The sequence below is a fragment of the Chlorocebus sabaeus genome, chromosome 23 (genome assembly GCF_047675955.1).
Source record: "Chlorocebus sabaeus isolate Y175 chromosome 23, mChlSab1.0.hap1, whole genome shotgun sequence".
Lineage (NCBI taxonomy): Eukaryota > Metazoa > Chordata > Mammalia > Primates > Cercopithecidae > Chlorocebus > Chlorocebus sabaeus.
Genome location: NC_132926.1, coordinates 5,812,829 through 6,389,544, shown reverse-complemented (window position 1 = coordinate 6,389,544; position 576,716 = coordinate 5,812,829). Strand labels below are relative to the sequence as shown.

Below are 576,716 nucleotides of genomic sequence, written 5' to 3'. Positions count from 1 at the left end.
AGTAATTCAGGAATGAAAAACCAAAAATCGTATGTTCTCACTTAAAAGTGAGAGCTGAGCTACATGGATAAAAAGGCCTAAGAATGATATAACTGACGTTGGGGACTCAGAGAGGAAAGGATGGGAGGGGGATGAGGGATAAAAGACTGCATATTAGGTACAGTGTACACTGCTCAGGTGATGGACCCACTAGAATCTCAGAACACATCCGTGAAACCGAAAACCACCTGTACCCAAAAACTATGGAAATAAAAATAAAAATTTAAAAGTAATTATTCCTGGGGATCTGTTTAAAATGCACTCTGCTAATATTCCATGACCCAACTCTTTCACATTCCCATTCAAAACCCTGCGAATACTCAGAAACAGATTTAAAATCTCAAACCATCGCAAAAAAAAATTGCTGGGCATGGTGGCAGGCACCTGTAATCCCAACTATTCAGGAGGCTGAGGTAGGAGAACTGCTTGAACCTGGGAGGTGGAGGCCGCAAAAAGCCAAGATCACCGCACTGCACTTCAGCCTGAGTGACAGAGTGAGACTCTGTCTCAAAAAAAAAACAAAAACAAAAACTTAAAACAAAAAAATCCCCCAGAGACAATGACTGTTAACATTCCTGGCTGCCATATTTTCTTCCTGTTCCTGTTCCTTTTCTTATTTTATTTTTAAGTTCAGGTTTTTTTTGTTTGTTTGTTTTGTTTTTGAGATGGAGTTTCAATCTTATTGTACAGACTGGAGTGCAATGGTGTGGTCTCACTGCAACCTCTGCCTCCCAGGTGCAAGCAATTCTCCTGCCTTAGCCTGCTCAGTAGCTGGGATTACAGGCATGTGCCACCACGCCCGGCTAATTTTTTGTATTTTTAGTAGAGACGGGGTTTCTCCATGTTGGTCAGGCTGGTCTCGAACTCCCGACCTCAGGAGATTCACCCTCCTTGGCTTCCCAAAGTGCCGGGATTACAGGCATGAGCCACCGCATCTGGCCCCCTGTTCCTTTTTTTACATGGAGGTAACATTTTCTGCTCCACCTAAGGAAGGTCATGGCCTACACATGATTCTACATTACTATACTGAAATATCATGACAGCCTGGCGTGGTGGCTGATGCCTGTAATCCCAGCACTTTGGGGGGCCAAGGTGGTAGATCTCTTCATATGGGGGTTCGAGACCAGCCTGGCCATCATGGTGAAACCCTATCTCTACTAGATATACAAAAAAATTAGCCAGGTGTGGTGGCACATGCCTGTAGTCTCAGCTACTTGGGAGGCTGAGGCACAAGAATTGCTTCAACCTGGGAGGCAGAGGTTTCAGTGAGCCGAGATTGTGCCACAACACTCCGGCCTGGGTGACACAGTGAGACAAGAAAGAAGAAACAGAGAAAGAGAAAATGCACTATCATGACAGGCATCATCACTCTCATTTCACCAACAGGGAAATTAAGGCCTAGGGTAGGTCAAAGGTCACAGAGCTAAGAAGGGCCAGGACTGAATGTGAATGCAGGTCGCTGAGTCCAAGTTCCAGAACCTCACCACGCAGGAACTTCTTTCGAAGAAGTTCATTCCCTCATTCCTGTACACATTCACTGAAGCATGCCATGGGCCTTGTGGGTCCTGGCCTGTGACAGACCAGGGAGGCAAGAGTAGAGACGTAGTCCTGGAATACCAGAGTATTCCATGGCCAGAGTAGCTGGCTGCAGTCCTGCCGTCAACCAGCTTCCATTCTAAAGGCTTAATGTCTGCAGCCCAGGGCACCCGCTACCCGGCCTGGCCCAGCATGACCGAGTGGGGAAGGCGAGATGCCCCTTTGGAAGGACTCATCACTGCCCAGCTGTCAGCACCTTCAGGGTCCCCTCAGCTCTCCGATCGAGGTCACCCTCTTCCCTGCTGGCCAGTGACTGAGCAAGTGGTATCAGGGCCTTGTCTGTCTAACAGGGGACTCCTCTGTCAGGCACTTAGATCCAGAGCTCCTCTGCTGGTGCCCTCTGCCCAATCCCCTTCTTCCCCATTTTTTTTTCTTCTTGAGACAGGGTCTTGCTCTGTTGCCCACGCTGGAATGCAGTGGCATGATCATACCTCACTGCAACCTCCAACTCCTGGGCTCAACTGATCCTCACACCTTAGTCTCCCGAGTAGCAGGGAATACAGCCACCATGCCTGGCTTTTTTTTTTTTTTTTCTCGTAGAGACAGAGTTTCACTATTTTGCCCAGGCTGGTCTCAAACTCCTGGCCTCAAGAAATCCTCCCACCTTGGCCTCTGCAAGTGCTAGGATTTACAGGCATGAGCCACTATGCGCAGCTCCCTTCCTCCCCTTTGCTCTCCTAACTCCATCTCAGCACCTGCCCCTGAGGACCAATGCAACAGGGCACTCAGTACATCTGTGAACCTCCCATCAGTTCTGTGGTGGACTAACCCGGGGACAATGGTCACTGTCCCCTCTGGTGCATTCTTTGTCCCCATCAGCCTAGTAAGCTCCAGGGCCTGGCAGCTGGCACAGAGGAGGAGGCTGCACTCCCTGACCTTTCTATGCTGCACCCAGTCCTGTGCCCATCCTGTCCTCAGACCTGCCAGGGCCGTGACCAACCTGCCAAAGGTGAGGGAAACTGTGTGACCCTGCTCTAGGAGGAGGTGGAGCAAGCAGAAGGTAGGGGAAGCTGCTGCCCCAGTAGGTTTAGAGGGAGGGTGGGGTGGGGGAGTGGCAAGGCCAGGCAGGTGAGGGTGTGTGGGTGAGGGTGTGTAAGTGTCTGTCTGGCTCTCCTGGGTGGGGTTGGATGAATGTTTGGGCACAGGCAGCGGCTGTCACATGGCCTGGCTGCGGGTTTGGGACAGAAGCCAGGTAGGTGGGCTGTGTCAGGCACAGCTACAAACTCAAGAGTCAACAGGTTGATTTCAAACCTGGGAGGGACTAATGACAAAGTTAGGTCGGAACCCGCACTCCCTTACAGGCTAAGAGTTTTTAAGGATTCAGGGTGGGAAAGTTTATCAGAGGCTGCGCTGCCTGTGTGTGTCTTTGCCGTGCTTACCTGGCGGGACAGTTGTGTGTGCGTTCGTACATCTTGCTGCAGCTGCAGGCATACTTCCGTCTTCCCCTGAGTCTGCTTGTAGCTTCCCGATATTTTAGTGCACCTGAAGGGAAAGGACTGTGCTTAAGGCCCACTGGTTTACTGGGGCCCATTGTTATGAGGGTGAAGTTTGGCAGTTACTTGAGAGACTTTCCCGCCACCTCCCTCTGTGCCTGAGCTGTCTTATCTGTGTTTCACTGTCTTGCTCTTTCTGGCTGCTGCTTGTAGTTAGAAGTGAAGTGATTTCCTTGAAATGCATGGGGCTAGAAAGGGAGCTGGAAGTTAAAGTGGCAGTGTTTGAGATGATGGTGCTCCTGCTCTGTCACCCCTGCCTTTTGATGCCCAGGACCACCCCACCCCCCGCACCACCTCTTGAATTTCCTACTGTTGTTTGGGAGGTTTCCTGAGAAACCAACTCCACTGAAATGTAACTTTAAAACTGGGAGGAGCAATTTCCACATTCATTCAAAGAAGCAGTAAACATATTCTATAGGAGAATTTGGCCTCTGTCCTCTGCACTGCAGCAACTCTGCCCCCGACACTCAACTCTGTGCCACACCCTGCACCTAGTCCTCAGTGCAGCCCGCTGGCTCCTGATACCCAGGCCAAAAACTTGCACCCGTAAGTGTTGGCCCTGAGCCTCCCATGGCCCCAAAGCTACATCTTCAGGTGCCCTGCCAGACAGTGGCACAGAACTCCCAGGCTACAGGCTGGGTCTCAGCCCACTGCACCCCTCCAAGGGAGCCCACCCCAGAAACAACAGGCTTTTAGCTTTTTAAAGACCAGGGTGGCAAAAATGCAGGAGAGCAAAGCAACCTTGCCAAAGAGAGCCCCTGCACTCCTCTGCCAACCAAAGCGGCAGAGCTGGAGGAGGAATGAGGAAGGTAGAGGTCAAAAAGGAAACTAGGAATCGCCACACTGTCTTCCACAATGGTTGAACTAATGTACACTCCTACCAACAGTGTAAGAGCGTTCCTATTTCTCCACATCAAGGATCTAGAACTAGAAAATCCCATTACTGGGTATATACCCAAAAGATGATCAGTCATTCTACTATAAAGACACATGCACACGTATGTTTATTGCCGCAATGTTCACAATAGTGAAGACTTGGCACCAACCCAAATCCCCATCAATGATAGACTGGATAAAGAAAATGTGACACATATACACCATAGAATGCAAAAAAGGATGAGTTCGTGTCCTTTGGAGGGACATGGATGAAGCTGGAAAACATTCTCAGCAAACAGGAACAGAAAACCAAACACCACGTGTTCTCATAAGTGGGAGCTGAACAATGAGAATACGTGGACACAGGGAGGGGAACATCACACACTGAGCCCTGTTGGGGCCGGGGGGAGGGATCGCATTAGAAATACCTAATGTTGATGACGGGTTGATGGGTGCAGCAAACCACCATGGCACATGTATACCTATTAACGGACCTGCACATTCTGCACATGTACCCCAGAACTTAAAGCATAAAGAAATACAATTTTTTAAGAAACCAGGACTGTGCCACCTCCTGCAAAAACAGACCCCGGTGCCTGTCGCGGCTTCCTGGGCTCCCTCCCTGCCCCTTCGCCCACACCTGCCCTGAAAGAGCTGTCCTGGTTCCTTCAGGATACCGGCTTTGGCGCTCGGGACAACCACACTGGGAACTCCCACAGCGCTAGGTTCTGAGCACTGGCCCCGCTGCCAACGGGCGCCTGCTCCTGCCAGAGACCTGCCCGCTGCCCGCCACCAGTGCGCTCCCGGCCAAGGCCAGGTGGCCGATCACATGCAGCCCCCTGCCCAGCGCAAGCAGAAAAGTGGTGCTCAAAGCCTTGGCTCCGCCACTTGGCACTCTGGGCCACCTTTGCGCTGGCCGGTGCGGGCGCCTGTAACCAGCAAGACTGACTTGCCGAGCAGCCGCGGCAGCACCGGATGTCGTCTTTGCTATCCCCAGTGCGCGCTGGGGCCGCGGCTGTAGGGACGGTGGCTCTGGTCGGTGGGGTGCGGCGCTAAGTCCCGCAGCCCCATGCCAGCCCGGGTGTGGCCGACGCGGGCGTGGCACCTCCGGGCAGGGACTCCAGAGCATTCAGCGGCTGCGCGCCCTACTCTGATCACTGTTGGGCCAGGCGGGTGCCGGCTGCTCCGAAGGAGCCGGAAGGGGCAGCTCCAGGCGGCGAGTAGGAGCGGGCGCCGGTCCGCCTTAGGTAGGAGCGGGGCGCGCAGGTGCAGAATGGGGTCAGGACGCGGACGGGAGTCAGACGCCACTGGGCACGGGCAGGAGCATGGCGCGGTAGCAGCCAGACAGGTGGAAGACGGGCGGGTGCTGGAAAGGCCACCAGTAGATGGGTCCGTGCACCTCTGCAAGCACAGCCACTCCTTTCACCATGTGCGCCCTTTCTACTGCACAGCGGGCAGGGAAGCCAGGTGGAGATGCAACATCTGGTACTCCTGGGGTTTGCCACACAGAGGACTCTGAGAACAACGCCCTCTCCCCAAAACCCCTTCCCCTACCCATGCTCCAGGCTCCCCTGCAGCGCACCCCCAGCTATTTCTCAGAGGCAGAAGCATAGTGGAGCTCGGCCTCTGCATGGTCAAAGGCAGAAGGAGGGGAGGAGCTGGGCAGGGAGCGGGCAGGAGAGCCTTTGTGAGCATCCAGAGCAGTGCAGAGGGTGGGGGTCCCGGAGGCCTGGCCGGGAAGAAAGGTAACCAGTTGTGGGAAAACAAGAGTTAGGGAGGAGGGAGGCAGAGGCGTTGGTCAACAGACACCAGGTGGCTGAGGCGCTCCAGAGGGGTGCGGGAGGGGTGAGGGGCCCGCTCTCACTGTCAGGCCCCGAGCTGGTAAGTTTCAGCTCCCTACCGTTCTCTGGGAGATTTCCCAAGAAAACAACTCCACTGAGACAAATGTAACTTTCTTTAGGCTGGGATGATCAATTTCTATGTTTATTCAAGGAAGCAGGAAACTTCTATGGGAGAATTTGGCCACTTTCAGCCTCATGGGGGAAGTGTGAAGGGAGTGCCTGGGGTGCCCTTCCCCCCCGTACACAGGAGAATGTGGGATGTGGTACTGACAGCCTAGGAGAGCCAGCAACATAGACGAATTGGAGCCCCAAAGAATCCAGTTTTCCCCCAAAGAAATGGTGCCCAGGATCACATTCACCTCTAATAACAAGAAGCCACTAGACCTGTGCTAGGGGGTCCTGGGGTGAACATAGGACCAAGTCTTATACCCAGTGCCTAGGACCCGGTGCTTATACCCAGAGCGTAGGACCCAGGGCTTATACACTATTTACTTTTAGAAGAGATGGAGTTTTTGACCAGGCTGGTCTTGGAACTCCTGACCTCACATGATCCACCCACCTCAGTCTCCCAAAGTGCTGGGATTACAGGCATGAGCCATTGCACCTAGCCATACAGAAGCAAGTTTAAAAATTAAATATTTATTGAATAACAAGCCGAGCTTACGTTTGAGCTGCAACATTGGCAATGCAGATTGTGAACACAGATCACAAAAAGCATGTATAAAATACTACTGGCCCAGAGATCAAAACACTGCTAAGAATTAGGCTAAATAGCTGCTGTTTTTAAGAAAATAAAAAGCCTGAAATCAATATACAAAATTTTAAAAAATGTATTGGCCGGGCGCAGTCGCTCACGCCTGTAATTACAGCACTTTGGGAGGCTAAGATAAAAGGATCACCTGAGGTCGGGAGTTCGAGAGCAGCCTGGCCAACATGGTAAAACTCCATCTCTACTAAAAATAAAAAATTAGCTAGGTGTGGTGACACACGCCTGTAATCCCAGCTACCCGGGAGGCTGAGGCAGAAGAACTACTTGAACCCGGGAGGAAGAGGTTGCAGTGAGCCGAGATCACGCTCTTGCACTGCAGCCTGGGCAATGGGTGAGACTCCATCTTGGGGAAAAAAAAGGTTTTAAACACTACCATACACAGAACAATCTTTGTTATTGACTATATTTAAAAATTATTTGTATAATTATATATTGCAAATGAGTATAATACATGAACTTCCCTTTAAAAGGCAATTCCTTGTTACAATAAGAAACATCACATTTCGGCTGGGCGCTGTGGCTCATGCCTATAATTCCAGCATTTTGGGAAGCCAAGATGGGCAGATCACCTGAGGTCAGGAGTTGGAGACCAGCCTGCCGAATATGACGAAAACCTGTCTCTACTAAAAGTACAAAAGTTAGGCATGGTGGCGGAGCCTGTAGTCCCAGCTCTTTAGGGAGGCTGAGGCAGGAGAATCGCTTGAACCTGGGAGGCAGAGGTGCCAGTGAGCTGAGATTCTGCCACTGCACACTGGCCTGGGCAACAAGAGCAAAACTCGGTTAAAAAAAAAAACAAAAACCAAAAAACTAATTACATCACATCATCACATTGCAAATATGTCATTTTTGTTGTCAATAAACAGTTAATAGTATTACTATAAATATCAGGAAGGCTACAAAAAATGAAATTTCTTTTTGTCTTCAAAGTGTTTTTTATGCAATGAAGCACTTACTGTGTTGAACAGAATCCAGTACTGGAAACTGTCCTGGGTGTGAGATGCTCTTGAGTGACAAAACTAGGCTTTTCTTTTTTCTTTTCTTTTCTTTTTTCTTTTCTTTTTTTCTTTTTCTTTTTCTTTTTTTTTTTTTTTTTGGAAACAGGGTCTCACTCTCTCACCAGGCTGGAGGGCAGTGGCACAATCTCGGCTCACTGAAACCTCTGTCCCCCAGGTTCAAGTGATTCTCCTGCCTCAGCCTCCCAAGTCGCTGGGACTACAGGTGCCCGTAAGTATGCCCGGCTAATTTTTTTGTATTTTTAGTAGAGACAGGGTTTATCTGCCTCCCGGGTTCACGCCATTCTCCTGCCTCAGCCTCCTGAGTAGCTGGGACTACAGGTACCCGCCACCACACCCGGCTAATTTTTTGTACTTTTAGTAGAGATGGGGTTTCACCATTCACAGGATGGTCTTAATTTCTTGACCTCATGATCCGCCCACCTCAGCCTCCCAACGTGCTGGGATTACAGGTGTGAGCCACCGTGACCGGCCAAGACGGGGTTTCACCGTGTCGGCCAGGATGGTCTCAATCTCTTGACCTCATGATCCACCTGCCTTGGCCTCCCAAAGTGCTGGGATTACAGGCGTGAGCCACCATGCCCGGTCCAAGAGTAGGCTTTTCAAAGACAAAGGATTCAAGCAACGCTCTTACACTAGGATACCATCCTGTGCCACTTAAATGCTGTCTTTCCAGAAAACCATTCAAAACACTAAAAAAAACAGACTTATATGATAAACATACATAAAATGAAAAGACACCAACTGCTATTTGACACTATTGGTAATGTCTGTCATATGTGAAAACACTTTTTATTTTATATTATTTAGAGACAGTTTTGCTCTTGTTGCCCGGGGTGGAGTGCAATGGCGCGATCTCGGCTCACCGCAATCTCCACCTCCCAGGTTCAAGTGATTCTCCTACCTCAGCCTCCCAAGTAGCTGGGATTACAGACATGTGCCACCATGCCTGGTTAATTTTCTGTATTTTTAGTAGAGATGGAGTTTCTCCATGTTGGTCAGGCTGGTCTCGAACTCACAGTCTCCGGTGATCTGCCTACCTCGGCCTCCCATAGTGCTGGGATTACAGGCATGAGCCACCGTGCCTGCCTATCAAAGCACCTTTAAAAAGAGAGCCCCTTTGCTGCTTGGTCACATTCTGTACCTGTGACCCCGAAGCCAGTGATGTCAGTGGCTGCGTGGGCATTGAACGTGTGCACGATTCCTGCAGCTTTCCTGTTGAGCCGGACCATGTTCATCAATGCTTTTCAGTACATTAATTCTACATCATCTTGAATGACTACTAGTTTAATTTTTTTTCATTTTTCAGAAATATCCAGCCACTGGTGCACAGCCATGGCCACTTGTGCCCCCAGAGGATCTTGTCAACTCTAGTAGGTCCCCCCAGCACTGTGTTAGTTGAGCTGTAGTTGTAAGAATCTCACCACACAGGAACTTCTTTCGAAGAAGTTCATTCCCTCATTCCTGTACACATTCACTGAAGCATGCCATGGGCCTTGTGGGTCCTGGCCTGTGACAGACCAGGGAGGCAAGAGTAGAGATGTAGTCCTGGAATACCAGAGTATTCCATGGCCAGAGTAGCTGGCTGCAGTCCTGCCGTCAACCAGCTTCCATTCTAAAGGCTTAATGTCTGCAGCCCAGGGCACCTGCTACCCGGCCTGGCCCAGCATGACCGAGTGGGGAAGGCGAGATGCCCCTTTGGAAGGACTCATCACTGCCCAGCTGTCAGCACCTTCAGGGTCCCCTCAGCTCTCCGATCGAGGTCACCCTCTTCCCTGCTGGCCAGTGACTGAGCAAGTGGTATCAGGGCCTTGTCTGTCTAACAGGGGACTCCTCTGTCAGGCACTTAGATCCAGAGCTCCTCTGCTGGTGCCCTCTGCCCAATCCCCTTCTTCCCCATTTTTTTTTTCTTCTTGAGACAGGGTCTTGCTCTGTTGCCCAGGCTGGAGTGCAGTGGCATGATCATACCTCACTGCAACCTCCAACTCCTGGGCTCAACTGATCCTCACACCTTAGTCTCCCGAGTAGCAGGGAATACAGCCACCATGCCTGTCTATTTTTTTTTTTTTCTCGTAGAGACAGAGTTTCACTATTTTGCCCAGGCTGGTCTCAAACTCCTGGCCTCAAGAAATCCTCCCACCTTGGCCTCTGCAAGTGCTAGGATTTACAGGCATGAGACACTATGCGCAGCTCCCTTCCTCCCCTTTGCTCTCCTAACTCCATCTCAGCACCTGCCCCTGAGGACCAATGCAACAGGGCACTCAGTACATCTGTGAACCTCCCATCAGTTCTGTGGTGGACTAACCCGGGGACAATGGTCACTGTCCCCTCTGGTGCATTCTTTGTCCCTATCAGCCTAGTAAGCTCCAGGGCCTGGCAGCTGGCACAGAGGAGGAGGCTGCACTCCCTGACCTTTCTATGCTGCACCCAGTCCTGTGCCCATCCTGTCCTCAGACCTGCCAGGGCCATGACCAACCTGCCAAAGGTGAGGGAAACTGTGTGACCCTGCTCTAGGAGGAGGTGGAGCAAGCGGAAGGTAAGGGAAGCTGCTGCCCCAGTAGGTTTAGAGGGAGGGTGGGGTGGGGGAGTGGCAAGGCCAGGTGGGTAAGGATGTGTGGGTGAGATTGTGTGAGTGTCTGTCTGGCTCTCCTGGGTGGGGCTGGATGAATGTTTGGGCACAGGCAGCGGCTGTCACATGGCCTGGCTGCGGGTTTGGGACAGAAGCCAGGTAGGTGGGCTGTGTCAGGCACAGCTACAAACTGTGCCAAGGAAGTGGCCAGAGCAGGGGCCTGGGGAAACTCCTGCCTTGGCAGAAGATGCTGGGGACATGGGATGATTTGGGGAGGTCTTCCAAGGCCCATGGTGCTTCATGGAGCCAGGGCCCAGGGCAGGGAGGGCTGTAACCCTGGCTTGCGTGATTGGCTGAGCACAGACAGATGGAAGGGGGTGTGAGCAGCCTGCTAGGTGGATGCCTAAGTGAGGGGGGAATGGGTGACCAGGTGATTGAGACCTCCAAGACCAGGACCCCACTGTCAGGCCTGTGGCTTCCATACACCTGTGGGAAGTGTTCCCCTTTGAGCACTGAGGCCATCAGCTTCAGCTTCACACCCTTTTCCAGACAAAGTCCCTCAGGTAACCTCAAAAGTCATTTGTCCTGGCCTTTCCCAGAGGGGAAAGGAGAGGGGTGCCTGTGGGCAAGTGACCCTCAGCGCTGGTGGAGGGCACAGCACAGAGACTGCCTGCATGTGGGAGGCCCGCAGCAGACCTTGCCCAGACATCAGCCCTCGTTTGAGGCAAATTGCAAAAGTACTACAATTTAGGCCAGGCACAGGGCCCACGCCTGTAATCCTAGCACTTTGGGAGGCCATGGCAGGAGGATCTCTTGAGCCCCAGAGTTTGAACCTGCTGTAAGTTATGACTACACTACGGCACTTCAACCTGGGCAACAGAGGAAGACCCTGTCTCTAAAATAAATAAATAGGCTGGGTGTGGTGGCTCACACCTGTAATCCCAACACTTTGGGAGGCCAAGCCAGGTGGATCACCTGAGTTCAGGAGTTTGAGATCAGCATGACCAATATGGTGAAACTTCGTCTCTACTGAAAACACAAAAATTAGCCAGGCATGGTGGTGCGTGCCTGTAATCCCAGCTACTCAGGAGACTGAGGCAGGAGAATCACTTGAACCCGGGAGGAAGAGGTTGCAGTGAGCAGAGATCGTGCCACTGCACTCCAGCCTGGCCGACAGAGCAAGACTCCACCTCAAAAAAAAAAAAAAAAAAAAAGATGGGAAAGCTATGTTCTTAACATTTTTGAAATGATAATTCATACTAAAAAATGTTACCAATACTAATGCACAAAGCATTTTATAAGTTTTAGACTATTAATAAAAAATAAGACACTAAAACTGAATTTAAGTATTTGTAACCATGCTTAACATTGCTAACTTTGTATACCTGTGATGTAGCAACTAATTATACAAAAATTTAATAAATGACAAAATAAAATTTTGCAAACAGATTTGTAATAACCAGAAAGAAATCTGTAATTGGCAATTAATGTAACATCATAAAAGTAATTTGTTATGGTCATCTGCTAAATGCTAATTAATGTAAAATCTTAAAAGATTATCTTAATTATGATATCTTAATTTTACTGGTTTCAAATATTATAAATATAATAAGGGGTTTCTAAATTTAAAAGAACGACTAAATTTTTCAGCATTAGTTCATGTTTCTTGTTGTACAATATAAGAACACCTTTCCTGTTAGATCAGGAACCCTCCCTTATTATCCCACTGAAAGGAGAATGCTGGATGGTGCTAGAAAGAAGACAGTCTAACGTCTCCAGAACTGAAGGAATTGTTTTGTGGCTATGCATGGCACTTCCATAACTCAACTGAAAAAAGAGACAAAAACCTAGCGTTTTCTACCTTCAAGCTAGCAAGAAAACACAGCCCAGTTAAGCTGTTTCTTCCACAATGGAGCGGGAGTCTATCCAACAAGAGGCGACCATTCCGCCATGACCTTAGGGTGGAACTGTTCGGAAGTCTGCTAACAATAAGGAGCCAACATAGACACATTCTTTCTCTAGTAAATCTAAAATTCCCTTTTCCCCCAGAGGCACTAGGGTGCCTGAGGGACATGTAGCAAAAGTGACCCCAACCACACCATGCAAACTAGCCAGGAAACCTTTTGTCTTCACAGATCTGAGAGTCCCTGAGAACCTGGAGACAACACAGAGGCAGCAGGACACCAACAGAAGAGTCCCAGCATCAGTTCCTGGCCATAGAAGCCCTCCCGAGCAGCAGGCAGGACAGAACCCCCTTCAGCAATCAGCCCGCCAGAGAAGCCTCTGCCCCTGTGGCCTGAGGATCCACTTCCCCCAGGTGACACCATGGGCAGGTGGGCTGAAGAAGTGGGAAGGTCAAATCAACTGGCCCAGCCAGGATACCTGTTTGATGACACAGGTGATACAGGTCTAAGCCTCCTCTCTTCCACAGGAGGAACTAGGTGGCCCAGAGGCTGTCCAGAGGTGGGGCTCTGCCACAGCAGCCATCTTCCTGAGAGGTTCCCTTTATTCCCCTTGGTGAACTCCCTCCAACACACACCTTACCAGGAAAGCACCCTTTGCCTTGCATGGGAAGGGGATCCTCCCACACCAAAACCCAGCCAAAGAAGCCTTTTGTTCCTTAAGGGATAAGTTATCAAAATGAAAAACAAGCAAAAAGATACACAAATAGTCACCCCCTAAATTCTGTTAAGAATGAGACAGTGCTGCCACTCACTCCTGGCTCAGGCACCAGCAAGAGGAGGGCACCCTCCGGAGACTGCAGAAGAATGGAGAGGACTCCTCCTTGCCCTGGCTGCACCTCCACCATTGTCACTGAGGCCTGCGGTACCAAACAGAACCAGCAGCTTCCTATCTACCCTAGGAAGGGCCAGGCCCCAAAGCGCTCCTACTCCCCAGGTAGTAGACTGTGCTGAGATATGGTTTTTTCTGTACTCATTTTTTGAATTTTTATTATGAAGGAATGTTGAATTTTTTTCAGCATCCACAGAAATGATTTTATGGTTTTTTTTCTTGATTCACTGAATGTGATGTAGCACATTTATTTATTTGTGTTTATTGAATCATCCTCATATTCCTCAGATGAATCCCACCTGATCATGGCAGATGATCTTTTTATTGTCTTGTCAAATGCACTTTTCAAGTATTTTACTGAGGATTTGTTGCATCTATGTTCGTCAGGAATATTTCCCTGTGGTTTTCTTTCTGTGTTGTGTTTTGGTCTGCTTTTTGTACCAAGGTAATGCTGGCCTCATAGAACAAGTTTGGAAGTATTCCTTCCTCTTCATTTTTTGGGGAACTATTTTGAGTAAAATTGGTATTAGCTGTTTTAAAAACATTTGGTTGAATTCAGCAGTAAAACCATGATTCTTGTGTGTTTCTTTGACTGAAGACTTTTTTACTGCTTTAATTGCATTACTCATTATTGGTCTGTTCAGGTTTTTTGTTTTTCTGTCATTCTGTCCACTCCAGCCCAGGGATGCAGGGGAGGCCCCAGAAAGTGACCACACCAGCTGCTGCCCTTCTCCGTGGCCATTGACACATCTGGTTCATCTCAGCATCCCCAGGTGTTACGAGGAGGGCGGCATGTAGCCAGCCCAGGCCTGGGAATGCATCAACACAGGGCCCCTGGTGAGTCCAGAGCTGGGGCTGCAGCTAGAACTTCAGGGCAAGAGAGACCCCATGTCCCTCACTTCCTGGTCCCAATCCTGAGCTTCCAGGAGTGGGGCCAGAGTGGGCACCCGTGAGAGGCTGGTGGCATGGGAGGGCTGTGCATTCTGCTGAAGCACCCTGTCCCCACTGCTGTGCTGTCTGACAGGCCCCTGTCTCTCTTCTTGCTCCCAGGTGATAGCTGTGGTCATGGACATGTTCACCGATGTGGACATCTTCAAGGACCTGCTGGACGCCGGCTTCAAGAGGAAAGCGGTTGTGTACATCATCGCAGACAAGAGTAAAGTCAAGTACTTTCTGCACATGTTTGAGCGGACTCACATGCACCTGGGGCACCTCAAGGTGAGCAGGCTCCTCACTTGCGTATGTGACCGGATGGCAGGGGTCATTCAGTCTATCAAACACTGCGAGTACCCACCTGCTCTGGACGGACTCCTGTGCCAGGCACTCAAAGAGTCCAGTAATCCTAGAGCCTCTGCTTGATTTCCCTGAGGGATGGGATACTCATCATCTCTGATGGGACAAAGATAAGATAAACATTGATGAGGTGCTTGCTGACCAGGTGCTGGAGCTCATGCCAAGTGCTGCATCATATGTTATTTCAGAGCAGCCCATGCCACATTGGTTCCCCGTCTGCTTGCATACCTCTGGTCATAGTGCGCTCACTACATCCTCAGGTAGTTCATGGCCTGTCTGGAGAGCCTCAGTTCCCAGGAAGTCCTTTCTTGGGTTAAGCCAAAACCTGTCTCCTTAGAATGTCCATTTACTGGTTTTAGGATCTGGCTCAGACAGAGGAAGCTCCCCCTCAAGCTGAGGCCAGGGAAGGCTTCCCTGATGTCTGCACAGTTGAAGTAGGTTTGAGGCACAAGAGCAGAGTAGAACCTTTAGGGTGGGGAGAAACCACGGAACAGAGGTGGATCAGAGACGGCTGCCAGTGGGGTCAAAGTGGGCTGCAGGTCCCCAGCACTGCTTTACTGTGTGTCCCTGGGCATTTCACCTCCTCTTTCTGGGCTATACAAGATCTCATTGGTCCAACTGTCTTCTGCCCAGACACCCTGGCATTTGGTGTCTGGCTAATTTTTTTTTATATACGGAGTCTTGCTCTGTCGCCCAGGCTGGAGTGCAGTGGTGCAATCTTGGCTCACTGCAACCTCTGCCTCCTGGGTTCAAGCAATTCTCCTGCCTCAGCCTCCTAAGCAGCTGGGACTACAGGCGCACACCACTACGCCCAGCTAATTTTTGTATTTTCAGTAGAGACGGGCGTTCACCATATTGGCCAGGCTGGTCTCGAACTCCTGACCTCGTGATCCACCCGCCTCAGCCTCCCAAAGTACTGGGATTACAGGCGTGAGCCACCGTGCCTGGCTAGTGTCTGGCTAATTTTTTTGTATTTTTAGTAGAGACAGAGTTTCACCATGTTGGGCAGGCTGGTTTTGAACTCCTGACGTCGTGATCCATCCGCCTTGGTCTCCCAAAGTGCTGGGATTATAGGTGTGAGCCACCACGTCCAGCCAATAAAAGCCAGTTTTAAAACTGAAAAAACAGCTTGGAAATTGAGGGCTGCGTTTTAACAGAGAGTATTTTCCAACATATGTGCAATCTAATGTAGTAGCACTGTACTCCTCACTTTAACAGACTATCTTTTATAATGGATGATTTTGTTTTAAAATGTGAGTAACAGCACACCAGGGGCTGTGACAGCATGATCATTTGTGTTAATATCTCTTTCTAATACTGTAGTACCATGTAAGCTGCATTTGGCTTCTGTGGTTTCACTTACCTACAGGTAATTCTGTCCTGAAAATATTAAATGAAAAGTCCACAGATAAACAATTGACAACTTTTAACTTGCGTGCTGTTCCGAATAGTGTGATGGGAGCTCCTGTCATCCTTCTCTACTCGGGCCCACCCAGGACGTGAATCATCTCTTTGCCCACAACATCTACCTGCCTACCTTACCCACTTGTTAGTCACTTAGCAGCCCTCTGGGTCGTCAGATCCACAATTGAGATATTGCGGTGTTTGTGTTCAAAGAACTCTTGTTTTACTTAAGAATGGCCCCAAAGTGCAAAAGTACAGACGCTGCAGTTCAAAACTGCCAAAGGGAAGCTGTGAAGTGTTCCTTTTGAGTAAAAAGGTAAAAGTTAATCATAGGGCATGTGTGTATAGAAAAAAAGGTAATCTATATTGGATTTAGTACTGTCTGTGGTTTCAGGCATCCACTGAAGATGCTGAAATGTATCCCCGACGGATAAGGAGGACTACTATATTCCGAATAGATTTTACAAGAAGAAAATTAATCATTCACAAAATATTTTAACCTTAGAATTTAAATGAACGTGTAAATTCTCTACAAGTTAAACACAAATATTGTCATAACCTATGGCCACTCTTATTTTTATGCTATCTAAGTAATGACTGGTATTGATTTGCTGAGGTTCAAATTTTGGATTCTAGTTTTTCTTAAACATGACTCATATTAATAAGAATATGTTCAACTCTGGTGTGCTTTATCAGTCAAAAATACAAATTAATTATGCAGAGAATATTATTTTCTTTTTTGAGATGGATTCTCCCTCTGTCGCCCAGGCTGAAGTGCAGTGGCACAATCTTGACTCACTGCAACCTCCCCCTCCTGGGTTCAAGACATTCCACTGCTTCAGCCTCCTGAGTAGCTGGGATTCAGGCACGCCTCACAAGGCCCGGCTAACTTTTCTATTTTTATAAAATGTAAAACCTGGGACCTGGTATAAGGCCTGGGTGTCTACCTGGGGCTTGATTGTAGCAGGGGCCTGAAGTTCTCCTAGCACCTGGTGTCCACCTGAGGCCTGGGTGTCAACCTGGGACCAGATGTCCAGCTGAGGCTTGAGTGTTTCTTGGTGCCTGAGGACTTCCTGGGCCCGGATGTCCACATGGGGCCTAGATGTGCACCTGGGGTCCAATATTCACCAGGAGCCAAGGTATCCACCTGGGGCCTGTGTCCACCCAGGACCTGATGTCCACTTAGAGTCAAGTGTCCACCTGAGACTCTATGTCCACCTGGGGCCTGGGTGTCCTTCAGGGGCCTGGTTTTGGCCTGGGACCTGGGCATTTACCTGGGGCCTCAGTGAACACTTGGGGCCTAATGTCCACTTGGATCTTCGTGTCCAGCTAGGGCCTCATGTCCACCAGGTTCCGAGGTATCCTCCTGAGGCCTGGTGTGTTACTGGGGCCTGATTTCTGCCTGGTTTCTACCTGGGGTGGAAACAACAGTATCCACCTGGTTACTGTTGTTTACCTGGGACCTGGTGTCCCCCTGGGGCCTATGTCCACCTTGAACTTGTTGATCCTCTGGGGCCTTGTGTCCACCTGTGCCCTGGGTGTCAGCTTGGTACCTGATGTCCACCTGGTGCCTCCACAGCCACCTGGGGCCTGGTGGCCCCTTGAAGCCTGGAGTCCTGGGTCTTCATGTCAACCTGGGGTATAGGTATCCACCTGGGTCCTGGGTGTCCACTTGGGGCCACATGTCCAGCTCTGGTCTGAGTGTCCCCATGGGGCCTGATACGCACCAGGGGCCTAGGCATTGACTTGGCGCCTGGTGTCCATGTGGAGCGTGCCATCCTATGAGGACTGATACTCACATGGGGCCTGGTATCCACTTCGGGCCTATTGTACTCCTGGAGCCTGAGTGTTTACCTGGCGTCTGATACCCCTCCTGTGCCTGCTGCCTACATAGGGCCTCATGTTCCCCTCGAGCCTGGATGTCCACCTGAGTCCTTGGTATCCTCTGTGGGATGACTGTCCACCTGTGACTTTGTGTCCAGCTGTGGCCTGGGTGTGAGCCTGGTGCTTGATGGACACCTTGAGTCCGTGTGCAACTGGGGCCTTGTGTCTATCTGGGGACTAGTGTCTACTTGGAGCTGATGTCTACATAGGGACTGTGTATTTATCTGGGGTCTGATATCCATCTGGGGCCTAATTTTCACCAGGGGCCTGGTATTCACCAGGGGCCTAGGTATCCACCTGGGGCCTGCTGTCCACCTGGGGCCTCCTATTCACCTTGGCCCTGATACTTACCTGAGGCCTGGACATCCACTTGGAGCCTGGAGTTCAAGTGGCGCCTGGTGTTCCACCAACATGCCTGATGTCCATCTGGGGCCAGGTTTCCACCTGGGGCCTGGTATGTACCTGGGGCCTTGTGTCCACCTGGGGCCTGGTATTTACCTGAGGCCCTGTGTCCACCTGGGGCCTGGTATTTACCTGAGGCATGGGCGTTCACCTGGGGCCTGATGTTTAGCTGGGGCCTGGTGTCCACCTGGGGCCTCCCAGCCAAACTGCAGCCTGATGTCCTCCTGGAGCCTGATGTCCATGCAGGAACTGGAGTCCCTCTGGGACCTGGTGTCCACCTGGGGCCTGGTGTCAACCTGGTGCCTTACGTGCAATGTCCACCATGAGTCCAGTGTCCACTTGGGGTCTGATGTTTTCCTGGGGCCTTTGTGTCCGCTCGGGCCTTATGTCCACCTGGAGGGGATGTGTCCCCATGCACTCACCCTCGTCCTGGGGAGAGTGGGTAGGGAGTTGCTCTATCCCTGCCCCTTGTCATCCGGGAACTGCTCCTCTTGCCCTCATGGTGGGAAGGCGTCATCTTGGCTCAGGCAGGTCTGGGTTTCAAACTGGGGCCTTATATTTACCTGCGGACTGCTGTCCACGTGGGGCCTGATGTCCACGTTAGGTGCTGGGTATTCACCTGGAGCTTTGTGTCCACTTGGGGTCAGAGTGTTCAGCTGGGGCCTGATGTTACCTACCATAGGCGTTGCACAGAAGACACACAGACTGGAAAGGAAGAAAGAACGGAAACGTGGGACCTACGTATGCAGTATAAGAAAAGTGAAAATAGCAACCAGGAAAGAACACAAAGAAAGTATGAGAAGGATGGTATGAAGAAGAAACAAACCAACCAAGGCCCAGTTTCCTAAGAAACATTGGAAACCACAGTGAAATGAAATGTCAGACGGAATCAAGCCATCTCTGGATTTTCACCTGTGGGCCACTCCGTGTCAGCGGGGATAGGAGTGACTGGGATTCTCCTAGATTGCTGTTAGGCCTAGAAATTGCTAAGGCTGCCCTGAAAACGTCCTACTCACTTTTCAGAAAATCACAACTTGGAAAGTACAGCAAAACCAAAGAAGGCTGAGAGCTTACCTTGGAGAAAGTTCTTCCAGTCCTGGGTGCCACTGGCTGGCTGGCTCTGTGGTTGCTTTGCCAGCAGGCAGCCTTCTTTCAGCCCCCTTTCTTATATCAGGTGGCAGTGGCTGATGACCCACGTGGCCTTTGCCCTTGAGGAGTGGCCCAGCAGGTTGACCTAGGCCTGGGGCAGCGGTGAGGGCAGCATTCTCTGGCACTGCCCTTTTCGCGCTGGCAGCAGGATGGGGCGAGGCTCCAGGGCCCCAATTCCAGCACCTGATTTGGAAGCCCCCAGCGGCCTGCGGCACAACTTAGTGGAGGGGAGCCTGGGCAATTGCAGCTGCATCTGTTCCCAGTGCCGCCTCCAGATCTTCATGCCTTGAGCAGTGACCTGGGCCAAAAAGTCAGTTTCCTGGATCGTGTCTTCAGTAGGACATGATCCTGAACTGTGAGGGTTGGGTATACAGCAACTCTCCACAAACTTTCCCCAGGAATAGGGAGGGGTACATGGTGCCACAGCCCTTTTTGGGTAGACATAGGGCCCCAAGTGGACATCCAGGCCTCAGTCAATATCCGGGACGGAAGTGGAGACCTAGGTTCCAGGCAGACATCAGGCCTCAAGTGGACACCCAGGCCTCAGTCAATATTTGGGACCAAAGTAGAGACCTAGGTTCCAGGCAGACATCAGGCCTCAAGTGGACAGTCCCAGGAGAATATTGGACATCAAACACCAGATTGACGCTGTCTTAGGGGTATGGCAGTTCCCAGTTGGACTCCAGTTTCCAAATGGACATCAGACACCAGGTGGACATCAGGTTCCCAGTTGATAAATAGGTTCCAGGTGGACACCAGGCTCCAGTTGAACATCAGGCCCCAGGTGATGCCCAGGCCGCACATTGACACCTGAGCCCCAGGCAGACATGAGGCCCCAGGTGGATATTTAGGTTCCTGGTGAACATTAGGCCCCAAGTGGACACTCTGGCCCCAGGTGGATATATGGCCTCAGGTGGCCGTCGGGTCCCAGGTGCACACTGGACTTGAGGTATACATCAGGCACCAGGTTTACACCCAGGCCCCAGTTGGACAGAATGTCACAGATGGACTTCAGGCCCATGGAGGATACCAAGGCTTCAGGGGGACACCCAGGCCTCTTGTGGATATTAGGTCTCAGGTGAAAATCAGGCCCTAGTTGGATACCGAGTCTTCAAGGGCACATAATAATGCCCCAAGTAGAACCCAGGCTTTAGATGGATACCAGGCTCCAGGTGGCCATTAGGCCCCAGGATGACATCAAGGCTCTAGGTGGCCACCAAGCCCCAGGTGTACCCCAGACCTCAGGTGGACATCAGGCCCCTGATGGATGCCTACACTGCAGGTTGACATCAGGCCCCAGGTGGCTGTGTAGGTCCTAGGTGGATGTCAGGCATCAGGTTGACTCTCAGGGCCCAGGTGAACGCCAAGCCACAAATGAATAGCAGGTCCAAGGGGTGGACATAGGCCCCAGTGAACACAAGATCCAGGATGGATGCCCAGCGTGATGTGCACCTGCAGACCAGAGTTCACCTGGGGTCTGATTTCTCCTTGGGGCTTGGGTGTTTTCCTGGGACCAATAACCTGCCTGGGGTCTGGTGTCTCCCTAGGGATGGGTATTTACCTTGGGTCTGATGTCCACCTGGGGCCTGGTATCCATCTGGGGCCCAGATGCCCGCCTGGGGACTGATGTTCACCTGGGGCCTTCTGTTTGCCTACAGCCTGATTTCCATCCTGAGACTGGGTGTCCACCTGGAGTCTGTGTCCCGGTGTGACTTGGTGTCCAACTGGGACATTGGACACCGGTAAACACCAGGCCCCATGTGGGTTACTATGGTACACCTGATGTACATACCTTGAGTCCAGCGTCCGCTTGGGTCCTGATAGCTACCTTAGGCCTGTTGTTCACCTGGGGCCAGGCGTTGTGCTGTGTCCTAACGTCTACTAGGAGCCTGGTGTTTACCGGGGGTCTTGATTCCCACCTGGGGCCTGGGTGTTTACATGGGGTCTGATACCCTTCTGTGGCTCTGGTTTCCATCTGTGGCCTGATGTTCACGTTCACCAGGCATCTAGGTATCCATGTGAGGCCTGATGTCACCCTGGGACCTGATGTTCACCTGGGGCCTGGGGTCAAGCTGGGGCGTGGGTGTTCACCTGGGCCTAGTAATTTACATGTGCCCTCGTGTTTACCGAATTCTTAGGTGTCAACTTGTATCTTAATTTCTTCCATGAGCCTGGTGTCCACCTGGAGCCTGGGTGTCACCCTAGGGCCTGAAATCCTGGGGACTAGCTGTCCTAGATATCCACCTAGGTCTGAATTTTGCCTGGGGTCTGATGTCCATTTGGAGTGAAGTTTTCACTTGAGTCCTCATATAAACCTGCTGCCTGGCTGTCAGCCTTGAGCCTGATGTTCACCTGGGATCCTGTGTCCACACTGGGACTGATTATTCACCCAGTGCCACGTGTGCACGTGGGGCCTGAGGGTTTACCTGGGCCTGATGCCCACCTGGGACCTTGTCTACCTGGGGCCTAGGAGTACTCCCTAGGCCAGGTGCCTACCTGGGTTCTGATATCCATATCGGGTCTGGTGTTCTTCTGGGGATGGGTGTTCACCTGCAGTCTGAGATCTACTTGGGGACTGGGTATCCTCTTAGGGCCTGATATTCCCCTATGACCTGGTGTACAACTGGGGCCTGGGTGTCAGCCTGGCACCTGAGTTCAGTGTCCACTTGGGGCCTGGTATTTGGCTGGGGCCTGATACCCACCTGAGGCCTGGGTGTTTAGGTGTGGCCTGTTATCTTTCTGTGGCCTGGGTGTTTATCAGGAGCCTGAGGTTCACCAGGTCACCTAGGTATCCACCTGGACCAAATGTCTCTCTGGGGCCTGATGTTCATTTGTTGTCTGGTATTTACCAAGGGCTTGGGCATCCACCTGTTGACTGATGTTCAGCTGGGGCATAGATACTCACCTGGGGCCCGAGGGTACACCTGGGGCCTGACGTCTGCCTGAGGCCTAGTAATCCACATGGGCCTGGTGTTTACCGGAAGCCTAATGCTCACCTTGGGCCTGGTGTTTGCCTGGAGCCTTGGTGTCAACCTGGGGCTGGACTTCCACGGGGGGCCTATTATCCACCTGGAGACAGGATGTCCAATTGGGTTCTGATGTCCACCTAGGATCATCCTCATGTATGGTGGATGAAATTTAGGGCCTGGTGGTAAAATTTAAAAGAGAACCTTAAAAGCTATCGAGCCAAGTGAAGCAAGCAGAGAAAGGTCATTCCATTCCAGCAATGAGAAGAATGCGAGCCCAGCGATGGAGCCATGAGCAGCTCAGTATGTGTTGGGATCTGCAAGAGGGAGGGAAGTTGTGAGTGCACTGGAATACCAGACCCGGGATGGGAGGATGCTTTTCAAGCTGGCTTTCGCTTTCTCCTTGAACGTCATAGGAAGCCAGACTTATTCTTTGTAGGTCAGAGTTGAGTGTTATGTAACATCAGCGTTTCCAACGAAGTGGAAACACTTTTCGTAGATAGAAGAGACAGCACTTGCAAAAATTTAGAAATGTAAGGGGACATAAATTGGAAATGATTTTGTTTTTAAAACAAGTAGTTCGTAAACTTCACTTTCTTTTTATTTATTTATTTGAGACAGTCTTGCTCTGTCCCCCAGGCTGGAATGCAGTGGCATGATCTTGGCTCACTGCAACCTCCACCTCCCAGGTTCAAGCAATTCTCCTGCCTCAGCCTCCTGGGTAGCTGGGATTACAGGCACACACCACCATGCCTGGCTAATTTTTAATAGAGACATGGGGTCTTGCCATGTTGCCCAGGCTGGTCTCGAATTCCAGAGCTCAATGTGTTCCTCCCACCTTGGCCTCCCAAAGTGCTGGGATTACAACCAAGAGTCACCGCACCCGGCCAAGAAGTTTATTTTTTAACTTTGTATTTGTCTGACGTCTGGGCTCTATGGGGTGTGGAAAGGGAAAGTGGTAGACACGTAATGACACAGAGGAGACTTGGACCTAAATGGTGAGACCCTGAAGTCTGGATGCTTTGGAGGAGAATATAGATCAAAGGTTGATGATCAAAGTATTCACAAATAACTATTTTCCATTCATTTATTTTTAATTTACAGTTCTGTATAAAATTGGAAGTAATATTCTTTATGTACAACTACAATAGATCTTATCCTTTTTCTAATATTTCTGCTCTAGTTACAGAACCATGAGCGATCTCTTTGATCAACTGGAATGAAAATGTTCCAGCTGCTTATAAGGTTTTTTAAAGATAATTCTTTACAACAGCCTTGGGGGGTGCAGGTTGGTGTGAGAGAAGAGTAAGTTAAGGGGATGATATGAATATCAAAGAGAAACTAATGAATAAAGAAGTCCAACATCACGATTAGTTTCAGAAGAAGTAATTTTCCACTAAAATTTTCAGATTTCCTTTTTACTTACATAGGAGTGTGGTTAATTAGGGAAGATATTTCTAACACCTGCACTTTTAGAACCATATTTACTATGCAGCATCGCAAAGCAGGCTTTCCTTCCACAACCCCCAGTCCCAGGACAAAAAACGTATGAGGGGAAGTACCTCAGCAAACCCAGTCAGAATGTGCAGCCGCTCAGTCTCCAATCTGTGTGGATTGCCCAGCGCCCGGGCCCTGGATCCAGAGAGGTGTCCAGGAGGAGAGGACCCTCAGACCCGGTAGGCTGTGCACTCGGCGACCCCGACGTCATTCAAGGGAAGCTCCGCCATCCCGCGCCAGTGCCAGAGGTGCAGCTGCAAACTGCCAGTCCTGGCACGGGAAGCGGTGGGGCGGGTGGGGGAACGGGCAACCCCAGACTGTCCATGCCTCTCCCGCTGCCTGACACCAGCCAGGCAGCCCCCAGGGCCAGAGCCTCAGCGCTGAAGCCAGGCCATCCGTGAAGCCAGTCTGGTGGCCGCGGGGTGCCCGTGCCAGCCCCAGATCTTCCTGCGGACGATGAGCGGGGTGGGCGCGTGGCCAGACTGGCCCCCCTCCTCAGGCAGGGCGGGCTGCGCGCCTGCGATTTTCCGCCTGGGGTCCTGGGGCTGCCCGGGCCCGCCAGGAGAACCCGCGAGCCCAGCGGCGCCTGCCCCGGGCTGCAGCCCCACCTGTCGGCTGACGCCGCCTGGGAGCGGCTTCCGGGAGTCGCGTGGCCCCCGCGGTGCAGGCGCGCGCCTAACGGCTTTGCGAGGCTCACTGGGTCTGAGAGGTCAGTAGGTCTGAGAGGTCGGAGGCTGCGAGTGTTGCTGCTGAAGGGTGGACCGGGCTGGATCGCGGATTCTGGGCTAGATCGCAGAGGTTGGATCGGGGATTGGGAGTTGGTTGGGGGTTTGGGGCTGGGTGTGGGGCGGGGGCGGTGAAAAGGGGACAGGGAGCTGCCGCGGCTCGGGAGCCGGTGGTTGGGGGTCTGAGAAGAACTCACCTCCTTGAAGAAGTTCTTCGGCTTCGGGAGCCGCAGGGGTCAGCGGGCCTGGGCCCCACAGACCACGTCTGCACGGGTTCGGGGCACCGAATCTGGGACGCGGAACTGCGGAAGATCCACAGGGCGCTGTCACGGGCGATGCCGCGGAGGTGGAGCGCCGCCTGGCGCGCGGGAGCAGAGACCTGGAAGCCTGGGACAGGCCGCACAGGGAGCGGGGGGCTCGGCCCAGGGTGGGAGGGGGTCCCCGGCCCGGCTTCCCCGCAGCCCCTGGGACGGGGCCTTGGAGGGCGCAGGACGCCCTCGGAGCGGCGGTGCCAAACGGAGCCTCAGCTGCTCTGCATCCCTCATAATTCCCCGGCCGGAGCACTTGGTGGAGAATGTGAGTGATTTAACTCACAAAGCGAAGCATATACAGTGTTTTTATTTTTAACCTACATGTTTAAATCATGGTGTTATATACATTATAGGAGGTGCCTAATGAGAGAACTCATTCCCCTATCAAAAAATACCTGGAGTCATTTTTCAGTGGCGAAAAGTTCTCAGGTAAAACTATTCGTTTTACATCCGTATCCACCTGTGTAGATCGGTTCTTTACTGAAGGTTCTTAGAGGGAAACTTAGAAGTGGGAGGTGGGTTCTGTGTTCTTGAATGGAAAGACACATTTTTTTAAAAATGTGAACTCTGTTTATCAGTTTTACATAAAACAAATGAAAATATCAAGGTTTTAACATTTTTGCATGACACCTGCTGTCTTTTACTGTTGTGACGACATTTAAAACAAGTTTATAATGGAGTGAAAAAACACTTCCTCCTCTAGATAACAAAATTTGCTATTAATTTCTACAATTAATGGTTTACTAACAGCTGAAAAGACAGATAAATGCATGGAACAGAATAGGAAATGCAGAAACAATGAAATTATGTAAGACATACCTAAGGATTGATAATGTTAACAGTCATGAATAGGAAAGAATGAATTGTTAATGGAAAAAATGCCTGCTGTTTGAAGAAAACTAGTGAAAGTTTATGTCACAAACTTGAGTTCCTGATGGAGTACAGATTGAAATTTTTACATATGCAAATGAGAAAAGTACCAGAAGAGAACACACATGCTTATTTTACAGGTAAATTTTATGTTGACAAAGACCTTCCTAAGAATAACCTCACAAGCAGGCATTCTGAAGGTTGATTTAGCAAAGTAAAAATTAAAACTGCTTGTATATCAGAAAACAAATTAACAAAATAAGAGAACATACTTGAAAAATATTTACTGTGTTATATATATTCAGATGAAAAGTATGTTTTCATTTTATAGAAATTATATTCTTATGTATCATATACATAGTACTGGTATGTATAACGTATATTACAGACATATAAGTTACATATACACAGATAAAAAGTTATATATATACACATACATATATACTCATTAGATGAAAAGTACATCCTCATTTTTTTTTTTTTTTTTTTTTTTTTGAGATGGAGTCTTGCTCTGGCACCAGGCTGGAGGCAGTGGCAACATCTCAGCTCACTGCAATCTCCATTTCCTGGGTCCAAGTGATTCTCCTGCCTCAGCCTCCCCAATAGCTGGGATTATAGGTGCGCTGCCACCACACCCAGCTAATTTTTGTATTTTTAGTAGCGATGGGGTTTCACCATGTTGGCCAGGATGGTCTCGAACTCCTGACCTCGTGATCTGCCTACCTTGGCCTCCCAAAGTGCTGGGATTACAGGTGTGAGCCACCACACTGGGCCTGAAAAGTGCATCTTCATTTTACAGAGAATTCTCACAAATCAAATAATCAAAAACTCTAGAAGTGGGCAAAGTACTTCTTTGCAGATCTATAAGTTACTTATGTACGTAGGAAAAAAATCCTTTGCATTTCTGGTATAAGAATTTAAAAGAGGAATGAAACTGTTCTCTATCCACAATATGTGTGAGGATGTTTTATACGCTGCCTAAAGTTTAAGTTGCTGATTGCTTTTTAAATACATAACATGGTGGTAAGTACTATATTTTAAAAATGTGTATGCCCGTTACCCTTCAATTCCATTTTACTGAATACCCTTGGGAAATAGAGATACATGCTCTTTGTTTTTCACAGCACTTATTTTAAAAAGAACCCCTAGAATGGATCCTATAAATAAATTTCAGTTGCATCCATAGGATGCAATAATATGTGACCACTGAAGGTGACAATAGATACAGAAGTATGTTGATGTATGAAGTTGTATTTTGTTATAGCCAGTGAGGAAAAAAGAATCCGTTTGATTATACATATACAGAAACAGACTATGGTCTTGTGTTAGCAAAAAATATGTACAAAGTATGATAAAATGTGTAATTTCTGGGCATTTGTGTTTTAAGTAAAGATTTTTTTCCTTTTTCTTAACTCTGATTGCTGCAGTGAACATATACAAAATTTCTAGTAAAAGTTTATTATTAATGGAATAATCCTTGGGAAGAGAGGAATATGAATTTTGCACAGATAAAAATATCACTTTCTATTTTTTATCATTATTATTATTTGTGTGTGTTGTTGTCATCTTTGAACTTGTAGCCTCTTCAGAAGTAAAAGGGAATTTTGTATCTGTGTTTCCAGATTTTATTATGTATGTATTTTATTATGTACATATGTTTTTCTTATATATACATTCATTTCATATATGCAAACAATGATAGATTAATCATTTCATTTTACTTGTATTCTTTAAAAATAAAAATAACAAAATATAAATAGTTACTATTGTGAAAATATTGCTTTATACGAGTTTATTTAAAAATATTGAACCCCCCAACTGTATTTATCCATTCTTTCATTCCATTTATTCATCGAACATAACCTGAGTGCCTGTTACGTGGCAGACATATTCTGCTCTCTCTCAGGAACCTTCCATCCTTAAAAATTTCATATTTACCTGTCCTGCCTGCACAAGCTGAGAGATTTCAAATGGGAATATTAGGACTTCATCTCACTGACAATTTATCTCCCACCTTTCAAACAAAAGCATTTGTGAAGTTAGAAAATAGTAGAAGATAACCTTTAAATGCCCTTTCAAAAGTTTATCAGTCTTAAATACTAATATTAATCATTGGAAAGTCTGATTTGCGTATATTTTATAAATATAAGTAGTGAATAAAATGAGCCGTACCTATTCATTTGAATCTTGAGTTTCCCTTGGCTTCAGGTTGTTTGAAAATCAAAGAATTAATATGTTTAAAAAATGCATGATTGTTATTTCAGTGCTCTTTCCCCATAGTCCCTTTAAGAACTAAAATGTATTTAAGGGCCAGTTACATGCCTAGAACTGCCCTAGACCTGCTGAGTGTACCGTATTCTACTTAACGTAAGGTCTCATGGATTGTTTGATGCCTGATTATTTTATATATCAGTAAGATCATTTTTTAAATGCTACCAATTATAGTTGTAACAAATCATGAATGGTAAGTGGCATTCCAATATCATAAGTGTTAGAATATGACCTACTCTTTAAGTAATCCTACAAAATAGGCATAATTGTATCATTTTACTTAATTAAAATGCTTTTGTTAAGTAGTAGTAATCATAATAATTATAATATCTGGCTGGGTGCAGTGGCTCACACCTGTAATCCCAGAACTTTGGGAGGCTGAGATGGGAGGATCGCTTGATGCCAGGAGTTTGAGACCAGCCCAGGCAACAAAGTGAGAGTCTTACTCTACAAAACATTTTAAATTAGAAGCTGGGCATGCTGGTGCACATCTGCAGTCCCAGCTACTCAAGAGGCTGGGGATGGAGGATCACTTGAGCCCAGGAGTTCCAGGCTACAGTGAGGCGTGATTATATCATTGCACACCAGCCTGGGCAGAAGAGTGAGACCTAGTCTCAAAAAAACAAAAATCTAACAATTATTGAGTTGTTGCTGTAGGGACTTTTCTAAATACACAGTTTCTCATTTAAGCATCATGATGGCGTCCTATGAGATGGCTACTATTGTCATCTTTATTAATGAGGAAGTTGAGGCACAGAAAGGCTAAGCAATACCTGGTAAATGACAGTTTAACGTAGGACTCAAGCCCTAGTTGAACTGAATCCAAAGACTGAGCTCTTTCTATTCAAATAGGCTGCTGTTTTCATTAAGGCAGTGAACAATAAGAGCTAATACGTATTGTACTTTACTCAAGAAAAATTAAGTATTTGTTTTCAAGGCAGAGGAAAAACATGCTCTTCAGTGTTTACAATTATGTGAACTGTTGTGTGCTTTGAGATACTGCACTCCAATTTCCTAAAAAGTCCTCTTACTCTCATAGAACTGCTCTACATTAGGCCTGTGCCAATGCCTGTGGGGAAGGGGTCACTCTCCTGCTGAGCAGAAAATGCCAGACTGACGTTTGTGACAATCAAAACAGTACGCCTTTGATACAGGTATATAGTAGCCAACTCTTTAGCATGACATGGGTTTGATTTACACATGTAGAATGAAAACAAATACATCTCATTTACATGTAACTGGTTGGTATAAGCTGTGGAATCTGTATTTTGAATTCTTAGAATTTGCAATCTAGTTCTTGATCTAATATGGGCAGGCTGCACATTGGCGGGAAGAGACTTGTGCCAACATTCTGCTGGAACACGGCGCCAATCCAAATCTTAAGGATATCTACGGCAACACTGCTCTCCATTATGCTGAGTGTAATGAGAGTACGTCACTGGCAGAAAAACTGCTTCCCCATGATGCAAATATTGAAGCACTGGACAAGGTATAGATTAACAACTTTCTTTTCAAAATATGTGTTTTAACCTTGACGTAGGTAAGGGTCCATTTTTTGTATTTGGAAGCTCAAGCATTCCCTGAATGCAAATGCAAATTAAGTTATTTTGAAATAATTGTCTTAAGATTTTATTTTAAATATTGATACTTTTAAAGGAGCATTAAAGGGCATGGCTTTTTAAAATGCACTTTGGAAAATATTTGTGAATTTGTTAAAGATAAAATCTTTTCAATTTTTTTTTATGCAGGGTTTTTTATTTCCTAATTAATGTAAAACAACACAGGGAAGAAAATATGCCCTGGAAATAGGCTTTATCTTAAAAAACAAAACTAAAACAACTTACAATAAATGGACATCTTGGCCAGGTACGGTGACTCACGCCTGTAATCCCAGCACTTTGGGAGGCCAAGGCAGGTGGATCACAAGGTCAGGAGATCAAGACCATCTTGGCTAACAGAATAACACCTTTTTCTTCCCACCATTAATCATTCACTGCCATTCAGAGAGTCTTTAGAAATTTACTTACAGGTAATCGTTCAATAAGTAGAAGCTAACCCTTTCATGATTTCATGTCCCTTTGTCACCATATAGGTGATTATATGTCAACAAATGTTCATTACAAGTTGGGTTTTCTCAATTAGAATAGAAGCAAATCCTAAACTTCTTTTTTAGTTGAAGCTGTATTATGAACTATCTCAGTATGTCTGTTAAGTTTATAGAGCTTTAGCATAACCAGGATGTCAGTTTTAAACAATGAAATCCACGAAGTTAATAAGAAAACAGATAGGAATTATTTAATAATTTAGTTTTGGCGGTCCTGTGTACAAACTATGTATTTGGTTAACAATCTGGGAAAATTATGTATAAATAGATTGTAAATGCATAGATGTTGGAAAAATTCTTGAAGTGGGTATTATGAGTCTTTTTAGCAATTTCTATTATATATGAGGGCCTGATTTTTTTGTAAAACATATGATACTGGAGAAAGAAAATATTTTACATGCAAATAATTGGATTATACCCAACCATTTAGTAACACATTCGTAGCGAATATAAAAACATAAGGACTGTATTCTAAATGTGGTGCACAGATTTGTTTGATTTCCTCTATAAATTGAGTCAACATGTAAAATTTAGAAGACGTGTGCAGAAATCGGGACTTCAGGCTTGTCTTAAAAAATCAAATCTGGCGTCCCCTGGGTTTCTATCACTGTTTGGCCTGCTGTGCAGAGGCTGCCCCTTTACGGAAGGCATATATTCTCCAACTTGCTACTGTGCCCACATCAATGCTTCCCTTTCTCAGGGAACCTTCCTTTGTCCTTGTAAGTATTTGGGTTTACAATTCCTAGGTTGTAGTATATTTTGATAAAGACTTCAAGGTTTTTAAGTCAGCGTGTATTTGTTTATAATACATGGTCTATAGATTATACAAATTCCTCAGTTATGGGGTTGAATTTTAGAATTTAGAAGTTTTTAAAACTTCTTCTTTATACCACAAATAATCATCTACCGATAAGAATGTCTAGAAGCCTTTTTAGGTTATTCCTGGTTATTGGTGGACAGTTTATGAATGTTGCAGACCTTACATCTTTCTCCTCAGCAATCTTCACTAAAAACGCAAGTGACTTCTTGGCTTTTGTTATGCTAGAGATAATCCATACGGATCCGTATGAGAGCTTTTATTGACAGGCCATTGTGTTTTTATTTCTGATTTATATTTTGCCTAAAATAAAAACTAATTTTAAATACGATTTAAATAGAAACCAATAAAAATGGGTTTAAAAAGTAGAGTTGCATTAGGGCCCCAAGATTACCATTAGAATTGAGAATAGAATTTCTTACTGAGCTTTGGGTTTTTTTAAGATTTATTTTTAAGTTTTTTAAACCTCTCTTATGCAGAACATACTAAGCTTTCTAACAGTTAAGATAAAAATCTATTCTCTTGTATTAGGGAAAAAAATCAATGGACTATTTAATAATAAAGAGAATAAGTGTGTTTGAAGCCAATCTCTCCTAATTCAGAGCTTATTTCCTTAGTGACCCATTTGGAGCAGCAGTGCCTGACATTAGCACCTGGGATCCTGACACCATTGACAGAAGTGAATCAAGCAGGTTTGTACCACACAGAGGAAACCTTCACCTCTATTGGGAAGCTCTGGCAACAGTATCTCTGAAACTCTTAATTCCTCAATTGTTAATGTTTGCCACAAAACTATTGTCAAATGGGGATTAGGTAAAGTTCAAGACATTTCTTGATTATTAGACATGAAATAGTTTTGTAACTTCTCAAATGCAGACGGTCATGTAGTCTTTGTCTTGGGGTACTTCTGGTAAAGCAAATATTCTTTAAAATATAGTTTAAGAAACACTGCTCTAGATATAATAATTTAGATGATTAATTTATGTAAAAAAGCTTAAAGTATTTGCTACTATGTCTTAGGTCTTTGGGGCTATAGAGACAAAAGATACAGCCCTTGCCCTCAAGAAGCTCTTGGTTTCAGAGGGAAGCAATAAAATGATTACAATATACTATGCTAAGTGCTGTGCGAAAAGCAAGGATTCTTGGGACTGGTAAGTGTTTGAAGTGAGTTTTGGCGATCACCACAGTTAATATGGGGAGGCAGAGGAGGGCTGTTTGCAAGGCAAAGAGTAGCGTGTGAGGAAGCACAGAGGAGTGAGAAGGATGGGACTGCTTTTCATTTACTTCCTGTCTATATTGTATGTTGAAGTTTAAAGCATCTTAGAGCAGATTTTCAGTTCAGTTGAGAAATATGTAATTTTGGCTTAGCCCAAGTGTTCTCAGCCTGTTCTTTTTGGACCCAGGCCAGGTGTTCACAGCTGTCCTCACTGGCCCAGCCCAGGGTTTCATTGTCACCCTCACTGGGCCCAGCTCAGGGGTTCACAGCTGTTGACTTTGGGCCGAGCCCAAACACTCCAAGCTGTCCTTAGAGGGCCCAGCCAAGGTGTTCACAGCTGTCCTCGTTGGTAGCTAGCCCAGGTGTTAGTCCTGGTCGCCAGTGGGCCCAGACCAGTGCTCACAGACATCCTCATTGGGCCAGCCCAGGAGTTCAATGCTGACCTCACTGGGCCCTGCCTAGCTCTTCATAGCTGTCTTCACTGGGCCCAGGCCAGGTGTTCACAGCCATCCCCGTCAAGGTCAGCCCAGGGGTTCACAGCCTTCCTCGTTTGTATGAGCTCAGTGTTTTTTATACCAACAGTTATTCATAGCCATCAATATCAAGGCAAGCCCAGGAGTTCACAGTTCCCTTCAGTGACATCAAGCCCAGGGTTAAGAGCCATTTTCATTGCCCCCAGGCCACCTGTTCATAACTCTCTTCATTGTGTCCAGCCCAGGGCTTCCCAGCTGTCTTCATCCAGGCCTCACCAGTGTTCACAGTGGTCCTCATCTAAGCCTGCCAAGGAGTTCTCTGTCATCCACATGACAGCCAGCCCAGATGTCCATAGCTGTCCTCATTGAGGGCAGCCAGTTTGTTCACACATGTGCTTATTGGTGCCGGCCACCCTCATAGAGGCCATCCCAGGTACTGACAGCCATCCACACGGGGCCCAGCCCAGGTGTCCACGCCTGTCCCCATTGAGCCTCGCCCTGTTGTTCATAGATTTCCTCACAAGACTTCTTTGAGTTGTTTCCAGCAGTTTCCATGGTCCCAGGCCAGGGCTTCACAGATGTCCTCAGTGGGAACAGCCCATCTGTTCACCGTTGTCTTCATTAGGCCTGGTGCAGATGTTCACAGCCGTCCTCATTCGACTCAGCCAAAATGAACAGAACCGTCCTCCTGAGCGCACACCAGGTGTTTCTAGCTGTCCACATTGGGGTCAGCCCAGGTGTTCACAGCCATGCGTTCTGGGCCCATCCCGGTTATTCCAGGCTGTCCTCTTGGGCCCAGCCCACATGTCCACAGCCATCCTCCTTGGTCTCAGCACAGGTGTTCACAGCCATCCTCCTTGGTCCCAGCACAGGTGTTCACAGCCATCCTCCTTGGTCCCAGCACAGGTGTTCACAGCCATCTTGGTTGGCCCTAGGCCAGATGTTCACGTTCGATCTCACTGGGCCCAGACCAGCTATGCAAAGTTTTTGCCTTGAAGTTGAGGTGTGTTGAAGTTGGGGCTCTGAGGTTGGATACCAGTGTGCAGATGCAGGTGACTTGTGCCCCAGCACTGGGCTGCCTGGCTGTGCCCTGAGCTTGTCTGACCTTCAGTCTGTGCTGGGTTGGAACCTGCTCTAGAGGTTTCCAGATCTCTTCTTTTCACCCTCCACCCCACCAGACCCTCAGGCCTTTTCTGTGCTCACTTCCCAAGCTCCCCTTGGACTCTGCTCCAGAGTACAAGCCAGCCCCACCTGGGACCTTGACTGCCACTTCACCCCCATTGCTCTTCTGAGCCTGTGGTGACGATATGTCCAGACCCCTTTCTGCCCCGGAGCTGCAGTGGGTCTCAGAGGAGCCCAGCTGTACCCCACAGTCTACCCTGGGGAGCTGGAGACACATCTGATACTGTCACTGCAGGGGGTGCCCCATGTGGCAGCTGCTCTGCCGGGGCTGCCTGACCCATCCCCAGCTGTAACTCCCATGTCACTGGTATGCACAGGCACTCAGCTCTTTGACTTTGTCACATCCACGTTCTTGTTTGGTGGCACCAGGTCCCGGCAGGGCTGAGGGAAGAACCCTTTGAAACTCAGTTGTCTGTGTCCAGCAAGGATGGGTGTGAGGCCTCATGCATCCAGCATCAGGGAAACCTCGCCAGGTGTTGCTCCCAAGTAGGTGCCCATTGCAGTGCCTGCCCCTGCCGGTGGGCACTGCCTGAGCTAAATCCCTGTCTCACCTTCCCGGACCTTCACCTGGTTTCAGGGCTCCTCAGCCATCCGCATGCCACTGAAACATCAAAGAGGTTGTGAGGAAGATTCTGGGGCACCTGCCTTCTAGAGGGGGCTGAGGGCAGCTGTGGACGGTTATTTATGGGGATGTTTTTGACCTGGGCCGCAAGCAGGTGGGTAAGTGGCACAGGGATGGCAGCTCAAGGTGCCCTGGCTTCTCTGCATGCCTGTCAGTGAGTGGAGGAACCCAGGCCGGCCACCAGGTTCCGTCCTAGCTTATTCTCTATCCTCAGGGAATAATTCTTTGTGTCCTCAGGTGGGGTACCTACCCTGTCTCTGCCTCAGTTTCTTCCTCTGTGAGACAGGGATCCTAACAGGCCCTACCTCTGACAGTGGTTTTGATGAAGTACGCGATGTGGGTGAAGCACCTGGAGCAGCCCACTCTCGAAGAACGCACCACAGACTCTCAAGGTTCATGTTGAAAGGGGGCTGGGGCGGGGCAAAAGTGGGCAGGCCATTTCAGCTCCAGGCACCTGGGCTGACAGATTGGGTTAAATTAGCATGTGCCTTGCTGAGTGCACAGGGGACAGTTGTCCAGGCAAGAGGCACCAGGGTCAAAGCTGGTGATGCCTTGGCCTCGTCACCCTAGGTTAGGGCCAGTGCATGATGTAGTCAGCCAGGGGAGGGCTCTGGAGCCCTGCAGCCGAGGGGGCCTGGTGACCCTCTCAAGGTTATTCACCAGCCGCTAGGGTGGCCTGCGCTTTTCTAGCCAGGCCTCACTCTAGGAAAAAAAAAAAAATCGATTGTAACCTTGTTGGCAGTTTCCTTTGCATAGAAGTGGGAAGTCGCTGCTAGCGAGGCTGGTGATGAACTCTGCAAAAGCTGGGAAATCTGGTTTGAGCAGGAGCGCCCGTTATCTTGGCCAAGCTGCTGCAGCTGGGCTGGCGGGTGTGGAAGTGTGGGTGGTGGTCATGGTGCTGTTTGGGGCCCAGGCCCCTCAGAGCAGAAGACTGGGCCTGTGTGCAGAAGGCAGCCTTGGGGTGCTGGCTCCCCTAGTGCCCAGTTGCTGATGAAACCTCAGCCATGCCCTGACCCCTTCCCACCCGTGGCAGAGGGCTGTGTGTCTTCTAAGGGTATCAGGAGGCTCAGGTCCTGTTCATGGTTCCACCATGAGTGTGAGAGGCAAATTCGGGGCCTCCATGTCTTGGCACGGAATGAGGAGAGGGATGTCTGTGTTCTGCGGTGGGTGGCTAAGGCAGAGTCTTGAAGGAAGAAGCCTCCAGAAGAAAGGATGATGCAGAGATGGTGGCACCTTCAGGGCTAGGGCCAGCTCCCATCTCTGCTCCTCCTCCCGCTGCTCCTCCAGGTCACCCCTCTCCCAGCTGGGGGCCCAGGAGGAGAGCAGTCTGCAGGGACCCTGCACCCCACCCGGGGTCCCCTGCTCTACATTTTGGGAAGAAGGAATTGAAGTCTGGGACTCAGGCTGCACTGCCATGATAGTGACAGTTATCCTTATTGGACACCAGGGAGGTAGCCCTTGGCATTTATTGAGTGGCCAGTGTATGCACTAGGCTGTCCATGGATCTTCAGAGGCCAGTGTTTTCTTGATGGTCTGACAGAGGCTTAAACTGAGGGCATTAGGAATGAGACAGGCTGTCGGATTTTCCAGATGGAGGGACTGACTTGTAAGTGAGTGCAGCTGGGCTGTGTAGCCATGAACTGAGGCAGTTGGCTCCCAAAATGAGGCTCCTGTGGACCACCCAGTCCAGCCTGCCCCAGGCCTTTGCTCCTCACCTGCTCAGTGCTGGGCATTGGGCCATGACGGGCTGGGCGATCTGATGCCTTGTTATGCCCTTTCCTTTTGTGTTTAGACACAACCGCCCAGCATGCCTGCTGCAGTAGAGATCGTACGACTGACAGAACGGAAGCTTTGTGACACTAAGGTGCCAAATTACAAACAGCACCTAAGGCCACGCCAGGCAAGGGTTGAGTCACACACGCCTTGACTTAAAGAATAAACTGTTCTGATTGCCACAGGGCTTTCTTTTTCTCTAGCAGCTAAATAAGCACTATTAAAACCATGGTAACTCAGCACCAGACACTGACTGACTGGCCCCCAAACCCTGTTCTAGCAGCTGTAACTGCAGCTCTGATGGGACAGGAGGCTGTTTTTAGTAACTTTCTTGTATTAAGAGCCCACCCACCATGGACTGATTCTGGCCAGTTTACAGAGGCTGTGCACTTGCGTGCCTGTGTGTCCTGAAAAGACCTTTTGAGGTAAAGAGCCTAATTGTAATACATTTTGTAATTACATTTTGTAATACATATTGTCTTCACCCCAAAGTGAACATGGGTCGTGTGTTACACACATGTTTGGTCGGTACACGTGCATCAGGACCACCATCATGAATATTCATGGCTCCTCCTGTAACCTGTTGAAAGTTTCTGTTTAGCTTGTCCAGAGTAAAGCTCCTGCCCCAACTCTTCCTCCTTCCACGTGCCAGGCTCTTACCTTGGTGGGAGGCACACTTCCCAGCCTGCGGGATGGCCACTTTGTGGGCTGTGTGCAACCTTTTATAAGAAATAAAGTCTCGGCCGGGCGCGGTGGCTCACGCCTGTAATCCCAGCACTTTGGGAGGCCGAGATGGGCAGATCACGAGGTCAGGAGATCGAGACCATCCTGACTAACACGGTGAAACCCCGTCTCTACTAAAAATACAAAAATTAGCCGGGCGCGGTGGCGGGCGCCTGTAGTCCCAGCCACACGGGAGGCTGAGGCAGGAGAATGGCGTGAACTCGGGAGGCGGAGCTTGCAGTGAGTGGAGATCGCGCCACTGCACTCCAGCCTGGGAGACAGAGCGAGACTCCGTCTCAAAAAAAAAAAAAAAAAAAAAAAAAAAGAAAAGAAAAGAAATAAAGTCTCTTTGCTGAGCAGACGCTCTTTAGTTTAATTAGGTCCAATACCAAGCCTCAGCAACACGCTGTTTCCCCATGTAACAAGCCTGCACGTGTACCCCTGAATCTAAAGTGGAGGAGAAAAGTCTCTCCATTTCCAAATGCATGGATCTTGTGAACACAGTGAATGAAATGGTTTCTTTGTAGAGCAGCATATCAGGTCTGCATTACCTTTTGTTACCTGTTACCCTGTAATGCGCTTTGGTTAGTTTCCCTGAATGTTTGTATTTACTTGTCAATCAACTCACAGTGGCTGATGCGCAAGTGAAACCCACACTTAACTTACTCTTGGCCGATGCCATAGAGTGACAGGCCCTTTCTCACATATCTGAGAGGTATCTCTGTACTGGAGATTTTTAAGCTGGAATATGCACGTGGCTTTTAAAACATGTTTGCAGTTTCTTTGCTATTCTCCTTTTGAGAGGTGGCATCTCTCCCCACCCTCACTGGTTAATCAGACTTGACACTAGTGCTTGCTTTTTTCACTGGCAGATGATGTGGAAGTGATGTTGTGTAACTTCCAAAATTATGTTAGAAACGCCATGAGTGTCTGCCTGCTTCACTCGGGACACTCACCAGTGAAGCCCGTGGCCACCAATTCAAAGCTCTGAATGTCCTGAGACTGCCTGCTGCTTGGGAGCCCAGGGAAGTCCTGTAAGTTCTCCAGCCAAGCCCAAGTTCCTCTGCAGACCTGTGCATGATGGCACATCCAGATGATTCCAGCCCCCTGCTGTGAATTGAATCCCACTCCATAAGACTTCTCTGCAGTCCCCAGACATCAACAAGCACCAGTAAGCTCTCTTTTCTGTGTCCTGCCTGAATTCTTGTCCCTGTGAAGCATTAGCAAATTGAAATGTTTGTTTTCTAGCAGTATTAGGAGGAATTAGTTCTTTTTATTAAAAAGAAATCCCAGTAAAGACATCAGGAATAGCACACTTGCAGTACGTTCACAAGGCACAGAAGAATGCACACTGAAATCTGGACTTGTCTTTTCCTCTTCTGGGGCCTGCCAGCTTCTGCCTCTGGAAGTAATAACTGTTAAATTTCTGCACATCTTTCCAGATTTATTAATTGAACAATCATACAGCACTGACACCATGACAAAGCTTTGTAAAAGGGCTTTGGCTACCAGGGTAAAAGACTCATTTATTTTCATTTACTGTGAACTCTTAGGTGGTACCAGGAAGGAAAGCCTTATGCTTATTCCTTTTTATTCTTCTTAACATATTATGTTTTTTAAAATGTCTTCTCCGGGGGCTGGGCACAGTGGCTCACACCTGTAATTCCAACACTTTGGGAGGCCGAGGTGGGTGGATCATGAGGTCAAGAGATTGAGACCATCCTGGCGAACACGGTGAAACCCTGTCTCTGCTAAAAATACAAAAAATTAGCCAGGCGTGGTGGCGGGCACCTGTAGTCCCAGCTACTCGGGAGGCTGAGGCAGGAGAATGGCGTGAACCCGAGAGGCAGAGCTTGCAGTGAGCCAAGATCGTGCCAATGCACTCCAGCCTGGGCAGAGATATAAATCTGTGGTCTAGTATTTTTCAATTACATTTTCTCTCTCTCTCTCTCTCTCTCATATGTGTGTATATTTATATGTACATACCTGCACAATTTTCTATTCAGTTGTTGAGAATTAAAATTCTCCATTTATACAGGTAATATGTGTTCCTTCCCAAATACCTTCAATTCCTTCCCAAACACCCCTTCAATTAGATAATCCCTGAAAAAAAATTGCAACATCTATATTAATGCAGTTTTTATACCTCATCAATGACCCATTTGATGTAATAGTTCTTAAAACGTGTGATGAATCAACAGTGATGGAAATTTGTACTGAATCATTTCATATCTTTTTTATTACTATGAATTATATTCTTAGAGATTGGCTTTAAAATTGAACTTACACTAATGCATTTTAAATTTAATTTAGAGCTAGTTTAGAATTGTTGAAGCTAGGACTCTCTGGTGACTTGGGAATAGTAGAATTGGGTGGGGATGGCATTTTACATCCAGCCTGGAATCTCCCTTTATTCTCAATGTATTAGCTTTTCTTATCTTTACTCTGAAATTTTCACTATCAAATATATTGGAGAGGCAGATCTTTTTCCTCCTTTAATGTTTGTTTCATACATACAGAATAATACTGTGTGTCTGGGATTCAGTTTTTGAAATGAAACATGGAGTCTAAGTGACCCCTTGTTGATGTGACCATGGACTGGTCTAGATCACAGCTATTGTGACACGTATGCTTGCGAAAATTCCACTGTGACCTGTCGCTGAGGTGACCTGATGATATAGGTCTTGCCTTTCATTTTAGCTGCCATTCTGGCAACTGACCATTGGCAGGAAACGTAGCTTAGTTATTTCCGAGGACTCACAATGGGAAACGTTTGTAGTTGCTGCCTCGATGGTATGTATGTTCATTTCTATCTTCTGACTGCAGTTTCTTCAGATGGGCCAGTTTTCCTGTACATTAAATGTCATTCTGATTTTTTTTTTATTTCCCCAAGTCCCATTTGTCTACAGATTTATAAATATGTTTTAGAGTTTTATTACTCAATTTGTGTTTTTTATTCTTCTATCAAGATTTTTGCCTCAAATATTTTCCTCTAGAAAGATACACTATTTCCAATGCCATTTTTTTTTTGACAGAGTCTTGCTCTGTTGCCTAGGCTGGAGTGTAGTGGCATGATCTCAGCTCACAGCAACCTCCACCTCCCGGGTTTAAGCAATTCTCCTGCTTCAGTCTCCAGAGTAGCTGGGATTACAGGCATCCGCCACCACGCCTGACTAATTTTTGTATTTTTAGTACAGACAGAGTTTCACCATGTTGGCAAGTTAGGTCTTGAACTTCTGACCTCCTGATCCACCTGCCTTGGCCTTCCAAAGTGATGGGATTACAGGCATGAGCCACAGCACCTGCCCCCCCCTTTTTCCTCCCCAGCAGAGTCTTGTTCTGTCACCCAGGCTGGAGTGCAGTAGCATGATCTCAGCTCTCTGCAACCTCTGCATCCCAGGTTCAAGCGATTCTCCTGCCTCAGCCTCCCAAGTAGCTGGGACTACGGGCACCTGCCACCATGCCTGGCTAATTTTTGTATTTTTAGTAGAGATGGGGTTTCGCCATATTGACCAGGCTGGTCTTGAATTCCTGACCTTGTGATCTGCCCACCTTGGCTTCCCAAAGTGCTGGGATTACAGCACTTTTTTTTTTTAACACACTATTTCATAGACTAGATACAGAAGAAACCACTGAAAACCCAACTGGAGTGCCACATTTTCAGTTCATTCCCATTAATTGCTTGTTCAGGATGGTTCAGTTGAAGGGAATTTTATTCTTGGCACAGCCATCAAGTGGTAGTTAGTTTGGAATGTCCTAAGTTCCGAACTACCCTGGGGGCCAAGCAGAACTTGGTCCCTTGGTGTGGTCAGTTGGTCATGGAGGGCTGCTCACTGCCAGAGAGCTGACAATACAGGGTGCTGGGTAGGATGACCAGACATTTGCATTTGTTCCTCAGAGAGGCTTCATTTGCAGGAAAGTGCCATATTTTAGCCCAGGAGTTAAAACCTAGAGACAGGAGTTATGTTTTGTTTAATGATTTGAGCTTTTTTCTGGACTCAGCACCTCTTCCAATACCTCGACCTTCCTGAAGAGCCCTTGGTGCAGAGGGATTGAGAAAGAGAGTGGAATGAGCTCCAGGTTCAGGGTCCGGGCCATGATTTAGAGGCCTCAGGTGTTCAGGGATCTCTGTCCCCGGAAAATCAACCGAATTCTTGTCCCAGATCTATCATTGGTCAGTGCTGTGAATCTGGGCAGGCCGCTCAAATCTCTTCATTTCACTTCCCTGAACCGTCAACTCTGAGTGGCAGCCCCTGCTCTGCTCATCTCTCTGGACTGATGTGGGCACCACGGGAAATTTGGACAGAAATTTTCATGAGTTCTAAAGCACGGGACCCATGTCAAGAATGAAGAGAATTTTACCCTCCACTGCCCTGGAGTCCCCAATTCCTTCTCTATTAACCACTACCAAGGGCCTGGGTTCTTCTTCCAGACATGAAATACTTGAACACTTTATGGCACTTAGGAAGCACCCCTCTTAAGGCTTTAAGTGGTCTGTTTAGCTATTTTTACTCTTTTAACATAACGTAGGCCATTATCAACATTTCCACATTCAGACTAGGGATCGGAGGCCCAGAGGGGTCTATAGAACTTCCTCAAGTTCTAGCAGCTTCTCAAAAGTCCTTGAGCTCAGATCCTATGCCCCAGACCCTATGCTCTTGGTCACTCCAATCTACTACCTTTCTGTAATGTCTCATCTCAATACAAGCATTTGCCTGCACAGTTGTAAGTGCAACCCACAGTGTAAGTCCTTTCTGAAGCCAAACTCGGATTCAGGGGGCTTTGCTCTGCAGATGACGAACAATGGGATCAAACATGTAAGGTGTGAATAAATAATGACTCATTTCTCTGATCTTCTGCAGCAAGATATCAACAGCTGTCTTTATTTTAATTCAGTTTCCAGCGTGTTCCATCCAGGATGAAGTAGTGGATCCTGAGGTGCCCAGGAAATCCCCCATCAGACACCACCACAAGCGTAAGAAGGGAATTCTCCATCACTGGCCTCACAATCGTGTACACCCTAGAGTTGCATCAACGGAAGGTATCGTGGAAATTCAGTTGTTCAGTTCATTCATGATATGATTTCTAGATTCTTCAGTGTCTCATATTTCAGACGATTGTAAAATTGTGATACTATATTCTTTATTCCACATGTGCATATTTAAATGTGTTAAGTCAATCATTAGTGCTACAACTACAGGAGTAAAGGTGTATTTCCTTTCCAAGTTTGGGTTTACTTTTAATAGTAAATAACATCTCAGTGCAAATTGTAGACATTTTGCTGATTGTTAAAATATTAACTAAAAAGGATCTTTTTCTGAGACAGTATTGCCAGGTTTGTAAAGTGGTGGACATCACTTCAAACTGTTTGGAAGTAACCTAAAAATGGAGGAAGTGGTATCAAAAATTTCCATATACCCACCTTCCTCAGTTTTGTTTTGTGAGCCAATCTTACATGAGTGTGATAACGCTTGTAACAATGACTGAGCCAATAGTGACACATTCTTATGAACAGAAGTCCAGGGTGAGCATCAATGGCTAAGCCAATAGTGATAGATTCTTATGAACAGAAGTCCAGGGTTAGCATCAATGACTGAGCCAATAGTGATAGATTCTTATGAACAGAAGTCCAGGGTTAGCATCAGTGACTGAGCCAATAGTGATACATTCTTGTTAAGAGAAGTCCAGGGTTAGCATCAATGACTGAGCCAATAGTGACAGATTCTTATGGACAGAAGTCCAGGGTTAGCATCAGTGACTGATACAATAGTGACACATTCTTGTTAACAGAAGTCCAGGGTTAGCATCAATGACTGAGCCAATAGTGATAGATTCTTATGAACAGAAGTCTAGGGTTAACATCAATGGCTGAGCCAATAGAGACACATTCTTGTGAACAGAAGTCTAGGGTTAGCATCAATGACTGAGCCAATAGTAACACATTCTATGAGCAGAAGTCTAGGGTTAGCATCAATGACTGAGCCAATAGTGATAGATTCTTATGAACAGAAGTCCAGGGTTAGCACCAATGGCTGAGCCAATAGTGATAGATTCTTATGAACAAAAGTCCAGGGTTAGCATAGTCCCTATGCTCTTGGTCACTCCAATCTACTACCTTTCTGTAATGTCTCATCTCAATACAGGCATTTGCCTGCACAGTTGTAAGTGCAACCCACAGTGTAAGTCCTTTCTGAAGCCAAACTCGGATTCAGGGGGCTTTGCTCTGCAGATGACGAACAATGGGATCAAACATGTAAGGTGTGAATAAATAATGACTCATTTCTCTGATCTTCTGCAGCAAGATATCAACAGCTGTCTTTATTTTAATTCAGTTTCCAGCGTGTTCCATCCAGGATGAAGTAGTGGATCCTGAGGTGCCCAGGAAATCCCCCATCAGACACCACCACAAGCGTAAGAAGGGAATTCTCCATCACTGGCCTCACAATCGTGTACACCCTAGAGTTGCATCAACGGAAGGTATCGTGGAAATTCAGTTGTTCAGTTCATTCATGATATGATTTCTAGATTCTTCAGTGTCTCATATTTCAGACGATTGTAAAATTGTGATACTATATTCTTTATTCCACATGTGCATATTTAAATGTGTTAAGTCAATCATTAGTGCTACAACTACAGGAGTAAAGGTGTATTTACTCCTGTAAATGACTGAGCCAATAGTGATAGATTCTTATGAATAGAAGTCTAGGGTTAGCATCAATGGCTGAGCCAATAGTGATAGATTCTTATCAACAGAAGCCCAGGGTTAGCATCAGTCACTGAGCCAATAGTGATAGATTCTTAGGAACAGAAGTTAAGGGTTAGCATCAGTGATTGAGCCAATAGTGACACATTCTTGTTAACAGAAGTCTAGGGTTAGCATCAATGTCTGATCCAATAGTGATAGATTCTTATGAACAGAAGTCTAGGGTTAGCATCAATGGCTAAGCCAATAGTAACACATTCTTATGAACAGAAGTCCAGGGTTAGCATCAATGACTGAGCCAATAGTGATAGATTCTTATGAACAGACATCTAGGGTTAGCATCAATGGCTGAGCCAATAGTGACACATTCTTATGAACAGAAGTCCAGGGTTAGCATCAATGAATGAGCCAATAGTGATATGTTCTTATGATCAGAAGTCCGGGGTTAGCATCAATGACTGATCCAATAGTGATAGATTCTTATGAACAGAAGTCTAGGGTTAGCATCAATGACTGAGCCAATAGTGATAGATTCTTATGAACAGAAGTCCAGGGTTAGCATCAATGACTGAGCCAATGTGATAGATTCTTATGAACAGAAGTCCGGGGTTAGCATCAATGACTGAGCCAATAGTGACACATTCTTATGAACAGAAGTCCAGGGTTAGCATCAATGACTGAGCCAATAGTGATAGATTCTTATGAACAGACATCTAGCGTTAGCATCAATGGCTGAGCCAATAGTGACACATTCTTATGAACAGAAGTCCAGGGTTAGCATCAATGAATGAGCCAATAGTGATATGTTCTTATGATCAGAAGTCCGGGGTTAGCATCAATGACTGATCCAATAGTGATAGATTCTTATGAACAGAAGTCTAGGGTTAGCATCAATGACTGAGCCAATAGTGATAGATTCTTATGAACAGAAGTCCAGGGTTAGCATAGTCCCTATGCTCTTGGTCACTCCAATCTACTACCTTTCTGTAATGTCTCATCTCAATACAGGCATTTGCCTGCACAGTTGTAAGTGCAACCCACAGTGTAAGTCCTTTCTGAAGCCAAACTCGGATTCAGGGGGCTTTGCTTTGCAGATGACGAACAATGGGATCAAACATGTAAGCTGTGAATAAATAATGACTCATTTCTCTGATCTTCTGCAGCAAGATATCAACAGCTGTCTTTATTTTAATTCAGTTTCCAGCGTGTTCCATCCAGGATGAAGTAGTGGATCCTGAGGTGCCCAGGAAATCCCCCATCAGACACCACCACAAGCGTAAGAAGGGAATTCTCCATCACTGGCCTCACAATCGTGTACACCCTAGAGTTGCATCAACGGAAGGTATTGTGGAAATTCAGTTGTTCAGTTCATTCATGATATGATTTCTAGATTCTTCAGTGTCTCATATTTCAGACGATTGTAAAATTGTGATACTGTATTCTTTATTCCACATGTGCATATTTAAATGTGTTAAGTCAATCATTAGTGCTACAACTACAGGAGTAAAGGTGTATTTACTCCTGTAAATGACTGAGCCAATAGTGATAGATTCTTATGAATAGAAGTCTAGGGTTAGCATCAATGGCTGAGCCAATAGTGATAGATTCTTATCAACAGAAGCCCAGGGTTAGCATCAGTCACTGAGCCAATAGTGATAGATTCTTAGGAACAGAAGTCAAGGGTTAGCATCAGTGATTGAGCCAATAGTGACACATTCTTGTTAACAGAAGTCTAGGGTTAGCATCAATGACTGATCCAATAGTGATAGATTCTTATGAACAGAAGTCTAGGGTTAGCATCAATGGCTAAGCCAATAGTAACACATTCTTATGAGCAGAAGTCCAGGGTTAGCATCAATGACTGAGCCAATAGTGATAGATTCTTATGAACAGACATCTAGGGTTAGCATCAATGGCTGAGCCAATAGTGACACATTCTTATGAACAGAAGTCCAGGGTTAGCATCAATGAATGAGCCAATAGTGATATGTTCTTATGATCAGAAGTCCGGGGTTAGCATCAATGACTGATCCAATAGTGATAGATTCTTATGAACAGAAGTCTAGGGTTAGCATCAATGACTGAGCCAATAGTGATAGATTCTTATGAACAGAAGTCCAGGGTTAGCATCAATGACTGAGCCAATGTGATAGATTCTTATGAACAGAAGTCCGGGGTTAGCATCAATGACTGAGCCAATAGTGACACATTCTTATGAACAGAAGTCCAGGGTTAGCATCAATGACTGAGCCAATAGTGATAGATTCTTATGAACAGACATCTAGGGTTAGCATCAATGGCTGAGCCAATAGTGACACATTCTTATGAACAGAAGTCCAGGGTTAGCATCAATGAATGAGCCAATAGTGATATGTTCTTATGATCAGAAGTCCGGGGTTAGCATCAATGACTGATCCAATAGTGATAGATTCTTATGAACAGAAGTCTAGGGTTAGCATCAATGACTGAGCCAATAGTGATAGATTCTTATGAACAGAAGTCCAGGGTTAGCATAGTCCCTATGCTCTTGGTCACTCCAATCTACTACCTTTCTGTAATGTCTCATCTCAATACAGGCATTTGCCTGCACAGTTGTAAGTGCAACCCACAGTGTAAGTCCTTTCTGAAGCCAAACTCGGATTCAGGGGGCTTTGCTCTGCAGATGACGAACAATGGGATCAAACATGTAAGGTGTGAATAAATAATGACTCATTTCTCTGATCTTCTGCAGCAAGATATCAACAGCTGTCTTTATTTTAATTCAGTTTCCAGCGTGTTCCATCCAGGATGAAGTAGTGGATCCTGAGGTGCCCAGGAAATCCCCCATCAGACACCACCACAAGCGTAAGAAGGGAATTCTCCATCACTGGCCTCACAATCGTGTACACCCTAGAGTTGCATCAACGGAAGGTATCGTGGAAATTCAGTTGTTCAGTTCATTCATGATATGATTTCTAGATTCTTCAGTGTCTCATATTTCAGACGATTGTAAAATTGTGATACTATATTCTTTATTCCACATGTGCATATTTAAATGTGTTAAGTCAATCATTAGTGCTACAACTACAGGAGTAAAGGTGTATTTACTCCTGTAAATGACTGAGCCAATAGTGATAGATTCTTATGAATAGAAGTCTAGGGTTAGCATCAATGGCTGAGCCAATAGTGATAGATTCTTATCAACAGAAGCCCAGGGTTAGCATCAGTGACTGAGCCAATAGTGATAGATTCTTATGAACAGAAGTCAAGGGTTAGCATCAGTGATTGAGTCAATAGTGACACATTCTTGTTAACAGAAGTCTAGGGTTAGCATCAATGACTGATCCAATAGTGATAGATTCTTATGAACAGAAGTCTAGGGTTAGCATCAATGGCTAAGCCAATAGTAACACATTCTTATGAACAGAAGTCCAGGGTTAGCATCAATGACTGAGCCAATAGTGATAGATTCTTATGAACAGACATCTAGGGTTAGCATCAATGGCTGAGCCAATAGTGACACATTCTTATGAACAGAAGTCCAGGGCTAGCATCAATGAATGAGCCAATAGTGATATGTTCTTATGATCAGAAGTCCGGGGTTAGCATCAATGACTGATCCAATAGTGATAGATTCTTATGAACAGAAGTCTAAGGTTAGCATCAATGACTGAGCCAATAGTGATAGATTCTTATGAACAGAAGTCTAGGGTTAGCATCAATGACTGATCCAATAGTGATAGATTTTTATGAACAGAAGTCCGGGGTTAGCATCAATGACTGAGCCAATAGTGACACATTCTTATGAACAGAAATCCAGGGTTAGCATCAATGACTGAGCCAATAGTGATAGATTCTTATGAACAGACATCTAGGGTTAGCATCAATGGCTGAGCCAATAGTGACACATTCTTATGAACAGAAGTCCAGGGTTAGCATCAATGAATGAGCCAATAGTGATATGTTCTTATGATCAGAAGTCCGGGGTTAGCATCAATGACTGATCCAATAGTGATAGATTCTTATGAACAGAAGTCTAGGGTTAGCATCAATGACTGAGCCAATAGTGATAGATTCTTATGAACAGAAGTCCAGGGTTAGCATAGTCCCTATGCTCTTGGTCACTCCAATCTACTACCTTTCTGTAATGTCTCATCTCAATACAGGCATTTGCCTGCACAGTTGTAAGTGCAACCCACAGTGTAAGTCCTTTCTGAAGCCAAACTCGGATTCAGGGGGCTTTGCTCTGCAGATGACGAACAATGGGATCAAACATGTAAGGTGTGAATAAATAATGACTCATTTCTCTGATCTTCTGCAGCAAGATATCAACAGCTGTCTTTATTTTAATTCAGTTTCCAGCGTGTTCCATCCAGGATGAAGTAGTGGATCCTGAGGTGCCCAGGAAATCCCCCATCAGACACCACCACAAGCGTAAGAAGGGAATTCTCCATCACTGGCCTCACAATCGTGTACACCCTAGAGTTGCATCAACGGAAGGTATCGTGGAAATTCAGTTGTTCAGTTCATTCATGATATGATTTCTAGATTCTTCAGTGTCTCATATTTCAGACGATTGTAAAATTGTGATACTATATTCTTTATTCCACATGTGCATATTTAAATGTGTTAAGTCAATCATTAGTGCTACAACTGCAGGAGTAAAGGTGTATTTCCTTTCCAAGTTTGGGTTTACTTTTAATAGTAAATAACATCTCAGTGCAAATTGTAGACATTTTGCTGATTGTTAAAATATTAACTAAAAAGGATCTTTTTCTGAGACAGTATTGCCAGGTTTGTAAAGTGGTGGACATCACTTCAAACTGTTTGGAAGTAACCTAAAAATGGAGGAAGTGGTATCAAAAATTTCCATATACCCACCTTCCTCAGTTTTGTTTTGTGAGCCAATCTTACATGAGTGTGATAACGCTTGTAACAATGACTGAGCCAATAGTGACACATTCTTATGAACAGAAGTCCAGGGTGAGCATCAATGGCTAAGCCAATAGTGATAGATTCTTATGAACAGAAGTCCAGGGTTAGCATCAATGACTGAGCCAATAGTGATAGATTCTTATGAACAGAAGTCCAGGGTTAGCATCAGTGACTGAGCCAATAGTGATACATTCTTGTTAAGAGAAGTCCAGGGTTAGCATCAATGACTGAGCCAATAGTGACAGATTCTTATGGACAGAAGTCCAGGGTTAGCATCAGTGACTGATACAATAGTGACATATTCTTGTTAACAGAAGTCCAGGGTTAGCATCAATGACTGAGCCAATAGTGATAGATTCTTATGAACAGAAGTCTAGGGTTAACATCAATGGCTGAGCCAATAGAGACACATTCTTGTGAACAGAAGTCTAGGGTTAGCATCAATGACTGAGCCAATAGTAACACATTCTATGAGCAGAAGTCTAGGGTTAGCATCAATGACTGAGCCAATAGTGATGGATTCTTATGAACAGAAGTCCAGGGTTAGCACCAATGGCTGAGCCAATAGTGATAGATTCTTATGAACAAAAGTCCAGGGTTAGCATAGTCCCTATGCTCTTGGTCACTCCAATCTACTACCTTTCTGTAATGTCTCATCTCAATACAGGCATTTGCCTGCACAGTTGTAAGTGCAACCCACAGTGTAAGTCCTTTCTGAAGCCAAACTCGGATTCAGGGGGCTTTGCTCTGCAGATGACGAACAATGGGATCAAACATGTAAGGTGTGAATAAATAATGACTCATTTCTCTGATCTTCTGCAGCAAGATATCAACAGCTGTCTTTATTTTAATTCAGTTTCCAGCGTGTTCCATCCAGGATGAAGTAGTGGATCCTGAGGTGCCCAGGAAATCCCCCATCAGACACCACCACAAGCGTAAGAAGGGAATTCTCCATCACTGGCCTCACAATCGTGTACACCCTAGAGTTGCATCAACGGAAGGTATCGTGGAAATTCAGTTGTTCAGTTCATTCATGATATGATTTCTAGATTCTTCAGTGTCTCATATTTCAGACGATTGTAAAATTGTGATACTATATTCTTTATTCCACATGTGCATATTTAAATGTGTTAAGTCAATCATTAGTGCTACAACTACAGGAGTAAAGGTGTATTTACTCCTGTAAATGACTGAGCCAATAGTGATAGATTCTTATGAATAGAAGTCTAGGGTTAGCATCAATGGCTGAGCCAATAGTGATAGATTCTTATCAACAGAAGCCCAGGGTTAGCATCAGTCACTGAGCCAATAGTGATAGATTCTTAGGAACAGAAGTCAAGGGTTAGCATCAGTGATTGAGCCAATAGTGACACATTCTTGTTAACAGAAGTCTAGGGTTAGCATCAATGTCTGATCCAATAGTGATAGATTCTTATGAACAGAAGTCTAGGGTTAGCATCAATGGCTAAGCCAATAGTAACACATTCTTATGAACAGAAGTCCAGGGTTAGCATCAGTGACTGAGCCAATAGTGATAGATTCTTATGAACAGACATCTAGGGTTAGCATCAATGGCTGAGCCAATAGTGACACATTCTTATGAACAGAAGTCCAGGGTTAGCATCAATGAATGAGCCAATAGTGATATGTTCTTATGATCAGAAGTCCGGGGTTAGCATCAATGACTGATCCAATAGTGATAGATTCTTATGAACAGAAGTCTAGGGTTAGCATCAATGACTGAGCCAATAGTGATAGATTCTTATGAACAGAAGTCCAGGGTTAGCATCAATGACTGAGCCAATGTGATAGATTCTTATGAACAGAAGTCCGGGGTTAGCATCAATGACTGAGCCAATAGTGACACATTCTTATGAACAGAAGTCCAGGGTTAGCATCAATGACTGAGCCAATAGTGATAGATTCTTATGAACAGACATCTAGGGTTAGCATCAATGGCTGAGCCAATAGTGACACATTCTTATGAACAGAAGTCCAGGGTTAGCATCAATGAATGAGCCAATAGTGATATGTTCTTATGATCAGAAGTCCGGGGTTAGCATCAATGACTGATCCAATAGTGATAGATTCTTATGAACAGAAGTCTAGGGTTAGCATCAATGACTGAGCCAATAGTGATAGATTCTTATGAACAGAAGTCCAGGGTTAGCATAGTCCCTATGCTCTTGGTCACTCCAATCTACTACCTTTCTGTAATGTCTCATCTCAATACAGGCATTTGCCTGCACAGTTGTAAGTGCAACCCACAGTGTAAGTCCTTTCTGAAGCCAAACTCGGATTCAGGGGGCTTTGCTTTGCAGATGACGAACAATGGGATCAAACATGTAAGCTGTGAATAAATAATGACTCATTTCTCTGATCTTCTGCAGCAAGATATCAACAGCTGTCTTTATTTTAATTCAGTTTCCAGCGTGTTCCATCCAGGATGAAGTAGTGGATCCTGAGGTGCCCAGGAAATCCCCCATCAGACACCACCACAAGCGTAAGAAGGGAATTCTCCATCACTGGCCTCACAATCGTGTACACCCTAGAGTTGCATCAACGGAAGGTATCGTGGAAATTCAGTTGTTCAGTTCATTCATGATATGATTTCTAGATTCTTCAGTGTCTCATATTTCAGACGATTGTAAAATTGTGATACTGTATTCTTTATTCCACATGTGCATATTTAAATGTGTTAAGTCAATCATTAGTGCTACAACTACAGGAGTAAAGGTGTATTTACTCCTGTAAATGACTGAGCCAATAGTGATAGATTCTTATGAATAGAAGTCTAGGGTTAGCATCAATGGCTGAGCCAATAGTGATAGATTCTTATCAACAGAAGCCCAGGGTTAGCATCAGTGACTGAGCCAATAGTGATAGATTCTTAGGAACAGAAGTCAAGGGTTAGCATCAGTGATTGAGCCAATAGTGACACATTCTTGTTAACAGAAGTCTAGGGTTAGCATCAATGACTGATCCAATAGTGATAGATTCTTATGAACAGAAGTCTAGGGTTAGCATCAATGGCTAAGCCAATAGTAACACATTCTTATGAGCAGAAGTCCAGGGTTAGCATCAATGACTGAGCCAATAGTGATAGATTCTTATGAACAGACATCTAGGGTTAGCATCAATGGCTGAGCCAATAGTGACACATTCTTATGAACAGAAGTCCAGGGTTAGCATCAATGAATGAGCCAATAGTGATATGTTCTTATGATCAGAAGTCCGGGGTTAGCATCAATGACTGATCCAATAGTGATAGATTCTTATGAACAGAAGTCTAGGGTTAGCATCAATGACTGAGCCAATAGTGATAGATTCTTATGAACAGAAGTCCAGGGTTAGCATCAATGACTGAGCCAATGTGATAGATTCTTATGAACAGAAGTCCGGGGTTAGCATCAATGACTGAGCCAATAGTGACACATTCTTATGAACAGAAGTCCAGGGTTAGCATCAATGACTGAGCCAATAGTGATAGATTCTTATGAACAGACATCTAGGGTTAGCATCAATGGCTGAGCCAATAGTGACACATTCTTATGAACAGAAGTCCAGGGTTAGCATCAATGAATGAGCCAATAGTGATATGTTCTTATGATCAGAAGTCCGGGGTTAGCATCAATGACTGATCCAATAGTGATAGATTCTTATGAACAGAAGTCTAGGGTTAGCATCAATGACTGAGCCAATAGTGATAGATTCTTATGAACAGAAGTCCAGGGTTAGCATAGTCCCTATGCTCTTGGTCACTCCAATCTACTACCTTTCTGTAATGTCTCATCTCAATACAGGCATTTGCCTGCACAGTTGTAAGTGCAACCCACAGTGTAAGTCCTTTCTGAAGCCAAACTCGGATTCAGGGGGCTTTGCTCTGCAGATGACGAACAATGGGATCAAACATGTAAGCTGTGAATAAATAATGACTCATTTCTCTGATCTTCTGCAGCAAGATATCAACAGCTGTCTTTATTTTAATTCAGTTTCCAGCGTGTTCCATCCATGATGAAGTAGTGGATCCTGAGGTGCCCAGGAAATCCCCCATCAGACACCACCACAAGCGTAAGAAGGGAATTCTCCATCACTGGCCTCACAATCGTGTACACCCTAGAGTTGCATCAACGGAAGGTATCGTGGAAATTCAGTTGTTCAGTTCATTCATGATATGATTTCTAGATTCTTCAGTGTCTCATATTTCAGACGATTGTAAAATTGTGATACTATATTCTTTATTCCACATGTGCATATTTAAATGTGTTAAGTCAATCATTAGTGCTACAACTACAGGAGTAAAGGTGTATTTACTCCTGTAAATGACTGAGCCAATAGTGATAGATTCTTATGAATAGAAGTCTAGGGTTAGCATCAATGGCTGAGCCAATAGTGATAGATTCTTATCAACAGAAGCCCAGGGTTAGCATCAGTGACTGAGCCAATAGTGATAGATTCTTATGAACAGAAGTCAAGGGTTAGCATCAGTGATTGAGCCAATAGTGACACATTCTTGTTAACAGAAGTCTAGGGTTAGCATCAATGACTGATCCAATAGTGATAGATTCTTATGAACAGAAGTCTAGGGTTAGCATCAATGGCTAAGCCAATAGTAACACATTCTTATGAACAGAAGTCCAGGGTTAGCATCAATGACTGAGCCAATAGTGATAGATTCTTATGAACAGACATCTAGGGTTAGCATCAATGGCTGAGCCAATAGTGACACATTCTTATGAACAGAAGTCCAGGGCTAGCATCAATGAATGAGCCAATAGTGATATGTTCTTATGATCAGAAGTCCGGGGTTAGCATCAATGACTGATCCAATAGTGATAGATTCTTATGAACAGAAGTCTAAGGTTAGCATCAATGACTGAGCCAATAGTGATAGATTCTTATGAACAGAAGTCTAGGGTTAGCATCAATGACTGATCCAATAGTGATAGATTCTTATGAACAGAAGTCCGGGGTTAGCATCAATGACTGAGCCAATAGTGACACATTCTTATGAACAGAAGTCCAGGGTTAGCATCAATGACTGAGCCAATAGTGATAGATTCTTATGAACAGACATCTAGGGTTAGCATCAATGGCTGAGCCAATAGTGACACATTCTTATGAACAGAAGTCCAGGGTTAGCATCAATGAATGAGCCAATAGTGATATGTTCTTATGATCAGAAGTCCGGGGTTAGCATCAATGACTGATCCAATAGTGATAGATTCTTATGAACAGAAGTCTAGGGTTAGCATCAATGACTGAGCCAATAGTGATAGATTCTTATGAACAGAAGTCCAGGGTTAGCATAGTCCCTATGCTCTTGGTCACTCCAATCTACTACCTTTCTGTAATATCTCATCTCAATACAGGCATTTGCCTGCACAGTTGTAAGTGCAACCCACAGTGTAAGTCCTTTCTGAAGCCAAACTCGGATTCAGGGGGCTTTGCTCTGCAGATGACGAACAATGGGATCAAACATGTAAGGTGTGAATAAATAATGACTCATTTCTCTGATCTTCTGCAGCAAGATATCAACAGCTGTCTTTATTTTAATTCAGTTTCCAGCGTGTTCCATCCAGGATGAAGTAGTGGATCCTGAGGTGCCCAGGAAATCCCCCATCAGACACCACCACAAGCGTAAGAAGGGAATTCTCCATCACTGGCCTCACAATCGTGTACACCCTAGAGTTGCATCAACGGAAGGTATCGTGGAAATTCAGTTGTTCAGTTCATTCATGATATGATTTCTAGATTCTTCAGTGTCTCATATTTCAGACGATTGTAAAATTGTGATACTGTATTCTTTATTCCACATGTGCATATTTAAATGTGTTAAGTCAATCATTAGTGCTACAACTACAGGAGTAAAGGTGTATTTACTCCTGTAAATGACTGAGCCAATAGTGATAGATTCTTATGAATAGAAGTCTAGGGTTAGCATCAATGGCTGAGCCAATAGTGATAGATTCTTATCAACAGAAGCCCAGGGTTAGCATCAGTGACTGAGCCAATAGTGATAGATTCTTAGGAACAGAAGTCAAGGGTTAGCATCAGTGATTGAGCCAATAGTGACACATTCTTGTTAACAGAAGTCTAGGGTTAGCATCAATGACTGATCCAATAGTGATAGATTCTTATGAACAGAAGTCTAGGGTTAGCATCAATGGCTAAGCCAATAGTAACACATTCTTATGAACAGAAGTCCAGGGTTAGCATCAATGACTGAGCCAATAGTGATAGATTCTTATGAACAGACATCTAGGGTTAGCATCAATGGCTGAGCCAATAGTGACACATTCTTATGAACAGAAGTCCAGGGTTAGCATCAATGAATGAGCCAATAGTGATATGTTCTTATGATCAGAAGTCCGGGGTTAGCATCAATGACTGATCCAATAGTGATAGATTCTTATGAACAGAAGTCTAGGGTTAGCATCAATGACTGAGCCAATAGTGATAGATTCTTATGAACAGAAGTCCAGGGTTAGCATAGTCCCTATGCTCTTGGTCACTCCAATCTACTACCTTTCTGTAATGTCTCATCTCAATACAGGCATTTGCCTGCACAGTTGTAAGTGCAACCCACAGTGTAAGTCCTTTCTGAAGCCAAACTCGGATTCAGGGGGCTTTGCTTTGCAGATGACGAACAATGGGATCAAACATGTAAGCTGTGAATAAATAATGACTCATTTCTCTGATCTTCTGCAGCAAGATATCAACAGCTGTCTTTATTTTAATTCAGTTTCCAGCGTGTTCCATCCAGGATGAAGTAGTGGATCCTGAGGTGCCCAGGAAATCCCCCATCAGACACCACCACAAGCGTAAGAAGGGAATTCTCCATCACTGGCCTCACAATCGTGTACACCCTAGAGTTGCATCAACGGAAGGTATCGTGGAAATTCAGTTGTTCAGTTCATTCATGATATGATTTCTAGATTCTTCAGTGTCTCATATTTCAGACGATTGTAAAATTGTGATACTATATTCTTTATTCCACATGTGCATATTTAAATGTGTTAAGTCAATCATTAGTGCTACAACTACAGGAGTAAAGGTGTATTTCCTTTCCAAGTTTGGGTTTACTTTTAATAGTAAATAACATCTCAGTGCAAATTGTAGACATTTTGCTGATTGTTAAAATATTAACTAAAAAGGATCTTTTTCTGAGACAGTATTGCCAGGTTTGTAAAGTGGTGGACATCACTTCAAACTGTTTGGAAGTAACCTAAAAATGGAGGAAGTGGTATCAAAAATTTCCATATACCCACCTTCCTCAGTTTTGTTTTGTGAGCCAATCTTACATGAGTGTGATAACGCTTGTAACAATGACTGAGCCAATAGTGACACATTCTTATGAACAGAAGTCCAGGGTGAGCATCAATGGCTAAGCCAATAGTGATAGATTCTTATGAACAGAAGTCCAGGGTTAGCATCAATGACTGAGCCAATAGTGATAGATTCTTATGAACAGAAGTCCAGGGTTAGCATCAGTGACTGAGCCAATAGTGATACATTCTTGTTAAGAGAAGTCCAGGGTTAGCATCAATGACTGAGCCAATAGTGACAGATTCTTATGGACAGAAGTCCAGGGTTAGCATCAGTGACTGATACAATAGTGACACATTCTTGTTAACAGAAGTCCAGGGTTAGCATCAATGACTGAGCCAATAGTGATAGATTCTTATGAACAGAAGTCTAGGGTTAACATCAATGGCTGAGCCAATAGAGACACATTCTTATGAACAGAAGTCTAGGGTTAGCATCAATGACTGAGCCAATAGTAACACATTCTATGAGCAGAAGTCTAGGGTTAGCATCAATGACTGAGCCAATAGTGATAGATTCTTATGAACAGAAGTCCAGGGTTAGCACCAATGGCTGAGCCAATAGTGATAGATTCTTATGAACAAAAGTCCAGGGTTAGCATAGTCCCTATGCTCTTGGTCACTCCAATCTACTACCTTTCTGTAATGTCTCATCTCAATACAGGCATTTGCCTGCACAGTTGTAAGTGCAACCCACAGTGTAAGTCCTTTCTGAAGCCAAACTCGGATTCAGGGGGCTTTGCTCTGCAGATGACGAACAATGGGATCAAACATGTAAGCTGTGAATAAATAATGACTCATTTCTCTGATCTTCTGCAGCAAGATATCAACAGCTGTCTTTATTTTAATTCAGTTTCCAGCGTGTTCCATCCAGGATGAAGTAGTGGATCCTGAGGTGCCCAGGAAATCCCCCATCAGACACCACCACAAGCGTAAGAAGGGAATTCTCCATCACTGGCCTCACAATCGTGTACACCCTAGAGTTGCATCAACGGAAGGTATCGTGGAAATTCAGTTGTTCAGTTCATTCATGATATGATTTCTAGATTCTTCAGTGTCTCATATTTCAGACGATTGTAAAATTGTGATACTATATTCTTTATTCCACATGTGCATATTTAAATGTGTTAAGTCAATCATTAGTGCTACAGCTACAGGAGTAAAGGTGTATTTACTCCTGTAAATGACTGAGCCAATAGTGATAGATTCTTATGAATAGAAGTCTAGGGTTAGCATCAATGGCTGAGCCAATAGTGATAGATTCTTATCAACAGAAGCCCAGGGTTAGCATCAGTGACTGAGCCAATAGTGATAGATTCTTATGAACAGAAGTCAAGGGTTAGCATCAGTGATTGAGCCAATAGTGACACATTCTTGTTAACAGAAGTCTAGGGTTAGCATCAATGACTGATCCAATAGTGATAGATTCTTATGAACAGAAGTCTAGGGTTAGCATCAATGGCTAAGCCAATAGTAACACATTCTTATGAACAGAAGTCCAGGGTTAGCATCAATGACTGAGCCAATAGTGATAGATTCTTATGAACAGACATCTAGGGTTAGCATCAATGGCTGAGCCAATAGTGACACATTCTTATGAACAGAAGTCCAGGGTTAGCATCAATGAATGAGCCAATAGTGATATGTTCTTATGATCAGAAGTCCGGGGTTAGCATCAATGACTGATCCAATAGTGATAGATTCTTATGAACAGAAGTCTAGGGTTAGCATCAATGACTGAGCCAATAGTGATAGATTCTTATGAACAGAAGTCCAGGGTTAGCATAGTCCCTATGCTCTTGGTCACTCCAATCTACTACCTTTCTGTAATGTCTCATCTCAATACAGGCATTTGCCTGCACAGTTGTAAGTGCAACCCACAGTGTAAGTCCTTTCTGAAGCCAAACTCGGATTCAGGGGGCTTTGCTCTGCAGATGACGAACAATGGGATCAAACATGTAAGCTGTGAATAAATAATGACTCATTTCTCTGATCTTCTGCAGCAAGATATCAACAGCTGTCTTTATTTTAATTCAGTTTCCAGCGTGTTCCATCCAGGATGAAGTAGTGGATCCTGAGGTGCCCAGGAAATCCCCCATCAGACACCACCACAAGCGTAAGAAGGGAATTCTCCATCACTGGCCTCACAATCGTGTACACCCTAGAGTTGCATCAACGGAAGGTATTGTGGAAATTCAGTTGTTCAGTTCATTCATGATATGATTTCTAGATTCTTCAGTGTCTCATATTTCAGACGATTGTAAAATTGTGATACTATATTCTTTATTCCACATGTGCATATTTAAATGTGTTAAGTCAATCATTAGTGCTACAACTACAGGAGTAAAGGTGTATTTACTCCTGTAAATGACTGAGCCAATAGTGATAGATTCTTATGAATAGAAGTCTAGGGTTAGCATCAATGGCTGAGCCAATAGTGACACATTCTTATGAACAGAAGTCCAGGGTGAGCATCAATGGCTAAGCCAATAGTGATAGATTCTTATGAACAGAAGTCCAGGGTTAGCATCAATGACTGATCCAATAGTGATAGATTCTTATGAACAGAAGTCCAGGGTTAGCATCAGTGACTGAGCCAATAGTGATACATTCTTGTTAAGAGAAGTCCAGGGTTAGCATCAATGACTGAGCCAATAGTGACAGATTCTTATGGACAGAAGTCCAGGGTTAGCATCAGTGACTGATACAATAGTGACACATTCTTGTTAACAGAAGTCCAGGGTTAGCATCAATGACTGAGCCAATAGTGATAGATTCTTATGAACAGAAGTCTAGGGTTAACATCAATGGCTGAGCCAATAGAGACACATTCTTATGAACAGAAGTCTAGGGTTAGCATCAATGACTGAGCCAATAGTAACACATTCTATGAGCAGAAGTCTAGGGTTAGCATCAATGACTGATCCAATAGTGATACATTCTTGTTAAGAGAAGTCCAGGGTTAGCACCAATGGCTGAGCCAATAGTGATAGATTCTTATGAACAAAAGTCCAGGGTTAGCATAGTCCCTATGCTCTTGGTCACTCCAATCTACTACCTTTCTGTAATGTCTCATCTCAATACAGGCATTTGCCTGCACAGTTGTAAGTGCAACCCACAGTGTAAGTCCTTTCTGAAGCCAAACTCGGATTCAGGGGGCTTTGCTCTGCAGATGACGAACAATGGGATCAAACATGTAAGCTGTGAATAAATAATGACTCATTTCTCTGATCTTCTGCAGCAAGATATCAACAGCTGTCTTTATTTTATTTCAGTTTCCAGCGTGTTCCATCCAGGATGAAGTAGTGGATCCTGAGGTGCCCAGGAAATCCCCCATCAGACACCACCACAAGCATAAGAAGGGAATTCTCCATCACTGGCCTCACAATCGTGTACACCCTAGAGTTGCATCAACGGAAGGTATTGTGGAAATTCAGTTGTTCAGTTCATTCATGATATGATTTGTAGATTCTTCAGTGTCTCATATTTCAGACGATTGTAAAATTGTGATACTATATTCTTTATTCCACATGTGCATATTTAAATGTGTTAAGTCAATCATTAGTGCTACAGCTACAGGAGTAAAGGTGTATTTACTCCTGTAAATGACTGAGCCAATAGTGATAGATTCTTATGAATAGAAGTCTAGGGTTAGCATCAATGGCTGAGCCAATAGTGATAGATTCTTATCAACAGAAGCCCAGGGTTAGCATCAGTGACTGAGCCAATAGTGATAGATTCCTATGAACAGAAGTCAAGGGTTAGCATCAGTGATTGAGCCAATAGTGACACATTCTTGTTAACAGAAGTCTAGGGTTAGCATCAATGACTGATCCAATAGTGATAGATTCTTATGAACAGAAGTCTAGGGTTAGCATCAATGGCTAAGCCAATAGTAACACATTCTTATGAACAGAAGTCCAGGGTTAGCATCAATGACTGAGCCAATAGTGATAGATTCTTATGAACAGACATCTAGGGTTAGCATCAATGGCTGAGCCAATAGTGACACATTCTTATGAACAGAAGTCCAGGGTTAGCATCAATGAATGAGCCAATAGTGATATGTTCTTATGATCAGAAGTCCGGGGTTAGCATCAATGACTGATCCAATAGTGATAGATTCTTATGAACAGAAGTCCAGGGTTAGCATCAATGACTGAGCCAATAGTGATAGATTCTTATGAACAGAAGTCCAGGGTTAGCATAGTCCCTATGCTCTTGGTCACTCCAATCTACTACCTTTCTGTAATGTCTCATCTCAATACAGGCATTTGCCTGCACAGTTGTAAGTGCAACCCACAGTGTAAGTCCTTTCTGAAGCCAAACTCGGATTCAGGGGGCTTTGCTCTGCAGATGACGAACAATGGGATCAAACATGTAAGCTGTGAATAAATAATGACTCATTTCTCTGATCTTCTGCAGCAAGATATCAACAGCTGTCTTTATTTTAATTCAGTTTCCAGCGTGTTCCATCCAGGATGAAGTAGTGGATCCTGAGGTGCCCAGGAAATCCCCCATCAGACACCACCACAAGCGTAAGAAGGGAATTCTCCATCACTGGCCTCACAATCGTGTACACCCTAGAGTTGCATCAACGGAAGGTATTGTGGAAATTCAGTTGTTCAGTTCATTCATGATATGATTTCTAGATTCTTCAGTGTCTCATATTTCAGACGATTGTAAAATTGTGATACTATATTCTTTATTCCACATGTGCATATTTAAATGTGTTAAGTCAATCATTAGTGCTACAACTACAGGAGTAAAGGTGTATTTACTCCTGTAAATGACTGAGCCAATAGTGATAGATTCTTATGAATAGAAGTCTAGGGTTAGCATCAATGGCTGAGCCAATAGTGACACATTCTTATGAACAGAAGTCCAGGGTGAGCATCAATGGCTAAGCCAATAGTGATAGATTCTTATGAACAGAAGTCCAGGGTTAGCATCAATGACTGAGCCAATAGTGATAGATTCTTATGAACAGAAGTCCAGGGTTAGCATCAGTGACTGAGCCAATAGTGATACATTCTTGTTAAGAGAAGTCCAGGATTAGCATCAATGACTGAGCCAATAGTGACAGATTCTTATGGACAGAAGTCCAGGGTTAGCATCAGTGACTGATACAATAGTGACACATTCTTGTTAACAGAAGTCCAGGGTTAGCATCAATGACTGATCCAATAGTGATACATTCTTGTTAAGAGAAGTCCAGGATTAGCACCAATGGCTGAGCCAATAGTGATAGATTCTTATGAACAAAAGTCCAGGGTTAGCATAGTCCCTATGCTCTTGGTCACTCCAATCTACTACCTTTCTGTAATGTCTCATCTCAATACAGGCATTTGCCTGCACAGTTGTAAGTGCAACCCACAGTGTAAGTCCTTTCTGAAGCCAAACTCGGATTCAGGGGGCTTTGCTCTGCAGATGACGAACAATGGGATCAAACATGTAAGCTGTGAATAAATAATGACTCATTTCTCTGATCTTCTGCAGCAAGATATCAACAGCTGTCTTTATTTTAATTCAGTTTCCAGCGTGTTCCATCCAGGATGAAGTAGTGGATCCTGAGGTGCCCAGGAAATCCCCCATCAGACACCACCACAAGCGTAAGAAGGGAATTCTCCATCACTGGCCTCACAATCGTGTACACCCTAGAGTTGCATCAACGGAAGGTATCGTGGAAATTCAGTTGTTCAGTTCATTCATGATATGATTTCTAGATTCTTCAGTGTCTCATATTTCAGACGATTGTAAAATTGTGATACTATATTCTTTATTCCACATGTGCATATTTAAATGTGTTAAGTCAATCATTAGTGCTACAACTACAGGAGTAAAGGTGTATTTACTCCTGTAAATGACTGAGCCAATAGTGATAGATTCTTATGAATAGAAGTCTAGGGTTAGCATCAATGGCTGAGCCAATAGTGATAGATTCTTATCAACAGAAGCCCAGGGTTAGCATCAGTGACTGAGCCAATAGTGATAGATTCTTATGAACAGAAGTCAAGGGTTAGCATCAGTGATTGAGCCAATAGTGACACATTCTTGTTAACAGAAGTCTAGGGTTAGCATCAATGACTGATCCAATAGTGATAGATTCTTATGAACAGAAGTCTAGGGTTAGCATCAATGGCTAAGCCAATAGTAACACATTCTTATGAACAGAAGTCCAGGGTTAGCATCAATGACTGAGCCAATAGTGATAGATTCTTATGAACAGACATCTAGGGTTAGCATCAATGGCTGAGCCAATAGTGACACATTCTTATGAACAGAAGTCCAGGGTTAGCATCAATGAATGAGCCAATAGTGATATGTTCTTATGATCAGAAGTCCGGGGTTAGCATCAATGACTGATCCAATAGTGATAGATTCTTATGAACAGAAGTCTAGGGTTAGCATCAATGACTGAGCCAATAGTGATAGATTCTTATGAACAGAAGTCCAGGGTTAGCATCAATGACTGAGCCAATGTGATAGATTCTTATGAACAGAAGTCCGGGGTTAGCATCAATGACTGAGCCAATAGTGACACATTCTTATGAACAGAAGTCCAGGGTTAGCATCAATGACTGAGCCAATAGTGATAATGTTCTTATAATCAGAAATCTGGGGTTAGCATCAATGACTGAGCCAATAGTGATATGTTCTTATGAACAGATGTCCGGGGTTAGCATCAATGACTGAGCCAATACTGACACATTCTTACGAACAAAAGTCCAGGGTTAGCATAAGGTTCGCTCTGTGTTTTCCAGTCTATGGGTTTTGACAAACTCACATTGTTGTTTGGCACCCTGATGGAATAATTTCACACCCTAAACATGACCTGAGCTGCACATACTACTTCCTTTCTTCTTTTCTGAGGATTCCTGATAACCATAGATGATTTTACTGCCTCTATAGGTTTCCTTTTCCAGAATTTTATAGAGTTGGAATCATAGGCTATGTAGCTACTTATGACTAACTTATTTTACTTAGCAATATACATGTAAGATCTTTTGTATTGTTTTTGAAATTTAACAGCTTGGTAATTCTTAGCAGTAAACAATAGCCCATTGGTGTCATCAAACAGTGTTAGCTGGTTCTCTCACCTCCTGAAGACCATCTCAGCTGCTTCCAGTGTGGGCAATTATGAATAAAGCTGCCCGCATTCTTGTGCAGATTTTAAGACGAACATGATTTTTAAATTTAGCTGGGTAAATATGTAGAATTTTGATCACTTGCTGGTAAGACTATGTTTTCCATTGTAATTGTAGGTAGAATTCACCAGTACAATTATATGGGCTTTTTTTTTTTTTAAGTTATTACTTACTGATCAAATTCTATAATGGATAGAAGCCTACTCAGATTATCTATCTCTCCTTTGGGTGGTTATGGTGGTTTCTCTTTTTGAAGGCATTTGTCCATTTCATTTGAGCTAGGAAATTTGTGGGCATAGACACTTGAATCTCACCAGTTGCCTACTTGGTTCTCTTCCAACGGTACTGTGCTTCCTGTCATTCCTACTCTAAAACTTTTTAATATACTTTCACTGCTGCACTTAAAAATTGCAGGCATAAATTTGTTGAAAGTATTCTCTTATTGGCCAGGCGGGGTGGCTCACGCCTGTAATCTCAGCACTTTGGGAGGCTGAGGCGGGTAGATCATGAGGTCAGGAGATCAAGACCATCCTGGCTAACACGGTGAAACTCCATCTCTACTAAAAATACAAAAAAATTAGCCAGGCATGGTGGCGGGCACCTGTAGTCCCAGCTACTTGGGAGGCTGAGGCAGGAGAATGGTGTGAACCCAGGAGGCGGAGCTCACAGTGAGCCAAGATCACACCACTGCACTCCAGCCTAGGCGACAGAGTGAGACTCTGTCTCAAAAAAAAAAAAAAAAAAAAAAAAAAAAAAAAAAAAAAAAAAAGTATTCTGTTATTATTTTCTTAATGTTCATGGGATAAGCAGGGATAATTCCTCTTCTATTCATATTATTTGTACATCACGTCTTCTATCTTTTCTTTGTGATTAGCCTGGCTGGAGGTTTACCAATTCTATTGATCTTTTCTAAGAAGCAGCTTTTGGTATTGTTGAGTTTCTTTGTTTATTGTTTCTATTACATTGATTTCTGCAAATATTGCTATGTTTTGGGGGATGGGGGTTGCCTTGTTTACATTACACTACACTTTTTTCTCTCGTTTCCTAAGGCGGAAAGTAAGACATCTGGATTTGGATTATGTTTAGTTTACTTCACAGAATTGTCAATGTCTCTAATGCCCCTGAAGTGCACACTTGATCATTAAAATAATAAATATGATGTATTTTGGCCACAATATTGATTTTAAAGCCAATAAAATGGATGATAAGTGCAGGAGGAGCATATGTAGATCCAGGAAAGATAAATGACATTATAACATTTCAACAACAAAAAAAGAAAATTTACCAGGCCTCAAAATGCACAAGGGGACACTGTCATGGAATCAGCAGTGCATCTGTGTGCCGCCCTGTGTGAACACTGCCTATTTCACAGTGGGGAGGTGGCCTAGCCAGAGAACCAGGCCCTGACTTCTGTGGCTTTCCTGATGGTCTCATTTGCCTTCCCTCATCACCAAGGAGGGTGTCCCAGTGGCAGCCAAGTTTCTGCCCTTAACCCACCTCCTTTACACACGCCATCCCCCTGTCCCCAGCACCCAAGGCTGCCTAAGGGATTCCTTCTGTGGAACCAACATGCTGACAGTTACTCTGTGTTTCCTAGATCACAGTGAGAAGCGTTCATCTAAGGATGTCCCAGGTGCTCGCATGGTAAGTTCTTCTTTATGTTTCTGAAATGGAAATGCTGTTGCTCTTGGTTCTTTTTTATTTTATTTGAATTGAGATATGAAAATCTTACCATGTGTATTATAGATGATTTAAAGAATTTTTTGGTGGGAAAATGTGAGGGTTCATTACCAGGTAAGAAATGATCTCAGATGGCATTCTTAGATGACACCTTCAGTTATGAACTGTATGGCAGAAAGAATTTTTTTAGGGGAAAAGCTTTCTTCTTACAACATTGTGACTATACAACCAAAACAATGTTGAAAGTCTTGCATAAAAATCTTGTGCCTGGGCCTGGCGCAGTGGCTCAAGCCTGTAATCCCAGCACTTTGGGAGGCCGAGACGAGCGGATCACGAGGTCAGGAGATCGAGACCATCCTTGCTAACATAGTGAAACCCCATCTCTACTAAAAAATACAAAAAACTAGCCGGGTGAGGTGGTGGGCGCCTGTAGTCCCAGCTATTCGGTAGTAGAAGTGCTTTCTTCTTGAAAATAATGGTGAACATGCAGTGAAAATAAACTTGAAAATCATGTACAAAAAAACTTGTGCCTTTCCACATGTCCTCTAGGCTTTATTTTGGGGCCCTCGTGTTGACTATTTTCACTATTTCCATTGGGTTTCCTAATGTCAACAATGCAGAAAAGACCTGTGCACACAGGACACAGTGTGGTCTGACTCTCATCATGTTTTTCTTTTCTCCAATTGCAGAAAAGAGTACACCTTGTGGAAGAAGGTATGTGTTGTAGGTTTACTTTTTTTATTTTTATTTTGCTTGAAATTCTGGGATGCATATGTAGAATGTGCAGGTTTCTTACATAGGGGTAAATGTGTCACAGTGGTTTGCTGCACCTATCAACCCCTCATCTAGGTTTTTAGCCCTGCATGCATTAGGTATTTATTCTACTGATCTCCCTCATCTCACCCCTCATACCCCAGGGATTAGTTTTTTGCTAAGGAAATATCTTAACCTGTATTTGGTGGAGAATTTCTCTGGAGCTTCCTAAGAGAAATGAGGTTTTAGGCAGTTTGGTATAAAAAACAGTAAGACGTTGGTACAGAGTTATGACCGTCTTCCCGTAGTCTCTGCGGGAAGTGGTGTCCCTTACATGAAAGGGTGTTGTGCATCAGGTTTGGGAGGTATGGAGGAGAGAGTCTACGGGCAGTGATTGTGAGTGTCTTTGAGAGTTTTTGTGCATGTCCAAAGCACCACACAAGGATTAATGGTTTAAAATAAAATGTAGTGCATCACCCCCCTGTCTACATGTGCCAGCCCCGTGTTTTTATCACCCTAGTCTGCGTGATGGATTCCTTCAGTGCACCCAACGTGCTGACGATTACTCTGTTTCCTAGAGCGCGACAAAGGCTTGTTGTTTGAGCGTGTGCTCAAGATACCACCTGAGAGGTTATTAGACTCGGTTGAGGTAAACTCTTTGTTGTTTGTCTGAGGTGGGAATTTTATTTCTCTTCATTTCTATATAAATTGAGGTAAGAGACGGTAATCTTACCATGTACATTATAGATGACTTACAGAATGTCTTGGTGGGCATCTGTAAAGTGAGAGTTTATTACCAGCAAGAATGAATTCAAGATGACATTTATAGATGACAGGTTCACTTAAAAACTCTTCGGCAGTAAGCATTTTCCATAGAGAAATGCTTTCTTCTTGAAAATAGTGGTGAACTTGCAATGAAGATAAACTTGAAAATCATTCACAAAAAAAACTTGTGCCTTTCCACATGTCCTCTAGGCTTTATTTTGGGGCCCTCGTGTTGACTATTTTCACTATTTCCATTGGGTTTTCTAATGTCAACAATGCAGAAAAGACCTGTGCACACAGGACACAGTATGGTCTGACTCTCATCATGTTTTTCTTTTCTCTAATTGCAGAAAAGAGTACACGTTGAGGAAGAAGGTATGTGTTATGGGTTTACTTTTTTAATTGTTTCTATTTTGCTTGTAATTCTGGGATGCATGTGTAGAACGTGTAAGTTTCTTACATAGGGGTAAATATGTCACAGTGGTTTGCTGCACCTATCAAGCCCTCATCTAGGTTTTTAGCCCCGCATGCATTAGGTATTTATTCTAATGCTCTCCCTCGTCTTTCCCCTCATGCCCCAGGGATTAGTTTTTTGCTAAGGAAATATCTTAGTTTTTCAGAAAGGTGGCACTTTTTATGCTGCGTTTGGTGGAGAATTTCTCTGGAGCTTCCTAAGAGAAATGAGGTTTTAGGCAGTTTGGTATGAAAAAACAGTAAGACTTTGTGACAGAATTGTGACCATCTTCCTGTAGTCTCTGCAGGAAGTGGTGTCCCTTATGTGAAAGGGTGGTGTGCATCAGGTTTGGGAGGTATGGAGGAGAGAGTCTATGGGCAGTGATTGTGAGTGTCTTTTGGAGTTTTTGTGCATGTTCAAAGCAACACACAAGGATTGTATGTTTTTTTTAAAAAAAAAAAAAAGGAGTAGTCCATCACCCTGAACACTTTACATAAATCAACCCATTGATTCTCCACCACAGCTGTCTGAAGTTTAATATCCTCAGTCCTAAGTTACTGGTTATGCAGAGATGAATTTCTCAAAGTCTTGGCTTTCTCAGTAGAGGAGGGAAATGTGAAATCAGGAGTGGTTGGCAGGTTGATTCTATGGACTTCTGTCCTGCATTGATCTCACAGCCGTTGTATAACTCATCAGCCTGGCAGTGACTTTGGGCACCTAGGTGTGCATGTGGAAGTACAATACATACAGAAATTCTATGCACTGTCTATCATCATAGAATGGTCTTAATGGTCGCATAACCCAGGATTAGAATGGGTATGTTTTACAGTGGATTTGGGTGTGGTCAGAAATGTGAAACATACATGGAGAGGTCACAGGCTTTTGCTTCAGTGATCGGTTTATTCCTCAGCTCCTGTTTAAAAGCAGAGAATAGGCAGGATGTGGTGTCTCATGCCTGTAATCCCAATACATTGGGAGGCCGAGGCAGGTGAATCACTTGAGGTCAGGAGTTTGAGACCAGCCTGGCTAACACTGTCTCTACTGAAAACACAAAAATTAACTGGGTGTGGTAGCAGGTGCCAGTGATCCCAGCTACCCAGGAGGCTGAGGCAGGAGAATCACTTGAACCTGGGAGACGGAGGTTGCAGTGAGCCTAGATCCTGCCACTGCACTCTAGCCTGGGCAACAGAGTGAGATTTCATCTAAAAAAAAAAAAAAAAGCAGACAACAATCAGGGACATATTCTACTATGTTTAATAACATGATTGCCACAAGTGTACATGTGCCCTAATTCAGCCCACACATCCAATACACAGTGCAGAAGAAGAACTCAAGGAAGAACTGGGGTGTTCTTCTGGTGTCCATCACCTCGGTGGGACTTCCTGCACAGCTAGTTTGGAGAGTCTTATCGTTAGCCCCCCACCTACTGCCCCCATGATGGGCTGTCCTAGTGCTGGAGTCAGTGTGAGCATGAGCAGCAGCTGACTCCAGGGACACATACATTGTGTTGAAAAGGAAGAGTGGAAGGACAAATAAGATAAGTGCGGGTTCTCTTTAAATGGTAGGATAATTGAATATTTTCAAATCTTGGTTTAGTTCTCTTTGAATCAAAGGTTCAGTGAAGTCATAATTTTTTTTGACTAGAGTTAAGATTTTTTGAAGAAAGCTGACTTTTATGCAGTACGATATGTTTCAGAAGATGATGAACAGCAGCAGCAGCACATGTGGGTCCTTTGGGAGAAATGACCTCAAGGGGATCGAGAAGGGGGGCAATTTAGCTCAGGTCAGATTAGGAAGGAGGAGCCCTGAGATGCTACAGGGAAACACTGTGTGGTGGGCCCTGTTTGAGATGGTTTATTTCAGGTTGAAGAGGTTGCCTTAGCTACAGGACCAAGGCTCTGTCTTCTGTGGCCTTCCTGATGCCTTCCTTCACCATCTGCCTTCCCTCTCCACCATGGAGGATGGACCGGCAGCAGCTGAGTCTGTGCTGTGAACACACCTTTCACACATGCCAGCCCCAGGTCCACAGCTCCAAGACCACCTGAGGGATTCACTCAGTGGAGCTCATGTGCTTATAGTGACTCTGTTTCCCAGGTATCCTGGAAGATCTGGAGGAGGATGTGCCAGGGCAGACATCCTTGGAGGAAGCCACAAGGGTTCACATGGTAAAGCCGTCTTACTTCCTCTAAAATGGAAAATGTATTTCTCTCGGTTTCTCTGTGTTTCAACTGAATTAAGATGTATAAGTCTTACAGGCCGGTCGCGGTGGCTCACGCCTATAATCCCAACACTTTGGGAAGCCGAGGTGGGCATCACGAAGTCAGGAGATTGAGACCATCCAGGATAACACAGTGAAACCCCGTCTCTACTAAAAATACAAAAAAAATTACCTGGGCGTGGTGGAGGGCGCCTGTAGTCCCAGCTACTCGGGAGGCTGAGGCAGGAGAATGGAGTGAACCCAGGAGGCGGAGCTTGCAGTGAGCCGAGATCTCACCACGGCACTCCAGCCTGGGTGACAGAGAGAGACTGCCTCTCGGGGAAAAAAAAAAAAAAGATGTATACTTCTTACCACGTACACTATAAGTGACTGACAGAATTTCTTGGTGGGCAAATGTCACAGTTCGTTATCCACTTAAAAATGGATTCAGATGGCATCCACATTTACAACTGTGTGTCAGCAGGCATTTTCCTCAAGATAAATGCCTTCTTCTTGAGAAGTATTTGGAATTGTAAAACAAAAACAACTGAAAATCCTGCACAAAAATCTTGTGCTTTTCCACAGATTTCTTCTAGATATCAGGGCTATTGTCTCAATCACTATTTACCATCTGTTTTTTCTTTAACATCAACAAGTGAAGAAAAGGCCTGTGCACACAGGACACAGCCCGGTCTGACCCTCAGAGTGTTTTGTTTTCCTCTAGATGCCGGTGGACCCAGCCACACTGGCGAACGGTACGTATCTGGGATCATCTCTCTGTTTACGTTCAAAATGTTAGTGTTGCAAAGATGACACTGTTTTGCCTGCTTTTGCTCAAGAGCCACTCTGGTTTGAGCTTTCTGCCAGAAATCAGATTTGGGAAGGTTGACTTCAAAAACTACTAAGAGTCCAGTAAACAACTGTAACCATGGTACTGTCATCCTTGGAAGCAGATGTGTCGTGTAAGGTGGGGTGGTTCATCAGGGTTGGGAGGGACAGAGGAGAGAGTGTGTATGGAATGATTGTGGATGTCTTTGGGAGTGTGTGTACATTTCCCCAGAAAACATACTCCCATGTTCAAAGCACAACACAAGGATCAATGTTCAAGAAAATTTCCATCACCACTGCACGGTTTACATACATCAACCCATTCATCCTCCAGCACAGCTGTACCTGAACATAAGTTCACTATCCCCAGTCCTCAGATGGACATGGTGCAGAGACGAATTTCCCAAGCTCTTGGTCTTTTAAATGGAAGAGGCACATGTGAAGTCGGGAATGAGTGGAAGGTTAATGCCATGAGCCACTACACTGAATTTGTCACAAAACCCTAGTATAATTTCTTGCTAGGCCAAGTTATTCCAGCACTTGTGTGTGCTCGTGGGAGAATGAAAACCTATTCAGATCCCAAACACTATCATGACTGGATGGTGTCAGTGCTCAGCTCACCCAGGGTTGGTTTGAGCAGGTACATTGTACAGTGGGCTTCAGTGTGATCATTAATGTAAAACACACAGAGTCCACAGGCTTTTGATCTACAGCAGTGAGGTCATTCCCTCAGCTCCTGTTCAAACGCAGACAATAATCAGTGGGATATTCTATTGTATTTAATGAGATAATCACCGCAAGTCTTAGAAATTCAGAGGAACCCAATCCCAAGACATAGCATCCAATAAAATCTCAAGGATCAACCTGGGTGTTAGCCTGGCACCCACTTTCCCTGCTGGAATCTCCTGCAGAGCTGGGCTGGAGAGGGTCAGTGCCCGCCCCCACCCCCTTGCTTTTCCCCATGACAGACTGTCCCAGTGCTACAGTCAGTGTGAGCATGAGGAGCAGTGCACTCCGTGGTGCACACATATCGTGTTGAAAAGGAAGAGTGGAAGGACAAATATCACATGCTAAGTAGGGGTCGTCATGAAATGGCAGGATAATTGAGTATTTTCAAATCTTGGTTGATTTGCCTTGTAACAGAAAGTAATGCAAACTTTGACTAGAATTAAATCTCCGTTTACAAGAAAGGTTGCTTCTTATACACTACAAAATATTCTAGAAGGGATGATACACAGAGCAGCAGCACATGTGGATTTCAGGAGGAAATGACTTTGGCAGGGATCAATAAGAGGCAAGTTAGCTCAGGTGTGATTAGGAAGGAGGAGCCCTAAGAGACTGCCAGGGAAACACAGCCTGCACTGCGTGGTGTGCCCTGTTTGAGACTGGATATTTCATGTTTACGAGGTGGCCTGTAGGTAGAAACCCAAAGGCCCTGATTCCCTTTCTTCCCTGCGTCTCTCCTGTGCCTGCTACCCTCCCCCAACACCCATCTCAAGCAATGTTACTGAATTGTTCGTGAGCAACACCACCATGGTGCTGACGGTCACTCTGTATCCTCCTAGCTGTGACTGATACACTATAGGAGCTGTCCAGTGACGAGGGAGAGGAGGACCCAGAGGATGTGAAGGTCAGGCCACCTGGATTTCTCTGTGAAAAACTGTTGCTTTCTTAGTTTTACCTTATTTGGATTAAATTAAGATACCAGAATTTCACAACATATATCTTAGATTAGTGACAGAATGTCCTTGGGGAGAATTTTGAGAGTCTCTTCCCCACTGAGTCTTGAATTAAGACAGTGGGAGAAAATGACAGCACCAGCCACACATTGTGCAGCGGTGAGCTTTTGCCTTACCAATTTTGTTCTCTCTTTGGAGCAAAATTACTTACTTGCCAACCAACATAGACTTGACAGGAAACACCCTTTGAGAAAAATTTACATCTTTAGTGTGAGTCGATTTGCTCTGTTCTTTGGGGTTCCTTTGAACTCTGGTTTTCATCTTGTTTTCTAATGTCACTAAGCAAAGAAAAGTCCTGTGCTCACAGGACACAGCATGGTCTGATGCTCATAGCAATTTACTTTCTGTCATTACAGAAATCGTCGGGAGTTCCATCAGAGGGTAGGTATTGCGGAGCCCCTCTCATGCTGATGAGTCACCCAGATGATGAGGAATGTGCCACTGCCTCGCTGGCTTTCCCGTAGACAGGCAGCCGGAGCTGAGCGTCCTCTCATGAATGAGGACCTAGGCTCTGATGGGAGAAATGATTTTTCTAGATAAGGAACAGTGGCCACATTCTGCAGCCCCTGGGAGCAACTGCAATCCCTGAAGGTGGGGTGGGATCCTGTGCACGGGGCCGGTCATGTCTTTTGTGAATTCATGCGGTGCCACGGTCAGTGTGTCTGGGTGTGTGTGTTTGGGTTTCCGTACTACATATCCCCAGATTTACTAGTGTCCACATTCTCAACAGAGATTTCCGTCACCGTTGTGGTCCTATTACAGGCACATGAAAAAATCAGCTTGTAAGCTTCCAGTGTGTGCAGTTTATTTCTTGCACAGGACACTTTAATTAACCTAAAAGAAATCCTGTCCACACCCAGGAAATTCTCACTGGGCACCCAAGGAACAGAACTGTGTCAGGATCTCTGCTCATTTTATTTTTTCCTTCAGAATTCCCTGCTATACTTTATTTTCTAATAAACCTCACCTCTTCACAGGCCTTTCTGTTTCCTCCTGCCTTTGGAGAGGTCATGACACCTCACTCTAGCCCCTTCCCTCCTTTACAAGCCTCTTCTACCAAAGCCCTCAGAAGTGACCCTCCACGACCCATCTTGAGAGGGAGGAGGGGCTCCTTCCTGTGCATTTACACCCTGGTGCAGCCTCGTGCTACAGCCAGTTCTGCTGGGAAACTGAGAAGAGAGGAGGCTGCAGGTGGGGTTGGGGTGAAATCACCCCAATTTTCTCCATTGAGGCCTCATGTTGACCATCAGATAACATGGTTCAGAATAGATAATGCCAGGGTCATGTAGAGTTTCAGCCTTGTATCCCTCAGCCTAGTCATGGTTTCTGTGTCCTCGGCTCAGAAACAGCAACATGTAAAGAGAACCAAGGGGTTTGCCCTAGGGTCTGAGAGGCAGGGTGAGCACTTGCCTTCCTAGCAGGATGGAGGGTGGCTCATGCATTGCAGATGGGGAAAAACAAACTCTGTGGTAGCACAGAGGCTCCATGATGTCCCCATTGAACCGCCTGTTGACAAAGGTTGGTTGTTTGCTCCTGAAGGCTTTTGAAAAAAAAAAACAAGTGAACGCAGTTGGTTTCAGTGAATAGGAATATAAACGGAGCCAAATTTAGTTTGAGTTTTTTCTTGGAGTATGCATTTGGTGGAAACTTATTGTGTATAAATCAAATTTGATTGCTCTTTAGGTGTCAATATTTATCCCACATTTTAAACCAATCAGGTTGGTGTGAATTTAGAAGGTCCCTCACTAACCTCAGAAACAATCTCCTCATAACCCAATTCCCGAGTCATCTTTAATCTGTAGAATATAGTTTTTTGTGGCTACTCAGGGGGCTTTCTGCTGACTGATTCAAGGTACAAATCAGTGTTACCCACGTTGAGGTTCTAAGAATTCACAGACAGCTGCCCAGTGGGCTCTGTGAGAGAGAGAGCAGGTACAGCCTTGGCCTGGGTCTGCAGAGGAACATGATCTGGAGGAGCAGAAGGAAGGCATGAGGGCAGCAGAGCCATGGGGAAGCCGAGATGCAGCATCAGCAGAGTCAGTTCCACATCATCACCTGGGCGCGGACGGAACGTTCACGCCTCATCTGAAGGAGGAGTTGAGCTCTGACTTCGTGGCTGGCCTGAACATTGGCCATCTTCCTAAAACCCTGGACAGAGGTGCTACTTTCTTGTTTCTTGTCTTCTCCATCTCCCTGTGTATTGATGGCAAAGGCACCACCAGAAATTAGTGAGAGACAGAGAACAGGAGTGAGTGCCTGAAATGTTCAACTTAGCCCAGAGAGAACATGATCAGCAGGGACGGACTGGAGGGTCAGGTCAGACATGGAGTAGTTGCCACGTTTGATCTCCCTGTGGCTGGAACAGTCAGCTTCTGGGAGTCGCCGGACAGCTGGTCTTTGTGTAGCTGCTATTGGTCCAGAGTTCCCTTTTACTGGAGGGAGGCTCAGCTCCCAGAGAGGGCAGCTGCCCAATGCTAGTGTCACAGGAAGTGAGGAGGGGACCCTGCTCTCAGGCAGGCTGAGCTCAGCAAAGGGAGAGGGGCTGCTCTGGAGTTTAGGTGGTCCTTGTAGCTTTCTCGTGTGACCCATAGGAGATCAGTTTCTCTGTTTCTCTGGGACAGACTTGCAGTCATCAGTCCCAAAGTCTGTAGTCTCCTACTCATAGGTGGAGGAATCCTGGCCATGGGTGGTCACCGGGAGGGCAGGGACTGTGTCCTCCTCATTCTTTCTACTCCCAGAGCTCAGCCCTGGGCAGTCCATGTTGGGCCCGTGATGTTCTGATGCCTGCATTCCTGTTGTGAGATCTAGCACAAGTGTGCAAAGGCTTTCTGCTCATTTTCTATAGTCTGTGGGTTCCCACACTTACCCAGGTGCCTGCGTGGGTTGTAATCCAGGGTCAGGGGAGAAGAGCGTGGGCTCCTCAAACAGTGAGGTTTTCCCTTCTCTGCTTCTGCGGTTCTGCTCGTGTTTTCTCCTGAAGTGTGCACTGAATGATTACAATAATACATTGTGTATGTTTTACGAAAATTATGTCAGTTCAACAAAATGGATGGAAAATGCAAGAGAAGCATATGTAGACCCAGGAGAGATAAATAGCATTGTCACATTTCACCAGAAAAGTGGAAATTTCCCAGGCCTCAAACTGCATAGGAGAAGGAAGAGACACTGTCACGGCGTCGGCAGTGCGTGTGTGTGCTGCCAAGGCTCTGTCTTCCATGGCTTTCGTGATGGTCTCACTGACCTTTCTTCATCACCAAGGAGGATGTTCTGGCAAGAGGTCTGTTTTTGCAGTTAACCCCCCTTGTCTACATGTGCCAGCCCCGTGTTTTTAGCGCCTGAGTCTGCCTGACGGATTCCTTCAGTGCATCCAGTGTGCTGACAATGACTCTGTGTTTCCTCGAGCGCGACCAAGGCTTGTTGTGCGAGCATCTGCCCAAGATACCATCTGAGACGTTGTCAGGGTCATTGAAGGTAAAGTGTTTTTTGTTTGTCTGAGGTGGGAATTTTATTTCTCTTCGTTTCTATATAAATTGAGGTAAGAGACGGTAATCTTACCATGTACATTATAGATGACTTACAGAATGTCTTGGTGGACATCTGTAAAGTGAGAGTTTATTACCAGCAAGAATGAATTCAAGATGACATTTATAGATGACAGGTTCACTTAAAAACTCTTCGGCAGTAAGCATTTTCCATAGAGAAATGCTTTCTTCTTGAAAATAGTGGTGAACTTGCAATGAAGATAAACTTGAAAATCATTCACAAAAAAAACTTGTGCCTTTCCGTCCTCTAGGCTTTATTTTGGGGCCCTCGTGTTGACTATTTTCACTATTTCCATTGGGTTTTCTAACGTCAACAATGCAGAAAAGACCTGTGCACACAGGACACAGTGTGGTCTGACTCTCATCATGTTTTTCTTTTCTTTAATTGCAGAAAAGAGTACACTTGGAAGAAGAAGGTATGTGTTTTGGGGTTTTGTTTTTATTCATTTTAATGTGCTTGAAATTCTGGGATGCATGTGTAGAACGTGTAGGTTTGTTACATAGGTATAAATATGTCATCGTGGTTTGCTGCACCTATCAAGCCCTCATCTAGGTTTTTAGCCCCGTGTGCAGTAGGTCTTTATACTAATGCTCTCCCTCATCTTGCCCCCCACACCCCAGGGATTAGTTTTTTGCTAAGGAAATATCTTAGTTTTTCAGAAAGGTGGCACTTTTTACCCTGCATTTGCTGGATAATTTCTCTGGAGCTTCCTAACAGAAATGAGGTTTTAGGCAGTTTGGTATAAACAAGCAGTCTGAGACCAGACTGATCAACATGGAGGAAACCCGTCTCTCCTAAAATTGCAAAATTATCCAGGAATGGGTGTGCATTCCTGTAATCCCAGCTGTTCAAGAGACTGAGGCAGCAGAATCACTTGAACCCAGGAGGCGGAGGTTGTGGTAGGCCGAGATCGCGCCATTGCACTCCAGCCTGGGCAACAAGAGTGAAACTCCATCGCAAAAAAGAGAAAAACAAAAAAGTTCTAGGAGGAACAAAAGCACAGCAGCAGTACATGTGGCTCCTGGGGAGGAAATGACCTCAAGGGGATAAAGAAGGGAGGACAAGTTAGGTCAGATTAAGAAGGAGGAGCCCTGAGATGCTACAGGGAAACACTATGTGGTGTGCCCTGTTTGAGATGGGTTATTTCATGTCGAAGAGGTTGCCTTAGCTAGACGACTAAGACTCTGTCTTCTGTGGCCTTCCCGATGCATTCCTTCACCATTTGTCTTCCCTCACCACCTGGAAGAGGGACCAGCAGCAGCTGAGTCTGTGCTGTGAACACACCTTTCCACACACGCCAGCCCCGTGTCCACAGCTCCAAGACCACCTGAGGGATTCACTCAGTGGAGCTCATGTGCTTATAGTGACTCTGTTTCGTAGGTGAACTGGAAGACCTGGAGGAGGATGTGCCCAAGCAGACATCCTCGGAGGAAGCCACAGGCGTTCGCATAGTAAAGTCATGTTGTTTACTCTGAAATGGAAATTGAATTTCTCTCGGTTTCTCTCTGTTTCCATTGAACTAAGAGGTACACATCTTACCATCTACGCGATAGGTGACTGACAAGAATTTCTTGGTGGGCAAATGTCAGAGTTCATTATCCACTAAAAAATGGTTTCAGATGGCATCCACATTTACAAGCTGTGTGTCAGCAGACATTTTCCTCAAGAGAAATGCCTTCTTCTTAAGAAGTATTTGGAATCGTCAAATAAAAACAATTGAAAATCTTGCACAAAAATCTGTGCCTTTCCACGAATATCTTCTAGATATCAGGGCCATTGTCTCAACCACTATTTTCCATCTGTTTTTTTAATATCAACAAGTGAAGAAAAGACCTGTGCACACAGGACACAGCCTGGTCTGACCCTCAGAGTGTTTTGTTTTTCTCTAGATGCAGGTGGACCCAGACACACTGGCGAACGGTACGTATCTGGGATCATCTCTCTGTTTACGTTCAAAATCTTAGTGTTGCAAAGATGACACTGTTTTGCCTGCTTTTGCTCAAGAGCCACTCTGGTTTGAGCTTTCTGCCAGAAATTAGATTTGAGAAATTTGGTATAAAAACTACTAAGAGTCCAGTAAACAACTGTAACCATGCTACTGTCATCCCTGGAAGCAGCAGTGTCCTGTCAGTGGGGTGGTTCATCAGGGTTGGGAGGGACAGAGGAGAGAGTGTGTATGGAATGATTGTGGATGTCTTTGGGAGTGTGTGTACATTTCCCCAGAAAACATACTCCCATGTTCAAAGCACAACACAAGGATCAATGTTCAAGAAAATTTCCATCACCACTGCACGGTTTACATACATCAACCCATTCATCCTCCAGCACAGCTGTACCTGAACATAAGTTCACTATCCCCAGTCCTCAGATGGACATGGTGCAGAGACGAATTTCCCAAGCTCTTGGTCTTTTAAATGGAAGAGGCACATGTGAAGTCGGGAATGAGTGGAAGGTTAATGCCATGAGCCACTACACTGAATTTGTCACAAAGCCCTAGTATAATTTCTTGCTAGGCCAAGTTATTCCAGCACTTCTGTATGCACCTGGGAGAATGAAAACCTATTCAGATCCCAAACACTATCATGACTGGATGGTGTCAGTGCTCAGCTCACCCAGGGTTGGTTTGAGCAGGTACATTGTACAGTGGGCTTCAGTGTGATCATTAATGTAAAACACACAGAGTCCACAGGCTTTTGACCTACAGCGGTGACATCATCCCTCAGCTCCTGTTCAAATGCAGACAATAATCAGTGGGATATTCTATTGTATTTAATGAGATAATCACCGCAAGTCTTAGAAATTCAGAGGAACCCAATCCCAAGACATAGCATCCAATAAAATCTCAAGGATCAACCTGGGTGTTAGCCTGGCACCCACTTTCCCTGCTGGAATCTCCTGCAGAGCTGGGTTGGAGAGAGTCACTGCCCGTTCCCCGCCCCCGTCGCTGCTCCCCATGTCAGGCTGTCCCCGTGCTGGAGTCAGTTTGAGCATGAGGAGCAGTGCACTCCATGGTGCACACACATCATGTTGAAAAAGAAGAGTGGAAGGACAAATACCAGATGCTACGTAGGGGTCATCGTTAAATGGTAGGATAATTGAGTATTTTCAAATCTTGGTTTAATTGCCTTATAACAGAAAGTTAGTTAATGAAATCTTTTGGCTAGAATTAAATCTCTTTAATGAAAGCTTTCTTCTTATTCAGTACAAAATCTTCTAGAAGGGATAATATGCAGAGCAGCAACACATGTGGATTCTGAGGAGGAAATGACTTTGGCAGGGATCAATAAGAGGGCACATTAGCTCAGGTCAGATTAGGAGGGAGGAGCCCTAAGAGGCTGCCAGGGACGCACAGTTTGCACTGCCTGGTGTGCCCTGTTTAAAATTGGCTATTTCATGTTTAGGAGGTGGCCTGGAGCTAGAAAGCCAAAGGCCCTGATTCCCTTTCTTCCCTGCCTCTCTCCTGTTCTGCTATCCTCCTCCCACACCCACCTCAAGTAATGTTACTGAATTGTTCATGAGCAACACCACCAAGGTGCTGACAGTCACTCTGTATCCTCCTAATTCTTTCAGAGCATCTACTACAGGAGCGGTCCAGTGACTGCCTCACTTGAGGCAGGGAGGTGGAGGCTGCAGTAAGCCATGATCATGCCACTGCACTCCAGTCTGGGTGACAGAAACTGTCTCAAGAAAAAAAAAATCATGTCATCTGCAAATGGACAACTCAACGTTTTTCTTTCCAATTTGGATGCTTTTTGTTTCTGTTGCCTAAGCTGAATAGAAGTGGTGACAGGGCATCCTTGTCTTGTTCTGGATCCTGTTGATTATGATGCTAGCTGTGGCTCTGTCATATGTGGCTTTTATTGTGTAGTTGCACATTCTTTATATACCTAATTTGCTGAGAGTTTTCATCACTAGTAGATGTTGAATATGTCAAATGCTTTTTTCTGCATATATTTAATGCTCAGAGTCATATGGTTTGGATCTCTGTCCCTACCCAAATCTCAGGTTCAACTGTAATCCCCAGTGTTGAAGATGGTGCCTCGTGGGAGGTGACTGGGTCATGGGGGCAGTTTCTCGTGGCTTAACACCATCCCCCTTGGTGTTTTCATGGCAATAGCAAGTTATCATGAGATCATGTTTAAAAGTGTGTAGTGCCTGCCCCCCACCCCTCTTGCTCCAGCCATGTGAAGTGCCAGTTTCCCCTTCACCTTCCACCATAATTGAAGCTGAGCAGATGCTGCCTTGCTTCCTGTACAACCTATGGAACCATGAGCCAATTAAACTTTTCTTTGGAAATTAACCAGTCTCAGGCATTTCTTTGTAACAATGCAAGAATGAACTAGTACAAAAAAATGGTACTGGGAGTGAGACACTGTTTTAAAGATACCTTAAAATATGGAAGCAGCTTTGGAATTGGTAATAATCTGAGGCTGTAAGGGTTTGGAAGGCTCAGGAGACAGGAAGATTAGGAAAAAAAAATGGAACATCCTAGAGACTTGTTAAATAGTTGTGACCAAAATGCAGGTAGATAGTGATATGGACAATGAAGTCCAGGCTGAGTAGGTTTCATATGGAGATAAAATCCTTATTGGGAACTGGAGTAAAGGTCACTCTCGTCTGCTTCAGCAAAGAGACTGGTGGCATTGTGCTCCTGCTCGAAGAATCGGTGGAACATTGAACTTGAGAGAGGTGACTTAGGGTATCTTGTAGAAGAAATTTCTAAGCAGCCAAAGCATTCAAGATTTGACCTAGATGCTTCTAAAAGCCTGTGATCATATACCTGAGTTAAAGAAATGACCTGAAACTGGAACTTACGTTTAAAAGAGAAGCTGAGCTTAAACATTTGGAAAATTTGCAGTCTGGCCATGCAGTAGATAAGAAAAATCCATTTTCATGGGGAGGTATTACAAGCAGGTTGCAGAAATTTGCCGAAGGGAAAGAGGAGTCAATTGCTAATCGACAAGACAATGAAAAAACAGCCTCAGAAGCATTTCAGAGACCTCCGTGACAGTCCCTCTGATCATAGGCCTGGAGGCCTAGGAAGACTGAATGGTTTTATGGGCCAGGCTTAGGGCTCTGCTGCTCTGTGCAGCCTCAAGACATGATGCCCTGCACTTTGGCCACTCCAGCTCCAGCCACAGCTAACAGTGATCAAGGTGAAACTTGGGCTGCTGCTTCCAAGGGTGCAAACTGTAAGCCTTGGCAACTTCCACATGGTGTTAAGCCTGCAGGTGCATAGTGAGGCTTAGGAACCTCTGCCCAGATTTCAGAAAATTTATACAAAATCCAGAGAACCTCTAACTAGGATGGTGTGGTGGGGAGATGTGGGATTAAAGTCTCCATATAAAGTCCCCACTGGGGCACTGCCTAGTGGAGCTGTGAGAAGAGGGCTACCATCCTCCAGACCCCAGAATGGTAGATCCACCTGTTACCAGAAAGGGGTCTGAATCCAGACACCGAGAGGGTTCTTGGAAGTCATGCAAGGAAGAATTTGGAGCAAGTCCACAGTGCAAAACAGAAGCAACTTTATTAAAGGAGTGAATGAATAGTGACTTCATAGACAGGGTAGGCCATTTCCAAAAGTACAAAAGCATCCATCCTAGGTACAATGCATATTTAAAACTAGAAGTGCTTTTGTTCTCAAAGTATCAAGACATTCCTGGGTCTGTTAAGTCCTGAGTGTGTTTAGGAGACATTATTAATCTGTCCCCTCAATTGTAAATATCTTGAGGCTAGGAATGCTTAACCACCTGGGAAATGCAGCCCAACAGGACCTAGCTTCATTTTTTTTAGCCCTTGTTCAAAATGGAGTTGCTCTGGTTTGAATGTTTCTTACATATTCCCCCCCTCTCTCTTTTACAAGAGGACCCTTAATCCTAGGGGTTGCAGAAGGATGAAGGTCCATCTTCTGTAACTTCATGCTGAACAGGGGTGATGACATTTCCACCTAACTATTAGGGTCTCTTGTATTCAGGGTAGAGAGGAGCTCAGTCAGAAAGCATTGGTACGTTAAGCATCGTTTACAGCTCTGAGTTCCAGGAAAAAGTGAAACCTGGAGGATTAATAAGGATCCAATTTAAGAAAGTATCGAGTAAGCTTATCTTGTGTTCCTCCACAAAGAGTACAATCATAATATACTCGACAACATCAAAGAAAAGTAAAATTATCCCAGGTAAACTAAAGGCTTTCCAAAGACTGAGCAGTTGTTGGGACCAAGCCGATATGGAGTTGGCTGACAGTGCGTCAGTTGCAGAGATACGAGTGTCTAAAGCTTTCTTAGCCTGGGTAATATGTGAGTGGTCTGGAATGTGCTGCAACATTTCATTTTGATCGAAGCACAAGTTCCCCCTTAAGTTGCTGTTAAAATGGCTTTGCCATTCGGTTTGGTAAGGCCACCTGCCTAATCTGAGCAATGTCCTCAGGAGGGTAAGGGCATGGTGCGTATTATTCAAAGCTGTAGCCGTGTGCTTGGCCCAGGCCTCAACTTGCAGCTCAACATTGATTGTGGCTGCCTGTGAAGAAGGCATAGCCATCTGGTGGAAGCAGATGGCTTCTATAATGAGTCTACAGTTTCCCAGTTAGATGGAAGACGGTTCAATTTGGTGAGGATACACCCCAGAGGATAAAGACGACCCCACATACACCTTCCAGTCCACTTATAAGGCAAGTATGACCAGCTGAGTTCCACAAGCCCATCACCACCTCAAAAAAGAAGAGGCACCAGTTTTTTGTGAATTACGTTGCCATCTCACCCACATTTTGTCTGTTAAAAGAAGGGTCTTACTCAAACTTGAGGAAAATCAGCAGCTAATAAATTATTTAAGCTGTGGTCTGTGCCTCTCTGCCTTGTATTAAAAGAGAAAGCTGAGGCCTTTGGAGATGAATCTGTGGAATATGGGGAGTCTCAAAAACCCAATTTTACAGTAAATACTAAATCCCATTTCTTAGGCTCTGCTCCTTTTGAGGTGCTCCATTTGGTATGGGCAGGAAGTGTGACATCCAGAAACCACGGGGTGACTGATTGAGAAATTTAGCTCACTGAGATGCCTGGATGGACTGCATGTTCTCTCCACAGCTCTCTGTAACCCTCTCTCTCAGCTGGCTTTTGAAAATGCCAGGTGGCTGTGAGTTTGAGGTGATAATCCTCCCTCTTCAGCAGCTCCTGTGTTGTGGTCACATGTCAGCTACTCTTTGCAGCTGGTGAAGGCAGGATCAGGATTGAAATATATGTTAAACAAAGGCTGAATCTAGACACATGCACATCTAAAGGCTTTTCCAGTTCTGTACAACTGAGCCTCAACAGTGCCTGTTACAACAAAATTGTCCTCCAAATATTAATTTGGGATCTTCTCCTATACATGTACAAACAGGGGATTGACTATTTGTCCATCTTTGACCCTTACTGTGTTCCACCAAGAGGGACACCTTCCAAGGCAAGAAACTGTTGGACAAACTTCAATCGAATGTCTGAGCATGATCCGCCTGGCAGAGGTTTACTTCCTGAAGAATGGACTTCACCTTTTAACACCGCTTCACACTGAGGTCCAAATGGCTGCACAGACAGTGTTTAGATCCTAACACAGAAATCTGAGTTGAAGATTCTTAATTCAGTTATTTTGTCAACTGTTTTCTGTATTTCCTTTGTCCAAAAGACCTAGCTAGGTGCTGAGGACACAATGATATTCCCACTCTTAGAGCTTGTGCTCCAGAGAAGAACATAGGCAAGGAGAGAGACGATCCAATGCCATCTGCACAGGGGGTGTGAGCGGCCATGGTGCTACAAGCATGCTGTTCATGGGAAACCTGGGAAGAGTGGAGGAAAGCTTGCCAGAGGGAGCCAGCCCAGGGAAGCCGTGGGCAAGCATTCCAGGCACAGGCGTTCACACTGGTGCAGGCAGGACTCTTCTCTTCTTCCCTAAGATCCTAAGAGCAGACTGAACACATGAAAAAGTTCTGTAGCCCAGGCAGGGGCAGAAGCCATGTGTGTCTCCGAGGAGAGGGCCCTTGAAGCAAGGGTCACACAAGCAAGCTTGGTACCCTAGACAGGGGAGCTCTGGCTGGAGGCTGATATTCACTTAGGATTTGGAAGCCCAGAATTCATGGGCCCATAGAAGAAATGGAGAAATATAGCTCAACAGCTGACAAAATCAACAGTTTCTGGGAGAATAAGAAAAGTGAAGGAGAAAAATCAAACTTTTTGTTCGTTATTTACTTCCGCCAGTATATACTTAAAAATAATGATTTCTTAATATCCAACTGGAGTTGGGGAAAAAAATAAATAAATCAGGAAGACATTTTAAGTACAAGTGGCCCATGTGAAGAAGCTGCAGTGAGAAGACGGAAGTGAGCCTATCTTCACCACAGCAGCAGAGGCTGCCTCCCATTCTGGTGAGTGGTCCAGCTGGCAGTTGAAACCCAGCGGCAGTTGGAGTGAAGACAGGATACGCATCATCACATGACCTCAGCGACAGGTCATCAGAGAATGTTCAAATGAACACAGGAACACGTGCCACACTCTGGGGTCCAACTGCCGCTCTCCAGACCAGCGCACTTTCACAGGACAAGCGGCCACTCAGAGTCCATGCTTCATTTCAAAATCTGAGTCCCACACCCACAGTACTATTCCCTGTGTATGAGATAAACGTTAAATGAGGAAAAAAGACCTGCCTTCCAAATATACTTGATAGTGAAAATTTCAGGGTGAAGAGGGTCAAAACACATCCAGAATAAAATGAGGTTCCTTCCTGGATTTGAAAGACTATCCCCACCCATTTTACTATTCCTGAGTCATCAGCAATTTCTGTATTCGGCAGTTTTAAATTTGTTCCAGATGAAAGTATAAAATGCCTTTGTATAAAGTCAATTTTTTTTTTTTTTTTTTTTTTTGAGACAAGAGTCTCGTTCTGTCGCCCAGTGGTGCTGGAGTCCAGTGGTGTGATCTTGGCTCACTGCAATCTCTGCCTCCCGGATTCAAGCGATTCTCCTGCCTCAGCCTCCCTAGTAGCTGGAACTACAGGCAGGCACCACCACGCCCGGCTAATATTTGTATGTTTAGTAGAGATGGGGTTTCACCGTGTTGGCCAGGCTGGTCTGGAACTCCTGACCTCAGGTGATCCACCCACTTCGGCCTCCCAAAGTGCTGGGATTACAGGAGTGAGCCACTGTGCCTGGCCTAAATTCAATTTTTAAAAGTTAATCTCTAAGAATATAACTCATAGGAATTGTATAGAATCTCTTATCAGCTATCTATATTATCTACTGTTTTTCTCTGTATGCAATATACTTACTAATTTCTGAATCTCTTTGAGTTCTTGAGAGCTTTCTCTGTGAATGTATACATGAAAGATTGGCTATTCACTCGGAGATGAAGAAAAAAGAAGCATTATATGTTCAACAATGTGTTTATCTGTAAATACAGGATGATTTTCTAAATGGGGAGTTCTGATAACCTCAAACTCCAGGAGTAAATGTGTTCGGCTCATCAATCAACACCCAGTCACACCCATTCTTATTATCTCGTCATGAGAATTAGCACTTGGAAGGCAGCTGACAGGTCCTGCAAAAGACAGAACAACTGAAAATTAGAGAATAAAAATGAGAGCATTATCACATTTAAAACAAAGTAGATACCCATTACAAAATGAAATGGTTCAGTGCAAATTTCCATCACTGCGGATTCATCACAAGCTTTAAGAACTGTTCAATCAAATGGGCATTGGTGAGATAGAAAAACTGCATTAACACAGACATAGCCATTTTTTCACGGATTACCTAATTGAGGAGGTGACTGACAGGATTTGGGAAGGAACAGGTAATATTACCTGTCTAAATGGAGAATTATAATGGTTAACAACTGAACAGAAAAATGTGTTTGCACATAATATATGTGGATATATATACATATATATACACACATACATGTGTATGCATATATATATATATGCATGAGACAGAGTAAGACAGTGGTGAGACTTTAAAAAACACTAGAAAACATACACATCTCCAATGCAAATTGAGGAAGAATTTTTTTTTAAAATAGAGAATACATTAAATTAAAAAAGTCATCTCATTGGAGGAACAGCATTCAAAAGCAACTTTTAAAAGAGCAGCTTAGACTTCCATTTATAGGGAACAGTTGAAAGAGCAAAAGGCTTTCCTTCCCGCTGCCACCTGGGTGTTTACAGGGAATGAAAACTGAATGGGTCTCTCACACTGGCAGGCAAAGCCCTTAGAAAGCTTTGTCACGGTGTCTGTAATATGTGATTGTTCAATTAATACATCTAGACAAATGTACAAAAACTAAACAGCCGTTACTTCCAGAGGCGGGAGCTGGCAGGCTGCAGAAGAAGGAAAGGCAGAAACCCAGATTTCAGTGTGCCGCCTTCTGTACCTTGTGAATGTGCTACAAGTGTGTTATTCCTGGTGCGTTTATTGGGAATTTATTCATTTTTTTAAATGAATACCCCAAAATGCTGGTAGAAAACAACCATTTTGTTTTGTTGATGCTTCACGGGGATAGGAATTCACGCAAGACACAGAAAAGATAGCTTCTTGCTACGTGTTGATGTCTGGGGACTGCAGAGAAGGCTCACTGGCTGGGGCTGAATCCACAGCAAGGGATTGGGATCATCCAGAGGGGACATCACTCCCGGGTCTGCCGGGGTCACTGGGCTTGGCTGGAGAACCTACAGGAGACTTTCTGTTGTTCTGGGCTTCCAAGCAGCCGGGCAGTCACAGGACATTTCAGAGCCTTGACTTGGTGGCCGAGGGCGCCACAGGTGAGTGACTGGAGTAAACCAGGCAGAGGCTCGTGGTCTTTTGAAACGTAGCTTGGGAAGTTTCTCAGCATCCCCTCCACGTCACCTGTCAGGGAGAAGTGAGCACCAGTGCCCGGCCCCATGAGAAGAGGCATAGACGCCCACCTTTCAAGAGGAGAATAGCAGAGAAATTGCAAACATGTTTAAAAAGCCACATGCAAATTCCTGTTTGAAAATCTCCAGCACAGAGATACCTGTCAAACATGGGATAAAAGACCTGCCGCTCTATGACCCAGACCAAGGGTAAGACAAGTGTGCGTTTTCCTGCTGCTTCAGCCACTGTGAGTTGACTGACAAGTACACACACACAGTCAGGGAAATTAACCGGAGGCTTATGAAGTAACAGGGTAATGAAAGCGAACGTAGACCTGAAATGCTGCTCTACAAAGGAAGCATTTCATTCACTCTGTTAACTTAAAAAAAAATCACAAGATTTATACATTCGGAAAACAAAAGGAGACTTTTTTTCTTTGCTTCATTTTAGGTTCAGGGCTTCATGTGCAGGTTTGTTACATGGGTACATCATGTCGCTTACGCCTGGTATGAGACCTCATTAAACTAAAGAGCTTCTGGCACAACCAGAGACTTGATTTCTTATGAAAGTTTATAGCACGCAACGTGGCCATCCTGCAGGCTGGGACACGTGCCTCCTGCCAAGGCCAGAGCCTGGCACATGGAAGGAGGGGGAGTTGGGGCAGGAGCTTTACGCAGGACAGGCTGGCTGAATAGAAACCTCCCACAGGTTACAGGGGAGCTGTGAACATTCGTGAGGTTGGTCCTGATGCATACCAAACAAACATACATGCAGCATATGACCCATGTTCACTATGGGGTGGAGACCTAATATTTAAATGTATTACAATTAGGCCCTGTACCTCAAAAGGCCTTCAGGACACGAAGGCACACAAGTGCACAGCCTCTGTAAACCGGCCAGAGCCAGCCCGTGGCGGGTGCTCTCTTCCCAGGAGTGAGTTACTGAAACCGGTTTCCTGTCCAGTTGGAGCTGCAGTTACGGCTGCTGGAACAGGGCTTGGGGGCCAGTTACTCAGTGTCTGGTGGTGCGCTACAACTGTTCATAGTGCTGATTTAGCTGCTAGAGAAAAAGAAACTCTGTGGCAGTCAGAACAGTTTATTCCTTGTTTAGGGGCGTGTGACTCAGCCCCTGCCTGGCATGGCGGTAGGTGCTGCTTACATGTTGGTACTTTACTGCCACAGAATCTGTTCTCTCCGTCTGGTGACCTCGATTGGAACATGCTGTTGGACACTGGCTGTGTCTAAACATGAAAGGAAGGGGCAGAACGAGGCATCAGGTTGCCCATCCGCCATGGCCTGATGCCCGGCACTGAGCAGGTGTGGAGAGGCCTGGGGCAGGCTGGAGTGACGGGATGGTCCGCAGGAGCCTTACTCCAGGAGCAGCTGCCTCAGCTCACGGCTCCACCGCCCAGTTGCACTCATCTACAAGCCAGTGCTTCCATCTGAAAAACCCGACAGCCTGTCCTGTTCCCAGTGCCCTGAGTTTAAGCATCTCTCTGCCAAACCATCAAGAAAACCCTGGGCTCTGCAGATGCATGAACAGCCTAGTGCATACACTGGGCACTCAATAAATGCCAAGAACAGCTACCTCCCTGGTGCCCAATGAGGACAATAGTCACCATCATGGCAGTGCACTTTCAGTTCCAGACTTAAATTCCTTCTTCCCAACATGGGGAGTGGGGGACCCAGTGTGCAGTGCAGGGCCTCTGCAAACACCTCTCCTCCTGGGCCCCCAGCCAGGATGAGTGGCCTGGAGGAGCAGTGGGAGGAGGAGCAGAGATGGGAGCCAGCCCTGGCCTCAGGGGCGCCACCATCCCTGCACACAAAGGCACAGCCCTCTCTTCCTAGAGGCTCTTCCTCCAGCACCTGGCCTGAGCCACCCACTGGAGAACACGGACATCCCTCTCCCATTCTGTGCAGGGAAACGGAGGCCCAGCACTCGCCTCTTACACTCATGGTGAAATTGTGACCAGGACCCAAGTCTCCTGACACTCCTAAAATGACAGGCAGCCCTCTGCCGTGGGTGGGGAAGGGGTCCAGGCACAGTTGAGGTTTGGGGGAAGGAGGTCTTCTGACAATGTTCCCAGGGTTCCCGAGGATGGTGGTGACTCAGTGCCCACAGGAGAAATCAGATGATCCCACGCCCTCCTCAAAACAGACCTGGGGCTCAGGCACTGATGAAGACGCCTCTGGATGAAGCTGCTTGATGGTTTGGGCAGAGAAATGCTTAAACTCAGGACACTAAAAATGGGACAGGCTGCTGGGTTTTCCAGATGTAGACAATGGGCAGAGGGCTCAAAGAGATGCCATTCCAGTGAGATGCAACTGGCCAGCAGGCCCAGGAAAAGATGCCCGGCAGCACTGTCACCAGGGAAAGGCAAGCCAGAGCCACAGCGAGATGGCACTGTGCACCCACTGGATGGCCAGAGTTAGACACGCACCAGAGTAACACGGGGCGGTGAGGACGTGATAAACACTGACCCCCGTGCACTGCTGCTGGGAATGGAACACGGTTCAACCACTGCAGAAAACAGCGTGGCAGCTCCTCAAAAAACAAAACAATGACCCAGCAATTTCACACGTGGGGCCTAGGTACATACCCAAGAGAACTGACAGCAGAGACTCAGCTATTTGTAACGCAAATGTCCCTGACAGCACTTTGCATAATCGCCAAAGGGTGGAAGGCACCCACATGTCCGTCCCCAGATGAACGGGTGATGGAACACTATTCACCCCTCACAGGAAGGGGGCCTGACGCATTCCACAGGGTGGAGGAACCCAGAAGACCTTATGCTGAGTGGCAGAAGCCAAAGTCCAGATGAAATGTCCACAAGAGGCCAGGCCACAGAGGCAGAACCCAGGGGCCGGGGGAGGCGGGGAGCAGGGAGCAGCTGTTTAATAGGGATGGGGTTTCCTTTTGGGGTCGTGGAAATGTCTTGGAACTACACAGAGGCTATGCCTGTGCAAGGCTGTGACGGTGCTGAATGCCACAAATCACCCACTGAAAAATGGATAATTTTGACCAGGCGCGGTGGCTCACGCCTATAATCCCAGAACTTTGGGAGGCTGAGGCAGGCAGATCACAAGGTCAGGAGATCGACACCATCCTGGCTAACACGGTGAAACCCCGTGTTATCTACCAAAAATACAAAAACTTAGCCGGGCATGGTGGTGGGCGCCTGTAGTCCCAGTTACTCGTGAGGCTGAGGCAAGAGAATGGCGTGAACCCAGGAGGCAGAGCTTGCAGTGAGCCAAGATCGCGCCACTGTACTCCAGCCTGGGTGACACAGTAAGTCTCCGTTTCAAAATAAATAAATGTAATTACTTGTCACCCTGATTCCCCCTCCCTGCCCCCCAGCTGCTGAGCCCACCAGTGTCGCTGCAGAAAGGACGATGGCTCTGGCCGGCAGCTCTCCGGGGCGGGGTGCGGCGGTCAGCCCGTCGCCCCATGCCTGCCCAGGGCTTGGTGGACCCGAGGGACACTGTGGTCAAGGTGAGAGGTGACAATGTGCTCACAGCCCTCACTCTCAGCGCCTCCTCGGTCTCGGTGCCCACTCTGGCGATGCTTGAGAAGCCCTTCAGCCCTGGGCGACAGGAGTGGGCAGGGGCAGCACGCAGGTGGTATGCAGGAGAGGAGTGCGGGCGGGACAGGAGCAGGAGTGGGGCGTGGGCCACGGACCGTGCAGGGGTAAGAGCAGGGCGCGGGTAGGAGCAAAGCTGTCAGGCAGAGGTAGGTGGGAGCAGGTGTGGTGCTGGTGAAGGCTACCAGTAGCCTGGGTCTACTCACCTGTGCACGCACAGCTCCTCCTTTAACCAGGTGCACCTGCTTTGCAGTCCCTGTGCTTTGACCTTTTTGCTGCACAAAGACAGCAGGGGAGCTGTGCAGGGATGCAAGATCTGGGACTGCTGGAGTTGCGACCCAGAGAACTCTGAGAATAACACTCCCCGCCAACCCCCCATCCCTACCCCATGCTCCAGGCTCTCCCAACCAGAGCACACCCTGGCCATTTTTCCTGAGGCAGAGGCTCAGTGGAGCTCAGCTTCTGGGGCCAGAGGCGGGAGGAAGTAGAAGATGGGGACTGGGGGGCGTTTGTCAGCATCCAGGGCAGTGCAGAGGGTGGGGGTCCTGGAGGCCTGGCCTGGGAAAAAATGTGTAACCAGGTTTGGAAAAGCAAGAGTTAGGTGGGCAGGGGGCGGGAGGCCGAGGCATTGGTCAACAAGCACCAGGTGGCTAAGGCAGTCCGGAGGGGTAAGGGGCAGGGCTCACTGTCAGGCCCCGAGCTGGTAAGCTTGAATTTCCTGCTGTTGTTTGGGAGGTTTCCTGAGAAACCAACCCCACTGAAATGTAACTTTAAAACTGGGAGGAGCAATTTCCACATTCGTTCAAAGAAGCAGTAAACATATTCTATAGGAGAATTTGGCTGCTTTCCGTCTCCTGGGGGGAGTGTGGAGGGAGTGCCCTTCTCTCTACACAGGATGTGGGACTTAGCAGAGCCAGCATGGCGCCCCAGAGAATCGTTTTCCCCCAGAGACATGATGCCCAGGATGACATTCACCTCTAACAAGGGGAAGCCGACCTGTGCTGGGGTCCCTGGGGTGAGGTTGGATGTGGGTTCTGGGCTTCCGTGGGGAAAGTCCCTGTTCTTTCCGCATCCCCCAGCTGCCCCTTGAGGTCTGCCCTGCACCCAGCCACGGAGAGATGGAGAAAGGGAAGGCCATGGGGTGGGAGGGCCCAGGACGCTGTGCCTGGGGTGCCCCGGGGCCAGCCCCTCCTGTTTCTCTTGTGTCTTGGCTGAGCTCACGACTGAAGCAGTGATCTGTGTATCACTGCAGACCTCAAAAAATGAAGTCACCCTGGCAGGCAGGAGGAGGAGTTGCCAAGATGGGCTGGCTTGGACTTGGCCAACTGCTATGTCCAGAGCTGTCCTGCTGAGGGATAGATGGTGTGGGCAGCCAGCCCATGAGAGGTACCCTGAACCACTGGACTTTCTGCTGCCTGCCACCCACCCCTGCCAGGCTTTACAGAGCTGGAGTTGGCTCCCTTGAGTGCATACGAGCCCCGTTTCTATTCCTAGCAGCTACACAGGCTTCACACTCGGGCCTATGCCCAGGGAAGGGACATTGTAGTTAGGGAGGGGCTGAGGGGAACTTTGAGCAACAAACAAGCTCCTGTGACTGTCCCGGGAGAATGAAGAGGGAAGGGGGTGGGCCTGGATGGCATCCCTCCACCTCCCAGGAACCACTCTGGCCACATCTTGGCTGCTGCCCAGACTGGATGCCTGGCTCAGCTCTGTGACCACCTCAGGGCCCATCTGAGCCTGCACTGCTGCCTGGCATCCCACGCACTTTTCCCTTCTCCCCACCCCCACCCTTGGGGGGCTTGAGTGGACAGCTGACACCAGGGTGGGGATATGGTTTTCTCCTGGGGAAAAGATCTGAGGAGCCCCAAGTGGGTGCCCCTGCCCCCCTGTGCACTTGCATACATGCACATATGCATATACCTGTGTTCACATGTGTGAACACAGATGCACACCTTATTCCATGTGCACACCCAGGGACTTGAGGGTGGCCCAGTAGAGGACAGAGGTGTGAAGCCTGGGGCCTGCTGGCCTTGGCAACTACAGGGAGAGGAGACTGCCCTGCCTGGGTGTGGGCTCAGGATCCAAAACATCAGGCAGCAAAAAGGAGTTCAACCAGCACAGGGGAAATAGGGCCACCCCGAGGTCCCACAAAGGGAGGTGGAGGCAGAGTGGGTTGCAAGGCAGACCCTGGTCCGGGCTTCTCTCAGTTCCTTGGGTGAGGAGGGCCTGCAGGGGGCTCTGCCTCCTTTTCTTGCCTTCCCTTAGTCGACTCTCTGAGCCTCAGTTTCCCAAGTTATAAACATCTCCATCTCAGAAGGAGGGTGGCTCAATAGTCAACAGGTTGATTTCAAACCTGGGAGGGACTAATGACAAAGTTAGGTCGGAACCCGCACTCCCTTACAGGCTAAGAGTTTTTAAGGATTCAGGGTGGGAAAGTTTATCAGAGGCTGCACTGCCTGTGTGTCTCTTTGCCGTGCTTACCTGGCGGGACAGTTGTGTGTGTGCGCTCGTACATCTTGCTGCAGCTGCAGGCATACTTCCGTCTTCCCCTGAGTCTGCTTGTAGCTTCCCGATATTTTAGTGCACCTGAAGGGAAAGGACTGTGCTTAAGGCCCACTGGTTTACTGGGGCCCATTGTTATGAGGGTGAAGTTTGGCAGTTACTTGAGAGACTTTCCCGCCACCTCCCTCTGTGCCTGAGCTGTCTTATCTGTGTTTCACTGTCTTGCTCTTTCTGGCTGCTGCTTGTAGTTAGAAGTGAAGTGATTTCCTTGAAATGCATGGGGCTAGAAAGGGAGCTGGAAGTTAAAGTGGCAGTGTTTGAGATGATGGTGCTCCTGCTCTGTCACCCCTGCCTTTTGATGCCCAGGACCACCCCACCCCCCGCACCACCTCTTGAATTTCCTGCTGTTGTTTGGGAGGTTTCCTGAGAAACCAACTCCACTGAAATGTAACTTTAAAACTGGGAGGAGCAATTTCCACATTCATTCAAAGAAGCAGTAAACATATTCTATAGGAGAATTTGGCCTCTGTCCTCTGCACTGCAGCAACTCTGCCCCCGACACTCAACTCTGTGCCACACCCTGCACCTAGTCCTCAGTGCAGCCCGCTGGCTCCTGATACCCAGGCCAAAAACTTGCACCCGTAAGTGTTGGCCCTGAGCCTCCCATGGCCCCAAAGCTACATCTTCAGGTGCCCTGCCAGACAGTGGCACAGAACTCCCAGGCTACAGGCTGGGTCACAGCCCACTGCACCCCTCCAAGGGAGCCCACCCCAGAAACAACAGGCTTTTAGCTTTTTAAAGACCAGGGTGGCAAAAATGCAGGAGAGCAAAGCAACCTTGCCAAAGAGAGCCCCTGCACTCCTCTGCCAACTAAAGCGGCAGAGCTGGAGGAGGAATGAGGAAGGTAGAGGTCAAAAAGGAAACTAGGAATCGCCACACTGTCTTCCACAATGGTTGAACTAATTTACACTCCTACCAACAGTGTAAGAGCGTTCCTATTTCTCCACATCAAGGATCTAGAACTAGAAAATCCCATTACTGGGTATATACCCAAAAGATTATCAGTCATTCTACTATAAAGACACATGCACACGTATGTTTATTGCCGCAATGTTCACAATAGTGAAGACTTGGCACCAACCCAAATCCCCATCAATGATAGACTGGATAAAGAAAATGTGACACATATACACCATAGAATGCAAAAAAGGATGAGTTCGTGTCCTTTGGAGGGACATGGATGAAGCTGGAAAACATTCTCAGCAAACAGGAACAGAAAACCAAACACCACGTGTTCTCATAAGTGGGAGCTGAACAATGAGAATACGTGGACACAGGGAGGGGAACATCACACACTGAGCCCTGTTGGGGCCGGGGGGAGGGATCGCATTAGAAATACCTAATGTTGATGACGGGTTGATGGGTGCAGCAAACCACCATGGCACATGTATACCTATTAACGGACCTGCACATTCTGCACATGTACCCCAGAACTTAAAGCATAAAGAAATACAATTTTTTAAAAAACCAGGACTGTGCCACCTCCTGCAAAAACAGACCCCGGTGCCTGTCGCGGCTTCCTGGGCTCCCTCCCTGCCCCTTCGCCCACACCTGCCCTGAAAGAGCTGTCCTGGTTCCTTCAGGATACCGGCTTTGGCGCTTGGGACAACCACACTGGGAACTCCCACAGCGCTAGGTTCTGAGCACTGGCCCCGCTGCCGACGGGCGCCTGCTCCTGCCAGAGACCTGCCCGCTGCCCGCCACCAGTGCGCTCCCGGCCAAGGCCAGGTGGCCGATCACATGCAGCCCCCTGCCCAGCGCAAGCAGAAAAGTGGTGCTCAAAGCCTTGGCTCCGCCACTTGGCACTCCGGGCCACCTTTGCGCTGGCCGGTGCGGGCGCCTGTAACCAGCAAGACTGACTTGCCGAGCAGCCGCGGCAGCACCGGATGTCGTCTTTGCTATCCCCAGTGCGCGCTGGGGCCGCGGCTGTAGGGACGGTGGCTCTGGTCGGTGGGGTGCGGCGCTAAGTCCCGCAGCCCCATGCCAGCCCGGGTGTGGCCGACGCGGGCGTGGCACCTCCGGGCAGGGACTCCAGAGCATTCAGCGGCTGCGCGCCCTACTCTGATCACTGTTGGGCCAGGCGGGTGCCGGCTGCTCCGAAGGAGCCGGAAGGGGCAGCTCCAGGCGGCGAGTAGGAGCGGGCGCCGGTCTGCCTTAGGTAGGAGCGGGGCGCGCAGGTGCAGAATGGGGTCAGGACGCGGACGGGAGTCAGACGCCACTGGGCACGGGCAGGAGCATGGCGCGGTAGCAGCCAGACAGGTGGAAGACGGGCGGGTGCTGGAAAGGCCACCAGTAGCTGGGTCCGTGCACCTCTGCAAGCACAGCCGCTCCTTTCACCACGTGCGCCCTTTCTACTGCACAGCGGGCAGGGAAGCCAGGTGGAGATGCAACATCTGGTACTCCTGGGGTTTGCCACACAGAGGACTCTGAGAACAACGCCCTCTCCCCAAAACCCCTTCCCCTACCCATGCTCCAGGCTCCCCTGCAGCGCACCCCCAGCTATTTCTCAGAGGCAGAAGCACCGTGGAGCTCGGCCTCTGCATGGTCAAAGGCAGGAGGAGGGGAGGAGCTGGGCAGGGAGCGGGCAGGAGAGCCTTTGTCAGCATCCAGAGCAGTGCAGAGGGTGGGGGTCCCGGAGGCCTGGCCGGGAAGAAAGGTAACCAGTTGTGGGAAAACAAGAGTTAGGGAGGAGGGAGGCAGAGGCGTTGGTCAACAGACACCAGGTGGCTGAGGCGCTCCAGAGGGGTGCGGGAGGGGTGAGGGGCAGGCTCTCACTGTCAGGCCCCGAGCTGGTAAGTTTCAGCTCCCTACCGTTCTCTGGGAGATTTCCCAAGAAAACAACTCCACTGAGACAAATGTAACTTTCTTTAGGCTGGGATGATCAATTTCTATGTTTATTCAAGGAAGCAGGAAACTTCTATGGGAGAATTTGGCCACTTTCAGCTTCATGGGGGAAGTGTGAAGGGAGTGCCTGGGGTGCCCTTCCCCCCGTACACAGGAGAATGTGGGATGTGGTACTGACAGCCTAGGAGAGCCAGCAACATAGACGAATTGGAGCCCCAAAGAATCCAGTTTTCCCCCAAAGAAATGGTGTGCAGGATCACATTCACCTCTAATAACAAGAAGCCACTAGACCTGTGCTAGGGGGTCCTGGGGTGAACATAGGACCAAGTCTTATACCCAGTGCCTAGGACCCGGTGCTTATACCCAGAGCGTAGGACCCAGGGCTTATACACTATTTACTTTTAGAAGAGATGGAGTTTTTGACCAGGCTGGTCTTGGAACTCCTGACCTCACATGATCCACCCACCTCAGTCTCCCAAAGTGCTGGGATTACAGGCATGACCCATTGCACCTAGCCATACAGAAGCAAGTTTAAAAATTAAATATTTATTGAATAACAAGCCGAGCTTACGTTTGAGCTGCAACATTGGCAATGCAGATTGTGAACACAGATCACAAAAAGCATGTATAAAATACTACTGGCCCAGAGATCAAAACACTGCTAAGAATTAGGCTAAATAGCTGCTGTTTTTAAGAAAATAAAAAGCCTGAAATCAGTATACAAAATTTTTAAAAATGTATTGGCCGGGCGCAGTCGCTCACGCCTGTAATTCCAGCACTTTGGGAGGCTAAGATAAAAGGATCACCTGAGGTCGGGAGTTCGAGAGCAGCCTGGCCAACATGGTAAAACTCCATCTCTACTAAAAATAAAAAATTAGCTAGGTGTGGTGACACGCGCCTGTAATCCCAGCTACCCGGGAGGCTGAGGCAGAAGAACTACTTGAACCCGGGAGGAAGAGGTTGCAGTGAGCCGAGATCACGCTCTTGCACTCCAGCCTGGGCAACGGATGAGACTCCATCTTGGGGAAAAAAAAGGTTTTAAACACTACCATACACAGAACAATCTTTGTTATTGACTATATTTAAAAATTATTTGTATAATTATATATTGCAAATGAGTATAATACATGAACTTCCCTTTAAAAGGCAATTCCTTGTTACAATAAGAAACATCACATTTCGGCTGGGCGCTGTGGCTCATGCCTATAATTCCAGCATTTTGGGAAGCCAAGATGGGCAGATCACCTGAGGTCAGGAGTTGGAGACCAGCCTGCCGAATATGACGAAAACCTGTCTCTACTAAAAGTACAAAAGTTAGGCATGGTGGCGGAGCCTGTAGTCCCAGCTCTTTAGGGAGGCTGAGGCAGGAGAATCGCTTGAACCTGGGAGGCAGAGGTGCCAGTGAGCTGAGATTCTGCCACTGCACACTGGCCTGGGCAACAAGAGCAAAACTCGGTTAAAAAAAAAAAACAAAAACCAAAAAACTAATTACATCACATCATCACATTGCAAATATGTCATTTTTGTTGTCAATAAACAGTTAATAGTATTACTATAAATATCAGGAAGGCTACAAAAAATGAAATTTCTTTTTGTCTTCAAAGTGTTTTTTATGCAATGAAGCACTTACTGTGTTGAACAGAATCCAGTACTGGAAACTGTCCTGGGTGTGAGATGCTCTTGAGTGACAAAACTAGGCTTTTCTTTTTTCTTTTCTTTTCTTTTTTCTTTTCTTTTTTTCTTTTTCTTTTTCTTTTTTTTTTTTTTTTTGGAAACAGGGTCTCACTCTCTCACCAGGCTGGAGGGCAGTGGCACAATCTCGGCTCACTGAAACCTCTGTCCCCCAGGTTCAAGTGATTCTCCTGCCTCAGCCTCCCAAGTCGCTGGGACTACAGGTGCCCGTAAGTATGCCCGGCTAATTTTTTTGTATTTTTAGTAGAGACAGGGTTTATCTGCCTCCCGGGTTCACGCCATTCTCCTGCCTCAGCCTCCTGAGTAGCTGGGACTACAGGTACCCGCCACCACACCCGGCTAATTTTTTGTACTTTTAGTAGAGATGGGGTTTCACCATTCACAGGATGGTCTTAATTTCTTGACCTCATGATCCGCCCACCTCAGCCTCCCAACGTGCTGGGATTACAGGTGTGAGCCACCGTGACCGGCCAAGACGGGGTTTCACCGTGTCGGCCAGGATGGTCTCAATCTCTTGACCTCATGATCCACCTGCCTTGGCCTCCCAAAGTGCTGGGATTACAGGCGTGAGCCACCATGCCCGGTCCAAGAGTAGGCTTTTCAAAGACAAAGGATTCAAGCAACGCTCTTACACTAGGATACCATCCTGTGCCACTTAAATGCTGTCTTTCCAGAAAACCATTCAAAACACTAAAAAAAACAGACTTATATGATAAACATACATAAAATGAAAAGACACCAACTGCTATTTGACACTATTGGTAATGTCTGTCATATGTGAAAACACTTTTTATTTTATATTATTTAGAGACAGTTTTGCTCTTGTTGCCCGGGGTGGAGTGCAATGGCGCGATCTCGGCTCACCGCAATCTCCACCTCCCAGGTTCAAGTGATTCTCCTACCTCAGCCTCCCAAGTAGCTGGGATTACAGACATGTGCCACCATGCCTGGTTAATTTTCTGTATTTTTAGTAGAGATGGAGTTTCTCCATGTTGGTCAGGCTGGTCTCGAACTCACAGTCTCCGGTGATCTGCCTACCTCGGCCTCCCATAGTGCTGGGATTACAGGCATGAGCCACCGTGCCTGCCTATCAAAGCACCTTTAAAAAGAGAGCCCCTTTGCTGCTTGGTCACATTCTGTACCTGTGACCCCGAAGCCAGTGATGTCAGTGGCTGCGTGGGCATTGAACGTGTGCACGATTCCTGCAGCTTTCCTGTTGAGCCGGACCATGTTCATCAATGCTTTTCAGTACATTAATTCTACATCATCTTGAATGACTACTAGTTTAATTTTTTTTCATTTTTCAGAAATATCCAGCCACTGGTGCACAGCCATTGCCACTTGTGCCCCTAGAGGATCTTGTCAACTCCAGTAGGTCCCCCCAGCACTGTGTTAGTTGAGCTGTAGTTGTAAGAATCTCACCACACAGGAACTTCTTTCGAAGAAGTTCATTCCCTCATTCCTGTACACATTCACTGAAGCATGCCATGGGCCTTGTGGGTCCTGGCCTGTGACAGACCGGGGAGGCAAGAGTAGAGACGTAGTCCTGGAATACCAGAGTATTCCATGGCCAGAGTAGCTGGCTGCAGTCCTGCCGTCAACCAGCTTCCATTCTAGAGGCTTAATGTCTGCAGCCCAGGGCACCCGCTACCCGGCCTGGCCCAGCATGACCGAGTGGGGAAGGCGAGATGCCCCTTTGGAAGGACTCATCACTGCCCAGTTGTCAGCACCTTCAGGGTCCCCTCAGCTCTCCGATCGAGGTCACCCTCTTCCCTGCTGGCCAGTGACTGAGCAAGTGGTATCAGGGCCTTGTCTGTCTAACAGGGGACTCCTCTGTCAGGCACTTAGATCCAGAGCTCCTCTGCTGGTGCCCTCTGCCCAATCCCCTTCTTCCCCATTTTTTTTTTCTTCTTGAGACAGGGTCTTGCTCTGTTGCCCAGGCTGGAGTGCAGTGGCATGATCATACCTCACTGCAACCTCCAACTCCTGGGCTCAACTGATCCTCACACCTTAGTCTCCTGAGTAGCAGGGAATACAGCCACCATGCCTGGCTATTTTTTTTTTTTTTTCTCGTAGAGACAAAGTTTCACTATTTTGCCCAGGCTGGTCTCAAACTCCTGGCCTCAAGAAATCCTCCCACCTTGGCCTCTGCAAGTGCTAGGATTTACAGGCATGAGACACTATGCGCAGCTCCCTTCCTCCCCTTTGCTCTCCTAACTCCATCTCAGCACCTGCCCCTGAGGACCAATGCAACAGGGCACTCAGTACATCTGTGAACCTCCCATCAGTTCTGTGGTGGACTAACCCGGGGACAATGGTCACTGTCCCCTCTGGTGCATTCTTTGTCCCTATCAGCCTAGTAAGCTCCAGGGCCTGGCAGCTGGCACAGAGGAGGAGGCTGCACTCCCTGACCTTTCTATGCTGCACCCAGTCCTGTGCCCATCCTGTCCTCAGACCTGCCAGGGCCATGACCAACCTGCCAAAGGTGAGGGAAACTGTGTGACCCAGCTCTAGGAGGAGGTGGAGCAAGCGGAAGGTAGGGGAAGCTGCTGCCCCAGTAGGTTTAGAGGGAGGGTGGGGTGGGGGAGTGGCAAGGCCAGGTGGGTAAGGATGTGTGGGTGAGATTGTGTGAGTGTCTGGCTCTCCTGGGTGGGGCTGGATGAATGTTTGGGCACAGGCAGCGGCTGTCACATGGCCTGGCTGCGGGTTTGGGACAGAAGCCAGGTAGGTGGGCTGTGTCAGGCACAGCTACAAACTGTGCCAAGGAAGTGGCCAGAGCAGGGGCCCGGGGAAACTCCTGCCTTGGCAGAAGATGCTGGGGACATGGGATGATTTGGGGAGGTCTTCCAAGGCCCATGGTGCTTCATGGAGCCAGGGCCCAGGGCAGGGAGGGCTGTAACCCTGGCTTGCGTGATTGGCTGAGCACAGACAGATGGAAGGGGGTGTGAGCAGCCTGCTAGGTGGATGCCTAAGTGAGGGGGGAATGGGTGACCAGGTGATTGAGACCCCCAAGACCAGGACCCCACTGTCAGGCCTGTGGCTTCCATACACCTGTGGGAAGTGTTCCCCTTTGAGCACTGAGGCCATCATCTTCAGCTTCACACCCTTTTCCACACAAAGTCCCTCAGGTAACCTCAAAAGTCATTTGTCCTGGCCTTTCCCAGAGGGGAAAGGAGAGGGGTGCCTGTGGGCAAGTGACCCTCAGCGCTGGTGGAGGGCGCAGCACAGAGACTGCCTGCATGTGGGAGGCCCGCAGCAGACCTTGCCCAGACATCAGCCCTCGTTTAAGGCAAATTGCAAAAGTACTACAATTTAGGCCAGGCACAGGGCCCATGCCTGTAATCCTAGCACTTTGGGAGGCCATGGCAGGAGGATCTCTTGAGCCCCAGAGTTTGAACCTGCTGTAAGTTATGACTACACTACGGCACTTCAACCTGGGCAACAGAGGAAGACCCTGTCTCTAAAATAAATAAATAGGCTGGGTGTGGTGGCTCACACCTGTAATCCCAACACTTTGGGAGGCCAAGCCAGGTGGATCACCTGAGTTCAGGAGTTTGAGATCAGCATGACCAATATGGTGAAACTTCGTCTCTACTGAAAACACAAAAATTAGCCAGGCATGGTGGTGCGTGCCTGTAATCCCAGCTACTCAGGAGACTGAGGCAGGAGAATCACTTGAACCCGGGAGGAAGAGGTTGCAGTGAGCAGAGATCGTGCCACTGCACTCCAGCCTGGCCGACAGAGCAAGACTCCACCTCAAAAAAAAAAAAAAAAAAAAGATGGGAAAGCTATGTTCTTAACATTTTTGAAATGATAATTCATACTAAAAAATGTTACCAATACTAATGCACAAAGCATTTTATAAGTTTTAGACTATTAATAAAAAATAAGACACTAAAACTGAATTTAAGTATTTGTAACCATGCTTAACATTGCTAACTTTGTATACCTGTGATGTAGCAACTAATTATACAAAAATTTAATAAATGACAAAATAAAATTTTGCAAACAGATTTGTAATAACCAGGAAGAAATCTGTAATTGGCAATTAATGTAACATCATAAAAGTAATTTGTTATGGTCATCTGCTAAATGCTAATTAATGTAAAATCTTAAAAGATTATCTTAATTATGATATCTTAATTTTACTGGTTTCAAATATTATAAATATAATAAGGGGTTTCTAAATTTAAAAGAACGACTAAATTTTTCAGCATTAGTTCATGTTTCTTGTTGTACAATATAAGAACACCTTTCCTGTTAGATCAGGAACCCTCCCTTATTATCCCACTGAAAGGAGAATGCTGGATGGTGCTAGAAAGAAGACAGTCTAACGTCTCCAGAACTGAAGGAATTGTTTTGTGGCTATGCATGGCACTTCCATAACTCAACTGAAAAAAGAGACAAAAACCTAGCGTTTTCTACCTTCAAGCTAGCAAGAAAACACAGCCCAGTTAAGCTGTTTCTTCCACAATGGAGCGGGAGTCTATCCAACAAGAGGCGACCATTCCGCCATGACCTTAGGGTGGAACTGTTCGGAAGTCTGCTAACAATAAGGAGCCAACATAGACACATTCTTTCTCTAGTAAATCTAAAATTCCCTTTTCCCCCAGAGGCACTAGGGTGCCTGAGGGACATGTAGCAAAAGTGACCCCAACCACACCATGCAAACTAGCCAGGAAACCTTTTGTCTTCACAGATCTGAGAGTCCCTGAGAACCTGGAGACAACACAGAGGCAGCAGGACACCAACAGAAGAGTCCCAGCATCAGTTCCTGGCCATAGAAGCCCTCCCGAGCAGCAGGCAGGACAGAACCCCCTTCAGCAATCAGCCCGCCAGAGAAGCCTCTGCCCCTGTGGCCTGAGGATCCACTTCCCCCAGGTGACACCATGGGCAGGTGGGCTGAAGAAGTGGGAAGGTCAAATCAACTGGCCCAGCCAGGATACCTGTTTGATGACACAGGTGATACAGGTCTAAGCCTCCTCTCTTCCACAGGAGGAACTAGGTGGCCCAGAGGCTGTCCAGAGGTGGGGCTCTGCCACAGCAGCCATCTTCCTGAGAGGTTCCCTTTATTCCCCTTGGTGAACTCCCTCCAACACACACCTTACCAGGAAAGCACCCTTTGCCTTGCATGGGAAGGGGATCCTCCCACACCAAAACCCAGCCAAAGAAGCCTTTTGTTCCTTAAGGGATAAGTTATCAAAACGAAAAACAGGCCGGGCGCGGTGGCTCAAGCCTGTAATCCCAGCACTTTGGGAGGCCGAGACGGGCGGATCACGAGGTCAGGAGATCGAGACCATCCTGGCTAACCCGGTGAAACCCCGTCTCTACTAAAAAAATACAAAAAACTAGCCGGGCGAGGTGGCGGGCGCCTGTAGTCCCAGCTACTTAGGAGGCTGAGGCAGGAGAATGGCGTGAACCCGGGAGGCGGAGCTTGCAGTGAGCTGAGATCCGGCCACTGCACTCCAGCCTGGGCGACAGAGTGAGACTCCGTCTCAAAAAAAAAAAAAAAAAAAAAAAAACGAAAAACAAGCAAAAAGATACACAAATAGTCACCCCCTAAATTCTGTTAAGAATGAGACAGTGCTGCCACTCACTCCTGGCTCAGGCACCAGCAAGAGGAGGGCACCCTCCGGAGACTGCAGAAGAATGGAGAGGACTCCTCCTTGCCCTGGCTGCACCTCCACCATTGTCACTGAGGCCTGCGGTACCAAACAGAACCAGCAGCTTCCTATCTACCCTAGGAAGGGCCAGGCCCCAAAGCGCTCCTACTCCCCAGGTAGTAGACTGTGCTGAGATATGGTTTTTTCTGTACTCATTTTTTGAATTTTTATTATGAAGGAATGTTGAATTTTTTTCAGCATCCACAGAAATGATTTTATGGTTTTTTTTCTTGATTCACTGAATGTGATGTAGCACATTTATTTATTTGTGTTTATTGAATCATCCTCATATTCCTCAGATGAATCCCACCTGATCATGGCAGATGATCTTTTTATTGTCTTGTCAAATGCACTTTTCAAGTATTTTACTGAGGATTTGTTGCATCTATGTTCGTCAGGAATATTTCCCTGTGGTTTTCTTTCTGTGTTGTGTTTTGGTCTGCTTTTTGTACCAAGGTAATGCTGGCCTCATAGAACAAGTTTGGAAGTATTCCTTCCTCTTCATTTTTTGGGGAACTATTTTGAGTAAAATTGGTATTAGCTGTTTTAAAAACATTTGGTTGAATTCAGCAGTAAAACCATGATTCTTGTGTGTTTCTTTGACTGAAGACTTTTTTACTGCTTTAATTGCATTACTCATTATTGGTCTGTTCAGGTTTTTTGTTTTTCTGTCATTCTGTCCACTCCAGCCCAGGGATGCAGGGGAGGCCCCAGAAAGTGACCACACCAGCTGCTGCCCTTCTCCGTGGCCATTGACACATCTCGTTCATCTCAGCATCCCCAGGTGTTACGAGGAGGGCGGCATGTAGCCAGCCCAGGCCTGGGAATGCATCAACACAGGGCCCCTGGTGAGTCCAGAGCTGGCGCTGCAGCTAGAACTTCAGGGCAAGAGAGACCCCATGTCCCTCACTTCCTGGTCCCAATCCTGAGCTTCCAGGAGTGGGGCCAGAGTGGGCACCCGTGAGAGGCTGGTGGCATGGGAGGGCTGTGCATTCTGCTGAAGCACCCTGTCCCCACTGCTGTGCTGTCTGACAGGCCCCTGTCTCTCTTCTTGCTCCCAGGTGATAGCTGTGGTCATGGACATGTTCACTGATGTGGACATCTTCAAGGACCTGCTGGACGCCGGCTTCAAGAGGAAAGCGGTTGTGTACATCATCGCAGACAAGAGTAAAGTCAAGTACTTTCTGCACATGTTTGAGCGGACTCACATGCACCTGGGGCACCTCAAGGTGAGCAGGCTCCTCACTTGCGTATGTGACCGGATGGCAGGGGTCATTCAGTCTATCAAACACTGCGAGTACCCACCTGCTCTGGACGGACTCCTGTGCCAGGCACTCAAAGAGTCCAGTAATCCTAGAGCCTCTGCTTGATTTCCCTGAGGGACGGGATACTCATCATCTCTGATGGGACAAAGATAAGATAAACATTGATGAGGTGCTTGCTGACCAGGTGCTGGAGCTCATGCCAAGTGCTGCATCATATGTTATTTCAGAGCAGCCCATGCCACATTGGTTCCCCGTCTGCTTGCATACCTCTGGTCATAGTGCGCTCACTACATCCTCAGGTAGTTCATGGCCTGTCTGGAGAGCCTCAGTTCCCAGGAAGTCCTTTCTTGGGTTAAGCCAAAACCTGTCTCCTTAGAATGTCCATTTACTGGTTTTAGGATCTGGCTCAGACAGAGGAAGCTCCCCCTCAAGCTGAGGCCAGGGAAGGCTTCCTTGATGTCTGTACAGTTGAAGTAGGTTTGAGGCACAAGAGCAGAGTAGAACCTTTAGGGTGGGGAGAAACCACGGAACAGAGGTGGATCAGAGACGGCTGCCAGTGGGGTCAAAGTGGGCTGCAGGTCCCCAGCACTGCTTTACTGTGTGTCCCTGGGCATTTCACCTCCTCTTTCTGGGCTATACAAGATCTCATTGGTCCAACTGTCTTCTGCCCAGACACCCTGGCATTTGGTGTCTGGCTAATTTTTTTTTATATACGGAGTCTTGCTCTGTCGCCCAGGCTGGAGTGCAGTGGTGCAATCTTGGCTCACTGCAACCTCTGCCTCCTGGGTTCAAGCAATTCTCCTGCCTCAGCCTCCTAAGCAGCTGGGACTACAGGCGCACACCACTACGCCCAGCTAATTTTTGTATTTTCAGTAGAGACGGGGGTTCACCATATTGGCCAGGCTGGTCTCGAACTCCTGACCTCGTGATCCACCCGCCTCAGCCTCCCAAAGTACTGGGATTACAGGCGTGAGCCACCATGCCTGGCTAGTGTCTGGCTAATTTTTTTGTATTTTTAGTAGAGACAGAGTTTCACCATGTTGGGCAGGCTGGTTTTGAACTCCTGACGTCGTGATCCATCCGCCTTGGTCTCCCAAAGTGCTGGGATTATAGGTGTGAGCCACCACGTCCAGCCAATAAAAGCCAGTTTTAAAACTGAAAAAACAGCTTGGAAATTGAGGGCTGCGTTTTAACAGAGAATATTTTCCAACATACGTGCAATCTAACGTAGTAGCACTGTACTCCTCACTTTAACAGACTATCTTTTATAATGGATGATTTTGTTTTAAAATGTGAGTAACAGCACACCAGGGGCTGTGACAGCATGATCATTTGTGTTAACATCTCTTTCTAATACTGTAGTACTATGTAAGCTGCATTTGGCTTCTGTGGTTTCACTTACCTACAGGTAATTCTGTCCTGAAAATATTAAATGAAAAGTCCACAGATAAACAATTGACAACTTTTAACTTGCGTGCTGTTCCGAGTAGTGTGATGGGAGCTCCTGTCATCCTTCTCTACTCGGGCCCACCCAGGACGTGAATCATCTCTTTGCCCACAACATCTACCTGCCTACCTTACCCACTTGTTAGTCACTTAGCAGCCCTCTGGGTCGTCAGATCCACAATTGAGATATTGCGGTGTTTGTGTTCAAAGAACTCTTGTTTTACTTAAGAATGGCCCCAAAGTGCAAAAGTACAGACGCTGCAGTTCAAAACTGCCAAAGGGAAGCTGTGAAGTGTTCCTTTTGAGTAAAAAGGTAAAAGTTAATCATAGAGCATGTGTGTATAGAAAAAAAGGTAATCTATATTGGATTTAGTACTGTCTGTGGTTTCAGGCATCCACTGAAGATGCTGAAATGTATCCCCGACGGATAAGGAGGACTACTATATTCCGAATAGATTTTACAAGAAGAAAATTAATCATTCACAAAATATTTTAACCTTAGAATTTAAATGAACGTGTAAATTCTCTACAAGTTAAACACAAATATTGTCATAACCTATGGCCACTCTTTCTTATTTTTATGCTATCTAAGTAATGACTGGTATTGATTTGCTGAGGTTCAAATTTTGGATTCTAGTTTTTCTTAAACATGACTCATATTAATAAGAATATGTTCAACTCTGGTGTGCTTTATCAGTCAAAAATACAAATTAATTATGCAGAGAATATTATTTTCTTTTTTGAGATGGATTCTCCCTCTGTCGCCCAGGCTGAAGTGCAGTGGCACAATCTTGACTCACTGCAACCTCCCCCTCCTGGGTTCAAGACATTCCACTGCTTCAGCCTCCGGAGTAGCTGGGATTCAGGCATGCCTCACAAGGCCCGGCTAACTTTTCTATTTTTATAAAATGTAAAACCTGGGACCTGGTATAAGGCCTGGGTGTCCACCCTGGGCTTGATTGTAGCAGGGGCCTGAAGTTCTCCTAGCACCTGGTGTCCACCTGAGGCCTGGGTGTCAACCTGCAACCAGATGTCCAGCTGAGGCCTGAGTGTTTCTTGGTGCCTAAGGACGTCCTGGGCCCGGATGTCCACATGGGACCTAGATGTGCACCTGGGGTCCAATATTCACCAGGAGCCAAGGTATCCACCTGGGGCCTGTGTCCACCCAGGACCTGATGTCCACTTAGAGTCAAGTGTCCACCTGAGACTCTATGTCCACCTGGGGCCTGGGTGTCCTTCAGGGGCCTGGTTTTGGCCTGGGACCTGGGCATTTACCTGGGGCCTCAGTGAACACTTGGGGCCTAATGTCCACTTGGATCTTCGTGTCCAGCTAGGGCCTCATGTCTACCAGGTTCCGAGGTATCCTCCTGAGGCCTGGTGTGTTACTGGGGCCTGATTTCTGCCTGGTTTCTACCTGGGGTGGAAACAACAGTATCCACCTGGTTACTGTTGTTTACCTGGGACCTGGTGTCCCCCTGGGGCCTATGTCCACCTTGAACTTGTTGATCCTCTGGGGCCTTGTGTCCACCTGTGCCCTGGGTGTCAGCTTGGTACCTGATGTCCACCTGGGGCCTCCACAGCCACCTGGGGCCTGGTGGCCCCTTGAAGCCTGGAGTCCTGGGTCTTCATGTCAACCTGGGGTATAGGTATCCACCTGGGTCCTGGGTGTCCACTTGGGGCCACATGTCCAGCTCTGGTCTGAGTGTCCCCATGGGGCCTGATACGCACCAGGGGCCTAGGCATTGACTTGGCGCCTGGTGTCCATGTGGAGCGTGCCATCCTATGAGGACTGATACTCACATGGGGCCTGGTATCCACTTCGGGCCTATTGTACTCCTGGAGCCTGAGTGTTTACCTGGCGTCTGATACCCCTCCTGTGCCTGCTGCCTACATAGGGCCTCATGTTCCCCTCGAGCCTGGATGTCCACCTGAGTCCTTGGTATCCTCTGTGGGATGACTGTCCACCTGTGACTTTGTGTCCAGCTGTGGCCTGGGTGTGAGCCTGGTGCTTGATGGACACCTTGAGTCCGTGTGCAACTGGGGCCTTGTGTCTATCTGGGGACTAGTGTCTACTTGGAGCTGATGTCTACATAGGGACTGTGTATTTATCTGGGGTCTGATATCCATCTGGGGCCTAATTTTCACCAGGGGCCTGGTATTCACCAGGGGCCTAGGTATCCACCTGGGGCCTGCTGTCCACCTGGGGCCTCCTATTCACCTTGGCCCTGATACTTACCTGAGGCCTGGACATCCACTTGGAGCCTGGAGTTCAAGTGGCGCCTGGTGTTCCACCAACATGCCTGATGTCCATCTGGGGCCAGGTTTCCACCTGGGGCCTGGTATGTACCTGGGGCCTTGTGTCCACCTGGGGCCTGGTATTTACCTGAGGCCCTGTGTCCACCTGGGGCCTGGTATTTACCTGAGGCATGGGCGTTCACCTGGGGCCTGATGTTTAGCTGGGGCCTGGTGTCCACCTGGGGCCTCCCAGCCAAACTGCAGCCTGATGTCCTCCTGGAGCCTGATGTCCATGCAGGAACTGGAGTCCCTCTGGGACCTGGTGTCCACCTGGGGCCTGGTGTCAACCTGGTGCCTTACATCCAATGTCCACCATGAGTCCAGTGTCCACTTGGGGTCTGATGTTTTCCTGGGGCCTTTGTGTCCGCTCGGGCCTTATGTCCACCTGGAGGGGATGTGTCCCCATGCACTCACCCTCGTCCTGGGGAGAGTGGGTAGGGAGTTGCTCTATCCCTGCCCCTTGTCATCCGGGAACTGCTCCTCTTGCCCTCATGGTGGGAAGGCGTCATCTTGGCTCAGGCAGGTCTGGGTTTCAAACTGGGGCCTTATATTTACCTGCGGACTGCTGTCCACGTGGGGCCTGATGTCCACGGTAGGTGCTGGGTATTCACCTGGAGCTTCATGTCCACTTGGGGTCAAAGTGTTCAGCTGGGGCCTGATGTTACCTACCATAGGCGTTGCACAGAAGACACACAGACTGGAAAGGAAGAAAGAACGGAAACGTGGGACCTACGTATGCAGTATAAGAAAAGTGAAAATAGCAACCAGGAAAGAACACAAAGAAAGTATGAGAAGGATGGTATGAAGAAGAAACAAACCAACTAAGGCCCAGTTTCCTAAGAAACATTGGAAACCACAGTGAAATGAAATGTCAGACGGAATCAAGCCATCTCTGGATTTTCACCTGTGGGCCACTCTGTGTCAGCGGGGATAGGAGTGACTGGGATTCTCCTAGATTGCTGTTAGGCCTAGAAATTGCTAAGGCTGCCCTGAAAACGTCCTACTCACTTTTCAGAAAATCACAACTTGGAAAGTACAGCAAAACCAAAGAAGGCTGAGAGCTTACCTTGGAGAAAGTTCTTCCAGTCCTGGGTGCCACTGGCTGGCTGGCTCTGTGGTTGCTTTGCCAGCAGGCAGCCTTCTTTCAGCCCCCTTTCTTATATCAGGTGGCAGTGGCTGATGACCCACGTGGCCTTTGCCCTTGAGGAGTGGCCCAGCAGGTTGACCTAGGCCTGGGGCAGCGGTGAGGGCAGCATTCTCTGGCACTGCCCTTTTCGCGCTGGCAGCAGGATGGGGCGAGGCTCCAGGGCCCCAATTCCAGCACCTGATTTGGAAGCCCCCAGCGGCCTGCGGCACAACTTAGTGGAGGGGAGCCTGGGCAATTGCAGCTGCATCTGTTCCCAGTGCCGCCTCCAGATCTTCATGCCTTGAGCAGTGACCCGGGCCAAAAAGTCAGTTTCCTGGATCGTGTCTTCAGGAGGACATGATCCTGAACTGCGAGGGTTGGGTATACAGCAACTCTCCACAAACTTTCCCCAGGAATAGGGAGGGGTACATGGTGCCACAGCCCTTTTTGGGTAGACATAAGGCCCCAAGTGGACATCCAGGCCTCAGTCAATATCCGGGACGGAAGTGGAGACCTAGGTTCCAGGCAGACATCAGGCCTCAAGTGGACAGTCCCAGGAGAATATTGGACATCAAACACCAGATTGACGCTGTCTTAGGGGTATGGCAGTTCCCAGTTGGACTCCAGTTTCCAAATGGACATCAGACACCAGGTGGACATCAGGTTCCCAGTTGATAAATAGGTTCCAGGTGGACACCAGGCTCCAGTTGAACATCAGGCCCCAGGTGATGCCCAGGCCGCACATTGACACCTGAGCCCCAGGCAGACATGAGGCCCCAGGTGGATATTTAGGCTCCTGGTGAACATTAGGCCCCAAGTGGACACTCTGGCCCCAGGTGGATATATGGCCTCAGGTGGCCGTCGGGTCCCAGGTGCACACTGGACTTGAGGTATACATCAGGCACCAGGTTTACACCCAGGCCCCAGTTGGACAGAATGTCACAGATGGACTTCAGGCCCATGGAGGATACCAAGGCTTCAGGGGGACACCCAGGCCTCTTGTGGATATTAGGTCTCAGGTGAAAATCAGGCCCTAGTCGGATACCGAGTCTTCAAGGGCACATAATAATGCCCCAAGTAGAACCCAGGCCTTAGATGGATACCAGGCTCCAGGTGGCCATTAGGCCCCAGGATGACATCAAGGCTCTAGGTGGCCACCAAGCCCCAGGTGTACCCCAGACCTCAGGTGGACATCAGGCCCCTGATGGATGCCTACACTGCAGGTTGACATCAGGCCCCAGGTGGCTGTGTAGGTCCTAGGTGGATATCAGGCATCAGGTTGACCCTCAGGGCCCAGGTGAACGCCAAGCCACAAATGAATAGCAGGTCCAAGGGGTGGACATAGGCCCCAGTGAACACAAGATCCAAGATGGATGCCCAGCGTGATGTGCACCTGCAGACCAGAGTTCACCTGGGGTCTGATTTCTCCTTGGGGCTTGGGTGTTTTCCTGGGACCAATAACCTGCCTGGGGTCTGGTGTCTCCCTAGGGATGGGTATTTACCTTGGGTCTGATGTCCACCTGGGGCCTGGTATCCATCTGGGGCCCAGATGCCCGCCTGGGGACTGATGTTCACCTGGGGCCTTCTGTTTGCCTACAGCCTGATTTCCATCCTGAGACTGGGTGTCCACCTGGAGTCTGTGTCCCGGTGTGACTTGGTGTCCAACTGGGACATTGGACACCGGTAAACACCAGGCCCCATGTGGGTTACTATGGTACACCTGATGTACATACCTTGAGTCCAGTGTCCGCTTGGGTCCTGATAGCTACCTTAGGCCTGTTGTTCACCTGGGGCCAGGCGTTGTGCTGTGTCCTAACGTCTACTAGGAGCCTGGTGTTTACCGGGGGTCTTGATTCCCACCTGGGGCCTGGGTGTTTACATGGGGTCTGATACCCTTCTGTGGCTCTGGTTTCCATCTGTGGCCTGATGTTCACGTTCACCAGGCACCTAGGTATCCATGTGAGGCCTGATGTCACCCTGGGACCTGATGTTCACCTGGGGCCTGGGGTCAAGCTGGGGCGTGGGTGTTCACCTGGGCCTAGTAATTTACATGTGCCCTCGTGTTTACCGAGTTCTTAGGTGTCAACTTGTATCTTAATTTCTTCCATGAGCCTGGTGTCCACCTGGAGCCTGGGTGTCACCCTAGGGCCTGAAATCCTGGGGACTAGCTGTCCTAGATATCCACCTAGGTCTGAATTTTGCCTGGGGTCTGATGTCCATTTGGAGTGAAGTTTTCACTTGAGTCCTCATATAAACCTGCTGCCTGGCTGTCAGCCTTGAGCCTGATGTTCACCTGGGATCCTGTGTCCACACTGGGACTGATTATTCACCCAGTGCCACGTGTGCACGTGGGGCCTGAGGGTTTACCTGGGCCTGATGCCCACCTGGGACCTTGTCTACCTGGGGCCTAGGAGTATTCCCTAGGCCAGGTGCCTGCCTGGGTTCTGATATCCATATCGGGTCTGGTGTTCTTCTGGGGATGGGTGTTCACCTGCAGTCTGAGATCTACTTGGGGATTGGGTATCCTCTTAGGGCCTGATATTCCCCTATGACCTGGTGTACAACTGGGGCCTGGGTGTCAGCCTGGCACCTGAGTTCAGTGTCCACTTGGGGCCTGGTATTTGGCTGGGGCCTGATACCCACCTGAGGCCTGGGTGTTTAGGTGTGGCCTGTTATCTTTCTGTGGCCTGGGTGTTTATCAGGAGCCTGAGGTTCACCAGGCCACCTAGGTATCCACCTGGACCAAATGTCTCTCTGGGGCCTGATGTTCATTTGTTGTCTGGTGTTTACCAAGGGCTTGGGCATCCACCTGTTGACTGATGTTCAGCTGGGGCATAGATACTCACCTGGGGCCCGAGGGTACACCTGGGGCCTGACGTCTGCCTGAGGCCTAGTAATCCACATGGGCCTGGTGTTTACCGGAAGCCTAATGCTCACCTTGGGCCTGGTGTTTGCCTGGAGCCTTGGTGTCAACCTGGGGCTGGACTTCCACGGGGGGCCTATTATCCACCTGGAGACAGGATGTCCAATTGGGTTCTGATGTCCACCTAGGATCATCCTCATGTATGGTGGATGAAATTTAGGGCCTGGTGGTAAAATTTAAAAGAGAACCTTAAAAGCTATCTAGCCAAGTGAAGCAAGCAGAGAAAGGTCATTCCATTCCAGCAATGAGAAGAATGCGAGCCCAGTGATGGAGCCATGAGCAGCTCAGTATGTGCTGGGACCTGCAAGAGGGAGGGAAGTTGTGGGTGCACTGGAATACCAGACCCGGGATGGGAGGATGCTTTTCAAGCTGCCTTTCGCTGTCTCCTGGAACGTCATAGGAAGCCAGACTTATTCTTTGTAGGTCAGAGTTGAGTGTTATGTAACATCAACGTTTGCAGGAAATGAAGTGGAAACACTTTTCGTAGATAGAAGGGATAGCACTTGCAAAAATTTAGGAATGTGAGGGAACATACGTTGGGAATGATTTTGTTTTTAAAACAATTAACAGTTTTTTCTTTCTTTCTCTTTCTTTCTTCTCCTTCCTTCTTTCCTTCTTTCTTTTCTTTCTTTCTTTCTCTTTCTTTCTTTCTTTCTCTTTCTTTCTTTCTTTTTTCTTTCTTTCTTTCTTTTCTTTCTTTTCTTTCTTTTCTTCCTTTCTTCCTTTCTTCCTTTCCTCCTTTCCTCCTTTCTTCCTTTCTTTCTCTTTCTTTCTTTTTTTGAGACAGTCTTGCTCTGTCACCCAAGCTGGAATGCAGTGTCACGATCTCAGCTCACTGCAACCTCCACCTTGCAGATTCAAGTGAATCTCCTGCCTTAGCCTCCTGAGTAGCTGGGATTACAGGCACACATCACCACGCCTGGCTAATTTTTGTATTTTCAGTAGAGACACGGGGTCTTGCCATATTGCCCATGCCGGTCTCAAATTCTGGAGCTCAATGAGATCCTCCCACCTCGGCCTCCCAAAGTGCTGGGATTACAACCAGGAGCCACTGCGCCCAGCCAGGATGCTTGTTTTTTTAACCTTTTATTTCTCTGGCATCTGGGCTGTATGGGGTGTGGAAAGCGGAAGTGGTAGACATTTAGTGACACAGAGGAGACTTGGACCTAAATCGTGAGACCCTGAAGTATGAATGCTTTGGAGGAGAATAGAGATCAAAAGTTGATGATCAAAGTAATTATTTACAAATAACTATTTTCCATTAGTTTATTTTTAATTTATAGTTCTGTATAAAATTGGAAGTAGTGTTTTTATGTGAAACTACAACAGATTTTATTCTTTTTCTAACATTTCTATTCTAGTTAAAGAACCATGAACGATCTCGTTGATAACTGGAATGAAAATGTTCCAGCTGCTTATAAGATTTTTTAAAGATAATTCTTTACAACAGCCTTGGGGGGTGCAGGTTGGTGTGAGAGAAGAGTGAGTTACGGGGATGATACGAATATCAAAGAGAAACTAATGAATAAAGAAGTCCAACATTAAGATTAGTTTCAGAAGAAGTAATTTACCACTAAAATTTTCAGATTTCCTTTTCACTTACGTAGAAGTGTAGTTAATTAGGGAAGATATTTCTAACACCTGTACTTTTAGAACCATATTTATTATGCAATATTGCAAAGCAGTCTTTCCTTCCACAACCCCCAGTCCCAGGACAAAAAAAAATGTACCAGGGGAAGTACCTCAGCAAACCCAGTCAGAATGTGCTATGTTTGAAAATAGCCATTTTGTGGAGACCTTAGCTGAAATTTGGCTTTGAAATCATCTGGGGGCATTTCTGAATTCTTACCTGCATTAGATTCACTAGTTTAGATGTGGGCACCATACTACCATAGCCATGCATCTCATGGTGGCAACCTTTAAGGTTGAATATAATATGTTTACCAGAATTGACCTAGATTTGGCTGATCTTTGAGGAAATGTTTAGATGAGGCCAGTTATGATTTCACCCTGTGTGAAAGAACATGCATATGTTTTTGCCATAGGTGTGTTTTCTTTACATTATTTACACAAATAATTTTCTATAATACCTGGGGGCAAACTGGGGAATTTGCAGTCCAATTGGCAGGTCCCCTCGGAGACCCACGGGCCGATGGCTTGGGTGCAGAGTGGTCAGGTTCAGAGTGCAGCTTGTGGCTCCTGTCCAACTTGCAGGGGGCTCTTCCTCCACATCCCAGCTGCCGTTTTCATAAAACAATCCGTGGTGTCCCACTCTGAGATTGGGCTCCTGATGCTCCCACTCACATTGCTGTAGCAAGAGATCCATAGAACATATTTTTTACTGTTACTTGCTATTTGCTTAAACGTAGACTTTTCTAGGCTATTTCTTTTCCTTACTCCATTACTGAACAACTCCCTTGCTTCTTCCTTCCCCTCCAGTATCACTCCCAAGTAAGGGATTGGTTTTAGTCCCAGAACTGAAGTACCCTGAGCTCCATTCTGAGCAGTACTCCAAGAGACCCACATTTGATTTATATTTTGCATTTAACAAGTTTAGCGAGTAGTTATTTTTGCTGGATTTATGGACCCCCTGTTTTAGATTTTCAAGACAAGAAAAACTTTTACTGACCTCTTCCTTAATGTTTTATTATAATGCAGACCTGTACAGTGGTGTATGCTGAAGATACTGGAATGCCTGTGTGCTCTTCTACCAGATACTCTGATCAGGGTATCTGATCAGAACTCCTCAGTATGACCAAAGAAAATTGAGTTAGCATTGTCCTGCAGGAAGCTGAGGATCTGTCTCTGTACGTTTTTTTCCGTATAATTTGGTGTGTGCTTTGAGTAGGTATGGTGTGATCTTTAAAAAGATCAGGCAAGGCCAGCCGCCGTGGCTCACGCCTGTAATTCCAGCACTTTAGGAGGCCAAGGCAGGCAGATCACAAGGTCAGGAGATTGAGACCCTCCTGGCCAACATGGTAAAACCCCATCTCTACTAAAAAATACAAAACATTAGCTGGGCATGGTGGTGCACGCCTGTAGTCCCACTTTGGGTTGGATACAGTAACTGAAAGGGACTTTGGTCTTTTTTTTTTTTTTTTTTTTTTGAGACGAAGTCTCACTCTGTCACCCAGGTTGGAGTGCAGTGGTGCTATCTCAGCTCACTGCAAACTCCGCCTCCCGGGTTCACGCCATTCTCCTGCCTCAGCCTCCCGAGTACCTGGGACTACAGGCGCCCGCCACCATGCCCAGCTATTTTGTTGTTGTTGTTGTATTTTTAGTACAGACGGAGTTTCACCACGTTAACCAGGGTGGTCTCAATCTCCTGACCTCATGATCCACCTGCCTCAGCCTCCCGAAGTGCTGGGATTACAGGTGTGAGCCACCGTGCCCGGCAAGGGACTTTGGTCTTTCTTGCTTGGGGCTGGGATGAGTGTGTCCTCTGTGAGAAGAAGGAGGTGCAAGGCAGACTGAGTGGCCACAGCTGTAACCTGGGGGCACAAAGCAGGCTTCTGTTACCTACTATTCTTCTTTTCTTCCTTTTAACAGAACCATCCCTTGAGGTTTAGATGAGCACATGGCTGCCCAGCTACACACTAGATTTTCCAGACTAATTTGTATCCGTTTTCTTTATTCCTATAAAAGTTGTTTATTTATTGCACTTACATGCTAAGATACCATTCTCAAAGGACCATGAAAGCAGAAATGGTTAATATATGAAGCTGTCTACAGGCATGATAGAATAAAACATTTAAAAATTATTTGGGTCCGGCTTAAATAAGTTTAACAGGGTAAAAAAAGGTATTATCTGACAATATTCAACAAATAATTCTTCACTTAATTTCTCATTGAAGCAATCACCTTAATATTATTCATTGGCCTTGATAAATGTGAACACTGCTCATATTTATGTAAATAATGGTCACGTGGCTTTCTTGGCATATCTAAATTTATGTTAGATCTGGCTTAACGTGTGCTTATATATGTATAGGCTATAGTTATGTACCTTAAGTGTGTGTAAGAGTTGGAATATTTGAAAGACAGCAAAATTTTAACTGAAAAAATAATATCCAATAATAGTTGACCTGTTGATTAAATTAAGTAGTTATTATGAAAGAGAAAAAAGGTGATTTCAAATTGATTCAGAAGAACTGGCCCAGCAACTAAGACTGTGTGCTTTCCTTTAAAAAAAAAAAAAAAAAAAAAAAAAAAAGAACTGACATGTTATGTGACAAATACAGAAATTACAAAACTAGTTAAATTGACGTTGCCATTAAAGCAACATTAAATAGTTTTGGGGGAGAAGAAAGAAGCCGAGAAGATGGTATCTGTGCACTTAAGATGGTCATGTCATTTGATATAAGTAAATACAAAGCAGCCTGAGGCCCACACCTGCACGATGCTGAAAAAGCTGACCAGTGTTACATATTCAGCCCTAGATGAAATGCTGCGTGTATTTTTTAAACACTGGTATGCATTGTTTTAAAAATATATAAAATAACGGTGAAAAGTTAAAGAATCGTAAGAATGTAGCTAAATGTAAAAAAATTTTGCAAAGTCATAGTTTTATGATGAAACAAATATATTTTTTATCTTTTATGTATAATGTTTTAATGCTTTTTTAACCCAATGAAATGTGGAAGTGTTTTGTGATTTTGATTTTACTATAGCGATTGTTTTATAAACAAAGAAAAAATTACTTCAGGATTGCAGAGATGGTAAACTGTTAAAATAGTTTGGGTATTAAATTATGAAATAATTGGGTATTAAATAATTCAGAATCCATGCGATGCAATTGAACAGATCTGTAGGCATCTGTAAGTGCTGAGGTGAAAGTACCAACCAAAGCAGTTAGATTGAACATTAATGCCTGGAGGTCATCAATAGAGGAACTGGCTGTGGACCTTCACCTTGGCATCCCCTTTGTTTTCTGCTGTAGCTGGGTATCTCGAAAAAACAACAACAACAACAAAAGCCACTTATTTCTTAAAGACAGAGAAAGGATATTTCCTTCAATTTAGGCATTCCTAAATTGCCACCCCGGTGGCCCCTGCGCTCTTGGAGGAGGCCAAGGCAGAGCAGACCCTCAGGGGGGTGGGCGGTGCACTTGACCCTGATGATATCAGGTACTAGGCCCGCCAGCCCCCCGCAGGTGCGGAGCTGCAGCTGCAGCCACCAGCCTAGATGTGGCGCGCGGGCAGCGAGTGGCTGGACACCGCAGACCAGGCCCCCATCCCCAGCAGCGCGGATTCTGGGGCCAGTCGCCCAGGCAGCAAAGTCAGGCGGTCGGCTTCACCAGCAGCAGATCAGTCTCATCCATGTGGATTGCCCAGCGCCAGGGTCCAGGATCCGGAGAGGTGTCCAGGAGGAGAGGACCCTCAGACCAGGTAGGCTGTGCACTCGGCGACCCCGACATCATTCAAGGGAAACTCCGCCATCCCGCGCCAGTGCCACAGGTGCAGCTGCAAACTGCCGGTCCTGGCACGGGAAGCGGTGGGGCGGGTGGGGGAAGGGGCAACCCCAGACTATCCTTGCCTCTCCCGCTGCCTGACACCAGCCAGGCAGCCCCCAGGGCCAGAGCCTCAGCGCTGAAGCCAGGCCATCCGTGAAGCCAGTCTGGTGGCCGCGGGGTGCCCGTGCCAGCCCCAGATCTTCCTGCGGACGATGAGCGGGGTGGGTGCGTGGCCAGACTGGCCCCCCTCCTCAGGCAGGGCGGGCTGCGCGCCTGTGATTTTCCGCCTGGGGTCCTGGGGCTGCCCGGGCCCGCCAGGAGAACCCGCGAGCCCAGCGGCGCCTGCCCCGGGCTGCAGCCCCACCTGTCGGCGGACGCCGCCTGGGAGCGGCTTCCGGGAGTCGCGTGGCCCCCGCGGTGCAGGCGCGCGCCAACGGCTTTGCGAGGCTCACTGGGTCTGAGAGGTCAGTAGGTCTGAGAGGTCGGAGGCTGCGAGTGTCGCTGCTGAAGGGTGGACCGGGCTGGATCGCGGATTCTGGGCTAGATCGCAGAGGTTGGGTCGGGGATTGAGAGTTGGTTGGGGGTTTGGGGCTGGGTGTGGGGCGGGGGCGGTGAAAAGGGGACAGGGAGATGCCGCGGCTCGGGAGCCGGTGGTTGGGGGTCTGAGAAGAACTCACCTCCTTGAAGAAGTTCTTCGGCTTCGGGAGCCGCAGGGGCCAGCGGGCCTGGGCCCCACAGACCACGTCTGCACGGGGTCTGGCGCGCGGGAGCAGAGACCTGGAAGCCTGGCACAGGCCGCACAGGGAGCGGGGGGCTCGGCCCAGGGTGGGAGGGTGTCCCCGGCCCGGCTTCCCCGCAGCCCCTGGGACGGGGCCTTGGAGGGCGCAGGACGCCCTCGGAGCGGCGGTGCCAAACGGAGCCTCAGCTGCTCTGCATCCCTCATAATTCCCCGGCCGGAGCACTTGGTGGAGAATGGGAGTGATTTAACTCACAAAGCGAAGCATATACAGTGTTTTTATTTTTAACCTACACATTTAAATCATGGTGTTTATATACATTATAGGAGGTGCCTAATGACAGAACTCATTCATTCACCTATCAAAAAATAGCGTGAGTCGGCCGGGCCCTGTTCCTCACGCCTGTAATCCCAGCACTTTGGGAGGCCAAGGCGGGCGGATCAGGAGGTCAGGAGATCGAAACCATCCTAGTTAACACGGTGAAACCCCGTCTCTACTAAAATTACAAAAATTAGCTGGGCGTGGTGGTGGGCACCTGCGGTCCCAGCTACTGGGAAGGCTGAGGCAGGAGAATGGCGTGAACCCGGGAGGCGGAGCTTGCAGTGAGCCAAGATCAGGCCACTGCATTCCAGCCTGGGTGACAGAGGAGACTCCGTCTCAAAAAAAACAAAAAACACCGTGAGTCATTTTTTAGTAGCGAAACGTTCTCACCTAAAACTGTCCGTTTTATCCGTATCCACCTGTGTAGATCGGTTCTTTACTGAAGGTTCTTAGAGGGAAACTTGGAAGTGGGAGGTGGGTTCTGTGTTCTTGAATGGGAAGACAGATTTTTCTCAAACTGTGAACTCTTTCTGCTTTTATCAATTTTACATAAGCCAAATGAAAAAATCAAGGTTTTCACATTTTTGCATGACACCTACTGCCTTTTACTATTGTAATGACATTTTAAAAAATTTTAGGGCTGGGCACGGTGGCTCACGACTGTTATCCCAGCACTTTGGAAGGCCGAGGTGGGCAGATCAAGAGGTCAGGAGTTTGAGACCATCCTGGCTAACACGGTGAAACCCCGTCTCTACTAAAACAACAACAATAACAACAACAACAACAAAAAATAGCCGGGCGTGGTGGTGGGCGCCTGTAGTCCCAGCTACTCCGGAGGCTGAGGCAGGAGAATGGCGTGAACCCGGGAGGGGGAGCTTGCAGTGAGCCGAGATCCCAAAGTGCTGGGATTGCAGGTGTGAGCCACCGTGCCCGGCTTGAAAAGTGCATCTTCATTTTACAGGGAATTCTTTCAAATCAAATAATCAAAAACTCTAAAAGTGGGCAAAGAACTTTATTTTGCAGATCTACAAGTTATTTATGTACATAGGAAAAAAAGCCTTTGCATTTCTGGTATAAGAATTTAAATTAAAAGATTAATGAAACTGTTCTGTATCCACAATATGTGTGAGGATGTTTTATACGCTGCCTAAAGTTTAAATTGCTGATTGCTTTTTAAATACATAACATGGTGGTAAGTACTACATTTAAAAAATGTGTATGCCCGTTACCCTTCAATTCCATTATACTGAAATACCCTTGGGAAATAGAGATACCTGCCCTTTGTTTTTCACAGCACTTATTTTAAAAAGAACCCATAGAATGGATCTTATGAGTAAATTTCAGTTGCATCCATAGGATGGAATAATATGTGACCACTGAAGTTGACAATAGATACAGAAGTATGTTGATGTGTGAAGATGTATTTTGTTATAGCCAGCGAGGAAAAAAGAATCAGTTTGATTATACATTTACCAAACATTAAGAATTTAATATGGTAAATCGTTTTATTTCAGTACTAAAACAGCAATTTTATTTATTACTTGTTTATACATAGAATTCGACAGCAAATTTTGGAACATAAAAAGAAGATTCTTAAAAATGGCAATCCAGGTAAGACCTCTGATAGTGAATTTCTCATTTCTCTTGGTGGTCCTACTCTTGATTAAAAAAAATTAAGATGTAAGATTAAGGTAGTTTTGAAGGAAAAAGACAAGTTTAAAAATATGTGTAAATTGCATGTATATATACATTTATACATATATGTAAATTAATTTTTTAAATTTAACTTCTTTAGTTTGGAATTCAGAGTTATTTAAGAAGGTAGTTATAGCTAATTTATAATCTCAAACAGTATTACCTGAAAAAAATTCATTTACTTCATTATGATCCCTAAAATCCTATATAACATTTATGTTTTCTCTATAGTCACATTGTAACAAATTGGACTTGTTATACATATGGATCTTCTAGTTCATTTTTATAATAGATTGTTTATTTTTATAATAAATTGTTTATATTTAGTAAAAAAATAATTACAGTTGACCCATGAATAATGTGGGGGTTGGGGACTCTGATTCCAGTGCAGCTGAAAATCTGAGTGTAACTTTTGATTTTCCCGACGTAGCTACTAATAGCCCACTATCGACTGGAAGCCTTCCTGATAACATAAGCGGTCGATTAACACCTATTTTGTTTGTGCTGCACTATTATATACTGTGTTCTTACAATAAAGTAAGCTGGAGAAATGAAGCTGTTAGAAAGAAAGTCAGCAGGAAAAATACATTGACTTTTCATAAAGCAAAAATGGATCCTCAGAAAGGTCTTCATCTTTATCATCTTCAGGTTGATTAGGCTGAGAAGGAAGAAGAGAGATTGGTCTTGCTGTCTCTGGGTTGCAGAGGCAGAAGAAAATCTGCATATAAATGAACCCCTGCAGTTCAAACCCTTGCTGTTCAAGGATGAACTGTATTACCTATTAATTTGTGTCACTAAGAAAGTAACTATCTTTAGAACCAGGAACTCAACAATCCCTTTCTCGTAGAATAAATAAATGGCCATAAGAACTGTAAAACTGAACCAGTGTGCACCCATACGAATTGGGGATTATTTTTTGAAGACACCTACTGAGTGTAGAAGACAGAAAAGCAATTCCTTTGTGAGAAGCACAAGTTATGTTACATATTCTTACATAAGCAAAATGGCTTTATCTGTCATAGTTTACACACACACACGCACATACACGTGCGTTCAGGTGTGCGCATACACACACACACACACACACACACACTAAGTTAAAAGTTCTGCTCATTCTTAATGACCAAATCCACTGTCTGCAGGGAACAGTGGATAACACATCCTACAGTTTGGATGCAATCCTTTTGGCTTTTTGACTTGTTCTGTGATGAACTGCCTTCAATGGGTGAACCATGTTTTTAGTTTTATAAGAAATAAAAAGATTAGAAGCAAGTAAAAGGAACTCTTATGATCAGTAGTAAACCATTATACTGTATTCAATGGTTATGTTTTTCTCCAGTTATACAAGTGACTTGAATGATGCACAACTAATTAATTAATTATTATTATAAGAGATGGGTTCTCTCTATGTTGCCCAGGCTAGAATACAGTGTCTATTTGGTGGTACAATCATAGGTCACTGTAGCCTTGAACATCTGGGCTCAAGCAGTCCTCCTACCTCATCCTCCTGAATAGCTGGTACTATAGCCATGTGTAGTTACATCCAGTCAGATACACAATCATTTATTTATTTATTTATTTATTTATTTATTTATTTATTTATTTTTGAGACAGATCTCCCTCCCTCTGTTGCCAGTACTGGAGTGCAGTGGTGTGATCTATCTTGGCTCCTTGCAACTTCTGCTTTCTGGCCTTAAATGATCCTTTCACCTCAGCCTCCCAGGTAGCTGGGACTACAGGTATGCACCACCATACTTGGCTAATTTTCCTTTTAAGGTTTTTTTTTCTCTCTCTCTCTTTCTCACTATATTGCCCAGGCTGGTCTGGAAGTCTGGAACTTCTGGGCTCAAGTGATCTTCCTGCCTCGGCCTCCCAAAATGCTAGGATTTTACAGATAGGAGCCACCACACCTGGCCTGCACAATTATTATAAAAAGGAATTAAGCCCAGTTAAATTGCAGAAAATTGACCACCTTTTCATTTTTTTTCTAGAAACATTCATATTGTGAACATATGGTCAATCATCAAGATTCCCTTTTTTTTTAATTCTGGTAAAACTAGGATTGCTGCTTCTTTCACATTGTTTTCTAACACATTTCTTTCTTTTATGGCTTTAATCAATTGGATATAGAAATACAGGAATCTCCAAGTCAAATATCAAGGAAAGAAAAGAAAACAAAAACAGATTAGGGAAAGTTATTCTGTGAAATAGCTCTGATTATAGTCACGTACGTATACCATGTCAAGTTAATAAAAACCTTATATAATGCATTTGTGACAGGGGTTCCCAAGACCACCCCCAGGTTTGGTGATTCACTAGAAGGACTCACAGGATTCAGCAAATAGTCATATTCAGATCCTTAATTGATTACAATGAAAGAGTACAAGCAAAATGAGAGGGAAAAGGTGCCTGTGGTCAAGTCTGGAAGAAACCAAGGCACAAGCTTCCAGGAGTTCTCTCCTGTGGAGTTCCCAGGATCTGCTTAATTCTCCCAGCCTCACATTTTGACAACCCATGTGCAGTGATGTCTGCCAGTACCAGAGTCTCATTAGAGACTCAGCACCCAAAGTTTTTTATGGAGGTTACTCTCCCTCACATGTACCCACATTCCAGACTCCCAGAAGGAAAGCAATTGTTCAGATTAACCACGTTGTTTCTATAAACACTTTAGACACAGTGAGCCAGTCTTAGGGCACGGTGGGAACCCTCCCAATTCCAATTTCCTAAACACCAGCCAAGGGCCAGCGTTGCATGCAGGCCTTTCTAAGGACGGCAGTCTCTTGCCTGCTATATGAAATCTTTTCTGCACACAGTTTTAGCCCCAACTTAATTTTTGGTGCTGTTTTAAAATTTCATTTTAACAGCAAATACTATTATAAGATAAGGTAACTTGGTACTAGTTTCTGTTGTATGATCCATCCTGTGTTGCAATGCTGGCTACTTCTGGTGACTCACAGGTATTTGAATGAAAGTTACCATAGCAACATTAGGCAATTATAATCTGTCCTTCTTATCTCTTTAACCTTTCAGTAAAAGTGTTAAATTGAATAAGCATAATAATTTCTGAGTTAAAATGAGAATTAAAATGGTCTTTTATTTTGATTATGCGAATAATCTAGTTTTCATATCGTGCTAAATTCCTGTTTAGAATTATGAAATAAGGTAAGATATTCAGTCATTTCATCAATATTTTCTTGCCTAAGCTTGCAATTAAATTTGTGTATTTTCTATGCTGCGATTTGAGAAACCATGCTCACATGCTGTTAGTTACTTTGGTCTTTAATGATCTCCAATTTTTAGGGTCACCGTATCCTGCTTAAATATATCATAATAACAGATTCAGTGAATATCTTTTATTTTTTATTTTAATTTTTATTCTGGAAATCCTGGGATGCATAGACAGTGAATATGTTTTTAAATCATTTGCTTTATTTCTTATAGCAGTTTTAGGTTCACAGCAAAACTGAGAGGAAGGTACAGAGATTTCTCCTATGTTCCATGCCTCCCACACATGCACTGCCTCCCCTGTGATTAGCATTTTCCACCCGAGTGGTACATTTGTTACAACTGATGAACCTACATTGACACATTATAATCACTCAAAGTTCGTAGTTGACGTCAGGCTTCATTCTTAATACGGTACATTCTGTGAATTTGGACAAATGTGTAATGACATGTATTTATGTATTATAGACAGAACAGTTTCACTGCCCTAAAAATGCTGTGTTCTGTGCCTGTTCATCTCTCCCTTTCTCCCTAGCAACTGCTGGAAACCACTGATCTTTTATCTGTCTTCCTAGTTTTACTTTTTTCAGGAGAGTCATATAGTTGAAATAATACAGTCGATATCTTTTTGAATAGTTAAAAAAGTAAAAAAGTTCCATGGTAGTTGAATGTAGTCATTTAAGATGTTCTTTGTCCTTGCTTTTGTTTTTCTTTTGCTTCTTTATCATTGTAAGGTCTGATGACATGCTTTACATACTTAGGAAACATGATTTGTGTAGACCTTTGCCACATAATGGAAAGGGTTGAGGAAAATGACACCATGCAGTACCACACAGCACAAACTGGAGCATCTTGCTGTATGAGGTGGCTCCAGATAGACTCTCTAGCAACGGAAGGGGAGAAGCTCAAGAGGTTATACTTTAAAAAACTGGAATCACAAAGTCTTTCATACTTAACCTTTGGTTGGAAATAAGACCAGGCAGTGAATGCTGTAGGTAAATATATATGTTCGTCATTGATCCTCTTCCTTTGAGGGATGAGTTTGATAACAGTCTGTGTTATGACGTCATGACTCACCTGCACCTAGACTCTCTGTCATGAGGGACGGCAGTTCTGCTTTACGTGAGGTGAAAAAGAATTTTTTTCTCCTACTAGGGAAAGGGACAAGCGTTGGCACATTCTGCCAGCAAGAGGGCACTGATTTCTTTCTGTATATTTTTCACATCATACAGTCCTGCCTGGCAGCCTGGAACACCTCCCCAGTGTTTCCTAAGCTTCTCTCTGAATGTGAGGCGTGGTTCAGAGCAGATAAGCTCTTAAAGGAATGATCTTTCCGCTGGTTCTTTCTGTGGGAAGTAAAATGGCGTTGGGTCTTGTACGTAGGGCAGAGTATATAACTGCAACTAAGGAAACCACCCAGCACCTTCCCCAGAAGAGTGTTAGCCAGAGTAGCACATTGATCTCCCTTGAGTTCTTCTCCACTGGCAGCTGGAAAGTTTTTGCAAGGATCCCTGTTGCTGCTCTGATTCCTATGTTTTGCTGGCTTCTGGTGTTTTATCCTAAACTCAGCAGTTTTAACTGAAGGGCTTGAGAGGCTGTGTTGTGTTACAACCAAATACGTGCAGTAGTTCCCCGTTAACTACGGGAGATAACATTCCAAGATCCCCCCAGTGAATGCCTGAAACCGTAAATAGTACTGAAGCACACACTGGTTTTTCCTGCACATACATAACTGTGATAACATTTAATGTATAAATTAGGCACAGTAAGAAATGAACAATAACTACAAATAGAAAATTATAATAATATACTGTAATACAAGTGTTTGTGGTCTCTTGAAATATATTGTACCGTTCTCACCCTTTTTCTTGTGATGATGTGAAGTGATACAATGTCTATGTAATGAGATGAAGTGAGGTGAATGACGGAGGCGTTGTCATGCAGTGTTCGGCCACTATTCAGACCCTGAGTCTAAGTCAAAAAAAAAAAAAAGATCATGAGGTTTGAGTGATCCTAGATCGTCAGGCGTTAATGGTGTTGGTGGCTGTGTACAGGAGGAGACCATATTGATGACTAATGGGTGGACAGCATGTGCATTGTGGATGCACCGCACGACGATTCACATCCTGGGCTGGATAGAGGGGGCTTAAGATTTCATTGTGCCTCTCAGAATGGCACACTAAAACTTATGCCCTCTTAATTTCTGGAGTCTTCCATGTATATTTTTGGAATACAGTTGACGGTTGGTAACTGTAACCACAGAAATCAAAACTGCAAATGTAAAATCTCTGGATGTTAACTCATTTCTTGGTGTACAATTCTTAAAATCCTTAGGATTTCCAAAGTGACATCTTTTTGTATGCTAATAATCGACGGCTGGAAGCCCCTAGGTAGCTTCAGGATAGGAACTGGTCACCATCCTGAAGACATGATTGATCAGAGGGTTGAGATCTTCTGTCTCACTCTGGAGACTCTGGGGAGGAGAGAAGAGCTGAAGGTTGTCAGTCACCAGTGGCCAGTGATTAATCAGTGATGCCAGTGTAATGAAGCTTTCATCAAGACCCACAGTGACTGGGCTTGGAGAGCTTCCAGATGGCTGCATGCATGGGATGTTTCTACAGGGTGGTGTGTCCTGGGAGGGCATGGAATCTCCATGCCACTTCCCCCATTCTTTGCACTATGCATCTCTTCTTCTGTATCTTTTGTAATGTCATTCATAGCAAACTGGCAAATGTGTTTCCCTGAGTACTTTGAGCCACTCCAGCAATTCAGTTTAACCCGAAGAGGGAGTCCTGGGAACCCCAATTTGAAGCCAGTTGGTCAGAAGGTCTGGAGTTTCAGACCTAAGACTGATGTAGGGAGGCAGTCCCATAGGACTGAGCCCTTTACCTGTGGAATCTGATGCCATCTCCAGACAATGTGTGAGAACTGAATGAGAGGATGCCCAGTTTGTGTCATCTGCAGAAATGATTGCCTGCTTGTTGGTGGGAAAAACCCTGCACACGTTTGATCACAGGAGCCTTCTTTGTTGCTGATTGTTGCTGTGAGGTGAGAGCAGAGAAGAACAGGTCAAATGTGTCTTCTCCACACATACAGTGGATAAGGGGTACTACTGTATCCTCTGTTTGAACTACCCGTCATGTTTTGGTCCAGAAATCATGCTCTTTGACGCTGTTCTGCTAACAATACTGTTTTTAGTCCATCTCATAGGGTTTGGCTAGGATGACTCGTATACTGCGGTTTACTTGTAGATGCCAAATTTTATAAAGTTATTCTTCTTTGCATTTAATAAATACAGAGTCAGGGAAGTCAGGATTCTTGCTGCATTAATTATCTACTAATAGGTATAATTAATATTAATTCTAATAAGGTCCCAGTTATGCTCCCAAAGGAATGCTTTATAACAAAGCATCAGTCCTGTTTAAAAAAAAAAAAGAAAAAGAAAAAGAAAAAGAAAGAAAAAAATATGGTCTAAAGTCTGCACACAAGTATGCATAATTTTTTTTTTTGTGAAGGTGGAGTCTTACTGTTTCCCAAGCTGGCCTCAAACTTCTGTGTTCGTCAAGTGATCTTCCTGCCTCAGCCTCCCAGGTAGTTGGGAATACAGGCGCGCATCACTGTGCCTTCTTATGCTTTTAATGTTCATACTATTATTATTGTTTGAAAATGCATTTTACCTTTTTCTTTAATAGATTCTGGGAGTTCTGATGAATCTGTAGTCAGGTGGGATTTTACAGATTTTAAAAATTATGTTAACTAAGGAAACATAGATTGAAGAGGTTAATATCTGTTGAGTGTTGTATTCTGGGCTAAACCCCTATTATGTGCTATGCATGTATCACCCCATAAAGCCATCACAACATCTGTGTTCTTATAACCTGCTGTTTATTACATAGGTAACTGTGGTTTAGAGGTTGATTAATTGACTCATCCCGTAGTTAACAAAGTAGCTGACCCACAGTTAAACCATCAGCCCGCCTGGCTTCCAGATCCCTTCTCTTGCTCCTCAGCATAGATTGATAGAGATCTGTGCAGCTCTGGGATCAAGGTATGTGTCAGAATCAGATTAACTTAGACAGTCCATTCTAGTTATATGTTAACTCTCATTGAAGGTTATTGTTAGAAATGTGGTTAGTCCAAGAGTTTCTCCTAATAAATTTGACAATTTCAGTGGTTGCCAATATCTTATTTTTACCATTACAGGCTTTAGGGCAAAGTAAAGGTTTGGCCATAGGATTATAAGTTTTACGAAAGCAAGATTAGGCAAGTCTTGGAAATTATTTGACTTCCCAGTTTGGTTTTCCCTTTAGGCTAGTATTTCTGCTTACTTCCATACTTATTTTTAGACTTTTTTCTTTTTCCATGACATTTCTATAATCCTGTCTTGATGTTTTAAAACTTTTTCCTCTGCTTTTCTTGGTTTCTTTTGCTATATTATTTTTTCAAAATCTGCTGGCTATGTATTCCCAATTTTCCTATAGACAGAATCAAAAGCACATGGAATTACAGAATTTTAAGGAATCATAGGACCAATTAAAATAGCCTCTAGTATTTCATCCTGTGTTACGCATTCTGGTCAAGTGTTTCTCTAAATAGAGAACATGAGACTCAAAGAGATTAGGACAGTTTTTTGTTTGTTTGTTTATTTTTTACATAGGAAGAAATGAGATTTCAACTCATTTTAAAGCTAAGTACTTGTCCTTTTTTATCCTATTGGCATGTTTTTCTGTTTGTTTTTCCTTTTGTTTTTTGAGACAGAGCCTCGCTCTCTCTCCCAGGCTGGAGCGCAGTGGTGCAATCTCAGCTCAATGCAACCTCTGCCGCCTGAGTTCAAGCAATTCTCCTGCCTCAGCCTCCCGAGTAGCTGGGATTACAGGCACTTGCCACTATACCCGGGTAATATTTGTATTTTAAGTAGAGATGAGGTTTCAGCATCTTGGCCATGCTGGTCTTGAACTCCTGACCTCGATCCACTCGTTTTCCCCACCCAAAGTGCTAGGATTACAGGCATGAGCTACGATGCCAGGCCTGGCATGTGTTTTATTAATGCAAAGTGGGGTGGGGCACAGTGACTCACAACTGGAGGTCCTCATTTGCATGAGCTCAGTTTTTCCTAGCAGTCAATAGCAAAGCGAGCCCAGCTGTTCACCCTTCTCCTTAATGGCATCAAGCCCAGGGTTTGAGAGACATGTTCATTGACCCCAGACGACCTGTTCATAGCTGTCTTTGTTGTGCCCTGTCTTCTTCCAGGCCTGTTCTCAGTGGTCCTCATCTAAACCAGCCAAGGTGTTCTCTGTCATCCACATGACAGCCAGCATAGATGTCCATAGCCATCCTCATCAAGGCCAATTTGTTCACACCCGTGCTTATTGGAGCCAGCCACCCTCATAAAGGCCATCCGTCGTATTGACAGCCATACTCACTAAAGCCAGCCCATGTGTCCATACCTGTCCTCAGTGGGCCTAGCTCAGGTGTTCATAGTTTTCCTCACTGGACTTAATCCAGGTGTTCTGAGCAAGTCCCATGGTCCCAGGCCAGGTGTTGACAGGTGTCCTCAATGGGGACAGCCCAGGTGTTCCCAGCTGTCTTAATTAGGCCAAATGCAGATGCCCATAGCTGCCTCATTGGGCTCAGCCAAAATGAACAAGGCTATCCTCCTGAGCCCACACCAGGTATGTATAGCTTTCCACACTGGGGTCAGCCCAGGTATTCATAGGCATGTGCTTTGGGCCCATCCCCGTTATTCCAAGTGGTTTCACTGGGCCCAATCCAGGTGTTCACAGCCATTCTCATTGGTCTGGCACAGGTGTTCACAGCTATCCTCCTTGGCCTCAGGCCACATGTTCACACTCGATCTGACTGGGCCCAGACTAGGTCTGCAAAGCTGTCTTAACCGGGAGCAGCCCATGCTTTCATAGCTGTCTTCACTGGTGCTGGCCGGGTTTCTCAAAGCTGTCACTTGGCCGAACCTTGGTGTACATAGCCGTCCCCATGCAGCACAGCTCAGGTATCCGTAGCCGTCCTCACTGGGGCCAGCTCAGGTGTTCCCAGCCATCCTCATTAGTCTCAGCACAGGGGTTCACAGCTGTCCTTATTGGCCCAGTTGTTCATCGCAGTCATTACATGAGCAAGACCAGGTATTCATGGCTGTTCTCATTAGAGGCGAGCCCAGGTGTTAGTAGCGCTCCTCATCTGGGCCAGCCTAGGCATTCACAGCCGTCCTCATCATGAGCAGTTTCCGTGTTCAAAGCTGACCTTCTGTGGCCAGCCTGGTTGCTCACTGCTGATTTTACTGGGCCCAGCCCAGGTTTTCCCAGCTTCCCTCACTGGGGCTAGCACATGTGTTCACAGCTTTCCTCATTGGGCCCAGGCCACGGGTTCACAGCCGTCTCCATCAGAGAAAGCCAAGGTGTTACAGCCATCCTTTCCGGGTCCAGCCAAAGTCACACTTACTTGGGCCCAGGCCTGGTTTTAATAGTCATCCTCAGTGGGATTAGCCCAGTTGTTCACAGCATCTTTCTCGGGGTGGGTTTAGGTGTCGAGAGCTATTCGTCTTGGGCCCAGCCAGCTGTTCACTGGCATCCTCATGGGGGCAGGCTCAGGCGCTCACAGTGGCTCTCACTGAAACCAGGGCAGGTGTTTTTGGCTGTCTTCACTGGGCCCAGCCTGGACATTCGTAGCTGTGCTCAAGCCGACCAGCCACGGTGTTGACAGCTGTCTTCGTGGCAATCATCCCTGGTGCCACAGCTGTCCTTACTGGCGTAACTCGTGTTCTCAGCTGTAGTCTTTGGACCCAGGCCAGGTGTTCACAGCTGTCCTCACAGACCCCGCCCAGGTTTTCATAGCCGCCCTCACTGGGCCCAGCTCAGGGATTCATAGCTGTTGACTTTGGGCCGAGCCCAAACGCTGCAAGCTGTCCTTAGAGGGCCCAGGCAAGGTGTTCACAGCTGTCCTCAATGATAAGGTGTTTGTACTTGTCCTCGTTGGGCCAAGACCAGTGTTCACAGACATTTTCATGGGGCCAACACAAGAGCTCCATGCTGACCTCACTGGGCCCTGCCTAGCTCTTCATGGCTGTCCTCACTGGGCCCAGGCCAGGTGTTCATAGCTATTCCCATCAAGGTCAGCCCAGGGGTTCACAGCCTTCCTCGCTTGTATGAACTCAGGTTTTTATAGCAACAGTTTTTTTTATAGCTATTATTATCAAGCCATTCCCATGAGTTCAGGCCTCCCCTCATTGACATCAAGCCCAGGGTTAAGAGCCATTTTCTTTGGCCCCAGGCCACCTGTTCATAGCTGTCTTCATTTTGTCCAGCCCAGGGCTTCCCAGCTGTCTTCATCCAGGCCTCACCAGTGTTCACAGTGGTCCCCATGTAAGCCTGCCAAGGAGTTCTCTGTCATCCACATGACAGCCAGCCTAGATGTCTACAGCCATCCTCATTGAGGCCACCCAGTTCATTCACACGTGTGCCAACTGGTGCCGGCCACCCTCTTAGAGGCCATCTCAGGTATTGATAGCCATCCACACTGGGCCCAGCCCAGGTGTCCACATCTGTCCCCATTTGGCCTAAGCCTGGTGTTCATAGCTTTCCTCACAGGCCTTCTCCCAGTTGTTGCTAGAAGTTTCCATGGTCCCAGAGCTGGGTCTCACAGATGTCCTCAGTGGGAACAGCCCGTCTGTTCACTGTTGTCTTCATTAGGCCTGGTGCAGATGTTCACAGCCGTCCTCATTCGACTCAGCCAAAATGAACAGAACTGTCCTCCTGAGCGCACACAGCTGTTTCTAGCTGTCCACATTGGGGTCAGCCCAGGTGTTCATAGCCATGCGTTCTGGGCCCATCCAGGTTATTCTGTGCTGTCCTCTTCAGCCGCAGGTGTTCACAGCCATCCTCATTGGTCCTGGCACAGGTATTCACGGCTATCCTCCTTGGCTCAGGCCAGATGTTCACATTTGATCTCACTGGACCCAGACCAGGTCTGCAAAGCTGTCTTAACTGGGAGCAGCCCATGCTTTCACAGCGGTCTTCACTGGTGCTGGCCAGGTTTCTTAAAGCTGTCACTTGGCCGAACATTGATGTACATAGCCGTCCCCATGCAGCACAGTTCAGGTATCCATAGCCATCCTCACTGGGGCCAGTTCAGGTGTTCCCAGCCATCCTCATTTGTCTCAGCACAGGGGTTCACAGGACACAGCCTGGGTCACCACAAGGGCTCTGCTGCCCCCTAGAAAGATCTGCCCCCAGGCCTCACTCACACTGCCATTAATGCGTCCGGCCAGGCACACCCCACAGGCAGGCTGCAGCGAGAGAACCCGGGAGCTCCTCACCCTTAATAAAAAAGAGCTCTCAGCTTATTTAAAATGCATATCCAAGCTATAAGCATATTCGCAACGCCTTTATGTTTTTGTCTTCATAAATCTTGCTTTCCTGAAAAAGGTTTTTTGCTTAGTCAAAGTTACTTTTTTCCACTCTGTCTTTTTTTTTTTTTTTTTTTTTTTTGAGACGGAGTCTCGCTCTGTCACCCAGGCTGGAGTGCAGTGGCCAGATCTCAACTCACTGCAAGCTCCGCCTCCCGGGTTCACGCCATTCTCCTGCCTCAGCCTCCCAAGCAGCTGGGACTACAGGCACCCGCCACCTCGCCCGGTTTTTTGTATTTTTTAGTAGAGACGGGGTTTCACTGTGTGAGCCAGGATGGTCTCGATCTCCTGACCTCGTGATCCGCCCATCTCAGCCTCCCAAAGTGCTGGGATTACAGGCTTGAGCCACCGCGCCCAGCGTATTTCTACTCTGTCTTGCCACTCTTGGTGCATGCATAAAAAATCCTAGAATAGCTTCTGGTGGCCTGGGACTTCCTGGGAAAAATGAAAAGGTGCCACAAATCCCATTTTGGGAAAAACTCTGTTTTCTTTATGGAATCCCTGGAATTAAAGGTGAATAAGGACCTCTTGAAATCTGTCTTTATCTTCCAGTTATGCTTGTTTATTAGACCCTGAAAAGTGTTTTCCTAGACCCGTCCTTAAAAGGACCTCACCCAGAGGCCAATAATCCAATTCGAAATTAGCAAATGTAAATCTTATAACTAATACATCTTTTTCTGGTTGTCTGTGTGGCTATATATGTGTTATGTGTGCAATGTCTATTAAAAAGAACTCTAATTAATCAGTTGACCTAAGAAAGATTAGGACTTAAATGAAATATTTTTAAAGGAAATGTTAAGCCAAGTAATACTGTGTATGTTGCCATTTTACTTTATTCTTCAGTTGAAACAAAATTGTGGGGTTTTTATTATGTGTGCATGCTTTTGCTAAATGTCCTAGTTAGCTGTACTGAGATATACCAGCAGTATTTATGGTTTAAATTTTAATTCTTAGGTATTTTCTGCAGCTCTGACTTTAGTTTACGAAGACACACTAAACTGTATTGCACAGTTCACAATTTAATTACTTAAGGGATCAATCTGGCATTGTTCTTGGTCTTTAATAGCAACCACAGGACATGTGTATTATCACTATATTAATTTTCAAAGGCTTTTCTTTGACATTTAAAACCGTGACAACAGAAGTTCACATTTGATGTGTATAGAAACTTAACAATGTATTTATTAATTTTATTACAAAATTTCATAAACTTTGTTTTTCAAAATAAATGTATATCAAATCCGGCTTCCCAGAAATTATAACAGTTAAGTATGTCAATGTAATAAATGTGTATGTCAGTGTATCTCAGGAGAAATGTGTTCTTGAAAATAGTGGAGACGTGGCAACCAAAATCATTTTAAAAATCTTACACAAAACCCTTGTGCCTTTATACAAGTGTCTTCTAGGCTTTATTTGAGGGCAGTTGCCTTGAGCACTACTTCCCAATCGGTTTTCTAATGTCACCAAGTGAAGAAAAGATCTGTGCACACAGGACACAGCCTGGTCTGACGCTCACAGTGTTTTCCTTTCTCTCTGTAGAGGGACTCAGCGATTCGGGCAAGCTGTGCATACTCTGGGGTCACCGCTTTGCTAAGGAACAATCTTAGTGTGAGAAAGGTGACACTTTTCTCCCCGCATTTGCTGGAGACCCACCCTGGATTGAGCTTCTTGCTGGAAATGAGGTTTGGGCGGTTTGGTGTAAAAAAAAGAATGAAGAGTTGAGTCAACAACTGTGGCCATCCACTGTAGTTCCCAGAAGCAGTGATGTCATTTAAATAGGAATAGGGTGCATCAGGGTGAAGAGGTATGGAGGAGAGAGTCCGTGTGGAGTGATGGTGTGTCCCGTCCCGCGGGATCGTCAATGTAGGCCCTAGAAGAGGGAGTGGGAACTCAGGGGGACAAGAGACACGAGAAATGGAGACAAGACAGTATCCTGATCAAGTCTCGTTTATTGGTGGCAGTGTAATGCCTTATATAGACCGGCAGGGGCGGAGGTTGGGCCAGGGTGATGATGGTGGCCCTGCGGTGGGCGTGGCCAGGTAGATTGCGGTTTCTTCGGTCGGACGTCATGTTGCGCCTGCGCCGTCAGTTGGTAATTTTCCCGGGCGCGGGAAAATGGGTGATGAAGAACCCGGAAGAGCGCCATTTTGTCCTGGCGTATGAGACAGCAGAACAAGGAAGAAAGTAAATCTAGGGAGGAGGCATAAAGTGGAAATGTATAGAGCTCAGGTGTCAGTCGTCAGTTATAATCGCTATGGCCGGGCCACGCAGCTCCGGACAATGGTGAATGCCTTTGGGAGTGTGTGTGCATTTCTCTAGAAAGCATGTTCCCCTGTGCAAAGCACAACCCAAGGATCAATGTTCTAGAAACAAAATTCCATCCCCACATCAGTCAACATTTCATCCTTCACCACAGCTGTACCGGAAGGTTATTTGAACATCCCCTGTCCTCAGATTGGAGATGGTGGAGAGATGAATTTCCCAAGCTCTCAATTTCCTGAATGGAAAAGGCAAATGTGAACTCAGGAAGGGGTGAAAGGTTGACCGCAGTCCTCATGTGGCCCTGGTATAACTCGTCACCACACCAGGGAGTTCCAGCATCTGTGTGTGCATGTGGAGGCACAACAGCCTAGAGAGATCCCAACACTGCCCAGCACAGTAAGATGTTCTCAGTGATGGCGAAAGGCAGGCTAGCAACACAGTGGAGTCTGGCGTGGTCCTTCATGTGAAACACACATAGGGGAGTCACAGGCTTTTGGCTGCAGTGGTGGTGTCATTTCTCACCTGCTGTTCAAAAGCAGAGAATAATCAGGGACATGTCCCATTGTATTTAAAGATATGATTGGACCCAGTGGGGAGGCTCATGCCTGTAATCCCAGCACTTTGAGAGGTTGAGGCAGGAGGATCACTTGAGCCCAGGAGTTTAAGACCAGCCTGGTCAACATAGTAAAACCACATCTCTACACAAAATACAAAAATTAGCCGGGGGTGGTGATGTGCTCCTGTAGTCCCAGTTTCTCAGGAGGCTGAGGCGGGAGGATTGTTTTAGCCTTGCAGGTTGAGGCTGCAGTGAGTCACGATTATGCCACTGCATCCCATCTGGGTGACAGAGTGAGACCCTGTCACAGAAAAGCAAACCAAACGAAAACAAAAATCATGAGGACCACAAGCCTTAGAAATGCTCCAGCTTTTAGCCTTAGGACATAACGTAGGCCATTATGAACATTTCCACACTCAGAAGAGGGAACTGAGGCACAAAAGGGTCTATAGATCTTCTCAGTTCATGTAGCTTCCAAATAAGGACTTGAGCCCAGACCTTCGTGCACCAGTTCCCCGTGCTCTTGGTCACTCCCATCTGCCGCCTTTCTACCTTGCCTTATCTCAGTACAGGGATTTGCCTATGCAATCGGTCTGCACCATTTTAAGTGCAATCCACAGTGCAAGTTCTTCCTAATGCCCAACTCAGATTCACGAGGCTTATCTCTGCAGATGGTGACAGTGGACAATGGATCAAACGTTGAACCCAGTGGTCCCCAGCCTTTTTGACACCAGGGACAAGTTTCACGGAAGATGATTTTTCAGAGGACGAGAGTGGGGTGGAAGGATGCTTTCAGGATGATTCTTGCACATTTATTGTGCAGTTTATTATTGTTACATTGTAATAATTAATGAAGTAATTCTGCAACTCACCATAATGTAGAATCAATGGGAGCCTTGAGCTTGTTCTCCTGCAACTAGACAGTCCCATGTGGGGGTGATGGGAGACAGTGACCCATCATCAGGCATTAGATTCTCATAAAGCGCGTGCAGCCTGGATCCGAGGCCTGTACAGCTCACAGTAGGGTTTGCGCTTCTATGAGAATCCAACGCGGTGGCTAATCTGCCAGGAGGTGGCGCTCAGGCGCTATGCCAGTGATGGGGAGCGGCTGTAAATACAGATGCAGCTTTGCTCCCAGCTGGCTGCTCACCCCCTACTGTGCAGCCCGGTTCCTAACAGGCCACACACTATCGATGGCCCAGGGGTTGGTGACCCCTGATTTAACCCATTTCCTATTTAGAAAAGAAAAGCGCAACTCGCTGGCGCACAGTGTTCTCGGGGAACACACAAAATGGGTTGAACTGTGAATAAACGATTCCTCATTTCTCTATGGTCTTCTGCAGCAAGATATCAACAGCTGTCTTTATTTTCATACATTTCCCAGGTTGTTGCCCCGATGAACCGGAATCCACGCACAGATTTAGAGCGCATATGCGCCGTGATCCTGATTTGCCCCCTGAAGGGCAGCTACATACAGGTACCGTGGAAATTCAGTTACCCTTGCAGGCATAAGGATTCCAGATTCTTCAGTGTCCCACACTTCAGACCATTCTGACATTGCTACACTGTATCTTCTTTATTTCATGTGTGCAAATTGACTAGCGTAGTACTAGTCAATCACTAGTCCTGCAAATGTGGAAGATGTATTTCCACTTCAAGTTTGGTTCACTTTTAATAGTAAAGAACCTCTCAATGCAAGGTTTAGATATTTAGCTGATTGTTAGACATTGGCTAAAATGGAACTCTTCCTGATAAAATGTTGCTGCATTTTCAAACAAAATGGACATCCTGTGAAACTTGTAAATTAACATGAAAATGGAAATACTACAGAAAGTTCGCGTATACTCTCACCCCTCAGTATCTTTTTTGTGATCACATCTTACATGAATGTGGTGCATTTGTTATAGGGGCTGAAGCAACAGTGATATCTTCTTCTTAATGAACGTCTAGAGTTCGCAGTAAGGCTCACCAGGTGGTGTTCAGCCTGTGGATTTTGACAAACTCATAATGTCATTCATCACTCAGAAGAGTTTCACACCCAAAACAAGACCAGTGCTACACCTCTTAGTCCCTTTCTTCTTTTCTTAGGACCCCTGACTACCATAGATCATTTATTTTACTGCCTCTATAGATTTTCTTTCCCAAAATTCTTGGAATTGGAATCATAAAGTATGCAGCCACTTACGACTAACTGATACCACTTAGCAATACACATGCAAGAATTTTCATATCTTTTTGTAGCTTAACGGCTTACTGACTTTTATCAATGAATCATATTCCACTGGGTTCATGTAACAAAGTGGGTTGGTGCACTCACCGCCTGAAGAGTATCTCAGCTGCTTCCAGTTCAGGCGATTACGAATATAGCTGCCCTCATTCTCGTGCAGATTTTGCAATGGGCATAATTTTAAAATGTAACTGGGTAAATGTTTAGAATTTTAATCAGTTGTTTATATAATAAGACTCTCTTTTCCCTTGTAAGAATTAGTTAGAATTCAGTAAAATCACCTGGTCATTTTTTTTTTAAAGTTCTTTTTTTTTTTTTTTTTTTTTTTTTTTTTTTGAGGTGGAGTCTCGCTCTGTCGCCCATGCTGGAGTGCAGTGGCCAGATCTCGGCTCACTGCAAGCTCCGCCTCCCGGGTTTACGCCATTCTCCTGCCTCAGCCTCCTGAGTAGCTGGGACTACAGGCGCCCGCCACTGCGCCCAGCTAGTTTTTTTGTATTTTTTAGTAGAGACGGGGTTTCACCGTGTTCGCCAGGATGGTCTCGATCTCCTGACCTCGTGATCCGCCCGTCTCGGCCTCCCAAAGTGCTGGGATTACAGGCTTGAGCCACCGCGCCCGGCCTAAAGTTGTTATTGATTCAATTTCTATAATAGATATAAGCCTACTCAGATTATCTGAGTCTCCTTTGGGTACTTATGATATAGTTTCTGCCTTTGAAGGAATTTGTTATTTTTACCTAAGCTGTCAAATCTGTGAGCATAGATTTATTCTAAGTGTTTTTTTATTGTCTGCTTGATATTAATGGGATCAGCAGGAATGATTCTTCCTTTCATTTATATTATTTGTAAATTGTGTCTCCTAGCTTTTCTTGGTGGTTAGTCTGGCTGGAGGTTTATCAATTCTATTTATCTTTCCTATGAAGCAACCCTTGGTTTTGTTTATTTTATCATTTCTATTACAATGATTTCTGCAAATAATTTTTTGTTCTATTTTCCTGTCTGGTTTACACTACACTATAGTTTTTTTTCTAGCTTCCTAAGGTGGAAGGTAAGAAAACTGAATTAAGATGGTTTTTAGTTTTATTTGATTGTTTATTTTTTTAAGACAAAGTCTTGCTCTGTTGCCCAGGCTGGAGTGCAATGGCACGATCTTGGCTCACAGCAACTTCCAGTTGAAGTGATTCTCCTGTCTCAGCCTCCCTAGAAGATGCGATTACAGGCGCCCACCACTACGCCCAGCTAATTTTTGTATTTTTAGTAGGGATGGGGTTTCACCATTTTGGTCAGGCTTGTCTCAAACTCCTGACCTCAGGTGATCCACCCACCTTGGCCTCCCAAAGTGCTGGGATTACAGGTGTAAGCCTCTGCGCCTGGCCTTGTTTTTAGTTATTCTGTGCAGCATTGTGAATAGAACTAATGCTCCGAAGTGTGCACTTAATAATTAAAATAATACATGTTGTGTATTTTTCACCATGATAATGCTTTAAAATCCAAAAGTATTGGGAGGCTGAGGCAGGAGAATCGCTTGAACTCAGGAGGCAGAGGTTGCAGTGAGCCGAGATCGTGCCACTGCACTCCAGCTTGGGTAACAGAGTAAGACTCAGTCTCAAGAAAAAAAAAAAAATTCAATAATAGACGTGATAAGTGCAGAAGGAGCATATGTAGAGTCAGGAATGTTAAACACAGTAACTTTTTAAAAAATAAAGGATATTTACCAGGCCTCTTTCTGTGACGAGACCCTGTCCTGGAGTGATGTCTCCTGCATTTGTGTGCTGCCTGTGTGAACACTGCCTACTTCACAGTGATGAGGGTGGCTTAGCCACAGACCCGAGACTGTGTCTCCCAGGGCTCTCCTGATGGTGTCCTTTGCCTCCTTCACCACCAAGGAGGGTGGCCCAGCAGCAGCTCAGCCCGTGCTCTCGCCCACCTCCTCCACACACGCCAGACCTGTGTGCTCAGCACCCAAGGCTGCCAGAGGTCCTTCAGCAGCTCCCACGGCTGACAGAGACTGTATGTTTCCTAGGCTTCTCCTACCTCCAGGAGTGGAAGTGGCCCTCGGTGACTTCCTGGGACCTGATCCGGGCAGCACACTCGGTAAAGTCTTCTTTCTTTGTCTGAGATGGCAATTTTATTTCTTTTGGTTTCTATTTTCTTTGAATTAAGATATTTAAATCTTACTACGTACTTTACAGATGAGCCACCGAATTTCTTGGTGGGCAGAAGTATGTGAGAGCCCATTCATTGCCAACTTGGAACTTGTTCCAGATGGCACTCATAGATGACAGCGTTAGTGATACCCTGCATGGCAGAGAGCATTTTCCTCAGGAGAAATGCATTCTTGAAAATAGCGGTGACTTTGCAACCAAAAATCGTTTTGGAAATCTCATGCAGTACTCTTGTGTATTTCCACAAGTGTCTTCTAGACTTTATTTGGGGGCCATTGCCTCGAGCACTATCTCCCAACCAGTTTTCTAACGTCACCAAGTGAAGAAAAGACCCACGAACACAGGACACAGCATGGTCTGACCCTCACAGTGTTTTCCTTTCTCTCTGCAGACATCCTCAGCAATTCAGGAATACAGCACGTACTCTGGGATCTCCCATTTGCTAAGAAAATATCTTAGTGTTGAGAAAGGTCACGCTTTCTTCCCTGCTTTTGCTGGTTTGAGCTTCCTGCTGGAAATGAGGTTTGGACAGTTTGGTGTAAAAAAATGAAGAGTTGAGTCAGCAACTGTGGCCATCCACTGTAGTTCCCAGAAGCAGTGATGTCATTTAAATAGGAATAGGGTGCATCGGGGTGGAGAGGTATGGAGGAGAGAGTCCGTGTGGAGTGATGGTGAATGCCTTTGGGAGTGTGTGTGCATTTCTCTAGAAAGCATGTTCCCCTGTGCAAAGCACGACCCAAGGATCAATGTTCTATAAACAACATTCCATCCCCACATCAGTCAACACTTCATCCTTCACCACAGCTGTACCGGAAGGTTAGTTGAACATCCCCCGTCCTCAGATTGGAGACGGTGGAGAGGTGAATTTCCCAAGCTCTCAATTTCCTGAATGGAAAAGGCAAATGTGAACTCAGGAAGGGGTGAAAGGTGGACGTGATGGGCTGCTACTCCGCAGTCCTCACGTGGCCCTGGTATAACTTGTCACCACACCAGGGAGTTCCAGCATCTGTGTGTGCATGTGGAGGCACGACAGCCTAGAGATCCCAACGCTGCCCAGCATTGTAAGATGTTCTCAGTGATGGCGAAAGGCAGGGTAGCAACACAGTGGAGTCTGGGGTGGTCCTTCATGTGAAACACACATAGGGGAGTCACAGGCTTTTGGCTGTAGTGGTGGTGTCATTTCTCAGCTGCTGTTCAAAAGCAGAGAATAATCAGGGATATGTCCCATTGTATTTAAAGATATGATTGGACCCAATGGGGAGGCTCATGCCTGTAATCCCAGCACTTTGAGAGGTTGAGGCAGGAGGATCACTTGAGCCCAGGAGTTTAAGATCAGCCTGGGCAACATAGTAAAACCACATCTCTACAAAAAATACAAAAATTAGCCGGGCGTGATGACGTGCTCCTATAGTCCCAGTTTCTCAGGAGGCTGAGGCTGGAGGATTGCTTTGGCTGGACAGGTTGATCTTTAGTGAGTGATGATTGCGCCACTGCATCCCATCTGGGAAACAGAGTGAGATCCTGCCACAAAAACAAACAAAAATCACGATGATCACAAGCCTTAGAAATGCTCCAGCTTAGTGACACACACACCCAAGAAGTAGCGCCCAATATGTTGTCAAAAACAACTTGGGTGTCAGCCTGCCGCCCCCTCTTCCCTGCTGGAATCTCAAACAGCTGGATTAGAGAGGGTCAGCGCCCCCACATGCTGCCCGCATGACAGGCTGTCCCAGTGTCAAAGCCAGTGCAAGTGTGAGCAGCAACAGACTCCACGGACACACACACGTATGGAAAAGAGAGAGTATAGGACAGATAGCAGGTGCTAAATAGGAGTTATCTTTAAATGGGAAGAAAACTGAGTATCTTCAAAGCTTTGTTTCATTGTCCTAAAAACAAATGGATAGTGAAAAAATAGAAGGTTTTGGTTCAAATTAATTCCTCTCTTTAAAGAAAGGCTGCTTCTTATCAAGTAGGAAACCTCTAGGAGGGGCTGGGCATGGTGGCTCACACCTGTAATCCCAGCACTTTGGAAGGCCGAGGCGGGCCGATCATGAGGTCAGGAGATGGAGACCATCCTGGCAAACACGGTGAAACTCCGTCTCTACTAAAAATTAAAAATAAAAACTAGCCGGGCGTGGTGGCGGGCACCTGTAGTCCCAGCTTCTCGGGAGGCTGAGGCAGGAGAATGGCGTGAACCCAGGAGGCGGCGGAGCTTGCAGTGAGCCGAGATCACACCACTGCACTCCAGCCTGGGCGACAGAGCGAGACTCTGTCTCAAAAAAAAAAAAAAAAAAAAAAAAAATGTAAACCTCTAGGAGGGATGATAGCCACAGCAGCACCACAGGTGGATTCTGGGAAGAAAATGACGATGGAAGGACGCAGGAAGGGAGGGAAAGTGAGCTCCGGTCAGATGAGGAGGTGGGAGCCCTGAGAGGCTGCAGGGACACACAGCCTGCCCTGGGTGCGGTGCCCTGTTCGAGATGGGCTGTTTCGCATGGATGAGGCGGCCGGGGCTGGAAAGCCTGTCTTCCCTGCTCTGCCCTGCACCTGCTGACGGTCACTGTGTCCTCCTAGTGGCAAGAGATTCTCTCTTGAAGAAACTCCGCAGGAAAAGCAGAGATGAAGATTCCACAGAAGTGCAGGTCAGGCCACCTGGTTTTGTCTGGGAAAAAGTTACTTTCTTAGCTTTATCTTCTTGAGTTAAAATAAGACATAAGAATCTGACCCTATATCTCATAGGTGACTTACACAGTGTCCTTGGTGGGGGGAATTCTGAGTGAGTCTGTTCCCCATTGAGGGTTGAATTAAGACGGCGGGAGAAAATGACAGCGTCAGCCACGCCCTGCGCGGCAGTGAGCTTTCTTCTCAGCAGCTTGATTCTCTCCTTGGCGATTCTCCTTCACTGAATCGCCAAGCAGCGTGGAGTTAGAGGACACGTCCTCCAGGAGAAACTTTAGCATGAGTCAGTTTGTCCTGTTCTTCTTCTGTGTTCCTTTGATTTGAGCACTGTTTTCCATCTGGTTTCCTAATGTCACCAAGTGAAGAAAAGACCTGCGCACTCGAGACTCGGATGGTCTGAAGCTCATGTTTTTCTTTCTCTCAATGCAGGCAGAGAACAGGCCGAGAAAGGTGTGTGTTCTGGAATCAGTCCTTTCTAAGGGAAGATCTTCAGGGTTGCAAAAGGTGGCACTTCCTAGTCTGCTTTTGCTGGAGAACCACTTTGGTTTGAGCTTCCTGACAGAAATGAGATTTGGACAGTTTGGAATAAAAACCACTGAGTCTAGTAAAGAACTGTGACCATCCATTCGAGTCTGGGGAGGCAGGATTGTCATGTAGATGGAATAGTGTGTTGTGCATCAGGGTGGGGAGGTATGGAGGAGAGAGTCGTGTGGAGCGATTGGGAATGTCTTTGGGAGTGTGTGGGCATTTACTCAAAAAGCATGTTTCCCTGTGCGGAGCACGATCAAAGGAGCAATTTCCCTAAAAATAAAGTTGCATCACCACTGCGCACTTCACATACAGTAACGCATTCATCCTCCCCCACAGCTGTACCTGAAGGTAAATTTTATGTCCTCATCCTCAGATAGAGACGGTGCAGAGATGAATTTCCCAGGCTCTCAATCTCCTAAATGGAAGAGGCGACTGTGAACTCAGGAATGGGAGGAGGATTGGTGCAGTGGGTGACTATTGTGCATTCACCAGCCAGCCCTGGTATAACTCACCATTAGTCCAGGGAGTTCCGGCATCCGTGTGTGCATGTGGAAGGATGAGAGCCTAGAGAGGTCCCAACACTGTCTGTCATTGTAGGCAAGTCTCAAAGGTTGCCTAACCCAGGGTAGCAGTAGGTACATTTTACACTGCACTTTGGTGTGGTCATTAGTGTGAAACACACAGCGTGAGCTCACAGGCTTTTGGCAGTAGTGGTGGGGTCATTTCTCAGCTCATGATGAAAAGCAGGGAATACTCAGGAACATGCTCTATTGTATTTGATAACATGACTATCACAAGCTTTAAAAATGCTCTAGCTGGCCAGGAACAGTGGCTCACGTCTGTCATCCTAGTAGTTTGGGAGGTCGAGGCAAGTGGATCACTCAAGTTCAGGAATGGAGATGAGGGTAGGCAGAGTGGTGGAACCTCGTACCTACTGAAAATACAAAAAGCTACCTCGGCGTGGTGGCCCACCCGTGGTCCCAGCTACCTGGGAGGCTGACTGGGGAGGATCACTAGATCCCAGGAGGCACAGGTTCCAGTGAACGACCATGCCACTACACTCCAGCTTTGGTAACAGAGACCTGTTATCGAAAGAAAGAAGGAAAGAAATGCTTTAGTTACGTAGCAAACACAATCAATACACAGCGCCAAGTATCATCCCAAGGAACAACTTGGGAGTTGGCCGCCCACCGTCTCCCCTGCTGGAACCTCTGGCACAGCTGGGTTGGAGATGGTCAGTGCTGCCACCTGCTGCCCCCATGACGTGCTGTCCCAGTGTCAGAGCCAGTGTGAGTGTGAGCAGCAGGGGACCCCGACACACAGACATCGCATTGAGAAGGCTGAGTGCAAGGACGGACAGCACTTGCTAAGTGGGGTTATCTTTAAATAGAGGATAATTGAGTATTTTTCAAAGCTCTGTTTTATTGTCTTTAACACAAAAGATTGGTGAATGTATAGAATATTGGGGCTAGAATGAAGTCTCTCAGAACAAAGGTTGCTTTTTACCAAGTATAAAATATTCTAGAATGACTGATACACACAGAAGCACCACAGGTGGGTTCTAGGGAGGAAATGACGTTGGAAGGACTCAGGAAGGGGAGGGCAAGTGAGCTCAGGTCAGGTCAGGGGGCAGGAGCCCTGAGAGGCTGCAGGGACGCACAGCCTGCCCTGGGTGCTGTGCCCTGTTCAAGATGGGCTATTTCACTTGATGAGGCGGCCTGGGGCTGGAAAGCTGTTCTTCCCTGCTCCTCCCTTGCACCTGCTGACCGTCACTCTTTGTCTTCCTGGATTCCACTGAGGATCTCCAGGAAAAGCCTCCTTGGAAAGTGAAGGTCAGACCCCTGCATTTATCTGAGGAATACAGTTGCTTTCCTAGCTTTATCTTTCTGAATGAGCCTAAGAGATGAGAATCTGGCCGTATTTATCACAGGTGACTTACACAGTGTCCTTGGTGGGGAGAATTTAGGGGGAGAGTCTGTTCCCCACTGAGGCTTGATTTTAAACAGCAGGAAAATATGACAGCACCAGCCACGCACTGTGTGGCCGTGAGCTGTTTCCTTAGCCGTTTGATTGTCTTCTTAGAACAAAATTACTTAATTACCAAGCAACATGGACTTAGAGGAAACATCCTCCAAGGAAAACTTGTGTCTTTAGCATGAGTCGGTTTGTCCTGTTCTTTGGTGTTCCTTGGGCTTGAGCACTGTTTCCCATCTGGTTTTCTAATGTCACCAGGTGAGGAAAAGGCCTGTGCACACAGCACACAGCATGGCCTGGCGCTCACAGCAATATGTTTTCTGTGATTACAGGAGGCCTGGAGAGAGCAGGAGAGTGGTATGTATGGGGGAATCCCTCCCGTGTGAATGAGGAATCTAGGTGATGAGGAATGTGCCGCTGTGTCGCTGGCTTTCCTGTACACAGGCAGCCGGAGTTGAGCTTCCTGTTGTGACTGAGGACCCAGGCTGTGGCGGGGGAAGTGGTTGCTCCGGTGAAGGACCTGTGGGCACATTCTGCAGTCCCTGAGAGGACCTGCATTCTCTGTATGTGGGGTGGGTTTGTGTGCACGGGACTGGTGTGTGTCTGTGTGAATGCGTGTAGTGTGATGCTGACTGTGCCTGGGGGGGGTGTGTGTGTCCCTAACACATGTCTCCCCCTTATTAGTGTCCACATTCTTAGTATACAAATGCCATCACTCTTGTAGCCTGATGAGAGGCATAGGCAATTATTAGTGAAAATGTAAGGTTACGATGTGTGTAGTTTATTGCATGCAAATAACACTTGAATTAATCCAAAGGAAATCCCGTCAACACCCAGCAAATGTTCACTGGGTACTAATAGAACAAAACTGTCTTAGGATCCTTACTAATTCATTTTTATTTTTCAATGGGAATCCCCTTCCAAACCTCATTTTTCAATAAACCTCACCTGGTAACAGGCCTTTCCGTTTCCTCCTGGCATTGGAGTGGTCGTGTCACCTCACTGTTGCCCTTTCCCTCCTTCACAAGCCTTTTCTTTTTTTTTTTTTTTTTTTTTTTTTTTTTTGAGACGGAGTCTCGCTCTGTCGCCCAGGCTGGAGTGCAGTGGCGCAATCTCGGCTCACTGCAAGCTCCGCCTCCCGAGTTCACGCCATTCTCCTGCCTCAGCCTCCTGAGTAGCTGGGACTACAGGCGCCTGTCACCACGCCCGGCTAATTTTTCTATTTTTTGTAGAGACGGGGTTTCACCATGGTCTCGATCTCCTGACTTTGTGATCCGCCCGCCTCGGCCTCCCAAAGTGCTGGGATTACAGGCGTGAGCCACCGCGCCCGGCAAGCCTTTTCTACTGAAGTCGTCAGAACTCATCCTCCACGACCCGTCTTCAGCATGGGGAGTGGGCAGGGCTTCTTTCTTTGCAGGGAGACCCTGGGCAGCCGCATGCTATGACCAGTTTTGGTAGGAGACTGAGAAAAGAGGAGCCTGCAGGCAGGGTTGGGGTAAAATCACTTGACTGTCCTCATTGCAACGTCCTATTGACCATCAGATAACGTGGCCAAGAACAGGTAATGCCGGGGTCATGTAGAGGCTCAGCCTGCAGCACTCAGCCTAGTCATGGTTTGTGTGTGTGTTCGGCTCAGGAAACACAGCAACAGGACAAGAGAACCAAGGGCTTTGCCCGAGGGTCCGAGTGGCAGGGTGAGCACCTGCCTTCCTCCTAGCAGGATGGAGGGTGGCTCGTGACTTGGGTGGGGAAAGACAAACAGCTGTGGGACAGCAGAGGCTCCGTGATGCTCCCGTTGCCCCCACTGTTGACAAGGGTTCTTCTTGGCCTCTGAAGGCCTGTGCAAAAAACAAGTCAAGGTGGTTGGTTTCAGTCCATATGAATCTAAGATGAGCCAACTCTGGTTTGAGTTTCTTTGGAGTGTGCGTTTGGTAGAAACTTCTTATATGTCATTTGGATTGCTGCGTAGGTGACAGTGTTTTTCCTACTTTTCAATAGAATGAGGCTGTGTGATTTTGAAATGTCCCTTGTTTGCCCCAGAAAGTGTGTCCTCATAACCAAATTCCCCTAGTCACCTTTCCTCTCTAGAGTACAGATTTTCTGTGGCACTGAGGTGGCCTTCTCCTGTGTGTGATTAGAGGTACAAATCAGTGTTGCCAACGCTGAGGTTCTAAACATTCACGGCCAGCTGCCCAGTGGGCTCCATGAGAGAGCAGAGCACAGCTTGGGCCTGGGCCTGAAAGGAAACATGAGTTAGAGGAGCAGGAAGAAGACATGAGGACATCCAAGCCATGGGGAAAGCCAAGGTTGAAAGGTCAGGAGAGTCAGGACAATGTCATGCCCTGGGCGCGGCCAGGATGTTCGGGCATCCTGCCAGGGAAGGAGCAGGGCTTGGACTTCAGCGCCGGCATGAGCACCACCTGGCCATCTTTCCAAGAGCCTGGAGAGAGGAGCTGTGTTTTCATTTCTCTTCTCCATCTTTCTGTGTTGATGGCAATAACACAATCAGAAATTAGTGAGAGGCAAAGAAGAGGAGTGAATTCCCAAAATACCTGACTTAGACGCGGGGGATATGATGAGCAGGGCTGGCCATCAGAGTCAGGCCAGGCACAGAGCCGTCCTCAGGCCTCTGCTCTCCCTGTGGCTGGGGCAGAGAACAGCATGTACTTTTCACCAGCTTCTGGAAGTCACCTGACAGCTGGTCCTTGTGTAGATGCTGTTGGTCAAGGTTGATTTATCCCAGAATCGCATTTAACTGGAGGGAGCCTCACAGCTCCTGGCCAGGGCAGCTGCTTCACACTAGTTGAGGCAGAGGTGGGAGAGGAGCCAGTTCCAGTGCGGGATGAGCTAAGCAAAGGGAGGGGCTGCCCCAGAGGCCAGGTGTTCCTTGCAAATCTCCCTTGTGACCCATAAGACATCACTTTGCTTGTTTTTCTGAGATAGGCTTGGAATCATCAGTCCCAAAGTCTGTGTTCTTCACCCATGGGTGGAAGGATTCTGGCCATGGCTGGTCACTGTGAAGGCAGGCGCTGTGTCTTTTCTGTTGGTTCTCATCCCAGAGCTCAGCCCTGGGCAGCCCATCTTGGGGGCCCCAGTGATGTTCTGATGCACACAGCCCTGTCCTGAGATAGACCACGAGTGTGAAAAGGCTTCCTGCTCACCCTCTGCAGTCTACTGAGTCCCACACAAATCCAGGTTCCTGTGTGGATTCTGATTCAGGGTCGGGAGAAGTGTGTGGGCCCCCCTCTGTGTTTGCTGTTGTGGTCCTGTCTGCTCCTGAAGTATGCAATTAAGGATTAAAATAATAAATATTATGCATAGCTCACCATAATGTTTTAAAGTCCAATGAAATGGATGTTAACTGCAGTAGGAGCATAGGTTTATTTAGGAAAGTTAAGTGACATAGTAACATTTTTACAAAAAAGAGGATATTTACCAGGCCTCTTTCAGTGAGGAGACCCTGTCCTGGAGTGATGTCTCCTGCATTTGTGTGCTGCCTGTGTGAACACTGCCTACTTCACAGTGATGAGGGTGGCTTAGCCACAGACCCGAGACTGTGTCTCCCAGGGCTCTCCTGATGGTGTCCTTTGCCTCCTTCACCACCAAGGAGGGTGGCCCAGCAGCAGCTCAGCCCGTGCTCTCGCCCACCTCCTCCACACACACCAGCCCTGTGTGCTCAGCACCCAAGGCTGCCAGAGGTCCTTCAGCAGCTCCCACGGCTGACAGTGACTCTATGTTTCCTAGCGACGGTGACCAATCAGATCATCCCAGAAGTGGTTGTAGCTCGTCGCAAGGTAAAGTCTTCTTTCTTTGTCTGAGATGGGAATTTTATTTCTCTTGGTTTCTTTCCATTTCATTTGAATTATGATATGCAAATCTCACCATGGAAATTATAGATGAATTGCAGAATTTCTTGGTGGGCAAATGTAAGTAAGAGTCCATTACCAACTAAGAGCTGATTCAAGATGGCACCCATAGGTGACAGCTTTAGTGACAAACTGCATGGCAGAGGGCATTTTCCTCCTGAGAAATTCATTCTTGAAAATGACGGTGACTTTGCAACCAAAATCATTTTGAAAATCTTACACAAAACTCTTGTGCCTTTCCATAATGTCTTCTAGGCTTTATTTTGGGGCCATTGCCTCAGGCACTATTTCCTGTCTGGGTTTCTAATGTCATCATGTAAACAAAGACCTGTGCACACAGGACACAGCATGGCCGATGCTCACAGTGTTTTCCTTTCTCTATATGCAGTGAACAGGAGGACTAGGAGCTCACGGGAAAAGACGTAAGTATTCTGGACGCACCCCTTTCCTAAGAAAAAGTTTTCATTGTTGAGAAAGGTGGAACTTACTAGCCTGCTTTTGCTGGAGAGCCACTTTGGATTGAGCTGCCTGCCAGAAATGAGGTTTGGACAGTTTGGTTAGAAAACATTAAGAGTCTAGTAAAGAACCGTGAGCATCACAGTCTAGTCCCTGAAGCAGTGGTGTCATTTAGATGGAAGAGGGTGGTGTGCATCAGGGTTGGGAGGTGTGGAGGACAGAGTCTGTGTAAAGGGATCACAAATGTCTTTGGGAGTGTGTGTGCATTTCCCCAGAAAGCATGTTCCTATGTGCAAAGCACAACACAAAGATCACTGTTCTAAACACAACATTCATCACCATTGTACACGTCACATCAATCAACCCTTTCATTCTCCATGGCAGCTGTACCTGAAGGTAAGTTTCCTGTCCTCACTCCTCAGATAGAGATGGTGTGGACATGAATTTCCCAAGTTCTTGGTCTCCAAAATGGAAGAGACAAATGTGAACTCAAGCATGGGTGAAACACGGATGCGATGGGCTACTATTGTGCGTTTATCAGACAGTCCTGGCATAACTCATCACCATGCCAAGGAGTTCCAGCTCCTATGTGCGCATGTGGAGGTGTGCTAGCCTGCAGAGATTTTAAGCACTGTCATTACAGGACGGTCTTAGTGGTCACCTAACACCGGGTACGAATAGCTACATTTTACAGTGGAATCTGGTGTGGTCATTAATGTGAGGCACACTTGAAGAACTCAGAGGGTTTTGGCGGCATGATGGGTTCATTCCTCAGCCCCCGGTCAAGAGCAGAGAATAATCAGGGACACATTCTGTTGTATTTAAGAACATAGTAACCACAAGCCTTAAAAATACATCAGTTCACTAGCACACACATCTAAGGCACAGCATCAAACAGGAGCTCAAGGAACAACTTGGGCGTTAACCTGGTGCCCCTCTCACCTGCTAGAATTCCTGCACAGCTGGGATGGAGAGGGTCAGCGCCCCCACCTACTGCTTCCAGGATGGGCTCTCCCAGTGTCAGAGCCAGAGGGAGCCTGAGCAGTAGCAGACTCCCTGGACGCATGTTGTGTTGAAAAGGGAGACTGGAAGGACAGATAGCACATGTGACATGTCATGTTTAAATGGTAGGATAAGTGTGTTTTAAAATCTTTAATTTTCCTTAAAACAGATGTTTGACAGATAAATGTTATAGAATATTTTGGCTGAACTACATATTTTGAAAGAAGGGCTGATTTTATGATGTAAGAAATCTTATAGGAGGGGGGATCCACACAGCAGTGTGGATGGGTCCTGGGAGTAAGTGTCCTCAGAAGGGATCAGGAAGGCAGCACAGGCCAGGACCTGTGGCTCACGCCTGTAATCCCAGTATTTTTGGAGGCCATGGCGGGTGTATTGCTTGAGCCCAGGAGTTCGAGACCAGCCTGGGCAACCTGGCAAAACCCCATTTCTACAAAAAATACAAGAAATCAGCTGGGTATGATGGGTGCATCTGTAGTTTTAGTGACTTGGAGGCTGAGACAAAGGATCCACCTGGGCTTGGAAGGTCGAGGCTGCAGTGAGTCGTGATTGAACCACAGCACTCCAGCCTGGGTGACAGAGCGAGACCATCTCAAAAAAAAAAAAAAAGAAAAAAAAAAACCGAAATGTCCGGAGCTGCGCGCCCCGGCCATGGCAAGTAATTATTGACGATTAAATGCCTGAGCGCTATTCATTTCCACCTCTCACCTCCTTCCTAGATTTGTCCTTTTCCCCTGTATTAAATACCTCACACAAGATGGCGCTCTTCCTGCTTCTTCTTCACCCATCTTTCCCGCGCGCGCGAAAATTTACTTTATTTTTTTTCTGTTTAGAATAACTTTTATTAAAACATTCTAAAAGACACTGTCCATCATTCTTGACATTTGAAATGGCTAATTTTATGCTAGTGAACCAAGTTTACCTGCTAACACGTTTGTACAACTACACAATGTGTTTTCCTTTATGTGCAGCTCCTGTACTGAGCAAAAGGTTCGTTGTTTAGGAGTAAATTTTCTGTGAAAGCTTTAGGAAAGTAATTATTTTCAGGGATCAGACCTGTGTGTTTTTAGGAGCAAGAGGCCATCTTGTGTTTACATGCACTGGTCTGTGTATTTGTGTCTGTACGTACAGTGGTAAAACTGAAAACAACTTATTAATAATGTGTGTCACTCTACCCATCACCCCAAATTTAGCTGAAACAAGTAGAAAGGAGCGCAGTTTTCTAGCGATAGCGTATTAGCTTACTAAGCCTCTGGTTAGGATAAAAAGGAGCAAGGGAGAGGGAGAGAGAGAGGACAGGGGGAGAGAGAAAGTGGCAATCTGTACGTTTCCTGACAAAGTGGGATCACGTTCTTGCCAAGAAAAGAAAAGAAAAATCCAGCTTCACTACCAGGAGTCCCTCTGGGGTCCACACAAGCCTGCCTCCTTTGGAGAGCCCTTGGGCATCACTGCTGTGACCTGCGTGCACACCTGGGCGACTCCTTGATCATTCCTGCATTCTGGTCAAGTCCATCAGATAAGCCAAAAGTAGTTTTCAAGATTTAGATGGCGAACAGCCATCCCCACCCTGGTCTAGGAAGTCGCATTCGCAGGTCACAGGAAGGCGTCAGGTCCGGCTTGAAGCAGCCGGGTGCGGGCAGGGTCCTCTCTCTCCGCGAAGCCATGTATACCCAAAAGGGAGCAGAAAACCACTGCAGGCGGGTGAAGTAGCAAACATGGGTATCAGCAGCCAACTGCATACACCTGTGTCCTTCCAAAATCTTTTCAAAGACAGGCCAATCCCAGGTTTCGTTTTTCTTCACAACTGAAACAAGTTGCTCTTTTTCCTGGGGGAGTCAGAGTGCAGCCAGCACCCCCACCATCAGGGTGCCATCAGCCTGCACATCAGGCCCTTCCCACGGAAAGTGGACTTTGCAGCAAGGCAGCTGAGGATGGCTCTAATCTGTGTCAGCACCATTCCACTAACTTCAACCAAAGACACCTGGCCAGAAAGCACACGCAGAAACTCTTCAAACTCCATTCCAGCTGCTGCCAGCAGATCTACTCCATCTTGCCCCTAATGTGTCCGGAGTTGCCTCCTTCCAGTGGGTTGGTGGTCTCCTGACTTCAAGAACGGAACCTCAGACCTCTGCCGTAACAGTTACAGCTCTCAATTACAGCTCTCGAAGGCGGCACCAAGCCAAAGAGTAAGAAGCAGCAAGATTTACTGTAAAGAGCAAACAAGTCCTCCAGGAACTGGAAAACGTCCCCAGCTGATTGCCGAAAATTGTTACTTTATAGCGCAGGCGCAACATGACGTCCAAGCCTGGTCTGACGCTCACGGTGTTTTCCTTTCTCTCTGCAAAGTGACTCAGCGTTTCAATCGAGTGATATGTACTCTGAGGGTCACCCATTTGCTAAGAAAATATCGTGTTGAGAAAGGTCACGCTTTCCTCCCTGCTTTTGCTGGTTTGAGCTTCCTGCTGGAAATGAGGTTTGGACAGTTTGGTGTAAAAAAATGAAGAGTTGAGTCAGCAACTGTGGCCATCCACTGTAGTTCCCAGAAGCAGTGATGTCATTTAAATAGGAATAGGGTGCATCGGGGTGGAGAGGTATGGAGGAGAGAGTCCGTGTGGAGTGATGGTGAATGCCTTTGGGAGTGTGTGTGCATTTCTCTAGAAAGCATGTTCCCCTGTGCAAAGCACGACCCAAGGATCAATGTTCTATAAACAACATTCCATCCCCACATCAGTCAACACTTCATCCTTCACCACAGCTGTACCGGAAGGTTAGTTGAACATCCCCCGTCCTCAGATTGGAGACGGTGGAGAGGTGAATTTCCCAAGCTCTCAATTTCCTGAATGGAAAAGGCAAATGTGAACTCAGGAAGGGGTGAAAGGTGGACGTGATGGGCCGCTACTCCGCAGTCCTCACGTGGCCCTGGTATAACTTGTCACCACACCAGGGACTTCCAGCATCTGTGTGTGCATGTGGAGGCACGACAGCCTAGAGATTCCAACGCTGCCCAGCATTGTAAGATGTTCTCAGTGATGGCGAAAGGCAGGGTAGCAACACAGTGGAGTCTGGGGTGGTCCTTCATGTGAAACACACATAGGGGAGTCACAGGCTTTTGGCTGCAGTGGTGGTGTCAGTTCTCAGCTGCTGTTCAAAAGCAGAGAATAATCAGGGATATGTCCCATTGTATTTAAAGATATGATTGGACCCAATGGGGAGGCTCATGCCTGTAATCCCAGCACTTTGAGAGGTTGAGGCAGGAGGATCACTTGAGCCCAGGAGTTTAAGATCAGCCTGGGCAACATAGTAAAACCACATCTCTACAAAAAATACAAAAATTAGCCGGGCGTGATGACGTGCTCCTATAGTCCCAGTTTCTCAGGAGGCTGAGGCTGGAGGATTGCTTTGGCTGGACAGGTTGATCTTTAGTGAGCGATGATTGCGCCACTGCATCCCATCTGGGAAACAGAGTGAGATCCTGCCACAAAAACAAACAAAAATCACGATGATCACAAGCCTTAGAAATGCTCCAGCTTAGTGACACACACACCCAAGAAGTAGCGCCCAATATGATGTCAAAAACAACTTGGGTGTCAGCCTGGCGCCCCCTCTTCCCTGCTGGAATCTCAAACAGCTGGGTTAGAGAGGGTCAGCGCCCCCCCATGCTGCCCGCATGACAGGCTGTCCCAGTGTCAAAGCCAGTGCAAGTGTGAGCAGCAACAGACTCCACGGACACACACACGTATGGAAAAGAGAGAGTATAGGACAGATAGCAGGTGCTAAATAGGAGTTATCTTTAAATGGGAAGAAAACTGAGTATCTTCAAAGCTTTGTTTCATTGTCCTAAAAACAAATGGATAGTGAAAAAATAGAAGGTTTTGGTTCAAATTAATTCCTCTCTTTAAAGAAAGGCTGCTTCTTATCAAGTAGGAAACCTCTAGGAGGGGCTGGGCATGGTGGCTCACACCTGTAATCCCAGCACTTTGGAAGGCCGAGGCGGGCCGATCATGAGGTCAGGAGATGGAGACCATCCTGGCAAACACGGTGAAACTCCGTCTCTACTAAAAATTAAAAATAAAAACTAGCCGGGCGTGGTGGCGGACGCCTGTAGTCCCAGCTTCTCGGGAGGCTGAGGCAGGAGAATGGCGTGAACCCAGGAGGCGGCGGAGCTTGCAGTGAGCCGAGATCACACCACTGCACTCCAGCCTGGGCAACAGAGCGAGACTCTGGCTCAAAAAAAAAAAAAAAAAAAAGTAAACCTCTAGGAGGGATGATAGCCACAGCAGCACCACAGGTGGATTCTGGGGAGAAAATGACGCTGGAAGGACGCAGGAAGGGAGGGAAAGTGAGCTCGGGTCAGATGAGGAGGTGGGAGCCCTGAGAGGCTGCAGGGACACACAGCCTGCCCTGGGTGCGGTGCCCTGTTCGAGATGGGCTGTTTCGCATGGATGAGGCGGCCGGGGCTGGAAAGCCTGTCTTCCCTGCTCTGCCCTGCACCTGCTCACCGTCACTCTTTGTCTTCCTAGATTCCACCGAGGATCTGGAGGTGGAACTTTCGAAGAAGAAAAAAACTCCATGGAAAGTGAAGGTCACACCCCTGCATTTGTCTGAGGAATACAGTTGCTTTCCTAGCTTTATCTTTCTGAATGAGCCTAAGAGATGAGAATCTGGCCGTATTTATCACAGGTGACTTACACAGTGTCCTTGGTCGGGTGAATTCTGAGTGAGAGCCTGTTCCCCAGTGAGGCTTGATTTTAAATAGCAGGATAAAATGACAGCATCAGTCACACACTGTGTGGCGGTGAGCTTTTTCCTTAGCAGCTTGATTCTCTCCTTGGAACAAAATTACTTAGGTTGCCAAGCCACATGGACTTGGAGGAAACATCCTCCAAGGAAACTGTATCTGTAGCATGAGGCGGTTTGTCCTGTTCTTTTGTGTTCCTTGGGCTTGAGCACTGTTTCCCATCTGGTTTTCTAATGTCACCAAGTGAGGAAAAGGCCTGTCAGGAGGCCTGGAGAGAGCAGGAGAGTGATATGTTTGGGGGAATCCCTCCCGTGTGAATGAAGAATCCAGGTGATGAGGAATGTACCACTGTCTCGCTGGCTTTCCTGTACACAGGCAGCCGGAGTTGAGCTTCCTGTTGTGACTGAGGACCCAGGCTGTGGTGGTGAAGTGGTTGCTCCAGATAAGGAGAGACGGGCACATTCTGCAGTCCCTGGGAGCCGCCGCGTTCTGTCTATGTGGGGTGGCGTTGTGTGCATGGGGCTGGTGTGTGTTGGCTGAGGTTGATCTATTTAACTATTTAACCAGAATCCTATTTAACTGGAGGGAGCCTCACAGCTCCTGGCCAGGGCAGCTGCTTCACACTAGTTGAGGCAGAGGTGGGAGAGGAGCCAGTTCCAGTGCAGGATGAACTAAGCAAAGGGAGGGGCTGCCCCAGAGGCCAGGTGTTCCTTGCAAATCTCCCTTGTGACCCATAAGACATCACTTTGCTTGTTTTTCTGAGATGGACTTGGAATCATCAGTCCCAAAGTCTGTGACCTGCCACCCATGGGTGGAAGGATTCTGGCCATGGCTGGTCACTGTGAGAGCAGAGGTCAAGCCCTCCTTGTTCCTTCTCATCCCAGAGCTCAGCCCCGGGCAGCCCATCTTGGGGCCCCAGTGATGTTCTAGTACATAGAGCCGAGCGCTGAGACAGACCACGAGTGTGAAAAGGCTTCCTGCTCACCCTCCGCAGTCTGCTGAGCCCCACACATTTCCAGGTTCCTGTGTGGATTCTGATTCAGGGTCAGGGGGAAGTGCCTGGGCTCCCCTCTCTGTCTGCTGTTGTGGTCCTATCTGCTCCTGGATCGTGAAATTAAGGATTCAAAGAGTAAATATTGTGTGTAGCTCACCATATTTTAAAGTCCATTAAAATAACTGCAGTAGGAGCATAGGTATTTTTAGGAAGGTTAAATGACATAGTAACATTTTTATGAAAAAAAGGATATTTACCAGGCCTCTTTCTGTGACGAGACCCTGTCCTGGAGTGATGTCCTGCATTTGTGTGCTGCCTGTGTGAACACTGCCTACTTCACAGTGATGAGGGTGGCTTAGCCAGAGACCCAAGGCTCTGTCTCCCAGGGCTCTCCTGATGGTCTCCTCTGCCTCCTTCACCACCAAGGAGGGTGGCCCAGCAGCAGCTTGGCTCGTGCTCTCACCCACCTCCTCCACACACACCAGCCCTGTGTGCCCAGCACCCAAGACTGCCAGAGGTCCTTCAGCAGCTCCCACGGCTGACAGTGACTCTATGTTTCCTAGCGACGGTGACCAATCAGATCATCCTAGAAGCGGTTGTAGCTCGACGCAAGGTAAAGTCTTCTTTCTTTGTCTGAGATGGGAGTTTTATTTCTCTTGGTTTCTTTCCATTTCATTTGAATTATGATATGCAAATCTCACCATGGAAATTATAGATGAATTGCAGAATTTCTTGGTGGGCAAATGTAAGTAAGAGTCCGTTACCAACTAAGAGCTGATTCAAGATGGCACCCATAGGTGACAGCTTCAGGGACAGACTGCATGGCAGAGAGCATTTTCCTCATGAGAAATGCTTTTAAAAAGAACGTAGAATTTGCAACCAAAAGACGTTGGTCTAGATAGAAGCAGCTGGACCCCACAGTGTGGCATGTGTTCGTTTGAACATTGTACGGTGACCTGTCACGGAGGTCATCTGAAGATGGAGCCTTTGTCTACGGCCGTAGCACCCTGAGTGCACCCGCTGTCATCTCATGATGAAGGTCCTGCCTCCGTCCCAGCTGCCACTCTATGAACTGCCGTTTCACACTGTGCAGAGCCAGGAGACCAGTGATCACGACGGGAGGCGACCTTTGCTGCTCTTCTCAAGATGTGCTCATTTCCCTCTTCTCACTGCAGTTTCTTCAGATCAGCCACTTGTACTTAAAATGTCTCCCTGATTTTTTTTTGTTCCCCCAACTCCAGCTTGTCTATAGATGTACAAATTTTAGAGTTTTACGACTCAATTTGTGTTCTTGATTTTTCTATCAAGATTTTTGCCTTAAACATTTTCCTCTATTTAGAAAAATGTCCCATTTCCCATGCCAAGTTTATGCAGGCTTTTCGCTAGAATAGATCCGGAAGGAACACAGCAGCACTGCCTTCACCAGATCCGGAGAATCCTGATACCAAGTGTGGTATGAGACAGCCCACGAGAGGGGAGTTACAGGCCAGTCTTCTGAATAGAGACATCCAAACCTGAAACCAAATATAACAGCAGGCTAAATGCAGAGACTGCTACAAATGATAATGAGTTATTTCATGATTTGAAACAATTTTGCCTAGTTTAAAGGTTTTGGGGATTGTTTTAAAGAAAAATTTAAAAGATAAATACAACTGAATGAATGTAAACAGTTATAAAATGGAAAACGGTATATGGTGATAAAAGGCTTATGAAACATGTTTTGTAACCTCATAATTTCTAATCCCAATCAAAACTGGGATAGATCTGTTTATAAGGTCTTATTAAAATTAGCTACAGTATTAAACATACGCTAATATCAAACTAGAATTTTGGTTGAAAAGCTGTTCTTAAGATATGAATTTGTTCTCAATGAGAATACAAGAGGTAACCATTTTTCATTCTGAAATGTATTTATTTTTAAAACTTCTCAGACTGATGCTTCAGAAGTTCGACTTGTACCGTGTCTCTTTATGTGTAATTTACAGGTCCCACATCATCGCCTTCTGTTTCTTTTTTCCTGGAAAAGTTGCATCTTTCTACTTGGCTGGGATGAGAACTCTCCTTTTCTTTCTTTCTTTCTTTTTTATTGTTTGTTCGTTTGTTTTTGGAGACGGGGTCGCCCTCTGTTGCCCAGGCTGGAGTGCAGTGGCACAGTCTCGGCTCACTGCAACCTCCACCTCCTTCAAATTTTCATCAGCTCTGTCACCTTCCCCCAGGTTCTAATTCTGTCACTGTAACACCAACACGCTTGCCTTCAAGGTCTAAAAAGCCGACATTGGTCTCAGCTGTCACGTGGTTTTGTGCTCTTGGCTTTCGGTCTATCTGGGTTGTCTCCTGTGAGCAGGCGAGGGAACTCGCTTTCCTGCTCACAGCACCTGCTCATGGCCCAGGGTCCACCTTACCTGTGTCTCGTTAACCTCGAGGGCCTGCTCACCAGGGTGGCTTCCAGGCCATTCAGTGCCCTTCGTCAAGGCGCTGCCCACTCTCAGGTAGCTGCTCAGGTCAGCCGTCAGCAAGATGGGTGGGTCACAGACTTAGTTCATCAAACCACTGATGCACCAGCCCCAGTGGCCACGTTTTCAGTTAACTTCCGTTAACTGCTCGTGCAGGGTTGGTCAGTTGAAGGAAAGTTTTTTCCTGGCACAGCCGTTAAGTGGCAGTTGGCTCGGAACATCCTGAGTCCTGAGCCAGCTTGGGGGCCAAGCCAATCCCTGGTCCCTTGGGGTGGTCACTGGTCACATGCTCACCACAAAGCAAGGCCAGGGGCCGGAGGTTTCTGTTTGAATGATCTGAGCTCTTCTCTGGACTCAGCCACCTCCAGGCATCCACCTTCCTGAAGAGACCTGGGGCAGGAGGGTTGAGAAAGGGAGTGGAAAGAGCTCCTGGTTCAGGGTCCAGGCCATGATTTAGAGGCCTCAGGCGTTCAGGGACCTCTGTCCCCAGAAAACCATCTACATTCTTGTCCCAGATCCATCACTCCTGAGTGCTGTGACTCTGGGCAACTCGCTTCAAATCCCTTATTTCACTTCCCTGAGCTGTCAACTCTGGGTGGCAGCCCCTGCCCCGCCCATCCCTCCAGGCTGATGTGGGCATCACAGGAAAGAACAGAAACTCTCCCCATGGCTCTGAAGCATCAGGCCCATGTGAAGGAGGAAGAAAATCCCGTCCCCCACTACCCTGGAGCCCCCCAAGCAGAGCAGCTTCTCTATATTCACCACCAAGAGCCTGATTTCTTTCTTTCTTTCTTTCCTTTCTTTTTCTTTCTTTCTTTCTCTCTCTCTCTCTCTCTCTTTCTTTCTTTCTTTCTTTCGAGAGGAGGTCTCGTTCTTGTCACTCAGGCTGCAGTGCAATGGAACAATCTTGGCTCACTGCAAACCCTGCCTCCCAGGTTCAAGTGTTTCTCCTGCCTCAGCCTCCTGAGTAGCTGGGATTACAGGTGCCCACCACCATGCCCAGCTAATTATTGTATTTTTAGTAGAGACAGGGTTTCACCATGTTGGCCAGGCTGGTGTCAAACTCCTCATCTTAGGTGATCTGCCTGCCTTGGCCTCCCAAAATGCTGGGATACAGGCGTGAGCCACCTCGCCTGGCCAAGCCTGATTTCTTCCTCAGGACGTGGAATGATTGAATCTCACAGGGTACTCACAAAGCACCGGTCATCTTATGGCCTTCCCTCTTTGTCTTCCTGACTTTGTCTCAGTTGGACAAAGGACCAGCAAATCCACACTGACCCTCTTTCTCACGTCAGTGTCCTTTGAGTTCGTTCCTGTTACCTGGAATCTGTTCCTTTTTCTGGATGGGATCGTGGGAACAGCATCCCCGAGACTGTCCGTGGTGAGGTGGATGGCAAGGCCTTTCCTGTGGGGCAGCCGGCGCGGCGGGTGTTAGCGTCCTGGCTCACCGTGCCCTCCTTGAGTGTCTTTGGTGTTTTTCTTCCATTCTTCCTGGCACAGAGTATTTCTCTCTCAGAGGTGGATGAGATTCTAATTTTCCCTTTCTTTTTCTTTTTTTTTTTTTTTTTTCTTTTTTTGACAGAGTCTCGTTCTGTCACCCAGGCTGGAGTGCAGTGGTGCAATCTTGGCTCACTGTGACCTCCACCTCCCGGGTTCAAGGGATTCTCCTGTCTCAGCCTCCCGAGTAGCTGGGATTAGAGGTGTGCGCCACCATGCCTGGCTAATTTTTTTTTTGTATTTTTAGTAGAGACCAGGTTTCACCGTATTGATCAAGAAGGGAGGGCAAGTTAGCTCAGGTCAGGTTAGGAAGGAGGAGCCCTGGATGCTGCACGGAAACACTGTGTGGTGGGCCCTGTTTGAGATGGGTTATTTCAGGTTGAAGAGGTTGCCTGAGCTACAGGACCAAGGCTCTGTCTTCTGTGGCCTTCCTGATACCATCCTTCACCATTTGTCTTCCCTCACCACCATGGAGAATGAACCGGCAGAGGCTGAGTCTGTGCTGTGAACACACCTTTCACACATGCCAGCCCCGGGTCCACAGCTCCAAGACCACCTGAGGGATTGACTCAGTGGAGCTCATGTGCTTATAGTGACTCTGTTTCCCAGGTGGCCTGGAAGACCTGGAGGAGGATGTGCCAGGGCAGACATCCTCGGAGGAAGCCACAGGGGTTCACGTGGTAAAGTCATCTTATTTCCTCTGAATTGGAAATTTATTTCCCTCGGTTGTATTTCCTTCTGCGTTTTTACCACACTGGTGTTTAAATACCTAAAAGCCTGTGATTTCTGGGGTGGCTCCCCTAGAGGGGCTGCCACTGTCTGAGACCCACCCGTCAGTCTTGGAGTCCCGTGCTGCTGCCTGGCAGGGCATCTGAAGATGTGGCCTCTGGGACGGCTCAGGGCCACACTAACTGAGTACTTTAAGCGTTGACCCGCTTAGGGTGGGGTCAGTGGGGTAGACTCCAGGGGGCTCCCAGGGTGGGCTCCGGGGACTGCCCCCCTTGGCAGCTGCACCTGAGAATCTGCTGCCTGCACCTGTCCAGGCAGCCGGCATCATGACAGTGGCTACTTCAGATGGGCTCTGCTGCCATCAGCTTGGCCTGTTGCCAGGGTGTGAGCTTTGTCTCCGGAGAATGAGGATCCTTCCCAGTTCACACAGGCATACTCACACGCTGGGTCACCACCAAGACACACTCTTGTCTGTTCTCAAGAAGACATGCTTCTGAGGCTGTGGACACACAATGTGGCTCCTTCACACCCCCGTTCTGAAGGGATGGCCTGCCCCTCCACACTGGTGGGTATATCTCGTCAGGTGGGATGAGAGACTGAGAAAAGAAAGAAGACACAGATTCAAAGTGTAGAGAAACAACAGTGGGCCCAGGAGACCAGCACTTAGCATACCAAGGACCTGCACTGGCACTGGTCTCTTGAGTTCCCACGGTTTTTATTGATTATTATTTTCACTATCTTAGCAAGAGGAATGCAGTAGGAGAGCAGGGTGGTAATAAGGAGAAGGTAGCAAAAAAACATGGGAGCAAAAGAATTTGTGTCATAATTAAGCTCAAGGGGAGGTACTATGCCTGGATATGCACGTAAGTCCTGTAAGTTCTCCAGCCAAGCCGAAGTTCCTCTGCAGACTTGTGCATGACGGCATGTCCGGATGATTCCAACCCCCTGCTGTGGATTCAGTCCCATTCCCTAAGACTTCTCTGCAGTCCCCAGACATCAACAAGCACCAATAAGTTCTCTTTTCTGTGTCCTGCCTGAATTCTTGTCCCTGTGAAGCATTAGCAAATTGAAATGTTTGTTTTCTCCATTTGGAAGTTTTCAGCATTTGGGAGTTTTAGTTTTTTTGGAATAATACACTAGTAGGACATTTACAAGGCACAGAAGAATGCGCACTGAAATCTGGACTTGTCTTTCCTTCTTCTGCAGCCTGCCAGCTTCTGCCTCTAGAAGTAACAGCTGTTAAGTTTCTGCACATCTTACCAGATTTATTAATTGAACAATCATATAGCACTGACACCCGACAAAGCTTTTTAAAAGGGCTTTGACTACCAGTGTAAAAGACTTATTTATTTTCACTTACTATGAACACTTACGTGGCACCAGGAAGGAAAGTTTTATGCTCATTCCTTTTTATTCTTCCTAATATATTCTGTTTTTAAAAATGTGTTTCCCAATTTGGTATTAAAAGATATAAATCTGTGGTCTAGTATTTTTTAACTAAGCTTTCTCCCTCTATGTGTATATTTATATGTGCACACCTGCATAATTTTCTATTCAGCTGTTGAGAATTAAAATTCTCCATTTACACAGGTAATATGTGTTCCTTCCCGAATCCTGTTAACCAACCCTTCAAGTAGATAATCCCTGAAAAAAAATTGCAACGTCTATATTAATGCAGTTTTTATTCCTTATCAATGACCCATTTGATGTAATAGTTCTTAAAACTTGTGATGAATCAATAGTGATGGAAATTTGTACTGAATCATTTCATATCTTTTTTATTACTATGAATTATAGTCTTAGAGATTGGGGGCCGGGCGCGGTGGCTCAAGCCTGTAATCCCAGCACTTTGGGAGGCCGAGACGGGCGGATCACGAGGTCAGGAGATCGAGACCATCCTGGCTAACCCGGTGAAACCCCGTCTCTACTAAAAAAATACAAAAAACTAGCCGGGCGAGGTGGCGGGTGCCTGTAGTCCCAGCTACTCGGGAGGCTGAGGCAGGAGAATGGCGGGAACCCGGGAGGCGGAGCTTGCAGTGAGCCGAGATCCGGCCACTGCACTCCAGCCTGGGCGACAGAGCGAGACTCCGTCTCAAAAAAAAAAAAAAAAAAAAAAGCATTACAGAAACCACTGTTTTAAAGAGTGAAGAACAGGGTGTGTGTATACATATACATACATATGCACACATATATATAAAATACACAGGGTGTGTGTGTACATATACATACATATATATGCATACTATATATAAGATACACAAAAAAAACACACATTCTTATTACGGAATGAGACCACTACTTCTCCTGCTATCCTTCCCAATTTCTCCCCCACCTCCCCTTTTTCCTCCTTTATAAGACAGGAGAAAAAGGAGAAAGCAAAACATTGGAAAGAAACAGAAGTAAGATAAATAGTTAGACGACCTTGGCGCCACCACCTGGCCCTGGTGGTTAAAATAATAATAATAATATTAACCCCTGACCAAAACTACTGGTGTCATCTGTAAATTCCAGACATTGTACAAAAAAACACTGTAAAACGTTTTGTTCTGTTAGCCAATGCAGGTAGCCCCCAGTCACGTTCCCCACGCTTGCTCCATCTATCACGACCCTTTCACATGGACCCCTTAAAGTTGTAAGCCCTTAAAAGGGCCAAGAATTTCTTTTTCAGGAAGCTCGGCTTTTAAGATGCAAGTCGGCTGATGCTCCCGGCCAAATAAACTTCTTCCTTCTTTAATCCCATGTCTGGGGAGTTTTGTCAGCGGCTAGTCCTGTTACAATATGTATATCAAGGGTTTCTTTGTTGGCATCTGACACAGACACAGAACCACTGATGCCCAAACCAGTGTTCTCTACACACAGAAACCTCCAACCTCATCTTGAGAAATGGGGCCATGAGGCCACCCCAGGCACCGAGGGCTCCACGGAGACTGAGGGGTCCCTGGGACTGGGCACATCCCAGCGGGTCTTGGATCCTGGCCCTTCCCCTTCTTGATACCAGGCCCTACTGAGTGCCTGCAGGTGTGCAATGCTGGGCTGGGTGGGCTGCTTGTGTGGGTGATGCTCCCTCCCCGTTGTCTTCTGGGGACAAGGAGGGCAGGGCTGGGTCCCCTCAAATGAGCTTAAGTGGCACTGCAGACAAGAACGTGGTGCATGGCCCTCAGAATCCTGCATGTGGTAGCCTGACCAGCACCTCAGCCCCTCCCTCATTAAAGCAGCCTATGGAGGGCTCAGCCCAGTGGGCTCAGGGGCTGCTATGGAGAGGGTGTCTGTTCCCTGGAGGATGTTCTCAGGGCATCGTTCACTTGCCTTTAGGGATTTCCACCATCAAATACAAAGGCCACAACAGGTCAGGTCAGGCTCTTCAGCATCCTCATCCTCCTCGAGCTCACTAGGTTTTCTGAGGGCACAAGAGAGTGAGGGCAGCCACGGGCACACAGGCATTGTCTGCCTTCCCCTGGTCATGCTGCCACTGCACACTCACATTTCTTCTGCCTGTTCAGGGTTTGTCTCTTTCGCTTTTTCTGCAGGTGCCGGGAGAGGACTTGTTGGTACCTGGGAGGAAGAAAACAACTGCGCATGTCCAGAGACCCCAGTGCCGCAAAAGCCCCCGGGTGGGGGAGGGGGCGGCCAGAGCAGACCCAGATGTCACTGGGAACCCTTCCTGCAGGGTGGGGCCAACTCTTCTGACCTCAGCCAGGCTCCCCGCCTAAACCCTGTGGGGTTCCTCAACAGGATTCAGCACTGCAGCCTGGGGACCAGGAATCGAGGCAATGCCGAGGCAGTGGGCAGGATTCAACGCTACAGCCTGGGGACCAGGAATCGAGGCAATGCCGAGGCAGTGGGCAGGAGGGCTGCAGAGGGACTTTATCGACACTGAAGACCCAGGACATCGTCTGTCACGACGAGACCAGGTCCTTCAGGAGGATGACCATAAGAGAGCAGAAGAGGGAGAGAGCCAGAGCTAAAGGAGGAGCTCATGAGTCAGAGGCTGAGAGAGAGGAGGAAGGAAATAAATTACATGCTGATGGCCATCTGCGCACTTGGGCTCTTCCATATCTGCTCCAGAAGCTTCAGGGTGTCCGGAGGAGCAGCAGTGATAGGGCAGCCATGGGAAGGAAAGGGGAGAGTTAGAGTGGAGGGGGCACTCGGGCTCTGGTGTCCTCAGGCTGGGGAGCCAACCCCACAGGCTCAGGTGTGCTTATCTCAAGCCTTCTCCGCAGCCTGGATCACTTCCTCTCTGCAGTGAGGGAGGAGCTTCTGACTTCCCACGCGCTTTCCCAGCCCTCACACTCCGTAACTGTGCCCAGGCAGGGAAGTCCGTGTCATCCCTGTTCCTCCAAAAGGCGGCCACCCTCTGCAGGACATTGTGCATGCCATGCGATTCCCTCCCTTCTCCTCCTCTAGGGCCTGTTTCTGCTCTTCTGATGCATCTCGTCCCTTTCCCCTGTCAACCACCAATCCCGCTGCTCTCCAACATAAAAACACAGGAGGGAAGGGCAGCGCTGCACTCCCAGGCCCTCCATAAACCCGTGGATCACACCCGAGGTCGGCAGCACCTGCCACAGGCCCGGGTCTGAGTTGGGGCCTGTGGGAGGCAAAGACAATGGGTGTCACAGATTGAGTGACTGGGATGTATGCCTGGGATGGCCTTAGGGACCTGGAAAATACTCCACCCTCACATGAATCCCACAAGCTTCTGAAAGCGTAGAAACACTGTAATGGGACTCTAGAGAAAGCCCCTTGTCCCATGGCCTGAACGTGCAGGTGAGGCCACGTTGTCAGCACATGAATGAAGGGATCCTGCCAGGGTTTGGCTGAGCTGTGGGAGGACTGGGTGGGAGGGCACCTGGCCAGCCTGACACAGGGAACAAACTGGGCCTGATGGCAGTGTGGGGAGTGGGACAAGGCTGTCGGGCCACAGCGGAGGGTGTGACAAGACAAGTGACCCCTGTGCCAGGTGCCCAGCGGCTCCATCCTGGGCCTGGCAGATCCAGCAACCAGGTCCTAAGGAGGGTAAGAGCTGCTGCCTACAGCAACACAGCAGCCACCCCACACACATACCCTAGGATTCCTGCCAGCCACGGGGGGCCTCGGTGACAGCTGGACACTGAATTCTCAAATTAAGGCCAATTCAGTTTCCATTCCTAGCCCAACAATTTGGGACTGGGTGAGAAGTGGAGGCCAGAATCCTGCTCAGGCATGGGTTTCTCCCCTCGGGTCTTTAGGATCGGGGCACACTGAGTAATCCCAGAGGAGGACTCTCTGCCTCAGGAGACTCAGAGGGCGCTGCGACCAGCAGCAGACGGTGAGGGCTGGACAGGAAGGCGCTGCTGCAGGTCCCGAGAGTGCAGAGGAAGAGGATGGACTCCTGCCACCTCCTGGCACATGCAGAAAGGACTTTGTGTCCAGGGCCACATAGCATCTGTGAGGGGCTGCATCCCACCCCACTCCCCACACAGCACTCAATGCCACACCCGCATACTCATCTCTTCTCCATTCACAAAGGACACTGCCGCCCCCATCCCCCCCCAAAACCCAGGGCTTTGGTGTTTGCTGTGGCACTGGCAGGGGAGATCTGGCCTTCTGGAAAAGGTCGTCTTGTACACCAGAGAAGGAATCATGGGGACGAGCAGAGCACACATGATGCCCATAAAAACAAAACTCCTACCACTTTCTCATTCAGATGCAGAAAGAACAAACTGCACCTCTCCACCCATTTCCTTTTATATTTGCTGACTTCACAGCTCCCAGCCGAGGCTCCAAAGCCCAGGTGTAACCCGGCTACCCCCAAGAACCCTGTGCCACGGGCCCCACCTGAAGCATCTCCACCACTTGCAAAGTCTTTGTCATGATGGGTTTCAGAAAAGTTGCTGTCCTCAGAGCTTCCTATAGAGACATAAACATCAGAGAAGGGTGACGTCAGAGTGACTCACCCAGCACTTCTGCTCCACGCACAGCCACAGTGGATGACACCAGGTGCCCTGCTCCATCCTCCATGATCTCAGACTCTCCTTGGGCTCTGTGGACTCAGCTGTGAGCCTTCAGGTGAGACGGAAAACCTGAAGAATCCCCCTTCACCCCTTCAACTCCACTGGTCCATTATGGCTCTCAGCTCCACTCTGGGAACCCTGAATTTCCAGCATAGATGCACACGTGTTGATTTAGCAGAGTGCAGTCAACAGAACCTGGATCAGCCTCAGGGCAGCTGGCCCAGAGAACATTCTGGGAGGATGGCAGCGCTCTCTGCAGTTTAAGCTTTGGGATACCGGGTACTCGAAGCATGGCTCTTGAGAGGAGGTTCTGAATTTTTAATTTTATTTCTTGAAATTTATTTAAATATAAATAAGCACGGATGCTACTGAGGCCCACACTAAAACGCACAAGTTTAAAGAGCTAAGATGAGAAAGGCACGGCTCCCCTCCCCTGGTGCTTCCTGGCAGAGTACCTTGCTGCTCTGATCTGGGCATCCAAGGATGGGTGCTTCCCCGGCACATGCACAAGAAGCAGGTCCTGTGAGGCCCAGGGGTGCTAACACATGGAGGACAGCAGCCTGGTCCAGAGGGCTCCTCGGCAGGGGCACGCTTGTGACAGAGAATGAGCCTCCTCTGCAAACACTGTCCAGACAGGAGCGCAGGAGGCAAGCGGGGACATCTATCCTGGATGGGACCCCATTCAGACCCCTGGGTTCATGTGGGGCTCAACAGACTGCACGGCGTGAGCGGGAGAGCTTTTCACACGTGAGCTGGATCTCAGCACAGGGCTGTTTGCGTTAGAACATCACTGCAGCCCAGAAAAGGTGCTCAGGGCTGAGCTCTGAGATGAGAAGGAATGAGACGGACACAGTCCCTGCGCTCCCAGTAACCAGTCATGGTCAGGATTCCTCCAGCCAGGAGGGAGAAAATACAGACTTTAGGAATGAGGATTTCAAGACAATCTCAGAGAAACTCTCAAAATGATGTCTTATGGGTTATACAAAAGAGTCACATGGTGTCATTACCACCAATAGACAGAGAGATAAAGAAGACATGGGGAAAAGAAAGTTCCTCTCGCTGGGTGCCTAGATAGACTGCCAGGCAGTGCTCAGACCAGCCATGAAGTCCAGGCTGTGCTCCTTCCCCCTCAGATGGGGTCTGAACATCCTGGCTGGACCCAGGGCATAACATTCACTGACTCTCCTAAACTTCCAAACTTTGCTTCCCCTCATGCCTTCCTTCTCCCGCGCAAAATCATGTTCCTTTTCAGGCCCAGGCTGAGGCTGTGCCCTGCTCTCTCTCTCATGGAGCCCACTGGGCAGCCGGCCATATATTCTTAGAACCTCAGTATTGGTAACATTGATTTGTACCTTTAATCAAACACCACAGTAGGTCCCCTCAGTGCCCCAGACAAACTGATCTGGAAATTAAATGACTAGGGGAATTCCGTTATGAGGACATAGGTTCTGGGACACGTTAGGGACATTTTAAAATCATGCAGCCTCCCTGTGTTGAGAAGCGGGGAAAATGCCGTCACCCACAGAGCAAACCACCTTGACTTGCTTTTGCACAACCCTTCGGAAGCAAACAAGAACCTTTATCAAGCGTGGGTTCAACGAGGACATCATGGAGCCTCTGCTGTCCTACAGCTGAGTGCGTCTTTCCTCGCCTTGCAATGCGTGAGCCACCCTCCATCCTGCTAGGAGGAAGGCAAGGGCTCACCCTGCCTCTCAGACCCACGGGCACACCCCATGGTTCCCTTGCCCTGTTGCTGTGTTTCCCTTGCCCTGTTGCCCCTTTCTGGGGCAAATAAGGGACATTTTAAAATCACACAGCCTCATTCTATTGAAAAGTAGGAAAAACACTGTCACCTCCGTAGCAATCCAAATGACATATAAAAAGTTTCTACCAAACACACACTCCAAAGAAACTCAAACCAGAGTTGGCTCATTTTAGATTCATATGGACTGAAACCAACCACCTTGACTTGTTTTTTGCACAGGCCTTCAGAGGCCAAGAAGAACCCTTGTCAACAGTGGGGGCAACGGGAGCATCACGGAGCCTCTGCTGTCCCACAGCTGTTTGTCTTTCCCCACCCAAGTCACGAGCCACCCTCCATCCTGCTAGGAGGAAGGCAGGTGCTCACCCTGCCACTCGGACCCTCGGGCACACCCCTTGGTTCTCTTGTCCTGTTGCTGTGTTTCCTGAGCCGAACACACACACAAACCATGACTAGGCTGAGTGCTGCAGGCTGAGCCTCTACATGACCCCGGCATTACCTGTTCTCGGCCACGTTATCTGATGGTCAATATGAGGCTGCAATGGAGAGTCCAGTGATTTCACCCCAACCCTGCCTGCAGGCTCCTCTTTTCTCAGTCTTCTACCAAAACTGGCTGTGGCATGGGGCTGCCCCAGGGTCTCCCTGCACAGGAAGGAGCCCTGATCCACTCCCTGCTAAAGATGGATCGTGGAGGATCAATTCTGAAGGCTTTAGTAGAAAAGGCTTTTGAAGGAGAGAAGTGGCAACAGTGAGGTATCATGACCACTCCAATGCCAGGAGGAAATAGGAAGGCCTGTTACCAGGTGAGATTTATTAGAAACTGAGGTTTAGAAGGAAATTCCCAATGAAAAACAAAAAAAAGAATTAGCAGAGATACTGAAAACATTTTTGTTCTATTAGTACCCAGTGAACATTTGCATGGGTGTTGACAGGATTTCCTTTAGGTTAACTAACGTGTCCTTTGCATGCAGTAAACTGCACTCTTTGTAAGATGACGCTTTCAGTGATAATTACCAATGTATATCATCAGGCATCCCCCGACACACACCCAGGCACACTGAGCATCACACCGTATGGATTCACACAGACACTCGCCAGACACGTGCACACAACCAACCCCATCCCACCGGCAGAAAACAGAGCTGCTCCCAGGGACTGAAGAGTGTGGCCATCGCTCCTTATCTGAAAAGCCCATTTCTCCCATTCACACCCAGGCTGTCTGTCTATGAAAAAGCCCGTGAGACAGTGACACATTCCTATCATCTGAAATATTCGTCCACACAGGAGACATTCCCCAGTACATACCATTCTCCTGGTCTGCGCAGGTAACCTGTAATAACAGAAAACACATTGCTATTAGCATCAGACCATGCTGTGTCCTGTGTGCACAGATGTCTTGTTCACTTGGTGACATTAGAAAAGCAGATGGGAAACAGTCAAAGGAACCCAAAATAAGAACAGGACCAACCAAATCATGCTAAAAACATTTTTTTGTTTTTTTGGTTTTTTTTTTTTTTTTTTTTTTTTGGAGGATGTTTCCTCTAACTCCATGTTGCTTGGCAATTAAGTAATTTTGTTCCAAAGAGAGAATCAAGCTGCTAAAGAAAAAGCTCAGTGCCACTCAGAGAGTGACTGATGCCGTCATTTTCTCCTGCCATCTTAAATCAAACCTCAGTGGGGAACAGACTCGCACTCTAAATTCTCCCTACCAAGGACATTGTATAAGTCACCTATGATACATACGGTCAGATTCTCGTATCTTATTTTAATTCAAGAAGATAAAGCTAAGAAAGTAACTTTTTCATTGACAAAAGCAGGTGGCCTGACCTTCAAATGCTGGGAAGCGTCCTCAGCTGAGCCTTTGTTGCTGTCTTCCAGGGACTCCTCCTTGGAACCTAGGAGGACAAAGAGTGACGGTCAGCGGGTGCAAGGCAGGAGCAGGGAAAAATGGCTTTCTAGCTCCAGGCCACCTCATCAATGTGAAATAACCCATATCGAACAGGACACACCACCCAGGGCAGGCTGTGTGTCCCTGCAGCCTCTCAGGGCTCCTGCCTCCTAATCGGACCTGAGCTCACTTGCCCTCCCTTCCTGAGTCCTTCCAATGTCATTTCCTCCCTAAAATCCACCTGTGGTGCTTCTTTGTGTATCAGTCATTCAGAATATTTTATACTTGGTAAAAAGCAATCTTCCTTCTGAGAGATTTCATTCCAGCCACAATATTCTATATATTCACTAATCTTTTGTGTTAAAGACAATAAAACAAAGCCTTTGAAATACTCAATTATCCTCTTATTTAAAGATAACCCCCACTTAGCAAGTGCCATCTATCCTTGCACTCCACCTTCTCAATGCGATGTCTGTGTGTCGGAGTCCCCTGCTGCTCATACTCACACTGGCTCTGACACTGGGACAGCACGTCATGGGGGCAGCAGGTGGCAGCACTGACCATCTCCAACCCAGCTGTGCCAGAGGTTCCATCAGGGGAGACGGTTGCTAGGCTGATACCCAAGTTGTATCTGGAGACCATATTTGTCTCGATTGTGTTTACTACTCAGCTGAAGCTTTTTTTTTTTTTTTTTTTTTTTTTTTTTTTTTTTTTTTTTGATAGAGGCTCTCTGTAACCCAAGCTGGAGTGTGGGGTCATGATCTCTGTTCACTGGAACCTCTGCCTCCTGGGATCAAGTGATCCTCCCAACTGAGCATTCCTGGTAGCTGGGACTACAGGTATGCAACCATGCCCAGGTAATTTTTTGTATTTTTAGTAGATACACGGTTTCATCATGTTGCCTAGGCTGATCTCCAACTGGACTCAAGCGATCCACTTGTCTCAGCCTCTCAAACTACTAGGATTACAGGCGTGAGCCACTGTTCCCGGCCAACTGGAGCGTTTCTAAGGCTTGTGATAATCATGTTATTAAACACAATAGAGCATGTTCCTGAGTATTCTCTGCTTTTCACCATGAGCTGAGAAATGACCCCACCACTACTGCCAGAAGCCTGTGAGCTCACGCTGTGTGTTTCAAACTAATGATCACACCAAAGTCCAGTGTAAAATGTACCTACTGCTACCCTGGGTTAGGCAACCTTTGAGACCTGCCTACAATGACAGACAGTGTTGGGACCTCTCTAGGCTCTCATCCTTCCACATGCACACACGGATGCCGGAACTCCCTGGACTAATGGTGAGTTATACCAGGGCTGGCTGGTGAATGCACAATAGTCACCCACTGCACCAATCCTCCTCCCATTCCTGAGTTCACAGTCGCCTCTTCCATTTAGGAGATTGAGAGCCTGGGAAATTCATCTCTGCACCGTCTCTATCTGAGGATGAGGATATAAAATTTACCTTCCGGTACAGCTGTGGGGGAGGATGAATGCGTTACTGTATGTGAAGTGTGCAGTGGTGATGCAATTTCTTAGAAACATTGCTCCTTGGGTTGTGCTCTGCACAGAGGAACATGCTTTCTGGGGAAACGCCCACACACTCCCAAAGACATTCCCAATCCCTCCACATGAGTCTCTCCTCTGTACCTCCCGACCCTGAGGCACACCACACTATTCCATCTAAATGACAATCCTGCCTCCCTGGACTCCAGTGATGTCACAGGTCTCTACTGGACTTAGTGTTTTTTATACCAAACTGTCCAAACCTCATTTCTGTCAGGAAGCTCAAACCAAAGTGGCTCTCCAGCAAAAGCAGGCGAGCAAGTGCCACCTTTTGCAACCCTGACGATCTTTTCTTAGCAAAGGAGTGATTCCAGAACACACACCTTTTTCTTCAGGCAGTCCGCCGGCCTGCATTTAGAGAAAGAAAAACACTGTGAGTTTCAGACCATCCTGAGTCCCGTGGGCACAGGTCTTTTCTTCACTTGGTGGCAGTAGAAAGGCAGATGGAAAACAGTGATCAAGTCAAAGGAACACAAAAGAAGGGCAGGAAAAATGGACTTATGCTAAAGTTTCTGGGGGTTTTTGGTTTTTTTGTTTGTTTGTTTTTGTTTTTTTAGACGGAGTCTTGTTCTGTAGCCCAGGCTGGAGTGTGGTGGCATGATCTCTGCTCTCCACAACCTCCACTTCCCGGATTCAAGCAATTCTCCTGTCTCAGCCTCCCCAGTAGCTGGGACTACAGGTGCCCGCCACCATGCCCGGCTAATTTTTTGTATTTTTAGTACAGACGGGGTTTCACTGCATTAGCCAGGATGGTCTCGATCTCCTGACCTCATGATCTGCCCGTCTCAGCCTCCCAAAGTGCTGGGATTACAGGCGGGAGCCACCGCGCCCGGCCTAAAGTTTCTCCTGGAGGATGTTTCCTCTCAAGGCCATGTTCCTTGGCAATTAAGTGATTTTGCCCCAAGGAGAAAATCAAGCTGCTTAGGAGAAAGCTCACTGCCGCTCAGTGAGTGGCTGATGCTGTCATTTTCTCCGTCTTAAATCAAACCTTAGTGGGGAACAGACTCACTCAGAATTCCCCCACCAAGGACACTGTGTAAGTCACCTATGATATATACAGCCAGATTCTCATATCTTATATTAATTCAAGAAGATAAAGCTAAGAAACTAACTTTTTCTGTGACAACAGCAGGTGGCCTGACCTGCCACTGTCGTGGGGCCTCCTCATCTGATTCATAGATGAATTTTTCCACGGGACTCTCCATGGGACCTATGAGGACACAGAGTGACCGTCAGGAGGTGCAGGGGAGGAGCAGGGAAGGCTTTTGATCCCCAGGCCACCCCATCAACATAAAATAGCCCATCTCAAACAGGGCACACCACCCAGGGCAGGCTGTGTGTCCCTGCAGCCTCTCAGGGCTCCTGCCTCCTCATCTGATCCGAGCTCACTTGCCCTCCGTTCCTGTGTTCTTCCAACATCATTTCCTCCCCAGAATCCACCTGTGCTGCCGCTGTAAATATCATCCCACCTAGCAACCTTTCTTTAAAGAGAAGACTTAATTGTACCCAAAATATTCTAATTATTTCCTCGCCATTTTTGAAGGCAATGAAATAAAGCTTTGAAAATACTCAGTTTTTTTTGGCCGGGCGCGGTGGCTCAAGCCTGTAATCCCAGCACTTTGGGAGGCCAAGACGGGCGGATCACGAGGTCAGGAGATCGAGACCATCCTGGCTAACACGGTGAAACCCCATCTCTACTAAAAAAATACAAAAAAACTAGCCGGGCGAGGTGGCGGTGCCTGTAGTCCCAGCTACTCGGGAGGCTGAGGCAGGAGAATGGCGGGAACCCAGGAGGCGGAGCTTGCAGTGAGCCGAGATTGAGCCACTGCACTCCAGCCTGGGCGACAGAGCGAGACTCCGTCTCCAAAAAAAAAAAAAAAAAAAAGAAGAAAATACTCAGTTTTCTTCCTATTTAAAGGTAACCCCTATTTAGCACCTGCTATCTGTCCTTCCACTCTCTCTTTTCCATACGTGTGTGTGTCCGTGGAGTCTGTTGCTGCTCACACTTACACTGGCTTTGACACTGGGACAGCCTGTCATGCGGGCAGCATGTGGGGGCGCTAACCCTCTCTAACCCAGCTGTTGGAGATTCCAGCAGGGAAGAGGGGGCACCAGGCTGACACCCAACTTGTTTTTGACACCATATTGGGCGCTACTTCTTGGGTGTGTGTGTCACTAAGCTGGAGCATTTCTAAGGCTCGTGGTCATCATGATTTTGGTTTGTTTTTTTGTGGCAGGATCTCACTCTGTTTCCCAGATGGGATGCAGTGGCACAATCAGGGCTCACTGAAGACTCCACCTGCCAGGCTAAAGCAATCCTCCAGCCTCAGCCTCCTGAGAAACTGGGACTATAGGAGCACGTCACCACCCCTGGCTAATTTTTGTGTTTTTTGTAGAGATGTGGCTTTACTATGTTGCCCAGGCTGATCTTAAACTCCTGGGCTCAAGTGATCCTCCTGCCTCAACCTCCCAAAGTGCTGGGATTACAGGCATGAGCCTCCCCATTGGGTCCAATCATATCTTTAAATACAATAGGACATATCCCTGATTATTCTCTGCTTTAGAACAGCAGCTGAGAAATGACACCACCACTGCAGTCAAAAGCCTGTGACTCCCCTATGTGTGTTTCACATGAAGGACCACCCCAAAGTCCACTGTGTTGCTACCCTGCCTTTCGCCATCACTGAGAACATCTTACAGTGCTGGGCAGCGTTGGGATCTCTAGGCTGTCGTGCCTCCACATGCACACACAGATGCTGGAACTCCCTGGTGTGGTGACGAGTTATACCAGGGCCACGTGAGGACTGCGGAGTAGCGGCCCATCACGTCCACCTTTCACCCCTTCCTGAGTTCACATTTGCCTTTTCCATTCAGGAAATTGAGAGCTTGGGAAATTCATCTCTCCACCGTCTCCAATCTGAGGACGGGGGATGTTCAACTAACCTTCTGGTACAGCTGTGGTGAAGGATGAAGTGTTGACTGATGTGGGGATGGAATGTTGTTTCTAGAACATTGATCCTTGGGTCGTGCTTTGCACAGGGGAACATGCTTTCTAGAGAAATGCACACACACTCCCAAAGGCATTCACCATCACTCCACACGGACTCTCTCCTCCATACCTCTCCACCCCGACGTACCCTATTCCTGTTTAAATGACATCACTGCTTCTGGGAACTACAGTGGACGGCCACAGTTGTTGACTAAACTCTTCATTTTTTTACACCAAACCACCCAAACCTCATTTCCAGCAGGAAGCTCAAACCAGGGTGACTCTCCAGCAAAAGCAGGGAGGAAAGTGTCACCTTTCTCAAAGCTAAGATTTTTCCTTATCAAATGGGAGATCCCAGAGTACATACTGTATTCCTGAATTGCTGAGAATGTCTGCAGAGAGAAAGGAAAACACTGTGAGGGTCAGACCATGCTGTGTCCTGTGTTCTTGGGTCTTTTCTTCACTTGGTGGCATTAGAAAACTGTTTGGGAGGCCAGGCACCGTGGCTCATGCCTGTAATCCCAGCACTTTGGGAGGCCGAGACGGGCAGATCACAAGGTCAGGAGATCAAGACCATCCTGGCTAACATGGTGAAACCCCATTTCTACTAAAAATACAAAAAAAATTAGCCGGGTGTGGTGGCAGGTGCCAGTAGTCCCAGCTACTCAGGAGGCTGAGGCAGGAGAATGGCGTGAACCCAGGAGGCAAAGCTTGCAGTGTGGTGAGATCGCGCCACTGCACTCCAGCCTGGGCGACAGAGTGAGAATACATCTCAGAAAAAAAAAAAAAGAAAGAAAGAAAACCGGTTGGGAGATAGTGCTTGAGTCAATGGCCCCAAAATAAAGCCTAGAAGACACTTGTGGAAATGAGTAAGAGTATTACATGAGATTCCCAAAATGATTTTTGGTTGCAAAGTCACTGCTATTTTCAAGAATGCATTTCTCCTGAGGAAAATGCTCTCTGCCATGCAGGGTATCACTAACGCTGTCATCTATGAGTGCCGTCTGGAACAAGTTCCAAGTTGGCAATGAATGGGCTCTCACATACCTCTGCCCACCAAGAAATTCGGTGGCTCATCTGTAAAGTACGTGGTAATATTTACATATCTTAATTCAGAGAAAATAGAAAGAAACCAAAATAAATGAAATTCGCATCTCAGACAAAGAAAGAAGACTTTACCGAGTGTGCTGCCCGGATCAGGTCCCAGGAAGTCACCGAGGGCCGCTGCCACTCCTGGTGGTAGTCTAGGAAACAGAGTCACTGTCAGCCGTGGGAGCTGCTGAAGGACTTCTGGCAGCCTTGGATGCTGAGCACACAGGGCTGGCGTGTGTGGAGGAGGTGGGCGAGAGCACGGGCTGAGCTGCTCCTGGGCCACCCTCCTTGGTGGTGAAGGAGGCAAAGGACACCATCAGGAGAGCCCTGGGAGACAGAGTCTCGGGTCTGTGGCTAAGCCACCCTCATCACTGTGAAGTAGGCAGTGTTCACACAGGCAGCACACAAATGCAGGAGACATCACTCCAGGACAGGGTCTCATCACAGAAAGAGGCCTGGTAAATATCCTTTATTTTTAAAAAAAGGCACTATGTTTAACATTCCTGAATCTACATATGCTCCTTCTGCACTTATCATCTCTATTATTGGATTTTAAAGCGTTATTGTGGTGAAAAATACACAATATGTGTTATTTTCATTATTAAGTACAGACTTCAGGGCATTAGTTCTATTAACAATGCTGTATAGATAACTAAAAACAGGCCAGGTGCGGTGGCTCACACCTGTAATCCCAGCACTTTGGGAGGCTGAGGTGCAATGGATCACCTGAGGTCAGGAGTTTAAGACAAGCCTGACCAATATGGTGAAACTCCATCCCTAATAAAAATACAAAAATTAGCCAGGCATGGTGGTGGGCACCTGTAGTCGCAGCTTCTAGGAGGCTGAGACAGGAGAATCACTTGAACCTGGGAGGTGGAGGTCGCAGTGAGCCAAGATCGCACCACTGCACTCCAGCCTTGGCAACAGAGCAAGACTTTGTCTTAAACAAACGAACCAACAAAACTAAAAACCATCTTAATTCAGTTTTCTTACCTTCCACCTTAGGAAGCTAGAGAAAAAAACTATAGTGTAATGTAAACCAGACATAAAAATAGAACAAAAAATTATTTGCAGAAATCTTTATAATAGACATGATAAAATAAACAAAACCAAGGGCTGCTTCGTAGGGAAGATAAATAGATTTGATAAACCTCCAGCCAGGCTAACCAACAAGAAAAGCTAGGAGACACAATTTACAAATAATATAAATAAAAGGAAGAATCATTCCTGCTGATCCCATTAATATCAAGCAGATAATAAAAGAATACTTAGAATAACTCTATGCTCACAAATTTGACAACTTAGGTAAAAATAACAAATTCCTTCAAAGGCAGAAACTATATCATAAGTACCCAAAGGAGACTCAGATAATCTAAGTAGGCTTGTATCTATTATAGAAATTGAATCAATAAGAACTTTTTAAGAAATGCACAGGTGGGCCGGGCGCAGTGGCTCATGCCTGTAATCCCAGCACTTTGGGAGGAGGAGGCGGGCGAATCACAAGGTCAGGAGATCGAGACCATCCTGGCTAATGCAGTGAAACCCCATCTCTACTAAAAATATAAAAAAAATTAGCCAGGCATGGTGGCAGGCACCTGTAGTCTCAGCTACTCGGGAGACTGAGGCAGGAGAATGGCATGAACCCAGGAGGCGGAGCTTGCAGTGAGCCGAGATCACGCCACCACACTCCAGCCTGGGTGACAAAGCAAGACTCCATCTCAAAAAAAAAAAAAAAAAAAAAAAAAAGCACACGTGATTTTACTGAATTCTACCTGATTCTTCCAAGGGAAAACATAGTCTTACTATATAAACAACTGACTAAAATTCTAAACATTTACCCAGTTACATTTTGAAATTACGCCCATTGCAAAATCTGCACGAGAATGAGGGCAGCTATATTCGTAATCGCCTGAACTGGAAGCAGCTGAGATACTTTTCAGGCGGTGAGTGCACCAACCCACTTTGTTACATGAACCCAGTGGAATATGATTCATTGATAAAAAATGAGTAAGCAGTTAAGCTACAAAAAGATATGAAAAATCTTGCATGTTGGACAGGCACAGTGGCTCACGCCTGTAATCCCAGCACTTTGGGAGGCCGAGGCGTGTAGATCACGAGGTCAGGAGTTCAAGAGCAGCCTGGCCAAGATGGTGAAACCCCATCTCTACTAAAAATACAAAAACTAGCCGGGTGTGGTGGAGGATGCTTGTAATCCCACCTACTCGGGGGGCCGTGGCAGAGAATTGCTTGAATCCATGAGGCGGAGGTTGCAGTGAGCCGAGATCACGCCACTGCACTCCAGCATGGGTGACAGATTGAGACTCTGTCAAGAAAGGAAAGAAAGCAAGAAAGCAAGAAAGCAAGAAAGCAAGAAAGCAAGAAAGAAAGAAAGAAAGAAAGGGAGAAAGAGAGAAAGAAAGAGAGAAAGACAGAGAGAAAGAGAGAAAGACAGAAAGGAAGGAAGGAAGGAAGGAAGGAAGGAAGGAAGGAAGGAAGGAAGGAAGGAAGGAAGGAAGGAAGGAAGGGAGGGAGGGAGGGAAGGAAAGAGAAAAATCTTGCATGTGTATTGCTAAGTGATATCAGTTAGTCGTAAGTGGCTGCATACTTTATGATTCCAATTCTAAGAATTTTGGGAAAGAAAATCTATAGAGGCAGTAAAATAAATGATCTATGGTAGTCAGGGGTCCTAAGAAAAGAAGAAAGGGACTAAGAGGTGTAGCACTGGTCTTGTTTTGGGTGTGAAACTCTTCTGAGTGATGAATGACATTATGAGTTTGTCAAAATCCACAGGCTGAACACCACCTGGTGAGCCTTACTGCAAACTCTAGACGTTCATTAAGAAGAAGATATCACTATTGCTTCAGCCCCTATAACAAATGCACCACATTCATATAAGATGTGATCACAGAAAAGATACTGAGGGGTGAGAGTATACGCGAACTTTCTGTAGTATTTCCATTTTCATGTTAATTTACAAGTTTCACAGGATGTCCATTTTGTTTGAAAATGCAGCAACATTTTATCAGGAAGAGTTCCATTTTAGCCAATGTCTAACAATCAGCTAAATATCTAAACCTTGCATTGAGAGGTTCTTTACTATTAAAAGTGAACCAAACTTGAAGTGGAAATACATCTTCCACATTTGCAGGACTAGTGATTGACTAGTACTACGCTAGTCAATTTGCACACGAAATAAAGAAGATACAGTGTAGCAATGTCAGAGTGGTCTGAAGTGTGGGACACTGAAGAATCTGGAATCCTTATGCCTGCAAGGGTAACTGAATTTCCACGGTACCTGTATGTAGCTGCCCTTCAGGGGGCAAATCAGGATCACGGCGCATATGCGCTCTAAATCTGCGCGTGGATTTCGGTTCATCGGGGCAACAACCTGGGAAATGTATGAAAATAAAGACAGCTGTTGACATCTTGCTGCAGAAGACCATAGAGAAATGAGGAATCGTTTATTCACAGTTCAACCCATTTTGTGTGTTCCCCGAGAATACTGTGCTGTCAGCGAGTTGCGCTTTTCTTTTCTAAATGGGAAATGGGTTAAATCAGGGGTCCCCAAAACCTGGGCCATCGATAGTGTGTGGCCTGTTAGGAACCGGGCTGCACAGCAGGGGGCGAGCAGCCAGCTGGGAGCAAAGCTGCATCTGTATTTACAGCCGCTCCCCATCACTGGCATCAGCGCCTGAGCGCCACCTCCTGGCAGATTAGCCACCGCGTTGGATTCTCATAGAAGCCACCGCGTTGGATTCTCACCTACTGTGAGCTGTACAGGCCTCGGATCCAGGCTGCACGCACTTTATGAGAATCTAATGCCTGATGATGGGTCGCTGTCTCCCATCACCCCCACATGGGACTGTCTAGTTGCAGGAGAACAAGCTCAGGGCTCCCATTGATTCTACATTACGGTGAGTTGCAGAATTACTTCATTAATTATTACAATATAATAATAATAAAGTGCACAATAAATGTGCAAGAATCATCCTGAAAGCATCCTTCCCCCCCACCCTGGTCCTTTGAAAAATTATCTTCCATGAAACTGGTCCCTGGTGTCAAAAAGGCTGGAGACCGGCCAGGCGCGGTGGCTCATGCCTATAACCCCACCACTTTGAGAGGCCGAGGTGGGCGAATCACGAGGTCAGGAGGTCAAGACCACCCTGGCTAACACCGTGAAACCCCGTCTCTACTAAAAACACAAAAAATTAGCCAGGCGTGGTGGCGGGCACTTGTAGTCCCAGCTACTCGGGAGGCTGAGGCAAGAAAATGGCGTGAACCCAGGAGGCGGAGCTTGCAGTGAGCTGAGAACACGCCACTGCACTCCAGCCTGGGTGACAGAGCAAGACTCCGTCTCAAAAAAAAAAAAAAAAAAAAATTTGCAGGGAACCACTGGGTTCAACATTTGATCCATTGTCCACTGTCACCATCTGCAGAGATAAGCCTTGTGAATCTGAGTTGGGCGTTAGGAAGAATTTGCACTGTGTAATGCACTTAAAATGGTGAAGACCAATTGCGTAGGCAAATCCCTGTACTGAGATAAGGCAAGGTAGAAAGGCAACAGATGGGAGTGACCAAGCGCACGGGGAACTGGTGCACGAAGGTCTGGGCTCAAGTTCTTATTTGGAAGCTACATGAACTGAGAAGTCCTATAGACCCTTTTGTGCCTCAGTTCCCTCTTCCAAGTGTGGAAATGTTCGTAAAGCCCTATGTTATGTTCTAAGGCTAAAAGTAATTAAATAGAGGTAAAGTCTGAAGAAACTAGGTGCTTCTTGAGTGCCATAAAGTGTTCAATCATTACATGTCTGAAGGAATAAGCCAGGCCCGGCCAGGCGTGGTGACTCATGCCTGTAATCCCAGCACTTTGGGAGGCCAAGGCCGGTGGATCATGAGGTCAGGAGATCGAGACCACCCTGGCTAACATGGTGAAACCCTGTCTCTACTAAAAATACAAAAAATTAGCCGGGCGAGGTGGCGGGCACCTGTAGTCCCAGCTACTCGGGAGGCTGAGGCAGGAGAATGGTGTGAACCCGGGAGGCAGGGCTTGCAGTGAGCTGAGATGGCACCACTGCACTCCAACCTGGGCAACAGAGCAAGACTCCATCTCAAAATAAATAAATAAATAAACAAACAAACAAACAAGAATAAGCCAGGCCCGTGACAGTGGTTAACATAGAGAAGGCACTTGAGGGGCTCCAGGGCAGTAGAGGATGAAATTTCCTTTCTCCTTCACACGGGCCCGACGCTTTAGAGCTCATGAGAGTTTCTGTTATTTCCTGTAATGCCCACATCAGCCTGGAGAGATGGGCAGGGCAGGGGCTGCCACCCAGAGTTGACAGCTCAGGGAAGTGAAATGAGGGATTTGAAGCGAGTTGCCCAGAGTCACAGCACTCAGGAGTGATGGATCTGGGACAAGAATGTAGATGGTTTTCTGGGGACAGAGCTCCCTGAACCCCTGAGGCCTCTAAAGCATGGCCTGGACCCTGAACCAGGAGCTCTTTCCACTCCCTTTCTCAACCCTCCTGCCCCAGGTCTCTTCAGGAAGGTGGATGCCTGGAGGTGGCTGAGTCCAGAGAAGAGCTCAAATCATTCAAACAAAGCAAAACTTCTGTCTCTAGATTTTCATTCTTCACCTAAAATATGGCACTTGCCTGCAAACAAAGCCTCTCTGATGAACAAATTCAAATGTCTGGCCATCGTTCCCCAGCAGCTTCACACTGCCAGCTGCCTGGTGGTGAGCACCCCCATGACCGTGACCACCCCAAGGGACCAACGGTCTGCTTGGTCCCCAAGATGGCTCGGAACTCAGAACATTCTAAGCCAACTGCCACCTGATGGCTGTGCCGAGAATCAACTTCCCTTCCAGTGACCAACCCTGCATGAGCAGTTCACTGAAAATGTGGCCCTCAGGGCTGGTGTTTAAGTGATTTAATGAATTAAATCTGTGACCCCACTGTCTCACTGACCATCATCTGAGCAACTATCTGAGCAGGACAAACTAAGGCCTGCCTGAGAATGGGCCGTATTTGAATGAAACTTATTGAATAACTTGGAAGTCACACCTGATGAGAAGGGTACTCGAATTTAATAAGACACAGCGTGTGTTCAGTCATGAGTGAATATTATATTACAGAGAAATGTAAACAGAAGTGCTAGTAACTTGAGCAGGGGGATACCTGGTTCTAACTAACAGCATGGGGAGGTTTCCTGATCACCTAAAACAAGATATAGCAAAAGGCCAAGAGTACAAAATCATGTTACATCTGAGACAAACATTAGTATTTCAGACCTTTAAAATAAGCATTTTAGTACTACAGCAGCAGAATTAGAACCTGGGGGCGGGGGGGACACGGGTCAAAGGAACTGATGAAAATGGAGATGAAAATGGAGATGAAAATGTAAAGAGTTATCACCCAAGCCAAGTAGAAAGATGCGCCTTTTCCAGGGGAGAAGAAACAGAAGGCGATGATGTGGGGCCTGTAAATTAGGTGTAAAGAGACAGTAAAACTCGAACCTCTGAGGCATAAATCTGAGAAGTTTAACAACAACAACAAAAAAACAGATTTCAGAATAAAAAATTATTACCTCTTATAATTTCATTGAGAACAAATTATCTATTTTAAAAGCTTATTTTTAAACCAAAATTTTAGTTTGGTATTGCTGTATTTTTAATATTGTAGCTAATTTTAATAAGACCTTATCAATAAACCTATCTACCCCAGTCAGTTTTGACTAAAAAGTAAGATTTTCATAAACCTTTTATAACCTCTAATAATTTTTTCTATTTTGTAACTTTGTATATCCACTTGATTTTATTTGTTTTTAAAATGTCTTTAATTTAAAACATTCCCTCAAAACCTCTTAACTAGGCTACTGTGTTTCCCATCAGAAAATCTCAGATTATTTTCTAAAAATCTCTGGATTCCAGCTGCTTCAACATTTAAGATTTTCACGTCTCAATGTAGAAGACATTGGCCTGTCATCTGCCTTTCACGGAACGTCCCACACTGTAGTTGGTACCGAGACCTCCTGACGTGACGAAGGAAATGCTGCTGTGTTTCTTCTGGGTCTATTCTACGGAAGTGTGTATAAAACTGGCCTTGGAAACAGAACATTTTTCTAAACAGAGGAAAATATGTAAGGCCAAAAGCTTGATAGACTCAAAAATGCAAACTGAGTCATAAAACTCTAAAACCAATTTGTAAACCTGTAGACAAACTGGAGTTGGGGAAAAAATAAATAAATCAGGAAGACATTTTAAGTACAAGTGGCCCGTGTGAAGAAGCTGCAGTGAGAAGACGGAAGTGAGCCTACCTTCACCACAGCAGCAGAGGCTGCCTCCCATTCTGGTGAGTGGTCCAGCCGGCAGTTGAAACCCAGCGGCAGTTGGGGTGGAGACAGGATACGCATCATCACATGACCTCAGGGACAGGTCATCAGAGAATGTTCAAATGAACACAGGAACACGTGCCACACTCTGGGGTCCAACTGCCGCTCTCCAGACCAGCGCACTTTCACAGGACAACCGGCCACTCAGAGTCCATGCTTCATTTCAAAATCTGAATCCCACACCCACAGTACTATTCCCTGTGTATGAGATAAACGTTAAATGAGGAAAAAAGACCCGCCTTCCAAATATATTCGATAGTGAAAATTTCAGGGTGAAGAGGGTCAAAACACATTCAGAATAAAATGAGGTTCCTTCCTGGATTTGAAAGACTATCCCCACCCATTTTACTATTCCTGAGTCATCAGTAATTTCTGTATTCGGCAATTTTAAATTTGTTCCAGATGAAAGCATAAAATGCCTTAGTATAAAGTCATTTTTTTTTTTTTCCTGAGACAAGAGTCTCGTTCTGTCGCCCAGTGGTGCTGGAGTCCAGTGGTGCGATCTTGGCTCGCTGCAACCTCCGCCTCCCAGATTCAAGCGATTCTCCTGCCTCAGCCTCCCTAGTAGCTGGAACTACAGGCATGCACCACCACACCTGGCTAATTTTTGTATGTTTAGTAGAGATGGGTTTGAAGTGTTGGCCAGGCTGGTCTTGAACTCCTGACCTCAGGGGACCCACCAACCTTGGCCTCCCAAAGTGCTGGGATTACAGGAGTAAGCCACTGTGCCTGGTCTAAATTTAATTTTTAAAAGTCAATCTCTAAAAATATAACTCATAGTAATTGTATAAACTGTCTTATCAGCTATATTATCTACTGTTTTTCTCTGTATGCAACTAAGTTGCATACTTACTGATTTCTGAATCTCTTTGAGTTCTTGAGAGATTTGGTGTGAATGTATACATGAAAGACTAGCTATTGACTCAGAGATGAACAAAAAAGAAGCATTATATGTTCAACAATGTATTGTGTGGAAATACATAAAGGATGATTTTCTAAATGGAGAGTTCTGATAACCTCAAACTCCAGGATTAAATGTGTTTGGCTCATCAATCAACACAGAAGGAGGGGGAGCTGGGGCAGGAGCTTTACGCAGGACAGGCTGGCTGAATAGAAACCTCCCACAGGTTACAGGAGGAGCTATGAATATTCATGAGGATGGTCCTGATGCATACCAAACACACACACATGCAGCATAGGACCCATGTTCACTATGGGGTGGAGACCTAATATTTAAATGTATTACAATTAGGCCCTGTACCTCAAAAGGCCTTCAGGACACGAAGGCACACAAGTGCACAGCCTCTGTAAACCGGCCAGAGCCAGCCCGTGGCGGGTGCTCTCTTCCCAGGAGTGAGTTACTGAAACCGGTTTCCTGTCCAGTTGGAGCTGCAGTTACGGCTGCTGGAACAGGGCTTGGGGGCCAGTTACTCAGTGTCTGCTGGTGCGCTACAACTGTCCATAGTGCTGATTTAGCTGCTAGAGCAAAAGAAACTCTGTGGCAGTCGGAACAGTTTATTCCTTGTTTAGGGGCGTGTGACTCAGCCCCTGCCTGGCATGGCGGTAGGTGCTGCTTACATGTTGGTACTTTACTGCCACAGAATCTGTTCTGTCCATCTGGTGACCTCGATTGGAACATGCTGCTGGACACCGGCTGTGTCTAAACATGAAAGGAAGGGGCAGAACGAGGCATCAGGTTGCCCATCCGCCATGGCCTGATGCCCGGCACTGAGCAGGTGTGGAGAGGCCTGGGGCAGGCTGGAGTGACGGGATGTTCCGCAGGAGCCTCACTCTGGGAGCAGCTGCCTCAGCTCACGGCTCCACTGCCCAGCTGCACTCATCTACAAGCCAGTGCTTCCATCTGAAAAACCCGACAGCCTGTCCTGTTCCCAGTGCCCTGAGTTTAAGCATCTCTCTGCCAAACCATCAAGAAAACCCTGGGCTCTGCAGATGCATGAACAGCCTAGTGCATACACTGGGCACTCAATAAATGCCAAGAACAGCTACCTCCCTGGTGCCCAATGAGGACAATAGTCACCATCATGGCAGCGCACTTTCAGTTCCAGACTTAAATTCCTTCTTCCCAACATGGGGAGTGGGGGACCCAGTGTGCAGTGCAGGGCCTCTGCAAACACCTCTCCTCCTGGGCCCCCAGCCAGGATGAGTGGCCTGGAGGAGCAGTGGGAGGAGGAGCAGAGATGGGAGCCAGCCCTGGCCTCAGGGGCGCCACCATCCCTGCACACAAAGGCACAGCCCTCTCTTCCTAGAGGCTCTTCCTCCAACACCTGGCCTGAGCCACCCACTGGAGAACACGGACATCCCTCCGCCATTCTGTGCAGGGAAACGGAGGCCCAGCACTCGCCTCTTACACTCATGGTGAAATTGTGACCAGGACCCAAGTCTCCTAACACTCCTAAAATGACATGCAGCCCTCTGCCGTGGGTGGGGAAGGGGTCCAGGCACAGTTGAGGTTTGGGGGAAGGAGGTCTTCTGACAATGTTCCCAGGGTTCCCGAGGATGGTGGTGACTCAGTGCCCACAGGAGAAATCAGATGATCCCACGCCCTCCTCAAAACAGACCTGGGGCTCAGGCACTGATGAAGACGCCTCTGGATGAAGCTGCTTGATGGTTTGGGCAGAGAAATGCTTAAACTCAGGACACTAAAAATGGGACAGGCTGTTGGGTTTTCCAGATGTAGACAATGGGCAGAGGGCTCAAAGAGATGCCATTCCAGTGAGATGCAACTGGCCAGCAGGCCCAGGAAAAGATGCCCGGCAGCACTGTCACCAGGGAAAGGCAAGCCAGAGCCACAGCGAGATGGCACTGTGCACCCACTGGATGGCCAGAGTTAGACACGCACCAGAGTAACACGGGGCGGTGAGGACGTGATAAACACTGACCCCCGTGCACTGCTGCTGGGAATGGAACACGGTTCAACCACTGCAGTAAACAGCGTGGCAGCTCCTCAAAAAACAAAACAATGACCCAGCAATTTCACACGTGGGGCCTAGGTACATACCCAAGAGAACTGACAGCAGAGACTCAGCTATTTGTAACGCAAATGTCCCTGACAGCACTTTGCATAATCGCCAAAGGGTGGAAGGCACCCACATGTCCGTCCCCAGATGAACGGGCGATGGAACACTATTCACCCCTCACAGGAAGGGGGCCTGACGCATTCCACAGGGTGGAGGAACCCAGAAGACCTTATGCTGAGTGGCAGAAGCCAGACAAAACTCCAGATGAAATGTCCACAAGAGGCCAGGCCACAGAGGCAGAACCCAGGGGCCAGGGGAAGCGGGGAGCAGGGAGCAGCTGTTTAATAGGGATGGGGTTTCCTTTTGGGGTCGTGGAAATGTCTTGGAACTACACAGAGGCTATGCCTGTGCAAGGCTGTGACGGTGCTGAATGCCACAAATCACCCACTGAAAAATGGATAATTTTGACCAGGCGCGGTGGCTCACGCCTATAATCCCAGAACTTTGGGAGGCTGAGGCAGGCAGATCACAAGGTCAGGAGATCGACACCATCCTGGCTAACACGGTGAAACCCCGTGTTATCTACCAAAAATACAAAAACTTAGCCGGGCATGGTGGTGGGCGCCTGTAGTCCCAGTTACTCGTGAGGCTGAGGCAAGAGAATGGCGTGAACCCAGGAGGCAGAGCTTGCAGTGAGCCAAGATCGCGCCACTGTACTCCAGCCAGGGTGACACAGTAAGTCTCCGTTTCAAAATAAATAAATGTAATTACTTGTCACCCTGATTCCCCCTCCCTGCCCCCCAGCTGCTGAGCCCACCAGTGTCGCTGCAGAAAGGACGATGGCTCTGGCCGGCAGCTCTCCGGGGCGGGGTGCGGCGGTCAGCCCGTCGCCCCATGCCTGCCCAGGGCTTGGTGGACCCGAGGGACACTGTGGTCAAGGTGAGAGGTGACAATGTGCTCGCAGCCCTCACTCTCAGCGCCTCCTCGGTCTCGGTGCCCACTCTGGCGATGCTTGAGAAGCCCTTCAGCCCTGGGCGACAGGAGTGGGCAGGGGCAGCACGCAGGTGGTATGCAGGAGAGGAGTGCGGGCGGGACAGGAGCAGGAGTGGGGCGTGGGCCACGGACCGTGCAGGGGTAAGAGCAGGGCGCGGGTAGGAGCAAAGCTGTCAGGCAGAGGTAGGTGGGAGCAGGTGTGGTGCTGGTGAAGGCTACCAGTAGCCTGGGTCTACTCACCTGTGCACGCACAGCTCCTCCTTTAACCAGGTGCACCTGCTTTGCAGTCCCTGTGCTTTGCCCTTTTTGCTGCACAAAGACAGCAGGGGAGCTGTGCAGGGATGCAAGATCTGGGACTGCTGGAGTTGCGACCCAGAGAACTCTGAGAATAACACTCCCCGCCAACCCCCCATCCCTACCCCATGCTCCAGGCTCTCCCAACCAGAGCACACCCTGGCCATTTTTCCTGAGGCAGAGGCTCAGTGGAGCTCAGCTTCTGGGGCCAGAGGCGGGAGGAAGTAGAAGATGGGGACTGGGGGGCGTTTGTCAGCATCCAGGGCAGTGCAGAGGGCGGGGGTCCTGGAGGCCTGGCCTGGGAAAAAATGTGTAACCAGGTTTGGAAAAGCAAGAGTTAGGGGGGCGGGAGGCGGGAGGCCGAGGCATTGGTCAACAAGCACCAGGTGGCTAAGGCAGTCCGGAGGGGTAAGGGGCAGGGCTCACTGTCAGGCCCCGAGCTGGTAAGCTTGAATTTCCTGCTGTTGTTTGGGAGGTTTCCTGAGAAACCAACCCCACTGAAATGTAACTTTAAAACTGGGAGGAGCAATTTCCACATTCGTTCAAAGAAGCAGTAAACATATTCTATAGGAGAATTTGGCTGCTTTCCGTCTCCTGGGGGGAGTGTGGAGGGAGTGCCCTTCTCTCTACACAGGATGTGGGACTTAGCAGAGCCAGCATGGCGCCCCAGAGAATCGTTTTCCCCCAGAGACATGATGCCCAGGATGACATTCACCTCTAACAAGGGGAAGCCGACCTGTGCTGGGGTCCCTGGGGTGAGGTTGGATGTGGGTTCTGGGCTTCCGTGGGGAAAGTCCCTGTTCTTTCCGCATCCCCCAGCTGCCTCTTGAGGTCTGCCCTGCACCCAGCCACGGAGAGATGGAGAAAGGGAAGGCCATGGGGTGGGAGGGCCCAGGACGCTGTGCCTGGGGTGCCCCGGGGCCAGCCCCTCCTGTTTCTCTTGTGTCTTGGCTGAGCTCACGACTGAAGCAGTGATCTGTGTATCACTGCAGACCTCAAAAAATGAAGTCACCCTGGCAGGCAGGAGGAGGAGTTGCCAAGATGGGCTGGCTTGGACTTGGCCAACTGCTATGTCCAGAGCTGTCCTGCTGAGGGATAGATGGTGTGGGCAGCCAGCCCATGAGAGGTACCCTGAACCACTGGACTTTCTGCTGCCTGCCACCCACCCCTGCCAGGCTTTACAGAGCTGGAGTTGGCTCCCTTGAGTGCATACGAGCCCCGTTTCTATTCCTAGCAGCTACACAGGCTTCACACTCGGGCCTATGCCCAAGGAAGGGACATTGTAGTTAGGGAGGGGCTGAGGGGAACTTTGAGCAACAAACAAGCTCCTGTGACTGTCCCGGGAGAATGAAGAGGGAAGGGGGTGGGCCTGGATGACATCCCTCCACCTCCCAGGAACCACTCTGGCCACATCTTGGCTGCTGCCCAGACTGGATGCCTGGCTCAGCTCTGTGACCACCTCAGGGCCCATCTGAGCCTGCACTGCTGCCTGGCATCCCAGGCACTTTTCCCTTCTCCCCACCCCCACCCTTGGGGGGCTTGAGTGGACAGCTGACACCAGGGTGGGGATATGGTTTTCTCCTGGGGAAAAGATCTGAGGAGCCCCAAGTGGGTGCCCCTGCCCCCCTGTGCACTTGCATACATGCACATATGCATATACCTGTGTTCACATGTGTGAACACAGATGCACACCTTATTCCATGTGCACACCCAGGGACTTGAGGGTGGCCCAGTAGAGGACAGAGGTGTGAAGCCTGGGGCCTGCTGGCCTTGGCAACTACAGGGAGAGGAGACTGCCCTGCCTGGGTGTGGGCTCAGGATCCAAAACATCAGGCAGCAAAAAGGAGTTCAACCAGCACAGGGGAAATAGGGCCACCCCGAGGTCCCACAAAGGGAGGTGGAGGCAGAGTGGGTTGCAAGGCAGACCCTGGTCCGGGCTTCTCTCAGTTCCTTGGGTGAGGAGGGCCTGCAGGGGGCTCTGCCTCCTTTTCTTGCCTTCCCTTAGTCGACTCTCTGAGCCTCAGTTTCCCAAGTTATAAACATCTCCATCTCAGAAGGAGGGTGGCTCAATAGTCAACAGGTTGATTTCAAACCTGGGAGGGACTAATGACAAAGTTAGGTCGGAACCCGCACTCCCTTACAGGCTAAGAGTTTTTAAGGATTCAGGGTGGGAAAGTTTATCAGAGGCTGCGCTGCCTGTGTGTCTCTTTGCCGTGCTTACCTGGCGGGACAGTTGTGTGTGTGCGCTCGTACATCTTGCTGCAGCTGCAGGCATACTTCCGTCTTCCCCTGAGTCTGCTTGTAGCTTCCCGATATTTTAGTGCACCTGAAGGGAAAGGACTGTGCTTAAGGCCCACTGGTTTACTGGGGCCCATTGTTATGAGGGTGAAGTTTGGCAGTTACTTGAGAGACTTTCCCGCCACCTCCCTCTGTGCCTGAGCTGTCTTATCTGTGTTTCACTGTCTTGCTCTTTCTGGCTGCTGCTTGTAGTTAGAAGTGAAGTGATTTCCTTGAAATGCATGGGGCTAGAAAGGGAGCTGGAAGTTAAAGTGGCAGTGTTTGAGATGATGGTGCTCCTGCTCTGTCACCCCTGCCTTTTGATGCCCAGGACCACCCCACCCCCCGCACCACCTCTTGAATTTCCTGCTGTTGTTTGGGAGGTTTCCTGAGAAACCAACTCCACTGAAATGTAACTTTAAAACTGGGAGGAGCAATTTCCACATTCATTCAAAGAAGCAGTAAACATATTCTATAGGAGAATTTGGCCTCTGTCCTCTGCACTGCAGCAACTCTGCCCCCGACACTCAACTCTGTGCCACACCCTGCACCTAGTCCTCAGTGCAGCCCGCTGGCTCCTGATACCCAGGCCAAAAACTTGCACCCGTAAGTGTTGGCCCTGAGCCTCCCATGGCCCCAAAGCTACATCTTCAGGTGCCCTGCCAGACAGTGGCACAGAACTCCCAGGCTACAGGCTGGGTCTCAGCCCACTGCACCCCTCCAAGGGAGCCCACCCCAGAAACAACAGGCTTTTAGCTTTTTAAAGACCAGGGTGGCAAAAATGCAGGAGAGCAAAGCAACCTTGCCAAAGAGAGCCCCTGCACTCCTCTGCCAACCAAAGCGGCAGAGCTGGAGGAGGAATGAGGAAGGTAGAGGTCAAAAAGGAAACTAGGAATCGCCACACTGTCTTCCACAATGGTTGAACTAATTTACACTCCTACCAACAGTGTAAGAGCGTTCCTATTTCTCCACATCAAGGATCTAGAACTAGAAAATCCCATTACTGGGTATATACCCAAAAGATTATCAGTCATTCTACTATAAAGACACATGCACACGTATGTTTATTGCCGCAATGTTCACAATAGTGAAGACTTGGCACCAACCCAAATCCCCATCAATGATAGACTGGATAAAGAAAATGTGACACATATACACCATAGAATGCAAAAAAGGATGAGTTCGTGTCCTTTGGAGGGACATGGATGAAGCTGGAAAACATTCTCAGCAAACAGGAACAGAAAACCAAACACCACGTGTTCTCATAAGTGGGAGCTGAACAATGAGAATACGTGGACACAGGGAGGGGAACATCACACACTGGGCCCTGTTGGGGCCGGGGGGGAGGGATCGCATTAGAAATACCTAATGTTGATGACGGGTTGATGGGTGCAGCAAACCACCATGGCACATGTATACCTATTAACGGACCTGCACATTCTGCACATGTACCCCAGAACTTAAAGCATAAAGAAATACAATTTTTTAAAAAACCAGGACTGTGCCACCTCCTGCAAAAACAGACCCCGGTGCCTGTCGCGGCTTCCTGGGCTCCCTCCCTGCCCCTTCGCCCACACCTGCCCTGAAAGAGCTGTCCTGGTTCCTTCAGGATACCGGCTTTGGCGCTCGGGACAACCACACTGGGAACTCCCACAGCGCTAGGTTCTGAGCACTGGCCCCGCTGCCAACGGGCGCCTGCTCCTGCCAGAGACCTGCCCGCTGCCCGCCACCAGTGCGCTCCCGGCCAAGGCCAGGTGGCCGATCACATGCAGCCCCCTGCCCAGCGCAAGCAGAAAAGTGGTGCTCAAAGCCTTGGCTCCGCCACTTGGCACTCTGGGCCACCTTTGCGCTGGCCGGTGCGGGCGCCTGTAACCAGCAAGACTGACTTGCCGAGCAGCCGCGGCAGCACCGGATGTCGTCTTTGCTATCCCCAGTGCGCGCTGGGGCCGCGGCTGTAGGGACGGTGGCTCTGGTCGGTGGGGTGCGGCGCTAAGTCCCGCAGCCCCATGCCAGCCCGGGTGTGGCCGACGCGGGCGTGGCACCTCCGGGCAGGGACTCCAGAGCATTCAGCGGCTGCGCGCCCTACTCTGATCACTGTTGGGCCAGGCGGGTGCCGGCTGCTCCGAAGGAGCCGGAAGGGGCAGCTCCAGGCGGCGAGTAGGAGCGGGCGCCGGTCTGCCTTAGGTAGGAGCGGGGCGCGCAGGTGCAGAATGGGGTCAGGACGCGGACGGGAGTCAGACGCCACTGGGCACGGGCAGGAGCATGGCGCGGTAGCAGCCAGACAGGTGGAAGACGGGCGGGTGCTGGAAAGGCCACCAGTAGCTGGGTCCGTGCACCTCTGCAAGCACAGCCACTCCTTTCACCATGTGCGCCCTTTCTACTGCACAGCGGGCAGGGAAGCCAGGTGGAGATGCAACATCTGGTACTCCTGGGGTTTGCCACACAGAGGACTCTGAGAACAACGCCCTCTCCCCAAAACCCCTTCCCCTACCCATGCTCCAGGCTCCCCTGCAGCGCACCCCCAGCTATTTCTCAGAGGCAGAAGCATAGTGGAGCTCGGCCTCTGCATGGTCAAAGGCAGAAGGAGGGGAGGAGCTGGGCAGGGAGCGGGCAGGAGAGCCTTTGTGAGCATCCAGAGCAGTGCAGAGGGTGGGGGTCCCGGAGGCCTGGCCGGGAAGAAAGGTAACCAGTTGTGGGAAAACAAGAGTTAGGGAGGAGGGAGGCAGAGGCGTTGGTCAACAGACACCAGGTGGCTGAGGCGCTCCAGAGGGGTGCGGGAGGGGTGAGGGGCCCGCTCTCACTGTCAGGCCCCGAGCTGGTAAGTTTCAGCTCCCTACCGTTCTCTGGGAGATTTCCCAAGAAAACAACTCCACTGAGACAAATGTAACTTTCTTTAGGCTGGGATGATCAATTTCTATGTTTATTCAAGGAAGCAGGAAACTTCTATGGGAGAATTTGGCCACTTTCAGCCTCATGGGGGAAGTGTGAAGGGAGTGCCTGGGGTGCCCTTCCCCCCCGTACACAGGAGAATGTGGGATGTGGTACTGACAGCCTAGGAGAGCCAGCAACATAGACGAATTGGAGCCCCAAAGAATCCAGTTTTCCCCCAAAGAAATGGTGCCCAGGATCACATTCACCTCTAATAACAAGAAGCCACTAGACCTGTGCTAGGGGGTCCTGGGGTGAACATAGGACCAAGTCTTATACCCAGTGCCTAGGACCCGGTGCTTATACCCAGAGCGTAGGACCCAGGGCTTATACACTATTTACTTTTAGAAGAGATGGAGTTTTTGACCAGGCTGGTCTTGGAACTCCTGACCTCACATGATCCACCCACCTCAGTCTCCCAAAGTGCTGGGATTACAGGCATGAGCCATTGCACCTAGCCATACAGAAGCAAGTTTAAAAATTAAATATTTATTGAATAACAAGCCGAGCTTACGTTTGAGCTGCAACATTGGCAATGCAGATTGTGAACACAGATCACAAAAAGCATGTATAAAATACTACTGGCCCAGAGATCAAAACACTGCTAAGAATTAGGCTAAATAGCTGCTGTTTTTAAGAAAATAAAAAGCCTGAAATCAATATGCAAAATTTTAAAAAATGTATTGCCTGGGCGCAGTCGCTCACACCTGTAATTCCAGCACTTTGGGAGGCTAAGATAAAAGGATCACCTGAGGTTGGGAGTTCAAGAGCAGCCTGGCCAACATGGTAAAACTCCATCTCTACTAAAAATAAAAAATTAGCTAGGTGTGGTGACACGCGCCTGTAATCCCAGCTACCCGGGAGGCTGAGGCAGAAGAACTACTTGAACCCAGGAGGAAGAGGTTGCAGTGAGCCGAGATCACGCTCTTGCACTCCAGCCTGGGCAATGGGTGAGACTCCATCTTGGGGAAAAAAAGGTTTTAAACACTACCATACACAGAACAATCTTTGTTATTGACTATATTTAAAAATTATTTGCATAATTATATATTGCAAATGAGTATAATACATGAACTTCCCTTTAAAAGGCAATTCCTTGTTACAATAAGAAACATCACATTTCGGCTGGGCGCTGTGGCTCATGCCTATAATTCCAGCATTTTGGGAAGCCAAGATGGGCAGATCACCTGAGGTCAGGAGTTGGAGACCAGCCTGCTGAATATGACGAAAACCTGTCTCTACTAAAAGTACAAAAGTTAGGCATGGTGGCAGAGCCTGTAGTCCCAGCTCTTTAGGGAGGCTGAGGCAGGAGAATCGCTTGAACCTGGGAGGCAGAGGTGGCAGTGAGCTGAGATTCTGCCACTGCACACTGGCCTGGGCAACAAGAGCAAAACTCGGTTTAAAAAAAAAAAACAAAAAACAAAAAACTAATTACATCACATCATCACATTGCAAATATGTCATTTTTGTTGTCAATAAACAGTTAATAGTATTACTGTAAATATCAGGAAGGCTACAAAAAATGAAATTTCTTTTTGTCTTCAAAGTGTTTTTTATGCAATGAAGCACTTACTGTGTTGAACAGAATGCAGTACTGGAAACTGTCCTGGGTGTGAGATGCTCTTGAGTGACAAAACTAGGCTTTTTTCTTTTCTTTTCTTTTTTTCTTTTTCTTTTTTTTTTTTTTTTTTTTTGGAAACAGGGTCTCACTCTCTCACCAGGCTGGAGTGCAGTGGCACAATCTCGGCTCACTGAAACCTCTGTCCCCCAGGTTCAAGTGATTCTCCTGCCTCAGCCTCCCAAGTCGCTGGGACTACAGGTGCCCGTAAGTATGCCCGGCTAATTTTTTTGTATTTTTAGTAGAGACAGGGTTTATCTGCCTCCCGGGTTCACGCCATTCTCCTGCCTCAGCCTCCTGAGTAGCTGGGACTACAGGTACCCGCCACCACACCCGGCTAATTTTTTGTACTTTTAGTAGAGATGGGGTTTCACCATTCACAGCATGGTCTTGATTTCTTGACCTCATGATCCGCCCGCCTCAGCCTCCCAACGTGCCGGGATTACAGGTGTGAGCCACCGTGACCGGCCAAGACGGGGTTTCACCGTGTCGGCCAGGATGGTCTCAATCTCTTGACCTCATGATCCACCTGCCTTGGTCTCCCAAAGTGCTGGGATTACAGGCGTGAGCCACCATGCCCGGTCCAAGAGTAGGCTTTTCAAAGACAAAGGATTCAAGCAACGCTCTTACACTAGGATACCATCCTGTGCCACTTAAATGCTGTCTTTCCAGAAAACCATTCAAAACACTAAAAAAAACAGACTTATATGATAAACATACATAAAATGAAAAGACACCAACTGCTATTTGACACTATTGGTAATGTCTGTCATATGTGAAAACACTTTTTATTTTATATTATTTAGAGACAGTTTTGCTCTTGTTGCCCAGGGTGGAGTGCAATGGCGCGATCTCGGCTCACCGCAACCTCCACCTCCCAGGTTCAAGTGATTCTCCTACCTCAGCCTCCCAAGTAGCTGGGATTACAGACATGTGCCACCATGCCTGGTTAATTTTCTGTATTTTTAGTAGAGATGGAGTTTCTCCATGTTGGTCAGGCTGGTCTCGAACTCACAGTCTCTGGTGATCTGCCTACCTCGGCCTCCCATAGTGCTGGGATTACAGGCATGAGCCACCGTGCCTGCCTATGAAAGCACCTTTAAAAAGAGAGCCCCTTTGCTGCTTGGTCACATTCTGTACCTGTGACCCCGAAGCCAGTGATATCAGTGGCTGCGTGGGCATTGAACGTGTGCACGATTCCTGCAGCTTTCCTGTTGAGCCGGACCATGTTCATCAATGCTTTTCAGTACATTAATTCTACATCATCTTGGATGACTACTAGTTTAATTTTTTTTCATTTTTCAGAAATATCCAGCCACTGGTGCACAGCCATTGCCACTTGTGCCCACAGAGGATCTTGTCAACTCCAGTAGGTCCCCCTAGCACTGTGTTAGTTGAGCTGTAGTTGTAAGAATCTCACCACACAGGAACTTCTTTCGAAGAAGTTCATTCCCTCATTCCTGTACACATTCACTGAAGCATGCCATGGGCCTTGTGGGTCCTGGCCTGTGACAGACCGGGGAGGCAAGAGTAGAGACGTAGTCCTGGAATACCAGAGTATTCCATGGCCAGAGTAGCTGGCTGCAGTCCTGCCGTCAACCAGCTTCCATTCTAGAGGCTTAATGTCTGCAGCCCAGGGCACCCGCTACCCGGCCTGGCCCAGCATGACCGAGTGGGGAAGGCGAGATGCCCCTTCGGAAGGACTCATCACTGCCCAGTTGTCAGCACCTTCAGGGTCCCCTCAGCTCTCCGATCGAGGTCACCCTCTTCCCTGCTGGCCAGTGACTGAGCAAGTGGTATCAGGGCCTTGTCTGTCTAACAGGGGACTCCTCTGTCAGGCACTTAGATCCAGAGCTCCTCTGCTGGTGCCCTCTGCCCAATCCCCTTCTTCCCCATTTTTTTTTTCTTCTTGAGACAGGGTCTTGCTCTGTTGCCCAGGCTGGAGTGCAGTGGCATGATCATACCTCACTGCAACCTCCAACTCCTGGGCTCAACTGATCCTCACACCTTAGTCTCCCGAGTAGCAGGGAATACAGCCACCATGCCTGGCTATTTTTTTTTTTTTTCTCGTAGAGACAGAGTTTCACTATTTTGCCCAGGCTGGTCTCAAACTCCTGGCCTCAAGAAATCCTCCCACCTCGGCCTCTGCAAGTGCTAGGATTTACAGGCATGAGCCACTATGCGCAGCTCCCTTCCTCCCCTTTGCTCTCCTAACTCCATCTCAGCACCTGCCCCTGAGGACCAATGCAACAGGGCACTCAGTACATCTGTGAACCTCCCATCAGTTCTGTGGTGGACTAACCCGGGGACAATGGTCACTGTCCCCTCTGGTGCATTCTTTGTCCCTATCAGCCTAGTAAGCTCCAGGGCCTGGCAGCTGGCACAGAGGAGGAGGCTGCACTCCCTGACCTTTCTGTGCTGCACCCAGTCCTGTGCCCATCCTGTCCTCAGACCTGCCAGGGCCGTGACCAACCTGCCAAAGGTGAGGGAAACTGTGTGACCCAGCTCTAGGAGGAGGTGGAGCAAGCGGAAGGTAGGGGAAGCTGCTGCCCCAGTAGGTTTAGAGGGAGGGTGGGGTGGGGGAGTGGCAAGGCCAGGCAGGTGAGGGTGTGTGGGTGAGGGTGTGTGAGTGTCTGTCTGGCTCTCCTGGGTGGGGCTGGATGAATGTTTGGGCACAGGCAGCGGCTGTCACATGGCCTGGCTGCGGGTTTGGGACAGAAGCCAGGTAGGTGGGCTGTGTCAGGCACAGCTACAAACTGTGCCAAGGAAGTGGCCAGAGCAGGGGCCCGGGGAAACTCCTGCCTTGGCAGAAGATGCTGGGGACATGGGATGATTTGGGGAGGTTTTCCAAGGCCCATGGTGCTTCATGGAGCCAGGGCCCAGGGCAGGGAGGGCTGTAACCCTGGCTTGCGTGATTGGCTGAGCACAGACAGATGGAAGGGGGTGTGAGCAGCCTGCTAGGTGGATGCCTAAGTGAGGGGGGAATGGGTGACCAGGTGATTGAGACCCCCAAGACCAGGACCCCACTGTCAGGCCTGTGGCTTCCATACACCTGTGGGAAGTGTTCCCCTTTGAGCACTGAGGCCATCATCTTCAGCTTCACACCCTTTTCCAGACAAAGTCCCTCAGGTAACCTCAAAAGTCATTTGTCCTGGCCTTTCCCGGAGGGGAAAGGAGAGGGGTGCCTGTGGGCAAGTGACCCTCAGCGCTGGTGGAGGGTGCAGCACAGAGACTGCCTGCATGTGGGAGGCCTGCAGCAGACCTTGCCCAGACATCAGCCCTCGTTTGAGGCAAATTGCAAAAGTACTACAATTTAGGCCAGGCACAGGGCCCATGCCTGTAATCCTAGCACTTTGGGAGGCCATGGCAGGAGGATTTCTTGAGCCCCAGAGTTTGAACCTGCTGTAAGTTATGACTACACTACGGCACTTCAACCTGGGCAACAGAGGAAGACCCTGTCTCTAAAATAAATAAATAGGCTGGGTGTGGTGGCTCACACCTGTAATCCCAACACTTTGGGAGGCCAAGCCAGGTGGATCACCTGAGTTCAGGAGTTTGAGATCAGCATGACCAATATGGTGAAACTTCGTCTCTATTGAAAACACAAAAATTAGCCAGGCATGGTGGTGCGTGCCTGTAATCCCAGCTACTCAGGAGACTGAGGCAGGAGAATCACTTGAACCCGGGAGGAAGAGGTTGCAGTGAGCAGAGATCGTGCCACTGCACTCCAGCCTGGCCGACAGAACAAGACTCCACCTCAAAAAAAAAAAAAAAAAAAAAAAAAAAAAAGATGGGAAAGCTATGTCCTTAACATTTTTGAAATGATAATTCATACTAAAAAATGTTACCAATACTAATGCACAAAGCATTTTATAAGTTTTAGACTATTAATAAAAAATAAGACACTAAAACTGAATTTAAGTATTTGTAACCATGCTTAACATTGCTAACTTTGTATACCTGTGATGTAGCAACTAATTATACAAAAATTTAATAAATGACAAAATAAAATTTTGCAAACAGATTTGTAATAACCAGAAAGAAATCTGTAATTGGCAATTAATGTAACATCATAAAAGTAATTTGTTATGGTCATCTTCTAAATGCTAATTAATGTAAAATCTTAAAAGATTATCTTAATTATGATATCTTAATTTTACTGGTTTCAAATATTATAAATATAATAAGGGGTTTCTAAATTTAAAAGAATGACTAAATTTTTCAGCATTAGTTCATGTTTCTTGTTGTACAATATAAGAACACCTTTCCTGTTAGATCAGGAACCCTCCCTTATTATCCCACTGAAAGGAGAATGCTGGATGGTGCTAGAAAGAAGACAGTCTAACGTCTCCAGAACTGAAGGAATTGTTTTGTGGCTATGCATGGCACTTCCATAACTCAACTGAAAAAAGAGACAAAAACCTAGCGTTTTCTACCTTCAAGCTAGCAAGAAAACACAGCCCAGTTAAGCTGTTTCTTCCACAATGGAGCGGGAGTCTATCCAACAAGAGGCGACCATTCCGCCATGACCTTAGGGTGGAACTGTTCGGAAGTCTGCTAACAATAAGGAGCCAACATAGACACATTTTTTTCTCTAGTAAATCTAAAATTCCCTTTTCCCCCAGAGGCACTAGGGTGCCTGAGGGACATGCAGAAAAAGTGACCCCAACCACACCATGCAAACTAGCCAGGAAACCTTTTGTCTTCACAGATCTGAGAGTTCCTGAGAACCCGGAGACAACACAGAGGCAGCAGGACACCAACAGAAGAGTCCCAGCATCAGTTCCTGGCCATAGAAGCCCTCCCGAGCAGCAGGCAGGACAGAACCCCTTTCAGCAATCAGCCCGCCAGAGAAGCCTCTGCCCCTGTGGCCTGAGGATCCACTTCCCCCAGGTGACACCATGGGCAGGTGGGCTGAAGAAGTGGGAAGGTCAAATCAACTGGCCCAGCCAGGATACCTGTTTGATGACACAGGTGATACAGGTCTAAGCCTCCTCTCTTCCACAGGAGGAACTAGGTGGCCCAGAGGCTGTCCAGAGGTGGGGCTCTGCCACAGCAGCCATCTTCCTGAGAGGTTCCCTTTATTCCCCTTGGTGAACTCCCTCCAACACACACCTTACCAGGAAAGCACCCTTTGCCTTGCATGGGAAGGGGATCCTCCCACACCAAAACCCAGCCAAAGAAGCCTTTTGTTCCTTAAGGGATAAGTTATCAAAATGAAAAACAAGCAAAAAGATACACAAATAGTCACCCCCTAAATTCTGTTAAGAATGAGACAGTGCTGCCACTCACTCCTGGCTCAGGCACCAGCAAGAGGAGGGCACCCTCCGGAGACTGCAGAAGAATGGAGAGGACTCCTCCTTGCCCTGGCTGCACCTCCACCATTGTCACTGAGGCCTGCGGTACCAAACAGAACCAGCAGCTTCCTATCTACCCTAGGAAGGGCCAGGCCCCAAAGCGCTCCTACTCCCCAGGTAGTAGACTGTGCTGAGATATGGTTTTTTCTGTACTCATTTTTTGAATTTTTATTATGAAGGAATGTTGAATTTTTTTCAGCATCCACAGAAATGATTTTATGGTTTTTTTTTCTTGATTCACTGAATGTGATGTAGCACATTTATTTATTTGTGTTTATTGAATCATCCTCATATTCCTCAGATGAATCCCACCTGATCATGGCAGATGATCTTTTTATTGTCTTGTCAAATGCACTTTTCAAGTATTTTACTGAGGATTTGTTGCATCTATGTTCGTCAGGAATATTTCCCTGTGGTTTTCTTTCTGTGTTGTGTTTTGGTCTGCTTTTTGTACCAAGGTAATGCTGGCCTCATAGAACAAGTTTGGAAGTATTCCTTCCTCTTCATTTTTTGGGGAACTATTTTGAGTAAAATTGGTATTAGCTGTTTTAAAAACATTTGGTTGAATTCAGCAGTAAAACCATGATTCTTGTGTGTTTCTTTGACTGAAGACTTTTTTACTGCTTTAATTGCATTACTCATTATTGGTCTGTTCAGGTTTTTTGTTTTTCTGTCATTCTGTCCACTCCAGCCCAGGGATGCAGGGGAGGCCCCAGAAAGTGACCACACCAGCTGCTGCCCTTCTCCGTGGCCATTGACACATCTCGTTCATCTCAGCATCCCCAGGTGTTACGAGGAGGGCGGCATGTAGCCAGCCCAGGCCTGGGAATGCATCAACACAGGGCCCCTGGTGAGTCCAGAGCTGGGGCTGCAGCTAGAACTTCAGGGCAAGAGAAACCCCATGTCCCTCACTTCCTGGTCCCAATCCTGAGCTTCCAGGAGTGGGGCCACAGTGGGCACCCGTGAGAGGCTGGTGGCATGGGAGGGCTGTGCATTCTGCTGAAGCACCCTGTCCCCACTGCTGTGCTGTCTGACAGGCCCCTGTCTCTCTTCTTGCTCCCAGGTGATAGCTGTGGTCATGGACATGTTCACCGATGTGGACATCTTCAAGGACCTGCTGGACGCCGGCTTCAAGAGGAAAGCGGTTGTGTACATCATCGCAGACAAGAGTAAAGTCAAGTACTTTCTGCACATGTTTGAGCGGACTCACATGCACCTGGGGCACCTCAAGGTGAGCAGGCTCCTCACTTGCGTATGTGACCGGATGGCAGGGGTCATTCAGTCTATCAAACACTGCGAGTACCCACCTGCTCTGGACGGACTCCTGTGCCAGGCACTCAAAGAGTCCAGTAATCCTAGAGCCTCTGCTTGATTTCCCTGAGGGATGGGATACTCATCATCTCTGATGGGACAAAGATAAGATAAACATTGATGAGGTGCTTGCTGACCAGGTGCTGGAGCTCATGCCAAGTGCTGCATCATATGTTATTTCAGAGCAGCCCATGCCACATTGGTTCCCCGTCTGCTTGCATACCTCTGGTCATAGTGCGCTCACTACATCCTCAGGTAGTTCATGGCCTGTCTGGAGAGCCTCAGTTCCCAGGAAGTCCTTTCTTGGGTTAAGCCAAAACCTGTCTCCTTAGAATGTCCATTTACTGGTTTTAGGATCTGGCTCAGACAGAGGAAGCTCCCCCTCAAGCTGAGGCCAGGGAAGGCTTCCCTGATGTCTGCACAGTTGAAGTAGGTTTGAGGCACAAGAGCAGAGTAGAACCTTTAGGGTGGGGAGAAACCACGGAACAGAGGTGGATCAGAGACGGCTGCCAGTGGGGTCAAAGTGGGCTGCAGGTCCCCAGCACTGCTTTACTGTGTGTCCCTGGGCATTTCACCTCCTCTTTCTGGGCTATACAAGATCTCATTGGTCCAACTGTCTTCTGCCCAGACACCCTGGCATTTGGTGTCTGGCTAATTTTTTTTTATATACGGAGTCTTGCTCTGTCGCCCAGGCTGGAGTGCAGTGGTGCGATCTTGGCTCACTGCAACCTCTGCCTCCTGGGTTCAAGCAATTCTCCTGCCTCAGCCTCCTAAGCAGCTGGGACTACAGGCGCACACCACTACGCCCAGCTAATTTTTGTATTTTCAGTAGAGACGGGCGTTCACCATATTGGCCAGGCTGGTCTCGAACTCCTGACCTCGTGATCCACCCGCCTCAGCCTCCCAAAGTACTGGGATTACAGGCGTGAGCCACCGTGCCTGGCTAGTGTCTGGCTAATTTTTTTTGTATTTTTAGTAGAGACAGAGTTTCACCATGTTGGGCAGGCTGGTTTTGAACTCCTGACGTCGTGATCCATCCGCCTTGGTCTCCCAAAGTGCTGGGATTATAGGTGTGAGCCACCACGTCCAGCCAATAAAAGCCAGTTTTAAAACTGAAAAAACAGCTTGGAAATTGAGGGCTGCGTTTTAACAGAGAGTATTTTCCAACATACGTGCAATCTAATGTAGTAGCACTGTACTCCTCACTTTAACAGACTATCTTTTATAATGGATGATTTTGTTTTAAAATGTGAGTAACAGCACACCAGGGGCTGTGACAGCATGATCATTTGTGTTAATATCTCTTTCTAATACTGTAGTACCATGTAAGCTGCATTTGGCTTCTGTGGTTTCACTTACCTACAGGTAATTCTGTCCTGAAAATATTAAATGAAAAGTCCACAGATAAACAATTGACAACTTTTAACTTGCGTGCTGTTCCGAATAGTGTGATGGGAGCTCCTGTCATCCTTCTCTACTCGGGCCCACCCAGGACGTGAATCATCTCTTTGCCCACAACATCTACCTGCCTACCTTACCCACTTGTTAGTCACTTAGCAGCCCTCTGGGTCGTCAGATCCACAATTGAGATATTGCGGTGTTTGTGTTCAAAGAACTCTTGTTTTACTTAAGAATGGCCCCAAAGTGCAAAAGTACAGACGCTGCAGTTCAAAACTGCCAAAGGGAAGCTGTGAAGTGTTCCTTTTGAGTAAAAAGGTAAAAGTTAATCATAGGGCATGTGTGTATAGAAAAAAAGGTAATCTATATTGGATTTAGTACTGTCTGTGGTTTCAGGCATCCACTGAAGATGCTGAAATGTATCCCCGACGGATAAGGAGGACTACTATATTCCGAATAGATTTTACAAGAAGAAAATTAATCATTCACAAAATATTTTAACCTTAGAATTTAAATGAACGTGTAAATTCTCTACAAGTTAAACACAAATATTGTCATAACCTATGGCCACTCTTATTTTTATGCTATCTAAGTAATGACTGGTATTGATTTGCTGAGGTTCAAATTTTGGATTCTAGTTTTTCTTAAACATGACTCATATTAATAAGAATATGTTCAACTCTGGTGTGCTTTATCAGTCAAAAATACAAATTAATTATGCAGAGAATATTATTTTCTTTTTTGAGATGGATTCTCCCTCTGTCGCCCAGGCTGAAGTGCAGTGGCACAATCTTGACTCACTGCAACCTCCCCCTCCTGGGTTCAAGAGATTCCACTGCTTCAGCCTCCTGAGTAGCTGGGATTCAGGCACGCCTCACAAGGCCCGGCTAACTTTTCTATTTTTATAAAATGTAAAACCTGGGACCTGGTATAAGGCCTGGGTGTCTACCTGGGGCTTGATTGTAGCAGGGGCCTGAAGTTCTCCTAGCACCTGGTGTCCACCTGAGGCCTGGGTGTCAACCTGCAACCAGATATCCAGCTGAGGCCTGAGTGTTTCTTGGTGCCTGAGGACTTCCTGGGCCCGGATGTCCACATGGGGCCTAGATGTGCACCTGGGGTCCAATATTCACCAGGAGCCAAGGTAACCACCTGGGGCCTGTGTCCACCCAGGACCTGATGTCCACTTAGAGTCAAGTGTCCACCTGAGACTCTATGTCCACCTGGGGCCTGGGTGTCCTTCAGGGGCCTGGTTTTGGCCTGGGACCTGGGCATTTACCTGGGGCCTCAGTGAACACTTGGGGCCTAATGTCCACTTGGATCTTCGTGTCCAGCTAGGGCCTCATGTCTACCAGGTTCCGAGGTATCCTCCTGAGGCCTGGTGTGTTACTGGGGCCTGATTTCTGCCTGGTTTCTACCTGGGGTGGAAACAACAGTATCCACCTGGTTACTGTTGTTTACCTGGGACCTGGTGTTCCCCTGGGGCCTATGTCCACCTTGAACTTGTTGATCCTCTGGGGCCTTGTGTCCACCTGTGCCCTGGGTGTCAGCTTGGTACCTGATGTCCACCTGGTGCCTCCACAGTCACCTGGGGCCTGGTGGCCCCTTGAAGCCTGGAGTCCTGGGTCTTCATGTCAACCTGGGGTATAGGTATCCACCTGGGTCCTGGGTGTCCACTTGGGGCCACATGTCCAGCTCTGGTCTGAGTGTCCCCATGGGGCCTGATACGCACCAGGGGCCTAGGCATTGACTTGGCGCCTGGTGTCCATGTGGAGTGTGCCATCCTATGAGGACTGATACTCACATGGGGCCTGGTATCCACTTCGGGCCTATTGTACTCCTGGAGCCTGAGTGTTTACCTGGCGTCTGATACCCCTCCTGTGCCTGCTGCCTACATAGGGCCTCATGTTCCCCTCGAGCCTGGATGTCCACCTGAGTCCTTGGTATCCTCTGTGGGATGACTGTCCACCTGTGACTTTGTGTCCAGCTGTGGCCTGGGTGTGAGCCTGGTGCTTGATGGACACCTTGAGTCCGTGTGCAACTGGGGCCTTGTGTCTATCTGGGGACTAGTGTCTACTTGGAGCTGATGTCTACATAGGGACTGTGTATTTATCTGGGGTCTGATATCCATCTGGGGCCTAATTTTCACCAGGGGCCTGGTATTCACCAGGGGCCTAGGTATCCACCTGGGGCCTGCTGTCCACCTGGGGCCTCCTATTCACCTTGGCCCTGATACTTACCTGAGGCCTGGACATCCACTTGGAGCCTGGAGTTCAAGTGGCGCCTGGTGTTCCACCAACATGCCTGATGTCCATCTGGGGCCAGGTTTCCACCTGGGGCCTGGTATGTACCTGGGGCCTTGTGTCCACCTGGGGCCTGGTATTTACCTGAGGCCCTGTGTCCACCTGGGGCCTGGTATTTACCTGAGGCATGGGCGTTCACCTGGGGCCTGATGTTTAGCTGGGGCCTGGTGTCCACCTGGGGCCTCCCAGCCAAACTGCAGCCTGATGTCCTCCTGGAGCCTGATGTCCATGCAGGAACTGGAGTCCCTCTGGGACCTGGTGTCAACCTGGTGCCTTACGTGCAATGTCCACCATGAGTCCAGTGTCCACTTGGGGTCTGATGTTTTCCTGGGGCCTTTGTGTCCGCTCGGGCCTTATGTCCACCTGGAGGGGATGTGTCCCCATGCACTCACCCTCGTCCTGGGGAGAGTGGGTAGGGAGTTGCTCTATCCCTGCCCCTTGTCATCCGGGAACTGCCCCTCTTGCCCTCATGGTGGGAAGGCGTCATCTTGGCTCAGGCAGGTCTGGGTTTCAAACTGGGGCCTTATATTTACCTGCGGACTGCTGTCCACGTGGGGCCTGATGTCCACGGTAGGTGCTGGGTATTCACCTGGAGCTTCGTGTCCACTTGGGGTCAGAGTGTTCAGCTGGGGCCTGATGTTACCTACCATAGGCGTTGCACAGAAGACACACAGACTGGAAAGGAAGAAAGAACGGAAACGTGGGACCTACGTATGCAGTATAAGAAAAGTGAAAATAGCAACCAGGAAAGAACACAAAGAAAGTATGAGAAGGATGGTATGAAGAAGAAACAAACCAACCAAGGCCCAGTTTCCTAAGAAACATTGGAAACCACAGTGAAATGAAATGTCAGACGGAATCAAGCCATCTCTGGATTTTCACCTGTGGGCCACTCCGTGTCAGCGGGGATAGGAGTGACTGGGATTCTCCTAGATTGCTGTTAGGCCTAGAAATTGCTAAGGCTGCCCTGAAAACGTCCTACTCACTTTTCAGAAAATCACAACTTGGAAAGTACAGCAAAACCAAAGAAGGCTGAGAGCTTACCTTGGAGAAAGTTCTTCCAGTCCTGGGTGCCACTGGCTGGCTGGCTCTGTGGTTGCTTTGCCAGCAGGCAGCCTTCTTTCAGCCCCCTTTCTTATATCAGGTGGCAGTGGCTGATGACCCACGTGGCCTTTGCCCTTGAGGAGTGGCCCAGCAGGTTGACCTAGGCCTGGGGCAGCGGTGAGGGCAGCATTCTCTGGCACTGCCCTTTTCACGCTGGCAGCAGGATGGGGCGAGGCTCCAGGGCCCCAATTCCAGCACCTGATTTGGAAGCCCCCAGCGGCCTGCGGCACAACTTAGTGGAGGGGAGCCTGGGCAATTGCAGCTGCATCTGTTCCCAGTGCCGCCTCCAGATCTTCATGCCTTGAGCAGTGACCTGGGCCAAAAAGTCAGTTTCCTGGATCGTGTCTTCAGGAGGACATGATCCTGAACTGTGAGGGTTGGGTATACAGCAACTCTCCACAAACTTTCCCCAGGAATAGGGAGGGGTACATGGTGCCACAGCCCTTTTTGGGTAGACATAAGGCCCCAAGTGGACATCCAGGCCTCAGTCAATATCCGGGACGGAAGTGGAGACCTAGGTTCCAGGCAGACATCAGGCCTCAAGTGGACAGTCCCAGGAGAATATTGGACATCAAACACCAGATTGATGCTGTCTTAAGGGTATGGGAGTTCCCAGTTGGACTCCAGTTTCCAAATGGACATCAGGCACCAGGTGGACATCAGGTTCCCAGTTGATAAATAGGTTCCAGGTGGACACCAGGCTCCAGTTGAACATCAGGCCCCAGGTGATGCCCAGGCTGCACATTGACACCTGAGCCCCAGGCAGACATGAGGCCCCAGGTGGATAGTTAGGCTCCTGGTGAACATTAGGCCCCAAGTGGACACTCTGGCCCCAGGTGGATATATGGCCTCAGGTGGCCGTCGGGTCCCAGGTGCACACTGGACTTGAGGTATATATCAGGCACCAGGTTTACACCCAGGCCCCAGTTGGACAGAATGTCACAGATGGACTTCAGGCCCATGGAGGATACCAAGGCTTCAGGGGGACACCCAGGCCTCTTGTGGATATTAGGTCTCAGGTGAAAATCAGGCCCTAGTTGGATACCGAGTCTTCAAGGGGACATAATAATGCCCCAAGTAGAACCCAGGCTTTAGATGGATACCAGGCTCCAGGTGGCCATTAGGCCCCAGGATGACATCAAGGCTCTAGGTGGCCACCAAGCCCCAGGTGTACCCCAGACCTCAGGTGGACATCAGGCCCCTGATGGATGCCTACACTGCAGGTTGACATCAGGCCCCAGGTGGCTGTGTAGGTCCTAGGTGGATATCAGGCATCAGGTTGACTCTCAGGGCCCAGGTGAACGCCAAGCCACAAATGAATAGCAGGTCCAAGGGGTGGACATAGGCCCCAGTGAACACAAGATCCAGGATGGATGCCCAGCGTGATGTGCACCTGCAGACCAGAGTTCACCTGGGGTCTGATTTCTCCTTGGGGCTTGGGTGTTTTCCTGGGACCAATAACCTGCCTGGGGTCTGGTGTCTCCCTGGGGATGGGTATTTACCTTGGGTCTGATGTCCACCTGGGGCCTGGTATCCATCTGGGGCCCAGATGCCCGCCTGGGGACTGATGTTCACCTGGGGCCTTCTGTTTGCCTACAGCCTGATTTCCATCCTGAGACTGGGTGTCCACCTGGAGTCTGTGTCCCGGTGTGACTTGGTGTCCAACTGGGACATTGGACACCGGTAAACACCAGGCCCCATGTGGGTTACTATGGTACACCTGATGTACATACCTTGAGTCCAGCATCCGCTTGGGTCCTGATAGCTACCTTAGGCCTGTTGTTCACCTGGGGCCAGGCGTTGTGCTGTGTCCTAACGTCTACTAGGAGCCTGGTGTTTACCGGGGGTCTTGATTCCCACCTGGGGCCTGGGTGTTTACATGGGGTCTGATACCCTTCTGTGGCTCTGGTTTCCATCTGTGGCCTGATGTTCACGTTCACCAGGCACCTAGGTATCCTTGTGAGGCCTGATGTCACCCTGGGACCTGATGTTCACCTGGGGCCTGGGGTCAAGCTGGGGTGTGGGTGTTCACCTGGGCCTAGTAATTTACATGTGCCCTCGTGTTTACCGAGTTCTTAGGTGTCAACTTGTATCTTAATTTCTTCCATGAGCCTGGTGTCCACCTGGAGCCTGGGTGTCACCCTAGGGCCTGAAATCCTGGGGACTAGCTGTCCTAGATATCCACCTAGGTCTGAATTTTGCCTGGGGTCTGATGTCCATTTGGAGTGAAGTTTTCACTTGAGTCCTCATATAAACCTGCTGCCTGGCTGTCAGCCTTGAGCCTGATGTTCACCTGGGATCCTGTGTCCACACTGGGACTGATTATTCACCCAGTGCCACGTGTGCACGTGGGGCCTGAGGGTTTACCTGGGCCTGATGCCCACCTGGGACCTTGTCTACCTGGGGCCTAGGAGTACTCCCTAGGCCAGGTGCCTACCTGGGTTCTGATATCCATATCGGGCCTGGTGTTCTTCTGGGGATGGGTGTTCACCTGCAGTCTGAGATCTACTTGGGGATTGGGTATCCTCTTAGGGCCTGATATTCCCCTATGACCTGGTGTACAACTGGGGCCTGGGTGTCAGCCTGGCACCTGAGTTCAGTGTCCACTTGGGGCCTGGTGTTTAGCTGGGGCCTGATACCCACCTGAGGCCTGGGTGTTTAGGTGTGGCCTGTTATCTTTCTGTGGCCTGGGTGTTTATCAGGAGCCTGAGGTTCACCAGGTCACCTAGGTATCCACCTGGACCAAATGTCTCTCTGGGGCCTGATGTTCATTTGTTGTCTGGTGTTTACCAAGGGCTTGGGCATCCACCTGTTGACTGATGTTCAGCTGGGGCATAGATACTCACCTGGGGCCCGAGGGTACACCTGGGGCCTGACGTCTGCCTGAGGCCTAGTAATCCACATGGGCCTGGTGTTTACCGGAAGCCTAATGCTCACCTTGGGCCTGGTGTTTGCCTGGAGCCTTAGTGTCAACCTGGGGCTGGACTTCCACGGGGGGCCTATTATCCACCTGGAGACAGGATGTCCAATTGGGTTCTGATGTCCACCTAGGATCATCCTCATGTATGGTGGATGAAATTTAGGGCCTGGTGGTAAAATTTAAAAGAGAACCTTAAAAGCTATCGAGCCAAGTGAAGCAAGCAGAGAAAGGTCATTCCATTCCAGCAATGAGAAGAATGTGAGCCCAGCGATGGAGCCATGAGCAGCTCAGTATGTGTTGGGATCTGCAAGAGGGAGGGAAGTTGTGAGTGCACTGGAATACCAGACCCGGGATGGGAGGATGCTTTTCAAGCTGGCTTTCGCTTTCTCCTTGAACATCATAGGAAGCCAGACTTATTCTTTGTAGGTCAGAGTTGAGTGTTATGTAACATCAGCGTTTCCAACGAAGTGGAAACACTTTTCGTAGATAGAAGAGACAGCACTTGCAAAAATTTAGAAATGTAAGGGGACATAAATTGGAAATGATTTTGTTTTTAAAACAAGTAGTTCGTAAACTTCACTTTCTTTTTATTTATTTATTTGAGACAGTCTTGCTCTGTCCCCCAGGCTGGAATGCAGTGGCATGATCTTGGCTCACTGCAACCTCCACCTCCCAGGTTCAAGCAATTGTCCTGCCTCAGCCTCCTGGGTAGCTGGGATTACAGGCACACACCACCATGCCTGGCTAATTTTTAATAGAGACATGGGGTCTTGCCATGTTGCCCAGGCTGGTCTCGAATTCCAGAGCTCAATGTGTTCCTCCCACCTTGGCCTCCCAAAGTGCTGGGATTACAACCAAGAGTCACCGCACCCGGCCAAGAAGTTTATTTTTTAACTTTGTATTTGTCTGACGTCTGGGCTCTATGGGGTGTGGAAAGGGAAAGTGGTAGACACGTAATGACACAGAGGAGACTTGGACCTAAATGGTGAGACCCTGAAGTCTGGATGCTTTGGAGGAGAATATAGATCAAAGGTTGATGATCAAAGTATTCACAAATAACTATTTTCCATTCATTTATTTTTAATTTACAGTTCTGTATAAAATTGGAAGTAATATTCTTTATGTACAACTACAATAGATCTTATCCTTTTTCTAATATTTCTGCTCTAGTTACAGAACCATGAGCGATCTCTTTGATCAACTGGAATGAAAATGTTCCAGCTGCTTATAAGGTTTTTTAAAGATAATTCTTTACAACAGCCTTGGGGGGTGCAGGTTGGTGTGAGAGAAGAGTAAGTTAAGGGGATGATATGAATATCAAAGAGAAACTAATGAATAAAGAAGTCCAACATCAAGATTAGTTTCAGAAGAAGTAATTTTCCACTAAAATTTTCAGATTTCCTTTTTACTTACATAGGAGTGTGGTTAATTAGGGAAGATATTTCTAACACCTGCACTTTTAGAACCATATTTACTATGCAGCATCGCAAAGCAGGCTTTCCTTCCACAACCCCCAGTCCCAGGACAAAAAACGTATGAGGGGAAGTACCTCAGCAAACCCAGTCAGAATGTGCAGCCGCTCAGTCTCCAATCTGTGTGGATTGCCCAGCGCCCGGGCCCTGGATCCAGAGAGGTGTCCAGGAGGAGAGGACCCTCAGACCGGGTAGGCTGTGCACTCGGCGACCCCGACGTCATTCAAGGGAAGCTCCGCCATCCCGCGCCAGTGCCAGAGGTGCAGCTGCAAACTGCCAGTCCTGGCACGGGAAGCGGTGGGGCGGGTGGGGGAAGGGGCAACCCCAGACTATCCTTGCCTCTCCCGCTGCCTGACACCAGCCAGGCAGCCCCCAGGGCCAGAGCCTCAGCGCTGAAGCCAGGCCATCCGTGAAGCCAGTCTGGTGGCCGCGGGGTGCCCGTGCCAGCCCCAGATCTTCCTGCGGACGATGAGCGGGGTGGGTGCGTGGCCAGACTGGCCCCCCTCCTCAGGCAGGGCGGGCTGCGCGCCTGCGATTTTCCGCCTGGGGTCCTGGGGCTGCCCGGGCCGCCAGGAGAACCCGCGAGCCCAGCGGCGCCTGCCCCGGGCTGCAGCCCCACCTGTCGGCGGACGCCGCCTGGGAGCGGCTTCCGGGAGCCGCGTGGCCCCCGCGGTGCAGGCGCGCGCCAACGGCTTTGCGAGGCTCACTGGGTCTGAGAGGTCAGTAGGTCTGAGAGGTCGGAGGCTGCGAGTGTCGCTGCTGAAGGGTGGACCGGGCTGGATCGCGGATTCTGGGCTAGATCGCAGAGGTTGGATCGGGGATTGGGAGTTGGTTGGGGGTTTGGGGCTGGGTGTGGGGCGGGGGCGGTGAAAAGGGGACAGGGAGCTGCCGCCGCTCGGGAGCCGGTGGTTGGGGGTCTGAGAAGAACTCACCTCCTTGAAGAAGTTCTTCGGCTTCGGGAGCCGCAGGGGCCAGCGGGCCTGGGCCCCACAGACCACGTCTGCACGGGTTCGGGGCACCGAATCTGGGACGCGGAACTGCGGAAGATCCACAGGGCGCTGTCACGGGCGATGCCGCGGAGGTGGAGCGCCGCCTGGCGCGCGGGAGCAGAGACCTGGAAGCCTGGGACAGGCCGCACAGGGAGCGGGGGGCTCGGCCCAGGGTGGGAGGGGGTCCCCGGCCCGGCTTCCCCGCAGCCGCTGGGACGGGGCCTTGGAGGGCGCAGGACGCCCTCGGAGCGGCGGTGCCAAACCGAGCCTCAGCTGCTCTGCATCCCTCATAATTCCCCGGCCGGAGCACTTGGTGGAGAATGTGAGTGATTTAACTCACAAAGCGAAGCATATACAGTGTTTTTATTTTTAACCTACATGTTTAAATCATGGTGTTATATACATTATAGGAGGTGCCTAATGAGAGAACTCATTCCCCTATCAAAAAATACCCGGAGTCATTTTCAGTAGCGAAAAGTTCTCAGGTAAAACTATTCGTTTTACATCCGTATCCACCTGTGTAGATCGGTTCTTTACTGAAGGTTCTTAGAGGGAAACTTAGAAGTGGGAGGTGGGTTCTGTGTTCTTGAATGGAAAGACACATTTTTTAAAAAATGTGAACTCTGTTTATCAGTTTTACATAAAACAAATGAAAATATCAAGGTTTTAACATTTTTGCATGACACCTGCTGTCTTTTACTGTTGTGACGACATTTAAAACAAGTTTATAATGGAGTGAAAAAACACTTCCTCCTCTAGATAACAAAATTTGCTATTAATTTCTACAATTAATGGTTTACTAACAGCTGAAAAGACAGATAAATGCATGGAACAGAATAGGAAATGCAGAAACAATGAAATTATGTAAGACATACCTAAGGATTGATAATGTTAACAGTCATGAATAGGAAAGAATGAATTGTTAATGGAAAAAATGCCTGCTGTTTGAAGAAAACTAGTGAAAGTTTATGTCACAAACATGAGTTCCTGATGGAGTACAGATTGAAATTTTTACATATGCAAATGAGAAAAGTACCAGAAGAGAACACACATGCTTATTTTACAGGTAAATTTTATGTTGACAAAGACCTTCCTAAGAATAACCTCACAAGCAGGCATTCTGAAGGTTGATTTAGCAAAGTAAAAATTAAAACTGCTTGTATATCAGAAAACAAATTAACAAAATAAGAGAACATACTTGAAAAATATTTACTGTGTTATATATATTCAGATGAAAAGTATGTTTTCATTTTATAGAAATTATATTCTTATGTATCATATACATAGTACTGGTATGTATAACGTATATTACAGACATATAAGTTACATATACACAGATAAAAAGTTATATATATACACATACATATATACTCATTAGATGAAAAGTACATCTTCATTTTTTTTTTTTTTTTTTTTTTTTTTTTTTTTTTTTGAGATGGAGTCTTGCTCTGGCACCAGGCTGGAGTCAGTGGCAACATCTCAGCTCACTGCAATCTCCATTTCCTGGGTCCAAGTGATTCTCCTGCCTCAGCCTCCCCAATAGCTGGGATTATAGGTGCGCTGCCACCACACCCAGCTAATTTTTGTATTTTTAGTAGCGATGGGGTTTCACCATGTTGGCCAGGATGGTCTTGAACTCCTGACCTCGTGATCTGCCTACCTTGGCCTCCCAAAGTGCTGGGATTACAGGTGTGAGCCACCACACTGGGCCTGAAAAGTGCATCTTCATTTTACAGAGAATTCTCACAAATCAAATAATCAAAAACTCTAGAAGTGGGCAAAGTACTTCTTTGCAGATCTATAAGTTACTTATGTACGTAGGAAAAAAATCCTTTGCATTTCTGGTATAAGAATTTAAAAGAGGAATGAAACTGTTCTCTATCCACAATATGTGTGAGGATGTTTTATACGCTGCCTAAAGTTTAAGTTGCTGATTGCTTTTTAAATACATAACATGGTGGTAAGTACTATATTTTAAAAATGTGTATGCCCGTTACCCTTCAATTCCATTTTACTGAATACCCTTGGGAAATAGAGATACATGCTCTTTGTTTTTCACAGCACTTATTTTAAAAAGAACCCCTAGAATGGATCCTATAAATAAATTTCAGTTGCATCCATAGGATGCAATAATATGTGACCACTGAAGGTGACAATAGATACAGAAGTATGTTGATGTATGAAGATGTATTTTGTTATAGCCAGTGAGGAAAAAAGAATCCGTTTGATTATACATATACAGAAACAGACTATGGTCTTGTGTTAGCAAAAAATATGTACAAAGTATGATAAAATGTGTAATTTCTGGGCATTTGTGTTTTAAGTAAAGATTTTTTTCCTTTTTCTTAACTCTGATTGCTGCAGTGAACATATACAAAACTTCTAGTAAAAGTTTATTATTAATGGAATAATCCTTGGGAAGAGAGGAATATGAATTTTGCACAGATAAAAATATCACTTTCTGTTTTTTATCATTATTATTATTTGTGTGTGTTGTTGTCATCTTTGAACTTGTAGCCTCTTCAGAAGTAAAAGGGAATTTTTTTTTTTTTTTTTTTTTTTTTTTTTTTGAGACGGAGTCTTGCTCTGTGCCCCAGGCTGGAGTGCAGTGGCGCTATCTCGGCTCACCTGTGTTTCCAGATTTTATTATGTATGTATTTTATTATGTACATATGTTTTTCTTATATATACATTCATTTCATATATGCAAACAATGATAGATTAATCGTTTCATTTTACTTGTATTCTTTAAAAATAAAAATAACAAAATATAGTTATTACTATTGTGAAAATATTGCTTTATATGAGTTTATTTAAAAATATTGAACCCCCCAACTGTATTTATCCATTCTTTCATTCCATTTATTCATCGAACATAACCTGAGTGCCTGTTACGTGGCAGACATATTCTGCTCTCTCTCAGGAACCTTCCATCCTTAAAAATTTCATATTTACCTGTCCTGCCTGCACAAGCTGAGAGATTTCAAATGGGAATATTAGGACTTCATCTCACTGACAATTTATCTCCCACCTTTCAAACAAAAGCATTTGTGAAGTTAGAAAATAGTAGAAGATAACCTTTAAATGCCCTTTCAAAAGTTTATCAGTCTTAAATACTAATATTAATCATTGGAAAGTGTGATTTGCGTATATTTTATAAATATAAGTAGTGAATAAAATGAGCCGTACCTATTCATTTGAATCTTGAGTTTCCCTTGGCTTCAGGTTGTTTGAAAATCAAAGAATTAATATGTTTAAAAAATGCATGATTGTTATTTCAGTGCTCTTTCCCCATAGTCCCTTTAAGAACCAAAATGTATTTAAGGGCCAGTTACATGCCTAGAACTGCCCTAGACCTGCTGAGTGTACCGTATTCTACTTAACGTAAGGTCTCATGGATTGTTTGATGCCCGATTATTTTATATATCAGTAAGATCATTTTTAAAATGCTACCAATTATAGTTGTAACAAATCATGAATGGTAAGTGGCATTCCAATATCATAAGTGTTAGAATATGACCTGCTCTTTAAGTAATCCTACAAAATAGGTATAATTGTATCATTTTACTTAATTAAAATGCTTTTGTTAAGTAGTAGTAATCATAATAATTATAATATCTGGCTGGGTGCAGTGGCTCACACCTGTAATCCCAGAACTTTGGGAGGCTGAGATGGGAGGATCGCTTGATGCCAGGAGTTTGAGACCAGCCCAGGCAACAAAGTGAGAGTCTTACTCTACAAAACATTTTAAATTAGAAGCTGGGCATGCTGGTGCACATCTGCAGTCCCAGCTACTCAAGAGGCTGGGGATGGAGGATCACTTGAGCCCAGGAGTTCCAGGCTACAGTGAGGCGTGATTATATCATTGCACACCAGCCTGGGCAGAAGAGTGAGACCTAGTCTCAAAAAAACAAAAATCTAACAATTATTGAGTTGTTGCTGTAGGGACTTTTCTAAATACTTTACACAGTTTCTCATGTAAGCATCATGATGGCGTCCTATGAGATGGCTACTATTGTCATCTTTATTAATGAGGAAGTTGAGGCACAGAAAGGCTAAGCAATACCTGGTAAATGACAGTTTAACGTAGGACTCAAGCCCTAGTTGAACTGAATCCAAAGACTGAGCTCTTTCTATTCAAATAGGCTGCTGTTTTCATTAAGGCAGTGAACAATAAGAGCTAATACGTATTATACTTTACTCAAGAAAAATTAAGTATTTGTTTTCAAGGCAGAGGAAAAACATGCTCTTCAGTGTTTACAATTATGTGAACTGTTGTGTGCTTTGAGATACTGCACTCCAATTTCCTAAAAAGTCCTCTTACTCTCATAGAACTGCTCTACATTTGGCCTGTGCCAATGCCTGTGGGGAAGTGGTCACTCTCCTGCTGAGCAGAAAATGCCAGACTGACGTTTGTGACAATCAAAACAGTACGCCTTTGATACAGGTATATAGTAGCCAACTCTTTAGCATGACATGGGTTTGATTTACACATGTAGAATGAAAACAAATACATCTCATTTACATGTAACTGGTTGGTATAAGCTGTGGAATCTGTATTTTGAATTCTTAGAATTTGCAATCTAGTTCTTGATCTAATATGGGCAGGCTGCACATTGGCGGGAAGAGACTTGTGCCAACATTCTGCTGGAACACGGCGCCAATCCAAATCTTAAGGATATCTACGGCAACACTGCTCTCCATTATGCTGAGTGTAATGAGAGTACGTCACTGGCAGAAAAACTGCTTCCCCATGATGCAAATATTGAAGCACTGGACAAGGTATAGATTAACAACTTTCTTTTCAAAATATGTGTTTTAACCTTGACGTAGGTAAGGGTCCATTTTTTGTATTTGGAAGCTCAAGCATTCCCTGAATGCAAATGCAAATTAAGTTATTTTGAAATAACTTAATTGTCTTAAGATTTTATTTTAAATATTGATACTTTTAATGGAGCATTAAAGGGCATGGCTTTTTAAAATGCACTTTGGAAAATATTTGTGAATTTGTTAAAGATAAAATCTTTTCAATTTTTTTTTATGCAGGGTTTTTTATTTCCTAATTAATGTAAAACAACACAGGGAAGAAAATATGCCCTGGAAATAGGCTTTATCTTAAAAAACAAAACTAAAACAACTTACAATAAATGGACATCTTGGCCAGGTACGGTGACTCACGCCTGTAATCCCAGCACTTTGGGAGGCCAAGGCAGGTGGATCACAAGGTCAGGAGATCAAGACCATCTTGGCTAACAGAATAACACCTTTTTCTTCCCACCATTAATCATTCACTGCCATTCAGAGAGTCTTTAGAAATTTACTTACAGGTAATCGTTCAATAAGTAGAGGCTAACCCTTTCATGATTTCATGTCCCTTTGTCACCATATAGGTGATTATATGTCAACAAATGTTCATTACAAGTTGGGTTTTCTCAATTAGAATAGAAGCAAATCCTAAACTTCTTTTTTAGTTGAAGCTGTATTATGAACTATCTCAGTATGTCTGTTAAGTTTATAGAGCTTTAGCATAACCAGGATGTCAGTTTTAAACAATGAAATCCACGAAGTTAATAAGAAAACAGATAGGAATTATTTAATAATTTAGTTTTGGCGGTCCTGTGTACAAACTATGTATTTGGTTAACAATCTGGGAAAATTATGTATAAATAGATTGTAAATGCATAGATGTTGGAAAAATTCTTGAAGTGGGTATTATGAGTCTTTTTAGCAATTTCTATTATATATGAGGGCCTGATTTTTTTGTAAAACATATGATACTGGAGAAAGAAAATATTTTACATGCAAATAATTGGATTATACCCAACCATTTAGTAACACATTCGTAGCGAATATAAAAACATAAGGACTGTATTCTAAATGTGGTGCACAGATTTGTTTGATTTCCTCTATAAATTGAGTCAACATGTAAAATTTAGAAGACGTGTGCAGAAATCGGGACTTCAGGCTTGTCTTAAAAAATCAAATCTGGCGTCCCCTGGGTTTCTATCACTGTTTGGCCTGCTGTGCAGAGGCTGCCCCTTTACGGAAGGCATATATTCTCCAACTTGCTACTGTGCCCACATCAATGCTTCCCTTTCTCAGGGAACCTTCCTTTGTCCTTGTAAGTATTTGGGTTTACAATTCCTAGGTTGTAGTATATTTTGATAAAGACTTCAAGGTTTTTAAGTCAGCGTGTATTTGTTTATAATACATGGTCTATAGATTATACAAATTCCTCAGTTATGGGGTTGAATTTTAGAATTTAGAAGTTTTTAAAACTTCTTCTTTATACCACAAATAATCATCTACCGATAAGAATGTCTAGAAGCCTTTTTAGGTTATTCCTGGTTATTGGTGGACAGTTTATGAATGTTGCAGACCTTACATCTTTCTCCTCAGCAATCTTCCCTAAAAACGCAAGTGACTTCTTGGCTTTTGTTATGCTAGAGATAATCCATACGGATCCGTATGAGAGCTTTTATTGACAGGCCATTGTGTTTTTATTTCTGATTTATATTTTGCCTAAAATAAAAACTAATTTTAAATACGATTTAAATAGAAACCAATAAAAATGGGTTTAAAAAGTAGAGTTGCATTAGGGCCCCAAGATTACCATTAGAATTGAGAATAGAATTTCTTACTGAGCTTTGGGTTTTTTTAAAATTTATTTTTAAGTTTTTTAAACCTCTCTTACGCAGAACATACTAAGCTTTCTAACAGTTAAGATAAAAATCTATTCTCTTGTATTAGGGAAAAAAATCAATGGACTATTTAATAATAAAGAGAATAAGTGTGTTTGAAGCCAATCTCTCCTAATTCAGAGCTTATTTCCTTAGTGACCCATTTGGAGCAGCAGTGCCTGACATTAGCACCTGGGATCCTGACACCATTGACAGAAGTGAATCAAGCAGGTTTGTACCACACAGAGGAAACCTTCACCTCTATTGGGAAGCTCTGGCAACAGTATCTCTGAAACTCTTAATTCCTCAATTGTTAATGTTTGCCACAAAACTATTGTCAAATGGGGATTAGGTAAAGTTCAAGACATTTCTTGATTATTAGACATGAAATAGTTTTGTAACTTCTCAAATGCAGACGGTCATGTAGTCTTTGTCTTGGGGTACTTCTGGTAAAGCAAATATTCTTTAAAATATAGTTTAAGAAACACTGCTCTAGATATAATAATTTAGATGATTAATTTATGTAAAAAAGCTTAAAGTATTTGCTACTATGTCTTAGGTCTTTGGGGCTATAGAGACAAAAGATACAGCCCTTGCCCTCAAGAAGCTCTTGGTTTCAGAGGGAAGCAATAAAATGATTACAATATACTATGCTAAGTGCTGTGCGAAAAGCAAGGATTCTTGGGACTGGTAAGTGTTTGAAGTGAGTTTTGGCGATCACCACAGTTAATATGGGGAGGCAGAGGAGGGCTGTTTGCAAGGCAAAGAGTAGCGTGTGAGGAAGCACAGAGGAGTGAGAAGGACGGGACTGCTTTTCATTTACTTCCTGTCTATATTGTATGTTGAAGTTTAAAGCATCTTAGAGCAGATTTTCAGTTCAGTTGAGAAATATGTAATTTTGGCTTAGCCCAAGTGTTCTCAGCCTGTTCTTTTTGGACCCAGGCCAGGTGTTCACAGCTGTCCTCACTGGCCCATCCCAGGGTTTCATTGTCACCCTCACTGGGCCCAGCTCAGGGGTTCACAGCTGTTGACTTTGGGCCGAGCCCAAACACTCCAAGCTGTCCTTAGAGGGCCCAGCCAAGGTGTTCACAGCTGTCCTCATTGGTAGCTAGCCCAGGTGTTAGTCCTGGTCGCCAGTGGGCCCAGACCAGTGCTCACAGACATCCTCATTGGGCCAGCCCAGGAGTTCAATGCTGACCTCACTGGGCCCTGCCTAGCTCTTCATAGCTGTCTTCACTGGGCCCAGGCCAGGTGTTCACAGCCATCCCCGTCAAGGTCAGCCCAGGGGTTCACAGCCTTCCTCGTTTGTATGAGCTCAGTGTTTTTTATACCAACAGTTATTCATAGCCATCAATATCAAGGCAAGCCCAGGAGTTCACAGTTCCCTTCAGTGACATCAAGCCCAGGGTTAAGAGCCATTTTCATTGCCCCCAGGCCACCTGTTCATAACTCTCTTCATTGTGTCCAGCCCAGGGCTTCCCAGCTGTCTTCATCCAGGCCTCACCAGTGTTCACAGTGGTCCTCATCTAAGCCTGCCAAGGAGTTCTGTCATCCACATGACAGCCAGCCCAGATGTCCATAGCTGTCCTCATTGAGGGCAGCCAGTTTGTTCACACATGTGCTTATTGGTGCCGGCCACCCTCATAGAGGCCATCCCAGGTACTGACAGCCATCCACACGGGGCCCAGCCCAGGTGTCCATGCCTGTCCCCATTGAGCCTCGCCCTGTTGTTCATAGATTTCCTCACAAGACTTCTTTGAGTTGTTTCCAGCAGTTTCCATGGTCCCAGGCCAGGGCTTCACAGATGTCCTCAGTGGGAACAGCCCATCTGTTCACCGTTGTCTTCATTAGGCCTGGTGCAGATGTTCACAGCCGTCCTCATTCGACTCAGCCAAAATGAACAGAACCGTCCTCCTGAGCGCACACCAGGTGTTTCTAGCTGTCCACATTGGGGTCAGCCCAGGTGTTCACAGCCATGCGTTCTGGGCCCATCCTGGTTATTCCAGGCTGTCCTCTTGGGCCCAGCCCACATGTCCACAGCCATCCTCCTTGGTCTCAGCACAGGTGTTCACAGCCATCCTCCTTGGTCCCAGCACAGGTGTTCACAGCCATCTTCCTTGGTCCCAGCACAGGTGTTCACAGCCATCTTCGTTGGCCCTAGGCCAGATGTTCACGTTCGATCTCACTGGGCCCAGACCAGCTATGCAAAGTTTTTGCCTTGAAGTTGAAGTGTGTTGAAGTTGGGGCTCTGAGGTTGGATACCAGTGTGCAGATGCAGGTGACTTGTGCCCCAGCACTGGGCTGCCTGGCTGTGCCCTGAGCTTGTCTGACCTTCAGTCTGTGCTGGGTTGGAACCTGCTCTAGAGGTTTCCAGATCTCTTCTTTTCACCCTCCACCCCACCAGACCCTCAGGCCTTTTCTGTGCTCACTTCCCAAGCTCCCCTTGGACTCTGCTCCAGAGTACAAGCCAGCCCCACCTGGGACCTTGACTGCCACTTCACCCCCATTGCTCTTCTGAGCCTGTGGTGACGATATGTCCAGACCCCTTTCTGCCCCGGAGCTGCAGTGGGTCTCAGAGGAGCCCAGCTGTACCCCACAGTCTACCCTGGGGAGCTGGAGACACATCTGATACTGTCACTGCAGGGGGTGCCCCATGTGGCAGCTGCTCTGCCGGGGCTGCCTGACCCATCCCCAGCTGTAACTCCCATGTCACTGGTATGCACAGGCACTCAGCTCTTTGACTTTGTCACATCCACGTTCTTGTTTGGTGGCACCAGGTCCCGGCAGGGCTGAGGGAAGAACCCTTTGAAACTCAGTTGTCTGTGTCCAGCAAGGATAGGTGTGAGGCCTCGTGCGTCCAGCATCAGGGAAACCTCGTCAGGTGTTGCTCCCAAGTAGGTGCCCATTGCAGTGCCTGCCCCTGCCGGTGGGCACTGCCTGAGCTAAATCCCTGTCTCACCTTCCCGGACCTTCACCTGGTTTCAGGGCTCCTCAGCCATCCGCATGCCACTGAAACATCAAAGAGGTTGTGAGGAAGATTCTGGGGCACCTGCCTTCTAGAGGGGGCTGAGGGCAGCTGTGGACGGTTATTTATGGGGATGTTTTTGACCTGGGCCGCAAGCAGGTGGGTAAGTGGCACAGGGATGGCAGCTCAAGGTGCCCTGGCTTCTCTGCATGCCTGTCAGTGAGTGGAGGAACCCAGGCCGGCCACCAGGTTCCGTCCTAGCTTATTCTCTATCCTCAGGGAATAATTCTTTGTGTCCTCAGGTGGGGTACCTACCCTGTCTCTGCCTCAGTTTCTTCCTCTGTGAGACAGGGATCCTAACAGGCCCTACCTCTGACAGTGGTTTTGATGAAGTACGCGATGTGGGTGAAGCACCTGGAGCAGCCCACTCTCGAAGAACGCACCACAGACTCTCAAGGTTCATGTTGAAAGGGGGCTGGGGCGGGGCAAAAGTGGGCAGGCCATTTCAGCTCCAGGCACCTGGGCTGACAGATTGGGTTAAATTAGCATGTGCCTTGCTGAGTGCACAGGGGACAGTTGTCCAGGCAAGAGGCACCAGGGTCAAAGCTGGTGATGCCTTGGCCTCGTCACCCTAGGTTAGGGCCAGTGCATGATGTAGTCAGCCAGGGGAGGGCTCTGAAGCCCTGCAGCCGAGGGGGCCTGGTGACCCTCTCAAGGTTATTCACCAGCCGCTAGGGTGGCCTGCGCTTTTCTAGCCAGGCCTCACTCTAGGAAAAAAAAAAATCGATTGTAACCTTGTTGGCAGTTTCCTTTGCATAGAAGTGGGAAGTCGCTGCTAGTGAGGCTGGTGATGAACTCTGCAAAAGCTGGGAAATCTGGTTTGAGCAGGAGCGCCCGTTATCTTGGCCAAGCTGCTGCAGCTGGGCTGGCGGGTGTGGAAGTGTGGGTGGTGGTCATGGTGCTGTTTGGGGCCCAGGCCCCTCAGAGCAGAAGACTGGGCCTGTGTGCAGAAGGCAGCCTTGGGGTGCTGGCTCCCCTAGTGCCCAGTTGCTGATGAAACCTCAGCCATGCCCTGACCCCTTCCCACCCGTGGCAGAGGGCTGTGTGTCTTCTAAGGGTATCAGGAGGCTCAGGTCCTGTTCATGGTTCCACCATGAGTGTGAGAGGCAAATTCGGGGCCTCCATGTCTTGGCACGGAATGAGGAGAGGGATGTCTGTGTTCTGCGGTGGGTGGCTAAGGCAGAGTCTTGAAGGAAGAAGCCTCCAGAAGAAAGGATGATGCAGAGATGGTGGCACCTTCAGGGCTAGGGCCAGCTCCCATCTCTGCTCCTCCTCCCGCTGCTCCTCCAGGTCACCCCTCTCCCAGCTGGGGGCCCAGGAGGAGAGCAGTCTGCAGGGACCCTGCACCCCACCCGGGGTCCCCTGCTCTACATTTTGGGAAGAAGGAATTGAAGTCTGGGACTCAGGCTGCACTGCCATGATAGTGACAGTTATCCTTATTGGACACCAGGGAGGTAGCCCTTGGCATTTATTGAGTGGCCAGTGTATGCACTAGGCTGTCCATGGATCTTCAGAGGCCAGTGTTTTCTTGATGGTCTGACAGAGGCTTAAACTGAGGGCATTAGGAATGGGACAGGCTGTCGGATTTTCCAGATGGAGGGACTGACTTGTAAGTGAGTGCAGCTGGGCTGTGTAGCCATGAACTGAGGCAGTTGGCTCCCAAAATGAGGCTCCTGTGGACCACCCAGTCCAGCCTGCCCCAGGCCTTTGCTCCTCACCTGCTCAGTGCTGGGCATTGGGCCATGACGGGCTGGGCGATCTGATGCCTTGTTATGCCCTTTCCTTTTGTGTTTAGACACAACCGCCCAGCATGCCTGCTGCAGTAGAGATCGTACGACTGACAGAATGGAAGCTTTGTGACACTAAGGTGCCAAATTACAAACAGCACCTAAGGCCATGCCAGGCAAGGGTTGAGTCACACACGCCTTGACTTAAAGAATAAACTGTTCTGATTGCCACAGGGCTTTCTTTTTCTCTAGCAGCTAAATAAGCACTATTAAAACCATGGTAACTCAGCACCAGACACTGACTGACTGGCCCCCAAACCCTGTTCTAGCAGCTGTAACTGCAGCTCTGATGGGACAGGAGACTGTTTTTAGTAACTTTCTTGTATTAAGAGCCCACCCACCATGGACTGATTCTGGCCAGTTTACAGAGGCTGTGCACTTGCGTGCCTGTGTGTCCTGAAAAGACCTTTTGAGGTAAAGAGCCTAATTGTAATACATTTTGTAATTACATTTTGTAATACATATTGTCTTCACCCCAAAGTGAACATGGGTCGTGTGTTACACACATGTTTGGTCGGTACACGTGCATCAGGACCACCGTCATGAATATTCATGGCTCCTCCTGTAACCTGTTGAAAGTTTCTGTTTAGCTTGTCCAGAGTAAAGCTCCTGCCCCAACTCTTCCTCCTTCCACGTGCCAGGCTCTTACCTTGGTGGGAGGCACACTTCCCAGCCTGCGGGATGGCCACTTTGTGGGCTGTGTGCAACCTTTTATAAGAAATAAAGTCTCGGCCGGGCGCGGTGGCTCACGCCTGTAATCCCAGCACTTTGGGAGGCCGAGATGGGCGGATCACGAGGTCAGGAGATCGAGACCATCCTGACTAACACGGTGAAACCCCGTCTCTACTAAAAATACAAAAATTAGCCGGGCGCGGTGGCGGGCGCCTGTAGTCCCAGCCACACGGGAGGCTGAGGCAGGAGAATGGCGTGAACCCGGGAGGCGGAGCTTGCAGTGAGTGGAGATCGCGCCACTGCACTCCAGCCTGGGAGACAGAGCGAGACTCCGTCTCAAAAAAAAAAAAAAAAAAAAGAAATAAAGTCTCTTTGCTGAGCAGACGCTCTTTAGTTTAATTAGGTCCAATACCAAGCCTCAGCAACACGCCGTTTCCCCATGTAACAAGCCTGCACGTGTACCCCTGAATCTAAAGTGGAGGAGAAAAGTCTCTCCATTTCCAAATGCATGGATCTTGTGAACACAGTGAATGAAATGGTTTCTTTGTAGAGCAGCATATCAGGTCTGCATTACCTTTTGTTACCTGTTACCCTGTAATGCGCTTTGGTTAGTTTCCCTGAATGTTTGTATTTACTTGTCAATCAACTCACAGTGGCTGATGCGCAAGTGAAACCCACACTTAACTTACTCTTGGCCGATGCCATAGAGTGACAGGCCCTTTCTCACATATCTGAGAGGTATCTCTGTACTGGAGATTTTTAAGCTGGAATATGCACGTGGCTTTTAAAACATGTTTGCAGTTTCTTTGCTATTCTCCTTTTGAGAGGTGGCATCTCTCCCCACCCTCACTGGTTAATCAGACTTGACACTAGTGCTTGCTTTTTTCACTGGCAGATGATGTGGAAGTGATGTTGTGTAACTTCCAAAATTATGTTAGAAACGCCATGAGTGTCTGCCTGCTTCACTCGGGACACTCACCAGTGAAGCCCGTGGCCACCAGTTCAAAGCTCTGAATGTCCTGAGACTGCCTGCTGCTTGGGAGCCCAGGGAAGTCCTGTAAGTTCTCCAGCCAAGCCCAAGTTCCTCTGCAGACCTGTGCATGATGGCACATCCAGATGATTCCAGCCCCCTGCTGTGAATTGAATCCCACTCCATAAGACTTCTCTGCAGTCCCCAGACATCAACAAGCACCAGTAAGCTCTCTTTTCTGTGTCCTGCCTGAATTCTTGTCCCTGTGAAGCATTAGCAAATTGAAATGTTTGTTTTCTAGCAGTATTAGGAGGAATTAGTTCTTTTTATTAAAAAGAAATCCCAGTAGAGACATCAGGAATAGCACACTTGCAGGACGTTCACAAGGCACAGAAGAATGCACACTGAAATCTGGACTTGTCTTTTCCTCTTCTAGGGCCTGCCAGCTTCTGCCTCTGGAAGTAATAACTGTTAAATTTCTGCACATCTTTCCAGATTTATTAATTGAACAATCATACAGCACTGACACCATGACAAAGCTTTGTAAAAGGGCTTTGGCTACCAGGGTAAAAGACTCATTTATTTTCATTTACTGTGAACTCTTAGGTGGCACCAGGAAGGAAAGCCTTATGCTTATTCCTTTTTATTCTTCTTAACATATTATGTTTTTTAAAATGTCTTCTCCGGGGGCTGGGCACAGTGGCTCACACCTGTAATTCCAATACTTTGGGAGGCCGAGGTGGGTGGATCATGAGGTCAAGAGATTGAGACCATCCTGGCGAACACGGTGAAACCCCGTCTCTGCTAAAAATACAAAAAATTAGCCAGGCGTGGTGGCGGGCACCTGTAGTCCCAGCTACTCGGGAGGCTGAGGCAGGAGAATGGCGTGAACCCGAGAGGCAGAGCTTGCAGTGAGCCAAGATCGTGCCAATGCACTCCAGCCTGGGCAGAGATATAAATCAGTGGTCTAGTATTTTTCAATTACATTTTCTCTCTCTCTCTCTCTCATATGTGTGTATATTTATATGTACATACCTGCACAATTTTCTATTCAGTTGTTGAGAATTAAAATTCTCCATTTATACAGGTAATATGTGTTCCTTCCCAAATACCTTCAATTCCTTCCCAAACACCCCTTCAATTAGATAATCCCTGAAAAAAAATTGCAACATCTATATTAATGCAGTTTTTATACCTCATCAATGACCCATTTGATGTAATAGTTCTTAAAACGTGTGATGAATCAACAGTGATGGAAATTTGTACTGAATCATTTCATATCTTTTTTATTACTATGAATTATATTCTTAGAGATTGGCTTTAAAATTGAACTTACACTAATGCATTTTAAATTTAATTTAGAGCTAGTTTAGAATTGTTGAAGCTAGGACTCTCTGGTGACTTGGGAATAGTAGAATTGGGTGGGGATGGCATTTTACATCCAGCCTGGAATCTCCCTTTATTCTCAATGTATTAGCTTTTCTTATCTTTACTCTGAAATTTTCACTATCAAATATATTGGAGAGGCAGATCTTTTTCCTCCTTTAATGTTTGTTTCATACATACAGAATAATACTGTGTGTCTGGGATTCAGTTTTTGAAATGAAACATGGAGTCTAAGTGACCCCTTGTTGATGTGACCATGGACTGGTCTAGATCACAGCTATTGTGACACGTATGCTTGCGAAAATTCTACTGTGACCTGTCGCTGAGGTGACCTGATGATATAGGTCTTGCCTTTCATTTTAGCTGCCATTCTGGCAACTGACCATTGGCAGGAAACGTAGCTTAGTTATGTCCGAGGACTCACAATGGGAAACGTTTGTAGTTGCTGCCTCGATGGTATATATGTTCATTTCTATCTTCTGACTGCAGTTTCTTCAGATGGGCCAGTTTTCCTGTACATTAAATGTCATTCTGATTTTTTTTTTATTTCCTCAAGTCCCATTTGTCTACAGATTTATAAATATGTTTTAGAGTTTTATTACTCAATTTGTGTTTTTTATTCTTCTATCAAGATTTTTGCCTCAAATATTTTCCTCTAGAAAGATACACTATTTCCAATGCCATGTTTTTTTGACAGAGTCTTGCTCTGTTGCCTAGGCTGGAGTGTAGTGGCATGATCTCAGCTCACAGCAACCTCCACCTCCCGGGTTTAAGCAATTCTCCTGCTTCAGTCTCCAGAGTAGCTGGGATTACAGGCATCCGCCACCACGCCTGGCTAATTTTTGTATTTTTAGTACAGACAGAGTTTCACCATGTTGGCAAGTTAGGTCTTGAACTTCTGACCTCCTGATCCACCTGCCTTGGCCTTCCAAAGTGATGGGATTACAGGCATGAGCCACAGCACCTGCCCCCCCCCCCCTTTTTCCTCCCCAGCAGAGTCTTGTTCTGTCACCCAGGCTGGAGTACAGTAGCATGATCTCAGCTCTCTGCAACCTCTGCATCCCAGGTTCAAGCGATTCTCCTGCCTCAGCCTCCCAAGTAGCTGGGACTACGGGCACCTGCCACCATGCCTGGCTAATTTTTGTATTTTTAGTAGAGACGGGGTTTCGCCATATTGACCAGGCTGGTCTTGAACTCCTGACCTTGTGATCTGCCCACCTTGGCTTCCCAAAGTGCTGGGATTACAGCACTTTTTTTTTTTTAACACACTATTTCATAGACTAGATACAGAAGAAACCACTGAAAACCCAACTGGAGTGCCACATTTTCAGTTCATTCCCATTAATTGCTTGTTCAGGATGGTTCAGTTGAAGGGAATTTTATTCTTGGCACAGCCATCAAGTGGTAGTTAGTTTGGAATGTCCTAAGTTCCGAACTACCCTGGGGGCCAAGCAGAACTTGGTCCCTTGGTGTGGTCAGTTGGTCATGGAGGGCTGCTCACTGCCAGAGAGCTGACAATACAGGGTGCTGGGTAGGATGACCAGACATTTGCATTTGTTCCTCAGAGAGGCTTCATTTGCAGGAAAGTGCCATATTTTAGCCCAGGAGTTAAAACCTAGAGACAGGAGTTATGTTTTGTTTAATGATTTGAGCTTTTTTCTGGACTCAGCACCTCTTCCAATACCTCGACCTTCCTGAAGAGCCCTTGGTGCAGAGGGATTGAGAAAGAGAGTGGAATGAGCTCCAGGTTCAGGGTTCGGGCCATGATTTAGAGGCCTCAGGTGTTCAGGGATCTCTGTCCCCGGAAAATCAACCGAATTCTTGTCCCAGATCTATCATTGGTCAGTGCTGTGAATCTGGGCAGGCCGCTCAAATCTCTTCATTTCACTTCCCTGAACCGTCAACTCTGAGTGGCAGCCCCTGCTCTGCTCATCTCTCTGGACTGATGTGGGCACCACGGGAAATTCAGACAGAAATTTTCATGAGTTCTAAAGCACGGGACCCATGTCAAGAATGAAGAGAATTTTACCCTCCACTGCCCTGGAGTCCAAAATTCCTTCTCTATTAACCACTACCAAGGGCCTGGGTTCTTCTTCCAGACATGAAATACTTGAACACTTTATGGCACTTAGGAAGCACCCGTCTTAAGGCGTTAAGTGGTCTCTTTAACTATTTTTCTCTTTTAACATAACGTAGGCCATTATCAACATTTCCACATTCAGACTAGGGATCGGAGGCCCAGAGGGGTCTATAGAACTTCCTCAAGTTCTAGCAGCTTCTCAAAAGTCCTTGAGCTCAAATCCTATGCCCCAGACCCTATGCTCTTGGTCACTCCAATCTACTACCTTTCTGTAATGTCTCATCTCAATACAGGCATTTGCCTGCACAGTTGTAAGTGCAACCCACAGTGTAAGTCCTTTCTGAAGCCAAACTCGGATTCAGGGGGCTTTGCTCTGCAGATGACGAACAATGGGATCAAATATGTAAGCTGTGAATAAATAATGACTCATTTCTCTGATCTTCTGCAGCAAGATATCAACAGCTGTCTTTATTTTAATTCATTGTCCAGCGTGTTCCATCTAGGATGAAGTAGTGGATCCTGAGGTGCCCAGGAAATCCCCCGTCAGACACCACCACAAGCATAAGAAGGGAATTCTCCATCACTGACCTCACAATCGTGTACACCCTAGAGTTGCATCAACGGAAGGTATTGTGGAAATTCAGTTGTTCAGTTCATTCATGATATGATTTCTAGATTCTTCAGTGTCTCATATTTCAGACAATTGTAAAATTGTGATACTATATTCTTTATTCCACATGTGCATATTTAAATGTGTTAAGTCAATCATTAGTGCTACAACTACAGGAGTAAGGTGTATTTACTCCTGTAAATGACTGAGCCAATAGTGATAGATTCTTATGAATAGAAGTCTAGGGTTAGCATCAATGGCTGAGCCAATAGTGATAGATTCTTATCAACAGGAGCCCAGGGTTAGCATCAGTGACTGAGCCAATAGTGATAGATTCTTATGAACAGAAGTCCAGGGTTAGCATCAGTGACTGAGCCAATAGTGATACATTCTTGTTAAGAGAAGTCCAGGGTTAGCATCAATAACTGAGCCAATAGTGACAGATTCTTATGGACAGAAGTCCAGGGTTAGCATCAGTGACTGATACAATAGTGACACATTCTTGTTAACAGAAGTCCAGGGTTAGCATCAATGACTGAGCCAATAGTGATAGATTCTTATGAACAGAAGTCTAGGGTTAACATCAATGGCTGAGCCAATAGAGACACATTCTTATGAACAGAAGTCTAGGGTTAGCATCAATGACTGAGCCAATAGTAACACATTCTATGAGCAGAAGTCTAGGGTTAGCATCAATGACTGAGCCAATAGTGATAGATTCTTATGAACAGAAGTCTAGGGTTAACATCAATGGCTGAGCCAATAGAGACACATTCTTATGAACAGAAGTCTAGGGTTAGCATCAATGACTGAGCCAATAGTAACACATTCTATGAGCAGAAGTCTAGGGTTAGCATCAATGACTGAGCCAATAGTGATAGATTCTTATGAACAGAAGTCCAGGGTTAGCACCAATGGCTGAGCCAATAGTGATAGATTCTTATGAACAGAAGTCCAGGGTTAGCATAGTCCCTATGCTCTTGGTCACTCCAATCTACTACCTTTCTGTAATGTCTCATCTCAATACAGGCATTTGCCTGCACAGTTGTAAGTGCAACCCACAGTGTAAGTCCTTTCTGAAGCCAAACTCGGATTCAGGGGGCTTTGCTCTGCAGATGACGAACAATGGGATCAAACATGTAAGCTGTGAATAAATAATGACTCATTTCTCTGATCTTCTGCAGCAAGATATCAACAGCTGTCTTTATTTTAATTCATTTTCCAGCGTGTTCCATCTAGGATGAAGTAGTGGATCCTGAGGTGCCCAGGAAATCCCCCGTCAGACACCACCACAAGCATAAGAAGGGAATTCTCCATCACTGACCTCACAATCATGTACACCCTAGAGTTGCATCAACGGAAGGTATTGTAGAAATTCAGTTGTTCAGTTCATTCATGATATGATTTCTAGATTCTTCAGTGTCTCATATTTCAGACGATTGTAAAATTGTGATACTATATTCTTTATTCCACATGTGCATATTTAAATGTGTTAAGTCAATCATTAGTGCTACAACTACAGGAGTAAAGGTGTATTTACTCCTGTAAATGACTGAGCCAATAGTGATAGATTCTTATGAATAGAAGTCTAGGGTTAGCATCAATGGCTGAGCCAATAGTGATAGATTCTTATCAACAGGAGCCCAGGGTTAGCATCAGTGACTGAGCCAATAGTGATAGATTCTTATGAACAGAAGTCCAGGGTTAGCATCAATGACTGAGCCAATAGTGATAGATTCTTATGAACAGAAGTCTAGGGTTAACATCAATGGCTGAGCCAATAGAGACACATTCTTATGAACAGAAGTCTAGGGTTAGCATCAATGACTGAGCCAATAGTAACACATTCTATGAGCAGAAGTCTAGGGTTAGCATCAATGACTGAGCCAATAGTGATAGATTCTTATGAACAGAAGTCTAGGGTTAGCATCAATGGCTGAGCCAATAGAGACACATTCTTATGAACAGAAGTCTAGGGTTAGCATCAATGACTGAGCCAATAGTAACACATTCTATGAGCAGAAGTCTAGGGTTAGCATCAATGACTGAGCCAATAGTGATAGATTCTTATGAACAGAAGTCTAGGGTTAGCATCAATGGCTGAGCCAATAGAGACACATTCTTATGAACAGAAGTCTAGGGTTAGCATCAATGACTGAGCCAATAGTAACACATTCTATGAGCAGAAGTCTAGGGTTAGCATCAACGACTGAGCCAATAGTGATAGATTCTTATGAACAGAAGTCAAGGGTTAACATCAATGGCTGAGCCAATAGAGACACATTCTTATGAACAGAAGTCTAGGGTTAGCATCAATGACTGAGCCAATAGTAACACATTCTATGAGCAGAAGTCTAGGGTTAGCATCAATGACTGAGCCAATAGTGATAGATTCTTATGAACAGAAGTCCAGGGTTAGCACCAATGGCTGAGCCAATAGTGATAGATTCTTATGAACAGAAGTCCAGGGTTAGCATAGTCCCTATGCTCTTGGTCACTCCAATCTACTACCTTTCTGTAATGTCTCATCTCAATACAGGCATTTGCCTGCACAGTTGTAAGTGCAACCCACAGTGTAAGTCCTTTCTGAAGCCAAACTCGGATTCAGGGGGCTTTGCTCTGCAGATGACGAACAATGGGATCAAACATGTAAGCTGTGAATAAATAATGACTCATTTCTCTGATCTTCTGCAGCAAGATATCAACAGCTGTCTTTATTTTAATTCATTTTTCTGCGTGTTCCATCTAGGATGAAGTAGTGGATCCTGAGGTGCCCAGGAAATCCCCCGTCAGACACCACCACAAGCATAAGAAGGGAATTCTCCATCACTGACCTCACAATCGTGTACACCCTAGAGTTGCATCAACGGAAGGTATTGTGGAAATTCAGTTGTTCAGTTCATTCATGATATGATTTCTAGATTCTTCAGTGTCTCATATTTCAGACAATTGTAAAACTGTGATACTATATTCTTTATTCCACATGTGCATATTTAAATGTGTTAAGTCAATCATTAGTGCTACAACTACAGGAGTAAAGGTGTATTTACTCCTGTAAATGACTGAGCCAATAGTGATAGATTCTTATGAATAGAAGTCTAGGGTTAGCATCAATGGCTGAGCCAATAGTGATAGATTCTTATCAACAGGAGCCCAGGGTTAGCATCAGTGACTGAGCCAATAGTGATAGATTCTTATGAACAGAAGTCCAGGGTTAGCATCAGTGACTGAGCCAATAGTGATACATTCTTGTTAAGAGAAGTCCAGGGTTAGCATCAATGACTGAGCCAATAGTGACAGATTCTTATGAACAGAAGTCCAGGGTTAGCATCAGTGACTGAGCCAATAGTGATACATTCTTGTTAAGAGAAGTCCAGGGTTAGCATCAGTGACTGAGCCAATAGTGACAGATTCTTATGGACAGAAGTCCAGGGTTAGCATCAGTGACTGATACAATAGTGACACATTCTTGTTAACAGAAGTCCAGGGTTAGCATCAATGACTGAGCCAATAGTGATAGATTCTTATGAAGAAACAGAAGTCTAGGGTTAACATCAATGGCTGAGCCAATAGAGACACATTCTTATGAACAGAAGTCTAGGGTTAGCATCAATGACTGAGCCAATAGTAACACATTCTATGAGCAGAAGTCTAGGGTTAGCATCAATGACTGAGCCAATAGTGATAGATTCTTATGAACAGAAGTCCAGGGTTAGCACCAATGGCTGAGCCAATAGTGATAGATTCTTATGAACAGAAGTCCAGGGTTAGCATAGTCCCTATGCTCTTGGTCACTCCAATCTACTACCTTTCTGTAATGTCTCATCTCAATACAGGCATTTGCCTGCACAGTTGTAAGTGCAACCCACAGTGTAAGTCCTTTCTGAAGCCAAACTCGGATTCAGGGGGCTTTGCTCTGCAGATGACGAACAATGGGATCAAACATGTAAGCTGTGAATAAATAATGACTCATTTCTCTGATCTTCTGCAGCAAGATATCAACAGCTGTCTTTATTTTAATTCATTTTCCTGCGTGTTCCATCTAGGATGAAGTAGTGGATCCTGAGGTGCCCAGGAAATCCCCCGTCAGACACCACCACAAGCATAAGAAGGGAATTCTCCATCACTGACCTCACAATCGTGTACACCCTAGAGTTGCATCAACGGAAGGTATTGTGGAAATTCAGTTGTTCAGTTCATTCATGATATGATTTCTAGATTCTTCAGTGTCTCATATTTCAGACAATTGTAAAATTGTGATACTATATTCTTTATTCCACATGTGCATATTTAAATGTGTTAAGTCAATCATTAGTGCTACAACTACAGGAGTAAAGGTGTATTTACTCCTGTAAATGACTGAGCCAATAGTGATAGATTCTTATGAATAGAAGTCTAGGGTTAGCATCAATGGCTGAGCCAATAGTGATAGATTCTTATCAACAGGAGCCCAGGGTTAGCATCAGTGACTGAGCCAATAGTGATAGATTCTTATGAACAGAAGTCCAGGGTTAGCATCAGTGACTGAGCCAATATTGATACATTCTTGTTAAGAGAAGTCCAGGGTTAGCATCAATGACTGAGCCAATAGTGACAGATTCTTATGGACAGAAGTCCAGGGTTAGCATCAGTGACTGATACAATAGTGACACATTCTTGTTAACAGAAGTCCAGGGTTAGCATCAATGACTGAGCCAATAGTGATAGATTCTTATGAACAGAAGTCTAGGGTTAACATCAATGGCTGAGCCAATAGAGACACATTCTTATGAACAGAAGTCTAGGGTTAGCATCAATGACTGAGCCAATAGTAACACATTCTATGAGCAGAAGTCTAGGGTTAGCATCAATGACTGAGCCAATAGTGATAGATTCTTATGAACAGAAGTCCAGGGTTAGCACCAATGGCTGAGCCAATAGTGATAGATTCTTATGAACAGAAGTCCAGGGTTAGCATAGTCCCTATGCTCTTGGTCACTCCAATCTACTACCTTTCTGTAATGTCTCATCTCAATACAGGCATTTGCCTGCACAGTTGTAAGTGCAACCCACAGTGTAAGTCCTTTCTGAAGCCAAACTCGGATTCAGGGGGCTTTGCTCTGCAGATGACGAACAATGGGATCAAACATGTAAGCTGTGAATAAATAATGACTCATTTCTCTGATCTTCTGCAGCAAGATATCAACAGCTGTCTTTATTTTAATTCATTTTCCTGCGTGTTCCATCTAGGATGAAGTAGTGGATCCTGAGGTGCCCAGGAAATCCCCCGTCAGACACCACCACAAGCATAAGAAGGGAATTCTCCATCACTGACCTCACAATCGTGTACACCCTAGAGTTGCATCAACGGAAGGTATTGTGGAAATTCAGTTGTTGAGTTCATTCATGATATGATTTCTAGATTCTTCAGTGTCTCATATTTCAGACAATTGTAAAATTGTGATACTATATTCTTTATTCCACATGTGCATATTTAAATGTGTTAAGTCAATCATTAGTGCTACAACTACAGGAGTAAAGGTGTATTTACTCCTGTAAATGACTGAGCCAATAGTGATAGATTCTTATGAATAGAAGTCTAGGGTTAGCATCAATGGCTGAGCCAATAGTGATAGATTCTTATCAACAGGAGCCCAGGGTTAGCATCAGTGACTGAGCCAATAGTGATAGATTCTTATGAACAGAAGTCCAGGGTTAGCATCAATGACTGAGCCAATAGTGATAGATTCTTATGAACAGAAGTCTAGGGTTAACATCAATGGCTGAGCCAATAGAGACACATTCTTATGAACAGAAGTCTAGGGTTAGCATCAATGACTGAGCCAATAGTAACACATTCTATGAGCAGAAGTCTAGGGTTAGCATCAATGACTGAGCCAATAGTGATAGATTCTTATGAACAGAAGTCTAGGGTTAGCATCAATGGCTGAGCCAATAGAGACACATTCTTACGAACAGAAGTCTAGGGTTAGCATCAATGGCTGAGCCAATAGTGATAGATTCTTATCAACAGGAGCCCAGGGTTAGCATCAGTGACTGAGCCAATAGTGATAGATTCTTATGAACAGAAGTCCAGGGTTAGCATCAATGACTGAGCCAATAGTGATAGATTCTTATGAACAGAAGTCTAGGGTTAACATCAATGGCTGAGCCAATAGAGACACATTCTTATGAACAGAAGTCTAGGGTTAGCATCAATGACTGAGCCAATAGTAACACATTCTATGAGCAGAAGTCTAGGGTTAGCATCAATGACTGAGCCAATAGTGATAGATTCTTATGAACAGAAGTCTAGGGTTAACATCAATGGCTGAGCCAATAGAGACACATTCTTATGAACAGAAGTCTAGGGTTAGCATCAATGACTGAGCCAATAGTAACACATTCTATGAGCAGAAGTCTAGGGTTAGCATCAATGACTGAGCCAATAGTGATAGATTCTTATGAACAGAAGTCCAGGGTTAGCACCAATGGCTGAGCCAATAGTGATAGATTCTTATGAACAGAAGTCCAGGGTTAGCATAGTCCCTATGCTCTTGGTCACTCCAATCTACTACCTTTCTGTAATGTCTCATCTCAATACAGGCATTTGCCTGCACAGTTGTAAGTGCAACCCACAGTGTAAGTCCTTTCTGAAGCCAAACTCGGATTCAGGGGGCTTTGCTCTGCAGATGACGAACAATGGGATCAAACATGTAAGCTGTGAATAAATAATGACTCATTTCTCTGATCTTCTGCAGCAAGATATCAACAGCTGTCTTTATTTTAATTCATTTTTCTGCGTGTTCCATCTAGGATGAAGTAGTGGATCCTGAGGTGCCCAGGAAATCCCCCGTCAGACACCACCACAAGCATAAGAAGGGAATTCTCCATCACTGACCTCACAATCGTGTACACCCTAGAGTTGCATCAATGGAAGGTATTGTGGAAATTCAGTTGTTCAGTTCATTCATGATATGATTTCTAGATTCTTCAGTGTCTCATATTTCAGACAATTGTAAAATTGTGATACTATATTCTTTATTCCACATGTGCATATTTAAATGTGTTAAGTCAATCATTAGTGCTACAACTACAGGAGTAAAGGTGTATTTACTCCTGTAAATGACTGAGCCAATAGTGATAGATTCTTATGAATAGAAGTCTAGGGTTAGCATCAATGGCTGAGCCAATAGTGATAGATTCTTATCAACAGGAGCCCAGGGTTAGCATCAGTGACTGAGCCAATAGTGATAGATTCTTATGAACAGAAGTCCAGGGTTAGCATCAATGACTGAGCCAATAGTGATAGATTCTTATGAACAGAAGTCTAGGGTTAACATCAATGGCTGAGCCAATAGAGACACATTCTTATGAACAGAAGTCTAGGGTTAGCATCAATGACTGAGCCAATAGTAACACATTCTATGAGCAGAAGTCTAGGGTTAGCATCAATGACTGAGCCAATAGTGATAGATTCTTATGAACAGAAGTCTAGGGTTAACATCAATGGCTGAGCCAATAGAGACACATTCTTATGAACAGAAGTCTAGGGTTAGCATCAATGACTGAGCCAATAGTAACACATTCTATGAGCAGAAGTCTAGGGTTAGCATCAATGACTGAGCCAATAGTGATAGATTCTTATGAACAGAAGTCAAGGGTTAGCATCAGTGATTGAGCCAATAGTGACACATTCTTGTTAACAGAAGTCTAGGGTTAGCATCAATGACTGATCCAATAGTGATAGATTCTTATGAACAGAAGTCTAGGGTTAGCATCAATGGCTGAGCCAATAGAGACACATTCTTATGAACAGAAGTCTAGGGTTAGCATCAATGACTGAGCCAATAGTAACACATTCTATGAGCAGAAGTCTAGGGTTAGCATCAATGACTGAGCCAATAGTGATAGATTCTTATGAACAGAAGTCCAGGGTTAGCACCAATGGCTGAGCCAATAGTGATAGATTCTTATGAACAGAAGTCCAGGGTTAGCATAGTCCCTATGCTCTTGGTCACTCCAATCTACTACCTTTCTGTAATGTCTCATCTCAATACAGGCATTTGCCTGCACAGTTGTAAGTGCAACCCACAGTGTAAGTCCTTTCTGAAGCCAAACTCGGATTCAGGGGGCTTTGCTCTGCAGATGACGAACAATGGGATCAAACATGTAAGCTGTGAATAAATAATGACTCATTTCTCTGATCTTCTGCAGCAAGATATCAACAGCTGTCTTTATTTTAATTCATTTTTCTGCGTGTTCCATCTAGGATGAAGTAGTGGATCCTGAGGTGCCCAGGAAATCCCCCGTCAGACACCACCACAAGCATAAGAAGGGAATTCTCCATCACTGACCTCACAATCGTGTACACCCTAGAGTTGCATCAACGGAAGGTATTGTGGAAATTCAGTTGTTCAGTTCATTCATGATATGATTTCTAGATTCTTCAGTGTCTCATATTTCAGACAATTGTAAAATTGTGATACTATATTCTTTATTCCACATGTGCATATTTAAATGTGTTAAGTCAATCATTAGTGCTACAACTACAGGAGTAAGGTGTATTTACTCCTGTAAATGACTGAGCCAATAGTGATAGATTCTTATGAATAGAAGTCTAGGGTTAGCATCAATGGCTGAGCCAATAGTGATAGATTCTTATCAACAGGAGCCCAGGGTTAGCATCAGTGACTGAGCCAATAGTGATAGATTCTTATGAACAGAAGTCCAGGGTTAGCATCAGTGACTGAGCCAATAGTGATACATTCTTGTTAAGAGAAGTCCAGGGTTAGCATCAATAACTGAGCCAATAGTGACAGATTCTTATGGACAGAAGTCCAGGGTTAGCATCAGTGACTGATACAATAGTGACACATTCTTGTTAACAGAAGTCCAGGGTTAGCATCAATGACTGAGCCAATAGTGATAGATTCTTATGAACAGAAGTCTAGGGTTAACATCAATGGCTGAGCCAATAGAGACACATTCTTATGAACAGAAGTCTAGGGTTAGCATCAATGACTGAGCCAATAGTAACACATTCTATGAGCAGAAGTCTAGGGTTAGCATCAATGACTGAGCCAATAGTGATAGATTCTTATGAACAGAAGTCTAGGGTTAACATCAATGGCTGAGCCAATAGAGACACATTCTTATGAACAGAAGTCTAGGGTTAGCATCAATGACTGAGCCAATAGTAACACATTCTATGAGCAGAAGTCTAGGGTTAGCATCAATGACTGAGCCAATAGTGATAGATTCTTATGAACAGAAGTCCAGGGTTAGCACCAATGGCTGAGCCAATAGTGATAGATTCTTATGAACAGAAGTCCAGGGTTAGCATAGTCCCTATGCTCTTGGTCACTCCAATCTACTACCTTTCTGTAATGTCTCATCTCAATACAGGCATTTGCCTGCACAGTTGTAAGTGCAACCCACAGTGTAAGTCCTTTCTGAAGCCAAACTCGGATTCAGGGGGCTTTGCTCTGCAGATGACGAACAATGGGATCAAACATGTAAGCTGTGAATAAATAATGACTCATTTCTCTGATCTTCTGCAGCAAGATATCAACAGCTGTCTTTATTTTAATTCATTTTCCAGCGTGTTCCATCTAGGATGAAGTAGTGGATCCTGAGGTGCCCAGGAAATCCCCCGTCAGACACCACCACAAGCATAAGAAGGGAATTCTCCATCACTGACCTCACAATCATGTACACCCTAGAGTTGCATCAACGGAAGGTATTGTAGAAATTCAGTTGTTCAGTTCATTCATGATATGATTTCTAGATTCTTCAGTGTCTCATATTTCAGACGATTGTAAAATTGTGATACTATATTCTTTATTCCACATGTGCATATTTAAATGTGTTAAGTCAATCATTAGTGCTACAACTACAGGAGTAAAGGTGTATTTACTCCTGTAAATGACTGAGCCAATAGTGATAGATTCTTATGAATAGAAGTCTAGGGTTAGCATCAATGGCTGAGCCAATAGTGATAGATTCTTATCAACAGGAGCCCAGGGTTAGCATCAGTGACTGAGCCAATAGTGATAGATTCTTATGAACAGAAGTCCAGGGTTAGCATCAATGACTGAGCCAATAGTGATAGATTCTTATGAACAGAAGTCTAGGGTTAACATCAATGGCTGAGCCAATAGAGACACATTCTTATGAACAGAAGTCTAGGGTTAGCATCAATGACTGAGCCAATAGTAACACATTCTATGAGCAGAAGTCTAGGGTTAGCATCAATGACTGAGCCAATAGTGATAGATTCTTATGAACAGAAGTCTAGGGTTAGCATCAATGGCTGAGCCAATAGAGACACATTCTTATGAACAGAAGTCTAGGGTTAGCATCAATGACTGAGCCAATAGTAACACATTCTATGAGCAGAAGTCTAGGGTTAGCATCAATGACTGAGCCAATAGTGATAGATTCTTATGAACAGAAGTCTAGGGTTAGCATCAATGGCTGAGCCAATAGAGACACATTCTTATGAACAGAAGTCTAGGGTTAGCATCAATGACTGAGCCAATAGTAACACATTCTATGAGCAGAAGTCTAGGGTTAGCATCAACGACTGAGCCAATAGTGATAGATTCTTATGAACAGAAGTCAAGGGTTAACATCAATGGCTGAGCCAATAGAGACACATTCTTATGAACAGAAGTCTAGGGTTAGCATCAATGACTGAGCCAATAGTAACACATTCTATGAGCAGAAGTCTAGGGTTAGCATCAATGACTGAGCCAATAGTGATAGATTCTTATGAACAGAAGTCCAGGGTTAGCACCAATGGCTGAGCCAATAGTGATAGATTCTTATGAACAGAAGTCCAGGGTTAGCATAGTCCCTATGCTCTTGGTCACTCCAATCTACTACCTTTCTGTAATGTCTCATCTCAATACAGGCATTTGCCTGCACAGTTGTAAGTGCAACCCACAGTGTAAGTCCTTTCTGAAGCCAAACTCGGATTCAGGGGGCTTTGCTCTGCAGATGACGAACAATGGGATCAAACATGTAAGCTGTGAATAAATAATGACTCATTTCTCTGATCTTCTGCAGCAAGATATCAACAGCTGTCTTTATTTTAATTCATTTTTCTGCGTGTTCCATCTAGGATGAAGTAGTGGATCCTGAGGTGCCCAGGAAATCCCCCGTCAGACACCACCACAAGCATAAGAAGGGAATTCTCCATCACTGACCTCACAATCGTGTACACCCTAGAGTTGCATCAACGGAAGGTATTGTGGAAATTCAGTTGTTCAGTTCATTCATGATATGATTTCTAGATTCTTCAGTGTCTCATATTTCAGACAATTGTAAAACTGTGATACTATATTCTTTATTCCACATGTGCATATTTAAATGTGTTAAGTCAATCATTAGTGCTACAACTACAGGAGTAAAGGTGTATTTACTCCTGTAAATGACTGAGCCAATAGTGATAGATTCTTATGAATAGAAGTCTAGGGTTAGCATCAATGGCTGAGCCAATAGTGATAGATTCTTATCAACAGGAGCCCAGGGTTAGCATCAGTGACTGAGCCAATAGTGATAGATTCTTATGAACAGAAGTCCAGGGTTAGCATCAGTGACTGAGCCAATAGTGATACATTCTTGTTAAGAGAAGTCCAGGGTTAGCATCAATGACTGAGCCAATAGTGACAGATTCTTATGAACAGAAGTCCAGGGTTAGCATCAGTGACTGAGCCAATAGTGATACATTCTTGTTAAGAGAAGTCCAGGGTTAGCATCAGTGACTGAGCCAATAGTGACAGATTCTTATGGACAGAAGTCCAGGGTTAGCATCAGTGACTGATACAATAGTGACACATTCTTGTTAACAGAAGTCCAGGGTTAGCATCAATGACTGAGCCAATAGTGATAGATTCTTATGAAGAAACAGAAGTCTAGGGTTAACATCAATGGCTGAGCCAATAGAGACACATTCTTATGAACAGAAGTCTAGGGTTAGCATCAATGACTGAGCCAATAGTAACACATTCTATGAGCAGAAGTCTAGGGTTAGCATCAATGACTGAGCCAATAGTGATAGATTCTTATGAACAGAAGTCCAGGGTTAGCACCAATGGCTGAGCCAATAGTGATAGATTCTTATGAACAGAAGTCCAGGGTTAGCATAGTCCCTATGCTCTTGGTCACTCCAATCTACTACCTTTCTGTAATGTCTCATCTCAATACAGGCATTTGCCTGCACAGTTGTAAGTGCAACCCACAGTGTAAGTCCTTTCTGAAGCCAAACTCGGATTCAGGGGGCTTTGCTCTGCAGATGACGAACAATGGGATCAAACATGTAAGCTGTGAATAAATAATGACTCATTTCTCTGATCTTCTGCAGCAAGATATCAACAGCTGTCTTTATTTTAATTCATTTTCCTGCGTGTTCCATCTAGGATGAAGTAGTGGATCCTGAGGTGCCCAGGAAATCCCCCGTCAGACACCACCACAAGCATAAGAAGGGAATTCTCCATCACTGACCTCACAATCGTGTACACCCTAGAGTTGCATCAACGGAAGGTATTGTGGAAATTCAGTTGTTCAGTTCATTCATGATATGATTTCTAGATTCTTCAGTGTCTCATATTTCAGACAATTGTAAAATTGTGATACTATATTCTTTATTCCACATGTGCATATTTAAATGTGTTAAGTCAATCATTAGTGCTACAACTACAGGAGTAAAGGTGTATTTACTCCTGTAAATGACTGAGCCAATAGTGATAGATTCTTATGAATAGAAGTCTAGGGTTAGCATCAATGGCTGAGCCAATAGTGATAGATTCTTATCAACAGGAGCCCAGGGTTAGCATCAGTGACTGAGCCAATAGTGATAGATTCTTATGAACAGAAGTCCAGGGTTAGCATCAGTGACTGAGCCAATATTGATACATTCTTGTTAAGAGAAGTCCAGGGTTAGCATCAATGACTGAGCCAATAGTGACAGATTCTTATGGACAGAAGTCCAGGGTTAGCATCAGTGACTGATACAATAGTGACACATTCTTGTTAACAGAAGTCCAGGGTTAGCATCAATGACTGAGCCAATAGTGATAGATTCTTATGAACAGAAGTCTAGGGTTAACATCAATGGCTGAGCCAATAGAGACACATTCTTATGAACAGAAGTCTAGGGTTAGCATCAATGACTGAGCCAATAGTAACACATTCTATGAGCAGAAGTCTAGGGTTAGCATCAATGACTGAGCCAATAGTGATAGATTCTTATGAACAGAAGTCCAGGGTTAGCACCAATGGCTGAGCCAATAGTGATAGATTCTTATGAACAGAAGTCCAGGGTTAGCATAGTCCCTATGCTCTTGGTCACTCCAATCTACTACCTTTCTGTAATGTCTCATCTCAATACAGGCATTTGCCTGCACAGTTGTAAGTGCAACCCACAGTGTAAGTCCTTTCTGAAGCCAAACTCGGATTCAGGGGGCTTTGCTCTGCAGATGACGAACAATGGGATCAAACATGTAAGCTGTGAATAAATAATGACTCATTTCTCTGATCTTCTGCAGCAAGATATCAACAGCTGTCTTTATTTTAATTCATTTTCCTGCGTGTTCCATCTAGGATGAAGTAGTGGATCCTGAGGTGCCCAGGAAATCCCCCGTCAGACACCACCACAAGCATAAGAAGGGAATTCTCCATCACTGACCTCACAATCGTGTACACCCTAGAGTTGCATCAACGGAAGGTATTGTGGAAATTCAGTTGTTCAGTTCATTCATGATATGATTTCTAGATTCTTCAGTGTCTCATATTTCAGACAATTGTAAAATTGTGATACTATATTCTTTATTCCACATGTGCATATTTAAATGTGTTAAGTCAATCATTAGTGCTACAACTACAGGAGTAAAGGTGTATTTACTCCTGTAAATGACTGAGCCAATAGTGATAGATTCTTATGAATAGAAGTCTAGGGTTAGCATCAATGGCTGAGCCAATAGTGATAGATTCTTATCAACAGGAGCCCAGGGTTAGCATCAGTGACTGAGCCAATAGTGATAGATTCTTATGAACAGAAGTCCAGGGTTAGCATCAGTGACTGAGCCAATAGTGATACATTCTTGTTAAGAGAAGTCCAGGGTTAGCATCAATGACTGAGCCAATAGTGACAGATTCTTATGGACAGAAGTCCAGGGTTAGCATCAGTGACTGATACAATAGTGACACATTCTTGTTAACAGAAGTCCAGGGTTAGCATCAATGACTGAGCCAATAGTGATAGATTCTTATGAACAGAAGTCTAGGGTTAACATCAATGGCTGAGCCAATAGAGACACATTCTTATGAACAGAAGTCTAGGGTTAGCATCAATGACTGAGCCAATAGTAACACATTCTATGAGCAGAAGTCTAGGGTTAGCATCAATGACTGAGCCAATAGTGATAGATTCTTATGAACAGAAGTCTAGGGTTAACATCAATGGCTGAGCCAATAGAGACACATTCTTATGAACAGAAGTCTAGGGTTAGCATCAATGACTGAGCCAATAGTAACACATTCTATGAGCAGAAGTCTAGGGTTAGCATCAATGACTGAGCCAATAGTGATAGATTCTTATGAACAGAAGTCCAGGGTTAGCACCAATGGCTGAGCCAATAGTGATAGATTCTTATGAACAGAAGTCCAGGGTTAGCATAGTCCCTATGCTCTTGGTCACTCCAATCTACTACCTTTCTGTAATGTCTCATCTCAATACAGGCATTTGCCTGCACAGTTGTAAGTGCAACCCACAGTGTAAGTCCTTTCTGAAGCCAAACTCGGATTCAGGGGGCTTTGCTCTGCAGATGACGAACAATGGGATCAAACATGTAAGCTGTGAATAAATAATGACTCATTTCTCTGATCTTCTGCAGCAAGATATCAACAGCTGTCTTTATTTTAATTCATTTTTCTGCGTGTTCCATCTAGGATGAAGTAGTGGATCCTGAGGTGCCCACGAAATCCCCCGTCAGACACCACCACAAGCATAAGAAGGGAATTCTCCATCACTGACCTCACAATCGTGTACACCCTAGAGTTGCATCAACGGAAGGTATTGTGGAAATTCAGTTGTTCAGTTCATTCATGATATGATTTCTAGATTCTTCAGTGTCTCATATTTCAGACAATTGTAAAATTGTGATACTATATTCTTTATTCCACATGTGCATATTTAAAAGTGTTAAGTCAATCATTAGTACTACAACTACAGGAGTAAAGGTGTATTTGCTCCTGTAAATGACTGAGCCAATAGTGATAGATTCTTATGAATAGAAGTCTAGGGTTAGCATCAATGGCTGAGCCAATAGTGATAGATTCTTATCAACAGGAGCCCAGGGTTAGCATCAGTGACTGATACAATAGTGACACATTCTTGTTAACAGAAGACCAGGGTTAGCATCAATGACTGAGCCAATAGTGATAGATTCTTATGAAGAAACAGAAGTCTAGGGTTAACATCAATGGCTGAGGCAATAGAGACACATTCTTATGAACAGAAGTCTAGGGTTAGCATCAATGACTGAGCCAATAGTAACACATTCTATGAGCAGAAGTCTAGGGTTAGCATCAATGACTGAGCCAATAGTGATAGATTCTTATGAACAGAAGTCTAGGGTTAACATCAATGGCTGAGCCAATAGAGACACATTCTTATGAACAGAAGTCTAGGGTTAGCATAAATGACTGAGCCAATAGTAACACATTCTATGAGCAGAAGTCTAGGGTTAGCATCAATGACTGAGCCAATAGTGATAGATTCTTATGAACAGAAGTCCAGGGTTAGCACCAATGGCTGAGCCAATAGTGATAGATTCTTATGAACAGAAGTCCAGGGTTAGCATAGTCCCTATGCTCTTGGTCACTCCAATCTACTACCTTTCTGTAATGTCTCATCTCAATACAGGCATTTGCCTGCACAGTTGTAAGTGCAACCCACAGTGTAAGTCCTTTCTGAAGCCAAACTCGGATTCAGGGGGCTTTGCTCTGCAGATGACGAACAATGGGATCAAACATGTAAGCTGTGAATAAATAATGACTCATTTCTCTGATCTTCTGCAGCAAGATATCAACAGCTGTCTTTATTTTAATTCATTTTTCTGCGTGTTCCATCTAGGATGAAGTAGTGGATCCTGAGGTGCCCAGGAAATCCCCCGTCAGACACCACCACAAGCATAAGAAGGGAATTCTCCATCACTGACCTCACAATCGTGTACACCCTAGAGTTGCATCAACGGAAGGTATTGTGGAAATTCAGTTGTTGAGTTCATTCATGATATGATTTCTAGATTCTTCAGTGTCTCATATTTCAGACAATTGTAAAATTGTGATACTATATTCTTTATTCCACATGTGCATATTTAAATGTGTTAAGTCAATCATTAGTGCTACAACTACAGGAGTAAAGGTGTATTTACTCCTGTAAATGACTGAGCCAATAGTGATAGATTCTTATGAATAGAAGTCTAGGGTTAGCATCAATGGCTGAGCCAATAGTGATAGATTCTTATCAACAGGAGCCCAGGGTTAGCATCAGTGACTGAGCCAATAGTGATAGATTCTTATGAACAGAAGTCCAGGGTTAGCATCAATGACTGAGCCAATAGTGATAGATTCTTATGAACAGAAGTCTAGGGTTAACATCAATGGCTGAGCCAATAGAGACACATTCTTATGAACAGAAGTCTAGGGATAGCATCAATGACTGAGCCAATAGTAACACATTCTATGAGCAGAAGTCTAGGGTTAGCATCAATGACTGAGCCAATAGTGATAGATTCTTATGAACAGAAGTCTAGGGTTAACATCAATGGCTGAGCCAATAGAGACACATTCTTATGAACAGAAGTCTAGGGTTAGCATCAATGACTGAGCCAATAGTAACACATTCTATGAGCAGAAGTCTAGGGTTAGCATCAATGACTGAGCCAATAGTGATAGATTCTTATGAACAGAAGTCAAGGGTTGCATCAGTGATTGAGCCAATAGTGACACATTCTTGTTAACAGAAGTCTAGGGTTAGCATCAATGACTGATCCAATAGTGATAGATTCTTATAAACAGAAGTCTAGGGTTAGCATCAATGGCTGAGCCAATAGAGACACATTCTTATGAACAGAAGTCTAGGGTTAGCATCAATGACTGAGCCAATAGTAACACATTCTATGAGCAGAAGTCTAGGGTTAGCATCAATGACTGAGCCAATAGTGATAGATTCTTATGAACAGAAGTCCAGGGTTAGCACCAATGGCTGAGCCAATAGTGATAGATTCTTATGAACAGAAGTCCAGGGTTAGCATAGTCCCTATGCTCTTGGTCACTCCAATCTACTACCTTTCTGTAATGTCTCATCTCAATACAGGCATTTGCCTGCACAGTTGTAAGTGCAACCCACAGTGTAAGTCCTTTCTGAAGCCAAACTCGGATTCAGGGGGCTTTGCTCTGCAGATGACGAACAATGGGATCAAACATGTAAGCTGTGAATAAATAATGACTCATTTCTCTGATCTTCTGCAGCAAGATATCAACAGCTGTCTTTATTTTAATTCATTTTTCTGCGTGTTCCATCTAGGATGAAGTAGTGGATCCTGAGGTGCCCAGGAAATCCCCCGTCAGACACCACCACAAGCATAAGAAGGGAATTCTCCATCACTGACCTCACAATCGTGTACACCCTAGAGTTGCATCAACGGAAGGTATTGTGGAAATTCAGTTGTTGAGTTCATTCATGATATGATTTCTAGATTCTTCAGTGTCTCATATTTCAGACAATTGTAAAATTGTGATACTATATTCTTTATTCCACATGTGCATATTTAAATGTGTTAAGTCAATCATTAGTGCTACAACTACAGGAGTAAAGGTGTATTTACTCCTGTAAATGACTGAGCCAATAGTGATAGATTCTTATGAATAGAAGTCTAGGGTTAGCATCAATGGCTGAGCCAATAGTGATAGATTCTTATCAACAGGAGCCCAGGGTTAGCATCAGTGACTGAGCCAATAGTGATAGATTCTTATGAACAGAAGTCCAGGGTTAGCATCAATGACTGAGCCAATAGTGATAGATTCTTATGAACAGAAGTCTAGGGTTAACATCAATGGCTGAGCCAATAGAGACACATTCTTATGAACAGAAGTCTAGGGTTAGCATCAATGACTGAGCCAATAGTAACACATTCTATGAGCAGAAGTCTAGGGTTAGCATCAATGACTGAGCCAATAGTGATAGATTCTTATGAACAGAAGTCTAGGGTTAGCATCAATGGCTGAGCCAATAGAGACACATTCTTATGAACAGAAGTCTAGGGTTAGCATCAATGGCTGAGCCAATAGTGATAGATTCTTATCAACAGGAGCCCAGGGTTAGCATCAGTGACTGAGCCAATAGTGATAGATTCTTATGAACAGAAGTCCAGGGTTAGCATCAATGACTGAGCCAATAGTGATAGATTCTTATGAACAGAAGTCTAGGGTTAACATCAATGGCTGAGCCAATAGAGACACATTCTTATGAACAGAAGTCTAGGGTTAGCATCAATGACTGAGCCAATAGTAACACATTCTATGAGCAGAAGTCTAGGGTTAGCATCAATGACTGAGCCAATAGTGATAGATTCTTATGAACAGAAGTCTAGGGTTAACATCAATGGCTGAGCCAATAGAGACACATTCTTATGAACAGAAGTCTAGGGTTAGCATCAATGACTGAGCCAATAGTAACACATTCTATGAGCAGAAGTCTAGGGTTAGCATCAATGACTGAGCCAATAGTGATAGATTCTTATGAACAGAAGTCCAGGGTTAGCACCAATGGCTGAGCCAATAGTGATAGATTCTTATGAACAGAAGTCCAGGGTTAGCATAGTCCCTATGCTCTTGGTCACTCCAATCTACTACCTTTCTGTAATGTCTCATCTCAATACAGGCATTTGCCTGCACAGTTGTAAGTGCAACCCACAGTGTAAGTCCTTTCTGAAGCCAAACTCGGATTCAGGGGGCTTTGCTCTGCAGATGACGAACAATGGGATCAAACATGTAAGCTGTGAATAAATAATGACTCATTTCTCTGATCTTCTGCAGCAAGATATCAACAGCTGTCTTTATTTTAATTCATTTTTCTGCGTGTTCCATCTAGGATGAAGTAGTGGATCCTGAGGTGCCCAGGAAATCCCCCGTCAGACACCACCACAAGCATAAGAAGGGAATTCTCCATCACTGACCTCACAATCGTGTACACCCTAGAGTTGCATCAATGGAAGGTATTGTGGAAATTCAGTTGTTCAGTTCATTCATGATATGATTTCTAGATTCTTCAGTGTCTCATATTTCAGACAATTGTAAAATTGTGATACTATATTCTTTATTCCACATGTGCATATTTAAATGTGTTAAGTCAATCATTAGTGCTACAACTACAGGAGTAAAGGTGTATTTACTCCTGTAAATGACTGAGCCAATAGTGATAGATTCTTATGAATAGAAGTCTAGGGTTAGCATCAATGGCTGAGCCAATAGTGATAGATTCTTATCAACAGGAGCCCAGGGTTAGCATCAGTGACTGAGCCAATAGTGATAGATTCTTATGAACAGAAGTCCAGGGTTAGCATCAATGACTGAGCCAATAGTGATAGATTCTTATGAACAGAAGTCTAGGGTTAACATCAATGGCTGAGCCAATAGAGACACATTCTTATGAACAGAAGTCTAGGGTTAGCATCAATGACTGAGCCAATAGTAACACATTCTATGAGCAGAAGTCTAGGGTTAGCATCAATGACTGAGCCAATAGTGATAGATTCTTATGAACAGAAGTCTAGGGTTAACATCAATGGCTGAGCCAATAGAGACACATTCTTATGAACAGAAGTCTAGGGTTAGCATCAATGACTGAGCCAATAGTAACACATTCTATGAGCAGAAGTCTAGGGTTAGCATCAATGACTGAGCCAATAGTGATAGATTCTTATGAACAGAAGTCAAGGGTTAGCATCAGTGATTGAGCCAATAGTGACACATTCTTGTTAACAGAAGTCTAGGGTTAGCATCAATGACTGATCCAATAGTGATAGATTCTTATGAACAGAAGTCTAGGGTTAGCATCAATGGCTGAGCCAATAGAGACACATTCTTATGAACAGAAGTCTAGGGTTAGCATCAATGACTGAGCCAATAGTAACACATTCTATGAGCAGAAGTCTAGGGTTAGCATCAATGACTGAGCCAATAGTGATAGATTCTTATGAACAGAAGTCCAGGGTTAGCACCAATGGCTGAGCCAATAGTGATAGATTCTTATGAACAGAAGTCCAGGGTTAGCATAGTCCCTATGCTCTTGGTCACTCCAATCTACTACCTTTCTGTAATGTCTCATCTCAATACAGGCATTTGCCTGCACAGTTGTAAGTGCAACCCACAGTGTAAGTCCTTTCTGAAGCCAAACTCGGATTCAGGGGGCTTTGCTCTGCAGATGACGAACAATGGGATCAAACATGTAAGCTGTGAATAAATAATGACTCATTTCTCTGATCTTCTGCAGCAAGATATCAACAGCTGTCTTTATTTTAATTCATTTTTCTGCGTGTTCCATCTAGGATGAAGTAGTGGATCCTGAGGTGCCCAGGAAATCCCCCGTCAGACACCACCACAAGCATAAGAAGGGAATTCTCCATCACTGACCTCACAATCGTGTACACCCTAGAGTTGCATCAACGGAAGGTATTGTGGAAATTCAGTTGTTCAGTTCATTCATGATATGATTTCTAGATTCTTCAGTGTCTCATATTTCAGACAATTGTAAAATTGTGATACAATATTCTTTATTCCACATGTGCATATTTAAATGTGTTAAGTCAATCATTAGTGCTACAACTACAGGAGTAAAGGTGTATTTACTCCTGTAAATGACTGAGCCAATAGTGATAGATTCTTATGAATAGAAGTCTAGGGTTAGCATCAATGGCTGAGCCAATAGTGATAGATTCTTATCAACAGGAGCCCAGGGTTAGCATCAGTGACTGAGCCAATAGTGATAGATTCTTATGAACAGAAGTCCAGGGTTAGCATCAGTGACTGAGCCAATAGTGATACATTCTTGTTAAGAGAAGTCCAGGGTTAGCATCAATGACTGAGCCAATAGTGACAGATTCTTATGGACAGAAGTCCAGGGTTAGCATCAGTGACTGATACAATAGTGACACATTCTTGTTAACGGAAGTCCAGGGTTAGCATCAATGACTGAGCCAATAGTGATAGATTCTTATGAAGAAACAGAAGTCTAGGGTTAACATCAATGGCTGAGCCAATAGAGACACATTCTTATGAACAGAAGTCTAGGGTTAGCATCAATGACTGAGCCAATAGTAACACATTCTATGAGCAGAAGTCTAGGGTTAGCATCAATGACTGAGCCAATAGTGATAGATTCTTATGAACAGAAGTCTAGGGTTAACATCAATGGCTGAGCCAATAGAGACACATTCTTATGAACAGAAGTCTAGGGTTAGCATCAATGACTGAGCCAATAGTAACACATTCTATGAGCAGAAGTCTAGGGTTAGCATCAATGACTGAGCCAATAGTGATAGATTCTTATGAACAGAAGTCCAGGGTTAGCACCAATGGCTGAGCCAATAGTGATAGATTCTTATGAACAGAAGTCCAGGGTTAGCATAGTCCCTATGCTCTTGGTCACTCCAATCTACTACCTTTCTGTAATGTCTCATCTCAATACAGGCATTTGCCTGCACAGTTGTAAGTGCAACCCACAGTGTAAGTCCTTTCTGAAGCCAAACTCGGATTCAGGGGGCTTTGCTCTGCAGATGACGAACAATGGGATCAAACATGTAAGCTGTGAATAAATAATGACTCATTTCTCTGATCTTCTGCAGCAAGATATCAACAGCTGTCTTTATTTTAATTCATTTTTCTGCGTGTTCCATCTAGGATGAAGTAGTGGATCCTGAGGTGCCCAGGAAATCCCCCGTCAGACACCACCACAAGCATAAGAAGGGAATTCTCCATCACTGACCTCACAATCGTGTACACCCTAGAGTTGCATCAACGGAAGGTATTGTGGAAATTCAGTTGTTCAGTTCATTCATGATATGATTCCTACATTCTTCAGTGTCTCATATTTCAGACAATTGTAAAATTGTGATACTATATTCTTTATTCCACATGTGCATATTTAAATGTGTTAAGTCAATCATTAGTGCTACAACTACAGGAGTAAAGGTGTATTTACTCCTGTAAATGACTGAGCCAATAGTGATAGATTCTTATGAATAGAAGTCTAGGGTTAGCATCAATGGCTGAGCCAATAGTGATAGATTCTTATCAACAGGAGCCCAGGGTTAGCATCAGTGACTGAGCCAATAGTGATAGATTCTTATGAACAGAAGTCCAGGGTTAGCATCAATGACTGAGCCAATAGTGATAGATTCTTATGAACAGAAGTCTAGGGTTAACATCAATGGCTGAGCCAATAGAGACACATTCTTATGAACAGAAGTCTAGGGTTAGCATCAATGACTGAGCCAATAGTAACACATTCTATGAGCAGAAGTCTAGGGTTAGCATCAATGACTGAGCCAATAGTGATAGATTCTTATGAACAGAAGTCTAGGGTTAGCATCAATGGCTGAGCCAATAGAGACACATTCTTATGAACAGAAGTCTAGGGTTAGCATCAATGGCTGAGCCAATAGTGATAGATTCTTATCAACAGGAGCCCAGGGTTAGCATCAGTGACTGAGCCAATAGTGATAGATTCTTATGAACAGAAGTCCAGGGTTAGCATCAATGACTGAGCCAATAGTGATAGATTCTTATGAACAGAAGTCTAGGGTTAACATCAATGGCTGAGCCAATAGAGACACATTCTTATGAACAGAAGTCTAGGGTTAGCATCAATGACTGAGCCAATAGTAACACATTCTATGAGCAGAAGTCTAGGGTTAGCATCAATGACTGAGCCAATAGTGATAGATTCTTATGAACAGAAGTGTAGGGTTAACATCAATGGCTGAGCCAATAGAGACACATTCTTATGAACAGAAGTCTAGGGTTAGCATCAATGACTGAGCCAATAGTAACACATTCTATGAGCAGAAGTCTAGGGTTAGCATCAATGACTGAGCCAATAGTGATAGATTCTTATGAACAGAAGTCCAGGGTTAGCACCAATGGCTGAGCCAATAGTGATAGATTCTTATGAACAGAAGTCCAGGGTTAGCATAGTCCCTATGCTCTTGGTCACTCCAATCTACTACCTTTCTGTAATGTCTCATCTCAATACAGGCATTTGCCTGCACAGTTGTAAGTGCAACCCACAGTGTAAGTCCTTTCTGAAGCCAAACTCGGATTCAGGGGGCTTTGCTCTGCAGATGACGAACAATGGGATCAAACATGTAAGCTGTGAATAAATAATGACTCATTTCTCTGATCTTCTGCAGCAAGATATCAACAGCTGTCTTTATTTTAATTCATTTTTCTGCGTGTTCCATCTAGGATGAAGTAGTGGATCCTGAGGTGCCCAGGAAATCCCCCGTCAGACACCACCACAAGCATAAGAAGGGAATTCTCCATCACTGACCTCACAATCGTGTACACCCTAGAGTTGCATCAACGGAAGGTATTGTGGAAATTCAGTTGTTCAGTTCATTCATGATATGATTTCTAGATTCTTCAGTGTCTCATATTTCAGACAATTGTAAAATTGTGATACAATATTCTTTATTCCACATGTGCATATTTAAATGTGTTAAGTCAATCATTAGTGCTACAACTACAGGAGTAAAGGTGTATTTACTCCTGTAAATGACTGAGCCAATAGTGATAGATTCTTATGAATAGAAGTCTAGGGTTAGCATCAATGGCTGAGCCAATAGTGATAGATTCTTATCAACAGGAGCCCAGGGTTAGCATCAGTGACTGAGCCAATAGTGATAGATTCTTATGAACAGAAGTCCAGGGTTAGCATCAGTGACTGAGCCAATAGTGATACATTCTTGTTAAGAGAAGTCCAGGGTTAGCATCAATGACTGAGCCAATAGTGACAGATTCTTATGGACAGAAGTCCAGGGTTAGCATCAGTGACTGATACAATAGTGACACATTCTTGTTAACGGAAGTCCAGGGTTAGCATCAATGACTGAGCCAATAGTGATAGATTCTTATGAAGAAACAGAAGTCTAGGGTTAACATCAATGGCTGAGCCAATAGAGACACATTCTTATGAACAGAAGTCTAGGGTTAGCATCAATGACTGAGCCAATAGTAACACATTCTATGAGCAGAAGTCTAGGGTTAGCATCAATGACTGAGCCAATAGTGATAGATTCTTATGAACAGAAGTCTAGGGTTAACATCAATGGCTGAGCCAATAGAGACACATTCTTATGAACAGAAGTCTAGGGTTAGCATCAATGACTGAGCCAATAGTAACACATTCTATGAGCAGAAGTCTAGGGTTAGCATCAATGACTGAGCCAATAGTGATAGATTCTTATGAACAGAAGTCCAGGGTTAGCACCAATGGCTGAGCCAATAGTGATAGATTCTTATGAACAGAAGTCCAGGGTTAGCATAGTCCCTATGCTCTTGGTCACTCCAATCTACTACCTTTCTGTAATGTCTCATCTCAATACAGGCATTTGCCTGCACAGTTGTAAGTGCAACCCACAGTGTAAGTCCTTTCTGAAGCCAAACTCGGATTCAGGGGGCTTTGCTCTGCAGATGACGAACAATGGGATCAAACATGTAAGCTGTGAATAAATAATGACTCATTTCTCTGATCTTCTGCAGCAAGATATCAACAGCTGTCTTTATTTTAATTCATTTTTCTGCGTGTTCCATCTAGGATGAAGTAGTGGATCCTGAGGTGCCCAGGAAATCCCCCGTCAGACACCACCACAAGCATAAGAAGGGAATTCTCCATCACTGACCTCACAATCGTGTACACCCTAGAGTTGCATCAACGGAAGGTATTGTGGAAATTCAGTTGTTGAGTTCATTCATGATATGATTCCTACATTCTTCAGTGTCTCATATTTCAGACAATTGTAAAATTGTGATACTATATTCTTTATTCCACATGTGCATATTTAAATGTGTTAAGTCAATCATTAGTGCTACAACTACAGGAGTAAAGGTGTATTTACTCCTGTAAATGACTGAGCCAATAGTGATAGATTCTTATGAATAGAAGTCTAGGGTTAGCATCAATGGCTGAGCCAATAGTGATAGATTCTTATCAACAGGAGCCCAGGGTTAGCATCAGTGACTGAGCCAATAGTGATAGATTCTTATGAACAGAAGTCCAGGGTTAGCATCAATGACTGAGCCAATAGTGATAGATTCTTATGAACAGAAGTCTAGGGTTAACATCAATGGCTGAGCCAATAGAGACACATTCTTATGAACAGAAGTCTAGGGTTAGCATCAATGACTGAGCCAATAGTAACACATTCTATGAGCAGAAGTCTAGGGTTAGCATCAATGACTGAGCCAATAGTGATAGATTCTTATGAACAGAAGTCTAGGGTTAGCATCAATGGCTGAGCCAATAGAGACACATTCTTATGAACAGAAGTCTAGGGTTAGCATCAATGGCTGAGCCAATAGTGATAGATTCTTATCAACAGGAGCCCAGGGTTAGCATCAGTGACTGAGCCAATAGTGATAGATTCTTATGAACAGAAGTCCAGGGTTAGCATCAATGACTGAGCCAATAGTGATAGATTCTTATGAACAGAAGTCTAGGATTAACATCAATGGCTGAGCCAATAGAGACACATTCTTATGAACAGAAGTCTAGGGTTAGCATCAATGACTGAGCCAATAGTAACACATTCTATGAGCAGAAGTCTAGGGTTAGCATCAATGACTGAGCCAATAGTGATAGATTCTTATGAACAGAAGTGTAGGGTTAACATCAATGGCTGAGCCAATAGAGACACATTCTTATGAACAGAAGTCTAGGGTTAGCATCAATGACTGAGCCAATAGTAACACATTCTATGAGCAGAAGTCTAGGGTTAGCATCAATGACTGAGCCAATAGTGATAGATTCTTATGAACAGAAGTCCAGGGTTAGCACCAATGGCTGAGCCAATAGTGATAGATTCTTATGAACAGAAGTCCAGGGTTAGCATAGTCCCTATGCTCTTGGTCACTCCAATCTACTACCTTTCTGTAATGTCTCATCTCAATACAGGCATTTGCCTGCACAGTTGTAAGTGCAACCCACAGTGTAAGTCCTTTCTGAAGCCAAACTCGGATTCAGGGGGCTTTGCTCTGCAGATGACGAACAATGGGATCAAACATGTAAGCTGTGAATAAATAATGACTCATTTCTCTGATCTTCTGCAGCAAGATATCAACAGCTGTCTTTATTTTAATTCATTTTTCTGCGTGTTCCATCTAGGATGAAGTAGTGGATCCTGAGGTGCCCAGGAAATCCCCCGTCAGACACCACCACAAGCATAAGAAGGGAATTCTCCATCACTGACCTCACAATCGTGTACACCCTAGAGTTGCATCAACGGAAGGTATTGTGGAAATTCAGTTGTTGAGTTCATTCATGATATGATTTCTAGATTCTTCAGTGTCTCATATTTCAGACAATTGTAAAATTGTGATACTATATTCTTTATTCCACATGTGCATATTTAAATGTGTTAAGTCAATCATTAGTGCTACAACTACAGGAGTAAAGGTGTATTTACTCCTGTAAATGACTGAGCCAATAGTGATAGATTCTTATGAATAGAAGTCTAGGGTTAGCATCAATGGCTGAGCCAATAGTGATAGATTCTTATCAACAGGAGCCCAGGGTTAGCATCAGTGACTGAGCCAATAGTGGTAGATTCTTATGAACAGAAGTCCAGGGTTAGCATCAATGACTGAGCCAATAGTGATAGATTCTTATGAACAGAAGTCTAGGGTTAACATCAATGGCTGAGCCAATAGAGACACATTCTTATGAACAGAAGTCTAGGGTTAGCATCAATGACTGAGCCAATAGTAACACATTCTATGAGCAGAAGTCTAGGGTTAGCATCAATGACTGAGCCAATAGTGATAGATTCTTATGAACAGAAGTCTAGGGTTAGCATCAATGGCTGAGCCAATAGAGACACATTCTTATGAACAGAAGTCTAGGGTTAGCATCAATGACTGAGCCAATAGTAACACATTCTATGAGCAGAAGTCTAGGGTTAGCATCAATGACTGAGCCAATAGTGATAGATTCTTATGAACAGAAGTCTAGGGTTAACATCAATGGCTGAGCCAATAGAGACACATTCTTATGAACAGAAGTCTAGGGTTAGCATCAATGACTGAGCCAATAGTAACACATTCTATGAGCAGAAGTCTAGGGTTAGCATCAATGACTGAGCCAATAGTGATAGATTCTTATGAACAGAAGTCAAGGGTTAGCATCAGTGATTGAGCCAATAGTGACACATTCTTGTTAACAAAAGTCTAGGGTTAGCATCAATGACTGATCCAATAGTGATAGATTCTTATGAACAGAAGTCTAGGGTTAGCATCAATGGCTGAGCCAATAGAGACACATTCTTATGAACAGAAGTCTAGGGTTAGCATCAATGACTGAGCCAATAGTAACGCATTCTATGAGCAGAAGTCTAGGGTTAGCATCAATGACTGAGCCAATAGTGATAGATTCTTATGAACAGAAGTCCAGGGTTAGCACCAATGGCTGAGCCAATAGTGATAGATTCTTATGAACAGAAGTCCAGGGTTAGCATAGTCCCTATGCTCTTGGTCACTCCAATCTACTACCTTTCTGTAATGTCTCATCTCAATACAGGCATTTGCCTGCACAGTTGTAAGTGCAACCCACAGTGTAAGTCCTTTCTGAAGCCAAACTCGGATTCAGGGGGCTTTGCTCTGCAGATGACGAACAATGGGATCAAACATGTAAGCTGTGAATAAATAATGACTCATTTCTCTGATCTTCTGCAGCAAGATATCAACAGCTGTCTTTATTTTAATTCATTTTTCTGCGTGTTCCATCTAGGATGAAGTAGTGGATCCTGAGGTGCCCAGGAAATCCCCCGTCAGACACCACCACAAGCATAAGAAGGGAATTCTCCATCACTGACCTCACAATCGTGTACACCCTAGAGTTGCATCAACGGAAGGTATTGTGGAAATTCAGTTGTTCAGTTCATTCATGATATGATTTCTAGATTCTTCAGTGTCTCATATTTCAGACAATTGTAAAATTGTGATACTATATTCTTTATTCCACATGTGCATATTTAAATGTGTTAAGTCAATCATTAGTGCTACAACTACAGGAGTAAAGGTGTATTTACTCCTGTAAATGACTGAGCCAATAGTGATAGATTCTTATGAATAGAAGTCTAGGGTTAGCATCAATGGCTGAGCCAATAGTGATAGATTCTTATCAACAGGAGCCCAGGGTTAGCATCAGTGACTGAGCCAATAGTGATAGATTCTTATGAACAGAAGTCCAGGGTTAGCATCAGTGACTGAGCCAATAGTGATACATTCTTGTTAAGAGAAGTCCAGGGTTAGCATCAATGACTGAGCCAATAGTGACAGATTCTTATGGACAGAAGTCCAGGGTTAGCATCAGTGACTGATACAATAGTGACACATTCTTGTTAACAGAAGTCCAGGGTTAGCATCAATGACTGAGCCAATAGTGATAGATTCTTATGAAGAAACAGAAGTCTAGGGTTAACATCAATGGCTGAGCCAATAGAGACACATTCTTATGAACAGAAGTCTAGGGTTAGCATCAATGACTGAGCCAATAGTAACACATTCTATGAGCAGAAGTCTAGGGTTAGCATCAATGACTGAGCCAATAGTGATAGATTCTTATGAACAGAAGTGTAGGGTTAACATCAATGGCTGAGCCAATAGAGACACATTCTTATGAACAGAAGTCTAGGGTTAGCATCAATGACTGAGCCAATAGTAACACATTCTATGAGCAGAAGTCTAGGGTTAGCATCAATGACTGAGCCAATAGTGATAGATTCTTATGAACAGAAGTCCAGGGTTAGCACCAATGGCTGAGCCAATAGTGATAGATTCTTATGAACAGAAGTCCAGGGTTAGCATAGTCCCTATGCTCTTGGTCACTCCAATCTACTACCTTTCTGTAATGTCTCATCTCAATACAGGCATTTGCCTGCACAGTTGTAAGTGCAACCCACAGTGTAAGTCCTTTCTGAAGCCAAACTCGGATTCAGGGGGCTTTGCTCTGCAGATGACGAACAATGGGATCAAACATGTAAGCTGTGAATAAATAATGACTCATTTCTCTGATCTTCTGCAGCAAGATATCAACAGCTGTCTTTATTTTAATTCATTTTTCTGCGTGTTCCATCTAGGATGAAGTAGTGGATCCTGAGGTGCCCAGGAAATCCCCCGTCAGACACCACCACAAGCATAAGAAGGGAATTCTCCATCACTGACCTCACAATCGTGTACACCCTAGAGTTGCATCAACGGAAGGTATTGTGGAAATTCAGTTGTTGAGTTCATTCATGATATGATTTCTAGATTCTTCAGTGTCTCATATTTCAGACAATTGTAAAATTGTGATACTATATTCTTTATTCCACATGTGCATATTTAAATGTGTTAAGTCAATCATTAGTGCTACAACTACAGGAGTAAAGGTGTATTTACTCCTGTAAATGACTGAGCCAATAGTGATAGATTCTTATGAATAGAAGTCTAGGGTTAGCATCAATGGCTGAGCCAATAGTGATAGATTCTTATCAACAGGAGCCCAGGGTTAGCATCAGTGACTGAGCCAATAGTGATAGATTCTTATGAACAGAAGTCCAGGGTTAGCATCAATGACTGAGCCAATAGTGATAGATTCTTATGAACAGAAGTCTAGGGTTAACATCAATGGCTGAGCCAATAGAGACACATTCTTATGAACAGAAGTCTAGGGTTAGCATCAATGACTGAGCCAATAGTAACACATTCTATGAGCAGAAGTCTAGGGTTAGCATCAATGACTGAGCCAATAGTGATAGATTCTTATGAACAGAAGTCTAGGGTTAACATCAATGGCTGAGCCAATAGAGACACATTCTTATGAACAGAAGTCTAGGGTTAGCATCAATGACTGAGCCAATAGTAACACATTCTATGAGCAGAAGTCTAGGGTTAGCATCAATGACTGAGCCAATAGTGATAGATTCTTATGAACAGAAGTCCAGGGTTAGCACCAATGGCTGAGCCAATAGTGATAGATTCTTATGAACAGAAGTCCAGGGTTAGCATAGTCCCTATGCTCTTGGTCACTCCAATCTACTACCTTTGTGTAATGTCTCATCTCAATACAGGCATTTGCCTGCACAGTTGTAAGTGCAACCCACAGTGTAAGTCCTTTCTGAAGCCAAACTCGGATTCAGGGGGCTTTGCTCTGCAGATGACGAACAATGGGATCAAACATGTAAGCTGTGAATAAATAATGACTCATTTCTCTGATCTTCTGCAGCAAGATATCAACAGCTGTCTTTATTTTAATTCATTTTTCTGCGTGTTCCATCTAGGATGAAGTAGTGGATCCTGAGGTGCCCAGGAAATCCCCCGTCAGACACCACCACAAGCATAAGAAGGGAATTCTCCATCACTGACCTCACAATCGTGTACACCCTAGAGTTGCATCAACGGAAGGTATTGTGGAAATTCAGTTGTTCAGTTCATTCATGATATGATTTCTAGATTCTTCAGTGTCTCATATTTCAGACAATTGTAAAATTGTGATACTATATTCTTTATTCCACATGTGCATATTTAAATGTGTTAAGTCAATCATTAGTGCTACAACTACAGGAGTAAAGGTGTATTTACTCCTGTAAATGACTGAGCCAATAGTGATAGATTCTTATGAATAGAAGTCTAGGGTTAGCATCAATGGCTGAGCCAATAGTGATAGATTCTTATCAACAGGAGCCCAGGGTTAGCATCAGTGACTGAGCCAATAGTGATAGATTCTTATGAACAGAAGTCCAGGGTTAGCATCAATGACTGAGCCAATAGTGATAGATTCTTATGAACAGAAGTCTAGGGTTAACATCAATGGCTGAGCCAATAGAGACACATTCTTATGAACAGAAGTCTAGGGTTAGCATCAATGACTGAGCCAATAGTAACACATTCTATGAGCAGAAGTCTAGGGTTAGCATCAATGACTGAGCCAATAGTGATAGATTCTTATGAACAGAAGTCTAGGGTTAGCATCAATGGCTGAGCCAATAGAGACACATTCTTATGAACAGAAGTCTAGGGTTAGCATCAATGGCTGAGCCAATAGTGATAGATTCTTATCAACAGGAGCCCAGGGTTAGCATCAGTGACTGAGCCAATAATGATAGATTCTTATGAACAGAAGTCCAGGGTTAGCATCAATGACTGAGCCAATAGTGATAGATTCTTATGAACAGAAGTCTAGGGTTAACATCAATGGCTGAGCCAATAGAGACACATTCTTATGAACAGAAGTCTAGGGTTAGCATCAATGACTGAGCCAATAGTAACACATTCTATGAGCAGAAGTCTAGGGTTAGCATCAATGACTGAGCCAATAGTGATAGATTCTTATGAACAGAAGTCTAGGGTTAACATCAATGGCTGAGCCAATAGAGACACATTCTTATGAACAGAAGTCTAGGGTTAGCATCAATGACTGAGCCAATAGTAACACATTCTATGAGCAGAAGTCTAGGGTTAGCATCAATGACTGAGCCAATAGTGATAGATTCTTATGAACAGAAGTCCAGGGTTAGCACCAATGGCTGAGCCAATAGTGATAGATTCTTATGAACAGAAGTCCAGGGTTAGCATAGTCCCTATGCTCTTGGTCACTCCAATCTACTACCTTTGTGTAATGTCTCATCTCAATACAGGCATTTGCCTGCACAGTTGTAAGTGCAACCCACAGTGTAAGTCCTTTCTGAAGCCAAACTCGGATTCAGGGGGCTTTGCTCTGCAGATGACGAACAATGGGATCAAACATGTAAGCTGTGAATAAATAATGACTCATTTCTCTGATCTTCTGCAGCAAGATATCAACAGCTGTCTTTATTTTAATTCATTTTTCTGCGTGTTCCATCTAGGATGAAGTAGTGGATCCTGAGGTGCCCAGGAAATCCCCCGTCAGACACCACCACAAGCATAAGAAGGGAATTCTCCATCACTGACCTCACAATCGTGTACACCCTAGAGTTGCATCAACGGAAGGTATTGTGGAAATTCAGTTGTTGAGTTCATTCATGATATGATTTCTAGATTCTTCAGTGTCTCATATTTCAGACAATTGTAAAATTGTGATACTATATTCTTTATTCCACATGTGCATATTTAAATGTGTTAAGTCAATCATTAGTGCTACAACTACAGGAGTAAAGGTGTATTTACTCCTGTAAATGACTGAGCCAATAGTGATAGATTCTTATGAATAGAAGTCTAGGGTTAGCATCAATGGCTGAGCCAATAGTGATAGATTCTTATCAACAGGAGCCCAGGGTTAGCATCAGTGACTGAGCCAATAGTGATAGATTCTTATGAACAGAAGTCCAGGGTTAGCATCAATGACTGAGCCAATAGTGATAGATTCTTATGAACAGAAGTCTAGGGTTAACATCAATGGCTGAGCCAATAGAGACACATTCTTATGAACAGAAGTCTAGGGTTAGCATCAATGACTGAGCCAATAGTAACACATTCTATGAGCAGAAGTCTAGGGTTAGCATCAATGACTGAGCCAATAGTGATAGATTCTTATGAACAGAAGTCTAGGGTTAGCATCAATGGCTGAGCCAATAGAGACACATTCTTATGAACAGAAGTCTAGGGTTAGCATCAATGGCTGAGCCAATAGTGATAGATTCTTATCAACAGGAGCCCAGGGTTAGCATCAGTGACTGAGCCAATAGTGATAGATTCTTATGAACAGAAGTCCAGGGTTAGCATCAATGACTGAGCCAATAGTGATAGATTCTTATGAACAGAAGTCTAGGGTTAACATCAATGGCTGAGCCAATAGAGACACATTCTTATGAACAGAAGTCTAGGGTTAGCATCAATGACTGAGCCAATAGTAACACATTCTATGAGCAGAAGTCTAGGGTTAGCATCAATGACTGAGCCAATAGTGATAGATTCTTATGAACAGAAGTCTAGGGTTAACATCAATGGCTGAGCCAATAGAGACACATTCTTATGAACAGAAGTCTAGGGTTAGCATCAATGACTGAGCCAATAGTAACACATTCTATGAGCAGAAGTCTAGGGTTAGCATCAATGACTGAGCCAATAGTGATAGATTCTTATGAACAGAAGTCCAGGGTTAGCACCAATGGCTGAGCCAATAGTGATAGATTCTTATGAACAGAAGTCCAGGGTTAGCATAGTCCCTATGCTCTTGGTCACTCCAATCTACTACCTTTCTGTAATGTCTCATCTCAATACAGGCATTTGCCTGCACAGTTGTAAGTGCAACCCACAGTGTAAGTCCTTTCTGAAGCCAAACTCGGATTCAGGGGGCTTTGCTCTGCAGATGACGAACAATGGGATCAAACATGTAAGCTGTGAATAAATAATGACTCATTTCTCTGATCTTCTGCAGCAAGATATCAACAGCTGTCTTTATTTTAATTCATTTTTCTGCGTGTTCCATCTAGGATGAAGTAGTGGATCCTGAGGTGCCCAGGAAATCCCCCGTCAGACACCACCACAAGCATAAGAAGGGAATTCTCCATCACTGACCTCACAATCGTGTACACCCTAGAGTTGCATCAACGGAAGGTATTGTGGAAATTCAGTTGTTGAGTTCATTCATGATATGATTTCTAGATTCTTCAGTGTCTCATATTTCAGACAATTGTAAAATTGTGATACTATATTCTTTATTCCACATGTGCATATTTAAATGTGTTAAGTCAATCATTAGTGCTACAACTACAGGAGTAAAGGTGTATTTACTCCTGTAAATGACTGAGCCAATAGTGATAGATTCTTATGAATAGAAGTCTAGGGTTAGCATCAATGGCTGAGCCAATAGTGATAGATTCTTATCAACAGGAGCCCAGGGTTAGCATCAGTGACTGATACAATAGTGACACATTCTTGTTAACAGAAGTCCAGGGTTAGCATCAATGACTGAGCCAATAGTGATAGATTCTTATGAACAGAAGTCTAGGGTTAACATCAATGGCTGAGCCAATAGAGACACATTCTTATGAACAGAAGTCTAGGGTTAGCATCAATGACTGAGCCAATAGTAACACATTCTATGAGCAGAAGTCTAGGGTTAGCATCAATGACTGAGCCAATAGTGATAGATTCTTATGAACAGAAGTCTAGGGTTAACATCAATGGCTGAGCCAATAGAGACACATTCTTATGAACAGAAGTCTAGGGTTAGCATCAATGACTGAGCCAATAGTAACACATTCTATGAGCAGAAGTCTAGGGTTAGCATCAATGACTGAGCCAATAGTGATAGATTCTTATGAACAGAAGTCCAGGGTTAGCACCAATGGCTGAGCCAATAGTGATAGATTCTTATGAACAGAAGTCCAGGGTTAGCATAGTCCCTATGCTCTTGGTCACTCCAATCTACTACCTTTGTGTAATGTCTCATCTCAATACAGGCATTTGCCTGCACAGTTGTAAGTGCAACCCACAGTGTAAGTCCTTTCTGAAGCCAAACTCGGATTCAGGGGGCTTTGCTCTGCAGATGACGAACAATGGGATCAAACATGTAAGCTGTGAATAAATAATGACTCATTTCTCTGATCTTCTGCAGCAAGATATCAACAGCTGTCTTTATTTTAATTCATTTTTCTGCGTGTTCCATCTAGGATGAAGTAGTGGATCCTGAGGTGCCCAGGAAATCCCCCGTCAGACACCACCACAAGCATAAGAAGGGAATTCTCCATCACTGACCTCACAATCGTGTACACCCTAGAGTTGCATCAACGGAAGGTATTGTGGAAATTCAGTTGTTGAGTTCATTCATGATATGATTTCTAGATTCTTCAGTGTCTCATATTTCAGACAATTGTAAAATTGTGATACTATATTCTTTATTCCACATGTGCATATTTAAATGTGTTAAGTCAATCATTAGTGCTACAACTACAGGAGTAAAGGTGTATTTACTCCTGTAAATGACTGAGCCAATAGTGATAGATTCTTATGAATAGAAGTCTAGGGTTAGCATCAATGGCTGAGCCAATAGTGATAGATTCTTATCAACAGGAGCCCAGGGTTAGCATCAGTGACTGAGCCAATAGTGATAGATTCTTATGAACAGAAGTCCAGGGTTAGCATCAATGACTGAGCCAATAGTGATAGATTCTTATGAACAGAAGTCTAGGGTTAACATCAATGGCTGAGCCAATAGAGACACATTCTTATGAACAGAAGTCTAGGGTTAGCATCAATGACTGAGCCAATAGTAACACATTCTATGAGCAGAAGTCTAGGGTTAGCATCAATGACTGAGCCAATAGTGATAGATTCTTATGAACAGAAGTCTAGGGTTAGCATCAATGGCTGAGCCAATAGAGACACATTCTTATGAACAGAAGTCTAGGGTTAGCATCAATGGCTGAGCCAATAGTGATAGATTCTTATCAACAGGAGCCCAGGGTTAGCATCAGTGACTGAGCCAATAGTGATAGATTCTTATGAACAGAAGTCCAGGGTTAGCATCAATGACTGAGCCAATAGTGATAGATTCTTATGAACAGAAGTCTAGGGTTAACATCAATGGCTGAGCCAATAGAGACACATTCTTATGAACAGAAGTCTAGGGTTAGCATCAATGACTGAGCCAATAGTAACACATTCTATGAGCAGAAGTCTAGGGTTAGCATCAATGACTGAGCCAATAGTGATAGATTCTTATGAACAGAAGTCTAGGGTTAACATCAATGGCTGAGCCAATAGAGACACATTCTTATGAACAGAAGTCTAGGGTTAGCATCAATGACTGAGCCAATAGTAACACATTCTATGAGCAGAAGTCTAAGGTTAGCATCAATGACTGAGCCAATAGTGATAGATTCTTATGAACAGAAGTCCAGGGTTAGCACCAATGGCTGAGCCAATAGTGATAGATTCTTATGAACAGAAGTCCAGGGTTAGCATAGTCCCTATGCTCTTGGTCACTCCAATCTACTACCTTTCTGTAATGTCTCATCTCAATACAGGCATTTGCCTGCACAGTTGTAAGTGCAACCCACAGTGTAAGTCCTTTCTGAAGCCAAACTCGGATTCAGGGGGCTTTGCTCTGCAGATGACGAACAATGGGATCAAACATGTAAGCTGTGAATAAATAATGACTCATTTCTCTGATCTTCTGCAGCAAGATATCAACAGCTGTCTTTATTTTAATTCATTTTTTTGCGTGTTCCATCTAGGATGAAGTAGTGGATCCTGAGGTGCCCAGGAAATCCCCCGTCAGACACCACCACAAGCATAAGAAGGGAATTCTCCATCACTGACCTCACAATCGTGTACACCCTAGAGTTGCATCAACGGAAGGTATTGTGGAAATTCAGTTGTTGAGTTCATTCATGATATGATTTCTAGATTCTTCAGTGTCTCATATTTCAGACAATTGTAAAATTGTGATACTATATTCTTTATTCCACATGTGCATATTTAAATGTGTTAAGTCAATCATTAGTGCTACAACTACAGGAGTAAAGGTGTATTTACTCCTGTAAATGACTGAGCCAATAGTGATAGATTCTTATGAATAGAAGTCTAGGGTTAGCATCAATGGCTGAGCCAATAGTGATAGATTCTTATCAACAGGAGCCCAGGGTTAGCATCAGTGACTGAGCCAATAGTGATAGATTCTTATGAACAGAAGTCCAGGGTTAGCATCAATGACTGAGCCAATAGTGATAGATTCTTATGAACAGAAGTCTAGGGTTAACATCAATGGCTGAGCCAATAGAGACACATTCTTATGAACAGAAGTCTAGGGTTAGCATCAATGACTGAGCCAATAGTAACACATTCTATGAGCAGAAGTCTAGGGTTAGCATCAATGACTGAGCCAATAGTGATAGATTCTTATGAACAGAAGTCTAGGGTTAGCATCAATGGCTGAGCCAATAGAGACACATTCTTATGAACAGAAGTCTAGGGTTAGCATCAATGACTGAGCCAATAGTAACACATTCTATGAGCAGAAGTCTAGGGTTAGCATCAATGACTGAGCCAATAGTGATAGATTCTTATGAACAGAAGTCTAGGGTTAACATCAATGGCTGAGCCAATAGAGACACATTCTTATGAACAGAAGTCTAGGGTTACCATCAATGACTGAGCCAATAGTAACACATTCTATGAGCAGAAGTCTAGGGTTAGCATCAATGACTGAGCCAATAGTGATAGATTCTTATGAACAGAAGTCAAGGGTTAGCATCAGTGATTGAGCCAATAGTGACACATTCTTGTTAACAGAAGTCTAGGGTTAGCATCAATGACTGATCCAATAGTGATAGATTCTTATGAACAGAAGTCTAGGGTTAGCATCAATGGCTGAGCCAATAGTAACACATTCTTATGAACAGAAGTCCAGGGTTAGCATCAATGACTGAGCCAATAGTGATAGATTCTTATGAACAGACATCTAGGGTTAGCATCAATGGCTGAGCCAATAGTGACACATTCTTATGAACAGAAGTCCAGGGTTAGCATCAATGAATGAGCCAATAGTGATATGTTCTTATGATCAGAAGTCTGGGGTTAGCATCAATGACTGATCCAATAGTGATAGATTCTTATGAACAGAAGTCTAGGGTTAGCATCAATGACTGAGCCAATAGTGATAGATTCTTATGAACAGAAGTCCAGGGTTAGCATCAATTACTGAGCCAATAGTGATAGATTCTTATGAACAGAAGTCTGGGGTTAGCATCAATGACTGAGCCAATAGTGACACATTCTTATGAACAGAAGTCCAGGGTTAGCATCAATGACTGAGCCAATAGTGATAATGTTCTTATAATCAGAAGTCTGGGGTTAGCATCAATGACTGAGCCAATAGTGATATGTTCTTATGAACAGATGTCCGGGGTTAGCATCAATGACTGAGCCAATACTGACACATTCTTACGAACAGAAATCCAGGGTTAGCATAAGGTTCACTCTGTGTTGTCCAGTCTATGGGTTTTGACAAACTCACATTGTTGTTTGGCACCCTGATGGAATAATTTCACACCCTAAACATGACCTGAGCTGCACATACTACTTCCTTTCTTCTTTTCTGAGGATTCCTGACAACCATAGATGATTTTACTGCCTCTATAGGTTTCCTTTTCCAGAATTTTATAGAGTTGGAATCATAGGCTATGTAGCTACTTATGACTAACTTATTTTACTTAGCAATATACATGTAAGATCTTTTGTATTGTTTTGAAATTTAACAGCTTGGTAATTCTTAGCAGTAAACAATAGCCCATTGGTGTCATTAAACAGTGTTAGCTGGTTCTCTCACCTCCTGAAGACCATCTCAGCTGCTTCCAGTGTGGGCAATTATGAATAAAGCTACCCGCATTCTTGTGCAGATTTTAAGACGAACATGATTTTTAAATTTAGCTGGGTAAATATGTAGAATTTTGATCACTTGCTGGTAAGACTATGTTTTCCATTGTAATTGTTAGGTAGAATTCACCAGTATAATTATATGGGCTTTTTTTTTTTTTAAGTTATTACTTACTGATCAAATTCTATAATGGATAGAAGCCTACTCAGATTATCTATCTCTCCTTTGGGTGGTTATGGTAGTTTCTCTTTTTGAAGGCATTTGTCCATTTCATTTGAGCTAGGAAATTTGTGGGCATAGACACTTGAATCTCACCAGTTGCCTACTTGGTTCTCTTCCAACGGTACTGTGCTTCCTGTCATTCCTACTCTAAAACTTTTTAATATACTTTCACTGCTGCACTTAAAAATTGCAGGCATAAATTTGTTGAAAGTATTCTCTTATTGGCCAGGCGGGGTGGCTCACGCCTGTAATCCCAGCACTTTGGGAGGCTGAGGCGGGTAGATCATGAGGTCAGGAGATCAAGACCATCCTGGCTAACACGGTGAAACTCCATCTCTACTAAAAATACAAAAAAATTAGCCAGGCATGGTGGCGGGCACCTGTAGTCCCAGCTACTTGGGAGGCTGAGGCAGGAGAATGGTGTGAACCCAGGAGGCGGAGCTCACAGTGAGCCAAGATCACACCACTGCACTCCAGCCTAGGCGACAGAGTGAGACTCTGTCTCAAAAAAAAAAAAAAAAAAAAAAAGTATTCTGTTATTATTTTCTTAATGTTCATGGGATAAGCAGGGATAATTCCTCTTCTATTCATATTATTTGTACATCATGTCTTCTATCTTTTCTTTGTGATTAGCCTGGCTGGAGGTTTACCAATTCTATTGATCTTTTCTAAGAAGCAGCTTTTGGTATTGTTGAGTTTCTTTGTTTATTGTTTCTATTACATTGATTTCTGCAAATATTGCTATGTTTTGGGGGATGGGAGTTGCCTTATTTACATTACACTACACTTTTTTCTCTCGTTTCCTAAGGCGGAAAGTAAGACATCTGGATTTGGATTATGTTTAGTTTACTTCACAGAATTGTCAATGTCTCTAATGCCCCTGAAGTGCACACTTGATCATTAAAATAATAAATATGATGTATTTTGGCCACAATATTGATTTTAAAGCCAATAAAATGGATGATAAGTGCAGGAGGAGCATATGTAGATCCAGGAAAGATAAATGACATTATAACATTTCAACAACAAAAAAAGAAAATTTACCAGGCCTCAAAATGCACAAGGGGACACTGTCATGGAATCAGCAGTGCATCTGTGTGCCGCCCTGTGTGAACACTGCCTATTTCACAGTGGGGAGGTGGCCTAGCCAGAGAACCAGGCCCTGACTTCTGTGGCTTTCCTGATGGTCTCATTTGCCTTCCCTCATCACCAAGGAGGGTGTCCCAGTGGCAGCCAAGTTTCTGCCCTTAACCCACCTCCTTTACACACGCCATCCCCCTGTCCCCAGCACCCAAGGCTGCCTAAGGGATTCCTTCTGTGGAACCAACATGCTGACAGTTACTCTGTGTTTCCTAGATCACAGTGAGAACCTGGCGCAGGAGCCTTCATCTAAGGATGTCCCAGGTGCTCGCCTGGTAAGTTCTTCTTTATGTTTCTGAAATGGAAATGCTGTTGCTCTTGGTTCTTTTTTATTTTATTTGAATTGAGATATGAAAATCTTACCATGTGTATTATAGATGATTTAAAGAATTTTTTGGTGGGAAAATGTGAGGGTTCATTACCAGGTAAGAAATGATCTCAGATGGCATTCTTAGATGACACCTTCAGTTATGAACTGTATGGCAGAAAGAATTTTTTTAGGGGAAAAGCTTTCTTCTTACAACATTGTGACTATACAACCAAAACAATGTTGAAAGTCTTGCATAAAAATCTTGTGCCTGGGCCTGGCGCAGTGGCTCAAGCCTGTAATCCCAGCACTTTGGGAGGCCGAGACGAGCGGATCACGAGGTCAGGAGATCGAGACCATCCTTGCTAACATAGTGAAACCCCATCTCTACTAAAAAATACAAAAAACTAGCCGGGTGAGGTGGTGGGCGCCTGTAGTCCCAGCTATTCGGTAGTAGAAGTGCTTTCTTCTTGAAAATAATGGTGACCATGCAGTGAAAATAAACTTGAAAATCATGTACAAAAAAACTTGTGCCTTTCCACATGTCCTCTAGGCTTTATTTTGAGACCCTCATGTTGACTATTTTCACTATTTCCATTGGGTTTCCTAATGTCAACAATGCAGAAAAGACCTGTGCACACAGGACACAGTGTGGTCTGACTCTCATCATGTTTTTCTTTTCTCTAATTGCAGAAAAGAGTACACTTTGAGGAAGACGGTATGTGTTGTGGGTTTACTTTTTTAATTGTTTTTGTTTTGCTTGAAATTCTGGGATGCATGAGTGGAACGTGCAGGTTTGTTACATAGGTATAAATATGTCACAGTGGTCTGCTGCACCTATTAACCTGTCATCTGGGTTTTCAACCCCACGTGCATTAGGTATTTATACTAATGCTCTCCCTCGTCTTGCCCCCCATGCCTCAGGGATTAGTTTTTTGCTAAGGAAATATCTTAGTTTTTCAGAAAGGTGGCACTTTTTACGCTGCGTTTGGTGGAGAATTTCTCTGGAGCTTCCTAAGAGAAATGAAGTTTCAGGCAGTTTGGTATAAAAAACAGTAAGACGTTGGTACAGAGTTATGACCGTCTTCCCGTAGTCTCTGCGGGAAGTGGTGTCCCTTACATGAAAGGGTGTTGTGCATCAGGTTTGGGAGGTATGGAGGAGAGAGTCTACGGGCAGTGATTGTGAGTGTCTTTGAGAGTTTTTGTGCATGTCCAAAGCACCACACAAGGATTAATGGTTTAAAAAAAATGTAGTGCATCACCCCCCTTGTCTACATGTGCCAGCCCCGTGTTTTTAGCACCCTAGTCTGCGTGATGGATTCCTTCAGTGCACCCAATGTGCTGACGATTACTCTGTTTCCTAGAGCGTGACAAAGGCTTGTTGTGTGAACGTCCGCCCGAGATACCACCTGAGAGGTTATTAGACTCGGTTGAGGTAAACTCTTTGTTGTTTGTCTGAGGTGGGAATTTTATTTTTCGTGGTTTCTATATAAATTGAGGTAAGAGACGGTAATCTTACCATGTACATTATAGATGACTTACAGAATGTCTTGGTGGGCATCTGTAAAGTGAGAGTTTATTACCAGCAAGAATGAATTCAAGATGACATTTATAGATGACAGGTTCACTTAAAAACTCTTCGGCAGTAAGCATTTTCCATAGAGAAATGCTTTCTTCTTGAAAATAGTGGTGAACTTGCAATGAAGATAAACTTGAAAATCATTCACAAAAAAAACTTGTGCCTTTCCACGTCCTCTAGGCTTTATTTTGGGGCCCTCGTGTTGACTATTTTCACTATTTCCATTGGGTTTTCTAACGTCAACAATGCAGAAAAGACCTGTGCACACAGGACACAGTGTGGTCTGACTCTCATCATGTTTTTCTTTTCTCTAATTGCAGAAAAGAGTACACCTTGTGGAAGAAGGTATGTGTTGTAGGTTTACTTTTTTTATTTTTATTTTGCTTGAAATTCTGGGATGCATATGTAGAATGTGCAGGTTTCTTACATAGAGGTAAATGTGTCACAGTGGTTTGCTTCACCTATCAACCCCTCATCTAGGTTTTTAGCCCTGCATGCATTAGGTATTTATTCTACTGATCTCCCTCGTCTCACCCCTCATACCCCAGGGATTAGTTTTTTGCTAAGGAAATATCTTAGTTTTTCAGAAAGGTGGCACTTTTTAACCTGTATTTGGTGGAGAATTTCTCTGGAGCTTCCTAAGAGAAATGAGGTTTTAGGCAGTTTGGTATAAAAAACAGTAAGACGTTGGTACAGAGCTATGACCGTCTTCCCGTAGTCTCTGCGGGAAGTGGTGTCCCTTACATGAAAGGGTGTTGTGCATCAGGTTTGGGAGGTATGGAGGAGAGAGTCTACGGGCAGTGATTGTGAGTGTCTTTGAGAGTTTTTGTGCATGTCCAAAGCACCACACAAGGATTAATGGTTTAAAATAAAATGTAGTGCATCACCCCCGTGTCTACATGTGCCAGCCCCGTGTTTTTAGCACCCTAGTCTGCGTGATGGATTCCTTCAGTGCACCCAACGTGCTGACGATTACTCTGTTTCCTAGAGCGCGACAAAGGCTTGTTGTTTGAGCGTGTGCTCAAGATACCACCTGAGAGGTTATTAGACTCGGTTGAGGTAAACTCTTTGTTGTTTGTCTGAGGTGGGAATTTTATTTTTCTTGGTTTCTATATAAATTGAGGTAAGAGACGGTAATCTTACCATGTACATTATAGATGACTTACAGAATGTCTTGGTGGGCATCTGTAAAGTGAGAGTTTATTACCAGCAAGAATGAATTCAAGATGACATTTATAGATGACAGGTTCACTTGAAAACTCTTCGGCAGTAAGCATTTTCCATAGAGAAATGCTTTCTTCTTGAAAATAGTGGTGAACTTGCAATGAAGATAAACTTGAAAATCATTCACAAAAAAAACTTGTGCCTTTCCACATGTCCTCTAGGCTTTATTTTGGGGCCCTCGTGTTGACTATTTTCACTATTTCCATTGGGTTTTCTAATGTCAACAATGCAGAAAAGACCTGTGCACACAGGACACAGTATGGTCTGACTCTCATCATGTTTTTCTTTTCTCTAATTGCAGAAAAGAGTACACGTTGAGGAAGAAGGTATGTGTTATGGGTTTACTTTTTTAATTGTTTCTATTTTGCTTGTAATTCTGGGATGCATGTGTAGAACGTGTAAGTTTCTTACATAGGGGTAAATATGTCACAGTGGTTTGCTGCACCTATCAAGCCCTCATCTAGGTTTTTAGCCCCGCATGCATTAGGTATTTATTCTAATGCTCTCCCTCGTCTTTCCCCTCATGCCCCAGGGATTAGTTTTTTGCTAAGGAAATATCTTAGTTTTTCAGAAAGGTGGCACTTTTTATGCTGCGTTTGGTGGAGAATTTCTCTGGAGCTTCCTAAGAGAAATGAGGTTTTAGGCAATTTGGTATGAAAAAACAGTAAGACTTTGTGACAGAATTGTGACCATCTTCCTGTAGTCTCTGCAGGAAGTGGTGTCCCTTATGTGAAAGGGTGGTGTGCATCAGGTTTGGGAGGTATGGAGGAGAGAGTCTATGGGCAGTGATTGTGAGTGTCTTTTGGAGTTTTTGTGCATGTTCAAAGCAACACACAAGGATTGTATGTTTTTTTAAAAAAAAAAAAAAAAAAAGGAGTAGTCCATCACCCTGAACACTTTACATAAATCAACCCATTGATTTTCCACCACAGCTGTCTGAAGTTTAATATCCTCAGTCCTAAGTTACTGGTTATGCAGAGATGAATTTCTCAAAGTCTTGGCTTTCTCAGTAGAGGAGGGAAATGTGAAATCAGGAGTGGTTGGCAGGTTGATTCTATGGACTTCTGTCCTGCATTGATCTCACAGCCGTTGTATAACTCATCAGCCTGGCAGTGACTTTGGGCACCTAGGTGTGCATGTGGAAGTACAATACATACAGAAATTCTATGCACTGTCTATCATCATAGAATGGTCTTAATGGTCGCATAACCCAGGATTAGAATGGGTATGTTTTACAGTGGATTTGGGTGTGGTCAGAAATGTGAAACATACATGGAGAGGTCACAGGCTTTTGCTTCAGTGATCGGTTTATTCCTCAGCTCCTGTTTAAAAGCAGAGAATAGGCAGGGTGTGGTGTCTCATGCCTGTAATCCCAATACATTGGGAGGCCGAGGCAGGTGAATCACTTGAGGTCAGGAGTTTGAGACCAGCCTGGCTAACACTGTCTCTACTGAAAACACAAAAATTAACTGGGTGTGGCAGCAGGTGCCAGTGATCCCAGCTACCCAGGAGGCTGAGGCAGGAGAATCACTTGAACCTGGGAGACGGAGGTTGCAGTGAGCCTAGATCCTGCCACTGCACTCTAGCCTGGGCAACAGAGTGAGATTTCATCTAAAAAAAAAAAAAAAAAAAAAAAAAAAAGCAGACAACAATCAGGGACATATTCTACTATGTTTAATAACATGATTGCCACAAGTGTACATGTGCCCTAATTCAGCCCACACATCCAATACACAGTGCAGAAGAAGAACTCAAGGAAGAACTGGGGTGTTCTTCTGGTGTCCATCACCTCGGTGGGACTTCCTGCACAGCTAGTTTGGAGAGTCTTATCGTTAGCCCCCCACCTACTGCCCCCATGATGGGCTGTCCTAGTGCTGGAGTCAGTGTGAGCATGAGCAGCAGCTGACTCCAGGGACACATACATTGTGTTGAAAAGGAAGAGTGGAAGGACAAATAAGATAAGTGCGGGTTCTCTTTAAATGGTAGGATAATTGAATATTTTCAAATCTTGGTTTAGTTCTCCTTGAATCAAAGGTTCAGTGAAGTCATAATTTTTTTTGACTAGAGTTAAGATTTTTTGAAGAAAGCTGACTTTTATGCAGTACGATATGTTTCAGAAGAGATGATGAACAGCAGCAGCAGCACATGTGGGTCCTTTGGGAGAAATGACCTCAAGGGGATCGAGAAGGGGGGCAATTTAGCTCAGGTCAGATTAGGAAGGAGGAGCCCTGAGATGCTACAGGGAAACACTGTGTGGTGGGCCCTGTTTGAGATGGTTTATTTCAGGTTGAAGAGGTTGCCTTAGCTACAGGACCAAGGCTCTGTCTTCTGTGGCCTTCCTGATGCCTTCCTTCACCATTTGCCTTCCCTCTCCACCATGGAGGATGGACCAGCAGCAGCTGAGTCTGTGCTGTGAACACACCTTTCACACATGCCAGCCCCAGGTCCACAGCTCCAAGACCACCTGAGGGATTCACTCAGTGGAGCTCATGTGCTTATAGTGACTCTGTTTCCCAGGTATCCTGGAAGATCTGGAGGAGGATGTGCCAGGGCAGACATCCTTGGAGGAAGCCACAAGGGTTCACATGGTAAAGCCATCTTACTTCCTCTAAAATGGAAAATGTATTTCTCTCGGTTTCTCTGTGTTTCAACTGAATTAAGATGTATAAGTCTTACAGGCCGGTCGCGGTGGCTCACGCCTATAATCCCAACACTTTGGGAAGCCGAGGTGGGCATCACAAAGTCAGGAGATTGAGACCATCCAGGATAACACAGTGAAACCCCGTCTCTACTAAAAATACAAAAAAAATTACCTGGGCGTGGTGGAGGGCGCCTGTAGTCCCAGCTAATCGGGCTGAGGAGAATGGAGTGAACCCAGGAGGCGGAGCTTGCAGTGAGCCGAGATCTCACCACGGCACTCCAGCCTGGGTGACAGAGAGAGACTGCCTCTCGGGGGAAAAAAAAAAAAAAGATGTATACATCTTACCACGTACACTATAAGTGACTGACAGAATTTCTTGGTGGGCAAATGTCACAGTTCGTTATCCACTTAAAAATGGTTTCAGATGGCATCCACATTTACAACTGTGTGTCAGCAGACATTTTCCTCAAGAGAAATGCCTTCTTCTTGAGAAGTATTTGGAATTGTAAAACAAAAACAACTGAAAATCCTGCACAAAAATCTTGTGCTTTTCCACAGATTTCTTCTAGATATCAGGGCTATTGTCTCAATCACTATTTACCATCTGTTTTTTCTTTAACATCAACAAGTGAAGAAAAGGCCTGTGCACACTGGACACAGCCTGGTCTGACCCTCAGAGTGTTTTGTTTTCCTCTAGATGCCGGTGGACCCAGCCACACAGGCGAACGGTACGTATCTGGGATCATCTCTCTGTTTACGTTCAAAATGTTAGTGTTGCAAAGATGACACTGTTTTGCCTGCTTTTGCTCAAGAGCCACTCTGGTTTGAGCTTTCTGCCAGAAATCAGATTTGGGACAGTTGATTTCAAAAACTACTAAGAGTCCAGTAAACAACTGTAACCATGGTACTGTCATCCTTGGAAGCAGAAGTGTCGTGTAAGGTGGGGTGGTTCATCAGGATTGGGAGGGACAGAGGAGAGAGTGTGTATGGAATGATTGTGGATGTCTTTGGGAGTGTGTGTACATTTCCCCAGAAAACATACTCCCATGTTCAAAGCACAACACAAGGATCAATGTTCAAGAAAATTTCCATCACCACTGCACGGTTTACATACATCAACCCATTCATCCTCCAGCACAGCTGTACCTGAACATAAGTTCACTATCCCCAGTCCTCAGATGGACATGGTGCAGAGACGAATTTCCCAAGCTCTTGGTCTTTTAAATGGAAGAGGCACATGTGAAGTCGGGAATGAGTGGAAGGTTAATGCCATGAGCCACTACACTGAATTTGTCACAAAGCCCTAGTATAATTTCTTGCTAGGCCAAGTTATTCCAGCACTTCTGTATGCACCTGGGAGAATGAAAACCTATTCAGATCCCAAACACTATCATGACTGGATGGTGTCAGTGCTCAGCTCACCCAGGGTTGGTTTGAGCAGGTACATTGTACAGTGGGCTTCAGTGTGATCATTAATGTAAAACACACAGAGTCCACAGGCTTTTGACCTACAGCGGTGACATCATCCCTCAGCTCCTGTTCAAATGCAGACAATAATCAGTGGGATATTCTATTGTATTGAATGAGATAATCACCGCAAGTCTTAGAAATTCAGAGGAACCCAATCCCAAGACATAGCATCCAATAAAATCTCAAGGATCAACCTGGGTGTTAGCCTGGCACCCACTTTCCCTGCTGGAATCTCCTGCAGAGCTGGGCTGGAGAGGGTCAGTGCCCGCCCCCACCCCCTTGCTTTTCCCCATGACAGACTGTCCCAATGCTACAGTCAGTGTGAGCATGAGGAGCAGTGCACTCCGTGGTGCACACATATCGTGTTGAAAAGGAAGAGTGGAAGGACAAATATCACATGCTGAGTAGGGGTCATCATGAAATGGCAGGATAATTGAGTATTTTCAAATCTTGGTTGATTTGCCTTGTAACAGAAAGTAATGCAAACTTTGACTAGAATTAAATCTCCGTTTACAAGAAAGGTTGCTTCTTATACACTACAAAATATTCTAGAAGGGATGATACACAGAGCAGCAGCACATGTGGATTTCAGGAGGAAATGACTTTGGCAGGGATCAATAAGAGGCAAGTTAGCTCAGGTGTGATTAGGAAGGAGGAGCCCTAAGAGACTGCCAGGGAAACACAGCCTGCACTGCGTGGTGTGCCCTGTTTGAGACTGGATATTTCATGTTTACGAGGTGGCCTGTAGGTAGAAACCCAAAGGCCCTGATTCCCTTTCTTCCCTGCGTCTCTCCTGTGCCTGCTACCCTCCCCCAACACCCACCTCAAGCAATGTTACTGAATTGTTCGTGAGCAACACCACCACGGTGCTGACGGTCACTCTGTATCCTCCTAGCTCTGACTGAGACACTACAAGAACGGTCCAGTGACGAGGGAGAGGAGGAGGACCCAGAGGATGTGAAGGTCAGGCCACCTGGATTTCTCTGTGAAAAACTGTTGCTTTCTTAGTTTTACCTTATTTGGATTAAATTAAGATACCAGAGTTTCACAACATATATCTTAGATTAGTGACAGAATGTCCTTGGGGAGAATTTTGAGAGTCTCTTCCCCACTGAGTCTTGAATTAAGACAGTGGGAGAAAATGACAGCACCAGCCACACATTGTGCAGCAGTGAGCTTTTGCCTTACCAATTTTGTTCTCTCTTTGGAGCAAAATTACTTACTTGCCAACCAACATAGACTTGACAGGAAACACCCTTTGAGAAAAATTTATGTCTTTAGTATGAGTCGATTTGCTCTGTTCTTTGGGGTTCCTTTGAACTCTGGTTTTCATCTTGTTTTCTAATGTCACTAAGCAAAGAAAAGTCCTGTGCTCACAGGACACAGCATGGTCTGATGCTCATAGCAATTTACTTTCTGTCATTACAGAAATCGTCGGGAGTTCCATCAGAGGGTAGCTATTGCGGAGCCCCTCTCATGCTGATGAGTCACCCAGATGATGAGGAATGTGCCACTGCCTCGCTGGCCTTCCCGTAGACAGGCAGCCGGAGCTGAGCGTCCTCTCATGAATGAGGACCTAGGCTCTGATGGGAGAAATGATTTTTCTAGATAAGGAACAGTGGCCACATTCTGCAGCCCCTGGGAGCAACTGCGATCCCTGAAGGTGGGGTGGGATCCTGTGCACGGGGCCGGTCATGTCTTTTGTGAATTCATGCGGTGCCACGGTCAGTGTGTCTGGGTGTGTGTGTTTGGGTTTCCGTACTACATATCCCCAGATTTACTAGTGTCCACATTCTCAACAGAGATTTCCGTCACCGTTGTGGTCCTATTACAGGCACATGAAAAAATCAGCTTGTAAGCTTCCAGTGTGTGCAGTTTATTTCTTGCACAGGACACTTTAATTAACCTAAAAGAAATCCTGTCCACACCCAGGAAATTCTCACTGGGCACCCAAGGAACAGAACTGTGTCAGGATCTCTGCTCATTTTATTTTTTCCTTCAGAATTCCCTGCTATACTTTATTTTCTAATAAACCTCACCTCTTCACAGGCCTTTCTGTTTCCTCCTGCCTTTGGAGAGGTCATGACACCTCACTCTAGCCCCTTCCCTCCTTTACAAGCCTCTTCTACCAAAGCCCTCAGAAGTGACCCTCCACGACCCATCTTGAGAGGGAGGAGGGGCTCCTTCCTGTGCATTTACACCCTGGTGCAGCCTCGTGCTACAGCCAGTTCTGCTGGGAAACTGAGAAGAGAGGAGGCTGCAGGTGGGGTTGGGGTGAAATCACCCCAATTTTCTCCATTGAGGCCTCATGTTGACCATCAGATAACGTGGTTCAGAATAGATAATGCCAGGGTCATGTAGAGTTTCAGCCTTGTATCCCTCAGCCTAGTCATGGTTTCTGTGTCCTCGGCTCAGAAACAGCAACATGTAAAGAGAACCAAGGGGTTTGCCCTAGGGTCTGAGAGGCAGGGTGAGCACTTGCCTTCCTAGCAGGATGGAGGGTGGCTCATGCATTGCAGATGGGGAAAAACAAACTCTGTGGTAGCGCAGAGGCTCCATGATGTCCCCATTGAACCGCCTGTTGACAAAGGTTGGTTGTGTGCTCCTGAAGGCTTTTGAAAAAAAACAAGTGAACGCAGTTGGTTTCAGTGAATAGGAATATAAACAGAGCCAAATTTAGTTTGAGTTTTTTCTTGGTGTATGCGTTTGGTGGAAACTTATTGTGTATAAATTAAATTTGATTGCTCTTTAGGTGTCAATATTTATCCCACATTTTAAACCAATCAGGTTGGTGTGAATTTAGAAGGTCCCTCACTAACCTCAGAAACAATCTCCTCATAACCCAATTCCCGAGTCATCTTTAATCTGTAGAATATAGTGTTTTGTGGCTACTCAGGGGGCTTTCTGCTGACTGATTCAAGGTACAAATCAGTGTTACCCACGTTGAGGTTCTAAGAATTCACAGACAGCTGCCCAGTGGGCTCTGTGAGAGAGAGAGCAGGTACAGCCTTGGCCTGGGTCTGCAGAGGAACATGATCTGGAGGAGCAGAAGGAAGGCATGAGGGCAGCAGAGCCATGGGGAAGCCGAGGTGCAGCATCAGCAGAGTCAGTTCCACATCATCACCTGGGCGCAGACGGAACGTTCACGCCTCATCTGAAGGAGGAGTTGAGCTCTGACTTCGTGGCTGGCCTGAACATTGGCCATCTTCCTAAAACCCTGGACAGAGGTGCTACTTTCTTGTTTCTTGTCTTCTCCATCTCCCTGTGTATTGATGGCAAAGGCACCACCAGAAATTAGTGAGAGACAGAGAACAGGAGTGAGTGCCTGAAATGTTCAACTTAGCCCAGAGAGAACATGATCAGCAGGGACGGACTGGAGGGTCAGGTCAGACATGGAGTAGTTGCCACGTTTGATCTCCCTGTGGCTGGAACAGTCAGCTTCTGGGAGTCGCCGGACAGCTGGTCTTTGTGTAGCTGCTATTGGTCCAGAGTTCCCTTTTACTGGAGGGAGGCTCAGCTCCCAGAGAGGGCAGCTGCCCAATGCTAGTGTCACAGGAAGTGAGGAGGGGACCCTGCTCTCAGGCAGGCTGAGCTCAGCAAAGGGAGAGGGGCTGCTCTGGAGTTTAGGTGGTCCTTGTAGCTTTCTCGTGTGACCCATAGGAGATCAGTTTCTCTGTTTCTCTGGGACAGACTTGCAGTCATCAGTCCCAAAGTCTGTAGTCTCCTACTCATAGGTGGAGGAATCCTGGCCATGGGTGGTCACCGGGAGGGCAGGGACTGTGTCCTCCTCATTCTTTCTACTCCCAGAGCTCAGCCCTGGGCAGTCCATGTTGGGCCCGTGATGTTCTGATGCCTGCATTCCTGTTGTGAGATCTAGCACAAGTGTGCAAAGGCTTTCTGCTCATTTTCTATAGTCTGTGGGTTCCCACACTTACCCAGGTGCCTGCGTGGGTTGTAATCCAGGGTCAGGGGAGAAGAGCGTGGGCTCCTCAAACAGTGAGGTTTTCCCTTCTCTGCTTCTGCGGTTCTGCTCGTGTTTTCTCCTGAAGTGTGCACTGAATGATTACAATAATACATTGTGTATGTTTTACGAAAATTATGTCAGTTCAACAAAATGGATGGAAAATGCAAGAGAAGCATATGTAGACCCAGGAGAGATAAATAGCATTGTCACATTTCACCAGAAAAGTGGAAATTTCCCAGGCCTCAAACTGCATAGGAGAAGGAAGAGACACTGTCACGGCGTCGGCAGTGCGTGTGTGTGCTGCCAAGGCTCTGTCTTCCATGGCTTTCGTGATGGTCTCACTGACCTTTCTTCATCACCAAGGAGGATGTTCTGGCAAGAGGTCTGTTTTTGCAGTTAACCCCCCTTGTCTACATGTGCCAGCCCCGTGTTTTTAGCGCCTGAGTCTGCCTGACGGATTCCTTCAGTGCATCCAGTGTGCTGACAATGACTCTGTGTTTCCTCGAGCGCGACCAAGGCTTGTTGTGCGAGCATCTGCCCAAGATACCATCTGAGACGTTGTCAGGGTCATTGAAGGTAAAGTGTTTTTTGTTTGTCTGAGGTGGGAATTTTATTTCTCTTCGTTTCTATATAAATTGAGGTAAGAGACGGTAATCTTACCATGTACATTATAGATGACTTACAGAATGTCTTGGTGGACATCTGTAAAGTGAGAGTTTATTACCAGCAAGAATGAATTCAAGATGACATTTATAGATGACAGGTTCACTTAAAAACTCTTCGGCAGTAAGCATTTTCCATAGAGAAATGCTTTCTTCTTGAAAATAGTGGTGAACTTGCAATGAAGATAAACTTGAAAATCATTCACAAAAAAAACTTGTGCCTTTCCGTCCTCTAGGCTTTATTTTGGGGCCCTCGTGTTGACTATTTTCACTATTTCCATTGGGTTTTCTAACGTCAACAATGCAGAAAAGACCTGTGCACACAGGACACAGTGTGGTCTGACTCTCATCATGTTTTTCTTTTCTTTAATTGCAGAAAAGAGTACACTTGGAAGAAGAAGGTATGTGTTTTGGGGTTTTGTTTTTATTCATTTTAATGTGCTTGAAATTCTGGGATGCATGTGTAGAACGTGTAGGTTTGTTACATAGGTATAAATATGTCATCGTGGTTTGCTGCACCTATCAAGCCCTCATCTAGGTTTTTAGCCCCGTGTGCAGTAGGTCTTTATACTAATGCTCTCCCTCATCTTGCCCCCCACACCCCAGGGATTAGTTTTTTGCTAAGGAAATATCTTAGTTTTTCAGAAAGGTGGCACTTTTTACCCTGCATTTGCTGGATAATTTCTCTGGAGCTTCCTAACAGAAATGAGGTTTTAGGCAGTTTGGTATAAACAAGCAGTCTGAGACCAGACTGATCAACATGGAGGAAACCCGTCTCTCCTAAAATTGCAAAATTATCCAGGAATGGGTGTGCATTCCTGTAATCCCAGCTGTTCAAGAGACTGAGGCAGCAGAATCACTTGAACCCAGGAGGCGGAGGTTGTGGTAGGCCGAGATCGCGCCATTGCACTCCAGCCTGGGCAACAAGAGTGAAACTCCATCGCAAAAAAGAGAAAAACAAAAAAGTTCTAGGAGGAACAAAAGCACAGCAGCAGTACATGTGGCTCCTGGGGAGGAAATGACCTCAAGGGGATAAAGAAGGGAGGACAAGTTAGGTCAGATTAAGAAGGAGGAGCCCTGAGATGCTACAGGGAAACACTATGTGGTGTGCCCTGTTTGAGATGGGTTATTTCATGTCGAAGAGGTTGCCTTAGCTAGACGACTAAGACTCTGTCTTCTGTGGCCTTCCCGATGCATTCCTTCACCATTTGTCTTCCCTCACCACCTGGAAGAGGGACCAGCAGCAGCTGAGTCTGTGCTGTGAACACACCTTTCCACACACGCCAGCCCCGTGTCCACAGCTCCAAGACCACCTGAGGGATTCACTCAGTGGAGCTCATGTGCTTATAGTGACTCTGTTTCGTAGGTGAACTGGAAGACCTGGAGGAGGATGTGCCCAAGCAGACATCCTCGGAGGAAGCCACAGGCGTTCGCATAGTAAAGTCATGTTGTTTACTCTGAAATGGAAATTGAATTTCTCTCGGTTTCTCTCTGTTTCCATTGAACTAAGAGGTACACATCTTACCATCTACGCGATAGGTGACTGACAAGAATTTCTTGGTGGGCAAATGTCAGAGTTCATTATCCACTAAAAAATGGTTTCAGATGGCATCCACATTTACAAGCTGTGTGTCAGCAGACATTTTCCTCAAGAGAAATGCCTTCTTCTTAAGAAGTATTTGGAATCGTCAAATAAAAACAATTGAAAATCTTGCACAAAAATCTGTGCCTTTCCACGAATATCTTCTAGATATCAGGGCCATTGTCTCAACCACTATTTTCCATCTGTTTTTTTAATATCAACAAGTGAAGAAAAGACCTGTGCACACAGGACACAGCCTGGTCTGACCCTCAGAGTGTTTTGTTTTTCTCTAGATGCAGGTGGACCCAGACACACTGGCGAACGGTACGTATCTGGGATCATCTCTCTGTTTACGTTCAAAATCTTAGTGTTGCAAAGATGACACTGTTTTGCCTGCTTTTGCTCAAGAGCCACTCTGGTTTGAGCTTTCTGCCAGAAATTAGATTTGAGAAATTTGGTATAAAAACTACTAAGAGTCCAGTAAACAACTGTAACCATGCTACTGTCATCCCTGGAAGCAGCAGTGTCCTGTCAGTGGGGTGGTTCATCAGGGTTGGGAGGGACAGAGGAGAGAGTGTGTATGGAATGATTGTGGATGTCTTTGGGAGTGTGTGTACATTTCCCCAGAAAACATACTCCCATGTTCAAAGCACAACACAAGGATCAATGTTCAAGAAAATTTCCATCACCACTGCACGGTTTACATACATCAACCCATTCATCCTCCAGCACAGCTGTACCTGAACATAAGTTCACTATCCCCAGTCCTCAGATGGACATGGTGCAGAGACGAATTTCCCAAGCTCTTGGTCTTTTAAATGGAAGAGGCACATGTGAAGTCGGGAATGAGTGGAAGGTTAATGCCATGAGCCACTACACTGAATTTGTCACAAAGCCCTAGTATAATTTCTTGCTAGGCCAAGTTATTCCAGCACTTCTGTATGCACCTGGGAGAATGAAAACCTATTCAGATCCCAAACACTATCATGACTGGATGGTGTCAGTGCTCAGCTCACCCAGGGTTGGTTTGAGCAGGTACATTGTACAGTGGGCTTCAGTGTGATCATTAATGTAAAACACACAGAGTCCACAGGCTTTTGACCTACAGCGGTGACATCATCCCTCAGCTCCTGTTCAAATGCAGACAATAATCAGTGGGATATTCTATTGTATTTAATGAGATAATCACTGCAAGTCTTAGAAATTCAGAGGAACCCAATCCCAAGACATAGCATCCAATAAAATCTCAAGGATCAACCTGGGTGTTAGCCTGGCACCCACTTTCCCTGCTGGAATCTCCTGCAGAGCTGGGTTGGAGAGAGTCACTGCCCGTTCCCCGCCCCCGTCGCTGCTCCCCATGTCAGGCTGTCCCCGTGCTGGAGTCAGTTTGAGCATGAGGAGCAGTGCACTCCATGGTGCACACACATCATGTTGAAAAAGAAGAGTGGAAGGACAAATACCAGATGCTACGTAGGGGTCATCGTTAAATGGTAGGATAATTGAGTATTTTCAAATCTTGGTTTAATTGCCTTATAACAGAAAGTTAGTTAATGAAATCTTTTGGCTAGAATTAAATCTCTTTAATGAAAGCTTTCTTCTTATTCAGTACAAAATCTTCTAGAAGGGATAATATGCAGAGCAGCAACACATGTGGATTCTGAGGAGGAAATGACTTTGGCAGGGATCAATAAGAGGGCACATTAGCTCAGGTCAGATTAGGAGGGAGGAGCCCTAAGAGGCTGCCAGGGACGCACAGTTTGCACTGCCTGGTGTGCCCTGTTTAAAATTGGCTATTTCATGTTTAGGAGGTGGCCTGGAGCTAGAAAGCCAAAGGCCCTGATTCCCTTTCTTCCCTGCCTCTCTCCTGTTCTGCTATCCTCCTCCCACACCCACCTCAAGTAATGTTACTGAATTGTTCATGAGCAACACCACCAAGGTGCTGACAGTCACTCTATCCTCCTAATTCTTTCAGAGCATCTACTACAGGAGCGGTCCAGTGACTGCCTCACTTGAGGCAGGGAGGTGGAGGCTGCAGTAAGCCATGATCATGCCACTGCACTCCAGTCTGGGTGACAGAAACTGTCTCAAGAAAAAAAAAATCATGTCATCTGCAAATGGACAACTCAACGTTTTTCTTTCCAATTTGGATGCTTTTTGTTTCTGTTGCCTAAGCTGAATAGAAGTGGTGACAGGGCATCCTTGTCTTGTTCTGGATCCTGTTGATTATGATGCTAGCTGTGGCTCTGTCATATGTGGCTTTTATTGTGTAGTTGCACATTCTTTATATACCTAATTTGCTGAGAGTTTTCATCACTAGTAGATGTTGAATATGTCAAATGCTTTTTTCTGCATATATTTAATGCTCAGAGTCATATGGTTTGGATCTCTGTCCCTACCCAAATCTCAGGTTCAACTGTAATCCCCAGTGTTGAAGATGGTGCCTCGTGGGAGGTGACTGGGTCATGGGGGCAGTTTCTCGTGGCTTAACACCATCCCCCTTGGTGTTTTCATGGCAATAGCAAGTTATCATGAGATCATGTTTAAAAGTGTGTAGTGCCTGCCCCCCACCCCTCTTGCTCCAGCCATGTGAAGTGCCAGTTTCCCCTTCACCTTCCACCATAATTGAAGCTGAGCAGATGCTGCCTTGCTTCCTGTACAACCTATGGAACCATGAGCCAATTAAACTTTTCTTTGGAAATTAACCAGTCTCAGGCATTTCTTTGTAACAATGCAAGAATGAACTAGTACAAAAAAATGGTACTGGGAGTGAGACACTGTTTTAAAGATACCTTAAAATATGGAAGCAGCTTTGGAATTGGTAATAATCTGAGGCTGTAAGGGTTTGGAAGGCTCAGGAGACAGGAAGATTAGGAAAAAAAAATGGAACATCCTAGAGACTTGTTAAATAGTTGTGACCAAAATGCAGGTAGATAGTGATATGGACAATGAAGTCCAGGCTGAGTAGGTTTCATATGGAGATAAAATCCTTATTGGGAACTGGAGTAAAGGTCACTCTCGTCTGCTTCAGCAAAGAGACTGGTGGCATTGTGCTCCTGCTCGAAGAATCGGTGGAACATTGAACTTGAGAGAGGTGACTTAGGGTATCTTGTAGAAGAAATTTCTAAGCAGCCAAAGCATTCAAGATTTGACCTAGATGCTTCTAAAAGCCTGTGATCATATACCTGAGTTAAAGAAATGACCTGAAACTGGAACTTACGTTTAAAAGAGAAGCTGAGCTTAAACATTTGGAAAATTTGCAGTCTGGCCATGCAGTAGATAAGAAAAATCCATTTTCATGGGGAGGTATTACAAGCAGGTTGCAGAAATTTGCCGAAGGGAAAGAGGAGTCAATTGCTAATCGACAAGACAATGAAAAAACAGCCTCAGAAGCATTTCAGAGACCTCCGTGACAGTCCCTCTGATCATAGGCCTGGAGGCCTAGGAAGACTGAATGGTTTTATGGGCCAGGCTTAGGGCTCTGCTGCTCTGTGCAGCCTCAAGACATGATGCCCTGCACTTTGGCCACTCCAGCTCCAGCCACAGCTAACAGTGATCAAGGTGAAACTTGGGCTGCTGCTTCCAAGGGTGCAAACTGTAAGCCTTGGCAACTTCCACATGGTGTTAAGCCTGCAGGTGCATAGTGAGGCTTAGGAACCTCTGCCCAGATTTCAGAAAATTTATACAAAATCCAGAGAACCTCTAACTAGGATGGTGTGGTGGGGAGATGTGGGATTAAAGTCTCCATATAAAGTCCCCACTGGGGCACTGCCTAGTGGAGCTGTGAGAAGAGGGCTACCATCCTCCAGACCCCAGAATGGTAGATCCACCTGTTACCAGAAAGGGGTCTGAATCCAGACACCGAGAGGGTTCTTGGAAGTCATGCAAGGAAGAATTTGGAGCAAGTCCACAGTGCAAAACAGAAGCAACTTTATTAAAGGAGTGAATGAATAGTGACTTCATAGACAGGGTAGGCCATTTCCAAAAGTACAAAAGCATCCATCCTAGGTACAATGCATATTTAAAACTAGAAGTGCTTTTGTTCTCAAAGTATCAAGACATTCCTGGGTCTGTTAAGTCCTGAGTGTGTTTAGGAGACATTATTAATCTGTCCCCTCAATTGTAAATATCTTGAGGCTAGGAATGCTTAACCACCTGGGAAATGCAGCCCAACAGGACCTAGCTTCATTTTTTTTAGCCCTTGTTCAAAATGGAGTTGCTCTGGTTTGAATGTTTCTTACATATTCCCCCCCTCTCTCTTTTACAAGAGGACCCTTAATCCTAGGGGTTGCAGAAGGATGAAGGTCCATCTTCTGTAACTTCATGCTGAACAGGGGTGATGACATTTCCACCTAACTATTAGGGTCTCTTGTATTCAGGGTAGAGAGGAGCTCAGTCAGAAAGCATTGGTACGTTAAGCATCGTTTACAGCTCTGAGTTCCAGCAAAAAGTGAAACCTGGAGGATTAATAAGGATCCAATTTAAGAAAGTATCGAGTAAGCTTATCTTGTGTTCCTCCACAAAGAGTACAATCATAATATACTCGACAACATCAAAGAAAAGTAAAATTATCCCAGGTAAACTAAAGGCTTTCCAAAGACTGAGCAGTTGTTGGGACCAAGCCGATATGGAGTTGGCTGACAGTGCGTCAGTTGCAGAGATACGAGTGTCTAAAGCTTTCTTAGCCTGGGTAATATGTGAGTGGTCTGGAATGTGCTGCAACATTTCATTTTGATCGAAGCACAAGTTCCCCCTTAAGCTGCTGTTAAAATGGCTTTGCCATTCGGTTTGGTAAGGCCACCTGCCTAATCTGAGCAATGTCCTCAGGAGGGTAAGGGCATGGTGCGTATTATTCAAAGCTGTAGCCGTGTGCTTGGCCCAGGCCTCAACTTGCAGCTCAACATTGATTGTGGCTGCCTGTGAAGAAGGCATAGCCATCTGGTGGAAGCAGATGGCTTCTATAATGAGTCTACAGTTTCCCAGTTAGATGGAAGACGGTTCAATTTGGTGAGGATACACCCCAGAGGATAAAGACGACCCCACATACACCTTCCAGTCCACTTATAAGGCAAGTATGACCAGCTGAGTTCCACAAGCCCATCACCACCTCAAAAAAGAAGAGGCACCAGTTTTTTGTGAATTACGTTGCCATCTCACCCACATTTTGTCTGTTAAAAGAAGGGTCTTACTCAAACTTGAGGAAAATCAGCAGCTAATAAATTATTTAAGCTGTGGTCTGTGCCTCTCTGCCTTGTATTAAAAGAGAAAGCTGAGGCCTTTGGAGATGAATCTGTGGAATATGGGGAGTCTCAAAAACCCAATTTTACAGTAAATACTAAATCCCATTTCTTAGGCTCTGCTCCTTTTGAGGTGCTCCATTTGGTATGGGCAGGAAGTGTGACATCCAGAAACCACGGGGTGACTGATTGAGAAATTTAGCTCACTGAGATGCCTGGATGGACTGCATGTTCTCTCCACAGCTCTCTGTAACTCTCTCTCTCAGCTGGCTTTTGAAAATGCCAGGTGGCTGTGAGTTTGAGGTGATAATCCTCCCTCTTCAGCAGCTCCTGTGTTGTGGTCACATGTCAGCTACTCTTTGCAGCTGGTGAAGGCAGGATCAGGATTGAAATATATGTTAAACAAAGGCTGAATCTAGACACATGCACATCTAAAGGCTTTTCCAGTTCTGTACAACTGAGCCTCAACAGTGCCTGTTACAACAAAATTGTCCTCCAAATATTAATTTGGGATCTTCTCCTATACATGTACAAACAGGGGATTGACTATTTGTCCATCTTTGACCCTTACTGTGTTCCACCAAGAGGGACACCTTCCAAAGCAAGAAACTGTTGGACAAACTTCAATCGAATGTCTGAGCATGATCCGCCTGGCAGAGGTTTACTTCCTGAAGAATGGACTTCACCTTTTAACACCGCTTCACACTGAGGTCCAAATGGCTGCACAGACAGTGTTTAGATCCTAACACAGAAATCTGAGTTGAAGATTCTTAATTCAGTTATTTTGTCAACTGTTTTCTGTATTTCCTTTGTCCAAAAGACCTAGCTAGGTGCTGAGGACACAATGATATTCCCACTCTTAGAGCTTGTGCTCCAGAGAAGAACATAGGCAAGGAGAGAGACGATCCAATGCCATCTGCACAGGGGGTGTGAGCGGCCATGGTGCTACAAGCATGCTGTTCATGGGAAACCTGGGAAGAGTGGAGGAAAGCTTGCCAGAGGGAGCCAGCCCAGGGAAGCCGTGGGCAAGCATTCCAGGCACAGGCGTTCACACTGGTGCAGGCAGGACTCTTCTCTTCTTCCCTAAGATCCTAAGAGCAGACTGAACACATGAAAAAGTTCTGTAGCCCAGGCAGGGGCAGAAGCCATGTGTGTCTCCGAGGAGAGGGCCCTTGAAGCAAGGGTCACACAAGCAAGCTTGGTACCCTAGACAGGGGAGCTCTGGCTGGAGGCTGATATTCACTTAGGATTTGGAAGCCCAGAATTCATGGGCCCATAGAAGAAATGGAGAAATATAGCTCAACAGCTGACAAAATCAACAGTTTCTGGGAGAATAAGAAAAGTGAAGGAGAAAAATCAAACTTTTTGTTCGTTATTTACTTCCGCCAGTATATACTTAAAAATAATGATTTCTTAATATCCAACTGGAGTTGGGGAAAAAAATAAATAAATCAGGAAGACATTTTAAGTACAAGTGGCCCATGTGAAGAAGCTGCAGTGAGAAGACGGAAGTGAGCCTATCTTCACCACAGCAGCAGAGGCTGCCTCCCATTCTGGTGAGTGGTCCAGCTGGCAGTTGAAACCCAGCGGCAGTTGGAGTGAAGACAGGATACGCATCATCACATGACCTCAGCGACAGGTCATCAGAGAATGTTCAAATGAACACAGGAACACGTGCCACACTCTGGGGTCCAACTGCCGCTCTCCAGACCAGCGCACTTTCACAGGACAAGCGGCCACTCAGAGTCCATGCTTCATTTCAAAATCTGAGTCCCACACCCACAGTACTATTCCCTGTGTATGAGATAAACGTTAAATGAGGAAAAAAGACCTGCCTTCCAAATATACTTGATAGTGAAAATTTCAGGGTAAAGAGGGTCAAAACACATCCAGAATAAAATGAGGTTCCTTCCTGGATTTGAAAGACTATCCCCACCCATTTTACTATTCCTGAGTCATCAGCAATTTCTGTATTCGGCAGTTTTAAATTTGTTCCAGATGAAAGTATAAAATGCCTTTGTATAAAGTCAATTTTTTTTTTTTTTTTTTTTTTTTGAGACAAGAGTCTCGTTCTGTCGCCCAGTGGTGCTGGAGTCCAGTGGTGTGATCTTGGCTCACTGCAATCTCTGCCTCCCGGATTCAAGCGATTCTCCTGCCTCAGCCTCCCTAGTAGCTGGAACTACAGGCAGGCACCACCACGCCCGGCTAATATTTGTATGTTTAGTAGAGATGGGGTTTCACCGTGTTGGCCAGGCTGGTCTGGAACTCCTGACCTCAGGTGATCCACCCACTTCGGCCTCCCAAAGTGCTGGGATTACAGGAGTGAGCCACTGTGCCTGGCCTAAATTCAATTTTTAAAAGTTAATCTCTAAGAATATAACTCATAGGAATTGTATAGAATCTCTTATCAGCTATCTATATTATCTACTGTTTTTCTCTGTATGCAATATACTTACTAATTTCTGAATCTCTTTGAGTTCTTGAGAGCTTTCTCTGTGAATGTATACATGAAAGATTGGCTATTCACTCGGAGATGAAGAAAAAAGAAGCATTATATGTTCAACAATGTGTTTATCTGTAAATACAGGATGATTTTCTAAATGGGGAGTTCCGATAACCTCAAACTCCAGGAGTAAATGTGTTCGGCTCATCAATCAACACCCAGTCACACCCATTCTTATTATCTCGTCATGAGAATTAGCACTTGGAAGGCAGCTGACAGGTCCTGCAAAAGACAGAACAACTGAAAATTAGAGAATAAAAATGAGAGCATTATCACATTTAAAACAAAGTAGATACCCATTACAAAATGAAATGGTTCAGTGCAAATTTCCATCACTGCGGATTCATCACAAGCTTTAAGAACTGTTCAATCAAATGGGCATTGGTGAGATAGAAAAACTGCATTAACACAGACATAGCCATTTTTTCACGGATTACCTAATTGAGAAGGTGACTGACAGGATTTGGGAAGGAACAGGTAATATTACCTGTCTAAATGGAGAATTATAATGGTTAACAACTGAACAGAAAAATGTGTTTGCACATAATATATGTGGATATATATACATATATATACACACATACATGTGTATGCATATATATATATATGCATGAGACAGAGTAAGACAGTGGTGAGACTTTAAAAAACACTAGAAAACATACACATCTCCAATGCAAATTGAGGAAGAATTTTTTTAAAAAATAGAGAATACATTAAATAAAAAAAGTCATCTCATTGGAGGAACAGCATTCAAAAGCAACTTTTAAAAGAGCAGCTTAGACTTCCATTTATAGGGAACAGTTGAAAGAGCAAAAGGCTTTCCTTCCCGCTGCCACCCGGGTGTTTACAGGGAATGAAAACTGAATGGGTCTCTCACACTGGCAGGCAAAGCCCTTAGAAAGCTTTGTCACGGTGTCTGTAATATGTGATTGTTCAATTAATACATCTAGACAAATGTACAAAAACTAAACAGCCGTTACTTCCAGAGGCGGGAGCTGGCAGGCTGCAGAAGAAGGAAAGGCAGAAACCCAGATTTCAGTGTGCCGCCTTCTGTACCTTGTGAATGTGCTACAAGTGTGTTATTCCTGGTGCGTTTATTGGGAATTTATTCATTTTTTTAAATGAATACCCCAAAATGCTGGTAGAAAACAACCATTTTGTTTTGTTGATGCTTCACGGGGATAGGAATTCACGCAAGACACAGAAAAGATAGCTTCTTGCTACGTGTTGATGTCTGGGGACTGCAGAGAAGGCTCACTGGCTGGGGCTGAATCCACAGCAAGGGATTGGGATCATCCAGAGGGGACATCACTCCCGGGTCTGCCGGGGTCACTGGGCTTGGCTGGAGAACCTACAGGAGACTTTCTGTTGTTCTGGGCTTCCAAGCAGCCGGGCAGTCGCAGGACATTTCAGAGCCTTGACTTGGTGGCCGAGGGCGCCACAGGTGAGTGACTGGAGTAAACCAGGCAGAGGCTCGTGGTCTTTTGAAACGTAGCTTGGGAAGTTTCTCAGCATCCCCTCCACGTCACCTGTCAGGGAGAAGTGAGCACTAGTGCCCGGCCCCATGAGAAGAGGCATAGACGCCCACCTTTCAAGAGGAGAATAGCAGAGAAATTGCAAACATGTTTAAAAAGCCACATGCAAATTCCTGTTTGAAAATCTCCAGCACAGAGATACCTGTCAAACATGGGATAAAAGACCTGCCGCTCTATGACCCAGACCAAGGGTAAGACAAATGTGCGTTTTCCTGCTGCTTCAGCCACTGTGAGTTGACTGACAAGTACACACACAGTCAGGGAAATTAACCGGAGGGTTATGAAGTAACAGGGTAATGAAAGCTAACGTAGACCTGAAATGCTGCTCTACAAAGGAAGCATTTCATTCACTCTGTTAACTTAAAAAAAAATCACAAGATTTATACATTCGGAAAACAAAAGGAGACTTTTTTTCTTTGCTTCATTTTAGGTTCAGGGCTTCATGTGCAGGTTTGTTACATGGGTACATCATGTCGCTTACGCATGGTATGAGACCTCATTAAACTAAAGAGCTTCTGGCACAACCAGAGACTTGATTTCTTATGAAAGTTTATAGCACGCAACGTGGCCATCCTGCAGGCTGGGACGCGTGCCTCCTGCCAAGGCCAGAGCCTGGCACATGGAAGGAGGGGGAGTTGGGGCAGGAGCTTTACGCAGGACAGGCTGGCTGAATAGAAACCTCCCACACGTTACAGGGGAGCTGTGAACATTCGTGAGGTTGGTCCTGATGCATACCAAACACACACACATGCAGCATATGACCCATGTTCACTATGGGGTGGAGACCTAATATTTAAATGTATTACAATTAGGCCCTGTACCTCAAAAGGCCTTCAGGACACGAAGGCACACAAGTGCACAGCCTCTGTAAACCGGCCAGAGCCAGCCCGTGGCGGGTGGTCTCTTCCCAGGAGTGAGTTACTGAAACCGGTTTCCTGTCCAGTTGGAGCTGCAGTTACGGCTGCTGGAACAGGGCTTGGGGGCCAGTTACTCAGTGTCTGGTGGTGCACTACAACTGTCCATAGTGCTGATTTAGCTGCTAGAGCAAAAGAAACTCTGTGGCAATCGGAACAGTTTATTCCTTGTTTAGGGGCGTGTGACTCAGCCCCTGCCTGGCATGGCTGTAGGTGCTGCTTACATGTTGGTACTTTACTGCCACAGAATCTGTTCTCTCCGTCTGGTGACCTCGATTGGAACATGCTGTTGGACACTGGCTGTGTCTAAACATGAAAGGAAGGGGCAGAACGAGGCATCAGGTTGCCCATCCGCCATGGCCTGATGCCCGGCACTGAGCAGGTGTGGAGAGGCCTGGGGCAGGCCTGGGGCAGGCTGGAGTGACGGGATGGTCCGCAGGAGCCTTACTCCAGGAGCAGCTGCCTCAGCTCACGGCTCCACCGCCCAGTTGCACTCATCTACAAGCCAGTGCTTCCATCTGAAAAACCCGACAGCCTGTCCTGTTCCCAGTGCCCTGAGTTTAAGCATCTCTCTGCCAAACCATCAAGAAAACCCTGGGCTCTGCAGATGCACGAACAGCCTAGTGCATACACTGGGCACTCAATAAATGCCAAGAACAGCTACCTCCCTGGTGCCCAATGAGGACAATAGTCACCATCATGGCAGTGCACTTTCAGTTCCAGACTTAAATTCCTTCTTCCCAACATGGGGAGTGGGGGACCCAGTGTGCAGTGCAGGGCCTCTGCAAACACCTCTCCTCCTGGGCCCCCAGCCAGGACGAGTGGCCTGGAGGAGCAGTGGGAGGAGGAGCAGAGATGGGAGCCAGCCCTGGCCTCAGGGGCGCCACCATCCCTGCACACAAAGGCACAGCCCTCTCTTCCTAGAGGCTCTTCCTCCAGCACCTGGCCTGCGCCACCCACTGGAGAACACGGACATCCCTCTCCCATTCTGTGCAGGGAAACGGAGGCCCAGCACTCGCCTCTTACACTCATGGTGAAATTGTGACCAGGACCCAAGTCTCCTGACACTCCTAAAATGACAGGCAGCCCTCTGCCGTGGGTGGGGAAGGGGTCCAGGCACAGTTGAGGTTTGGGGGAAGGAGGTCTTCTGACAATGTTCCCAGGGTTCCCGAGGATGGTGGTGACTCAGTGCCCACAGGAGAAATCAGATGATCCCACGCCCTCCTCAAAACAGACCTGGGGCTCAGGCACTGATGAAGACGCCTCTGGATGAAGCTGCTTGATGGTTTGGGCAGAGAAATGCTTAAACTCAGGACACTAAAAATGGGACAGGCTGCTGGGTTTTCCAGATGTAGACAATGGGCAGAGGGCTCAAAGAGATGCCATTCCAGTGAGATGCAACTGGCCAGCAGGCCCAGGAAAAGATGCCCGGCAGCACTGTCACCAGGGAAAGGCAAGCCAGAGCCACAGCGAGATGGCACTGTGCACCCACTGGATGGCCAGAGTTAGACACGCACCAGAGTAACACGGGGCGGTGAGGACGTGATAAACACTGACCCCCGTGCACTGCTGCTGGGAATGGAACACGGTTCAACCACTGCAGAAAACAGCGTGGCAGCTCCTCAAAAAACAAAACAATGACCCAGCAATTTCACACGTGGGGCCTAGGTACATACCCAAGAGAACTGAAAGCAGAGACTCAGCTATTTGTAACGCAAATGTCCCTGACAGCACTTTGCATAATTGCCAAAGGGTGGAAGGCACCCACATGTCCGTCCCCAGATGAACGGGTGATGGAACACTATTCACCCCTCACAGGAAGGGGGCCTGACGCATTCCACAGGGTGGAGGAACCCAGAAGACCTTATGCTGAGTGGCAGAAGCCAGACAAAACTCCAGATGAAATGTCCACAAGAGGCCAGGCCATAGAGGCAGAACCCAGGGGCCGGGGGAGGCGGAGAGCAGGGAGCAGCTGTTTAATAGGTATGGGGTTTCCTTTTGGGGTCGTGGAAATGTCTTGGAACTACACAGAGGCTATGCCTGTGCAAGGCTGTGACGGTGCTGAATGCCACAAATCACCCACTGAAAAATGGATAATTTTGACCAGGCGCGGTGGCTCACGCCTATAATCCCAGAACTTTGGGAGGCTGAGGCAGGCAGATCACAAGGTCAGGAGATCGACACCATCCTGGCTAACACGGTGAAACCCCGTGTTATCTACCAAAAATACAAAAACTTAGCCGGGCATGGTGGTGGGCGCCTGTAGTCCCAGTTACTCGTGAGGCTGAGGCAAGAGAATGGCGTGAACCCAGGAGGCAGAGCTTGCAGTGAGCCAAGATCGCGCCACTGTACTCCAGCCTGGGTGACACAGTAAGTCTCCGTTTCAAAATAAATAAATGTAATTACTTGTCACCCTGATTCCCCCTCCCTGCCCCCCAGCTGCTGAGCCCACCAGTGTCGCTGCAGAAAGGACGATGGCTCTGGCCGGCAGCTCTCCGGGGCGGGGTGCGGCGGTCAGCCCGTCGCCCCATGCCTGCCCAGGGCTTGGTGGACCCGAGGGACACTGTGGTCAAGGTGAGAGGTGACAATGTGCTCGCAGCCCTCACTCTCAGCGCCTCCTAGGTCTCGGTGCCCACTCTGGCGATGCTTGAGAAGCCCTTCAGCCCTGGGCGACAGGAGTGGGCAGGGGCAGCACGCAGGTGGTATGCAGGAGAGGAGTGCGGGCGGGACAGGAGCAGGAGTGGGGCGTGGGCCACGGACTGTGCAGGGGTAAGAGCAGGGCGCGGGTAGGAGCAAAGCTGTCAGGCAGAGGTAGGTGGGAGCAGGTGTGGTGCTGGTGAAGGCTACCAGTAGCCTGGGTCTACTCACCTGTGCACGCACAGCTCCTCCTTTAACCAGGTGCACCTGCTTTGCAGTCCCTGTGCTTTGCCCTTTTTGCTGCACAAAGACAGCAGGGGAGCCGTGCAGGGATGCAAGATCTGGGACTGCTGGAGTTGCGACCCAGAGGACTCTGAGAATAACACTCCCCGCCAACCCCCCCATCCCTACCCCATGCTCCAGGCTCTCCCAACCAGAGCACACCCTGGCCATTTTTCCTGAGGCAGAGGCTCAGTGGAGCTCAGCTTCTGGGGCCAGAGGCGGGAGGAAGTAGAAGATGGGGACTGGGGGGCGTTTGTCAGCATCCAGGGCAGTGCAGAGGGTGGGGGTCCTGGAGGCCTGGCCTGGGAAAAAATGTGTAACCAGGTTTGGAAAAGCAAGAGTTAGGTGGGCAGGGGGCGGGAGGCTGAGGCATTGGTCAACAAGCACCAGGTGGCTAAGGCAGTCCGGAGGGGTAAGGGGCAGGGCTCACTGTCAGGCCCCGAGCTGGTAAGCTTGAATTTCCTGCTGTTGTTTGGGAGGTTTCCTGAGAAACCAACCCCACTGAAATGTAACTTTAAAACTGGGAGGAGCAGTTTCCACATTCGTTCAAAGAAGCAGTAAACATATTCTATAGGAGAATTTGGCTGCTTTCCGTCTCCTGGGGGGAGTGTGGAGGGAGTGCCCTTCTCTCTACACAGGATGTGGGACTTAGCAGAGCCAGCATGGCGCCCCAGAGAATCGTTTTCCCCCAGAGACACGATGCCCAGGATGACATTCACCTCTAACAAGGGGAAGCCGACCTGTGCTGGGGTCCCTGGGGTGAGGTTGGATGTGGGTTCTGGGCTTCCGTGGGGAAAGTCCCTGTTCTTTCCGCATCCCCCAGCTGCCTCTTGAGGTCTGCCCTGCACCCAGCCACGGAGAGATGGAGAAAGGGAAGGCCATGGGGTGGGAGGGCCCAAGACGCTGTGCCTGGGGTGCCCCCGGGGCCAGCCCCTCCTGTTTCTCTTGTGTCTTGGCTGAGCTCACGACTGAAGCAGTGATCTGTGTATCACTGCAGACCTCAAAAAATGAAGTCACCCTGGCAGGCAGGAGGAGGAGTTGCCAAGATGGGCTGGCTTGGACTTGGCCAACTGCTATGTCCAGAGCTGTCCTGCTGAGGGATAGATGGTGTGGGCAGCCAGCCCATGAGAGGTACCCTGAACCACTGGACTTTCTGCTGCCTGCCACCCACCCCTGCCAGGCTTTACAGAGCTGGAGTTGGCTCCCTTGAGTGCATACGAGCCCCGTTTCTATTCCTAGCAGCTACACAGGCTTCACACTCGGGCCTATGCCCAGGGAAGGGACATTGTAGTTAGGGAGGGGCTGAGGGGAACTTTGAGCAACAAACAAGCTCCTGTGACTGTCCCGGGAGAATGAAGAGGGAAGGGGGTCGGCCTGGATGGCACCCCTCCACCTCCCAGGAACCACTCTGGCCACATCTTGGCTGCTGCCCAGACTGGATGCCTGGCTCAGCTCTGTGACCACCTCAGGGCCCATCTGAGCCTGCACTGCTGCCTGGCATCCCACGCACTTTTCCCTTCTCCCCACCCCCACCCTTGGGGGGCTTGAGTGGACAGCTGACACCAGGGTGGGGATATGGTTTTCTCCTGGGGAAAAGATCTGAGGAGCCCCAAGTGGGTGCCCCTGACCCCTGTGCACTTGCATACATGCACATATGCATATACCTGTGTTCACATGTGTGAACACAGATGCACACCTTATTCCATGTGCACACCCAGGGACTTGAGGGTGGCCCAGTAGAGGACAGAGGTGTGAAGCCTGGGGCCTGCTGGCCTTGGCAACTACAGGGAGAGGAGACTGCCCTGCCTGGGTGTGGGCTCAGGATCCAAAACATCAGGCAGCAAAAAGGAGTTCAACCAGCACAGGGGAAATAGGGCCACCCCGAGGTCCCACAAAGGGAGGTGGAGGCAGAGTGGGTTGCAAGGCAGACCCTGGTCCGGGCTTCTCTCAGTTCCTTGGGTGAGGAGGGCCTGCAGGGGGCTCTGCCTCCTTTTCTTGCCTTCCCTTAGTCGACTCTCTGAGCCTCAGTTTCCCAAGTTATAAACATCTCCATCTCAGAAGGAGGGTGGCTCAATAGTCAACAGGTTGATTTCAAACCTGGGAGGGACTAATGACAAAGTTAGGTCGGAACCCGCACTCCCTTACAGGCTAAGAGTTTTTAAGGATTCAGGGTGGGAAAGTTTATCAGAGGCTGCGCTGCCTGTGTGTCTCTTTGCCGTGCTTACCTGGCGGGACAGTTGTGTGTGTGCGCTCGTACATCTTGCTGCAGCTGCAGGCATACTTCCGTCTTCCCCTGAGTCTGCTTGTAGCTTCCCGATATTTTAGTGCACCTGAAGGGAAAGGACTGTGCTTAAGGCCCACTGGTTTACTGGGGCCCATTGTTATGAGGGTGAAGTTTGGCAGTTACTTGAGAGACTTTCCCGCCACCTCCCTCTGTGCCTGAGCTGTCTTATCTGTGTTTCACTGTCTTGCTCTTTCTGGCTGCTGCTTGTAGTTAGAAGTGAAGTGATTTCCTTGAAATGCATGGGGCTAGAAAGGGAGCTGGAAGTTAAAGTGGCAGTGTTTGAGATGATGGTGCTCCTGCTCTGTCACCCCTGCCTTTTGATGCCCAGGACCACCCCACCCCCCGCACCACCTCTTGAATTTCCTGCTGTTGTTTGGGAGGTTTCCTGAGAAACCAACTCCACTGAAATGTAACTTTAAAACTGGGAGGAGCAATTTCCACATTCATTCAAAGAAGCAGTAAACATATTCTATAGGAGAATTTGGCCTCTGTCCTCTGCACTGCAGCAACTCTGCCCCCGACACTCAACTCTGTGCCACACCCTGCACCTAGTCCTCAGTGCAGCCCGCTGGCTCCTGATACCCAGGCCAAAAACTTGCACCCGTAAGTGTTGGCCCTGAGCCTCCCATGGCCCCAAAGCTACATCTTCAGGTGCCCTGCCAGACAGTGGCACAGAACTCCCAGGCTACAGGCTGGGTCTCAGCCCACTGCACCCCTCCAAGGGAGCCCACCCCAGAAACAACAGGCTTTTAGGTTTTTAAAGACCAGGGTGGCAAAAATGCAGGAGAGCAAAGCAACCTTGCCAAAGAGAGCCCCTGCACTCCTCTGTCAACCAAAGCGGCAGAGCTGGAGGAGGAATGAGGAAGGTAGAGGTCAAAAAGGAAACTAGGAATCGCCACACTGTCTTCCACAATGGTTGAACTAATGTACACTCCTACCAACAGTGTAAGAGCGTTCCTATTTCTCCACATCAAGGATCTAGAACTAGAAAATCCCATTACTGGGTATATACCCAAAAGATGATCAGTCATTCTACTATAAAGACACATGCACATGTATGTTTATTGCCGCAATGTTCACAATAGTGAAGATTTGGCACCAACCCAAATCCCCATCAATGATAGACTGGATAAAGAAAATGTGACACATATACACCATAGAATGCAAAAAAGGATGAGTTCGTGTCCTTTGGAGGGACATGGATGAAGCTGGAAAACATTCTCAGCAAACAGGAACAGAAAACCAAACACCACGTGTTCTCATAAGTGGGAGCTGAACAATGAGAATACATGGACACAGGGAGGGGAACATCACACACTGAGCCCTGTTGGGGCCGGGGGGAGGGATCGCATTAGAAATACCTAATGTTGATGACGGGTTGATGGGTGCAGCAAACCACCATGGCACATGTATACCTATTAACGGACCTGCACATTCTGCACATGTACCCCAGAACTTAAAGCATAAAGAAATACAATTTTTAAAAAAACCAGGACTGTGCCACCTCCTGCAAAAACAGACCCCGGTGCCTGTCGCGGCTTCCTGGGCTCCCTCCCTGCCCCTTCGCCCACACCTGCCCTGAAAGAGCTGTCCTGGTTCCTTCAGGATACCGGCTTTGGCGCTCGGGACAACCACACTGGGAACTCCCACAGCGCTAGGTTCTGAGCACTGGCCCCGCTGCCGACGGGCGCCTGCTCCTGCCAGAGACCTGCCCGCTGCCCGCCACCAGTGCGATCCCGGCCAAGGCCAGGTGGCCGATCACATGCAGGCCCCTGCCCAGCGCAAGTAGAAAAGTGGTGCTCAAAGCCTTGGCTCCGCCACTTGGCACTCCGGGCCACCTTTGCGCTGGCCGGTGCGGGCGCCTGTAACCAGCAAGACTGACTTGCCGAGCAGCCGCGGCAGCACCGGATGTCGTCTTTGCTATCCCCAGTGCGCGCTGGGGCCGCGGCTGTAGGGACGGTGGCTCTGGTCGGTGGGGTGCGGCGCTAAGTCCCGCAGCCCCATGCCAGCCCGGGTGTGGCCGACGCGGGCGTGGCACCTCCGGGCAGGGACTCCAGAGCATTCAGCGGCTGCGCGCCCTACTCTGATCACTGTTGGGCCAGGCGGGTGCCGGCTGCTCCGAAGGAGCCAGAAGGGGCAGCGCGAGGCGGCGAGTAGGAGCGGGCGCCGGTCTGCCTTAGGTAGGAGCGGGGCGCGCAGGTGCAGAATGGGGTCAGGACGCGGACGGGAGCCAGACGCCACTGGGCACGGGCAGGAGCATGGCGCGGTAGCAGCCAGACAGGTGGAAGTCGGGCGGGTGCTGGAAAGGCCACCAGTAGCTGGGTCCGTGCACCTCTGCAAGCACAGCCGCTCCTTTCACCACGTGCGCCCTTTCTACTGCACAGCGGGCAGGGAAGCCAGGTGGAGATGCAAGATCTGGTACTCCTGGGGTTTGCCACACAGAGGACTCAGAGAACAACGCCCTCTCCCCAAAACCCCTTCCCCTACCCATGCTCCAGGCTCCCCTGCAGCGCACCCCCAGCTATTTCTCAGAGGCAGAGGCACCGTGGAGCTCGGCCTCTGCATGGTCAAAGGCAGGAGGAGGGGAGGAGCTGGGCAGGGAGCGGGCAGGAGAGCCTTTGTCAGCATCCAGAGCAGTGCAGAGGGTGGGGGTCCCGGAGGCCTGGCCGGGAAGAAAGGTAACCAGTTGTGGGAAAACAAGAGTTAGGGAGGAGGGAGGCAGAGGCGTTGGTCAACAGACACCAGGTGGCTGAGGCGCTCCAGAGGGGTGCGGGAGGGGTGAGGGGCCCGCTCTCACTGTCAGGCCCCGAGCTGGTAAGTTTCAGCTCCCTACCGTTCTCTGGGAGATTTCCCAAGAAAACAACTCCACTGAGACAAATGTAACTTTCTTTAGGCTGGGATGATCAATTTCTATGTTTATTCAAGGAAGCAGGAAACTTCTATGGGAGAATTTGGCCACTTTCAGCTTCATGGGGGAAGTGTGAAGGGAGTGCCTGGGGTGCCCTTCCCCCCGTACACAGGAGAATGTGGGATGTGGTACTGACAGCCTAGGAGAGCCAGCAACATAGAGGAATTGGAGCCCCAAAGAATCCAGTTTTCCCCCAAAGAAATGGTGCCCAGGATCACATTCACCTCTAATAACAAGAAGCCACTAGACCTGTGCTAGGGGGTCCTGGGGTGAACATAGGACCAAGTCTTATACCCAGTGCCTAGGACCCGGTGCTTATACCCAGAGCGTAGGACCCAGGGCTTATACACTATTTACTTTTAGAAGAGATGGAGTTTTTGACCAGGCTGGTCTTGGAACTCCTGACCTCACATGATCCACCCACCTCAGTCTCCCAAAGTGCTGGGATTACAGGCATGAGCCATTGCACCTAGCCATACAGAAGCAAGTTTAAAAATTAAATATTTATTGAATAACAAGCCGAGCTTACGTTTGAGCTGCAACATTGGCAATGCAGATTGTGAACACAGATCACAAAAAGCATGTATAAAATACTACTGGCCCAGAGATCAAAACACTGCTAAGAATTAGGCTAAATAGCTGCTGTTTTTAAGAAAATAAAAAGCCTGAAATCAATATACAAAATTTTAAAAAATGTATTGGCCGGGCGCAGTCGCTCACGCCTGTAATTACAGCACTTTGGGAGGCTAAGATAAAAGGATCACCTGAGGTCGGGAGTTCGAGAGCAGCCTGGCCAACATGGTAAAACTCCATCTCTACTAAAAATAAAAAATTAGCTAGGTGTGGTGACACGCGCCTGTAATCCCAGCTACCCGGGAGGCTGAGGCAGAAGAACTACTTGAACCCGGGAGGAAGAGGTTGCAGTGAGCCGAGATCACGCTCTTGCACTCCAGCCTGGGCAACGGGTGAGAATCCATCTTGGGGAAAAAAAGGTTTTAAACACTACCATACACAGAACAATCTTTGTTATTGACTATATTTAAAAATTATTTGCATAATTATATATTGCAAATGAGTATAATACATGAACTTCCCTTTAAAAGGCAATTCCTTGTTACAATAAGAAACATCACATTTCGGCTGGGCGCTGTGGCTCATGCCTATAATTCCAGCATTTTGGGAAGCCAAGATGGGCAGATCACCTGAGGTCAGGAGTTGGAGACCAGCCTGCCGAATATGACGAAAACCTGTCTCTACTAAAAATACAAAAGTTAGGCATGGTGGCGGAGCCTGTAGTCCCAGCTCTTTAGGGAGGCTGAGGCAGGAGAATCGCTTGAACCTGGGAGGCAGAGGTGCCAGTGAGCTGAGATTCTGCCACTGCACACTGGCCTGGGCAACAAGAGCAAAACTCGGTTTAAAAAAAAAAAACAAAAACCAAAAAACTAATTACATCACATCATCACATTGCAAATATGTCATTTTTGTTGTCAATAAACAGTTAATAGTATTACTACAAATATCAGGAAGGCTACGAAAAATGAAATTTCTTTTTGTCTTCAAAGTGTTTTTTATGCAATGAAGCACTTACTGTGTTGAACAGAATGCAGTACTGGAAACTGTCCTGGGTGTGAGATGCTCTTGAGTGACAAAACTAGGCTTTTCTTTTTTCTTTTCTTTTCTTTTTTTCTTTTTCTTTTTTTTTTTTTTTTTTTTTTTTTTGGAAACAGGGTCTCACTCTCTCACCAGGCTGGAGTGCAGTGGCACAATCTCGGCTCACTGAAACCTCTGTCCCCCAGGTTCAAGTGATTCTCCTGCCTCAGCCTCCCAAGTCGCTGGGACTACAGGTGCCCGTAAGTATGCCCGGCTAATTTTTTTGTATTTTTAGTAGAGACAGGGTTTATCTGCCTCCCAGGTTCACGCCATTCTCCTGCCTCAGCCTCCTGAGTAGCTGGGACTACAGGTACCCGCCACCACACCCGGCTAATTTTTTGTACTTTTAGTAGAGATGGGGTTTCACTATTCACAGGATGGTCTTGATTTCTTGACCTCATGATCCGCCCGCCTCAGCCTCCCAACATGCTGGGATTACAGGTGTGAGCCACCGTGACCGGCCAAGACGGGGTTTCACTGTGTCGGCCAGGATGGTCTCAATCCCTTGACCTCATGATCCACCTGCCTTGGCCTCCCAAAGTGCTGGGATTACAGGCGTGAGCCACCATGCCCGGTCCAAGAGTAGGCTTTTCAAAGACAAAGGATTCAAGCAACGCTCTTACACTAGGATACCATCCTGTGCCACTTAAATGCTGTCTTTCCAGAAAACCATTCAAAACACTAAAAAAAACAGACTTATATGATAAACATACATAAAATGAAAAGACACCAACTGCTATTTGACACTATTGGTAATGTCTGTCATATGTGAAAACACTTTTTATTTTATATTATTTAGAGACAGTTTTGCTCTTGTTGCCCGGGGTGGAGTGCAATGGCGCGATCTCGGCTCACCGCAATCTCCACCTCCCAGGTTCAAGTGATTCTCCTACCTCAGCCTCCCAAGTAGCTGGGATTACAGACATGTGCCACCATGCCTGGTTAATTTTCTGTATTTTTAGTAGAGATGGAGTTTCTCCATGTTGGTCAGGCTGGTCTCGAACTCACAGTCTCCGGTGATCTGCCTACCTCGGCCTCCCATAGTGCTGGGATTACAGGCATGAGCCACCGTGCCTGCCTATGAAAGCACCTTTAAAAAGAGAGCCCCTTTGCTGCTTGGTCACATTCTGTACCTGTGACCCCGAAGCCAGTGATGTCAGTGGCTGCGTGGGCATTGAACGTGTGCACGATTCCTGCAGCTTTCCTGTTGAGCCGGACCATGTTCATCAATGCTTTTCAGTACATTAATTCTACATCATCTTGGATGACTACTAGTTTAATTTTTTTTCATTTTTCAGAAATATCCAGCCACTGGTGCACAGCCATTGCCACTTGTGCCCCCAGAGGATCTTGTCAACTCTAGTAGGTCCCCCTAGCACTGTGTTAGTTGAGCTGTAGTTGTAAGAATCTCACCACACAGGAACTTCTTTCGAAGAAGTTCATTCCCTCATTCCTGTACACATTCACTGAAGCATGCCATGGGCCTTGTGGGTCCTGGCCTGTGACAGACCAGGGAGGCAAGAGTAGAGATGTAGTCCTGGAATACCAGAGTATTCCATGGCCAGAGTAGCTGGCTGCAGTCCTGCCGTCAACCAGCTTCCATTCTAAAGGCTTAATGTCTGCAGCCCAGGGCACCCGCTACCCGGCCTGGCCCAGCATGACCGAGTGGGGAAGGCGAGATGCCCCTTTGGAAGGACTCATCACTGCCCAGTTGTCAGCACCTTCAGGGTCCCCTCAGCTCTCCGATCGAGGTCACCCTCTTCCCTGCTGGCCAGTGACTGAGCAAGTGGTATCAGGGCCTTGTCTGTCTAACAGGGGACTCCTCTGTCAGGCACGTAGATCCAGAGCTCCTCTGCTGGTGCCCTCTGCCCAATCCCCTTCTTCCCCATTTTTTTTTTCTTCTTGAGACAGGGTCTTGCTCTGTTGCCCAGGCTGGAGTGCAGTGGCATGATCATACCTCACTGCAACCTCCAACTCCTGGGCTCAACTGATCCTCACACCTTAGTCTCCCGAGTAGCAGGGAATACAGCCACCATGCCTGGCTTTTTTTTTTTTTTTTCTCGTAGAGACAGAGTTTCACTATTTTGCCCAGGCTGGTCTCAAACTCCTAGCCTCAAGAAATCCTCCCACCTCGGCCTCTGCAAGTGCTAGGATTTACAGGCATGAGCCACTATGCGCAGCTCCCTTCCTCCCCTTTGCTCTCCTAACTCCATCTCAGCACCTGCCCCTGAGGACCAATGCAACAGGGCACTCAGTACATCTGTGAACCTCCCATCAGTTCTGTGGTGGACTAACCCGGGGACAATGGTCACTGTCCCCTCTGGTGCATTCTTTGTCCCTATCAGCCTAGTAAGCTCCAGGGCCTGGCAGCTGGCACAGAGGAGGAGGCTGCACTCCCTGACCTTTCTATGCTGCACCCAGTCCTGTGCCCAACCTGTCCTCAGACCTGCCAGGGCCATGACCAACCTGTCAAAGGTGAGGGAAACTGTGTGACCCAGCTCTAGGAGGAGGTGGAGCAAGCGGAAGGTAGGGGAAGCTGCTGCCCCAGTAGGTTTAGAGGGAGGGTGGGGTGGGGGAGTGGCAAGGCCAGGCAGGTGAGGGTGTGTGGGTGAGATTGTGTGAGTGTCTGGCTCTCCTGGGTGGGGCTGGATGAATGTTTGGGCACAGGCAGCGGCTGTCACATGGCCTGGCTGCGGGTTTGGGACAGAAGCCAGGTAGGTGGGCTGTGTCAGGCACAGCTACAAACTGTGCCAAGGAAGTGGCCAGAGCAGGGGCCCGGGGAAACTCCTGCCTTGGCAGAAGATGCTGGGGACATGGGATGATTTGGGGAGGTCTTCCAAGGCCCATGGTGCTTCATGGAGCCAGGGCCCAGGGCAGGGAGGGCTGTAACCCTGGCTTGCGTGATTGGCTGAGCACAGACAGATGGAAGGGGGTGTGAGCAGCCTGCTAGGTGGATGCCTAAGTGAGGGGGGAATGGGTGACCAGGTGATTGAGACCCCCAAGACCAGGACCCCACTGTCAGGCCTGTGGCTTCCATACACCTGTGGGAAGTGTTCCCCTTTGAGCACTGAGGCCATCAGCTTCAGCTTCACACCCTTTTCCAGACAAAGTCCCTCAGGTAACCTCAAAAGTCATTTGTCCTGGCCTTTCCCGGAGGGGAAAGGAGAGGGCTGCCTGTGGGCAAGTGACCCTCAGCGCTGGTGGAGGGCGCAGCACAGAGACTGCCTGCATGTGGGAGGCCCGCAGCAGACCTTGCCCAGACATCAGCCCTCGTTTGAGGCAAATTGCAAAAGTACTACAATTTAGGCCAGGCACAGGGCCCATGCCTATAATCCTAGCACTTTGGGAGGCCATGGCAGGAGGATCTCTTGAGCCCCAGAGTTTGAACCTGCTGTAAGTTATGACTACACTACGGCACTTCAACCTGGGCAACAGAGGAAGACCCTGTCTCTAAAATAAATAAATAGGCTGGGTGTGGTGGCTCACACCTGTAATCCCAACACTTTGGGAGGCCAAGCCAGGTGGATCACCTGAGTTCAGGAGTTTGAGATCAGCATGACCAATATGGTGAAACTTCGTCTCTATTGAAAACACAAAAATTAGCCAGGCATGGTGGTGCGTGCCTGTAATCCCAGCTACTCAGGAGACTGAAGCAGGAGAATCACTTGAACCCGGGAGGAAGAGGTTGCAGTGAGCAGAGATCGTGCCACTGCACTCCAGCCTGGCCGACAGAGCAAGACTCCACCTCAAAAAAAAAAAAAAAAAAAAAAAAAAGATGGGAAAGCTATGTTCTTAACATTTTTGAAATGATAATTCATACTAAAAAATGTTACCAATACTAATGCACAAAGCATTTTATACGTTTTAGACTATTAATAAAAAATAAGACACTAAAACTGAATTTAAGTATTTGTAACCATGCTTAACATTGCTAACTTTGTATACCTGTGATGTAGCAACTAATTATACAAAAATTTAATAAATGACAAAATAAAATTTTGCAAACAGATTTGTAATAACCAGAAAGAAATCTGTAATTGGCAATTAATGTAACATCATAAAAGTAATTTGTTATGGTCATCTGCTAAATGCTAATTAATGTAAAATCTTAAAAGATTATCTTAATTATGATATCTTAATTTTACTGGTTTCAAATATTATAAATATAATAAGGGGTTTCTAAATTTAAAAGAACGACTAAATTTTTCAGCATTAGTTCATGTTTCTTGTTGTACAATATAAGAACACCTTTCCTGTTAGATCAGGAACCCTCCCTTATTATCCCACTGAAAGGAGAATGCTGGATGGTGCTAGAAAGAAGACAGTCTAACGTCTCCAGAACTGAAGGAATTGTTTTGTGGCTATGCATGGCACTTCCATAACTCAACTGAAAAAAGAGACAAAAACCTAGCGTTTTCTACCTTCAAGCTAGCAAGAAAACACAGCCCAGTTAAGCTGTTTCTTCCACAATGGAGCGGGAGTCTATCCAACAAGAGGCGACCATTCCGCCATGACCTTAGGGTGGAACTGTTCGGAAGTCTGCTAACAATAAGGAGCCAACATAGACACATTCTTTCTCTAGTAAATCTAAAATTCCCTTTTCCCCCAGAGGCACTAGGGTGCCTGAGGGACATGTAGCAAAAGTGACCCCAACCACACCATGCAAACTAGCCAGGAAACCTTTTGTCTTCACAGATCTGAGAGTCCCTGAGAACCCGGAGACAACACAGAGGCAGCAGGACACCAACAGAAGAGTCCCAGCATCAGTTCCTGGCCATAGAAGCCCTCCCGAGCAGCAGGCAGGACAGAACCCCCTTCAGCAATCAGCCCGCCAGAGAAGCCTCTGCCCCTGTGGCCTGAGGATCCACTTCCCCCAGGTGACACCATGGGCAGGTGGGCTGAAGAAGTGCGAAGGTCAAATCAACTGGCCCAGCCAGGATACCTGTTTGATGACACAGGTGATACAGGTCTAAGCCTCCTCTCTTCCACAGGAGGAACTAGGTGGCCCAGAGGCTGTCCAGAGGTGGGGCTCTGCCACAGCAGCCATCTTCCTGAGAGGTTCCCTTTATTCCCCTTGGTGAACTCCCTCCAACACACACCTTACCAGGAAAGCACCCTTTGCCTTGCATGGGAAGGGGATCCTCCTACACCAAAACCCAGCCAAAGAAGCCTTTTGTTCCTTAAGGGATAAGTTATCAAAACGAAAAACAAGCAAAAAGATATACAAATAGTCACCCCCTAAATTCTGTTAAGAATGAGACAGTGCTGCCACTCACTCCTGGCTCAGGCACCAGCAAGAGGAGGGCACCCTCCGGAGACTGCAGAAGAATGGAGAGGACTCCTCCTTGCCCTGGCTGCACCTCCACCATTGTCACTGAGGCCTGCGGTACCAAACAGAACCAGCAGCTTCCTATCTACCCTAGGAAGGGCCAGGCCCCAAAGCGCTCCTACTCCCCAGGTAGTAGACTGTGCTGAGATATGGTTTTTTCTGTACTCATTTTTTGAATTTTTATTATGAAGGAATGTTGAATTTTTTTCAGCATCCACAGAAATGATTTTATGGTTTTTTTTCTTGATTCACTGAATGTGATGTAGCACATTTATTTATTTGTGTTTATTGAATCATCCTCATATTCCTCAGATGAATCCCACCTGATCATGGCAGATGATCTTTTTATTGTCTTGTCAAATGCACTTTTCAAGTATTTTACTGAGGATTTGTTGCATCTATGTTCGTCAGGAATATTTCCCTGTGGTTTTCTTTCTGTGTTGTGTTTTGGTCTGCTTTTTGTACCAAGGTAATGCTGGCCTCATAGAACAAGTTTGGAAGTATTCCTTCCTCTTCATTTTTTGGGGAACTATTTTGAGTAAAATTGGTATTAGCTGTTTTAAAAACATTTGGTTGAATTCAGCAGTAAAACCATGATTCTTGTGTGTTTCTTTGACTGAAGACTTTTTTACTGCTTTAATTGCATTACTCATTATTGGTCTGTTCAGGTTTTTTGTTTTTCTGTCATTCTGTCCACTCCAGCCCAGGGATGCAGGGAAGGCCCCAGAAAGTGACCACACCAGCTGCTGCCCTTCTCCGTGGCCATTGACACATCTGGTTCATCTCAGCATCCCCAGGTGTTACGAGGAGGGCGGCATGTAGCCAGCCCAGGCCTGGGAATGCATCAACACAGGGCCCCTGGTGAGTCCAGAGCTGGGGCTGCAGCTAGAACTTCAGGGCAAGAGAGACCCCATGTCCCTCACTTCCTGGTCCCAATCCTGAGCTTCCAGGAGTGGGGCCAGAGTGGGCACCCGTGAGAGGCTGGTGGCATGGGAGGGCTGTGCATTCTGCTGAAGCACCCTGTCCCCACTGCTGTGCTGTCTGACAGGCCCCTGTCTCTCTTCTTGCTCCCAGGTGATAGCTGTGGTCATGGACATGTTCACCGATGTGGACATCTTCAAGGACCTGCTGGATGCCGGCTTCAAGAGGAAAGCGGTTGTGTACATCATCGCAGACAAGAGTAAAGTCAAGTACTTTCTGCACATGTTTGAGCGGACTCACATGCACCTGGGGCACCTCAAGGTGAGCAGGCTCCTCACTTGCGTATGTGACCGGATGGCAGGGGTCATTCAGTCTATCAAACACTGCGAGTACCCACCTGCTCTGGACGGACTCCTGTGCCAGGCACTCAAAGAGTCCAGTAATCCTAGAGCCTCTGCTTGATTTCCCTGAGGGACGGGATACTCATCATCTCTGATGGGACAAAGATAAGATAAACATTGATGAGGTGCTTGCTGACCAGGTGCTGGAGCTCATGCCAAGTGCTGCATCATATGTTATTTCAGAGCAGCCCATGCCACATTGGTTCCCCGTCTGCTTGCATACCTCTGGTCATAGTGCGCTCACTACATCCTCAGGTAGTTCATGGCCTGTCTGGAGAGCCTCAGTTCCCAGGAAGTCCTTTCTTGGGTTAAGCCAAAACCTGTCTCCTTAGAATGTCCATTTACTGGTTTTAGGATCTGGCTCAGACAGAGGAAGCTCCCCCTCAAGCTGAGGCCAGGGAAGGCTTCCCTGATGTCTGTACAGTTGAAGTAGGTTTGAAGCACAAGAGCAGAGTAGAACCTTTAGGGTGGGGAGAAACCACGGAACAGAGGTGGATCAGAGACGGCTGCCAGTGGGGTCAAAGTGGGCTGCAGGTCCCCAGCACTGCTTTACTGTGTGTCCCTGGGCATTTCACCTCCTCTTTCTGGGCTATACAAGATCTCATTGGTCCAACTGTCTTCTGCCCAGACACCCTGGCATTTGGTGTCTGGCTAATTTTTTTTTATATACGGAGTCTTGCTCTGTCGCCCAGGCTGGAGTGCAGTGGTGCGATCTTGGCTCACTGCAACCTCTGCCTCCTGGGTTCAAGCAATTCTCCTGCCTCAGCCTCCTAAGCAGCTGGGACTACAGGCACACACCACTACGCCCAGCTAATTTTTGTATTTTCAGTAGAGACGGGGGTTCACCATATAGGCCAGGCTGGTCTCGAACTCCTGACCTCGTGATCCACCCGCCTCAGCCTCCCAAAGTACTGGGATTACAGGCGTGAGCCACCATGCCTGGCTAGTGTCTGGCTAATTTTTTTGTGTTTTTAGTAGAGACAGAGTTTCACCATGTTGGGCAGGCTGGTTTTGAACTCCTGACGTCGTGATCCATCCGCCTTGGTCTCCCAAAGTGCTGGGATTATAGGTGTGAGCCACCACGTCCAGCCAATAAAAGCCAGTTTTAAAACTGAAAAAACAGCTTGGAAATTGAGGGCTGCGTTTTAACAGAGAATATTTTCCAACATACATGCAATCTAACGTAGTAGCACTGTACTCCTCACTTTAACAGACTATCTTTTATAATGGATGATTTTGTTTTAAAATGTGAGTAACAGCACACCAGGGGCTGTGACAGCATGATCATTTGTGTTAACATCTCTTTCTAATACTGTAGTACCATGTAAGCTGCATTTGGCTTCTGTGGTTTCACTTACCTACAGGTAATTCTGTCCTGAAAATATTAAATGAAAAGTCCACAGATAAACAATTGACAACTTTTAACTTGCGTGCTGTTCCGAGTAGTGTGATGGGAGCTCCTGTCATCCTTCTCTACTCGGGCCCACCCAGGACGTGAATCATCTCTTTGCCCACAACATCTACCTGCCTACCTTACCCACTTGTTAGTCACTTAGCAGCCCTCTGGGTCATCAGATCCACAATTGAGATATTGCGGTGTTTGTGTTCAAAGAACTCTTGTTTTACTTAAGAATGGCCCCAAAGTGCAAAAGTACAGACGCTGCAGTTCAAAACTGCCAAAGGGAAGCTGTGAAGTGTTCCTTTTGAGTAAAAAGGTAAAAGTTAATCATAGGGCATGTGTGTATAGAAAAAAAGGTAATCTATATTGGATTTAGTACTGTCTGTGGTTTCAGGCATCCACTGAAGATGCTGAAATGTATCCCCGACGGATAAGGAGGACTACTATATTCCGAATAGATTTTACAAGAAGAAAATTAATCATTCACAAAATATTTTAACCTTAGAATTTAAATGAACGTGTAAATTCTCTACAAGTTAAACACAAATATTGTCATAACCTATGGCCACTCTTTCTTATTTTTATGCTATCTAAGTAATGACTGGTATTGATTTGCTGAGGTTCAGATTTTGGATTCTAGTTTTTCTTAAACATGACTCATATTAATAAGAATATGTTCAACTCTGGTGTGCTTTATCAGTCAAAAATACAAATTAATTATGCAGAGAATATTATTTTCTTTTTTGAGATGGATTCTCCCTCTGTCGCCCAGGCTGAAGTGCAGTGGCACAATCTTGACTCACTGCAACCTCCCCCTCCTGGGTTCAAGACATTCCACTGCTTCAGCCTCCTGAGTAGCTGGGATTCAGGCATGCCTCACAAGGCCCGGCTAACTTTTCTATTTTTATAAAATGTAAAACCTGGGACCTGGTATAAGGCCTGGGTGTCCACCCTGGGCTTGATTGTAGCAGGGGCCTGAAGTTCTCCTAGCACCTGGTGTCCACCTGAGGCCTGGGTGTCAACCTGCGACCAGATATCCAGCTGAGGCCTGAGTGTTTCTTGGTGCCTGAGGACTTCCTGGGCCCGGATGTCCACATGGGGCCTAGATGTGCACCTGGGGTCCAATATTCACCAGGAGCCAAGGTATCCACCTGGGGCCTGTGTCCACCCAGGACCTGATGTCCACTTAGAGTCAAGTGTCCACCTGAGACTCTATGTCCACCTGGGGCCTGGGTGTCCTTCAGGGGCCTGGTTTTGGCCTGGGACCTGGGCATTTACCTGGGGCCTCAGTGAACACTTGGGGCCTAATGTCCACTTGGATCTTCGTGTCCAGCTAGGGCCTCATGTCTACCAGGTTCCGAGGTATCCTCCTGAGGCCTGGTGTGTTACTGGGACCTGATTTCTGCCTGGTTTCTACCTGGGGTGGAAACAACAGTATCCACCTGGTTACTGTTGTTTACCTGGGACCTGGTGTCCCCCTGGGGCCTATGTCCACCTTGGACTTGTTGATCCTCTGGGGCCTTGTGTCCACCTGTGTCCTTGGTGTCAGCTTGGTACCTGATGTCCACCTGGGGCCTCCACAGTCACCTGGGGCCTGGTGGCCCCTTGAAGCCTGGAGTCCTGGGTCTTCATGTCAACCTGGGGTATAGGTATCCACCTGGGTCCTGGGTGTCCACTTGGGGCCACATGTCCAGCTCTGGTCTGAGTGTCCCCATGGGGCCTGATACACATCAGGGGTCTAGGCATTGACTTGGCGCCTGGTGTCCATGTGGAGCGTGCCATCCTATGAGGACTGATACTCACATGGGGCCTGGTATCCACTTCGGGCCTATTGTACTCCTGGAGCCTGAGTGTTTACCTGGTGTCTGATACCCCTCCTGTGCCTGCTGCCTGCATAGGGCCTCATGTTCCCCTCGAGCCTGGATGTCCACCTGAGTCCTTGGTATCCTCTGTGGGATGACTGTCCACCTGTGACTTTGTGTCCAGCTGTGGCCTGGGTGTGAGCCTGGTGCTTGATGGACACCTTGAGTCCGTGTGCAACTGGGGCCTTGTGTCTATCTGGGGACTAGTGTCTACTTGGAGCTGATGTCTACATAGGGACTGTGTATTTATCTGGGGTCCGATATCCATCTGGGGCCTAATTTTCACCAGGGGCCTGGTATTCACCAGGGGCCTAGGTATCCACCTGGGGCCTGCTGTCCACCTGGGGCCTCCTATTCACCTTGGCCCTGATACTTACCTGAGGCCTGGACATCCACTTGGAGCCTGGAGTTCAAGTGGCGCCTGGTGTTCCACCAACATGCCTGATGTCCATCTGGGGCCAGGTTTCCACCTGGGGCCTGGTATGTACCTGGGGCCTTGTGTCCACCTGGGGCCTGGTATTTACCTGAGGCCCTGTGTCCACCTGGGGCCTGGTATTTACCTGAGGCATGGGCGTTCACCTGGGGCCTGATGTTTAGCTGGGGCCTGGTGTCCACCCGGGGCCTCCCAGCCAAACTGCAGCCTGATGTCCTCCTGGAGCCTGATGTCCATGCAGGAACTGGAGTCCCTCTGGGACCTGGTGTCCACTTGGGGCCTGGTGTCAACCTGGTGCCTTACGTCCAATGTCCACCATGAGTCCAGTGTCCACTTGGGGTCTGATGTTTTCCTGGGGCCTTTGTGTCCGCTCGGGCCTTATGTTCACCTGGAGGGGATGTGTCCCCATGCACCCACCCTCGTCCTGGGGAGAGTGGGTAGGGCGTTGCTCTATCCCTGCCCCTTGTCATCCAGGAACTGCCCCTCTTGCCCTCATGGTGGGAAGGCGTCATCTTGGCTCAGGCAGGTCTGGGTTTCAAACTGGGGCCTTATATTTACCTGCGGACTGCTGTCCACGTGGGGCCTGATGTCCACGGTAGGTGCTGGGTATTCACCTGGAGCTTCATGTCCACTTGGGGTCAAAGTGTTCAGCTGGGGCCTGATGTTACCTACCATAGGCGTTGCACAGAAGACACACAGACTGGAAAGGAAGAAAGAACGGAAACGTGGGACCTACGTATGCAGTATAAGAAAAGTGAAAATAGCAACCAGGAAAGAACACAAAGAAAGTATGAGAAGGATGGTATGAAGAAGAAACAACCAACCTAGGCCCAGTTTCCTAAGAAACATTGGAAACCACAGTGAAATGAAATGTCAGACGGAATCAAGCCATCTCTGGATTTTCACCTGTGGGTCACTCCGTGTCAGCGGGGACAGGAGTGACTGGGATTCTCCTAGATTGCTGTTAGGCCTAGAAATTGCTAAGGCTGCCCTGAAAACGTCCTACTCACTTTTCAGAAAATCACAACTTGGAAAGTACAGCAAAACCAAAGAAGGCTGAGAGCTTACCTTGGAGAAAGTTCTTCCAGTCCTGGGTGCCACTGGCTGGCTGGCTCTGTGGTTGCTTTGCCAGCAGGCAGCCTTCTTTCAGCCCCCTTTCTTATATCAGGTGGCAGTGGCTGATGACCCACGTGGCCTTTGCCCTTGAGGAGTGGCTCAGCAGGTTGACCTAGGCCTGGGGCAGCGGTGAGGGGAGCATTCTCTGGCACTGCCCTTTTCGCGCTGGCAGCAGGATGGGGCGAGGCTCCAGGGCCCCAATTCCAGCACCTGATTTGGAAGCCCCCAGCGGCCTGCGGCACAACTTAGTGGAGGGGAGCCTGGGCAATTGCAGCTGCATCTGTTCCCAGTGCCGCCTCCAGATCTTCATGCCTTGAGCAGTGACCTGGGCCAAAAAGTCAGTTTCCTGGATCGTGTCTTCAGGAGGACATGATCCTGAACTGCGAGGGTTGGGCATACAGCAACTCTCCACAAACTTTCCCCAGGAATAGGGAGGGGTACATGGTGCCACAGCCCTTTTTGGGTAGACATAAGGCCCCAAGTGGACATCCAGGCCTCAGTCAATATCCGGGATGGAAGTGGAGACCTAGGTTCCAGGCAGACATCAGGCCTCAAGTGGACAGTCCCAGGAGAATATTGGACATCAAACACCAGATTGACGCTGTCGGGTATGGCAGTTCCCAGTTGGACTCCAGTTTCCAAATGGACATCAGGCACCAGGTGGACATCAGGTTCCCAGTTGATAAATAGGTTCCAGGTGGACACCAGGCTCCAGTTGAACATCAGGCCCCAGGTGATGCCCAGGCCGCACATTGACACCTGAGCCCCAGGCAGACATGAGGCCCCAGGTGGATATTTAGGCTCCTGGTGAACATTAGGCCCCAAGTGGACACTCTGGCCCCAGGTGGATATATGGCCTCAGGTGGCCGTCGGGTCCCAGGTGCACACTGGACTTGAGGTATACATCAGGCACCAGGTTTACACCCAGGCCCCAGTTAGACAGAATGTCACAGATGGACTTCAGGCCCATGGAGGATACCAAGGCTTCAGGGGGACACCCAGGCCTCTTGTGGATATTAGGTCTCAGGTGAAAATCAGGCCCTAGTTGGATACCGAGTCTTCAAGGGCACATAATAATGCCCCAAGTAGAACCCAGGCTTTAGATGGATACCAGGCTCCAGGTGGCCATTAGGCCCCAGGATGACATCAAGGCTCTAGGTGGCCACCAAGCCCCAGGTGTACCCCAGACCTCAGGTGGACATCAGGCCCCTGATGGATGCCTACACTGCAGGTTGACATCAGGCCCCAGGTGGCTGTGTAGGTCCTAGGTGGATATCAGGCATCAGGTTGACTCTCAGGGCCCAGGTGAACGCCAAGCCACAAATGAATAGCAGGTCCAAGGGGTGGACATAGGCCCCAGTGAACACAAGATCCAGGATGGATGCCCAGCGTGATGTGCACCTGCAGACCAGAGTTCACCTGGGGTCTGATTTCTCCTTGGGGCTTGGGTGTTTTCCTGGGACCAATAACCTGCCTGGGGTCTGGTGTCTCCCTAGGGATGGGTATTTACCTTGGGTCTGATGTCCACCTGGGGCCTGGTATCCATCTGGGGCCCAGATGCCCGCCTGGGGACTGATGTTCACCTGGGGCCTTCTGTTTGCCTACAGCCTGATTTCCATCCTGAGACTGGGTGTCCACCTGGAGTCTGTGTCCCGGTGTGACTTGGTGTCCAACTGGGACATTGGACACCGGTAAACACCAGGCCCCATGTGGGTTACTATGGTACACCTGATGTACATACCTTGAGTCCAGCGTCCGCTTGGGTCCTGATAGCTACCTCAGGCCTGTTGTTCACCTGGGGCCAGGCGTTGTGCTGTGTCCTAACGTCTACTAGGAGCCTGGTGTTTACCGGGGGTCTTGATTCCCACCTGGGGCCTGGGTGTTTACATGGGGTCTGATACCCTTCTGTGGCTCTGGTTTCCATCTGTGGCCTGATGTTCACGTTCACCAGGCATCTAGGTATCCATGTGAGGCCTGATGTCACCCTGGGACCTGATGTTCACCTGGGGCCTGGGGTCAAGCTGGGGCGTGGGTGTTCACCTGGGCCTAGTAATTTACATGTGCCCTCGTGTTTACCGAGTTCTTAGGTGTCAACTTGTATCTTAATTTCTTCCATGAGCCTGGTGTCCACCTGGAGCCTGGGTGTCACCCTAGGGCCTGAAATCCTGGGGACTAGCTGTCCTAGATATCCACCTAGGTCTGAATTTTGCCTGGGGTCTGATGTCCATTTGGAGTGAAGTTTTCACTTGAGTCCTCATATAAACCTGCTGCCTGGCTGTCAGCCTTGAGCCTGATGTTCACCTGGGATCCTGTGTCCACACTGGGACTGATTATTCACCCAGTGCCACGTGTGCACGTGGGGCCTGAGGGTTTACCTGGGCCTGATGCCCACCTGGGACCTTGTCTACCTGGGGCCTAGGAGTACTCCCTAGGCCAGGTGCCTACCTGGGTTCTGATATCCATATCGGGTCTGGTGTTCTTCTGGGGATGGGTGTTCACCTGCAGTCTGAGATCTACTTGGGGATTGGGTATCCTCTTAGGGCCTGATGTTCCCCTATGACCTGGTGTACAACTGGGGCCTGGGTGTCAGCCTGGCACCTGAGTTCAGTGTCCACTTGGGGCCTGGTATTTGGCTGGGGCCTGATACCCACCTGAGGCCTGGGTGTTTAGGTGTGGCCTGTTATCTTTCTGTGGCCTGGGTGTTTATCAGGAGCCTGAGGTTCACCAGGCCACCTAGGTATCCACCTGGACCAAATGTCTCTCTGGGGCCTGATGTTCATTTGTTGTCTGGTGTTTACCAAGGGCTTGGGCATCCACCTGTTGACTGATGTTCAGCTGGGGCATAGATACCTGGGGCCCGAGGGTACACCTGGGGCCTGACGTCTGCCTGAGGCCTAGTAATCCACATGGGCCTGGTGTTTACCGGAAGCCTAATGCTCACCTTGGGCCTGGTGTTTGCCTGGAGCCTTGGTGTCAACCTGGGGCTGGACTTCCACGGGGGGCCTATTATCCACCTGGAGACAGGATGTCCAATTGGGTTCTGATGTCCACCTAGGATCATCCTCATGTATGGTGGATGAAATTTAGGGCCTGGTGGTAAAATTTAAAAGAGAACCTTAAAAGCTATCTAGCCAAGTGAAGCAAGCAGAGGAAGGTCATTCCATTCCAGCAATGAGAAGAATGCGAGCCCAGTGATGGAGCCATGAGCAGCTCAGTATGTGCTGGGACCTGCAAGAGGGAGGGAAGTTGTGGGTGCACTGGAATACCAGACCCGGGATGGGAGGATGCTTTTCAAGCTGCCTTTCGCTGTCTCCTGGAACGTCATAGGAAGCCAGACTTATTCTTTGTAGGTCAGAGTTGAGTGTTATGTAACATCAACGTTTGCAGGAAATGAAGTGGAAACACTTTTCGTAGATAGAAGGGATAGCACTTGCAAAAATTTAGGAATGTGAGGGAACATACGTTGGGAATGATTTTGTTTTTAAAACAATTAACAGTTTTTTCTTTCTTTCTCTTTCTTTCTTCTCCTTCCTTCTTTCCTTCTTTCTTTCTTTCTTTCTTTCTCTTTCTTTCTTTCTTTCTCTTTCTTTCTTTCTTTCTTTTCTTTCTTTTCTTTCTTTTCTTCCTTTCTTCCTTTCTTCCTTTCCTCCTTTCCTCCTTTCTTCCTTTCTTTCTCTTTCTTTCTTTTTTTGAGACAGTCTTGCTCTGTCACCCAAGCTGGAATGCAGTGTCACAATCTCAGCTCACTGCAACCTCCACCTTGCAGATTCAAGTGAATCTCCTGCCTTAGCCTCCTGAGTAGCTGGGATTACAGGCACACATCACCACGCCTGGCTAATTTTTGTATTTTCAGTAGAGACACGGGGTCTTGTCATATTGCCCATGCCGGTCTCAAATTCTGGAGCTCAATGAGATCCTCCCACCTCGGCCTCCCAAAGTGCTGGGATTACAACCAGGAGCCACTGCGCCCAGCCAGGATGCTTGTTTTTTTAACCTTTTATTTCTCTGGCATCTGGGCTGTATGGGGTGTGGAAAGCGGAAGTGGTAGACATTTAGTGACACAGAGGAGACTTGGACCTAAATCGTGAGACCCTGAAGTATGAATGCTTTGGAGGAGAATAGAGATCAAAAGTTGATGATCAAAGTAATTATTTACAAATAACTATTTTCCATTAGTTTATTTTTAATTTATAGTTCTGTATAAAATTGGAAGTAGTGTTTTTATGTGAAACTACAACAGATTTTATTCTTTTTCTAACATTTCTATTCTAGTTAAAGAACCATGAACGATCTCGTTGATAACTGGAATGAAAATGTTCCAGCTGCTTATAAGATTTTTTAAAGATAATTCTTTACAACAGCCTTGGGGGGTGCAGGTTGGTGTGAGAGAAGAGTGAGTTACGGGGATGATACGAATATCAAAGAGAAACTAATGAATAAAGAAGTCCAACATTAAGATTAGTTTCAGAAGAAGTAATTTACCACTAAAATTTTCAGATTTCCTTTTCACTTACGTAGAAGTGTAGTTAATTAGGGAAGATATTTCTAACACCTGTACTTTTAGAACCATATTTATTATGCAATATTGCAAAGCAGTCTTTCCTTCCACAACCCCCAGTCCCAGGACAAAAAAAAATGTACCAGGGGAAGTACCTCAGCAAACCCAGTCAGAATGTGCTATGTTTGAAAATAGCCATTTTGTGGAGACCTTAGCTGAAATTTGGCTTTGAAATCATCTGGGGGCATTTCTGAATTCTTACCTGCATTAGATTCACTAGTTTAGATGTGGGCACCATACTACCATAGCCATGCATCTCATGGTGGCAACCTTTAAGGTTGAATATAATATGTTTACCAGAATTGACCTAGATTTGGCTGATCTTTGAGGAAATGTTTAGATGAGGCCAGTTATGATTTCACCCTGTGTGAAAGAACATGCATATGTTTTTGCCATAGGTGTGTTTTCTTTACATTATTTACACAAATAATTTTCTATAATACCTGGGGGCAAACTGGGGAATTTGCAGTCCAATTGGCAGGTCCCCTCGGAGACCCACGGGCCGATGGCTTGGGTGCAGAGTGGTCAGGTTCAGAGTGCAGCTTGTGGCTCCTGTCCAACTTGCAGGGGGCTCTTCCTCCACATCCCAGCTGCCGTTTTCATAAAACAATCCGTGGTGTCCCACTCTGAGATTGGGCTCCTGATGCTCCCACTCACATTGCTGTAGCAAGAGATCCATAGAACATATTTTTTACTGTTACTTGCTATTTGCTTAAACGTAGACTTTTCTAGGCTATTTCTTTTCCTTACTCCATTACTGAACAACTCCCTTGCTTCTTCCTTCCCCTCCAGTATCACTCCCAAGTAAGGGATTGGTTTTAGTCCCAGAACTGAAGTACCCTGAGCTCCATTCTGAGCAGTACTCCAAGAGACCCACATTTGATTTATATTTTGCATTTAACAAGTTTAGCGAGTAGTTATTTTTGCTGGATTTATGGACCCCCTGTTTTAGATTTTCAAGACAAGAAAAACTTTTACTGACCTCTTCCTTAATGTTTTATTATAATGCAGACCTGTACAGTGGTGTATGCTGAAGATACTGGAATGCCTGTGTGCTCTTCTACCAGATACTCTGATCAGGGTATCTGATCAGAACTCCTCAGTATGACCAAAGAAAATTGAGTTAGCATTGTCCTGCAGGAAGCTGAGGATCTGTCTCTGTACGTTTTTTTCCGTATAATTTGGTGTGTGCTTTGAGTAGGTATGGTGTGATCTTTAAAAAGATCAGGCAAGGCCAGCCGCCGTGGCTCACGCCTGTAATTCCAGCACTTTAGGAGGCCAAGGCAGGCAGATCACAAGGTCAGGAGATTGAGACCCTCCTGGCCAACATGGTAAAACCCCATCTCTACTAAAAAATACAAAACATTAGCTGGGCATGGTGGTGCACGCCTGTAGTCCCACTTTGGGTTGGATACAGTAACTGAAAGGGACTTTGGTCTTTTTTTTTTTTTTTTTTTTTTGAGACGAAGTCTCACTCTGTCACCCAGGTTGGAGTGCAGTGGTGCTATCTCAGCTCACTGCAAACTCCGCCTCCCGGGTTCACGCCATTCTCCTGCCTCAGCCTCCCGAGTACCTGGGACTACAGGCGCCCGCCACCATGCCCAGCTATTTTGTTGTTGTTGTTGTATTTTTAGTACAGACGGAGTTTCACCACGTTAACCAGGGTGGTCTCAATCTCCTGACCTCATGATCCACCTGCCTCAGCCTCCCGAAGTGCTGGGATTACAGGTGTGAGCCACCGTGCCCGGCAAGGGACTTTGGTCTTTCTTGCTTGGGGCTGGGATGAGTGTGTCCTCTGTGAGAAGAAGGAGGTGCAAGGCAGACTGAGTGGCCACAGCTGTAACCTGGGGGCACAAAGCAGGCTTCTGTTACCTACTATTCTTCTTTTCTTCCTTTTAACAGAACCATCCCTTGAGGTTTAGATGAGCACATGGCTGCCCAGCTACACACTAGATTTTCCAGACTAATTTGTATCCGTTTTCTTTATTCCTATAAAAGTTGTTTATTTATTGCACTTACATGCTAAGATACCATTCTCAAAGGACCATGAAAGCAGAAATGGTTAATATATGAAGCTGTCTACAGGCATGATAGAATAAAACATTTAAAAATTATTTGGGTCCGGCTTAAATAAGTTTAACAGGGTAAAAAAAGGTATTATCTGACAATATTCAACAAATAATTCTTCACTTAATTTCTCATTGAAGCAATCACCTTAATATTATTCATTGGCCTTGATAAATGTGAACACTGCTCATATTTATGTAAATAATGGTCACGTGGCTTTCTTGGCATATCTAAATTTATGTTAGATCTGGCTTAACGTGTGCTTATATATGTATAGGCTATAGTTATGTACCTTAAGTGTGTGTAAGAGTTGGAATATTTGAAAGACAGCAAAATTTTAACTGAAAAAATAATATCCAATAATAGTTGACCTGTTGATTAAATTAAGTAGTTATTATGAAAGAGAAAAAAGGTGATTTCAAATTGATTCAGAAGAACTGGCCCAGCAACTAAGACTGTGTGCTTTCCTTTAAAAAAAAAAAAAAAAAAAAAAAAAAAAAAAAGAACTGACATGTTATGTGACAAATACAGAAATTACAAAACTAGTTAAATTGACGTTGCCATTAAAGCAACATTAAATAGTTTTGGGGGAGAAGAAAGAAGCCGAGAAGATGGTATCTGTGCACTTAAGATGGTCATGTCATTTGATATAAGTAAATACAAAGCAGCCTGAGGCCCACACCTGCACGATGCTGAAAAAGCTGACCAGTGTTACATATTCAGCCCTAGATGAAATGCTGCGTGTATTTTTTAAACACTGGTATGCATTGTTTTAAAAATATATAAAATAATGGTGAAAAGTTAAAGAATCGTAAGAATGTAGCTAAATGTAAAAAAATTTTGCAAAGTCATAGTTTTATGATGAAACAAATATATTTTTTATCTTTTATGTATAATGTTTTAATGCTTTTTTAACCCAATGAAATGTGGAAGTGTTTTGTGATTTTGATTTTACTATAGCGATTGTTTTATAAACAAAGAAAAAATTACTTCAGGATTGCAGAGATGGTAAACTGTTAAAATAGTTTGGGTATTAAATTATGAAATAATTGGGTATTAAATAATTCAGAATCCATGCGATGCAATTGAACAGATCTGTAGGCATCTGTAAGTGCTGAGGTGAAAGTACCAACCAAAGCAGTTAGATTGAACATTAATGCCTGGAGGTCATCAATAGAGGAACTGGCTGTGGACCTTCACCTTGGCATCCCCTTTGTTTTCTGCTGTAGCTGGGTATCTCGAAAAAACAACAACAACAACAAAAGCCACTTATTTCTTAAAGACAGAGAAAGGATATTTCCTTCAATTTAGGCATTCCTAAATTGCCACCCCGGTGGCCCCTGCGCTCTTGGAGGAGGCCAAGGCAGAGCAGACCCTCAGGGGGGTGGGCGGTGCACTTGACCCTGATGATATCAGGTACTAGGCCCGCCAGCCCCCCGCAGGTGCGGAGCTGCAGCTGCAGCCACCAGCCTAGATGTGGCGCGCGGGCAGCGAGTGGCTGGACACCGCAGACCAGGCCCCCATCCCCAGCAGCGCGGATTCTGGGGCCAGTCGCCCAGGCAGCAAAGTCAGGCGGTCGGCTTCACCAGCAGCAGATCAGTCTCATCCATGTGGATTGCCCAGCGCCAGGGTCCAGGATCCGGAGAGGTGTCCAGGAGGAGAGGACCCTCAGACCAGGTAGGCTGTGCACTCGGCGACCCCGACATCATTCAAGGGAAACTCCGCCATCCCGCGCCAGTGCCACAGGTGCAGCTGCAAACTGCCGGTCCTGGCACGGGAAGCGGTGGGGCGGGTGGGGGAAGGGGCAACCCCAGACTATCCTTGCCTCTCCCGCTGCCTGACACCAGCCAGGCAGCCCCCAGGGCCAGAGCCTCAGCGCTGAAGCCAGGCCATCCGTGAAGCCAGTCTGGTGGCCGCGGGGTGCCCGTGCCAGCCCCAGATCTTCCTGCGGACGATGAGCGGGGTGGGTGCGTGGCCAGACTGGCCCCCCTCCTCAGGCAGGGCGGGCTGCGCGCCTGTGATTTTCCGCCTGGGGTCCTGGGGCTGCCCGGGCCCGCCAGGAGAACCCGCGAGCCCAGCGGCGCCTGCCCCGGGCTGCAGCCCCACCTGTCGGCGGACGCCGCCTGGGAGCGGCTTCCGGGAGCCGCGTGGCCCCCGCGGTGCAGGCGCGCGCCAACGGCTTTGCGAGGCTCACTGGGTCTGAGAGGTCAGTAGGTCTGAGAGGTCGGAGGCTGCGAGTGTCGCTGCTGAAGGGTGGACCGGGCTGGATCGCGGATTCTGGGCTAGATCGCAGAGGTTGGGTCGGGGATTGAGAGTTGGTTGGGGGTTTGGGGCTGGGTGTGGGGCGGGGGCGGTGAAAAGGGGACAGGGAGATGCCGCGGCTCGGGAGCCGGTGGTTGGGGGTCTGAGAAGAACTCACCTCCTTGAAGAAGTTCTTCGGCTTCGGGAGCCGCAGGGGCCAGCGGGCCTGGGCCCCACAGACCACGTCTGCACGGGGTCTGGCGCGCGGGAGCAGAGACCTGGAAGCCTGGCACAGGCCGCACAGGGAGCGGGGGGCTCGGCCCAGGGTGGGAGGGGGTCCCCGGCCCGGCTTCCCCGCAGCCCCTGGGACGGGGCCTTGGAGGGCGCAGGACGCCCTCGGAGCGGCGGTGCCAAACGGAGCCTCAGCTGCTCTGCATCCCTCATAATTCCCCGGCCGGAGCACTTGGTGGAGAATGGGAGTGATTTAACTCACAAAGCGAAGCATATACAGTGTTTTTATTTTTAACCTACACATTTAAATCATGGTGTTTATATACATTATAGGAGGTGCCTAATGACAGAACTCATTCATTCACCTATCAAAAAATAGCGTGAGTCGGCCGGGCCCTGTTCCTCACGCCTGTAATCCCAGCACTTTGGGAGGCCAAGGCGGGCGGATCAGGAGGTCAGGAGATCGAAACCATCCTAGTTAACACGGTGAAACCCCGTCTCTACTAAAATTACAAAAATTAGCTGGGCGTGGTGGTGGGCACCTGCGGTCCCAGCTACTGGGAAGGCTGAGGCAGGAGAATGGCGTGAACCCGGGAGGCGGAGCTTGCAGTGAGCCAAGATCAGGCCACTGCATTCCAGCCTGGGTGACAGAGGAGACTCCGTCTCAAAAAAAACAAAAAACACCGTGAGTCATTTTTTAGTAGCGAAACGTTCTCACCTAAAACTGTCCGTTTTATCCGTATCCACCTGTGTAGATCGGTTCTTTACTGAAGGTTCTTAGAGGGAAACTTGGAAGTGGGAGGTGGGTTCTGTGTTCTTGAATGGGAAGACAGATTTTTCTCAAACTGTGAACTCTTTCTGCTTTTATCAATTTTACATAAGCCAAATGAAAAAATCAAGGTTTTCACATTTTTGCATGACACCTACTGCCTTTTACTATTGTAATGACATTTTAAAAAATTTTAGGGCTGGGCACGGTGGCTCACGACTGTTATCCCAGCACTTTGGAAGGCCGAGGTGGGCAGATCAAGAGGTCAGGAGTTTGAGACCATCCTGGCTAACACGGTGAAACCCCGTCTCTACTAAAACAACAACAATAACAACAACAACAACAAAAAATAGCCGGGCGTGGTGGTGGGCGCCTGTAGTCCCAGCTACTCCGGAGGCTGAGGCAGGAGAATGGCGTGAACCCGGGAGGGGGAGCTTGCAGTGAGCCGAGATCCCAAAGTGCTGGGATTGCAGGTGTGAGCCACCGTGCCCGGCTTGAAAAGTGCATCTTCATTTTACAGGGAATTCTTTCAAATCAAATAATCAAAAACTCTAAAAGTGGGCAAAGAACTTTATTTTGCAGATCTACAAGTTATTTATGTACATAGGAAAAAAAGCCTTTGCATTTCTGGTATAAGAATTTAAATTAAAAGATTAATGAAACTGTTCTGTATCCACAATATGTGTGAGGATGTTTTATACGCTGCCTAAAGTTTAAATTGCTGATTGCTTTTTAAATACATAACATGGTGGTAAGTACTACATTTAAAAAATGTGTATGCCCGTTACCCTTCAATTCCATTATACTGAAATACCCTTGGGAAATAGAGATACCTGCCCTTTGTTTTTCACAGCACTTATTTTAAAAAGAACCCATAGAATGGATCTTATGAGTAAATTTCAGTTGCATCCATAGGATGGAATAATATGTGACCACTGAAGTTGACAATAGATACAGAAGTATGTTGATGTGTGAAGATGTATTTTGTTATAGCCAGCGAGGAAAAAAGAATCAGTTTGATTATACATTTACCAAACATTAAGAATTTAATATGGTAAATCGTTTTATTTCAGTACTAAAACAGCAATTTTATTTATTACTTGTTTATACATAGAATTCGACAGCAAATTTTGGAACATAAAAAGAAGATTCTTAAAAATGGCAATCCAGGTAAGACCTCTGATAGTGAATTTCTCATTTCTCTTGGTGGTCCTACTCTTGATTAAAAAAAATTAAGATGTAAGATTAAGGTAGTTTTGAAGGAAAAAGACAAGTTTAAAAATATGTGTAAATTGCATGTATATATACATTTATACATATATGTAAATTAATTTTTTAAATTTAACTTCTTTAGTTTGGAATTCAGAGTTATTTAAGAAGGTAGTTATAGCTAATTTATAATCTCAAACAGTATTACCTGAAAAAAATTCATTTACTTCATTATGATCCCTAAAATCCTATATAACATTTATGTTTTCTCTATAGTCACATTGTAACAAATTGGACTTGTTATACATATGGATCTTCTAGTTCATTTTTATAATAGATTGTTTATTTTTATAATAAATTGTTTATATTTAGTAAAAAAATAATTACAGTTGACCCATGAATAATGTGGGGGTTGGGGACTCTGATTCCAGTGCAGCTGAAAATCTGAGTGTAACTTTTGATTTTCCCGACGTAGCTACTAATAGCCCACTATCGACTGGAAGCCTTCCTGATAACATAAGCGGTCGATTAACACCTATTTTGTTTGTGCTGCACTATTATATACTGTGTTCTTACAATAAAGTAAGCTGGAGAAATGAAGCTGTTAGAAAGAAAGTCAGCAGGAAAAATACATTGACTTTTCATAAAGCAAAAATGGATCCTCAGAAAGGTCTTCATCTTTATCATCTTCAGGTTGATTAGGCTGAGAAGGAAGAAGAGAGATTGGTCTTGCTGTCTCTGGGTTGCAGAGGCAGAAGAAAATCTGCATATAAATGAACCCCTGCAGTTCAAACCCTTGCTGTTCAAGGATGAACTGTATTACCTATTAATTTGTGTCACTAAGAAAGTAACTATCTTTAGAACCAGGAACTCAACAATCCCTTTCTCGTAGAATAAATAAATGGCCATAAGAACTGTAAAACTGAACCAGTGTGCACCCATACGAATTGGGGATTATTTTTTGAAGACACCTACTGAGTGTAGAAGACAGAAAAGCAATTCCTTTGTGAGAAGCACAAGTTATGTTACATATTCTTACATAAGCAAAATGGCTTTATCTGTCATAGTTTACACACACACACGCACATACACGTGCGTTCAGGTGTGCGCATACACACACACACACACACACACACACACACACTAAGTTAAAAGTTCTGCTCATTCTTAATGACCAAATCCACTGTCTGCAGGGAACAGTGGATAACACATCCTACAGTTTGGATGCAATCCTTTTGGCTTTTTGACTTGTTCTGTGATGAACTGCCTTCAATGGGTGAACCATGTTTTTAGTTTTATAAGAAATAAAAAGATTAGAAGCAAGTAAAAGGAACTCTTATGATCAGTAGTAAACCATTATACTGTATTCAATGGTTATGTTTTTCTCCAGTTATACAAGTGACTTGAATGATGCACAACTAATTAATTAATTATTATTATAAGAGATGGGTTCTCTCTATGTTGCCCAGGCTAGAATACAGTGTCTATTTGGTGGTACAATCATAGGTCACTGTAGCCTTGAACATCTGGGCTCAAGCAGTCCTCCTACCTCATCCTCCTGAATAGCTGGTACTATAGCCATGTGTAGTTACATCCAGTCAGATACACAATCATTTATTTATTTATTTATTTATTTATTTATTTATTTATTTATTTTTGAGACAGATCTCCCTCCTTCTGTTGCCAGTACTGGAGTGCAGTGGTGTGATCTATCTTGGCTCCTTGCAACTTCTGCTTTCTGGCCTTAAATGATCCTTTCACCTCAGCCTCCCAGGTAGCTGGGACTACAGGTATGCACCACCATACTTGGCTAATTTTCCTTTTAAGGTTTTTTTTTCTCTCTCTCTCTTTCTCACTATATTGCCCAGGCTGGTCTGGAAGTCTGGAACTTCTGGGCTCAAGTGATCTTCCTGCCTCGGCCTCCCAAAATGCTAGGATTTTACAGATAGGAGCCACCACACCTGGCCTGCACAATTATTATAAAAAGGAATTAAGCCCAGTTAAATTGCAGAAAATTGACCACCTTTTCATTTTTTTTCTAGAAACATTCATATTGTGAACATATGGTCAATCATCAAGATTCCCTTTTTTTTAATTCTGGTAAAACTAGGATTGCTGCTTCTTTCACATTGTTTTCTAACACATTTCTTTCTTTTATGGCTTTAATCAATTGGATATAGAAATACAGGAATCTCCAAGTCAAATATCAAGGAAAGAAAAGAAAACAAAAACAGATTAGGGAAAGTTATTCTGTGAAATAGCTCTGATTATAGTCACGTACGTATACCATGTCAAGTTAATAAAAACCTTATATAATGCATTTGTGACAGGGGTTCCCAAGACCACCCCCAGGTTTGGTGATTCACTAGAAGGACTCACAGGATTCAGCAAATAGTCATATTCAGATCCTTAATTGATTACAATGAAAGAGTACAAGCAAAATGAGAGGGAAAAGGTGCCTGTGGTCAAGTCTGGAAGAAACCAAGGCACAAGCTTCCAGGAGTTCTCTCCTGTGGAGTTCCCAGGATCTGCTTAATTCTCCCAGCCTCACATTTTGACAACCCATGTGCAGTGATGTCTGCCAGTACCAGAGTCTCATTAGAGACTCAGCACCCAAAGTTTTTTATGGAGGTTACTCTCCCTCACATGTACCCACATTCCAGACTCCCAGAAGGAAAGCAATTGTTCAGATTAACCACGTTGTTTCTATAAACACTTTAGACACAGTGAGCCAGTCTTAGGGCACGGTGGGAACCCTCCCAATTCCAATTTCCTAAACACCAGCCAAGGGCCAGCGTTGCATGCAGGCCTTTCTAAGGACGGCAGTCTCTTGCCTGCTATATGAAATCTTTTCTGCACAACAGTTTTAGCCCCAGCTTAATTTTTGGTGCTGTTTTAAAATTTCATTTTCACAGCAAATACTATTATAAGATAAGGTAACTTGGTACTAGTTTCTGTTGTATGATCCATCCTGTGTTGCAATGCTGGCTACTTCTGGTGACTCACAGGTATTTGAATGAAAGTTACCATAGCAACATTAGGCAATTATAATCTGTCCTTCTTATCTCTTTAACCTTTCAGTAAAAGTGTTAAATTGAATAAGCATAATAATTTCTGAGTTAAAATGAGAATTAAAATGGTCTTTTATTTTGATTATGCGAATAATCTAGTTTTCATATCGTGCTAAATTCCTGTTTAGAATTATGAAATAAGGTAAGATATTCAGTCATTTTATCAATATTTTCTTGCCTAAGCTTGCAATTAAATTTGTGTATTTTCTATGCTGCGATTTGAGAAACCATGCTCACATGCTGTTAGTTACTTTGGTCTTTAATGATCTCCAATTTTTAGGGTCACCGTATCCTGCTTAAATATATCATAATAACAGATTCAGTGAATATCTTTTATTTTTTATTTTAATTTTTATTCTGGAAATCCTGGGATGCATAGACAGTGAATATGTTTTTAAATCATTTGCTTTATTTCTTATAGCAGTTTTAGGTTCACAGCAAAACTGAGAGGAAGGTACAGAGATTTCTCCTATGTTCCATGCCTCCCACACATGCACTGCCTCCCCTGTGATTAGCATTTTCCACCCGAGTGGTACATTTGTTACAACTGATGAACCTACATTGACACATTATAATCACTCAAAGTTCGTAGTTGACGTCAGGCTTCATTCTTAATACGGTACATTCTGTGAATTTGGACAAATGTGTAATGACATGTATTTATGTATTATAGACAGAACAGTTTCACTGCCCTAAAAATGCTGTGTTCTGTGCCTGTTCATCTCTCCCTTTCTCCCTAGCAACTGCTGGAAACCACTGATCTTTTATCTGTCTTCCTAGTTTTACTTTTTTCAGGAGAGTCATATAGTCGAAATAATACAGTCGATATCTTTTTGAATAGTTAAAAAAGTAAAAAAGTTCCATGGTAGTTGAATGTAGTCATTTAAGATGTTCTTTGTCCTTGCTTTTGTTTTTCTTTTGCTTCTTTATCATTGTAAGGTCTGATGACATGCTTTACATACTTAGGAAACATGATTTGTGTAGACCTTTGCCACATAATGGAAAGGGTTGAGGAAAATGACACCATGCAGTACCGCACAGCACAAACTGGAGCATCTTGCTGTATGAGGTGGCTCCAGATAGACTCTCTAGCAACGGAAGGGGAGAAGCTCAAGAGGTTATACTTTAAAAAACTGGAATCACAAAGTCTTTCATACTTAACCTTTGGTTGGAAATAAGACCAGGCAGTGAATGCTGTAGGTAAATATATATGTTCGTCATTGATCCTCTTCCTTTGAGGGATGAGTTTGAAAACAGTCTGTGTTATGACGTCATGACTCACCTGCACCTAGACTCTCTGTCATGAGGGACGGCAGTTCTGCTTTACGTGAGGTGAAAAAGAATTTTTTTCTCCTACTAGGGAAAGGGACAAGCGTTGGCACATTCTGCCAGCAAGAGGGCACTGATTTCTTTCTATATATTTTTCACATCATACAGTCCTGCCTGGCAGCCTGGAACACCTCCCCAGTGTTTCCTAAGCTTCTCTCTGAATGTGAGGCGTGGTTCAGAGCAGATAAGCTCTTAAAGGAATGATCTTTCCGCTGGTTCTTTCTGTGGGAAGTAAAATGGCAAGTGAATTTGGGTCTTGTACGTAGGGCAGAGTATATAACTGCAACTAAGGAAACCACCCAGCACCTTCCCCAGAAGAGTGTTAGCCAGAGTAGCACATTGATCTCCCTTGAGTTCTTCTCCACTGGCAGCTGGAAAGTTTTTGCAAGGATCCCTGTTGCTGCTCTGATTCCTATGTTTTGCTGGCTTCTGGTGTTTTATCCTAAACTCAGCAGTTTTAACTGAAGGGCTTGAGAGGCTGTGTTGTGTTACAACCAAATACGTGCAGTAGTTCCCCGTTAACTACGGGAGATAACATTCCAAGATCCCCCCAGTGAATGCCTGAAACCGTAAATAGTACTGAAGCACACACTGGTTTTTCCTGCACATACATAACTGTGATAACATTTAATGTATAAATTAGGCACAGTAAGAAATGAACAATAACTACAAATAGAAAATTATAATAATATACTGTAATACAAGTTTTTGTGGTCTCTTGAAATATATTGTACCCTTCTCACCCTTTTTCTTGTGATGATGTGAAGTGATACAATGTCTATGTAATGAGATGAAGTGAGGTGAATGACGGAGGCGTTGTCATGCAGTGTTCGGCCACTATTCAGACCCTGAGTCTAAGTCAAAAAAAAAAAAAGATCATGAGGTTTGAGTGATCCTAGATCGTCAGGCGTTAATGGTGTTGGTGGCTGTGTACAGGAGGAGACCATGTTGATGACTAATGGGTGGACAGCATGTGCAGTGTGGATGCCCCGCACGACGATTCACATCCTGGGCTGGATAGAGGGGGCTTAAGATTTCATTGTGCCTCTCAGAATGGCACACTAAAACTTATGGCCTCTTAATTTCTGGAGTTTTCCATGTATATTTTTGGAATACAGTTGAGTGTTGGTAACTAACCACAGAAATCAAAGCTGCAAATGTAAAATCTCTGGATGTTAACTCATTTCTTGGTGTACAATTCTCAAAATCCTTAGGATTTCCAAAGTGACATCTTTTTGTATGCTAATAATCGACGGCTGGAAGCCCCTAGGTAGCTTCAGGATAGGAACTGGTCACCATCCTGAAGACATGATTGATCAGAGGGTTGAGATCTTCTGTCTCACTCTGGAGACTCTGGGGAGGAGAGAAGAGCTGAAGGTTGTCAGTCACCAGTGGCCAGTGATTAATCGGTGATGCCAGTGTAATGAAGCTTTCATCAAGACCCACAGTGACTGGGCTTGGAGAGCTTCCAGATGGCTGCATGCATGGGATGTTTCTACAGGGTGGTGTGTCCTGGGAGGGCATGGAATCTCCATGCCACTTCCCCCATTCTTTGCACTATGCATCTCTTCTTCTGTATCTTTTGTAATGTCATTCATAGCAAACTGGCAAATGTGTTTCCCTGAGTACTTTGAGCCACTCCAGCAATTCAGTTTAACCCGAAGAGGGAGTCCTGGGAACCCCAATTTGAAGCCAGTTGGTCAGAAGGTCTGGAGTTTCAGACCTAAGACTGATGTAGGGAGGCAGTCCCATAGGACTGAGCCCTTTACCTGTGGAATCTGATGCCATCTCCAGACAATGTGTGAGAACTGAATGAGAGGATGCCCAGTTTGTGTCATCTGCAGAAATGATTGCCTGCTTGTTGGTGGGAAAAACCCTGCACACGTTTGATCACGGGAGCCTTCTTTGTTGCTGATTGTTGCTGTGAGGTGAGAGCAGAGAAGAACAGGTCAAATGTGTCTTCTCCACACATACAGTGGATAAGGGGTACTACTGTATCCTCTGTTTGAACTACCCGTCATGTTTTGGTCCAGAAATCATGCTCTTTGACGCTGTTCTGCTAACAATACTGTTTTTAGTCCATCTCATAGGGTTTGGCTAGGATGACTCGTATACTGCGGTTTACTTGTAGATGCCAAATTTTATAAAGTTATTCTTCTTTGCATTTAATAAATACAGAGTCAGGGAAGTCAGGATTCTTGCTGCATTAATTATCTACTAATAGGTATAATTAATATTAATTCTAATAAGGTCCCAGTTATGCTCCCAAAGGAATGCTTTATAACAAAGCATCAGTCCTGTTTAAAAAAAAAAAAAAGAAAAAGAAAAAGAAAAAGAAAGAAAAAAATATGGTCTAAAGTCTGCACACAAGTATGCATAATTTTTTTTTTTTGTGAAGGTGGAGTCTTACTGTTTCCCAAGCTGGCCTCAAACTTCTGTGTTCGTCAAGTGATCTTCCTGCCTCAGCCTCCCAGGTAGTTGGGAATACAGGCGCGCATCACTGTGCCTTCTTATGCTTTTAATGTTCATACTATTATTATTGTTTGAAAATGCATTTTACCTTTTTCTTTAATAGATTCTGGGAGTTCTGATGAATCTGTAGTCAGGTGGGATTTTACAGATTTTAAAAATTATGTTAACTAAGGAAACATAGATTGAAGAGGTTAATATCTGTTGAGTGTTGTATTCTGGGCTAAACCCCTATTATGTGCTATGCCTGTATCACCCCATAAAGCCATCACAACATCTGTGTTCTTATAACCTGCTGTTTATTACATAGGTAACTGTGGTTTAGAGGTTGATTAATTGACTCATCCCGTAGTTAACAAAGTAGCTGACCCACAGTTAAACCATCAGCCCGCCTGGCTTCCAGATCCCTTCTCTTGCTCCTCAGCATAGATTGATAGAGATCTGTGCAGCTCTGGGATCAAGGTATGTGTCAGAATCAGATTAACTTAGACAGTCAATTCTAGTTATATGTTAACTCTCATTGAAGGTTATTGTTAGAAATGTGGTTAGTCCAAGAGTTTCTCCTAATAAATTTGACAATTTCAGTGGTTGCCAATATCTTATTTTTACCATTACAGGCTTTAGGGCAAAGTAAAGGTTTGGCCATAGGATTATAAGTTTTACGAAAGCAAGATTAGGCAAGTCTTGGAAATTATTTGACTTCCCAGTTTGGTTTTCCCTTTAGGCTAGTATTTCTGCTTACTTCCATACTTATTTTTAGACTTTTTTCTTTTTCCATGACATTTCTATAATCCTGTCTTGATGTTTTAAAACTTTTTCCTCTGCTTTTCTTGGTTTCTTTTGCTATATTATTTTTTCAAAATCTGCTGGCTATGTATTCCCAATTTTCCTATAGACAGAATCAAAAGCACATGGAATTACAGAATTTTAAGGAATCATAGGACCAATTAAAATAGCCTCTAGTATTTCATCCTGTGTTACGCATTCTGGTCAAGTGTTTCTCTAAATAGAGAACATGAGACTCAAAGAGATTAGGACAGTTTTTTGTTTGTTTGTTTATTTTTTACATAGGAAGAAATGAGATTTCAACTCATTTTAAAGCTAAGTACTTGTCCTTTTTTATCCTATTGGCATGTTTTTCTGTTTGTTTTTCCTTTTGTTTTTTGAGACAGAGCCTCGCTCTCTCTCCCAGGCTGGAGCGCAGTGGTGCAATCTCGGCTCAATGCAACCTCTGCCGCCTGAGTTCAAGCAATTCTCCTGCCTCAGCCTCCCGAGTAGCTGGGATTACAGGCACTTGCCACTACACCCGGGTAATATTTGTATTTTAAGTAGAGATGAGGTTTCAGCATCTTGGCCATGCTGGTCTTGAACTCCTGACCTCGATCCACTCGTTTTCCCCACCCAAAGTGCTAGGATTACAGGCATGAGCCACGATGCCAGGCCTGGCATGTGTTTTAATAATGCAAAGTGGGGCGGGGCACAGTGACTCACAACTGGAGGTCCTCATTTGCATGAGCTCAGTTTTTCCTAGCAGTCAATAGCAAAGCGAGCCCAGCTGTTCACCCTTCTCCTTAATGGCATCAAGCCCAGGGTTTGAGAGACATGTTCATTGACCCCAGACGACCTGTTCATAGCTGTCTTTGTTGTGCCCTGTCTTCTTCCAGGCCTGTTCTCAGTGGTCCTCATCTAAACCAGCCAAGGTGTTCTCTGTCATCCACATGACAGCCAGCATAGATGTCCATAGCCATCCTCATCAAGGCCAATTTGTTCACACCCGTGCTTATTGGAGCCAGCCACCCTCATAAAGGCCATCCGTCGTATTGACAGCCATACTCACTAAAGCCAGCCCATGTGTCCATACCTGTCCTCAGTGGGCCTAGCTCAGGTGTTCATAGTTTTCCTCACTGGACTTAATCCAGGTGTTCTGAGCAAGTCCCATGGTCCCAGGCCAGGTGTTGACAGGTGTCCTCAATGGGGACAGCCCAGGTGTTCCCAGCTGTCTTAATTAGGCCAAATGCAGATGCCCATAGCTGCCTCATTGGGCTCAGCCAAAATGAACAAGGCTATCCTCCTGAGCCCACACCAGGTATGTATAGCTTTCCACACTGGGGTCAGCCCAGGTATTCATAGGCATGTGCTTTGGGCCCATCCCCATTATTCCAAGTGGTTTCACTGGGCCCAATCCAGGTGTTCACAGCCATTCTCATTGGTCTGGCACAGGTGTTCACAGCTATCCTCCTTGGCCTCAGGCCACATGTTCACACTCGATCTGACTGGGCCCAGACTAGGTCTGCAAAGCTGTCTTAACCGGGAGCAGCCCATGCTTTCATAGCTGTCTTCACTGGTGCTGGCCGGGTTTCTCAAAGCTGTCACTTGGCCGAACCTTGGTGTACATAGCCGTCCCCATGCAGCACAGCTCAGGTATCCGTAGCCGTCCTCACTGGGGCCAGCTCAGGTGTTCCCAGCCATCCTCATTAGTCTCAGCACAGGGGTTCACAGCTGTCCTTATTGGCCCAGTTGTTCATCGCAGTCATTACATGAGCAAGACCAGGTATTCATGGCTGTTCTCATTAGAGGCGAGCCCAGGTGTTAGTAGCGCTCCTCATCTGGGCCAGCCTAGGCATTCACAGCCGTCCTCATCATGAGCAGTTTCCATGTTCAAAGCTGACCTTCTGTGGCCAGCCTGGTTGCTCACTGCTGATTTTACTGGGCCCAGCCCAGGTTTTCCCAGCTTCCCTCACTGGGGCTAGCACATGTGTTCACAGCTTTCCTCATTGGGCCCAGGCCACGGGTTCACAGCCGTCTCCATCAGAGAAAGCCAAGGTGTTACAGCCATCCTTTCCGGGTCCAGCCAAAGTCACACTTACTTGGGCCCAGGCCTGGTTTTAATAGTCATCCTCAGTGGGATTAGCCCAGTTGTTCACAGCATCTTTCTCGGGGTGGGTTTAGGTGTCGAGAGCTATTCGTCTTGGGCCCAGCCAGCTGTTCACTGGCATCCTCATGGGGGCAGGCTCAGGCGCTCACAGTGGCTCTCACTGAAACCAGGGCAGGTGTTTTTGGCTGTCTTCACTGGGCCCAGCCTGGACATTCGTAGCTGTGCTCAAGCCGACCAGCCACGGTGTTGACAGCTGTCTTCGTGGCAATCATCCCTGGTGCCACAGCTGTCCTTACTGGCGTAACTCGTGTTCTCAGCTGTAGTCTTTGGACCCAGGCCAGGTGTTCACAGCTGTCCTCACAGACCCCGCCCAGGTTTTCATAGCCGCCCTCACTGGGCCCAGCGCAGGGATTCATAGCTGTTGACTTTGGGCCGAGCCCAAACGCTGCAAGCTGTCCTTAGAGGGCCCAGGCAAGGTGTTCACAGCTGTCCTCAATGATAAGGTGTTTGTACTTGTCCTCGTTGGGCCAAGACCAGTGTTCACAGACATTTTCATGGGGCCAACACAAGAGCTCCATGCTGACCTCACTGGGCCCTGCCTAGCTCTTCATGGCTGTCCTCACTGGGCCCAGGCCAGGTGTTCATAGCTATTCCCATCAAGGTCAGCCCAGGGGTTCACAGCCTTCCTCGCTTGTATGAACTCAGGTTTTTATAGCAACAGTTTTTTTTATAGCTATTATTATCAAGCCATTCCCATGAGTTCAGGCCTCCCCTCATTGACATGAAGCCCAGGGTTAAGAGCCATTTTCTTTGGCCCCAGGCCACCTGTTCATAGCTGTCTTCATTTTGTCCAGCCCAGGGCTTCCCAGCTGTCTTCATCCAGGCCTCACCAGTGTTCACAGTGGTCCCCATGTAAGCCTGCCAAGGAGTTCTCTGTCATCCACATGACAGCCAGCCTAGATGTCTACAGCCATCCTCATTGAGGCCACCCAGTTCATTCACACGTGTGCCAACTGGTGCCGGCCACCCTCTTAGAGGCCATCTCAGGTATTGATAGCCATCCACACTGGGCCCAGCCCAGGTGTCCACATCTGTCCCCATTTGGCCTAAGCCTGGTGTTCATAGCTTTCCTCACAGGCCTTCTCCCAGTTGTTGCTAGAAGTTTCCATGGTCCCAGAGCTGGGTCTCACAGATGTCCTCAGTGGGAACAGCCCGTCTGTTCACTGTTGTCTTCATTAGGCCTGGTGCAGATGTTCACAGCCGTCCTCATTCGACTCAGCCAAAATGAACAGAACTGTCCTCCTGAGCGCACACAGCTGCTTCTAGCTGTCCACATTGGGGTCAGCCCAGGTGTTCATAGCCATGCGTTCTGGGCCCATCCAGGTTATTCTGTGCTGTCCTCTTCAGCCGCAGGTGTTCACAGCCATCCTCATTGGTCCTGGCACAGGTATTCACGGCTATCCTCCTTGGCTCAGGCCAGATGTTCACATTTGATCTCACTGGACCCAGACCAGGTCTGCAAAGCTGTCTTAACTGGGAGCAGCCCATGCTTTCACAGCGGTCTTCACTGGTGCTGGCCAGGTTTCTTAAAGCTGTCACTTGGCCGAACATTGATGTACATAGCCGTCCCCATGCAGCACAGTTCAGGTATCCATAGCCATCCTCACTGGGGCCAGTTCAGGTGTTCCCAGCCATCCTCATTTGTCTCAGCACAGGGGTTCACAGGACACAGCCTGGGTCACCACAAGGGCTCTGCTGCCCCCTAGAAAGATCTGCCCCCAGGCCTCACTCACACTGCCATTAATGCGTCCGGCCAGGCACACCCCACAGGCAGGCTGCAGCGAGAGAACCCGGGAGCTCCTCACCCTTAATAAAAAAGAGCTCTCAGCTTATTTAAAATGCATATCCAAGCTATAAGCATATTCGCAACGCCTTTATGTTTTTGTCTTCATAAATCTTGCTTTCCTGAAAAAGGTTTTTTGCTTAGTCAAAGTTACTTTTTTCCACTCTGTCTTTTTTTTTTTTTTTTTTTTTGAGACGGAGTCTCGCTCTGTCACCCAGGCTGGAGTGCAGTGGCCAGATCTCAACTCACTGCAAGCTCCGCCTCCCGGGTTTACGCCATTCTCCTGCCTCAGCCTCCCAAGCAGCTGGGACTACAGGCACCCGCCACCTCGCCCGGTTTTTTGTATTTTTTAGTAGAGACGGGGTTTCACTGTGTGAGCCAGGATGGTCTCGATCTCCTGACCTCGTGATCCGCCCATCTCAGCCTCCCAAAGTGCTGGGATTACAGGCTTGAGCCACCGCGCCCAGCGTATTTCTACTCTGTCTTGCCACTCTTGGTGCATGCATAAAAAATCCTAGAATAGCTTCTGGTGGCCTGGGACTTCCTGGGAAAAATGAAAAGGTGCCACAAATCCCATTTTGGGAAAAACTCTGTTTTCTTTATGGAATCCCTGGAATTAAAGGTGAATAAGGACCTCTTGAAATCTGTCTTTATCTTCCAGTTATGCTTGTTTATTAGACCCTGAAAAGTGTTTTCCTAGACCCGTCCTTAAAAGGACCTCACCCAGAGGCCAATAATCCAATTCGAAATTAGCAAATGTAAATCTTATAACTAATACATCTTTTTCTGGTTGTCTGTGTGGCTATATATGTGTTATGTGTGCAATGTCTATTAAAAAGAACTCTAATTAATCAGTTGACCTAAGAAAGATTAGGACTTAAATGAAATATTTTTAAAGGAAATGTTAAGCCAAGTAATACTGTGTATGTTGCCATTTTACTTTATTCTTCAGTTGAAACAAAATTGTGGGGTTTTTATTATGTGTGCATGCTTTTGCTAAATGTCCTAGTTAGCTGTACTGAGATATACCAGCAGTATTTATGGTTTAAATTTTAATTCTTAGGTATTTTCTGCAGCTCTGACTTTAGTTTACGAAGACACACTAAACTGTATTGCACAGTTCACAATTTAATTACTTAAGGGATCAATCTGGCATTGTTCTTGGTCTTTAATAGCAACCACAGGACATGTGTATTATCACTATATTAATTTTCAAAGGCTTTTCTTTGACATTTAAAACCGTGACAACAGAAGTTCACATTTGATGTGTATAGAAACTTAACAATGTATTTATTAATTTTATTACAAAATTTCATAAACTTTGTTTTTCAAAATAAATGTATATCAAATCCGGCTTCCCAGAAATTATAACAGTTAAGTATGTCAATGTAATAAATGTGTATGTCAGTGTATCTCAGGAGAAATGTGTTCTTGAAAATAGTGGAGACTTGGCAACCAAAATCATTTTAAAAATCTTACACAAAACCCTTGTGCCTTTATACAAGTGTCTTCTAGGCTTTATTTGAGGGCAGTTGCCTCGAGCACTACTTCCCAATCGGTTTTCTAATGTCACCAAGTGAAGAAAAGATCTGTGCACACAGGACACAGCCTGGTCTGACGCTCACAGTGTTTTCCTTTCTCTCTGTAGAGGGACTCAGCGATTCGGGCAAGCTGTGCATACTCTGGGGTCACCGCTTTGCTAAGGAACAATCTTAGTGTGAGAAAGGTGACACTTTTCTCCCCGCATTTGCTGGAGACCCACCCTGGATTGAGCTTCTTGCTGGAAATGAGGTTTGGGCGGTTTGGTGTAAAAAAAAGAATGAAGAGTTGAGTCAACAACTGTGGTCATCCACTGTAGTTCCCAGAAGCAGTGATGTCATTTAAATAGGAATAGGGTGCATCAGGGTGAAGAGGTATGGAGGAGAGAGTCCGTGTGGAGTGATGGTGTGTCCCGTCCCGCGGGATCGTCAATGTAGGCCCTAGAAGAGGGAGTGGGAACTCGGGGGGACAAGAGACACGAGAAATGGAGACAAGACAGTATCCTGATCAAGTCTCGTTTATTGGTGGCAGTGTAATGCCTTATATAGACCGGCAGGGGCGGAGGTTGGGCCAGGGCGATGATGGTGGCCCTGCGGTGGGCGTGGCCAGGTAGATTGCGGTTTCTTCGGTCGGACGTCATGTTGCGCCTGCGCCGTCAGTTGGTAATTTTCCCGGGCGCGGGAAAATGGGTGATGAAGAACCCGGAAGAGCGCCATTTTGTCCTGGCGTATGAGACAGCAGAACAAGGAAGAAAGTAAATCTAGGGAGGAGGCATAAAGTGGAAATGTATAGAGCTCAGGTGTCAGTCGTCAGTTATAATCGCTATGGCCGGGCCACGCAGCTCCGGACAACGGTGAATGCCTTTGGGAGTGTGTGTGCATTTCTCTAGAAAGCATGTTCCCCTGTGCAAAGCACAACCCAAGGATCAATGTTCTAGAAACAAAATTCCATCCCCACATCAGTCAACATTTCATCCTTCACCACAGCTGTACCGGAAGGTTATTTGAACATCCCCTGTCCTCAGATTGGAGATGGTGGAGAGATGAATTTCCCAAGCTCTCAATTTCCTGAATGGAAAAGGCAAATGTGAACTCAGGAAGGGGTGAAAGGTTGACCGCAGTCCTCATGTGGCCCTGGTATAACTCGTCACCACACCAGGGAGTTCCAGCATCTGTGTGTGCATGTGGAGGCACAACAGCCTAGAGAGATCCCAACACTGCCCAGCACAGTAAGATGTTCTCAGTGATGGCGAAAGGCAGGCTAGCAACACAGTGGAGTCTGGCGTGGTCCTTCATGTGAAACACACATAGGGGAGTCACAGGCTTTTGGCTGCAGTGGTGGTGTCATTTCTCACCTGCTGTTCAAAAGCAGAGAATAATCAGGGACATGTCCCATTGTATTTAAAGATATGATTGGACCCAGTGGGGAGGCTCATGCCTGTAATCCCAGCACTTTGAGAGGTTGAGGCAGGAGGATCACTTGAGCCCAGGAGTTTAAGACCAGCCTGGTCAACATAGTAAAACCACATCTCTACACAAAATACAAAAATTAGCCGGGGGTGGTGATGTGCTCCTGTAGTCCCAGTTTCTCAGGAGGCTGAGGCGGGAGGATTGTTTTAGCCTTGCAGGTTGAGGCTGCAGTGAGTCACGATTATGCCACTGCATCCCATCTGGGTGACAGAGTGAGACCCTGTCACAGAAAAGCAAACCAAACCAAAACAAAAATCATGAGGACCACAAGCCTTAGAAATGCTCCAGCTTTTAGCCTTAGGACATAACGTAGGCCATTATGAACATTTCCACACTCAGAAGAGGGAACTGAGGCACAAAAGGGTCTATAGATCTTCTCAGTTCATGTAGCTTCCAAATAAGGACTTGAGCCCAGACCTTCGTGCACCAGTTCCCCGTGCTCTTGGTCACTCCCATCTGCCGCCTTTCTACCTTGCCTTATCTCAGTACAGGGATTTGCCTATGCAATCGTTCTGCACCATTTTAAGTGCAATCCACAGTGCAAGTTCTTCCTAATGCCCAACTCAGATTCACGAGGCTTATCTCTGCAGATGGTGACAGTGGACAATGGATCAAACGTTGAACCCAGTGGTCCCCAGCCTTTTTGACACCAGGGACAAGTTTCACGGAAGATGATTTTTCAGAGGACGAGAGTGGGGTGGAAGGATGCTTTCAGGATGATTCTTGCACATTTATTGTGCAGTTTATTATTGTTACATTGTAATAATTAATGAAGTAATTCTGCAACTCACCATAATGTAGAATCAATGGGAGCCTTGAGCTTGTTCTCCTGCAACTAGACAGTCCCATGTGGGGGTGATGGGAGACAGTGACCCATCATCAGGCATTAGATTCTCATAAAGCGCGTGCAGCCTGGATCCGAGGCCTGTACAGCTAACAGTAGGGTTTGCGCTTCTATGAGAATCCAACGCGGTGGCTAATCTGCCAGGAGGTGGCGCTCAGGCGCTATGCCAGTGATGGGGAGCGGCTGTAAATACAGATGCAGCTTTGCTCCCAGCTGGCTGCTCACCCCCTACTGTGCAGCCCGGTTCCTAACAGGCCACACACTATCGATGGCCCAGGGGTTGGGGACCCCTGATTTAACCCATTTCCTATTTAGAAAAGAAAAGCGCAACTCGCTGGCGCACAGTGTTCTCGGGAAACACACAAAATGGGTTGAACTGTGAATAAACGATTCCTCATTTCTCTATGGTCTTCTGCAGCAAGCTATCAACAGCTGTCTTTATTTTCATACATTTCCCAGGTTGTTGCCCCGATGAACCGGAATCCACGCACAGATTTAGAGCGCATATGCGCCGTGATCCTGATTTGTCCCCTGAAGGGCAGCTACATACAGGTACCGTGGAAATTCAGTTACCCTTGCAGGCATAAGGATTCCAGATTCTTCAGTGTCCCACACTTCAGACCACTCTGACATTGCTACACTGTATCTTCTTTATTTCATGTGTGCAAATTGACTAGCGTAGTACTAGTCAATCACTAGTCCTGCAAATGTGGAAGATGTATTTCCACTTCAAGTTTGGTTCACTTTTAATAGTAAAGAACCTCTCAATGCAAGGTTTAGATATTTAGCTGATTGTTAGACATTAGCTAAAATGGAACTCTTCCTGATAAAATGTTGCTGCATTTTCAAACAAAATGGACATCATGTGAAACTTGTAAATTAACATGAAAATGGAAATACTACAGAAAGTTCGCGTATACTCTCACCCCTCAGTATCTTTTTTGTGATCACATCTTATATGAATGTGGTGCATTTGTTATAGTGGCTGAAGCAACAGTGATATCTTCTTCTTAATGAACGTCTAGAGTTCGCAGTAAGGCTCACCAGGTGGTGTTCAGCCTGTGGATTTTGACAAACTCATAATGTCATTCATCACTCAGAAGAGTTTCACACCCAAAACAAGACCAGTGCTACACCTCTTAGTCCCTTTCTTCTTTTCTTAGGACCCCTGACTACCATAGATCATTTATTTTACTGCCTCTATAGATTTTCTTTCCCAAAATTCTTGGAATTGGAATCATAAAGTATGCAGCCACTTACGACTAACTGATATCACTTAGCAATACACATGCAAGAATTTTCATATCTTTTTGTAGCTTAACGGCTTACTGACTTTTATCAATGAATCATATATTCCACTGGGTTCATGTAACAAAGTGGGTTGGTGCACTCACCGCCTGAAGAGTATCTCAGCTGCTTCCAGTTCAGGCGATTATGAATATAGCTGCCCTCATTCTCGTGCAGATTTTGCAATGGGCATAATTTTAAAATGTAACTGGGTAAATGTTTAGAATTTTAATCAGTTGTTTATATAATAAGACTCTCTTTTCCCTTGTAAGAATTAGTTAGAATTCAGTAAAATCACCTGGTCATTTTTTTTTTAAAGTTTTTTTTTTTTTTTTTTTTTTTTTTTTGAGGTGGAGTCTCGCTCTGTCGCCCATGCTGGAGTGCAGTGGCCAGATCTCGGCTCACTGCAAGCTCCGCCTCCCGGGTTTACGCCATTCTCCTGCCTCAGCCTCCCGAGTAGCTGGGACTACAGGCGCCCGCCACTGCGCCCAGCTAGTTTTTTTGTATTTTTTAGTAGAGACGGGGTTTCACTGTGTTAGCCAGGATGGTCTCGATCTCCTGACCTCGTGATCCGCCCGTCTCGGCCTCCCAAAGTGCTGGGATTACAGGCTTGAGCCACCGCGCCCGGCCTAAAGTTGTTATTGATTCAATTTCTATAATAGATATAAGCCTACTCAGATTATCTGAGTCTCCTTTGGGTACTTATGATATAGTTTCTGCCTTTGAAGGAATTTGTTATTTTTACCTAAGCTGTCAAATCTGTGAGCATAGATTTATTCTAAGTGTTTTTTTATTGTCTGCTTGATATTAATGGGATCAGCAGGAATGATTCTTCCTTTCATTTATATTATTTGTAAGTTGTGTCTCCTAGCTTTTCTTGGTGGTTAGTCTGGCTGGAGGTTTATCAATTCTATTTATCTTTCCTATGAAGCAACCCTTGGTTTTGTTTATTTTATCATTTCTATTACAATGATTTCTGCAAATAATTTTTTGTTCTATTTTCCTGTCTGGTTTACACTACACTATAGTTTTTTTTCTAGCTTCCTAAGGTGGAAGGTAAGAAAACTGAATTAAGATGGTTTTTAGTTTTATTTGATTGTTTATTTTTTTAAGACAAAGTCTTGCTCTGTTGCCCAGGCTGGAGTGCAATGGCACGATCTTGGCTCACAGCAACTTCCAGTTGAAGTGATTCTCCTGTCTCAGCCTCCCTAGAAGATGCGATTACAGGCGCCCACCACTACGCCCAGCTAATTTTTGTATTTTTAGTAGGGATGGGGTTTCACCATTTTGGTCAGGCTTGTCTCAAACTCCTGACCTCAGGTGATCCACCCACCTTGGCCTCCCAAAGTGCTGGGATTACAGGTGTAAGCCTCTGCGCCTGGCCTTGTTTTTAGTTATTCTGTGCAGCATTGTGAATAGAACTAATGCTCCGAAGTGTGCACTTAATAATTAAAATAATACATGTTGTGTATTTTTCACCATGATAATGCTTTAAAATCCAAAAGTATTGGGAGGCTGAGGCAGGAGAATCGCTTGAACTCAGGAGGCAGAGGTTGCAGTGAGCCGAGATCGTGCCACTGCACTCCAGCTTGGGTAACAGAGTAAGACTCAGTCTCAAGAAAAAAAAAAAAATTCAATAATAGACGTGATAAGTGCAGAAGGAGCATATGTAGAGTCAGGAATGTTAAACACAGTAACTTTTTAAAAAATAAAGGATATTTACCAGGCCTCTTTCTGTGACGAGACCCTGTCCTGGAGTGATGTCTCCTGCATTTGTGTGCTGCCTGTGTGAACACTGCCTACTTCACAGTGATGAGGGTGGCTTAGCCACAGACCCGAGACTGTGTCTCTCAGGGCTCTCCTGATGGTGTCCTTTGCCTCCTTCACCACCAAGGAGGGTGGCCCAGCAGCAGCTCAGCCCGTGCTCTCGCCCACCTCCTCCACACACACCAGCCCTGTGTGCTCAGCACCCAAGGCTGCCAGAGGTCCTTCAGCAGCTCCCACGGCTGACAGAGACTGTATGTTTCCTAGGCTTCTCCTACCTCCAGGAGTGGAAGTGGCCCTCGGTGACTTCCTGGGACCTGATCCGGGCAGCACACTCGGTAAAGTCTTCTTTCTTTGTCTGAGATGGCAATTTTATTTCTTTTGGTTTCTATTTTCTTTGAATTAAGATATTTAAATCTTACTACGTACTTTACAGATGAGCCACCGAATTTGTTGGTGGGCAGAAGTATGTGAGAGCCCATTCATTGCCAACTTGGAACTTGTTCCAGATGGCACTCATAGATGACAGCGTTAGTGATACCCTGCATGGCAGAGAGCATTTTCCTCAGGAGAAATGCATTCTTGAAAATAGCGGTGACTTTGCAACCAAAAATCGTTTTGGAAATCTCATGCAGTACTCTTGTGTATTTCCACAAGTGTCTTCTAGACTTTATTTGGGGGCCATTGCCTCGAGCACTATCTCCCAACCAGTTTTCTAACGTCACCAAGTGAAGAAAAGACCCACGAACACAGGACACAGCATGGTCTGACCCTCACAGTGTTTTCCTTTCTCTCTGCAGACATCCTCAGCAATTCAGGAATACAGCACGTACTCTGGGATCTCCCATTTGCTAAGAAAATATCTTAGTGTTGAGAAAGGTCACGCTTTCTTCCCTGCTTTTGCTGGTTTGAGCTTCCTGCTGGAAATGAGGTTTGGACAGTTTGGTGTAAAAAAATGAAGAGTTGAGTCAGCAACTGTGGCCATCCACTGTAGTTCCCAGAAGCAGTGATGTCATTTAAATAGGAATAGGGTGCATCGGGGTGGAGAGGTATGGAGGAGAGAGTCCGTGTGGAGTGATGGTGAATGCCTTTGGGAGTGTGTGTGCATTTCTCTAGAAAGCATGTTCCCCTGTGCAAAGCACGACCCAAGGATCAATGTTCTATAAACAACATTCCATCCCCACATCAGTCAACACTTCATCCTTCACCACAGCTGTACCGGAAGGTTAGTTGAACATCCCCCGTCCTCAGATTGGAGACGGTGAAGAGGTGAATTTCCCAAGCTCTCAATTTCCTGAATGGAAAAGGCAAATGTGAACTCAGGAAGGGGTGAAAGGTGGACGTGATGGGCCGCTACTCCGCAGTCCTCACGTGGCCCTGGTATAACTCGTCACCACACCAGGGAGTTCCAGCATCTGTGTGTGCATGTGGAGGCACGACAGCCTAGAGATTCCAACGCTGCCCAGCACTGTAAGATGTTCTTAGTGATGGCGAAAGGCAGGGTAGCAACACAGTGGAGTCTGGGGTGGTCCTTCATGTGAAACACACATAGGGGAGTCACAGGCTTTTGGCTGTAGTGGTGGTGTCATTTCTCAGCTGCTGTTCAAAAGCAGAGAATAATCAGGGATATGTCCCATTGTATTTAAAGATATGATTGGACCCAATGGGGAGGCTCATGCCTGTAATCCCAGCACTTTGAGAGGTTGAGGCAGGAGGATCACTTGAGCCCAGGAGTTTAAGATCAGCCTGGGCAACATAGTAAAACCACATCTCTACAAAAAATACAAAAATTAGCCGGGCGTGATGACGTGCTCCTATAGTCCCAGTTTCTCAGGAGGCTGAGGCTGGAGGATTGCTTTGGCTGGACAGGTTGATCTTTAGTGAGCGATGATTGCGCCACTGCATCCCATCTGGGAAACAGAGTGAGATCCTGCCACAAAAACAAACAAAAATCACGATGATCACAAGCCTTAGAAATGCTCCAGCTTAGTGACACACACACCCAAGAAGTAGCGCCCAATATGTTGTCAAAAACAACTTGGGTGTCAGCCTGGCGCCCCCTCTTCCCTGCTGGAATCTCAAACAGCTGGATTAGAGAGGGTCAGCGCCCCCACATGCTGCCCGCATGACAGGCTGTCCCAGTGTCAAAGCCAGTGCAAGTGTGAGCAGCAACAGACTCCACGGACACACACACGTATGGAAAAGAGAGAGTATAGGACAGATAGCAGGTGCTAAATAGGAGTTATCTTTAAATGGGAAGAAAACTGAGTATCTTCAAAGCTTTGTTTCATTGTCCTAAAAACAAATGGATAGTGAAAAAATAGAAGGTTTTGGTTCAAATTAATTCCTCTCTTTAAAGAAAGGCTGCTTCTTATCAAGTAGGAAACCTCTAGGAGGGGCTGGGCATGGTGGCTCACACCTGTAATCCCAGCACTTTGGAAGGCCGAGGCGGGCCGATCATGAGGTCAGGAGATGGAGACCATCCTGGCAAACACGGTGAAACTCCGTCTCTACTAAAAATTAAAAATAAAAACTAGCCGGGCGTGGTGGCGGGCACCTGTAGTCCCAGCTTCTCGGGAGGCTGAGGCAGGAGAATGGCGTGAACCCAGGAGGCGGCGGAGCTTGCAGTGAGCCGAGATCACACCACTGCACTCCAGCCTGGGCGACAGAGCGAGACTCTGTCTCAAAAAAAAAAAAAAAAAAAAAAAAAAGTAAACCTCTAGGAGGGATGATAGCCACAGCAGCACCACAGGTGGATTCTGGGGAGAAAATGACGCTGGAAGGACGCAGGAAGGGAGGGAAAGTGAGCTCGGGTCAGATGAGGAGGTGGGAGCCCTGAGAGGCTGCAGGGACACACAGCCTGCCCTGGGTGCGGTGCCCTGTTCGAGATGGGCTGTTTCGCATGGATGAGGCGGCCGGGGCTGGAAAGCCTGTCTTCCCTGCTCTGCCCTGCACCTGCTGACGGTCACTGTGTCCTCCTAGTGGCAAGAGATTCTCTCTTGAAGAAACTCCGCAGGAAAAGCAGAGATGAAGATTCCACAGAAGTGCAGGTCAGGCCACCTGGTTTTGTCTGGGAAAAAGTTACTTTCTTAGCTTTATCTTCTTGAGTTAAAATAAGACATAAGAATCTGACCCTATATCTCATAGGTGACTTACACAGTGTCCTTGGTGGGGGGAATTCTGAGTGAGTCTGTTCCCCATTGAGGGTTGAATTAAGACGGCGGGAGAAAATGACAGCGTCAGCCACGCCCTGAGCGGCAGTGAGCTTTCTTCTCAGCAGCTTGATTCTCTCCTTGGCGATTCTCCTTCACTGAATCGCCAAGCAGCGTGGAGTTAGAGGACACGTCCTCCAGGAGAAACTTTAGCATGAGTCAGTTTGTCCTGTTCTTCTTCTGTGTTCCTTTGATTTGAGCACTGTTTTCCATCTGGTTTCCTAATGTCACCAAGTGAAGAAAAGACCTGCGCACTCGAGACTCGGATGGTCTGAAGCTCATGTTTTTCTTTCTCTCAATGCAGGCAGAGGAACAGGCCGAGAAAGGTGTGTGTTCTGGAATCAGTCCTTTCTAAGGGAAGATCTTCAGGGTTGCAAAAGGTGGCACTTCCTAGTCTGCTTTTGCTGGAGAACCACTTTGGTTTGAGCTTCCTGACAGAAATGAGATTTGGACAGTTTGGAATAAAAACCACTGAGTCTAGTAAAGAACTGTGACCATCCACTCGAGTCTGGGGAGGCAGGATTGTCATGTAGATGGAATAGTGTGCTGTGCATCAGGGTGGGGAGGTACGGAGGAGAGAGTCGTGTGGAGCGATTGGGAATGTCTTTGGGAGTGTGTGGGCATTTACTCAAAAAGCATGTTTCCCTGTGCGGAGCACGATCAAAGGAGCAATTTCCCTAAAAATAAAGTTGCATCACCACTGCGCACTTCACATACAGTAACGCATTCATCCTCCCCCACAGCTGTACCTGAAGGTAAATTTTATGTCCTCATCCTCAGATAGAGACGGTGCAGAGATGAATTTCCCAGGCTCTCAATCTCCTAAATGGAAGAGGCGACTGTGAACTCAGGAATGGGAGGAGGATTGGTGCAGTGGGTGACTATTGTGCATTCACCAGCCAGCCCTGGTATAACTCACCATTAGTCCAGGGAGTTCCGGCATCCGTGTGTGCATGTGGAAGGATGAGAGCCTAGAGAGGTCCCAACACTGTCTGTCATTGTAGGCAAGTCTCAAAGGTTGCCTAACCCAGGGTAGCAGTAGGTACATTTTACACTGCACTTTGGTGTGGTCATTAGTGTGAAACACACAGCGTGAGCTCACAGGCTTTTGGCAGTAGTGGTGGGGTCATTTCTCAGCTCATGATGAAAAGCAGGGAATACTCAGGAACATGCTCTATTGTATTTGATAACATGACTATCACAAGCTTTAAAAATGCTCTAGCTGGCCAGGAACAGTGGCTCACGTCTGTCATCCTAGTAGTTTGGGAGGTCGAGGCAAGTGGATCACTCAAGTTCAGGAATGGAGATGAGGGTAGGCAGAGTGGTGGAACCTCGTACCTACTGAAAATACAAAAAGCTACCTCGGCGTGGTGGCCCACCCGTGGTCCCAGCTACCTGGGAGGCTGACTGGGGAGGATCACTAGATCCCAGGAGGCACAGGTTCCAGTGAACGACCATGCCACTACACTCCAGCTTTGGTAACAGAGACCTGTTATCGAAAGAAAGAAGGAAAGAAATGCTTTAGTTACGTAGCAAACACAATACACAGCGCCAAGTATCATCCCAAGGAACAACTTGGGAGTTGGCCGCCCACCGTCTCCCCTGCTGGAACCTCTGGCACAGCTGGGTTGGAGATGGTCAGTGCTGCCACCTGCTGCCCCCATGACGTGCTGTCCCAGTGTCAGAGCCAGTGTGAGTGTGAGCAGCAGGGGACCCCGACACACAGACATCGCATTGAGAAGGCTGAGTGCAAGGACGGACAGCACTTGCTAAGTGGGGTTATCTTTAAATAGAGGATAATTGAGTATTTTCAAAGCTCTGTTTTATTGTCTTTAACACAAAAGATTGGTGAATGTATAGAATATTGGGGCTAGAATGAAGTCTCTCAGAACAAAGGTTGCTTTTTACCAAGTATAAAATATTCTAGAATGACTGATACACACAGAAGCACCACAGGTGGGTTCTAGGGAGGAAATGACGTTGGAAGGACTCAGGAAGGGGAGGGCAAGTGAGCTCAGGTCAGGTCAGGGGGCAGGAGCCCTGAGAGGCTGCAGGGACGCACAGCCTGCCCTGGGTGCTGTGCCCTGTTCAAGATGGGCTATTTCACTTGATGAGGCGGCCTGGGGCTGGAAAGCTGTTCTTCCCTGCTCCTCCCTTGCACCTGCTGACCGTCACTCTTTGTCTTCCTGGATTCCACTGAGGATCTCCAGGAAAAGCCTCCTTGGAAAGTGAAGGTCAGACCCCTGCATTTATCTGAGGAATACAGTTGCTTTCCTAGCTTTATCTTTCTGAATGAGCCTAAGAGATGAGAATCTGGCCGTATTTATCACAGGTGACTTACACAGTGTCCTTGGTGGGGAGAATTTAGGGGGAGAGTCTGTTCCCCACTGAGGCTTGATTTTAAACAGCAGGAAAATATGACAGCACCAGCCACGCACTGTGTGGCCGTGAGCTGTTTCCTTAGCCGTTTGATTGTCTTCTTAGAACAAAATTAATTACCAAGCAACATGGACTTAGAGGAAACATCCTCCAAGGAAAACTTGTGTCTTTAGCATGAGTCGGTTTGTCCTGTTCTTTGGTGTTCCTTGGGCTTGAGCACTGTTTCCCATCTGGTTTTCTAATGTCACCAGGTGAGGAAAAGGCCTGTGCACACAGCACACAGCATGGCCTGGCGCTCACAGCAATATGTTTTCTGTGATTACAGGAGGCCTGGAGAGAGCAGGAGAGTGGTATGTATGGGGGAATCCCTCCCGTGTGAATGAGGAATCTAGGTGATGAGGAATGTGCCGCTGTGTCGCTGGCTTTCCTGTACACAGGCAGCCGGAGTTGAGCTTCCTGTTGTGACTGAGGACCCAGGCTGTGGCGGGGGAAGTGGTTGCTCCGGTGAAGGACCTGTGGGCACATTCTGCAGTCCCTGAGAGGACCTGCATTCTCTGTATGTGGGGTGGGTTTGTGTGCACGGGACTGGTGTGTGTCTGTGTGAATGCGTGTAGTGTGATGCTGACTGTGCCTGGGGGGAGTGTGTGTGTCCCTAACACATGTCTCCCCCTTATTAGTGTCCACATTCTTAGTATACAAATGCCATCACTCTTGTAGCCTGATGAGAGGCATAGGCAATTATTAGTGAAAATGTAAGGTTACGATGTGTGTAGTTTATTGCATGCAAATAACACTTGAATTAATCCAAAGGAAATCCCGTCAACACCCAGCAAATGTTCACTGGGTACTAATAGAACAAAACTGTCTTAGGATCCTTACTAATTCATTTTTATTTTTCAATGGGAATCCCCTTCCAAACCTCATTTTTCAATGAACCTCACCTGGTAACAGGCCTTTCCGTTTCCTCCTGGCATTGGAGTGGTCGTGTCACCTCACTGTTTTGCCCTTTCCCTCCTTCACAAGCCTTTTCTTTTTTTTTTTTTTTTGAGACGGAGTCTCGCTCTGTCGCCCAGGCTGGAGTGCAGTGGCGCAATCTCGGCTCACTGCAAGCTCCGCCTCCCGAGTTCACGCCATTCTCCTGCCTCAGCCTCCTGAGTAGCTGGGACTATAGGCGCCCGCCACCGCGCCCGGCTAATTTTTTCTATTTTTTGTAGAGACGGGGTTTCACCATGGTCTCGATCTCCTGACTTTGTGATCCGCCCGCCTCGGCCTCCCAAAGTGCTGGGATTACAGGCGTGAGCCACCGCGCCCGGCAAGCCTTTTCTACTGAAGTCGTCAGAACTCATCCTCCACGACCCGTCTTCAGCATGGGGAGTGGGCAGGGCTTCTTTTTTTGCAGGGAGACCCTGGGCAGCCACATGCTATGACCAGTTTTGGTAGGAGACTGAGAAAAGAGGAGCCTGCAGGCAGGGTTGGGGTAAAATCACTTGACTGTCCTCATTGCAACGTCCTATTGACCATCAGATAACGTGGCCGAGAACAGGTAATGCCGGGGTCATGTAGAGGCTCAGCCTGCAGCACTCAGCCTAGTCATGGTTTGTGTGTGTGTTCGGCTCAGGAAACACAGCAACAGGACAAGAGAACCAAGGGCTTTGCCCGAGGGTCCGAGTGGCAGGGTGAGCACCTGCCTTCCTCCTAGCAGGATGGAGGGTGGCTCGTGACTTGGGTGGGGAAAGACAAACAGCTGTGGGACAGCAGAGGCTCCGTGATGCTCCCGTTGCCCCCACTGTTGACAAGGGTTCTTCTTGGCCTCTGAAGGCCTGTGCAAAAAACAAGTCAAGGTGGTTGGTTTCAGTCCATATGAATCTAAGATGAGCCAACTCTGGTTTGAGTTTCTTTGGAGTGTGCGTTTGGTAGAAACTTCTTATATGTCATTTGGATTGCTGCGTAGGTGACAGTGTTTTTCCTACTTTTCAATAGAATGAGGCTGTGTGATTTTGAAATGTCCCTTGTTTGCCCCAGAAAGTGTGTCCTCATAACTAAATTCCCCTAGTCACCTTTCCTCTCTAGAGTACAGATTTTCTGTGGCACTGAGGTGGCCTTCTCCTGTGTGTGATTAGAGGTACAAATCAGTGTTGCCAACGCTGAGGTTCTAAACATTCACGGCCAGCTGCCCAGTGGGCTCCATGAGAGAGCAGAGCACAGCTTGGGCCTGGGCCTGAAAGGAAACATGAGTTAGAGGAGCAGGAAGAAGACATGAGGACATCCAAGCCATGGGGAAAGCCAAGGTTGAAAGGTCAGGAGAGTCAGGACAATGTCATGCCCTGGGCGCGGCCAGGATGTTCGGGCATCCTGCCAGGGAAGGAGCAGGGCTTGGACTTCAGCGCCGGCATGAGCACCACCTGGCCATCTTTCCAAGAGCCTGGAGAGAGGAGCTGTGTTTTCATTTCTCTTCTCCATCTTTCTGTGTTGATGGCAATAACACAATCAGAAATTAGTGAGAGGCAAAGAAGAGGAGTGAATTCCCAAAATACCTGACTTAGACGCGGGGGATATGATGAGCAGGGCTGGCCATCAGAGTCAGGCCAGGCACAGAGCCGTCCTCAGGCCTCTGCTCTCCCTGTGGCTGGGGCAGAGAACAGCATGTACTTTTCACCAGCTTCTGGAAGTCACCTGACAGCTGGTCCTTGTGTAGATGCTGTTGGTCAAGGTTGATTTATCCCAGAATCGCATTTAACTGGAGGGAGCCTCACAGCTCCTGGCCAGGGCAGCTGCTTCACACTAGTTGAGGCAGAGGTGGGAGAGGAGCCAGTTCCAGTGCGGGATGAGCTAAGCAAAGGGAGGGGCTGCCCCAGAGGCCAGGTGTTCCTTGCAAATCTCCCTTGTGACCCATAAGACATGACTTTGCTTGTTTTTCTGAGATAGGCTTGGAATCATCAGTCCCAAAGTCTGTGTTCTTCACCCATGGGTGGAAGGATTCTGGCCATGGCTGGTCACTGTGAAGGCAGGCGCTGTGTCTTTTCTGTTGGTTCTCATCCCAGAGCTCAGCCCTGGGCAGCCCATCTTGGGGGCCCCAGTGATGTTCTGATGCACACAGCCCTGTCCTGAGATAGACCACGAGTGTGAAAAGGCTTCCTGCTCACCCTCTGCAGTCTGCTGAGTCCCACACAAATCCAGGTTCCTGTGTGGATTCTGATTCAGGGTCGGGAGAAGTGTGTGGGCCCCCCTCTGTGTTTGCTGTTGTGGTCCTGTCTGCTCCTGAAGTATGCAATTAAGGATTAAAATAATAAATATTATGCATAGCTCACCATAATGTTTTAAAGTCCAATGAAATGGATGTTAACTGCAGTAGGAGCATAGGTTTATTTAGGAAAGTTAAGTGACATAGTAACATTTTTACAAAAAAGAGGATATTTACCAGGCCTCTTTCAGTGAGGAGACCCTGTCCTGGAGTGATGTCTCCTGCATGTGTGTGCTGCCTGTGTGAACACTGCCTACTTCACATGATGAGGGTGGCTTAGCCACAGACCCGAGACTGTGTCTCCCAGGGCTCTCCTGATGGTGTCCTTTGCCTCCTTCACCACCAAGGAGGGTGGCCCAGCAGCAGCTCAGCCCGTGCTCTCGCCCACCTCCTCCACACACACCAGCCCTGTGTGCTCAGCACCCAAGGCTGCCAGAGGTCCTTCAGCAGCTCCCACGGCTGACAGTGACTCTATGTTTCCTAGCGACGGTGACCAATCAGATCATCCCAGAAGTGGTTGTAGCTCGTCGCAAGGTAAAGTCTTCTTTCTTTGTCTGAGATGGGAATTTTATTTCTCTTGGTTTCTTTCCATTTCATTTGAATTATGATATGCAAATCTCACCATGGAAATTATAGATGAATTGCAGAATTTCTTGGTGGGCAAATGTAAGTAAGAGTCCATTACCAACTAAGAGCTGATTCAAGATGGCACCCATAGGTGACAGCTTTAGTGACAAACTGCATGGCAGAGGGCATTTTCCTCCTGAGAAATTCATTCTTGAAAATGACGGTGACTTTGCAACCAAAATCATTTTGAAAATCTTACACAAAACTCTTGTGCCTTTCCATAATGTCTTCTAGGCTTTATTTTGGGGCCATTGCCTCAGGCACTATTTCCTGTCTGGGTTTCTAATGTCATCATGTAAACAAAGACCTGTGCACACAGGACACAGCATGGCCGATGCTCACAGTGTTTTCCTTTCTCTATATGCAGTGAACAGGAGGACTAGGAGCTCACGGGAAAAGACGTAAGTATTCTGGACGCACCCCTTTCCTAAGAAAAAGTTTTCATTGTTGAGAAAGGTGGAACTTACTAGCCTGCTTTTGCTGGAGAGCCACTTTGGATTGAGCTGCCTGCCAGAAATGAGGTTTGGACAGTTTGGTTAGAAAACATTAAGAGTCTAGTAAAGAACCGTGAGCATCACAGTCTAGTCCCTGAAGCAGTGGTGTCATTTAGATGGAAGAGGGTGGTGTGCATCAGGGTTGGGAGGTGTGGAGGACAGAGTCTGTGTAAAGGGATCACAAATGTCTTTGGGAGTGTGTGTGCATTTCCCCAGAAAGCATGTTCCTATGTGCAAAGCACAACACAAAGATCACTGTTCTAAACACAACATTCATCACCATTGTACACGTCACATCAATCAACCCTTTCATTCTCCATGGCAGCTGTACCTGAAGGTAAGTTTCCTGTCCTCACTCCTCAGATAGAGATGGTGTGGACATGAATTTCCCAAGTTCTTGGTCTCCAAAATGGAAGAGACAAATGTGAACTCAAGCATGGGTGAAACACGGATGCGATGGGCTACTATTGTGCGTTTATCAGACAGTCCTGGCATAACTCATCACCATGCCAAGGAGTTCCAGCTCCTATGTGCGCATGTGGAGGTGTGCTAGCCTGCAGAGATTTTAAGCACTGTCATTACAGGACGGTCTTAGTGGTCACCTAACACCGGGTACGAATAGCTACATTTTACAGTGGAATCTGGTGTGGTCATTAATGTGAGGCACACTTGAAGAACTCAGAGGGTTTTGGCGGCATGATGGGTTCATTCCTCAGCCCCCGGTCAAGAGCAGAGAATAATCAGGGACACATTCTGTTGTATTTAAGAACATAGTAACCACAAGCCTTAAAAATACATCAGTTCACTAGCACACACATCTAAGGCACAGCATCAAACAGGAGCTCAAGGAACAACTTGGGCGTTAACCTGGTGCCCCTCTCACCTGCTAGAATTCCTGCACAGCTGGGTTGGAGAGGGTCAGCGCCCCCACCTACTGCTTCCAGGATGGGCTCTCCCAGTGTCAGAGCCAGAGGGAGCCTGAGCAGTAGCAGACTCCCTGGACGCATGTTGTGTTGAAAAGGGAGACTGGAAGGACAGATAGCACATGTGACATGTCATGTTTAAATGGTAGGATAAGTGTATTTTAAAATCTTTAATTTTCCTTAAAACAGATGTTTGACAGATAAATGTTATAGAATATTTTGGCTGAACTACATATTTTGAAAGAAGGGCTGATTTTATGATGTAAGAAATCTTATAGGAGGGGGGATCCACACAGCAGTGTGGATGGGTCCTGGGAGTAAGTGTCCTCAGAAGGGATCAGGAAGGCAGCACAGGCCAGGACCTGTGGCTCACGCCTGTAATCCCAGTATTTTTGGAGGCCATGGCGGGTGTATTGCTTGAGCCCAGGAGTTCGAGACCAGCCTGGGCAACCTGGCAAAACCCCATTTCTACAAAAAATACAAGAAATCAGCTGGGTATGATGGGTGCATCTGTAGTTTTAGTGACTTGGAGGCTGAGACAAAGGATCCACCTGGGCTTGGAAGGTCGAGGCTGCAGTGAGTCGTGATTGAACCACAGCACTCCAGCCTGGGTGACAGAGCGAGACCATCTCAAAAAAAAAAAAAAAAGAAAGAAAAAAAAAAAACCGAAATGTCCGGAGCTGCGCGCCCCGGCCATGGCAAGTAATTATTGACGATTAAACGCCTGAGCGCTATTCATTTCCACCTCTCACCTCCTTCCTAGATTTGTCCTTTTCCCCTGTATTAAATACCTCACACAAGATGGCGCTCTTCCTGCTTCTTCTTCACCCATCTTTCCCGCGCGCGCGAAAATTGTTACTTTATTTTTTTTCTGTTTAGAATAACTTTTATTAAAACATTCTAAAAGACACTGTCCATCATTCTTGACATTTGAAATGGCTAATTTTATGCTAGTGAACCAAGTTTACCTGCTAACACGTTTGTACAACTACACAATGTGTTTTCCTTTATGTGCAGCTCCTGTACTGAGCAAAAGGTTCGTTGTTTAGGAGTAAATTTTCTGTGAAAGCTTTAGGAAAGTAATTATTTTCAGGGATCAGACCTGTGTGTTTTTAGGAGCAAGAGGCCATCTTGTGTTTACATGCACTGGTCTGTGTATTTGTGTCTGTACGTACAGTGGTAAAACTGAAAACAACTTATTAATAATGTGTGTCACTCTACCCATCACCCCAAATTTAGCTGAAACAAGTAGAAAGGAGCGCAGTTTTCTAGCGATAGCGTATTAGCTTACTAAGCCTCTGGTTAGGATAAAAAGGAGCAAGGGAGAGGGAGAGAGAGAGGACAGGGGGAGAGAGAAAGTGGCAATCTGTACGTTTCCTGACAAAGTGGGATCACGTTCTTGCCAAGAAAAGAAAAGAAAAATCCAGCTTCACTACCAGGAGTCCCTCTGGGGTCCACACAAGCCTGCCTCCTTTGGAGAGCCCTTGGGCATCACTGCTGTGACCTGCGTGCACACCTGGGCGACTCCTTGATCATTCCTGCATTCTGGTCAAGTCCATCAGATAAGCCAAAAGTAGTTTTCAAGATTTAGATGGCGAACAGCCATCCCCACCCTGGTCTAGGAAGTCGCATTCGCAGGTCACAGGAAGGCGTCAGGTCCGGCTTGAAGCAGCCGGGTGCGGGCAGGGTCCTCTCTCTCCGCGAAGCCATGTATACCCAAAAGGGAGCAGAAAACCACTGCAGGCGGGTGAAGTAGCAAACATGGGTATCAGCAGCCAACTGCATACACCTGTGTCCTTCCAAAATCTTTTCAAAGACAGGCCAATCCCAGGTTTCGTTTTTCTTCACAACTGAAACAAGTTGCTCTTTTTCCTGGGGGAGTCAGAGTGCAGCCAGCACCCCCACCATCAGGGTGCCATCAGCCTGCACACCAGGCCCTTCCCACGGAAAGTGGACTTTGCAGCAAGGCAGCTGAGGATGGCTCTAATCTGTGTCAGCACCATTCCACTAACTTCAACCAAAGACACCTGGCCAGAAAGCACACGCAGAAACTCTTCAAACTCCATTCCAGCTGCTGCCAGCAGATCTACTCCATCTTGCCCCTAATGTGTCCGGAGTTGCCTCCTTCCAGTGGGTTGGTGGTCTCCTGACTTCAAGAACGGAACCTCAGACCTCTGCCGTAACAGTTACAGCTCTCAATTACAGCTCTCGAAGGCGGCACCAAGCCAAAGAGTAAGAAGCAGCAAGATTTACTGTAAAGAGCAAACAAGTCCTCCAGGAACTGGAAAACGTCCCCAGCTGATTGCCGAAAATTGTTACTTTATAGCGCAGGCGCAACATGACGTCCAAGCCTGGTCTGACGCTCACGGTGTTTTCCTTTCTCTCTGCAAAGTGACTCAGCGTTTCAATCGAGTGATATGTACTCTGAGGGTCACCCATTTGCTAAGAAAATATCGTGTTGAGAAAGGTCACGCTTTCCTCCCTGCTTTTGCTGGTTTGAGCTTCCTGCTGGAAATGAGGTTTGGACAGTTTGGTGTAAAAAAATGAAGAGTTGAGTCAGCAACTGTGGCCATCCACTGTAGTTCCCAGAAGCAGTGATGTCATTTAAATAGGAATAGGGTGCATCGGGGTGGAGAGGTATGGAGGAGAGAGTCCGTGTGGAGTGATGGTGAATGCCTTTGGGAGTGTGTGTGCATTTCTCTAGAAAGCATGTTCCCCTGTGCAAAGCACGACCCAAGGATCAATGTTCTAGAAACAACATTCCATCCCCACATCAGTCAACACTTCATCCTTCACCACAGCTGTACCGGAAGGTTAGTTGAACATCCCCCGTCCTCAGATTGGAGACGGTGGAGAGGTGAATTTCCCAAGCTCTCAATTTCCTGAATGGAAAAGGCAAATGTGAACTCAGGAAGGGGTGAAAGGTGGACGTGATGGGCCGCTACTCCGCAGTCCTCACGTGGCCCTGGTATAACTTGTCACCACACCAGGGACTTCCAGCATCTGTGTGTGCATGTGGAGGCACGACAGCCTAGAGATTCCAACGCTGCCCAGCATTGTAAGATGTTCTCAGTGATGGCGAAAGGCAGGGTAGCAACACAGTGGAGTCTGGGGTGGTCCTTCATGTGAAACACACATAGGGGAGTCACAGGCTTTTGGCTGCAGTGGTGGTGTCAGTTCTCAGCTGCTGTTCAAAAGCAGAGAATAATCAGGGATATGTCCCATTGTATTTAAAGATATGATTGGACCCAATGGGGAGGCTCATGCCTGTAATCCCAGCACTTTGAGAGGTTGAGGCAGGAGGATCACTTGAGCCCAGGAGTTTAAGATCAGCCTGGGCAACATAGTAAAACCACATCTCTACAAAAAATACAAAAATTAGCCGGGCGTGATGACGTGCTCCTATAGTCCCAGTTTCTCAGGAGGCTGAGGCTGGAGGATTGCTTTGGCTGGACAGGTTGATCTTTAGTGAGCGATGATTGCGCCACTGCATCCCATCTGGGAAACAGAGTGAGATCCTGCCACAAAAACAAACAAAAATCACGATGATCACAAGCCTTAGAAATGCTCCAGCTTAGTGACACACACACCCAAGAAGTAGCGCCCAATATGATGTCAAAAACAACTTGGGTGTCAGCCTGGCGCCCCCTCTTCCCTGCTGGAATCTCAAACAGCTGGGTTAGAGAGGGTCAGCGCCCCCCCATGCTGCCCGCATGACAGGCTGTCCCAGTGTCAAAGCCAGTGCAAGTGTGAGCAGCAACAGACTCCACGGACACACACACGTATGGAAAAGAGAGAGTATAGGACAGATAGCAGGTGCTAAATAGGAGTTATCTTTAAATGGGAAGAAAACTGAGTATCTTCAAAGCTTTGTTTCATTGTCCTAAAAACAAATGGATAGTGAAAAAATAGAAGGTTTTGGTTCAAATTAATTCCTCTCTTTAAAGAAAGGCTGCTTCTTATCAAGTAGGAAACCTCTAGGAGGGGCTGGGCATGGTGGCTCACACCTGTAATCCCAGCACTTTGGAAGGCCGAGGCGGGCCGATCATGAGGTCAGGAGATGGAGACCATCCTGGCAAACACGGTGAAACTCCGTCTCTACTAAAAATTAAAAATAAAAACTAGCCGGGCGTGGTGGCGGACGCCTGTAGTCCCAGCTTCTCGGGAGGCTGAGGCAGGAGAATGGCGTGAACCCAGGAGGCGGCGGAGCTTGCAGTGAGCCGAGATCACACCACTGCACTCCAGCCTGGGCAACAGAGCGAGACTCTGGCTCAAAAAAAAAAAAAAAAAAAAGTAAACCTCTAGGAGGGATGATAGCCACAGCAGCACCACAGGTGGATTCTGGGGAGAAAATGACGCTGGAAGGACGCAGGAAGGGAGGGAAAGTGAGCTCGGGTCAGATGAGGAGGTGGGAGCCCTGAGAGGCTGCAGGGACACACAGCCTGCCCTGGGTGCGGTGCCCTGTTCGAGATGGGCTGTTTCGCATGGATGAGGCGGCCGGGGCTGGAAAGCCTGTCTTCCCTGCTCTGCCCTGCACCTGCTCACCGTCACTCTTTGTCTTCCTAGATTCCACCGAGGATCTGGAGGTGGAACTTTCGAAGAAGAAAAAAACTCCATGGAAAGTGAAGGTCACACCCCTGCATTTGTCTGAGGAATACAGTTGCTTTCCTAGCTTTATCTTTCTGAATGAGCCTAAGAGATGAGAATCTGGCCGTATTTATCACAGGTGACTTACACAGTGTCCTTGGTCGGGTGAATTCTGAGTGAGAGCCTGTTCCCCAGTGAGGCTTGATTTTAAATAGCAGGATAAAATGACAGCATCAGTCACACACTGTGTGGCGGTGAGCTTTTTCCTTAGCAGCTTGATTCTCTCCTTGGAACAAAATTACTTAGGTTGCCAAGCCACATGGACTTGGAGGAAACATCCTCCAAGGAAACTGTATCTGTAGCATGAGGCGGTTTGTCCTGTTCTTTTGTGTTCCTTGGGCTTGAGCACTGTTTCCCATCTGGTTTTCTAATGTCACCAAGTGAGGAAAAGGCCTGTCAGGAGGCCTGGAGAGAGCAGGAGAGTGATATGTTTGGGGGAATCCCTCCCGTGTGAATGAAGAATCCAGGTGATGAGGAATGTACCACTGTCTCGCTGGCTTTCCTGTACACAGGCAGCCGGAGTTGAGCTTCCTGTTGTGACTGAGGACCCAGGCTGTGGTGGTGAAGTGGTTGCTCCAGATAAGGAGAGACGGGCACATTCTGCAGTCCCTGGGAGCCGCCGCGTTCTGTCTATGTGGGGTGGCGTTGTGTGCATGGGGCTGGTGTGTGTTGGCTGAGGTTGATCTATTTAACTATTTAACCAGAATCCTATTTAACTGGAGGGAGCCTCACAGCTCCTGGCCAGGGCAGCTGCTTCACACTAGTTGAGGCAGAGGTGGGAGAGGAGCCAGTTCCAGTGCAGGATGAACTAAGCAAAGGGAGGGGCTGCCCCAGAGGCCAGGTGTTCCTTGCAAATCTCCCTTGTGACCCATAAGACATCACTTTGCTTGTTTTTCTGAGATGGACTTGGAATCATCAGTCCCAAAGTCTGTGACCTGCCACCCATGGGTGGAAGGATTCTGGCCATGGCTGGTCACTGTGAGAGCAGAGGTCAAGCCCTCCTTGTTCCTTCTCATCCCAGAGCTCAGCCCCGGGCAGCCCATCTTGGGGCCCCAGTGATGTTCTAGTACATAGAGCCGAGCGCTGAGACAGACCACGAGTGTGAAAAGGCTTCCTGCTCACCCTCCGCAGTCTGCTGAGCCCCACACATTTCCAGGTTCCTGTGTGGATTCTGATTCAGGGTCAGGGGGAAGTGCCTGGGCTCCCCTCTCTGTCTGCTGTTGTGGTCCTATCTGCTCCTGGATCGTGAAATTAAGGATTCAAAGAGTAAATATTGTGTGTAGCTCACCATATTTTAAAGTCCATTAAAATAACTGCAGTAGGAGCATAGGTATTTTTAGGAAGGTTAAATGACATAGTAACATTTTTATGAAAAAAAGGATATTTACCAGGCCTCTTTCTGTGACGAGACCCTGTCCTGGAGTGATGTCCTGCATTTGTGTGCTGCCTGTGTGAACACTGCCTACTTCACAGTGATGAGGGTGGCTTAGCCAGAGACCCAAGGCTCTGTCTCCCAGGGCTCTCCTGATGGTCTCCTCTGCCTCCTTCACCACCAGGGAGGGTGGCCCAGCAGCAGCTTGGCTCGTGCTCTCACCCACCTCCTCCACACACACCAGCCCTGTGTGCCCAGCACCCAAGACTGCCAGAGGTCCTTCAGCAGCTCCCACGGCTGACAGTGACTCTATGTTTCCTAGCGACGGTGACCAATCAGATCATCCTAGAAGCGGTTGTAGCTCGACGCAAGGTAAAGTCTTCTTTCTTTGTCTGAGATGGGAGTTTTATTTCTCTTGGTTTCTTTCCATTTCATTTGAATTATGATATGCAAATCTCACCATGGAAATTATAGATGAATTGCAGAATTTCTTGGTGGGCAAATGTAAGTAAGAGTCCGTTACCAACTAAGAGCTGATTCAAGATGGCACCCATAGGTGACAGCTTCAGGGACAGACTGCATGGCAGAGAGCATTTTCCTCATGAGAAATGCTTTTAAAAAGAACGTAGAATTTGCAACCAAAAGACGTTGGTCTAGATAGAAGCAGCTGGACCCCACAGTGTGGCATGTGTTCGTTTGAACATTGTACGGTGACCTGTCACGGAGGTCATCTGAAGATGGAGCCTTTGTCTACGGCCGTAGCACCCTGAGTGCACCCGCTGTCATCTCATGATGAAGGTCCTGCCTCCGTCCCAGCTGCCACTCTATGAACTGCCGTTTCACACTGTGCAGAGCCAGGAGACCAGTGATCACGACGGGAGGCGACCTTTGCTGCTCTTCTCAAGATGTGCTCATTTCCCTCTTCTCACTGCAGTTTCTTCAGATCAGCCACTTGTACTTAAAATGTCTCCCTGATTTTTTTTTGTTCCCCCAACTCCAGCTTGTCTATAGATGTACAAATTTTAGAGTTTTACGACTCAATTTGTGTTCTTGATTTTTCTATCAAGATTTTTGCCTTAAACATTTTCCTCTATTTAGAAAAATGTCCCATTTCCCATGCCAAGTTTATGCAGGCTTTTCGCTAGAATAGATCCGGAAGGAACACAGCAGCACTGCCTTCACCAGATCCGGAGAATCCTGATACCAAGTGTGGTATGAGACAGCCCACGAGAGGGGAGTTACAGGCCAGTCTTCTGAATAGAGACATCCAAACCTGAAACCAAATATAACAGCAGGCTAAATGCAGAGACTGCTACAAATGATAATGAGTTATTTCATAATTTGAAACAATTTTGCCTAGTTTAAAGGTTTTGGGGATTGTTTTAAAGAAAAATTTAAAAGATAAATACAACTGAATGAATGTAAACAGTTATAAAATGGAAAACGGTATATGGTGATAAAAGGCCATATGTTTTGTAACCTCATAATTTCTAATCCCAATCAAAACTGGGATAGATTTGTTTATAAGGTCTTATTAAAATTAGCTACAGTATTAAACATACGCTAATATCAAACTAGAATTTTGGTTGAAAAGCTGTTCTTAAGATATGAATTTGTTCTCAATGAGAATACAAGAGGTAACCATTTTTCATTCTGAAATGTATTTATTTTTAAAACTTCTCAGACTGATGCTTCAGAAGTTCAACTTGTACCGTGTCTCTTTATGTGTAATTTACAGGTCCCACATCATCGCCTTCTGTTTCTTTTTTCCTGGAAAAGTTGCATCTTTCTACTTGGCTGGGATGAGAACTCTCCTTTTCTTTCTTTCTTTTTTTTTTATTGTTTGTTCGTTTGTTTTTGGAGACGGGGTCGCCCTCTGTCGCCCAGGCTGGAGTGCAGTGGCACAGTCTCGGCTCACTGCAACCTCCACCTCCTTCAAATTTTCATCAGCTCTGTCACCTTCCCCCAGGTTCTAATTCTGTCACTGTAACACCAACACGCTTGCCTTCAAGGTCTAAAAAGCCAACATTGGTCTCAGCTGTCACGTGGTTTTGTGCTCTTGGCTTTCAGTCTATCTGGGTTGTCTCCTGTGAGCAGGCGAGGGAACTCGCTTTCCTGCTCACAGCACCTGCTCATGGCCCAGGGTCCACCTTACCTGTGTCTCGTTAACCTCGAGGGCCTGCTCACCAGGGTGGCTTCCAGGCCATTCAGTGCCCTTCGTCGAGGCGCTGCCCACTCTCAGGTAGCTGCTCAGGTCAGCCGTCAGCAAGATGGGTGGGTCACAGACTTAGTTCATCAAACCACTGATGCACCAGCCCCAGTGGCCACGTTTTCAGTTAACTTCCGTTAACTGCTCGTGCAGGGTTGGTCAGTTGAAGGAAAGTTTTTTCCTGGCACAGCCGTTAAGTGACGCTCGGAACGTCCTGAGTCCTGAGCCAGCTTGGGGGCCAAGCCGATCCCTGGTCCCTTGGGGTGGTCACTGGTCACATGCTCACCACAAAGCAAGGCCAGGGGCCGGAGGTTTCTGTTTGAATGATCTGAGCTCTTCTCTGGACTCAGCCACCTCCAGGCATCCACCTTCCTGAAGAGACCTGGGGCAGGAGGGTTGAGAAAGGGAGTGGAAAGAGCTCCTGGTTCAGGGTCCAGGCCATGATTTAGAGGCCTCAGGCGTTCAGGGACCTCTGTCCCCAGAAAACCATCTACATTCTTGTCCCAGATCCATCACTCCTGAGTGCTGTGACTCTGGGCAACTCACTTCAAATCCCTCATTTCACTTCCCTGAGCTGTCAACTCTGGGTGGCAGCCCCTGCCCCGCCCATCCCTCCAGGCTGATGTGGGCATCACAGGAAAGAACAGAAACTCTCCCCATGGCTCTGAAGCATCAGGCCCATGTGAAGGAGGAAGAAAATCCCGTCCCCCACTGCCCTGGAGCCCCCCAAGCAGAGCAGCTTCTCTATATTCACCACCAAGAGCCTAATTTCTTTCTCTTTTTCTTTCTTTCTTTCTTTCTTTCTTTCTTTCTCTCTTTCTTTCTTTCTTTCTTTTTCTTTCTCTCTCTCTCTCTCTCTCTCTCTCTCTCTCTTTCTTTCTTTCTTTCTTTCGAGAGGAGGTCTCGTTCTTGTCACTCAGGCTGCAGTGCAATGGAACAATCTTGGCTCACTGCAAACCCTGCCTCCCAGGTTCAAGTGTTTCTCCTGCCTCAGCCTCCTGAGTAGCTGGGATTACAGGTGCCCACCACCATGCCCAGCTAATTATTGTATTTTTAGTAGAGACAGGGTTTCACCATGTTGGCCAGGCTGGTGTCAAACTCCTCATCTTAGGTGATCTGCCTGCCTTGGCCTCCCAAAATGCTGGGATACAGGCGTGAGCCACCTCGCCTGGCCAAGCCTGATTTCTTCCTCAGGACGTGGAATGATTGAATCTCACAGGGTACTCACAAAGCACCGGTCATCTTATGGCCTTCCCTCTTTGTCTTCCTGACTTTGTCTCAGTTGGACAAAGGACCAGCAAATCCACACTGACCCTCTTTCTCACGTCAGTGTCCTTTGAGTTCGTTCCTGTTACCTGGAATCTGTTCCTTTTTCTGGACGGGATCGTGGGAACAGCATCCCCGAGACTGTCCGTGGTGAGGTGGATGGCAAGGCCTTTCCTGTGGGGCAGCCGGCGCGGCGGGTGTTAGCGTCCTGGCTCACCGTGCCCTCCTTGAGTGTCTTTGGTGTTTTTCTTCCATTCTTCCTGGCACAGAGTATTTCTCTCTCAGAGGTGGATGAGATTCTAATTTTCCCTTTCTTTTTTTTTTTTTTTTTTTTTTTTTTTGACAGAGTCTCGTTCTGTCACCCAGACTGGAGTGCAGTGGTGCAATCTTGGCTCACTGTAACCTCCACCTCCCGGGTTCAAGGGATTCTCCTGTCTCAGCCTCCCGAGTAGCTGGGATTAGAGGTGTGCGCCACCATGCCTGGCTAATTTTTTTTTTGTATTTTTAGTAGAGACCAGGTTTCACCGTATTGATCAAGAAGAGAGGGCAAGTTAGCTCAGGTCAGGTTAGGAAGGAGGAGCCCTGGATGCTGCAGGGAAACACTGTGTGGTGGGCCCTGTTTGAGATGGGTTATTTCAGGTTGAAGAGGTTGCCTTAGCTACAGGACCAAGGCTCTCTTCTGTGGCCTTCCTGATACCATCCTTCACCATTTGCCTTCCCTCACCACCATGGAGAATGGACCGGCAGAGGCTGAGTCTGTGCTGTGAACACACCTTTCACACATGCCAGCCCCGGGTCCACAGCTCCAAGACCACCTGAGGGATTGACTCAGTGGAGCTCATGTGCTTATAGTGACTCTGTTTCCCAGGTGACCTGGAAGACCTGGAGGAGGATGTGCCAGGGCAGACATCCTCGGAGGAAGCCACAGGGGTTCACGTGGTAAAGTCATCTTATTTCCTCTGAATTGGAAATTTATTTCCCTCGGTTGTATTTCCTTCTGCGTTTTTACCACACTGGTGTTTAAATACCTAAAAGCCTGTGATTTCTGGGGTGGCTCCCCTAGAGGGGCTGCCACTGTCTGAGACCCACCCGGCAGTCTTGGAGTCCCGTGCTGCTGCCTGGCAGGGCATCTGAAGATGTGGCCTCTGGGACGGCTCAGGGCCACACTAACTGAGTACTTTAAGCGTTGACCCGCTTAGGGTGGGGTCAGTGGGGTAGACTCCAGGGGGCTCCCAGGGTGGGCTCCGGGGACTGCCCCCCTTGGCAGCTGCACCTGAGAATCTGCTGCCTGCACCTGTCCAGGCAGCCGGCATCATGACAGTGGCTACTTCAGATGGGCTCTGCTGCCATCAACTTGGCCTGTTGCTAGGGTGTGAGCTTTGTCTCCGGAGAATGAGGATCCTTCCCAGTTCACACAGGCATACTCACACGCTGGGTCACCACCAAGACACACTCTTGTCTGTTCTCAAGAAGACATGCTTCTGAGGCTGTGGACACACACAATGCGGCTCCTTCACACCCCCGTTCTGAAGGGACGGCCTGCCCCTCCACACTTGTGGGTATATCTCGTCAGGTGGGATGAGATACTGAGAAAAGAAATAAGACACAGATTCAAAGTGTAGAGAAACAACAGTGGGCCCAGGAGACCAGCACTTAGCATACCAAGGACCTGCACTGGCACTGGTCTCTTGAGTTCCCACGGTTTTTATTGATTATTATTTTCACTATCTTAGCAAGAGGAATGCAGTAGGAGAGCAGGGTGGTAATAAGGAGAAGGTAGCAAAAAAACATGGGAGCAAAAGAATTTGTGTCATAATTAAGCTCAAGGGGAGGTACTATGCCTGGATATGCACGTAAGTCCTGTAAGTTCTCCAGCCAAGCCGAAGTTCCTCTGCAGACTTGTGCATGACGGCATGTCCGGATGATTCCAACCCCCTGCTGTGGATTCAGTCCCATTCCCTAAGACTTCTCTGCAGTCCCCAGACATCAACAAGCACCAATAAGTTCTCTTTTCTGTGTCCTGCCTGAATTCTTGTCCCTGTGAAGCATTAGCAAATTGAAATGTTTGTTTTCTCCATTTGGAAGTTTTCAGCATTTGGGAGTTTTAGTTTTTTTGGAATAATACACTAGTAGGACATTTACAAGGCACAGAAGAATGCGCACTGAAATCTGGACTTGTCTTTCCTTCTTCTGCAGCCTGCCAGCTTCTGCCTCTAGAAGTAACAGCTGTTAAGTTTCTGCACATCTTACCAGATTTATTAATTGAACAATCATATAGCACTGACACCCGACAAAGCTTTTTAAAAGGGCTTTGACTACCAGTGTAAAAGACTTATTTATTTTCACTTACTATGAACACTTACGTGGCACCAGGAAGGAAAGTTTTATGCTCATTCCTTTTTATTCTTCCTAATATATTCTGTTTTTAAAAATGTGTTTCCCAATTTGGTATTAAAAGATATAAATCTGTGGTCTAGTATTTTTTAACTAAGCTTTCTCCCTCTATGTGTATATTTATATGTGCACACCTGCATAATTTTCTATTCAGCTGTTGAGAATTAAAATTCTCCATTTACACAGGTAATATGTGTTCCTTCCCGAATCCTGTTAACCACCCCTTCAAGTAGATAATCCCTGAAAAAAAATTGCAACGTCTATATTAATGCAGTTTTTATTCCTTATCAATGACCCATTTGATGTAATAGTTCTTAAAACTTGTGATGAATCAATAGTGATGGAAATTTGTACTGAATCATTTCATATCTTTTTTATTACTATGAATTATATTCTTAGAGATTGGGGGCCGGACGCAGTGGCTCAAGCCTGTAATCCCAGCACTTTGGGAGGCCGAGACGGGCAGATCACGAGGTCAGGAGATCGAGACCATCCTGGCTAACCCGGTGAAACCCCGTCTCTACTAAAAAAATACAAAAAACTAGCTGGGCGAGGTGGCGGGCGCCTGTAGTCCCAGCTACTCGGGAGGCTGAGGCAGGAGAATGGCGTGAACCCGGGAGGCGGAGCTTGCAGTGAGCCGAGATCCGGCCACTGCACTCCAGCCTGGGTGACAGAGCGAGACTCCGTCTCAAAAAAAAAAAAAAAAAAAAAAAAGCATTACAGAAACCACTGTTTTAAAGAGTGAAGAACAGGGTGTGTGTATACATATACATACATATACACACATATATATAAAATACACAGGGTGTGTGTGTACATATACATACATATATATGCATACTATATATAAGATACACAAAAAAAACACACATTCTTATTACGGAATGAGACCACTACTTCTGCTATCCTTCCCAATTTCTCCCCCACCTCCCCTTTTACCTCCTTTATAAGACAGGAGAAAAAGGAGAAAGCAAAACATTGGAAAGAAACAGAAGTAAGATAAATAGTTAGACGACCTTGGCGCCACCACCTGGCCCTGGTGGTTAAAATAATAATAATAATATTAACCCCTGACCAAAACTACTGGTGTCATCTGTAAATTCCAGACATTGTACAAAAAAACACTGTAAAACGTTTTGTTCTGTTAGCCAATGCAGGTAGCCCCCAGTCACGTTCCCCACGCTTGCTCCATCTATCACGACCCTTTCACATGGACCCCTTAAAGTTGTAAGCCCTTAAAAGGGCCAAGAATTTCTTTTTCAGGAAGCTCGGCTTTTAAGATGCAAGTCGGCTGATGCTCCCGGCCAAATAAACTTCTTCCTTCTTTAATCCCATGTCTGGGGAGTTTTGTCAGCGGCTAGTCCTGTTACAATATGTATATCAAGGGTTTCTTTGTTGGCATCTGACACAGACACAGAACCACTGATGCCCAAACCAGTGTTCTCTACACACAGAAACCTCCAACCTCATCTTGAGAAATGGGGCCATGAGGCCACCCCAGGCACCGAGGGCTCCACGGAGACTGAGGGGTCCCTGGGACTGGGCACATCCCAGCGGGTCTTGGATCCTGGCCCTTCCCCTTCTTGATACCAGGCCCTACTGAGTGCCCGCAGGTGTGCAATGCTGGGCTGGGTGGGCTGCTTGTGTGGGTGATGCTCCCTCCCCGTTGTCTTCTGGGGACAAGGAGGGCAGGGCTGGGTCCCCTCAAATGAGCTTAAGTGGCACTGCAGACAAGAACGTGGTGCATGGCCCTCAGAATCCTGCATGTGGTAGCCTGACCAGCACCTCAGCCCCTCCCTCATTAAAGCAGCCTATGGAGGGCTCAGCCCAGTGGGCTCAGGGGCTGCTATGGAGAGGGTGTCTGTTCCCTGGAGGATGTTCTCAGGGCATCCTTCACTTGCCTTTAGGGATTTCCACCATCAAATACAAAGGCCACAACAGGTCAGGTCAGGCTCTTCAGCATCCTCATCCTCCTCGAGCTCACTAGGTTTTCTGAGAGCACAAGAGAGTGAGGGCAGCCACGGGCACACAGGCATTGTCTGCCTTCCCCTGGTCATGCTGCCACTGCACACTCACATTTCTTCTGCCTGTTCAGGGTTTGTCTCTTTCGCTTTTTCTGCAGGTGCCGGGAGAGGACTTGTTGGTACCTGGGAGGAAGAAAACAACTGCGCATGTCCAGAGACCCCAGTGCCGCAAAAGCCCCTGGGTGGGGGAGGGGGCGGCCAGAGCAGACCCAGATGTCACTGGGAACCCTTCCTGCAGGGTGGGGCCAACTCTTCTGACCTCAGCCAGGCTCCCCGCCTAAACCCTGTGGGGTTCCTCAACAGGATTCAGCACTGCAGCCTGGGGACCAGGAATCGAGGCAATGCCGAGGCAGTGGGCAGGATTCAACGCTACAGCCTGGGGACCAGGAATCGAGGCAATGCCGAGGCAGTGGGCAGGAGGGCTGCAGAGGGACTTTATCGACACTGAAGACCCAGGACATCGTCTGTCACGACGAGACCAGGTCCTTCAGGAGGATGACCATAAGAGAGCAGAAGAGGGAGAGAGCCAGAGCTAAAGGAGGAGCTCATGAGTCAGAGGCTGAGAGAGAGGAGGAAGGAAATCAATTACATGCTGATGGCCATCTGCGCACTTGGGCTCTTCCGTATCTGCTCCAGAAGCTTCAGGGTGTCCGGAGGAGCAGCAGTGATAGGGCAGCCATGGGAAGGAAAGGGGAGAGTTAGAGTGGAGGGGGCACTCGGGCTCTGGTGTCCTCAGGCTGGGGAGCCAACCCCACAGGCTCAGGTGTGCTTATCTCAAGCCTTCTCCGCAGCCTGGATCACTTCCTCTCTGCAGTGAGGGAGGAGCTTCTGACTTCCCACGCGCTTTCCCAGCCCTCACACTCCATAACTGTGCCCAGGCAGGGAAGTCCGTGTCATCCCTGTTCCTCCAAAAGGCGGCCACCCTCTGCAGGACATTGTGCATGCCATGCGATTCCCTCCCTTCTCCTCCTCTAGGGCCTGTTTCTGCTCTTCTGATGAATCTCGTCCCTTCCCCCTGTCAACCACCAATCCCGCTGCTCTCCAACATAAAAACACAGGAGGGAAGGGCAGCGCTGCACTCCCAGGCCCTCCATAAACCCGTGGATCACACCCGAGGTCGGCAGCACCTGCCACAGGCCCGGGTCTGAGTTGGGGCCTGTGGGAGGCAAAGACAATGGGTGTCACAGATTGAGTGACTGGGATGTATGCCTGGGATGGCCTTAGGGACCTGGAAAATACTCCACCCTCACATGAATCCCACAAGCTTCTGAAAGCGTAGAAACACTGTAATGGGACTCTAGAGAAAGCCCCTTGTCCCATGGCCTGAACGTGCAGGTGAGGCCACGTTGTCAGCACATGAATGAAGGGATCCTGCCAGGGTTTGGCTGAGCTGTGGGAGGACTGGGTGGGAGGGCACCTGGCCAGCCTGACACAGGGAACAAACTGGGCCTGATGGCAGTGTGGGGAGTGGGACAAGGCTGTCGGGCCACAGCGGAGGGTGTGACAAGACAAGTGACCCCTGTGCCAGGTGCCCAGCGGCTCCATCCTGGGCCTGGCAGATCCAGCAACCAGGTCCTAAGGAGGGTAAGAGCCGCTGCCTACAGCAACACAGCAGCCACCCCACACACATACCCTAGGATTCCTGCCAGCCACGGGGGGCCTCGGTGACAGCTGGACACTGAATTCTCAAATTAAAGCCAATTCAGTTTCCATTCCTAGCCCAACAATTTGGGACTGGGTGAGAAGTGGAGGCCAGAATCCTGCTCAGGCATGGGTTTCTCCCCTCAGGTCTTTAGGATCGGGGCACACTGAGTAATCCCAGAGGAGGACTCTCTGCCTCAGGAGACTCAGAGGGCGCTGCGACCAGCAACAGACGGTGAGGGCTGGACAGGAAGGCGCTGCTGCAGGTCCCGAGAGTGCAGAGGAAGAGGATGGACTCCTGCCACCTCCTGGCACATGCAGAAAGGACTTTGTGTCCAGGGCCACATAGCATCTGTGAGGGGCTGCATCCCACCCCACTCCCCACACAGCACTCAATGCCACACCCGCATACTCATCTCTTCTCCATTCACAAAGGACACTGCCGCCCCCATCCCCCCCCAAAACCCAGGGCTTTGGTGTTTGCTGTGGCACTGGCAGGGGAGATCTGGCCTTCTGGAAAAGGTCGTCTTGTACACCAGAGAAGGAATCATGGGGACGAGCAGAGCACACATGATGCCCATAAAAACAAAACTCCTACCACTTTCTCATTCAGATGCAGAAAGAACAAACTGCACCTCTCCACCCATTTCCTTTTATATTTGCTGACTTCACAGCTCCCAGCCGAGGCTCCAAAGCCCAGGTGTAACCCGGCTACCCCCAAGAACCCTGTGCCACGGGCCCCACCTGAAGCATCTCCACCACTTGCAAAGTCTTTGTCATGATGGGTTTCAGAAAAGTTGCTGTCCTCAGAGCTTCCTATAGAGACATAAACATCAGAGAAGGGTGACGTCAGAGTGACTCACCCAGCACTTCTGCTCCACGCACAGCCACAGTGGATGACACCAGGTGCCCTGCTCCATCCTCCATGATCTCAGACTCTCCTTGGGCTCTGTGGACTCAGCTGTGAGCCTTCAGGTGAGACGGAAAACCTGAAGAATCCCCCTTCACCCCTTCAACTCCACTGGTCCATTATGGCTCTCAGCTCCACTCTGGGAACCCTGAATTTCCAGCATAGATGCACACGTGTTGATTTAGCAGAGTGCAGTCAACAGAACCTGGATCAGCCTCAGGGCAGCTGGCCCAGAGAACATTCTGGGAGGATGGCAGCGCTCTCTGCAGTTTAAGCTTTGGGATACCGGGTACTCGAAGCATGGCTCTTGAGAGGAGGTTCTGAATTTTTAATTTTATTTCTTGAAATTTATTTAAATATAAATAAGCACGGATGCTACTGAGGCCCACACTAAAACGCACAAGTTTAAAGAGCTAAGATGAGAAAGGCACGGCTCCCCTCCCCTGGTGCTTCCTGGCAGAGTACCTTGCTGCTCTGATCTGGGCATCCAAGGATGGGTGCTTCCCCGGCACATGCACAAGAAGCAGGTCCTGTGAGGCCCGGGGGTGCTAACACATGGAGGACAGCAGCCTGGTCCAGAGGGCTCCTCGGCAGGGGCACGCTTGTGACAGAGAATGAGCCTCCTCTGCAAACACTGTCCAGACAGGAGCGCAGGAGGCAAGCGGGGACATCTATCCTGGATGGGACCCCATTCAGACCCCTGGGTTCATGTGGGGCTCAACAGACTGCACGGCGTGAGCGGGAGAGCTTTTCACACGTGAGCTGGATCTCAGCACAGGGCTGTTTGCGTTAGAACATCACTGTAGCCCAGAAAAGGTGCTCAGGGCTGAGCTCTGAGATGAGAAGGAATGAGACGGACACAGTCCCTGCGCTCCCAGTAACCAGTCATGGTCAGGATTCCTCCAGCCAGGAGGGAGAAAATACAGACTTTAGGAATGAGGATTTCAAGACAATCTCAGAGAAACTCTCAAAATGATGTCTTATGGGTTATACAAAAGAGTCACATGGTGTCATTACCACCAATAGACAGAGAGATAAAGAAGACATGGGGAAAAGAAAGTTCCTCTCGCTGGGTGCCTAGATAGACTGCCAGGCAGTGCTCAGACCAGCCATGAAGTCCAGGCTGTGCTCCTTCCCCCTCAGATGGGGTCTGAACATCCTGGCTGGACCCAGGGCATAACATTCACTGACTCTCCTAAACTTCCAAACTTGGGTTCCCCTCATGCCTTCCTTCTCCCGCGCAAAATCATGTTCCTTTTCAGGCCCAGGCTGAGGCTGTGCCCTGCTCTCTCTCTCATGGAGCCCACTGGGCAGCCGGCCATATATTCTTAGAACCTCAGTATTGGTAACATTGATTTGTACCTTTAATCAAACACCACAGTAGGTCCCCTCAGTGCCCCAGACAAACTGATCTGGAAATTAAATGACTAGGGGAATTCCGTTATGAGGACATAGGTTCTGGGACACGTTAGGGACATTTTAAAATCATGCAGCCTCCCTGTGTTGAGAAGCGGGGAAAATGCCGTCACCCACAGAGCAAACCACCTTGACTTGCTTTTGCACAACCCTTCGGAAGCAAACAAGAACCTTTATCAAGCGTGGGTTCAACGAGGACATCATGGAGCCTCTGCTGTCCTACAACTGAGTGCGTCTTTCCTCGCCTTGCAATGCGTGAGCCACCCTCCATCCTGCTAGGAGGAAGGCAAGGGCTCACCCTGCCTCTCAGACCCACGGGCACACCCCATGGTTCCCTTGCCCTGTTGCTGTGTTTCCCTTGCCCTGTTGCCCTGTTGCCCCTTTCTGGGGCAAATAAGAGACATTTTAAAATCACACAGCCTCATTCTATTGAAAAGTAGGAAAAACACTGTCACCTACGCAGCAATCCAAATGACATATAAGAAGTTTCTACCAAACGCACACTCCAAAGAAACTCAAACCAGAGTTGGCTCATCTTAGATTCATATGGACTGAAACCAACCACCTTGACTTGTTTTTTGCACAGGCCTTCAGAGGCCAAGAAGAACCCTTGTCAACAGTGGGGGCAACGGGAGCATCACGGAGCCTCTGCTGTCCCACAGCTGTTTGTCTTTCCCCACCCAAGTCACGAGCCACCCTCCATCCTGCTAGGAGGAAGGCAGGTGCTCACCCTGCCACTCGGACCCTCGGGCACACCCCTTGGTTCTCTTGTCCTGTTGCTGTGCTTCCTGAGCCGAACACACACAAACCATGACTAGGCTGAGTGCTGCAGGCTGAGCCTCTACATGACCCCGGCATTACCTGTTCTCGGCCACGTTATCTGATGGTCAATATGAGGCTGCAATGGAGAGTCCAGTGATTTCACCCCAACCCTGCCTGCAGGCTCCTCTTTTCTCAGTCTTCTACCAAAACTGGCTGTGGCATGGGGCTGCCCCAGGGTCTCCCTGCACAGGAAGGAGCCCTGATCCACTCCCTGCTAAAGATGGATCGTGGAGGATCAATTCTGAAGGCTTTAGTAGAAAAGGCTTTTGAAGGAGAGAAGTGGCAACAGTGAGGTATCATGACCCCTCCAATGCCAGGAGGAAATAGGAAGGCCTGTTACCAGGTGAGATTTATTAGAAACTGAGGTTTAGAAGGAAATTCCCAATGAAAAACAAAAAAAAGAATTAGCAGAGATACTGAAAACATTTTTGTTCTATTAGTACCCAGTGAACATTTGCATGGGTGTTGACAGGATTTCCTTTAGGTTAACTAACGTGTCCTTTGCATGCAGTAAACTGCACTCTTTGTAAGATGACGCTTTCAGTGATAATTACCAATGTATATCATCAGGCATCCCCCGACACACACCCAGGCACACTGAGCATCACACCGTATGTATTCACACAGACACTCGCCAGACACGTGCACACAACCAACCCCATCCCACCGACAGAAAACAGAGCTGCTCCCAGGGACTGAAGAGTGTGGCCATCGCTCCTTATCTGAAAAGCCCATTTCTCCCATTCACACCCAGGCTGTCTGTCTATGAAAAAGCCCGTGAGACAGTGACACATTCCTATCATCTGAAATATTCGTCCACACAGGAGACATTCCCCAGTACATACCATTCTCCTGGTCTGCGCAGGTAACCTGTAATAACAGAAAACACATTGCTATTAGCATCAGACCATGCTGTGTCCTGTGTGCACAGATGTCTTGTTCACTTGGTGACATTAGAAAAGCAGATGGGAAACAGTCAAAGGAACCCAAAATAAGAACAGGACCAACCAAATCATGCTAAAAACATTTTTTTGTTTTTTTGGGTTTTTTTTTGTTTTTTTTTTTTTTTGGAGGATGTTTCCTCTAACTCCATGTTGCCTGGCAATTAAGTAATTTTGTTCCAAAGAGAGAATCAAGCTGCTAAGGAAAAAGCTCAGTGCCACTCAGAGAGTGACTGATGCCGTCATTTTCTCCTGCCATCTTAAATCAAACCTCAGTGGGGAACAGACTCGCACTCTAAATTCTCCCTACCAAGGACATTGTATAAGTCACCTATGATACATACGGTCAGATTCTCGTATCTTATTTTAATTCAAGAAGATAAAGCTAAGAAAGTAACTTTTTCATTGACAAAAGCAGGTGGCCTGACCTTCAAATGCTGGGAAGCGTCCTCAGCTGAGCCTTTGTTGCTGTCTTCCAGGGACTCCTCCTTGGAACCTAGGAGGACAAAGAGTGACGGTCAGCGGGTGCAAGGCAGGAGCAGGGAAAAATGGCTTTCTAGCTCCAGGCCACCTCATCAATGTGAAATAATCCATATCGAACAGGACACACCACCCAGGGCAGGCTGTGTGTCCCTGCAGCCTCTCAGGGCTCCTGCCTCCTAATCGGACCTGAGCTCACTTGCCCTCCCTTCCTGAGTCCTTCCAATGTCATTTCCTCCCTAAAATCCACCTGTGGTGCTTCTTTGTGTATCAGTCATTCAGAATATTTTATACTTGGTAAAAAGCAATCTTCCTTCTGAGAGATTTCATTCCAGCCACAATATTCTATATATTCACTAATCTTTTGTGTTAAAGACAATAAAACAAAGCCTTTGAAATACTCAATTATCCTCTTATTTAAAGATAACCCCCACTTAGCAAGTGCCATCTATCCTTGCACTCCACCTTCTCAATGCGATGTCTGTGTGTCGGAGTCCCCTGCTGCTCACACTCACACTGGCTCTGACACTGGGACAGCGCATCATGGGGGCAGCAGGTGGCAGCACTGACCATCTCCAACCCAGCTGTGCCGGAGGTTCCATCAGGGGAGACGGTTGCTAGGCTGATACCCAAGTTGTATCTGGAGACCATATTTGTCTCGATTGTGTTTACTACTCAGCTGAAGCTTTTTTTTTTTTTTTTTTTTTTTTTTTTGATAGAGGCTCTCTGTAACCCAAGCTGGAGTGTGGGGGCATGATCTCTGCTCACTGGAACCTCTGCTTCCTGGGATCAAGTGATCCTCCCAACTGAGCATTCCTGGTAGCTGGGACTACAGGTATGCAACCATGCCCAGGTAATTTTTTGTATTTTTAGTAGATACACGGTTTCATCATGTTGCCTAGGCTGATCTCCAACTGGACTCAAGCGATCCACTTGTCTCAGCCTCTCAAACTACTAGGATTACAGGCGTGAGCCACTGTTCCTGGCCAACTGGAGCGTTTCTAAGGCTTGTGATAATCATGTTATTAAACACAATAGAGCATGTTCCTGAGTATTCCCTGCTTTTCACCATGAGCTGAGAAATGACCCCACCACTACTGCCAGAAGCCTGTGAGCTCGCGCTGTGTGTTTCAAACTAATGATCACACCAAAGTCCAGTGTAAAATGTACCTACTGCTACCCTGGGTTAGGCAACCTTTGAGACCTGCCTACAATGACAGACAGTGTTGGGACCTCTCTAGGCTCTCATCCTTCCACATGCACACACGGATGCCGGAACTCCCTGGACTAATGGTGAGTTATACCAGGGCTGGCTGGTGAATGCACAATAGTCACCCACTGCATCAATCCTTCTCCCATTGCTGAGTTCATATTCGCCTCTTCCATTTAGGAGATCGAGAGCCTGGGAAATTCATCTCTGCACCATCTCTATCTGAGGATGAGGATATTAAATTTACCTTCAGGTACAGCCGTGGTGGAGGATGAATGCATTCATTTATGTGAAGTGTGCAGTGGTGATGCAATTTCTTAGAAACATTGCTCCTTGGGTTGTGCTCTGCACAGGGGAACATGCTTTCTGGGGAAATGCCCACACACTCCCAAAGACATTCCTAATCCCTCCACAAGCACTTTCTCCTCCGTACCTCTGCACCCCAATGAACAACACACTATTCCATCTACATGACAATCCTGCCTCCCCGGACTCGAGTGATGGTCACAGGTCTCAACTGGACTCAGTGTTTTTTATACCAAACTGTCCAAACCTCATTTCTCTCAGGAAGCTCAAACCAAAGTGGCTTCTCCAGCAAAAGCAGGCGAGCAAGTGCCACCTTTTGCAACACTGACGATCTTTTCTTAGCAAAGGAGTGATTCCAGAACACACACCTTTTTCTTCAGGCAGTCCGCCGGCCTGCATTTAGAGAAAGAAAAACACTGTGAGTTTCAGACCATCCTGAGTCCCGTGGGCACAGGTCTTTTCTTCACTTGGTGGCAGTAGAAAGGCAGATGGAAAACAGTGATCAAGTCAAAGGAACACAAAAGAAGGGCAGGAAAAATGGACTTATGCTAAAGTTTCTGGGGGTTTTTGGTTTTTTTGTTTGTTTGTTTTTGTTTTTTTAGACGGAGTCTTGTTCTGTAGCCCAGGCTGGAGTGTGGTGGCATGATCTCTGCTCTCCACAACCTCCACTTCCCGGATTCAAGCAATTCTCCTGTCTCAGCCTCCCGAGTAGCTGGGACTACAGGCACCCGCCACCATGCCCGGCTAATTTTTTGTATTTTTAGTACAGACGGGGTTTCACCATGTTAGCCAGGATGGTCTCGATCTCCTGACCTCATGATCTGCCCGTCTCAGCCTCCCAAAGTGCTGGGATTACAGGCGGGAGCCACCGCGCCCGGCCTAAAGTTTCTCCTGGAGGATGTTTCCTCTCAAGGCCATGTTCCTTGGCAATTAAGTGATTTTGCCCCAAGGAGAAAATCAAGCTGCTGAGGAGAAAGCTCACTGCCGCTCAGTGAGTGGCTGATGCTGTCATTTTCTCCGTCTTAAATCAAACCTTAGTGGGGAACAGACTCACTCAGAATTCCCCCCACCAAGGACACTGTGTAAGTCACCTATGATATATACGGCCAGATTCTCATATCTTATATTAATTCAAGAAGATAAAGCTAAGAAACTAACTTTTTCTGTGACAACAGCAGGTGGCCTGACCTGCCACTGTCGTGGGGCCTCCTCATCTGATTCATAGATGAATTTTTCCACGGGACTCTCCATGGGACCTATGAGGACACAGAGTGACCGTCAGGAGGTGCAGGGGAGGAGCAGGGAAGGCTTTTGATCCCCAGGCCACCCCATCAACATAAAATAGCCCATCTCAAACAGGGCACACCACCCAGGGCAGGCTGTGTGTCCCTGCAGCCTCTCAGGGCTCCTGCCTCCTCATCTGATCCGAGCTCACTTGCCCTCCGTTCCTGTGTTCTTCCAACGTCATTTCCTCCCCAGAATCCACCTGTGCTGCCGCTGTAAATATCATCCCACCTAGCAACCTTTCTTTAAAGAGAAGACTTAATTGTACCCAAAATATTCTAATTATTTCCTCGCCATTTTTGAAGGCAATGAAATAAAGCTTTGAAAATACTCAGTTTTTTTTGGCCGGGCGCGGTGGCTCAAGCCTGTAATCCCAGCACTTTGGGAGGCCAAGACGGGCGGATCACGAGGTCAGGAGATCGAGACCATCCTGGCTAACACGGTGAAACCCCATCTCTACTAAAAAAATACAAAAAAACTAGCCGGGCGAGGTGGCGGTGCCTGTAGTCCCAGCTACTCGGGAGGCTGAGGCAGGAGAATGGCGGGAACCCAGGAGGCGGAGCTTGGAGTAAGCCGAGATTGAGCCACTGCACTCCAGCCTGGGCGACAGAGCGAGACTCCGTCTCCAAAAAAAAAAAAAAAGAAAGAAAAGAAAATACTCAGTTTTCTTCCTATTTAAAGGTAACCCCGATTTAGCACCTGCTATCTGTCCTTCCACTCTCTCTTTTCCATACGTGTGTGTGTCCATGGAGTCTGTTGCTGCTCACACTTACACTGGCTTTGACACTGGGACAGCCTGTCATGCGGGCAGCATGTGGGGGCGCTAACCCTCTCTAACCCAGCTGTTGGAGATTCCAGCAGGGAAGAGGGGGCACCAGGCTGACACCCAACTTGTTTTTGACACCATATTGGGCGCTACTTCTTGGGTGTGTGTGTCACTAAGCTGGAGCATTTCTAAGGCTCGTGGTCATCATGATTTTGGTTTGTTTTTTGTGGCAGGATCTCACTCTGTTTCCCAGATGGGATGCAGTGGCACAATCAGGGCTCACTGAAGACTCCACCTGCCAGGCTAAAGCAATCCTCCAGCCTCAGCCTCCTGAGAAACTGGGACTATAGGAGCACGTCACCACCCCTGGCTAATTTTTGTGTTTTTTGTAGAGATGTGGCTTTACTATGTTGCCCAGGCTGATCTTAAACTCCTGGGCTCAAGTGATCCTCCTGCCTCAACCTCCCAAAGTGCTGGGATTACAGGCATGAGCCTCCCCATTGGGTCCAATCATATCTTTAAATACAATAGGACATATCCCTGATTATTCTCTGCTTTAGAACAGCAGCTGAGAACTGACACCACCTCTGCAGCCAAAAGCCTGTGACTCCCCTATGTGTGTTTCACATGCAGGACCACCCCAAAGTCCACTGTGTTGCTACCCTGCCTTTCGCCATCACTGAGAACATCTTACAGTGCTGGGCAGCGTTGGGATCTCTAGGCTGTTGTGCCTCCACATGCACACACAGATGCTGGAACTCCCTGGTGTGGTGACGAGTTATACCAGGGCCACGTGAGGACTGCGGAGTAGCGGCCCATCACGTCCACCTTTCACCCCTTCCTGAGTTCACATTTGCCTTTTCCATTCAGGAAATTGAGAGCTTGGGAAATTCATCTCTCCACCGTCTCCAATCTGAGGACGGGGGATGTTCAACTAACCTTCTGGTACAGCTGTGGTGAAGGATGAAGTGTTGACTGATGTGGGGATGGAATGTTGTTTCTAGAACATTGATCCTTGGGTCGTGCTTTGCACAGGGGAACATGCTTTCTAGAGAAATGCACACACACTCCCAAAGGCATTCACCATCACTCCACACGGACTCTCTCCTCCATACCTCTCCACCCCGACGTACCCTATTCCTGTTTAAATGACATCACTGCTTCTGGGAACTACAGTGGATGGCCACAGTTGTTGACTAAACTCTTCATTTTTTTACACCAAACCGCCCAAACCTCATTTCCAGCAGGAAGCTCAAACCAGGGTGACTCTCCAGCAAAAGCAGGGAGGAAAGTGTCACCTTTCTCAAAGCTAAGATTTTTCCTTATCAAATGGGAGATCCCAGAGTACGTACTGTATTCCTGAATTGCTGAGAATGTCTGCAGAGAGAAAGGAAAACACTGTGAGGGTCAGACCATGCTGTGTCCTGTGTTCTTGGGACTTTTCTTCACTTGGTGGCATTAGAAAACCGTTTGGGAGGCCAGGCATGGTGGCTCATGCCTGTAATCCCAGCACTTTGGGAGGCCGAGACGGGCAGATCACAAGGTCAGGAGATCAAGACCATCCTGGCTAACATGGTGAAACCCCATTTCTACTAAAAATACAAAAAAAATTAGCCGGGTGTGGTGGCAGGTGCCAGTAGTCCCAGCTACTCAGGAGGCTGAGGCAGGAGAATGGCATGAACCCAGGAGGCAAAGCTTGCAGTGTGGTGAGATCGCGCCACTGCACTCCAGCCTGGGTGACAGAGTGAGAATACATCTCAGAAAAAAAAAAAAAGAAAGAAAGAAAACCGGTTGGGAGATAGTGCTTGAGTCAATGGCCCCAAAATAAAGCCTAGAAGACACTTGTGGAAATGAGTAAGAGTATTACATGAGATTCCCAAAATGATTTTTGGTTGCAGAGTCACTGCTATTTTCAAGAATGCATTTCTCCTGAGGAAAATGCTCTCTGCCATGCAGGGTATCACTAACGCTGTCATCTATGAGTGCCGTCTGGAACAAGTTCCAAGTTGGCAATGAATGGGCTCTCACATACCTCTGCCCACCAAGAAATTCGGTGGCTCATCTGTAAAGTACGTGGTAAAATTTACATATCTTAATTCAGAGAAAATAGAAAGAAACCAAAATAAATGAAATTCGCATCTCAGACAAAGAAAGAAGACTTTACCGAGTGTGCTGCCCGGATCAGGTCCCAGGAAGTCACCGAGGGCCGCTGCCACTCCTGGTGGTAGTCTAGGAAACAGAGTCACTGTCAGCCGTGGGAGCTGCTGAAGGACCTCTGGCAGCCTTGGATGCTGAGCACACAGGGCTGGCGTGTGTGGAGGAGGTGGGCGAGAGCACGGGCTGAGCTGCTCCTGGGCCACCCTCCTTGGTGGTGAAGGAGGCAAAGGACACCATCAGGAGAGCCCTGGGAGACAGAGTCTCGGGTCTGTGGCTAAGCCACCCTCATCACTGTGAAGTAGGCAGTGTTCACACAGGCAGCACACAAATGCAGGAGACATCACTCCAGGACAGGGTCTCATCACAGAAAGAGGCCTGGTAAATATCCTTTATTTTAAAAAAAAAAAGGCACTATGTTTAACATTCCTGAATCTACATATGCTCCTTCTGCACTTATCATCTCTATTATTGGATTTTAAAGCGTTATTGTGGTGAAAAATACACAATATGTGTTATTTTCATTATTAAGTACAGACTTCAGGGCATTAGTTCTATTCACAATGCTGTATAGATAACTAAAAACAGGCCAGGTGCAGTGGCTCACACCTGTAATCCCAGCACTTTGGGAGGCTGAGGTGCAATGGATCACCTGAGGTCAGGAGTTTAAGACAAGCCTGACCAATATGGTGAAACTCCATCCCTAATAAAAATACAAAAATTAGCCAGGCATGGTGGTGGGCACCTGTAGTCGCAGCTTCTAGGAGGCTGAGACAGGAGAATCACTTGAACCTGGGAGGTGGAGGTCGCAGTGAGCCAAGATCGCACCACTGCACTCCAGCCTTGGCAACAGAGCAAGACTTTGTCTTAAACAAACGAACCAACAAAACTAAAAACCATCTTAATTCAGTTTTCTTACCTTCCACCTTAGGAAGCTAGAGAAAAAAACTATAGTGTAATGTAAACCAGACATAAAAATAGAACAAAAAATTATTTGCAGAAATCTTTATAATAGACATGATAAAATAAACAAAACCAAGGGCTGCTTCGTAGGGAAGATAAATAGATTTGATAAACCTCCAGCCAGGCTAACCAACAAGAAAAGCTAGGAGACACAATTTACAAATAATATAAATAAAAGGAAGAATCATTCCTGCTGATCCCATTAATATCAAGCAGATAATAAAGGAATACTTAGAATAACTCTATGCTCACAGATTTGACAACTTAGGTAAAAATAACAAATTCCTTCAAAGGCAGAAACTATATCATAAGTACCCAAAGGAGACTCAGATAATCTAAGTAGGCTTGTATCTATTATAGAAATTGAATCAATAAGAACTTTTTAAGAAATGCACAGGTGGGCCGGGCGCAGTGGCTCACGCCTGTAATCCCAGCACTTTGGGAGGAGGAGGCGGGCGAATCACAAGGTCAGGAGATCGAGACCATCCTGGCTAATGCAGTGAAACCCCATCTCTACTAAAAATATTTTAAAAATTAGCCAGGCATGGTGGCGGGCACCTGTAGTCTCAGCTACTCAGGAGACTGAGGCAGGAGAATGGCATGAACCCAGGAGGTGGATCTTGCAGTGAGCCGAGATCACGCCACCACACTCCAGCCTGGGTGACAAAGCAAGACTCCATCTCAAAAAAAAAAAAAAAAAAAAAAAAAAAAGCACACGTGATTTTACTGAATTCTACCTGATTCTTACAAGGGAAAACATAGTCTTACTATATAAACAACTGACTAAAATTCTAAACATTTACCCAGTTACATTTTGAAATTACGCCCATTGCAAATTCTGCACGAGAATGAGGGCAGCTATATTCGTAATCGCCTGAACTGGAAGCAGCTGAGATACTTTTCAGGCGGTGAGTGCACCAACCCACTTTGTTACATGAACCCAGTGGAATATGATTCATTGATAAAAAATGAGTAAGCAGTTAAGCTACAAAAAGATATGAAAAATCTTGCATGTTGGACAGGCACAGTGGCTCACGCCTGTAATCCCAGCACTTTGGGAGGCCGAGGCGTGTAGATCACGAAGTCAGGAGTTCAAGAGCAGCCTGGCCAAGATGGTGAAACCCCATCTCTACTAAAAATACAAAAACTAGCCGGGTGTGGTGGAGGATGCTTGTAATCCCACCTACTCGGGGGGCCGTGGCAGAGAATTGCTGGAATCCATGAGGCGGAGGTTGCAGTGAGCCGAGATCACGCCACTGCACTCCAGCATGGGTGACAGATTGAGACTCTGTCAAGAAAGGAAAGAAAGAAAGAAAGCAAGAAAGCAAGAAAGCAAGAAAGCAAGAAAGAAAGAAAGGGAGAAAGAGAGAAAGAAAGAGAGAAAGAGAGAAAGACAGAGAGAAAGACAGAAAGGAAGGAAGGAAGGAAGGAAGGAAGGAAGGAAGGAAGGAAGGAAGGAAGGAAGGAAGGAAGGGAGGGAGGGAGGAAGGAAGGGAGGGAAGGAAAGAGAAAAATCTTGCATGTGTATTGCTAAGTGATATCAGTTAGTCGTAAGTGGCTGCATACTTTATGATTCTAATTCTAAGAATTTTGGGAAAGAAAATCTATAGAGGCAGTAAAATAAATGATCTATGGTAGTCAGGGGTCCTAAGAAAAGAAGAAAGGGACTAAGAGGTCCCTTTTGTTGTTGCTGAACACCACCTGGTGAGCCTTACTGCGAACTCTAGACGTTCATTAAGAAGAAGATATCACTGTTGCTTCAGCCACTATAACAAATGCACCACATTCATGTAAGATGTGATCACAAAAAAGATACTGAGGGGTGAGAGTATATGCGAACTTTCTGTAGTATTTCCATTTTCATGTTAATTTACAAGTTTCACAGGATGTCCATTTTGTTTGAAAATGCAGCAACATTTTATCAGGAAGAGTTCCATTTTAGCCAATGTCTAACAATCAGCTAAATATCTAAACCTTGCATTGAGAGGTTCTTTACTATTAAAAGTGAACCAAACTTGAAGTGGAAATACATCTTCCACATTTGCAGGACTAGTGATTGACTAGTACTACGCTAGTCAATTTGCACACATGAAATAAAGAAGATACAGTGTAGCAATGTCAGAGTGGTCTGAAGTGTGGGACACTGAAGAATCTGGAATCCTTATGCCTGCAAGGGTAACTGAATTTCCACGGTACCTGTATGTAGCTGCCCTTCAGGGGGCAAATCAGGATCACGGCGCATATGCGCTCTAAATCTGCGCGTGGATTCCGGTTCATCGGGGCAACAACCTGGGAAATGTATGAAAATAAAGACAGCTGTTGACATCTTGCTGCAGAAGACCATAGAGAAATGAGGAATCGTTTATTCACAGTTCAACCCATTTTGTGTGTTCCCTGAGAACACTGTGCTGTCAGCAAGTTGCGCTTTTCTTTTCTAAATGGGAAATGGGTTAAATCAGGGGTCCCCAACCCCTGGGCCATCGATAGTGTGTGGCCTGTTGGGAACCGGGCTGCACAGCAGGGGGCGAGCAGCCAGCTGGGAGCAAAGCTGCATCTGTATTTACAGCCGCTCCCCATCACTGGCATCAGCGCCTGAGCGCCACCTCCTGGCAGATTAGCCACCGCGTTGGATTCTCATAGAAGTGCAAACCCTACTGTGAGCTGTACAGGCCTCGGATCCAGGCTGCACGCACTTTATGAGAATCTAATGCCTGATGATGGGTCGCTGTCTCCCATCACCCCCACATGGGACTGTCTAGTTGCAGGAGAACAAGCTCAGGGCTCCCATTGATTCTACATTATGGTGAGTTGCAGAATTACTTCATTAATTATTACAATATATTAATAATAAAGTGCACAATAAATGTGCAAGAATCATCCTGAAAGCATCCTTCCCCCCCACCCTGGTCCTTTGAAAAATTATCTTCCATGAAACTGGTCCCTGGTGTCAAAAAGCCTGGAGACCGGCCAGGCGCGGTGGCTCATGCCTATAACCCCACCACTTTGAGAGACCGAGGTGGGCAAATCACGAGGTCAGGAGGTCAAGACCACCCTGGCTAACACCGTGAAACCCCGTCTCTACTAAAAACACAAAAAATTAGCCAGGCGTGGTGGCGGGCACCTGTAGTCCCAGCTACTCGGGAGGCTGAGGCAAGAAAATGGCGTGAACCCAGGAGGCGGAGCTTGCAGTGAGCTGAGAACACGCCACTGCACTCCAGCCTGGGTGACAGAGCAAGACTCCGTCTCAAAAAAAAAAAAAAAAAAAATGCAGGGAACCACTGGGTTCAACATTTGATCCATTGTCCACTGTCACCATCTGCAGAGATAAGCCTTGTGAATCTGAGTTGGGCGTTAGGAAGAATTTGCACTCTGTAATGCACTTAAAACGGTGAAGACCAATTGCGTAGGCAAATCCCTGTACTGAGATAAGGCAAGGTAGAAAGGCAGCAGATGGGAGTGACCAAGCGCACGGGGAACTGGTGCACGAAGGTCTGGGCTCAAGTTCTTATTTGGAAGCTACATGAACTGAGAAGTCCTATAGACCCTTTTGTGCCTCAGTTCCCTCTTCCAAGTGTGGAAATGTTTGTAAAGCCCTATGTTATGTTCTAAGGCTAAAAGTAATTAAATAGAGGTAAAGTCTGAAGAAACTGGGTGCTTCTTGAGTGCCATAAAGTGTTCAATCATTACATGTCTGAAGGAATAAGCCAGGCCCGGCCAGGCGTGGTGACTCATGCCTGTAATCCCAGCACTTTGGGAGGCCAAGGCGGGTGGATCATGAGGTCAGGAGATCGAGACCACCCTGGCTAACATGGTGAAACCCTGTCTCTACTAAAAATACAAAACATTAGCCGGGCAAGGTGGCGGGCACCTGTAGTCCCAGCTACTCGAGAGGCTGAGGCAGGAGAATGGTGTGAACCTGGGAGGCAGGGCTTGCAGTGAGCTGAGATGGCACCACTGCACTCCAACCTGGGCAACAGAGCGAGACTCCATCTCAAAATAAATAAATAAATAAACAAACAAACAAGAATAAGCCAGGCCCGTGACAGTGGTTAATATAGAGAAGGCACTTGAGGGGCTCCAGGGCAGTACAGGATGAAATTTCCTTTCTCCTTCACACGGGCCCGATGCTTTAGAGCTCATGAGAGTTTCTGTTATTTCCTGTGATGCCCACACCAGCCTGGAGAGATGGGCAGGGCAGGGGCTTCTACCCAGAGTTGACAGCTCAGGGAAGTGAAATGAGGGATTTGAAGCGAGTTGCCCAGAGTCACAGCACTCAGGAGTGAGGGATCTGGGACAAGAATGTAGATGGTTTTCTGGGGACAGAGGTCCCTGAACCCCTGAGGCCTCTAAAGCATGGCCTGGACCCTGAACCAGGAGCTCTTTCCACTCCCTTTCTCAACCCTCCTGCCCCAGGTCTCTTCAGGAAGGTGGATGCCTGGAGGTGACTAAGTCCAGAGAAGAGCTCAAATCATTCAAACAAAGCAAAACTTCTGTCTCTAGATTTTCATTCTTCACCTAAAATATGGCACTTGCCTGCAAACAAAGCCTCTCTGATGAACAAATTCAAATGTCTGGCCATCGTTCCCCAGCAGCTTCAAACTGCCAGCTGCCTGGTGGTGAGCACCCCCATGACCGTGACCACCCCAAGGGACCAACGGTCTGCTTGGTCCCCAAGATGGCTCGGAACTCAGAACATTCTAAGCCAACTGCCACCCGATGACTGTGCCAAGAATCAACTTCCCTTCCACTGACCAACCCTGCATGAGCAGTTCACTGAAAATGTGGCCCTCAGGGCTGGTGTTTAAGTGATTTAATGAATTAAATCTGTGACCCCCACTGTCTCACTGACCATCATCTGAGCAACTATCTGAGCAGGACGAACTAAGGCCTGCCTGAGAATGGGCCGTATTTGAATGAAACTTATTGAATAACTTGGAAGTCACACCTGATGAGAAGGGTACTCGAATTTAATGAGACACAGCGTGTGTTCAGTCATGAGTGAATATTGTATTACAGAGAAATGTAAACAGAAGTGCTAGTAACTTGAGCAGGGGGATACCTGGTTCTAACTAACAGCATGGGGAGGTTTCCTGATCACCTAAAACAAGATATAGCAAAAGGCCAAGAGTACAAAATCATGTTACATCTGAGACAAACATTAGTATTTCAGACCTTTAAAATAAGCATTTTAGTACTACAGCAGCAGAATTAGAACCTGGGGGGGGGGGGGCCACGGGTCAAAGGAACTGATGAAAATGGAGATGAAAATGTAAAGAGTTATCACCCAAGCCAAGTAGAAAGATGCGCCTTTTCCAGGGGAGAAGAAACAGAAGGCGATGATGTGGGGCCTGTAAATTAGGTGTAAAGAGACAGTAAAAGGCGAACCTCTGAGGCATAAATCTGAGAAGTTTAACAACAACAACAAAAAAAAAACAGATTTCAGAATAAAAAATTATTACCTCTTATAATTTCATTGAGAACAAATTATCTATCTTAAAAGCTTATTTTTAAACCAAAATTTTAGTTTGGTATTGCTGTATTTTTAATATTGTAGCTAATTTTAATAAGACCTTATCAATAAACCTATCTACCCCAGTCAGTTTTGACTAAAAAGTAAGATTTTCATAAACCTTTTATAACCTCTAATAATTTTTTCTATTTTGTAACTTTGTATATCCACTTGATTTTATTTGTTTTTAAAATGTCTTTAATTTAAAACAATCCCTCAAAACCTCTTAACTAGGCTACTGTGTTTCCCATCAGAAAATCTCAGATTATTTTCTAAAAATCTCTGGATTCCAGCTGCTTCAACATTTAAGATTTTCACGTCTCAATGTAGAAGACATTGGCCTGTCATCTGCCTTTCACGGAACGTCCCACCCTGTAGTTGGTACCGAGACCTCCTGACGTGACGAAGGAAATGCTGCTGCGTTTCTTCTGGGTCTATTCTATGGAAGTGTGTATAAAATTGGCCTTGAAAACAGAACATTTTTCTAAACAGAGGAAAATATGTAAGGCCAAAAGCTTGATAGACTCAAAAATGCAAACTGAGTCATAAAACTCTAAAACCAATTTGTAAACCTGTAGACAAACTGGAGTTGGGGAAAAAATAAATAAATCAGGAAGACATTTTAAGTACAAGTGGCCCGTGTGAAGAAGCTGCAGTGAGAAGACAGAAGTGAGCCTACCTTCACCACAGCAGCAGAGGCTGCCTCCCATTCTGGTGAGTGGTCCAGCGGCAGTTGAAACCCAGCGGCAGTTGAAATCCAGTGGCAGTTGGAGTGGAGACAGGATACGCATCATCACATGACCTCAGCGACAGTTCATCAGAGAATGTTCAAATGAACGCAGGAACACGTGCCACACTCTGGGGTCCAACTGCCGCTCTCCAGACCAGCGCACTTTCACAGGACAAGCGGCCACTCAGAGTCCATGCTTCATTTCAAAATCTGAATCCCACACCCACAGTACTATTCCCTGTGTATGAGATAAACGTTAAATGAGGAAAAAAGACCCGCCTTCCAAATATATTCGATAGTGAAAATTTCAGGGTGAAGAGGGTCAAAACACATTCAGAATAAAATGAGGTTCCTTCCTGGATTTGAAAGACTATCCCCACCCATTTTACTATTCCTGAGTCATCAGTAATTTCTGTATTCGGCAATTTTAAATTTGTTCCAGATGAAAGCATAAAATGCCTTAGTATAAAGTCATTTTTTTTTTTTTCCTGAGACAAGAGTCTCGTTCTGTCGCCCAGTGGTGCTGGAGTCCAGTGGTGCGATCTTGGCTCGCTGCAACCTCCGCCTCCCGGATTCAAGCGATTCTCCTGCCTCAGCCTCCCTAGTAGCTGGAACTACAGGCATGCACCACCACACCTGGCTAATTTTTGTATGTTTAGTAGAGATGGGTTTGAAGTGTTGGCCAGGCTGGTCTTGAACTCCTGACCTCAGGGGACCCACCAACCTTGGCCTCCCAAAGTGCTGGGATTACAGGAGTAAGCCACTGTGCCTGGTCTAAATTTAATTTTTAAAAGTCAATCTCTAAAAATATAACTCATAGTAATTGTATAAACTCTCTTATCAGCTATCTATATTATCTACTGTTTTTCTCTGTATGCAACTAAGTTGCATACTTACTGATTTCTGAATCTCTTTGAGTTCTTGAGAGATTTGGTATGAATGTATACATGAAAGACTAGCTATTGACTCAGAGATGAACAAAAAAGCAGCATTATATGTTCAACAATGTATTGTCTGGAAATACATAAAGGATGATTTTCTAAATGGAGAGTTCTGATAACCTCAAACTCCAGGATTAAATGTGTTTGGCTCATCAATCAACACAGAAGGAGGGGGAGCTGGGGCAGGAGCTTTACGCAGGACAGGCTGGCTGAATAGAAACCTCCCACAGGTTACAGGAGGAGCTATGAATATTCATGAGGATGGTCCTGATGCATACCAAACACACACACATGCAGCATAGGACCCATGTTCACTATGGGGTGGAGACCTAATATTTAAATGTATTACAATTAGGCCCTATACCTCAAAAGGCCTTCAGGACACGAAGGCACACAAGTGCACAGCCTCTGTAAACCGGCCAGAGCCAGCCCGTGGCGGGTGCTCTCTTCCCAGGAGTGAGTTACTGAAACCGGTTTCCTGTCCAGTTGGAGCTGCAGTTACGGCTGCTGGAACAGGGCTTGGAGGCCAGTTACTCAGTGTCTGGTGGTGCGCTACAACTGTTCATAGTGCTGATTTAGCTGCTAGAGCAAAAGAAACTCTGTGGCAGTCGGAACAGTTTATTCCTTGTTTAGGGGCGTGTGACTCAGCCCCTGCCTGGCATGGCGGTAGGTGCTGCTTACATGTTGGTACTTTACTGCCACAGAATCTGTTCTCTCCGTCTGGTGACCTCGATTGGAACATGCTGCTGGACACCGGCTGTGTCTAAACATGAAAGGAAGGGGCAGAACGAGGCATCAGGTTGCCCATCCGCCATGGCCTGATGCCCGGCACTGAGCAGGTGTGGAGAGGCCTGGGGCAGGCTGGAGTGACGGGATGGTCCACAGGAGCCTCACTCTGGGAGCAGCTGCCTCAGCTCACGGCTCCACCGCCCAGTTGCACTCATCTACAAGCCAGTGCTTCCATCTGAAAAACCCGACAGCCTGTCCTGTTCCTAGTGCCCTGAGTTTAAGCATCTCTCTGCCAAACCATCAAGAAAACCCTGGGCTCTGCAGATGCACGAACAGCCTAGTGCATACACTGGGCACTCAATAAATGCCAAGAACAGCTACCTCCCTGGTGCCCAATGAGGACAATAGTCACCATCATGGCAGTGCACTTTCAGTTCCAGACTTAAATTCCTTCTTCCCAACATGGGGAGTGGGGGACCCAGTGTGCAGTGCAGGGCCTCTGCAAACACCTCTCCTCCTGGGCCCCCAGCCACGATGAGTGGCCTGGAGGAGCAGTGGGAGGAGGAGCAGAGATGGGAGCCAGCCCTGGCCTCAGGGGCGCCACCATCCCTGCACACAAAGGCACAGCCCTCTCTTCCTAGAGGCTCTTCCTCCAACACCTGGCCTGAGCCACCCACTGGAGAACACGGACATCCCTCCGCCATTCTGTGCAGGGAAACGGAGGCCCAGCACTCGCCTCTTACACTCATGGTGAAATTGTGACCAGGACCCAAGTCTCCTAACACTCCTAAAATGACATGCAGCCCTCTGCCGTGGGTGGGGAAGGGGTCCAGGCACAGTTGAGGTTTGGGGGAAGGAGGTCTTCTGACAATGTTCCCAGGGTTCCCGAGGATGGTGGTGACTCAGTGCCCACAGGAGAAATCAGATGATCCCACGCCCTCCTCAAAACAGACCTGGGGCTCAGGCACTGATGAAGACGCCTCTGGATGAAGCTGCTTGATGGTTTGGGCAGAGAAATGCTTAAACTCAGGACACTAAAAATGGGACAGGCTGTTGGGTTTTCCAGATGTAGACAATGGGCAGAGGGCTCAAAGAGATGCCATTCCAGTGAGATGCAACTGGCCAGCAGGCCCAGGAAGAGATGCCCGGCAGCACTGTCACCAGGGAAAGGCAAGCCAGAGCCACAGCGAGATGGCACTGTGCACCCACTGGATGGCCAGAGTTAGACACGCACCAGAGTAACACGGGGCGGTGAGGACGTGATAAACACTGACCCCCGTGCACTGCTGCTGGGAATGGAACACGGTTCAACCACTGCAGAAAACAGCGTGGCAGCTCCTCAAAAAACAAAACAATGACCCAGCAATTTCACACGTGGGGCCTAGGTACATACCCAAGAGAACTGAAAGCAGAGACTCAGCTATTTGTAACGCAAATGTCCCTGACAGCACTTTGCATAATCGCCAAAGGGTGGAAGGCACCCACATGTCCGTCCCCAGATGAACGGGTGATGGGACACTATTCACCCCTCACAGGAAGGGGGCCTGACGCATTCCACAGGGTGGAGGAACCCAGAAGACCTTATGCTGAGTGGCAGAAGCCAGACAAAACTCCAGATGAAATGTCCACAAGAGGCCAGGCCATAGAGGCAAACCCAGGGGCCGGGGGAGGCGGGGAGCAGGGAGCAGCTGTTTAATAGGTATGGGGTTTCCTTTTGGGGTCGTGGAAATGTCTTGGAACTACACAGAGGCTATGCCTGTGCAAGGCTGTGACGGTGCTGAATGCCACAAATCACCCACTGAAAAATGGATAATTTTGACCAGGCGCGGTGGCTCACGCCTATAATCCCAGAACTTTGGGAGGCTGAGGCAGGCAGATCACAAGGTCAGGAGATCGACACCATCCTGGCTAACACGGTGAAACCCCGTGTTATCTACCAAAAATACAAAAACTTAGCCGGGCATGGTGGTGGGCGCCTGTAGTCCCAGTTACTCGTGAGGCTGAGGCAAGAGAATGGCGTGAACCCAGGAGGCAGAGCTTGCAGTGAGCCAAGATCGCGCCACTGTACTCCAGCCTGGGTGACACAGTAAGTCTCCGTTTCAAAATAAATAAATGTAATTACTTGTCACCCTGATTCCCCCTCCCTGCCCCCCAGCTGCTGAGCCCACCAGTGTCGCTGCAGAAAGGACGATGGCTCTGGCCGGCAGCTCTCCGGGGCGGGGTGCGGCGGTCAGCCCGTCGCCCCATGCCTGCCCAGGGCTTGGTGGACCCGAGGGACACTGTGGTCAAGGTGAGAGGTGACAATGTGCTCGCAGCCCTCACTCTCAGCGCCTCCTAGGTCTCGGTGCCCACTCTGGCGATGCTTGAGAAGCCCTTCAGCCCTGGGCGACAGGAGTGGGCAGGGGCAGCACGCAGGTGGTATGCAGGAGAGGAGTGCGGGCGGGACAGGAGCAGGAGTGGGGCGTGGGCCACGGACTGTGCAGGGGTAAGAGCAGGGCGCGGGTAGGAGCAAAGCTGTCAGGCAGAGGTAGGTGGGAGCAGGTGTGGTGCTGGTGAAGGCTACCAGTAGCCTGGGTCTACTCACCTGTGCACGCACAGCTCCTCCTTTAACCAGGTGCACCTGCTTTGCAGTCCCTGTGCTTTGCCCTTTTTGCTGCACAAAGACAGCAGGGGAGCCGTGCAGGGATGCAAGATCTGGGACTGCTGGAGTTGCGACCCAGAGGACTCTGAGAATAACACTCCCCGCCAACCCCCCCATCCCTACCCCATGCTCCAGGCTCTCCCAACCAGAGCACACCCTGGCCATTTTTCCTGAGGCAGAGGCTCAGTGGAGCTCAGCTTCTGGGGCCAGAGGCGGGAGGAAGTAGAAGATGGGGACTGGGGGGCGTTTGTCAGCATCCAGGGCAGTGCAGAGGGTGGGGGTCCTGGAGGCCTGGCCTGGGAAAAAATGTGTAACCAGGTTTGGAAAAGCAAGAGTTAGGTGGGCAGGGGGCGGGAGGCTGAGGCATTGGTCAACAAGCACCAGGTGGCTAAGGCAGTCCGGAGGGGTAAGGGGCAGGGCTCACTGTCAGGCCCCGAGCTGGTAAGCTTGAATTTCCTGCTGTTGTTTGGGAGGTTTCCTGAGAAACCAACCCCACTGAAATGTAACTTTAAAACTGGGAGGAGCAGTTTCCACATTCGTTCAAAGAAGCAGTAAACATATTCTATAGGAGAATTTGGCTGCTTTCCGTCTCCTGGGGGGAGTGTGGAGGGAGTGCCCTTCTCTCTACACAGGATGTGGGACTTAGCAGAGCCAGCATGGCGCCCCAGAGAATCGTTTTCCCCCAGAGACACGATGCCCAGGATGACATTCACCTCTAACAAGGGGAAGCCGACCTGTGCTGGGGTCCCTGGGGTGAGGTTGGATGTGGGTTCTGGGCTTCCGTGGGGAAAGTCCCTGTTCTTTCCGCATCCCCCAGCTGCCTCTTGAGGTCTGCCCTGCACCCAGCCACGGAGAGATGGAGAAAGGGAAGGCCATGGGGTGGGAGGGCCCAAGACGCTGTGCCTGGGGTGCCCCCGGGGCCAGCCCCTCCTGTTTCTCTTGTGTCTTGGCTGAGCTCACGACTGAAGCAGTGATCTGTGTATCACTGCAGACCTCAAAAAATGAAGTCACCCTGGCAGGCAGGAGGAGGAGTTGCCAAGATGGGCTGGCTTGGACTTGGCCAACTGCTATGTCCAGAGCTGTCCTGCTGAGGGATAGATGGTGTGGGCAGCCAGCCCATGAGAGGTACCCTGAACCACTGGACTTTCTGCTGCCTGCCACCCACCCCTGCCAGGCTTTACAGAGCTGGAGTTGGCTCCCTTGAGTGCATACGAGCCCCGTTTCTATTCCTAGCAGCTACACAGGCTTCACACTCGGGCCTATGCCCAGGGAAGGGACATTGTAGTTAGGGAGGGGCTGAGGGGAACTTTGAGCAACAAACAAGCTCCTGTGACTGTCCCGGGAGAATGAAGAGGGAAGGGGGTGGGCCTGGATGACATCCCTCCACCTCCCAGGAACCACTCTGGCCACATCTTGGCTGCTGCCCAGACTGGATGCCTGGCTCAGCTCTGTGACCACCTCAGGGCCCATCTGAGCCTGCACTGCTGCCTGGCATCCCAGGCACTTTTCCCTTCTCCCCACCCCCACCCTTGGGGGGCTTGAGTGGACAGCTGACACCAGGGTGGGGATATGGTTTTCTCCTGGGGAAAAGATCTGAGGAGCCCCAAGTGGGTGCCCCTGCCCCCCTGTGCACTTGCATACATGCACATATGCATATACCTGTGTTCACTTGTGTGAACACAGATGCACACCTTATTCCATGTGCACACCCAGGGACTTGAGGGTGGCCCAGTAGAGGACAGAGGTGTGAAGCCTGGGGCCTGCTGGCCTTGGCAACTACAGGGAGAGGAGACTGCCCTGCCTGGGTGTGGGCTCAGGATCCAAAACATCAGGCAGCAAAAAGGAGTTCAACCAGCACAGGGGAAATAGGGCCACCCCGAGGTCCCACAAAGGGAGGTGGAGGCAGAGTGGGTTGCAAGGCAGACCCTGGTCCGGGCTTCTCTCAGTTCCTTGGGTGAGGAGGGCCTGCAGGGGGCTCTGCCTCCTTTTCTTGCCTTCCCTTAGTCGACTCTCTGAGCCTCAGTTTCCCAAGTTATAAACATCTCCATCTCAGAAGGAGGGTGGCTCAATAGTCAACAGGTTGATTTCAAACCTGGGAGGGACTAATGACAAAGTTAGGTCGGAACCCGCACTCCCTTACAGGCTAAGAGTTTTTAAGGATTCAGGGTGGGAAAGTTTATCAGAGGCTGCGCTGCCTGTGTGTCTCTTTGCCGTGCTTACCTGGCGGGACAGGTGTGTGTGTGCGCTCGTACATCTTGCTGCAGCTGCAGGCATACTTCCGTCTTCCCCTGAGTCTGCTTGTAGCTTCCCGATATTTTAGTGCACCTGAAGGGAAAGGACTGTGCTTAAGGCCCACTGGTTTACTGGGGCCCATTGTTATGAGGGTGAAGTTTGGCAGTTACTTGAGAGACTTTCCCGCCACCTCCCTCTGTGCCTGAGCTGTCTTATCTGTGTTTCACTGTCTTGCTCTTTCTGGCTGCTGCTTGTAGTTAGAAGTGAAGTGATTTCCTTGAAATGCATGGGGCTAGAAAGGGAGCTGGAAGTTAAAGTGGCAGTGTTTGAGATGATGGTGCTCCTGCTCTGTCACCCCTGCCTTTTGATGCCCAGGACCACCCCACCCCCCGCACCACCTCTTGAATTTCCTGCTGTTGTTTGGGAGGTTTCCTGAGAAACCAACTCCACTGAAATGTAACTTTAAAACTGGGAGGAGCAATTTCCACATTCATTCAAAGAAGCAGTAAACATATTCTATAGGAGAATTTGGCCTCTGTCCTCTGCACTGCAGCAACTCTGCCCCCGACACTCAACTCTGTGCCACACCCTGCACCTAGTCCTCAGTGCAGCCCGCTGGCTCCTGATACCCAGGCCAAAAACTTGCACCCGTAAGTGTTGGCCCTGAGCCTCCCATGGCCCCAAAGCTACATCTTCAGGTGCCCTGCCAGACAGTGGCACAGAACTCCCAGGCTACAGGCTGGGTCTCAGCCCACTGCACCCCTCCAAGGGAGCCCACCCCAGAAACAACAGGCTTTTAGCTTTTTAAAGACCAGGGTGGCAAAAATGCAGGAGAGCAAAGCAGCCTTGCCAAAGAGAGCCCCTGCACTCCCCTGCCAACCAAAGCGGCAGAGCTGGAGGAGGAATGAGGAAGGTAGAGGTCAAAAAGGAAACTAGGAATCGCCACACTGTCTTCCACAATGGTTGAACTAATTTACACTCCTACCAACAGTGTAAGAGCGTTCCTATTTCTCCACATCAAGGATCTAGAACTACAAAATACCATTTGACCTAGCAATCCCATTACTGGGTATATACCCAAAAGATTATTAGTCATTCTACTATAAAGACACATGCACACGTATGTTTATTGCTGCACTGTTCACAATAGCAAAGACTTGGCACCAACCCAAATCCCCATCAATGATAGACTGGAAAAAGAAAATGTAGCACATATACACCATAGAATACTATGCAACCATAAAAAAGGATGAGTTCGTGTCCTTTGAAGGGACATGGATGAAGCTGGAAAACATTCTCAGCAAACAGGAACAGAAAACCAAACACCGCGTGTTCTCATAAGTGGGAGTTGAACAATGAGAATACATGGACATAGGGAGGGGAACATCACACACTGGGCCCTGTGGGGGCCGGGGGGAGGGATCGCATTAGAAATACCTAATGTTGATGACGGGTTGATGGGTGCAGCAAACCACCATGGCACATGTATACCTATTAACGGACCTGCACATTCTGCACATGTACCCCAGAACTTAAAGCATAAAGAAATACAATTTTTAAAAAAACCAGGACTGCCACCTCCCGCAAAAACAGACCCCGGTGCTTGTCGCGGCTTCCTGGGCTCCCTCCCTGCCCCTTCGCCCACACCTGCCCTGAAAGAGCTGTCCTGGTTCCTTCAGGATACCGGCTTTGGCGCTCGGGACAACCACGCTGGGAACTCCCACAGTGCTAGGTTCTGAGCACTGGCCCCGCTGCCGACGGGCGCCTGCTCCTGCCAGAGACCTGCGCGCTGCCCGCCACCAGTGCGCTCCCGGCCAAGGCCAGGTGGCCGGTCACATGCAGCCCCCTGCCCAGCGCAAGCAGAAAAGTGGTGCTCAAAGCCTTGGCTCCGCCACTTGGCACTCCGGGCCGCCTTTGCGCTGGCTGGTGTGGGCGCCTGTAACCAGCAAGACTGACTTGCCGAGCAGCCGCGGCAGCACCGGATGTCGTCTTTGCTATCCCCAGTGCGCGCTGGGGCCGCGGCTGTAGAGACGGTGGCTCTGGTCGGTGGGGTGCGGCGCTAAGTCCCGCAGCCCCATGCCAGCCCGGGTGTGGCCGACGCGGGCGTGGCACCTCCGGGCAGGGACTCCAGAGCATTCAGCGGCTGCGCGCCCTACTCTGATCACTGTTGGGCCAGGCGGGTGCCGGCTGCTCCGAAGGAGCCGGAAAGGGCAGCGCGAGGCGGCGAGTAGGAGCGGGCGCCGGTCTGCCTTAGGTAGGAGCGGGGCGCGCAGGTGCAGAATGGGGTCAGGACGCGGACGGGAGCCAGACGCCACTGGGCACGGGCAGGAGCATGGCGCGGTAGCAGCCAGACAGGTGGAAGTCGGGCGGGTGCTGGAAAGGCCACCAGTAGCTGGGTCCGTGCACCTCTGCAAGCACAGCCGCTCCTTTCACCACGTGCGCCCTTTCTACTGCACAGCGGGCAGGGAAGCCAGGTGGAGATGCAAGATCTGGTACTCCTGGGGTTTGCCACACAGAGGACTCAGAGAACAACGCCCTCTCCCCAAAACCCCTTCCCCTACCCATGCTCCAGGCTCCCCTGCAGCGCACCCCCAGCTATTTCTCAGAGGCAGAGGCACCGTGGAGCTCGGCCTCTGCATGGTCAAAGGCAGGAGGAGGGGAGGAGCTGGGCAGGGAGCGGGCAGGAGAGCCTTTGTCAGCATCCAGAGCAGTGCAGAGGGTGGGGGTCCCGGAGGCCTGGCCGGGAAGAAAGGTAACCAGTTGTGGGAAAACAAGAGTTAGGGAGGAGGGAGGCAGAGGCGTTGGTCAACAGACACCAGGTGGCTGAGGCGCTCCAGAGGGGTGCGGGAGGGGTGAGGGGCAGGCTCTCACTGTCAGGCCCCGAGCTGGTAAGTTTCAGCTCCCTACCGTTCTCTGGGAGATTTCCCAAGAAAACAACTCCACTGAGACAAATGTAACTTTCTTTAGGCTGGGATGATCAATTTCTATGTTTATTCAAGGAAGCAGGAAACTTCTATGGGAGAATTTGGCCACTTTCAGCTTCATGGGGGAAGTGTGAAGGGAGTGCCTGGGGTGCCCTTCCCCCCGTACACAGGAGAATGTGGGATGTGGTACTGACAGCCTAGGAGAGCCAGCAACATAGAGGAATTGGAGCCCCAAAGAATCCAGTTTTCCCCCAAAGAAATGGTGCCCAGGATCACATTCACCTCTAATAACAAGAAGCCACTAGACCTGTGCTAGGGGGTCCTGGGGTGAACATAGGACCAAGTCTTAGACCCAGAGCCTAGGACCCAGGGCTTATACACTATTTATACTCTACTTTTAGTAGAGATGGAGTTTTTGACCAGGCTGGTCTTGAACTCCTGACCTCACATGATCCACCCACCTCAGTCTCCCAAAGTGCTGGGATTACAGGCATGAGCCATTGCACCTAGCCATATAGAAGCAAGTTTAAAAATTAAATATTTATTGAATAACAAGCCGAGCTTACGTTTGAGCTGCAACATTGGCAATGCAGATTGTGAACACAGATCACAAAAAGCATGTATAAAATACTATTGCCCAGAGATCAAAACACTGCTAAGAATTAGGCTAAATAGCTGCTGTTTTTAAGAAAATAAAAAGCCTGAAATCAATATACAAAATTTTAAAAAATGTATTGGCTGGGCGTAGTCGCTCACGCCTGTAATTCCAGCACTTTGGGAGGCTAAGATAAAAGGATCACCTGAGGTCAGGAGTTCGAGAGCAGCCTGGCCAACATGGTAAAACTCCGGGCATCTCTACTAAAAATAAAAAATTAGCTAGGTGTGGTGACACGCGCCTGTAATCCCAGCTACCCGGGAGGCTGAGGCAGAAGAACTACTTGAACCCAGGAGGAAGAGGTTGCAGTGAGCCGAGATCACGCTCTTGCACTCCAGCCTGGGCAATGGGTGAGACTCCATCTTGGGGAAAAAAAGGTTTTAAACACTACCATACACAGAACAATCTTTGTTATTGACTATATTTAAAAATTATTTGCATAATTATATATTGCAAATGAGTATAATACATGAACTTCCCTTTAAAAGGCAATTCCTTGTTACAATAAGAAACATCACATTTCGGCTGGGCGCTGTGGCTCATGCCTATAATTCCAACATTTTGGGAAGCCAAGATGGGCAGATCACCTGAGGTCAGGAGTTGGAGACCAGCCTGCCGAATATGATGAAAACCTGTCTTTACTAAAAATACAAAAGTTAGGCATGGTGGCGGAGCCTGTAGTCCCAGCTCTTTAGGGAGGCTGAGGCAGAAGAATCGCTTGAACCTGGGAGGCAGAGGTGCCAGTGAGCTGAGATTCTGCCACTGCACACTGGCCTGGGCAACAAGAGCAAAACTGAGTTTAAAAAAAAAAAAAAAAACTAATTACATCACATCATCACATTACAAATATGTCATTTTTGTTGTCAATAAACAGTTAATAGTATTACTGTAAATATCAGGAAGGCTACAAAAAATGAAATTTCTTTTTGTCTTCAAAGTGTTTTTTATGCAGTGAAGCACTTACTGTGTTGAACAGAATGCAGTACTGGAAACTGTCCTGGGTGTGAGATGCTCTTGAGTGACAAAACTAGGCTTTTCTTTTTTCTTTTTTTTTTCTTTTTTTTTTTTTTTTTGGAAACAGGGTCTCACTCTCTCACCAGGCTGGAGGGCAGTGGCACAATCTCGGCTCACTGAAACCTCTGTCCCCCAGGTTCAAGTGATTCTCCTGCCTCAGCCTCCCAAGTCGCTGGGACTACAGGTGCCCGTAAGTATGCCCGGCTAATTTTTTTGTATTTTTAGTAGAGACAGGGTTTATCTGCCTCCCAGATTCACGCCATTCTCCTGCCTCAGCCTCCCGAGTAGCTGGGACTACAGGTACCCGCCACCACACCCGGCTAATTTTTTGTACTTTTAGTAGAGATGGGGTTTCACCATTCACAGGATGGTCTTGATCTCTTGACCTCATGATCCGCCCGCCTCAGCCTCCCAACGTGCTGGGATTACAGGTGTGAGCCACCGTGACCGGCCAAGAAGGAGGTTTCACCGTGTCGGCCAGGATGGTCTCAATCTCTTGACCTGGTGATCCACCCGCCTTGGCCTCCCAAAGTGCTGGGATTACAGGCGTGAACAACCATGCGCGGTCCAAGAGTAGGCTTTTCAAAGACAAAGGATTCAAGCAACGCTCTTACACTAGGATACCATCCTGTGCCACTTACCAATGCTGTCTTTCCAGAAAACCATTCAAGACACTAAAAAAACAGACTTATATGATAAACATACATAAAATGAAAAGACACCAACTGCTATTTGACACTATTGGTAATGTCTGTTATATGTGAAAACACTTTTTATTTTATATTATTTAGAGACAGTTTTGCTCTTGTTGCCCGGGCTGGAGTGCAATGGCGTGATCTCGGCTCACCGCAACCTCCACCTCCCAGGTTCAAGTGATTCTCCTACCTCAGCCTCCCAAGTCGCTGGGATTATAGACATGTGCCACCATGCCTGGTTAATTTTCTGTATTTTTAGTAGAGATGGAGTTTCTCCATGTTGGTCAGGCTGGTCTCGAACTCACAGTCTCTGGTGATCTGCCTACCTCGGCCTCCCATAGTGCTGGGATTACAGGCATGAGCCACCATGCCTGCCTATGAAAGCACCTTTAAAAAGAGAGCCCCTTTGCTGCTTGGTCACATTCTGTACCTGTGACCCCGAAGCCAGTGATGTCAGTGGCTGCGTGGGCATTGAACGTGTGCACGATTCCTGCAGCTCTCCTGTTGAGCCGGACCATGTTCATCAATGCTTTTCAGTACATTAATTGTACAGCATCTTGGATGACTACTAATTTTTTTTCATTTTTCAGAATATCCAGCCACTGGTGCACAGCCATTGCCACTTGTGCCCCCAGAGGATCTTGTCAACTCCAGTAGGTCCCCCTAGCACTGTGTTAGTTGAGCTGTAGTTGTAGTGACTCCTCCCAAAACAACCCAGGAGTTTAATACTGTTTGGCCATTGGTTACAGATATTCCTGCTTCTTCTGCTGTGGCTTTAAAAGCCTGTCTAATCAGCTGGGCGTGGCGGCTCAGACCTATAATCCCAGCACTTTGGGAGGCCGAGGTGGGTGGGTCACCTGAGGTCAGGAGTTTGAAACCAGCCTGGTCAACATGGTGAAACCCCATCTCTACTAAAAATACAGAAAATTAGCTGGGCATGGTGGCGCATGCCTGTAATCCCAGCTACTCGGGAGGCTGAGGTAGGAGAATTGCTTGGGTGGCAAAGTAAGATTCTGTCTCAAAAAAAAAAAAAAATTCAGGGACATCACCTTTCCTTGCCAGTCATTTTGTTACCAATGAAAGAAGACATTCCAATCAATTCTTAGTTCAGAAAATGTTTCTTTTATTGTATCTTGGAACTTTTTTATTCTGCGTTTTTTATGTCAAAAACACCTACTATATATTTTTTTTTCTTGTTTCCTTTTTTTTTCTCCGAGAAATGTTTTTGTTACTTTCCTTTTTGATTTTTTCACTGACCATTACCGTTATTTATATACCATGTACCTGGAGAGTTTGCAACGTTTCTCTTGTTACTGGCTTTTAGTTTTATGCCATTTTGGGTTTAGAAGATTCTTGCTATGATTTTCACTTTTTAAATGCTTTTTTGAGATTTGTTCTGTGGCCTAAAACGTGGCCTATCCTGGAGAATGTTTTGTGAGCTGATGAGAGGAACGCAGGTTGTGCAGTTGCTGGGTGAAATGTGCTGTAATTACCTGTCAGGTCCCTTTGACTTCTACTGGAGTGTAAGTCTGGTCTTTGTTGCTTTTCTGCTGAGAGGGTGTGTCTGTTGCTGAAAGTGGGTGTTGGAGTCCCCAGCTATTATTGTCTGTCTGTTGCTCGAATAACTCTTACTTTAATAACTGGGGCTCCTGCGTCAGGTGTGTTTACATTGACAACTGTTCTACCTTCTTGCTGAATTGATCCCTTTATCATTTTATAATGACCTTTATTTTCTATTTTTGTGTTTTTTTTGACTTAAAGCCTACTTTGTGTGACAAGCATAGCTACACACACCCACTTTTGGTAACACCTTTCATTTCTTACCATCTTCATTGAATCTTACTTCTTCACATTTACCAAAATGTCTACTTTTGAGCCATGGCACCTCTTTGAATCTTCAGATCCACCACCTGCTGATCAAGCCTTTCTTCTTATCTGTACTCTGAGGAATCCGAAACAGGCATTTTTGCAAGGAAGTCTAGGAGGGAAACATAAATCTGTGTGTCAAAAGAATGGACAGAGAAAAAATGTGTCCTGGTTAACAAAAGTTCTCATTGTAAAGTGTTATGCACAAGATTATGGAATTTTATGTGCCATAAATGAAATTATCTTGATTTGCCTAAAACTACGTTTTGTTTAAAACTGCTTTTAAAAATTACATGTTACTCTAATGAATGTATTTTTGAGAATTTGGTGACTTATTTCCTAGACCTCTTTATTTAATTTCAAATCAAATTCCAGCATATTTTTTTTGTGTGAGGCAGAAATTTAAAAATAAGCATGCATTTATTCACTCCAAGAAAAGTAACAGGCAAGGGTTAAAAAGAAAAGAACAAGTTTTCCTCTGCTTAGCAGCTCACTTCAAGGACAGTTACAAGATAAGGCTGCTTTAGAAGCCAAGGCCAAAGGAATCGGCTCCAGACACCGCCCCCTTTCAGGACAAGGGCAAAGGAAAAAAAATAAAAAGACATTATTTTACTGTTACTGTTTCCCCAGGCTTCTTAAGCATGAATATGTTTTACAAATGTCTGTATTTAGCCAGTTCTTGTTTTTCTTTCAATGCAGCTACAAGGCCACCGGCTATGCAAGGCCACAAGTTATGCTATGCTATAGATTATGCGACCTATCATATGATTAGCTGCTTTTGTTTTATTGATTGTAAGTCCACTTACAAAAACCCCGCTCTGACTTTAATGCTCAGCTTTTTGGGTATGAATCCACCGAGCCAACAGGTACCTAAAATAAACAATCCTCCTGTACTCGTATCAGTCTCTCCGGTCCTCAGTTTCCTGCAACGTGTGTGTGACTTTCCTGTCATAAATAACTTAGTTTATCAATAAACATTTTAAATGGGCCAGGCATGGTGGTTCACGCCTGTAATCCCAGGACTTTCAGAGGCGGAGGCAGGCGGATCACGAGGTCAGGAGATGGAGACCATCCTGGCTAACACGGTGAAACCCCGTTTCTACTAAAAATACAAAAAATTAGCTGGGCCTGGTGGCGGGCGCCTGTAGTCCCAGCTACTGGGGAGGCTGAGGCAGGAGAATGGCCTGAACCCAGGAGGCGGAGCTTGCAGTGAGGCGAGATAGCGCCACTGCACTCCAGCCTGAGCGACAGAGCGAGACTGTCTCAAAAAAAAAAAAAAGTGAATGGATCTAATGGATTGTGTGGTTGTCTAAATGTTAGAGTCTGAAGACCTCAAGCGAACAGAGCTGGGAAGGGGTAGTATCACGGTGCAAGCAGGATCAGGGTGCAGTGTCAATGGGCTCCAGTAGGAGTGGTGTCCTGGTGGGGCAGGAGCAGGGGTAGGTGTGGGGGGCGAGTCAAAGCAGGGTGCTCCTAGGAGTGGGGTGCTGGTGGGGTGGGGCACAGTTAGGAGCACGGTGTGGGTAGGATCCGGGTGTGGGTAATATTGGGGTGCTGGTAGGGTGAGGCGTGGGTTGTATGGGGTACGGGCAGGGTATGGGTAGGAGCGGGGTTCAGGTAGGGGCTGGCGCTGGAGTGGTGGGTCGCGGGTAGGAACGGGGTGTGAGTAGGAGTGGGGTTCAGGTAGGAGTAGGGTGATTGCTGGGCCAGGCATGTGTAGGGTGGGGTGCCGGCAGGGCAGGGCGCTGGAAGGAGAAGAGTACAAGTAGAAGCAGGGTGCTGGCGGGGCAGGGCATGGGTAGGAGTGGAGTGCGGGTAAGACGGGTTGTGGTGGAGCTAGCGTGGGTAGGATGGGGTGCTGCACGATGGGTGCTGGCAGCGTGGGGCGCGGGTAGGATGTGGTCCTGCCGGGCAGGGCAGCAGGTAGGAGAAAGGCCCATGCAAGGAGCTAGGTGCTGCGGGGCTGGATGCAGGTAGGAGCAGGGTGCAGGTAGGAGCAGGGTGACAGCTGGACCAGGCCCAGGAAGGAGCAGAGTGCGGGTAGGAGTACGGTGCTGGTGGCGCAGGGCACAGATAGAAGCGGGGTGCGGGTGGAGCAGGATGCTTGCTGAGTGCGCAGGGCGGGGTACTGGTGGGGAGAAAGTGGGTAGGCGCGGGGTGCAGGTAGGATCGGGCTGCTGGGAGGGGGGGACGGAGTGCGGTAGGGCAGGGTGATTGCGGGGCGGGGCGCAGGTAGGATCGGGCTGCTGGGAGGGGGGGACGGAGTGCGGTAGGGCAGGGTGATTGCGGGGCGGGGTGCAGGTAGGATCGGGCTGCTGGGAGGGGGGGACGGAGTGCGGTAGGGCAGGGTGATTGCGGGGCGGGGCGCAGGTAGGATCGGGCTGCTGGGAGGGTGGGAGGGAGTGCGGTAGGGCAGGGTGATTGCGGGGCGGGGCGCAGGTAGGATGTGCTGGCAGGGTCGGGTGTGGGTACAGCAGAGTGTGGGTGGGAGCAGGGTGCTGGCGGGGCAGGGTGCGGTTAGGACCAGACCGTGGGTAGGTGCAGGGTGATGGCAGGCAGCGCCTTCATGGGATCGGGGTGCCAGCAGGAGTAGGGTGCAGGGCGCGGGTAAGATGGAACCTGATGCTGGAAAGGCCACCAGTAGCCTGGGTCCCAGCGCCTCTGCAGGCACAGCCGCTCGTTTCACCTGGTGCACCAGTGTGCAGTTCCTGCATTTGCCTGTTTGGGCTACACAGAGGGGAGGGAAGCTGCGCGGGAATGCAAGGTCGGGAATGGCTGGGGGTGCGACGAAGGGGCCTTAGAGAACCGCCTTGCCTCCCCAGGTTCCCCTGGCAGAGCGCACCACCCCCTACCCCCGCGATTTTTCAGAGGCACTGGGCCTCTGTAGAAAGGGTGGGGCAGGGCAGAGGCAGGAGGACAGAAAGAGCTGGGCAGGGAAGCGGGCTAAGAGAGCCTTTCTCAACATCCGGGTTAGTGGATAGGCTGGGGGTCCTGCGGGGGTAGTCAGAATAGGCTGGGGGTCCTGCAGGGATAGAAGAAATGTAACCATGTGTGGAAACACAGGATTTGGGAAGGGGTGTGGAAGAGGAGTTGGTCACCAGGCAGCAGGTGGTGCCTTAGGCAATCATAGGGGCTGAGGGGCTGGCTTCTCATTGTCAGGCCCTGGGCTGGTAAGTTTCAGGGAACTCAAATGAAAAAAGGTAACTTCCTTTTTAAGACTAGCAGGATTAATTTCTCCGTGTATTCAAGGAAGCTGTCTACATCGGGTCTATGGGAGAACTGGGCAACTTTCAGCCTCATGTGGGGAGCTGTAAGGGTGGGGGCCCTTCCCCCTCTCTACACAGGGGCACTCTTAGGATGTGGGACAGGCAGCAGAAAAGAGCGGGCAGCAGAGGAGAGCGAGCAGCAGAGAGGAACTGGAGCCCCAAAGACTCTTAATTTCCCCCAAAGAAATGATGGCCATGAACATACTCATCTCACAAGGAGAAGCCAGTGGGCCTGCGCTGGGGGGGTGGGCTGAGGTTGGATGTGTGCTCTGAGCCTCTGTGGGAAAAGTCCTCTGTTCTCTCCCCATCCCCCAGCTGCCTGTTGAGGTCTGGCCTGCATCTAGGCACAGAAAGGATGGAGGAAGGGAAGCCCATGGGGCCTTGGGATGGGAGGGCCTAGGAACCTGAGCCTGGGGAGCCCCCGCAGCTGCTCCTCTCCCTGCTGTGTCCTGGTGGGGCTCAGGGCTGAATGTGCGATCTGCACATCACTCTACAGATTTGAAGTCAAAGTGAAGTCGCCTTCACAGGCAGCAGAGGGAGCTGCCAAGACAGGGTCTGGCTCAGACTCAGCCAACCACTATGCCCAGAGCTGGCCTGCTGAGGGAGGGGGGTGTTGGGGAGCGGGGGCAGCCAGCCCAGGAGAGCTAACCTGGACCAAGGGACCAGGTGCTGCCTGCCACCCACCCTCGCCAGGGCTGACAAAGCTGGAGTTGGCCACAGGGAGCTCCCCACGGTGCAGACAGGTCCCATCTGTGGGGCTAGCAGCTACCCAGGCTGCACACTCAGGCCTATGCCCAGGGAAGAGACCTGATAAGGAGGGAGAGGCTGGGGGGGAGGGGTGTGTGGAACTTTTGGTGGCAAATAGGCTCCTGTGACTGTCTTCCAGGAGAATGAAGAGGTAAGCGGGTGGGTCTGAATAGCCCCCTCCCCACACTTCCCAGGAATCACTGTGGCCAGACCTTGGCCGACGTGCACGGCCTCAGGACCCATCTGAGATGGCAGTTCTGCCCAGAATCCCAACCACTTCTCCCCTGTCTCCACACCCCACCCTTGGGGGGCTTGAGTGGACACCTGACACCATGGGGGGGGATATAGCCTTCTCCTGGAAAAAAGATCTGTAGGGTTCTTACATGGGTGCACCCTGTACACTTGCGCACATGCGCACACCTGTCTTCACGTATGTGGACACGTGCACATGGGTGCATATCTTTTCCCACGGGTATGTTCAGGGACCTGACCAGAGGGTCGTCCAGTGGAGGACAGAGTTGAAGCCTGGGGCCTGCTGGCCTCGGAGGCTGCAGGGAGAGGAGACTCAGCCCTGCCTGGGCTTGGGTGTGGGCTCAGGATCCAGAACATCAGGCAGCAGAGTGGAAACGGGGCCCCTCCTGAGGTCCAACAAGGGGAATGTGGGGCCAGGTGGGGTGCAAGGCAGACATGCCAGCCTGCAACGGCCCAGGAGGCCTGGCCCTGGCTTCTCTTTGTCCCCAGGGAAAGGAAGGCCTGCACGGGGCTCTGCCTCCCTTTCTTGACTCCCCTTAGTCATCTCTCTCTAATTTAAAGTATGTTTATGCTATTAATTTTTCAGCACACAATCTTAAATACCTACATGAAGAAAGTGCTACTGTCATAATGCCATGTGAAAATTCTACCAGCAAAAAAAAATTATGTAAAAAGACTATGCTAGCTGGCTGGGCATGGTGGCTCATGCCTGCAATCTCAGCACTTTGGGAGGCTGAGGGGGAGCAAATCACCTGAGGTAAGGAGTTCGAGACCAGCCTGGCCAACATGTTGAAACCCTGTTTCTTCTAAAAATACAAAAATTAGCCTGGCGTGTTGGCACACGCCTGTAACCCCAGCTACTAGGGAGGCTGAGGCAGGAGAATCACTTGAACTCAGGAGGCGGAGGTTGCAGTGAGCTCAGATGGCACCACCGCACTCCAGCCTGGGTGACAGAGCGAGACTGTCTCCAAAAAATATATATATGTATAACATATATAATATATATAATGCTAGATGTATCATGATGAACATTTCTTTGTTCATGAGAATACAAAGTTTTTTTAAATTGCTTTGAGGAAAAGGATAAATATAGGTTAGAGCCAGTTTCCAAATTTAGTTTCTTTAATTCATAACTTTCCAGAATTAGGAAGAAGGAAAACAAAACAGCTTTTAAATTGTAACTTTTTTTTTTTTTTTTTAGAAATTAGTATCAATTTTTGGAAACACCTAATTATAGTTCCAGTTATCTACTTCATTATAAAATGTGTGGGAATACTTAAAACCTAAAGTGTTCCCATCTAGAGCATTCTTTCTTAAATCTTTTATGGAAAAGGCATTTTCTCTCACTAAGTAGCAAGAATAGGGTCTGAAATAGTATATTCAACATAATACTCTGTGATAATAGTTATACAATGTACAATAACTTTACACATTTTAGGGGCAAAGACATTTTTTGACTAACACATTTAGCAGTATTTTGAGATTCTTCCATAACATTTCTGTCATTTCTGTGACAATAACATTATAGATAGGATTTATAAAATGAGTAACATGACAATAGCATTACTAGACGGGTCTCTTAAAAGTAGTAACTCAATACCAAGTAAGGACAGAAACCTTCACTGAGTCCAATATAACCATTAATAAACACTGTCGGAGCCATGGTCTGCCTACCACAACCTCCAAGTCATTCGTACTAAAGGAAGGGGAATACAGAAAATTGAGTCTCTACTAGAAGGGCCACATTTGAGCAAATGTGTGTTTACTTACAACTTGCCCTAATGCAGAGCTGATCCCAGATCTCTGCCAGCGATGGGGGAGAAGAGCAAACACACTCCAGATGAGATTCTGTTCCAACTGTCTGGCTGACAGCCTTGTGGTGGGAATGAGAGACAGGCTGATAAAAGAGCCTGGGGGATAATTAATAGTGAAACATGAACCTCCGTGAGGCTGTACCCACCCCACGCTGAACTGAAGGAGGGAAGGGCCGGGCTGCACAAAGACTTCCCAGGGCCCTTGGCTGCTGGCCAAATGCACCCTTTACCCAGAAAGATGGGCTTTTGTTCACAGAGTACGGGGTCTGTCCTGTTCCATTCACATCTGGACTCCTGGCATGCTGTGGAGTAACAACTGTACTATGAACACAGCTATCACCACTCACAGAACACAGTGTACCAGGCTGTCTACATGTCCCCTTGACACTTCCAACAACCCTGGGAGGCAGGAAAGGTGATCATCATGGAGGAGGAACGTGTAGCTCCTAAGGTGGGAGGTTCAGGCTTTGAACCCAGGACAGCCTGGCTCTTTGTGCTACATCCGGCTGCTCTCCACAGACAGCTGCCCTGGAACTGGCTGGATAACATGCCAGAGATATAGTTCATGCCACACCAAACTGCAGCGCCACCTGCCTGAGCCTGAGCCTGCTTGGACTCTTTGCAAGGTGCTTTCACGGTGATTCAAGCTGGCGATGTGGGCCATCACTCCCTTTGTGCAGATGGGACACTGAGACTCAGGCTGACTGGTGAAGTGACCCAGCCATGGTCACACAACTTGTAAATGGTGGAGTTGAGATTCCATCCTTGGGAACTGGAGTCCTAAGCCAGGTGCTTAATGGGTGAATTATTCTGTTCCACGGTGGTAGCTGTAGTGGACATCTGTTGGTTTTGCCTGGTGACAGCATCTGAATTTTCTTCAGGGAATCACGCTCAGCACACACCCCCACCCACCACAACCCACGTGATTTGGGCAGAACTCATACGCCCTGTGGAGTAGAGGAGGAATGCAAGATAGAACAGGCCCTAACTTTTGAACTGGCAGAAGAGCAACTGTGGTTCATTCTAGGTTCTGCTGAGCTGCAGGGAGGGGGCGCCCATGTTCTCCAACCACTTGAGCTCTGGAAAAAATAGCTGTCCGCAACTTGGCAGTTTTAGCTGTACCTAATCCCAGGCCGCAAGATGGAACAGGAACTCAGAGGTTACCCTGCTATGTGAGGTGGTTTAAAAAATAAATCAACTGGCCAGGTGAAGTGAGTGGCTCATGCCTGTAATCCCAACACTTTGGGAGGCTGCAGCAGGAGGATCACTTGAGTCCACGAGGTCAAGGCAAGCTATGATTGCGCCACTTCATTCCAGCCTGTGCAACAGAGCTGGATGCTGTATCTTTAAAAAAAAAAAAAAAAAAAAATCATCATCTGCACAGAGCAAGGAGAGAGGGAACAGTCCAATGCAAACATACAATGAAGTTTCAGAACAGGGAAAAAAGGCTGAACGCACAGACACACTGTTCTATCCACAGCCTTGGCTCCACTGCCTTCTAGAGGCTGCACAGGCACGAGCAGGCAGGTTTTCAGCAAGTTGCCGCCATGGAAGGAAGCCACCTGTTGTCCAATGAGGGAGGATCACAAGCTTTGAGCCACTGACAAGATGCCCTCCATCCCTGAACCACTGGCCTAGTTCAGCCTCTTTCATCTCTCCCTTGGACTTCTGCAACAGACTCCTCACTGGTATTAATAAAATAATAAAACGATCTTCTACTGAATGCTGATGGCAGGCACTGTGCTGAGGGATTACACATGTGATCTCATGGAATTATTCAACATCCTTGGGAATTGAGTGGTCTCTCATTTACAGATGAAAACTGAGGCTCATCCACACAGGTTAGGGATCTTACCCAAGGCCACATGGCTAACAACCAGTGGAAAAGAAGAGTGAGTGTCATGGGAATGGAGTTTTGTTTTGTGTTTTGTTTTTGAAGGGGGAGAAGGAGATTCATTAAATGTTCCAAAATTGATTGTGTATTAGTTGCACAACTCTGAATATAGTAAAATCCACAATTGTACAGCCTGTGCATTTGGTTACCTATTGCTGCTGTAACACACTACCACACTTAGTGATTTCAAACAATACCAACTTACTATTTTACAGTCTGGAGATCAAAAGAAGTCCAAAATCATGCCAGACGTGGTGGCTCACGCCTGTAATCCCAACACTTTGGGAGACTAAGGTGGGCAGATCACCTGAGGTCAGGAGCTCGAGACCGTCCTGACCAACATGGTGAACCACGTCCGTACTAAAAATACAAAAATTAGCTGGGCATTGTGGCGTGTGCCTGTAATCCCAGCTACTTGGGAGGCTGAGGTAGGAGAATCACTTGAACCCGGGAGTCAGAGGTTGCAGTGAGCCAAGATTGTGCCAGTGCACTCCAGCCTGGTGGCAGAGCAAGACTCCCTCTCAAAAAAAAAAAATAACCAAACGTCCAAAAAGAAGATATTGGCAAGTATTTCCTTCTGAAAGTCCAGTGGAGAATCTGTTTCCTGCTTTTTCAGCTTCTGGAAGCTACCTACATTCCATGAGTCATGGCCCCTTCTTGCACCTTCAAAGTGCCTCATTTAGACTCTTCCAGTTCCAACATCGCATTTCCTTTTTCTCCCGTTCTCCCTCCTGCCTCCCTCTTATAAGACCCCTTCTGATTACAATAGGCCTGCATGAATGACCCAGGATAATTTCTGTGTCTCTAGATCCTTAACCACATATCCAAGGCCATTTCTCCAGGTAAAGTAACATACAGGTTCCAGGGAGCAGGACATAGACATCTTTGGGATCCATTATTCAGCCTACCAGCATGTGTATTATATCTCAGTAAAGCTGTTTATTTTTTCTGAAATAAGACTTGAAGGACACAGTCTGGAAAGATCAGATCTGTAAAAAGTTGAATGAGAATATAATGGAGTGTTCTAAGCAAGGGAGAGGTGGACTCTGTCTTGCTTTTTTATGAAACCACTCTCATATGAATTGTTACCATCTTCACACCAGACTGGGGGACCTTCACCTCTGTACCCTCAGTGCTCCAGTGAGGCCTGGCACAGGATAGGGGTTGAGTGACACTGAATAAATGAAACCTCTTGCCCTTAATGGGTTGTTTCCCTTCAGTTCACCAAGCTTTATTTATTTTTTTCCTTGAGTTGGAGTCTCGCTCTGTCACCCAGGCTAGAGTACAGTGGGGCAATCTCAGCTCACTGCAACCTCCACCTCCCTGGTTCAAGCAGTTCTCCTGCCTCAGCTTCCCAGGTAGCTGGGACTACAGGGGCACACCACCATGATCAGCTAATTTTGGTATTTTTGGTAGAGATGGGGTTTCACCACATTGGCCAGGCTGGTCTCAAGCTCCTGGCCTCAAGTGATCCACCCACCTCGGCCTACCAAAGTGCTGGGATTACTGGCGTGTGCCACCATGCCCAGTCCAGTTTACCAAGCTAAAGCTTCTCTGTCTCCTAGCTTCTGCCCATCAGCAGTGTGACACCTTTCCCATAAAGAACCAGATGAATCCCAATGTTGAGAGTCAAACTCGTAAGACCCTAAGGCTTTACATCTGTGTTCAGTCACATCTAGATTAGGCAGAACTTAAACAGTTGGGGTGCTGGACCCAGGTGCAGGGCATAACACAAAGGAACATGGGGTTCAAATTGATGAATTGACCACTTGATCTTGGGCAAGCTCCCTAACCTCAGAACCTCAGTTTTCATCTGTACAATGGGTCCAAGGTACAGTGGCCTTATCTCCTCATAAAATGCCCAGCACTCGGAGCTCAGGTATTTGGTCAATCCAACAAAAATTCCTTATTTTTTTGAGACAGAGTTTTGCTCTTGTCACCCAGGCTGGAGTGCAATGGTGTGATCTCGGCTCACTGCAACCTCCACCTCCCGGGTACAAGCAATTCTCTTGCCTCAGCCTCCCGAGTAGCTGGGATTACAGGTGCCCACCACCACGCCCGGCTAATTTTTATATTTTCAGTAGAGATGGGATATCGCCATGTTGGCCAGGATGGTCTCGAACTCCTGACCTCAGATGATCAACCCACCTCAGCCTCCCAAAGTGCTGGGATTACAGGTGTGAGCCACCATGCCTGGCCCAAAAATTCCTCCCTTCTACAAAGAGGGCAAGCCTCCTTTGTGCTACATGTTCAGTGAAGCACTTTAGCCACAATATTAGAGGAAATCAGTCCATCCTAAGTGGTCAGTAAATAATGATAGATCTGGTCAGTTCCCACCTGAACCCTACATTAGTATATCATTTCAAGAGAGAAACTTTTCTCCAAATTGACCTATCCCCATTCTGGGTACAGCTGATGACCGGGTACAAACAGACCTGTGCCAGCTCACATTTCTTTTGGTCCTCAAGATGTCGGATGTTTAGACAGATTCTCTGCTGTGTCTGTGCCATGCCTGTATTACAGCAACCTTATCAGGAAGGTAAGAGTAAAAAAGGTGAGATTAGCAACTTGTTCTTGGCAAACCCAAGGTGGCCCAGAAAGCACTGTTCCCTTTAGATGTAACACCTCCCAAGAGTAATTACCAGAAGGGGACATTCCAGCCAGGTAAATTGTATCCAGTGGCTTTGTAACTATGATACCCCTGGTCAGGTGGGCATGTTTTCTTCTCTAGTCTGCTGCTTATAAGGGGAGAAAACTAAGACACTGGATGTCTTGAAATTTAACAGATCATGGCTCCGTGTAAGCAAAAAAATTCAAACATACTAATACTAGTAAATGTGTAATTGTATGAATATTTTCAATTTAGTCTTCCTAAATGCTAACAAAGGGCCTTAGCTCTATACATGGGTATCAAACACTGAGTCTTAAATACTCACTTTCTCCAAATCCCACCCCCTTTTTAAAGCTACAATATCTTCTTTACAACCCTATCTCCCTCTCTTTTAGACTCAATGTGATTGTTGCTGAACCTAACGTGGGTCTGCTCTCCTGGTGCAATAAAACCAAACACTGACACCAGGACTGCAGTGAGAGAAAGTGAGGCTTTTGTTTCTGGATGCTGAGCAGGGAGAATCAGCTCACACGTGACCAGGGCTTGAAAGGGTTTCAAGGAAGGGTCTCCAAGGGCTTGCAAGTAAGGGTTTTTAAAGGCAGGGGGTAAATTTCAGGAAAGCGTAAGTCAATAGATGGAGGTTACACATTGGTTTGGCCTCAAAAGGCTGGATACCCCAAAGCGGGAGCTTATAGGTCATAGGTCGATTCAAAGATTTCCTGACTTGTCATCAGTTAAGGAAGGGAAGATTTGTTTTAAAATGTGGGGTCAGCAGGCTGGGCACAGTGTCTTACGCCTGTAATCCCAGCACTTTGGCAGGCCAAGGTGGGCAGACTGTCTAAGCTTAGGAGTTCGAGACCAGCCTGGGCAACACGCTGAAACCCCGTCTCTACTAAAATACAAAAAATAGCCTGGCATGGTGTAGTAGTCCCAGCTACTCAGGAGGCTGAGGCAGGAGAATTGCTTGAACCCAGAAGGCAGAGGTTGCAGTGAGCCGAGATCACGCCACTGCACTCCAGCCTGGGCGACAGAACGAGACTCCGTCCCCCCCACCAAAATAAAAAAAAACTGGGGGTCAGCAGAAAATAATGTTAGCTCTGGCTTGTGGGTGTGACTTCCTCAGGCCCCTCAAGAAGAAATGTAGAACAAGGAATGGTGGTCTGAGTTCAGTCCTCTGGTCCCCCTCATCTGATTTCTGCATGCCAGTGGATCTGTCTGGTGGGGGTCCAGGTTTCTGAAAAACAATTTGGATATATGTTACAATGTTACCGTTCGTTTCTACAGGGAATCAGACACCTCCGATTCTAACTTCCTTGGCTACTGTTTTAAGCTACTATTACCTTCTTGCTTTTCAAGTTGCTCACTTACCTCTTGGGGTGGCTAGGTACCTGGAATTTCCCTTGAAATAACTCAAGATGTTCCTTTATTTCCATGCTTGGGGGTGCCCAGGGACAGCGAAAGCCCCTTCCTAAGGTAGGAAGGTTATACGGCACACACATGGTATTAGCACCTACATAACAAGAGCTGCTGTTTCCTGCACCCCCACAGTGTGCCAGGTATTTACACACAGCAACTCATGTAACCCTCCTAAGTCACACTACCATCAGGCACATCTTAAAGACAAGCAAAATCATGGAGGTGAAGTAATTTAGCCCAAGTCTCCCTGTTAGCAATGGCAGGAAAGGATCTGAACCCAGGTATATCCGTCTCTTACCTACTCAGCCAGCCACGCTACCAGCCAGTCCAAACTGAAACCACCTAGAACTTGACACCCCTCCCTCCCTCTTCCCTCTTCCCTCCAGTGCCATCTCCTACTGGCCCTGACCATCTTCATGTCCAGGACACTGACGGCCACCACCTTGGCTTGGCTCCAAGCTGCAGCACCGCCCCTCACCTGTCCCCTGCCCTGCACTCACCTCTGCTCTACCCAATGCCTGCACTGAGGCCAGCCCCTCCCCATGCGACCCTTTCCCAGCAGGCCCAGCTAGCAGGAGCTTCGCCCTCCTCCTCCACCTGTTCCTGTGCGGTCTGAGTTATGCTCCACTTGTTCACACACACTTATCCATCATGCGCCCAAACAGACTGCAAATGGAAAGCAGATCTCATATTTCTCCTCTGAACCTCCCACTGCACCCGGGGTGTGATGGATCCATAACCTCCCTTCACAGCACTCACTCTGGAATGATGAACGTGGCTCGCCCGGCAGCAGCGGCATTGGAGCTGAGAAGGCTGACAGACCCGTGACAGGTCCCTGCATCAGCCCCTGTGCTCTCGCTAGCAGCTGCTCCACCTCAAGCAAGGAGAAGGCTTATTAAGCACCTCCCTCCTGCCAGGTGCTGTGCTAGACACCTTAAAGACACTGTATCTTGTTTAATCTTCCTAACGACTGAAGCAGAAGGGGATTCATCATCCCGGGTTAATGGATGAGCAAAGTGGGTACAGATAAATCACTGCTGGAGCTGGATTCAAATTTGATTCTGCCCAAGTATGAAGCCAGCATTATTTCCACCACCACAGTGTCAGAGAGAGAAAAGGAGGCAACGCCTCCCCTACATCTAGGTATCTCTGAGTTTGCAGCACACTCTATTCAACCTCTACTTTCTTCCTGAAGAGAGGATTTACCTTTTATATCTGTCTGTGGGCTCTTTTTCTTCCAAAGCAGGAAGACATTTCCTGGTCCCTTTTGTAACTAAAACCCTTAGGGAGTAGAAACAGGAAAAGGCTCAGGGCATTTCTACCCCATTCCTGGCCACTCTAAACTGGGCCAACCCACACATCACATCACCCCAACCAGATACTTTCTCTCTTTCTCTCTCCCTCTCTCCTCTCTCATTCCCCCGCCAACCCCGTCCCTGAGCCTCCCAGGACTGGCCTCTTCCTGATCCGTCTGTAGTACTCCACACCTCAGCCACCTGCTGTGAGGGGGGCTAAGCCTGCTCTGGGCTTAGCCTGTTCCTTGGATCCACGTGCCTCTGGCCAGGACTCCCTGCACCAGCCTCCCAACCCTCTGCCCATGGCCGTCTCCCAGGACTCCAGCTGCTCAGCCTCCCACCCACGCAGGTTAAGGTGGGGGAAACAAATCACAAGGCACACACATGCACCTCACAAGCTTCACATCTGGCATGATGAACAGGTTCATCCTGCCCTGGATTGCAAGCTACAAAGATACTTGGGTCTCAGCAAAAGATGGAGCAAGAATAAGAAATAGTTTGCACACACACTTTCTGTTCTTCAGATGACACTATAATCTGAGCTATTTCTCAGCCTGGCTTGTAATGGCAATCAACATGAGCTTTTTCATACTAACCAGATTAGCCCATAGCTGACCGTACCACCCCACCTAGCTTACTAGTATTTTAAAAAGAAACTATGCTGTGCCTAGATTGACATTAATAATTGACCAGATAGGAGTCTGAAGAATTAGAGAACTGACCAAGCCATTGGGTCCTGGGTCTGAGTCACTGTTTGTCACTTTCCTAGCAGAGCCCAACCCTCAAAGCTCTTTCCTGGCTACTCTCTAGGGCTGGGTATCAAACCATCTAGGACTGTGTAGCCAAGGAAAGGAGGTGTGCGGCATGACTTTGAGAGTCAGCTGCCATAAGCGGGGACTTTCTGCTCTGATATGTGTGCTAATAATTTTCCTGTTGCTAATTTCCATTGCTCTCTTAGTTAAAAGCAGTGAATCTCTTCTCATTTAAGTGACAACTGAGGAGTTTGCTAGTTTTGCTTTTCTATATCTGGAGAAGACAATACAAGAATCCATATGGATGGGAGAGAAGGTTCTAGATCAAATACTACTTGGACTAAACCCCTAAGCATTTGGTCACAATGCCAAGGGGCATATATACAGACATGAAACAACAGCAACCATTCTGGTGGCAGATAACTGCAAAAGCAAGAACCAGTACATCCAAGTTTACTCTCATTGGCTTTTACATTAACCATGAGAATAAATGCTCTGGGGCAGCTGAAGAGCAGTATCTTGCCAACACAAAGTGGGAGCAGGTTGGTTTGCAACATTCTTCAGGGACTGTGCTCATCTCAGGGCAGGAGCAAAGCCAGTACTCTACAACTGAAGCCCTGGCTCCATCTCTCACTAACCTAGGCCAATAGTCAACCTCTCAGAGCCAAGGTTTACTCATCTGTAAAATGGGAAGAGTGATAGGTGCAGAAACAGAGCAACTCACTGCAATAGAACCCATATGGGCTTTTGGACAAACTTGGATGTGAAAGTTATCACTTACTGAGTAACCTTGAGTTGCTTTATCTCCCTAAAGTCATATAATGATGCTAATAATCTAGTATGGGAGAGGTCTGTGGTGAAAACTGGGTAGCAGCTCAGCTTAAATAAAGTGCTTATTACAATGCCAGGGATATAAGGCATGTGTATTAGGGTTCTCTAGAGGGACAGAAATAATAGGATAGTAGTTTATTAAGCAGTATTAACTCACATGATCACAAGGTCCCGCAATAGGCCATCTGCAAGCTGAGGAGAAAGGAAGCCAGTCTGAGTCCCAACACTGAAGAACTTGGAGTCCTACGTCTGAGGGCCAGAAGCGCCCAGCATGGGAGAGAGATGTAGGCTGGGAGGCTAGGCCAGTCTAGCCTTTTCATGTTTTTCTGCCTGCTTTATATTCTGGCCACACTGGCAGCTGATTAGATGGTGCCCACCCAGATTTAGGGTGGGTCTGCCTTTTCCAGCCCACTGACTCAAATGTTACTCTCCTTTGGCAGCACCCCACAGACACCCCCAGGATCAAATACTTTCACCCTTCAATCAAGTTGACACTCAGTATTAACCATCACAGCATGTCCAATAAATGAAAATGATCTATTAATACTGTGTTTTTGCTTATAATTTGCCTACAACATTGCTGACAACATTGTGTTGAGCATTTTGCACGATTTATCTTAAACTTGTTTTTGTTACACCAAGCAAGGGCCCACTGTCTGATGCACACAAAAGTTAATACCATGGCACCAGTTTTTAAGAAAAGAAAAAGCTTTATTGCAAGTTGCAAGGCAACTGAAAAACAACTCACATCTTTTATTATACAAAGTTGAACTGGATTGGGCTGGTTCTGTAATTAAACTTTGTCTATCCCTCAAAAGATTTTTATAAAGATAAAACACACGAATATATCTATTTCTATGTGCAAATATAGTACATAAAACGTACTATAAGAGTACCAGAAAAGTTTGGAAAGGATATACACCAAAACATAACAGCTCTCTCTTAGAGCTATGATTATGGATGACTTATGTTTCATTTTTTGCTTACTTGCCTTTTCAAACTCTTCTACAAACTTCTCTTATATGTGGATCGTGTTTTGTTTTTTATGCCAAAATACATTAGAAAAATGATATTGTTCATATGTAGCAACCCCTACATGCACCATTTCTTTGGAAGGTGAGAGCTAATAAAAGCTTTGCTTTCCCTGAGGCGCTGGAGTGTGTTTTTCTTTTTCATAAGAATTAGCTAACTGACTTATCTGCCTCTTCACTTTGGCCTCCAGGGAGCTCAGAGCCAAAATTTTAGTTCAATCATTTAATCAGACCTTTATTCTTTTGCATATTTCCCTTTAATTTCTCTGCCAGCCTTGACTTTCTACTCTTATTTATATCTGTCTTTTCCTGATTCTTTATTTTTGCATTTTTCTCAGTGTTTATCATAAGCCACCACAAATCCTTTGTAGAATGAGGTCAGGCATATATACACACACATATAAATAACTGATGACTTTCGAGGACTGTGGTAGTCCATATGCTTCATGCTTAGTACCTGCATTTCACAGAGCTCTTGATTACAATGTTAATGACAGAATTAATTGTTTAACTCTCTTTCTGGGATTTGAAAAAATGCAAAAATATGAAATCTTCCTATAATATAATTTTAAGAGCTCTAGAATTGGGTCACTGCCTTATTAAATACTCAATTCTCAAAAAATTTTGCATATATACATATATATCTTTTTTAACTATAAAAACTCTGCCTCCATGCCTCCCCTTCCTTCCTCACTCCACTGAACTTTGATATATCTGGGCAGTAGGAAGTCCAACAAAGTCCACCACACACCCCAGAGGACAAGTCCACCATCCACCCCAGAGGACGAGGCCACCACACGCCCCAGAGGACGAGGCCACCACATGCCCCAGAGGACGAGGCCACCACACGCCCCAGAGGACGAGGCCACCACACGCCCCAGAGGACAAGGCGTGCTGCCATTATTACCCATAAGCTGGGGTAGTCCTGGAGCTGCCGGACACCCTCTGGCAGACAACACATTGACTCTTTGGAAGGCAAATGCAACCACACAGGCTTCATGCGGACCCTAAACGCCTATAGAAAGACATTAGAGGTGCTAACAAAACCAATGTCTCAAAGCCCTGGGGTAAAATTTTAAGAGGTCCTTAAACAGAATCTAATGCTACAGCCAGCCAGTCCGCTGCAGTAACTTGATACCGCCATTCCCAAGCTGGGGGCAGCGTGGGGGTCCCACAGGCTGGGAAAACGGGAAGGCCACAATTTTCCTGCTGCTAGAAATGACAGTCTGGCAGCCAATTAAAAATACTTAAGAAAGTTAGCAGCTCCAAGAGACCAGATCAAATTAATTACACAAAGGAAGGCCTCTGCCAAGGCTTCCTCTCCCTACATCAGGCGCTCCTCTCAGGAATCATTAGGAAGCCCAAACAGCTTCACAGCTCCTGCTTCCTGACTACTATCATATTTGCCATCTTTGTCAGCAAAGTAAATGCCAGCACAGTCCTTTTAGCGTGCCTCCCCACCCTGAGGTTGGGGTTCACACTACACTTCCCTAGCTTGTCTCCCACAGAAATCAATATAGAGAAACCGATAAATGATGTTAATACCAACAGTGAACCTCCATTAAGTTCCTGTCTGTGTTAACCCATTTAATCTATTTAGTAATCCTATAGGATAGGTACGGTTATTACTCCTTCTTACAGAGGAGAACACAGACACACAGACATCACAAACCAGTAGGATCTGAACACAGGCAGGTTAACTTAAGAGCCTATATGCTTTGAACCTTTATTCTATACTCCCTGGAAAAACAGCAACAGCAGCTACTACTTGTTGAGCAGGCCTTATAAATCCGATAGATTATACTTTATTGAATGCCAATAACAACCTAGCAAGGCAGATATTGTTTTCTTTTTCAATGTTTAAATTGCAAAATAGCAAAATTTGCTTTTTTCTATGTACAGCTCTATGAGATTTTAAACATGAATATGCTATTAATATTATAACCATCACCACTGACAAGATTAGAAAAATTCCAACCAGGAAAAGAATTCCCTGGGGGCTGACCTTTGCATTCAAAGCCCCAACCCTAACTCCGGACAACCACTGACCTTGGTCTCTGTTCCTAGATGTTTTCCTTTTCCAGAAGGTCACTGAATGGACTAATATTATGTAACCATCTGTGGCAGGGTCTGTCGCTTAACATAATGCATAAATTCATTCATGTTGTAGAGTACCTCAATAGTTCATTATTGTTATTGCTGAGAGGTACTCCACTGTGTAGCTATATCACAATTTCTTTATACATTCACCTATTAACAGACAGATTAGTGGCTTCCAGTTTCTGATGATTATGAGTAGCACTGCTGTAAATACATACACACACACACACACACACAGATCTTTAAGAGAATATAAGTTTTCATTTCTCTAGCATAAATCCCTAGAAGCAGGATTGTTGTGTTACATGGTAAACATAAGTTTAACGTGTTTAAGAAAGTGCCAAGCTATTTTCCAATGTATCTGTACCATTTTGCATTCCTAGTAAAAACGTATGACAGTTCCAGTAACTCTGTGTACTCATCAGCACTTGGTATTGTCAGTACTTTTTAAATTTAGCCATTCTAATGGGTATTTAATAATATTTTAGGGTGGTTTTAATTAGCATTTTCCTAATTTCTAATAATATTGAGCATCCTTTCAGTTGCTTATTTGCCATCTTTCTGTCCTCTATCGTGGGAAGTCTGTTCAAATCTTTTTTTTTTTTTTGAGATGGAGTCTCGCTCTGTCACCCAGGCTGGAGTGCAGCGGGGCGATCTCAGCTCACTGCAAGCTCTGCCTCCAGAGTTCCCGCCATTCTCCTGCCTCAGTCTCCTGAGTAGCTGGGACTACAGGCGCCCACCACCACACCCGGCTAATTTTTTTTGTATTTTTAGTAGAGACGGGGTTTCACCAGGTTAGCCAGGATGGTCTCGATCTCCTGACCTCGTGATCCGCCCGCCTCAGCCTCTCAAAGTGCTGGGATTACAGGCATGAGCCACCACACCCAGCCGAAATACAACTGATTTTTGTGTCTTGGTCTTGTATCCTGCAACTGAGGTGTTTGTTTTGTTTTGTTTTGTTTTGAGACAGGGTCTTGCTCTGTGGCCCAGGCTGGAGTGCAATAGAGTGATCTTGGCTCACTGTAACCTCCATCTCCTGGGTTCAAGTGATTCTCTTGCCTCAGCCTCCTGAGTAGCTGGGATTACAGTCGCCTGTCACCATACCCAGCTGTTTATGTTTTTAGTAGAGATGGCATTTCACCATGTTGGCCAGCTGGTCTTGAGCTCCTAACCTCAGGTGATCCACCTGCCTCAGCATCCTAAAGTGCTGAGATTACAGGCGTAAGCCACCGCGCCCAGCCGCAACTGAGTTTTGTATTTTGGTCTGGTATCCTGAAACCTTGCTGAACTCCTTTATTAGCTCTCATAGTTTTTTTGTAGATGCCTTAGGATTTCCTATATTCAGGATCACGTCATCTGCAAATATAGTTTTACTTCCACCTTTCCTATCTGGATGCCTTTTAATACTTTTTCTTGCCTGTCTGGTTAGAACTTCCAATACGATATTGAATAGAAATGATGAGAATGAACATCCTTGTATTGTTCTTGACTTTAGGGAGAAAGCTCTCAATCTTTTAACCTAAAGCATGAAATTATCTGTGAATTTTCAGAGATACCCTTTCATGGGTTGGGAAGGTTCCCTCCTATTCCTAGTTTATTAATTGTTTTTATTTTGAATTTTATCAAATGCTTTATCTGAAGTTATTGAGATTATTATGTGGGTTTTGTCCTTTATTCTATTAATACAATGTATTATATTGATTTTCATCTGATGAACAAACTGCATTCCTGGGATAAATCCCATGTGGTCATGATATAGCATCCCTTTATATGTTGCTAGATTCAGTTTACTAGGATTCTGTTAAGGATTTTTGTATCTAAATTCATAGGAGATACTGGTTGGTAGTTTTCTTTCGTGTGTGTGTGTGTGTGTTTCTGGCTTTGGTATCTGGGCAATACTAGCCTCATAGAAGGAGGTGGGAAGTATTTCTGCCTCTTCTATGCTTATGGGAGAGTTTGTGAAGAGGTAATATTAATTCCTCTTTACATGTTTGGTAGAATTCACCAGTCAAGCCATCTGACCCTGGGCTTTTTTGTGGGGGAAGGATATTTTATTACTAATTCAATATATTTTCTTGTTATAGGTCTTTCAGATTTTCCATTTCTTCTTGAGTCAATTTCAGTAGTTTGTGTGTTTCTAGGAACTCGTTCATTTCATCTAAGTTATCTAATTTGACACACAGTTGTCCATAGTATTCCCTTATAATTCTTTTTATTTTGTAAGGTCAATACTAACATCTACACTCTCATTCCTAATTTTAGTAATTTTGGATCTTTCCTCTTTTATGCTTGATTAGCCTAGCTAAAAGTTTGTAAATTTTGTTGATATTTTCAAAGAACAAACTTCTGGTTTCCTTTATTTTTTTCCATTGCTTTCTATTTCATTTCTTTCCACTTCGCACATTAACATTTCCTTCCTTCTGCTTGCTGTGAGTGTCGTTTGCTCTTCTCCAGTTTCGTAAAGTGGAAGGTTAAGTTATTGACTGATATCTTTCTTCTTTTCAACACAGGCATTTACAAGTATCAATTTAGCTCTAAGTAATGTAGTAGTATTGGATATAAGGTACTTTTAATGAACTTCAATTGCTATAGTATTTAGATTTCTTTGGATACATTTAAAAGTATGGGATAATAAGCCAGGTGCAGAAGCATGTGCTTGTAGACCCAGCTACTTGGGATGCTGAGGTAGGAGGATCAGTTGAGCTCAGGAGCTCGAGACCAGCCTAGGGAATATAGTGAGACCCTGCCTCTAAAAAGAAATTGTTTAAATTTTAAAAAGTGGCAGCGCACAGTGGCTCACACCTGTAATCCCAATACTTTGGGAGGTTGAGGCAGGAGATCACTTAAGCTCAGGAGTTCAAGACCAGCCTGGGCGACATGGCAAAACCCCATCTCTACCAAAAATACAAAAATTAGACAAGCATGGTGGCACATGCCTATGGTCCCAGCTACTCAGGATGCTAAGCCAGGAGGATCACTTGAGCCCAGAATGTCAAGGCTGCAATAAGCCATGATCGCACCACTGCACCCCAGCCTGGATGACAGAGCAAGACCCTGTCTCAAAAAAATAAAAAAAAAAGAAAGCATGGGATAATAGTGACAGTTGTATTTTTAAACATCAATATATGTAATAACTTAGTATTTATTTAAACTTATGATTTTAAAAAAAGCTTTAAATGTCAACAAAGGAGGTACACAGATTTTCAAAACTCTTTTAGAGGGCAACAAGCAAGTTTGAAGCAGGCTCCAGTAAAGGTCACTAAATCTGGAGAAGTAACCGTGTCCAAGTTTGTCAGTGAGGCCACCTAAAAGGAATGGGGTCCAACTGGGCTGGGAAGGAATTGTCTGCCATTATGTAGAACAAAAATGCAGAGTCAGAAATTAATGAGGTATTCAGAATGAAGAAAATTATACTTTTTGCACACATGAGTTTGTGACTGAAACTTAAATTCACATCACAATTATAAAAGTAATTATGATTATTAGAGCACACAAGAGCCTTCTAAGACAGATGCTATGTTTTGAAAACCTCCTGCTAGGCTGGGCACGGTGGCTCAAGCCTGTAATCCCAGCATTTTGGGAGGCCGAGATGGGCGGATCACGAGGTCAGGAGATCGAGACCATCCTGGCTAACACGGTGAAACCCCGTCTCTACTTAAAAAATACAAAAAACTAGCCGGGCGAGGTGGTGGGCGCCTGTAGTCTCAGCTACTCCGGAGGCTGAGGCAGGAGAATGGCGTAAACCCGGGAGGCGGAGCTTGCAGTGAGCTGAGATCCAGCCACTGCACTCCAGCTTGGGCGACAGAGTGAGACTCCGTCTCAAAAAAAAAAAAAAGGAAAAAGAAAACCTCCTGCTGGATGGGGAAAGTACAAATGAGAACCTTTCCTTGGTTGGCACAATTCCTTCCCTTCCTGGGCATCACCTTACTAACTAGAACTAAACAGCCATATTTGCAATGCTAATACCCAGCCCTGGGGAGAACCCACAGTTGCCCATCTGGCTTTCTCACCTCAGGAACACAATTGCTAACTTCCCAAACAGAAAGCTGCCCAAGTGTCAGCCACAGCTACCAGTGACCAAAACACAGGAGCTCCCAGAAAAGAAGAGGAGCAACAACCACAGGCTGGTATCAACTTTGATGGGGAACAGTAAGGACTCAGGTCCTAAGAAGGGGGCAGGGGGAACTGACTACAGAACAGAACACTAAGGAAATCTGTCAGAAAATAGTCAGGAACAAGGTAGGAAAAGTGTCCAGCCCTGATCTTCCCCCAGAGAAACAGATCTTGTCAAAAGAAGGTACATTCTGTAAATTTACAGTGCCAGGCAGAGTCCCCCAATCATCAGAGAGCTGCAGTAGGGATCTGGAACAAGATCTAAGAACCCCCAGGTACCGGGGACCCAGATCCTAGGACTGCTGAAGTGTGGAAGAGGGCCAGACGGGTTGCTACCCAATGGCAAGCACTGACTCCTCCAGCATCTCAGGCTATCCCCAGTAAGAAGCATCCCAGACTGTGCATTTCCAACCCTGCTGAAAAGCAGGACAAGCAGAAAGGGCTGACTCTGCCTCAGCTGCAGATGAGGCTGGGCAGTCTGCAGACAACTGTGGGTTCATTACTGACAGTGGAAATGGCACTGGAAATTGTCAGGATCAGAGCACAGGGGCTTCTGAGTGAACTAGGAACACCAGCACTGACAGCAAAACAACTCAGCTAAATAAACAGTAGGATAGATGTAACTCCAGCAAGGTCACAAGATATAACATCAATACACAAAAATCGATTATTTTTCTATATACCAGCAATGAACAATTTGAAAATGAAATTTAAAAAATAATTCCATTCATAATAGTATCAGTACAATAAAATGCTTAGGGATAAATTTAACAAAAAAAGCACTTCTTTTATACACTAAAACTGGTAGTGAGAGAAATTAAAGAAGATTTAAATAAATGAGGAGACATCCATATTTATGGATTGGAGGACTCGGTCTTGTTAAGATGACCATTCTCCCCAAATTGATCTATAGCTTCAATGCAGTCCTTTCAAAATCCCACCTGCCTTTTTCGCAGGAATTAACAAGCTGATCCTAAAATTGATATGAAAATACAAATGACCTAGAATAGCCAAAACAATTTTGAAAAGGAAGAACAAAGTTGGAGGACTTACAGTTCCTAATTTCAAAACATATTATAAATCTACAAAAATCAGGACAGGCTGAGCACGATGGCTCATGCTTGTAGTACCAGCTACTTGGGAGGTTGAGGTGGGAGGATTACTCGAGCCCAGGACTTCAAGGCTGTAGTGAGCTATGATCACACCACTGTACTCCAGCCTAGGCAACAGAGCAAGACTGTCTATAAAAAGAAAAAAAAAAAAAAAAATCAGGAGAGTGTACTGGCATAGGGATTGACATATAGACCAATTACACAGAATTAAGAGCTCAAAAATAAACTTTTACATTTATGGCCAACTGATTTTCAACAGAGCTGCCAGAAAAATTCAAAGGGGAAAGAATATTATTTTCAACAAATGGTGTGGGACAAAGATATTCTCATGCAAAAAGATAAATTTAGGTACTTCATACTAGTCATTAAAAATAGCTCAAAATGAGTCACAGATCTACATATAAGAACTAAAATTACAGGCAGGGTGCAGTGGCTCATGCCTGTAATCCCAGCACTTTGGAAGGCTGACGTGGGCAGATCGCAAGGTCAGGAGTTCAAAACCAGCCTGGCCAATATGGTAAAACCCCGTCTCTACTAAAAATGCAAAAATTACCCGGGCATGGTGGCATGTGCCTATAGTCCCAGCTACTTGGGAGGCTGAGGCATAAGAATTGCTTGAACCCGGGAGGCAGAGGCTGCAGTTAGCTGAGATCATGCCACTGTATTCCTGCCTGAGCAACCTAGTGAGACTCCATCTCGAAAAAAACAAAAACAAAAACAAAACAAAAAAGAAACCTAAAATTACAAAATGTTTAGAAGAAAATAATCCTTGTGACCCTGGATTATGTGGTGTCCTAATTAGGGAAAAGGAATCAGGCTGGTGGGACTGAGGGAAAGCAACAAGAGAAAGCAGATAAGCTGTAAGTTTTCCTTTCTTCATGGTTCAGGACACACAGCCCTCCTGAGCAAATAACTCACCATCTTCCTGCGCCCAGCTATCATCAGACCCTCAGCTGATAGAAAAATGCAGTTTAGTTCACTGCAACGTTGGTGTTATCAGTACTACACAAAGCCCTCTTCAGTACACAGCACAAGCACCATCCTATAAAATCCCCAACAAGCCTTTGTTTTCTTGCAGTTAGCTCCACACTTGCTAACTTGCCCATTGCTTCCTTGCAACATATTTTCCTACTTTCTCTAATAAATCAGCTTTTCTTAACCTACAACTGTCTTGGTAAATTATTTTAACCATCACACCACCAGCCCCAGATAGTCACTACTCACTCATGACATTTTGGTGGCCCGTATAGGGTCTCTCTCTCCTTACAGGGAACCCTCTCCCTTCTCTCTTTCTCTTTCCCAACTTGAGATCCTTGGTGACCAACATCTGAGCACAGAGACAACTAAAGGTCTCTGGCCAGACCTACACGCCAGTGGGACTGAAAGATATCCATGTGAAAGCGTCTGACCCACCACCAGGTTCAGGTGAGGAACCTAAATTTACTCTCACTTTTCAGTCTCCCAGCAGCTGGCTTCTAGTATCCCTCTGGCAATTGATGGTAACTGGCCAGGGCCACTCTCTGGTGTTGTCTGCAGGCCAAAGGGTGAACAGGGCTGAGTGCCCTGCCCAAAAGGAAGGAAAGCGCTCTCCTATCTTTTCTGGTCAAAAGTCCCTAAACCCTATGTGTGACACAACTGACAGCAGAAGCTCGTTCAGAGCAAATTCACACACATTTTGGATGACTCGTACCCTCTCTTTCTCACTCTGAATTATCCTGTGGAGTCAATCAGCCATCCTATTCAGGACTTTGCTAAACCAGGTGATCTCAGACAGCCTCAGAACAATGAGTCTTCCCTTATCCACGCGCTCTTCTGACTGGCACCAGGCTGAGTTCTTCCTTTACCCTTTTTCCTCATACCTGGGCTCACCACACAGTGTGAGCACCTGGCCTGGCCACTGAGCGCAAAGCCCCTGAGCAGCCCAGAGGTCTTTTCTAATAGGTGGGAGGCCCCTTTAGAAAGTGTACCCCTGAGTCCCTCAGCAGACATGAGTGGAGCCCTTTTCATCTTGGCAGGATATCCAGAGAGAATGTGTGGTTCAATTAGCCCTGAGCAGCACGTTTTCCAGTCCCATCATGGGATAAACCCCATCTATTCGTTTAGCCTCACATCTAGACTGTGTTCAAAAACACTGGAGCAAATTTAACCTTTAGACTCTTAAGAAGAAACGTCTAATTTTCTTGTGTAATACAGCATGGCCCCTATGCAGAAAATCCTAATTAGCCTCCTCAGTCTTTTATAGCCAAAAGCAGAATAAGGAGGACAGGGCTAAAAAGAAAGAAAAACACAGGGACAAAAGCCAGGCTCAAATCTTGGCTGCTTTACAAGCCCCCAGCCCCCTCCAGGTTTCCCTAAGAACACTCCTCCAGGTAACCATCATTGGTACAAAAGGCTAGGCCACTAAAAGGCAAACTGCCTAATGGGATAAATGGGAAAAAGCCCCACATGGCTTACCCTATCTGCCATAAGCTCGGCCACTGGAAAAGGGACTGCACTGAGGACCAAAGGGCCCCTGAAACAGAATCCTGACCCCTGATGGCCTTAAGTTGAAGGGGCTCTCTGCTCCCACTGGAAACAGCTCACCTTGACTGGTGGCTTGTGGAGGCAGGCGGAATGCACCCCATACTGTGAAGGTCTGGGGTGTTAAGGCTGTCCCTGATAGGAAATAAGCGAGAGGGGTAGGGATGCTGCCCTGCACTGTCCAGTGGCTGCAGGCTCAAAAGCCATCCTGTAAAGCTTAACCTTTTCCTCCATTCCTTTCTTTACTTTTTCTCTTTTTCTATTCAATCCAGGAGTCTAACCTTAAATGGGAAAAACAGTTTCTAACATCCTAGCCCCTGATTTTATTGCTCTCTTTAAAACTCCAGCTGCTTACATATTATGCTCTGTTTTTGTGCACATTTTAAAACGAATGGGCAAATTACCAAAAAAAAACAAAAAACAAAAAACAAGAAACAATTCAGAGCTCAAACAGTTAACTTGCACTACAGAGTTAAACAGTCTTCTAAAGCTCTCGGTTTTCCTCTTTTTTTCTTCCTGCTTTAAAACTGCTGTTACTAAGCTGCTGGTACTGAGATAGGACTCATTATTTATGGTCTAACTAGAATGTAAACACTGGAAACGCTTTTAAAGTTTAAAAAAAAAAAAAAGCATTAAAGAAGTTTGTTAAACCAAACAACCTAGAATTTTTCAAACTCCCTTAAAGTTGATGGAAATAAATCCAGCATCTCTTTTAAATCCGTTTTGTTTTGTTCTGTTTTGTTTTGAGACAGAGTCTGTTTCTGTCACCCGGCTGGAGTGCAGTGGCGCCATCTCAGCTCACTGCAACCTTCACCTCCTGGGTTCAAGCAGTTCTCCTGCCTCAGCCTCCTGAGTAGCTGGGATTACAGGCATGTGCCTCCAAGCCTGGCTAATTTTCATATTTTTAATAGAGACAGGATTTCACCATGTTGGCCAGGCTGGTCTCAAACTCCTGGCTGCAAGTGCTCCATCAGCATCAGCCTCCCAAAGTGCTGGAATTACAGTCATGAACCACTGTGCTGGGCTAAATCTTATTCTTAAAGCTAACTCTTTGTATTCAGTTCTACTGCAGGCTCTCAGTAATTATCCAACTGCCTGTTAAGCAGCTTCACCCTCTTGATATTAATGCTTTTATAAGGGAGATAGTACATGATTGCTATTTGCAGAGGAACCTCCAAAACTATCACCCAGATGAAACTTCTTTACATTTGTCCTAGTAATGTTATTTACCCCCACACCACAAGTTCAATGTACTGAAGGACTAGGTGTTTAACTGTTTTTCTCATAGTCTTTACAGCCCCTCTTCTTTCCTGTCTCCCTGAGTTTACCATATATTGTCATTTTCCTTAAATATCATTCTGTTTTTACTCTATCGTAGCTAGCTATTGCCTCGATGGCTGCACCCAAGCACCCACTCTACCCAGTAATATCTCAAGTTGCTAACATAACACACAATACTGACTGCTGAATATGCCCACACAGGCAGGCACTTGAGGATGACATTACACTCCTCCTAGCTGTCACACTATCTATAGAAGAAATTGTTAACATACAAGCCCAATATTCTGGATTCGACTACACCACTTACACGCACACCAAAAACGCAGGTTTAAGAGGGAAACCTAGGCCAATGGATCCCTCGTGGCAATCATCCACCATGACAAAGTGGATTGGAAAGGCACCAGAGATGGCCTGTAAGGCAAGCCTCTACATTAGAAACTCCAAGGGGCCCAGCCCTTTCCTAGGGGCTTTAACACAGCACATTGCAATTCTGACCCTCAGCTATAATCAGGTACACCAGGAACAGGGGCCATATGATGACTCAGTCAACTCACTGTGGACTCCCACAGGCTTTCTCTGTCTCGGGGAAACAACAAAGTTAATGCCAGCAAGATTGATGATGATTACTTTATGCCTATAAACAATTCAGCAACTGGGATGGAATATATAGGAATAGGAGTCAAGGCCGGGCGCGGTGGCTCAAGCCTGTAATCCCAGCACTTTGGGAGGCCGAGACGGGCGGATCACGAGGTCAGGAGATTGAGACCATCCTGGCTAACACGGTGAAACCCCGTCTCTACTAAAAAAAATACAAAAAATTAGGCGGGCACCTGTAGTCCCAGCTACTCCGGAGGCTGAGGCAGCGTAAACCCGGGAGGCGGAGCTTGCAGTGAGCTGAGATCCGGCCACTGCACTCCAGCCGGGGCGACAGAGCGAGTCTCCGTCTCAAAAAAAAAAAAAAAAAGGAATAGGAGTCAAGACTAGATATCTCCTTATCCTCACTAATACACCTACATCTTCTCCTCAATTTTCCCTTATCCCATTAATATTTAGAAGTCTTATCTGTCAGACCCCACTTCTCCCATCTGTAGTAATGCTCACAGGAGTTCATTTGTACCATTCATTGTTAATGCAATATCTCATTTTGTGTCTTCTAGAATACAACAATTTCAAACCAAAATGTTACGGCAGCAATGGTATCAGCCACTGAGGGTACTCCATTAACTCTTCTTTAAACACAGCAGGACAAAATTTTAGGCTGCTAAATGCTGTCCCCCCATAGTCCCACAGCAACCCTGTCCAATTCAAGTCCCAACTCAGGGGTTTAGACCCATGTAACCTCCTAACAGGTCAATAATCCTAGGTAGGGCCAACTCTATGCCCCTGGTCAGCAGGAAGCAGTTGGAAGATGAGACCTTCACCCACATGCCAAACATCTGTCATTGTTGCTCTGTCAACAGGAAAATGTGGAGTCTTAATCAGGGAAAAGGAGTCAGGCTGATGCAACTAACAGAAAGCAAAAAGAGAAGGCAGAGAATCTGTAAGTTTGCCTTTCTTCATGGTCCAGGACACGTAGCCCTCTTGGGCAAATAACTCACAATCATCCTGCACCTATCACCAGACCCTCAGCTGGTAAAAAATTGCAAGTTAGCTCACTGGAACCTTGTTGTTATCAATACTGCACAAAGCCCCCTTCAGCACACAGCACAAACACCACCCTATAAAATCCCCAGCAAACCTCTGTCTCCTTGCAGCTAGCTCCTCTCTTGCAAACTTGCCCGTTGCTTCCTTGCAATGTATTTTCCTACTTTCTCTAGTAAATCTGCCTTTCTTTACCTTCAACTGTCTTGCTAAATTCTTTCTTTTTACCCCAGATAGTTGCTGCTCACCCATGCAGATTAGACAGAGTCCTTAGACAGAACACCAAAAGCCTAATGCATAAAGAAAAATCTGATAAATTAAACTGCATCAACATTTTTAAAATTTTGCTCTTAAGAAGACATCATTTAGAAAATAAAAAGAAAAATCACAGACTGGAAAAAATATTTGCAAATCATATATCTGATCAAGGACTTGTATCTAGTATATATAAAGGCCTCTCATAACTCATTGATAAGTAGACAAACAATTCAATTAAAATACGGGTAAAATATTTGAACAAACATTTCACCAAGGAAGATATATGAATTGCTAATAAGCACATGAGCAGATGCTTGACATCATTAGTCATTAGAGAAATGCAAATTAAAACCATAATGAGCTACCACTAGAATGGCTATAATTAGGTAAGAGGTTGGTAAATTGAGGGGGCACGCCCAAGATGGCCGAATAGGAACAGCTCCAGTCTCCAGCTCCCAGCGTGAGCGACACAGAAGACGGGTGATTTCTGCATTTTCAACTGAGGTACCGGGTTCATCTCACTGGGGCGTGTTGGACAGTTGGTGCTGGTCCACGGGTGCAGCTCAACCAGCGAGAGCTGAATCAGGGTGAGGCATCACTTCACCTGGGAAGCGCAAGGGGGAAGGGAATTCCTTTTCCTAGCCAAAGGAAATTGAGGCACACAACACCTGGAAAATCGGGTAACTCCCACCCTAATACTGCGCTTTACCAAGGCTCTTAGCAAATGGCACACCAGGAGATTATATTCCACACCTGGCCCGGAGGGTCCCATGCCGACAGAGCCTCCCTCATTGCTAGCACAGCAGTCTGAGATCTAACTGCAAGGTGGCAGCGAGGCTGGGGGAGGGGCGCCCACCATTGCTGAGGCTTAAGTAGGTAAACAAAGCCACTGGGAAGCTTGAATTGGGTGGAGCCCACCACAGCTCAAGGAGGCCTGCCTGCCTCTGTAGACTCCACCTCTGGGACAGGGCATAGCTAAACAAAAAGCAGCAGAAACCTCGGCAGAGGTAAATGTCCCTGTCTGGCAGCTTTGAAGAGAGCAATGGATCTCTCAGCATGGAGGCTGAGATCTGAGAATGGACAGACTGCCTGCTCAAGTGGGTCCCTGACCCATGAGTAGCCTAACTGGGAGTCATCCCCCACTAGGTGCAGACTGACACCTCACACCTCACACAGCTGGGTGCACCTCTGAGACGAAGCTTGCAGAGCAAGAATCAGACAGCAACACTCGTTGTTCAGCAATATTCTATCTTTTGCAGCCTCCGCTGCTGATACCCAGGCAAACAGGGTCTGAAGTGAACGTCAAGCAAACTCCAACACACCTGCAGCTGAGGGTCCTGACTGTTAGAAGGAAAACTAACACACAGAAAGGACGCCCACACCAAAACCCCATCAGTGCGTCACCATCATCAAAGACCAAAGGCAGATAAAACCACAAAGATGGGGAAAAAGCAGTGCAGAAAAGCTGGAAATTCAAAAAATCAGAGCGCATCTCCCCCAAGCGCAGCTCATCGACAGCAATGGAACAAAGCTGGACGGGAGAATGACTTTAACGAGTTGTGAGAAGAAGGCTTCAGTCAATCAAACTTCTCAGAGCTAAAGGAGGAACTATGTAACCAGCGCAAAGAAGCTAAAAACCTTGAAAAAAGATTTGACGAATGGCTAACTAGAATAACCAGCATACAGAAGTCCTTAAAAGAACTGATAGAGATGAAAACCATAACACAATGGCCAGGCGGCTTACGCCTGTAATCCCAGCACTCTGGGAGGCCGAGGCAGGCGGATAATGAGGTCAAGAGATCAAGACCATCCTGGCTAACACGATGAAACCCCATCTCTACTAAAAATACAAAAAAATAGCTGGGCATGGTGGCGGGCGCCTGTAGTCCTAGCTGCTCAGGAGGCTGAAGCAGGAGAATGGCGTGAGCCTGGGAGGCAGAGCTTGCAGTGAGCTGACGTCGTGCCACTACACTCCAGCCTGGGTGACAGAGCGAGACCTCTGTCTCAAAAAAAAAAAAAAAAAAAAAGGAAACCATAACACAAGAACTACATGACAAATGCACAAGCTTCAGTAACCAACTCCATCAACTGGAAGAAACAGTATCAGCGATTGAAGATCAAATGAATGAAATGAAGCGAGAAGAGAAGTGTAGAGAAAAAAGAGTAAAAAAAAATCAACAAAGCCTCCAAGAAATATGGCATTATGTGAAAAGACCAAATCTACGTCTGATTGGTGTGCCTGAACGTGACAGGGAAAATGGAACCAAGTTGGAAAACACTCTGCAGGATATCATCCAGGAGAACCTTCCCAACCTAGTAAGGAAGGCCAATATTCAAATTCAGGAAATACAGAGAACACCACAAAGATACTCCTCGAGAAGAGCAACGCCAAGACACATAATTGTCAGATTCACCAAAGTTGAAATGAAGGAAAAAATGTTAAGGGCAGCCAGAGAGAAAGGTCAGGTCACCCACAAAGGGAAGCCCATCAGACTAACAGTAGATCTCTCGGCAGAAACTCTACAAGCCAGAAGAGAGGGTGGCCAATATTTGACATTCTTAAAGAAAGGAATTTTCAACCCAGAATTTCATATCCAGCCAAACTAAGATTCATAAGTGAAGGAGAAATAAAATCCTTTACAGACAAGCAAATGCTTAGAGATTTTGTCACCACCAGGCCTGCCCTACAAGAGATCCTGAAGGAAGCACTAAACATGGAAAGGAACAACAGGTTCCAGCCATTGCAAAAACATGCCAAAATGTAAAGTCCATCGATACTAGGAAGAAACTGCATCAACTAATGAGCAAAATAACCAGCTAGTATCATGATAACGGATCAAGTTCACACATAACAATATTAACCTTAAATGTAAATGGACTAAATGGTCCAAATAAAAGACACAGACTGGCAAATTGGATAAAGAATCAAGACTCATCAGTTTGCTGTATTCAGGAGACCCATCTCACATGCAGAGACACACATAGGCTCAAAATAAAGGGATGGAGGAAGATCTACCAAGCAAATGGAAAACAAAAAAAAGTGGGGGTTGCAATCCTAGTCTCTGATAAAATAGACTTTAAACCATCAAAGATGAAAAGAGACAAAGAAGGCCATTACATAATAGTAAAGGGATCAATTCATTGGGAAGAGCTAACTATCCTAAATATATATGCACCGAATACAGGAGCACCCAGATTCATAAAGCATGTCCTTAGAGACTTACAAAGGGACTTAGACTCCCATACAATAATAATGGGAGACTTTAACACCCCACTGTCAACATTAGACAGATCAACAAGACAGAAAGTTAACACGAATATCCAGGAATTGAACTCAACTCTGCACCAAGCAGACCTAATAGACATCTATAGAACTCTCCACCCTAAAGCAACAGAATATACATTCTTCTCAGCACCACATCGTACTTATTCCAAAATTGATCACATAGTTGGAAGTAAAGCACTCCTTAGCAAATGTAAAAGAACAGAAATTATAATAAACTGTCTCTCAGACCATAGTGCAATCAAACTAGAACTCAGGATTACAAAACTCAATCAAAACCACTCAACTACATGGAAACTGAACAACCTGCTCCTGAATGACTACTGGGTACATAACAAAATGAAGGCAGAAATAAAGATGTTCTTTGAAACCAATGAGAACAAAGATACAGCATACCAGAATCTCTGGGACACATTTAAAGCAGTGTGTAGAGGGAAATTTATAGCACTAAATGCCCACAAGAGAAAGCAGGAAAGATCTAAAATTGACACCCTAGCATCACAATTAAAAGAACTAGAGAAGCAAGAGCAAACACATTCAAAAGGTAGCAGAAGGCAAGAAATAACTAAGATCAGAGCAGAACTGAAGGAGATAGAGACACAAAAAACCCTTCAAAAAATCAATGAATCCGGGAGCTGGTTTTTTGAAAAGATCAACAAAATTGATAGACCGCTAGCAAGACTAATAAAGAAGAAAAGAGAGAAGAATGAAATAGATGCAATAAAAAATGATAAAGGGGATATCACCACCGACCCCACAGAAATACAAACTACCATCAGAGAATACTATAAACACCTCTACGCAAATAAACCAGAAAACCTAGAAGAAATGGATAATTTCCTGGACACTTACACTCTCCCAAGACTAAACCAGGAAGAAGTTGAATCCCTGAATAGACCAATAGCAGGCTCTGAAATTGAGGCAATAATTAATAGCCTACCAAACAAAAAAAGGCCAGGACCAGATGGATTCACAGCCAAATGCTACCAGAGGTACAAGTAGGAGTTGGTACCATTCCTTCTGAAACTATTCCAATCAACAGAAAAAGAGGGAATCCTCCCTAACTCATTTTATGAGGCCAGCCTCATCCTTATACCAAAGCCTGGCAGAGACACAACAAAAAAAGAGAATTTTAGACCAATATCCCTGATGAACATCGATGCAAAAATCCTCAATAAAATACTGGCAAACTGAATCCAGCAGCACATCAAAAAGCTTATCCACCATGATCAAGTGGGCTTTATCCCTGGCATGCAAGGCTGGTTCAACATATGCAAATCACTAAACGTAATCCAGCATATAAACAGAACCAAAGACAAAAACCACATGATTATCTCAATAGATGCAGAAAAGGCCTTTGACAAAATTCAACAGCCCTTCATGCTAAAAACTCTCAATAAATTTGGTATTGATGGAACGTATCTCAAAATAATAAGAGCTATTTATGACAAACCCACAGCCAATATCATACTGAATGGGCAAAAACTGGAAGCATTCCCTTTGAAAACTGGCACAAGACAGGGATGCCCTCTCTCACCACTCCTATTCAACATCGTGTTGGAAGTTCTGGCTAGGGAAATCAGGCAAGAGAAAGAAATAAAGGGTATTCAGTTAGGAAAAGAAGAAGTCAAACTTTCCCTGTTTGCAGATGACATGATTGTATATTTAGAAAACCCCACTGTCTCAGCCCAAAATCTCCTTAAGCTGATAAGCAACTTCAGCAAAGTCTCAGGATACAAAATCAATGTGCAAAAATCACAAGCATTCTTATACACCAGTAACAGACAAACAGCCAAATCATGAATGAACTCCCATTCACAATAGCGTCAAAGAGAATAAATACCTAGGAATCCAACTTACAAGGGATGTAAAGGACCTCTTCAAGGAGAACTACAAACCACTGCTCAGTGAAATAAAAGAGGACACAAACAAATGGAAGAATATACCATGTTCATCGATAGGAAGAATCAATATTGTGAAAATGGCCATACTGCCCAAGGTAATTTGTAGATTCAATGCCATCCCCATTAAGCTACCAATGACTTTCTTCACGGAATTGGAAAAAAAAAGCTTTAAAGTTCATACGGAACCAAAAAAGACCCCGCATTGCCAAGACAATCCTAAGCCAAAAGAACAAAGCTGGAGGCATCATGCTACCTGACTTCAAGCTATACTACAAGGCTACAGTAACCAAAACAGCAAGGTACTGGTACCAAAACAGAGATATAGACCAATAGAACAGAACAGAGCCCTCAGAAATAATACCACACATCTACAACCATCTGATCTTTGACAAACCTGACAAAAACAAGAAATGGGAAAAGGATTCTCTATTTAATAAATGGTGCTGGGAAAATTGGCTAGCCATAAGTAGAAAGCTGAAACTGGATCCTTTCCTTACTCCTTATACGAAAATTAATTCAAGATGGATTAGAGACTTAAACGTTAACCTAAAACCATAAAAACCCTAGAAGAAAACCTAGGTAATACCGTTCAGGACATAGGCATGGGCAAGGACCTCATGTCTAAAACACCAAAAGCAATGGCAACGAAAGCCAAAATTGACAAATGGGATCTAATTAAACTAAAGAGCTTCTGCACAGCAAAAGAAACTACCATCAGAGTGAACAGGCAACCTACAGAATTGGAGAACAATTTTGCAATCTACTCATCTGACAAAGGGCTAATACCCAGAACCTACAAAGAACTCAATCAAATTTACAAGAAAAAAACAAACAACCCCATCAAAAAGTGGGCAAAGAATATGAACAGACACTTCTCAAAAGAAGACATTCATACAGCCAACAGACACATGAAAAAATGCTCATCATCACTCGCCATCAGAGAAATGCAAATCAAAACCACAATGAGATACCATCTCACATCAGTTAGAATGGCTATCATTAAAAAATCAGGAAACAACAGGTGCTGGGGAGGATGTGGAGAAATAGGAACACTTTTACACTGTTGGTGGGACTGTAAACTAGTTCAACCATTGTGGAACACAGTGTGGTGATTCCTCAAGGATCTAGAACTAGAAATACCATTTGACCCAGCCATCCCATTACTGGGTATATACCCAAAGGATTATAAGTCATACTGCTATAAAGACACATGCACATGTATGTTTATTGTGGCACTATTCACAATAGCAAAGACTTGGAATCAACCCAAATGTCCATCATTGACAGACTGGATTAAGAAAATGTGGCACATATACACCGTGGAATACTATGCAGCCATAAAAAAAGATGAGTTCGTGTCCTTTGTTGGGACATGGATGCAGCTGGAAACCATCATTCTCAGCAAACTATTGCAAGAACAGAAAACCAAACACCACATGTTCTCACTCATAGGTGGGAACTGAACAATGAGATCACTTGGACACAGGAAGGGGAACACACCAGGTCCTATTGTGGGGAGGGGGTGGGGAGAGGGATAGCATTAGGAGATATATCTAATGTAAATGACAAGTTAATGGGTGCATCACACCAACATGGCACATGTATACATATGTAACAAACCTGCATGCTGTGCACATGTACCCTAGAACTTAAAGTATAATTAAAAAAAAAAAAAAGAGGTTGGTAAATTACAGAACCAACCACCTGTTTCTGTATAATAAAGTTTTATTGCAATACAGCCCTCCCATTTATTTATAATGTATGGTCTATGCCTGTTTTTACATTATCATGGCAGAATTTAGTAGTGCTACAGAGACCACAGTGGTCTGCAAATTCTAAAATATTTACTATCTGACCTTTTACAGAAAAAGTAACGAGTATTGGTGAGGTTGTGGTAGGTAAATTATACTGCAACATTGCTGATGGGAATGCGAAATAACAGTCTGGTGGCTTTTTAAAAGGTTAATCACAAATTTACCATATTATCCAGCCATTCCATTCCTAGGTAATAAAGAGAAATGACATTATATGAACACATGGACTTGTACGGGGATTTTCACAGCAGCATTATACATACAGCCAAAAAGTGGAAAGAACTAAATGTTAATCTACTGGTAAACAGACAAGTGAGACACAGTCTATCCATACAATGGAACACTATTAAGAAATAAAAAGGCCTGGTGAGGTGGCTCACGCCTGTAATCCCAGCACTTTGGGAGGCCGAGGTGGGCAGATCACGAGGTCAGGAGACTGAGACCATCCTGGCTAACATGGTGAAACCCTGTCTTTACTAAAAATACAAAAAAAATTAGCCAGGCGTGGTGGCGGGCACCTGTAGTCCCAGCTACTCGGAAGGCTGAGTCAGGAGAACGGCATGAACCTGAGAGGCAGAGCTTGCAGTGAGCCGAGATCGCGCCACTGCACTCCAGCCTGGGCGACAGAGTAAGACTCTGTCTCAACAACAACAAAAAAAACAAACAAATAAAAAAACAGAAATGATATATTGATACATGCAACAACATAGATGACCTCAAAACCATTACATTGAATGAAAGAAGCCTGATGCAAAAGATCAGATATTATATGATTTCATGTATATGAAATGTCCAGATGAGGCATTAAACCTAGAGACAGAAAGCAGATTAGTAGTTGCCTGACCCTACGGGTAGGCATAGGGATTGGTTACAAATAAACAAAAGCAAGGGATTTTGGGGGGTGATGAAAATGTTCTAAAACTTGATTGTGATGGTGGTTATACAAGCCTATAAATATACTGAAAATCATTAAATTATAACACTTAACATGGGTAAATATTGTGGGATGTAAACTGTGCCTCAACAAAGCTGTTTTAAGAAAGGCTAGGCCGGGCGCGGTGGCTCAAGCCTGTAATCCCAGCACTTTGGGAGGCCGAGACGGGCGGATCACGAGGTCAGGAGATTGAGACCATCCTGGCTAACACAGTGAAACCCCGTCTCTACTAAAAAAATTTTAAAAAACTAGCCGGGCGAGGTGGCGGGCGCCTGTAGTCCCAGCTACTCGGGAGGCTGAGCCAGGAGAATGGCGTAAACCTGGGAGGCGGAGCTTGCAGTGAGCTGAGATCCGGCCACCACACCCCAGTCTGGGCGACAAAGCGAGACTCCGTCTCAAAAAAAAAAAAAAGAAAGGCTATAAAAATTACATAACTTTCTAACTGTAAATTTCAAAGAGAGAATCTGGTTCTTAAAGGAAAAATACCAAAGGCAATGAAATAGACAAACTCACACTAGCCTAAAAAGGGTTGGGGGGATAAATATACCATATAAAAAACAAGAAGAGATTAAACCACAAATGTGATTTTCCCCCACTATAATAAAGTAGTTTGTACCATTCTTTCCCGATGAATGTTTAAGTCTTGAATCAGACATTTTTTGAGAAAATACGAATTATCAAAATTGATTCAGGAAGAACCATAAAATCAGAAGTTTAAAAAAAAAAAAAAAAAACTTTGAAAAACAAGTACTGAAAAAAAACATTCCATAAAAAGGCACCAGACCAAAGATTTTTATGTGCAAGTCCTTTCAAATTTTCAAGGAACAGTCAGTCCCAAATATTCATCAAATGTCTACTAGGTTATTAGACCCCGTGCCAGGCACTGAGCTGCAACAATGTTCACAGTTAGGCATTCCCCACACTCTCGTGGCACTCACAATTGAAGAGGGAGGGGCAAATGTTAATCCAAGGTACCACCTCTAGGCCCAATTATTAACTTAGGCTATGACCTAGAGAAAAGGGCCCCAATTCTCCAGAAAGTTGTAAGATACATTCTTGACATAGATTGTAGGTTTGGAGAGTTTTCCATGACCTAGGGATGCTATGCTGAGATCTGCCAGGGAAAAAGCATTTCATAGAGGCTCCCATAAAGGCCTTGCCTGGGTCAAGGGGGAACATACCATGTTAGAAGGGTCACTATGACTGAATTTCAGGGAGCAAGTGGGGAGTGCGGCACAATGAGACTAGAGATATAGGCTGTGATAAGAAGACAGAGACTGGCAGGTCATCTTAAGGATTTGGGGGCTTTAGTCAAAGACTGATAGGAGATGATTAAAAACTTTAAATGCATTAAAACAGAACAAAAAGACATTAAAAAAGAAAAGAAACATGATTAGATTTGTGTTTTGAAAATATCCCTCAAGCAAGAGTATGGACAATGGACTGGAGATGGGCCTAGGGTAGATGGAATAGGTTTGAAGGCTACAATAAGAGTCCTGGTGACAAAGAATTATGGCTTGGATAGCAGAGGAGATTTAAGAGATGATGCAGGAGTTAAACAGGCTTGGAAATTGATTAGATATGTGGTTAAGGAGAGAGAGGTGCATAGCTGGCTATAAGCAACTGGATAGATGGTGGTAATGTTATTCACTGAAATAGAAAACACAGAAAGAGAACCAAGTTTGCGGGAAAGATGATTTGTTTTCTGAGTAGGGACTGACGTGCTTTGGGGGTGATGAAGGATAACGCTGAGCAAACAGTTTCATATGCAGGTGAAGTGTTCTGGGAAGAGGTCTGGGCTGGATGAAGAAACTGTCAACTGCATATTTACTGAGAGGCTGAGTGAGAACTGAGAAAGAGATTAGATTGAAAAGACAAGAGGGACTTTGGACTTTAAAGAGCTCATCACTGAAATGACTGTAGAGGAGAAAGAACTGGCAGAGGAATGAGAAGGAAGGATTGGGGAGGTAGAAGAATGCAGGTCGTGGAATTAAAAGGAAGAGTGTTTCAGAGAGGGAGAGGTCAACAGTGTCAAATGCTGCCCAGAAGTCGCAGCATCCTTTAGATATAACAATGTGTAGGTTGTATTCTTTCTCTATTGCTGTGTAACAAATTACCCTAAACTTCAGCACCTTACAACAACAACTATATATTAACTGATTGCTGTGGTTTGAATGTGTCCCCTCCAAAATTCAGGTGTGGCCAATGTGACAGTATTAAGGGGTGGGGTGTTTATGAGATAATTAGGCCATGAGATTTCCTCTCTCATTAATGGGACTGAGGCCCTTATAAAGGAGGCTTCTTGCAGCATTTGCTTAGCTCACTCCTCTCCTCTTCAACCATGTGAGGACACAGCATTCCTCTCTCCCAGAGGATGCAACAAGAATGCCCTCACCATGTACCAGTGCTGGCACCTTGATCTTGGACTTCCCAGCCTCCAGAAACAGTGAGGAAATGAATTTCTGTTCTTTATAAATTACCCAGTCTTAGGTATTCTGCCACAGCAGCATGAACAGACTAAGATACTCATGCAATTTCTGAAAGTGAAGGATCCAGGAGCTGCTTAGCTGAGAGATTTGGGATCAGTGTCTCATGAGGCTGCAGCCATCTAAAAGGCCAGTAGGCCTGGAGGATTGTTATCCAACAAGGCCCACTCACAGCTGGCTCTCCCAGAGCAGGCAATCTATCCAGGAGAGAAATGCTGCAGTCACATTGTCTTTTTCAGCCCAGACTTGGAAATCACCTGCCATCACTTCTGACACATTCTATTTCTCATACGCAAGTCAACCTAGTACGACCCACACTTAAAGGGAGGGAAATTAGATGCTGCCTTTTGAAGGAGGACTTCTAAGGAATTTGTGGACATGTTTTAAAACCACCATAGAGGTCAGGGGGCCTGAGTGAGCACTATCTCTGCTGACTAATGAGGAGTGGACGCTAGATTGGAGTGGGTTGAGAAGTGAATATGAGGCTAGAAAATGGAGCCTGCTCATGTAGATGACTCTTTCAGGAAGTGTGCGAAGGAGAGAAAATTGATTAGAATAGTGTTGAGGCCTGATATGTTGACAATCATTAGTCTACAGGAATTATAAGGAAATTCCAGAAAAATGGAGAGCAAATGGTATCAGACTGAAGGAGAAAATCATAACCTAAAACATCCAGAGGAGAAAACTGCAACAAAGGGTAAGATCAACTTGATGGATCTCCAACCTCAGGGGCAGTAGATATGAGGAAACAGGAGTGAGCCCTGGGTACCTAAGAGTAACCTTCAGCATTTGCAAAGCAACTGGCAGCAGACGCTTAAGAGCAGTAAGTGCGAGTGTGAGCGCCTGAGCCAGAGAGGCAGGGCGTTGCAGTACCCATGGTACCTATGTGGTTTCCCCCAACACACACACGTGCCTGTCCCAGAAGACTGGATGCTAACAAACCCTATCCCATTGCAAGTCCAAATTCTTTCCTGAAATTACTGGCAACAAGGTGCTATGAAAAAAATCCAGCACTCACATGTGAGCTAACAGGGAACTTCAAAAATTAAGACAAACACCCAACCAAGAATGGCAAAATATTTGAGGAAAACTCTAACACTAAAAATGAGAAACACCACCCCGCACAAAGGAGAGAAGTCACATCTAAGGAAATAGAACTAATAGAGCAAACAACATGACTTAACTCTGAGGGGGAAGAAACTGGCTCAGAATGTGTTACACCTGAGCCCGAGCTCTAACATTCACAAGCCAAGAATATGTCTTTTTGTATTCTGGTTCCGCTGTGACAATCTTCTTTAAGGCAAAGGAAGATTCCGTCTAGTTATTTGAATGGTGAAAGTTACATACTGGATAAAAACATGTGGGCTTAAATATCAATATTTTCCCAGCACATCAAAGAATTGTTATGTATGTTGTAATATTATGTAACCAACGACTCTAAGATGAAAGGCACTAAAAGGGACAAATGGTGATACTTCATATCAGAAAAATAACAATTAACTTGAATTTTTATATATCTCACATAAGCACTTGCAAATATATAAAGCAAAATATAATAGAAATACCAGACTTCTGATAAGATGATGAAATGAAAATGCATTAGCAATTTTCTCCCTCAATACTTTACAAAATGAGCAATAAGTGGTAAACGCACTCACACACATACACACACACACGTGTGAGCACGCACATTATCAGCATCAGCCAAACTAGATTGCTAGTTAAGAAGAGAGTCTAGAGCAAAAGGAGGTCCAACTTAGCAACACTGCAGCCTCAACCTCCAGTGGTCTTACTGGTGAATTGACAAAACCCTGAAAACGCTTGCTAATGTCATCAAACCCGGAGTGATCTAACCTGAATAGGAATCCTTATCTTTTACTTATTCTAGGTAGTATATATGGATCCTAGAAAAGAACAGGGGTTGGGAGGAAGTGGGGATGATTAACGGGTACCAAAATAGTAGTTAGAACGAGTAAGGCCTAGTATTTGCTAGCATAATGGGAGGGAATATAGTCAAAAATAATTTAATTGTACATTTTTTTAAAAGAGTATAATTGGAGAGTTTGTAACACAAAGGATAAATGCTTGAGGTTTATCCCCATTTACCCTGATGTAATTGTTATGCATTGCATGCCTGCATCAAAGTGTCTTATGTAACCCATAAATATATGCACCTATTTACCCACAAAAACAATTTTTTTTTTTTTTAAGACGGAGTCTGGCTCTTGTTGCCCAGGCTGGAGTGCGGTGGTGCAATCTTGGCTCACTGCAACCTCCACTTCCCAGGTTTAAGCGATTCTCCTGCCTCAGCCTCCCAAGTAGCTGGGATTACAGGCACCCGCCACCGTGCCCACCTAATTTTTGTATTTTTAGTAGAGACAAGGTTTCACCATGTTGGCCAGGCTGGTCTTGAACTCCTAACCTCAGGTGATCTGCCCACCTCAGCCTCCCAAAGTGCTGGGATTGCAGCTACCATGCCTGGCCAGAAAAATATTCTTAAAGAGTGGGGTAGGTAAAAATGAAACTGACTCTCAGACAAAAGGAAAAATTTCAAAACTACCCACTGAATTGGGAAAACGTTCCAAAGAAGAAGAAATCCAAATTGACAAACTTTAAAAAGACTGTTTCAAAGCCCACTGACTGAAGGCCGTCAGGTACATTTCTATAGTAGAAAATAGTTTGGTTTATTTACCTTACTGCAGGACGCGGGAAAGCACTCCAAAGGAACTGTAGAGGTCTCAACAAGGAACTGAAAGGGGCTTCTCATAGAATTTGGGCTTGTGCTAGATTATTTCAAGAAAAGCTAGAGAAGTGAGGATTAACTCTGGGTTGAGGGTTGTTAATAAATTAGGGCAATGCAGTGGCTGGGATATCTTAATTTTTATCTAGGAAGGAGGACTAAGGTAGGACTACAGTCGTCATTGGTAAATGAGCAGCAGTCACTCCAGTTAGAAGTGGAGAATGTTTTATTGTTTCCATGGTTGCAAAACGGCTTTGTCTCTATTTTGTTCCAGACATGGTCATGCAGTAGCCTTGTCTATATCCTATTTATATTCTAGAAAGTATCTTTATGTTTGGGAACACCATAACCTGACTGCTAGCTGCCAAAAAGGAAGCGTTACACTTTCTCAAGATAATCAACCTCACTAGCATTAAGGTAAATACAAATTATAGCAACAAATACCTCTTTGCACACATCAGATTGAGAAAAGTAGTAACACCCATTACCAAGGGAAATGTAAGGTAATCATTTTTCTCATACATTGATAATATAAGGTGAATTATTACAGCTTTATAAAATTATTATTATGGACAACTTCTAACATATCTAAAAGAAGACAGCGGCATAATGGACTCTTATTATACCAGCTCCAATAATTGTCAATTCATGGCCATTCATTTTATCCCTGTTTCCATCTATTTCTCTCTCCCCAATACCTTTCTGAAGCAAATTATTTTATCCATAAATATTTCAGAATGTTTCTTGACCATTATTACATCTAAAAAAAAAAAAGAAAACCAAAAAGTCCTTAATTTAGTGAAACATCTACACAGTGTTCAAATTTTTTTTTAAGCGACAAGGTCTTGCTCTTCTGCCCAGGCTGGAGTGCAGTGGCATGATCATAGCTCACTGCAGCCTTGATCTCCTGGGTTCAAGTGATCTTCCTACCCCAGCCTCCCCAGGACCTGGGATTACAGGCATGAGCCACAACACCTGACCCTGTGTTCAAATTTCCAACTGTCTTATAAATGTCATACTTTTTATATTTTGTTTGAATTGAGATCCAAATAAGGTCTACACATTGATACTGGGTGATACGCCCTACAACCTTTTAAAGTAAGTAACGGCCTTATACACTAAAACCAAAAATACACATGCCCTTTGATCTAGTGATCCTAGTCCTAACAATGTAAGGTTGAATCTGAGACTTACTGTGACATTGTAATGACAAAAAACATGAAAACAGCTTGAATGACCATCAATGAGGAAAAAGTAAATAAATGTGTACCTCTACAGTAGGAATAACTATGTCACTATTTAAAACAAGTTGGATCTGTAGCTATTGATCTGGTGGCTGTCCTGATGAATTAAGCAAAAAAAATATGGTTAAGAAATATAGTTTATGGGCCAGGCGCGGTGGCTCAAGCCTGTAATCCCAGCACTTTGGGAGGCCAAGACGGGCGGATCACGAGGTCAGGAGATCGAGACCATCCTGGCTAACACGGTGAAACCCCGTCTCTACTAAAAAGAATACAAAAAACTACCTGGGCGAGGTGGCAGGCGCCTGTAGTCCCAGCTACTCGGGAGGCTGAGGCAGGAGAATGACGTGAACCCAGGAGGCGGAGCTTGCAGTGAGCTGAGATCGCGCCACTGCACTCCAGCCTGGGCCACAGAGCGAGACTCCGTCTCAAAAAAGAAAAAAAAAAAAAAAAAGAAATATAGTTTATGATTTCACTTTAGTAAAAGCAAATGACAGATTCACATTTCCATATATTTTATATATTTGTATGTGTGTATATATGTCTATATCTTTGGAGAGGCTTACATGATTATGGAGAAATATGTACAGGCTTACATACCTGGGCAAACAACACTTGCCTGGTGATGGTGGTCATGATGGTGGTCAACAAAGAATGTATAAGGCAAGAGCATAAAGGGAGATAACAAACAGATGAGTAAAACTGGAAAATATTCACGGTATGCTAAGTGAAATGTATAAATCCAAAGTCTAGCCACAATATTGTTAAAATATGTAAAACTGAATATGTATGTAATGGTAACTAGGACAAAGGACAACTTACTGTGAGTAGTAGATTTTTGTCTTGGATGTCTTTTTTCACAAGAAAGTAACACTGGAAAAAAGAAAAAATAGCACTTTATATATCTTTATTAAATAAATGCATATTAGAACAAAACTTGAGAGCACACCAATTTTTGTCCATTTGATTTTGTCAGTAAAATGAATGCAGAAAATGTTCAGATAATTATTCTGTACAAAATAGTGTTAATAACTTCAGTTCTTCGCTACCTCAAGGTAGACCTCATACTTGGTCAAAACCACCTCCAAACAATCCTGGAATGCCTGGTTTAATGCAGTTACCCAATAACTCCTGTAAAACTAAGGTGGACATTGTGGTCATTAATGCAGTTTGGCTTGAATTGGTGTCCTAATCCATTTATTACTCAAGTCAGAAATGCAAAACAATGTCATTGTTTCCTACTACACTTGCTGCTAATGAACAATTTGTACAAACACAGGATTTATGCAATTCATCCTCCCTCAAATCATTTCCTACATTCTTCTAATTTAAAGGATTGCTTTTGCCCAGGTTCTTTTGAGCTCTGCTTGCCCCGGAGGCCACCTGCCCCATAAGTAAACTGGCTCAATTCTCCCACTACTTCCCTTCACTTAATTAAAATTCATGAACTACCACAGTGCCTTAAAACATTATGCACCAACGCAGGCAATTGGAAACAGAAATATAAAGCCAATGTTGGAATTGTATGGTCATAAAATGATTCAGAATGTGTGATTCAGAATGTGCTTATTTTTTTTTTCTTTTTTTTTGAGATGGAGTCTCGCTCTGTCGCCCAGGCTGGAGTGCAGTGGCCGGATCTCAGCTCACTGCAAGCTCCGCCTCCCGGGTTTATGCCATTCTCCTGCCTCAGCCTCCTGAGTAGCTGGGACTACAGGCGCCCGCCACCTCGCCCGGCTAGTTTTTTGTATTTTTTAGTAGAGACGGGGTTTCACCGTGTTCGCCAGGGTGGTCTTGATCTCTGACCTCGTGATCCGCCCGTCTTGGCCTCCCAAAGTGCTGGGATTACAGGCTTGAGCCACTGCGCCCGGCCTGTGCTTATAATTTTTAATACTATCGCTCACCTGGAAATTACAAAATTATTTTTCCCTTTTTTTTTTTTTTTTTTTTAAATCCTAGAATTTGCAGACTCCCAGGAGGTCTGGGCACTCAAATAGAGAAGGAGAGTTAGGATTATACGAAGCTTACTGATGAAAGCAGCTAGGATGATATCATCAATTAGCCTTCTAACTCAACTCTAATGTAGAGCTGACTGGCCTTGCAATTAGGAGTAACTGTTTAGTTCCTGTCTTTCCTACTTCCTCACTTGGACCACTCCCCTATCACACAATGCTATTTGGAACACGTGGACAAAGAATTCAACTTTAAATCAGCAATTCCACTTCTAGAAATTTAACTTAAACAGTATCTGGTCCAGAGGACAAAGATGTATGTGCAAGAATGTTTAAAGTTGCAACATAATACTGTAAACACCCTAAATGTTCATTATTTGGTGTCTTGTTGAATATGCAAGCAATGCAGTACTTTGTAAATGTTAGCTACTGATAAATTTCACTGTTACTGAAAAAGATGAACAGCATAGGAGAAAAAAAGTCAATGTATATGAACAGAGTTTAAAGAAAAAGCTACAAATAGCCAATGAGCAATTTAAAAGTATCTTAACTTCACTCACAATGAAGTAAAGGCAATCAGCACAAGATACCAACTTAAATTATTTGACTGGCAACAACTAAAAAGTTTGATAACCAGTGCTTGAAGAATTCGGGGAAACAAGCACTCTCAAGTGTTTTTGTTGGCGTAACCTTTCTGGATGACAATTTGGTAATTTCTGTCAATATGTAAAACACACATCTTCCAACCCAGTTCCCCATACTTAAGAATTTCCCAGGCCGGGTGCAGTGGCTCATGCCTGTAATCCCAGCACTTTGGGAGGCCAAAGCGGGTGAATCACGAGGTCAGGAGATCAAGACCATCCTGGCTAACACGGTGAAACCCCATCTCTACTAAAAATACAAAAATATTAGCCAGGCGTGGTGGCGGGTGCCTGTAATCCCAGCCACTCGGGAGGCTGAGGCAGGAGAATGGTGTGAACCCAAGAGGCCGAGCTTGCAGTGAGCTGAGATCGCGCCACTGCACTCCAGCCTGGGTGACAGAGCAAGACTCCGTCTCAAAAGAAAAAAAAAAAAGAATTTCCCTGCAGATATGCTGGCAAGACTTCTTAGAAGCTCAAAGACGTTGTTGTAACATAATTGGTAATAGTAATAACAAAACTACATGAATAAAAACCCTAGAAACAACCAAAATATCCATGATAGAAAACCAATTACATAAATTGTGGCACAGCCTAACAAAATGACTTTTTAACGTAAGCTGTTAAAAAGAGACAGATATGTTTACCCTGAAGTTAGGAAATAATGCCCAGGATAAATGAAAAAAAAAGGCAAAGTAAATAACTGTACAGTGTGATTTTTTGGGGGTGTGCTAAAACAGATAAGTATGTGTAGTAAGTAAATATGTTTTGAAGGATTTATAAGAAACTAATAAAGGTATTTAGTGTTAGGAAGAAGAATTAGGAAAGAGAGTGGCTTTCAACTTTCACTTTTTATTTTGTAAGTTTTGGTAGCAAGAATTTTCTGAACTCACAAGATGTTTCTTTTAATTTTACAAACTGTTCAATCAGGGATACCAAGAATGGGAGAACGTGGTATATTTTTTTACTTGCTTCTTTGTGGTTTTCTATATAAGAGCAAAAACACTATTTTAAAATGTGAGCCATAAAATAGACAATATGGATACTATAGATCCATGTTCACTGACACAGAAAACCATAAGGACATATTAATTTAAGAAAACCAACTGTGATACAATATGGATGTAAAAATTTTGCACATGTGAGTATCGGCCATTTAGAGATATCTGGAAAGATGTTATCAAAATATGATGGAGTTAACATTCTGCTTCGTAACCATTCTCAATTGCTTTAATTTTCTCAAATGAGGATGTATCATCTTTGAACACAGGGAATGAAACAAAATTTTTACAAAGACCTGATATCACAGCAAATTTGAAGATGGGAAGGAAGCAGGGAGAAAGGATAAGAAAATGATTTAAATAAAGTTATGTAAACTGAGAGGCCGCCTGCTGAAGCAATCCAGTGGAAAAGCTAAGAGTGCTCTGAAACTGGAAGATCAGACCTGGAATCCAGCAGAAGGCACAGAATGTTCCCTAGAGCAGGGAGAAACTTGAGCTAGCTGGCTTTAGCATAAACAAAAGCGGGTCTGCAGGCACTGACCCTGCCATGTAACGAAAAATAGAAAAAAGAAAAAATCTTTTACAGATAAATAACCACCACCAAAAAAAAAAAAAAAAAAAAAAAAAAAAAAAAAAAAAAAATACCCATTAATAAGGCAGGAAGCTTTGTATTTAGAGTGTTTTTACCACAAATGACAGTTTCAAATCTCTACAGCAGGCCGGGTGCAGTGGCTCACGCCTGTAATCCCAGCACTTTGGGAGGCCAAGGCAGGTGGATCACGAGGTCAGCAGTTCAAGAACAGACTGGTCAACATAGTGAAACCCCATCTCTACTAAAGAAAAAAAATACAAAAGTTAGCCAGGCATGGTGGCGTGTATGCCCGGCTACTTCCAGCTACTCGGGAGGCTGAGGCGGGAGAATCACTTGAACCCGGGAGGAGGAGGTTGTGGTGAGCCAAGATCATGCCACTGCACTGCAGCCTGGGTGACAGAGTGAGACTCCATCTCAAAAAAAAAAAAATCTCAATACCAGAGCAGATATGTTATTGCATAAAGCTAAAAATGTATGTAATTTTAGTAAGTACACATGAATTCAGGTAAATACACAGAAGCAGCTCTAGAGGAATAAACATAATAGCACTAAAAAAGGGAAACTGGGAATCTGGATGGGGGAGGCAGCAAAAGGGGCCTTTAGCCTTGTCTATAATGCTTTTAAAATTTATGAAAGAAAACTATGCACATAGTGCATTCTATTTTGGTAAAACAGATATAACACAACATTTACCATTATAACCATTTTAAGTGTACAATTCAGTGGCATTAGTTCATTCACAAAGCTGTGCAACCATCACCACCACCCATTTCCAGAACTCTTTGTCATCCCAAGCAGAAACTCAATACCCATTCAACAAGAACTCCCCATTCTCCCCATTCAACAAAAACCCCCCATCCTCCCCATCCCCAACCCCTGAAAATCATTATTCCATTACCTGTCTCTGTGAATTTGCCTATTCTAGGTACTTCATGTAAATGGAATTGTATATTTGTCCTTTTGTATCTGGCTTATTTCACTTAGCATAATATTCTCAAGGTTCATCCATGTTGTGGCATGTTACCAGAATTTAATTCCTTTTTATGGCTGAATATATTATTCTATTATATGTATATACCACTTTTTTTAAAAGCAATTCCAGTGTCATAGAGCAAATCCAGACTTTATGATTACTTTCTGCCTATTTTGCTATTTGTTTGTTTGTTTTTATGATAGTTTATAGTCTAGGGTACATGTGCACAACGTGCAGGTTTGTTACATAGGTATACATGTGCCATGTTGGTGTGCTGCACCCATTAACTCGTCATTTACATTAGGTATATCTCCTAATGCTATCCCTCCCCCCTCCCCCCACCCCAAAACTAATCCATTCATCTACTGAGGAATACTTGTTTCTACCTTTTGGCTATTACAAATAATGCTGCTGTGAAGATTTGCAGACAAGTACCTGTTTGAGTCCCCGTTTTCAGTTTTTCTGGGCAAATATCTAGGAGTAGAATTGTTGAATCATATGGTAATTCTATGTCTAACTTTTGAGAAACTGCCAAACTATTTTTCACAGCTGCTTCTCCATTTTACATTCCTACCAGCAACACACAGTGGTTCCAATTTCTCCATACCCTTGAGCAAATTTGTTTTCTGTTTTTTAAAAAAATAGCCATCCTAAATGGGTATAAAGTAGGATCTCAATGTGGTTTTTGAATTGCATCTTCACACATTTTTTCATGTATAAATTTTTCATTAAAAATTATTTTAAAAGCAACGAAACTTTTTTTTTCTTCATTAACCAACTAGCGATACCTCCTTAACTGCTAAAAATATGAAAAAATTAGCCGTGCGTAGTGGCGGGCGCCTGTAGTCCCAGCTACTCGGGAGGCTGAGGCAGGAGAATGGCGTGAACCCAGGAGGTGGAGCTTGCAGTGAGCCGAGATCCCACCACTGCACTCCAGCCTGGGTGACAAAGTAAGACTCCATCTCAAAAAATAAAAATAAAAAAAAAGTAGTAGAGGGATGCAGGAGGTGTGTAGGAGGTAAAACAGACAGGACTTGTTGAGGAAAGGGGAGAAATCAAGTGCAGTGCTCAGGTTTTTCCCTTCAGCAATCGCTGGCTGCTGGAGCCATCACCATAAGACAGGGAACACAGACAGAAAGCAGGCTTTTGTGTGGGTGTGGGGAGCGTGAGGGTGAGTTTGGCTTTAGACATATTCAACCTGAGAGGCCTACGAACTTCAGCAGATGTTTGGATGCATAAACTGGAGTTTTAAGGAGAGGGCTGGGCTGAGATAAACGCATGGCAGCCATTGGCATAAAACCAATCACTGAAGCCAGGGAATAGTTGAGATTGTATAGGGAAGAGGTCCAGTGTGTAAAGGTGGCCGATGTCAGGACTCTAAGGGACATCAAGAGTTTAAGGAGTGAGTAGGGAAATAGGAGTCAGCTAAGGAGACTTAAAAAAAAGTGGTGAGAGAAGTACAGCATCACAGAAACTTAGAGAAGACAGTGTTTCAGCAAGCAGGTAGTTAAACAAACTAAATGGTTGTGTATTTTGTTTCATTTTGTTTTATTGAGACAGGGTCTCACCCTATTGCCCTGACTGGAGTGCAGTGGCACTACCATAGCTCACTGCAGCCTCCACCTCCTGGGCTCAAGGGATCCTCCTGCCTCAGCTGCCTGAGTAGCTAGGACTACAGGCATGCGCCACCACACCTGGCTAATTTGTTTTTATTTTTGTAGAGATAGGATCTTGCTATATTACGCAGACTAGTCTCAAACTCCTGGCCTCAAGCTATTCTCCCAACTCGGCCTCCCAAAGTGCTGGGATTACAGGTGTGAGAGAGCACCACCCTAAATGTTTAATAGCTCTAGATGAAGACAACTTAATGAATCCTTTCATAAGGGTGGCTTCACCCATTGGACCAGAATGTCTGAAATCTGCTGGGCATAAACTCCCTGTCCACCAGACCAGTGGTTCTCACAGTGTGGTCCCCAGACTAGCAGCATCAACATCACCTGGGCACTTGTTAGAAATGCAAATTTCAGGGCCCCACCACCAAAACTGTTTTCTCAATCAGAAAATCTGATGTGTGATTGTTAGTTCATTCTCGAATTGCTATAAAGAAATACCTGAGACTGAGTAATTTATAAAGAAAAGGGGTTTAATTGGCTCACGGTTCTGCAAGCAGTACAGGAAGCACAGTAGCATCTGCTTCTGGGGAGGTCTCAGAAAGCTTACTATCAAGGCGGAAGGCAAAGAGGGAGTGGAGGTAACATGGGGAAAGGAGCGAGATGGGAGGTCCCACACACTTTTAAACAACCAGATCTCAAGAGAACTCATTATCACAAGGACAGTACCAAAGGGATGGTACTAAACCATTCATAAGAAACCACCCCCATGATCCCATCACCTCCCACCAGACCCCACCTCTAATATTGGAGCTTACAATTCAACATGAGACTTGCGCAGGGACACAGATCCAAACCATACCAGCAACCCAGCGCTCTGTGTTTTGCTGCTTTGTTTTTGTTTTTGAGATGAAGTCTCGCTGTGTCCCCCAGGTTGGAGTGCAATGGCGCGATCTTAGCTCACTGCCACCTCCGCCTCCAGGGTTCAAGCAATTCTCCTGCCTCAGCTTCCCAAGTAGCTGGGATTACAGGTGTCTGCCACTATGCCTAGCTAATTTTTGTATTTTTAGTAGAGATGAGGTGGGCCAGGCTGGTCTCGAACTCCTGACCTCAAGTTATCCACCCACCTCGGCCTCCCAGAGTGCTGAGATTACAGGCGTGAGCCACCGCACCTGGCCGCAATCTGTTTTAACAAACACTCTGGGTGATTCTGATGCTCACTAAAGTGTGAAAACCACTGCATTAGACAGTGTTTAGAGAGACCTGATAACCATTCCTTTGGGAACAAATCCCCCTCCTATTAAACACATTATATTCTTTGGATCTGTTAACATATTTTGCAAAATTGTTGGAGCCTGAGCGGCAGAATTTTGTCAATACCCCACATTTAGTGTACCAATAGGTCCTATCTTGATTTTAATGGTCCTGCCCTACAACCAGCCAACTACCCACCGATTCCTCCTCTGGTGACAACCTTTTTCACCTTTATAACTTCTGCTATTCACAACGTCTAATTATTCGTGGCCTCCGCTGCTTCATGGCTTCTTTTGTGCACCTTTTCAGCTCCTGATCCTGATACCAACTGAACAACTGTCTACGCCAAGCTTGTTTAACCCCCTGCCTGAGACGCAAGCGGCCCATTAAAACATTATGAGATTCCCCCCCGCCGCAACCCTTTTCCTTTAGGTCATCAGCTGTCATTAGTGTATTTTATGTATGGCCCAAGGCAATTCTTCCCGGGGAAGCCAAAAGATGGGACACCCCTGCTCTAAATCTCAGTTTAAACTCCTGAGAGACACATATTGTTGGTGAAACCGCAAAACTGGTACAATTCAGGAGGATAATTTGGCATCATTTATCAAAACTACAAAAACATGGCATTTGCACCAGTAAGTCCCCTTTCAGGCATTTATCCTACAGATACACTCGCGCATCTGCACCAAAAAGTGGGGTCTCTCTCCCCTAGCTCGGCCAGAAGCCAGGTCACCTACCCTCGGTCACTCGGGGGCCAGGACCCCTCTCCCTGCCCCCTCAGTCAAGGCCCTCTCGGTCCGGGAGGAGCTTCACACCTGGGCTAGGTTGGGGCTGGGCGCGCCTCACGTCAGTTGGAAGCAGGTGGGGAAGTCCCCGCGGCCTCGGGGTCTCGTACGCCTGCCCCCAACACCGGCCGAAGCCAGCTGCCACTCCATTTTTCTTTTTTTTCTCTCTCTCTCCTGGGGAAGGAAGGACCCGCGCCGCCGCGAAGCACAGCGACCCCGGCCCTGACCCCAGCCGCCCGCCGCCGGTGGGCGGGGCTTGGCGGCCCGGCGGGGCGGGGTGGGGCGGGGCTCGGGGCGGGGCCAGCGTGGTGATGGCCCGGGTTGTCGCTGCCGCCGCCGCCTCAGAAGCAGGAACCGAAGTCGCCGCCGCCGCCGCTGCCTGGGTCGCCGGCCGCCCGCGCGCTGGCTCGGTCGGGGCCCGCAGCCATGGAGGACTTCATCGTGATCTCCGACGACAGCGGCTCCGAGAGCTCCGGGGGCGCCCGCCCGGGCCGGTCGCGGAGGCTGCGCCGGGCCCTGTCGCGGACCCCCAGCGCGCTGCCCCGCCGGACCGTGGTGAGTGAGCGTCGCCTCGTCTGGGGGTGCGCGTCTTCGCAACCCTCTGCTGGGCCCGCGGCCCCCTTCCCACCCCACTGCTCCTCACAGCTGCAGCCACTTCCCGCCTTGCCTCCTTCCGGGCCTCTCGGGCCCCGGGGAGCGCGGCGGGCCGGGGCAGGGACAGGGGCGGCCGGGCCTCCCGGGCTCAACGCTGAAGCCCGAGAGGACTGCGGCTGGAAAGCGGCCGAGCACATGGACGAGCTCCTGGCGCGCCTGCTGCAGGGGCCGGGGTCTCAGGCCGGGGCCGCGGGCGTCCTCAGAGCCTCGGCGGGACGTGGGGGCTCGAGTGTACTGGCCCTGGCTGAGGCAGGAAAGCGGGAGCCCGTAATTGTTGGGCCTGTGGTGGGCACAGATGTGTGCAGGGAGGTAACAGGAGCCCAGGCTGGGAGGGAGGGAAGCGCGGGCCTGGGCCAGATGGTGGCCGCGCTCCAGGGCCTGACTGCAAAGCGCGGGGCCCGATTTTGAAGTTGTGCAGAAGGGCGATTTATTTCCTCAGCAAGCAATTACCCCGTACCAAGCCCTGAAGGAACAGGGAAGGAAACCTCGCGCACTATTTCTGCTTCCCCCAGAACCCTTTCATTTTTATCATTCATGAGGTGGTGAATTATATGCCTTTGGAGAATCCTGCATAGATTTGATTGAATCCCTACTATGGACCGATGTTGCAGGGGCTGGGGCTACAACGGCGAACACAACATCCATGGTCCCCTCATAAGGTGATACATTCATCAGGTGGTTACTGAGGACCTTCTCAAGGGGTGGGAGGTGGAGCTTTTCTCTCAGAAGGCTTCCAGCGATCTCTCCAGCCTCCCAGAGCCATCCCCCGGAAACACAAGGATTATCAAGCTGATGTTATGTGTATAGATCATACAGTTTACCATGCTTCCTATGCAAATACTCCTTCAAGACGTTTCCTAGCTTCTGCTGCCCCTGTTCCCTTTCCAGCTAGTTTACAGTCCCTAAACCTCCATTGGGAACCCCTTCTGTGCCCGAGGTACAGTGCCAAGTGCTAGACGATCACTATAGAATGAATAGCATACAAAACTAGTTAATATATATTATTTTTCAAGCAAGAGGGATTCTCAGTACGTCTTAGTAACAAATTGAGTTGAGTTAGGCAGCTCATGAAGTAGTCAGAAGAGACTTCCAAGATAGAAATGACCCGACTTCATGAGTGAATGGATATATCTAGGGCTGTCGCTGAATGTAGCAGACATAATGATGCACAATAAATATTTGTTGGATGAAGGAACGATTGAAAGAGTATGGGGGGAGAGAATGGGTTAGATGGATGTTTGACAAGTATAAGAGAAGTGCATATAAAAGTAGCAGGAGGCTTGGGATGAAGGAGATGCTGAATTCAGGTGGGACCTGTTGGATTTACAGTGCTAATAGGAAATGTAGATGGATGTGGCCAGCTCAGTGGTTGGAGAAAAGGCAAGAGTGGAGATATTTGGCAATCATGCAAACAGAAAGGAGTATTGAAGGTGTAATAGTGACTGAGATCATCAAGGAGAAGAGTAGAGAGAGAAAAAAGGTGAAAGGAAAAAATACTGCTTTCCTCCTAGTTCCTCATTCCTATAGCCCCTTCTCTCAGTACCTGTTTAACTTTGTCCTTCTCACTTGCTTCCTTTCCTCCCAAGTGTTGTCCATTTTCCCTCGTTCTGGTCCAGCTTCTCTCTTCAGTGGTCGGATGCCATCGTTATCCAGGTCTTTTGTGGTCTTTCACACATGTACATGGGTGTGCTCTCTCACTGTTCCCCTCCCTTGTGACCACTCAAGCAAGCATTTTGATCTGGAGCCTTTGAGTTGAATCGAAATGAAGGGCAAGTTCCAGAGAGCAGTACCCAATTTAAATCATGCTTCTCCAGATACTTATTCCAGCTCTCTAAAAGTTCCAAGCTTATTCTTGTTTTATCTTTTTTGCAAGTTAGATAAGGGTGGTATGATAACCATATAAAAGATCAGAGGCATTGAGAGACTTACAAGGTTATAAAGTCTAAAAGTGCCCTTTTTTCTGTAGCTTTTCCTGACGGCTCTGAGGTCAGAGAGACTTCTGAATCAATATCTCCAACATAGCATAACTCAAACTCAACTATTTGAGTTTTGGAAAGTTCTGTCAGCTCTCAGCTTTTGAGCCTGAGAACATTAATGCCTACCTAGCAGGATGCTTTTAAATTTTTAATGAGACAGATGCAAGGAAAGGGTCTCATATAAATGATAGCTTTTGCCACTTTTTGTGTTGTTTCTAAGCCCAGGCCTGTCCCTCTTGAGCTTCACAGGCAATGAGATAAAAGAAGCAACTTTCACATCTTTCTTTTTTTTTTTTTTTTTTAAATAAATATTGACTAAGGGAAAGTAACTTGCTTGAACTTAAGAAAGCCATATCTCATAATGAAGTTGACATTTCTGAACTCTTTATTCTTAACCCGGGCTTTAGTCTTCACTTAGTTGATGAGGTGTGTTTCTGTGTTTATTGTGGCTTTTTAGTTTGGGGTTTTTTGGTTTTTTACTTATAAAAGCGGAACATTTTTAGATAGTTAATTTTGTTGAACTAATTATACAATTTTTATAAATGTATAAAGAAGAAAATTAAAATTGCCCGTAATCTCACCGTCCAAAGATAACCAATGTTAACATTTTGATGTATGTCTATGCAAATGTTTACTTGTGAATGCACATGTGAATACATACATACTTATGTGTCCTCCCCATACATGTTTTTATGACCTCCTCTTAATGGATATTATGCCTTCGTTTCTAAATTTTCTCTAAGAACCCAGTGAAAAATTCCTTCATAATCTTTATACTCTTGTTCATTTGTTTATTAAGTTCCTCTTAGAAGTTAGATTGCTGAGTCAAAAGGTGTACTTTTGATATATGTAGCTAACCCTTGAATAACATGGGGGTTAGGGTTGATAACCCCCAGTGCAGTTGAAAATTTACATATAATATTTGACTCCTGGAAAGCTTAACTACCAGTAGCCTACTGTTGACTGGAAGCCTTACCAATAACATAAGCAGTCAGTTAACTCATGTTTTGTATGTTATATGTACTCTTATGATAAAGTAAGCGAGAGAAAAATGTTAAGATCATAAGGAAGATAAAATACATTTACAGTACTATACTGTATTTGTCAATACCATAAGTTTACATCGTCTGTTTCCAAGATAAATCATCTGTCTGAAATAGTGGACAACTACAGCTGCAGACCTCTATCTATGGTGCATCTCAAGCAATTCAATTTTCCTTATGATGTCATGACTTTTCTTTGCTTCCTGGGAGCACATCCAGCATCACTAGTAGCATTTTGTATGGCTTTCATGGTGTTATTCAAGGTTTATGATATTACCCTACACATGATTTAAAAAAAAAAAAAAAAAAAGTGGGAAAAAAAAAAAACCCAGGAGAGAACACTTTTTACTGTAATATACAGTTTAGTGGAAAGTAATGCAGAAATTGATTAGTGTCACATGGCATTTTAAGTGGATACTCACCACACTTGAGCTCACCACCACAGCAGCAGGAGATGTCTGTGGTAGTAGTACAGTATTATCACAGTAGTACAGTGTATTCTATGGTTAATTTTATGCAGGTGTGATACACATTAAGAAAACAAAAAAGATATGCAATTGTGATTTAATATTGCATCTTTACATTTCTGTCAACTGCAAATGTCACCATGTATGGTCAGTAAGTGATTGTGTGCATAAATTTTGATAAAGTTTAACTTTCTATAATAGATTTGTGTTGATTTTATGGTAGTAAATGGATAGAATAGGCTAGTATCTACATGTATTTTAGGCATTCAGGACATATCTTTTGCTTAGTTTTTTTCCATTTTTATAGGCTATCGAGTTCACCTGTGAGTTTTTCAAATTGTTAGAAATCTAAAAAATTTTCCAATATATTTCTTGAAAAAAACTCTCTTGTAAGTGGACCCATGCAGTTCAAACCTGTATTGTTCAGGAGTCAACTGTATTGCCAAATTTCCTACAGAAATTGTGCATTAATATTCTTACCAGTGGTATATGGCCAATCATATCCCTTTTTCTGCTTCCTAGTCACCCCTAGGTATTGTTAAGTTATTCCATAAATATTTGTTGAACACTTATTATATACCAGGCACTCTTAGAGGTGCTGGGAATACATCTGTGAAAACCAAGTCCCTGCCCTCATGGAGATTTCATTTTACTGAGGAGAGACAAATAGTAAACAACTCCATAAATGTAATGTCAGGTGATAATAGAGAGTGTTAGGAAAAAAAATAAGGTATTTTTGTTCTTTTAATCTTTGCTGTTTGATAGCCAGATTCCATGAGATATCATTATTTTTAATTTTTTTCATCGATTGTGATTCATTTATTCAATAAGTATTTATTGAGCCTATGCTGTAACCCTGGGGACCAGAGGTGAACAAGATGATAATGGAACTACATTCTGCTGTGGAAAGATAGGCAGTAAACAAACTAACAAATAAGAGAACAATATAATAGAGAGTAACTTTGGTGGGATTGGGAACATTTGATTGTGTTTTCAGAGAAGGCCTCTCTGAAGAGTTAATATTTGATATGAGACTAAAATGACAACAAATTAGCTATAAGATCTAGACGAATAAGGCATTGTCAAAGGAAACAGCAAAAGCAAAGGCTTGGAGGCAGGAATGAGTGTTCCAGTAAGGAATGACTTACTGGAAGAATGGAAAGCCAGTGAGGCTGGAATGTAACGACTGATGGACAGAGTCAGAAGAGATGAGAAGTAGGTAGGTTAGGTTACAGGGCTTTGGAGACCACAATAAGGAATTTGGATTTTATTGTAATACAGTAAGAAATCTTTGAAGGTTTAAGCAGAACAGTGACATGATTTCATTTACTTTTTTTTTTTTTTTTTGAGACAGAGTCTTGCTCTGTTGCGTTGCCCAGGCTGGAGTGCAATGGAGCGGCTCACTGTAACCTCCACTTCCCAGATTCAAGCGATTTCCCCCGCCTCAGCCTCCTGAGTAGCCGGGACTACAAGCGCGCCACCACGCTTGACTACTTTTTGTATTTTAGTAGAGATGGAATTTCACCATGTTGGCCAGGATAGTCTAGATCTCGTGACCTCATGATCCACCCACCTCGGCCTCCCAGAGTGCTGGGATTACAGGCGTGAACCACCGCATCCAGCCTTGATTCACATTTTTTAGAGATGACTTTAGCTACTGTGAAAAGAAAATATATGGTAAGGTAGGGAGACCATATAATTTATCATCCAAATGGGAAACTTTTGCAAATGAAAAGGGATGCTAACTGGACCAGGATGTCAAGCAACAGGTGAAAACTGGAACTGTCACAAACAAACCAGAAGTGTAGTCGGTAGTCGCCCAACTGTAAGAGGGGAAGAGTGAAATTAGGGAGATCAGTTAGAAGGTTGGCTGTAGTAGTCCAGGTCAGAAATAATTGTAGCTTGGACTGGAGTGGTGGTGGTACAGACTGGGAGAGTGGAGGGATGTAGATATATAGTGAATAAAATCAACAGGTCCTGATAACTTGGATGTGGGTAACAGGGGGAAAGGAAGGAATTAAGAAGGATACCCTGAGTTCTGAAGCAACTGAATGCATGTTGGTGTCATGCATTGAAATGAAACAGACTTGGGAGGAACAGGGTTAGAGGAAAGATTCAAGAGTTCTGTTTTGAAGGTATAAAACTTATGATGCCTGTGGAATAGCCAACTGGAGATGCCAAGTATAACATTTGTACTGAGTTTAGAGCTCAAAAGAAAAGTCCTGACTAGAGACACAAATTTAGTCTTATTAGCACATAGGTTATAGTAAAGTCATTGGCCTGGATAAAATTATCTAGGTTGAGGCAACAAGAGGACGAGCATCCAGGACCTAGCCCAAGGTAACATAGTGCATAGCCCAAGGGAGGAAGAGCAGCTAGTGAGGTTGGAGATAAGGGAGTGTGCTCACGTATAATAGAGCCAGACATCTTACTTATGTTTATTGGAAACACATAGGGTGTGTGTGCAAATTCCCTATGTTGTCCTTTGCCCGTTTTTCTGTTGGGGTGTTTTAACGTTTCTTTTTTTTTTTTTTTTTTTTGAGACGGAGTTTTACTCTTGTTGCCCAGGCTGGAGTGCAATGGCGTGATTTTAACTCACTGCAACCTCCACCTCCGTGGCTCAAGCGATTCTCCTGCCTCAGCCTCCCAAGTAGCTGGAATTACAGGCATGCACCACCATACCCAGCTAATTCTGTATTTTTAGTAGAGACGGGGTTTTACTATGTTGGTCAGGCTGGTCTCAAACTCCTGACCTCAAGTGATCCACCCACCTCGGCCTCCCAAAGTGCTGGGATTACAGGCGTGAGCCACCGCACCCGGCCAACATTTCTTACTCATTTGTAAAATCTACTCATGTATTAAAGACTGGTGTTGGTGGAATTGTATCTCCCAAGAAGATGTGCTGAAGTTCTAATCCCCCACTACCTCAGATAATGACCTTATTTAGAAACAGGGTCATTGGCAGATATAATCAGTGAAGATGAGGTCGTGCCAAGTAGGGTGAACCCTTAACCCTACATGACTGCTGTCCTTACGAGAAGAACACGTGAAGACACGGGAAGAATGCCGTGTGACAGTGGAAGCAGAAACTGAAGTTATGCAGCTGCAAGCCAAGGAACACCGAGGACTGCTGGTGACGTCAGGAGCTAAGAAAAAGGCGTGAGACAGATTCTTCCCTGGGGCCTTCAAGAGAACATGGCTCTATCGACACCTTGATTTCAGACCTTTAGCCTCCAGAACTGCAAGAGGATAGATTTCTGTTGCTTAAATCCACCTAGTTTCTGGTAATTTTTACTAGGAAACTAATATAGCCTCCTGTCATACATGTTACGATTTTCTTTCAACTTTTGATTTTGTTTTTGTTTAATTACAGAAGTTTTGCATTTTTATATAGTCAATTCTACCACTCCTTTTCTTTATGATTTCTTAGTTGTCATGCTTATGTCAATCTAAGTAACAGACGGCGACTCTCTAAAAAGAAAGTTATATTTATTCAGGAATGGCATTGCAACAGGAGTATGTGAGCCATAATAAACTATGTATGTATTCAGGGAGGTAAACGAAGGCAAAAGCTTTTAAAGGAAAAAATGAGGAGGATTACATAATTGTTTAGAAATAATTATCCTTATCTACAAGGATTAATAACAAGGGTGGCTCCAGTCCAAGGTCAGGCAGGCAGTTGCTGGGCAGACATCCTCATGGAAGTATTTTTTTCTGCAAGGTTGTGTTTTTTGCAGAGCCTTTTGTGGTACTTCTTATCAGGCATTTGTGCATAATTTCCCTTCATGGCCTTCCCTAGCTCTGTTTTTCAAGGTTTTTCTTTCTTTCTTTCCTTTTGTAACACAAGTGTCTCCATTTTGATACTGACAACTCACATTTCCCTCATTTGATCTAGATGTTTTCCCAAAAACATCACCAATCAGCTTGTATAATAGTTCAGGTTTTTGTGTGTGTTTTGGGGTTTTTTTTTGTTTGTTTTTTTGTTTTTTGCTTTTTTTGAGATCTCACTCTGCCACCCAGGCAAAGTGATCTCGGCTCACTGCAACCTCCGCCTCCCGGGTTCAAGTGATTTTCCCACTCAGCCTCCCGAGTAGCTGGGATTACAGGCAAGCGCCACCATGCCTAGCTAATTTTTTATTTTTTATTATTATACTTTTAAGTTCTGGGATATATGTGCAGAGCGTGCAGGTTTGTTACATAGGTATACACGTGCCATGGTGGTTTGCTGCACCCATCAACCCATCATCTACATTAGGTATTTCTCCTAATGCTATCCCTCCCCTAGCCCCCCACCCCACAACAGGCCGCGGTATGTGATGTTCCCCTCCCTGTGTCCATGTGTTCTCATTGTTCGCCTCCCACTTATGAGCAAGAACATGCAGTGTTTGGTTTTCTGTTCCTGTGTTAGTTTACTGAAAATGATGGTTTCCAGCTTCATCCATGTCCCTCCAAAGAACATGAACTCATCCTTTTTTATGGCTGCATAGTATTCCATGGTGTATATGTGCCACATTTTCTTTATTCAGTCTATCATTGATGGGCATTTGGGTTCATTCCAAGTCTTTGCTATTGTGAATAGTGCTGCAATAAACATACATGTGCATGTGTCTTTATAGTAGAATGATCTATAATCCTTTGGTTATGTACCCAGTAATGGGATTGCTGGGTCAAATGGTATTTCTGGTTCTAGATCCTTGAGGAATCACCACACTATCTTCCACAATGGTTGAACTCATTTACACTCCCACCAACAGTTTTAAAGTGTTCCTGTTTCTCCACATCCTTTCCAGCATCTGTTGGTTCCTAATTTTTTAATGATGCCATTCTAATTGGTGTGAGATGGTGTATCATTGTGGTTTTGATTTGCGTTTCTGTAATGACCAGTAATTATGAGCTTTTTTTCGTATGTTTGTGGGCCGCATAAATGTCTTCCTTTGAGAAGTGTTTGTTTATATCTTTCACCCACTTTTTGATGGGATTGTTTGTTTTTTTCTTGTAAATTTGTGTAAGTTACTTATAGATTCTGGATATTAGCCCTTTGTCAGTTGGATAGATTACAAAGATTTTCTCCTATTCTGTAGGTTACCTGTTCACTCTGATGATAGTTTCTTTTGCTGTACAGAAGCTCTTTAGTTTAATTAGATCCCATTTGTCAATTTTGGCTTTTGTTGCCATTGCTTTTGGTGTATTAATCGTGAATTCTTTGCCCATGCCTATGTCGTGAATGGTATTACCTAGGTTTTCTTCTAGGGTTTTTATAGTTTTAGGTTTTACATTTAAGATGTATTTTAATCCATCTTCAGTTAATTTTTGTATAAGGTGTAAGGAAGAGGCCCAGTTTCAGTTTTTTGCATATGGCTAGCCCGTTTCCCAACACCATTTATTAAATAGGGAATTCTTTCCCCCTTGCTTATTTTTGTCAGGTTTGTCAAAGATCAGATGGTTGTAGATGTGTGGCATTATTTCTGGCCTCTGTTCTGTTCCGTTGGTCTATATATCTGTTTTGGTACCAGGACCATCCTGTTTTGGTTACTGTAGCCTTGTAGTATAGTAGTTTGAAGTCAGGCAACATGATGCCTCCAGCTTTGTTCTTTTTGCTTAGGATTGTCTTGGCTATACAGGCTCTTTTTTGGTTGCATATGAACTTTAAAGTAGTTTTTTCTAATTGTGTGAAGAAAGTCAATGGTAGCTTGATGGGGATAGCACTGAATCTATAAATTACTTTGGGCAATATGGCCATTTTCACGATATTGATTCTTCCTATCCTTGAGCATGGAATGTTTTTCCATTTGTTTGTGTCTTCTCTTATTTCTTTGAGCAGTGGTTTGTAGTTCTCCTTGAAGAGGTCCTTCACAGCCCTTGTAAGTTGTATTCCTAGGTATTTTATTCTTTTTGTAGCAATTGTGAATGGGAGTTCATTCATGATTTGGCTCTGTTTGTCTATTATTGGTGTATAGGAATGCTTGTAATTTTTGCACATTGATTTTGTATCCTGAGACTTTGCTGAAGTTGCTTATCAGCTTCAGGAGATTTTAGGCTGAGACAGTGGGGTTTCTGAGTATACAATCAAGTCATCCGCAAACAGAGACAGTTTGACTTCCTCTCTTCCTAATTGAATATCCTTTATTTCTTTCTCCTGCCTGATTCCCCTGGCCAAAACTTCCAACACGATGTTGAACAGGAGTGGTGAGAGAGGGCATCCTTGTCTTGTGCTGGTTTTCAAAGGGAATGCTTCTAGTTTTTGCCCATTCAGTATGATATTGGCTGTGGGTTTGTCATAAATAGCTCCTATTATTTTGAGATACGTTTCATCAATACTGAATTTATTGAGAGTTTTTAGCATGAAGGGGTGTTGAATTTTATCAAAGGCCTTTTCTGCATCTATTGAGATAATCATGTGGTTTCTGTCATTGGTTCTGTTTATGTGATGGATTACATTTATTGATTTGCATATGTTGATCCAGCCTTGCATCCCAGGGATGAAGCCAATTTGATTATGGTGGATAAGCTTTTTGATGTGCTGCTGGATTCAGTTTGCCAGTATTTTATTGAGGATTTTCACATTGATGTTCATCAGGGATAATGGCCTGAAATTTTTTTGTTGTTTCTCTGCCAGGTTTTGGTATCAGGATGATGCTGGCCTCATAAAATGAGTTAGGGAGGAGTCCATCGTTTTCTATTGATTGGGATAGTTTCAGAAGGAATGGTACCAGCTCCTCTTTGTGCCTCTGGTAGAATTTGGCTGTGAATCCGTCTGGTCTTGGGCTTTTTTTGGTTGGTAGGCTATTAATTACTGCCTCAATTTCAGAACTTGTTATTGGTCTGTTCCAGGATTCAGCTTCTTCCTGGTTTAGTCTTGGGAGGGTGTATGTGTCCAGGAAATTATCCATTTCTTCTAGATTTTCTAGTGTATTTGTGTAGAGGTGTGTGTAGTCTTCTCTGATGGTAGTATGTATTTCTGTGAGATCAGTGGTGATATCCCCTTTATCATGTTTTACTGTGTGTATTTGATTCTTCTCTCTTTTCTTCTTTATTAGTCTGGCTAGCGGTGTATCTATTTTGTTAATCTTTTCAAAAAAACAGCTCCTGGCCGGACATGGTGGCTCATGCCTATAATCCCAGCACTTTGGGAGGCTGAGGTGGGAAGATCACAAGGTCAGGAAATCAAGACCATCCTAGCTAATACGGTGAAACCCCATCTCTACTAAAAATACAAAAACAAAATTAGCTGGGCATGGTGGCGGACGCCTATAGTCTACTCAGGAGGCTGAGGCAGAAGAATGGTGTGAACCCAGGAAGTGGAGCTTGCAGTGAGCCGAGATAGCACCACTGCACTCCAGCCTGAGCAACAGAGCGAGATTCCGTCTCAAAATAAAAAACAAAACAAAACAAAACAAAAACTGCTCCTGGATTCACTGATTTTTTTGAAGAGTTTTTCATGTCTTTACCTCCTTCAGTTCTGCTCTGATCTTAGTTATTTCTTGTCTTCTGCTAGCTTTTGAATTTGTTTGCTCTTGCTTCTCTAGTTCTTTTAATTGTGAGGTTAGGGTATCAATTTTAGATCTTTCCCGCTTTCTCCTGTGGGCATTTAGTGCTATAAATTTCCCTCTAAACACTGCTTTAGCTGGGTCGCAGAGATTCTGGTGCATTATGTCTTTGTTCTCATTGGTTTCAAAGAACTTATTTATTTCTGCCTTCATTTCATTATAAATTACTTCATTTTGTTATTCAGGAGAAGGTTGTGCAGTTTCCATGTAGTTGTGTGATATTGAGCGGGTTTCTTAATCCTGAGTTCTAATTTGATTGCACTGTGGTCTGAGAGACTATGATTTCCATTCTCTTGGATTTACTGAGGAGTGTTTTACTTCCAATTATGTGGCCAATTTTAGAATAAGTGTGATGTGGTGCTGAGAAGAGTGTATATTCTGTTGATTCGGGGTGGAGAGTTCTGTAGATGTCTCTTAGGTCTGCTTGTTCCAGAGCTGAGTTCAAGTCCTGAATATCCTTGTTAATTTTCTGTCTCGTTGATCTGTCTAATATTGACAGTGGGGTGTTAAAGTCTCCCACTATTATTGTGTGGGAGTCTGAGTCTCTTTGTAAGTCTCTAAAAACTTGCTTTATGAATCTGGGTGCTCCTGTATTGGGCACATGTATATTTAGGATAATTAGCCCTTCTCGTTGCATTGATACCTTTACCATTATGTAATGCCCTTTTTTGTCTTTTTTGATCTTTGTTGGTTTAAAGTCTGTTTTATTAGAGACTAGCATTGCAACCCTTGAGTTTTTTTTTTTTTTGCTTTCCATTTGGTTGGTAATTTATTCCTCTATCCCTTTATTTTGAGCCTATGTGTGTCTTTGCCCATGAAATGGGTCTCCTGAATACAGAGCACACCAATGGGTCTTGACTCTTTATCCAATTTGCCAGTCTGTGTCTTTGAATTGGGGCATTTAGCCCGTTTACATTTAAGGTTAATATTATGTGTGAATTTGATCCTGTCATTATGATGCTAGCTGGTCGTTTTGCCCATTAGTTGATGTAGTTTCTTCATAGTGTTGATGGTCTTTATAATTTGGTACGTTTGGCCAGGCACGGTGGCTCACCCGTGTAATCCCAGCACTTTTGGAGGCCGAGGTGGGCAGATCACAAGGTTAGGAGATCGAGACCATCTGGCAACATGGTGACACCTTGTCTTTACTAAAAATACACATATTAGCTGGGTGTGGTGGTGTGCTCCTGTAGTCCCAGCTACTCGGGAGGCTGAGACAAGAGAATGGCTTGAACCTGAGAGGTGGAGATTATAGTGAGCCAAGATTGTGCCACTGCACTCCAGCCTGGCGACAGAGCAAGACTCCATCTCAAAAACAAAACAAAAACAATTTGGTATGTTTTTGCAATGGCTGGTACAGTTTTTCCTTTCCATATTTAGTGCTTCCTGCAGGAGCTCTTGTAAGGCAGGCCTGGTGGTGACAAAATCTCTCAGCATTTGCCTGTCTGTAAAGGATTTTATTTCTCCTTCGCTTATGAAGCGTAGTCTGGCTGGATATGAAATTCTGGGTTGAAAATCATTTTCATTAAGAATGTTGAATATTGGCCCCCACTCTCTTCTGGTTTGTAGGGTTTCTGTAGAGAGATCTGCTGTTAGGCTGATGGGCTTCCCTTTGTGGGTAACCCGACCTTTCTTTCTGGCTGCCCTTAGTATTTTTTCCTTCATTTCAACTTGGTGAATATGACGATTATGTGTCTAGGGACTGGCTGCTCTTCTAAAGATACTACTTGAGAATTTTTTCATATTTTTAGTAGAGACAGGGTTTTGCAATGTTGGCCAGGCTGGTCTCGAACTCGTGACCTCAAGTGATCCACCCACCTCAGCCTCCCAAAGCTCTGGGATTACAGGCGTGAGCCACTGTGCCTGCCAATAGTTCAGTTTTGATATCCCTCAGTACCAGGATGGACCTATCCTGGATTGTTGGTCTGATTTCATGTTGGAGGGAGTCATTGACAACTAGGAGTCAATGTCAAACTCTTTTAGCCACGTTTGAGCAACAAGGGAGGTTTGGAGGGAGTGGCTCTCAAGCTAAGTTTACCTGGAGTTAATTATTAAGTTTAATCAGTTCCATGGGTGTTTCCTATCACCTCAAAGTGCTGGGCCAGCATTATTCTGTTAGGAGTTGTAGTTTGGCAGAATTTTAACAAGTAATAGCTACAAAGTTTAAAAAGAAAAATACAAAGTAAAATGATAATCTCAGTTTGTGTAATAGTTTTCAGCTATGAACCTAGGCTTCAAGGTTCAATTGAACTTTTGAATCAATTGAATAAATCAGATGACCATGGAGAACTAGGTGACACGTTTTGTAACCATGTGACCTGTTTTCTTATTTTGCATATATGGATCTCAACTTTCCCAAAGGTCTTTATCTAGGTACAGCATAAAGTATTAGCAGCAGCACAGAAATTTCCCTATTTAACTAATAGATAATATAGACCAATTTTATCATCTAGGATCCCATGACTAGGTGGAGTTAAAGCAGAGAGAGAGCAACAGTTGTATTAGGGATGTTGCCAAGGTCACCCACTAGATGGACTAAAGGATCCCTTAAACCAGTTTCTGTCAAGTTACCAACAGAAGCTGCTGATTGTGAAATTTCAATTACACCGTTATCCTGCCAAGTGGAAAAGGTAGGATTAAGAGGAGTAGGAGTCTGATTCTGTAGTCTTGTTTTAACATCTAGGGAAGCAGCTGTCGGCAGCATGAAAATGCCAACATATTGTCCTGGTTTGCAGTTGTGAATGTCTCTTGTTATGGCACTGGATGGTTTGGTGAACTTTCTGTATGACCCGTCATCAGCCGTGAGACTTGCCCCTTAAAATTGATCTAGTTTTAGCTTTTAGGATTTCAGGAACAGAGCAGTTCATGTTTTTAGTAATTTCATGGAAGAAAGTAAGATTGGAGGAATCTAGAAGAATTTGAGATTTAGTTCAGTCTACCAGTATATAACAGGAACTCAAAGACAATGCTCAGGGCTATAATCTAAGAACAGATGTATTAACAGCCTTAGTCACTGTAATGCTGAGAACCCTTGAAGCCAGGCATTATATACACATTCTCAAATATGATGCTGTAGTGAAAGCCTTGGTAATATATATAACCAATGTTTCCAACTACATCCTGTTATAAAGAGAGAGCAAATTTTATTAAACTTATGTAAATAATTCTTGCCGTAAAAAAATAAGAATACTCATGGATGGTTTCTAAATTTTAGAGGAGTCAAATAGGGACAAAAAAATGTTTCCACCTGTGTTCACAAAAGTATACCAAATTACTGTAAACTAATAAGTAGCTTAAGAGAAAGAAAAGGTTTCCTTAAATCTAGAAAACAAAATATTTAAATAAAGAACCTTGCCAGGCACGGTGGCTCATGCCTATAATCCCAGCACTTTGGGAGGCTTAGGGGAACAGATCACCTGAGGTCAGGGGTTCGAGACCAGCCTGGCCAACATGGTGAAACACTGTCTTTGCTAAAAATACAAAAATTAGCCAGAGTGGTGGCGGGCACCTGTAATCCCAGCTACTCCGGAGGCTGAGGTTGCAGTGAGCTGAGATCGTGCCACTGCACTCCACCCTGAGCAACAGAGCAAGACTCCACCTCAAAAAAAAAGAACCGATAATGTTGCAAATAAAAGTCATAAAAACATTACCTTCAGGACCAGGCGCCATAGCTCGTGCCTGTAATCCCAGCACTTTGGGAGGCTGAGGTGGGCAGATCACCTGAGGTCTGGAGTTCAAGACCAGCCTGATCAACATGGAGAAACCCCGTCTCTACTAAAAATACAAAATTAGCCGGGTATAGTGGCACATGCCTGTAATCCAAGCTACTTGGGAGGCTGAGGCAGGAGAATCACTTGAACCCGGGAGGCGGAGGTTGCAGTGAGCCGAGATTGCGCAATTGCACTCCAGCCTGGGCAACAAAAGCGAAACTCCCATCTCAAAGTAAAAATTAAAATGAAGAAAACATTCATTCATTTCTTAATCTCATGTAATTAATTTTTGTTTTGCTTGATGTTGATTAGTAGTTTCATGAATTCATCAATTTCTTCATTACAGTACTGAAAAAAAAGTTAGTCCATTGATCTTTGTTACTAGGAATCTTTAAGAGTACTTATTAGAGTATTTTTCATGAATCTCATTGCAAATGCTTTTAGAGAAGAATCATAACTGTGGATGAAAGAGAATAGCTATGGTTAAAAATCTGATGAAAGTCTACCATAACCAGAAAATGACAAGGAAATTTGATTATTTTTGTAGCATACAACATAGTAACCAGAATTGTGACTGATGACATATTAGATTTTTAGGAATTTTATGTAATATTGGAAGAAACATATCAATAATATACCCATAAATGTAATTAATAAAAGATCCTGTATCACTTATCATTTGACACTGCTTTCTGTACAATTCAGTATCTCAAATAAGCCTGACTTAGTTCAATATCTCTCTTTTATAAAGCTTTGAGAAGTTCTAGGACCCTCTGGTACATTCCAAAGTTAGTTCAAGGTCATGAAGACTTAATTTAGAATTTGATCCTGGGGAAGCCTGCTAACAATGTCAAAAGATTCAAAACATGATTACAGATCACTGTGAAACAATAGTCATTCATTTAACCGGAGTGATAAAGGATTAAAAACAATATAGAAAGTTACATGGATATATTTTTTTAAAATTATTTTAACTCTTTCAAAGCTCAGTTTTCCTAAGTATTCAAAAAACCTAATAAAGATAGTATAAGAAATTATCTTGACAAAACATTAAATCTTTGTTTTTCAGGCCAGTTACCAAAAAGGTAAAGAAAAACTTCTTATAGTATGATTGCTGCTTCTTATGGGAAGCCTGTTTAGGTAACCTGGAAATCAAGCCTGATGAAAAGATACTTGAATTTAATCAGACACAGGAAGAGCGTGTCCAAGGTTGTAAGCTTATACACCATATTATAGAGAACTTCAAACAGGAAAACTAGTAACTTGAGTAAGGGAATAGGAATACTGTTATCCCTCGGTATCTGCAGGGCATTGATTTCAGGACTAACTGCAGATACCAAAGTCTTCCCTTCCCCAAGTCCCACAGTTAGCCCTTGCAGAACCCACAGATGCAAAAAAGTCAGCCCTCCATATACATGGGTTTCACGTCTGAAGAATAGTATATTTCCAATCCACGTTTAATTGAAGAAAATTCTTATGTAAGTGGACCCACACAGTTCAAACCCATGTTGTTCAAGGGTCAACTGCACATAGCTCTTAGTAAAAGCATGGGAAATGTTTGGGTTACATGGAACAATTGAGGCACATCAAGAAAGCCAGGGTCAGGCACTGTGGCTCATGTCTGTAATCCCAGCACTTTGGGAGGCCGAGGCGAGCTGATCACTTGAGGACAGGAATTTGAGACCAGCCTGGCCAACATGGCGAAACCCTATCTCTACTAAAAATACAAAAAATTAGCTGGGTGTAGTGGCGCACGTTCGTAACCCCAGCTACTCTGAAGACTGAGAAAGGAGAATCGCTTGAACCCGGGAGGCGGAAATTGTAGTGAGCCAAGATCATGCCTCTGCACTCCAGCCTGGGCGACAGAGTGAGACTGTCTTTAAAAAAAAAAAAAAAAAAAGTAAGAAATCCAAGAGCACAGAATCAGGATATACTGGAGGAAAACATAATTTTTCTAGGCCTTCAAGATAGAATATTTCAGTGTCAGGCCATAAAAGCAGAGTTAGAGCTGGAGAAAAAAGTTACAGAAGATGAAAAAGTTAAAAGAGAATTATCACCTCACCCAAACAAAAAGATATACCTTCTCAAGGAGAGAAAGCAAAAGACCAAAAGGCAGAAATGTCAGACCTGCAAATCACATTAAACAAGATACAGCAAAAGTTTAACTACTGAGATATTAATCTGAGAAGCTTCCACAGGAAAACTCTACCTCAAAACATGAAATTACCATTCTAAATGAAGAAGATTCATTTTAAAACTGATATTAGAGAAATGAAGACTGAAAAACAAAAACAAAAAAAAGCTGCAGTTCAGAAGATGGTTGAAAATTTAAGAAACAAATTTCAGAATTAGGTCAAAATCTCTTGCAAATTTTATTAAAAGTAGATTAATACTCCAAGAAAACATTGTTCTAATATAGGAGATCAAAATTTTAGTTTTCATATCAATGTGTATATAAATGTATATATACACATATATTTTTTAATTGAAGCACAGTCTTTTAACAACTTATAAGTATGTTTCTTCTAATTATAGCCAACATGGTCACCACAAATTTCTTTTGTAAATTCATCCTTCGCAAATTTTCCGTGACATACTCAGACCTTCTATGGCATGTTTAGACCTTTAGTTTTGTCCTTGCTTCTTTCTTAAATAATTAGTCATTTTACTTAAGGATAAAATTTAATTTCTTGCCTTATTTCTAAGAAAACAACAAATCTAAGACTTGCTTATTCATTTTAAAAACAGCTTTTCTAAAAAGAAACACTACCACATGAAATGCACACTTAATTATAGGATACATCCCGGTTGTATATGTATTATGGAAACCTTCCAGATATTAGATTATAAAATATGGTGTTATCAATTGTGTCAATCATTTTAAAACAATTATCTTTTCTCCCATTATTTGTAACTTTTTTTTTTAGAATCTCACTCTGTTACCCAGCCTGGAGTGCAGTGGCAGAATCATAGCTCATTGCAGCCTTGAACTCCTGGGCTCAAGTGATCTCTTGCCTCAAGTCTCCTGAGTAGGCAGGACTATAGGCATGCACCACCGCGCCTGGCTAATTTTTTTTTTTTTTTTTTTTTTTTTTGAGACGGAGTCTCGCTTCGTCGCCCAGGCTGGAGTGCAGTGGCGCAATCTCGGCTCACTGCAAGCTCCGCCTCCCGGGTTCACGCCATTCTCCTGCCTCAGCCTCCCGAGTAGCTGGGACTACAGGCGCCCACCACTGCGCCCGGCTAATTTTTTCCATTTTTAGTAGAGACAGGGTTTCACCATGGTCTCGATCTCCTGACCTTGTGATCCGCCCGCCTCGGCCTCCCAAAGTGCTGGGATTACAGGCGTGAGCCACCGCGCCCGGCCTTGGCTAATTTTTTAAATTAACTTATTTATTTTTTGGTAGAGACAGGGTCTCACTATGTTGCCCACACTGGTCTTGAACTTGCCTCAAGTGGTCCTACCACATTGGCCTCCCAAAGCACTGGGATTACATGTGTGAGCCACCACACCTGGCCTGTAACACATTTTTATACCAAATTATTTACTTGTGTTTCTGGGTTTTCCATTATGTTTCACTGATTTCTTTATTCAATACCATAACTTCCGTGTTTTATTTTTATAGTTTGATATATCTTTTGGGATTTCATAAAGCAGTATATGTGTTAGGCTGTTCTTGCATTGCTATAAAGAAATCCCCGAGAATACTCATCTCTCACCTTATGCAAAAAATCAAATCAAGGTGGATCAAAGACTTTTATATAAAAATTTTTTTAAATTAAAAAACAGAAGAAATACCTGAGACTGGGTAACTGATCAATAAAAGAGCTCACGGTTCCGAAGACTGTACAGGGAGCATGGTGCTGGCATCTGCTCACCTTCTGATGAGACTTCAGGAAGCTTACAATCATGGTGGAGGGCACAGTGGGAGCTGGCGCATCACATGGCGAGAGCAAGAGAGAGAGAGTGGGGGTGCAAAGGTGCCACAGACTCAAACAACCAGATCTCGCAATAACTTGTTATTGTGAAGACAGCACCAAGCCATGAGGATCTGCCCCCATGACCCAAATGCCTCCCACCAGGCCCTACCTCCAACCTTGGGGATTACAATTCAACATATGGGGAATACATACATATGTATGTATGTGTCTCCTTACTAATTTTCAAAAAAAAAAAAAATCTTGGCTATTTGTGCCCATTTATTCCCCCAGATGAATTTTAGAATAATTTTGTCAAGGACTGCATTAGATTGTTTCTTTGAGTCATATAATTATTTGTTGCATGGGGTTGTCCTATGCACTGTAGGATATTTAATAGCATCTCTGACCTCTACCTGCTAGATGCCTGCCAGTACTAACCCCTCAACTTGTGACAATCAGAAGTGTCTCCAGACATTGCCAAATAGCCCCTGGATGGGGGGTGAAATTGTACCAGTTCAGAACCACTGCATTAGTTTTACAAGTTAATTAAAGGAGAATTAATGTCTTTACAATATTGTCTTTCTAAGCAGAAGTACAGTACAACTTTCATTTTATGAGATTTGTTTCTTGGTGATCAGTAAAACTATAAGACTTCCTGGGATTTGGTGCCCTTTTGTGGAGCTCGTGTTTTGATTCTGAATGACTATGAGCTATGTAGGGTTAAATATATCAATCATGGTAAGCATCACATAATAAGAATAGCTGGCATTTATGCCAGGCACCATGTCAAGCACTTTACTTCGATTAACTCATCATCTTCACTGCAACCCCATGAGGTAGGTAGTATTATTATCCCTGTTTGGTAAATGAGGAAACTAAAGTAGGTTCAACGAGATGCTAACTAGTAGAGCAGGTTTATCACCACTTGTCTCCATCTTTAAGATCCTGGGGCAAACTTTCAAACATCATGCCAGGTTTCCAAGGGAACATTGGGTGGAGATGCTAGTAGTAAATGGTTAAGTGGAAAAAAGCAAGTCACAAAATATAATTCTATTTTTTAAATGGATGGTTTTGAAAAAATAGACCCACCAGAGTTTTTTAATCTGAAAATTGTTTTTCAAAACTCCTTTTTTGTTTTTTTGTTTTGTTTTGTTTTGTTTTGTTTTGTTTTGAGATAGAGTCTCGCTATGTCACCCAAGCTGGAGTGCAGTGGCACGATCGTGGCTCACTGCAACCTCCACTTCCCGGGTTCAAGCAATTCTCCTGCCTCAGCCTCCTGAGTAGCTGGGATTACAGGCGTACACTACTACACCAAGCTATATATTTTTTTTAACTCTTATCAGGTACTTTAAAAAATTACCTTCTCTTTCTCAACCCCTTCCCCCAAATATTATAAGTTAGTGAACTTATTAATATAATGTTCACTACAGCTGTATGGAGCTGCCATAGAATAGAAAGCAAAATTCATCTACATTTTGAATTTAATACATGAGATGTGAAATTAACTTGGGTCTTAAATCAAGTTCAGCTTCCTTGTAAGCCTACAGATTACTTCCAACATCCCTCATTCATCATGAGCTGTCTTTGGGAGGTTAGTGGGTCTGGCTACCCATGAAGGCAAAGTGTTCCTTCCTGACTGGACGGGAATTAGTTTTGTATTTTTATGTTAGCTAATTTGTAAGTATTACCTTATTCCAGTGGGTCTTTTAATAACAGCTTTATTAAGGTATAATTCCATACCATACCATAAAATTATCTTAGTTGTGCAGCCATCACCACTATCTAATTTTAGAACATCTACTTCATTCCAGAAGGAAACCCTGTACCCTCCAATGGGTTCTCTGGTTTGCTTATGTTTTAAAGGTGTATAATCATATCATTCAAAAAATAAATTTTTCCCATTTTAAATTATAAACATTAGGCTGGGCACAGTGGCTCACGCCGGTAATCCCAGCACTTTGGGAGGCTGAGGTGGACAGATCACTTGAGTCAGGAGTTCGAGACCAGCCTGGATAATATGGTGAAACCCTATCTCCACTAATACAAATTAGCCAGGCATGGTAGTCCAGCTACTTGGGAGGCTGAGGACTAAGAGTCGCTTGAACCTGGGAGGCAGAGGTTGCATTGAGCCAAGATGGCTCCACTGCACTCCAGCCTGGGTGACAGAGCGAGACTCCATCTGAAAAAAAAATTATAAACATTATTTTTAAATTGTAAATAGGCCAGGCGAGGTGACTCAGGGCTATAATCGCAACACTTTGGGAGGCCGAGGCAGGCGGATCACTTGAGGTCAGGAGTTCGAGACCAGCCTGGCCAACATGGCGAAACCCCATCTCTTCTAAAAATACAAAAATTAGCTGGGAGTGGTGGCATGCGCCTGTAATCTCATCTACTCTGGAGGCTGAGGCATGGCAATTGCTTGAACCTGGGAGGTGGAGGTTGCAGTGAGCCGAAATCATGCCACTGCACTCCAGCCTGTTCAACAGAGCAAGACTCTATCTCAAAACTAATTATAATAATCATAAATTGTAAATAGAGGTAGGAAATTCTTATGTAAGAACCCGCCCCTGTCTATTTCTACTCTAGATTACTACAGTTTTTGTGTATTGCTCCAGAAATTTTCCCTGTGTGTGCACAAACATATATAAGTGTATAATTGTTTCCCAATGGCATCATACTAACTTTTTTAAACTGCTTATTATAGGCATTAAAATAAAAGCAAAAAGAAAATTTTTATGTATATTAATATATATAATCAGTATATATATTTTTAAATTAAAAATATATATAATAGACATTTTAAAAATTCATACCACATTTAGACCATTATAATTTTGCTCACAATAGTATTCCCAGTGCACAATATGGTGCCTGGTACATTGTAAGTATTCATTCAATAATCGTTTTATCAGCTGCATGTTATTCTAATGTTAAAAAGTGTTATTCTAATGTTTAAAAGTCATGTTAAATTACTCAGGAATGGAAAACCAAACATCGTATGTTCTCACTCGTAAGTGGGAGCTAAAGATGCAAAGGCATAAGAATGACTTTGGCAACTCGGGGGAAGGGGTGAGAAAGGGGCGAGGGATGAAAGACTACAAATTAGGTTCAGTGTATACCGCTTGGGTGGTAGGTACACCAAAACCTCACAAATCATCACCAAAGAACTTACTTGTATAACCAAATACCACCTATTCCCCAGAAACCTATGAAACTAAAAAGAAATTTTAATAAAAATTTTTAAAAACCTAAATTAGCCAGTCTCTTATTGATTTTAATTTTTTTGCTGTTAGACTATGATATGATGAATCCTCTTGCATAGTCATTAAAATATGACTTTTTTCTCTGCATTTTATGGTTAAAAAAGGAAAAAAATGTTTGTAGGACAAGTTCCTTGCAGTGGAATTTTGAGGATAAAGAGTAATATGTCTTTTTTATTTTAATATATACCACTATTGTGGACATTGTCGTTCCTTGTGAGATCCTAGTGTCTGAATCTCAGAATACTAGGAGTGTACAGAACTCGCACCTTCAGAGATACAATCTACTTCTGTGTAAAGAAGCAGAAATGGCAAATGCTCACTTTCCCAGGCTCCGTTGCACCTAGTGCTAAGATGTGGGACCTAGGTTCTACCAGAAGCTGGTGACGGGAAGAAGCAGGGCCCAGGTGAACTCCAATTTAGTGAAGATGGCAGCAGCAGTGGCAATTACATGCAGCAGTAGTAAAGTTCTTTGTTTTTTTCTTTTCTTTTTTTTTTTTCAGATGGAGACTTGCTGTGTCACTCAGGCTGGAGTGCAGTAGCACAACCTCAACTCACTGCAACCTCCACCTCCTGAGTTCAAGTGATTCTCCTGCCTCAGCTTCCTGAGTAGCTGGGATTACAGGTGCACACCACCATGCCTGGCTAATTTTTGTATTTTTAGTAGAGACGGGGTTTCATCATATCAACCAGGCTGGTCTCGAGTGATCCGCCCACCTCAGCTTCCTAAAGTGCTGGGATTACAGGCACAAGCCACCACGCCCGACTGCTTTTTCTATTTCAAATGAAGTTATGAATAATCTTATCTGTTACTTTTTAAAATCCCATTGGAATTTTGTTTGTAATTATTAAGCTTATAGATCAATTTGGGTAGAAAAAATGCTTTTTAAAATTTAGATTTTTGTTATAAAAGGTGTATGATGGCTGGGTGGCTCATGCCTGTAAGCCCAGCCAGCACTTTGGAAGGCCGAGGTGGGTGGATCACTTGAGGCTGGGAGTTTGAGACCAGCCTGGCCAACATGGCAAAACCCCATCTCTACTAAAAATACAAAAAGTAGCCAGGTGTAGTGGCACGCACCTGTAATCCCAGCTACTCTGGAGGCTGAGGCAGGAGAATCACTTGAACCCGGGAGGCAGAAGTTGCAGTGGGCTGAGATCATGCCACTACACTCCAGTCTGGGTGACAGAGCAAAACATAAAAGGAAAAAAAAAAGGTTTATGAATAAGTAATTTAAGTAGACCTATATTCAGTAAAGAAATAGAATCAGTAATTATTAGTAACCTTCCAAAACAGAAAGTACCAGGCCCAGATGGGTTGGCGAGTGAATTCCAACAAATATTTAAGGAATAATTGATATAAATTCTCAACAATCTTTCAGAGAATAGAAGCAGAGGGACTACTCCCTAACTAACTCTGTGAGACCAACATTACACTAATACCAAAACAAGACAAATTATAAGAGAAAACTACAGACCAATATCTTTTATGAACACAGATGCAAAAATCCTCAATAAAATATTAGCAAATCAAATCCAACAATGTTCAAAAAGAATTATATATCGTGACCAAGTAGGATTTCTCCCAGGTATGCAAGGTCAATTCATCATTTGAAAATCAGTTAAATCCATTAATGCAATTCACCACATCAGTAGGCTAAAGAAGAGAAATCACATGATCCCTTCAATAGATGCCAAAAAAGGATTTAACACCTATTCATGATAATAAAAAAAAAAAAAAAAAACCCTCCAGCAAACTAGGAATATAGGAATACAGGGGAACTTCCTCAACTTCAGAAAGAACATCTACAAAAAACCTGCCACTAACATCATACTTGACAATGAAAAACTTGAAGCATTCCTACTAAGATCAGGGATAAGGCAAGGATGTCTCCTCACTACTCCTTTTCAGCATTGTACTGGAAGTCCTACCTAATGCAACAAGAAAATAGAAGAAAAGAAAGATACAGGGCTGGGCATGGTAGATCACGCCTGTAATCTGAGCACTTTGGGAGGCCAAGGCAGGCAGATTACTTGAGGCCAGGAATTCGAGACCATCCTGGCCAAACGTGGTGAAACCTTGTCTCTACTAAAAATATACAAATCAGCCAGGCATGGTGGTGAGCACCTGTAGTCCTAGCTACTTGGGAGGCTGAGGCAGAAGAATCACTTGAACCCAGGAAGCAGAGGTTGCAATGAGCTGGGATTGCACCACTGCGCCCCAGCCTGGGTGACAGAGTGAGACTCTGTCTCAGAAAAAAAAAAAACAAAAGATATGTAGATTGGGAAGAAAAAAAATTGTCTTTGTTCACTGAAGACATGATTTGTCTATGTAGAAAATCTCAAAGAATCTAGAAAAAACCTCTTGGAACTAACAAGCAATGATAGTGAGTTTGCAGAGCACAAGGTTAACATACGAAAAAGTCAGTTGCTTTTCTATATACCAATAATGAAAAAGTGGAATTTGAAATGAAAAATACCATTTACATTAGCACTCTCAAAAATTGAACAAATAGACATAAATATAACAAAATATCTACAAGATCTTTATAAGGAAAACTACAAAACTGTGATGACAGGTATCAAAGAAGAACTACATAAATGGAGCAATATTTCATGTTTGTGAATAGGAAAACTCAGTGTCATCAAGATATCAATTCTTCCTGATTTAATTGGTAGATTCAATGCAATCCCAATCAAAATCCCAGCAATTTGTTTTGTGAACATCAACAAACTGATTGTAAAGTTTATATGGCGGGACAAAAGATTCAGAACAGCTGTCTTAGTTCATTTTGCATTGCTGTAAGGGAATACCTGAGGCTGAGTCATTTATAAAGAAAAGAGGTTTGTTTGACTCATAATTCTGCAGGCTGAGCAAGAAGCATGGCACCAGCATCTGCTTCTGGTGAGGACCTCAGGAAGCTTCCAACCATGGCAGAGGCGAATGGGGAGCAGGTATGTCTCATGGTGAGAGAAGGAGGAAGAGAAAAAAGAACAATCATATTTTGCAAGAACTATGAGTGAGAACTGGCTCAATCCCTTGAGGATGGCACCATGATATTTATGAGGGATCCGTCCCCATAATTCCACCAGGTCCTACCTCCAACATTGGGGATCAAATTTTAACCTGACACTTGGAGGGGCCAAATATCTAAACTGTATTATTCTTTCCCTGGCCCCCCAAATGTCATATCTTTCTCACATTGCAAAATATAATCATCCTTTCCCAATAGTTTCCAAAGTCTTAACTCATTCCACTACCAATTAAAAAATGCAAAATCTCATCTGAGACTGAAAGCTAATTTCTTCCAGCTATGAGCCTGTAAGATGAAAAGCAAGTTATTGAATTCTAAGATACAATGGTTATACAGGCATAGGGTAAAAATTCCCATTCCAGAAGGAAAAAAATGGCCAAAGAAAGGAGTAATAAGCCTCATGCAAGTCCAGAATTCAGCAGGGCAGACATTAAATCTTAAAGCTCCAAAATAATCTCCCTTAACTCCATGTCCTGCATCCTGGGCACACTGGAGCAAGGGGTGGGCTCCTAAGGACTTGGGCAGCCTCACCCCTTGGTTTTACTGGGGCACAGCCCATATGGCTACTCTCACAGGTGGGAGTTGTGCCTTTGGCTTTTCCAGGCTGAAAGTACAACCTGCTGGTGGCTCTACCACTCTGGGCTCTGGAGGGCAGCAGCCTTGTTCTACTAAGGAGTACCCCAGTGGGGATTCTGTAGGGGCTCCAAACCCACATCTCCCCTTGGCACTCCCCTGGTAGAGTCTCTCTGCGGGGGCTCTGCCCCTGTGGCAGGCTTCTGCCTGGGCATGCAGACTTTCTGATACATCTTCTGAAATCTAGGTGGAAACTGCCAGAATGCACTCTCGCATTCTGTGTGTCTACAGACTTAACACCACATAGAAGCTGTCAGGGCCTCTGATTGGCAGCCTGAGCCATGCCTGGGGCCTGAACAGCCTGAATTTGGATTGGGCTCCTGAAAGCATTCTGTCCTTCTAGGTCTCTAGGCCTTTTCCCCATTGTCTTGCTAATTTCTTTTGCAAGTGGTTGCTCTTCGGCCCCTTTAAATTTCTCTCCTAAAAATGCTTGTTCCTTCCCTACCACAGGACTGGGTTGTAAATTTTTCAAACTTTTACACTCTGCTTTCCTTTTAATTTTAAGTTGAAACCTTAGATCAGCCCTTTGCTCCCACATTTGATTGTGGACTGTGAGATTTAGAACAAAGCGATGATACTTGCTTTTACCGCTCCTATTCAGATGTTGCTGGAAGTCTCAACTGGTGCAATTAGTTAAAAAAAGGAAATAGGCCAGGCATGGTGGCTCATGCCTGTAATCCCAGCACTTTGGGAGGCCAAGGAGGGAAGATTGCTTGGGCCCAGGAGTTCAAGACCAGCCTGAGCAACATAGGGAGATACCATTTCTACAAAAAAAGTAAAATAGGAAAGGGGAATAAAAGGCATACAGATTGGAAAAAAGAAATGAAACTGTCCCTATTTCCAGATGACATGATTGTCTATGCAGAAGATCTCAAGGAATATACCCACCCCCAAGAACAACAACAACACAGCCCTCCTAGGACCTCATTGAGTGAGTTTAACAAGGTCACTGGATACAAATTCAACACAAGCCTTGACCAGGAACTTTTTCCTTCAGGAGTATAGCCAACTTAGAAGGACTCTCCACTTAAAAACAAACAAACAGGATTCTGACTGAAACTAATTTTTCCTGCTAGCCAAGCTGGCAAGAATTAACAAAAGTCTCCAAAGAGTAAAATTAACCAAAAACTGTGAGAAGAAACTAGAGTGATAGGCAGCAAATCCTATTATCAATACCGTAAGTGGGTGATAAGCTTTGGGTCAGTCGTTTGCTGGTATAGGTGAATCTGACACTTCCAATTTATTAAGTACAAAGCCCCAAAAGAAAAGTGTTCTGGTTTCTGAGCTTTCTTTGTTTTGCTCTAAAATGTGAATAATGTTCACTTCACAATGTCTGAAAATAGGGTTAATTAGGAGGCCTGATGGAATTGTTTCCTAGTTTCACTCTGCAGATGCCAAATAACGGGACGCCTTAGTAATCTGTGTTTCTCCTCCCTCTGGTAATCCAGCTGTTAAAATTAGAAAGATAATTTGTTATCTGTGAAAGTTTAATTGGAGCAATATGTGATGGAAATGCAAATTACTTAATTAGGAGTTAGGGAGAGTATGAGAGAATAATGAAATGAAAAATTAACAAATATTATTAGATTAAATTTTATTTATTAATCATGTGTTGGATTCAAGTACCTTATAGCTACCAAGGATACAGGATACAAAAAGAGGTTATTCTCAAATGAGGGAGAAGATAATTAAGTATCCTACAAAATGCCTCATGATATGTGCTAAAGTAACATTAGTATGTACAGTGTGCTATGAAACTATCAAAGAGGGGAGCAACTGACTCTCTCCAAAGTTTGAAGAGCAATGCAGTTGGATTCTATTTCCAATCTGTGAAACTCCCTCACCATACCTGTTAAAGTACTCTCTAAGGGCCCAGTGAAAAATCAGGCAGATACCAGAGAGGAATCTATTCATACAAGATAGCTGCATAGGGTGATACCTGTGACTGCGGCTTTTTTAACTGATTGCATTCCCCAATCATTTGCAGTTTGGGTAGCAGAAAGCTGAGATTTTATGGACTTGAAATGTTAGGGGACAGAGGTCAAGGCTGGCAGAGCAAGAAATTACAGAAGAATCCTTGCAAACAAGAAAAATCGTAAGAAGGGTGAACCACAAAATTTTAGTGTAAGGACTGCTCAGGTGCTTGGCTGACAGCCAAATTATGTAGGCACAACAGAGGACCCCTCTGCCTCAAGAGGCCAGGTTAAAACAACAGCAGCTGGAAACCATAAGAACAAAGATATCAGTACCTATACTGCGCAAGGGAGACAAAGTTTGCAGTTCAAATCTAGGCAGGTTAAATATTAATATCTACTAGAACAACAACAAAAATCCCACAGCAATTCTTAGAAGAACACAATTAAACCCAGTGTCTAGGCATGCAAAGAAACAGAAGTGTGAATTGTACTCAAGGAGGGGGAAAGGGCAGTCAATAGAAACTGACTCTGAGTGAGCCTAGTTGTTGGATTTAACAGAAACTTCAAAGCAGTTATTGTAAATGTGTTCAATGAGTTAAAATATGACATCAATGAGTGGGTAGAAAATCTCAACCAAGAAATGGAAACTATAAAAATGGAAATTTGAGAGTTGAAAAATACAGTAACTGAAAATTTTTTAAAATCTAAATAGCTTCAACAGTAGATTAGAAAACAAAGCAGATTGGCAAAAGAAGCCATGAAGTTCAAGCTAGATCAATAGAAATCACCCAGTTTCAAGAAACAGGAGAGAAAAAGCCAGAATAAAGTTGAAAAGAGATATGTAGGGCAATATCAAACAATCCATTATAGGTATAATTAGAGTCTTAGAAGGAACGGCAGCAGTAGATTATAGAAAATGTTTTGAAGAAATAATGACTGGAATTTTCTCACATTTTATGGGAAAAAATTAACTTACCCAAGAAGTATAGCAGACTGAAAGCAAGATAATCACAAAGAAAACCACTTACTGACTATCCAGAGAAAAATGGTATATTGTACATAGGGAACAACAGTGCAATTAACACCTCACTTCTTATCAGAAACTGTGAAGGTCAAAAGACATTGGACCAACATATTCAAATGATGAAAAAAAGAAAGCTTTCAGTCAAGAATTCTGCATCTGGAGAAATTATCCTTCAAATATAAGGGGAAAATAAAGACATTTTTGAATAAACAGAGATGAGAGAATTTTTCACTAGTAGACCTGCACTATAAGACATTTTGACTGAAGGGAAATGACACCTAAATGGATATTTGGATCTACACAAAGGAATGAAGAGTACATGAAATTGTAAACGTGTGTAAAACAAAAATAATGACTTTTTGTTATGTCTTAATATCTTTTTACAATGTATACAGGTAATACACAGGATAACCTCCCAGTCTCAACCTCCCAGGTTCAAGCAATCCTCTTGACTCAGCCCCTCAAGTAGCTGGGACTACAGGCACGCACCACCATGCCCAGCTAATTTTTTTTGTAGCAATGGGGTTTCACCATGTTGCCAAGGCTGATCTCCAACTCCTGAGCTCAAGCAATCTGCCCACCTTGGCCTCCCAAAGTGCTAAGACTACAAGCCTGAGCCACCATGCTGTGCCAAGTAATTCAGTACATTTTCTAAAATTTTCTAAAGTACACTGGAATAAATTGAATTTATACACTGTAGTCCCAAGAGCAACCATTAAAAATATAATGAAAAGAGATATACATAGAAAACCAATAGAGGAATTAAAATGGAATGCCAAAAATTATGTGACTAGCATAAAGGGAAGTAGGAAAAGAGGGACAGAGAAACAAGTAATGGATAGAAGAAATAGGAAAGAGATGGTATGATTGTAGATTTAAAACTGAACATGTCCCAGCACTTTGGGAGGCCACGGGCGGATCATGAGGTCAGGAGATCGAGACCATCCTGGCTAACACGGTGAAACCCCGTCTCTACTAAAAATTACAAAAAACTAGCCAGGCGAGGTGGCGGCGCCTTTAGTCCCAGCTACTCGGGAGGCTGAGACAGGAGAATGGCGTAAACCCGGGAGGCGGAGCTTGCAGTGAGCTGAGATCCGGCCACCGCACTCCAGCCTGGGCGACAGAGCAAGACTCTGTCTCAAAAAAAAATAAATAAATAAAAAATAAAAAAAAATAAAAACTGAACATGTAAGTGTAAATAGACCAAAATTCTAAACAAAAGTCAGAGATTGTCAGACTGGACCAAAAAAAAGCAAGAACCAAGTATGTGCTAACTGTATGAGATGTACTGTCTATATGAGAGACATTCTACATATAAAGATGCAAATACACTGAGAGTAAAAGGATAGAAAGAAATATACCATACAAATAGTATGCACTAGAAATTTGTAGTAACTCTGTTCTTACCAGAAAAACAAGATATCAATACAAGGAAGATTTTTGGAGACTATGAGGAATCTTTCATAATGATAAAAGAGTTAATACATTAGGAAGTTATGAGAATTACATGTGTATATGCATCTAATAAATATAGTTTCAAAATACATGAAGCAGACAACTGAACTAAGAGGGAAAACAGTCAAAGTTAGAACTGTAGTTGGACACTTTTAACTCTGTAACTGATAATACAACTGGATCTCCCCCCACCAAAGTAAAGAAATCAAAGATCTGAAAAACACTATTAACTACCATGACCTAATTGATATTTATAGAACTGTAACTAACAAATACAGAATACACTTTTTCTCCCTAAGTACACAAGGAAGATTCACCAGGGTAGGCCATGTGTTAGGACATAAGTCTCAGTGTATTTCAAAAGATTAAAATCTTACAGAGTATGTTTTCTGACCATAATGGAAGTAAATTTGAACCAGATGATAATAAAATGAGTACATATTAAAAATTGTGTCCTTCAGAAAAATTCACATACTTTTTGAAATTGTGGGATGAAGCCAAAGTAGTCATTACAGTGAAATTTTTAGTTTTAAATGTTAATGTTAGAAAAGAAAAAAGTCTAAACCTAAGCTTCCATTTAAGAAGCTAGAGAAAGAACAAATTAAATCTAAAGTAGAAAGAAGGAAATAATAAAGATAACAGAAATAGATGAAATAGGAAACAGATTAAAAAGATCAATAAAGTTGATAAATGTCTAGCTAGATTTATCAGGGATTTAAAAAATGTTACCAATATTGGGAATAAAAATAGGAATTGGGAATAAATCTATACAGAATATAGAATTATAAAGTTGATAAGGGAATATTATGAACAATTTTATGCCAATTTGATATTTTAAATGAAATGGACAAATTTCTGGAAAAACACAAGTCATAAAACTAACACAAGAAGGCAGATAAAATATTGATGGCCCTATGTCTACTAAAGAAATTGAATTTGTAATTTTAATTTGTACCTTTCCTGAAAAGCAAATTTCAGGTGCAAAGAGCTTCACTGGTGAATTTCACCAAATATTTAAGAAAGACAAAGTACCATTCAAACACAACTTAAATAGAAGGGGTGGGACTGTTTCCCAAGTTATTTTATGAATTCAGTTTTACTCTGATAACAAAAACAGAAAAAGAAATTACAAAAAAAAGAAAATTACAAATAAAAATCCCACATAAACATACAAATTTATTTTTCTTAGAGACAAGGCCTTACTCTATTGCCCAGGCCAGAGTGCAGCCTTGACCTTCTAGGTTTAAGCAGTCCTCCCTTCTAAGCCTCCCAAGTAGCTGGAATCACAGGCATGCACCAACCTGCCCAGCTAGTTTATTTTATTTTATTTTTTGTAGAGATGAGGTCTTGCTTTGTTGCCCAGGCTGGTCTTGAACTCCTGAGCTCAAAAGATCCTCCCATCTAGGCCTTCCAAAGTGCTGGGATTACAGGCATGCGCCACTGTGCCCAGGATAAATATGCAAAAATTCTTAACAGAATATCAATTCACTGAAGCCCATCAATATAGGAAAAGAACAATACACCATAACCAAGAGAAGATTTCCCAGGATTGCAAGGTTAATTTAACACTAGAAAATCAATCAATATAAATTCTGATATTAGTAGAACAAAACATCATCATCATCTTAACAGATGCCGAAGAAGCATTTGACAAAATTTAATAGCTATTCCAAATTTAAACTCTGAGTAAACTAGGAAAAGAAGGGAACTTCCTTAAAGGCATCTGTGAAAACCCCACAGCTAGAATTATACTTAATGATGGAAGTCTGAAATTCTTTCTTCCAAGTTCAAGAACAAGCAGGGGAGGCAGAACAAGATGGCCGAATAGAACCCTCCAGCCGTTTCCCCCCAGCAAGAACACCAACTTGAACAACTATCCACACAAGAAAACACTCATAAGAACTAAAACACAGGTGCACAGTACCTGGTTTTAACATATTAAGTAAAGAGGCACTGAAGAGGTTAGGAAAGGTAGTCTTGAATTGCCTATACCAACCCTCCTCCATCCTCCAGCAGTGTAGTATGATGTGGAGAGAGAATCTGTGTGCTTGGGAAAGGGAAAGTGAAGTGATTGTGGGACTTTGCATTGGAACTCACTGCAGCTCTGTCACAGCAGAAAACAACACAGGCAGAATTTGGCTGGTGCCCACAGCAGGAGCATTTAGAACACACATAGCCAGAGGCAAATCGTCCATCCTAGCAGTCGGAACTTGAGTTCCAGCTAGCCCCACCACCATGGGCTAAGGTGCTCTGGTGTGCTAAATAAATTTGAAAGGCAGTCTAGGCCACAAGGACTGCAATTCCTGCATGAGACCTGGTGCTGTGTTAGGCTCAGAACCAGGGGATTTGGGGTCCACACAATACAGTGAGACACCAGCTGGGGCAGCCAAGGGAAAGCTTATGTCACCGCTTCCCCAACTTCAGGCAGCACAGCTCACAGCACCAGGAGGAGAGGGAAGAGTAAAGAGGGGCCAGGCATGGTGGCTCACGCCTGTAATCCCAGCACTTTGGGAGGCCAAGGTGGGCAGATCACCTGAGGTCAGGAGATCGAGACCAGCCTGGCCAACATGGCGAAACCCTGTCTCTACTAAAAATACAAAAATCAGCCAGTCATGGTGGCAGGCACCTGTAATCCAAGCTACTCAGGAGGCTGAGGCCTGAGAATCGTTTGAACCCTGGAGGCGGAGGTTGCAGTAAGCCAAGATCGCACCACTGTGCTCCAGCCTGGGTGACAGAGCAAGGCTCTGTCACAAAAAAAAAAAAGAGGTGTATGAGTAGATAAGTAGACCTATATCCAATAAAGAAATTGAATCAATAATTATTAATAACCTTCCAGAACTGGACAGCATTCTGTTAAGTGAAATAAGTTAGGCACAGAAGACAAATTTTGCATGTCCTCACTGTTTGTGGGAGGTAAAAATTAGGCTTATGGTGATAGTGAGTAGAATGATGGTTACCAGAGGCTAGGAAGGGGAGTAGGGTGTTGGGAGAGAATGGATGGTTATTGGGTACAAAAATATTGTTAGATACAATGAATGAGATCTAGTATTTGATAGCACAACAAGGTGACTACAGTAAGCAATATTTTATTATACATTTCAGAATGACTGAGGGAGTACAATTGGAATGTTCTTGACAAAGAAATGAATTCTTGAGGTGATGGATACTCATTTACCCTGATGTGATTATTACACATTATATAATGTCTCAAAATATTTGTCTCAAAATGTCTCAGGTACCCCATAAATATATATAATATACAATTATTATATATATTATATATATGTATCTACTATGTACTTATAAAAAGAAAAAGAAAAAGCAAGGGCCAGGCACAGTGGCTCACGCTGGTCATCCCACCACTTTGGGAGACCAAGGCAAAAGGATTCCTTGAGCCCAGGAGTTCAAGACCAGTCTGTAGTGACATCACGTCTCTATGAAAAAAAAAAAAAAAAGCTGGGCTTGGAGGTATGCACCTGCAGTCCCTGCTACACAGGAGGCTGAGGGCATAGGATCATGCCACTGCACTCCAGCCTGTGTGACATAGCAAGACCCCATCTCAAAAAGCAAAAAACAAGAATGTCTGTTCTTGGCACTTCTATTCAGAATTATACTGAATGCCTTAGCAATTGTAATAAGGCAAAAAAAAAAAAAAAAAATACAGATTGGAAAGGAAGTAAGACTTATTTGCAGACAACACATATATAGAAATGTATATAGAAATCTTAGGTTCCAAGATGGCCGAATAGGAACAACTCCAGTCTACAGCCCCCAGCGTAAGCAATGCAAAAGACGGGTGATTTCTGCATTTCCAACTGAGGTACTGGGTTCATCTCACTGGGGCTTGTCAGACAGTGGGTGCAGGACAGTAGGTGCAGCCCACTGAGCGAGAGCCGAAGCAGGGCGAGGTATCGCCTCACCCAGCAATCACAAGGTGTCAGGGAATTCCATTTCCTAGCCAAGGGAAGCTATGACAGATGGCACCTGGAAAATTGGGTCACTCCCACCCTAATACTGTGCTTTTCCAACGGTCTTAGCAAACGGCACACCAGGAGATTATATCCCGCGCCTGGCTCGGAGGGTCCCACGCCCATAGAGCCTCACTCATTGCTAGCGCAGCAGTCTGAGATCGAACTGCAAGGTGGCAGCAAGTCTGGGGAGGAGCGCCGGCCATTGCTGAGGCTTGAGTAGGTAAACAAAGCAGCCAGGAAACTTGAACTGGGTGGAACCCACCACAGCTCAAGGAGGCCTGCCTGCCTCTGTAGACTGTACCTCTGAGGGCAGGGTATAGCTGAACAAAAGGCAGCAAAAACTTCTGCAGATTTAAATGTCCCTGTCTGACAACTTTGAAGAGAGTAGTGGTTCTCCCAGCACCGAGTTTGAGATCTGAGAACGGACAGACTGCCTCCTCAAGTGGGTCCCTGACCCCCGAGTAGCCTAACAGTGAAGCACCTCTCAGTAGGGGCCAACTGACACCTCACACGACCGGGTGCCCCTCTGAGATGAAGCTTCCAGAGGAATGATCAGGCAGCAACATTTGCTATTCTGCAATATTTGCTGTTCTGCAGCCTCTGCTGGTGATACCTAGACAAACAGGGTGTGGGGTGGACCTCCAGCAAACTCCAACAGACCTGCAGCTAAGGGTCCTGACTGTTAGAAGGAAAACTAACAAACAGGACATCCACATCAAAACCCCATCTGTACGTTACCATCATCAAAGACCAAAGGTAGATAAAACCACAAAGATGGGGAGAAACCAGAGCAGAGAAGCTGAAAATTCTAAAAATCAGAGCGCCTCTTCTCCTCCAAAGGAATGCAGCTCCTTGCCAGCAACAGAACAAAGCTGGACGGAGAACGACGTTGACGAGTTGACAGAAGAAGACTTAAGACGATCAAACTTCTCCGAGCTAAAGGAGGATGTTCGAACCCGTCGCAAAGAAGCTAAAAACCATGAAAAAAGATTGGATGAATGGCTAACTAGAATAACCAGTGTGGAGAAGTCCTTAAATGACCAGATGGAGCTGTAAACCATGGCACAAGAACTACGTGACGCATGCACAAGCTTCAGTAGCCAATTTGATCAACTGGAAGAAAGGTTATCAGTGATTGAAGATCAAATGAATGAAATGAAGCAAGAAGAGAAGTTTAGAGAAAAAAGAGTTAAAAGAAACAAACAAAGCCTCCAAGAAATATGGGACTATGTGAAAAGACCAAATCTACGTCTGATTGGTGTACCTGAAAGTGATGGGGAGAATGGAACCAAGCTGGAAAACACTTTTCAGGATATTATCCAGGAGAACTTCCCCAACCTAGCAAGGCAGGCCAACATTCAAATTCAGGAAATACAGAGAATGCCACAAAGATACTCCTCGAGAAGAGCAATTCCAAGACACATAATTGTCAGATTTACCAAAGTTGAAATGAAGGAAAAAATGTTAAAGGCAGCCAGAGGGAAAGGTTGGGTTACCCACAAAGGGAAGCCCATCAAACTAACAGCAGATCTCTTGGCAGAAACTCTACAAGGCAGAAGAGAGTGGGGGCCAATATTTGACATTCTTAAAGAAAAGAATTTTCAACCCAGAATTTCATATCCAGCCAAACTAAGCTTCATAAGTGAAGGAGATATAAAATCCTTTACAGACAAGCAAATGCTGGGAGATTTTGTCACCACTAGGCCTGCCTTACAAGAGCTCCTGAAGGAAGCATTAAACATGAAAAGGAGCAACTGGTACCAGCCACTGCAAAAGCATGCCAAATTGTAAAGACCATCGAGGCTAGGAAGAAACTGCATCAACTAACGAGCAAAATAACCAGCTAACATCATAATGACAGGATCAAATTCACACATAACAATATTAACCTTAAATGTAAATGGGCTAAATGCACCAGTTAAAAGACACAGACTGGCAAATTGGATCAAAAGTCAACACCGATCAGTGTGCTGTATTCAGGAGACCCATCTCACGTGCAGAGACATACGTAGGCTCAAAATAAAGGGATGGAGGAAGATCTACCAAGCAAATGGAAAGCAAAAGAAAAGCAGGGATTGCAATCCTAGTCTCTGATAAAACAGACTTTGAACCAACAAAGATCAAAAGAGACAAAGAAGGCCATTACATAATGGTAAAGGGATCAATTCAACAAGAAGAGCTAACTATCCTAAATATATATGCACCCAATACAGGAGCACCCAGATTCATAAAGCAAGTCCTTAGAGACCTACAAAGAGACTTAGACTCCCACACAATAATAAGGGGAGACTTTAACACCCCACTGTCAACGTTAGACAGATCAACGAGACAGAAAGTTAACATGAATATCCAGGAATTGAACTCAACTCTGCACCAAGCGGACCTAATAGACGTCCACAGAACTCTCCACCCCAAATCAACAGAATATACATTCTTCTCAGCACCACATTGCACTTATTCCAAAATTGACCACATAGTTGAAAGTAAAGCACTTCTCAGCAAATATAAAAGAACAGAAAATATAATAAACTGTCTCTCAGACCACAGTGCAATCAAACTGGAACTCAGGATTAAGAAACTCACTCAAAACCGCTCAACTACATGGAAACCAAACAACCTGCTCCTGAATGAGCAGGTTACGTACCCTACTGGGTACATAACGAAATGAAGGCAGAAATAAAGATGTTCTTTGAAACCAATGAGAACAAAGACACAACATACCAGAATCTCTGGGACACATTTAAAGCAGTGTGTAGAGGGAAATTTATAGCACTAAATGCCCACAAGAGAAAGCAGGAAAGATCTAAAATTGACACCTTAACATCACAATTAAAAGAACCGGAGAAGCAAGAACAACGCATTCAAAAGGTAGCAGAAGGCAAGAAATAACGAAGATCAGAGCAGAACTGAAGGAGATAGAGACACAAAAAACCCTTCAAAAAAAATCAGTGAATCCAGGAGCTGACTTTTTGAAAAGATCAACAAAATTATAGACTGCTAGCAAGAATAATAAAGAAGAAAAGAGAGAAGATTCAAATAGATGCAATAAAAAAATGATAAAGGGGTTATCACCACTGATCCCACAGAAATACAAACTACCATCAGAGAATACTATAAGCACCTCTATGCAAATAAACTAGAAAATCTAGAAGAAATGGATGAATTCCTGGACACATACACCCTTCTAAGACTAAACCAGGAAGAAGTTGAATCCCTGAATAGACCAATAACAGGGTCTGAAATTGAGACAATAATTAATAGCCTACCAACCAAAAAAAGTCCAGGACCAGATGGATTCACAGCCAAATTGTACCATAGGTACAAGGAGGAGCTGGTACCATTCCTTCTGAAACTATTCCAATCAATAGAAAAAGAGGGAATCCTCCCTAACTCATTTTATGAGGCCAGCATCTTCCTGATACCAAAGCCTGGCAGAGATACAACAAAAAAAGAGAATTTTAGACCAATATCCCTGATGAACATCGATGCAAAAATCCTCAATAAAATACTGGCAAACTGAATCCAGCAGCACATCAAAAAGCTTATCCACCATGATCAAGTGGGTTTCATCCCTGGGATGCAAGGCTTGTTCAACATACGCAGATCACTATACGTAATCCATCATATAAACAGAACCAAAGACAAAAACCACATGATTATTTCAATAGATGCAGAAAAGGCCTTCGACAAAATTCAACAGCCCTTCATGCTAAAAACTCACAATAAATTAGGTATTGATGAACATATCTAGAGCTATTTATGACAAACCCACAGCTAATATCATACTGAATGGGCAAAAACGGGAAGCATGCCCTTTGAAAAACTGGCAGAAGACAGGGATGCCCTCTCTCACCACTCCTGTTCAACATAGTGTTGGAAGTTCTGGCCAGGACCATCAGGAGAAAGAAATACAGGAAGTCAAATTGTCCCTATTTGCAGATGACATGATTGTATATTTAGAAAACCCCATCATCTCAGCCCAAAATCTCCTTAAGCTGATAAGCAACTTCAGCAAAGTCTCAGGATACAAAATCAATGTGCAAAAATCACAGGCATTCCTATACACCAATAACAGACAGAGAGCCAAATCATGAATGAACTCTCATTCACAGTTGCTTCAAAGAGAATAAAATACCTAGGAATCCAACTTATAAGGGATGTGAAGGACCTCTTCAGGGAGAACTACAAACCACTGCTCAACGAAATAAAAGAGGACACAAGCAAATGGAAGCACATTCCATGCCCATGGATAGGGAGAATCAATTGTGAAAATGGCCATACTGCCCAAGGTAATTTATAGATTCAATGCCATTAAGCTACCAATGACTTTCTTCACAGAATTGAAAAAAACTAAAGTTCATACGGAACCAAAAAAGAACCTACATTGCCAAGACAATCCTAAGCAAAAAGAACAAAGCTGGAGGCATCACACTACCTGACTTCAAACTATACTACAAGGCTACAGTAACCAAAACAGCATGGTACTGGTACCAAAACAGAGATACAGACCAATGGAACAGAACAGAACCCTCAGAAATACCACCACACATCTACAGCCATCTGATCTTTGACAAACCTGACAAAAACAAGAAATGAGAAAAAAGGATTCCCTATTTAATAAATGGTGCTGGGGAAACTGGCTAGCCATATGTAGAAAGCTGAAACTGGATCCTTTCCTTACATCTTATACAAAAATTAACTCAAGATGGGTTAAAGACTTAAATGTTAGACCTAAAACCATAAAAACCCTGGAAGAAAACCTAGGCAATACCATTCAGAACATAGGCATGGGCAAGGACTTCATGTCTAAAACACCAAAAGCAATGGCAACAAACGCCAAAATTGACAAATGGGATCTAATTAAACTAAAGAGCTTCTGCACATCAAAAGAAACTGCCATCAGAGTGAACAGGCAACCTACAGAATGGGAGAACATTTTTGCAATCTAATCATCTGACAAAGGGCTAATATCCAGAATCTACAAAGAATTTAAACAAATTTACAAGAAAAAATCAACCCCATCAAAAAGCAGGTGAAGGATATGAACAGACACTTCTCAAAAGAAGACATTTATGCAGCCAACAGACACATGAAAAAATGCTCATCATCACTGGCTATCAAAGAAACGCAAATCAAAATCACAATGAGACACCATCTCACACCAGTCAGAATGGCTATCATTAAAAAGTCAGGAAACAACAGGTGCTGGAGAGGATGTGGAGAAATAGGAACACTTTTACACTGTTGGTGGGACTGTAAACTAGTTCAGCCATGTGGAAGACAGTGTGGTGATTCCTCAAGGATCTAGAACTAGAAATACCATTTGACCCAGCCATCCTATTACTGGGTATATACTCAAAGAATTATAAATCATGCTGTTATAAAGACAATGCACACGTATGTTTACTGTGGCACTTCGCAATAGCAAAGACTTGGAACCAACCCAAATGTCCATCAGTGATAGACTGGATTAAGAAAATGTGGCACATACACACCATGGAATACTATGCAGCTGTAAAAAAGGATGAGTTCATGTCCTTTGTAGGGACATGGATGCAGCTGGAAACCGTCATTCTCAGCAAACCAAACGCCACATGTTCTCCCTCATAGGTGGGAATTGAACAATGAGAACACTTGGACACAGGAAGGGGAACATCACACACCGGGGCCTGTCGTGGGGTGGGGAGATGGGGGAGGGATAGCATTAGGAGATATACCATACCTAATGTAAATGATGAGTTAATGGGTGCAGCACACCAACATGGCACATGTATACATAAACCTGCACATTGTGCACACGTATACTAGAACTTATTACAAAAGTAAAAAATAAAAATAAAAGTAAAATGTAAGCAAACACTTAAAAAAAAAAAATAAATTGAAAGAATAAAAAAGGAAAAAAAAAGAAATCCTAAGGAATAGACAAAAAAAGTTTACTCAAACTAGTATGTGAACTTAGCAAGGTTGCAGAATACAGTATTAATATATGCAAATCAAGTATATTTATAGTAGCGGTGCATAATTGGAAAATGAAGTAAAAATACATTTCTATTTTCAATATCATTAAATTCTTGAGGATAAAGAGAGAGGTTTGCATGGGTTCAGTGGAGACATGGTAGAGGAAGGGGTTGGTTTAACCTGGGAGGAGAAGTCATCTGAAAGGATTTCATACATAATGGTATCTGTGCTGTGTCTTGAAAGACAAAAAACTCCAAACAATCAAAGGGATAATAGTCATTCTAGGTAAAAGGACAAAGGCAGGCCGGGCACGGTGGCTCAAGCCTGTAATCCCAGCACTTTGGGAGGCCAAGACGGGTGGATCACGAGGTCAGGAGATCGAGACCATCCTGGCTAACACAGTGAAACCCCTTCTCTACTAAAAAATACAAAAAACTAGCCAGGCAAGGTGGCGGGCGCCTGTAGTCCCAGCTACTTGGGAGGCTGAGGCGGGAGAATGGCGTAAACCCGAGAGGGAACTTGCAGTGAGCTGAGATCCGGCCACTGCACTCCAGCCTGGGCGACAGAGCAAGACTCCATCTCAAAAAAAAAAAGGACAAAAGCAAACATTCCTAGGCCCTAGGTAATCTACCGTACCTAGCCAGTGATGGGTTTTAAATAGTCCAGGCACAGTGTCTCAGGCCTGTAATCCCAGCGCTTTAGGAGGCCAAAGCGGGCAGATCGCCAGAGGTCAGGAGTTAGAGACCAGCCTGGCCAACATGGTGAAACCCCATCTCTACTAAAAATACAAAAATTAGTCTGGTGTGTTGGCATACACCTGTAATCCCAGCTACTTGGGAGGCTGAGGCAGGAGAATCGCTTGAACCCGGGAGGCAGAGTTTGCAGTGAGCCAAGATTGCACCACTGCTCAGCCTAGGCTGACAGAACGAGACTCCGTCTCAAGAAGAAATTAAATTAAATTAAATTAAATAAATAAATAAATGGGAGAGACCTGGTGATGTTGCATTTTAGCAGTTGGCTATGGGAGAGGAGTTGAGTTCAGACCTTGGATGGCCTTTCAGCTATTTATGTTCAGTTCTACTAGCTATTGCGAGCCAAGCCACTGAAGGTGGTGATACCATACGGCTGCTTCCTAAGAATGAGGCATTAGGTTTCACCAGGCAATCCCTATTCCAGGATGAGGGAATCCCTATTCTAGGATGCCAGCTTCTCACTTGACCCACCCAGAATTCTGTATTCGGCTTTGGTGCTGTTGACAATGGTGACCATCTATTAAGAGAAATAGCATGGTAGCTGTTGGAGCAGCAATGTATTGCTAGCCTCAGGGCCCTAAAGTACCAATGGCGATAGTATCCAAGTAAACAAGAAGACACCTGGAAGATAGAGCAATAGTTTTCCAGGCTTATGGTACAGAGGTTGATTACAATACCTCTGTACTGTATCATTAGGCTTTGTGAATAGCCTGATCAATTTGCCAAGGAATGGAAGTGGATATCGGAAGTTTTCATTAATTTACTTACTTAGGGTTCAGACTTACACTATTGGTGTTATTACCCTTGTTATATTATCTTTCATATCTGTTTCTAGGCTGATTACATATTGAATCAAGTTGTACATTCCTAGACCCTCACAGGGAAAGAAGTAGACAGATCTGCGTTTGAATGTCTGTCTCTGCTACTTAGCTGTATAATCTTAAGGTAGATAACCCCTCTGAACTCTAGTTTCCCCATCTGTATGGTGGATTGATAATGCCTACCTCATCAGGTCGTTGTGAAAATTAAAGATATGTGAAAATACTCAACATGTTCTTAGCACATAGATTCTCTTACATTTGCTTCACTTCTTATTTAGCTTTTGTTGTAGGTTATCCTGTGTATTTGACCTTCCAAACAAAGGTTGCTTTTTGCTTTGTGACTCAAGGTTGGAATATCTCCTACTACTCCCCTGTCCTCCTTGGACCAGAAAAAAAAAAATCCCACTATGATCCTAGTCATGTGCCTGTGGCATTTGAAGAATTTAAGAAGGTATAGAAATTGACAGCTTTAGCAATACTATTGCTTATGTTATACAAGATGTGTAACTTATCAGTGAGGTGAAATGGTAAAGTAATGGTAAAATAAGCTAAGACTTAAGTCATCTCAGATAAAGCTAATACTGCCATCTTGACCTCTTCTCTTCATACAATCCTTCAACAGGACTTCATTGACTTAACTAGAGAGACCAGACCAAGGACAAAAGATCGCAATGGACTGTGTGTGATTGACCTGACAGGAGCTGAGGGAGAAAATAGACCTATTGCCACTCTTGACTTAACTTTAGAACCTGTCACTCCTTCCCAGAAGGAGCCAACCAGTCTTCAGACATGTGCCCGCCTCTCTGGCAAAGAGGTGATGGAAGGGCAGGTAGACAGAAGCTCTCAGCCTACAGCACGGAGAATCATTAACAGTGATCCTGTAGATTTGGACCTAGTGGAAGAAAACACCTTGGTCGGTCCCCCACCCACTACATCCATCAGTGGAAGCTCTGTTTATCCAACAGAGCCTAATTGTAGCTCAGCCACATTCACAGGTAACCTCAGCTTCTTGGCAGGCCTACAGCTATCTTCAGATGTTAGCTCCCTCTCCCCAACAAGCAATAATAGTAGCAGCAGCAGCAGCAGCAGCAATCAAAAACCACCTTTGCCATGCCCACAGCAAGATGTGCCTCGCCCACCACAAGCCTTGCCATGTGCCCTCCAAGCTTTGCCGTGCCCACTGAGAGCCTCACCATGTCCACCACGAGCCTCCTCATGCCCACCACGAGCTTTGTCATGCCCATCACAAACCATGCAGTGCCAACTACCAGCTCTAACTCACCCACCTCAAGAAGTGCCATGCCTTGGGCAGAATATCCCAAGCCCACTTCAAGACTCATTATGGCATCCTCAACACTCACCAAGCCCACCTCAAGACTCTCTGGGCCTACCTCAAGATGTACCAGGCCCACCTCAAAACATATTACATCCACAAGATGTGGCATACGTGCAAGACATGCCACAGTCACCAGGAGATGTACCACGGTCACCCAGAAACATGCCACCATCACCAGATGTGCCACAGTCATCAGGAGACACGCTAGGGTCACCAGAAGATGTGCCACAGTCATCAAGTGATACTTCACCGTCACCAGATGTACCACCGTCACCAGGGGGCATGCCACACTTACCGGGAGATGTGTTACATTCACCTGGAGACAGGCCACACTCATCAGGGGATGTGACACACTCACCTAGAGACATCCCTCACTTACCAGGAGACAGGCCTGACTCTACCCAGAATACTGTACAGAACCGTGACATGCCTATGGATATCTCAGCTCCGTCCTCTCCAAGCTGCTCTCCCAGCCCACTGTCTGAAACTCCCTTAGAGAAAGTTCCTTGGCTCTCTGTCATGGAAACCCCAGCCAGAAAAGAAATATCACTGTCAGAGCCTGCCAAACTCAGGTCTGCCCATGTACAAGCACGAACACCACAAGGTGGGTTGTACAACAGACCATGCCTGCATAGACTGAAGTACTTCTTACGACCTCCGGTTCATCACCTCTTCTTTCAGACACTAATACCGGATAAAGACACAAGAGAGGTGAGCTAACATCTTCCCCTAGGGATTGGGTGTCCTTTCCCTAGGCCTAGGAGGTCAGTGTGACTGGAGTCCATGCATGAGAGGACAGGTCAAATTAATGAAATTTCATTCACAAATGAAATTTCTTATCTTTCTTTCACTTGTGAAGACCCATTCAGTGTAGAGGCCCAGATCTGGGTTCAAATTTTAGCCCCACACTTAAAAACTGTCACTTTTTTCTTTTTCTTTTTTTTTTTTTTTTTTTTTTGAGATGAAGTCTCGCTCTGTCTCCCAGGCTAGAGTGCAGTGGCACAATCTTGGCTCACTGCAACCTCCACCTCCCAAGTTCAAGAGATTCTCCTACCTCAGCCTCCTTAGTAGCTGGGACTACAGGCGCATGCTGTCACACCCAGCTAATTTTTTGTATTTTTAGCAGAGACGGGGTTTCATCATGTTAGCCAGGGAGGGTTCGATCTCCTGACGTCATGATCCACCCACCTCAGCCTCCCAAAGTGCTGGGATTACAGGCGTGAGCCACCGCGCCTGGCAGGGCACTTTACCTTCTTGAGCCTTAGCTTTCCTATCTGTAAAACAGAAGTAATAACATACCTCACAGGGTCATACATGTAAAGTGTCAGGGTGTTGGGCTCATCGTAGGCCTTATGTAAATTCTTATCTTCTAGCTGGATGTGATGGCATGCACCTATAATCCCAGCTACTCAGGAGGCTGAGGCAGGAGAATCAACTGAATCTGGGAGGCAGAGGTTGCAGTGAGCTGAGACTGCACCACTGCACTCCAGCCTTGGCCACAGAGCAAGACTCTGTCTCAAAAAAATAAATAAATTTTTATCTTCAACTCCTATGCTTTCCCTTTCTGATGCCCTTATTACAGCTTCCATATTACAGACATAATAATACTCTCACTTAAGGGCCTCCAAAATCATTACTTGCTGACTTTGGGGGAGGAAACTCAATTTTAAGACATGAGTGGGAATGCTACTTTCCATCGGTCATCATTGATTTATGAGAAGTAAACTAGATGTGTCAGGGAAAATAACTGTGGCTAAGTTCCACAGTATGAAGTGTTTTTTAGTTATGTACATCCCATCTCCCTATTAAGAAAACCAGCTTGAAATAGTTCAGTGTCAAAAGGTATGCTCTCCTCATTCAAGCAGTGATCCAGGTAGGCAGGAGCCAAGGATTCATACTGATTTGACCTTGGAGAATGATTTTTTCTCTTTTTTAAAATTATTACATCTTCTAATATGTTTTATGTCTTCTCCTTCTGAAAGCCTCTGTCTGATCATTCTTTTTTTTTCTTTTTTTTTTTTTTTTTTTTTTTTTTTGAGACGGAGTCTCACCCTGTCACCCAGGCTGGAGTACAGTGGTAAATCTCAGCTCACTGCAACCTCCGCCTCCCAGGTTCAAGTGATTATTCTCCTGCCACCGCCTCCCACGTAGCTGGGATTACAGGCGCCCGCCACCACTGCCGGCTAATTTTCTGTACTTTTAGTAGAGGCAGGGTTTCACCATGTTGGCCAGGCTGGTCTTGAACTCCTGACCTCAAGTGATCCACCCACCTCGGCCTCCGAAAGTTCTGGGATTACAGACGTGAGCCACCGCGCCCGGCCCAGACAGCATTTATTATTGTGAATAAATTGTTGTATTTCCTTCCCAGTTGCCTTTTTATACATAGGCATTTTACTATATTTAATAATTGGGATTTTTAACATATACACTTATTATTTTTGTTGTTTATGGGGAGTAGGGGTTGAGAGGATGGCTCTGAAGTCTATGCCACCTGCCTGGTTTCTGTTGTATGACAAATGCTTACCCTCCAAATCTCAGTTTCTTTATTTATAAAATAGGAATAATAATAATAGTATGTATTTCCTAAGATTATTGTAAGAACTGGTTGCGGATCAATTAAGTGTTCAGTGCTGGGTACGGTGGCTCATGCCCGTAACCCCAGCATTTTGGGAGGCCGTGGTAGGTGGATTGCTTGAGCCCAGGAGTTTGAGACCAGCCTGGACAACATGGTGAAACCCCCTCTATAAAAAATTGAAAAATTAGCTGAACGTGGTGGTACACACCTGTGTCCCAGCTACTCTGGAGGCTGAGGCAGGAGAATGGTGTAAACCCGGGAGGCGCAACTTACAGTGAGCCAAGATCGCGCCACTGCGCTCCAGCCTGGGCGACAGAGTGAGATTCCATCTCAAAAAAATAAATAAATAAATAAAATAATTGTTTAAGGCCGGATACGATGGCTCACACCTGTAATCCCAGCACTTTGGGAAGCCAAGACAGGCTTGATTGCTTGAGCTCACAAATTCGAGACCAGCCTGCGCAACATGGCGAAACCGCCTCTACTAAAAATACAAAAAAAAAATTAGGCCGGGCGCGGTGGCTCAACCCTGTAATCCCAGCACTTTGGGAGGCCGAGACGGGCGGATCACGAGGTCAGGAGATCGAGACCATCTTGGCTAACACGGTGAAACCCCGTCTCTACTAAAAAATACAAAAAACTAGCCGGGCGAGGTGGCGGGTGCCTGTAGTCCCAGCTACTCGGGAGGCTGAGGCAGGAGAATGGCGTAAACCCGAGAGGCGGAGCTTGCAGTGAGCTGAGATCCGGCCACTGCACTCCAGCATGGGGGACAGAGCGAGACTCCGTCTCAAAAAAAAAAAAAAAAAAAAAAAAAAAAAATTAGCTGGGCATGGTGGCACACGCCTATGGTCCCAGCTACTCAGGAGGCTGAGGTGGGAGAACTGCTTGAGCCTGGGAGGCAGAGGTTGCAATGAGCCATGATCATGCCACTGTACTCCAGCCTGGGTGACAAAGCAAGACTATCTCAAAAAAAAAAAAAATTAAGAGTTCAAAATTTATTGTTATTAAATCCTCATATCAATCAAACTTTAAAATTGTTTAATTTTAATTATAAAAGTAATAAATGTGTATTATGGACAAATTGAAAAATATGGAAGAGCACATGCAGAAAAAATCACCCCTAATTCTACCACCCACATAATAGAAAATCACTTTTCACATATTCTGTCACAGTCTTTATATACATATTTTTTGGGGGAAGAAGCAACTTAATATTTACTCTTCTCACAAAAAAAAAAAAAAATGGAATTCTTCTCCTAACAACAGAATGAATTTAAAACTTCTTTCTTACCTATTTCAGTATCTGATATAGTATCACAGCTATCCCTAAGTCGCTAGTTACCCTCACCCCAAAATCAACCTAGGCTACCTCTTGACCCATTTGTATTTTTCTGTCTATGCTATATTTTAACATAGATGAAATCATGTTATATGTATAATATTGAATTCTGATTTTTTAACTTTATATAAGCTTTTTCCCATGTCATTAAAAGTTTTTTACATAAAGCTCTTGTTTGTCTGTTTGTTTTGAGATGGAGTCTCGCTCTGACACCTAGGCTGGAGTACAGTGGCGCCATCTCGGTTCACTGCAGCCTCCACCTTCTGGGTTCAAGCAATTCTCATGTCTCAGCCTTCAAGTAGCTGGGACTACAGACACATGCCACCACGTCTGGTTAATTTTTATATTTTTAGTAGAGACGGGGTTTCACCACGTCGGTCAGGCTGCTCTCGAACTCCTGACCTCAAGCAGTTCGCCTGCCTTGGCCTCCCAAAGTGCTGGGATTACAGGCGTGAGCCACTACACCCAGCCTCTTTTTTTTTTTCTCATTATGAAATATTTCAAATGCCTGGAAAACTTTGCTATCTTCAACCTATTCTAGAACCTCTTATTTTTGTATTCTACAGAAATCCCTCCTAATTTCCTTCTTTTTAATCTCTACAGAACAAGGGTCAAAAATTAGAACCCATCCCTCATCGAAGACTAAGAATGGTAGCAAATACCATTGAAGAGAATTTTCCCCTGGGGACTGTGCAGTTTTTGATGGACTTTGTGTCACCCCAGCATTACCCACCAAGAGAAATTGTGGCTCACATCATCCAGAAAATCTTGCTCAGTGGCTCTGAGACGGTGGATGTCCTAAAGGAGGCCTACATGCTTCTCATGAAAATTCAACAGTATGAACCGTAACCTCTGGCTGTTGGTGAATCTTCTAGGGATCTTGGACTCAGGGCATAGCTTTCTCTTGACAGGCTTTTTTAACCTGTTACACAGTGGGTGATTTAGTATATTAATGTTATTTAAATTGCAAATGATAAGAAACCCAGTCCAAGCAGACCTTAACTACTGGTAAAAGAGAATTTAATGCCTCTTGTTACTAGAAACCTAGGAGTAAGATGTGACTTGATTCAGTATACAAAAATGGTTACCAGGATTCATTTTGCAGCTCTACTTTGGTTCTGTTTCTGGGCTGCGTGTGGTAGCCCTCTCACCCTCAGGCTTTTATGACACTTCCAGTGGGAGAGAGTGTCTGTTTCCTTTATAGTCACCCAAGAGTTCTGAAATTGAGTCTTGCAGGATTTAATTGGCCTAATGAGACACATGACTATATCTTTGAGCCAATCACTGTGAATTGAGGGGTAGAACAGCATGATTGGCTAAAAAAGTCATATACTTCATTTTGGCGTTCTGGTAGGTAAAACTAGTTGGTTAAGAGTAGTGAAGAGTTGGTTTCTTAAGACAAAATTATAGTACTAAAGCTTTCCAAAAGGGGAGTGGATACTGGGTAGCAAAAAACAATGAAGTTCCACTATTCTCAGATTGACATGGTATAATACCAGAGGGTGAGCAAGAGCATGGAGGATAAGAATAGGCTTCTTCCTTCTATCACCTTCCAGATCCCATCCCTTCTCCCTCTAAATTCTCCATAATTCTAATTGATTTCACTTGATTTTCAGGCTACATCCAGCCAATGCCAAGACAGTGGAGTGGGACTGGAAACTGCTCACCTATGTCATGGAGGAAGAGGTAACAACAATTACGAGGTTATATCTTCTGTAGGGGAAGTTTTAACTGTAAAGAAAAGTGATACCAGGTACCATGCCTCATACCTATAATCCCAACATTTTCGGAGGCCGAGCCTGGAGAACAGGTTGCACCCAGGAGTTCAAGGCCAGCCTGGGCAACAAAGTGAGACCCTGTCTCTACAAAAATAAAAATAAAAAATTTAGCCAGGCATAGTGACACATGCCTGTGGTCCCAGCTACACGGAAGCCTGAGGCAAGAGGATTGCTTGAGCCTTGAGCCTAGGAGGTCGAGGCCAGTGATCCATGATCACAACACTATTCCAGCCTGGGTGACAGAGCAAGACCCTGTCTGAAAAGAAAAGTGACAGTAAATCTGGTAATAAAGTCTACACCATTATTCCCTCCTGATACTCCCACCCCTGCCAAAAAATTCCTATTGAAATGGTATGTGCTGTCTTCCAATTCAAGATTTAGTATATTTACTTATCCCTCTCCTTGAGATCCCATTAAAAATAATAGTAAATGAATAGAGAAAGTTATAAATTCATGGCTATAAAAAAGGGGGAAGGATAGTAGATTTGAATGAAGATTAGGGAGACCTACAGAGAATATAAGAGTAATGACTGATGAATCTGGGCAGAGAAAGCCACATATATGTAGAGAGGCTACAGCCAAGGAAGGACGAATCTTCCCTTTAGAGCACCAGAGAGGTCTTGGACTTAGAAACACAGTATCTAATAGAGGGCAGGAGTCAGATGTGGGCTGTAATTGGATATTTATTTTGAAAGTTTGTGGATGGAACAGCCAACCTCTTCATTGCTGAGGACAGGAGGATCAGTAGCCAGGTTACCTACCTTCAGGCAAAAAGTGAGAGAATTTATTGTCTAAAAAAGTTTAATGAGGCTGGGCACGGTGGCTAATGCCTGTAATCCCAGCACTTTGGGAGGCCAAGGCGGGCAGATCACGTGAGGTCGGGAGTTTGAGACCAGCCTGCCCATCATGGAGAAACCCTGTCTGTACTAAAAATACAACATGAGCTGGGTGTGGTGGCACAGGCTTGTAATCCCAGCTACTCAGGAGGCTGAGGCAGTGGAATCGCTTGAACCCGAGAGGTGGAGGTTGCAGTGAGCCAAGATCATGCCATTGCACTCCAGCCTGCACAACAGAGTGAAACTCCATCTCAAAAAAAAAAAAAGGGTTGAATGAACCGTCTGTAATAAGCAAAGACAGCTAGTGCAGAGTTGGTGCTACAGGAAAAAGGTCTTCCACATTCTGACCTTTAAGGATCCCCGAGTTTAATAGCCAACTTTTTGTCTGCTCACCTAAAGCAATTAGCGACAACAAATTACTTTCAACTTAGAATTCTGTACATGGCCAAACTATCAGTTAAGTGTGAGGATAGAATTAAGACATTTCCACCTATGCAGGAATTTGAGAATATATCCCCACACCCTGTTTCTTAGGAGGTTACTGAGGTAGTGTATCAAAGGCATGAGGAAGTAATCAAAAAAAGCGGGGAGGCATGGGATCCAGGGAACATCAGATTTAACCCAGGAGAATATTGAAGAGAAGTCCCAAGATTACAATGAAGAGCACACCTAGGAAGCAATTAGTCCAGATTGGAGTGAAATAACTGAGGACTTTAAATAGGAACAGTCTAGGAGACATCAGCAAGATGGTAGACTAGGAAGCTCCAGGCCCTTGTTACCCCATGGAGACACTGAATTAACTACCATATACAGGCCAGAATATCACCGTGAGAACTCTAGAGCTGACTTAAGAAGCTTCAGTGCCCAGGCCAATGCCTAACCAAAAGCATAGTCTATCAAAAGTGCTAGGAAAGTTGGTGGCATTTTGCATGCCCATGTGCCTCTCCCTTCCCGGCAAAGCATGGTTCAACCAGGAGAAAACCTCCCATACCTTGGCTCTTCCCTTGGGCCAGAAACAAAAGAGTGGACCATGCATACAATGTACTGACTTGTCTGGAGGCTGCCTGGCTGCCCACCTTGGCCTCCCAAAGTGCTGGGATTACAGGCATGAGCCACCGTGCCTTTCCTGGAGTGGGAGACTGAGGTGGGAGTATCACCTGAGGTCGGGAGTTCTAGGCCAGCTCAGCCAACATGGTGAAACCCTGTCTGTACTAAAAATACAAACATTAGCTGGGTGTGGTGGTGCATGCCTGCAGTCTCAGCTAGTCAGGCACAAGAATTACTTGAACCCAGAAGGCGGAGGTTGCAGTGAGCCGAAATCATGCCACTGCACTCCAGCCTGGGCAACAGAGCAAGCCTCTGTCTCAAAAAATAAAATAAGTTATGGGTATACAGTATATAAATATCTAACTTAAGACATTGATAACATAAATTGGGGTGGAGTAGTAAAGAAGTAGAGGTTTTTGTATGCAACTGAAGTTGTTAAACTAGATTGTTACAACTTTAAGATACGTTATGTAATCTCAATGGTAACTTCAAGTAAGATATCTATAGAATATACCCAAAAGGAAATGAGAAAGAAATCAAAGCATGTCACTACAAAAAAAATCAATGAAAAATGACGGAAGGCAGTAACAAAGGAAAGGAGGCCTGAAAAGGCTACAAGACATACAGGAAATAATTAATATGGCAATAGTAAGTTCTTCCCTATCAGTAATTATTTTAAATGCAAATAGATTAAAGTCCCCAATTAAAAGACAGAGATTAACTGAATGGACTCAAAACCAGGATCCAACTATATGCCATCTACAAGAGTCTCACTTTATGTTTTCAAATACCAAACTCTTGTCGCCAGGTGCAATGGCTCATGCCTGTAATTCCAGTACTTTGGGAGACCAATGTAGAAGGATTGCTTGAAGTCAGGAGTTCAAGACCAGCCTAGACAACATAGAAAGACTCTGTCTCTAAAAAAAATTGTTTTTAATTAGTAGGCATGGTAGCACACACCTGTTGTCCCAGCTACTGTGGAGGTTGAGGTGGGAGGATCCCGTGAGCCCAGGAGTTCTAGGCTGCAGTAGGTTATCATAGTGCCACTGCACTCCAGTTGGGTGACAGAGCAAGACCCTGTCTCTAAAAAACAAAAGAAAGAAAGACTTGCTGAAAATGAAAGGATGAGAAAAGATATTCCTCACAAATAGTAACCCAAAGAGAGCAAGGGTGGCTATACTAATAGATGACAACAAGACTTTAAGTCAAAAACTGTTACAAGTGGCAAAGAAGGACATTATATAATAAAAGGGTCAGTTCGCCAAGGAGGTATAAAAATTACAAATATATATGCACTGAACATCAGACCTCCTAAATCTATAAAGCAAACACTGACAGAATTGAAAGAAGAAATAGACAACACAATAATAGTAGGAGATTCAATACCCCACTTTCGATAATGGATAAAATAACCAGACAGAAAATCAATAAGAAAACAGAGGACTTGAACAATACTATAAGCCATTTCAGCATAGACATATACAAAACATTCCACCCAAAAACAGCAGAACACACATTCTTCTCAAGTGTACATGGAATTTTCTCCAGATAGACCACAGGTTGGGCCACAAAACAAGACTTAAACAAAATATAAAAACATTGACATTATACCAAGTATCTTCCAATCACAGTAGGATGAAACTAGAAATCAACAGCAGAATGAAATCTGGAAAACAAATATATGACAACTAAACAACACACAACAGTGGTTCAGAGAAAAAAAAAATTCTCATGGGAAATTTTAAAATACCTTGAGATAAATTAAAATGGAAATACAACATACAAAAACATGGATGCAGCAAAAGCAGCACTAAGAAGTTACAGATGTAAATAAATGCTTACATTAAAAAAGAAGATCTCAAACCAACAACCTGACTATATCTAAAGTAGGAAAAGAAGAAACTGAACCCAAAGTTAGCAGAGGGAGGTAATAGTAAAGATTAGAGCAGAGATAAATGGAGAATAGGGAAAAAATGAACAACACTAAGATATGAGGTTTTCAAACATTTCATTTGTTTTGAGGCAGGGTCTCACTCTGTCACTCAGGCTGGAGCTCAGTAGCACAATTATAGCTTACTGAAACCTTGAACTCCTGGGCTCAAGCCATCCTCCAGCCTCAGCCTCTCAAGTAGCTGGGACAACAAGCATGCGTCACCATACTCAGCTAATTTTTTTATTATTTTTTGTAGAGGTGGGAATCCAGCTAAGTTGCCCAGGCTGGTCTTGAACTCTTGGCCTCAAGTGATCCTCCCACCTTTGCCTCACAGAGTACTAGGATTACAGGCATGAGCCACTGCACCCAGCCACAGAGTTGGGTTTTTGAAAAGATCAAAACTGACAAACTCTTAACTAGATTAAAAAAGAGAGAAGATTCAAATTACTAAAATCAGTATTGATAGCTCAGTGATAGAATTTTTAAAAATTACTAAAATCTGAAATGAAAGGGGGGGCATTACAACCAGTGCCACAGAAATAAAAAGGATTATAAGAGAATACTGCCAACAATTATACTCCCAATAAACTGGATAACCTAGAAAAAATGGAATAATTCCTGGAAACCTACCAAGATTGACTCATGAAAAAATAAAAAATCTGAACAGAACAATAACAAGTAAGGAGTCAGTAATCAAAAACCTTTCAGCAAAAAAGCCTGCAACAAGGTGGCTTCACTAGTAAATTTGGCCAAACATTTAAATAAAAATTAACACCAATCCTCCTCAGAGTTTTCCAAAAAACGGAAGGAGGATTTTATTTCAGCTTATTCTATAAGGCCAGCATTACCCTGTGATATGGTTTGGCTGGGTCCCCACCCAAATGTCATCTTGAATTGTAGATCCCATAATTCCCACGTGTCATGGAAGGGACCCGGTGCGGGGTAATTGAATCATGGGGGCGGGTTTTCCTGTGCTGTTCTCATAATAGTGAATAAATCTCATGAGATCTAATGGTTTTATAAAGGGGAGTTCCCCTACACAAACTCTCTCGCCTACTGCCATATAAGACGTAACTTTGCTCCTCATTCACCTTCTGCCATGATTGTGAGGCCTTCCCAGCCATGTGGAACTGTAGGTCAACTAAACCTCTTGCCTTCATAAATTACCCAGTCTAGGGTATGCCTTTATTAGTAGCATGATACACCCTGATATCAAAGCCAGATCAAAAAACTACAAGCAGCTGGGCGCAGTGATTCATGCCTGCAATCCCAGCACTTTGGGAGGCCAAGGTGTTCGGATTGCTTGAGGCCAGGAGTTCAAGACCAGTATGGCCAACATGGCAAAACCCCATCTCTGCTAAAGATAACAAAAATTAACCGAGTATGGTGGCATGCACCTGAAATCCCAACTACTGGGGAGGCTGAGGCAGGAGAATCACCTGAACCCGGGAGGCAGGGGTTGCAGTGAGCTGAGATGGTGCCACTGCACTCCACCCTGGGCGATAGAGTAAGACTCTGTCTCAAAAAAAAAAAAAAAAAAAAAGGAAAAGGAAAAAACTACAATAAAACTGCCAACCAATGTACCTGATAAATGTTGATGAAGAAACCCTCAACAAAATACTAACAAACTAAAATTCAACAGCACATTAAAAGGATATGCAGTCATCCCTTGGTTGACTACATGGGGGGACTGGTTCCGGAACCTTCCTTGGATACCCAAATTTGCAGATGTTTAAATCCTGTATAACCTATACACATCCTCTTACATACTTCAAATCATCTGTAGATTACTTATGATACCTAATACAATGTAAATTACATGTAAATAGTTGTTATACTGCATTGTTTAAGGAATGATGACAAGAAAAAACATTTGTACATATTCAGTATAGATGTAAATTTTTTTCAAATATTTTCAAATCTTAATTGGGTGAATCCATGGATGCAGAACCCACAGATACAGAGAGCCAACTGTACACCATGAACATATGGGATTTATTCCTGGATGGTTTAACATATGAAAATAAATGTGATACACCATATTACAGAATGAAGGAGAAAAAACACATGATCACCTCAATTAATGCAGAAAACACATTTGACAAAATTCAACACCCTTTCTCGATAAAGACACTCAAACTAGGAGTAGAAGAAAACTACCTCAACATAATAAAGGCCATCTGTGAAAAGCCCACAGTTGGCGTCATACTGAATGGTGAAAGACTGAAAGATTTTCCTCTAAAATCAGACATGCCTACTCTTGCCACTTCTATTCAACATAGTACTTCAAGTCCTAGACAGAGCAGTTAGTCAAGGGAAAGAAAGAAAAGGCATCCAAATTAGAAAGGGAGAAGTAAAATATCTCTGTTCACAGGTGACATGATCTTATGTGTAGAATATCCTAAAATTTCACCAAAAAAAAAAAAAACTAGTAAATGAAATAATAAGTGAATTCAGTAAAACAGTAGTATATAAAACCAGCTCACAAAACTCAGTTGCATTTTTGTTAAACCAACAATGAAAAATCTGAAAAGGAAATAACACAATTTCATTTACAGTATCATCAAAAAGAATAAAATACTTAGCCATAAACCTAACCAAGGAGGTTAAATATTTGTACACTGAGAACTACAAAAAGTTGAAAGAAATTAGACACCAATAAATGGTAAAGCTTCCTGTATTCATGGAGTGAAAGACTTAATATGGTTAAGATGTCAGTACTACCCAAAGTGATCTACAGGTTCAACACAATTCCCATCAAAATCCCAACAGCATTTTTTTGTGTGTGTATGTGTAGAAATAGAAAATTCCATCCTAAAATTAATGTTGAATCCCAAGGGACACCAACTTTTTAGTCTTTCAGAAGTTGGTGTCTTTAGCCGAGCATGATGGTGGGCACCTGTAATCTGAGCACTCAGGAGGCTGAGGCCAGAGAATTGCTTGAACCTGGGAGGCAGAGGTTGCAGTGAGCTGAGATCTTGCCTTTGCATTCCAGTGTGGGTGACAGAGTGAGACTCTGTCTTTTTAAAAAACAAAACAAACAAACAAAAAAAAAAACAGTTGGTATCTTGCAAAGGACACCAAACAGCCAAAGCAATCTTTTTTTTTTTTTTTTGAGACAGAGTTTAGCTCTTATTGCCCAGGCTACAGTGCGATGGCGCTATCTCAGCTCACTGCAACCTCTGCCTCCTGGGTTTAAGCGATTCTCCTGCCTCAGTCTCCCGAGTAGCTGGGATTGCAAGCATGTGCCACCATGCCTGGCTAATTTTGTATTTTTAACAGAGACGGATTTCTCCATGTTGGTCAGACTGGTCTTGAACTCCCAACCTCAGGGAATCCACCCGCCTCGGCCTCCCGAGGTGCTGGGATTACAGGCGTGAGCCACCATACCTGGCCAGTCAAAGCAATCTTGAAATAAAAAGAACAAAGTTGGAGTTCTCACACTTCTTGACTGTAAAACATAAAGCTACAGTAATCAAAGCAGTGTGGTACAAGAAAAAAGATAGACATATGGGATAGAGAGCCCAGAAATAAACCTTTGGTACATGGTCAAGTGACCTTCATTAAGGGTGCCAAGACTACTCAGTGGTGAAAAGACAGTCTCTGAATGTCATAGGAAAAAGTGGATATCCACTTGTAAAAGAATGAAATTGGACTCTGAACATATAAAAATTAACTTAAAATGCATTAAAGACCTGAATATAAGACCCAAATCTATAAAATTCATTGAAGAAAGCATGGGGCAAAGCTTCATGACATTGGATTTGGCAATTGATTTCTTGAATATGATACCAAAAACACAGGCAGCAAAACCAAAAATAGACAAATAGTACTACATCAAACTCCAGAACTTCTATGCGTCAACAGAGTGAGCAATAAAAATAGAAAATACAAAAATAGAATGAAAAGGCAGCCTATGGGATGAGAGAAAATATGTATTAATCATTTATCTGATGAGGGTTAATATCCAGAATATATAAAGAACTCCAGCAACTTGACAACAAATGAATAACCCAATTTCAAAATGGGCAGAGGACTTGCATAGACATTTCTCCTAAGGTGATATAGAAATGGCCAACAAACTTGTGAAAAGATACTCAATATAACTAGTCATTAGAGGTATACAAATCAAAACCACAATGCAATGTCACCTCATACCCATTAGAATGGCCACTATTTTTTAAAAAACAAAAAATAAGGGTGGGCAAGGATTTGGAGAAATCAGAACCTTTGTGCACTCTTGGTGGGATTGTAAAGTGGTGCAACTGCTATGGAAAACAGTATGAGGGAGTGTAAAATGGGAAGTTGTTCAATGGATATAGTTTCAGTTTTGCAAGATGGAAAGTTCTGGGGATCTTTTACAGGACTGTGAATATACTTAACACTACTGAACTGTACACTTAAAAATGTTTAAGATAGTGAATTTAATGATAATGTGGTTTTTATAATAATTTTTTTTTTCTTTGAGACAGAGTCTCGCTCTGTCGCCCAGGCTGGAGTGCAGTGTCGCAATCTTGGCTCACTGCAAGCTCCGCCTCCCAGGTTCACGCCATTCTCCTGCCTCAGCCTCCCGAGTAGCTGGGACTACAGGCACCCGTCACCATGCCTGGCTAATTTTTTGTATTTTTAGTAGAGATTGGGTTTCACCGTGTTAGCAGGATGGTTGTGATCTCCTGACCTCATGAGCCACCCACCTTGACCTCCCAAAGTTCTGGGATTACAGGTGTGAGCCACTGTGCCTGGCCTTTATCACAAGTTTTAAAGTTTTGTTAAAGAAAAAACAGATAATAACAAACATTGCCAAGAATGTGGAGAACAGTAAGTCTCGTACATTGCTGATGAGAATATAAATAGTGCAGGCACTTTGGAAAATGGTTTGACAGTTCTTTAAAAGTTGAACATAAATTTATTCACCCTATCTGTTCCAATTCTAGATATAGACCCAACAAAAACGAAAATGTCTATCAGCGAAAGACTCATATTCAAATGTTCAAGGCAGTGTTATGCATAATAGCCAAAATGTGGAAATAACCCAAATGTCCTTGAGCTGGTGAATGGATAAACAAAATGAAATACTATTCAGTAATAAAAAGCAATGAGCTATTGATGCATACTAATAATACAGACAAACCTTAAAAAAATTAAGTGAAAGAAACCACACATAAAACATTACATATTATATGATTCTATTTCTAAGAAATGTTTAGAAAAGGCAGATCTAGAGAGACAGAAAGCAGATGAGTGGTTGCCTTGGCCTGATGATTGGAAAGGGAACTGTAAGTGCCCATGAGGGATCTTTTGGGGTAATGGAAATGTTCTAAAAATAGATTATGGTAATGTTTGCACAACTCAGTAGGTTTATTGCAAATCATTGAATTGTACTTTTAAAATGGCTGAATTTTATGGTATGCTAATAAAGTTGTTTTATTTATTTATTTTTGAGACAAGGTCTCTTGCTCCGTCACCCAGGCTGGAGTGCAGTGGCATGATCATAGCTCACTGCAGCCATGACCTCCTGAACTCAAGTGATCCTCCTGCCTCAGCCTCCTAAGTAGCTTGGACTACAGGCATGGCTCATTTTTTTATTTTTATTTTTGTAGAGATGGGGTCTCACTATGTTTCCTGGGCTGGTGTTGTTTCCTGGCCTCAAATGATCCTCCCACCTCAGCCTCCCAGAGTTCTGAGATCACAGGCATGAATGACTATGCCCAGCCCACATTATTTAAAAAAAAAGAGAGAGAGAGAGCGCGAATTATTTGGGGAAAAAAAAGGTATTCTCAAGATTCAGCACTATTCTTGAGGAGTTGAAAGAGGTATATTATAATTACAGGTAGTTAAAGGAGGGGAGAAAAAAGCAAAACTCTAGAAAAACAAAAAACTTCACAAGAAAGGAATGATTTTCTTAGTTTACTATGTGGATTTACTAAAAGTATTTAGTAAATGTATTTAGTAAATACTTTTAACATAATCCTGACACTGTAAACACCATGTAGTTATAACATTTAGAATATATACAAAGCATAAGAGACAATTTTATTAGCCTTGATGATGTAAAATGGAAAGTATAGAAGATAAAGGTTGGAAGATGAAAAGCGACAGGACCTCTGAAAATAGTAGGGCTGGTGTAACATTCTTATCTTCCAAAATGGGGAGTCAAGAGATAACTGTCTGTGGGTAATAGAAATACACTTATTTTAGGAAGAGAAGAGGTAGGAGTTTGGCCTAAGTAAATTCTTACCTAGCATAGCAGAAATCAATAGATAAGGTCTACAGTTGATAAATCAAGAAATCATAATAAAAGTCTATTTCTTTAGAGATGTTTATGGTGACTTCTAGAAGAATGAGTTTAAAATTATTCTAGGATACTGGAGAACACAAGTAGTGGTGGAGAGTGGTGTCAGTAGAAGACTTTTTATCAAAAATCTAGCACAAGGCTGGGCGCAGTGGCTCACGCCTGTAATCCCAACACTTTGGGAGACCAATGCGGGTGGATCACCTGAGGTCAGGAGTTCAAGACCAGCCTGACCATTATGGTGAAACCCTGTCTCTACTAAAAATACAAAAATTAGCCGGGCTTGGTGGCAGGCACCTATAATCCCAGCTACTCGGGATGCTGAGGCTAGAGAATTGCTTGAACCTGGGAGGCGGAGGTTGTAGTGAGCCGAGATTGCGCCACTGCACTCCAGCCTGGGTGACAGACCGAGACTCCAAAAAGAAAAAAGAAAAATCTAGCACAGGTACTTGATTTTTTAAAAAAGCATTTGCATCAGTTATCAAGGATTAGAGAAAAATAAACACATTTGGAAGACAAAGATATTGTCACCTCCTCCCAAAAAAGAAAGAAATGCTATGTATTTAGAATGGTCACTTAGTTTCCTACTGACTGAATCATATCCTGGTCCATTAGTTTATGTTCTGAGAAAATATACCTATTCCCTGGAGTTCGGAGGTTTCCACATAGTCCCGAAATAGTTTGGTATCTCTCGTTCTTTAAAGTTTGAAGCCTAAACTCCCAGCACTTGTCTCATAGTAAAGGGAAACCAACAAATTGTGCATGCCTGCCTACTATGTGGAAGTACTTACACTGTCTTTGGTAAGGTTAGAATTATCCCCGTATAAACTACGAGGACGCCAAGTTCTAGAGGGCTTAAATAAGGGACAGAGCTAGGTCTAAAACAGCAACAAAAACTGAATGCTGCGTGCCTCCAAAGCCCATGCTCTTCAACTGTTTGTCAGTTAGGATCATTTCACCTGTAACAGAATACCCAACTCAGACTTGGCCCAGCAGTCAAGTTGAGCCAAGCCAACAGACTTGGCTCAATCAGGTCCCATGACTGGAAGTTCATCAGCAGAGTGGCCATCATGGCAGTTTGATCTAGCAGCACAGGAGTCATTAAAGAACCAGTTTCTCTTTCTCTGTTTTGCCATCCGTAGTTTTGGGTATATCCTGAGGTTGATAGGTTCAGTGACAGGGAGAGATTAACTTCCCATGGCGGTCTCTTAAGTCAAATGATCTACAATCCTAGAGATTCCAGTAGATATTTGATTGCAACTTAGGTGTTAGAAAATTATAATTATTTGCAGATGACTAGATCCTTTGAACAAGTAATAATACTTAAAAAATGGTTTCTGAAATCTTATAAGGTATGATTCTTTCAGCAGTCACCCTATTTGTCCTCTCTCATAATGACCCAGACTACCTACCCTCTCCTGGGAGCCTCTCTTTTAAGCACAGGCATTCTTGTTAATGCATGGCCTTCTCTTGGGCTTAGTGTTTATGAGAGCCCAATGTTGACTGTCATCCAGGAGACTGAGAAGACTGACTTTTCATTCTTTTTCCCACAGGGACAGACTCTGCCTGGGCGAGTCCTTTTCCTGCGTTATGTCGTTCAGACCCTAGAAGATGACTTCCAGCAGACCCTGAGGAGACAACGGCAGCACCTGCAGCAGTCCATTGCAAACATGGTGCTGTCCTGTGACAAGCAGCCCCACAATGTCAGGTGAGCAGCCACCTGAGCCCTGAGATGGGAAGAGGTAAGGGATTATAGGTGGGCAGCTGCTGAAGCCAGAATATCAGCCAGGTGAGGTTTTCTAGTCAGTAGGTAGTGTAGTAGGGCTAATTGTTAAAACTACAGATAGACCGGATGCAGTGGTTCACACCTGTAATCCCAGTACTTTGGGAGGCTGAGGTGGGCGGATCACTTGAGGTCAGGAGTTCGAAACCAGCCTGGCCAACATGGCACAACCGCGTCTGTACTAAAAATACACAAAGTAGCAGGGTGTGGTGATGCATTCCTGTAATTCCAGCTACTTGGAAGGCTGAGGTGGGAGAATCACTTGAACCCAGGAGGCAGAGGTTGCAGTGAGCCGAGATTGTGCCACTGCACTCCAGCCTGGGTGACAGAGCAAGATTCCGTCTCAAAAATATAATTAATTATTAATTTTTAAAAATAAAACTATAGCTAATCATAAAATAACCCCCTCCTGATAATCATAAAAGAAACCAACAATGCGGCAGGTACCACATAGCTTGAGTGATTTTTCTCTCAAGACCAACAGACTTCCTTTGGTCTATTTCAATATTGTCCAAACAACATTATGAGATCTAGGGGAGAACCTTATATAAAACTTTTTAGTTTCTATTAACCTACATTTATTCCTATCCCCCGATGAACCTCAATATAAATCTCATTTGTCACTACTAGTTTCTGAAAAGTAATATCTGTAACAATAGGTCAGGTAGTTGACAAGGTACAATAGATAGTAAGCATGTGCTCTTTTTTTGCAGAATCAGAGTGAGAGTTTCTGGAAGCATGGAACTACTATATGCTTATACCAAGGGGGAAAGTATGACCTTTAGGGTAGGGGATCGTGGGCTGGAATTTTTCTTTTGGAACTACAGACAGCCCTGACTCATGATGGTTTGACTTAGGATTTTTTGACTTTACATTGGTACTGAAGTGATAACCATTCAGTAGAAACTATTCCTCAAGTACCCAACAAACATTCTGTTTTTCATTTTCAGTATAGTATTCAATAAATTCCATAAACTGTTCAACACTTTGTTATGAAATAGGCTTTGTGTTGCATGATTTTGCCCAACTGTAAGCTGTCAGTGTTCTGACCACATTTAAGGTAGGCTAGGCTAAGCTACGATGTTCGGTACATTGGGTGCATTAAATGCATTTTCAACTTAAAATGTTTTCAGCTTACAATGATGTCTTAGTCCCTTTGTGTTGCCATAAAAGAATGCCTGAGGCTGGGTAATTTATAAAGAAAAGAGGTTTGTTTGGCTCACAATTCTACAAGGTGTACAAGAAGCATGGCTCCAGCATCTGCTTCTGGTGAGGGCTTCAGGAAGCTTCCACTCATGACAGAAGGTGAAGGAGAGCTGGAGTATCACCTGGCAAGGAAGGAAGGAAGACTGGGGGCAAGGGTATAGTGCCAACCTCTTTCAAACAGCCGGCTCTCAAGTGAACTAATAGAGTGAGAACTCACTCGTTACTATGAGGACAGTACCAAGACATTTATGAAGGATCTGCCTCCATGACCCAAACATCTTCCACTAGGCCCCATCTCCAACACTGGGGATCACATCAACATGAGATTTGGAGGGGACAAATATCAAAGCTATATCAGATGGGTTTATCCAGATGTAATCCCATCATATGTTGAGCATCTGAACATCCCTTGCTTTTTTGGAAATGGCTCTTACTAGAAGGGTGTACCAGCATCTCTTTGTTCAGAGCAGCATTGAAACTCTTCCACTCATACTTACGTTCTCATATGTTCTTACATATTTGTTGAAAGTAGTATTCACAGGTCAACATGGGGTATTGACTATGATAAATCCTCTAATAAAAAGGAGGACGTTTCATTATGTTTTGGGCATTGGTCAGCTTTCCTACCCCCTTAGTTTGCATGCCCATATTTATTTCCCTATATGTGGTATTTTATCTAAATCTTAATCATTTTAAGGGTGCAAAATCAGTAAGCAGAGGATCAGCGACAGCACAGTTGAATTTTAAAGTGAAAAATTGGTCAGGCGCAGTGGCTCACGCCTGTAATCCCAACACTTTGGGAGGCCGAGGCGGGCAGATCACCTGAGCCCAGGAGTCCAAGACCAGCCTGGCCAACGTGGTGAAACCCCGTCTCTACTAAAAATACAAAAATTAGCCGTGCGTGGTGGCATGCGCCTGTAATCCCAGCTACTTGGGAGACTGAGGCAGGAGAATCGCTTGAACCTGGGAGGCAGAGGTTGCAGTAAGCCAAGATCACACCACTGCACTCCAGCCTGGGCAACAAGAGTGAGACTCTGTCTCAAAAGCAAATAAAAAATAAATTTTAAAAAGTGAAAAATAATTTATATAACGAGAACAATTCCATCTACGATTATGCTTTGCTGCCTAGGCATTAGAGTGAGTGGGATACACAAGGCACTGTTCTCTCGGTTGCTTTCATTTTCACCTCTTGTGGTGTGAGCCTCTCACTGTACAAGGTATGACTCTTGGGTTTAAAGATAGGCACTTAAGGCTGGGCACAGTGGCTCACACCTGTAATCCCAGCACTTTGGGAGGCCAAAGTGGGCGGATCACTTGAGGTCAGGAGTTCGACACCAGCCTAGCTAACATGGTGAAACCCCATCTCTACTAAAAAATACATTTAAAAAAATTTTTTTTTGCTAGGCATAGTGCCAGGCACCTGTAATCCCAGCTACTTGAGAGGCTGAGGGCAGGAGAATTGCTTGAACCCAGGAGGTGGAGGCTGTAGTGAGCCGAGATCGTGCCATTATACTCCAGCATGGGCAACAGAGGAAAACTCTTGTCTCATAAATAAAGGCATTTTGGGCCGGGCATGGTGGCTAAGGCCTGTAATCCCAGCACTTTGGGAGGCCAAGGGGGACAGATCACATGAGGCTAGGAGTTTGAGACCAGCCTGGCCTCAAAACCCCACCTCTAGTGAAAGTAGAAAAATAGCCAGGCATGATGGTGCACTTCTGTAATCCCAGCTACTCGGGAGACTGAGGCACGAGAATCATTTGAACCTGGGAGGCAGAGGTTGCAGTGAGCCAGGATTGCACCTCTGCAGTCCAGCCTGGGCAACAGAGCAAGACTCTGTCTCAAAAACAAAACAACAACAACAACAAAGATAGGCATTCTTGAGGGGTGTTTGTGACCTGTAAATCTAGGCCAGGTCCTCTGTTTTGTGCTTACTCAATGAAAACAATCATTTGTTTCAGTTGGCAGGAAAATGAACTATCTTTGATTCATTAAGAAATGGATATTAGACTGAGTTGGTGATTACAAGGATGTATGCATGTATTTATCTAAATTCATCAAACAAAACTTTGGCAATTTATTGTATGTAAATTATACCTCAAAGAGCTATTTTTAAAAAGAGAGAGAGGCCGGCGCGGTGGCTCATGCCTGTAATCCCAGCACTTTGGGAGGCCAAGGTGGGCGGATCACAAGGTCAGGAGATTGAGACCACGGTGAAACCCCGTCTCTACTAAAAATACAAAAAATTAGCCAGGCGTGGTGGCGGGTGCCTGTAGTCCCAGCTACTCGGGAGGCTGAGGCAGGAGAATGGCGTGAACCCGGGAGGCGGAGCTTGCAGTGAGCCAAGATCACGCCACTGCACTCCAGCCTGGGTGACAGAGCAAGACTCCGTCTCAAAAAAAAAAAAAAAAGAAAAAGAGAGAGAGAGATGATCAGTCTCCATATGACCCCCTCTTAAGGGATTTTCTTTTCTTTCTTTCATTTTGAACTACACATACAAACAATAGGCTAGTTTCTACAAGACTTCAGAAATACACTTGTCTCCAGGTCTCCTTACCTGCATTTTTGTTTCTCTTTAATTGATATTTTTAATGTTTACCTCCATATGGCAAAATAACATGCTTTCAGTGCCGCTTCTTGATTTTTCATCGTTAGCCATTATCTGTTGACTTCTCACATGAAAGATAAGGAGTTCGCTCTTTTTCCTCCCCACATTCCCCATCACACACATATTTCCCAGCCCCTATATCATTAATATAATTATAATTTTTATATCAGTGTTCAATGTTTCTATTACTATAACTATGTATGCTAGTCAGAATTTTACTAAGTACTAAACCGTGATTGCTTTTCCTTTTATTCGTATCTTTTTGTTTTCCCTAAGGTTAATAATTATCCTATTTTTAAGTTTCTTGCTTTCCTTGTACATATCAGAATTCAACCCCAAATTCTCTCCTAGTTGACACCCTCCCGAGGGTGTCAAGGTTCTTGGCGTCTTCAACAAAGAATTGGACAAAATGTATAAACAAAGCAAGGAAAAATGAAACAACAAAAGCAGAGATTTATTGAAAACGAAAGCACACTCCACAGGGTGGGAGCAGGCCCAAGCAAGCAACTCAAGAGCCTGGTTACAGAATTTTCTAGGGTTTAAATACCCTCTAGAGGTTTCCCATTGTACTTGATGTACACCCTATGTAATGAAGTAGTGGCCTGCCATCAGTTTGATTAGTTGTGGGAGGAGGCCAGGGTTGCAAAGGGAGAAGCCTCTGGTCCTTTGGTACTTGGGCATGGAAAATTGGGGTTTTTCTTTTGATTTAGTCCTAGGAATTCAACATGAATTGGCTGTAGGTTCCCTGCCTCCAGACCCTATTTTCCTGCCTCAGTTGGTCTCAATATCCCCTCAAGATATTTATTCACACCAGGTTGTCCTATTAGTTTCTTCTCAAAAATCTGAGGTAGAATGTTTTGATCTCCTTCAATCTGGATCACTCGTCCTCTTTTCCAGTCTTCATTGTAAATTTGAGAGTCCCCTTTAATGCTTTTCAAGGTTGGATGACTTGTTTGTCCTGTCTTTCTCTTTCATGGCTCTTACCTTCATTTAAGGAATCCATTCCTAGTAGCTTTCTAAGAAAGGTGTATGGGAAGTAAAGTTTTTGAGATCTTGTTTGTCTGCAAATGTCTTTCTCTTCTCATGCATTGATTGATAATTAGGCTAAGGATATATGATTTGCTTAGAAATAACTTTTCTACAGAACATCAAAGGAAATCTTCCGTTGTCTTCTAGCTTCCAGAATTGCTGTTAAGAAATCATAAGTAGCCGGGTGTGGTGGTTCACGCCTGTAATCCCAGCACTTTGGGAGGCCGAGGTGGGTGGATCACTTTGAGCTCAGGTGTTCAAGACCAGCCTGGGCAACATGGCAAACCCCCATCTCTACCAAAACTACAAAAAATTAGCTGGGGGTAGTGGCACACACCTGTGGTCGCAGCTACTCGGAAGGCTGAGATAGGAGGATCGCTTGAGCCTTGGAGGCAGAGGTTGCACTGAGCCAAGATTGTGCCACTGTACTCCAGCCTGGGTGACAGAGCAAGACCCTGTCGGGGGGGGGAAAAAAAGAAGACATAAGTTATTTTGATTACCGAGTCTTTGTATGTGCCCTGGTTTTTCTCTCTGGAAGTTTGTAAAGTTCTTTTTTTGCCAAATGTGCCTTTCCTAGGTTTATACTCATCCATTGTGTTGGACATTCAGTGGGCCATTTCAGTCTGGAAAAATGTCCTTCATTTCTAATAAACAGGATTTTTCACTTTTGTTATTATCTTTCTAATTTCCCAGAGCTCTTTTATTTTTTCTCTATGTCTTCCTTATTAAAATTAATCAATAAGCCAGGCATGGTGGCATGTGCCTGTAGTCCCAGCTACTGGAGAGGTTGAGGCAGGAGGATCGCTTGAGCTCAGGAGTTCAGTGAGCTATGATGGTGCCACTGCACTCCAGCCTGGACAATAGAGCAAGCCCTCATCTCTAAAAAATAATAATAATAGGCCGGGCACAGTGGCTCAGGCCTGTAATCCTAGCACTTTCAGGGACCAAAGTGGAAAGATCGCTTGAGGCCAGGAGTTCAAGACCAACCTGGGCAACATAGCAAGACCCTGACTCTGCAAAAAATTAATAATATAAACTGTATTCTTATTTTCTTCTTTCCTGGATCCGTATCATCTCATATCTTTGATTTTGCTAATCAGAATTTTCATTTTTGTTTATTCTCTGTTTCTCTTCTACATAATGTCTGTTTTCTCCGAGTTGCTTTTTTGGGAGGAAGGAGAGGTATTTCAGTCTCTTTCCATAGATGTCTGGTAAATGTTGGTAGTCTATAGTCTATCCATATTTAAAGGTGCGAGACTCAAAAGATAATGGAAGCTGTGAAGACATGAGAGGACTTGTCATTTCTGCACTTCCCTGTAGGTGGAACTGATTTCTCATTTCTTTTTTCTTTTTTTTTTTTGAGACGAAGTCTCACTCTGTTGCCCAGGCTAGAGTGCGGTGGCGCGATCTCGACTCACTGCAAGCTCTGCCTCCCAGGTTCACGCCATTCTCCTGCCTCAGCCTCCCAAGTAGCTGGGACTACAGGCGCCCGCCACCACGCCCAGCTAATTTTTTGTATTTTTAATAGAGACGGGGTTTCACCGTGTTTGCCAGGATGGTCTCCATCTCCTGACCTCGTGATCCGCCTGCCTCGGCCTCCCAAAGTGCTGGGATTACAGGCATGAGCCACCGCGCCCGGCCCTGATTTCTCATTTCTAAGACAATTTCTTGAGTCAAGGTCTTTCCTCTTGGGCTGGTTCAGTTTTACAGAGAAGACATCCAACCTCTTACGTGAAGGATGAAGACAGGATGCCAAGGTGTTGGAAGACATGTGTGAGAAGATGGCAAGGGTCTCTGCATTCAGCATGCATATGTTCATTTAGTGCCCCATTTGCTTCAGTGTCTGCTTCCAAGCCATGCCTGGTATCCCAGTCCAGAGACCATCTGGTTTACCTCTCCACAAAGTTAACTTGTAGTCTGCAGGACTGGGGAAGATCTAGAGGTCTAAAAATTTCTTAAACAGCTTTCAGGCTATCCTTTTTTTTTTTTGAGGTGGAGTCTCACTCTGGTTGCCCAAGACTGGAGTGTGGCAGCCCGATCACAGCTCACTGCAGCTTTGACCTCCATGGGGTCAGGTGATCCTCCCACCTCAGCCTCTTGGGTAGCTGGGACTACTGGCATGCACCACCACGCCTTGCTAATTTTTTGTATTTTTAGTAGAAACAGGTTTTCACCATGTTTCCCAGGCTGGTCTCAAACTCTTGGACTCAAGCAATCTGCCCACCTCAGCTTCCCAAAGTCCTGGGATTACAAGAGTGAGCCACCATGCCTGGCCACCTCCTACTTATTTCAGTTTACCTCTCTTTCACTGTCACTTCAGAGAAACCTGGTGCTGCCGCTTACAGAGCTTATTGAAGTTGTTTTTTGGTTTTTTTTAAGTAAATAGGATTAAATAGGATAGCTCTTCTCTCCTGCTGGCTTAGGATTCAGCTTTCTCAATTCCACTAAGTCAATTAAAATGTATTCCTTTGCCTCATTCATAGGCTTGGATTAAACATCATCTTAAAAAAAATGGCACAGTGGCTTTATTTGCTTAGTTAATTGGTTGCCTTTAATTTTGTAATCAGCATCTCTCAACCTACTCCCAAATCAAAGATTAAGCCCTTAACAGTTACCTCACCCCTCATCCATCAGCCTGAGCAACATAGCAAGAACCCATCTCCACACCCCTTCTCACTCACCTTGCACCCGAGGTGATCATCATTCTGCATGGTCATCATTTCTTTTTTTTTTTTTTTTTTTTTTTTTTTTGCTTTTTTTTATAATTTCTGGATGTTTTCTAGATTTTTTTTTTTTTAATTTATTTATTATTATTAAACTTCAAGTTGTAGGGTACATGTGCACAACGTGCAGGTTTGCTACATATGTATACTTGTGCCATGTTGGTGTGCTGCACCCATCAACTCGTCATTTACATCAGGTATAACTCCCAATGCAATCCCTCCCCCCTCCCCCCTCCCCATGATAGGCCCCGGTGTGTGATGTTCCCCTTCCCGAGTCCAAGTGATCTCATTGTTCAGTTCCCACCTACGAGTGAGAACATGCGGTGTTTGGTTTTCTGTTCTTGTGATAGTTTGCTAAGAATGATGGTTTCCAGCTGCATCCATGTCCCTACAAAGGACACAAACTCATCCTTTTTTATGGCTGCATAGTATTCCATGGTGTATATGTGCCACATTTTCTTAATCCAATCTGTCACTGATGGACATTTGGGTTGATTCCAAGTCTTTGCTATTGTGAATAGTGCTGCAATAAACATACGTGTGCATGTGTCCTTATAGCAGCATAATTTATAATCCTTTGGGTATATACCCAGTAATGGGATGGCTGGGTCATATGGTACATCTAGTTCTAGATCCTTGAGGAATCGCCATACTGTTTTCCATAATGGTTGAACTAGTTTACAATCCCACCAACAGTGTAAAAGTGTTCCTATTTCTCCACATCCTCTCCAGCACCTGTTGTTTCCTGACTTTTTAATGATCGCCATTCTAACTGGTGTGAGATGGTATCTCATTGTGGTTTTGATTTGCATTTCTCTGATGGCCAGTGATGATGAGCATTTTTTCATGTGTCTGTTGGCTGTATGAATGTCTTCTTTTGAGAAATGTCTGTTCATATCCTTTGCCCACTTTTGGATGGGGTTGTTTGTTTTTTTCTTGTAAATTTGTTTGAGTTCTTTGTAGGTTCTGGATATTAGCCCTTTGTCAGATGAATAGATTGCAAAAATTTTCTCCCATTCTGTAGGTTGCCTGCTCACTCTGATGGTAGTTTCTTTTGCTGTGCAGAAGCTCTTTAGTTTGATGAGATCCCATTTGTCAATTTTGGCTTTTGTTGCCGTTGCTTTTGGTGTTTTAGACATGAAGTCTTTGCCCATGCCTATGTCCTGAATGGTACTACCTAGGTTTTCCTCTAGGATTTTTATGGTATTAGGTCTAACATTTAAGTCTCTAATCCATCTTGAATTAATTTTCGTATAAGGAGTAAGGAAAGGATCCAGTTTCAGCTTTCTACTTATGGCTAGCCAGTTTTCCCAGCACCATTTATTAAATAGGGAATCCTTTCCCCATTTCTTGTTTCTCTCAGGTTTGTCAAAGATCAGGTGGCTGTAGATGTGTGGTATTATTTCTGAGGACTCTGTTCTGTTCCATTGGTCTATATCTCTGTTTTGGTACCAGTACCATGCTGTTTTGGTTACTGTAGCCTTGTAGTATAGTTTGAAGTCAGGTAGCGTGATGCCTCCAGCTTTGTTCTTTTGACTTAGGATTGTCTTGGAGATGCGGGCTTTTTTTTGGTTCCATATTCATCATTTCATTTCTTTGCTTTCTATGTAGTTTTATTGCATATACATATATTCCTATAAAATATTTTTTTTACTTTAGTTCCTTTAGCTCTGTATTAAAAGGTATCATGCTGTATGTAATCTACTGAGAATTTTATTTTTCACTTACTATTTTATAGTACCAAGACTTGTCCATATTGTTGCCTGTCACTGTAGTTTATTCATATTGACTACTATGTAATATTCTATGAGTATCCTTCATTTGCCTTCCACCTTTCAAAATTTCACTGCTATCATCTTCTCTCCTCTTCTCTTCGTCCTTGTAGATATTTTTCAAAAGTTATTTATTATAATATTAGTGAGGTTTTGGAGGAAACAAAATTAGGTGTGTATATTCAATCTACTATTTTTACCTAGGTTACCTAAGTGATCATGAAAAGTAGTTTTGACTGGCCGGGCGCGGTGGCTCAAGCCTGTAATCCCAGCACTTTGGGAGGCCGAGACGGGCGGATCACGAGGTCAGGAGATCAAGACCATCCTGGCTAACCCGGTGAAACCCCGTCTCTACTAAAAAATACAAAAATCTAGCCGGGCGAGGTGGCGGGCGCCTGTAGTCCCAGCTACTCGGGAGGCTGAGGCAGGAGAATGGCGTGAACCCGGGAGGCGGAGCTTGCAGTGAGCTGAGATCCGGCCACTGCACTCCAGCCTGGGCGACAGAGCGAAACTCCACCTCAAAAAAAAAAAAAAAAAGAAAAGTAGTTTTGACTATATGAGATGTTTTTACCTTACTAACTTATAGAGCCTCAGCCCTGTATAAAGTATGATTCCACTGCACACACTGTAAACCTTAGTTGTTAACATTAATAGGTGACAATAATATAGAGCTGGCAAGGACTTCTATGGTCATCAGTCCAACTTTCCACTTGGTTTAGAAATGTTCCTGGTCAGGAAGGCACAGATAGTACTGTTTGACCCTGGAGTTACTTTTGAATACTTATAAATACTTATAACTCAAAGAAAAATGTTGATATTTTAGTTAGCTTTTTTTTTTTTTTTTTTTTTTTTTTGTAGAGATGGGTTCTTGCTATGTTGCTCAGGCTGGTCTCAAACTCTTGGTCTCAAAAGATCCTCCCACCTGGGCCTCCCAAAGTGCTGGGTTTACAAGCATCAGCCACCATTCCTAGCCTTTAGTTGGGTTTTATAGCCTTACTGCAGTTAAATGTGATGTTTTTGTTAGACTTGTTTTAATTATTGAAAATAGCCAAAGGGCCCTTTTGTTGCCTCTAGGGAAATCCAGGGATCTCGGGGCCCAGGTTAAGGCTGTGGTTCTGAGCACCATAAATACAGCAGACATTGAAACCTTCTCTTTATTTATTTATTTATTTATTTTTTCTGCACAGGAAAGAAAGAATAAACCTTTTCTTTCTTTTTTCCATTGCAGGGATGTTATCAAGTGGCTGGTCAAAGCAGTAACTGAAGATGGATTGGCTCAGCCCCCAAATGGAAATCAAACGTCTTCAGGAACAGGAATCTTGAAGGCCGGCGGTAGCCACCCTTCTTCCCAGCCCAACCTGACAAAGAACACCAATCAGCTGTAAGGGGCAGGCAGTTATCTTTCCTGGGGTTTAGCATTTTAGAGAACAGCACCAATCCCTAAGAGCAGCTTCCCCCAAATTAACAAGATCTTAGAACATAGGCTGATGCTTATTCAAGACTTAGTTTAACTAAAGGCTAATTTTCTAATTTAAAAGGTGGAACAAAACCAGGTGCTTTCAACCCTAGAATGAACAGGACTTCACAAAGTGAATACGAAGTCACAACGCAGAGACAAAACAAATGCTAGAGAACACTGCCCTTCATTTCCTGCATTTCAGGAGACAGTAAAGGGTTACAACTGTTCATCACTTTAGGTATCTGTCACCGTAGAGAAGGAGTGGTGTGTAGTGCGAGTTTTGTTAACTTCGAGTCCTCAAGGACCTGGCTTTCTCTCCCCACGTCCCGGGAGGAAAATAGCAGTTCAGCCTGCAGGTTCCAACACACAAAGGCAGGTCTCATCACCACAGACTAGACTGGAAAGAAATTCATGGCATTTCTTTTATGGAGTTGAGAGTGGCCTTGGCATTTTTTGAGAGATGCCAGGATATTAGGGGCTGGGGCTACCCTTGCACAAGTAACCCAGTATTCCATGTCAATCATATTGTTAAAAGCCAGTCACACTGGACATTTCAAATACATTTGTGTCTGAATTCACAATGTTATATTATAATCTGGTTGCACCAACCTGATTTTTATGGAAGGCCTACAAGTTTAAATTGTTTCCTAAATTATAAATAATTATAAATAATTTAGGAAACAATTTTATGTCTAAAGGGGAATGTTTTGGAACAATGAAGCATTTGGGCAGATTGAGGAAGGCCCTAAAGTGGCATTCTCCCACAGGGGCCACATAGAGACCCAAGAGGGAGGTGGACACTGTTCCTTCAATGGAAGCTAATATCAAATAATAATCATCATAATATATGTTTATAAATACATGTTAGTAGAAGTAACAATAGGGTCCCCTAAAAGTCAATTTTGTTATGATCTTAACAACAATAATAGGTTGCTACCACTTATCACTAGAGTCCCTATCTGTGAGATATTTTATATAGCACTCACAAGTTTACAAAGTAGATTATATTATTGCTCACCCTTTTTATACATGAGAACACTTGAACTCAGAGCAGTTTAGTAACTTGTCAAAGGTTGAACAGCTTATTACCATTGTAGAGACAGAATCTGAGGCTAGAGCTCCTGATCTGGCCCACCTATTGTATTGCTAGCTACAGATTTTCTTAAAGTAAAGCCTTTCTTCCATCACAAATAACACATGTTAGAAAAGGCTGATGTCAGGCCAGGCTCACCTTTCTGAGAGGTTGCCCAGACACCTAATGCCACATCAGGCTGGCTGTCTCCCACAGTTAGATCTAATGAGAGAGAAGGTCAGGTTCCACCAGGGGAGGTTCTGAGACTGAGCTTAGTAAGAAACTATTGTAAAGGAAACAGTAACAGGAGAAAACTGTATGGCAAATACATGTTTTCTCCTGTATCAAAGAAATTTAAATCATTTTAAGTCACTCTGGACCTGTTTCTTCATCTGCAAAATAGGGAAGTTAGAGATCAGATGATCCTTATAGTTCTCTAGATCCTTAAGGTTGTGTGGTTCTATTTTTGAATTTAAAAGCAGCTTGCTTTTACAGCTCAACCCCAGGTTCTGAGAGGTTCAGATAGTATGTTCTGGCAAAAGGGATTCAGGTAGGTAAAATTGCTAAATAAAAGCATGCTGATGGCTTGAGTAGTTCTCCCTGACCTTGTGTGTGCTTTATAAGTCCTTTAGTAGTCTCTACTCTCGATGTACACTGGTGGGGACTCCTCCCAGCCACAGAGTGGCTCCTTGCCAGACCCTCACACTCATATGTGTCCTATGTTCTGGACTCAGGATTGTGTGCCAGCTTCAGAGGATGCTCTCCATAGCCGTAGAGGTGGACAGGACCCCCACCTGCAGCTCCAATAAAATTGCTGAGATGATGTTTGGGTTTGTGCTGGACATTCCTGAGAGGAGCCAAAGGTGAGTCTTAGTTTTGTTGGGGAGAGCGGTTATTTAAAAAAGAAAAAGAAACCTCTTGGAAATCATTTTTATTAAATTAACTTTTCTATCTATGTTACCTGTCAGGAACAGAATTTTACAAGAGAAAATTCCAAACTAATTAAGATAGGAAGACAATAGTAGAAGGATTATTCTCATGTCTTTAACTTTTGGAAAGGAGGTTCTCAACTAATTATTATTATTTACAACTGAGATATAATTTCTCGGTAAGAGACACAGTACCCTAAATGGAGCCTAAATTTTCTAACCTTATCAATTTGCCTAACAGTTTTACTCTTCTGTCAATATTTAACTGTTAAGGCTGGGTGCGGTGACTCACGCCTGTAATCCCAGCACTTTGGGAGGCCTAGGCGGGCAGATCACCTTTCTGGAGTTCAAGACCAGCCTTGGCCAACATGGTGAAACCCTGTCTCTACTAAAAATACAAAAATTAGTTGGGCGTGGTAGTGCACACCTGTAATCTCAGCTACTCGGGAGGCTGAGACACAAGAATCACCTGAACCAGGAGGTGGAGGTTGCAGTGAGCTGAGATCGCTCCACTGTACTCCAGCCTGGGTGACAGAGTGAGACTCCATCTCAAAAAAAATAAAAATAAAGGGCAGCTGCGTGGCTCACGCCTGTAATCCCAGCACTTTGGGAGGCTGAGGTGGGTGGATCACGAGGTCAGGAGATTGAGACCATCCTGGCTAACACAGTGAAACCCTGTCTCTACTAAAAATACAAAAAGAAAAATTAGCTGGATATGGTGGTGGATGCCTGTAGTCCCAGCTACTCTGGAGGCTGAGGCAGGAGAATGGTGTGAACCCTGGAGGCAGAGCTTGCAGTGAGCTGAGATTGCACCACTGCACTCCAGCCTGGGCGACAAAGTGAGACTCCGTCTCAATAAATAAATAAATTAATTAATTTATTTATTTATTTAACTGTTAAGCCCTGCCTTCTCTGATCTTTATCCATAGACCTGGCGTAAGTGTTCACTAAAGGTTTGGTGGGTGAATGAAATAGATATATCCAATATTAGGGGAACTAGAGGTGACCCAAGAAAGAAAAGAGTTGGACCTGTAGAATGACCCCAGATAGTAAGAATTAGGAATTCAGTTTCTCTAAGCATGAATTAGTGAAGTATTTTGTTAGGAATGGATAAAGAAATTGGTTTTTGGCTAAAACCAATGATTCCTTCCTTGAGCTAGTAATTTTAAAATCCAGAGGAAAAAAAATAAACTGGAATGAATATTAATTAATGAACAATTGCCGGTATGGGAAATAAGTATAAGAGAGTCATTGTGTAGTGGTGACCCTTGGGGAAGTTATGGTGTATGTTTGTCTGCAGTTCATCTCCATCAGCTCCATGACTGCTTCCTATCTCCGTCCCTAAACACCCAGCTGGCAACCAAGACAACTATTGTGCAGCTCTGGTTTCTTCTATTACAAGAAAATGTCATGCCAAATAGTACTGTAATAGGACTTAATTAAAATACTCTGGTAAGATTAAGACATTTACTGAGCCTCTACAATGTGCCAGTCATTGTCACATTATCTCATTTGCTTTTGAGTTTTTTTTTTCCTGTTTTTTCTTTTTTTAATTTAGAAACAGGGTCTTGTGGCCGGGTGCAGTGGCTCAAGCCTGTAATCCCAGCACTTTGGGAGGCCGAGACGGGCAGATCATGAGGTCGGAGATCGAGACCATCCTGGCTGACACGGTGAAACCCCGTCTCTACTAAAAATAGAAAAAACTAGACGGGTGAGGTGGCGGGCGCCTGTAGTCCCAGCTACTTGGGAGGCTGAGGCAGGAGAATGGCGCAAACCCGGGAGGCAGAGCTTGCAGTGAGCTGAGATCCAGCCACTGCACTCCAGCCAGGGCGACAGCGCGAGACTCCGTCTCAAAAAAAAAAAAAAAAAAAAACAAGAAACAGGGTCTTGCTATGTTGCCCATGCTAGTTTTGAACTCCTACGCTCAAGCAATCCTCCTGCCTCAGCCTCCCAAAGTCTGAGATTACAGGCATGAGCCACCACACCCAACCTTATTTATTTTTCTTATGATGTTATCCCTATTTATTTATTTATTTGCTTTGAGACAGAGTCTGACTCAGTCACCCAGGCTGGAGTACAGTGGTGGGATCTCAGCTCACTGCAATCTTCGCCTCCTGGGTTCAAGTGATTCTCCTGCCTTAGCCTCCTGGGTGGCTGGGATTATAGGTACACACCCCTATACCAAGCTAATTTGTGTATGTTTAGTAGAGATGGGGTTTCACCATGTTGGCCAGGCTAGTCTCAAACTCCTGACCTCAGGTGACCCGCCCACCTCAGCCTCCCAAAGTGCTGGGATTACAGGCATAAACCACAACACCTGGCAATGTTACCTCTATTTAATGAATAAGAAAAGCATTGAAAGAGGTGGAGTTAACTAGCTTAAGTTTATGTAGCTAATCAGGTTCAGAATCCAAATTTAAACCCAGGGCTGCTTAATCCCAAATTCAGTATTCAAAGGAGGCAGTATGTTGTAGTGGTCAGACAGAAGAAAGTGCACATGAATACCATGCTTGCTCTAACACTTTGTCAGGAGTATTTCATTTGGGTCCAATTCCTCTACTATCCATTCATATAAGCCCAGATGCTGGTAAGAAATGGAAAAGCTAAGGAATGGGTAACAAAAGCGAATTAGGAATTAAAACAGATGAACATGATTTATACAAAATCTGGCCCTACTTTAAAATTCTCTCAGAAGGGGCAAATTGGCCACTCACTCAAATTATACTAAAAGATACTTTACTTGGCCTTTACCTTGATTTATTTTAATTTTCTAAAGATTAAGTATAATTTATATACAATTAAATTATGTAAACTAACTTGCATACATACCATCCAGTGAGTCTTGACAAATGCATATAGCTTCTTGACCTGTCATTTTCCAATTGCTCATTAGTAGTGTATAGAAACCCTGCAACCTTACTTATCCTAGTAGGATTTTTGTTTGTTTTCCTTAGGATTTTCTACATACACAATCACGTGGTCTAAAAATACAGTTAACCTTATCCTTCCCAATCTGTGTATGCTTTTGCTTTCTTTTTCTTGCCTTATTGCATAGGCTAGTATCTCCAGGAAAATGTTGGAGAAGCAGTGAGAGTAGACATTATTGCCCCATTCCTGATCTTAGGGTGAAAACATCCAGTTTTTGACTATTAAGTGTGACGTTAGCTATAAATGTTTCATAGGTGCCCTTTGTCAGATTGAGGGAGCTTCCTTCCACTTCTAGTTTATTATTTTTATGAAGAATGAGTATTGACATTTGCCAAATATCTTGTTTCCATCTGTTGAGATAATCATAGTTTTTCTTCTTTATTCTGTTGATGTGGTATGTTACACTGATTAATTTACTCATACTAAGCCAACTTTGCATTCCTGGAATAAAAACCCTACTTGGTTGTGATGTTATCCTTCTTATATATTGATGGATTCTAGTTGCTAATATTTCATTAAGGGTTTTTGCGTCAATGTTTACAAGGGATATTGATCTGTAATTTTATTTTTCTGTAATGTTTAATGTTTTCCATAATGTTTCCTTATGCATATTGAAAGAAGATAAGTTGGCCAGGCTGGTCTCGAACTCCTGACCTCAGGTGATCTGCCCACCTCAGCCTCCCAAAACGCTGGTGTGAGCCACCACACGCAGCCTTCTATGAACTGAATTCTAAGATAAGTTTAAAAAGCAAAATACAAGAGTATGTATATTAAATATACATATCTTTTTGTAAAAAAGGATAAATTAAAAATACACACAATTCTGATCATTTGTTTAAAAAAGAAACAAAGTTAAGGTAAGCCACAGACTAATAAAATTGCTTACATGTACAGAATGGGTGGGAATGGGATAAAAAGGAGAAAAGGTACTGGACTGGGTGGTAATGATGGCAGTGGTGGTGGTGGTAAACACTTCCCTGAATATGCCTTTTTGTGTGGCTATAAACACTTCTTTTTTTTTTTTTTTTTTTTTTTTTTTTGAGACGGAGTCTCCCTGGCTGTCGCCCAGGCTGGAGTGCAGTGGCTGGATCTCAGCTCACTGCAAGCTCCGCCTCCCAGGTTTGTGCCATTCTCCTGCCTCAGCCTCCCGAGTAACTGGGACTACAGGCGCCCGCCACCTCGCCCGGCTAGTTTTTTGTATTTTTTAGTAGAGACGGGGTTTCACTGTGTTAGCCAGGATAGTCTTGATCTCCTGACCTCATGATCCGCCCGTCTCGGCCTCCCAAAGTGCTGGGATTACAGGCTTGAGCCACCGCGCCCGGCCTATAAACACTTCTTAGAGTCATGTTAAACCACTTACTCCTGAGGTTGCACATTTTTTATGTGAAAAATCAGACCTTGGCAATGACCTTGAGCAGTAGGATACAAATAACTCTCACAAACTTAGCGTTCCAATAATGGAACACTGGGCATAAATTAAATGTTTTACATACTCAAAAAAAATCAAGTTCACAGGGTACCAAAAATGGAATACAAACAGAAACAAGTTAACCTAACTGTACTTTAATAAAATAAAGCAGAGCTAGCATGGTGGCATGCACCCACAGTCCCAGCTACTCAGGAGGCTCAGGTAGGCGGATCACTTGAGCGCAGGAGTATGAGGCCGGCCTGGGCAACACAGCAAAATCCTTTTGGTAATTAATCAATAAAAATGGGGTAAGGGGTGGAGTGACAAGCCCAGGTAACTTTTTTTTAACTTTTTATTTTTATTTTATTTTAAATAATTGTAGATTCACAGGAAATTGCAAAACCTTTTACAAGTACTGTGTGTCCTTTACACTGTTCTCCCCCAAATACAAGGAGAACTATAACTATAGTACAATATCACAAATAGGAAATTTACATTGGTACAATCCAGGACTTTATTCAGTTCTACCCATTCTCATGCAGTCATTTGTGTGAAGCTCTTTTTAGTTCTATTACATGTGTAGATTTATATAACCATCACTGCAGTCAAGATGTATAACTGTTCCATCATCACAAGGATTCCTTGTGCTACCCTTTTATAGCCACAATCATCCATCCTCCCCAGCTACTGGCAAACACTAATCTGTTCTCTGTCTGTGTCAAAGTCACTTAAAACACAGTATTTGGACTAAATGTCATAATGGTAAAGACAAAATGAACTCTAGTTAGTAGGTTTCTTTTTTGCAGAGATATAGATAAACAATTCAAAAACTATTTTATGTGTATTCTAGGATTAAACATATAAATATATTGTGGATGCTGAGAACCAAGTTTCTCACTGTCAGAGAAAAGAGTTACACATATGAAAAGGGGAAAGGATAGAATGAACTCTGTGGTACTGGATTGGAATTGGAGGTATCAGTATGAACTCGTGGTTTCTAATAAATATAGAGAGATATAGGAATAGATGTAGATGTGTGAGGGCTTATTTACATACATATATATATATATATATATATTTTTTTTTTTTTTTTTTTTTTTTTTTTTTTTGAGATGGAGTCTCACTCTGTCTACCAGGCTGGAGTGCAGTGGAGTGATCTCGGCTCACTGCAAGCTCCGCCTCCCAGGTTCACGCCATTCTTCTGCCTCAGCCTCCCGAGTACCACGCCCGGCTAATTTTTTCTATTTTTAGTAGAGACGGGGTTTCACTGTGTTAGCCAGGATGGTCTCGATCTCCTGACCTCGTGATCCACCCGCCTCGGCCCCCCAAAGTGCTGGGATTACAGGCATGAGCCACTGTGCCTGGCCTATTTACATATATTATATATACACATACGTATGTGTGTATTCATACATATGTTTCCTACCTCTGCCCACTGAGAAAGCATAGAAGCAATTATATCTTAGTAGTAGTGGAGCACACCTCATACCCAGATTTTTGTTTTTAAATTCCAATTTACATGAAAGGGAACCAGGGTCAGGTGTGGTGGCTCACACCTGTAATCCCAGCACTTTGGGAGGCCAAGGTGGGCAGATCACTTGAGGTCAGCAGTTAAAGACCACCCTGGCCAACATGATGTAACCGTGTCTCTACTAAAAATAAAAAAATTAGCTGGGCGTGGTGGCATACACCTGTTATCTCAGCTACTTGGGAGACTGAGGCAAGAGAATCGCTTGAAACCAGGAGGTGGAGGTTGCGGTGAGCCGAGATCGTGCCACTCCACTCCAGCCTGGGCAACAGAGCAAGTCTCCATCTCAAAAAAAAAAAAAAAAGGGAACCAGAATTAACTTGGCGTCATGACACACACCTGTAATCCTAGCTACTTGGGAAGCTGAGGCAGGAGAATCACTTGAACACTGGAGGCAGAGGTTGCAGTGAACCAAGCACCACTGCTCTCCAGCCTGGGCTACGGAGCAAGACTCCATCTCAAAAATAAAAATAAGAATGATATAAATGGAATCATTTGGTATGTAACCTTTTGGGACTGGCTTTCTTCACTGAGCATAATTCCCTGGTGAGACAGGGTCTCACTCTGTCCCCGAGACTGGAGTGCAATGGTACAATCTAAGCTCACCACAACCTCCACCTCCCAGGTTCAAGTGATTCTCCTGCCTTACCCTCCTGAGTAGCTGAGATTACAGGTGTGTACCACCACGCCCAGTTAAGTTTTTGTATTTGTAGTAGAAACAGGGTTTCGCTGTGTTGGCCAGGCTGGTCTTGAACTCCTGACCTCAGTTGATTCGCCCACCTTGGCCTCCCAAAGTGCTGGGATTACAGGTGTGAGCCACCGCACCTGGCCTAAATATATATTTTTAATTTTTTTTTTTTATGCCCTAACCTCTCTTATCTTCTGGGAATCTAAGTGTACATATAGAACTGTTCCACAGATCACTGAGGCTCTATGTTTTCTATTGCTGTTTAGTTTCATTTATTTTGTTTTCTCTCTCCCTCTCTCTCTCTCAATAGTCTTTAAAATCTCTGTTCCTTTTATTCCCCCAGTGCCCAATCTGCTGTTAAGTCCATTATTGTATTTTTAGAATCTAGAGTTGACGTTTGGTTCCTTTTTGTTCTTTTTGCTGCAGGTCTTCATCTAGTCACTCATTATGTACATCTTAATTTACTTGCTTGCTTTTGAAAATCTTGAACATAGTTATAATAGTTGTCTAAAAGCCACTCGCAACTAATTCCGATGTTTGTATCACCTCCTGGTGTTTCTGTGGACATTTGCTCCTGGTTATGAATTACATCTTCCTGCTTTTTTTACTTGTCTGCTAATTTTTATTGTGTGCTGGACATTGTGGGCCCTACATTGTTGAGAGTCTGGATTTTGCTCTCTTTCTTTAAAGAGTATTGACTTTTATTCTGGCAGGCAGTTAATTTGCTGGCAGATTAGCTTTTTCCTGTTGAGGCTTGTTTCTAGGATTTGTGAGGATGGTTCCACAGCAGCCCTTATTAAGGAGCTACATTCTTGAGGCTTAGTCTTTCTGGGGTCTCAACTGAATGTCCAGGATATTCCATGAGATCTCTCCACACTGACTCCTTGAAACACCAGTATCTTTCGGCACTCTGAGATCTCCAGAATTCCCAGTCAGCTTGCAGCCCCCCAGTAGCTGTTCTCCACCAGGCTTTTGGGGCTTCCCCGTTTCCTTACACACATTTCCTGAGCGCCCTCTTCTCTGACACGAGTTCCAGACACCTCAGCTGTCCTAAACTCCAGTCTCTGTTTTGCCTGCCCAAGAAGCCCACTGTCTTCTATTTTGGACCCACACCTTCCTCTGCCTTCATTAGAAAGTGCCCCCAGCAAGAAATCTGAGGTAGATGAAGTTTGCCACCATTGTTTCCCTTCTCTCAAGAATCGCAGTCCTGCCGGGCACAGTGGCTCATTCATATAATCCTAGCATTTTGGGAGGCAGTGGGGGTGGATCACCTAAGGTCAGGAGTTCGAGAGCAGCCTGGCCGACATGGTGAAACACGTCTCTACTAAAAATACAAAAATTATCTGGGCATGGTGGTGGGCACCTGTAATCCCAGCTGCTCAGGAGGCTGAGGTAGGAAAATTGCTTGAACCTGGGGGTTGGGGGGCAGAGGTTTCAGTGAGCTGAGATCAGGCCACTTCACTTCAGCCTGGGCAAAAGAGCAAAACTCTGTCTCAAAACAAAAAATCGCAGTCCTTTGTAGGAAATTCTCCAATGCCTGAAAATGGTGGTTTTCTGTATTTTCTCTGGATGACAGAAAGGAAAGTCCAAAAGAGTTACTGTGTTGAGGCTGGATCTAGATGTTGGCCTTTCTTTTTTCTTTGTATCTTTTTCTTTGAGATGGAGTCTGGCTGTGTTGACCAGGCCGGAGTGCAGTGGTGCGATCTCAGCTCACTGCAACCTCCGCCTCCTGGGTTGAAGCAATTCTCCTGCCTCAGCCTCCCAAGTAGCTGGGACTACAGGCACACACTGCCACGCCTGGCTAATTTTTTGTATTTTAGTAGAGATGGGGTATCACCGTTGTTGCCCAGGCTGGTCTCGAACTCCTGAGTTCAAGCAGTCCACCCGCCTCGGCCTCCCAAAGTGCTAGGACTACAGGCGTGAGCCACTGTGCCTGGCCTTGTTTTTAAATTTTTAATTTGAATTGCTATAGGTAATTCTATCTATAGTTCCTAGTGTGTTGAATATATTGAAATTGTGTCCTTGTCCTTTGTAGATCTCTGAGTTTACCATCTGCAGATTATAAAGCAAGCCCTGGCATAAAAATTAGAAGAGAAAATAGTTTCAGATAAAAAAATATTATGGCCAGGCACAGTGGCTCATGCCTGTAATCCCAACACTTTGGGAAGCCAGCGTGGGAAGATTGTTTAAGGCCAGCCCTGACAACATAGTGAGACCCCATCTCTACAAAAAAATAATTAGCTGGGACAGTGGCATACTCCTGTAGTTCTAGCTACTTGGGAGGCTGAGGTCAGAGGATCACTTTGAACCCAAGAGATTGAGGCTGCAGTGTGTGATGATCACACCACTGCACTCCAGCCTGGGTGACAGAGTGAGACCTGTCAGAAAGGCGGGGTGTGGGGTGAGGGATGAAGGGAGGGAGAGGGAGGGAGGAAGGGAGCGGTGGGCGGAGGGAGGGAGGGAGAGAGAAAGAGAAGAGAGAGAGAAAGAAATACCTCCTGCCTTGAGCCTTTTTTGCCCCTCCTAGAACACTCTCACCAGTGCTTCTGCCTCCATAGGAAGGCCACTTCCAGTCCCCTGACCAAATGTGCTCTCTCTTCTGTGTGTCTCTGGAGCACCACTAGCACTTTGCGTACGAGCACACTTGCCCTGCACGTTTTTAAGTTCCTTTTGCGTACCCCTTGCCCCTGTTTAACTATCAGCTTTTTGAGAGTGGTTCCCTCTTTTATTTATCTTAATATTCTTTGTTGTGCCAAATAGTATTTGGCACATCATAGGCATTCAGAAATATTCTCATGATGAATTCTCATAGTTACAATGTGTAGTAATTATTTTTAATGTGTCCTAAACTTGTCTCTGTCAAATGTGAAAGACTTTTTCCTCATTCTAGCCGTTGCTAATCCAACAAACCCATTTCTACCCTTTCCACAGGTTTTGTGATTCTGTAGGCCTCCATGGTATTCCTTCTTAACTGTCTTTTTTAGGACAAATGTTGTACATTCAGGGTGAATCGTGGCTTATGTTCTTTGAAGCACAGTTGTGGTTAACTCCCTCTTCCTCTTCTCCACACAGAGAGATGTTCTTTACTACCATGGAAAGCCACCTTCTGCGCTGCAAAGTGTTAGAGATCATATTCCTCCACAGCTGCGAGACACCCACCCGCCTGCCTCTGTCTCTGGCGCAGGCCCTCTACTTTCTGAATAATTCTACGTCACTGCTCAAGTGTCAGGTACACTTTTTCCTGCTCAATTTCAGACCTAGAGCACCTTTCTTTGCTCTACACCCGAACCCTTCCCATAGGATTTTAGCTTAAAACACAACTGTTTGAGCATTCTGTGAAGGTGAATTGAAAACTGTACAAAAATGTTAACTGGGGAAGGCATTTATTATCAATCAATTTTACTATCTCTACAGTCAGATAAAAGCCAGTGGCAGACTTGGGACGAATTGGTTGAGCATCTGCAGTTTCTGTTGTCCAGTTATCAACATGTTTTAAGAGGTAAGGAGCGTTTATTCACAAGTGGAGTTGTGGGATGTCTCAGTGGACGTTTGTATTAATCATAACTACACAGGAGATTCTAATTTGTTGACATTGTTCCTTGGTTGTATGTAACTTATTATAAGGGATAAGAAATGACATAGCTGGAGTCACCACTGTGAAAAAGAATTCACATATTCTTGTTATGGCCGACAATTCATGGTCCTCATAGTTGTAAGGTTGTGTAGGTAAGCAGAAGTCATCAGAACCTCCAGCCTGGCCAACATGGTGAAATCCTGTCTCTACTAAAAATACAAAAATTAGCCAGGCGTGGTGGTGCACACCTGTACTCCCAGCTACTCAGGAGGTTGAAGCAGGAGAATCGCTTGAACCCGGGAGGCAGAGGTTGCGGTGAGCCAAGATCATGCCACTGCATTCCAGCCTGGGCAACAGAGTGAGACCCTGTCTCAAGGGGAAAAAAAAAAAAAAAAAAAACAGAGAAGTCATCAGAACCTGAGAAGGAGTCAGGAATGACCTGAAGACCCCTGGCATCCTCCCTTGGTCTGTCACTGCAGCATCTTTGCTCAATGACTGTGGACATTGTAAACATTGTGAACATCTGTCAATACGATGTAAGTACAGAGCAAATCAGGAGCAAGGTGAACGTGTACATCTTGCAGAAGATGTAAGATACCCTAAGTCTATGAAAGCGGGTCTTCAGAGCTGCTCAGGTCACAGGTGAAGCAAGTGACCAATGATGATGTAGGAGAGTTAGACCAGGCAACCCTCAGAAAGTAAATGTTGACCAGGATAATGATAGAATAGCTGCTTCAAATGAGAATGATTTTATTAGCCAAGGATTAATGAGGCCTGTGGGAAAACTGAAGAACTGATGAATTATTAGTTACTAGAGGAAAACTAGTAACTTGCTAGGGGAGAAACCCAGCATTTTTCCTGGATGTGATTGACGGAGAAGGATGTATCATAATGTATGTAATGTTCTTGCCAAAAGTTTTTGACCGTGATCCAGTGGCCAGTACACTTCAGACAAAACCAGATTGAGTGACCTTTTTTAAAATAACTGACCTGTACTTTTTTAAAGTGCTAGTGTCTTAAAAACAAAGACAGACTGAGATACTCTTCCATATTTAAGAGAAACTAAAGCACAAAAATACTAAATGCAGTGCATGACCCTAGGCTGGGTCCTGAACAGGAGAAAAGAAATCATAAGAGTTTTCCAGAAAGAAGGAGCAGCATGTCCTAGAGCCTTGAGGCAAGAAGTTGCTTAGTGTGAGTCCAAGGAACATAGAACAAACTAGCAGGGCGAGGCTATAGTACATTGTTCGGACAATTGGTAAAACTTTAATAGATTAGAGAACAGTATTGTGTGGATACTGAATTCCCTATTTTTGACAATCACACTGGATTGTGATAGTAAATGGCCTTGGCCTCAGGAAATCCATACTGAGGTACTGAGGGTGGAGGGCACAGTGTCTGCAACTTATTCCCAAACAGTAAGCGACAAAAGCGTATAAGTCAAGTGCACATGCCCATGATCATATTGAGGTTTATTTTAACTCAGTAATGGCATTTGAGAAGGTAAGATAGCCCTCAGACCCTCTCAGGCCAGGAATTGACAAACCTGTTGTAGACACTTTAAAAAAAAAAAAAAAAGTTCTGGATTTAAGACAGAAAGTCTGAGTTTGAATCCCAGCTTCACCATTTACTCCGTGTTGGGCAGCTAACTGTCTCTAGGCCTCAGTTTCTTCCTTCTATAGCATGAGGATGATAGTATGTAACTTGCAAGGATTATTCTTGAGTGTGAAAAAAGTATTAAGTGTTTAATGTTTATTGAATCTGTCTTCCTGTGTTCCTGGGCAGAGGTAGGCTAAGGGTCTTCTCTGTGTTTCAGACTCTTGTAACTAACACTTAAAAGAGTACATTGTCGGCCAGGCATGGTGGCTCACGCCTGTAATCCCAGCACTTTGGGAGGCCGAGGTGGACAAATCACAAGGTCAGGAGTTCAAGACCAGCCTGACCAAGATGGTGAAACCCTGTCTCTACTAAAAATACAAAAAATTAGCTGGGCATATTGGTGGGGTCCTGTAATCCCAGCTACTCAGGAGGCTGAGGCAGGAGAATCATTTGAACCCAGGAGGCGGAGGTTGCAGTGAGCCAAGATCGCACCACTGCACACCAGCCCTGGCGACAGAGTAAGACTCTGTCTCAAAAAAAGTAAACAAACAAAAGAGTATGTTGTCCAGTTCATGCATGATATGTGGTTGTGCAGTTTGTGCATTTTGTAGCACCCTCAAAGAAAGGTGCATGTCCTTCTCAGAACAAAGACCCGAAGGCAAGTTCCATGTGTTCTTAGCCTCAAGGAGGCTTATGTAATTGTTTTGGAGAGTACCAGAAAGGTTAATATTAAACAGCTTGTTTTAAAGTTCACCTTTCACATTTTTTGTTCCTTACTATTTCAATTCCCAGGGAATACACCTATCATGGGCAATAATGACTTAAGATGGAAACAGAATCTACTTTTATTACAGAATATTTTTTATGTTTTGATAAGAGAGAGAAAGGCCTCAGACCAGTATATATTGACCAAGAATCAATGGGGTGTGTTGCAATGCTGTTTTATCCTTAATGTTCGTTCCAGCTTCTTTGAGGTCCAAGAGTTGGGAAGGAGGAAAATTAGCACTAGTAGTTTGAAAACATTGTCCTGCAAAGAACACAGCCGAATGGTACCCTGCAATAGTCAGCGTCCTTGTCAGTCAGTAAGCATCTTACTGTGAGGGCCCCTTCGTCATCTCTGCCTTCTGCGCGTGGTCTGTGGATGTGGTTGAGGGCATTTTGAGATTAGTCTGAGTTGTCTAGCTCCACTAGTTGTCTAGCTGCACGAGTGGGAGAAGAAGGGAAGGGATTAGAGAGCCTAAGCCTTCCCTTTGTTTAGGGGAACTCTCAGCATGGAGGAAGAGAGGAAAAGAGATTAGGTAAATTCACCTGCACTGGCTTATATAATCCAAAAACCTTGTGAAGGTATCACCCCCCTGTTACAGATGGGAAAACAAAGGCTGAGAGAAAAGTAGATGCAGAGCCAGGATTCAAACAGATCTGTCAGAGACATGGATTCTGGGCTGTCAGTTGAGCTCATGTTCTTGTTCTTCAACTGAGAGAATCAATCCCCCCACCCCAGTTGCATAGCCATGTGGCTCAAGTTTCAGCCTCTGCAAAATTACAAAGTGCTGCCTGTCATGGAGTTTATGAGTATGAATTCTAGGGATTTGAACATATAATACTTAAATGAACAAATGCATGCTTTTCCTGAATCTTGCTCATCTGGCCAGCATAGCTTACAGAAGTCAGTCACAGGCATTCTGAGGACAGTCACACACACAGTCTCCCTGCAAGGAGCCCTGTCCATGGACGGGGAAAAGCAGAAGCAGGTAGGATCAGTTGGTCCTAAATGAGTAATCACACGAGTAGCCTATAGTTACAATTAAAGTAAATGCTATGAAGGAAGTACACGTGCACAAAATCTATTTTTGGAGGGACCCAGGAAGGCCTCCCTGAAGAAGTGATACCTCATCTAAGATGTTAAGTAGGCAGGGCACGGTGGCTCACCCCTGTAATCCTAACACTTTGGGATGCCGAGGTGGATGGATCACCTGAGGTCAGGAGTTCAAGACCAGCCTGGCCAACATGGCAGAACCTCATCTCTACTAAAAATACAAAAATTAGCCGGGTGTGGTGGTGGGTGCCTGTAATCCCAGCTACTCGGGAGGCTGAGAAAGGAGAATCGGTTGACCCTGGGAAGCAGAGGTTGCAGTGAGCTGAGATCATGCCACTGCACTCCAGCCTGGGTGGCAGAGCAAGACTCCGTCTCAAAAATAAATAAAGACATGAAGTAATGGTGTTATCCAGGCAAATGGGGAGACAAGAGTTTTCCAGAAAGAAGGAACTGCACGTCCAAGGGCCTCGAGGCAAAAAGATGCTTAGTGAGTCCAAGGAACATAGAACAAGCTAGCAGGGCAAGGATGTAGTGAGTAAGGGGAGAATAACACTAAATGAGACTAGAGTAGTCCATGGGGCAGGTTGTGAAGGGCCATCTTGGCCATGCTAAGGAAATTCAGCTGGTTCCTAGAGTGAAGCCATCAAAGTGGTTAGTTCCAAGTAAGGGAGTGTCATGATCAGATCTGCAAATGTGAAAGGCCGCTCTACCTGATGCGTAGCGGGTCATTTGGCAGACGGCCAGGGGAGGGGTAATGGTGACAAGGGTGTGGCGAGGACGGAAGGACAGTGGAGAAGGCAGTGGATGGGACAGAAGCACTTTGAATGTAACTTTGACAGGGCTTAAGTGACTGAGTCTGAAGGATGACTCCCAGGGTTCTGCCATTGCTGACATGGAGAAAGATCTGCAAGGAAGATCAGGAGCTCAGGTTTGACGTATTAGGTACGCAATTCCTATAGTGATGATGGTGATGATGATGATGATGATGATGATAAAATAATAGCTAACTCTTTTATTGATCCAAAACTACTAACAATACTATCAGCTGAAATATCTTGACTCAGGCATTATGGCTCAAACCCTTTTCAATGCTAAATGTCCTCATACAGTAATCAGCAGCCTCTGATGTAACAATTCTCATCTTACCGAAGCATAAAATCCAAGGCCTTGCTGACTAGACCAGCAGGGCTGAAGTCCACTGGCCAGGGTTTCCTCCCCCATAGACAGTGCTGAGATGGGCGCTGCTAACATTTGCTTCTTTAACTTTCCTGCAGGATTTAATAAACTCCAAATGCTTCTTGCTTGCCTTCTAAGTATCCCCATCCCACCCTATTCAGTCAACTTTTTTCCCGCTTCTTTCAAAATCATTTTTATATTTTTCAGAGTGGCACATGCCTTAAGAAAATCAAAGTCTACAAAAAGGCTCTTTTCTTCCTAAGACTGTTCTTAACAAGTCACAAATGAAACAGCTCATATTTCCCTGTTTACAACCCTCTAAGTCTATAGATAGCCTGTTTTGCTCTCAAAGGCCAAACTCCACATTATAATGTGGCCTACCCTACCTTCCAATCTCATCTAGTGCTTCTCTCCCTTTTATTACTCTGATTTTTTTTAAGTTTCTCAATTTATAAAGTCATTACTTTATGTTAGCTGAAACACTTTAAGTATCAAATGTAATTTCCATTGCTTTCCATGGATGCAATTAACATGTGGTATATGCATCCAGTGCTTCCACCCAGTTCCGGCGGCTGGGAAGTCCAAGGTTGAGGGGCTGCACCCGGGAAGGACTTGTTGCTGCGTCTTACCATGGCAGAAGGCTTACTACCCTGACTTTCTGTCTAGTTCTCAAAGCATGCTTTTCCTCAGGGCATTTGCTCTTGCTGTTCTCCATGGACTGCTTTTCCCTTTGACCTTTGCATGGCTGCCTCCTCATCCGTCCGTACTCAGCTCACAGACCCTCCCTGGCTAGAGTGGGCTGCTTCCCTTATTCCCCCCAGTGTTACTGTTTATCACCGCATCCGATTTATTTGATTGCATTTGCCACGGACTACAATCAATATTGTTGACTAACTTGTCAGGCTTCCTGCAACTAGAATATCAGTCTACAAGGACTGGGCCCAAGGCTCTGAATTCCACTGTCCCCAGACTCTAGCCAGTTCCAGATGTGCAGCAGGTGCTCAGTAGATGTGTGCTGTTTGAATGTTGAAAGGGCCTTGCACTTCCATCTCGAGGCAGCTTTGTTTCCTGTGTTTCCAGACTTTCTGAACATGCTGTTGTATATTTACTATACTTCTTCGCAGATTACAGACTTTAGTTTTGAGAGATTTTACTTTTCAGTCATTTCTTCTGAAAGTTGAGAAAAAAACATATTGAATGTATTACTTGAAAATGTAACCTGATATACTGCTTAAAATGATTTATTCTGTGTCCTAAATCTGGACACAGTGTAGCTCAATCCTTTTAATAACTGCTAGTGAAAATGCCATCATCCCCATTTCATAAATGAGGAGACTGAGAAATGATGGTGTACTTATGTGCAACTGGAAGTCTTCGAGTCCCTAGAACTCTCTCAGTACATTTGCCTAATGTGACCTTGTGCTCATTTGCCTCAATTTCACATGCTTCTAGAATCTATTGGGGATGGCCTTAACTTTTTGTTTTCTTGAGTGTTTTCATTTTTAGACCTATGGTAAAGTTGAAAGAATAGTACAATGAACGCCCATATATATATATACCATTTACGTTGATTCATTAGCTGCTAAGATTTTGACACATTTGGTTTACCTATTGATCCATTTATGTACCATTTTTTCTGAAACAGTTGGTAAGTACACCATTATAATTCTATTGCTTAAGTACTTCAGCATGTTCAGCATGTATCTCTAAGCATAAGGATATTGTACTTCATACCACTATGCATTATCACACTCACAAAACTTGTTTTCTTTGTTTTTTTGTTTGTTTGTTTTGAGGTGGAGTCTAGCTCTGTCGCCCAGGCTGGAGTGTGGTGGCGCAATCTTGGCTCACTACAACCTCCACCTCCTGGGTTCAAGCAATTCTCCCACCTCAGCCTTCTGAGTAGCTGGGATTACAGGCACGCACCACCAGGCCTAGTTAATTTTTTTGTATTTTTAGTAGTCACAGGGTTTCACCATATTGGCCAGGCTGGTTTCAAACTCCTGACCTCAGCTGATCTGCCCACCTCAGCCTCCCAAAGTGCTGGAATGACAGGCATGAGCCACCACGCCCGGCCGTGAAATTTGTTCTTGATAGCATGTTATCTAATAGTGTCCCAGTAATATCCTTTTTTGGTGGTTGATTTTAGATTGAGCCAGGATACAGTCAAATATGAAGCATTGTACTTGGTGGTCATACTCTTTGGTCTCTTTCAGTCTAGCACAGTTCCCAGCTTTTACTTGTCTTTCATAGTAGATATTTTTTAAGAGTCCAGGCCAGTTATTTTGTAAATGTCCCATAACTGAGATTGTTAATTGCTTACTCATGATCACAACTATGTTAAATACTGTTGACAAGAACAAGAACATGGAACAGACCAGGCACGGTGGCTCACACCTGTAATCCCAGCACTTTGGGAGGCTGAGGCAGGCGGATCACTTGAGGTCAGGAGTATACACACACACACATACACCCCTGAGACTGGGTAGTTTGTAAAGAAAAAAAGTTTGGCTCACAGTTCTACAGGCTATACAGGAGGCATAGTGGCTTTTGCTTCTAGTGAGGCCTCAGGAAACACAATCATGGCTGAACAGGAAGCAGGCATGTCTGACGTGGCCAGAGCAGAAGGAAGAGTGAGGAGGTGCTACATACACACTTTAAACCACCAGACCTCACAATAACTCATTAGCACTAGAACAGCACCAAGGGGATGGCACTAAACCATTCATGAGAAATCACCCCCACCAGGCCCCACCTCCAACATTAGGGATTACAATTTGGGATTGTCTAGTTGTTAATTCATGATCATACTTGTGTTAAATACTACTGGCTAGAACATGGAATAGATGAAGATATCTGATTGTTTCCCCAGTATTTTCATTTTTTGACCGCTTTTTATGTGATCATAAAAAATGACACCGATCCAAACCATAGCACTTTAATGTAAAACTTAAGGACCCTAGAGAACTGAGAAAAAAGGGCCTCCTGGAAGTGGAGTCACTGCAGGCACTCACATAGCCTTCGACTTGTATCCCTGTAGCTAGTCAATAAGTCTTTGCCAAGACTCTACCTACCTACCAAAATTAGACTTCTTAAAAAATAAAAAGTAGTTCAGAGCACCCAACTGACTTTTTCCCTCTTGCAGAACACTTAAGGAGTTCCGTGATCGACCGAAAGGACTTAATAATCAAAAGGATTAAGCCCAAACCCCAGCAAGGAGATGACATCACAGTGGTGGACGTAGAGAAGCAGATTGAGGCCTTCCGCAGCCGCCTGATCCAGATGCTGGGGGAGCCTCTTGTCCCCCAACTCCAAGACAAAGTGCACTTGTTGAAGCTCCTGCTCTTCTATGCTGCGGACTTGAACCCTGACACAGAGCCCTCTCAAAAGGGCTGGAGCAGCTCCTGAGGGCCTGCCAAGCACTGAATGCCAAGAATACCTCCTGAACTCTATCTCCAACTACTTAAAAGCTCCAAAAGTAGGAAAAGTGGCTAAAATCTTACATGACCAAACCTATATTATTTAATCAGTAGGTTGTAATTTCTAACTCTAGTATAAATATCTTTTTTAAAATAATCCTATCCTAGCCTGTTCTCAAATATGGCTTAAATATACAAGGTATATATATTTTTTAATAAATTATTTATCTATACTTTTTTTGAAACAGGTTAATACTGTGTGTACCACGTTTAACATTTTCATTCAAGATGTGGAAAAATCCCTCTGCTGAACCTACTCTGTACACCAATATTATGTCATTCAAGGTACCGACGACCTGTTTCAGGAGAGACATTCATTTTTCCCTAATGAAATGCAAGCATTCTATGTTAGACCTATTATATTGCCTATTGATTTGACTTTGTAATAAATAGAGGGTAGAAACAAAAGGATCAAATGTGTTACAAAACATTTGATGTTAAAAGGAGACAATAAAAAGGCAATGGTTTTTCAAAATACCAAGTTCACTGTGACTCTGGGTAGGCAGAGTGGAATCACCATTGTTAGAAGGACAAAAAAATAGCCACATTTGAGAAAGTAGTAAGGATTTTTATTGTCAAAACAAGAAATCATAATAGAAGACACAAATAAATTAATTGTTCTCATAATTTTAGACTCCAGGGCCTCTCTATGGAAAGGCCAGCTTCTTATACAGACCAGGTACTATCCAAAACAAAAAACAGGTACTTGAGACAGTGTTCAAGACAACAACTGAACTTGTACACAGTGAGGAGAAATAAAAAGGTGGCGTCCCTATTTCCCTCCCTCAGTAAGGTTATGTGTTGCATAAAGGGATGAGGCTCATTTTGGTGAAAAATGCTTTCATAACAGAAAATTTTGAATTCATTCACCTCCCCACACAGGCGTTCCAGGCCCTCACCTGAACAAGGAAATCAAAATAAGGTAACACCATTGGCTTCACATGAACCTCAAGACTATAATCTAACTGTACCTACCATCTCCTTTTAAGTTTAATGTCCATTTACCTATACCAAATCAGTAGACTGCATTTTCTCTCTTAGGAAGTTTTTAACCAAATTAGAGCTAAATTAATCTCACTTTAAAGTGCAAGAAAGGCTCTGCTAGAGTAGTGTTTGTTCTGTGGCGTAGAAAGAGGAGCTGCCTCCCCCAGCACTGGCCTCAGCGGCCCCACAGGAAGAACTGGCTGCAGGACAGTGATCCATTAGGCCTACCAAAAAGCAGGGGGACTCAGGGTTCAGCCTAGAAAGAGGGGTCCCTGCTGAATCTGGCTTTTACCTGTACCCAGGTCCCAAACAAATCTTGGGTCCCCTAACTGATAAGGCTGGAGCACAGCACCAGCCATCAACAGGGCCAAAGTCGTCTCAGGGAGTCATTGAGCACCTCTAAGCCATGATTTGTCAGTGCTCACATGGATAGTGGTAAAGGAATCAAAAAGTCTGGGTTTTGGAACAGCACAAACATTCTTTACCGAGTAAGCAGTGATCAACGTTCTTACCTAGGGTAAATGATGAAAAAATAGGTAATGAGGTCCCCATGCACCAGTGCTGAGAATATTTAGTCTAACTTTAAAGCTGTACAAAATGACTTCTTCTACACAAGGGCCAACTTTGTACTAATGTTTCTCAAAAACCAATTACATCTCCAGCTCTAGCCTCAATTTAACGGGTTCTTTATGTATTTGACAGAGTCTCGTTCTGTCGTCCAGGCTGGAGTGTAATGGCGTGATCTCAGGTCACTACAACCTCCGCCTCCCGGGTTCAGGCAATTCTCCTGCCTCAGCCTCCCAGGTAGCTGGGACTACAGGCGCCCACCACCACGCCCAGCTAATTTTTGTATTTTTAGTAGAGACGTGGTTTCACCATGTTGGCCAGGCTGGTCTTGAACTCCTGACCTCAAGTGATCCACCTACCTTGGCCTCCCAAAGTGCTGGGATGACAGGCATGAGCCACCACACCCAGCTGATTAAGTTTTTAAATATACCTTTCCTATGTCAACACCAAGGTAAAAGGGGAGTGGGGTGCAAGAAACCTTCTTTACCAGAATCCCTGGAAAGAAAGGGCTCTAGAAGCCAGTGGGTGTGAGCACATTCAAGTCACGGGGTTTGAGGTTATGGGCCCGTGGTGGTTGTTTCTTTCCTTCCACCACTGGGATGTCCATCTTGGGCGGCTTCAAGGCTGCTGGATCTTCAGCCATTTGGTTGGTTTGAGCACGGATCAGTTCCAATGGAGAGGGCTTCTGGGCTCCTCGGTAGGCCTGGGTGGCAAAACTTCCTACAAAAGTGAACCAGAGTGCAAATAATTTCAAAACCAGTAGGCAGCTCCCGATATACAATATGGTAAGATGCCTGCCATGCCGCTCTCTTTTTTGAAGGCGCTGCCTTACCAGAGTCATACTTTTGAAGGGATCTTGGTCCAAAGAGGCTCCACTTGTCTGACAAGTTTCTGTCCTTATCCCCACTTCCAGAGTCCATGGTGCTGGGATTTGGGCCAGGTAAGGCTGTGGAAGAACCAGAAGTGAACCAGCCCCTGGAAAAAAAAGAACAAAACATACCCTAAAATACCTCTTCCTTCACCCCTAGAAATGTCTCACACCAAAAGAACAGGAACTGAACTATCCCTTCTCCCTCCGAAACCACAGGCTTAAATAACACAACCTCGCCTGCCACACGAGCTTTCCTGAAGCACACAGGAACTCGGAAGCATCACAGGAAGGGCTCACCTGGGCCTCTGCTTAGGTGAAGAATGTGGACTGGTGCTTGGGGTGGACTGGGCTGATGCAGGCTGCCTCTCTTCTTTTGTTATCTCTCCACTCTGTAGCTTTAGTTTCTGCTCAGATGGGTAAGAAGAGAGACTTTTTAAAAATGAAAGCAAATGCAAACAGCTAAGCTAGGCATAAACAATTTGGTTCACATTCTAACTTTAAGCACAAGACATCTACAGGTGGAATGATTTCGGGTGATCTAACAGGTAGTCCTTTGTTTTTGCCAAAGGACATGGAACTCCATCTCCTCAAAAAATGTGTTCATTCTACACTGTATTGTGAACATCCCTGTACTTAAAGCTTTAAACTACAACTTTTACTTTCAGAAAAGTGAAGTGACTGCCCCAGCATTCCCCCAGTCAGTACAATGGAAGAGCCAGAACGCCAGCTGCCAGCCTTCTTGGCCTTTTAAGCAGGGCTTAAGCTCTTGTCTCGCTGCTGCTCCTACCACGTACAAAGCCCTGCCATTCTCAGTCTGTCCAAGCCAAGACTCAGGCATGAGGGTCTCTTCAGCTAAATGCTTCCACTGAGGAGCCTGCTCCATTCTCTCCTTCTTCTCTCCCATAGTCAGCCACTCTGGGTTCCCTCAGCACCGTTAGCATTCCTCTAACTGACTCGCAGTCTAGCGGGGAGAGACAGGTCTAATCTCAGCTCTTCTAGAGCAAGGTTCCCATGCTGTCTCCTCCCTCCAGGCCTGCCATGCCACTGCTTAGCCCAAGCTGTGCTCCAAACAATGATCACGTTTGAATTTTCTCAAACACTCAACAGATCCATTCATGTAAGTTGACAATCTGTTACAAGATGTAAGTTAGAGCTAATATTTCAGCCATCCTCATGTTCTACTCCTATGGGCAAGACACAGAAAATGAGTCAACCAAAGTCAGTCCTACCGTTATGTAAGGTGAATTGCTCAAACAGAATTCTCACTGACCTATACTGGAAAGTTCTCAGTTAAGTGTCAAAGGCTGATGGTACCGTACCCCTCTCTGGAAGCATCGGGCTTGTTTGAAAGCTTAAACTGGCCACTAGCCCAAACCTGATTTCCTATAGCAGTTTTTAAACCTAGCCTGCGAAAGAATCATCTGGAATGCTCATTACAAAATGCAAACAGGGCCGGGCCGGTGGTTCACACATGTAATATCAGCACTTTGGGAGGCCGGGGCAGGTGGATCACATGAGGTCAGTTCAAGACCAGCGTGGCCAACATGGTGAAACCCCGTCTCTACTAAAAATCAGCCGGGCATGGTGGTGCATGCCTGTAATCCTAGCTATTTGGGAGGCTGAGGTGGGAGGATCACTTGAACCCAGGAGGTAGAGGTTGCAGTGAGCCGAGAGCGCAACACTGTACTCCAGCCCGGGTGACTACAAACAGGCCACAGTGTTTTATATCCCCACCCACAGGCCACCAGATCCAGGTTATTCCTCCTTATATATAATGTATACTATGATCCTTTCCGGCCTCTTGTGCTCTCCTCACCTTGCCCTCATCATACCCTGTTCAGAACTCTTAAAGCTTGGAACAAGCCTGGATTCTGACCCACCCTTGCCTACAGAAGCCAGTCCAAGTTTCTTAACTGTAATTGCGTCTCTTCACAATCTGCCCCTTCAGGAGCTAGATTTCCAGGCTGCTTTGGAAGGAGGAGGAAGCAGCCAACAAGAAGTAAGGCATCAGGAGACTTGGTTTGGGTACTATGACTGGCTGAATAGATGGCCTCGAACCTCAATCTCCTCATTGACAAAATATGGAGAAGAGCATCTGCCCCAAAAGGTGGTTGTGAGGATGAAATGAATGCAAGGGCTTCACAAATCAAAACGCCATCCAGTATGAAGTGGTCTCCTCTGAAAGAAAGTCATTTGAAACTATTCATTCAAATACTTGGCTGTCACTAAATTAACCCTTACTAAAATTCTTCACTTACAGAAAAGAAATAGCAAAAACATTCCAATTCCACATTGGATTTTAACTTGTTAAAATTAAATGCAGAGCATGATGTTCCTTTCCAGTTAAACTATTACCTCTGTTGAGGCTGCCCAGTTCTCCCCAAGATACTTCACATTTGCTTTATGGTTCATAAAGTACTCGTATATATATGTAAGCTGAGGCTCTCACTCGATCCTGCTAACCAGAAGTAGCAAAACAGACACCCCCACTGTATAGGTGGATAAGCAAAACTACGAGGCTAAGAGCTCGGGAGCGAGACTAACTCCACAGTCCTCAACTAACTGAGCTCGTAACTTCGAAACCACAGCCACATTTCAAGCCATGAACACTGAAGGTTTTGTTTTTTGAAAGTTCCTAAGAGCTTACGTGGAGTGCTTCGGCCACTCGAAGGTACTTGGTCTCCTCGGTGGTGAGGCCCTTGTGAGGTGTGTAGCCAGCATCTCTCAGCCCTGCCTGTCGCTCAAAATGCTGAATGCTTTCCTGGGTCTGTTCTGGGAACAGAGGAGATGACAGTCATGCCCACTGCCCTCTCCCATCACAAAACAGGGAGGACAACAGGGATATCTACTGTTCTCCCCAGAAGCGAGAGACCACACTGACCATCCAAAGAGGAGACTTTCCCCAGAGAGGTACTGTAGCACTAATTCTGAACCGCACACAAAGGCTGTCTAGCCAGAAAGAAGCCTTCCCTCACACCAAGCTGAAGAGGTTATTCCTAAAGGGACAACTGAAGAACCTTGAGCTCAATACTCCCACCCTCCTCCTCTTAGTTGTACACGGTGACATTTTCTTTGTATTTAGAAATGCAACATGGGGCTGGACGTGGTAGCTCACGCCTGTAATCCCAGAACTTTGGGAGGTCGAGGCAGGAGGATCACCTAAGGTCAGGAACTCGAGACCAGCCTGGCCAACATGGAGAAACCCTGTCTCTACTAAAAATACAAAATTAGCTGGGCATGATGGCGCATGCCTGTAATCCCAGCTACTTGGGAGGCTGAGGCAGAAGAATTGCTGAAACCCAAGAGGCAGAGGTTGCGGTGAGCCGAGACCACGCCATTGCACTATAGCCTGGGCGACAAGAGCAAAACTCCGTCTCAAAAAACAAAAAATACAAAAGTTAGCCAGGCATGGTGGCGGGTGGGTGCCTGCAATCCCAGCTACTTGGGAAGCTGAGACATGAGAATCGCTTGAACTTGGGAGGTGGAGGTTGCAATGAGCCAAGATCGTGCCACTGCACTCCAGCCTGGGCAACAGACTCTGTCTCAAGAGAAAAGACAGAAAGAAATGCAGCATGAGGAAGGCGGCTGATAGCCCGACACAGTAAAAATTCTCCAAATATAAAACTTTCTAAGAGATTCACCACTCACGTCACCTACACAAAAAATTTTGCCAAAGAGAAACTGGCCACATTCAGGCTAGATGGCACCAAGGTACCATCCAGATTCAAACCAGATAGCCTGCCTTGAGCTAGCCAAAGTCTACTGATTCCATGTTTCTCCTGTGTGAAATGGCCCATCCCAGTGCCTGGAACAGCAGACATAACTCCACTCAACATTCCTTCAGTCTGACTTGATTATGTCATAATCAATAAGTTAGTTCTGCTGTGGAATGAATAATGGCTGACTTTCTGCTTAATCTGTACATAAACCACATAATACACTCTTACATACAGGAATATGGCAGCTGTGAACCAGAAGACTAGATACCAGATGCCTTTTATGACTTCGTCATTCCTCTTCTAAGGAGGTATTTCCATCAGAAATAGAAGAAAAGAAAAAAACCTAAATGCATAAAGATGTTCTTCAGACTTACCAGGTAGTCACTTGAAAATCTAAAAACAAGGGATTTAACGCATGACAATATACCAATACCAGGAATTTTTTTTTAATAGAGACAGGATCCCACTATGTTGCTCAGGCTGATTCTCAAACTCCTGGTCTCAAGCATTTCTCCTGCCTCAGCCTCCCAAAGTGCTGGGATTACAACCATGAGCCACCGCACCCAACTAATACCAGAATTAAATGCAGCTTTCCTGCCCCGCTACCCTCCCCCACAATGGAGTCTTGCTCTGTCGCCCAGAGCTGGAGTGCAATGGCGCTATCTCAGCTCACTGCAACCTCACCTCCCAGGTTCAAGCAATTCTCCTGCCTCACCCTCCCGAGTAGCCGGGATTACAGGCGCACACCACCACGCCCGGCTAGTTTTTGTATTTTTAGTAGAGATGGGGTTTCACCATGTTGGCCAGGCTGGTCTCATACTCCTGACTTCGTGATCCGCCCGCTTCTGCCTCCCAAAGTGCTGGAATTACAGGTGTGAGCCACCACGCCCAGCCTTAAATGCAGCTTTTTAAAACTTAAGACTAGCTGGGCGCGGTGGCTCAAGCCTGTAATCCTAGCACTTTGGGAGGCTGAGACAGGCGGATCACGAGGTCAGGAGATCGAGACCATCCTGGCTAACACAGTGAAACCCCATCTCTACTAAAAAATATACAAAAAACTAGCCGGGCGAGGTGGCGGGCTCCTGTAGTCCCAGCTACTCGGGAGGCTGAGGCAGGAGAATGGCGTAAACCCGGGAGACGGAGCTTGCAGTGAGCTGAGATCCAGCCACTGCACTCTAGCCTGGGTAACAGAGCGAGACTCCGCCTCAAAAAAAAAAAAAAAAAAAAAAAAAAAAAACTTAAGACTATAGCAACATCAAAAGTTCATGGCAGTATTAATTGAAAAAAACCAGAATGGTATATTTACTATACCTGGAGTTATATAAAAATATGCATGTGGCCGGGCGCGGTGGCTTAAGCCTGTAATCCCAGCACTTTGGGAGGCCGAGACGGGCGGATCAAGAGGTCAGGAGATTGAGACCATCCTGGCTAACACGGTGAAACCCTGTCTCTACTAAAAATACAAAAAAATAGCCGGGCGAGGTGGCGGGCACCTGTAGTCCCAGCTACTCCGGAGGCTGAGGCAGGAGAATGACGCGAACCCGGGAGGCGGAGCTTGCAGTGAGCTGAGATCCGGCCACTGCACTCCAGTCCAGGCTACAGAGCAAGACTCCATCTCAAAAAAAAAAAAAAAAAAAAAAAAAATATGCATGTATGTGGAAATGAGTAAGCCAAATAAATATGAGTGACATTCACATACTGGAGTGTCATAATGTTCTGTACTGTTAGTAAACTATATATATATATTTTGAGACAGAGTCTCGCTCGTTGCCCAGGCTGGAGTACAGCGGCATGATATCAGCTCACTGCAACCTCTGCCTCCCAGGTTCAAGCAATTATCTTGCCTCAGCCTCCCGAGTAGCTAGGATTATAGATACACGCTACCACAACCAACAATTTTTGTATTTTTAGTAAAGTTGGGGTTTCATCATGTTGGCCAGGCTGGTCTTGAACTCCTTACCTCAAGTGATCCACCCACCTCTGCCTCCCAAAGTGCTGGGATTACAGACCTGAGCCACCACCCCCGGTGGGTAAATTATTTTCATTAAAGAAGTTACATTGTGCTAGCCGGGCGCGGTGGCTCACGCCTGTAATCCCAGCACTTTGGGAGGCCAAGGCAGGTGGATCACGAGGTCAGGAGATGGAAATCATCCCGGCTAACACAGTGAAACCCCATCTCTACTAAAAATACAAAAAAATTAGCCGGGCGTGGTGGCAGGTGCCTGTAGTCCCAGCTACTCAGGAGGCTGAGGCAGGAGAATGGTGTGAACCCAGGAAGCAGAGCTTGCAGTGAGCCAAGATCACACCACTGCACTCCAGCCTGGGTGACAGAGCAAGACTCCGTCTCAAAAAAAAAAAAAAAAAGTTGTCTCAACTCTTCCCCACCCCTATGGCACCCTACTCTGATGGTGAAGAGTGCTTACTTTTGCTAAAAAAAACAATGAATAAGTTTTGTAACACTGCTAGAACACATTCTCAAGCTTGTAATATAAAAGTAGTGTTGTTGATTCAACAGATGTGAATAAGAGAAAATCAAAGTATATAGGCCAGGTGCGGTGGCTCACACCTGTAATCCCAGCACTTTGGGAGGCCTAGGCGGGTGGATCACAAGGTCAGGAGTTCAAGACCTGCCCAACAGAGTGAAACCCCATCTCCACTAAAAATACAGAAATTAGCCAGGCATGGTGGCACGTGCCTGTAGTCCCAGCTACTCGGGAGGCTGAGGCGGGAGAATTGCTTGAACCCAGGAGGCGAAGGTTGTAGTGAGCTGAGACCACACCATTGCACTCCAGCCTAGGTGAGAGTGAGACTCTGTCTCAAAAAAAAAAAAGAAACCAAAGTAAGAGTTAAGAGTTTGGACTTTGGGTTCTTGGTGAATTCACTAGGAAATGCCCAGAACAAATTGATGCCCTCCTGGAGAAGACAAACAAGGGCTTATGCCTTCAAAAATGAGCCAACCAAGGAGAACCTCTATGTACCTTACCCTGGTAGGGGCACAACTGCTGACAAGCAGAGCCATGTATCTAATTGTTAACTTCCCACAGCAACCTATACAGCCCTCCAGAATGAAGTTTAGTTAGCTTGTTATAAGGTTAAGAAAAAAATCCAAGTTCTCATATCAGGGTTCATTAGGATGACCAATCATACATTCTTAAGACTAAAGACACTTGGACCTGGTCCTCTTCCTGGTAGACCAACTTTGAGCTGTTTAATTACAAAAAAAAAAAAAAAAAAAAAAACTGGGGCAAGTGGGAAATGCCTGGATGTTTGGCCTTCTCCAGCAGAGCTTGAAACAGTGACAGCAGCAGCTGCCAGCCACTGAGCACTGGGCCGTCTGATCCTCACCTCAGCCTGCCAGTGACATTCCCCATTTTAGGGCGGGGCGGGTCTCCGCAGTGAAGAGCCTGCCCAAGGCCACAGTGACAGATCTGGGAAAATGAGATTGTATCAACAAAGCAGCAGGAATGCACCTAAATCAGACTAAGATGCTTAACATTTGGCAAATCTTCCACCTAATAAATGGAGCTTCAATACTGACATGATTCAGCCAACCTAACAAACTGACATTTGTTGGGACAAGGTAAGGCGGGCATGTTGTAGAATCATCTCCAGTCCGCTTATAGGAAGCCTCGGCTCTTCCCCGCCCCTATGGCACTCTGCTCTGAGGGTGAAGAGTGCTTACTTGTGATCAGAGAATTCATGATGACATGGGTAGCTTTAGCCTTCACCACTGGGACCTTGTCCACACTGTCAATGGCCGATGACAGGGTCACGGCAGAGGAGGGTGGACTGGCCTCTCCTTCCTCCACCTGTTTAAGAGAGGCACAGTACAGAAGCACTTAGGAGGGCAGGGGAGACACACACCTAAACTTATCCTTTGGGGAGGAAGTTACTGAAATCACATTAATCTGGTAAGTGAGAAAATCGTTGAAGGGAAGAGTTGGTCATCTCCACCCAGCTAGATAGGTATTATCCAAAGTGACAACAAAAACAGACATTCTGTGAATAGTTTACGTTTATAAAGGTGGGAAAGCCAGAATTTGAAAATCTGAGTCTACTACCTTCCTAGACTATGACCTTCCAGTATACTATAGTACTATGCCCTAAGAATGCAGAAGAAATGCTTATTATGAAGCACTGGCCACATCCCAGCACTGTGCTAGATCTTAATTGATGAGAGCACTAGGTAAGTGGTTCTCACCCTGTGCCAGGCATTAAAACAGACTGCCGGGCTCCACCTCAGTTTGATTCAGTAGGTCCCGGGTGGTCTGGGGTGGAGTTCAAGAATTTGTTTCTAATAAATTCCCAGGTGATACTGCTGCTGCTGGTCCCAAGACCACACCTTGAGGACCACTGTTCCCAAGGTTCAAGTAATGGTCTTTTGAAACAAACAAAAAAATCTACTTAGCTCCTCATTTTCAACATGCAAGAGCTGGGAGCCTCCACCTTCTGCAATTGAAACACCTGATACCTTCCTCAGGCCTAGCAGGGAGGAGAGAACAAGACTCACTCTTTATTCTGTGCTTGTCTGGAAGAACTGAGAAGAAGAAAAGATGGTTGAAAAAAAGGGGGGGGGGACAGATAAAAAGTACTGAAAAATGTTGTATCCTTACTACAAAACGGAATTTATAGCTTTAAGCTGTGACCTTGAGTAAAACTTGAGCCTGTGTTTCCTTACTGGGAAGATGGTTGATTCCTAACATGGGGAGAGTTAGGGCAAATGAAAGATCACATGTGATGAGTCAGGCGGAGCTCTCCTTTGGCGCAGCTGTTCCAAGTTGTCAGCTGTTCCGGCTGAGGCCCCGCAGAAACCTGGAAGCCCGCTCATCCCTCCCTTGCCTTGTGGAGCCATCAGCAGGGTGTGTGGCCTGGGAAGCACCACCAGAAGCCCTGCTCACCTCCTGCTCTGGACCCTCAAGCCCACTGCTCTGATGTCACAGGCAAGCTGCAGCGGGCCTTTTCTCCTTGCACTTTTGCTACCTGTTACGTGGCATACTCTCTCAACAGCTGACTGGCTCATGTTTCAGTAGATAATTGATATAGGGAATATCCCCCCAGAGCTGTAGCGGGTACTTTCTTAGAAAGGAGCTTTCTGGGCCGGGCGCGGTGGCTCAAGCCTGTAATCCCAGCACTTTGGGAGGCCGAGACGGGCGGATCATGAGGTCAGGAGATCGAGACCATCCTGGCTGACACAGTGAAACCCCGTCTCTACTAAAAAATACAAAAAACTAGCCGGGCGTGTTGGCGGGTGCCTGTAGTTCCAGCTACTCGGGAGGCTGAGGCAGGAGAATGGCGTGAACCTGGGAGGCGGAGCTTGCAGTGAGCCGAGATCTGGCCACTGCACTCCAGCCTGGGCGGCAGAGCGAGACTCCGTCTCAAAAAAAAAAAAAAAAAAAAGGGAAAGGAGCTTTCTGCCCTGAGAGTGTACTGGAGGTGGGGGGAAAAAACACGCCTTAGAAAGAATCAAATATGGCTCTGCAAAGAGAAAGTTAAGCAGGGAGCCCGCGTTCATAGTACCAGCTACACAGCTAATACAGAATGTGCCAAGCCTTTACATCCCTTTACTCAATCCCCACAGCACCTCAACATAAGGTATTCCCAGCTCTCAGAGGGAGACACTGGGGCTCAGGGTAAGTTGTGTGCCCAAAGTCTTGCTAGGACAGACCACCTGGGACTCACACCCAACTCTATTTCAGGGGACCCTTACTGTGTACTGCCTGTCAGGCCCTGAGCTATCATATGGCTCAAAGTTCAGAGAAACTGTAACTACAGGTTAGACAGCCTTATGCGAACTTGGTGGACTTACGTTACTCAGGCAACAGTCTAGCCTTTCTGTATTCTTGGTGGCTGGAGAGTCAGAGGGGAGAGGGTCCCTGAGGTCGGGAAACAGAGGCTCCAATAATACAAACCTATGAAACTAGACTGCATGAAAGACTGTGAGGTGTGTTCGGAGTGGCCTTAGGAAGGAGGCAGTTCTTACAGAGGACGGCCATGGGCAAAGGCAGCTGAGGCTGGAAGAACAGCATGAGGAGAGGTACAGCATGTGTTCAAGAAAGGGCCAATTTTTTTCCCCAATCACAAAATGAGCATTTTTTGGGAATCATGCCAGGCCCTCGGCTGGATTCTGCAGGTAACAGTACAAACCTAGACACGGCCCCTGTCCTCAGGAAGCTAATGGAGGGTAAGAAAGCAATGCAGGAATGACGATGGGAACCATGGTACCATGGGGAGCTCAGAGGGAGAGGTGATGGCCTTATCAGGAGGACGGAGATGTCAGGCAAACTGTCACAGAAGAGACTTTTGAGCTAAGACTTAAAGGGCAAATGGAGTGGGAGAAGGGGTGAGAGGACAGGATGCGGATGGTAAACATGCTAAACAATCAGGGCAGTGTGAGCCAAACACTGACAGGCAGAAAATACGCTGGTAAGTGCCAGAATTGTAGGTAACTTGCGTGGGTCAAGCACTGGGTAGGGGAGCTGGGGAGATGCAGGCAAGACTTAGATCACATGGAAGGTGGATCATGCTAGGCTTGGATTTAGCTCTGTGGGGAATGTGGAAGAGTCTCAGGAGCAGACAAGTCCATTCTAGTTTTGAATTAAAAAGAAAAAAACAGAGGGGGATATAAAAACCATCTATTGGGTACACTGTACACTGTTCGGGTGACGGGCACACAAAAAGCCCAGACTTCACCACTATACAATTCATCCATGGGAACAAAACCTCGGGTCACCCTAAAGCTACTGAATTTTTTTTTTTTAACAAAATAAATAAAATCTTAAAGAAGAAAAGACAACTGTAACTGAGGCACAGAAAACACATACAGGGAGTGGTTGCTGCCCAACTCCGTGGGCACAGGGAGCCGCTGAAGGCTGCTGGAGCAGAGGAAGGACAAACGGGTTGCGTATGCCAGAGGCGGCCAGCAGGGTCAGATACCTTGGCGAGGTGCTGATACTTGCGCTCTGGAATCACTGGCTTCCAAGGGACGCTGCCCATGTCCGATGGAGGAGGAGTCATGGGCGCAGGGTCCTCGAGGGTATCATCATAGCTGAGTGCCCGGCGGTATATCCCGATGGGCAGGGACATCTTGCCTAGAGGCCCACTAGCCTCAAGAGCTAAGAACAGAGACACCTGTCAAGACAGGTTCAGCAACTGGACATACTAGTAGCTTTGAATTAATCTGCAGGAAGGAAAGCTCTGAAATACTCTTGTTCTTGGACAGAGCAAAATAGCTTGTTCTGGAGTAGCTAATCCCGTTCAGGAAAGGCAGTGGCACCAACCCCTTCCTCTATGCCTGACACTTTGGGTGGTCCACTTAACCCACTCAGCCATCCTAATCCTTTTTTTTTATTTGTTTAGAGACACAGTCTATGTTGCCCAGGCTGGAGTGCAGCGGCACCATCACAGCTCACTGCAGGCTCAACCTCCTGGCTCAAGTGCCTCAGCCCAGTGAGTAGTTGGGATTATAGGCATATGCCACCACGTCCAGCTAATTTTCATGGATTAGGAAACCTGAAGTTCCATTTAAATGTACTTGACCACAACTTCCAAGTACAGTTTGGAATCAAAACCCAAACCTATCTGATTTCAAGCCTGTGTCCTTTATGCCACAGAAGCCACCCCCCTACTGCAATACTAAAGCTCTCAGTTCATGCAAGACTGAGGATGTGAAATGACTGAGGATACGAACTTCTCATTCCCATTTCATAGATGAGGAAACTAAGGCCTAGGGGTAAAGGGATCTTCCCAAGTTCATTCAGAAAATGGCTGCCTGGGGCTCAGCCAAGGTCTGTGGATCCTCTACCTTCCTTTCCTCACCAAAGAAAACAGCACTGCAAGAAATGTTGTCTGGCATCACCTGTAGTTGCAAATGTTCTGTATGATTTATTCCAACAGTAGAGTCACTTTCCATCACAGAAATGATTGACAACCACTCTCGCAAACCACCACCGCTGATCCCGCCATTCCTGTCCACTGGAACTGACGCCCAGCATGTCCGGTTGTGATGCGGGCGCACTCGGCTGTGCCAGACCAGGGAGCCAAGTTCACTGTGTTTCATTTGCTAACCCTTGCGTATCAGAACTCATGTCCAGACCCTACCTGAGAGGCGACATTTTCCTGTCGCTAAAATCATATAATCACATTCTCTAAGACATCAACCTGCCTGGCAGTAAGTCCAAAACCACAAAAGATTTCATTTAAACGGCAAGGGGACCAAGCAGCTCTCACTATTATTCCTATTGCTATTAGTAATAATTAACAAAACCATAGAAATAAAAAGAGAATTAGAGGTTGCCAGGAAGTGGGTGGGGGGCAGTGAGGATGCGACTGCTAATGGTATGAGGTTTTCCTCTGGAGGTTATGAAAACGTACTGCAATGTGGCCGGGTGCGGTGGCTCACGCCTGGAATCCCAGCACTTTGGGAGGCTGATGTGGGTGGATCACCTGAGGTCAGGCGTTCCAGCCTGGCCAACACGGCAAAACCCCATCTCTACTCAAAATACAAAAATTAGCCAGGCGTGGTGGTACGTGTCTGTAGTCCCAGCTACTTGGGAAGCTGAGGCAGGACAATTGCTTGAACCCGGGAGGCAGAGGTTGCAGAGAGCCAAGATCGTGCCACTGCACTCCAACCTAGGCAACAGAGTGAGATTCCATCTCAAAAAGAAAGAAAATGTACTGCAACTAGATAGTAGTTTTGTTTGCACAAACCTGTGAATATACTAAAAATCACAACATTGTTCACTTTCGGTGGGTGAATTTTATGGTATGTGCATTACATCTCAAACACACACAAACGAATAACAATTACTAAGTCTTCCTACTTGCTAGACAATTACATCCCTCATCTTATCTAATCCTCATTAAGCAGACACTCTTCCCATTTTCCAATTTCCCATTTTCACAATCAACTTGCCCAATATCACCTAGCTTGAAAGCGTGCGCCGGGAACTGGAACACAGACCCGAGCCAGTGCGCACACTCTGCGTGCGGCACACTACAAAGCATTCACCGAATGGACACAGCCCTACGGCTCGCGATGGCTACATGGAGTTTACGGTAATCACAGCAACAATGAAAGACAAACTAAAACAGAGCTGATGATGTTAAAACTAGAGATGGATCTATATTGGGGAATGCAGGAGACTTCTGTTAATCCACCTAGTTGGGAAGCAATTTCAAAAACATCTTAAAGATTCCCACTGAACAGCCATCCTAAAACCAATCAAGTCAGCTAACATTTACTAGAAAATATGTTCGTATACAGACAGACCAATGATTTTTACTCCCATTTTTACATATTTTGTTTAATCTTCACAATCCTGAGAGATAGGAACTATCATCTTTCTTCGTCATCATACTTTACTGAGAATCAGAAATTAAGCGATTCAGATTTAATTAAAAACCACTTTCCTTTCTCATGAAACAATTCAAGTAGTCATCAATGGTGTCAGTAACCCAGAAATTGACTCATTAAGGGTTGCTGTGAGCATTTTCATGATTAAGTTAAATCTGCCATTTAAGCAGGCTGGTGCCTTTTTACCAAGACTTCCATCCCACCTCCCCACACCCCCAAAAAGGTGAGTTTAATCACTTTGGTACATACGACAAGAACTGCACAACTTATTCTGAATTCTTATTTGATAACTAGGAAAGTAACAAACTTGTCATAATACCCTTAACTGAAGTGACTATTCTCTTTAAGTTAAAGTTTCATACTATGGCTGAGCAACTAATAAAATATTTAAATGATGCCAGTCTAAGGCTGGGCACGGTGGCTCACACCTGTAATCCCAGCACTTTGGAAGGCCAAGGCGGAAGGATCACCTGAGGTCAGGAGTTTGAGACCAGCCTGGCCAACATGGAGAAACCATGTCTCTATTAAAAATACAAAAAATTAGCCAGGCGCAGTGGCAGGCACCTGTGATCCCAGCTACTCAAGGCTGAGGCAGGAGAATCACTTGAGCCTGGGAGGCGGAGGTCGCCGTAAGCTGAGATCATGCCGCTGCATTCCAGCCTGGGCAGAGTGAGACTCCATCTCAAAAGTAAAATAAAACTGGCTGGGTGTGGTGGCTCACACCTGTAATCCCAACACTTTGGGAGGCCGAGGCGGGCGGATCACAAGGTTAGGAGATCAAGACTAGCCTGGCCAATATGGTGAAACCCTGTCTTTACTAAAAATACAAAAATTAGCTGGGCGTGGTGGTGTGGGCCTGTAATCCCAGTTATTGGGGAGGCTGAGGCAGGAGAATGGCTTGAACCCAGGAGGTGGAGGTTGCAGTGAGCTGAGATTGTGCCACTGCACTCCAGCCTGGGCAACAGAGCAAGACTCCATCTCAAAAAAATAAAATAAAATAAGCCAATCTATTAAGTCTAAATACTCGCCTGGTGGCAGAGATTAACCATTAACATATAGTTCAGATAAAATGGTTTCTATCTAGCTTAAAACATTAATAAGGGCAAAACATGATTTTACCAAAAAGAATTAAGTTTACCAGGCACTTCTGGTTGTCTTGAAGCCATTGAAAGACTGGGATCCAGGTGCTTTTTCTATATAGAATTCCGAGCTGAGTCCCTGCCACCTAATAAAATAACAAAGGGCATTTTCTTATGGTGAACACCAAAGAGCAGCACCAATGCTGTTCTTCTGACAGGCACACAGAATTTTATGGCTTGTTTACAAGGTTGAAACACACACACACAAGAGCCAGTGGGTGACAAACATGCCAATGAAAAAAGAAGGATAAAGTCAAAGGTCTCACCACACCTGTGGCTGATCTTAACACCTGTGAGATGACAGAGCTAAGACGCCATACATGGTGAAGTCACCTTACCACAGTGAAATGATGTGACGACTAAGCTGACAGACAGATGTTAATGAGGAACATGGTCCAGCTGCTGCAAATTAGCAAAGATTCCCAGGAAGAGTCCATCCAGAGGTTCTAATAACAACAAATAGCCAGCATTGGAACAGCCCGTCAGAGTCTGGCAAACACTTGTTTATTCCCCACAACAACCCTGCAAGGGCTATTACACTCATTTCATTATCTTAACTCACAGCAAGTGGCCAGATACTACAGTAGGGAAATTCGCTCTTTACTGCTAACACCATAAACTATTTATAGCGTTTATCTTGTCTTTTAATCCTTGCAGCAAGATGGCAAAGCAGATATTATTTATCCCAGTTTTTTTTTTTTTAAACGTAGTCTGGCTCTGTCGCCCAGGCTGGATTGCAGTGGAGCGATCTCGGCTCACTGAAAGCTCCGCCTCCCGGGTTCACGCCATTCTCCTGCCTCAGCCTCTCAAGTAGCTGGGACTACAGGCGCCCGCCACCTCGCCCGGCTAATTTTTTGTATTTTTAGTAGAGACAGAGTTTCACCGCATTAGCCAGGATGGTCTTGATCTCCTGACCTCGTGATCCGCCCACATTGGCCTCCCAAAGTGCTGGGATTACAGGCGTGAGCCACCGCGCCCGGCCCCCCCCCCCCCTTTTTTTTAAGCTATCTCTTACAGAAAAGATATCCCAAATTTAAAGAGAAGGAAACTGGACGGGTGCGATGGCTCACGCCTGTAATTCCAGCATTTTGGGAGACTCAGGTGGGCAGATCACTTAAGGTCAGGAGTTCGAGACTAGCCTGGCCAACATGGTGAAACCCTGTCTCTATTGAAAATACAAAAATTAGCTGGGCATGGTGGCGGGCGCCTGTAATCCCAGCTACTCGGGAGACTGAGGCAGGAGAATAGCTTGAACCCGGGAGGCGGAGGTTGCCGTGGGCCGAGATCCAGCCACTGCACTCCAGCCTGGTTGAAGGAGTGAGACTCAGTACCAAAAATAAAAATTAAAAAAATTTAAATTTTTTTTAAATAATAATAAAGACAAGGAAACTAAAAATCAGAGAAGTTAAGTAAATTTGTCCACGGTCATAGGTAAGTGGTCCGTGTGCAAGGTAGGTAGTTTCATGCTGTTTACAGGGGAGTTAAAGCGAGGGCCTGAGAAAGTTCCTCTGTTTTTCAGCTTGCTACACCGTCCCTCTATCCCGATAGGGCTGAGAGAGAGCAAACCAGTTATTGATAGTTCGTCACTAACGAGCGTCGCAAAGGCCGAGTTCAGCCATCCTCCCAGTCCAGGGAGCATTCCCGCCCCAGACACAACCCCTTCCCCTTTCCCGGTGCCCCCACCCCCCAGCTCACCGTCCCTCTGCCTCTCCTTCACAATATACAAGCCGGTGCCGCCACGATATGAAAGGCCGGCTGCTTCACCCACCCCTCCATGCTAAGATTAGGGCCGGGACCCTAGCCGAAGGCAGGGTCTAGGGAGAAGAGGCTGAGGACAAGTCGTGGGGGCTCTGGCTGGGCTGGTCCCACGAAGCGGAGGGGAAGCCCGTACGGGAGCTGCAGGGCATCCCCGGAGAGGAGCCCCATCACGGAGACCCCAGAAAGGGGAGCCAGGGAGACAAGAGGCGACCCAGCCGAGCTCGGAGCCGGGATGAAAGGTTAAGGGGTGAGGGGAGAGGCTTGGAGGGGCCCCCAGATCGGGCCTCGCCGGAAGCGCCCCTCCTGATCGGCAGAGAACGCAGCCCCAAGGGAGGGCCCAGGCCCGCCATCTGTTCACCTGTTATCCTGCTGCCGCGGGACTGCCTGCGGCCCAGAGTCCGGCACTAAAAAGGTTCTGAGGGTCCACGTCTCCCGAGAGGCTGTGGCGTAGTCTGGACCCAAGCCATGGTGAGAGCGGCAGCTATTCCCAAGTTCCCCAGGACCCACCAGGCAGCACTACCTACCCGGCGGGCAGGCAGCCCTGCTGATAAAGCCTCCGGAGACCGCGGGATCTCGCGCGAGACTTGGCCCAGAGGGCACAGGGCATACTGGGAGTTGTAGTCCACGATCGCGAGTCCCCACCCTTCGCTGCCCAGCTGGTTGTGGAGCCGCAACTCCCAGTGTGGAATCCGCCAGCCCCAAGAGGAGACGCCACACTTCACCAGCACTTCCTCAGCGCGTGTGCTGTGCCTGGGTCCGTGACAAGCTAAGGGAAGCCGCTGGTGGCATAGTAAAATGACACCCACAAGCCCAAGCCCTCAAGGCTCATAAAGGGCTGCCAAGTGCAAGTACTTGTCATCCTGTTTTTCCCACTTCACGGAGGTGAAGCTGAGACTGGGAGAGATGAGAAGTCACTTCGGTTAATAAGCGGTGCCGTGAGCACGGACTGTCTCCCAAAACAGCGGGGTTAGGCAGGGTTCATACTAGCAGCTGAACCAAAAAGGAGAACCGAACTCACCTGCCTCCTCTAGGGAAGGCGATCCTAACATGATTTCCCTTTTACATTAAGGAAAGTGAGGCTTAGAGGCGCCAGCTGAGGTGTCAGTCACATCCTGAAGGAAGACTTATCTTATCCCAGAAGGGTTCACAAAGAAGACGAAGCAACGAAGTTAAGGCAGAAGCTGCAAAAATCCATCCCCGTTTCTACCCCAGTCCAAAGCTTGCCGTCAAAACTCATCTCAGGAGGCCTGTGATTGGTGGTGTGGCGTGAATGCCACATTTAGATTTCAGCATTTGAGGCTTCCAGCCATACTGGCAGAACTGAGAGGCCTTGCTCATGCAACTTTAAACTTAAGCACTGTTTCCAGACCAGGGTGCTTGAGTGCACTAAGAATTAAAGTCTTTGATGAATTATATAATTAGCTTATGAACAGCACAATTACATTGCAGTATAGTTGTGTGTGTGTGTGTGTGTGTGTTTTAAAGGTGTTCCTTTATTAGTTTGGAGCTTTTAAAATATGCCATATTTTTTAACCTCTGTAGAAGCAAAGCTGGCACCTTGCTCTTTATCCACCACAGGAAGGGATGTATATCACCTCTCAGTCAGAAAAGGAAGAAATAACACCCTTATATACATCATAAGGTGGGATCATCTCATTTATTTCTTAGCCACAAATACATGAAAACTTAAGACTTTCCTGGAAGTTACTATTTGATTAAAACAATTTTATCTGGCTGGGCACGGAGATTCACACCTGTAATCCCAACACTTTCAGAGGCTGAGGTGTTGGAGACCAGCCTGGCCAACATGGCAAAACCCCGTCTCTATTAAAAATACAAAAATTGGCCGGGCGCGGTGGCTCAAGCCTGTAATCCCAGCACTTTGGGAGGCCGAGACGGGCGGATCACGAGGTCAGGAGATCGAGACCATCCTGGCTAACACGGTGAAAACCCGTCTCTACTAAAAAATACAAAAAAACTAGCCGGGCGAGGTGGCGGGCGCCTGTAGTCCCAGCTACTCGGGAGGCTGAGGCAGGAGAATGGCGTGGACCCGGGAGGTGGAGCTTGCAGTGAGCTGAGATCCGGCCACTGCACTCCAGCCTGGGCGACAGAGCGAGACTCCGTCTAAAAAAAAAAAAAAAAAAAAAAAAATCAGCAGGGCGTGGTGATGGGCATCTGTAATCCCAGTTACTCTGAAGGCTGAGGCAGGAGGATCGTTTGAACCTGGGAGACGGAGGCTGCAGTGACCTGAGATCACGCTACTGCACTCCAGCCTGTGCTACAGAACGAGACTCCCTCCCAAAAAAAAAAAAAAAAAAAAAAAAAAAAAACCAACTTTATCCCTAATAATTGTGGTACCAGTGTCTGAACTGCCACGGTCTTGGTGCAGGCACCTATGTGAGAGCACCTATTTCTTTTCCACAAATAATAGACTGTAAACTGTTTTTTTTTTTTGAGACAGGGTCTCACTTTGTTGTCCAGGCTGGAATGCAGTGGCGCAATCTCGGCTCACAGTAACCTCTGCCTCCCAGTTTCAAGCGATTCTCCTGCCTCAGCCTCCCGAGTAGCTGGGACTACAGGCGCCACCATGCCCGGCTAATTTTTTGGATTTTCAGTAGAGATGGGGTTTCACCGTGTTAGCCAGGATGGTCTCGATCTCCTGACCTCGTGATCCGACTGCCTCGGCCTCCCAAAGTGCTGGGATTACAGGCGTGAGCCACCACACTGGCCAAACTTTTAATCTTAGCAATTTTGTGGGTTTTTCCCCTCTTAGTGGGTGTATTTTTGAGGAGAAGCTAAATTTTTTTTTTTTTTTTTTGAGATGGAGTCTCGGTCTGTCACCCAGACTGGAGTACAGTGGCGCAATCTCAGCTCACTGCAGCCTCCGCCTCCCAGGTTTAAGCGATTTTCCTGCCTTAGCCTCCTGAGTAGCTCGGATTACAGGCAGGTGTCACCATGCCTGGCTAATTTTTGTAGAGACGGGGTTTCACCATGTTAGCCAGGCTATTCTTGAACTCCTGACCTCAGGTGATCTTTCCGCCTCAGCCTCCCAAAGTACTGGGATTACAGGCGTGAGCCACCACGCCCGGACCAAGGAGGAGCTAATTCTTTTAATGCCTAGATTCCCATGCAAGCCTTCTTCTTCAAGTAAACTATTTTGCTCAATGGTTTGACTTTGTAGGCTTCCTTTAGGGAGGATTAAGTCACAACTGAATCACAAGACTTAAGAATGGCCCCTCCTGGCCAGGCGTGGTAGCTCACGCCTGTAATCCCAGCACTTTGGGAGGCTGAGGCGGGTGGATCACCTGAGGACAAGAGTTCAAGGCCAGTCTGGCCAACGTAACAAAACCCTGTCTCTACTAAAAATACAAAAATTAACTGGGTGTGGTGGTGGGGTCCTGTTAATAGCAACTACTCAAGAGGCTGAGGTAGGAGAATCGCTTGAACCTGGGAGGCGGAGGTTGCAGTGAGCTGAGATTGTGCCACTGCGCTCCAGCCTGGCAGACAAACTCCATCTCAAAAAAAAACAAAAAACAAAAAAGAAAAAAAAAGGAAAGGAAAAGGTAGAGGGAAAGAGAGACAGGGTGGCAAGACTCCCTCTGAAAGACCTAAGAAGATGATTACTCACTCAGGAGGCAGGAAAGGTGAGGCAAGGCCAAATCAGACCTCAGGGTCGTCAAATTAGACCTTGAGGAGCCTTCATTTCTGAAGAGACCAAGGTGCTTTTCTTTGAAATGACATAAAATCTACAGGAGTGCTAAGATTAAATCCCTGTGAGGATTGTTTCTCTCTCTCTTTTTTTTTTTTTTAGAGACAGGATCTCATTCTGTCACCCAGGCTGGAGTGCAGTGGCACGAAAACAGCTCACTGCAGCCTCTAACGCCTGTGCGTAATCCTCCTGCCTCAACCTCCCCAGTAGCTGGAATTACAGGTACGCGCCACCACACCCAGCTAATTTTTTAATTTTTTATAGAGATGGCGTTTGATTACATTAACCAAGCTGGTCTCAAACTCCTGGCTTCAAGCGATCTTCTCACCTCAACCTCCGAAATCAGGGGCACTACAGGCAGAAGTTATGTTAGCCTGGTTTTTCTTTAAGGGACAGGGTCTCATGTTGCCCAGGCCAGTCTCAAACTCCCAGGCTCAAGCAATCCTCCCCGCTCAGCTTCCTGAGTAGTTGTGACTACAGGCCCATGCCACCACACACCTAGATTGCTTTTTAATTATCTGACAGCAAAGTGCTGAATACATTAATTGGTGCTACATTTTTCTCTTTGGAGGCCTTGGGCTCCTGTCTTGCCAGTGAGCTGATCCCTCAAGGCTGAGCTCCTGGCTCCACCAGGAGTTGAAAGCCATCTAGAAGCTCCCCAGGTATACAGGTGGTGAAAACAAGTTTCAAGCAAAAGGACTGACCAGGGTGTGTGTGTTTGGGGAGGAGGGGGCAGGGGGCCTGCACACTTTCCCTGACTAATTTCCTCATAGAGGTACTTATTTACACTAGAACAGGGACTTTCTTTTTTTTTTTTGAGACAGAGTCTGGCTCGGTGGCCCAGGCTGGAGTGCAGTGGCCGGATCTCAGCTCACTGCAAGCTCCGCCTCCCGGGTTTATGCCATTCTCCTGCCTCAGCCTCCCGAGTAGCTGGGACTACAGGCGCCACCACCTCGCCCAGCTAGTTTTTTTGTACTTTTTAGTAGAGACGGGTTTCACCGTGTTAGCCAGGATGGTCTCGATCTCCTGACCTCGTGATCCGCCCGTCTCGGCCTCCCAAAGTGCTGGGATTACAGGCTTGAGCCACCGCGCCCGGCCACAACAGGGACTTTCAAAGTATTTTTTATTATCACATCCCAAAGAAAGAAATACTTTTTACGTGGTGCTCAGTACAAATACACATTCACAAAATTCATAAAATGCTGGTGTTTTCCATTCTATTCCTTTTTTTTTTTTTTTCAGACAGAGTCTCACTGTCTTGACCAGGCTGGAGTGCAGTGGCCTGATCTCGGCTCACCGCAACCTCTGCCTCCCAGGTTCAAGTGATTCTCCTGCCTTGGCCTCCCAAGTGGCTGGGACCACAGTTGCCCACCACCACACCCAGCTAATTTTTTTTTTGAGACGGAGTTTCACTCTTGTTGCCCAGGCTGGAGTGCAATGGCACAATCTCAGTTCACTGCAACCTCCGTCTCCCGGGTTCAAGTGATTCTTCTGCTTTAGCCTCCCAAGCAGCTGGGACTAAAGGCACACACCACCACGCCCAGCTAATTTTGTATTTTTAGTAGAGACGGGGTGTCATCATGTTGGTCAGGCCGGTCTCGAACTCCCGACCTCAAGTGATCCACCTGTCTCAGCCTCCCAAAGTGCTGGGATTACAGGCGTGAGCCACCGCACCCAGCAATTTTTTTTTTTTTTTTTTTTTTTTTTTTTGAGACAGAGCCTCACTCTGTTGCCCAGGCTGGAGTGCAGTAGCATAATCTTGGCTCACTGCAACCTCTGCCTTTCAGGTTTAAGAGATTACTGTGCCTCAGCCTCCTGAATAGCTGGGATCACAGGCGTGAGCCACCATGCCCGGCCTTCTATTTCATTTTCTAATTTAAAGTTGTAGTAGCAACCCCTAAATTAATTTCATAACACGCTAAGTCTTGAACCAGTTTAAACCCCAGCCCTAGAGTCATACTCTTGGGCTCTCTCCTCAGCCCTCACTCACCGTCCCCCAGAGGCCTGTTTTATTTGGATGGGGATTTTAGAAGGCAGGAGGCAATGCTCAAACTGGCTGCTTCTGAGCTGCCCTGCCAGTCCTGCCCATCTGCAGAGAGTGGGTGAGGATGCTCCCTGCTTCCTGGGCTGGGGCCTGGCTCTGTAGAGCGACATTGTTCTCTCCGTTTGGCTGCCTCCTGCATCTTCTCAGTTGGTTCTATCCCTGGAGATAAGCAGTATTTATTATTCTGTAAGGTTCCAATGTTTAGCAATGTTAAATAGTTCCAGCAAGATAAGGGCTAAAGGTATTCCCGATGGATTTTCCAACAAGGGATTTGTTGGAGACACAGGTGAAAACAGTTTCACTGGGTGCATGGGGCAAGGCATAGGAAGTGCACATTATTCAGGCGTGGGGCTGAAATGGACAAGAACAAGAGGTAATAACCAGAGAAGCCAGTTTTCTGAAGTGGGAGAAATCTGAGTGTATGTGTGTGGGTTGCTAGAAAACACCAGGAGGTGGGGTGGGGGTAAGGAGTGAGAAGGGGTAGGGGGCAAATTGATTTCTAAGATAGTCCTCCCTGGTCCTACAAAATGGCATGGAGTGGCTTACAATAAAACCACATTCTGAAACCAGTGTCAGTACGCACCCCAGGGGCAACCATTAACCGTCGGGGAAACTGCAGCCAGTGAGTAATTGTTCCAACCTCTCTTCCTTCCCAGAGGCATTTAGTGCCCTGAGAGGCCTCAGTGCCCTGAGAGGCCCCAATGGGATTCGGCCCAGAGGGTCCACAGCAGAGTCCTTGACGCTGTACCCTGACATTGGCCTCCTTTCTTTCTTCCCTGTCCTACTCTGCTGCTTCCAGATATCACTTCCCAAATAAACTACATCCATAGTCCTCCAAAAGTGTTAATACAGAAATACGGATGTAGCTAAAACATCACTATCTGGGAGGAGAGGAGCATACATATGTAGCCAAAGGGAAAGGGGATCACATCAGAAGGAATAGGGGCTGGGACCCAGAGCCAGGGGTACAGAGGAATCGGGAACTAAAAGGAGGTGAAGAGTTGAGACAATATAAAGGGAAAGAGGTGACCCTGCTGGGCCCTGAGAGCCACAGGCGGTCTCTCGACCCATGTACCCTACAGCCAGCTGTACATGGCGTCACCCCTTTGGAGAGCCAAAAGAACCCGACTGCTGTACTCAGGTCGTTTCTCCCGTTCTTCCTCCTCGTGCTACACACGTAGAAGCCTTGGCAGTCACTGGGGGGACCTAGAACAAGGCAGTCAGCTCTAAACATTCTGAACTTCTGACACTGCTTAATTCAGCCTCACCAGGACCCCAAGACAGCTGGGTCCGGGAGGCAGCGAAAGAAGGCTAGAGGTGGCGGGGAGCCAGGGACCTGGGTTCTATTCCTGCGTCTGCCACTCCAGAACCGTGTGATCTCCGGCATCTTGCTTCAGTTTCCTCCCCGAGGTCTTGAGGGATGACCAGGAGACAGATCGCTTGGGTTTGAACGCAGGCTACACCGAAGCACTGCGATGCGGCGTTGGGCGGGTTCCTTAACTCCTGGGCCTCGGTTTTCCCTTTTGCGTGGTATCGTTGTACGGAGTAACCGAGAAAAGCCACGAGCTAACCCCTGGTGGTTGCCAGCAAGCACCGCCGTCTTCCGTCCTCCCCAGGTACAGCCTCTCATCCCCACACCCCGCACCTGGCAAGGGGAGCGGAGGTCCCTGCGCGCCTGCCAGCGCCCCCCACCCGCGCCGCCGGGTCCCGGGCAGCCAGCCGTGACAGCGGCGGTGCATTGTGGGGCTTGTAGTGCCGGACTGGGGCTGGGTGGGTGGGCGCGGCCGCGGCAGTCGCAGCGGGGCCATCTTCGGCGGGCGAGCGGGCTCGGCCTGTGCAGCCCGCACCTGCGCCCCTCGCCCAGCCCGATGGCGCCGCGGCCGCTGGGCCCCTTGGTGCTGGCGCTGGGCGGCGCCGCGGCGGTTCTGGGCTCGGTGCTCTTCATCCTCTGGAAGACCTACTTCGGCCGCGGCCGGGAGCGGCGCTGGGACCGGGGCGAGGCCTGGTGGGGCGCGGAAGCCGCCCGCCTCCCCGAGTGGGACGAGTGGGACGTGAGTGCCGGGCCTAGGTTCGCGAAAGGGCGGGCAAGCTGGGGCTGCGACTCCGCGCATGTGGCCAAGGGGTGTGACCACGGCCCTGCTGGGGCTGGGAGCTCGGGGGGTCGAGGGCTTGGCAGCCGCAGCGGAGGCCCCGCGCGGGTGGCCGGTCAGAGCCCGGGAACCGAGGAACGGGTGGGCGTGTTTGGGTGTGTACAGCGCCGTAGAGCCGCGCCGTCGCTCCACGCCGTGGGGCTCGGGCGTTCCAGCGTGGGCTGGAGTTTGGAGGGCGCGGCTCGGGAGTATCCTGGGCCCCAGCTGGGTCGGCTCGCACCCCTCCAGCGCCTGCGCAGTGCGCACCGCCCCGGGAGATGTCGGGAGAAACCCCGTCCCCTCCCGCCTGCGGCTGGGATTCCGAGTCCGGTGGAGGAAGCAGGGCGCGCGAGTGTGAGGAGTTCGCCAAGGGTTTGGAACTCAGGACTCCAAAGGCAGCGTTCGTCCCACTCATCCAGACCATGCCTGCCTGTCCCAGGACGGGTGGAGGGCGGGCCTGAGCCCTCTGGTGCCTTGGTCTTCCCTCGGGAAAGGTCCACCGGGAGGCCGCCAACCACAGCCTTACCTCCGCTTCCCCGCAGCCCGAGGACGAGGAGGACGAGGAGCCGGCGCTGGAGGAGCTGGAACAGCGCGAGGTGCTGGTGTTGGGGCTGGATGGCGCGGGCAAGAGCACGTTCCTGCGTGTGCTGTCGGGGAAGCCACCGCTGGAAGGCCACATCCCCACCTGGGGCTTCAACTCCGTGCGTCTGCCCACAAAGGACTTTGAGGTGGACCTGCTGGAAAGTGAGCGGACACCCTACCCCATCTCCCCGTCTCCTCTACTGGACCCGTCCTGGATTCTTGCAGGGAAGAGGGCTTCCAAAATGCATGTCTAAGCAGCACATTCCCCTGTACGAATCCTTCCCACCCCTCTCTGGGGCACAGGATTCAGTCCACGCTCTGTGCTCTGACATTTAGGGCCCTTCGTGATCGGGCCTCTCCAGTTGCACGGCCTGCCCCATCACCCCTACCAAAGTCGGTAGGCCTAACACAGAGATACTAACAGCTAAGGGTTCATATGCCAAGCACTTGACAGGCATTGCTTAAGAAAACTCCCCTAAACAATTGCATAAAACTAGAATCAGTCACTACCCTAATTATCTCCAGAGAAAAATGAGTTCCAGCAGTAGTATCATGAATCTAAGGTCACCCACCTTTCAAGTGTTCTTTTTTTTTTTTTTTTTGAAATGGAGTCTCACTGTGACACCCAGGCTGGAGGGCAATGGTGCAATCTCGGCTCACTGCAACTTCTGCCTCCCAGATTCAAGCGATTCTCCAGCCTCAGCCTCCAGAGCAGCTGGGATTACAGGCGCCCGCCACCACGCCCGGCTAATTTTTGTATTTTTAGAGGAGACGGGGTTTCACCATATTAGTCAGGCTAGTCTTGAACTCCTGACCTTAAGTGATCCGCCCCCTTCGACCTCCCAAAGTGCTGGGACTGCAGGTGTGAGCCAACACGCCCGACCTTTCTAGTCTTTTTTTTTTTTTTTTTTTGAGACAGAGTCTCTGTTGCCCAGGCTGGAGTGCAGTGAGCAGTGGCACACCCTCCTCCACCATTGCCTGTCTGGCCCAATCTAGTATCATCTTTCCTCTCAGCACCACAGCCTCCTCTTTGGTCTTCCTGCTTCCCCTTCTGTCCCTAGTGTCAGCTGGAGAAAGCCCATGTCAGGTCATGTCACTCTTGCGTCTCCCCACCCCCTCACTGTGTCTTTGGCCCTATGTGGCCCGTCCCAGCTAGCCTCACAGCCATGTCTTTCTCCTTCTTGCAGTGCCTCAGCACCCCAGCCTTCTTTCTGTTTTACAGACACTTCCAGCTTGCTCTCCCCTCTGTCTGGAATACTTTCCTCTGCCTCTTCCCGTGGCTGGCTCCTTCTCACCATCGCACACTCAGCTCACATGGCACTTCCTTGATGAGACCTACCCAGACCACCCAATCCAGGGCCAACCCCTGTTCCACCTCAGCCACTTTCCCTTTTTTCTGTTTTATTTCCTTCCTTTCTGAAATGTGTTGATGTCACTGCCATGTGCTTCCCAGTTAGGGAGGGAGCTCCTTGGTGCAGGGCCCCTGTCTGCCTTGCTCACCTCTGTATCCCCAGCACCCAGATCAGTGCTTGGCACCTAGCAAGCACTCAGTAAATACTTGTTGAGTGCCTGCTGTGTGCCGGGCATTGTGCTGAGGGCTTTGTGGGGATCCAGAGGTGAGTGTCTCTGACTCTCACAGCTTAGAGTCCACAAGTGTCAGAAGCATAGCCAGAAACACTAGGGTGCGGGGTGACCAATGGGACTAGTGCAGAGGAGCACAGAGGAACAGAAAGGTGACCCAGGCTGGGGGACTGTGTTGGCAACTATGTGTTCGTAGGATGGAGTATGACATTTCCAAGGGAAAAGAAGGGGATGGGGAAACTGAATGGAGAATGGTTGTATATAGGCAGGGCAGGGGGTCCTGAGTTTTCTAGACAATAGGACTCCTGGCTCCTATCACAGCCATCACTGACAGTTTCGAACCTGTCGGAGAAAGCTAAGAATTAACAAGAGGCAAAGCAAGACAGCCCAGGGGAGAGAGCTGAAGAGTCCCATTTACTGAGCACCTATGTGTCAGTCCTGTGAAAGGTACATTGCACATGGTACCTATGGGTTTTACTGCAACCTGTTAGGAAATTTCAGGGAGGAGACTGGCGTTTAAAGCTAGAGACTTGCCCCAGGAGACCCACCTGTCAGAGCTAGAGCTGAATCCCGTCTGAGTAGCTGCGGAAACTGCCATCTTTTCCTTGCCCCTGGCTGGTGGAAGCTCACCAAGCTAGGAGTAGGGTGGGGTGGGAGCTGTGGGCAGTGAGCCAGGGCCCTGGACGCTCTGAGCTGGCCCCTGGCCTCTCCTCAGTTGGTGGCAGCCAGAACCTGCGCTTCTACTGGAAGGAGTTTGTGAACGAGGTGGATGTGCTGGTGTTTGTGGTGGACTCAGCTGACCGACTGCGACTGCCCTGGGCCCGACAGGAGCTGCACAAGCTGCTGGACAAGGACCCTGACCTGCCTGTCGTGGTGGTGGCCAACAAGCAGGTGAGGGCTGTGGGAGGGCAGCTCAGTCCAGGGGATGTCCAATTAGAGATGCTTGGGCAGGGGCAAGGAGCGCTGCCTGGGCCCATGGCCTAGAGAGGTTGGCTGAGATGCTGCCCCTACCTCTTCTACCTATGCCCTGTCCTGATCCCTGCCTCTGTCTTCCTTCCTCTTTGCCTCCCTATCATCTTGCGCCCTGGAGGGATGAGAAAAATAATTATTAAGTGCCTCCTACATGCCAGGCATGGTGTGTTTGTTTGTTTGTTTGTTTGTTTTGAGGCAAAGTCTTATGCTGTTGCCCAGGCTGGAATGCAGTGGTATGATCTCGGCTCACTGCAACCTCCACCTCCCGGGTTCAAGCAATTCTTGTGCCTCAGCCTTCCGAGTAGCTGGGATTACAGACATGTGCCATCACACCCAGCCAAGTTTTGTATTTTTAGTAGAGGCAGAGTTTTGCCATGTTGGCCAGGCTGGTCTTGAACTCCTGACCTCAAGTGATCCGCCCACCTCAGCTTCCCAAAGTGCTGGAATTATAGGCGTGAGCCACTGTGTCGGGCCCCCAGGTATGGTTTTGAATAACATTTCTTCTTATGCTTCTGTTCAGCCTATAAAGTATAGGATGCTATTCCATTTTATAGATGAGAGAAGTTCTGTAATCTTTCCAAGGTTGTACATCTTGAGAGTAATAGAATTGGTCCAGGCGTGGTGGCTGAAACCTCTACCCCCAACACTTTGAGGCCGAGGAAGGTGGATCGTTTTGTTTTCAGGAGTTTGAGACCAGCCTGGGCAACATGGCAAAACTCTGTCTCTACAAAAAAAAATGCAAAAAATTAACTGGGTGTGGTGGTGCCTGCCTATAGTCCCAGCTACTTTGGAGACTGAGGCAGAAAGATCACTTGAACCCGGGAGGTCGAGGCTGCAGTGAGCTATGATCACACTCCAGCCTGGGTGACACAGCAAGACCCTATCTCAAAAAAAAAAAAAAAAAAAAAAAAAAAGAGAATAGTGGAATTGAGAACGTCTAACTCTAAAGCTGTACCTTTTCCACTCTGCTATTCCCTTGCAAATTCTGGCTCTAGATCAGAGAGCTGAAGCTGGTAACTGATGAGAGGTAGAAGAGGTTAAATAATAACAGCTAACATTTATTGTGTGCTTACAGTGTGCCATACATGTGGTAAGCACCTGACAATCATGACCTCACTTCAGCCCTCCAAAAACCCCGTGATGGGCCCTGCTGCTAGCACTAAATACCTGGAGCTGCAGCTGGTATGTGGCAAAGCCAACCTGAACTCAGATATTCTTCAAAGTTCTTCCTCTAAACCAGTATGCTGTACCTCTCATGGGTGCCAGAGAGTCGCCTGGGCCCAGGAACCCTCAGTATCACAGACCTTGGGTCACAATATTACGTGAAACTGCCAGAGTACAGAGTCTGATCATATTTCCTGTGGCCTAAACTCAGGTGCCTCTGAGCGCTGTGGGACCCATTTCCAACTTGATGTGGAGAGAGGCTGTATGTCTTTGACCTCAGATTCCCCAACCTATTAGGAAACATTTGACAATTATTTCTAAATAGGGTGACTGTATGTCCTTTTCTGTCCAAGACAGTCCCCATATATGACTATTAATAGTGCCTGCTCTGAGCCTTACACTGCCCCAGTTTGGACCAGGAATCACATCATGTTCTATTTATAAACTAATTTATAGCAGTTTTGAACTTGTAGGAGACAACATCTAAGGTCCCAGCAGTCTCTGAATTGCTCCAGGAAGAATCATTTCAGTCTTGGGCCAGGGTTGAAATTACAGTGTACCATCACCAGCCATGCTGTGTAGTGGTCTCTTGTTTTCCTCCAGCTAGTTTCTAGAGGTCTTGTCTGGAAGTGACCCTACTGTATCATCTCTCCATGACTGAGTTTAGGAAACTTGGTTATCAAACCAACCTGAGTTGGATCTGGCTCTGCCACTTATCACTGTTACCTTAGCTCAATGATTTCAGCTCCCTGAGCTAATTTTCTCATCAATTAAGTGTGGACTGTGAAAATTAAGCTAGGTATATAAGGGCCTGTCTACAACGCTTGACATATAGAAAGTGCTCTGTTTCTGGCTGGGCGTGGTGGCTCACGCCTGTAATCCCAGCACTTTGGGAGGCTGAGGTGGGTGGATCACCTAAGGCCAGGAGTTCGAGACCAGCCTGGCCAACATGGTGAAACCCTGTCTCTACTAAAAATACAAAAATTAACCAGGCATGATGGCTCACGCCTGTAGTCCCAGCGACTAGGGAGGCTGAAGCAGGAGAATCGCTTCAGGATTCCACCACAGGAGGTAGAGGTTGCAGTGAGCCAAGATCGCACCACTGCAGTCCAGCCTGGGTGACAGAGCAAAACTCCGTCTCAAAACAAAAAAAGAAAGTGCTCTGTTTCTTACCACAGTGACTGTGGTAATGCAATGAAATTACCACAGTGATGATGCAATGAAAAGAGGTTGGTACAAAGGTGAGCCCAGGGTGAGGGAGAGAGTATTGAGGTAGATCAAGGGGTCCAGAGGCTACGTCTGCGAACTTGGGGCCTGATATTCCCAGGGATAGCCTAAGAACAGTGTATTTCATGAATGACAAGGGTGTGAGTGTGTTATGAAATGCTGCCAGCTGTGTTCTGACTTCTCTGTCTCACCCAGGACCTGAGCGAGGCCATGAGTATGGTGGAGCTGCAGCGGGAGCTGGGCCTACAGGCTATCGATAACCAGCGGGAGGTTTTCCTCTTGGCAGCCAGCATTGCCCCTGCAGGACCCAGCTTCGAAGAGCCTGGCACTGTTCACATCTGGAAACTGCTCTTGGAGCTTCTCTCCTAGGCTGGAGCTCTCCTGCTCGCCACCTGCCTGTCAAGACCACAGTTGTACTGCTGCTGCTTCATTGCCAGACTGGGCCTGGGGCAAGAGCCACATGGCAGCATTTCTCTTCTGCCCTCCTTTCCCTCTCAAGAGCAGGGCCTGGGCAAGGCCAAGAACCATGCAGAAGCTTTCCTGGTGAGGTGGCCATGAAGCCGAAGCAGGCAGGTGGGTGAGACAGAGGGTGGGGAGGATAGTGTCTAGCTCATTCCAGGCTGGAATGTGGTTCCAGCTTTCCCTTCTCTTACCTGTACAGTGAGATGCTCAGTGGGCTCAGTCCTCCGCTGCGGGTCCCGGTAGCTGAGGAACCAGTGTAGGTGTCAGAAATGCTCCTAGAGCCTCAAGGTCTCTCCCAGTCTAGACTGTTCCCTCCTGGTGACGTCATGCCTTTCTCACGTGGGCAGCTTCTGAGTGATAACACAGCAAGCCTTTGTTCCCAGTCCTGCATTGTACAGCCCCAGCTCCACCTAAACGACTTGTGGCCTTGTGCAATCTCTGCCTCTCTGGCCTCAGGGCCATTATTTTTAAAGGGAGGTGGTTTCCCAATTCGGAGATGCCTTTCCCAGCCATGGGAGTATGAAGTGCTAGGATGAACCTGGCAATCCTAGCAAGGAGCTTTCTGAAGACCTCCCTGCTTTTCCCTGAGCCCAGGCCTGGCCTGCCAGCCTCTTTTGACTACAGAATAACATATTCACCCACCAAACAGAAAAAGTGAAGGCTGGGTTTTTTCCCCTCGAATCTGGAGACAAGCTGCTGCTCTTGTACTAACTGTGCCAATGCCCATGTTTACATAAGTCAGGGGAAGGAAGGAGCCTGTGTCCCTGGGACGACAGTCAGCTGGAGCCAGGTGTTGACCTCAGAACTGCAGTTTATTAATTAATTTATAAGAGGAACAGGCCAGAGTTCTAGGCTCTGTTTCTAGGTGCTGTTATCAAAACCCCAGATGATAGTGATAGAAAATGTGGAACTTAGGAAAATAGCTGGAATCATGAATGACAATGAGATAACATACAGATGTCAATGGAGACAACGCTGTAGGTTCCTCCTCCCACCAGGCTTTGAGGCTGTCTTCGATGTCATAGTACTTTACATGGATTCACGTGAACTGAAACTCCACCACTTGGCCCAGGATGTTGAAAGGGTGCAAATTCTTTCTGGGTAGATAAGAAATGGCTCTGGGAGAGGATTTCCCTTATGTGAATCTAGGTAAAAAGATGGAAAAAAATTGTATTACGTGATCCTAAGGACAGGAATAGCAGACCAGCCAACAGGCTGGCCTTGGGTACATCACTCAGCCTTTCCAGGCCCAATTTTTCCCCAGTGAAAGGCGAGTTGGACTGTTTCTGGAGTTCTCATCAGTGCACACTCCATGGTTCTCCAGTGCTTGGCGATCAGCCCAGTGTAAGGACTGGCTCTGTACTGACATTTATTGTTAGTATAGGCAAAGAGGAGCCTGTTGTCTGTTAGGGACCACTAAATCAACAACCACAAAGGGATTTTTTTTTTTTTTAAGAGGAGCTGTGCACCTCAATTTGCTGTCTAGTTGAGAATAGAGATTGTT

General features: G+C 45.7%; 10 protein-coding genes, 2 long non-coding RNA genes and 1 pseudogene across 34 annotated transcripts in view; 7 read left to right on the top strand and 6 right to left on the bottom strand.

Moving 5' to 3' along the window:
* Window positions 1-16,416: 16,416 nt before the first annotated feature.
* LOC119623741 (uncharacterized) lies at window positions 16,417-35,916 on the bottom strand. The gene is made up of 5 exons (XM_073010804.1): window positions 35,891-35,916; window positions 35,409-35,478; window positions 32,982-33,084; window positions 24,507-24,831; window positions 16,417-24,369 (listed from the first exon to the last, which is right to left on the bottom strand). Exons 1-5 carry the CDS (start codon window positions 35,914-35,916, stop codon window positions 23,796-23,798), a joined length of 1,098 nt encoding a protein of 365 aa, XP_072866905.1. The 3' UTR covers window positions 16,417-23,795.
* A 27,729-nt stretch (window positions 35,917-63,645) lies between these two features.
* Window positions 63,646-79,023, top strand: LOC103247700 (protein FAM153B-like). 2 transcript variants are annotated; one of them, XM_073010519.1, is made up of 12 exons: window positions 63,646-64,408; window positions 65,134-65,158; window positions 65,776-65,846; window positions 66,313-66,337; window positions 68,511-68,581; window positions 69,338-69,368; window positions 71,007-71,071; window positions 71,537-71,561; window positions 74,499-74,651; window positions 75,114-75,138; window positions 76,104-76,643; window positions 78,294-79,023. In XM_073010519.1, exons 1-7 carry the CDS (start codon window positions 64,334-64,336, stop codon window positions 71,024-71,026), a joined length of 318 nt encoding a protein of 105 aa, XP_072866620.1. In that variant the 5' UTR covers window positions 63,646-64,333; the 3' UTR covers window positions 71,027-71,071; window positions 71,537-71,561; window positions 74,499-74,651; window positions 75,114-75,138; window positions 76,104-76,643; window positions 78,294-79,023. The 2 variants fall into 2 exon arrangements, with proteins under 2 accessions (XP_072866620.1, XP_072866619.1); XM_073010518.1 differs by having other exon boundaries at window positions 69,338-71,071.
* Window positions 79,024-102,992: 23,969 nt separating this feature from the next.
* Window positions 102,993-144,259, top strand: LOC140709952 (uncharacterized). 10 transcript variants are annotated; one of them, XR_012090771.1, is made up of 7 exons: window positions 115,766-116,357; window positions 119,036-119,091; window positions 135,019-135,111; window positions 137,882-137,952; window positions 138,415-138,545; window positions 140,598-143,065; window positions 143,540-144,259. XR_012090771.1 is itself a non-coding variant. In XM_073010516.1 (7 exons), the coding sequence occupies exons 1-6, from the start codon at window positions 116,155-116,157 to the stop codon at window positions 140,644-140,646; spliced, it is 603 nt and encodes a 200-aa protein (XP_072866617.1). In that variant the 5' UTR covers window positions 115,766-116,154; the 3' UTR covers window positions 140,647-140,665; window positions 141,132-144,259. The 10 variants fall into 10 exon arrangements, 3 of the variants coding, with proteins under 3 accessions (XP_072866618.1, XP_072866617.1, XP_072866616.1); XM_073010516.1 differs by having other exon boundaries at window positions 140,598-140,665; window positions 141,132-144,259; XM_073010517.1 differs by lacking the exon at window positions 115,766-116,357 and adding an exon at window positions 102,993-103,144 and having other exon boundaries at window positions 140,598-144,259.
* An 8,855-nt stretch (window positions 144,260-153,114) lies between these two features.
* On the bottom strand, window positions 153,115-177,627 carry LOC119623533 (uncharacterized). The gene is made up of 12 exons (XM_073010514.1): window positions 177,539-177,627; window positions 174,331-174,395; window positions 173,519-173,543; window positions 171,275-171,372; window positions 170,486-170,510; window positions 168,540-168,607; window positions 168,018-168,042; window positions 164,775-164,846; window positions 162,979-163,028; window positions 162,442-162,512; window positions 159,401-162,357; window positions 153,115-155,795 (listed from the first exon to the last, which is right to left on the bottom strand). Exons 1-11 carry the CDS (start codon window positions 177,582-177,584, stop codon window positions 162,285-162,287), a joined length of 618 nt encoding a protein of 205 aa, XP_072866615.1. The 5' UTR covers window positions 177,585-177,627; the 3' UTR covers window positions 153,115-155,795; window positions 159,401-162,284.
* A 30,665-nt stretch (window positions 177,628-208,292) lies between these two features.
* Window positions 208,293-211,581, bottom strand: LOC140710002 (uncharacterized). The gene is made up of 3 exons (XM_073010803.1): window positions 211,569-211,581; window positions 209,515-209,839; window positions 208,293-209,377 (listed from the first exon to the last, which is right to left on the bottom strand). Exons 1-3 carry the CDS (start codon window positions 211,579-211,581, stop codon window positions 208,969-208,971), a joined length of 747 nt encoding a protein of 248 aa, XP_072866904.1. The 3' UTR covers window positions 208,293-208,968.
* A 553-nt stretch (window positions 211,582-212,134) lies between these two features.
* LOC103247717 (uncharacterized) lies at window positions 212,135-226,437 on the top strand. The gene is made up of 6 exons (XR_012090770.1): window positions 212,135-212,221; window positions 213,904-214,018; window positions 214,180-214,353; window positions 216,408-216,482; window positions 222,631-222,929; window positions 223,142-226,437. It is a non-coding gene; the product is annotated as an uncharacterized lncRNA (long non-coding RNA).
* Window positions 226,438-263,016: 36,579 nt separating this feature from the next.
* On the top strand, window positions 263,017-282,879 carry LOC119628092 (protein FAM153B-like; annotated as a pseudogene).
* Window positions 282,880-287,505: 4,626 nt separating this feature from the next.
* Window positions 287,506-296,321, bottom strand: LOC140709951 (uncharacterized). The gene is made up of 3 exons (XR_012090769.1): window positions 295,508-296,321; window positions 289,270-289,443; window positions 287,506-288,136 (listed from the first exon to the last, which is right to left on the bottom strand). It is a non-coding gene; the product is annotated as an uncharacterized lncRNA (long non-coding RNA).
* An 8,018-nt stretch (window positions 296,322-304,339) lies between these two features.
* On the top strand, window positions 304,340-356,701 carry LOC119628093 (uncharacterized). Of its 5 annotated transcripts, XR_012090768.1 has the most exons (8): window positions 319,296-319,887; window positions 322,566-322,621; window positions 338,559-338,651; window positions 341,418-341,488; window positions 341,951-342,081; window positions 344,133-350,516; window positions 350,977-351,010; window positions 356,593-356,701. XR_012090768.1 is itself a non-coding variant. In XM_073010512.1 (7 exons), exons 2-7 carry the CDS (start codon window positions 306,559-306,561, stop codon window positions 344,179-344,181), a joined length of 537 nt encoding a protein of 178 aa, XP_072866613.1. In that variant the 5' UTR covers window positions 304,340-306,314; window positions 306,528-306,558; the 3' UTR covers window positions 344,182-355,651. The 5 variants fall into 5 exon arrangements, 3 of the variants coding, with proteins under 3 accessions (XP_072866613.1, XP_072866614.1, XP_072866612.1); XM_073010512.1 differs by lacking the exons at window positions 319,296-319,887; window positions 356,593-356,701 and adding exons at window positions 304,340-306,314; window positions 306,528-306,695 and having other exon boundaries at window positions 344,133-355,651; XR_012090767.1 differs by having other exon boundaries at window positions 344,133-351,010.
* Window positions 355,443-453,206, bottom strand: LOC140709950 (uncharacterized). 5 transcript variants are annotated; one of them, XM_073010507.1, is made up of 18 exons: window positions 450,936-451,133; window positions 442,926-442,976; window positions 398,726-398,879; window positions 391,602-391,706; window positions 385,020-385,308; window positions 381,028-381,120; window positions 377,879-377,943; window positions 377,067-377,091; window positions 374,823-374,920; window positions 374,033-374,057; window positions 372,097-372,164; window positions 371,573-371,597; window positions 368,324-368,395; window positions 366,528-366,577; window positions 365,991-366,061; window positions 365,816-365,906; window positions 362,949-363,106; window positions 356,638-359,318 (listed from the first exon to the last, which is right to left on the bottom strand). In XM_073010507.1, exons 5-16 carry the CDS (start codon window positions 385,132-385,134, stop codon window positions 365,834-365,836), a joined length of 780 nt encoding a protein of 259 aa, XP_072866608.1. In that variant the 5' UTR covers window positions 385,135-385,308; window positions 391,602-391,706; window positions 398,726-398,879; window positions 442,926-442,976; window positions 450,936-451,133; the 3' UTR covers window positions 356,638-359,318; window positions 362,949-363,106; window positions 365,816-365,833. The 5 variants fall into 5 exon arrangements, with proteins under 5 accessions (XP_072866611.1, XP_072866608.1, XP_072866610.1 ...); XM_073010510.1 differs by lacking the exon at window positions 356,638-359,318 and adding an exon at window positions 355,443-355,544 and having other exon boundaries at window positions 385,020-391,706; XM_073010509.1 differs by lacking the exon at window positions 450,936-451,133 and adding an exon at window positions 453,103-453,206 and having other exon boundaries at window positions 385,020-391,706.
* Window positions 451,225-543,429, top strand: SIMC1 (SUMO interacting motifs containing 1). Of its 2 annotated transcripts, XM_008015359.3 has the most exons (10): window positions 451,225-451,460; window positions 493,665-495,089; window positions 498,896-499,128; window positions 499,909-499,978; window positions 511,732-511,886; window positions 522,525-522,677; window positions 524,562-524,690; window positions 534,381-534,537; window positions 534,723-534,807; window positions 542,619-543,429. In XM_008015359.3, the coding sequence occupies exons 1-10, from the start codon at window positions 451,332-451,334 to the stop codon at window positions 542,879-542,881; spliced, it is 2,799 nt and encodes a 932-aa protein (XP_008013550.2). In that variant the 5' UTR covers window positions 451,225-451,331; the 3' UTR covers window positions 542,882-543,429. The 2 variants fall into 2 exon arrangements, with proteins under 2 accessions (XP_008013550.2, XP_008013552.2); XM_008015361.3 differs by lacking the exon at window positions 493,665-495,089 and having other exon boundaries at window positions 451,228-451,460.
* Window positions 543,430-543,499: 70 nt separating this feature from the next.
* On the bottom strand, window positions 543,500-561,901 carry KIAA1191 (KIAA1191 ortholog). Of its 4 annotated transcripts, none has more exons than XM_037992770.2 (9): window positions 561,701-561,901; window positions 559,923-560,030; window positions 559,565-559,670; window positions 556,027-556,205; window positions 552,776-552,902; window positions 548,022-548,146; window positions 545,672-545,778; window positions 545,336-545,478; window positions 543,500-545,223 (listed from the first exon to the last, which is right to left on the bottom strand). In XM_037992770.2, the coding sequence occupies exons 4-9, from the start codon at window positions 556,174-556,176 to the stop codon at window positions 545,015-545,017; spliced, it is 861 nt and encodes a 286-aa protein (XP_037848698.1). In that variant the 5' UTR covers window positions 556,177-556,205; window positions 559,565-559,670; window positions 559,923-560,030; window positions 561,701-561,901; the 3' UTR covers window positions 543,500-545,014. The 4 variants fall into 4 exon arrangements, with proteins under 4 accessions (XP_037848698.1, XP_008013553.2, XP_008013555.2 ...); XM_008015362.3 differs by having other exon boundaries at window positions 559,584-559,670; XM_008015364.3 differs by lacking the exon at window positions 559,565-559,670.
* A 6,970-nt stretch (window positions 561,902-568,871) lies between these two features.
* ARL10 (ARF like GTPase 10) overlaps window positions 568,872-576,716 on the top strand; it is a 14,242-nt gene continuing 6,397 nt past the window's right edge. The window contains exons 1-4 of the mRNA XM_008015366.3: window positions 568,872-569,146; window positions 569,767-569,968; window positions 572,103-572,278; window positions 574,946-576,716. The exon at window positions 574,946-576,716 is cut by the window's right edge and continues 6,397 nt beyond it. Coding sequence (XP_008013557.1) covers window positions 568,964-569,146; window positions 569,767-569,968; window positions 572,103-572,278; window positions 574,946-575,119 — 735 coding nt within the window. The 5' untranslated portion in view covers window positions 568,872-568,963 and the 3' untranslated portion in view covers window positions 575,120-576,716. The remainder of the gene's footprint in view (window positions 569,147-569,766; window positions 569,969-572,102; window positions 572,279-574,945) is intronic.

What these genes read in the sequence shown, in the direction of transcription:
- LOC119623741 (XM_073010804.1), bottom strand. Translation starts at nt 35,916, where the DNA reads ATGGCCCAATGCCCAGCACTGAGCAG. An exon ending in CAATGCCCAGCACTGAGCAG is followed by an intron (nt 35,479 to 35,890) that starts GTGAGGAGCAAA and finishes CTGGGCCCCCAG; the next exon opens with CTGGGAGAGGGGTGACCTGG. An exon ending in AGCTGGCCCTAGCCCTGAAG is followed by an intron (nt 33,085 to 35,408) that starts GTGCCACCATCT and finishes CAATGTGGACAG; the next exon opens with CTAGAAACACCTGGTGTGCG.
- SIMC1 (XM_008015359.3), top strand. Translation starts at nt 451,332, where the DNA reads ATGGAGGACTTCATCGTGATCTCCGACGACAGCGGCTCCGAGAGCTCC. An exon ending in CGGATAAAGACACAAGAGAG is followed by an intron (nt 495,090 to 498,895) that starts GTGAGCTAACAT and finishes TAATCTCTACAG; the next exon opens with AACAAGGGTCAAAAATTAGA. An exon ending in ATTCCTGAGAGGAGCCAAAG is followed by an intron (nt 524,691 to 534,380) that starts GTGAGTCTTAGT and finishes TTCTCCACACAG; the next exon opens with AGAGATGTTCTTTACTACCA.
- LOC119623533 (XM_073010514.1), bottom strand. Translation starts at nt 177,584, where the DNA reads ATGCGCCGTGATCCTGATTTGCCCCCTGAAGGGCAGCTACATACAG. An exon ending in CTCAGCAATTCAGGAATACA is followed by an intron (nt 171,373 to 173,518) that starts GTATGTACTCTG and finishes GTGTCCTCATAG; the next exon opens with GTCCCATGGAGAGTCCCGTG. An exon ending in CGGACTGCCTGAAGAAAAAG is followed by an intron (nt 168,608 to 170,485) that starts GTGTGTGTTCTG and finishes TTGTCCTCCTAG; the next exon opens with GTTCCAAGGAGGAGTCCCTG.
- LOC140709952 (XM_073010516.1), top strand. Translation starts at nt 116,155, where the DNA reads ATGTGGCGCGCGGGCAGCGAGTGGCTGGACACCGCAGACCAGGCCCCC. An exon ending in TCTTAAAAATGGCAATCCAG is followed by an intron (nt 119,092 to 135,018) that starts GTAAGACCTCTG and finishes TACATTTCCCAG; the next exon opens with GTTGTTGCCCCGATGAACCG. An exon ending in TGATCCGGGCAGCACACTCG is followed by an intron (nt 137,953 to 138,414) that starts GTAAAGTCTTCT and finishes TTCTCTCTGCAG; the next exon opens with ACATCCTCAGCAATTCAGGA.
- LOC140710002 (XM_073010803.1), bottom strand. An exon ending in CGAAGAACTTCTTCAAGGAG is followed by an intron (nt 209,378 to 209,514) that starts GTGAGTTCTTCT and finishes TCTGCGATCTAG; the next exon opens with CCCAGAATCCGCGATCCAGC.
- KIAA1191 (XM_008015362.3), bottom strand. Translation starts at nt 559,611, where the DNA reads ATGGCTTCAAGACAACCAGAAGTGCCTG. An exon ending in AGTATCAGCACCTCGCCAAG is followed by an intron (nt 552,903 to 556,026) that starts GTATCTGACCCT and finishes TCTCTTAAACAG; the next exon opens with GTGGAGGAAGGAGAGGCCAG. An exon ending in CATGAATTCTCTGATCACAA is followed by an intron (nt 548,147 to 552,775) that starts GTAAGCACTCTT and finishes CTCTGTTCCCAG; the next exon opens with AACAGACCCAGGAAAGCATT.
- LOC119628093 (XM_073010511.1), top strand. Translation starts at nt 319,685, where the DNA reads ATGTGGCGCGCGGGCAGCGAGTGGCTGGACACCGCAGACCAGGCCCCC. An exon ending in TGAAGGGCAGCTACATACAG is followed by an intron (nt 338,652 to 341,417) that starts GTACCGTGGAAA and finishes TATGTTTCCTAG; the next exon opens with GCTTCTCCTACCTCCAGGAG. An exon ending in AGCTTCCTGCTGGAAATGAG is followed by an intron (nt 342,082 to 344,132) that starts GTTTGGACAGTT and finishes GTGTCCTCCTAG; the next exon opens with TGGCAAGAGATTCTCTCTTG.
- LOC103247700 (XM_073010518.1), top strand. Translation starts at nt 64,334, where the DNA reads ATGCTGACAGTTACTCTGTGTTTCCTAGATCACAGTGAGAAGCGTTCA. An exon ending in GGTTATTAGACTCGGTTGAG is followed by an intron (nt 65,847 to 66,312) that starts GTAAACTCTTTG and finishes CTCTAATTGCAG; the next exon opens with AAAAGAGTACACGTTGAGGA. An exon ending in AGTACACGTTGAGGAAGAAG is followed by an intron (nt 66,338 to 68,510) that starts GTATGTGTTATG and finishes TCTGTTTCCCAG; the next exon opens with GTATCCTGGAAGATCTGGAG.
- LOC140709950 (XM_073010509.1), bottom strand. Translation starts at nt 385,134, where the DNA reads ATGATGCGTATCCTGTCTCCACTCCAACTGCCACTGGATTTCAACTGC. An exon ending in CTGCTGTTGTCACAGAAAAA is followed by an intron (nt 374,058 to 374,822) that starts GTTAGTTTCTTA and finishes CTCTAAATGCAG; the next exon opens with GCCGGCGGACTGCCTGAAGA. An exon ending in CGGACTGCCTGAAGAAAAAG is followed by an intron (nt 372,165 to 374,032) that starts GTGTGTGTTCTG and finishes TTGTCCTCCTAG; the next exon opens with GTTCCAAGGAGGAGTCCCTG.